Below are 481,885 nucleotides of genomic sequence, written 5' to 3' on the forward strand. Positions count from 1 at the left end.
GATATTCATGTTTGAGCGCCTCTTGAAGGGGTGTGACCTAATAACCATCAGGCCATTTCTATTTATGAATAGTGCAATAAACAGCTAAAAGGGTGTTGGCGACTAACATTTACCCTCATCTATCCCCAAGTCATGTCTCATTCCATCATTAAAGCGCCACATTAGTTTCAATCATGTGATAGAGGAGGCCGGGTGGGCCGCCTATAGTCTGCCTCCCCCTGCACCTGCCCCGCGCTTCTCCCACACCGCTGCTGCTGAGCACAGCGCTTTCTTTGTGGCCCCTGAAAGGCTTGGGGATTGTGGCCGAACAATAAAAAACGGTCCGCGGGGGTGACCAAAAATGTTTTTGACACTCGCCGGCAGCACTTGAATAGGGCAAGTTACTGGAGTCTGGCCAACAATGACAAAATACGGCTTAAGTCAACCTTTCTGGTACGAGCAGCCATCCACATTTTTGGAGGGTGGGGGCAAGGCATATACACACAACCCAGTAGTATTTCTACAGTCTTACACTTAGCCAGATGCTACAACTCACCTCTACGGTGCGACTGAAAACTTGAGTTGAAAGTGCCATCACATCGCCCCCAGTGGAGAGAAGTTGAATAATTGAATCATCCGTTATCCCTAAAATCAATTGAGACGACACACCTAATTTCTGGATTAGAATCAGATACCTGTGCAGCATCTAACAAAAAACAAGTACAAATGACCAACATGTTTGAAAGTGAGAAAATAAGACCAATTTATAAAAACAGATATTACCTCATTCTGCTAATCCAAGTAGATTCAACACTTCAGCTGTGTTCTTTCTGTAGCTGCTATGCAAAGAAAAATTGTGAACAATGGAATGATAAACATAATTACAAGTGGACAACATTTACATTTAAAGCATACATTAAATCGCATTTTGAATAAAAACAAGAGAGCCGTGTGATTAGAAAAAAAAGAAAAAGAAAAGATCATTTATTGAAGACGAGCACACACCACACGCGTTCATATTTACACACTGAGGCACATTCACACCCGAGTCAGCGGCGACACCCAGGTTGGCATCGACGCCACCCTGACGGGTTCGCTTAAAGGTTTTCCGATTCAACTCCGGTAATCAGGCGCAAACCCGACCGGCCTCCCTGTAGGCGGACTAAAGAGCGCTGATCTCCGAAAAAGATGCTCCGTTCGTCACCGCAATTCATCCAAAATAAGCTTGCCGCCCAACATTTCAACCAAGCAAATATAGCAAGTAGCAAAACAAATTTGAAGTCATTTTGACGGCAAATCCTCTCAACGCAAACCTGAGTTTAGTCTTTTTCTTGGGAGGAATCAGATGAATAAAATAAAAACGGGACAACGGAAAAACCAAAACAAGCTGCTCGCCTTTCATGGTTTCCTGTGGAAAATCTCCTTTTTTTTTTCTTTAATAAAGGAGTTTTATGGAAAAAAAAAAAGAAAAGTACAAAAGGAGGACACAGAAAAAAGGAGAAATAAATAGGTTTTTAAAAAAATATGGTGAGTGTTTCTTCGTTGTCCCTTTCGTGACTAGCCCAGTTTACCGCCCCGCCCCTCCTTGTCGACAAAATGCCACCAAAACAGTCCAGCCCAAGTGAGCGTGCGACCCTACGTTGCCTGTTGGTGATGTCGTTTGAGGAGACCCTTTTGGTTTGCTTTCTACTGCGCCCTCTAGCGGCTGCTTGCAAACGAATTGGTCATTTGTATTTGTTTGGGAGAGCCCAAACTTTAGTCGCTACGAATAGCAGTAGGTTAATTTGAAGCGGGAGTGCTATTTGCTCAACTCATATTTTCAGGTTTGTATAATTAGCCGAAATCAAATTGCTCAACATTTTAACGTCGTGTAATGACCATCATTTTTCAACAAAGGAAAATCAAAAAATTTAGATACTCCTGAAAAGGTCGCTGAAAGTTCAACAATGTGTCATAGCTGTCGTTTAACAGGTATGACTTAAAACAACAATGTGCGACAAAAAATACAATAAGTGCATTGTTCATCTTTTGTCGTTCTTCTTTGAACGTTGAATAGCAGCATCATTTTCCAACAGACGCAAATAAGACAAAATGTACATCGAGCTCGCAATGGATGAAGTATTACTTTTCTCAACGTAAATATGTGGGTCGTCCAAGATACTGGACTTTTCCTGAGAACAAATTAAACGGCAAAAGCGTACACAACCCGTGTTAATTCCATTCCTCAGTAAATGCGACAACAAATGGCAGATGTGTGGCTAATTTGGAACAAGTGTGCCATTACTTTTCTCAGCCCAAATTCTTAACAGCCACACTGCAAAAAGCAAAAAGTGAACGTCGACTAAAAGTTACGACATTTCTCAACAGATGTGGGAAAAAAATGTTTGGGGCGGGTGCGCTTTTACTCTTCTCTGCCCAAATATTTGCACTTTTCAAGCTACTGTGCAAATATGGCATTGTTGGAAAAGCAGGGAAATAGCAGCGTCCTTTTTTCCAAACGGAAGGCTAAATGTACATCGCGTGTGGAACAAGTGTGGTATTAGCTAATATTTGCGTGCGCCAAGCTTTTGGGCAAACATTGCATGACTGGATAAAGTATGTTGCGCTGAAACGTAACCGCGGGACAAGTGACAAAGGATAAAAAGAGTGGCGGAATGGGAATGCTGCGCTAGAACCTGGCTCAGCCCAAATCCTTTCATTTTCCAAATATTGGACTTCTACAAACAAACAAGAAAAACAAAAACATAGCTTTTGCATTTGTGGAAGTTTTCATAGTAACATTTTTCAATGAATGTGACTTAACGGACAAAATGCTTGTCTATTTACGAACGTGGGTTCTTACTTTTTTCAGCTTGAACGAGTGCCCCTTCCGGAATATTGGCGTACACAGCAACACTCAGATATAACACTCGGAAATACTGCATGTCCTGCTCTACTAAAGAATGGGATGCTAAGGCAACAGCTAAAAGGCTTGTAGTTGTTGTGCTGATTGTCTTTTTCAAATGTGGCGCTTTTGAATGAATTCTCCAAACGACATCACCAGCATTGAAATCGGGCTTGGCGGCGGCACATCGTTAGCTGGCTAAAACATTCCGTAACTGTCTGGATGCACCCCCACCCCCGAGGAAAAAAAAACCGGAAACACACTGGAAACGTGACACCACTCCCATCCAGTTTTTCCTCACCGTGGGCGGCGTGTCGTGGAGCTCAGCGGTAGGAATGAAGGAGGTTTACATAAGAAAATGTTGGAAGAGCTACTCACTATGGCCTTCCTGTGGATTTACTAACAATCTACGTGTCCAAAGTAGACGTGCTACTCGGCGTCACCTTCCTCCTCCGCTTGCTCCTGCGAGTCCGTGTAAATGTCCCGCACCAGCAGGACTCTGGCGAGGAGGCTCTCCAGCGTGTGGCGCTCTAGCGGCGTGGGGGAGAACCAATCGCCGTCCCCGTCCCAGGCGGGATCGGGCTGGGCGTAGAAGAAGTCCGTGCGTTCCAGCAACGAGGCCGGGCTGCGGCGAGGGGAAAGCAGAAGACGCTTGTTACAAAAGCGCCGGCGGAGTGATTTACTGACATCGCGGCTAAGCGGGACAGGAAGTCCTCATCATCTAGATGTCATCACTGAAGATTCAGGATGTGAACAGCATGGGGTAATAATCACAGGACACCAACTTCCAACATTTAAGAGACATACAGTGAACCTCCAAGACTGACATCAAAGCAAATTGCTTGATGGAATCAGCCATGAGGTACGCAACGTACCACTTGGAGCGGTAGAGCTGGAAAAGTTGTCGCTCTTGCTCCGTGATGGGACCAGGTGATCCCGTATCGTCTTCTTCGCAGTCCTGAAGGTCCAGCTTCCTCTTGCGGGACTCCTTTTCAACTACAATGCAAACAATGCGGAAGAGAATAGTTTGTCTATAACGAATTTGATAACTACATTATTGTCCAATCGATACCTTTTAAAGTGCATTTAGCTCCTTGCTGTCGAAGGAAACCAACATCACGTACGGGGGGGGGATCTTAATGACCAATCAAGGCTCAGCTTGCGAACAATGCAAAACGTACTACAGAACCGCAAAGCTTCTTTCACTCACCCTGAGAGACGGGAGAAGGCACGCGGACGCACTCGCCGGTGGTGACGGGGTGCGTGGCGTCCGGGCCGTAGACGCTGGCAAAGGACAGGCCCAGATGCTGCTGGGCACTGCGTAAGCGCATGCGCTTGGCGTTCAGGTAGACCAGTGAGCGCAGTAGGACGGCGGGCGTGGTGCCGCCCAGATGGCCGCATGCCCACAGGCAGTGCTCGTCTACGCGGCTCCACGCGGAACCTGCAAGGAGGCCGACCATTATATAAAAATGTTAAAGAAATAGTGGTTATCAAAAATGTATTGCCTAATAATAGACAATAAATCCAGCCAAATAAGTAAAACACATGTTTTAAGAATCAAGCGGAATTTTAAGGCTCACCATCAGGAAGCGGGCAGGGTTTCCAGTCCTTCAGAACCTTGTTGAGCTCCTCTCCAAACTCCTGATAGCAGGGGTCGCTGAAGATGTCCTTCTGTTGGCCATTGGTGTGAAGATGCTAAAAAGAACAACAGAAACCACAATATTCATTTTACAATTGTTCAAATGGATGGCTGAATGAGTGTTGATGTGATGTTAATGTCCTCATATTCAAATGATCATCACAATATTCAGGATGTGAACAGCAAAAGGTTTAAATCATAGGACATAGCGACAACATTTCCTGTTGCTAAGTGAAAGGACGCCAACCTTCTGGATGCCGAGGCAGAGGTAGTAGATGCTGTCCGGGGCGTATCGCTCCCCGTTGGGTCGACACACCTCCCTGACGAAGCCGCTCAGCTTGTCGTTCAGCTCGCCGGCGGACATTTTCAGCACGTCGGTCTCTGTGGGATTGACCTGAGCTGGTTCTGCGGTTTGGGGGTCCGCTGCGGGGCTCATCCAGCGCCTGAAGGCGTTGAGGCCGTAGCGAGCTTTCAGGGGCGGCGAGCGAACCGACGAGGTTCTGGCCAAGTTGCGTTCCACCGCCAGCTTCTTGCTCCCCTGGGACGAAAATAGACTTGTGAAATTTCGCTGCTTTCAAACATGGGTGTTAATGGGAATTGATGCGAATAAACCAGGAACTTGCTCGATTGAAAGTCTGGTGTTTAGAATCCCGACTAAATGTCCGTGTGGCATTGTGATTGCTAACACATTAAGGCGCATACTCGTGTCCTTGGCTGAGGTCGCGGTGCCCGCTCGTCCTCCTGCTTTTCCGCATCCTCCTGGACCGCTGCCGAAGCTGAGGAGGGAAACGTCAATCAGAGAATGACACAGCATTTGGAAACCAACAATGAGTCAGCAGTTGCTTAGAAGCCCATGCTGACAAACCACAAGCACGCCTCAGCGCCCCCTACGGACGAGTGGACTAGAGTAATCCACCCCAATATCGTGTTGTGTGGACGTCACAAATACGTTACCTAGAGGGAAGTCCTCCTCCAGGTCCATGTAACTTGCATCGTCTTCCTCCTCTTCTTTCTTCAGGTCCACGTTAACTTCTGTCTTCACCTCCTCCTTCTCTTCCTCCTGCTCCTGCTTTGGGCTGCTGGTGATCATCTCCTCGACTTCAGGCTCACTTGTGTCTTTCTCAAGCTTCACATCTGAAAGAGATGAGCATTTCCCCCCCCCTTAAGATCATCTACAAAGGCCGAATCGTCGGACACCTCTGAAAGACTATCCTGAGTGATTATCAAGTGGTGCGGGCTGTGTTACGTGATTCTTCTATGTTGAGGTTGCGGAGGCCCATTTTGGGCTCGCGACTGCTACCTTCATTCTGATCGTCCAATGTCCCTTCTGTCAGGGATGATGAGTCCTCCTTCACGGCGACGGGCTCTGAGGGAGTCTTGTTTCTCAGTTCCTGGATGGTTTGGACAATCTGCTCTGTGCTTTGCAGGGTGGTGGGCAGGAAGACTGGCACGGGGAGCTGGCAGAGGTGGGGGTGACACGCAGAGATAGTTAAGCAAACCACAAATGTCAACATTAGCACCAAATTTATTTCTGTACTTTCTGTTCTTCTGAATTTTTGTCAACAATTAAATGCGGGCAGGAGGTGGCTCAATGTTTGGTACGTTATTGATCAGAATGATGGCAAGATTGCTGGAACTCTGGAAAGCATTACCCACCACTACTAGTAATACTTGTCAGCTCATGTCTTACTGGTAGAGGCATTGAGAGCGGCGTAGGCGTCAGCTGCGAGTACATGTTCATGGGCACGGGGACGAAGACGGGCACGGGGATGGGGACGGGAATGTACTCCCGCTTCACGCCGTCATCCACATCTGCGTTCACGCGAGAAAGTCCATTTTTGTTGAGCCGGGAAAGTGACGGCTGTGGTAAATAAATGCTCACCCGTTTGTATGGGCTTGCTCTGCATGTGTGGCTTGCAGTAGGTGGCCTTGGTGAGAGAGAGCGGCTTGCAGAGGACCGCCTTGTTTTTGACGTCCCTCATCAGGCCGCCGCCCGCGTACGCCGCCGTGCCCTGGCTCACCAGCTGCGTCGGGGAAGACAAGATTTAGGGGAGCGACATCAAGAAGAATGAAACTGTAAACGTCACTAAAAATGACACTCACCCCAAGTTTGGAAGCTTGTGATTCAATACCTGAAAGGAAACATATAGTTTATGACACTAAAACAAATAAAATGGCAGACACGGTCAACAATTTTCATGTTACGTGAAACAACGTTATAGAGTTGTATTTTTTAAAACAGATCGCTGGGACCATTGGCCCCCAAAAAGTCCACTACAAAACAACTTCACCAGTGGAGAATCAGTCTGCATGCGGTGTTGCCGTGTACCCGTGCAGCTGTTTTCGGGGCCTTTCTGCGTGGCCATGATGGGCTCGTTCTGCTGGCAGTAGAACCTGAGCAGACACTGCTGGTCGCAGAATTGCTTAATCTCCGAGCGCCACATCACGGACTCCGTCAGCTGTCCTTGAACCTTGCAGCAGTCGCAGCGCGCCGCCTAGTGGACACGGAGAGACACTGTCAGTTTACAGACGGTTTTCTTTTTCAGGTTTTTTTTTCTATTCTCATAAGGATGCAATTTAATTCCCATTATTTCCTTTCAACGTGGCTGTTTATAGTGGTTTTTCCAAAGCGGACCTTGTGGTACCAGTCGTGGAACTTCTTAGCACAGGCCTCGCTGCAGAAGTCCCGCGTCATGCCGCCGAGCTGGCGCGTGACGCTTCTCTTGCACATCTGGCTGCAGTGGTTGCAGCTGACACACTTGAGGCCCAGACGTTTGATGAAGTCCTGCTTGAACAGCAGCTTGCAACCTGGAACACAAAACGCATACAAAATGAAGCGTGGTTTATTATTAATAAAAATAATAATAATAATAATAAAAAAAGCACGAGGTGGCGGCTGTTCTCGTTACCTTCGCTGCAGAAGGGCTTTTTCTCGCCCGAAAAGTTGGCGGTGGTGTGCAGCGTCTTCTCCTCCTGGCAGAACTCGCACATGGTAACGATACAATGCAGCTTTTTGTAGTCGTCGCAGCAAACCTTGCTGCAGAAGTGGTACATTTTGTCCTGAGGGACACACACACAGATGTCAGACGCAGAGCTCACCCTCGCGTAACACTCAGTGGGCCTCCACCTTTACAATTTTTATAAAATATTTCTTTGGAAAGCGCCTCATCTGACCTCCCACTCCAGCGTCTCCGGCTTGACGCTGAACACTCCTCTGCAGTAGTTACACTTGAGCTGCACCGTGCTGTTATTGGTGGTGGACAGCGTCGTCTGTCCGTTGGTGGTCGTCTGGAGTGTGGCGTTCTGTAATCATGATCACCAGACTTAGAAAAAAGAAAAAAAAAAAAAAAACACCCCCAAAAAAATCATGACCATCATCATAATGATAACCAAAGACAACCAAGTGAGTGTGCACCTGGAACTTGGTAACGCACTGCGAGCTGCAGAAGTTAAGGACGTTTCCCTCGGGCAGTGTGGCCTGGTACTGAGGTAACGCGTTCCTCTTGCAGAAGTGACACGACGGCTCCGCGTCTGAACAAAACACACGTCGTTAAAGTACAGGGTTGCTCTTTGGGAACAAAATCACATTTAATACAATTGTGGATTTGAATTCATGTTGTGGTTTCGTTTCTACTTTGTGTGGTTATTCTTATTTCCTCAACAGGAATCTCAGATTTGGATCTTGTGTGACGAGGTGTGGCACATTCGTGTCTTAGTTCAGTAGCTTGCCATGTCCTGATTTGATTTCCATTCCCACGAAAAGAAGCTTGATTTGGATCTTGTTTGACCAACATTTGAGTACACGCGGCATCCTATTAGGACTCTAACTGTTTCATTTGGATAAGTTGCCGTTGACTCGCATTGTGCTGCATTTGAGTGCCCCTCTGTCCTGTTTAGCTACTTTATCGTCTCTTGCTAACCTGCACATTTAGTCACCGTCACTTGCGTTTACTCACGGTGGAAGGTGGTGGCGGCCATCTTGGCCTTGTTCATGCAATTGCTGGAGCAGTAGGAGCCCATGGCGCCATCGGCGGATAGGCCCAGGACCACCTCGCCCGTCTTGATCAGGGTCTTACATGTCAAGCAGCTCGCCAGCTTGCTGTGAGCCTAAAGACGCACGCGAAAGACCAGAAAGAAGAGTGCACTTAAAGCGGGCTCTGAAATTTGAAATACTTGATGTCGTATCATTTTGGAGGTGTCCCAATACTTGTGGCTGAGCTGCCGAGACACAAGTGTGGTTGGTTTAATGAGCGCTTGTTGCCAGGCAACAACGACTCCACTTCAGCCTTCAACTTGTGGCAACTACCAAATTGTTCAGCTGAGAGCTCGTTCAGGAGAAAAACTGAAGGAGGAAATGATCGAGTCATTACTGCGCATGAATGATTGAACAAGAATCTACGGTGAAAGCCCTTGACTGCAATGTTGAAAACGTTTAACCGTGAACAAGAACAAAAAACAGATCCACTAGAAATGATTGGGGGGGAAAAATACAAATACAACACAACGTCTTGCAATAAGCCATGGAGTGAAGCTCAAAAGAGTACCTGCTTGAAATCCCTGATGCATTTCTGACAGCAGAAGCGCTTCTGCTGTCCGTCCACCAGCAGGAAGTGGTTGGCGGAGGCCCTGCTGGGCAGGTAGTCCCCACACTGCTCGCAGCAGTTCATGATGAGCCCGTTGGCTCGGCGGTACACAATGAAGCACATGTCGCTGCAGATCTTGTGCGTCACCGTCTTGAAGCTCACCTCGTGGCGGATCTGCGCGCAACAAAGTCTGTCAATTCCACATCCTGCATGCCGACTTCAAGCACGCCCAGACTTGCTATCTCCTGGGAAAAGATCTTGGTTACAAACTGACCTCGGTGAGCTTTCCGCAGACGGTGCATTTGGTTTTGAGGCTGGACTTGGGCGGGTTCTGCTTGTTCTCATAAGCGCCCAGGCAGCCAGTGCTGCAGAACTCCTGGAAGGACTCACTCGAGTCCACCTGGGCCACGATGGTACCTTTCATGTTGGTGATGTCCCTGCAGGGTGGGCGAGGGCGATCGTGATGTTAGCAGTTGCCGCTCCCAAATAGCGCACTCCCTCAAGAACGGCAAGCCCAAACTGACTTTTTACACATGGTACAGCTTTTTTTGGGTGCGGGTTTGTGCGAGAAGGCGGAGAGGCAGGTGGTGGAGCAGAAGAGGTGCGTAGATCCTTTGCGCTGGTATGCCGTCTGACCTTTCTTTAGAGGCTTCTTACAGTTTGCACAAGTCACCTGCGATAAATTGGATGGGAATGTGGATATTTAGCATGGAAAAAAAATTCTACTAACCAATGAATTGGCTGATTAAAATAAATATTTACATAAAACAAACAACGCTTACAACAACAGAGTCTAAAAAGAACAAATATGATTTAAATACGAGGCAAATATGGTTCATGCAACGTTACCTTCACAGTCCTGGGTTGCGGCTGAGTGCCTGGCGAGAAAGAGGAAGACTGTCCCGGAGGTTTGGGCAAGGAAGTGGCGGTCGACGAAGAGTCCACCCCCGTCTGTTTTTGGTTGCGGGGCACCGACGCCGACTGGGAGATCCATGAGTCTGCGGGGGAACAAGAGAAGCCCGTGTCATCTATTTAAAAAAAGAATAAACAAATTATATTAAAGTTGATGGACAGTATGAAACAGGCTTGATCCTACTAAGGAATATTTGTAGCTTCTGTGTAGGTTGAGGGTCTGGCGCTACCTGTTCTGCTATGCGTCCCCGCGTCGCCATTTTGCACCGCTGAGCCCCGCCCCGGGTTGAAGGAAGCGCTCGGTCTTTTGGACGTGCTATCGGGGGTCAGGCTGAAGGCGTTGCTGATCTGCAGACCATTTTCCTCTGCCGGGCCGTCGACTGACTGCAGGAAAGGGGGCTTGTGTTACAGAAGGTCCACATTTTCCACTACGGCGCTGTAACGTCCTGAATGTGGATTTTGCTATCCTCGCATACAGCTGCAAATGTTCGCTCTCAGTGGGATAGCGGCATCCATGTAAAAAAATCAAATCAGGGATCAAAATTTGACCCTAAATGTGTGCACCATGTAGAATTGCCACCTTACCGTTTGTTCTCCCTGCAGGGATGTCACAGAGGTGATCATCAAGTCAGCTTGAGCGTCCCCCGGAAGGGCGCCGGCGCCCCTTTTCTGGCCCAGCGTCGTGACGTTGGCGATGCGGATATCCGAACGTGGTTCCGTGCAGCTGAGGTTGGCGGGCGACGAGCCGCCCTGCTTCTCTTCAGGCTCCTCCTCGTCATCGATGACGATGGGCTCGGCTGCCGAGGCGGGGTTGGAGGGCTCGGACGCATCTGGCGTCGCGGCAGCGGGCGGGGTCACGGCCTCGGCTGCGGGTGTTGCCTCAGCGGGCGACGCGTCTTGCGTCTCCATGTCAGCGGGGCCCTCCGGACACTCCTGTGAAGGTGGCGGCAGCTCGGAGGCCTGCTCTTCTACCAAAACCACGTCGTCATCATCCTCGCCGCCGCCGCCCTTCTTTGGTGCCTCTTCGTCATCTGTTGCCGCGGCAACCGACTCTGGGGCCTCCACGGTGGGCGCCGCCGTGGCCTCCACGTGGTCCCCCTCTGCCGCTGCCCCCGGCGTCGCCGCCACCTCCTCCTCCTCCTCCGGAACAGCAGGATTGGGTTCCGACTCCCCGTCCATCGCTAAGGCAACCACCTGGAACACCCCCGGCACAAAAAAGGCAATTAGGTAGAATCCCGTTTCCCCCTGAGACACCTTCTTCCCGAGACCAGCTGCTGCAGGTACAGATACACCCATTATGAGGAAAGTGTGAGAAAGAGGCTCGTCAAGCACCAATGAATTAATAGAACATGAAATGGAGCTTGAATTTTTGTGAGTCCACTTCAATTCATCAATCAGTATCTTCCATGCAGAATAGAGAGATGTGAAAAGGTTGTCTTGGATGGCCAGTGTGCAAGCTGGAAAACGGACTTTCAACCGATGATGATGCACGAAAGGCGCTTGTGTCATGCCGATAAGTTCTTTTGCCATCTCCAAATATGTTGCTTGATATCAAATCTCCATTTGGTGTGGTTACCTTACACATGTGAAAACGCGCTTTGCTTGCCAATTGATGGGCTCAATTATGTGACTGAGGGAAGTGGATCCAGATTCTGGAAGGAAAGTCTGCATTAAGGGACTTTGTGCAATTCATCAAAGAACGCCTGTGTAAACCTGCATCAGTCCGGCGGAAGCCGGCAAACGACTTTCAAAATAAAACAGACAAAATAGGGCTTTGTGCTAACCGCCGCCAATCCTGCTCCCCTTCTCACTGGCCCATTTCCCCCCCCCTCCCTTGTTGCCGCAGCAACCTGTGAAGCTACACCTTGGTTGCCATGGCAATAGCAAGGCCCACCACTGGGGACACGCTCTCTTAGCGCTACATCTGGCGTGTCGTTTCCCTACGCGTCAGGGGGCCGGGTAACGGCCAGTGAGGGAGGGGAAAAGGGAGGGGCTGTCGTGGACGGGAGGAGAGGGGGATTGCCTTTCATGTCACGTGCTCACGAGGGCGACGGCGGCAAAAGCTGCTGCATCAAAAGCTGACCCTTGACGCATCACAGGCATGATTAATCGATTGCATCGCTTGTGCGTTCCGATGTGCCGACTAGACGGGCTGCAGGTTTAGCGTGTGGCCATTTTGAAGTGAAAAACGAGCCTTCGTGGAGTTGGGGGGGTAGCCATGTGACAGGAAGTGCGGGCCGACATGCTTGGGAGCAGGAAGCCCGTGTTTTTGCAAACTGACCTCACATCCAGGCAACAAATTAAAGACGGCCGTTTCCTAAGTGATACACTGTTACTAAGATTGACATCAATGACTGACAGTTTCACACAGACAGTCCACAAAATGGTCGCCACAGCCTGTGCCTTTCGCACACAACACAGTCAAAGTGTACCTGTGACTGTGGTGGCAGCTTTTAAAATGGTCAATATAACGCATCTGTAAAGCTGATGTTTAATAGCATTCATTCAATTCTGTCCTCAATTATAGTGAACATATTATCCTCAAGTGCAGTTTAGTGTACCATTTGTATACAAAATGTAATAATACAATTAAAGTTACTCCGAGCAAACATCTTACTCGAAAATGACAGGGTGTTGGCTGCAGCTGAGTAAATAACACCAAAGTACTAGATGAGAAAATATGCTATATGTTATGCATTATTGTAAAAATGCTTTTGTACAATTAAAAGGCCTTCCGTCCCTACCAGACGCTGGCACACTCTGCAGTTGGGTAGACTGCAATGCAGAGCTGTCAACACATTTGCATGAAAATAAAGAAAACAAAATTAAGACTTCCAATACAACCCCAACCCAAATCATCAAAATACCATAGCATAATCATTTCCACATCTGGGGCTAAAATAAAGCCCAGTAAACACCTCACACCAAATAATGCTACAGTTGAGTTAAAGATCGCATGCAACAAAACCCGATACCAAAGCTCAAAATGAGATTTGCAAGACATTGGTAAAAATTAAAGCATTTCCACTAGTAAATATATCAAGCTAGATGCTAGAAAAGCTACGGCTGAGTAGTATGCACATCTGGACAATATAAACAAGAAATGCAACACAACATAATATAAAAGATCACAGTGACATTTGCAAGACATTGGTAAAAATGTAGGCGTTATTCCATGTAAATATTTAAAATGGAAGGTAGGCACTTTCTACGATGCAGTACATAATCACAATCAGTCACCCCGAGTAAATTGTATTCATTATTATTATTGAAAAAGCACATTTTGGACAATAAAAGCCTACTCTTGAATATACCACTAGTCCCTACCAGGTGCCTGACCTCTGTCTGCAGTTTAGTAGCTAAACGACTGCAATGCAGACGACATGAATGAAAAATAAATTAAGACCTCAAAAAACTCCCTCCCCCACAGCCTTATGACGTAATCACCAGATTGTCAAGAGGAGGGGGGGTCTTTGTGAACATCGTCATGTTGCCTCAGTGACGTCATTTGCACAACTGGCGCTAAACAAAAACACAGAAGAGGTAAAGGAGATAAAAAAGACGGGCGTCGAAAGTATGCCTACACTGCAAATGGCGTCCGTTCCGGTTGTTGTTGTGGAGTGCGTGTGTGTGTGTGGGGGTGGATGTGAGGAACCGGGCACGAGTGGCGCCACGTTCAACTCTCAGTGGCCGAGCCTCTGAGAAGTGAACCCCCGCCCGGAACCAACTTGGCTGGTCCACAAACTTTCAAACCCCATGCGTGATGAGCGGGAGGGGGGGCGCTCCTAAATTGTGAGGGAGTGGGGGGTTCTACAGAGAAACGTGGTCCAACTGCGCCATTGTGGACCAACGCGCACATATAAACGAGGTTTGAAACGTCACAAGCCGCACATCCACACGAGTGAAAACGACTCAAATGGACTAAAACCGAATCCGGACTTGAGGTTCAATGGCCATTTCGGGGCCTACCTGCTTTAATTGAAAAGTTCGCCGGCAACCGTGGCGCAATCAGGCTGCAATGGCAAAGAGCCACCGATAGGGGCGCCCTTCCCCACCACCACGGCCACCCCCGCCGGCGTTACGTATCACATGAACCGGGCTTCGATTGTGTCATGCGGCTGTAAACAAGCAACGCCAGCCCTTGTGGAGTTCGTGGTTAAAAAAATTAAGGGGGCTAAAAAGCGAAGACAATATCCATAAACATATGAGGAACCCCCTCCCCCTCCTTACACCATTACCACCGTCGCCACCCAGCGGGAAACCAGTGCCTAGCGTCCGCCATTAGGGCTCCAAATGAACAATACTGGGACACACATCGTTCACATTCAACTCTTAAACGTGTCTCCTCGCCGCCCGTGTCAAGACACGCGGGCGGCCGGGGGTAAGGGGAGGCCCGGCGAAGCTAAGCAACGGCCAAAAAGTTGCCCAAACTTTACACTTTGAGGGCTTTTAGAAGACATGGACAAAAAGTGAGAGGAAATTTGGAGGAGACAAGGTTGATTCTTACCGGAGTAGAGCTCGACACGGTGAAGCGCCACTTTTGTGCCTTGACATTAATCCCGGAAGGCGCATGCGCACAACCCAACACCAGCCAATTCAACGTTCGAAGATCGCCGGTGATACAGACAGCTCACTCTCGCTACATTTACGAGCTGAGGGGAGATGTCACGTGACGTGCAAACGTGCGAATCTCCAACGCGTTAAATATCAAATTAATGCTATTAAACTGCTTCTACTCTCCCTTTAAAACTATCACGAAACTATTTTGTCGGAAAACTCAATTAAATAACTCAAATTCACCATCCATTCGTCCATCACCTTCTCAACAACAACAAAAGCATGGCAGCCATTTTGAACGGACACAGAAAATTGAAGCCTTTACATTTCGAAAGCGAAATCACATTCCAGAACTTGACAGCTTAAAATTCATGGCAATACGAAGTAATTGTAAAGGAGAAATCACTGCTTAAAAGGCGAAATTGCGGGAAAAAAATAGAACCCGGAAGTTCCCAGAATTTTTGGGGGGAAATAGGCAGAGTGAGATTCTTGCTTTCCTTGCCCACGCCACACTAATTTCATCCAGTCCCCCACCCCTTCCCTCCTTTAGATCCTGCGCATGCGTACAGCGTGTCATCGAGCTGGCAATTAAATTGCCCTCATTAGGAAGATTTAACCTTGGCCATACCGAGCACATCTGCCGTTTGACCTCACATTTGGACGCTATCAGCGTGGACGCTATCGACGCATGGGTCGAACCGACCCAAAGAACTCAGACTTCGTGTCCAATCAGGATCGAGAATCTAGGGTGACAGAGTTTACCCTCCATTCTGGGAATTAAAAAAAGGACAGAATGGAGGCTGAAATAAGTGTCTTTTTTGTGAGGCGACATTTAAGTACACACGTAAATGAATCACGAGGGGTGCGTTCATGTAAAAAAAAATAAAAATGGCCGAACCAGGTGCGTTCAAGTGACCGCCTCTGAAGAGTGTCGATCGTGTGCACATTTCCATGGCGTCATCAAAGGCAGCAGGGAGGGCAGACTGTGCTCAAGGAGGCTTTTGTGCTCCCACCTCGCATGATTTTTAGCTCAAACATTCTGTTCAACAGAACAAATCAAGACTTAATGTATGATGATGCCTTGGGTAATGCATGAATTATGCCAAGCCAATGCCACTGCTGCAAGTAGGGGACTTAAAAAAACAGCAACAATAACAGAGCTTAAATAAGTAAAATAATTTAATTTATTTTTGTTTTCACCCATCTCCAATGTCTATTTTCAAAAGGGAGTGGTCAAAACCAAAACAAACAGACAAAAACTTAAATTGAAGACGCCCACACACACCTATTATGACATTGTTAAGGCAGAATTGATGAGCCAACACATTTATTTACATGATGTAAATATGTACAAAACCTAACTAGAAAACAAACGCACAAACACTACAACATGTCGGTCATTCATAAAGTGGAGTAACACCATCTCATTGTAAAAATTAGAGCAGGAGAGGCACCATTTTATTTTGTAAAGTTTATGAAAAAATATGATACAACATTTTGATTATTAAAAAATAATGAGCATTTGCTTTTAGACTTGAATGATGAGCTGGATATCATCAGGATAAAAATGATAAAAAAAAAAAAAAACTTCCCCTTGGGGGACGTAATACATAATGCGTCACTGGAGTTGGACTCTGTAGGCGCATATGAGGAGTTTCACCTGGGAAAAGGCAAACAGACACAATCACAAGGTATGAAAGGAGAGAGGTACAACACTAATAAATCCTTCTAAGCTAGGTTGAAAGCCATCATGCTAACATCCAGTCACCTTAGCTGAGGGCGCCTCGGCCAGTCTGATGAAAAGTTTGTTGTTTCCCGCCACAGGACTGAAGGAGTAGATGAAATGACTGTCCTGTTTCAACACAACAAAATGGCCTCGAGTCAATGGCAAGACACAAAATGTCTGACTGTGGCACCAACACGAAACATACCAGGAAGACGGGCAGCTGGAACTTGTCATTGAGCACCACGGCCTGGACGCCGCATGGGCCGCCGAGACGGGCTGTAATCTCGTTGCGGAAGTTGGCATGGAAGATGAAGAGGAGGATGCCCGTACCTGCAGAGGAAGGACACAAAGCTACAGTTAGCATGTTAATCCCCGCGCCTCAATTTCTTCGCCTAGCAACAAGTGACCAATGGTATTATTTTTACTTTCTGCTGGTGGCTGAGGCTTGTAGGTGAACTCAGTGGAGAATTCAGGCCATTCGCACAGGCGGTGACAAGCCAGCGGGAACACGGGCTCCAATAGAATTAGCCGGTTCTCAAAGTAGACCCGGGCCGTGTCCTCGGCCACGCTGGCTAGCCTGTTAAGAGTTGTCTTTTTAGTACGTACGCCACATGCTGCTTCACTAGATCCATAAATAGACTGACATGCTGGTGTGGCTGTTGATAAGGTCGCACACGGCCAGGTAGTTGTTCTGCTTGGCTAAGTACAAGGCGGTGGTCTTGTGCTTGGACTGGATGCTGCAGTCGGCGCCTTTCTCCAGCAAGAGGCGCACGATGTCTGTGTTGCCTCGCTTGCAAGCCTGGTGGGCAGGCAAGGTAAAGACATCGGTCAAAAACATCCATTGTATAAAACAGTGATCAAATGGATCTTCACCTTCATCAATGCCGTTTCTCCTATTTTCGTTTGCGCGTTGACGTATGAGCCCGCCTCCAGGAGGATGGCGACGGTTGTCACGAAATTCTGAAAAAGCAGAAAAGGGTTGAACGCCAAGCACTGTCGTCGACAGATGATGTGAATTACCGCTTTTGTCACCTTTTCGGCGGCGTGCATCAAGGCGGTGGTGCCGTTATGCTGTCGACCGTTCACTCGGACGCCCTTCCTGATCAGCAAACGAAGGATGTCGTCTTGACCGCCCGCTGCCGCCAGCATGCTTAGTGACATTCCGCTGACGTCCTGGGATCACAATACCATATCATGACAACAAAATCGACAATCTGAAAATAGAATGTCCACATTTAGTAGTTCAACGGCAAATTAGAATCAGAGAGCAGTACCGGGAAATATGAAATACTACGCAAAATGTTGTTTTACGTGATGACTGGCGAAAAAAGAAATGCACCATCACAAAATGTGATGGCAAAACAAAAATGTGGGGGACTGTTAAGACAACAAACGTTTTATTGTACAAGCACAGATTCTAAGTTCCTCACATCATAAAAGGCATTAACTGGGGCCAACGTGGTAACTTAGATAAAAAAATTGAAAGTTACAAGTTTTTTTTGGGGGGGGGGGATACTACCATCGACGCTGGAAGAACATGAAACTGCGAGGACAGCGCTGGAAGCTAATAAGTGATTTTTTTTCTAAATTTGTTTGACACAACTGCTGTACAAGGTTACGCTTCATACACAGACAAAATTATAAATAAGATCATTGACCTGAACATGGGAACACAGTGCTACTCTTACTGGGGGCCACAACATGAAACATAGAGAAAAGTGTAGAAATGAACATTTCTCAAACGCGTGGTAAATCATGACAACATTTAGTGTAAATGCAAACAATAGTAATGCTTTAGGTTGGAGCCATTTTCTTGGTATTGATGCAGACTAAATTAGTTGTCGCCATCCACCAGATCCGTTAAGTACCGGGCCACAGAGCTAGGAAGAAAAAAAAGTCCTGATTGTGAGCTTTTCCAAAGTACTGTGATTTCCCTTTGTGGCTGCATCCATTGCACCTGATCCCAACTGTAGTGTTTGGACCGCTGGATCCAGTTTCTAAATGCTTGCTGTAACGTATCCAGACGTGTAGGTAGTGCTATTTAAAGGGACAGATACACTGGACCGTCCCACTCCGCGTTGGACGCTGGAGTTTCGAGTGCTTGTTTGGGTTCTTCGGTTAGTTTCGGCAGAGCCGCCACTAGGCCACGTCTCTTCATGGACTGAATGTTATTGTGGACAAAATATTTGACTTCTCGCCAGGTACGGCTAATCAAAGCCGGCTCGGCCGCCAGGCACGCGTCGCAGTCCTTTTTGCCCGGCACCTTAACCAGTTTGCAAAAGTCTCCAAACTGGCGCCGGACGGCCGCCTGCTCCTCGGTGCTCCACAACCGTTTGTGCCTCTTTTGGGGTTTAGTGGTAGACGACGTTTGTTTGGGTGGGGGTTTTTGGTGAACCGGAGATGTTGGGGCAGCCTCCTCGTGAACACTACTGCCTCTGTGGACCGTCGGGACCACCTGCGCACTCGTGGAAGTCCTCGGCTGACTGGCCGGGTAGGAAGGCGCGGTGGAGTGATTAAGGGCAGCGAAGGAAGACACCATTGTCCCGCTTCGGTCGCTAAAGGTCGACGAGAAGGCAGAGGAAAAGGCCGGGACCACAGGCGGACTCGGGGTGTTTAGCGTGGTGAATATGGGAAGCATGGAGGTGCTGGGAACACCGAAACTGGGAAGCATCGGGGAGTTCAGAGGCTCAGTGTAGACTGGAGGAGGCATATTTGAGTTATTTGACGGATAAGGAGGAGCCAACGGATGGATACTGTCGGTGTCCGACGCATAAACGGGCGACATGAGCGCACTGGTTGTGCTGAGCGGGGTGAACGTGGGGACCACTTGAGTATCGGTGGAGTTCAGCGGCGCGAATGTGGACATCTGAGGCTGACTGCCGTGGATCGGGTTTGCGTTAGGAGAACACAAGGACATGTAGCTTAAAGGTATCTCCGGGGTGTATGGACTCGGGTCTTGCGGCGGCATGGCCACGCAACAGTTTGTACTCGGTCTCGGGTGGTCTGGAAGAGCAGACGGCAAGCTAGCACCCGCCGCCGGCGCGTCATTCAAATGCGTCCTTTGGACAGCGCCTACCAGTTTCTTTGGCTTCACAGCTCTTCCGGTCCCATGCTCCTTTTGCTGGTTACTACGTCTACGCACCGTCTGGATGCTGTTGTGCACATAATTCTTGACGTCGGTCCAAGATCTGCCAGCCAGATCCGGTTCGGCGGCGATGCAGGCGTTACAGTCCTTCTTGCCGGGAACTTTCATCCTCCTTATGAAATCACTCATGTGATGTTTGACGGCAGCCTGCTCACGTTCGCTCCACGGGCGCCTCTTCAAGACGGCTTTGGACGACACTCCTAAAAATAAGACACCAGTTTGTTGTGAAAACCTGAAGTAGAAAAATCAGAATCTCTGGAACAGAAACTCCCTAAAGACCCCCCCCAGTTGTGCATAGTAGTGAGAAAGGCTTGTCAACATTTTCCTAAACGGCTTTATTTTGATCTGGGATTTGTGTTGATTTATCAAAAACATTCCAGAATTAATTATTTAACTGTGAACTATGTTTTGATTATTTTTACACAATGGACCTATGTAATGATCAACAAGTTCTTGCCATTTCTCAGTCACTGAACACAATGGACTCATCTGAAATTGCTCACTTCGAGAATACCAAATGAAATTTGCTCACCATTGCTGGCTGCGATCGACGCTCGCGTGCGGTCCAAGCGGAGCAAGTGTTTACTGGCCTCCTCCAACTGCGTTGCGTTTTTGAACAAGGCGTAGCACTCCTGGCTGCTCTTCCCCAGCAGCTCGGCAACCCGATCCAGCTCGCCTTGGCCGAGGCTCATGAGTTGCCAGCAGCAGGCGATCTGTTCCCTGAGCACGGGCGACAAGAGCGCTTCGGGGTTCTTCACGCCGCATTCCACCGCCGCCCTGCGGAAGCAGTCCAGTCCTCGGATGAAGGAGTGGCCTTCGGTTCGGGCAAAGAGGTACGGGTTGTTTTTGGACACGCCTGCGTTTTGGCGATTTTCCACCAGCAAGTCCAGTGCCAAAGTCATCTTTTTGGTGAGCAGCACGAGCGTGTTCCTGCCAAACTGACCTTCCAGTTCCACACGAGTGAAGTGTCCCCATATCTCAAGCTCCAGTTTGGTGCATTTCTTGATTTGATCGGCCAAGGGCACAAAGGCCCCCCAGAGTTTTTTGCCGGCGTACGTTTGCAAGAGGAGCCGTCCGATGTTGCCCACACGCGTTCTGTTGAAAAGGCAAACGTTGGCTAGCGTGGCCTCGCTTAGCTTCTTCCAGTGCGCCACGCTGGGATTGTGCCTCAGCTCCCGCATAGCTTCGTTTCCCTCGTCGGCAATGAAGCGGTGGAGTTTGATGAGGTCGTCCATCACGCCGGACACGTCTACCTCGGCCACCGGAACCTCCGCTTTGGAGGATGAGGACGTTAAGGATCTGCGAGAAAAGCAATCGCTCCATTTGGTATCCACCAAGTGTATGAAGGCCCTCACCTCGCCCTCCGTCAGCCGGTCTTCGGTCATGCGACTTTCGCCAAAGACGATCTCGGCGGCCCGTTTCAAGGAGTAGCCGATTTTGGACACCAGGGAAAAGGTTTTGAAGCGACTGCAGCTGGGATCAAAACCGCTGGCTTTTTTGGCGCCCTCCACTGCCAGTTCGAACCTGGACGGAAGGCACATTTGGTGCAGGTAGCGCACGCCGTCATCGAGCTGGTGAACGGCGATCATGAAGCGGCCCAGTTGTCGCATCTTCTGTCCGATGTAGGCAAACTGAGACTTGTCGTGGCCATACTTGGCCAACAAGGCACTGCCGTATTTGCAAATGAGCGGGTCGTGCATAATGTGCCGAGCGATGTCGTCCTGGTGCATGGTGCGGATGATCTCCCTACAGCCGTCCGTCAAAAACTCCGAGCGAGGCAGCAGCTGTGAGGTGGCACTCTGTCCTACGCTTTCAGCGCTTGGGGTTTCAAAAGATTTGTCGTCGCCCTTCCTGGCTTTGCAGGAGCGCTCGTGACGCCACAGGTCGGTTTTGCGGTAAAAGGTGAAGCAGTGCTGGCAAGGGAGAAAGTCCCGGACACATATTTTCGGACTCTGCGCCTCGGTCTGCGTGGCCACTTCCTTGTCTTCCCATTTCCGCAGAGCTTTGGCTCGTTGCTCGTAATCGCCGTTGTCACGGATTTGGTCGAGCATGGTTTGTCTGACTTTGGAACCTCTCGGGAAGTGAATGGCGTGGGCCACGTCGGTTTCCTCGGCGTGTTTCTTCTCTAAGTGCTTCTCCAAGTGGCTGAATGGCATTTGGCAGTAGAAGCAAAAATGCTTTTGACACGGTTCCTTTTCCTCTTCGGTGCTGGATTCCGTATGGACCACCTTCCTGCACGTCCGTTGACTGGACCGGGTAGGCAGTTTGGCTTCGGCACGTTTCCTCCGGCAGCATTTTGTCGCTCTGCCGTTGTCTTTGGTCATCTCCTCGGATGAAACACACGCTAAATTGTTTGTCTCGGCTCGGACATTTGCTTCCGCTTGGTCGCAGTCCCTCCCATCTGCCATTTGGTTTGCAACATCAACGCTCACATTGTTGACTTTTGGGTCCTCGGACTTTTCTGCAGTTTCTGTTCCTTGACCCGAACCGTGTTCTGATGCCGATGCACCGTTCTGGGGGTTTTCATCTGTGGCGGGAGCACTGCTCTCTTGCGGCCCGTTTAAAAGGTGCGACATAAAAATCCCATCCCTCTGACTCCTCTCATCAAATGACTTCTTCTCGCCCGTTGTGGTGCAAGCCTGCAAGAGAGCAAGTAGACGTATAAGACCGGTCTCCAAAATCAAGAGCTCCCTTTGAAGCGGTCGCGACCACGTCAACAATCATATGCACATGTCCCCGCGGCCGTGTGACGCACCAGCACCTTGGCAATGCCCCGCAAACACCCAAACGCTCATTCAACCAGGCTCTCTGCTCAAAGGTGAGCAAAAAAAAGTCTCAAAGACAAAACAACACAGGTCTAAGAATCGCCAGTACAAAGACCACGTCACCCATTCAAAGGACAAGTTAATGGCTTTATTGGATCAAGCAGGATAAATAAGCTTGTCAATGGCGTGATGGTGTGTTGACCATGAAATGGACAGAATAAAACTTTTGGGTGTTTGATTTGACCCTCTGAATGTGTCAAAAGCTAGAATTCTGAGGACATGAAGGGTGATGGGCGCATGTGCTACATGATTATGATGTGTTCTTGTCTGGTGTGTACCTGCTTCTTGGCCACTTTCTTGAGTCTTCCTTGGACATCTTGGTCACCTGAAAACATAGGACAACGTCAAGAGCTCCTAGAGACAACCAGAGGATGTAATAATGTGAGAAAGAAAGAGCATTATTAGCATTAGCAGCTATAAATATGTTCAAAAGCTGACCATTGCAGTCGATTTTTTTTTATTGGTCATACACTCCAAAAATATTTCATACAGTTGTCTACAGAGTCATAGTAGGATGTTTTTTTTAATAAAAAGTGTTGAAGCGTTACACCCTTTTTTGGCTATTATTCTGAAAACAACTATACATGGATTACATTACTACTTTATCAAGAAAAAAAAAGAAAAGAATAAGGCTCTTACCTGAAACTTTCACATCGAGAAGGTCCTTGGATGGTGTCGGCAGAAAAGTGACAGATTTACCCTAAGCCTGTAGGAATTGCCGTTTTGCCCTTACAAGTCACAAGATCTTGAGAAGTCCCCAGTGCGAAAAAAAAGAAAATAAAAAATACACCCCAGAGGTCCCTTTGCAATCAAAGCGCAATGAACCTTGTTAATGTCGTATTTGACAGGACAAAATGCTAAGCATGGACACACACATACACACACGGCAGGGCAACCAAGGTGCAAAGTGCTGACTCGTGTTCCACTAATGCAGGAAAACACTCGCGGCTGGCCGTTTGCTCAAATGTAATGTTCGACCGATTGATCTCATTTATTTTAGCAATTTTTAGCTAATCAGTTGATCAATATAAGGGGTAAATGAGCAGCAGAAATACACAAACGTGAGGCAAATAGGAAACATTCTAGAAACAAAAAGCAATGTTCATAAAATGATTCACTCCTGCATTTGACAGCACAATGGCGCTCAAATATGCTTGTTTTTTACTTTGTGGATGGATCTTACCTCCTGATCCAAGTTGTACTCCTCTTTGGAATTGAGCGCCAATTTCACCGCCACGTAGTCACCGCTTTTCACGGCGTCCCGCAACTCGCCTGCGAGGGAAGAGAGATTGAAAAATATTTTCACAATGCTGACAGCTAAAATGCTGTTTTCTGCTTCTACAGGGTCCGGCAAAATGATCTGTGCTATAGTGCTGCGGGAGAGCTAGAATGCTAACATGCTAATGTTGATATGCTGATATACAGCTAGATATAGTACCAACAGGAGGAATTTTACTCTGTAGTCTGGTGCGATTCAAAACTGATCAAATGCTAATATGCTAAAAGCAGGCTAGTGTGGGGGAAAAAAAAAAAACTCACTCTGTGATAACGGAGGGCCTGACAGGATCTCGTCATCTCCATTTAGATGTTTCTGGAAATCGTCCAGAGTCATCCAGTCAAGGTTGAGATCCATGCCCAAACTCAACGTGGCCGGGCCTTTGTCTGTTTGTAGGAGTGGGAAAAGACACTCAAATCAAAAACCTATTTCATCTTCCGCACAATAATAATTATCAATCAGACAGTTTTTGATTGGCCAGTCAAATTGGGTAAACTCACCAGATTTGTCAGGGCCCTCCGTTGATGGCTGGTCCACGTGGTCATCAGACACATTGAAATGTCTGGGCTCGCTGTCCTCCCGTTTCCTTTTCTTATCTTCGGGTGGTCCCTTCCTGTCCAAGCCAGGCCGAGTCTGGTTGTCCTCTGGCTTTCCGTCTCCGGTTCTCGACTTGTTCTCTCCTTCCAGCTCGTCGCTGTCCAGGCTGAAGCCGTACCCTTGGCCTGCTCTGGGGGCAGCTGGGCGTACGGAAGACCAGGCTTGACGTTATTTGAGAGATACTTGGGATCAAAAAACACTCAGGGACTCTACCTTCAGGCAGCTTGGACTTTTCCGACCTTTCGGCTTCTTTCAGTGTAGGAGACTCTTTGACAGGTTTGATTTTCTCAATCTTTCCAAGGATCTGAAAGGGAACTTTCTATTAATTGCGGAACACATTTACACACAGGCGCCGGGCCTTTGAATTCAGAAATACATTAAAAAAAATGAATGTGGAAATACCTTGGATGGCTTACTGGCGGTCTTTTCTGCCGGTGTCCTGCGGGGGGCTCGGTCTTTGGCCTCGCAGTTGAGAAGGAAGGTCTCAAAAAGGTTGGTGGAGCCTTTGGGATCCTCCCTGGCTGCCTCGTCCTCCCGGGGCTTGGCAGCGGCGGGGGCGGCGGCAGCCTTGGCGGCCGGGACGGCCTCCTGGCTTTTGCTCTTGCACTTGCGGTGCAGACTCGAACTATCGCTGGAGTCGGATGATGGCGGCCCGGCATCCTCACGGACTCTGGAGGCGGTCAGCGTCTTGAGCTTGAGGAGGCTGCTCTCCTTCATCTTGCTCTTCTTGTCCTGCGTCAGGTCTTTAGTGGCCTTAAGTTTGACGTCAGGCTTCTGTTTGGGCTTGGAGCGGTGTTCGTCCAGGCGAAGCCTGTCCTTCTTGGCAGACGAGTCTGACAGGCCTTCACTGAGGTCCTCGTCCGAAGACATGACGCTGTACTCCTTCCTGGCTTTTTTCTTCTTGGACTCCTCACCACCTCTGTCCTTCCTGTGCTTGCCATCTTTGCTCTTCTCCTTCTTGGCCTTCTTGGGCAGCGCCTCATCTTCATTGTCTGACTCAATCAGACGTTTCTTCATCTCGGTTGTCTTCTCCTCTTCCTCGTCCGTCTCTGGAGCGGGCAGAGGCTTGACCTCATCTCGCCACTTGTCCTTCTTTTTCTTCTTCTTCTTGCGAGGAAGTTCCTCCTCCTCCTCCTCCAGCTGCTGCTCCCGAGTCTTCTTCTTCTTCTTTTTCTTCTTGACGACAAGCGTGTCGTTAGGAGGCCGGTCCTTGTCGCTCTCACTCTCAGAGTCAGCATCAAACACGTCACTCTTGGTGGGCAGCGTCTTGGGGGAAAGGAGGGGGTATTGCTTCAATTTTTTGCACTTGTATGAGAGTTAACATGTTTTTAAAAAAATTATAACATGTTAGAGGACAATAGTAAGAGAAAATACAATATATATCTCCCCAAGCATATCTGCCAGGCAAAAAAAATAATATATATGTGAGGCGGGCTCACCAGAATGGGCTTCCTGTCTTCGGGTTCCTGCTTGTCTTCTGTGGCAGCCTTCTTGTACGCCAGCAGGACCTCTCGACAGTCCTCCAGGTGGCCTTCCGGCTCCCAGGTGTCGTCATCTGAGCAGTAACCTTTCCAGCGTACACGGTACAGCACCTCACCCTGGAAAAACATTTATCGCACCGCTTACATGCTGCCTAAGATATTTTCAGGATTTAGTATTGTTTATATTATAAACACTACAAACACTATAAGAAAAACTGTTATAGTACAAATCACTACTATAAACACAAAAGAAAAGTCTTCACAAATAATAAACACAATGTACTGTATTTCTGACTCTTTATTGACATGATAGGATTTAAACAACGTTAGGTAATAACGCATTATCATCATTTTAACATTTCATGTCCATTGGCGCGACATCTAATGGAACAAAAATGGACAGCGCGTTGTTGCTAGCATGGCGAGAACGGCTTCACAAAGCCGCCTCCGTGAACATCAACAGACGTGAGACAAGCCGCTAAGTTAGCACCCATTAACATCAAGACTATGGTTAGCCTGTTAGCCTTAACCGCTAGGCTAGCCTGCTAGCTTCGTTTGCTAGCCTTACCTCCTCCACACGCATATCGATGATTCTCTCCACTTCGTACACGTTCTCCTCTTCGTCCTGCTCGCTGTCCACCGGCTCCATTTTCATAACTTGGCCCTCCATCGTCACGCTCGCCCAAGCTTTCTTTTGGTGGAATCCGACCTCAATGAGGCGAGGCGATGGAGAAGGAAGAAACGATGGACCTGACAGCGGGAACTGGCTAGCGGCTACTGCTAGCCAAGATGGGATCAAGCACACACCCCCAACTGTGATGCCTTCACGGACCGTCCGGTTCACATGCGGCGACCTTCGAAAATTACCGCGTGGAAAAATTCTCAAGGCTTAAAACTCGTATATTCAGAGGTATTCAATTACAAATCTTGAATAATACACATTTTCTTTTTAATGACTCAAAGGCAAAACAGACCCATAACAATGGGCGGACCACAGGGGGGCTGTCGCCCCCACCAAGATGGATGGCAGCATATTGGGCATGTCATTACTTCGATACTGAAAAATAGCCCAGTATTGTAAAGTATCAACTCAAAAACAAAAGCGTATGTAAGAAGTTAAAATATTTTTGCGACCCAAAAAAAAAATAAATCAACACAAATTGGATTCCTTGGAAAAGCAAAAGTACCTTGGCTCTGTTAATATTGAAAAACACTGAACTGCCACACATAAAAACATTCACAGGCAAATAAAAAAACTTTTTTTGTAAGACTTCAAATGCCAAATATAATCTTGAGATCTGCGAGGGAAAGCTTGGTGACAGCGTTCCCTGTTCCGGACAGCACGCTCTGGGCCAGTTGCTTCTTTTTGGTCTGCAGCGTGGCAATCTTCTGCTCCACTGTGCCCTTGCACTCAAACCTGCACGCAAAAACCAGTCCTGTAGAATCTAAAGGCTTGAGGTTCAAGAGTCAGTGTCCAGTTTACCTGTGGATGGTGACATCTCTCTTCTGTCCCACGCGGTAGATTCGGTCGCAGGCTTGGTCCTCTAGGGCTGGGTTCCTGTCAAACACCACAAAATGACTTTTCAGCAAAACATACCAAAGTATCAGGGAAAAAAATCCTCAAATTCACTCCAAGAAAATATTTCTGGAAATATCCCCCCCGCTTTGCAGATCGCTCACCAGTGCATGTCCATAAGGAAGAGATGATTCCCGCCCACCAAATTGAGGCCGACTCCTCCGGCGCAGAGAGACACCAGCATCACCTTCCAGAAGAAGATAGAAAGAGACGTTTGGAAAATTAATGACTGAAATTGCGAGCAGCAGAGGTCCAGAAAGTAAAAAACTTTAGCTGCAGGTGCTTCTGCGAAAAGTCACCTGAGGTCCCTTGGGGTTGCTGTTGAATTCCTCCACCAGGTCCATGCGGCGTTTAGGGTTGACGGCTCCATTGATGACGCCGTAACGCAGGCCCATCTGCTTCAGATGGACGGCCACGATTTGGAGCATAGTGGTCCACTGGGACACGATCACGCTGTCTCAACAGAGCGTTTTGTAAGTCATACAGAGGAGAACACAAAGGTCCCCATCAATGTTTGTGATACACATTTTGGGGCTGAGCTAGCACCATACTTGCTTATTTTTTATTCCTAGTTACCTTTTTTGGTTGTCACCTTTAGCTCGAATGGCCTCCAACTCTGAGACAATGGCAGAAATCTGCAAGAATTTTTTTATTAAGTAATTACCAAAATGGATGCTTAGAATCAAAATGGCCGCCGCGTAGTTTGTTTCTTGACGCCTAATTTGGTGTCACCTTTCTTGGGTACAAAATGATCAAATTGATTAAGCATGCGCACTGTCAGGATGTCGCATAGCATCTGTTGCAGCGGTGCCATCCTCATGCCCACCTTGGTGCTCCTGCTGCCCTCCTCAAAGAGCCGTGAAGGGAAACGTGTCCCGTTCAGGCCCACCGTGTCCTCGCCGGCATCTGACGTGGACGTGAGGGACAGAGCGTTGAGCTGCTCCTCCAGGGACAGGACCACATCGTCGCCTTGCAGCTCCGAAGCGTCCAGAGTCTGAGTCAGATGGAAGGAAGTGAAGATGGGCAGCGTGTGTGTGTGTGTGTGTGCGTACCTTTTGGAGCAGTGAAAGGTGGCAGCAGCACTGTCGCAGACGCAGCAGCAGGGATAAGATGTGGGCGGTGCTGGCCGTCTGCGGAGGTTGTTGGGACGAGGGCACAGGCGAGTCGGTCTGGGACGAGGCAAACTCCTGCGACACTGAAGGGGAGCAACGGGGAGGTGTCTTCATCTTATTTTTTTCGTTTTTAAACTCAGTTGACGCCTTACCCTTATCAAAGGGATTGGAAGCAGAAACGCGCTTTCCCTTCATGTCGCTCCCTTCGTGCCTCTTCAAGTAGTTCTGCAGAGTAGATCTAGAACCAAAAGAGCAGTTCAAGTATGCTAGAACTAGACAAAGGAAACCTAAAATGGTCTCCTCAAAGCAAAATGGCGGAAACAGAAGTATTGTTTTGTCACCTGGACTGGGCAAAGACCACGTCATAGACGGCTTGCTCGTCCTCCGACAGTTGCAGTTGATGCACTTTACAGGTCCGGTCGGGAAGCGCCACCTGTTGGCCAAATATTCACGTTGTTTTAGTCAGAGGCCTGCGTGACAATCCATCAAGATTCCCTACCAGCGGTTGTCCAGAAGAATCCCGCTGGTCTTTGGTGCGTCGCAGCAGCAGAGTCCTGGTCAGGATGTTGAGTCGCTCCCTGCCGCGCTTGGAGCCGTTATCCACCTGCGCCTTCCACAGTTTGAACTCGTCAAACGGAGAACAGCGCAGGAACCTTTGCAGGGTAGTAAGACAATTTCAAAAGATGGAATTTCACAGGGTCAACAGCTTCCAAGCCAATAAGAACATCGCAAATCGGATTTGATTGGAAGTCAACAAAATATTATTTATATTGTTGATCGGATCCAGCTGAAACATGAGAACTTGTGCTTGGGGGAGGTAATAACAAAGGCTGGTCTTACTTGAGCAGCGAGTACATGTCCAGCAGGTTGTTCTGGATGGGCGTTCCGGTCATGGCCCAGCGGGCGGCCGCCGTCAGCTGGCACACAGCCATGGATTGCTGTACCTTGGGGTTCTTGATGTTGTGCGCCTCATCCAGGATCACCCGCGCCCACGCCACACGTATGAGGGGGCCGCCGGTCGCCACCGCCGCCGCCTGAGGAAGCACATGGAGACACAAACTCCTCAAAGTGACTTCTTAGACTTGTGTATTGCACAGATTTAAAAGTATTTCGCGTAAAAAGTTAGCATGCTCTACTGTACTTCCTACCCACCGCATTGTTGGCCTCCTGGTTGGGTTTGTCCGCCTCCTTCTGGCTGGGCGTTTCTCGGGACACCAAGGCGTACGTGGTCACCACCACGTCGTGTTGGGCCAGCCTGACAGACACCATTTGTGAGTCAAAGTGCACCGGCCTTAGCGTTAGCGAGCATGTGCTTGAGCTCACATTCGGGCGTTCTTCTTGCGGTCGGGCCCGTGGTACAAGTACACGCTGAGCCGGCTCCCCTTTACGTGTCGCTCAATCTCCTTCTTCCAGTGGTGGACCAGCGAGGCCGGGCAGATGACCAGGGTGCTTTTGGACGGCACCGCTCGGCAATCTGGATGAAGTCCAATTTATTATGATTTTGATTTTTAATTCCAGTTCCAGGCTGTTTGCTGCAAATGTTACCAGTTTTTGACAGCCAGGTCTCATGCTTCTCCTCCTCCTCCTCCTTTTTCTTGTCTTCTCCGTCTTTAGCCTTTGCGTTGATCTTCTGCGCCAGGACGAGCGCGATCATGGTGAGCGTTTTCCCCAGGCCCATGTCGTCGGCTGAGGCGACAAATGCGACGCGTGTCAAAAACAAATTTCAGTTGATGATGAAAAACTGTGGAGTGGCGAGACTTTACCCAAAATGCCTCCACACGGATTTTGCGCTTCCCTCCAGAGCAGCCAGGCCAAAGCTCTCCTCTGGTGGGCCAGCAGCGAAACCTTGAGCCCCTTGGGGTCCGGAGTCTCGGCGTCGGGGGCCGGGCAGGACTTTAGCGACCTGTGCAGATGGTCAATGGCCTCGCTTGTGGCGTTCTTCACCGCCAGCAGACGGTTGTCCGTCATACGGCCGCCGTAGAAGGCCTGGTGTGCTACAACGACCACATGAATGAATATTGAGAATATTTTTGTGGGTATCGTCATGCTTTAGAAAGAAAAAAAAAACATTCTCGGTGAAGCTATCTACCTTCAGGCATCCGGGCGAAGCCCTGGCTTGGCTGAAGTTGCTGCCTTTGGGCGGGAAGCGCTGGAATGAGGATGGTGGCGCCCGGGCGGCTGGGGGCGTTCTCACCCTGGCTGCTGGTTGGCATCTCATCTGCGGGACTGAGGTTGAGAGACTCCAGCGCCGCCTCCAGCTCTTGAACCTGAGTCCTCAGACGCTCGCCTTTGTCGGGCAGCGCCGCCACGTTCACCGCTGCCAGGGTGGCCTTGAGCGCATCGTACGACAGATAGCCAAGATAGTTAGTGCCATTATACAACAGTCAGAAAAGTAATGAAGTTCAAAATAACCGAGGCAACACTGTTCTGGCTCACCTTTTTCTGCTGGAGCTGAGTGGACAGCATCCTGTGCATCCCCCGGGGGTCCCTCGGTGGATCTTTCACTTTGGAGGCCGGCTGAAAGCCAGAGTAGGAGGTCAGTGGCTTCTGGATGGCGGTGGCGGTCTTTTGAGGGGGTTTTACGGACACCAGCACCACGTCTTCGTCCTCTTCGTCGTCATCTTGGAACTGGTTGCTTTGACGGGGTCTCCATCGTGCGTTGTCCGACCCTCCCGAAGCAACCGTTTTGTTTATTGGCGCAGGCACGGAGGCACTTGCTTTGGACAAACCTCCAGAGGCAACCATTTCCTTTTTGAGCACAGATTTGGAGGCACTTGACTCCGATACGGAACTTACGGAGGCGGCCATGTTGCTTTTGATGGCCGTATCACTTTTGGGCACAGAAGTAGAGATTTCTTTTGTTGCGCAGTCTTCAGAAGTGGCCATGTCGCTTTTGGGCACAGACGTAGTGACGCCGGGGGTGGCCATGTCGCTTTTGGGCTTCGAAGTGCTTGGAGGAGATGTTTTATCGACAGATTTTTTCTTCAACTTCATCCCTACTGGAAGATGTTTGGCCCTGTATGTGTCGTCATCTGTGATTGGCCTATCTTGCCCTTCATCTACTGGACTTTTCTTCGCCATTTTGTCTTTGCTCTTACTTTCTATTTGCGTCCCCTTCAATTCTTGGCCCACTTTTTCTGGAACTTTAAAGGGGTTTCGCACAGGTGGCAGAGAAGCAGCTTGTGCTGTTTTTTCACACTTATTCTCTTCGTTCTCCAGCTGTAAAATAATGATGGACATTGACAACATCATCTGTAGTAGTTTTTTTTTTTTTTAAACCTATTCTGCGCATTGGAGTAAATGTCAAATAGGGTCTTACCACAGTCCAAGGTACATGTCCACACCATTGCTGCCCGGATTTTCTACCTTCCACACACCTGTAGAACAACCTGAGGCATAAAGAAAATACAATGTCATATACGAGTCTGCAAAAACTCATACTAATAGCAACTTGAAGTTTGATAGTTACCCACCTGCACTGCTGCTGGCGAAAAGATAACGCTTGCAGCTCAACCATGGAGTCCTCGTGCAGAAGGCAGTGGGAGGCCGAGATACTGAAGGGGAGGAGGACGGGTGGATGATGCTATCAACTTCAACTCGTTGTCCAAACAAACTAACAAAACTGTAGAGACACATTAAACAGACCTGGCCACTTTGATGAAGTCACAGCCACGCTTGTCCAAACACACGTAGAAGCTTTTGCCTTGACTTGGTCCATCTTTCACCCCTGTCTTTAGCAAACATACGCTACCTGAAAGACAACACAAGAGTAATTGTGGGTTAAATAAGAACGTAAAAAGAAGCTAAAACCGTTTAATGCGTACTATACCGTGGACATCACACGTAACTTTCTCCATAATTGACTATCTGTCCGAACACGGTTCGAAAGAAGGTTCTCAATTTTTTTCAATTTTTTATTTTTTTATCGTATCGACCAATCAGTGTTCGCCAGAAGGGAGTTTCAATGTACGCGTTTCAGTATAAAAGCAATCCTCTTAATTTCAGCTACATTTGTCGTAACATTTACAGGATTAGAAAATTCCAGTTTTAAATCAATGTTAATGTGATTTCAAATATATTCCATGACTTTCTTTCGTTGAATAAAGATATTTCTAGAACCTATGCTCTTATTGTGAAAAAGGGAGTGTACAGAGGCGCTGACAGCTTCCAAGTTTTTTTTTTAAAGCAAAATAACTCTTTTGTCTGGTTATCTTATCAAAGTGCTGTATATTACCTCATTAGCTGCACCCCAAAGGATACAATATACCCGACATTATGTAGAATAAATTATTTTGAATAGTCATTCCTTAATGGTGCGCTTCCCCTTTTAGCCAGCTGATGGCGCTCGCGACTTTGCATTAGTACTGACGAAATGTGCCGCTCTTCGCTCTTAGTCTACGTCACTCTCGCGGTCTTTGTTTTGACATGGCGGCAAGTTCGTAAAGTTTACTTTTATAGTAGTGAATTTTTAAATAGCTCAATTATTTCACGCCGACGCCTCACTCGTCTGCGTTGAAGGTAACGCTCACCCGTGTACGTGTGTGTTTTGATCCACTTTCAAGATGTCGATCGCCTTTTTTGATGTATTTTTTTAGAGTGCAAGGCTCCGCTGGTCTCTTTTCTTTTTGCTATTCTCCTAATAGCGATTATGATTCACGTTTAGTTGGATCGGTGTCAATCTAATCCGCCCAGGACCTGCACAATCGGTACCAATAATAAGATCCTCTCGACATGGAGATGATGTGAAAACAAAGTGCGGTTCGCTCGTCTTTACCTGTCATCAACAACTGTTGCTCGAATCCTGAATTAAGGAGAGCGAAGAACGTTGTGGCGACATCATGTCCTCTCCCATCGCTGGGCGTCCGCGCTCGTCCTCAGACTTTTTGGCCCGCTGGATACCGAGCAGCACCAGGGCTGGTGTGATTCTGGACCCCGGGTCTCTACGATACGACTCCCCAGATAGTGCAATGTCCTCAGAGCCGGAAGACTTCGCCCCAATGACCGCTTCGGTGGACAGCAGCTGCCTGGGCGTGCCTGGGGGAGACATGGAGGCTGACAGGCCGGAGGGGACGTCCAACGGCTCGCAGGTTTCCGTTATGATGAAGCTGGACCAGGTAGTCATAATATTAAGTGCACAATTCAATGAAGGTTGTGGAAGAGGGTTTTATCTGTGCATACACATACATACAAATTGTCAGAATGGTACTACCCGAGGCTAAAACTTTGATTTACCTGTTTCAAGATTGTTCAAAACTTAAATGAAGGTTTTTTTTTTTAAGTCTTGCACAGTTGCCAAATAAACCTTGAATAAGATCTGCATTTACTCCTGCAGCTGAGGAGATGGCAGCAGCACTTGCAGGAGCAGCTCAAAGTGGACCAGCTGGACCAGCTCCTTCGCCTTCAAGAGGAGCAGCAGCAGAGGGCTCTGGGAGTCTCAGGCTCCAGTCCTGAGCACAACCACTCTAGTCAACACCGGGGAATCCAAAAGAACCACCGCCAAGAGGGAGAAGCACGTGCGCGGCTCCAAAGTGGTCAAAATGGCATCGAAAGGCACAACAAAGAAGGTGAGAGGTTTTTCTATTCATTGTTTGCAACCTTTGTGGATGTGTTCTGAGATTTTCACTTTTCTGTCTGAGATGTAAGCCTCACAGTAACGAAGGCTTCACTGTACAAAAAGTGACGGAAGTAAACCAGAGTGTAGTTTTGTGTCCCGCAGACCCAAAGCATGATGATGACCTTCCCAAACCAAGCACAAATAGCCACCACACTGAAAGAAAAGATCATCACATGCCACTAGACAGGTAAGATGATAGTGGTTTCCTTTTGTTCTTTTTCAGAACGTGTGTGTCTGCTTGTCCATTTGTTGTGTCGGTATACCTTTGTCTGGATGTGTCCATTTGTGTCTGTCTCTAGGCCAATCCAGACAGGCAAGCAGACGTTTGAGGAGTTGTTGGAGGAGCAGCTGAAGTTGGAGGAGCAGAGGTTGAATTGTGCCCAGCAACCGCAGGTCAGACAAGTGTTCCTATTGAGACAAACATCATCTGTCAGATTCCACAAAGTGGAACATTGTGATGGAAGTGGAACTATGTCTCGTTATTTTGACAGAATCCAGAAGGAGGCCAGTCGGCGGCGCCCCCTAAAAGGACTTTTCTGAGGCGAGGCGAGGGCTTGTCTCGATTTACCAACAAGGGCTCTTTTCCAAAAAAGGACTCAAACAAGGCTCGCAAACAGTCAAGCCAGGCCAGAGTCGTTGCCCACAGCAACTGTGAGAAAGCGACGGTCCAGCGGCTTCCCGTCCAACGCAAAACCGCCACTTTGAACACAGAGAACCGCCCGAGAGAAGAAAGGGACCGAAGGGTCGAGATGAAAGAAACGCGGACCAAATTGTTGGAATGCCACCAGAGACAAAACACAGGCGGGGAGGTGAGAAGAAACAAAGTGGCGGAGGACAGTCGCCCTGCAACAAAGCAGGCTGGCGTGCAGGCGGAGTCGCCCGACGTCCCGCAAGAATCACCAGAGACGTCATTGATGGAAAAGCGCCGTTGGGAGTGTGAGCGCAATCTGGAGAGCATGGAGCTGGGAGAGTTTGAGCTACTGGAGCAAGCTGCAGAAGAGTTCTCCTTCTCATCTAACTCCTCCTTCGTCGGCAAGGTGACAATTGGTGTCCATTTGGACTTTCTGGGTTCTACTCGTCTAATTGCCACGTTTGTTTTTTTGGGACCTGTAGATTCTGGAGATGGACCGCGAGAAGCGGAAGCTTCTTGGTGTGGCTGGGCTTCACCACAGACGACTCTCATCCACACCCATCAAGTCACCAGCGGCCAGAGAGCAAAAGCACAGCCCCGAAATTAACGGTGGCGCTGTGACGAGCCATGACAACGATGAAATGAAGGTGGAGGACACTTCATCAAAGGCCAACACTGATCTTAAAGAGCCCGAAAGGGCAGTCACGCCGTCCGGTTCCTCCGGCAGCAATGACTTCCCCGCCCCGTTGGAGCTGCCATACGACAAGCGCTCTTACCAGGATGACAACGACGAGAGCGAAGACACGCTCAGCAGTATCGGCAACAACGATGACGACGAAAGCGACTGCTCCACGCTGGAGGATGACAAAGACGCGACAGCGGGCCAAGTCATTTTTGATGACGACAACACGTGGAACGAAATGGACGACACAGCGGTCGGCGTCGAACCCGTTCCCACGGAACCGACCCATCCGGAGTCACAAGCTGCCACTACTCTGCCTCCTCCTCCAAAACTCATGATGAAACTGTTCCCTGCGCTCAAACCAAAGACTCAAAATGCATTGCTTCCTCCGCCTGAAGTTACCGCACCTTCCCCACCTGAAAAGACAGACAACAAGGAAGGTGAGCATCTCGCACATTGAGAAGAAGCACAACAGAAAATGGACAATAAAAGTGTGTGTCTTTGCTATAAAAGGGCCGCAGATGCAGTCCACACAGTTGAGGGAGCGACTGGTGGAGCTGGAGATCGAAATTGGGCGGTTCAAGAAGGAGAACACGGCGCTGGCCAAGCTCCAACAGGAGAACGAGAGGAACCGGGACAACCTCAGGTTGTGGGATCCTAAGCGATGACCACGTCTCCCTATCCTTGTGGCTCTATTAACACTTTGGGTTTTCCAGGAAGGAGCGGCTGGCGTGGGAGCAGCAGCGAGCTGAGCAGTTGGCTCAATTTGAGGAGTACAAGAGGGAAGAAAGCAGCAAGCTCCTGCGAGAACGTAAACTTTTTGAGAAACACGCTTCGGCCGCTCGAGCAGTGCCCGACAAAAAGGAACGTGAGGAGATACAGGTACACATGAATTGAACCATTCTTGGATGCAAAAGTGTTGGTGAGCCAATAAAAAAAAGTCAACTGGTGCCTTTGGAGTTGTGTGTTGTTCTGAAAAAATTGAATTGAACGCAATGTCATTTTGTACCTTGAGGCTCTGAAGCAGCAGCTCAGTTCCCTCCAGGAGGATCTGAGGAAGAAGGAGAGTCGCTGGTCAGCCACTCATCACCGCCTCCGCCAGCAGATCGAATCGCTCCGCCAGGAGAACGACGAGCTGAAAGATGAGGTTAATGCCAGCCCACCCCCAAAAAGCATTTCCAAAGCTTAGGCTTGATTCTGTCTTTTAAAATTGCTTCTCAATCTTATCTCTCGAGGTGCGCATGCTGGAAAAACTCCGTCTGAGCGCTTTGAAGAACTCCGTAGACGCTGAAAAAAACGTCAAACGTGCACCTCCTGTTAGCAAAGGAGTCACATTTGCTGTGAGTACTTTGTCCATTAGGAAAAGTTACTACGAAGCACCTGAATCGTGCAAAATACCTTTTAATTCCCCTCCTTCAGGATCCTCTGGACTCTCGGAGTGTCAGCCCTTCACACGGCAGCACTGCAGCGCCCCCCAGAGGCAACGTCACTGAACATGCGGGTAAAGGTGAAGGTGCCTTGAAAGGACTCGAATGTTCTGACAAGAATTGTGGAAAGCGTAACGGTGGCCCTGACAATATTGTATCCAAACAGGAATGAAGAGCAGCTTGAAGAAGCCAGCCGAATCCACCTCCTCCTCATCACATAAAGAAATGTCAGAGGAAAAGCAAATGACTGCCAAAGATAAATTTCCAAATGACCAACATTCGGAGAGCTCCTCGCCCGTAAGAGATGGCACTCTGAAAGTCTCTGGTTTTTGGATTTGTAAAGTTCAAGCTGATAACGATAATGATACTTTGTGATTAATTCAGATTGTAAGTGAGTCAAATGAAGAAGAGAGAAGTGAGAATCTGTCCTGTGAATCTGTTCAGGAAGTTATCACTCATCCGGACGGCAAGGTAAGACAAAACCTGACTGACACACGATGGATTCACAACAATTCGAGTCGTCTTTACAACAAAGAGAAAAAGCAGCAATAATTGTCTGACTACTTTATGACTGGCTGTCTTCCAGGTGGAGAAGGTCCTAGCTAGTGGCGATCGCATCATCGTGTACCCCAATGGGACCACGAAGGAGGTGTCATGTGACGGCGTGACAGTCAAAGTGACTTTCTTCAATGGTGACACCAAAGAGGTGACGGCTGACCACAGAGTGGTGAGTGCAGCCCACTTGGGACACCTAACTGATGTGTAATTTGAGCTCCTGAACAAGTTGTCCTCTGCTCCCCAGTTGTACTACTACGCTAACACCAGGACGACACAAGTCACATATCCTGACGGCATGGAGGTCCTGCACTTCCCCAACGACCAGACAGGTCAGCCCATCATCAGAAAATAATACTGTATATGGTTTTCTAGCTCGATTATGTTCAAGGTGGCATCCATTTTGGGTTTGCAGAGAAACACTTCCCAGACGGCCGTAAGGAAATCACATTTGCAGACCAGACGGTGAAAATTCTCTTCCCAGACGGCAGTGAGGAGAGTGTCATGGTGGACGGAACAGTCGTACAACTCAAAACGTACCACAAAATTACTGATTGATCAGAAAATATATAAAAATGACAACATTAGACGCTGTAAAACTTTGACTTTACATGTTAAATTATAATTATTTTTAAAATACTTGATTATTGTGGAAGTGATACTTTATTTCCATCAAATTGTATTTTTTCGATGTGCATTGAAAATGTATTCATGCTACTGTTCCTGTAAAATTCTACCTATATTTAGATCAAAGTGAAAACTAGGCAAAGCGTGCACTTTGGCCATTTATGACGTCTCGGTGGTCAACAGGGACGGCACCAAGGAGATCCATTTCAACACGGGACAGAAGGAGGTGCACACGGCTGACTACAAAAGACGAGAGTACCCCGACGGCACGGTCAAGACCGTCTACGCCGACGGACGGCAGGAGACGCGATATGCCGGAGGACGACTACGCGTCAAAGACAAGCATGGAAACGTGTTGACGGACGAGCGGCGCTAAACCTGATCTCGATCAAAACCAATCGCAAGGAAGCTTTCTATTTATTACTTCCGGTTTGGAAATCCACCTTGGAGCGTTACAGCAACGCTGATAAGAAAAAATGTTCCCTCAGCACTATGCTGACTTCTAAAATCGGTGACTCTAAAATTGCCAAAAAGCAAAGCCATTATTTTTGTATTTGTACATTTGTATTTCTCTTTGTTTTAAACAATTACCATAAATGAATCCTGCTTGCTTACTTGATGCGTACAAAAACAAAAGCTAGGATGAACTGACGAACAACACACTTTAATGACTTTGAAAAGGCTTTGTCATTTAAATAAACAAAGTGGCAACTTAAAAGGACTCTTGAGAAAGTGACAAGAGTCAAACTACTTTTTCCTTTGGCGAACGCATTACAGCTTGAAGGTAAAACATAAACCAAACCATGTGTGGTGGGACCTTCAGTCAAGTTGTGCCAAGCCGCTGGCCAGCAGAGGCAAGAAGACTGCATGTCCCTCCTGGTTGTACAGCAACACGGACGGCTCAGCGGACGACGCGTCATCATACTGGATGGATAGACAAGGCAGTTTGTTATTCGAGCACAACTTTTTCAACACTAAAGCAGATGAAAATAAAACAACATACCTCCATTTAACATTCTAATTCCCTTTAATCACCTTATTCCACTAAAATGATAAGATTTCCAAATGGCCACTTTATCCTATTAAAACGATTCCAAATTTGAGCCTCTGATGAACTAGAGTGGGCCCACTCCGGTTCGCTCCCATCAAATTGTGACTCGACGGCTGCAAAATGCAAAACGGCCTACCTTAAACTCTGCTATGAGGTCTCCGTGCAGCAGGTCGATCATGGCCTGTGTGGCCTTGACGCTCCACTCCGGGCAGTAGGGCAGCACCTGGCCCTCCGTTTGTATGCTGGGAGCCTTGAAGCCCGCCAGGTGCACCTTCAACGCCTGGAACGGGAAGCGCAGCAGCTCGGCCGGCATCTGCCGCAACCTGGAGTGAAAAACGGAAATCGGCTGAGCCCACTGTCGGTCGAGGGTGTCGCGATGCGATCGTACATGTTGCTGGGCAAGGTGTCGTTGGAGCCAAAGTCCACGTGTTGGACGAGGATCCGGACTGGTTCGGCGCTGATGATTTCCAGCATCTTGGCTCGGTAGTAGTTGCCGTCGCTGTACTCCGCCAGGCATGGGCCGCCTGATAAGGGTAGCAATTTATAACAGGCTTTCAAAATAGTTTGCTGAGCCTTTTCAATGTTACCAAGAGGGAAGCTGGTAAGCGGCAGAAGACTGAGAACATCAGCATTAATCCGTGTAATGCACTCTTGCAGTGTTTCCCCGTCCACCGTTTCGTGGGCCATGTCCTCCCAAAACAGAAAGACCTGCACCGGCGACATGTGACGTGATGAATACGTTTATGGATATGTACCGGTAGGTTCCATAATTTCATTGCGATTACCTCGTTGGGAGTCTGCAGGTGCTTCACGCGGACGTACAAATGCTCACCCTCCTTGGGCAAATCGGGCTCCGTGAAGGGGCCCAACATCACTTCCCGTGGGCCAAGCAGACCCTAAGACAAAGTAGCAGAATTTGAAATCTGAGTGGCACACTTTGAGAATCACGGATCTACCCAGAACCAGTCAGAGTACCTCTGTGTCGATGTCCCAGATGTCCAAAATGGGCACAGGAGGCAGAGGAGGTGCCTGCAAAAAACAATAAAAATAAAACTAGCATGACTTGTAGGTGGCTAAACACAAGATAAATTAAGTTTCTTAAAACTGAAACAAGGTTGTAAATGATGACCAAACAAGAAGCAATTTTTTTCCCCCATGAAAAAGTAATACCATAGCTATGGAAACAAGGCTACAAAAGCGCAATTTGACATCAAAATAGCAATTTCCATGGAAACACAATCATTTGCCATACCGGTGGTGTGGTCTGGTCAAACAGGGCGTGTTTGTGGTGGCACAAGATGGTGCTGAGGCTCAGTCCATCCAAGAAGATTTCAACCGTGAGTGGTTGCCTGGGGTCAGTCGGCAGCATCTGACAGACACACATTTACATAGCTTTGTTTGTCTGGGCGTGTATGCGTGTGTGTGTGTACCAAGATGTTGACGTCTACACGGCGATCCAAGAGCATCTCGGTGAGAAGTTCTATGGCATCCTGATGCCAAATACCGCCGATCTAAGGACAAGAACACCACAACTCTGTCTTCAGCAGTATTGCATGGACATACCCAATGTTTGGTCTCACAGGGTTGGTGGCGTGGAGCTGACAGGCCACGCAGAGTTGCGGTATGTCTTCACACAGTAGGCGGGGGTACACGTGGACCACCGGAATGTTCTCCACCAGGCCGTAGTCCACATATTGGACCTGCAACCACCATAATGGTTCTTTCATAGTCATCATTGAAGATTTAACTCAGTCAGCCAGTTTGGTTTGTATGCTGCAGTGTTTCAGGACCAGCAGGGGGAGACAAAGAAAACCCACCTTGACGTGTCCTCCCAAGACCTCCAGCAGCTTGCCCCGGTACCACAGCATGTCGGGTCCAATGACAGCGCATCCCTTTACAGTCCTCCAGGTGTACAGCTTCTGATTGGGCAGCGTCTTCATTCTCTGATGGATCTTCTTCCTTAGATTCTCCAAATGACATTCTGAAGAAAAGCAACCTCCATTGAATCCAATGTCCTTCAAGTTCTCACCAGATAAATTGTTTGTGTTACCTGCAGTGTCAGTTCTGGCATAGATGAGTCCGTCCTCTCTGACGGCAGAAATGGTCATGTGGTTGTGGCCCAGTTGTGGAAGCTCTGGTGTTTTATACAGATCTGTTTGAACCTAAGCACAAAAAAACCCCCAGCATTCACTTCCATGTGAATTTTGGGTGGCTGGTTGGGGTTAAGCACCTTCTCAACGGCCCTGATTGTGCGGGGGGCGGGTCTGGGGTGATAAAGTTTGGAAAGGTACGCCGGCAATGGAGGAGCTGCTTGTGTAGGAGTCTCAGCTTGTATGTTGGTGTCACAAGAATGAGCATCAGTTTCATTTGGCTTTTCGGGAGGAACAGAGAGCTCACTGCCAAACAAAAACAGAGAATACTGGCTTTGTAATATTCAACACCTGTAAAAGTCTTGAAACCCTTCTGTGCATATGTTGGAACAACAACTCACACGGACTTCCTCTCCCTCAGGGCGAGACCCTCGTAGGCCAGATAGTCGGAGACATTGACGAAATCTCCAGTCTTGTTGGTACACATCAATGTGACGGCTACAGGACGCTCATCCGTCAGCTCCTGGTAACGTCAGAATACGTTAGAGCAAGTACAGGTGTCAGAGGAAGAACGTGAGCTTCAGACCTGGATGGTGATGAGACCTGTGGCTCCTGACAGGTTGCGGTGCATGAAATCACAGGAAGTGGCGGTCCAGGTGGGTTGGCCCCCTGCTGGCCTTTTACAAAAAAAGCACATTTAATTTTGGTCCCTATATGAAGGTGAGAATCACTAAAACTGTATGTGTTTGTGAGTTACTTGATGTCCGTCAACGAGCACTCCAGAGCAAAAGAACCCTCCAATGAAGCCGGCAGTGGCTGCAGGTTGCTGACGTGCAGTTTCACCTTGTTGCCATGGTCACAGCGCATCACCTTTTGCCGGGCAACACACGGCAGACCGAGTCACTGAAAGTTGCACGAGTGGCAACTTTCAAAATAAGATGGCACACCTCTGCTATGTCATCGAACGAGACGTCGGAGCAGATCAGTCCTCTTTCCCAAATTTGGTTGACGCGAGCAGCACAGAACATGTTTGACTTCCACACCACGTCTTGAAGCTTTGCGAGCTCACGCTCCTTCTTCAGAAGCTCATTGAGCCTGGAATATGTTTAATACAGACTCAGAGAGGGAATTCATCTGGTAAATTATTGTCTGGCAAATTGACAGATCAAAAGACCGCTCGGCCCACCTTTTAAGTTGAGAGTCGTTGTTGACAAACTGGACGTAGAAGCTGCTGGGTGAGTTGATGTGGCTCACTCGCACTTTGGCGTCCTTCAGGCTGCCGGGGAGGTTGAGCCGAGGCTGGAACTCCACCTCTGCGTGAGCGTTTAGCTCCAAAGGCCCGAGACCATTCAGCTCAAGCGGCGAGTCCCATATGGCGTCATCGGCTACCATGTTGGTCTTAAACCTTAGACAAGTGGGATGATGAAAGTCAATTCATAGTCAGTGTTTGCGAATCTATTTCGTAACAAACATGATTATTATTCTATCTTTCATAACGATACCCAGTTTTGGAGCACACCAACTGCTCTTGAATTAGCACTTCAGCTACGTTGGTGGGTGAGTCAGTTGGGCTGCTCTCAAGCAACTTGACCGGTAGGGGTGTTTTCTTTGACGATTTTACTGTATGGCAGACAAGGAAATGAGTCCAGCAACATACATGTGCACTTCAGTGAATTTTTTCAAAATCAAATAATCAGCGAACGATTTCTAGTATTGTAAGCTTGATTGATTGAGTCAATTGACTTGACCTGTAATCGCAATGGTGAACAATTTTCCATGGGTCAGGCTGTTGAAGCGTTTCACACAGGCGTCGCTCCACGTCTCTCCTGCCAGAGGAAGCACGTCCGACAAGCAGCACTGGATGGCCTACGTAACACGGGCTGGTTTAGGGACACCGCATGGATGAGATTGAAATCAACGTAAACGCTCTTACCAATGCCGGCAGGGAGAAGAACTCATCCTTGATCTTCCTCAAGTCGCTGACCAACACCGTTGTCATAAATCCCATGTCGATGCAGAACACGTCCACCATTCTGTACCCTGGATTACCTGAAACGTGCACAGATAGCAAATAATAAAGCCTTTTTTTCTCATAAAATTGTTTTTGTAATATTGATGACTCGACTATTCAACTATGTGACGAGTGTTGTCAATTAATCGGTTAGTTTGGACACCTCTAGTCCTTACCTATGACCTCGGCTCGGTACCACATGTTTTCGTCAAAGCGGGCAACGCAGGCCTGTCCGATGACGGGACAGTAAAGCAGCAAGCTCTCTTCTGCACTCTTGTCGTTGTAGCACTCCTGAAGCCTGGCTTTTAGCAACGAGGACTCCATGTTGTCGCTCTGCTGGTCGCAAACATGGATGAAGAAAAGAGATCAGGTACAGTTTCATTTTCTCAGTTGATAAATTGTATTTGAAGTACATGGGCAGAGTGTTGATGTTTGTGTTGGGTACCAGCTGAATGTAGAAGTCATCAGGGCTGTTGATGTGTGTCACCACTGCGTTGTGCTCCACATTGATTTTGGGTACGACAGCCGAGTAGTACTTCAGCGGCCTCCTGCTCTGCTTCACCGGATAATAAAACCTGACGGCGGCGATGACATTAAGGCAGTGCTTACAAACTATGTGTATACTAGTATGTATAGTACATATGCGTGTAGTACCTGGCCACTTCGGTGAACACCAGATAGTCCCGGATGGAGATGGGAACGTCGTTGGATGGTCCCACAGGATCTTTGCTGAGGTCTACCAGCAGGGAGTCTCTGTCTTGACCAAAGGAACTCATTTCCACCACGGCGGAACCCACCACTTTACAGAAGGCCCTCTGAGCCTGGTTGCTCCAGCCCTTTGACTAAACACACGGCAAATTGAGGATGTCAAGGATGACGTTAAATGCGCAATATTAGCGGGATAGATGGTCTGACCAGGTCGTAGGGGACCAGGCCCTTGAGGGAACATCGGACGGCCTGAGGAGCAAAGCGAACCAGCTCTCGGTTTATCTTCCTCAGGTGGTTGTTCACCGAGGAGACATCCCTACAAAAATGAAGAGGAGGGTTGATGAGAACGAGCCGATTTTCTGCCTCGTTTTTCCCTCTATTCTACAAACGTATACGGACAAGCTAACCTCTCGATGGTCAAGCTCTTGGTGTAGCCGTGGTCAATAAAGAAGATGCGGATGTGGCCGAGTTGGTCGACTGGACAGATTTCCACGCTGCTGTCACGGCCACTTTGAAAGACCGACAGCACTCTGGTGCGGCACCAGAGACCCTCTTTTCCTTTTGCCAAGACTATGGAGCCTTCAAGGAAAGTTACACGTTTCTTTGCGACAATCGGCAACAAACATCTGTCGTCGAAATCGAAAAACGAACGCACCGTTTTGCACGTTGTCGGTAGTGGAGAAGCAACTGGCGTCCAGTGTGCAGAAGGTGTTGATCTCCTTGGACAGGATGTCACTCTCTTGCTTCTTGGCCGCATAGCGCACGTAGAAGTGAGTGGGGTTGACCACATGAGTCACAACCACCTTTTGAGCAACTGAGGACAGTGCGGACAGTCAAGATTTATTTTCAAGTTTCAAACACTCGTCTCTGTTGCTTGTAATTTGTATCTTCATTGATTGAAGACTTAAGGGAGCAGAAGAAAAAAAACAAGCTATTTTATTTCTGATGCGTTTTTAAATCAATCACAACATGTGCATGTCCTGGCTGCTCAATACAATGTGAATTGATTATCTCCATTTCTATTGGGTAACATTGTTCTAAGGTGACTCGGACCCTGGTTTTTAGTTTCAGAGTATATGTTTCATACCATTTTTCGTCTGCCCGGACAAATGCGGGCTTCCTCTCCTGCGTGACCTTCGCTTATCTTTGGCCAATTCTGGACCAGTGGGAGGGGCACCTGCAGAAACTTCAGATTCCGAATATGTGATTAATCCCTACAGAGAAATTAAGGACACATGACAACAACTCGGGGGTCTTTTAGATGTGGACATACCATGTTGATTCTGCGTCTCTATGAACTCCTTAACGATGACATCAGGGGGGGCGTCAACTTGAGAGGATGCCTTGGAGTTGTAGCAGCTGCTGCCACGAGTCGGGGTCGGAGAGCGGCAGCGAGAAGCCGGGCTCCTGCTCGGGCTCATCCTCTGATTCCTGCCCCTCAGCGGGCTCTTGGCTCTGCCGTGGCTGTGGTGGCCATAGCTGCTGGCTAATGACTGAACATGAGCCTGCCCGGGAGGCTGTTGGGCCAGCTCACTGCTCAGTTGCTGGAGGCGGGGTGGCACCACAGACAGGCTAGATGATCAGGGATAAGACAAATGCGGCAATGAAATGATAAGCAATAATAGCGTTTCCTAAACTGTGACTCTGTTCGAGTCTAAACTGGCCAATGCAACCTAAAATGGGATCTTTCTCGCGGTTCTCATTCTAGAATATTCCATTGACATGCTTTCTTGCATTCTGTCAATTGAGAGGAAAACTGATTTGATATACAGTTGAGTCGCTTGACTAGCTTGGTTGCTACAGTTGATTGAACAATGGCTCCTGAATAAAATGAGGATGAAAGGACTCACCTGTTTGGCTCGCCTGTGTCCATCTTCATAAACAGGTCCACACTCTGGTTCCCCCACTTGGACCTGAACATAACGCTAAACCAAATACATGAGTTATCACTGGCGAACTTCTTATTGCCTCGCCTTGTAAATTTTTTCTGGCGAACAACGAGCATTGCTTGCTACGGTTCTTGTTCTTGTGTGGCGCAGATAATTAATAATGGCGTGATTACAAACCTCACTCCACAGCCCATGGTGATGCACTTCATGTTGAAGGACTCCTTGTCTATGGGGGCCTGCAGAGTCTCCAAAATCTGTCATACAAACAGAATAATTTAGCATTAACTAGCAAATATTAGGAATATGTTTCCTGATATCTATTTCAAAGCATTCCTGTGATTCAGTGTGCTGCATTAAGCTTCCAAACATGGATGAGCATGTTACTGGCTGTATTTGAATTCTGTAATGATGGTAGCTCTTGAACCTACAAGGTTTGAGAAAAAAGATGGCATCACGCACCTTGTCCAAGTCGGTGTAATGTTTCAGGAGGGGCATGCTTTGGACATTCTTGGCTTTCTGCACGGCGTTGTCTAGAACGTCCATCCTCGCTTTGACTTTGCAAAGTTCGGCATGTGTGCTGGTGAAGTGAACATCCAGTCCACTGAGCTTACTCAGCTGCGTGTTTCGCCTTTTGGACACAAAACAGCATCAGTGATGAATGTCAAGGCTTTATTCGAAATTTTGTCACGTTACAACCTGATTCCATCCATTTATTTTGTGAAAATGGATTTTCGAGAGGGGGCATTCCAGAATAAGGCAAATGGAACAAAATGCGGGAAAAGCTAAGTGCTGTGAATACTTTCCGACGCCATGCCTTGCACGTTCGTACCACTTCTGGGTGGCGCGCATCGCCCTGTCAGCGGCCTGGGAGATCTCCATCTCTAGTCGGGCTTGCTCAGTCTTCACTTGCTCTGCCAAGCCTGCATTTAAAGTCTGCACGGATGCGCCAAAAAACACACATCGAGCACTTCCACATGTCGAGAGTATTCTGGAGAACTTAAGTGTGTGTGTTCCACCTGGTGTAAGTACTCCAGCACGGCCAGATGTTCTGCAGCAGTGGCCAACGCTTCATCCACAGCCTTTCCGCTCTTCTCAAGGTTCACCGGCTGAGGAAAACATTTCTTGACTACATCTAGTCTTAAAGGATACCTCGCTTTTTTGATGTGCAGTGAAGCCTAATCTATGTAGGACACTGACATGAGGTATATATATTTGTTATTCGTGAAAAACAACTAATATTACTGGAGTTATGAAGATGATGTCTTTAGAAGTTCTGTATGTATGTGCTATAGTGCATATGACGTGTGACGCATGGCATGGTAGAAAAATGTAAAAAAAAAAAACAAAAAAAAAACAGACAACTGAGAAGTTGACAGCACATAAATTGTACCTGCATGGCATCCACAGTATTGTCGCTAATGTCAGAGGATTTCGCTTGTTTTTTCCGATTGTTTGATTTGTCCAACCTGGGACACACAGAACCAAGTTCCATTAATTTTGGTCAAATTTCAAAATAATGTAATAGAAATGAAATATTTTTCTTGATGGACAATGTAGAATTACATGAATTTCTCTTGGGGAATAATGTAAATTTTGTCAAAATATGGATGCAATTTTGATTTCAACAATTTCACATGAAACGAGCCAATCAAACTGCATGGCTTGGCGGCTCCAAACATAACCGCCCAGCCCTCCCAAAATATATATTTTTTCCAATAACAACAACAGATAAAGAGGTCTGCCCTTGAAGGCCCAGACCTGCCTTTTCATCTTATTCATTCTGGTGGTGTAGACGATGCCAATGATGCGGCTGTCCTCCTGCAGTCCAAACACGCCGTCTTGAGGCAGGACCGAATCCACCTGCACAAAAGGGCCTTCATTAGCACAGGCAACAAATACAGAGAGTAAAAGCACTTGAAGGCCCCATCAATGTCGTTTCACCTCACACTCGGGACACTGGACCACATTATCACATTTCAGCGACTCCAGGCAGGACGTGCAGAAGATGTGACCGCATACGAGCGTACGAGGCAGATTGCCTTCAGGTTGATTCTCTGAGTGGAAAAAAACAAACTCAGTTTGGTCAGATTGCAACCCAAAAAACTTAGAGGTGTGCATTAGGTGATAATCGAAATAAATATTGATGAAATCACAACGTCAGCGTGTGACGTCATCAAAACCCAATTACTGCCATTGAAAAGCACAATGTAATACAAACTTTTTTTTGTCGTTAGCCGGCCCTAAAACAAATTAATCCGCTTTCAGTGACAAACAAAACGAACTTCAACAGCTAACCAATGACACTTGGAACTACCTACAGCATAATTTTGAGCATATTTCGACACTGCCACGTTAGCTTAATCGTAGCTCGCGTTGCTAGTTCATCGTACTCTAACACCGCTACTTGTACAAACTTTAATGTAAAAACACAAATCAATTTATATACCTGGCAAAGTATAGGCATTCCCACAGAATTTGCAAATGATGGAGTTGGGTTGCTCCATTGTATTCTCTTTCTTTCTTTCGTTCTTTCTTTCTCTCTAGTCGTTTCGTTAATGGCGACAAGAAGCCCGCGTTTTTTCTCCCGAGAGTTCAGTTTACAGTGCAAGTCGTACGAGATCACGTGACTCAATTGACACTACTGACGCAATATGCGTGCTGTACCTGCATGTAAAAATCTTGTAAATTATTTTATTTGGAAAATTACTTACAATATACAAACTTTGCCGATCGACATAAAGCATAGTTTTGGACAGAAACGTGAATTCATGGCCCACGTAACGTAATGCAATTGTTAACAATTCAAAGCAATGCATGGATTACTCATATATTGTAATAATTATTTCATTCATTAATGAAAACAATTTAAGAATGAAAACAATTATTTGAAATCTTATCCAATTGCCTTACGAAAAACAAACTGACGCCAGATAAAATCCAATTCTGAACACTTTCATTTTTGACCACTAAGAGGCGCTAAACACCACATAAATGTTTTTAGGCATAAAATGAAGCCCTCTTGAATTAATCAATACAAAGAACAAGTGATTAACCTATATTATTCGGGTAATTATGGGTACAAGAAAAACGAATTCCCAAACCACCTTTTATGGCTTCGTAGTTAAATTTATCTCACTTTTTAAATCCCTAGCTTTGATCAACAAAGATCCATTTGCAAAGGTTGTTGGGACGTTTCCTAATTTAAGAATGTTAAAAGAATAAAAATCTGAAAAAATACTGGAAAATGTATTTATATTTGGATTTATTTCAAAATCAAAATAACAAAATTAATTAAATTAATTTTTGTACTTATTTTATTTTTAATTGATAAATGATTGTTTCTCGAAAGGTAAAGTGTATTCTGGATTTTTGACTGTCAATTTTCACTAATGCACAGTATGTTGTACACTAAATGTTGAGTTTGACATGACCACTTTTGGCCCATCAGCAATGCCTACACAACTGTAAGGTTCTGTTAAGTCCTCATGGTCTTTGTTCTCCACATATTTCCTTTGTTTCCCACTTTCATTTTTTTTTTTTACTCCATGTGAGCGCAGCTGCCATCCTCGCCTCCGCCTGAGGACAGCATCCGAGTGCAACGTTTCATCCGCTGCGACATCTACCAAAGAGCAGGGCAGGGGAGACCGACATTAAAGGTAAATAAAAACGTCTGGCCAAACGTCATCCCTGTGTGGGGATGACACGATTGCACGCCACCCCCACCTTCAAACCTGGTCCATGAATGTTGATGGAAAGTGAAAGGTGTGACAGCCCCCGTAGGTGTCAAGTGTTGGAAACATCATTGCGGAGTGGAGTTCAAATTGTGCGTGAAGGCAGCAAATCTTGCTGAAGGTAATGTTGACACAGAGGGGAAAGTGTGTCCATAACCATAAAATAGGAAATGGAATTGAAATATAGGGAAGGAAGCGTCTGTCTCTCTCTATCACTGATGGAAGTCATTTTATAGTCAGATCAGAAATATTTATTTTGGTCTCATTTTAAAATCACAAAAATCTGTCATTTGAATAAGGGTGTGTAAACTTTTGCTATCCATTGTATGTCTTACTACCAACACAGAAATGGGGGCGGTCAAATTTGTCAACTTTGCACTTTTCTGCTTTCAGCGGTAGTATGAGAGCCATAACGGATGAAAAATGAATGATTCACGAGATGAAGTGCATATAGTTCGTATCAGCCGTAGTAAATCTCTCTTCCTGCATTCCAGCAGATGCATTTATCTTCAGCGGAGCATGACGATCATATTGAAAGGGGGGTAGTGAATTTTTTTTTTTTTACATGTGTGTGTGTGTACCATGATGGAGGGTGGGTACATGTGTTTACTATGTGTAATGAACCAATGAGCAGGCCACCCCCAGAGGGGCTCTGAGGGGGGTGTCAGTTGGGCTTGCCCCCCCTCATCTTCCAAATGTGGGTCACTGCCCATCCTCTGGTCATTTCCATCCTTTTTCTCCCAACCATAATTCCCCGTATTGGAGCACTTTAATCGCTCATTAAGGACTCCCTTAATTAGGCGGCGGCTTTTCGTTAGCCTTTAGTCCCGGCAAGGCCGCATTGTTGTGATCCAGCTATTTCCTGGCTTCTCATCTCGATGTGTTTGCGTGCACCCCAAAGGTCTTATTAAAAAAAACACCCCCGACTCCCTTCCGTGCCTTTGTCTCTCCAGCCCGCACACATCCCCCTCCACAGGTCGAAAGAATGAATTGATCCCGAGTGACAGCGGGATTCCCAGTTAAATGTCAACCTTCCAGCCCACCACCGCTAAATGTGACCACAAGAAAACATAAACAACAACCTCTGACAGCGGTAAATCTCCAGGTTGGACTTCATTTCTCCATTCAGTGGCAATCAGAGGCGAGGGAGGCCGGAGATTTTCTTCAGCAGGTGGGACGGTCGATCACAGCGGGGATCGCCAAATTGTGGCAAATCTAACAATGGTGTTGCGATTAAATCCAGGTCATCTGACACAGTCGTGCTGCTCCTTTCTTCACCCTATGTCCCATCAATATAAAGTACAGAATTCCATTATGCCATGCACAAATGCTAAAAGCTGTATGGCATGGGGTGGGGGGGTTGATGCATCTCCCATTCAATGGTCCTAAAATGGAGCCATTAACTGGGATCTATATGGGCTCCACGTGCGCATTTGGCAGCCTGCATTACTTGTTCCATGTGGCGTGCCACTTTGAGGTCACCGAGGCTATTCTTAAAAGCACATCAGGAAGCTGTCAAGTGCGCACATAAGCAACCGATGGCGCTAACTGGATGTCAACCATGAAAATACCAACAACACCCGCAACAGAGTTACGTAATCACTGCCAGGTCAAACCCGCAGGTATGACGCAGAGAACTTGTTCTTGGACGCAGTATCAACAAACTGAGAGAGAACGTGACATTTTAAATCATTTGAGAACATGTCAAAAAGCTCTGGCGGCATTCGCTATTGCTAGCTTAGTGTTACCTAAAACACACGTACGGTAAATCTAGAGTAACACTCCCTAAACTTAAAATATTCACAAATACACCCCAAATGTGACCTAAATATTGCTGATTTTACTGAATTGACCAAATTGACCATGAGCCAGACAACAAGTGAGGCTTGAGGCATTTTCAGTCGACAGCGGCAGAATACAAAATGGCCGCTGCCTGTTCTGCTTAATGAATATTCCACCAACACAATCTTAACCAGAATACCTACGTGTCTTTGACCTTGATTCTTTTCACATGGCTCGGGTACGTTGTGCTTTTCAACACTGTTTGTTATCAACAAAGGCTCCGAGCCAAAGTCAACCGCCTTTTGTGCGTCAAATTCTTCCATCGTACAACAATCGCTCACCCGCACATGACAAATTCAAACAATGGTGGGTGGAAGAGGAATTCGCATAGACTTTGGTTTGTGTTTGATTTAAAAAAAAAAAAGGTATGCGCGAGTGAATTACAATCTGAGGTTTTATTGTTATTTTGGGCTTGGAACGAGTCGATTGCTGGCACGTGAGGGGGTTGCTGGAAACCGCCGAGTGTTTACATTACTGGCTGACCTACATCACGCCAGCATATCTGAAGAATTAGCCGCGCTTTGCTGGCGTATTTACACAGTGATTCATATTGGGCTGCTTTTCTTTCACTCCTTAAACAAATCAAAGCGAGTGTCGCAATGTTCCTTCGTGGAGCTCATAACGCTTCTGGCCGGAGGCCCGCTAACGGAGCGTTACAGCTGAGACAAAGGCGGTGCACGAGCGCTCGCTGATGTCATCGCCTTCTCCTGACAGTAACAGATTGTTTTCCCGCGATGTTTTCCACCTGCTGTCACGTAGATAAGTGGAGACGAATGAGTTGCACATGTGGATACAGTCCGTGGCGTGAATTTTTTTTTCGATATAGAGGCAGAGCTAAATATGTTAAACTTGAGTTCCTTGGACATAAAACGATGGAGCTATGCTATTTGTAGCGCATCCGTCGCTCTTTTTTGGGAAACGCAGACCCCTGTTCCTCCGCCGTTCCGTCTCCATCCGAGGTCAACCACAAAACCACCGGCGCAGATTTTTGGCAGAGAGCCAAAGGCCCCAAAGCTTCCACAAGGCTGCATTTACTACTTTACAACATGCCTGTTTCTGCTAAGCTAGCGGGAGCTTTCAAGCCCAACTAGGAACTTTTGGAGCATCAGTTGGTGTCAGGACCGCAGCAATTGCTGTGGAAAGTGACTTCCGGGGTCTTTTATGAAGACCGAAAATGTGCAAATATTTGGGGTCAGCCAAGTTACTTCGACTGTTGAGAAGTATTTGGGAAAATATACGTTTGGGGAGTATTTTGAGCGCATTAAGAGACAGGTGCTCAACCTTCAGGGTTTCTCTTTCCTCCCCCGGTCTCAGCTTAGCGTAAGATCCTATCGCTCATCAAAACAAGCCCCACCCGGTCGGCGGCCGGGCCGCCGAGTGAGTGCGGCGTGCTCGTGGATGAGCTCACGCCGCTGGGATGTGCCTCAGCTGCGTGCCGTCCTTCATCCTCAGCAACTTTGGGGAATATTTGGAGTATTTAGACAACTTGCAAGTATTTTGTGGACTACTTTGAGACCATTTTGATGCAATTAATAAGAGCGTAGAGACTATTTACTGTCCGCTTTTCTGCTGACTCAGAAAGATTTTAGTTCTTGATATGTGTAGCTGTCACAAAGTTTTCCTGCTTAGATAGCAGCAGTAGAGGAAATACCACAAGTAGTTGTCAAGGTGCATTCTTTGGCTTGAGACACTTTGTACTCGGCTTGAGATGGCGCGGGACGTGCGAGGTGAGCAGCGTTTTACGAGGCGGCCATCATTCCCAGGCCAAACGTGGCGTTTTTTTTAAATTGGTACTTCCAAAGCGCTACGAAACAATGCTAAACACAAAGCAGACGGTTCTCGGTGGCGTCAAAAAGTATTGTGACGTCTGGAAAATGCCAGAGGTTTCATTCAAGGGGAAAAAAAAGGCTTCAAGGAAGCACGCGGGGCCGAATCCAAAACCTCAATCCTCTGTCCCACGTTCCAGCTCGGGACCGCACAGTTCCCACCCGGTTGGATTTATCAGGCTGGAAGCACTTCTGAACTCTAATAGACAACAAACGCCTCCAAAAGACGCACTGTCGTCATTTTTTTTTTATTTTCACTGTCAGGTTTGTGCGAACCGCAATACGTGATTGAGAGGCTTCGAATTCAAACGCCTACAGATATAAAGAGTCAATAAAACACCATGGAGGTTTTGCTTAGTTGCGTTAGTTTAACAAAAGCCTCAAAAACCTCGAAAAATTGTCTTGGATGTTTCCAAAATTGTACTCAAAACCAATGGGAAAGAAAATGTTAGATTTGAAGACTAAAATGTATCTTTTGCGTTTGAAAAAAATAATATGGTTACTTCTATCGAGGACAATCTTTGCTGTTCAAGCCTGACGTAAAGGTGAGCCAGTGATTGCGTAACAAACGTGATTATTTTTTGCTTTACAGAAACATTTACGGCACGCCGTCAACTTTCCAGCCCTTTGCCGGCCTGGCTTTTCTTGACCGCATCGTACGTGTGTGTGTGTGTGTGTCCGTATACTATATGAAAAGCGATATAAATAGCTGCATAAATCTCCCCAGCCACTAATCAGCATCACCGCAGAGGAAAACCGTCATCATGCGGTCAGAGAGTCTGTGATTGGCTGAAGAGGCGGAACCTTAAAGGACAAACAAAAGTATCGGAACACCAACGGCTTCGTGCGAGCTTCTTTCTGGCAATGTGCTTGATTCTATTTTCTGTCCTAAATTAGAACTTCTGTAACAAAAAAAAAAAAAAAGTACAACACGAAGTTTCCTTCATGCATGTCCTTGTTTGGTTGCCAGTGACACACACGCATGACTTCGAGTGTTTTCCACTCACCATTATGTTTGGCTGCATTGAAGAAAAAGAACAGGCCCAAGATAGCCACACTCATCCCTCTGCCCGCTTTCTTCTTCTTCCTCCTCTTTTCTTCGTCCAAGCGTTACGTAAACGCCGTGTCCCCCGGAGGACCCCGCCATAGTTGGCTGGGCATGGGCAGCCCCTGATTGGCAGCAGTAAAAAGCGTGTGCACACAACCTACACACACACACAAACAAACAGACAGAAGCGCTTAATGAAATCTGAAGGCCTCGGCTCAACGAGCAAAGCCGGCCCCAAGGGGGAGCGTTTGACCCCCGCCGCCTGACTTCTCACCATCTTCTCTACATCACGTCATCTTTCTCGTTACAAAGACGCCGAAACAACACCAAATTCTTAAGATGTTTAATAATGGCCCAAAAGTGTTTACTTGAGAAATGGACAACTTTGGAGAGCTTTTTTTGGTAGGTCTCCTCCTGATTGCCGTGGCTGCCAAATTTCACGCTGCTAAATGTGACAGAATTCAGGGACTGAATTTTCAAAAGAATTCATAACTATGCTTCAAAATTTAAGCTAAAATATCTGCTTGAAACAATAAAGATGGCCTCCTTGTGTCTTTTCAGGCATCTGTGGAATATTTGGTGGGTCTACTCATCTTAGACGTGGCTACCAAGTTTCAGGTTGTTCCGTGAAACCGGCTTCACAGGCTTAAAGAAAAATGATCGTGGTTGATGGCTTTGTTTGACGATTCCAGCAAGTCGTCAAATTTTACCGCCACGTTCTCTTCACGCACAATTCCGAAAAAACAGATGTTTCGCAATTTGGCGCCGTTGCATACCAGGTTTTAATTTGGTCGAAATTGTCCAAAATGACTCAGAGGAGGTCTTCCTTGAAGAAGCCCTGGAAGCCATCATGCAGTGTTGTAACAAAGTCATTTCACAAGATGAGAAAACAGCTGTTATAAAACTCTACTGCTAGCCAAAATAATATTTTATATTAGTCCGACTAAAGAAAGGGCTTGTGTGCCTCGCATTCCTACGAAAATGATCTGGCCCGACACCCCGATGATTTTCTACAGAAATGAAAAGATGTGAGCCTCAGCGATACGACTTAGCTGGATAACAGATTCCGATTTACGTTCCGAGCATGGCGACTTTGAGACATCATCCAAAATGTCCCCCATTGAAAGCACGGGACTTCCATCAACCTGCAGAATGCTTATTCCGCTCAAAGAGTTGAATGAGCGGACACGTTGATCCCGTGATTTAAAGTGTTTGTCCAGCCGTCGGCGGCGTGACGGACGACAGCGGCTCTGGGCGGGATGACCATATTTGGACGTCAATAAAGCACATCGGCGTATTCCGGGCCAAGCCGTATCCACGGGAAACCCTTGTGTGTTTAGCAGCTGATTTCTTTTTTCATAGCTCATCCCGTGAATATGACGCAAATGCAAGTAATCATGTAAATAATTACGGAGATAATGTCAATAATGGAGCGGCAGCAGGCTCACTCCAGTCATGACAAGATTCATTACAATAACAAAATGAAAAAAAAAAGATTCACTCGAATTGTGACTCAATTTACAATTCACGTCTATTCCAATACGATACAGTCCACTCGAAGTGCAATAAAATTTATGTGAGGTTTACTTTTGACACATCTAGTACAACAATGACTTTGACCTTGGAGTAATCGGAGTGAAAAATGAGCGCCGTTGCCAAGAACGTGTCGCTAATAAATGCTGCCAAATCATCATTTATCTTCATTTTCCATGCGCGTGAACTTTTTGGTCACCTTCACGGGCTAACCTCGACACATTTTGAGAGAGCCGAGTTCTACATCCGTCAGTCAAGAATTCGATAAGATCTTTTGGAAGTATCGCCTTTCGCAGAAATATACTTTCAGCACAGGGGAGTGTGATCTATGATGTTACCTGTCAAAAATATTAATGTGTGTGTGGGGGGGCAGTAACCTTAGCTATATTTTTAAAAGTTTAGTCATCCCCCCAAAATGTGTGTTAAAATCAGGGCCTTGTATTTGCAGGTACCAACGGGGCTAACACTAAGATGCACGGAAACAAAAATTATACAAAAACAGTCATGCCATGCCTCAAATGTAGCCTTTGGCGATAGTTACGCAGCTATGTCGCTAGCCAAAATGCTAAGATAATGCAAAATATGCACTGTTCATAAAACAAAGCTGTCCTGTTGTTAGCTCATTAGCCAAAATTTAACACAAAAACATTTCATGGGCGTTAAAGGAGCTAACAAAATGCTTTTGAACGGCGGGAGTTATGAAGAAGATATTTTGGACTTGCTGGGAGTCCTGTGATGTTCGCTGACGCTAATTAGCCGTTTTGTGTCTCGCTCTGGTGACTGTCTGATTTTTGGCCTTTTGAAGGCTCCGCCGCGGGATGATCCAATTAGTCGAATCCGGCACGGGGATCAGGGGTTGGCCGGCCACTCGGCCGGACCTGCGTGAGGCCGACCACACCGGGCGAATCCACCTCGACCTCGGTGATGATTCCATAAAAGAAATCACTCAAGTAGAGATCCAGAGAAGTACTGTACTGAACAAAATTTTACTTCATTAGTGTCCACGTATGACGAGTGCTTAGTTTTGGTTTAGTTACGTTACTTTTTGTGAATGTTAGCATGTTGCCGTGACTGACAGATCAAAGTCTGGAGCGTGTCAGCGAGCAGTCGTAATCCTCTCAGCTCGCCGGCCTCATTCCCAGACTTGTAATGCTTGGTCATGATGTTTACGTGGCCTTTTGTCCTTTTTGTCACCCCCCGCGAGCCCGCAGCCACCCACCTCCTAATCGGCCTCCTATTTGATCAGTCTAATCATGATAGACACATTTACCAAATTTCATGTACCTAATTAAAACTGGCTTTGAGGGCAGAATTTTCGAGTAAAAGTCATGAGCTAAGTTTGGTGGTGTATTCTGTACATCTTCAAACTTTGCTGCCGTGCTCCGTCCATTTTTCTAGCATTCCACCATCAAATTTGCTAGTGATGTCATTACGATAGCTTGTAATGCTGCTAAATGAATCAGACGATCAGCGCTTCCTTTTGAAGGAAGGCTTTTGCGTCATCAGCCCACATTTCTGGGTCAAAGCGTGTTTGTAATGTATCTTAAGAAGCGAGTTAACGTCCTTGTAAGCGTACTTGACTTCTGAAATCCAAACACAAAGTCGCCGCTTAAGAGTTTGTTATCATTCCTGTCGGAGAACTGACGGTCGTTAAAGTTTGGCGTGGAAGAGCTGTGAAATTGGCGCACGAGGGACAAAAGTGGACGTTTACTGACAAGAAAATGTCAAGATATAATCGGAGACCTGGTTTAGTCTGCGTGTGAGCGTTTGAGTGTGAGCTGCGGTGTACAGCAGCGACCGCCGACCGTTCCATGTGCTACTATGCCGCATACATTTTATTTTGCATCCTGCACGGTGACTATAACAACTCTCCACACCCCAGTTTTCATGTGACATAAGCTAAATATTTTCCAAACATTTTCCAACATTATTCTGGCCTACGCATATAAAGAATATCAATCCACCCACCTTGTTTATGCCCTCTCTGTAACCCCCCCCTTGGAGCCCACCCGCATTCACCCCCTCTCCACCTGACTAGCCAATAGGACCAGGCAGGCTGGTCTGGGTGTGGGCTGAGCCCGGGGGAGGAGGTTGCAAGGTAGGGGGAACTGACCGGACGGGACCAAACGCCCCAAACGAATCGGCCAGCCAGACGGCCAAGCAGGCAGCGAAGGGAAACATTTCACACCCTGGTGAAGATTCCGCCCGCCTTCTTCCCCCAATGGATCTACACAACTTCAGGTTCGGCCACACCTGAGAGGAGAAGCCGGGAGACCGATCCCGGGTGACTTTTCAAGCGGGGGAAATGTTTCAGGAGAACTTTCCTGACATGGACAAGCAAGAAGAGATGGCGAGGGGCCGTGCTGGAAGCTGCGTGGAGTTTCACAGCGTCAGGGTGAGTGCCTCTCACGCGCGAGTCGAAGTGACGGCTGACCACGGCCGTGATGATGACAGGTCGCATGTGGGAAGTGATGGAGGTGGGAATCTCACAGAGTTGCAGGAACACAGTCAAGTGTTTCTACTCGTGATGAAACGAAACGCTTACAAAATGGCGCCAGTCCGCACTGTCCGTTTGTTGATGGAAGTGGAACTGGAAGAAATGGGGAGCTTTTTAGACTTTGGAGAAAAAATTGTGGGCGTACCCATGCTGGACATGGCAACCTTAAACCCTAACCTAAAACCACCCCTAACCCTGAATTTAAAAATAATAATAATAATAGATTTGGGGCAAGCTGAACTTTTTGTGGTGTCTTCTTCTCCCCAATGGAGCACAAGAAGTCAGCAGCAGGAGTGATGTTGACAGCCAGCCAAACATCTTTGAGAATTCCGCACACAAAGCTTTATTTCAGAAGGCAAGAATCTCCAAAGTACGGATCATTTCGGGATATCTTGAAGCCTTCTTGCTGCATTTCATGTGTTTGCTAAACATAAACATGCTGGTGTAAATCTGAGGAAAGCGGATTGATGATCTTCATCCAAATTGGAAACGGCTCTGTAATCCCGTTTGAAGCGCAGCTATGAAAATGTCTTTTTCTTTTTTCATCCGTCACGCTAAAGGATATTTATGATGGAATGAATCCAGAGCAGGGATTACCTCCAAGGAGGATGAATCTCATGAAGGCTTTACACCGATGTACATATTTTTTGTGACCTACTTCTTGCCTGTGGGCGACTTTTGAGCTGGGAAACAAGTAAGGAAACAGTCAGGTGGCACCACGTGAGGTCACCGCCAGACTCAAAGGAATGTGTGAAGCGACTTCCACCGCACCCGCTGCGAGTAATCTCGCCTTTTATGTTTTGACAGACAATTTGGCTCGCATCCATCTATCCATTTCTCCTCTTGTGACCTTGCTATAAATATTAGCTACGATTGTGCTAACGGCTAATAACGCCCCCATCTTAGTTTGACTCTCATGACTTTTAAATCACGTTTCCGCATCTTGCCGAGCGGCGGTCGTGCATGTTGCACGTGTTGAGGGGGGAAAAGCATCGGGGAGGTCAGTGAGGTCATCAGCCTCGATTATGGAAGCACGCACATACATGCGCGTGCGCGTGCCGTGATTATATGAAGCTGGGGAGCTTTCATTAAGTTTGCTGGACTGGTTCTGGTGTGTCATTACCGCTCCTAAGTCATAACATGCCAGACAATACTGATCATGTGGCGTGTATACACTTAGGCATGTATGCACAGCCATGTGTGTGTGTGTGTGTGTGTGTGTGTGTGTATAGGACAGTTGGATGTATTCAAGCATGCATTTATTCTCGCATGACTGATTTAAGCACTTTTTATATTATGAGGATGATTTTCTTCCCCAAATTCTAACCTTTATTTTGATCTCCCTCCATCAGTTGATGAAGTTACAATCATTATGGGAGCGAGCTGGATTCCGAAGCCCGAGATTCAAGTCCCAGTTAGCCTTGTGACTTTTGAAAGCGTTCACGTCGACTGAAGTCCCAGCTGATGACGCCGCGATGCTATTTCACGTGTTTCAGGAAGATGTGTGACTTCATTCGGACTTAATTGACTCCAGACCTCAACTCGACTATGACCTGTCCCGGTAATCAGCAGACCGCTTTTTCCTCGAACAAACAAAAAGAGTTGATCTGACCTATATTATCCGGTGCTAGGTGGGCTCCGACTTGACCGACTTTAAGCGAGAGAGCCCCGTTAGACCTTCAGACGGGTTGTGGTGACTCGGCAGGTTGTGCAGTCTGAGATTTCAGGGTGGCGGCGGGAGGGAGGGATTAGGTCAGCTGTAAGAGGCCGGGGGATTAAGTCCGACTGACCCTGCAGAAGTGGACGAGGGGAGGAGGAGGGGCTTCGGGTGGAAGTGAAGCAAGTAAGGACGTGATGGAGCGTTTGATGAGATGGCCCTTGGCACTTGTTAGAGAGGTGGTGAGAGAAGTATCTCCCCCTGCTGCTCAGACCGAAGCCATGAAAGCGGCAAATAGGCATTTTTATGCTAACATTGGCAGATTGATGCCATTTCTGGACTTTCTTCGGCCAACAATCACATCCCCGCGGGTTCGGTATTCTCCGAGCTTGTGGAACTGTTGGAACGGCCCTGGTTGGACTGCTTGCTTTGGCAGCTCAATGACGTTTACGCGTGTTTATCGAGACAAATCGCAGAAAATAATGATGTGCTGGCTAAAATCAATTTATGCTGTCATACCACAGCCAAATATTTGCCGCGTTGGCTCCATTTGTTGAGTTGGACAAAATATCAGGCGCGGCTATTGTGTCGGTTCTCCGACCTGATGTTTGTGGCCGCTGGAATTCACGTTTAGTACTTTGTAGTGATGAACGCGACACACACACACACATCCAGATGTGTGGGAGTGCGTGCGTAATAACACGATGCCAGCGCTGTTGTTCTCCTTACTTGGCTTTGCTCCGACGCGCCATATGTTTTCATTTCATGTCATGACGGCGCACTTGACCCCCTGCGGGGTGGGCCAGGGCGGGCGGGCGGGTGGGGGTGTTCTGTCACACTTTGCAAACACCTTTCAAAATAGCAACACTTAAGCATGCGAGTTTGTTCAAGTGCGCAACGTCATAAAGACGGAGGAGGTTTATGATGACGTCATCATTAGGTCAAATTAAATCTAGCTTTTTCCATTTCACTAATCAAAACTATTTTACACAATTTTACATCTATTCTTTCTACATTAAGATACAAGTTAATGGATTTATTGTTCATAAAGTAAAAAAGAAAGAATGACTTAACATTTTTATTTATAACTCAAACGTAGGCTTTGAGCCCAAACGTTTGTCCCCCCAAGATCTGTCTGCCAGTGAAATGAAGAAGCCATGTTGTCTTTGCTTCAAAATATTAGGGAGCCCCTCCTCGCCCCCCTGCCTCCAACCCAAATCCCAAGATCAGCATGCGAAGCTTCCTCGATGCGACCTCTGAACTTTTTGTTTATTATCTGACATGAATTTGGTGGGAACAAGTCGAGACGTCCTAACCTTAGGTCGCCGTGCAGGTTTCACCTGGTGGTCCCGGCCCCCCCTCCCAAGGTGGAATGCGGGCTTTAGACCTCTTGGCTCCTGACCTCTCGGATGCGATACGAGACCGATGCTGAGAACGTGACGGCTGACTGACACGCACGCGGAAGCAGACTAACAAACTTATCTCGCGTTGATTAGCTTTGGTGGCTCCACGTCTGGATCCTCCAGCTGAGAGCTTGAGAGCCCCGTCGAGCTTTCAATTTGGGTTCTTAATGGAGCCCCCGCCAGTCTAAACACAGTGTTGAGATTAATATTACATTCGTGAAATAACAATAAATCAATTTTAAGTGGCAAGCATTTTAACTTTATAGCGCCCTCTGCTGTGGACTTAAAATTGACGTAAAATTGCCGTTGGGCTCGCTCTGCTTAGCTCACATGTCGCGTGATGGCTAATTACGCAAGCACTACTTACATTCGTGAGAAAGTTGGGTCAAATTGATGCAACATGCACAGATAACCGAGAGATACAAATTCAAACTTGAGAAAGCTAAAATCATTTGTCCACTGTTTTCTCAACCATAGCGTGACATCACAACAACAACAGTCGTAGTAGTCGTAGTAGTAGTAGTAGCACATGGCAGCACGTCAGCAGCATGTCAACTCTCTGCAGGCACACCGCACTAATCTGATTAGTCAGGTCACAGGGTGTGTGTGTGTGTGTGTGTGTGTGCGAGTGTGTGTGTGTAAGAGGACAGTGGCCAGGCTCAGACGTCTGCTTTTCTGTCTTGTGTCTCCTCCCTATCATGGCATGTCTGTCTGATTCTCCAGAAGGGTCTGAAACCAAAACATCTATTTTGTTCAGCCACTTGTGGGAGGCTCCCTAAGTAGCAGTAATGGTTTTCTTGGGAAGCTGTTTTGGGCGTGCTTGCCTGGTTCTTGTGGGGGGGGGGGGGGATATTTAATTTTTGTTGTATATCAGGGATAGGCAACTGGCGGCCCGCAACCATACCCAGAGTGGACTCTCAGTGTTTACGTCATACTACCTACAACTTCTCATATTAGCTTCTAATACTTTTGATACCACAACTTCCTCTTGTAATGGTGTCCTACCAATATTACTTCTGCTAATAGCGCCATAAATTTAGCATAATGTTTTTTCTTAAAGCAGGTTGTAAAATTTGTGTCTGACATCACTTTACGGACAGGACACGGAAAAGAAAGGAAAAGTCTGGAAAGTTATTATTGTTGTCATCCTCTGGCCAGCAGAAACAGTTCAAACTGCGCAGGCAGGCAGGCCGGCAGGCAGGCAGGCAACGCACGCGGCGTTTCCAACCACAACGCCGACACACCCTGGGCCCAGTCTGGCGCTCGGCTCTGGATCCTCCAGACGCACCAGACTGCTGCTGTCCAGAATAACATCAGGAAACAGACGGGTCGCCTCGAAAAGCCTCTGCAGCGGTTCTAACTTTAGCTGGACCGTCATTTAACATGCTGAGAACTGCTTTGAGTATTACAGTTAGCACTGTGGCTTGTTAGCAAAAGGTTACAGAACACTATAGGCGGGATATCGTCAACTTGAATACATATCAACTTCAGTACCTTGTCCTCGACTCAACTTCTTTTGCCTTTGTGTTAAATTTCAAATGATTCAAACTGCTAGTTCAACTACAGTGACTTCAAAATAAACAAGAAACTATTGGAATGAACAATACCAATAGCTTGGAATTGATGCATCACATTGAATGCAATAGTCTTTAAATATAGCTATACAATACAGTAATAAATTGATATTAATCAATCATTGAGGAAATATTATCCATTTTTATCTATTTGAATGTAATTATATGTTGATTGACTAAAGTGAACATAGAAGAATGATATTTTAGTGAAATTAATTAATTTCATACCTGTAATTTGTTCTTTAAGCGTCTTTATATTAACATCTGATAGTCAAGCTAACATTTCTATTTCCGATCACTTATTTGTCCGCAACTACTGGCCTACCAAAATAAAGCATACTATATAAAACGGCCCCGACAGTTACGATGTGCGGAGTTACTACATTTTATTTTGTTAACAAAACGGAAGTATCTAATTTAACACCATCTACCTTGATTGTCATTGGAGTCTTCGAGTCGAGAGGCGCTCAGACCAAATTGCGCCCGCTTGGAGTAAGCAGCTTCTCTCCGGGCTTGTCTCTTGGCGAACACCCGCCGTCATGGATCATCCACGGGCTTGCGTCCAGCTGTCTGCCGGATAAAACAACAAGTTAATCGGACCGCCGTGTCATGGGAATACTGTTCGCACGGGGCGACCGGCCCGGTGGATCTGTTTTTTGATGGAAAGCATGTCACCGCAGCAGCAGCAGCAACAGCAACAGCAGCAGCAGCAACAGGGTCGGATCGACTCCGACTCTGTGGCCGGGAAAAACGCGCCGCTCCCGGATAATAAAAAGGTAGCGAGACAAATCTTGTATTCACCAACTGCATAATGGTTTTGACATTGTAGAATTGTTTTTAAAAGCATATTTGTGCCAAAAACCTTTTATTTTTTGACAATTGCATCCTTTGCTGATTGCGCTTTTGTGTGGAATCTAGAACTTCTGTGTTTAAACGGAAAACAGAAACTAACCAACCAACAAATCTAAATTATATGGGAAAACTATAGACTGTGTGTGCAAGACAAAACATTGCGGAGTCACACATGTCCCACATGTTAACCTATCCTATTGTCACCTTTTTATGCTCAAATGTTGGTTTAATTGTAAAATTTCGCAATTCTATATTACTTTCCTGGGCAGATTTGTTACAGTTCTGATATCATTTTTTTTTTGGGACAAACATGTGACATTATTGTGCAAAAAATAGGTTAATTATAAATGTGATTATTCAGCACGGTCATCGTGATGCTTTATCAGAGAGACACATTTAAAAAAGCACACGCACACACAGACAATAGATTGCTTAAATGATTGCTGCATTAATCATGCTTTAAAAAATTACCCATGTTGATTACTTTTGGCTTCGTTACATCGACAAACGCACGCACAATATAATGATAAACAAATTCTGCAAAACAGCGCTCCGTGCGGCCTTTTTTAGAACTGCAGTTTTAATCCTGAGTCTTAAAACTAGGCCCTAATTGATTTTTTTAGTTAGAATTCCAACGCATTTGTACTGTTAAATTAGGTATAAAAAAATAATTATATTTTACTGTATATAATAAAAGAAAACGATTCATGTTGCGCTTCTTCAGGGGGTGTTCAGAATAGTTGCACCCTGGCGAGCTTTTGGCAGTCGTTAATAGTTTGTGCTCAGGGTCACCAAAGAGCTCACGAATGTCGAGTTTCCACATGCTGACATTTATCTGCATTTTTGTCTCAATGACGGATGGGCTGCATGCTAGCCGAAGTGCTAGCTGACAGGTACCTACAAGAGCTGCACAAAAATAAATGCTGTGTTTTGATTGACATGAACCAAGAAGGTACTAATTTTATAATGTTCAAGATCATTGTGGCTCTTCTAAAGTCAGTCTAATATTTTGGTGACAGGAGGCAGCCAAAGTATTCGAACCATGTCCCGTCGTGATGCAATGCGACGAGGCGATGTGCCAACTTTGGACTTGTTCCTCTTGTTATGTCAGAAGTGTGCAGCATGCCGCTTGTCAGCCACTTGACAAATGTTACCGTTGTCTTCAGCAAACACCATCATGGCAACACGTTCAAGACATTCAAGACACAATGTCTTTTGCCATCTTTCTCTGAACATAGACAACGGCGCCTTGCCGGTTTGTTCCGTGACCAGACTTTAAGCGAAGGGTGTTATTGGAATACGCAACAACGAAATGAAACATTACACACAGGCATATTTTCATAATCCTCAGATTATTCCTGCAGCTCGCTGAGAAGCCGTGACCGTCTCCACGTTTATCCGTTCCTATCCTACACTTCCGTGAACATCAATTGTGCATGAAGGAATGTTGTCGACTTTGCGCAGAATCACACACACACGCTGATTGAAGATTGAAGTGGTTCAATCGAGTCAAGTCTATCAACAAAAATTGTGTTTCAATACGTTTTTGTCCACAGACGACTTTTGCTTGCTACTTTCCATCCTGAGCTCAATTCCTCTTTTTTTCTTCTCCTCCGTTGTGGCCACTTCTCTTTTCCTTCCAGCCGCCACACTTCCCCTCAAAAGTCTCTTCTGCCACCCACCCACACACACGCACACACACACACACACACACACACACACACACACACACACACACGGATGGATAAAAGTTGGCTTCCTGGTGGTATTTCCTGTGAGGACCAAACCGATCACATGTGTTTGTGTCTTCAATTTGTGCGTTTCTGTTTGTGTAGAAGATGAAGACTTTGGCTCAGAGAAGACAATCTGCTCCCTCATTGGTCATCAGCAAAGCGCTGACCAGGTCCAGAAGCACATCAAGGTATGCAAACACAAATGCATTGGAGGACACGCTTAATGAATGTGCACAAATACACAAATACATGACCAGCATGCACAAAAGTTCACACACCCACACACACATGCTGCTTTATCTGTATTGTCACACTACGATCTCATAGTTACGTTGCCGAGACAGCTAGCGTCCTGCGCTAACACTTGACATGTGTTATGGTGCAACCGTTTTTTTTATATGATATTGACTCCCAGGACAAAACGTTCCGTGAGAGGGTTGACAACCAAAGTTGAACGCCCAGGGATAAGGCGGGGGTCATGTGACCCATCCAGAGCTCCGTAGCGGGGGGGTGATTGACATGTTTATGTGATACAAGACTCTTTGTGGCACACGTGTCCAAATCCCTTCAACTTCCTCCTGATAAGCGGAGCCAAACGCACCGGGGGGAACTTTAATTAGCCGTGCCTGCACCAGCCCTGTTTCATACACTGCCAGCTTTGAGAGGGAGAAAGAAAGAAAGAAAGAAAGAGGAGGATCGGTCGGTGTGTGTATGTTTATGATTAATTTGTCTATAATGTGAAGGCATGCACATATTTCTGAGTGTGTGTGTTTGTAAAACAACCTGATCGCTCACACCTCAAGTTATATGATCACTTAATGAGCCTTTTGGGTTTGTTGTTATGCAAGCGAGCCTCACGCTTTCATCCAATCACATAAGCTCATGCTGGCTCACTGGTCTTTCACCACTCGAAGGAAAGTACCGGAGTGTGCACATCTGTGTGTGTGTGTGTGTGAGTTGTAACCTAGCAACGTGTTTTCCAAAAGGCAACACGACATTCTGACATCGTTAAAAGTGAAATTCAATAATACAGTGAGGTCACTTCCTGTCGGCCTGGCTTTCCCATCAGGAGCCCCCCCCCAAATACACAGACCCCTGGATTTTAAGTTAGTGGCTGACGTCACGCCAACTCAATATCACACACACGTGCAGTTCATCTACGTTTTTGTAACGCCATCATGCAGGACAATTTGGCAGCGTTTTTTAATGCCTGTAGCAGAAGAAAAAAGAGGAAGTTTCACCCCAGACACGGATGTGAGTCAAGCGGGTGGGAAGACTGGAGAAAGTGTGAGTGGTTAACTTTCTGTGGTCGCCTGTCAATCAAGTGCTGTGAAAAATGGATTAAGTCAAATTTTGCCACCATGCTCGGCTCACACAAAAACATCAAAACTGAAATGTTTCACAAATATGCGATTCAATTAAGGCTAAAATAGAGCAGAACTGATGAGAGCAGCTTGAGCGCACGGGCAAACTTCCAGAAATGTTCAGTCGACCCCCAAAAGTGATGATGCTAATGCGGCTTGAGGTGTGTCCGGCACACGTTCGTGCGAGGCTCCGGCGTGCGTTTGTAAACACGGAGGAGATGCAGATAAGCTGACATTATTTGTCCAAACAGGAAAGGACGGAGCTCTCCGAGCACTTCCTGACTCGGTTGTCACGACAACCGACCATAGCGGTGCGAGGACGAGACGCGTGATGGTGGTTGTTTGCTTTCAGGGAGAGCTGCCTGACTCCGGTGAGTCCAGAGTCCTGCGGTCTGGTCCAGAGCTTCCTGAGCGAGAGTCCGGGCCAAGCCTTCCTGGGCCACGTTCAAGTCCAGATGAAGACGGGCCTGCAGACCCAAGACAGACATCTCTTCCTTTTCACTGACACGCTCGTCGTCACCAAGACCAAGTCAGTCCACTTCATTGCTTGCCTCCATCCTACTCTCAGTTTTCTTCCTCTCACTTCAGTCTCCCTTCTTCCCGCTGACCCTCCCTACCTCTCTACTCCCTCGTTACCTCCTCGACTTCCCCGTTCACCTCCCACCCTTTTAACCCACTTTCTTTCTCCCTTGTCTCTCTTTTTGGCCGTGACGTCGTCTTCCCCCCCTTCTCTCCCTCTTGAACTCCTCTAACCTCGTCAAGTCTTCGCTATGCCTCCCTCTGCTAAACGTGTAATTATTTTTCGGCCAATTAAATCCATATGAAGCCTGGCGGCGATCAAAGCTCAGCGCGAGGGCTCCCCACCCAGAACAGTGCACCGAAATAGAAACTTAAAGAGCACGTCCATATTTAACACACACACACACATGCGTGCCTACACACACACGCACGCACACAGCGTGAGGACACAGCAGGACCTTTGTGGTCGGTTCCATCCGGAGCTGACCCCTTGGCTATAATTGTCTTTATTACACAGTGGCTGGAGTGAACGCGGGCCAACTCGGAGGATTGTTTGACAAAATGGCCGCCGTGCATTGACGTGCACGGGCCGCAGTCGGAGCGTCCTCTGTAATCACGGCAGCGGCAAAAATGTTCTTAAATAGCGCGCAATCATTCATTAGCGTTGGGTCTCTTTTAAGGCTTCACACGTGCTTGGCTTTTAGTCTTAACACCATCTGCTCGCACTGATTTCTCCATTTAAATGTTTTGATGTAAATATTTTTTGAAAGACAAAGGATAACGACGGCACGGTGGAGCATCGGTTAGCACGCTGGGTTTGAGTCCAGCTCCCGATATGGGCACTCTAAATCGTCCGATGTGATTGGCTGGCACAGAGGAAGAAAAGCACTTTGGATAATGGATGGATAAAAGATAAGACGTTCTGACTTCCTCCCGCAGGTCTCCGTCTCACTTCAAGGTGAAGGCGAGAGTGCGCTCGTGCGAGATGTGGACGGCGGGCTGCGTGGACGAGGTGTGCGAGGGCAGCACCAGCCCGGAGAGAAGCTTCGTTCTGGGATGGCCCACCTGCAACAGCGTGGCCACCTTCAGGTACGTTCTATTCCATAGCTTGAAGATCGAAACCTCAAAATTGATGGAACAGGCCCTGAAGGGCGGCGCACCATTCCGAACAATCCTCAGCTAAACCGCAGCGCGACAGGCGAACATCAGGCGCACACACATGTGTGTTTACACCATTTACACTCTCCGGCCCCATGGCAGCCAGCCGTGCCGTGACGTAACATTCTCGCATTCCGCCTCAGCGGGAATCGGCTCGTAGCTTCAGCGCAGCGTAACACAACGGCGTCTTTCGCACAGACGCTCCCTCTCGTCGGCATTATTCGTATCGATGGAATGCGTGTCATTTTTTTCGTCTCTCGTCCGCAGCTCCGAGGAGCAGAAGGAGAAATGGCTGGCGCTCATCAAAAGGTAGAAAAAGATTTTGGGATTTACTTAATTTTGTCAATGGGAGGATGAAATCTTTTTTTTGTTTGTTTTCTAAATCTTTGACTTTCTTTGTCAGTCGTATCACCGAGGGAAAAGAGAAGGACGACCCCAAGACGGTCCCGCTCAAGATATTTGCCAAGGATATGGGAAACTGCGCTTATGTAAGATTGGTCTTCTGCTTATGATTAAAATAATGATGATGAGTACTTGGGGTGGGGATGTGAAAAAGCAACCATGTGTGCGTTTGCTTAGGCCAAGACGCTGGCGGTCAACAACACAGACAACACCAACGAGGTCATCAGCATGGCACTCACGCAGTTCGGGATAGCTGTGAGTCCTGCTTTGTTAGAAACTTGAAATCCAAACCCCGTCTCCAGACCTATGACTTGAAACCCAACCTTGAAACCCTAAGCTTGATTTGAAACCCCAAGCCAGGCTTGAGTTCCTGATCAAAACCCTAACCCTGTCTTGAGACCCAACCTCCAATCTTGTCATATAAACCAAAACATGTGTCTGAAGTTTTAAATCTCAACACTGCCTCGAAACCCTAAGCCTGTATTTTGTTTCGTAGGGTCACATGAAGGATCACCGCTTGTGGGTGAGCTCCAGTAAGGACGAGCCTCCGTACCCGCTGATAGGTGAGGACCACTAAATGCCTTATTCTCACTTTAAAAGCTTTCATGTCCACGCTTCAACTCGCCCATCTGGAATCACAGTGTGCCTTTGTTTGTTTTTTTCAAACATTTCCAGGACGTTTGTTCCTTTAAAGCTTTGATGTGGATTTCCAAAACATCTAGTCGTTAGGGGCGCGGCATTCATTTTTTTTGTGCAAATCATTCCCCCGTCCAGGCCACGAGTTCCCGTTCAGCATCAAGATGAGTCACGTTCGAGACGGCGGGAGCGCTAGCGGAGATGTGAGCGGTCCCTGCGATTGTCCCGAGGTTCAGCTCCTGGACCGATGTCTGCCTCCGGAAACCCAGTGTCACTTCATACTCAGACCCAGCAAAGTCACCCACGGCACGGACGCCTTCGCAGGTCAGCGACCAAAAACACTGCAGCATCAATGGCGTTGCTTTGATCCGCATAAAATGGCGCCTTGAGATACAAGTTTCATTCACGCCGTGATTTCATCATCTCAATACAGCCTACACACAAACACGACGTGGTTACCTCGCTCCCTGCCGTTTTAGTCCGTAAAACGATATTTTCAAAGAAACAACAACTCAAAAGTCAAAATATGGGAGAAAAGCAAACTCATGAACTTGGAGGCGATATCGCAACCTCCTCTGCGGGGGAACACCCGAGAGAGAGAGAGAAAGTGATGTGTGTGTGCAATGTTGCCTCACTGCCAAAATGTTTTCACTCTGACTTTAAACCCCCAGAAAAAAAAGTGAGTAAGAAAGAATGTGGGAAAAGGGAAAATGGAAACGTGAGCAAAGATAACACTCTTGAAGGTCAGCGACCAGGCGGGAAAAAGCAACAGCCGACGGCGGGTAAACGATAGGGCAGGAAACGGGACGGGACGCGAGAAAGACAAACAAGATGGACGCTGACGGCAGGGAAACACAAAAAAAAAAGTCCTGCCGGTGTCAGTGAGGCTTGGCAAGAGACTAACAATTTATGATGTAATCATGTGAAAAACATTGGAGCATTTTAGAATTGAAATCTGAGTTATACAGTAGGGTTTTAAATTCAAGCCTGGATTGGGGTTCCGGTTTCAAGCTAGGATTAGAGTTGTAAATCCTGACATCAACTTCTTCCGCAGACGCCGCCCCGCCAAAGTCGTTCAAGCGTAAACGCTCTCTGATCAACTGGCCCTTCTGGAGGGGCTCCAGCAACCAGCTGGACGCCGCGCCCCCACACAGTCCTACCTCGCCCTGCCCCGTCCCGGGTCACCTCTTCGGGCGGCCGCTTGCCTCCGTCTGCTCGGTGGACAGTGGCCTGCCCAAACCAGTAATGGTGAGCGCAGTCCTGGCAACTAAACGGAAATGCTATCAATTAGCATTGCTAACAGCTAGCATGCCTTGCACCTCAAATAAAAAACATGCTGTTGTTAGCTCAAAGCGCTAACCTCACACTCAACTGACTCCATGCTAACAATAGAAATAAAATGTCTTGGTTCAGGACATGCTGGTGTTCCTGTACGTTGAGGGTCCGTATACCCGTGGCGTGTTTCGGCGTTCGGCGGCGGCCAAGGCATGCCGGGAGCTGCGTGAACAACTGGACGCCGGGACAGACAATGGCGAGATTACACGCCAGTCCGTGTTTGTCGTGGCCGGCGTCCTCAAGGTAAACAGGTTTCCTGAGGTGACGTTTATATAGTTCCCATTGAGCCTCACCTAACCCTAACCCTACCATCCTACAAAATTGAAATAACCCTCAAAATCAAAATTATTAAATGTGTTTTTATCGCAGGACTTCCTTCGCAGCATCCCCGGCAGCCTGCTTTGTTGTGACCTTTACGACCAGTGGACGGCGGCTATGGAGAGTGAGGGAGGCGACGACGTGACCGACAAAGTCTACAGGTAGCAATAAGTTAGCCGCGAGCTAGTCCGGTTTTTCTTTGATCAATAGAAATGACGTCGTTCGGCTGTTTTGTAGATTACTGCGTCTGCTGCCCGCTGAGAATTTTCTGCTGCTGCGCCACGTGGTTGCCGTGCTGCACCGCATCCAAGGCTTCGCTCACGACAACCAGATGAATGCTTTCAACTTATCCGTCTGCATTGCTCCCAGTATGCTTTGGGCCTCCATGCCTGGAACCCCCGAGATGGAGGGGGAAGGCGCCAAGAGGGTAAGAGAAACTTCTAAGGTAGCAATTAAGAAAGCTAAATACGAAACTGACATTGGCTGTGATAGACGTCTGTTCTTCCATCCACCATATTCCTTATCAGATATTAGTATGCTAAAAGCTAAGCTAACATTTAACTTTGGTTTAATCTTCGTTCCCCTGACAAGATAAACCACAAGGCTAATCTGATTAACATTTCAGGATGCTACAAGACAAAACAGCTCTTGATGCCTAACAACATGGCTTCTTAAAGTACTTGGACGTACAGAGATCTAACATTTGACGTATCGAGGGAATGCTAAGGCACTAAAGTTAGCACGCAATGTCAACAAGTCTCTTACTACAGTATGTTATTATTATGGAATTACACTAGTTTGCTTTTCCAGTGTATGTGTGTGTGTGGACGGCCATCCAAGAGATGGGAAAAAAAAAAAAAAAATCGTGACATGTCAGCAAAAATAACCTCAGCAGCCACAAATATCTCTTTAGCAAATACTCTGCTTTCGACATTTTCCCTCACGGGGTCCGAGACTGTAGCCAAGTCTTACTGAGGCGCACCTCCAAAGAGTCCTGGCTCGTCTCCAAACTGGACGGGAGTCATGTGACCGCGCTGTTATCAATTGTAAGATACTTGTGACGATTGATCTCGTCAATATGTACTGTTGAAATAATTCATCCGAAGTACAAGGGGCAGGTAAATGAGAAAATAGGTCACATGATGGGACTCAAGTGTCAGGGTTCTTGAGTGTTTGTCGATTGCTGCAAATTGGTAGCTGTTGCAAAGGACTAAAAAGAATTTGTTGCGATCGCATATAAGGATGTTTTGGCTTAATCTTTTCAACAAAAATAAGCAGAAGGAAAGAGGAGGATTAAGAGTATGTCATGAGGATAATATACACTCCGCTCGGCAGTGGCAGCATATTGGAGCCACATTTGCAAAGAACACAGTGGACGTCATCCAAAACCACAGAATGTGGATTCCTGGATCTCGCTCCTTCTAATCTGAAACCAGGCGACCGGCTTTTGTCTTTTTTTTTCTTTGTAAAAAAATGGACAAAATGGTGACATCAGAGAGCAGGCTGGCTGTTTACGCGCAGCGGCAAACGGCATCCAGACGCACGAAGCCGCAACATCTGGAGCCAAACAAACAAAAAAGTGACTTGCGTTTCCATGGCGTCAGCGAGGCTGACTTGCTTGTGTAAACACACGCCAGCCTCTTCCTCTCAAATTTTACTTGAAATTTAAGCCATTGATTAAGATCCAGAACGGTCTCGTGAACGCCTAATGCTGGTCCTACACCAAACCACTTTCACGGTCTCAGACTAAAAACTGAAAAAAAAAGATTTAGAATTAGGGAAAACCTTGGTTGAACAACTATTTTCTTTGTTCAGTCGTGCTTCATGAGTTTGAAAACCCCATTTTTGTTGGTTTTTGAATGAATTTATTCCGTTTTGGATGGAGGCTATAATAACAGACTGCGGAAAAAGTGAAGCACTGTGAATACTTTCCAGATGCACTAACTACGGCAACTATCATCCCATTTATGTCTGAAAAGGATTTGGTGAAATTAAAAACATGTAAACTGGTCAAAGTGAAGAAAATATGCAATTCCTGCCCAGATTCTTAGCCAAAATGATGAGGTACCATATGGGGGGGGGGGGGGGGGGGGGGGGGGCTTGTGTTTACGCGGTCGGCTTGGAATGAGCGCGTGGGTGTTGAAAAGGTGGAAATTGTCAGAATGAAAATATGTGAGGAAACGTTTGGACAGCTGCACCGATATTGGCGGGAAAAAAAAAAAAAAAAAGTTATTTAGGTCAGGAACTACTCCAATAAACATGCCTCGTGAGCAAACACTCCACTAGTGTTGTCTGATGACTACGAGGTGTGTGTGGAGGAAGAAAACACTCCTAACGGCAAAATTGCTGTGGAACAGCCAAAAGTTGCTGCAGATATTTTACCTGCGTCAAAGAAATAGGCAACGTGAAAAATGATAATTCAAGACAAATGTAGCGTATTTGCTAACGACATAGCGCTAAACAGAAGATCCACCACTTCCTCTGCCTGTACCACAAAATGGACATTTACTTGCTGGTTCATCACTTTATCGGGCGGTCTCAAAACCCATCAAATTTGTTTTGGAAATAACAACATTTTTTAAAATGTGTACATTTTGACATTAGTTCTCTCGCCTTAGGTGTGCGAGCTGGTGCGCTTCCTCATCGAGAATTGCGCCGCCATGCTGGGTGATGATGTCACTTCCCTGTTTTCCGCATTCAGCCCAAAGGGCGGCGGCAGCGAGCACAGCTCCGGTGAGTGATCAATTGTTGTGTTATGCTACTACACAAATATGGAACATTTACACATTCATTTACACTGGCTGGTTCCAGATGCGTCGTCGTTCCAAATGAACGACTCGTCCTACGACAGCCTGGAGAACGAGCTGAACGACGAACCCGAGTCTCCGTGCCAGGACCAACTGCCTCTGCGCGACAAACCGGACAGCCGCAGCCGCGATTCGGTCCTCACGCTCAGCGACTGCGAACCGGATGCCGAGGGCCCCTCCGCCGACCTCCTTCTGCAGCTGCCTCCCCTGGCCAGACCCCGTCGCTTCAGCCCCGCCACGCGCCAGCCTCGCGCCCGCCACACCAACGGAGCATCCTCGCAGAGCGCCGGCCGGAGGCTAAGACGTAGCTCGGAGCCCGCCTTAGCCGTCCTCGCCGGGGGGCGGCAGCCGCTACGCAAGGCCAGCTATGATGCCGCCATGGAGGGAGAGGAGGAAGAGGAGGAGTTCCTGGAAAAGGAGCTAAACGGGCTCCACCTGAACTCGGACCGCGACCAGAACGGCGGGCGGCGGAAGAACAAGCACGTGCCTCCGCCTCCGCTGCGTCTAGACGCCAGCTGCTCGAGCCTCTCCTCACCGGCCACGTCCCCTACCGGTTCCTCGCTCAGCTCCTTAGACTCTGCTTTCTCACAGTACTCCACCGATTATGGCATCGTCCCGACAGGAGACGGCCCCCTCCGGTCTCCACGCTGCTCCCCGCCGCAGAAGGATCCCCGCCCCGGCCACGGCGCCCACCCCAATATGTGGCTGAAGAAGGACCGTCGCCTCTCTTTGAAGCAGCCTCCCAACGGACATGCGAGTGAGGAATCGCCGCCCACTGGGACCCAAACCGGGACGCCCAACCGGCAGCCCGGCAGTCCTCCATCCTACCAGCAGGCGCTCCTTCAACTACAGTGCACCTCGCCCTTCTACAAGGGGGCGGACAAGCCTCTAACGGTGCGAGAGCTCCGCCTCCTCCACAACACAGGAACTGACGCCAGCCAGCCCCCGATGGGCGTTTTTTACGGACAAAGTGCCACCACTCTCATATTAAAACGCCAGAAGTCTCACTCTCTGACGCCGCCTGTCCAGAGCCGGACTCTGCCCCGCCGCCGGTCTGAGCCTTCCTGCCACCCCTCCAAAACCGCAACCCTGGACAGACCCCGGGCCCGCCTGAGGGTGTCGGACATTGAGCCCCTGTCGCCCTCCGCCGACCGTACCGTGCAGGACTACTTTTCGGCAAGTGGGGACGCGGCGGGCACTGCGCGGAGGAGCCAGGAGGTGGCGCTCGCCATCGCCCAGGCCAAGAAGGAGTGGCGGAGTCGGCAGTGTAGCGAGCCGAGATTGGACGATTTTGACCAACTCTTCTTTGCCGAAGAGTCGTACGTGTAACTACCAACTTTGTACATAGCCACTTTTTACCAGCTTTGTATTACTCACTGTTGTCTAAATAGCATTTACGGTACCAGGGTGGGAGATTTCCTATATTTCTAAAAAGGTACACATGCACTTCCTGCTTAGCGCCAAGATAAGATGCGGTTTTGGTTTTGCTGAAATGAATGATATCACAAAAAGAGGCAACAGACGTTCCATTTGCATCCCGCCAAAATAAGAGCATTTTTACTTGACATACTGACAAATTAAGAGCACGAAACACAGTTAAAACCTTTAAAAATGACAATGTCTTCCGCAAATTGAAGTGCACTTGCTGGTGCCACTTGTCTGTGCATACTACAAAATAAGAGCATGCAGTTTCCAAATTGTGCTTTGAAATTTATCAGATTTATCCTCAGCACACAAAAAAAGTATACGACTTTTTTAATGATTAAATTAAGCCAACAAATATGTATTTATTAGGAGAAATCAATGTCCCTGCTTCTGGGTTTTTTAATGTGCTAATTAGGGAATTTTCCAATATATTATCTTGTATAAAAAATGAATTCATTTTGTAACTGTATGATTAGTTCCCCCACATTGTAAAATTGTATTTATAATACAGAAATATATATGATAAATATAAGTATGATCTTTGCTATGTAATTAAATCAAATTGTATTTTTGTACATGTGCTGCTGCTGTTGCCATAGAAACTATATTTGCTACATATTTCTATTGTGTACAACATTTGAATAAAATGCTCTCTTCCAAGATTCCTTTTGATTTTAGCTGTACTGTTAGCTTTTGATAGCATAACGAAATCGAAAAATATTTGATAATGACGGCCCTAGTTTCAAGTCAGGGTTATCAGATCTTTGTGTGCAGCAGTAGGAAAAAAAACAGCATCCCTGGCGACTGGCTGAATTCTTTAGCATCTATTTAATTATCTGTTTTATCAAATCTAGCATAATTATTAAAAATGCATTGTAAAAAAAAAAATCAAGGGGCATTTCAACGCCCGGCTAAGAAGCTGCCTCCTAAGTCTTTGTGCGGAGTCGCCGTCAATCATAATTCCAGCTCGTAGCTCTGCTGGTTTGTTATGTAAGGTCCACAAGAATGTCTGCGGACAAGACCCGGCAGCGTCTCCTAATTACGGCGCTCGGCACAGCAGCGGGGCCGTATTTGCGATTTAAATACGGCCTTTGACACCGAAGGGAAAACGAAGCAGATGGCAAATTGTGTTTGACTGACAGGCCTCCTTAAACACTTGCACTGTCTGCCCTGTGCTGTCCTCTGTGGGTTTTGATGACCTAGGACAGAAGGTCTCATGTTTTCTATCATTTCTGTTCAGTCTCTCCTCTTTCTTGCACACAATCCACAACATAATAGGCAACGTTTGGCGCTAGTACCGATACCTGGTGTCGATACTCGTCCAAATGTTTCACGTAAAGGTGTTATATTACGTCATCGGCGTTTTGATTTTGATTGTTATATTCTTTTCGAGTGGATACAAATGGTTGCAACACAGGCCACACCTGTCTGTCTGTCAGTCAGTCAGACTATGAAGGAATGTGACCTCGGCCAAGGTAAACACTCAGCGTTAGCTACATATTGAACGTACACTTGAAAGACAAGTCGTGAATGGCAAAAAAAATGATCAATTGTGTTCTTATTTCACAAGACAGAGTACAAACTTGTATAATGGTCACACATTTGCCATGTAATAATCACTGAGGACAATGCATTAGGTACACCTGACTACAGTATTTAACAAGCCACGATTGGGGTTTAAAGTCAAGTATGGGTTTTAAACTTTGGAAGTAGGATCGGCTATTGTCTCTCGTGCGTCGTGACGTCATCCATCATGACAGGTCAAACAAAGCAACCGTCGCCACAGTAAAGTCATGACGTATTCAAAATTAGTCCATAGCCAATTTCTGAGGATAAATGAAGCGGATGGTGGTCTTTTACTGACACCGTGTGGACAAAATTGGAAACGTGGCGGAGGACTCGATGAGTCTGGGTTGCCTTGGCGACGACGACGTGTCGAGAAGACAAAACGACCGCACGGTAGCAGTGTTTCACAATGTAAAGATGAAGCTGAATGCCACAGCCTACCTCCAAATGCAAAAGGTTGTATTTCGGCTGCAAATGTAAACTTTAAATACTGTCACATCAATTTTGTATTTAGCCAGAAAAATATTATATTTTCCAAGACAATGTATGGTCAGCTTTTTGCCCACAAAAAGTCTACTTAAGGCTATAAAAGCTATATTGTACCTTATAAGGTTACATGTTATTGAACTTAAAAAGGTTAATAGACAACTTTAAACCTTAAAGAAAAACTTATAACTCATTGTAGCGTCTCTGAAATATTTAAATACCCCAATCTACCAACTTTTTCCTGATCATAGTTGAACTTTCTTATGCAATATTAGGAAATAATATACAAGTTGAGCTTGTTGCAGAAGGGAGGGGGGAGTGCAAGGCGAGCAGAGACAAGCGAGGCGAGAAGCGAGTGAGGCTGAGGGGGAGCCTGCTCACAGCTCACCACCACCACCACGCCTCGCTATCAACTTAGTCAGCCATATTGCTACGTACGTACATACGTGACTTTGTGACGAGTCTTACCCCGTGTCAGTGAGCTCCGTGTCCGGTCATCGCCGTCGAGCCAGCGGGCTATTTTTATCCTTGTGTGGATATATAAAGCGACAGCGCCCGGTTCAGGAGGGAGGAGGAGGCGCAGAGTGGACCGCTGGTAGCGGGGTGACAACACTCCATCGTAGGCATCCTTTACCTTGACGCGGCGCGGCCGTGCTGGTGAGTTCCAACCGGGGCTGATTGCTTTTGTCGACTTTGGATATTCGCCGCTTCTTCGGCGTTTTCCGGCACCGACTTGAATGTCATTTTGGAGGTGTGTGGAAAGCGGTAAGGTGTCACAGTCGCCGCCGAGGAGAGGTGCGTCATATAGCGGCCAGGCTAATTAGTTTACTCCTGTACACTGGGGACATCTCCGAGGAACCTTTAAGGACTTGAAGTCGCACTGTGGCGCTGACTCACGCTTTGAGATCCAATTTTAACATGTGGCTCATTCAATGTTCGTTGAAGTGGGCTTTGAGCAACTTTTTAGTCTACCTGGATGGCCACTGACAGCTAAGAGTCCTGGTCCGGTGGTGGTGCCGTGGTATCAATCCCTTACAGGCATCACAGTGCGGTCGAGCTGGGAGTTTATCCCCTTATCATCTTGGGACAATTCGTTTTCCGGCGCTGACTTTGCGCACATTTTGGAGACGAGTGACAAGGTGTCACTCTTGTCGCCGAGGTGAGGTGCGTCATTATCGGTGAAGCTAATTGGTTACCCCCGCACTCAGGAGGCACTTCCGGGGCACGTTTAATGACTTGCAGCCGTGTTCAGAAGATGGTTAATGTCCGAGATATTATTAGAAGGCTTCTTTGGGATGGACACAAGTCATTTAAGCTGCTTTTGGGTCTGGGGACCTACCTGGCTATCAACTGGATTAGCCGGCTACATCTGTTGACGTTAATTCGAGTGCCATTGACATGTTTGAAGCACATTAAGGTAGCCCGAAAACATTTGTTCCAGTGAGTCATCTTCACTTCCCTTTTTTCAAAGCCGCTCTGAATCACAAGCCATCATCCGCTATTTTGGCCCGTTTAGCACGTCACCAGCTGTCATTTAAACGCGGCAGTTAACTAGGCGGCACCGCCGTTAACCAGCCAAGATTTCTGTAGCCTCAAATCCAAGCGCTGAGTTTAAAGCACACTGATTGGCCAATTGAGCGCGTAAGGACATTGTGATTGGCTACGCCGCTTGTCTGTTACGACCCTTCGGCGTCAAAGCGAAGCAGTGAGTTTTTTGATTGGCTGCTTTGGTTTTTGCCGGTCACGCCTCTTGTTCAGTCGCTTGGCAGTCCTTGTAATATGGAATTAGCAAATTTTAAAGTAAAATTGCATAATTATCAATTTTGATATTTCTAAATTTGTGTAATAATCCTTATAAAATTATCACATTTTCCTGTCAGAGGTTAACTTTATTCAGGTACAGTTTGGACTGTTCTCTAAATTATAAACAGAATATAAAGAGTAAACGGCAAGTTTTATTCCTGTAAAAATTTCGCATTTTCAGCTGCATATCTGCTTAGCTACACAAGTCCCATTGTAAAGTTTTTTTTTTTTAAACATGAAGTCAAACACTTACCAAAAACAAGAGTTCCAATACCAATAAAAAGTAAAGTGCTCTCTTCAAAAATATATTCATAAGCCAGTTGAGTCACACACACCAGTTATTTTCTTCATCTGATGAATTATATGTGTTGTATATTAACAAAAAATACTAGAACACTAGGCCAAAGTTGAGGCAGGAAGTCTCAGCGGAAATGAAAATTTTAGTGTGGAGAATCGACTCAACTGTGAGGTGCCTCATACACCGTTGCCACCACACAAGCAATTCTATAGCAAATATATATAGACTATTCTTGAAATATAATTTTTTTTGTGTACAAATAAACTACCGCATAATATATTTATTAGAAAGAGAAAAATTTAAAAATTATTTTGGATGATTATGTAAATCATAGCCTGACCTTTTTTCCCTGTAATGTTATATATAATATATATATATATATATATATATATATATATATATATATATATATATATCGTGTTCCACCGTAGGTGTGTTGCCATAAAGCCCCGGACATTAAAATGATTAAATTTATGTGGAACAAAGCCGATTGGCAACGTCGTTCCTGCCAAATGTGATTGCAAAGCAAGTCGGTGCTACAAAATTACACAAGGTTATGTCTAGTGGACCGACTGGACTGATTTTTGTAAAAAGTGATGAAAATCCACGTTTTAAATGGATAATAGAAACACTTTTTAATTACGACTCAAATTATTCAAAGTACAATAAAACACAAGGTGATATTTCAATACTGTCGGCGGTAACACTGTACAGAGACGGCCGGCCGGCTCTGTGGTTTCCTTTTCTAGGCCACATTTACCTTCAGGACTTGTCCTAAAAGGAAGGTGTCAAATTGAAGTCACTCTCCTTTCTTCCTAAAGCCTGGATGGGATTATAAAACTGACAAGATCCATTTGAATATGTAAATCCCTCTTGCAATAAAAATGTAGGAAAGTTTGAGAAGAAAGTGTGACCTACTTTAGCTGTACGACTCTTTGGTCAAGTTCCAAACTTTTTTTTTGTTCCATTATTGATGCCGTCGTGCGTTTTGTCGTTGGCAGGAAGACGAAGGACGACTTCTTTCTCTTTTTTTCAGAAGCAGAAGACAGCCTGAGAGAGGATGAAGATGCCCAAGCCGGTGAGTTTCTCCACCGCGTATTGCACAAACGAGGGTTCCGGCAAATCACGACAAGTTAAAATAGTCCAAAAACATTGTTCTTTATTTATGTAATCATTAATTATTCACAGGAGTATGACGATATGCTAGAAATGATTTTTTTTTTTTTTACCACAAAGAGCGAGAAAGGCTGTTAGAATGCCGTGAAGGGAAAGCGAGTGAGAGCTTGAGAGAGAGAGAGGCACTTTTTTTTTTTTAAGTTCACCTGCCATATCCAATGGCGCCCTGAGGGAGAACTGCCAGTCTGGTTACATTATCCCCTGGTGACCCCTTCGCAAACACACAGGACCTTTTCACCGCCTGCTCTGTGCGCTTTGGCGTCTTGCAGCGCTTGTTCAAAACACGTCTCCGTCCTTAGCTTTGTTAGCTGCGTGTCAGGCCATTAATAGAACAGGAAAATTAATGACCATCACTTTTTGTATGTTTTCCATGTTTTATTGACATTTTTTTAATTTAAATATCATTTTTTCTTTTAGCCAAGTTTTTGCAGTTAAGTCCTTTATGTGTGTTCACTTACTCGAATTTAATGACCATCATCTCGTCCCCCTCTTATCTTAATCTCATGTTTCATTTATTATAAAGCCTGCGAGCGTCCCACAATGCAACGCTTCACACACACAACACACAACACACGCACCAAGAGCAACTTGATCGTTTCCTCTTGCTTACGTGATGCGGCCGACAGAGCTGATGTAACGCAGCGGCATTTGCTTGCAAGGTGTGTTGCTACATCTCATGAAAGAAAGAAAAAAAAAGTGTTAAAAACTACAAAAGGAAACCCAAATGTGGCAATAATACTATAATAGTACTTTTCAGTGAATAAAAAGCAAAAAAAGGTCATTTTTAAAAGATGTATTTTACATTAGAAAAAACATGAGGGGGAAAAAAAATCATTTTATACACACTTGATATAAAATTACAAGAAATAAAGATTCAAATTTTCACTTAAAAAACTACCCTGAAGTCGAATGCATAACGATGTGGGCGTGCATGTGAGGATGAGGTGAATAAGTTTGCCGCTGCTGCCCTTGCAAGCCTGCTAACCAGCTTAGCTTTTAATTATGGCTGTCTGAGTCTGGACACGGACACACACAAACAATGTCGCTAGGCGGTCCTGCTGCACTTAACACAAAACGCACGCTTTGGCCGACATTGTTACGAGGCCAGAAGGCACAAGAGAAAGCACAAAATGCGGACTTGTCTTCAATTTTCCTCAGTGGCCTCGTGTGTTTGTGTTTCCACAATCTGGAGGTGGTCAACCCCGAAAGGCAATCTGGTTAATCCGGCCTGACCGCCTGCCTGGCAGCGTCTGTCCGCTGACATCTTGCACTGTGATCCAGATTAGCCGCCACGGGGCATTTGAAGAAGTGAAGCACTGGAGATACTCAAAATGGCTTGGCGCTTAGCTCACTGACCCGTTGAATGCCACCCGTTTAGGCAGCAAACTAGCCGGGCCCGTTTTCATATTACAAATTTATAGAGGTGTTGGCGCAAGAGAAAGGAGGGGGCCTGAATTCATTCAATAATTCCTCCCCGAGTAGCCGACAACGCTTCACGTACGCTTTGTTTGCATATCGTGGAAACCTTATCAACAAGCTGCAGCCTTGCACACAAAATAACCTCAAAGGCAGCACATGGCCCCGTTCTCCTGCTCCCACACTTAACGCACACACTTGACTTTTGATGACGTCATCTTTGTCCTGCAGACGAACGTCCGTGTTACCACCATGGATGCTGAGTTGGAGTTTGCCATCCAGCCCAACACAACAGGCAAGCAGCTCTTTGACCAGGTGAGCACACACACAGTGAAATGTGTCAATACAAGTTCATCGACATCATTTGACTTGCATGTGGACAACATGCAAATTCCACCAGGAAGCCCAGAATTAATATTTAATACGTAAAATTCTGGCCCCTTTCTCATATTACATACAGTACATAATAAATAAAAAAAAAAATCCTTCGTTCTGAGTCATCTTTTGTTGTTCCATCAAAGCAAAAGCGACACTGGCAATGTGTGCCAGTAGGTGCTTGGGTCGCTTTTGGTTCTATTACGAGACTGACAAAGATCTCTTTGTGCCTGTATATTTGTGTGTGTGTGTGTGTGCACTCACACACGAGTTAAAGGGCGGCTTTCAGCATTGTTCCGGGTCCTGAAAGGTTTCAGTGATGTAGAGGAAGGAAAACAAATGAAAGGGGAGGCTTTCGTTTTTTTTTTTTATGGGTTCTGCTTTTCACAAGCCACGTCATACAGCCGTGCCTGTGACAATACATGTCATCTTAAATCAGTCATTAGCTGACCTGTTGGATAATCAAATTCTGCAGGATAAAAATACACCACGCGACGTGATTCTGAGGTGCCGAGCTATACGACAACGTTGGTGGAAAATGTCCTTCAATCTCCATTTTGTAATCTCTCGGCCCCTGTAGAATTAGGGCATCAGATTCTCAGCTTCAGACTGACTCGTAATTGATCATCTATGCAGGTACTCTGGTTCCCGGTGCAGCCAAGGAAGGCGATTTGGAGGTGCCCTGAGCTAAATTTCTTCCCAAATAGCAAAAGTTGTAGAGAAACGTAACCCCATCAGCAAGCGAAAACAATCCAACTTGGTGACAGATTAATTTGACTAACCTGGAAGAAGCTCACTCCAATCACTTTGGAAGTGTCCTTGACTGATGAGTTGGAAAATCTCTGATCCATAATTACTAATACATCTTGGTGCCCCTGTGAATTCAAGATTCTCAAATCTCATACTAAATTTAAGATTGGGGAAACGAAAAATAAAACAAACACCCACTTGTTGTCCAGGTGGTGAAGACTGTTGGCCTGAGGGAGGTTTGGTTCTTCGGCCTTCAGTACATCGACAGCAAAGGCTACGTCACATGGCTGAAGCTCAACAAAAAGGTGAGCGACATGGAAAATTCCCTTGAAGGCAACGCTAACCTGAATGCATCGCTGTCATTTGGGATTTTTTTTTTCTTTTCCTACCCAGGTTACGCAGCAGGACGTGAAAAAGGAGAACCCTCTGCAATTCAAGTTTAGGGCAAAGTTCTTTCCAGAGGACGTCTCGGAAGAGCTCATCCAAGAGATCACACAGAGGCTCTTCTTCCTTCAGGTACCTCCTTGTACCGGTCTAAACGTGCTGTCGGCAGTTGGAATATCAGAATATCATGCTAAAGAAACTAGCGTAATATTGAAATGCTTCCTGTGCTTATTCTTTCAAATTTACACGTCAAGCAAAGGTCTGCTGTCATCTAGTGGTCAACAGCCGAATTACACCCAAATCAAACAGGAGGCAGAACATACTGTAAAAAATCCGTGTTGTATTTTCATTTTGCTCCACACAGGTGAAGGAAGCCGTCTTAAACGACGAGAACTACTGCCCCCCCGAGACCGCCGTGCTCTTGGCCTCCTACGCCGTCCAGGCCAAGTACGGCGACCACAACAAGGACGTGCACAAGTCTGGCTACCTGGCGGCCGACCGCCTGCTGCCACAAAGGTACAAACGCGCAATGAGAGCCGCCCTTTTGTCATCGCGGTGACGTCTCGTCTCGTCCCGTTCTGGCTGGCAGAGTTCTGGAGCAACACAAGCTGACAAAGGAGCAGTGGGAGGACAGAATACAAACCTGGCACGAGGAACACCGGAGCATGCTCAGGTGGCGGCTACCTACCGTTCAATATTTCATCAATAAATACATCGGAGGTGTCCGAACTTAAATACGATATGTGTACGCAGGGAGGACGCCATGATGGAGTACCTGAAGATCGCTCAGGACCTGGAGATGTACGGCGTCAACTACTTTGAGATCAAGAACAAGAAGGGCACCGAGCTGTGGCTTGGCGTCGACGCCCTCGGGCTCAACATCTACGAGCACGAAGACAAGTAAGATGAAATGAGTGCAAATCAGAGAACTACTGATTTGCGGATCTTATGACATCAAAGGCAGTCGGGTTTGAATTTTTAAAATGCACAAAATGGCTCATTTTGACCTTCACTGCTGCTTTTTAATACCTTCTGACAAGTATGGCATTTATGTGGCTACATTGCCCCCTTGTGGTGACAATGGAAGGTGACAATTGACTGGGCATTTTTTTCTCGAGTCTAATCATAATTTGCAATATTTTCATCAGGTTGTCGCCCAAGATAGGCTTCCCGTGGAGCGAGATCCGAAACATCTCCTTCAATGACAAGAAGTTTGTCATCAAGCCCATTGACAAGAAAGCACCGGTAAATTACTTTTCAAATGTTCTGAACATTATTTTTTTTGGTGGGGAAACCTCGAACTTTGTTCACTGCAGGACTTTGTGTTCTACGCGCCTCGCCTGCGCATCAACAAGCGCATCCTGGCGCTGTGCATGGGCAACCACGAGCTCTACATGCGGCGCAGGAAGCCCGACACCATTGAGGTGCAGCAGATGAAGGCTCAGGCCCGGGAGGAAAAACATCACAAGCAGATGGAGAGGTACAGCAATGTTGCGCCAGCCTTCCCGTCTACTCGCTTCTTGATGTCGTGCCCTCGATCGATCCCCCTCGGTCCAGAGCGCAGCTGGAGAATGAGAAGAAGAAGCGCGAGCATGCCGAGAAGGAGAAGCAGCGCATGGAGCGCGAGAAGGACGAGCTGATGGAGCGCCTGCGCAACATCGAGGAGCAGACGCAGCGGGCGCAGAAAGAACTGGAGGAGCAGACCCGCAAAGCCCTGGAGCTGGAACAGGAGAGGAAGCGGGCTAAGGAAGAAGCCCAGCGTCTGGACCAGGAGCGGAGGGCCGCCGAGGAAGCCAAAGCCGCCCTCGCGCAGCAGGCGGCCGACCAGATGACGACCCAGGAGCAACTGGTACTCTCCCCCCTCGCCATTCGTACTTTACTGGTGACGATAACGTGCTGTGATTGACAGGCTGCCGAATTAGCCGAGTTCACCGCCAAAATCTCGCTCTTGGAAGAAGCCAAGCGGAAAAAGGAGGAAGACGCCACTGAATGGCAGCACAAAGTACAACTTGACAACACTAACGTCTTTACTTCAAAGGTCCCATGTAAAAAATAGTTGTTTTATCGGGTTTGTAAAGGTCATTTAGGCCATTGTTTTGCATCAAAACAGTGAGGGAGTGGATTTTGATGGCATGGGACCTTCAACGTTTAAAAATGTTTAAAAAAAAAAAACAGCCACGTTTCCTCTCGCTCAGGCCATGGCGGCGCAGGATGATTTGGAGAGGACGCGAGAGGAACTGCGAATGGCCATGACATCGCCCACTACGGCGCCGCACGAGCATGACGAGCACGACGAGAGCAACGAAGAGGCCAGCGCCGAGCTCTTAAGCTACGGAATCAGCAGCCAGCGCAGCGAAGAGCACAGAGTTACCGAGGCGCACAAGAACCAGCGTGTCAAGAAGCAGCTGCAGGTCAGGCCGCCGCGTAGAGCCACAAAATAAGGGGAGGGGGGTATTTCGAAAAACTTCAATGCAACTGTTCTATTTCTTGGTCAGGCGCTGAGCTCTGAGCTAGCGGAGGCTCGTGACGACACCAAGAACACAACCAACGACGTCCTTCATGCCGAGAATGTGCGAGCAGGCCGCGACAAGTACAAGACGCTGCGGCAGATCCGACAGGGCAACACCAAGCAGCGTGTCGACGAGTTCGAGTCCATGTGAGGGCGCCGCACAACAAAACCTCAAACAGGGACTCGCTTGCACCTCGCCAAAAATCCGCCAATCCCCCGACCCCCTAAAAAAAACGTCTTTTTACCGGCCAACAAAAAATGGCCGACCTGCGCGGATGACTCTAGCTTTAAATGTCGCTCGCTCACTTTGATTTCCAACATTTTCTTTCTGGCTAGGATTCTTTTAAACCATTCTGTGTCCTGTGTAGGTTCCTCATGCATTTTTCTTTGATTCCTGTTCATGTGGCTCATCAGCTGACCCAGTAAACACGCAAACCAAACAAACTCAAGCGTCTTGAGCCTTTTTGTGACCCTGCAGCAGTATTTGTTTTTTTTGCAGACCTTAGTCTCCCATTGGATAAAAGAGCCCCATAAAAGTCATTTAAAAGATGTCCTTGTATTATTTATAAACATTGGTATGTTATTAGGTTATATTCCAAGTATTATTTATAAACATTGGCATGTTATTAGGTTATATTCCAACGTGTTACTATCAAGCTAAAATAGCAAGGTTAGGTATGTTTGAATTATGATAGTAAATAGACAGGAAAGAGAAATGGGCGATACGTTAGCCTTTTCTTTCATCTTGATTAGTTTTGAGGGTATAGTAGTAACTGGACGAAATGTGGAGAACAGAAAATACTTTTTTGAATTGCTTCAACATGATAGACAAAAAAAGTCTGTTTGCAGCGGTACAAAATGACTACTTTTTTTCCTACTTGTCATAGTTTTACATCTGCACTTTCACCAGTCACTTTAATTTGGGGTTCTGCCTTTAAAAGTCATGAAAGCCATGAAAGGTAAATTGGATTTCCAATGAAGCCCGCAAGTACACACACTAAAAGAAAACAGTGGTAATCAAAACATACCCCAATCGAGCGTTGGCCAGCATTGATGAGTCTCTCCAGGTGTGTCGACGCTGGTATTGGGCTTGCCTCTGTGGCTGATGCCGCTCCAATCTTCCACAACCCCAAACGTTTGCCCTCCTCACATCCACAATTTCCAAACGAACGCCGCCGCGAACAATTCTGAGCGAAAACACCGGTAGTTTCAAGGCATTGACTCGTTCAAAATGTATTTGACTTCCTGTCAGCCAAAGTTCACTACGGGGTCATATACTTTTTCCCAGTACAATGCACGTGAGTCCCTCTAGTGGCATGGAGAAAAATGACATCAACGCAAAAATAATGCAAAAGAACAAAAATGGCTCATAAATGTTTATTTTTGAAATTCTTTTGTTTCAAACCACACTACACCATCTTGTCTTTCAACCTTGGTCCCCATTTCTTAATATTTTAGTTTGATGTTTCAAACATTTTACAATTATATTTGATGTTGCAGAACATCTTTTATTGCGTATATAAGTCACCAAGCTGACAAATTTTCAAGCTGAACATCGTAGAAAAATGAGTTATTCGGAATATTGACTGGGAAAAAGAAAATTGTGCTGACAAGGTTTGTCAGAAATACACAAAGACGTCTTATATATTCTCATATAAATACAGTTACCGTTAGTAGGATACAATTTGTATCAACAAAGAGGTAGGAACATGCGCCAACCAGGCACCAGTTTTCTCCACGTTTACTGAGGCAAATCTTTTATAATAATTATTAATAATTTCACTTGAGACAGCTAGAAGTGCTTCAACAAGAAAGAAGGCCGATTTTAAATACTGACAAGCTAATGAAAAGACTAAATTTGAGGTAAATCTGACCTGGCAATGTACTACCACAAAATACCAAAAGAATTCCTTCGGAACTAGCAACTTCACCCCAGAATAAAAAAAACTTTGCTTCTGAACTAGGAATTATGAACTCTAAACTTTTATTGGACCATGTTTGTAATTAGAACCATTCATTTAAGGGAAGTACCAAAAACTAAAGAATTCCAGGAAGTTTAACCGTTGAGAAAAGTTAATAAATCTCTTTTAAGGACATTCAGAAAAAACACAGCATGATTTATAAATAAATCCAAAGTTTTAGCTGAAAAATATAGACAAATTCTAAAAAATTGTGTGAGCCAATCAGATGTGGGAGTTTTGAGGAATCTTTTTTTTCTTACTTTTCACTTCCCTTTTTTGAGGGAAAGTCTACACTGATGAAAAATAACCTGACAGTCACACACAAATAGTCCGAGGTAGGCTGTGTTATATCTCTCGTAAAATACCCTGATATGATTGCCTGAAAAAAAAAGCAAGACCGCAACAACCAAAAGTGCCCAAATCATAATACCAATAATATAAATAACTTAAAATATAAGAAATAAATAACTTAGGAATGCACTGTTACCCTTAAAAGCCTCGACTCCCAAACCATATCATCCAAAATGTAAATAGCAGAAATTCCCATCTTAAGTGCTAGTATAGCATATTTATGTATTCATATGTACTACTGGAAATAGCACTCGTTTTCACAGTCCTGGAACTGGAAACTTCCCCAAGACTGTAAACTACGGCCCAGAGCTCAGAAACCTTGCCATGGACCAAGGAACTTTACCGAGGAAGTCCACATTTTACCCCTTGACTAGAAACTGCTTTGCTCTAAAAGCAGGGACTTTTGAAAAACGTCTTCTTTGATCGAGCATAGACAACACTAAACCTTAGGAGGGGTCAAAAAAAGGTTCAAGAACTACCCTGAGTTTTCTCCAACAATATGGCAGCAGCCAGCTCCTGCGCATCAATCACACTGGGGTTCCGGCTCATCACCACCCTTACCAAATCCGTGGGGAAAATACCACAGAGGTTCAGGAACACCCTCTCCCGCCGGTCTTGGTATTGAGGCACAGAAGAAGACTCTGACTGCACCAGAGGCTCAAGAAAGGACGTCTGTGGTGCCAGTCCACGCTGTGACAAATGTGCATTTGTCAACGGAGAGGACCAAATGTTCTCTGAAGCTGCATTCTGGATCGGGAAGAGATCGTAACGTGGTCTCGGGGGCTGCTGGTAGCGCCGGTCCCAGTTCATTTGATGTTGCTCAGAATGATTCCGATTGACGGGAAACTGTGACCCTTGGTGATAGCTTCTGGAATCCTGGAGTCGCTCCTCTTGCCAAAGGGAACTCGGCAGAATGGAGCACTGAGAGAAGGTGGACGTTTGGAAGGGATGAAGCGGACCAGCGTGACATTCTCCTGGGTATCTTCTCAGAAGTGGCAGATGAGTCGGCGGCATGTGAGTGGAGCGCGACTGGAAAGGACTTTCTTCCGCCTCAAAATCCACTTGTTTGATTCCTGGTGAAGTGTTCTGGCTCAGACCGGGTGGAGTTCGGTTCAGGGGTCTGTTGTACTGATTTTGGCAGGGGTGATGGTGGAGATGGTGGCACATCGGCCTGTCATCCAAAATCAGGTCTGGGAAGAACGTCTTGGAGCCGCCTTCAGTGCCGCAGTCGGATCGTTGATGCCTGGCTTGAAAATCTTCCAGATAGAAGTGCGCGGGAGTCTCCGGAGTAGGAAGACTCGGGATGGGTGAGGTCTTGTAGCCCAGCACCGGAGACTCGGATCGGTAATAACTTGCACTCATTCCTTTGGATCTTGGATAATCCCATCCATCTTGATTTCCTGAGAAAGGCAATCTCCCCGGTACGGAATGCCCAAGGACATTTATACGGCTTCCCCTGCGTTCCTCTACTTTGGATTGCACTCTGAGATGGTCCTCCAGGAGCTCTGTGAGGGACCTTGATCCTTTCTTTGGAGTTCCCCGGCCGGACTCGGATGATGTCTGGTTCTGGGCTGTGAAGGTGTCTTCCTTCTGGCCTTTGGATGAGGCAGAGGACATTTTGGCGCTGGCCCGGAGCTCGTCAGCTACCGAACGCTGCGGCTGACTGCCTCGTTCTGGGTGGTAGAACTTGCACTTGTGACCGTACGTACACTTCTTACCTAAGAAAGAACAGAGGCATGAAAAGACTACCAAGTGTGAATTTAAAGCAATAAATGAAATCAACATCTGACTTTGCCTGCCTAAGATGAAAATAATCTTTTACCGTAAGGACACGGCTGCTTTCTGTGTTCTGGAATGACAGCTCGCTTCCTCAGGAAGTTCTCCAAGCTCGGTCCGTGGCGTCCGAGCGGGTCGTCTGGTGGCATGAATCTAATGAAAGTAGATGCGAGATTAAAAGAACCGAGAAGTGGCAGTGCACAAAAAAAAAAAAAAAAAAGCATTTACTTGTCGTTGACAAAGGAGTACATCAGAAGACGCTCATCGATGAACTTCTTCCATTCTGGCTTCTCGTTGGCCAGGTCACGGTAGTTGTCGTTGGAGACGATGATGCCGTCGGACTCGTAGGCCAACTTGACGATGAAGCGGTCGTCGTAGCAGACCACCCGCCGTCCCTGCACACGACGGGATGGCGTGAAAACCAGGATCTTGTCTTTCTCCAGTTGCCGCAGGACCTCCTGGTCTGTGATGAGAGCATCTGGACGGGATTGCTCCTTCCTCCAGGCGGGGACAAAAACCGTGATGTCACTGTGTCCTCGCTCTAAGAACCAATCAACCGCCAGCTGGATTCCTTGACAGGAGAACACCTCCTTGTTGCCGTGACTGAAGGAGGACATGGAGGTCAATGATTTCAAAAGGACCTCGTGATTAAAGCGAACCTCACCTCATGGCCACGTTACTCCCATCCACCACAACAGGCCGAAAGTTGTCTTTGTCCTCCAGGAGTTTGTTGGAACGCAGCAGCCTGCAAGAATCCACCGAGGAGGAAGACGAGTACTCGGAGGACGACAAAAGAGACTGAGATCCACCTCTCGGCGGCCCCACCGGATCCATCTTGGTTCCCAGTTTGACCAGTTCCCCTAGGATGTCATTGATAAGTGCAGCCGGGCCCAGTTTCTTCAGCACCAGCAACACCAGTTCTTCTGAGTAGCCCAGCTTTAGAGCAAAGTCCACTTTGGTGCGACAGTCGTGCGGGTTCTCCGCCTGGGTTTCCGCCTGGGTGCAAGCGTTGTGGTGCCGCTCATCTTCGCTATCGCCGCTCTCTTCAGAGAAGAAACTACTGAAGCTAGCACTGCTGCTATCCAAGCTATTGGTGCTGTCGCTAAGGCCGGAGTCTGCAGAAGCCGACACGGCTGCGGACGAAACCGTCCCGCCGTCTTTCGGGCCGCCGGGGCCGTCCACATGGAGGTAGTCCAGATCCAGCCCCGGGCTGAGGATGTGGCCTGTCCCATCCTCCACATGGTCCCTCAGGCCCATGAAGCCACCTCACACATCCAGACCCGGGGCGTTGGTGAGCCGACTTGATTAAGCGGGACCTTTTAGTCTAAAGTCTTACCTTCAAAAAAAAAAAAGAAAAAAATTAACTTTTGAAAAACTCATTCTTTTAAAATACCACTTTGAAACTTTGTTTGTATCTACTTAAGTTGTTTTAGAGTGTAAAGTAACATTTATGACTCAATGTGTGTGTGTGAGTGTGTGTGTGTGTGTGTGGGGGGGGGGGGTTAAGTATGTCTGGCTTGCACCTTTTGAGCAAAGCAGCTGCCAGACAATCTGTCCTTCTGCGACACAAAGTATTGTTCTGGACCATCCCCACAGACGGAGATTTTTTTTTTTTAAACCTCCCCCACTGTTTGTGTCACACACACACACACACGGTTGTCAGCTATACAGCTGCAAGATGGAAATAAATAGGACGCAAGTTCCATCTCCATCTGAGGACACTGTTGATATGCGAAATGGTTTTTTTTTTAGCTTTGGAGCGCTTTCAATGTATGCAAAATAACTCATCTGCTGAGCAATATGTCGTCTCTGTCTCTGCACCTCATGCCTCCACAGTGAGCAGATGCCTCCTCAACCACTGACCTCCCTTGGGGGCGTTTGCCCCCCCTCCCTCCCTTTTTGCACCCCTATCCTCCCCCGAGGCCTGGAAAAGTCTCCACACGGCGCTCGGGTGCCTGCTGGGCGGCTGCCAGGGACCGGCTGGAGGGGAGGTGGGGGGTGCTGTGGGTCCAGTCGGATGTGTGTGAAGGAGGGGGGGGGGTGGATGATGGTACAAAGGCCATGCAGAGTGGGAGGGGGGGGCAACAGATGCCTACTGAGGACACACTTTGAAAGCATGCCGCAACTGGTGGTGCCCCCCCCCTCTTGCCTCAATGCATAGATAGAGGTCACCAGTGTGTGTGTGTGCACCCCCAGCGCACTCACTTTCACCTCTGGTTGCCGAAATCTTCTCGCAACGTGCCCAGAGCTGTTCCTAATATTTTGACAAGTCAAAATTCAGATGAGAAACCATGTTGTCTGTTTTCTAAAACTGACAGCGTATTTTTTGTCGAGTTGATACGTTTTTTGTAGACAGCTCATTCATAAACCGACTTTAAAAATGTTCAATGGATGTCAGTGAAAGGTTTTATTTTATTCATAGATGTGAAATTTAATATATATGCCATAGATGTGAAATCTTTTTTTGATTTTTAATGACATGTACACGTTGCGATGTTAGAATCTTGTAGAAACATTCATTTATTTCATCCCAAACGTGTGCAAATACTTTTAACAATGCCAAACCCTGCCAAATTTCTAGCAACCATTTTATTTGATGATTTTTTTTAAATGTATTTATCATTTTTAACAATTATTGTTCTCCTTTCTTGATTTGCTTAATTTCGTTTAGTAGCATAATACACAGACAATACGACAAATATTTTTCTCTGTGTGCTCTGAACGTACATGACACACAAAAGACTTTTGCCATACTTGTGAGCGTTTACAAAAAAAAGAACAAGAGCCTCACCTTACAGAAGGGCCTCCGAAAACCTTGTTCTCCTCTTTTGCGGAAGTGCAATTTCCCACAAGCGTGTCTTGTAGCCAGCAGAGGTACACGTACACTTAAGAAAACGTCCACTGGAGCCAGAGTAGGAACGTCCTTCTTTAGCGGCAGACCACCTTGTAGTGAGATGTGTCCCCTCTCCTCTGTGGACCATCTCCACTAACATCACCCCCCCCTCTCTATTTTTTGTCTCCTCCCCCATTTAATACACTCTCAAAAGGGGGGGGGGGCATGCACAAAGAGGGTTTTTGGTGGGCAGCTGGATACGCACACACACACACACACATATATATATATATTATATATATAATGTGTGTATATAAAGAATTTCAAAAACTTTTACCATACTGAAGTGCGCAGCCAGGTCAAGGAGACTTCTTTTGCCTCATAAGTTAACCTGCACACAGAAAGAATTCAAACATGCATAAACACAATTTTTTAGGCACACACCTGCAACCCCCCCCCGCCTCCATCTTGGAGCGACCCTTTAATTGGGGTTCAGCTGACAGGTTCTCTCCTCAGGGAGTGTGCGGCGGGCGGGCGGGCGGGCGCATGCGTGCGGACCATCTGCTTGCTGAACAGGTGTCCCGCTCGCCGGAACCTTCTGCGACGACCCCCAAAATGCACTGCTTTTAGAAAATATTTTATCATTGGATCACACACATTATCAGAACCCCCCCCCCCAATGCAAATTCTAACTGAGGGACCTCATATGTTTGTGTGCGTGTGTGTGTTCTGCCGCCATCCTTAAATGACCCTGAAGGGCAGCGCAGGCCGAAGGCCAGCCTTTTGTGCCTTCAGAAGTCCTCGGTGACCCCTCCCAACCCCCCAACACACACTAATTAAGTCCTGATAGATGTTCCCCACTGAGCCTGATGGTGCATGCGAGCAAATATGTACACATGTGTAAACGTGCGTGCGCGCGCACATGTGTGCACGGAGTGAGTGTCAGGTCACAAAGGTCAACAGGAACAAAAGCAAGGAGCAGATCCCAGCTGCCGAGCTAAACATACAGAGCTAACCCCCACACACAGACACACACACTCCTTCCCTTTTAATGGGAGTGTGCCACCGTCACGCACGCACACACCGCCCGGGTGAGTAGGGGTAAAGGTCACATGGACACACACACACATACAGCATGTATGGACACACAAATCCTTCTAATCCGTTTTTTTGACTCGGCTTTCTATTTTTAAATGACCATGTAGAGTAAAGAATTCACTTGAAAAACTAGAAAATGTACAATTTCTGCAGAAACTGTAATGATGAGTGAGAAATCAAGTCAATGAAATGAAAGAATGAAGAGGCGACACACTGGTTTGCATGTCCGCCTCACAGTTCACAAATGATACTGCTCCGGCTTTCTTTCTGTAGCGTTTCTTCTCCCCGTGCTTGTGTAGGTTTCCTCCGGGTATTTTGGTGGGACTGCTTGTTTAATCAAACGTTATGGTGTCAACAAAGGATTTGAAATAAAAGGGACAAGTACACTTCAAACATATCACAAAGTAAACTTTGTCTCCCCCTTGTGGGGAAAAGAGAAACTACGGCGCTAACTCCCCCGACCATTTTCCTGTGTAGCCTTTATCTCCCTCCTGTAGGCAAAATTGCGGTGGACACGTAGCGGGCCTGACGGGCATGAGGTAGCGAACGTTCTTCCAGAAGCGCGAGTGGCGCGTGGCGGTGCCGTGTGACTTGGGCGACCACTTGAGGGGGGCGTTCTTGGCAAGCAGATAGCGCAGGGTCGGGGGAAGGTGGGCGTAATCCCCCGCTTGGCCCACCTGAATGAGGATGACGGCCATGTTGGGTTGGGTGAGAACGTGGTGTAGAGCCACCTGACAAGACAAATGGGACTGAATTTGAAGTGAAAGATTTCTCTGAAGACATTGCTCGGGTCAAAGTCGCACCTGCCAATCAAAGCCTGCCGTGCTGAGGCGAGGGGAGGAATCAATCTGCTGATCGGATGATTCCGAATGTGGGGCGAGAACCAATATCAGCCTGCGACTCTCCTCGATGCTCTTCTGAACCTGCGTAATGTGGGCTGATACAATGCGGGTATGGTTTTAAGTTAGGGTTTGTAATCGGTCATGACGGTTTGCCATTAGTGACCTTCTCCTGGTAAGTTGTCTCTGTGCTGCACAAAGAGGTGATATCGGCAAGCGTTTTCCAGGACGGACACCAGCTGCTCGACAAAAGCCAACATGTGCTTGTTGGCGTCCTCTGGTGGCTTCTCGGGGTACTGCACTCCATTCTGCCGTCGTTGAACCTGCGGCGTTTCCAACACTACATACGCGTCGTACCTTTTGGAATCTACAAAAAAAAGGTGTGCACATAGGTCTGGCATTTTTTTTTTTTTTTTTGATAACTTTACCTTTATTGCAGACAGCCATGGGCAAGTAAGGTCTTAAGAGCAGCGTGATGTCCACAGTGAAGACTTTGACCAGGATGACAGCAGACACACACAATAACATAACACACACTCCAGCGAGCCACACTGGAGTGAGTGTCTCTGAAGCACACCAACAACACAATTGGACTTTTAAGTGAGGGCTGAGCTTTCAAATACTAATCTGAATCTAATGAAGTGGTGATGCCTTCACTGACCTCGAGAGCTCGGTGTGAAGAACCGCTCCGTCGTCAAGAAGCCGTCGGTGCCGATGCATTTGAAATTTGTTTGGAAATCTCTGGATGATACTTTGGCGATGGTAAGGATCGCCGTGGCAACCGTGCTCTGGGAAGGCGAGAAGGTGTGGCTAAGGGAAACACAGCGAGTCGGTTCCCCGGTGGCTCGGTTAGGGACATTTTGAAAATGCAGCCCTCAAAGCCATTTTCACTTAGCAACATGAAGTCATGAGAAGTCCCACAAAAAAAGTTTTGCTTTAAAAAGAACGTACACGTTCATGCTCTGAGTGTAGCCATCGCGCTCGCTGTTCTTCTCGCCGACTTGCCATCGAGCCGAGCATTTAGGATTTATGTTGGTTCCGCAGAACACAGAACAGTTGAGCCGCAGTTCTACGCCTGGACCGCCACAACCAATAAAAACACAGTTAAAACATTCCATGTTTATTGTAACAATTGAAGTATATACGTTGTACAAGTTTCCATGAAATGCCCAGACCACGTTTGAAATTGTTTGGTGCCATGAAGTAAAAGCAGCTCGACGGGAAACAGGAAGACGTTTAAGATGATAGCATGATACAAATTATGGTGCAGCGTAACATGACAAAACATAAGTAGAAGTCGTCATAACAAATACGGTTTGATGAATTTACAACATCCTCTGTAAGATAGATACACACAAAAAAGTAGCAGGAATGTAAATATCGTCTCTTTGAGTTTCTTTTGCGTTTTTCTTTGAATATTTGATGAATTTACTTTTTTTATTTTTTACCTTCATGGGTGCTGATGTTCTTTGTGGGCGCCAAGATGAGCAAATTGGAGGAGAACGAATCTGTGAGTCAAAAAAAAAATATTTTCAGAGCTCATGTAAACCCAAAACATTGAGCTGGATTTTTTTGTGAGCATCATTTTACAGAGAGAGAAGCAATTCTTTGGTTTGATATTACTTGCGCCGTTGTGGGTGTGAACACAGCCACCCCCAAAGTCGGTTCCACTCACTTTTGATCGTGACCTCCCTAGAACCCGACGTGGTGTACTGGTGGCCCTCATGAGTCCACGTGCACACACACGTGTACACGCCTTGGTCTTCGGCCGTTGGGTTGTGTAGCCACATGGCAGCTGATCGCCAATCAGCAAGCAGAGTGTCGTTCTGGAGAAAATCACATGATCAAGCAAAATTTCAAATTTCTTCTATTCAGAGACTGCCAAAGTCCATTTTAAAAAAAGGAAATAAAAAATACTGGGGGTAAAAATGGATTATTGAATAAGCAAATTAAAGTGGGGGAATAAATCAAAGTGAATGAAACAATTCATATTTTTTCTTATCTTATTAAGAGCAGATGGTGTGTCCTCACCTTGTACCAGCTTAAGGCTCCACCCAACCTCCTGCAGATCTTAGCCACCGGGTCAGGACACACGACACGTTTGTTCCCTCCGGAACCATCCGGAGCGCCGTAGAAGTGCTCCTTGCCAGCTCGACTCGCTTCTAGGACCGTGATATTCACATAATAGTTGTTGCACGCCTCGCTCGTGATGTTTTGGCTGAAACGAGAAACAACGCCTCAAAGTAACGGAAACCAGAACGAGTCGACGAGACCCGGAATCTTCCCTCACCGAGCCGTGTAGGAACCCGAGTCCTTCACGGTGACGTTCAAGAGGAAGAGCGCGCCGCCGTGGTGATGAATCCTCTCCATTTCACCGGATGGGACCACGACACGCTTTCGGCCTGAAGAATTTCGGAACCACGTGAACTTTTCCAAGGGCACCGTGGAGTCGTCCAGGACGTACGGAACAAAATGGAAGGATTGGCCTTCTATGAGCACATAGTCCTCCACATCATAGTCTTCGCACGAGAGCTCCTGTGTGGCTGAGGGGAACATACAAAGAATCTGCTCAAGCTTCTGGTAGTGGTCATTGACTTCCGTAGAATGAATGCAAGGTCATTTAGAAATATTTGCACAGCATGCTTACCGGAAGGGTGAAGTGCGGTCACCATCAGGATGAGCGGGAAGAAATCCATCTCCAACTGAAAGAGAAGATCCCTCAAAATCTTTTTAGCTGCCAAAGTAGCCAGCCAAGCGCAAATGGTATGGTAGGACATGCGAGAAAGACCATCTGATCACAGCAACAGGATGTCGTACGTCACTTTGGTTGCTTCCGCTCTGATTGATAAGGCTTAAAGACAAACGACGTTCCGTTATCTAAAAATCTCAACAAAAAAAAGACAAAATGAACATTTTAAATGACATCAAATAAGATGATGCCTTAAAATAAAACGCAAAAGGAACATGTCAAGTTCCAAATTTGAATTTTTATTTGAAACGTTTAAAACTAAAAAATGTAATTGTCAAAATGTGCCATAAAAAAAATTGTAGTCAAAGTAAATTGCTGAATGTTGTGTTTTCTAAATGACATAATTGCAACAAATTAAATGAGAAATCAATTAAAACCTCACCCGAAAACAGCATTACAAATTCAAAAATTATATTAAAAAAAAATCTCCCAATTTGAATTTTATTTAAACTTTATTGTATAAATGTGGATACAAAATTCTAATGATACTAAAAATAAACATGTATTTAAAAAAAAAGGAAAATGCAGTAAAATATGTCTCTTACCGCTTAGAAGAATGTTACAGTGTCTTTGCTCTTCTTCGAAAAGACCTTTGATAGCCATCTCCTCGTGCGCACGCGCACACACACAAACACACACACCCCCACCCACACACACACACAGTTTATCGTTAAAGTGGCACCCCACCCCCATCCCTGGTTTTTCCTGTAATGGCCTCTTAAGTGCTACCAGTAAGATGCAATGTAACAAGATGATAAGAAATACTGAATTCAAATGTCTCTTGTGTACATTCCACCCTAACGACACAGTCACTGCGCTAACAAGATGGGATCTTCATGGGGTCTTGATCGTCTGCTGGCTGGCACGTCCGGCATGAGCAACCTGAGCTTTTTCCAGAAGCGTCTATTGCGTTTGCTTTGATTCCACGCGAGTGCTCCCTGCCTCCTCTTGATGTAGGCTAGAGACTGCGGCAAGCGGCCGTAATCCGGCGGACCGTCTGGGAGGAGAACCACGGAATAGGACATACGAGTCACTCATTTGGAAAGACAAAAAAAGGAATATACCGTGTGGGACAGTTCGGAACTGTTAGCATAGTTAGTTAGCCGGTCAATCAATTACCGATTTCCAGCAGGATGACTGGGGGCGTATCGTGCATCAAAGCGTCGTGCAGGCCCAGCTTCTGCTCATAGCTCAACTGTCGCTCCCCAAGGGTGAAGGGCCGCCACTCCTTCTTGTCCTCCTCCTCCCCCTCTTTGTCCATCTCCTTGGCCGACACCACGACGATGATCAGCCGGCGGCATCTCCGCAAAGTGGCCGCCACGGCGTCGAGTTTTGCTGCCGTGGGAAGAACATTTGAAAAGAAACACATTGTCAGCATGATTTATGTCCTCGTTGGTTAGACGGACTATACCTTCTCCTGGGATGTCATCTCGGCCTGCGATGAAGAGGCGGAAGCCGTGTCGTTCCTCCAACCGGCCGGGCAGCGTATGCAGGGCAAAGTCAGACGCCACGCTTGAGCGGGTCTCGGCGGGGACCACGCTCACCAAGGCGTCGTACGGGACCCACTCGGTATCTGCGCACATGGGAGACGCCAGCGTGAGTCAATTAGCACCTTCGCTAACGATGTTGTGTTCCTCTGTTGGTGATTTTGTAGACATGTGGTCTCATTGATGGTCATTTGTTTATAGTATATTTATTTTATTTTAAAAAGTAGATCGTTAAAATAGCGAGCAAGCTACCTGCCATTTATCAGCAAGTCAAATAATTCATTTTGTCAGTTGTCTGTTATTTAGTTTATCTACATCGTAAACAGTGAGTTAGTTTAACTAACATGTCGCTGCGTGTCACCTTGAGGAGTAACAAAATATCCGTGCAGCCTCCTGTATGCCAACGCTACGTCCACCCTGAAAAGGAGCATCAGGATGACCAGAAGTAGAAGAAGAAGCGGGGTGGCCACGCCCACTGCCACGCAAGTGTGGAACCAGCTGTGGTTGGCTGGTGGGAGACAGGAAGTAGTTGTGGTGCAGATGAAATATGTCAACAATGTGATTTTTTTTGACATATTAAATAAATATGCCAAATACGATAGAATAAGATATTTCTTTTTGCCTGGCATTTTTCAAAAATGGTTATTGCATTACCTTCTCTGAGCTGCACTTGGCAATCTTTCACCTTCAGAGGGCTCTGGATCCGACAGCGAATTAAGACATTGAGGAAACGAGGAAGAACTCTGGAAATGGTCAGGATGGACTCGCCAAGCACGCGGCCTCGGTTTGGCGTGCTGCGGGGGAAAGCGGATCACGTGAGATGTTTTACGTATGCGTGCAGATTTTAATAGTGGATAACGACAAGCTCACAAGTGGAACGTCTCATTGAGCTCCGGGTCCTCGTCAGCAAAAGTGCCATTGACGATCCAGAACATTGTCGTCTCCTCATTCTGACTGTAGTCCAGCAAAGCCAAGCACTTCAGCTTCACACGCGCACCTAACGCCACATCAGAGTGTCTTACTCAGATTGTCAAGAATACAAACTCATAAAATTGATAAATTGACAACTAATCGTCTACGATGACCTCACCCATGTCTACGACGAGCACTTGATCCTGTTGTTGGATCACCTCGGGCACGCTAAAAATGGTCCGTGTCAACTCTGCATCCAAAACAAGGTTTGAAGAAGATTCGAACGATTTATTTATTTAAATGATAATAAAATTGGCGCCCACCGTTATTTATGTCCAGCTGGACGCTTCGTGCCGACGTGTACTTCCTGCCACGGAGGCTGACGTCCACCAGGCAAGTGTACGTGCCGGCGTCCTCCTCCGTGGCCTTGCGCAGCCTCAAGCCGCCGTCGTGCACGCTGATAGTTGCGCCCTCTCGCTCCAGCGGGTGGCAGTCCTGCACGATTTTGAACAAGCTAGTTTTACCGAGCTAGGTGACATTTGGTGCATATGGATAAATCTGCACAAATGGAGCCTTTTTGAGCACCATACCCTCAGCCACCGTAAGTTACTCGTGTGGTCGCGTCGTAGGACGTCGTCCAGCTTGCAAGGGAGGCTCTTTGTGACCCCCAGGGTGATGCGCCTCACTTCAGCCACAGGAGGACAAAGCCCATTGGACACCGACACGCAAAAGTCAATCTTGACGGTTCTGCTTTGGACCCTTCACAGCGCACAAACACTCAAGTCAAGACGCATCTCAAGACGTGCACGACACTCGGAGTGTTTCCTTACTTGCTCTCGCAACTGTAAGTGCCATTATGGGACATCTGCACGGGCAGGAAGTACAGAAGGTCGTCTATGACCTCCACGCCAGGGGGCAGAGATGGCATCGTCCCCGCCATCACCTCTTCTCGGGCCCATGTGACGTTTTCACCCGCGATGGGACACTTGAGCAGTAGGAGGTGGCCTGCGCTGACATAGTAGGTTTCTGGCGACCCCTTGTGGCCTGTAAAGGAAGCACACACATACATAGTCTGAATTAAAAAGTAACTATAAATTTCAACACATGTAATGGTCTTGCTAGAGTAATACGTGCGGGTTTAACAAGTAGGACCTCACTTGACCTCAATTAGGTGACACACTGACCTAAAAAAAGGACACTTATGGTAAATATTTGACCTGGTTACCTCCGTCAAATTGCGGCCTTGCCAAAACATCATGTGATTTCTCCCAGCCACTCACATCAAATCAAATTTAAACTCTACTAATATGGTTAAGAGTGTGGGTGGCTGTACTGCTGTCTAACCCAGTGCCTGATTTTCTTAAAAGCAAACAATTCACCAATTGACTTGTATAACAAATAATAAAGCAGAATAATACAAACGGAGGAATATCAGCGTACTCACCGAGCGTCTTGGCCGCAATGAGCAAGATGGCTAGCGCAGGCAGACAAGCCATTAGTGCTTTCCACACAACTCTTGAAGAAACACCACCAGTGAGGGAAGTGAAAAGTGTCGACACAAGTCATAAGACAAAACACACACAAAATCCCAGTCCACACAAAAATCTATAAAGAGATTTCGAGAGCATACCTCGCTTCGCTTCGTAAAACGATGATGATTCTTCTAGCCTTTGCTCCACCTCTGCTCTGGTTTATTATTCAGAGCTACAAAAGAAACTGAATCGATGAGTGTTATAGTAAGTCAACTTACCAGTGAGTCGTTACTGCGACTTCTGCTCGCCTCTTACCTGCACATCCTGTTTTCTCATGATGACACCCTGGGTTTTTCCTTCAACGACCTTCCACCCTCAGAAAAAGAAACACACACACCACAAAAAACAGGCCACCAACCCTCACTTGGTTTTCGTATGTATGCGGCAGAAAAAAAACTTCTTTGAATTGGAACTGCTGTAAAGGTCTTTTGTTTCTCACCTAATGTCTTCACTGAGCATCATCGATTAACGGGAGGATAATGTTTGTGAATACGTTTGAAATGGCATTAAATGATCAAAATGTCATCATAATAATAATATCTGAAGAAAACACCTATTCAAAGAATGATGTTTTTACTTAATTTTATTAATTATCCACAAGGAGGTACTATCGTTCTGCAAACGCTTTCGGGTTCTGCTCCACTCAGTCCGCTCTTCATGTTTGAGCATTGTGGTGTCCTAGTAGCAAAAAGTATCAATTGAGTGGCTACACCTTCATGAGAGTCGTCCTTTCAGGGGGCGCTACTGTCTTGCTCCTCACGGGCATGTGATAGCGAATCTCCTTCCAGAACTTGGACGACGGAGAGAGCGAACCAGGTGTGTGTACTTCCTTGTGGTCCCATGTACCGGTCCTGGATGGGGAGGACTTCCCAGTGGAAGTGGTCCAACACTTCAGTTTGGACTGCTGGTGCTGGCGGTGGTCCTTCCACCAGCACACAGCGCCCTGTTTCTTCCGCAGGTGACGCAGCGACTCCGGGAAGAGAGCTAGCTGGGCTGCGCTGATCTCCTCCAGCTCCACCAGCACCACCTGCGAAACAAACGTAACAATCAAAAAAAGTCACCAAAGTGTGTTAATTGTGGAGCTGACCTTGAGGGTTCCCTCCATGAGTACTTGATGCATGGCCACTATACACTCGTGTTGACTTCGCGGGTCCAAACAGAGCTCCTCGCCCAGGTTGTTGTTGTTAGAGTTGTTGTTGTTGATGTTTGTGTGTTTGTTGTCGTGCCGGTGGTGGTGGCGATGCGTGCAGGCGAAGGGCGAGGCGCCGTAGAGCAGGAGGAGTCTGCGGCTGGCCAGCATGTTGTCGTGCACGGAGTCCACCATGGCTGCAGGGGGAAGCCGAGTCACCGTAAACAGGGCACGCTAGCTTAATCGCGCACTCACTAAGATACTCAAAAGTGAATTAAGGTAGTAAATAAACAATTTATAAATAAACTAAGTGTATTACCTTGTCCTGGCAGGGAGTCCCGTCCCGCTATGAAAAGTTTGTAGCCGCAAGCTTTTTCCAACACTTGCGGCAGGATGCTAAGCGCGAACGTTAGCATTCCGTGGCTAACATCCAGCTGGCAGTCGAGCGGGTAGTAGGCCATCACGTAAGCGTCGAACTGCTTACCGTCGTTTTCTGACAGCGGCAACAAATCATTTAGCATGCTAGCATTAAAAACAGAACAAGTTTCTTACCTTTGTTTGTATAGAAGACTGGGAAGGAGCCACGCAAAAACAGCACGATGTCAATCTTGAATCGGTGGTACACCACCACAGCCATCACCGCGAGTGCCACCACGCTGCCGAACACACAGCTGACAGCAACCGTGTAGTCCGCTTCTGTAACCCGCAGGAGGTCAAGGCACAGGAACAAGATGGCGGCCGGCAGACCCTGACGAGATTTACCTGGAGGCAGCACGGCAAAGTGGGCCTGAGGAAAACCTCGCGCGCTGTACGCTCGACACGTGTAGTTGACCAGGAAGTCGGTCGTCTTCAGGGAGGAAATGGTCAGCACGCTCTCCATCCACACACCTTTCCGGGTGGTGTTCGCATGCCACACGCTGGATCACAGGAAATTAAAACAGGAAGTTGAAACAGACAAACGAGAGAACCCATCACTTTTGAAAGCTTCCAGAAACAAAGAAGGATGCATGGAACAAGTCAGCATTTTTGATTATTCCGGCACTTTTGGTACTGTAGACATCCTCCTGGAAAAAAAAACGCTGCCAAAAATCTGTATGGTTAAAAAAAAAAGCACTTTTGGGCTATCTACAAGTTATTTTTGGAACCTCCCAAAATAATGAAGCAGTTCCAAAAGAGATCTAAAAGTAGAACCTACAGTTTTTGGTTAACCCCTGAATGGTATTAAAAAGATGCTCCTAAAAGAAACCAATGTTGTCACCGTGGTTGTGAAGCGAAGATCCTTTCTGAGTCGTTGTCGGAAATGAAGTCGTCGTCATCCAACCATAAAACGTCCACTATAAGGTCGTCAGGAACGGTGCCAATGCACGGCACAAACACTTGACATTTTCGCGTCAAACGAGACCCTGAACATAAACAGTTAGCCACGTTAGCCTCATTGGCAGCTAACGTGTTTCGTCACTTTATATTCTTGACTGCTCACCTGCGGCCGCTTTGACAAAATCGTTGGCTGGCTGCAGCACTTGGGGCTCGAAGCAGTGATCCTCTGCAACACAACAGCAAAACATTGCCAATAGTTTGACAGGATGCAAAAAGTAGTGCTACGCAATTTTTAAAATCATCTCTACTCCATCCAGATGTGCGATCCTCTCTGTCGCCCCCTTGTGACAATGCGAGGGAGTGTCTATGTTGCCCACCTTTCACCCAAGCCTCGATGGTCTCCGACATGGATGCCGCGACGCCGCCCAGATTGAAATTCAGTGTGCACGTGTACAGCTGGTTGTTGCGGCTGTCCACGTCTTTAATTTTCAGCCGTGCTAGGTCGCGGTAAACGTGTCCGTCAAAGCCGTCCTCAATCAAGTCGCAGCCCTGATATGCACCATGACACATATTAGGACACAGAAACTGTTGTGCAGAAATATTGGGAAAAATGTTGTGGTTTCCATGGCAACAAGGTATGACTCACTCGGTACCAGGTCACGGAGGCGGTGATGCCGTAGCTTTGAAGCGTTTTGAGGACGTCTCTGACTGGACAGGAGAGCGTGTCGGTCACGCCTACGGTGAGGACCTGATAGGCTTTGCGCGGACGACCGCACTCGCCTTGAAGTGGATGATCCACCACCAACCTGGTGGACTGCTTGAAGCAGGCCGACGCGTTCGTCCTGGAAGAAGGAGCGGACCAATCAGTAAGCGGAGAGCAGTGAGGGGGCAGGGCTTAGCAAAAAAATAAAAATACCATTGAATTCATCGTAATAGAAAATCCATAACCAATAAATGAAATCAATCCAAATAAAAAACAGACGAAAAAATTATATTGTGTACAATTTAATCAATTCCACAATTACCTGACCACGCACTGGTAATGTCCGTCATGCTCCATGGAGACATTGAGCAACCACAGGGTCTCCCCTCGGATGAGGACGCCACGGCTGACGTCGCGAAGCGCTCGTCCCGTCTCTACGTGGTACCACTCCACCTTGTGGGACGCCGTCGACAAGTTGAAGACGTCGGGAGATGCCAGCGTGCAGTTGATCATGGCCACGTCTCCTGACACCGAGAACACGCGCTCAAACTGAACGTCGTAGTCCTTGCATTCATCTGACAAAAACAAAAGTCAGCAGTTAGCTTTTTCACAAACGTTGGTTGCTTCGTTTGTTAGCAAGTTAGCCAGAGAATGAGCTAGCTCGTGTTATTTGTTGGCTGTCCATCCTCATGAGACATTCTGAGCTGTATTTGTTGGGATTTTAGCCAAGAGGATATGACCCCATTCCCAAGAACTTTTTCCACACTTGACTCAGTCCCACCACAGCGAACGAGCACTTAACACTCCTCCTAACTTGATTACATTTTGCTAACACAAAAATCAATAGTTTGCTCCCACTTTTCCCGGATATTACAAAACAAACATGAAGGTTTAGTGAATAAACATGTGGTTGACTTTGACCCATTTAGGACTTCCCCACCGTCCAGCCAATGTGACCCACCAGCACTAGTCAGTCTCGAGCCAGCGTTCCAGCACCGCTACTCACCCGAAACGACGTGAGTCCCGTAGACACTTGGCACCATCAGCAGCAGCAGGAGGGTCCGCACATGGACGCACATGACTGAAACAACATGAAGGATGGACAGCTACAGCACAATGATGGCAGCGGACGAGAGGACAACGTGTACCGTCCTGGAGCGGCGCCGCCTCCCACATGAGCAATCGGCAGAGAAGCTTCAGACACTGATTTCATGCAACAACCGCCCAAAATGATTACGCAAGGCTTCTGTGGAACCACATGGAAGCAGGCCAGATCAGCCGTGCATGCGTGCGTGCGTACGTGTGGGGGAGAGAAAGTGTGGCCATCGTAAAAAAGCCCTTCATCCAACAATTGTTTATGCATTCGTGAATTAAGTTCAGTTAGTTAGTTGTTTTGTTTCATTTATTCATCCCTTCATCAGAACCACTTATGCGCAATCGTTTTTGAAATTAGAATGATTTAGTCACTCAGGTCAAAATGTGAGTGAGTAAGTGTGTTTATTGGACTATTTGTTCATTTGCTAACCAGCCAAAGGTTAACCAGTTACCAGTTTTTTGCAGTTTTGATTTGTTTTGTTCGTTTCATGTTTTTATTTCTACTTTGTTCATGAGTTCTTCAGGCGTTGGTCAAAGAGGAGGAAATTTGGAACAACTTGAAATAGCAGTCGATGTTAGCACAAGTAACTTTGTGGAAGCTACTTTGGTCAATCGTCTGTTACCGTTTTTAAAGAGGGTGAAATGTATGAGTCAGTACTTTGTCCACACAAGTCAAATATGACTCACAACTATTCTTATCATTAATTTTAATTACTCCCATGATGAGGCCTCACTTACTTGTTGTTTTTCCCCTCAAGTCATAAAGCCATGAAAGAAGCCCAGTTAGCCCCCGCAAAGCTAAATGAGCACGTGGGAGCACGTGGCATAGTGGGAACTCAACAATTACATTTTGAATGGCTTTTCCCGAAATTCAACACAACACTACTTTGAATACAACTTGTAATTCTTTTCAGGTGTCATTTTTCAATTCAAAGCAACTGGTCAACAATTAGCATTTGGGGTGATTTTTATTTTGAAAAACCACATTCTATACTATGAGTACTACTTCCTGTGTGAACACATTCACCATAAAAGTCATTCTTTTTCATGTACGCTTCCGATTACTGGAATTTTTTTAAATTGTCTCCTGTGATTTTTTTTATTTGCATTTTTTGTATGTTTTTTTGTTAATCTTACTAATATACAGCAATACTTCCAGTTTAGGCTTGTCATTGTCTAGTGGAGAAACATGCAGTATATCTAAACAAAATAATAAGTGAACACGTAAAAGCCCTGGCAACATGTGTTGACCCTTCAACTTCCTGGGCCACTCAGGAAGTTGAACAAATGGCCGGATAAAACTTACCTGTGTGGTGGTGATGACGATTTGGTGGTGGTCGGCCTCCTCTGGTCACATGACAGACGCCTCATGTCATTCATCTGGTGGCAGAGGAATCGAACGCGCGTCTTCTTTGTCGAGAGCCCTTTCACAGTCTGAATAAAGACAAATGTTGCAACTTCTCGTAAGTTGAGCAATCGCTTCTGGCTCACACACACACACACACACACACAATTCAGGTCCTGGCAAGTGAATACATTCCACAGAAGTGCTTCATTTTACGCGGGTGTCTTCCTTTGGCGCCATCTTGTGGCCACAGGACTTCAATTCGATTTTTGTGAATTTTTGGTGAATTTTTAAAATATTTTCTGACTTCCTGACACTTTGGGGTGCAAATTTTGTGTTTTAGATGTCTTTCATTTTCATTATTTCCTGTCCAGACTGCTAATTTTATATGTAGCTTTTAAAAATGTACTGATTTTTTAATGGTTTACTCTTTTTGCGGTTTATACTTTTGTTTTACTTTTTTGTTGGTTTCACGTACTTAGTGTTCAAATATTTTTAATCGTTTTGGGGTTACCTTTTAAGATATTTGGATTATAATATTCTGTTCAAGCGTTTTTTTCATTCTACACATCCACCATACATCATTTAATCCACATTTACAAGTCTTCAATGTTATATTTACAACAAATCAATCTGACTTTGCATTTGTTGGTTTTATTTAGCCTGAAAACGTGAAATATGAGAGAAAATCCGTAATAAATGTGTGCGCGTGTAAGTCAACTTTCAAATCTGGTGGGTTGTTTGTTACAAGACAGAGTTGTGGGTGCTGCTGCCACCTGTTGCCCAAAGGAAGTAGTGCAACATCCACTAGCAGACACTGTCCTGGCGTGCTAGAAAGTAATCAGCGTTCTTCTTGGTGTTCTTCTTGAGTTTGGGCTTGATGAGCAAAGCGTAGAGGAAGATGGAGAGCACCACCAGGAAACAGGAAATGGACACACAGCCCACCACGAGCCACGTCATGGTCGAGTCTGTTTTGGGGAGGGACAAACCTTGGGTCATGCCTTTTCCTTTCTTGGAAAATGATTCTTATTCAAAAATTAAAAGCCTTAACCTGACTTGAAAGAATAAATTGAAACCAGACTTAAGCCTACTTGTACATTCTCGCGTGTGAAGTGACTCACCCTCTACGTGGAGCGTGACCGTCACTTCCCGTCTCCCATCCTGATTTTGAGTGACACACGTTAGCTCCACCCCTTCCTCTTCTTCTGTCATTGACATGATGACCAGCCCCACTTCCACCTGGCAACCCGGAGCCACCCGGGTTTCCCTGCACGGAAGGCGATAGCCATTTTGTGACAAAAAGCGCATTTCGAAAGACAAGGTTGTGGTGAGGAAATGAGCGGCTACCTTCTCCCGGTCTGCAGAGCTCGTCCGTGGAGGCGTGACGCTTCTACCTGGACGCCGTCCGCAAACCACCACACAGCTGTCCAGGGACTGGACTGGCATGACGTCAAGGCCGTGCACTTAACCTCCAGACCTGAACCTGCAACAATCAATAACTTGTGGAATGCTGAGGATAACAATAACTACATTATGTTTTTTATTTTTTTTTCCCCTTTATTAACTAGATGATCCTCTAGGCAAAGTCAATGACTCACCGTGTGAGGCCTGGTGGACGCTCCCGTTAGATGGCGAGATGATCAGTGGCGTCATTGATGGTGTGGCTAACTGGGGTTCTGAAAGATTGACAAAAGAAAGACTTATGGCAAGTGTTTTGAAATGCTTTGGGCAAAATATGCAGTTGTTTTTTGACGATCTAATAAAAGATATTTTGGGATATTTTTGGGCCGTCCTGTTTTTGTACGTGTATTATGCATTGTGTACATTCTTAGTGATACAACAACTATTTTTAAAGTAGTATCTTTGAGTATGTGATGCCCTTCAGTGCACGGTGAGATTTATTTATTTTGTAAAATTTAGTTTTTTCTTTGATAAGATTTTGAAGCTAACTTTGCAAGTTGTTTTTGTCCGTACGACATGGAAGGCACCTTTGACGAGGAGTCGGATGGTGCGAGTGAGTGGGAACTCGCTGTCCTCCACCAGCACGCTCAGTCGGCACGTGTACAACCCGCCGTCGGAATACTGCACCTCTGGGATCCGCAGTTTTCTTGTATCTCTCTCGGTGGAGTTCCACCTGTGGGACTGGAGGGTGACAGCACCCTGCAAAGAAATTGGAAATAAAATCAGGGATGTTAAATTTAGTCAGGTCTTTTGATTGTTTACATGAAATATTGTTGACATCTATTTTTTAGAAGGAGAAACAACAATGATATTTGTTTGAACATTTTTAATGAGTAACATTTTATTCAACCACAATCAGGCCTGGAGTGTACACACAAAGTTCTGCTCTCACCTTCAACCATTGGACAGGTGTGTGGGAGTAGTGTTTCCTAATGGGACAATTGAGCGTGACGTTTTCTCCCAGCATGGCGTCGTACTCGAACGACAGGTTGTCCACGTCCACTGCCGACTTGGCGTACACCCGCAACGTCACGCTGCCGCGGATGCAGTATGTGGCGTTCCTACGTTGCAACAATAGCAATAAAACAGAACATTAAAAGTGCTTTCGTTATGATTTGAATATTTTTTTTTACAATAGAAGCAGTTGGAAAAATTGGGAGTGACTTTAAGATTTTCTTGTGACATTTTGTATGGCTTTTTAGGAGAGTTTTTAACATTAGTTTAACATAATTTTTTTATTCTGGTAGTATTTGTGACATTCTGTAATTTTTTTTCTTTATAAATTACATTCTGTGTTTTTCCCAAAATTTAATAAAAACATTTTTTTTTCACTTAGTGGTGTTTTTAAAATTTTGTTGTGACTTGGCACATCAATATTTGGGAAATATTTTGATTTGTTACCTGAAGGTGCATGTGTACTCGCCCGAGTCAGACGGCTGAGCTGGAAGGAGCCACAAATCCAAGCCGAGGCGTCGGACTCGGCCTTCGTCGCTGTCGTGGGTGAGGTTGCCCTTGGCAATGCGGAAGGTGGCGTTCGATGGTGTGATGTGGCGAACATGGAGGGCCCTCAGGAAGATGGGACACGACACGCTTACCGCCTCTCTCTCCAAATGAAAGAGCTCCAACTCGGGTGCCACCGTCAAGCAGCCATCTGGTGGAAAGAACAACGATCAAGGTCATTGCATTTTTTTTTTCCAGATTAAAAATAAGCCAAAAAGTGACATTTTCATTTGGGAGACAGCTCACCCTTCATAGGCAACGGCGGAAGCGCAAATCTTTGTCCGTGAGCGAACTCTACGGCTAGCATCATCAACGCCAAGATGGGTGACATGGCTACGGGTTCGAGAGGCTTCTGACACGTCCCACGACAGCGTACGGCTTTCAAGCCACCATGGCGACCGCTTCAAAACAGCCCGAGTGAGGGTCCCAGTCTCATGTCGGACTCTTAAGTAGAAGCCGATGGCCTCATCAATCGTCACGGAAACCTTGTAACCGCACGATGGACCAACACTGGGCTGACTCACATGCATTTAAAAAAAAAGAGAAGAATTCTATAAATTGCTGTTTTTTTTTTAAAAAAAGCACATTCATTCAAATAGTATCCGAATTACAAAAAATATTTATATAATTACCATTTGACATGATGTGAGCTTTAAATACTCATTTTCCTTTCTAGCCGGACAAAGTTTACTTCTGCTTCCATTTCCTCAGGACATTACATAAACACATGCATTAACATATGCACACACGCGTGAGAAGAAAAAAAATGTTGCGGCATTTTGTTTACATCTAGTTGCTTAAAATTTGTCATTGTTTAAACATTGATTTTCAACGTTAACACATTTAACGTTCTCAAAGTATTCTTCACATTTTCTTCTATATTGCTTTTTTTTTTTTTAAACACGGCCAGGCATCAAAATTTGACTTTGACCTCTATCGTTGTCAATGGCAGTGAATGAGTTGATATTTAGTTGTGTAACATTTCAACATTCAGCATTATTTTAAAAGAGTGTTCAAAGCAGGAAAGAAACACACGCACAGAAAAAAGTGACGTGTTTTTGTCATTGAGGAAGAGCCCATCCATGAAATGACCTCCAGTCCAAATGAGTCAAAAATACCAACATTGTCAAACACGTGATGAAAGAAGACATGCAACACAGGCACGACAGGAAAAATAAAGCATTATTATTTCAAGGACAATTTGTACTTACATTCCACAGGTATGTGCTCAGTCTTTCCCGTCAGTGTTTGGTTTGAAAGGGCCGATGAGAAGGTAAACTCCGAGGTTTCCCAACCAAACACTTTGTCCTCCACAATGCAAGGTAGGAGGGGTGGCGGCGGGTTATTTCTAGAAGGACACATCTGTCACGTCACAAGAAATGTCAGAATGTTTCAAGAATGCATTCAAAATAATAAGCAATGAGAAAGTTACGAAAATAAGTCACAATGTTGGGAAAGAGGATTGTAATGTATTTGTCATCTGGCTCCAACTGCAAAGATGTGGAACAAAAGGTTATTATCATCATCTCATGCTTTATAAACACATCCTCCACAAATATTAATAATATATTTTTTGTACATACACAACTTTATTGACTTCTTTTTTGGTATGCACACATTCTGCGCAGATAGCATGTCGCCCTCTGTGGGTGGAAGCAAGCAAGACAGTGGGGTAAGGGGGTCAATGTGCATTGGAAAATAATCATATTAATATTATTAACAATAAAAACAAATAAAATAAGGTAACACAAAGATTCACGCTCGTGTGTGTGTGAGGATGAAGAAAAATACTTTGTTTTGTCCTTTCTTGCCCTTTGTCCCTGCTTACTTTGCGTATCACCATGACTTCATGATCATCATCACCTTCATCACCATCCATCATCCCAGCCACACGAGAACACTGACACACATTCACGGACTGGTTAAAACTTTTCCGGCGGTTAGAAGACGTTCAAAGTCCAGGAGAAACCACGAGGACGACGATGACGAGCACCAGGAAACTTTTTTTTTTGGGGGTGGGGGGGTGGGGATTTCCTTCTTCCAGAATTCACATTTGACTCCTTCCTCCTGTCACGGAAGGGTATGTGGGTGGAGTCCTCGTCCGCGAGTCCGGTTGCGGTCCAGTGGGGTTTGCGGTTGTCGAGGTGGTCGGCTTCTGAGATCCAGTGTTAGCGAAGGCCAGGCGGAGGAGCAGGAGGAAGAGGAATTAGAGGAGGAAGACCTCTACCAGCTGAGCAGGTTGCTTCGGCCCAGCGTCATGAAGTAGACCTGACTGGAGCCTCCGGACCGCACCGAGGCGAAGAACACCTGAGGCCAAACACGCATGACTTATTAACACAACATGAAAGTACATTTTGGACGTGCCCAGATTCGGTATGGTGACAGGACATTCTTGATGGAGGAACTGGCTCTCATGAATAGTTCTTCCTGGTCCAAGTTTAATGCAGGCGGATGTGGGTGTGGGGTGATTGAAGAACTTTTGCCCCTCTCACCTTGTCATTCCTCTCGCATAGGAACTTGAGTCTCTGGGCCCTCTTGTGCATGAAAACACCGTCTAGGTGGCCCGTTTCCACCGAGCGGATCTCGATGGCTTTCTCGCCCCAGCCCATAATCTGGTTGGAGCGGATGTAGGCTGCAAAAAAAAAAAAAACATCAAGTAACACATTCTGAAAAGGAGTTTTGGAGAATGCAGAAATTCAACAGTCTCACCGACGGAGGTGGGCATCTCCCCCCACTGCAGCACCACATCCTTGGTGATGCGTCCGTAGGTGTTGACGTAAACGCCCTCGTCCTCGTAGCAAACCAGCAGCTCAATGCCGTCCGTATTGGGCAGGATGATGATGGCGTGAGATTGGATGTGCGTTTGGATCTACGCGGAGCAAAGCATCCGTGTCACTCCGCCTCGCTCATCAAGAGGGAGAATTTTATTCTTACGTGAGTCGGCAGGTAGATGTCGTAGACCGCCCCGGAGTCCACGTCCACGGCGTGGAAGCCTGAGCACGAGCCGTAGATCACCTTCAACCTCTGCCCCTCCTCCACTGTCAAGTCCACCAACAGAGGCTTGTGGACCAGCTCGCCAAAAGACTGGAGCACACCGCAATAAATATGTAAAGTTTTTGAAGAATGACCTCCACAAAGCACAACAGTAATAATTTGAGAAGTGTGGAATCAACTTCTCACCTTGAAGGCCATGAACTTGTGGTAAGGTTTAGGCGCCCATGCGTAGACCTCCACAGAGTTCTTCAAGGCCAGAACCAAGAACTTGATCCTCTCGTATTTAACTGCGGGTCACAGTGAAAAGTCAAGAACGGAGAAAAGCGTGGACCTGACCGACACTTGGTTGAGGCTTGTGGGACTGACCGACTTTGTAGTGGACGCAACCTTCCAGGTCGCCCACGGTGGTCCAGCCTTGTTTCTTCTCCACCTCGGGGTCGTTGTGTAGAATCTTGTTCCGCAGCCACGACAAGTAGTAAACGCGCAGCTTGTTCTTCTTACCTGAACAAAAAATAGGACTCATAATTTGATGGTGAAAAAAAAAATGTATTTGTCATTTTGGGAGGAAAAGTTCTAACTTTACCTGGAGGAAAGAAATGTAAACATTTTCAGACCTTTTTTTTTAACTTACAAAAAAACTGCTCGATGGCGAGATTCGTCACACAACAACATCAACAGCTGCGGCTTCGGACACATTTCGACAAAATGTGGCCTATGCCACTCCCAAGCGTGCATTACAACAACATGCGACACACTGGCGACAGTGATGAAAGCTTCCTTGACGTGCACACTTCTCCACCACCGAGCATTTGGGTTCCTTCCATGATGGAAACGCAAGTTACGTGACGCCATCACTGCCAGACGATTATTGACCCAACATCCTAACTGTGTGTTGTCACACCGCACAAAATCCGCACTCGAAGGATGCCAACGAAACATGTTTGTGTGCGTGTGTACCTGATATGGTGACGAGGACATTGAGTCCCTCCAGCACGTCCATTTGCTGGAAACGCCTTCGGTTGATAAGAGGGTAAACTTTGCCCTGACCGCTGCGATCCAAAAGCATCAGCCCGCTCTCGGTGCCCACCAGCAAGTTCACCCCTGAAATGTTACAAAATAGCATGACGTAAAAGGAAATAATATTTTACGATCACCGGAATGAGTTGTAAGAGAAAAAAGTATTTTCTTTTTCTTTGTGTAGTACGACAAAGAGTCATCTTCTCACCCCAGAGCGCCGCGCACAAGATCTCCGAGTTGAACCTCTTCTTGTACTTGCGGATCTCAGGCGTGTCGCTCTGCGGGCGCGTGTTGACCGGGTTGACGTTGACGACGGAGCCTTTGCGCGACGCGTCCGCCCGCAGCGCCTCCGCCAGACGAGCGTCGTTGCCGTAGCCTGAAAAAAGACAAATGATGTGGAAAGCCGTTTTAAATAACACGTTTGAAGCATAAAATAAAGCATAAGAAAATAAGGCAGAATCGATTCGCAATGTGGGAGAACGACAAAAACGATCTTAATTCTGCTGTTTCCAAACTTACCGACGTTGTTGAGGGCGCTGCCCGCCGAGGGCGACACCTGCAGCAGACGCGGGTCGATGAACGGCGTGAACGACGACGACGACTTGTGTTTCTGCATGTTGTTGCTCGATTGACTCTGCAGGGGGCGCGCACGCGCAACCACAAAAAAAAAAAAAAATCATTTCAACATGACAACTTCTTCAGACAATAATAAAGAAAAAAAATGTAAAATGATCAGGCTGCCGGCGCATGCATACACAACACAACGGTTCATTCCAAGGAGTACAAACAAAATGGTGGATTTGGACAAAATGGTGGACACATATTACTTATCCTCTTCCTTCTGTAGACGGTGACAATATTTGGACATCAATTAAATGTTGATTGAAACTCACCACAAATCTGCCCCCCTGTGCCTCATATTGATGGCTATGAGGGATATTGTACAGGAATCAGTTTATTAAGTGCACTTTTGTCCTGGGAATTTATGTCTAATTTTAATCAAATAAAAGGTAAAGAAAAAAAAGATGATTGAACAAAGAGTCCTATTCTAAGAATAAACGGGGGGATGTTACAAGACCAAATATGAATCATTACAGGCGACTCATTCTTGCTAAAGTTGCATATGAACCTTTTCCATGACAATTTGGTTAGCATGACTAAATGCGATTGCATGTTGCTGACGTTACGGCGCAAACACAATCTTATCTGCCCCAACAGTTGGCTAAAGTGGTTCCCTACCTCGATGAGGAGGGCCAGCTTGTCCAGGGGGCTTTGGGGGGAAGCGATGGGACTGGCCAGACCGGAGGAGGAGGACGGGGAGGATGGGGAGGAGGAAGGGGAGGAATGATGGCTCTGCTGGATCAGGTCCGGCAGGAGGTGGATGCGGCCGGCAAAGCCGTTCCGTTCGGCCTGCTGATGATGGTGGTGGTGGGGGTGGGGATGATGGTGGTGTTGGAGGTGATTGTGTTGGTGATGAAGTGGGGTGGGGGTGTGCTGGGCGAGGCCGGGGCTGGATGCCGAGCCGGCGGGCCTCTTTTTGTGCTCGCTCTGGAAGTAGAAAGAGGGGTACACCACTTTGCCGCTACACGCGTTACGGAGCAGCTCGGGGGGAGGGAAGGTGTTAGCTATGCTATGGTGGCTACCCTACAGGCGGGACAAAAGGCCAAGTTAATGTTAAAAAACAAAATAACAATGCAGATTACATTAAATGGTTAGTAACATCCGATCTGGTGAGAAGTCGCCACTTAACGTTACGGGCCTAACCCTGGAAGAGTAAAAGCTGGTGTAAATTACTAGCTAACTACAAGAAGTTTCTTTTTTTAACTATAATGATATTGTTTTTATTTAAACAGGTTAAGGTCATTGAGAACAGTTTCTCATTGTGATTGCCAAACGAGAGGCAATTTAGGGTTCAGTGTCTTGCTCAAGGAAATAAAATAATCCCATAACTGCAACAATAAAGCATGAATAAAAGCTTTGGAATGTAAAATACGTTTTAACGTAGACCAAGACAATTCACACGAGCATGCAAACATGAAGCAGGACACCAGGGGAAGTGCGCAATGAACAAATGTGTAAAAAAAAAAAAAAAAAAAGACCACTCCAAAATTAAACGAGGTGATGCACACATGAAGCATGCGCCGAATGGTTTTGGGCGTGGATACCTGTCGGACTACCAAGGTACTGTCTTTGCATGGCGTGGAGCCCGCGTCGCTTTCGCCCTCATCGTGGACGATCATCGTCTTCACCGATTCTGTCTCGCCGTTACTCAGCCGGGACGACCTGCCCGGGAGGAGGAGACAATAAATAGTAGCGACTAGAAATGCCACACGAGGCGTCATCAATAACGCCCCGAGTAAGTAATAGTGCAATTTTGAGTGACTAATGACAATATGAAAGCACCTAAATCAAAATAGTGTAGTGTCACAAACAAAAAATAGAGGTCTGAGTCCCGCAGTGGTAAATCAGATCTTCTCAGTGCTGGTCTAAAATACGTGGCACACATACACAGCTCGGGAGTCCTCCGGGCCCGAGGTGGACTCCTCGCCGCCTTCCTGGTCCACCTCCTCGTCGTCATCATCATCCGTGGTATCCGAATCGTCGCTGGAAGACGAGTAGTCCGTCACCTTGTTGGGGGGGCGGACGTCGTCCACTGCACGGAGTTCCTTGGCGAGCGCGGTCAGGTCCTGCTGGGTTAGAAAAACAAAACAGAGGTTCATGTTTTAGGATTCGATTAGCAGGAAACAGAAGATGTTAGACAGGAAGCGGGGTTACTCCAAGGCAGGAAGCCAGAAGATGAAGAGGCAGAGCTGTGAGAGGCAAAGTTAACAAGTGATTCCGGACACTGAGAAAAGCGTTAGAAGTTCACACATGGTTAAAATCGGCCAAAAGAACAATGCAGCAAGTTGACAGGCAGAAGACAAACACTTCAAAGTGTCAGGTGGGAGAAGGACATTTCTCAAAGTTGACAAATGGTAAAATATCTACAAGCTGACTTATGGTGATAAAAAAAATATATATATCACTAAAAGTTGGGACTGTAAGAATTTGATCAATTGCAATAAATTCACTAAAATGCTAGAAGAGCAATTTCTACCTTTTGTCAACTTTGAACAAAGGCCAAAGAGCACTAGAAGTTGAAAAATCGCTAGGAATTGCCACATGGTAAAAAAGTTACAGAAGACGAGAGCCAAGCACAGGACAGTCCAACGGGTTTCTTGTTATTAGTGGGGAGGAAAAGAGCGCTGCTCGATCTACGTGTTCTAGCTCTAGGTCAGCTGGTTGGCTAGCCCCTCGCTCACCGCTGGTCTTCCGGGCCTCGGCCTCTCCTCTGTTTTTTTCTCCGGCCTCTGGAGGGGCGAGCCCTCAGATTTGGAGGAGGCTGGTGTGACGGAACGAGGCGCGGAGGGGAAAAAAAAAGTCCATGATGACTTTTTTGGGTCATTTTGTAGCATCAGCACACGTGTGTTGTTAGCACTCACAGCGGGCCCTGAACCTTTCTCCAGAGCCAGCCTGCGAGCTGGAGTTGCTGGACGAGCTGCTGGAGGAACCGGAGCCTGCGCTGGAGCCCGCGCTGGAGCCTCCGCTGCTGCCACTCCCGCTTCCGGAAGACCTGGGAAGCATCTTCTCCACGCGTTCCCACAACAGCCGAGGCTCGGCCGCACTGTACGGCCAGGAGACAACGCACGGTCACAGTTGCTCGCGTACGCTGGAGCACCCTGTGGATTATTTCTAGTCCCTCTGTTGATTTCAGAGTTTTCACAAAGACCTGTTTCGTTACCTGCCGGCGTTGCGGTTGACAGCGGGGCCGGCGTGCGGCGCGTTGCCGTGGCGATGAGGCGAACTTCGCCTCGGCAACACCGGCGAGCGGGACGTCGTCCTGACGGGTACCTTTTTTTGTGACGAAAGCATTTGCCGTTTCATCCTCACATAAATGCCAGAGGAAGCAACAAGATATCCCACTTTCCCTCGTCAAAGCGGCCATGTTTGTAGTCCGCAAATTACGCAAGAAAAGCCGTGCATGAGAAAATTCAGGCCGGTTAGTGGAGCTGCTGCCAACCAGGACAAGTCAAGGAATTTTTTTTTTAACAGTTTTCCATACCCTTTTTAAATGAACGCTTGCTTTTTGATGGAATGTATTCATCTCATGATTATTTATTCAAATCTATTTGTAACAAAATGTAACTATGCATTATCACCCACTGATTTGGTGATTTTCATTTATTTATTTTTCATTTGTATTTACTTCTCTAAAGCAATGTGGAATGCAATTATTAGCCATTCCACGAGTGCGCTTTTATCTGTCCTGTGCTTACCCTGGGTGGTACTTCTGCAGAAGGAGGGGTTACCGCTTGATGGGGTCTAGTCTGAGGGTGGGCTTGCGCGTCAGTGCGTGCGTGCTGTGACGCCAATGATGAGGAGGGTGATGATGAGGATGATGAAGATGGAGGGTGACGGTGAGGCTCGCTGAAGGAGTGCGAGCGACACACGGCGCTAGCGGGCGGCTGCGGCGCAACGCCACCACCGCTTTTAAGGGCCCGCACCTTGACACAAACAAAACATTTGGTGGGAAGAGTAAGCATGCAGAAGCTTCCAGAAAAGTTGTCCTTGGATCTTGTGGGGGGGAGAAAAAAGAAGTTTAGAAAAGCAGCAAATAGGTTAGAAGGAATGGGGTAGCATTGTCGTGGATCCGCAAGCATCCAGAACATCAAGAAGAGGAGCAGAAGCTGAAAGAGCAAAGGTGAGGCTGACAGTTTCAAGTGACAAAAAGCCAAACAAAGGACGGAAACTCTACGACATAGATATTCCAGTGAAGTTGTGTTTTTTTTTTTTTTTTGTTTGTTTTTTGTTACCTGTGCCTCCACAGGTCGGTGCATGGCCTCGGCGTTCCCGTTGGGGTAAGACGACTCGGACCGTGGCGGCACAGGCGGCACAGGCGCTTTGGTCTGCGCCGACTGAGGAGAACCTTGAATGTTCTTCCGGTAGCGCTCGTCAGCCTAGAGAAGATACAAACCGGAAGCATCGGCATCAATTTGAAGGGATCATAAATAATTTGTTAGTCCACCCTCGTCCCAAGAGCACAGATGGTTTATTCCAGCACACCATTAGGATCCAATTTAGAAAGGAGTTGCACTCTAAATACGTATGAGACTTTCCACTACTGTCCAGCACACAAGAAAAAACAAACACGCAATTAGACAAGTCATTAATTAGCCTTGTTAATAGTTAGCATTAGCTCCCACACCAGCAGCAGCACCAGCAGCACAACCCAAGCAAAAAAAAAAAAAAAAAAAAGGAAAGCTTCATCCCGCCGTCACTGAGCATTTTCACCTCTGCGAGCGACTCGGATTCAGTCACCCTTATCTTTTCCGCTTCCGTGTTGTGCTCTGGGTTTTTAAGAGTGCATTTAGGGCTACTGGGGTCCAGGTTCTGTTGGTGCTGCAGGGACAGCAGGTAGGCCTGCTGCTGCTGAAGCTGCTTCTGGAGTTTTTGGGCTTGCCGCTGCTCCTCCAGCTCTCGCCATTTGTACTCCTGAGTGGCAACATCGAGCCAAAGAATGTTCCGCAACATTACAGAGCTGCATGATGGGACACTAACTTTCGCTTCCTTCCCAACCTCCGCGTCACGTAACGACTACATCACGAGCAAGCTCCTCTTAAGTCATCCGACTACGACTAAGACGACTTAAGCTCAGCAACATCTGGAATGAAAAGACGGAGAAGCCTTTCCTGCGGGATGACTGACTTCCTGGTGACATCATCGCCGAGGGGCTCTCAACCAAGTCTGGGAATGCCCTTGCCGACCCCCACCGGTAACGACTCCCCTGATGTCTCCAAAAATATCGAAGCTGACTCGAGAGGAAGTAACTCGTCGTTGTTTTTCTTGTTTCACTGACTCAAAGGTTGCCAAATAGTGAGCATGAATGTTTGAAAAGATTTGTTTTAATTGATCCAGCGAAAGTAAAATGGTGAAAAGAAGTCATCATTTTTCATAAAGTGGACATCAATCAGAAATGTTAATAAAGTGCGACTCACCAGCAGCATGGCCTGCTCGTGTAGCAGCTGCTGCTGCAGGATCTCCAGGTGCCTCTGCTCCTCCTCCAGCTGCCGCCTGATGTACTCCTGCCCACCCACAGGAGGCGCTAGCGTGAGTACGGCGAGGTTAACCGTCAGCCATTTTCCAAGAGTCTTCGTACCTGCTCCCTGTCGGCCCGCCGCTTTTCCTCCTCGGCCCGCCGCCGCTCGTCCTCCTCCTTGCGGCGACGTTCCAACTCGTCGGCTCGCCGTTTGTCGTCCTGCTCGCGCCGCCTTTGCTCGCGCTCCTGCTGACGACGCAGCTCGCGCTCGCGACGTTGTTGCTGTGGGAAATCGAAATTTGTCAAAAACAAATCTGGGCTCCCTCTCGTGGTATGCAGAAAAATGATTGAAATGAAAAAGTAATTTCAAGTTAAAACAAAATCTCGTGCGTTGGCTAACCTCTTCCAGCCGCCGCCGCTGCTCCTTCTGCTGTTCGATGCGCTTCTGCCTCTCGGCCAGCAGCTGGCGCTTGTACTCCTCCTGCTCTCGCATCTGCTGCTCCTGCAGGAGCTGCTGGCGGCGCATGGCCTCCGAGCGCTCCTTGTTCTCCTGCTGCAGACGGATAAAATCCCGACGCAGCGTCGACTCTCCCGGCACGTTGACGATGGAGCTGCAAAGCCACCGCAATGAAGAGAGAACATTTCCAATTCACCGCCAGTTCTAAAACTTTGTCATCGTCAGTAAATTAGGCAAAATCTCCTGGCCAAGTTCATGTGGAAATGGTCGCTTCGCGAAGAATTTTCAAAATATTCTTTGGACCCCTGGAAATCATCAAGAACACAGAAAGTGGATTGACTCGTGATGGCCATAAAGTTTTTAAGTAAAGCTGATTTTTTTTAATTCAAAGAACCCCTGAAAATAGTAAAAATGAACTAAAATACGAAATGATAGACATGTCTACTGAAGTTCACGTTGCTAGGTGAAACTGGCTTGAGGGGCTGCATATTGAAAACATTATTTGAGTTTCGTATTTTATGATGAGTCATCAAATTTGGCCACCACTCTCTCACTTAGACGCTATGACTAAAAACGCAAATGTTTTGCACTGTTCATCTCGCCCGTGCTCAGACAAAAGGTCTAGTAGTTTCAGAGTTAGATCCTCTTACCTCGGCTCTCCTTCTTGCTCTGATGCTTCTTCCTCCTCTTCTTCACTGCCACTATATTCATACTCTGTCTCATCTGCGAAGAACATGCGGGGGTAACAATATTAACACGTTTCAAAATGCCTCTTGGACAACAAACTTTGGACAAAGAGTCTGACCAGTGTTTCTTAGGCTATGTGTATTTCTTTTTTTTAAATTCTTCTCACCCTTCTCGCCTCTTTTCTTTTTGGTGCGGTCGATGTGGTCCTTGAGCTGGATGCGCACTTGCCGCTCGTTGGGCTGGTCCCTGATAAAGGGGTGTTTGAGCAGCTGCTCGGTGGGGGGCCGCTGCGTGTAGTTCTTCACCAGGCAGCCCTCGATGAAGCTGAAGAACTTCTTGGACCTGTGAGCAGAGTCGTCCGGTCACCGTTTCGGTTCATTTCGTTTCGGTTCATTTTCAGTTGAAAGAATGAAAAGAAGGACACCATTTTTTGGACTTGAGTCTTGGAGGAGGATTTCTGGGGATGAGGAAGAGCGCCCTCATGGGATGCATGTCGCACAACGCTGTGGAAAAACACAAGAGAAAATTATACCAAGTTCTTAACTGCTGTCTATCTTGGACAGCTTTTTCCAAAGAGAGAGTGGCTAGCTGCCTTTTATGACTTACGTGGAGCCCCTTCCGCCATCTCGATGGCTGTGATTCCGCAAGACCACAAATCGCTCTGGAGGAAAGAAGAAACAAAAAAAAAAAAAAATCCAGGAAAAATCTAGCAAATTGAAGTTTAGGGCATTCTGTCTGCAGCGGGGGTGCGTACCCGGTAGTCGTAAGTGGCGTCCGGGTTTTCGTCACAAGCAATGACTTCTGGAGCCATCCAATACGGCGTTCCGATGAAGGTATTCCGACGGCCGACCGTTCGGTCCAGCTGAGCGCTAACGCCAAAATCCACTGAGGCGGTGGCAAAGTCAGCCATTGTTAACATGTTAGCATTTGGATAGCATCATTGGTCTTAATACACAAGACTGTAGAAAACACAACATCGACTCATGTTGCTACTATATGTTAGCATAGCAACAGGTGGCGTGTTAGCATGGAACCATCTCAGGTGACACATTGATCACATTAATATTGGAGTTCACTTGGATTGTTGGAAAGCCAGCTGATAACGTATGAAGCCGTTTTTCCATACCCAGCTTGACTTCAGCATTCTCCGTCAGCAGCACATTTTGTCCCTTGATGTCCCGATGGATGACGTGATGGGCATGAAGGTGAGCTAAGCCCTGGAAAAGGACAAATGCCCGATAAAAATGACAAAGAAAACAAACACAGAAGTTTGTGAGAAGGACAGGAAATGTTTCCTGACCCTGAGGATCTCCCTGGAGATGTAAGCGATCCAGTCCTCCTTCAGCGTGTTGCCTTTGGTGTTCTTCACCAGGTCCGTGATGGACCCGGCCCCGCAAAACTCCATCACCAGCTGGAACAGACATGCGGGAAGCCTCGTGAGATGGAGGACACCCGGGAGTGCCGAAAGACGGCGCCAAAGCCGAGACCCATGTGGCAGCGTGTGACAGGGCCGCTTTGATCCCTCAGCTCTGTCATGTTAGGTCCAATTGTGAAACACGCGCATTGACAGTTTAGTGGGAGCCTCGTAAACGAGGTCGCCACTACGACAGCTGGGGAAAGGCAACAAAACACGACGCTACGTTCCTAAGCGAGAGTGAGACCGCTCCAGGAAGTCTGTAAATAAAGTCGTCAATGTCTATAAATAAATGTAACGTGTGGGGGGTTTTAGTTGTTTTGATTCGTAGGGTTAGAAATGTACCCATAGCTGGTCATCGTGTCCAGGCGGACTTTTCTTGATGAAGGCGCCGTAGTAAGTGGCGATGTTGCGGTGGTGCGAGTATTTCTTCAGCATGTTGATCTCCAGCTTGATTTCTTCCTCTTCGTCCTGAGTTTCAGGAAAATATTGGGATCAAACGTCAAAATCACAAGTAAAAATAACAATAATAACTCAACTGAAATGAACAAATCTCCCCAAAAAATGAATGTTTATTTACTAGTCTGTGCAAAGTCATTCATCATCAGAGCTTGGCTACGTCGCCAACTAGTGAGCGGGCATGCAATCTGCACTCTGTCATTTTGGGGGAGAAAAGTGTCTATTTCTATCCTGTCTGTTGTCATGTGAATGACTAAAGTGCATGTTTTGGTGTGCGGGAAGAAACCGCAGCATTCCCCAGCAGGCCAACATTCCGCTTATGTCGTTCATTCTCGTCCGAGGAGTCCTCGACGCCCGACATTGGAGGTCGTCGTTTTATTTTTTGACATCTTTTAACCTCGGCATCCATTTACGTGGTGTGAAGACGCCACGTGACTCGGTTCGTTGAATGAACGGCTAACGTCCAAGGACACCAGACGAGTCAAGTCGTGATGATGTCATCTAGTGTGTGTGCACATCACACACTCAATCATGCCAATGAATGTGGCCTCCATTTGGTTCCGTTTGACTAGAGTGCTCTGCTTCGCCACAGAGCAGAGGTCAAGAATCTTTTTTTATTTCTATTTACTGTGAAAAAAAATAATTGAATGTGATTTTGTGGCGCTTCTCATCAACTTTTCCAAGGAAGTAAAAAGAAAAAAATGACAAGATAAGCACTACTGTCTTGGTGTTGTGTTTTCGCCCTCATGACGACAAAAACAAACGCACCACAGCTGGAAACTGCATACGACCACAAGTGTGTTTTATTCTGACTCTGCGTGCATGCGTGTGTGTCTTCCCGTCCCGTTATAGAAGAGGAAGTGGAATGTGGGTCAGAGCATGCCGATGTGCTCAAAACACACAGCAAAATGAAACTCAGTCAAGTTCAAAAGACAAACGTCTCCCAGGCGCCTTTTATTCCGATGTTCAACATTTTAGCATAGCGTCTCTGTCTAATCAAAAGCATCCGTCGACAATTTATAAATGATTAAAATAAAATATGTGACTCACCTCTGTGACGTCCATGACCTTAATGGCCGCCAGTTGTCCTGTTTTGACATGTCGGCCCTGTGAGAGCAGAAAAAATGTCAACAAAGAGCAAAAAAATAAATAAACAATTAAAAATTATGATAATGAATGTTTTGTCTTTCGATCAGGTTTTGAGGACACCAGAAAAAACATTTTCTTCACAAGGTACGCCAAGGCGGATCAATACGCTTTTCTTTACTTTGTGATCACAAGATGGGAAGACGACGACTTATATCAGGAATCACAAGACAACACAAGCTGGCCCGCAAACGTGTGATTTAGCAAAGCGCTGAAAAACGACAAACACAAGCAGGCCGAAAAGTCATTTAAGTTTCGACAGTGAAGCAAAGAGCAAAAATAACAAATGGAGCAAACTGCCGCTACGTCATTGCGCATACACACGTGGACACATAAAAACACACGCGCCCTCGCCTGGCTTGCCGCCTATTCGGAATAAAGTTAAAGCCAAAACAAACGCAGCGACGCCAATCCTAACTCTTGCGATGGGAAAAAGAAAATCATAGCTTGTTTGAAACGAACGGGCGCTCATGTGGGAACGCACGCCATGTCGCCGTGCGGTGACTTCACAGGCTGTAATAATTATAAAACGCTCCGACTCTTGAGGCATGACATCATCCCCTCTTCTTTCTTTGTTCGCTGGGAACAAGGACGTTCCTTCGGACACGTGCTGGGATGGATGCTCAAGACTTGGCGAGGACACAAATTAGGACAGTTGCTAAATAGGACGCAAAGATGGACGTTCCTACTGACAATTGGACAGAGGTAGTGTTCAGTTCAGCTAGGCCATGTTATGACGGATGTTAGGACGGGCATGGACGGACGGACATGTCGATATGGATGTCAGGCTGATACGTTGGATGGTGAAATACATGGTAGGACAGGGAATGCTAAATGTTGCTATGCTAAGATGGCAACCTGGGTACAAAAGGTGCAAATCGGATTTTCCATCGTGCTCTGCATTTCGAATCAGAGAACATGCCTGATGAAGTGATCGGTACCAAACAGAAAAACAAACAAGGGCGAAAACAAGAGCAAACTTGGAAGTGACTTGCAGTCATAAAAAGGACAGACAGACAGACTGAGTCTGTGTGTAAGCGTTGTCGCCAGGCGGAGAACAAAAAGCGCTCAGTCAGCAGCGTGGCGGCTTGAAAGGGTCACATGGGCAGCTGTCCATGAATTGATTTACTCACAGTGCTTCGCTTCACTTTGCGCTTGCTCAACCAACCGCAACCAATCGTCACTTTACACAAAGTTGCCGACATGCTAACGGCTAAGAATCCACAGTGTTTAGTTCATGCTAGGACGAAGCAAGGAGTTGATTTCTTTTGTTTTGTTCCACTGTAGTTCTTGCCTGTTTGTGTGCATGTACAAGATGTGTATTTAATGCAGATAGGATGAAGACCAGGAAGTGGGGCTGGATGCCAAAGGAAATGCCAGGGCAGTGGTGTCATTTTTTTAAAACAAACACACTCACACACACGCTGGCATCTGAGAGTGTGTGCGACTGAGTGATTTCAGAGGGACAAGGTCTTCTTTATTGAGCCCCCTTTGGGCTTTGAATCATAGACAAGAGGCCAGGTGCAAGCAGCCATGTAAACACAAACACACACACACAAATACAAACACAAGCCCTCACTTCAGAAAGCAATTTGGTAGGAAAATAATAATAATAAGAAGAATAAAATATCTCCACATAAGCTCCCCCTAAAGAAACAAACGAGCCCTTCCTGGGCTGAGGTAATGCAAGAGAAGACGCGCAGCAGGGATGAGGGATTTACTTGGTGTCATAAGATTCCATCGTAGTACGGCGGCGACATTCTGGCCGCGGGTGCAACTTTCCATAACGTAGCGAGCTAGCGGGCTAATTTTAGCGGCGCGGAGTTCTTCTCGCTATCGGAAGCCTGGCTGAGGCTCATTAGCGATGATGGCGGTTGACCGGGATGTTGAGGAGATACGAATCAGGGATAGCGCACTATTAAATCCTGCTAGCCAGTCACAATCGGTGGCCTGGGACAAGGATACATGTCGGGATGGAGGCTAATAGCAGCCAGCTAATTGAATGCAACACAAAAGGGGAAGTGAAAGGAGATGCTATCACAACTTTTCGGGGACAACAAGTTAGTCCCCAACCCAGTTTAATTTAGCAACATTGATATAGCGAGAGCGACAAAAAAAGTCTCAAAAAGCCATGTCAGAACTATTGCTTTGTCAAAACAGCAGAAATTAGGGTGTGATTGGATTTATGGTGACAAACTGACAGCAGGATTTTGCCACTGCTGTTTTCCCCACAAGGGGGGCTTGTGTGGGCTAATACGTTTCAATGTAGTTTTGGAGATTTGCCCCTCCCTCCCTCCCCAGTCTCAGAATCCCCTTCCCCCATGCGGCAGAAAGAAGCAAGCGACATTTGACTAATCCACGGACGGTGGAATCTGCTTAAAGTCAACAGCGCCAATCTCAATTAAGAGGGGAGGTGCGACGTCAAGCTAGGCGGCTAACTCAATTAGATCGTTAGCATCTGTGAATGAGTCGCCTCAAGACCTTCATTTAATTGTTTCTAAATGATGTTTAGTGAAGACTATATTGCCTTGGATGTTTGTAAAAATATTATTTTCGACCAAGCGCCTTATCACATTTTCCTACATCCCGCTAATGCTAACAGATGGATCATTATCCGTGTGTGTGCGAGTGCAGTCAGCCATGTCGTCATGTCGGACGTCTCTGCTTTGGATGGCACGTGTGAGCACTGGAGCAAGTCCGCGTGGTCAGGCGTGTCTGCGTTGTGTCAGGGAGGCCGCTGGCCTACTTTGGGCAGCTGGATTTTTACAAGTAAAACTCGGTCTGGAAGGTGCCGTAACAACGTTTTGCTAAAACGTATGTTACTCCCTGATAACATGAAAAGTCCAAGAGAAACGATTCAGCCTTTAATAAACTGAATTCAAAACTCTTAGGTCATAGTTTGAAGGGCTCGGTCGGCCAAGGTGTTTGTCTCTCTGCTTGAATGTCGCCCGTAAATATCAACGACGCCAGCTTTGTGGTCGGTGTTGTTGCTACGGTAACGCTTGGTTTCACAAACGTTTGGCTTTGAATAACAAAAAAGGACTTTTGTTTGGCCTGAACAAAAAAACACGTATTTGGCAGTAACACGTACATTTGGGGTCATTGAGGACATTCTACTTTAATGTTGAGTGTCTTTGATTGCTGTTTAACATTTCGTTTGATATGAAAGATTTTCGACGGGAAGCAGCTGGCAGACAGATGCCAACGCGCACACAGGAAGTCGGCGGTCGCCGACCATCGTTTACATTGAGGCTAAATACATCCTATAGTCACTCAGCATAGCGGGCGGGGCCAGAGGCAGACCGCCCGGAACGTTCCACGAGAGCACTTTCATCGCATTCCTTCAAAAAGGCCCGCGGGGGTAATAAGGGGGTTCGAGGGGGGTAAATACAGGGTCAAGTGACGGCGAGAAGGAAGGGTGAGGCGCGTGTAATTAACATGGTGGAAATGCTAAAAAGCTGGGGAGGATCGAATAACGGGGAGGGGGGGGGGGGGGGGGGGGGTTGGTCAACACACTGAAAAGATCTACTATTAGTTCTTGTTCGCTGTTGCTTGTCCCAAAATAGTGACAGTTAGTGTCACTTTTATACAGCGTCAGCTACTTTGCAGAATATGACCACAACTTTCGCAACACATCCACATTCTGTCAGTCAATTTCTTCCGGCCTTGGAGGCAATGACAGCATGTGCATTTGATGGCGTCGCCGCCCCTCCCGCAACATACTGACCCACAATTCCGCCGTGCCACCCTATGCTAAAAATAGACAAGGTCTTAACCTACAGCGAGAGGGGAAGGGGACGAGGCTAAATGCTGAAAGCTTAAAAGTAAACACCAGCATGGAGGTTGGTGGGAATTTTTCCCACCGCAATAAAAGCACACGGCAAAAAGAACGATTTTGGGAATGAGAATAATGAATTGAATATCAAGCAAAGAAGGAAATTAATGATCAAAAGTTCATGCTATTTGTATGAAAAAAGTCTTATATCACAGTTCCAAAATAACAAATAAACCTGAATGATGCAGTCATTTTGCAGTGTATTTGTGTGAAAGGGGCTCATCACACCTAAATATTAACAATGCCTCAATTTTGCGGTCTTGGTGGGCGTTCGTTGGAGGAGTAGGGCCACGCGTTGCCACGGCAACCGAAAGACTCTCGCCTGAAGTTTCTTCAGCATGACAGCCCAGACCTGGCGGGAAGCCGGCAGAGTCTGCCCGGTGACAGGAGGAGGGCTTGTGCTCTCACAATCTCTGCTCCAATGGGAAGACCGCATCCCGGTCAGCTGCTCTGGGGGGCTGAGCACCGGGGGCCAATAGCATGGCAGGATTGGCGGTCATGTGACTGACCAGGACCAGCCCAGTCAAAGTGGATGAAAACAAACGCGAACAATAATGAGGTCGCCCGTTGCACAACACAAATGAGCTATACGGTGGTAAAGTGGGACCGTACGTTGCCATGGCAACCAGGGAAAAAAAGTGTGCATACGTTATAAGCTATATATAGCTGTGAACGCACCTAGCCTTACTAAAATTAGCACTCCAGCGACAAAATATGTTCGTAAAAGTGCTAGTATTTATACTATGAAGTTAAAAGAAGGGCTGATGAAGAAGTGTTAGCCTGGTTCGCTAGTCCGCGTAGATACAAAGATATTTCACTAGTGCATCTTGCATCGCTAATGTTAAAACTCAAGATACATATTATGCTTCACGAAATAGCGATCCATCATTCATATTAACAAAATGGCTGGCTATAGTTGCTAAAAACTGGCAAGGCTAGCTTGTTTGCCATTTGGCGTATTAGCGAATTACAAACATGGCTACCTCTATACCTAACATGCTAGCTGTGCACAGACCCTTCAAAACATTTGGATACCGTACGCTGAGAGTCCAGTTTACTGAAGGCCAAGAAAATACGACTAACTAGCATCGGCATAATCAATGTGTTGCTAGCATTAGCCTAGCTTTCACAAACAATACATGGTAAACAGCTCCATGAAATGATGAGTGGCAGATGGCCTCCGTACAGTTCCTCACACACATAATACAACAGCTCAGACAGATGAACAACTGTCACTAAGGAGTTGGACTAGACGTAGCATGAGGCCTTGGGGTTGGGTGGGGGTCTGTAATAAGCCCTGATGGGTGTTATTCGTAGAGTGGGGGGGGAGGCCGTGGTTAAGCGCCCAACAGTCCCACTCACAGCTCAGACAGGATCCTACTCCTCCAGACGTCTTAACAACACACAACTAGCCAACTTTTACCCAACTCACACCATTACCCGTTACTGAGCTGAAATTTTGGCCAACAGAAACTCGTCCGCCGTTTGGTCGCCAAGTAGCAGACCTGCAAAAATGTTTTGGAAAGACAGGCGGGGCGTTGACGAGAGCTAATGGCTAAGCTAATATTTATCCACTCGGTCAGCGAAAACATTAACCATGTAGATTCTATGCAGAGTCCACTTCCTGTTTGATGCAATACAGTTGAAAGGTCACGGAAGATAAGAGCAGAAAAAGGTTGTTGTGGTGGTGGCGGCTTCACTTCCTTTGTGAGAAAAGGTCACAACAGACGCCACCGACGGCCCACTTTGAATAGCCGGAACGTCTGAGAGCAAGCCTGGCGCGAGTCCAGGTAACTACACTGTTTTGTTGATTTTCCCACACAACTAATAACTATTATTATACTGTCCGGTAGGTATATACTGTATCTAATGGCATGCTTCACATTTTCTAAAACATCCTAAGACTAATTTATCAAAATTTAATATGGGACACTATGTCACCATGCGATATCCTGTCTTTGCTGTATTATGTGTGAAAGGAGCAGATGGTGCTTCGATTTTACGGCTGTGATGTTATTTCTCAGGTTTTTTTTTGTATCTTTGCGTGAATGGGTAGCATTAAAAATCCGTTTTGTTAAAATTTATAGCAGGGAGCTGTGCTGCTGGGTGAAAGCTTACAATATCCCTGCCATTGCTGGGTTTTGTGTGAAAGACAATTTTGCTCCGTGTGGAGGGAGTAACATTCTTATAAATAATTTGAGTATTAAGTTTCCATGAGTAGCCAATACATTGCTGAAGTTAGCATTAGCATTCTTTCATTTGCTTTTTTGTTTGTCATTAAACAGCAGCATGTTGACAACTTTCTCAGTGTTGCTACTTCCTCGCAAGCATGTCATAAAAATTTACTTTTTCTATTTAGTGTGGGATAAAAGTCAAACTATGTTAAACGGGTTGCTCGGCGAGTTACGGGGGGGTGGGGGGATTCCCAGACCACCCGCCGGGTGTGCATTAAAAACTACCCAATGGTTCTCTGGAAATAAGACCGCATTTTTTTTAGACTGGTGTTATTACTTCGATGACGTGTTACTTTTCTGTATAATTTCCACTTCTGCTTCCCCTCATATTTATTTTTCCGATATTTTCCCCATCCTGTCACGTTTCTGAGTTTCTGGGTCAGATGAGTGCAAAGAGGCGAGAAAAAGAAAGGAAAAAAAAAAACATTGTGTGACTCACGGAATCCTGAGGATCTCAACTCAAAACATCAGAGATTTGTTTTTCTTCCATTTTGTCAATTAAATGTTTTCAAATGAGAAAGGTTTTTATGTAATTCTCAATGAAATGACTCATTTTAGTATTTTGGTGGTAAGGTACTACTTTGAAGTGAGTTGAGAAGCTTATTTTGACAAGGGCAGTGGTTTGTCACCAGCTTACAGGGAAGTGAGGTGAGGAATTCCACTTAGACAAAAGTAGTTCTTTGCTGCCATTTTATAGCATCTTGGTGTCAGGGAACTATGTTGTCATGAGTTCACCAAAGTAAAGTGGCATAAACTTTTTTTTTTGGAGGGGGGGGGGTCAATCACTCGCTACAGGCGACCACCAAGATATTGATTTACATATTAAGTGTGAAAACAACTACGATACATCACGATATTAAAGTCCCAAGAAAGGGGAGGGGGGGCGTCGTACACCAGTGTATCGACACAGTATCGCAATGACCGTAGGCGCACCGACAAAGGGGCGGGTCTACATCCATCACGGAGCACTGAGGCATTCAGGGGCACTGTGGCGAGGACAAACGCACAAACACCGCCCATGCAAATGGCGCTGTGTAGCCTGTCAAGGGGATGGAATCTCTTAAATCAGTGCAAATGGAGGTCGTGCACGCCATATCTAACCGGGGCGTGGATGAGACACACACACACACTCATACACACACACTAACCTTGTATACTTGTCCATAGGTGCCATTTCCTACTACTTCCACCAGCTCAAAAATCCCAGCAGGATCCTATGGGACGAAACAAGCGCGCCCAGTGCTGAGTTAACGGAGCTGTAATTGAGCAAAGGGTGTGTTTGATGCCAAGGCCGGCGGCGCCCGTTCGGACTTGGCCTCACACACACACAAACACACATATAGCGGCGGGGATTAGACAAAGAAGAGGAGCTACAACCTCGTCAATAAACATCGTTTCATTATTTTATTTAAATTGTATTCACGGGATTAAAGGTGTTCTTAATCCTCCCACTTACCCGCAGGGATGCCAGGTCGATATCCACCAGGCTTTTGGCCGGAGAGTCGTTCGCCATTTTTAAAACGAGGAGGGAAAAAAACAGGCGAATATAGGCGAAATGGCGGTTTTTTAAATGTCCTTCAAGCCGACGGAGAATGGTTCATCGCCAATTCTTGTTCTCGTGGCGTTAAATCCTCGCCATACGCGGCTCTCTCAATGACTCCGGTCCGTCCCCGCTACATACCGACTGAGACTGAGAGCCCAGAGTGGAATCCGCGCTGAACATCTCTCTCTCCGGCCGCATCCCCTTGATCAGCCCGCCCCCTCTTGCTTCCCTCATCCAGAGAGAACCCGGATGTTGGATAACAGACACAGACAGACAGATAGAAAAACTTGGAACCTCGCACATCATTATCACCTTAAGTGAGACAACACTGACCCCATGTGGCCACTTGATGCAAGTGTTCTGAGTGAAGGAAAGTTTTCGTGACGCCACTAAATGTAGTGTTTCTGAGGAAGAGACCCACAAAAGAATTAGAGTAACCCAAACCCCTTTTTTTTTTAGTATCTTGATGACATGTCTGAAAAAGCAGAGTCAGCGGAGTTTTTTTTTTCATTTGCAGGGATCCTTTAAAGACCAACTACCTAATTTGTAGAATGTATACTGTCAGCTGTTTGCAAACTTGATGAAGAATCACCTAAAAATGTATGAGACTTTGAAAAAAAACCATGAATGTTGATTTGGTTTCATTTATTTGCAATAAAAAATAAGTACAAGATCTCCCTTTACAAATAATTGCAGGGTAATGCAGCATGTTGAGAATCTCGCCCATGAAAGAGACAGGGAGGAGATCACAAACATTTGGAAGGACAGAAGAAGAAAAAGCACATCTACGGTACATTTAGCCTTTTTCACCAGAACATTCTCTCTAGTCATTTAAAACCACACTTGCTTTTATTTTTTTAGCTTCAAATAACCAACAATTTTTATTTCCAGGCATCACTCAAACAGCAAGCGAGTGCAAAGTGACACGTTTGTAAGTGTTCTCGAGTTTCAAAAATAATCATGAATAAATGCTGCTACCAACACATTCAGGAAGTCTTTTGCAAACGCTTCAGCCACACGCGCTCAGTATGTAAATGTACCACGCACACGCAAAGATGTGGAAAAAGGCCTCCGTGTTACATGAACACTGACAACTCACATTCAAGCATCAACAGTAGAACTGCAACACCAGAGATGAGCGGAAGGGGGTGCCAAAACGCATGACCCGCCACCGCTGGAGAAAAACAAGAGCAAGCGCTGATATGTGATGTGCCAAGCAAGGACGATTATGTACATTCCGAGTTTTATTTTTTTTGTCTGTACAGTTGCAATAAAAGAGTGCTTATTTTATATAGCGATAGAGTTGTTCAGTAAATGGACTGATACCGTGTGCTAGCTAGTTCCCCAGGCTAGTTTGCAGCCTAAACGGCCAGTAGCAGAAGACAAAGCCACGTAAGGACTATTTGGAACTGAAAAGAATATTTATATGGCGTATAGTTACAGCATGAAACAGAAGAAGCTGCGGCGGTGGCGGCACATTGGCAAACGGGATTTGGATGACAATAACACGCAAATGACATTTAGAAAGAAAAAAAAAAGTGACTCGATTGACTGGGTTGTGCACAAATATTGCGGAGGCTCCGTTGCGGCCGCCCGTCCTCATCGCGGCCTCTTGCGCATGACGAAGATGAGGACCTTTCGGATGGCCAGCAGCCGGTCCTTCAAAACGCTCATGGACAGGATGGTGAGCTGGGCCCGGTTCTCCAGCGGAAGAACGGCCAGAAGCCACCAGCACCACGCCGGGCCGCTGCCGTTCGACTACGCAAAGACACGAAACGAAAAAATTCAAACCACAACAAAAACAGGAGCCTCTTAAAGTAAAACAAAAATTTAGGATAGCTATTGTCAGTGCCGTGCTGGCGTTCTCACCTGGGGGTCCGGGACTTTGCCGGGCAGGTGTCCAAAGTGACTGACGATCTGCGTTTTCATGTCGTCTTTGAGCGACGTGAACCAGCTGTTGGCCAGCTCGTAGACGGCGTCGTGCAACTTCAGCAGTTCGCCCAGCTCCTCACCTTCCACCTGCGATGAAACGCACCACATTCAAATTCCAATCAAACTTTTTTTTTTTTTTTTGAGAGGGGGGTGATCGTTGAGACGCAGCCCCACCTTTTTGTCTTCAAGGTACTCAATTTTGGCAGTGTGGTAGCCGTCTCTCTGGCCGTGACTTAAGACTTTAAAGCGAGACACCCCGATGGTCTCAACCACCGAGCGTCCGTCGGGGAAAAACTTCACATCTTGAACCTGAAGAGACAACAAACTCGTTGAGATTACTTTGGAACACCAGGGATCGATATTAGCGGAGGTGGGACCCACCTCCAGCATGCATCCGTAGTCGGCGAAGCCTTTGAGCTCGTCGGCGATGCACATGCCAAACTGCTTGGTGCCCGTCTCCATGGAGCGGCGGATCATCAGGCGGTAGCGCGGCTCAAACACGTGCAGCGGACACGGGATGGTGGGGAAGGCCATGGTGCACACGAAGATGGGCACTTCCTGGTTCAGGCTAGAGTGGGAGCAATTGGGGCAAATTGAGCGGTCGCAGTAAGAGGCGCACATCTCCAGCGGGTGAAACTCACTTGGAGAGCTCCTTCATCTCCTCCTCGTGGATCTTCTTCCTCTCCGCTAACTCGCTGGCCAGGTAGCGCTGCAGCACCTCCTCCATCAGCAGCGTCTTGTTGTAGCCTCGGGTGGACAAAAACTGCCGGGGCGAGGTACGACAATGTTTTCGATAAGGCATACAGACAAAGTACTCGTGATAGTTAGCTCTCCTAAATTTTGTGCGGCGAAGCTGAATTTGAAAAAGACGGCTCATTACCTCAGACAGGTTCTCTTTGCACAAAGGGCAGTTGGGGTTGTGGTCCAGGCAGCGCTCCAAACACTTGAGGCAGAAGGTGTGTCCGCAGGGCGTGGCCACCGGCTCGTAGAACAGCCTGGAAGACGACCGCCGTGACGTTTAGCGACGTGCGCATGTCAATTTCTCCTCTGCGCCATGAAGCTGTCAAGTCCCTCACCTCATACAGAGTGAGCACTCCATGTCGCTGCTGTCCAACAAGTGGCTGGGAACCACTCTGCCCCCGCATACCGGCGCCGACTTGACATCGCTGGAGTCGTCTGCGTAAGTGGGCGGCCATTTTAAAACCTGGAGCTCGCCTTCCAGACATCTCAATGCATTTTTGTGCTGTCCCTACCACGCTTGAACAGCTTGGAGGGAGGGCTGAAGAAGCCGTCGTCACTAGGCTTCCTCTTAAGGCCAGCGGTTGGCGTCGGTACGGAGGCCAGGATGTCAGCCAGGCTCTTGCTGCTGGTGCCGCTGCCATCGTCTGCCGGCGCTGCGCTCGACTCCCACGGTCTGGAAGACGATTCGTCCGGCGAGGTGCTTTTTGTCACACTCAAGTCAGAGTCCTGGACAGAAAAAGAAATAATCAGTACGAAGGATGGATTCGCAGTTTTGAATCAATAACAGAGACATGCAAGAACTGATAAATGTGGATTTTTTGGCCAGAAATGTATCAATCTATCTTGTCAAAATTATTTTCTGCTCTTTTTTTGCACCTTTGATGATGAAGTGGGCTTCTGTGCAAGGGGCCTGAGGGTTCTCAGCAGTGCGGGGGGCTTGATGGGGCGTGAGGCCACCCCACCTTGGAGGGGGTGCAGGGGCGTGGGCATATCTTGCTTCTCAAACACGGAGGAGAAAAGCTCAGCCAGGATCTGCATTTGGGGAAAAAAAACAACGTTTGTACGGCTGCTGGCGGACAAAAAGATGGCGCGACACCGGGATTACCTTCTGAGCCTCCAGTCTGACTTTGGTCCATTTGGGTTTGAGCGCCACACACAGGAAGTACTCCTGCAGGGCCTCGTCGTTGCGCAATGCTTTGCTGAGTGCGGTGGCCTTCAGGTAGTGAGCCTACAGGTGCAAAGACAAACCAATGAGATAGTAAGATCTTGTTGTGTTGCATATGAAGCTGAAAAAAAAAAAAAGTCAAGCTCTCATGTCCAGAATAGCACGACTGGATTTTGCCACAGTCCTTCTCACCTTTGGCCAGAGAGGTTTGATCCGGCACAAGCTGCTGGCGTCCTGCACCGCCTGACTGGCGTTGTTCATCTCCAGGTGCAGTTCAGCCCGCTGGCACAGTAGGCGGCCTGAAGATGGCGCTGCACACACAAACACGCGAGTCGGGTCAAGTGGAAGGCAGAAGTAGGCCAGTTGGCGCATGTAACGTGACATGAGGAGGCCTCACGTGGATGGTGTGTGTGTGTGTGGGGGGGGGGGATAAAGCAAATTTGAGGGCAAACAAACGAAAGTTTTTGGAGTCTTGTCATTGGGATTTAAAATCAAATGAGGTTCCTGCGAAGCACAGAAGAGCTTCCCGAAATCCTCAAAATGGAGCCTGCCCTTTGGCGAATGTGTGCGGCTGGCATGCGGCGCGAGTAAAACGACAGCAGGCGTCTCATATGTTGCTGCAATCGTCGCCAACGCCAGCCTGACTGCTTCCTTCCCAGTCACCACCGAGGAGCAAGGCAAACAAACAGTCGATCCGTGTCGTAAACAGACGCGTGCCCATTTGGCCACGTCGTACGGTTTCAGTCATTTTGAAAGTCCGGCATGACGGGAACGGCTGCTGAACTCACTGAAGGTGATGTTTTTTTGAAATCTGAAAACGTTCTTCTGTGGCGCAAACAAGAACAAAACGTCCAAAGAATTTGCATGACACCACAATCCTTTTGTGTATTTTTGAAGATGATGTCAACTTTTACAGTCCAAATCACATCCGTCCAGTGGGACCAGAACATCCAGTGTTTTCTATTCTGCCTGGACAAAGGGAACTCGAGCCAGCCCACGTGTGACTCATGCCGTGCATCATGCATTGGTTATATATCATCTTCAGATGCGTGACCTGAATGTTACCCAACGTGCCAGCAATTATGAAACATTTACATATGAGGGGTCCAGTTACGCAGAATCGTCTGGCTGTGTATTTAATAAGTGATAATAAACTATCATTGTGATGCATGTATTGTACTAAGTTAATGTGTCACTTTTAGAAAAACATTTTTTTTTTTTACAGACTTCCTTTTGGCTTGTATTTACTGTCGCTATTTTGGCCATCACGTGAAGCACTCTCTTTGAGAAATGCTGATGAATAATACTTTATGAATCTATGTTTTAACCTCGTTAAGTGCTATACATACAGAAATTTCCATTCATCGATTTGAGAATACATTAATTTGGAAGGCGTATGTTTTTCCTACAAAATCGGCTGACTGTTTGGAAAAGCTTGCAATAGAATAATGTCACATAACACGATTTTGTATTTAAGATGTGCATCACATTATATTGTAATAAAAGAATCACCAATAAAACCTATTATTTAAGGAAATATTTTTGGTCACTAGTAATGTAAATATTAAATAGAATTGGCATTTGAACACAGTCATACGTCTGTTATGGAATTTAAGTAACGTTTCAACATGCAATGTTTTTCCTGACTTTTTATATTAATTGAGATGCATTTTATGAATGAGAACCTCTTGATAAACTATCAATAAAGTCGATTTAATGTGTGCTTGTTAGGTAATAATGGGGGGGGGGGGGCAGTCATATAACACGTCCCGTGTGGACAAAGCTCACACTAGCGCCACCAGCTGGTGACACCCTGAATTGAGCTGGTTGAAAGTAGGTCACTTGTTGCAAATAATGAAACATTTAAAAAGTTTGGCTTTTCCCTTACCCATTGCCACCGCCTCGTCGTATTTCTGCAGGGCCTCCGTCAGGTTCCGGTTTTGCCAGAGCACCTCGCCGTCGATCCACAGCCCGCGTGCTCGGCTCTCGGTGGCGAAGAGTTTCTCAAGCAGGCCGCCGAGCACCACGTCCAGCCGGCGGCCGTTCGGCAGGCCGTCCTTGCGGGCCAGGGCTCGCTTGCAGAGCATACAGTCCGTTACGGAGTCGGGCTCCAGGCAGCGCCTGCAGAAGGTGTGTCCGCACTCCACTGTGGAAGGTTCGTGGAGCAGGCATCGGCACAAACCGCACGAGAACAAGTCCAGGGGGTCGTCCTCAACGCTTCCCCCATCAGCGTCTTCGTCCTCATCCCTGCCAGCAGTGCTCCGGAGGCCCGGCTCCTTCTCTCGGAGGCTCCGAGCAATGCTCTCCACCAGAAGTGGCAGCTCCTCCGGCCGCAGCTTTCCCAAGCTGGCCGCCACGCAGTACGAGTCCAGCGCCTCGGAAATTCGCCCGGCGCGCACCAACGAATCGGCCTTGCGTAGGCACAAGCCCCGGTCGGGTTGTTGGAGATCGGCCAGCTGCGAGCTGTAGATCTCGGCGGCCAAGTTGAAATCTCCGGCGCGAATGGCCTCCCCTGCCACTTCCAGCATCTCGGGGCAGATGCCCAGGGCAGACGGGTGCGTGAGCGGGTGCAGCGGCATCTCGATCTCCATGATTAATATAAAAAAATAAAGACTATTTACCTATTTTCAATTAATAAAAAAACCTACGCGTTATAGGACTAATCGCATCTTCACGATGTCCAACCGAACACCCGAATATGGTCGTGTACTTGCCATTGGAAGTGAATTCGGATTCATGCTGGTTTCAACACCAAATTCTTACGTCCCCATTTTCTCAACGAGTAAAAGAAGCCGGGGGAGGTTTAGCGAATAAGAAGCTTAAAATAATATCCGCCTAACGCAGCAGCGTCAGGAAAAAAACGAAGTCAAGTTAGACAATAACTTATCGTGGGGTACCGTTAAAAATATTTACATTTAAATGTAACCCCGGTTGTTGTTGTTGTTAATACAAGAGCCATGTTAGCAACATGCTAACAGCGAGCAAATGTCAACCGAGCAGCTCCAATCCCACTCGCACGCGACGTCCACGAACAAATCCCAAGTCTCGAACGTCAACGCGACTCGAAAGTTATCAAGACGTCGTCCTCAACTGGAAAAGCAAAACTAAACAAAATGGCTAAAAGTCGCTGTTTTTCCGGTCGACTGCCCACGGATAAGTTAGCCCAGCCCAGACTGCTTTCGACGTCGACCCAGACGAGAAGAAGCTGACTGCTAGTTTGCTTCTCCCAGCAATTTGCCATGGTCCCATTCGCCTAAATGAACCACGTGACGCGAAAGTAGCTCCCTCATTGGCCGGCTGCACGTCTCACTTATATAACGTGCTTGTGTTATTGTATAACACAGCTCTCGCCACTATATGAATATCACGATTACCCATACGTGCATACATTATTTATAGATATGTATCACACATCATATTCACGCGAGGGCATTAACGTTTCATCATAGGAAATGAATGTGTTATGATCACCTAAAATGACGACACCCAGCGCTCTCAATGCTGCATTGTTTTATGTAACGCTTTTATATAAGCTGCGTTACAAGTGCACTTTCTTTTCTGGACCATGTTGTATACGCAAAGTTATATGACGAACAGCGACCCATTTTTGTAACTTCGTATGTCATTGTGTAACTACAAAAACATGTTACGTGAACATTAACTAACGCTGACCCGAGCCCAGTCTAACCGCCCCCTTTCACACTTTAAAAAAACATCACCGCCTTCTTGCACAATTTAAAAAACAACAAAAGCCTACAAAATTTTAAATCCATCAAAAAAAAGGAACGTTTCATCAGCACACAACGTGCAGTGGATATTAAAATTCTATGTAAGATGAAGTTGTGTGCAGTAGATATAAAAAATAAAACATAAAAATGAAGTCTTTTTGACTTGCACAAGTCTGCACACCCTATGTCTGGGACTGTGTTTGAGCGTCCAAATTTGTGTTAAATGGGGGTCAATTGGGGTCAACACGCAGAAGATGGGATACTGTGGTTGCTTGTACTCAGTACTTACCGGAGATTGGTGCCGATCAGTCATTGTCTGGGTTGACAGCCTCACTAGCCCCCCCCCCCCCCCCCCCCCTTTCATCAATTTTGGAGTGACGTCCAGTTCTTGGTAATGTACCATTTTCTCTCCACCCGATGAAAACTGTCGTCACCTCATTTTCAATGCTTCGGAAAATGTTTTTCTGTTTGGGGTTAATCAGAGACACTTTAAATGGCAACAGATCTGCGCTGACTCTCACCATTGTGTCAATTCTGAACACAGCCACATCCCTTGTGATTAGTGGGTGTGCAGACTTGTGCAACTCCATAATCTTTCTTATTCTTTGTGAAATTATTTGCTGTAATTAAGCAGGTTATAGGCTACAATGATGAAAAAGAAATTAAATGATAGGTAGCCTTTTTTTCTTCACATCTTCCACGATAGCTGTGTGTGCATCCATACACATGTGTGTGTGTATTCACGTGTTGACTGCACTCTCATGACTCAACTCCCCATGGAGATAGTTGATAGGTGTGTGTGTGTGTGTGTGTATTTGTGAAAAGCCGGTGAGGTGCATGTGTTTTCACTGAATGGATTCACAGTCACGTGTTGCTGTGGACTATTTCAGCTGAATCAAACATATTGATATTTATTAAAAATTGTTCACCTTCCAGAATTTGGTGGTTTTGAAAATGCTTTGCCTCACAACACTTTCACTATTTTATCTCTCTCAGTTTTACAAATCTAAAATGTTGTGCATCCCAATATTTTGTGGCCTTGAAAACATTTTACCTTCCAATACTTTCAGTACTTTCCCAATTTTTCCACATTTCAAAATTTAACACCTGAAATTTGACGGGCCTGAAAATGTTTTTTCAGTTAACACAACCACCGCTAGATGGCAGTGTGAGCTCTCCTTTTTACATTTGTCCTCTTTTTTTGTTTTACAGACACTACTGCTACTTTTATACTTGCACATTAACAAACATTCACTAAGAATCACCATACTAATATAGCATCGTCATTTATTTACTTGAGTGCTTGGGGTTATTTTTGGTTTCTAATTTCTTCCATAAAGACAGAGAGTACTGCAATGGCCCGTACAATTACAAAATGGAGTGAGTTGTGCTCTCGACCTTTGAGACGTGTGAAAGGCCTTCACAGCCAGCCATGCAATCTCCCACATGTCATCCGTTCACGCCGCCTGTCATGCGGTGAGGACGCGTGTTCCCAGCAAAATTCTTTAATTGGCCAGCGTGTTGCGCAGGACCTTTACAGCAGCCGAGAAAAATAAATCTTTCAGTCTGACTCGCTCTTGACCATTTCATTTCCGGCGTGCCTAACGAATATTTCGATAAGTGAGCAATACAAACGTGCAGTATTTCGTTGAGTGCCGAGAAAAGTTTGTTGGTGTAATAAAAAAAGTGTTTTTGTGATCAAAACAAAACGTTATGAGACGACCCTAATGCAATTTGCTTTGATTCAGGACTTCATATACTGCATAGTAAAGTGAGTATGAACACTTAAGAAGTTAACACAGGTGATATTAAAACTTAAAATCTAAATAAAAAAATGAAACACAAGCTATGAGGGAAATGAGACAAGCCATGATAAGCTACGTATGTATCAAAAATGAGACAAACAAGAAGATGTATGTCAAAAAAATTAACATGACGCATTCAACCCCCCTAAAAAAAAACGGCAAAAATTAGACCAACAAAAACGCAGCCCGCGTGTCAAAAATGAAACACAAGCAATAAAAGACATACAAATTGCATAAAGCTAATTCTCAATTTGATGGTTGACTTTGAAAAAGGGGACGCGAGGGCCCCCTTTATCGAAGCTTTTGTGGCAAAGCTCTCAGGGTCACCGAGGATTTTTTACGACGTCCATCAAGCTCTGATGTTAGCCACACGTCGATGCCCTCTGGCTTATTAAGACCATAAGTCAGCGCACTTGGTCGCCTTTCCGTCACGCGGGAGCGCTTAAAAACCAAAAAAAAACACAGCCATCGATTGGTATTTTTCCCGGCTGCCATTTTCGGTTATCAATGAGGAACTTTCAGAACACGCCGCCATTAATGGGAGTAAAAGTTAGCGTCCCTGTTGTATTGGAATTTAGCATTTGAATCACAAGCGGGCGGCATCTTGAATCTCAAATTCGTACAGAGAGAAAGTATCATAATTATGAGGTTGTTAAAACGTGTCTAGGCATGTCCATGATTACATTTTCCCGCCATAAAAACATGGCGCTATTGATTGGCACTTGCAATAACGTGATGGAAGGCCTCGCTCGGCTTCCCGAATCCCGTTTTTGTCGTCGTTTGCCACGTTCTCGATTCAAGCGCCACTTAATTGCTTGTGCGCCAACAAAGGTGTCTCCGTATATGTTTTGGCGTGGCGAAGCGGAGACAAAGGCGTACTTAGCCAGATGGAACGCTGGCATTAAGGCGCTTAATTGGGTTTGTCCTGACAATGACGACAAAAGTGCGACCTTTGCGCCACGACGGAGAAGGTGGACCCTTGTTGGTAATTGTAATAATTGGAAAGTTTGTTCAAGGTCACTTGGAGTGTTAAAAAATTGCAGTCGGCCATTTTGTTTTGAAGGCGTTGTATTCTGGGGAATATTTTCAAAAAATTTACTCGACATGAAATTCGGGAGGCACGTGTGTGTGATTTGTGTGATTGCCATGGGTGACACACACACTTTTTACCTTGTGACGTCAATCCAGATCAAATGTCGTCAATGGATCATCTTAATTTCCCAGAAAGAGGCGTGGACGCTCATCTCGTCATCATAGAGGGAAGATCACGGAGTATCTAAAGGGAGGAGGAGGACCCACACACATGCACACACACACACGAGAGCGAGAGAACCCAGAGGAGCTCGCACCCATCAGACGGAGAAGTTTGGAAAAGCAAAGCGAAGGGACGGAAAGAAGGACTTTTAGTTTGGCGACATGAACGTTCCGTACATGACACAATTTGCACTTTTTTGTTTGTTTTGCTGCGGATGCTGGCAATCCACAGGTAAGTTCGTATTTTGGGGGTTTGAGGATTCAGCTGGTCAAAGTTGGCTTTCATTTTGCAGTAAGGATTAAAAAAATAATAAGGATGCGTATTTCGGTTTGAATATATGGTGACGTGTGCTTTTCATTCAGACGCTAGTCGTTTCCAGAGATTGGAAGATGGACTTCTGTTCAGAACGGTGATGATTGGACAATATTGATGTCATCGTAATTTTGCTTTCTGGTTCATTTCTTCTTCTTTAACCATGACATGAAATTGACTTGCGGTTCGGTTGTAGGTTCGAGAAGACGAACCCGCTCAACTATCGTGGCGAGACGACAGCGAGGTTGGTCGGACGCGTTGGCTAATGTGTGTTGGTAACTTCAACAAACTAATATGAATTACGTTTGTTCGCAGCAGCAGCAAGCGCAGAATCTTTTCAAAAGGGTAGGTTCTTTCATTTTGATACCCTATAATCAAACCAAGACGACGTCTTGTGGGTCTACGCTAAGTTGCTGAGACTAACTGGCTTTAGTCACTTAATTAAAAAAAAAAAAAAAACTTCTCTTCCCCAGTTCCTGTTTCATTATTCAAAAGCAAGAACCTCTGCAGACTCGGAGGAGAACATGGTGAGTGGACCGGAATTAGAACCTGTGATGATTGTAAATATCGATGATAATCGGTCGCATTTTCTCCCGCAGTCCGACTCTGTTCACCCTCTGATGCGACTTTCACCCAAACTGTCTCAACGGAGGAAGAAGACGGTGGTGCTTCTGGTAAGACAAAATGTCTACTTAGCACTTTGTGTTACAAACTAACCTTGTCTCTCTCTCGCTTTTGCCTTACGCAGAATATTTGAGAGCGGTCGCCGCGACATTACGCTCGACCAAACAAAGCTCAAAAAAAGGGGAGCGGTCATCTGCGGATGTCAGAGTGCGGACGCGGTGTTCCGGGTGAAAAGACAGGACGCTTGATGCTTGTGAACGTGACTCAGACGTGTTGCACATTAAATACTCGCACTATGACTGACTTTGGCTTTTATTTCAACGCAAAGGCTTACATGCATGATTGTTTCCCTGGTAGAGGTTGGCTCATTTCAAATTGAAGGTCTCCATGATGACAAGTTTAACAACCTGCCAATGTATTTTCTTTAATTACACTCGAGCGGACCGAGACTTAACGCTGCCTGGAAAGGCTACTTAAAAATACAGTTTTTGACACTATTGAAATGTATTGATAAAAAAAAAAGTTCCTTGTAAGTCAATATAGGTAAAAAGATAGTTGTTCAACGTCGACATGATTGTTAACTCGGCCGGCGGAGGTTTCAGCAGACGATTTAAATAAGGTATGAAATGTGTTAATTTAAAAAAAGGGTGGGCGGTGGAGGTGTCAATCTTCGTCCGAGTCGTCGCTGTGGTTACGCGCGGGGAGAGAGCACCTGATGGAGGACATCATCTCATCGCGGATCTGCTTGTGGGGGTTCTCCTCCAGATCCGTCTTGACGGCGCCGCATTCGGACAGCCTCCACTCGAGCTCTGAGAGCAAACACAGGGCGAGTGATGCAAAGATGAAGTATTAAATCCATAAAATAATATTTAGAAATAGAAGAAGGAACAATAGGTGCGTCCACATACTGACCTTCTACCGTGAGGTTCATGCCGCCGAAGACTAGTGGCCCTATAAACTGTGCCTTCATGTTGCCCTCGGAGTAGACAAAAATGGTGGGCAGGTTTCTGTCGGGGTAGTTGGCGATGCAGGTGGTGGAGATGGACTTGAGGAACTTTGTCTGAGGGAACTTACGGGCCAGCACGCTCAGGTGCTGGTTGATCAGGGCGCATAGTGGGATGCTGGCCAAAAACAAACGAGGCGATTAGCATTTCACGTTGGATAGTGGTGACAGGACCAGAGTGTTTTTCTTTTCAAAATAAAACCAAATTAACTGGGATACAGCCCAACTTGTCAAAAAGTCCGCACAATTACTACTTACCCCTGCTTGTAGAGATGCAGCACCACCCAGATGCCTTCTCCCGCCTTATTCACCTCTTGGACATAATCCTGACCAGAGATTTCTGTCAGTTCCCCAAATATGTTCTTCATCTGTGAGGACTTCCACTCGGCCAGACGCTTTTGTCTACACACGTGTGCACACATACACACACAAACGGCATATAGTAAACCATTCGTTACTTGCAACTGCCATAGCTGTAATATATAAAACAACATAATAATCTAGTAACATTATTAAATAGAGTTTAAATGTATGCATTGTGACTAGTTCATATTTACATTGTAAGAATTCGGGATGGCCTCACCTGTACATTTCAATGGCGGCTTCATCATCCTCTTCAAATTCGTCTTCATTCTCCTCCAGCTCCTCCAGCGTCATGTTTTCGTATGTTTTCACTGCGCACACCAGAAGACAGGTGTTTTTAAAATATCTTTGTAAAAATAATCAATAAAAGTTCAAAAAATGATATTTGAAACCTGTCGCCACCTGCAGGCTACAAGAAGCAGTGCAAATTTAAATCATGTCTCCACTAAAGTATTTTCCCTTCTCAAATGAGTTGATAAACGATTCTTTAGAACAAAATTCTTTACCGACAGACTGCTGCTGGAGAGCCAACTCTTCCTCCTCCTCGTCATCTTTCGGGACTTCTTTCGGTGGAAGTATCCCTTTTTTCCTCAAAATGTCATTCCACTCGGTGTCCTCGTTGGGGTCCTGTGAGACGAACAATTAGTCAATTTCGACCCCATAAGTGCCTAAGGACGCCGATCGAGTTGTTTACAAGAAAACACACAGTATTGCTGAAGCAACACGCTAAACTAAACTTGAGAAAACGCTACACGTGACAACTACTACTAGTTCAGTCGTTCAATTTACATTAACGCCTTAAAGTGTTAACTTAAATGATCTAACCTGCATTTTGGCACGCTGAAGTTTTCTTAAATAATCACACCACCCCTCTTGGCATGACCGGAAACTGAAAGAGAGACGACAAAAGAAATCCGGTCAGAAACAAAAAACACAATTTTTCCAAGACTGTCAATATTCCTTATCATACGACTTAAACTAAACCTAAGTAATACGTGTTTCTCCTAAACACATTTTTTGCCTTTTTAGTATTGATTGGAAAGTTTAAATGTGTTCAAATTTGTAGTTAAATAAAATAAACTTTCAGGGGACAATAATAAACGTAGTACCAATTTCCGCTTTAGCCCTAAACACGTCCATATAAGGCATGGCAGCCTGGCATTCCATTTGTGGCTGCTGAAAACGTCATTGGACATGTGCCACATGCTTCATCCTATATATATATATATATACAGTTAATATTATATACGTCGCAAAATAAACACAATGATACTTTATGCTGAATTATTAAGAATGTTATTCACACAAAATATTAAAATAATAAGAATGTTTTAATCCCCCCCAAAACACACAAAGTGAATATTGTGAGGATGCATTTGTGTGACTACCAGACACGGCCAGCGATTGGGCATGTGACACTGGAAAATCCAATCAGAGGAGAGCAAATATTCCTTTGCGGAAGTACAGTGAGAGCGGCTCAAATGGGGAAGTAGGGAAAGTACAATCACAAGCGCTCAACTTCATCCTCTTTCGGCAAGCTCTATTGTCCTGACTCTTTCCCTGATGTGGAGTAAAAATATAAACGCTGTAAACGCAAGAGTACGGATTTTTATTGAATGACGTCATTCATAAATTATTCAGACGACGGCGCTTTCTGATGAGAGGAACGGAGTGACACATCTTGCCCGAGAACATAAGAAACAATCTTGGATCGGCGCGTCCAGCTGTTGAGTTTCGCTCGACTTGAACAAGTCTAACGTCATTGTTCGAAGTTCGAACCCCGCGTGGCAAGCAATGAAGCAAGCCGCTTATTCGCCGCTGTAGACCGGCGGGGTGGACTTCCCAGTCCTCCCCTCCGGTGATCCCACCCTGCTGAGAAATGTGGCTGAACCCGGAGGAAGTGGCTCTGAAAAACGCGCTGAAGCTGTGGGTCACCGAGCGGAGCAACGATTTCTTCCTGCTGCAGAGGAGGAGAGGCCGCGGGGAACCCGCCGGGAAAATCAGCGGTCGGTAGAAGTCGAGATACCGGGCAAGGAGGGCGTGAGGGTGGGGAGTGGGTGGGTCGACGCGGTCTTGAAAACAAAAATCCTGCACTTGAAAATCCCCCAAAATAATAATAAGTCGACTTAAATCCAATTTAAATGTCACTTTTAAAGGGCTGCAAACTTGGCGTATGATTGACCCAATGAGTCAAATTTCAGCCGTGCTTCTTGTAATTATTGCCTGACTTTGGATTTAGTGTCACTTCAAGACAATAATTAACCCTTTGAGAATTTTTAAAGTTCCCTCAACTCACTTTATCAAGCACCTTAAACCATGCTCATTCAACATTCGAATATTGGCTGCTTATTCGAAGTGACCTCATGCTCACCTATGTTAACACTGCAGCTCTGCTTATCTTAAGACTTTAACATCATCGTTTCTCTCAGTGTAAATCAGCCAGCTGTTCTAAATAATGGACAGTTGTTCATATTTTGAGATCACAATATAGAAGAGCTCACTCACTTTTTTTTTTTTTGATGATTTACACTTGATGGGTGGCCACTGGCTGGGGCAGGGAAAACATTCTGGAATGTTTCCCTTCCCTCAGAAGCCTTTGTGCATGTTGCCAGGCTACGGCATCACGCCTTCGAGCGGCTCAACTTGGACAGTAAAAATGACTGCAGAGTCTAAAACAACAAGATCACATTTTTTCTCCATGTGAGTGCCTAAAAATGAACAAAATTAAGCACAACAATAAAGTTAAAGCACTTAACGTTTGTATACACCCGACGAACATTAGTAACATTGTAACTTGTGCAATCTTAAGTATGGTCAAAAGGTGTTGTGTTGTGTGCAGGCCTCCTGGTGGGGGCGCTAGACACGGTGCTGGACTCCAATGCCAGGGTGACACCCTTCCGAATCCTCCTCCAGATCCCGGGCTCGCAGATTAGTTGGATCATCGCTAGCGGTAAATCCATACAACACATATTGATGATTTGGTTGTGTACGTTTTATATTTTTGTTGTCCGTCTTTGCAGGAGCCACCATGGAGGAAGTGAACAAGCACTGGGATTGGCTGGCACACAACCTGCTGCACTCGCTGTCCGTCTTTGAGAACAAAGAGGACGGAGCCAGTTTTGTCCGAGGAAAAGTCAAGGTGGGGAGACAAAACCCAGGTCAACCACAAATCCAGAGTCCAAAGAAAAAGCCACATACGACATACGTGTGTCAGGGCCTGATCGCGGAGGAGTCGCGCGGTCGCCAAGCTGCCCAGGAGGACGACCCGGAGAAGTTTCGCGAGGCTCTGCTGAAGTTCGAGCGCCACTTTAGACTGCCGTCGTCGGAGAAACTGGTCACCTTCTACTCGTGCTGCACGTGGAAGGGGCGGGTGCCGCGCCAGGGCCTGCTCTACCTCAGCATCAACCACTTGGCCTTCTACTCATTCCTGCTAGGCAAAGAAGGTACCCATGATTTGATTTGTTTTTAATAAATGCGTGATAATCAAAGCCATCTATGCTTTGCCTTTTGGTTCCCTTGGCCTCCTTTCTCAGTCAAGTTTGTGATTCCCTGGGCGGAGGTGATTCGGCTGGAGCGGGTCTCCGGCGGATTCATGACAGAGGGCATCCGAGTGAGCACCAGGCAACGGCAACGGGACTTCTCCATGTTCCTCAACTTGGACGAGGCTTTTGGGGTGGTGGGCCAGCTGGCCGACATCGCCCTGCGTCGCTTGCTGGACAGCGAAGGCCTGGAGCTGGACCGGGTGCTGCAGCAGCCGGCTCGCATCACCAAAAGGTCAGACTTGCTCATTTGATAAATTCTTCTTCTTCAAGCTGCTCCACATGACATGGCTTCTTGAGACTTTCCCCCCCATGTGATCTCCCATTCAGGGTTCTGGAGGAGCAGGCGTTGCGAGAGTACGTTCTGGCCCTATTCCGCCTCCCTCGCAGCGAGAGGCTCCACGAGGTGGCGTCGTGCGCCGTGTGGACGCCGCACGCCCGCTGCCACACGGCCGGCACGCTCTACACCACCGACAACTACTTGGGCTTCTCCAGCCGAGAGGAGGGCCAATGCATTCTCCTCATACCCCTCACGGAGGTGAAGATGTCAGCTCGCCCGTCACGGGTATCGATAGCCGCTGCTAAGTCGTGCTGAAGCGCTGACGTGCCGCCAGGTGGTGTCGGTGGAGAAGGCGGAGAGCACGTGCACGCTTCCCAACCCGGTGATTGTGAGCGTGCGCTCCAAGAAGGCCTTCCAACTCATCGAGCTGCAGGAGCGCGACGACCTGGTGGAGAGCCTGGACTGCAGGCTGCGCTCGCTGCACCTTAAGCAGTCGGCCTTTCGCACCAGCCGGCGTGCCAAGAGGACCTCGGTACGCTAATTCAGTAATTATTTAGCAAAAGTTGAAGCAGGAAAACTTACGTTGCTTGTTGTTGTTCCTGCATCAGAGCTGCCACAACCCTTACTACACCTTCTACTACGACACGGTGTGCTCGGATGAAGAGGAGCTGGAGGAGCAGGTGCTTCGGAATACCGTCAACAGCGAAGCTCTCATGACTGCCTTCCATCACAACACCCCAGGAAGTAACAACAACGAGGTAAGCGAAAGCGGCACAAATGTCGCTATCGCGTCACGTCTCATATCCAATTGATGTCGTACGTTTTCATGGGCTTCCTTAGCATGCGGAGGTGCTGAAAGAGAAGATGTGGGAGGAACACTTTGCCGAGTTTGGCCGTGGCGTCCACATGTTTCGCACCGACAAGCTCCAGCGGCTGATTGCTCTGGGCATACCCGAGTCGCTTCGAGGCGAGCTCTGGATGACGCTCTCGGGTAGGAAGCGCAACGACAGATGCTAGCTATGCTAACATATAGCAAGAGGGAGTGAAAAGTGCTCAGGCAGTTGCCTACAATTTCAAATTTTAACAATTTTTAACCCGCAGACACGACCTCTGATCTGGATTCGGACCCGGGCTACTACGCAGCTTTAGTGCAGACGTCCATGGGTCAGAGCAGCCTGACCACGGACGAAATCGAGCGGGACCTCCACCGCTCCCTACCGGACCATCCTGCCTTCCAGAACCCCACCGGCATTGCGGCACTCCGCCGCGTACTCACCGCCTACGCCCACCGTAACCCAAAGATCGGATACTGTCAAGTATGACATCTTACTTTCTGTCCATAACTGTTGTCAGCAGTTGCTTTGCTAACACATCGCCTTCGGATGCTAGTCAATGAACATCCTGGCGTCCGTGCTGCTGCTCTACGCCAAAGAAGAAGAAGCTTTCTGGCTGTTGGTGGCCGTTTGTGAGCGGATGCTTCCTGACTACTTCAACAGGCGGGTCATCGGTAAGCAGCTTTGGATTTAATATTAGAATTAGTGCTGGGAAATGTCCGCATTGTTGGTCCGTTTTCCACTCCGCAGGTGCTCAGGTGGACCAGTCGGTGTTCGAGCAGCTCATCAGCGAGCGTCTCCCTGATCTGGCTGATCATTTTCCGGACCTTTCCACATTGTCGTCGGTGTCTCTGTCCTGGTTCTTGACCATCTTTGTCAGCGTGCTGCCCTTCCAAAGTGCTGTGTGCGTGGTGGACTGGTTCTTCTTCCACGGCATCAAGGCCATCTTTCAGCTGGCTCTGGCCGTGTTGGAGGCCAACGCTGCCAGCCTCTGCGCCCGTGTGGATGATGGACATGCACTTATGGTCCTTGCAAGGTACTTCCGAGAATTGATGTTTGTTGGTCGAACCGTACAGATAGTGACCATGAACTACTTGTTTGCGTCATCAACTTAGCATCAATCGGTTACATTAATGTCACCTACTAACCTGTTGCAGTTTTCTGGAGCATGTTGGAAGTGACCAGTCGTCCCCTGGTGAGTTCTCTCAATCCCCTGCAAATGGCAGCAGCAACAACATGATGGATGCTCCCGCTGTGGGCCAAGCTAACATAACACAGCTCATCACTGACGCCTATGAAGTGAGTCACCAGCAGCTAACAAAGGAGCGAGAATACAAATGCAATTATGTTGTCATGTATTTAGTCAGAAGTTGTATAAATATAAAATGATCATGTCTGCCGTCCTCTTTTTGGAGTTTGCTAATAACAATACCAACAATGACAACAGCCTACTCAAGAAGCCCAGTCCACTTAAAACAGATTGTTAAAAAAGTGATAGTGTTTGAAAAACATTTTTGAATAGGTTAATACCTAGCATCTGGGCTGCGTTTTTTAAAATTATTTTTAATGTAGTCAAATTTGGTCTTACATCTCACCCGAGGGCAACTGCGATGAACTCGCGAGATCTCGTGGAAGTCATAAAAAACATGGCCGCTAATCTGTGTTAGCAACTTTAGCTTAGTCCGTCGAAGGACAACAGGGCCCCAAAATGTCACCGGGCGACAACACACGCTTCCAAATCACCTAACAAAGTATTCATATACATAACACGACCCATTTGCTGTAATATTGAATTGTATTACTTTAATCGTCGCGACTATTGGGAGAGAGCGGCGTAGGTGTCTTACCTTGGTCACACGCAGATCGAGCGGCGCGCACCCGCGTACGTAGTGACGTCACAGAGGCACGCGCATTAACACGCGTCACAAATGGACAGGTATAGTGATTTAAAAAAAAAAAAAAAAGCAAAAGGAATATGAATGGAGTTTTTAGCCACCCAATAGCTGAATAATTTATTTTTTTCCTCCCAAAATAAAATTCTATAAATGTGTGTTCTGGGTCAGAGGTTCGGGGATTTGACGGTGAGGAAGATCGAGAGACTTCGCTGTCGACACAGAATTCAAGTTCTGCAGGCACACGAGGACACAACCAAAGAAAACGCTGTGAGGAATGATGAAAATGTTCATGCTAATGAGAAGACAAATTCACAGGAGTGTTTTTCTCAGTTAAGAGTGGTGACGCCAGATGTTTCCATCTCTGCGGAACACCTGGCTGACATCTATGACCTCTTCAAGGTAAATCGGACAATTTTTTTTACTTCTACCTTAGAAACAGATTTAATTGGTATTGTTCTTGAACAATTTTTCTCTCTAAGCTTATAATGGTATTGTTTCCACCCAGACGGAACATTTCATCAGCCTATACTGGGGCGACATCAGCGCGGTGGCTGCGGCCGAGGCGGCGTCTTGGCGGCGCGGCGTCTCGTACTTGGAGCGCCAGTACCGACTGGACCTGCCGCAGTTCAAGAGCCTGTACGGGCTGCTGACCCCTTGGCCGGCGGGGGGTTGCCATGGCGACACTCTATCCCACCGCACCTTCAATTTGTTGGACTCGGACAGACAACATCTGCTCTCATTCAGGGACTTTGCCCTCTGGCTTGGTGAGTAGGGTGTGATGACTTTTTATTGATTTGAAATGTTTTTTATTTTTTGCTTTTTTAACTTTTATCTCAACTAATTCAATCAGAATAGTTTTTTTCTCAGCAACATTTTTCTTGAAAAATGTTCCTGTTTGTCGTATCAGACACTTTGTACTGCGGGGAGCTGAGCGACAAGGTGAAGCTACTTTACCGTCTTCACTTACCACCCGGTGAGTCTTGACTGAAGCATTGAAATTCACCGCCATCTTTGTTGGTGACATCACTCTTGCCTTCCCCAGCTCTGACGGACAGCGAGGAGCGCTCGTCTGAGATGAACATTCCTTCTGTATCGTCTGACAGACCTCTCCGCGTGGGCGTGGCTTCCGGTAGGAGCTGGAGATGTGGACTTGATTTTTCACTTGCTTACCGAGTTGTTTCTGCTAAAGAAAAGGCTGATGGGAAAGAGGAGGCCAAGGACTACCAGGAGCAGCTGAAGCAGATGCTGCGGGATTTAGTCATGGTCAAGGAGAAGGATGTCCAGCAGCCGCTCCCCCTCATGAAGCAGGTACAGTTTAATATTTCATTCTTCTGGATAGAAGAAAAGGATTCAACTAGGACTTCAAAAACAATATAATCGAACTGCATCTTGTCAGCACGAGTTCATCCAGTTTTGTAAGACGCTGTGCAGCCTGTTCCACGGTGACCCCGAGGAGAACGAGCTCTTCCAGGCAATCGCCAAAGTCACAAGCCTCGTCTTGCAAATTGGCGAGGCCACTTCCAGGCCCCCGGGACCGAACCGGGACCTTTCGGGGCCGCCAGACAGTGAGTGGACCATCAGCCTGGCCCAGATTCTGGCATCTCTGCTGACTGAGCAAACGCTGGTCAACTTCTTGGAGAGGGCGTGCGATCTGACGAGCCGCATCGCCACCGCCAAGGAGAAGCAGTACCAGCAGAGGGCGCCGCTGCTCGCCCTGCAGCACCCCCAACGCTAAGACCACCTGACATTCTGGTAGACTGAGCGCAACTAACCGGACACGCCTTTCGTTGTTTCACTGTGAGTCAATTCCGATGTTTTTCTACACAAATATTTTCTAACTTGAGTGTTTAATGCATGCACCTTCTCACTTTTTTTTTTTCCAATCTAGAGCCAAAATGTGCATAAACTTTTATCATGAAAGCAAAACACTGGATTTGTCTTTTGAAATAAAATTTAATCTGCAGATAACTGGAGTCTCTAATTTTTATGTTGTAAATGCTTTTGTAATCTTGTAACATTTTTTTTTAAATATATTAAATAAACCTGCAGTACTTTATTCTCGAGAAATATATTTTTTTATCTTCAAAAATGATCCTGGAATGAAAAGGAACCAAGACAGGGTGAGTACTGCAGGAACTTGGTTTTAATAGCTACTGGTGAAGGATTACACTTTGCCATCAAAAACAAAACACACACTGAACTAGTACTTGTACTTTTCTAGTAGTACTTAGTGTACTAGTTAGTGGGCTAGTTAGTGGTCAGTTAATGGAGGGAAACACTGGAGTATTTTCTCTTACAACTCAAGAGTGCTTTGATCGTGGACTTCTTTAGGTGCATGACATCGTTAAATGTATAGGAAGTAGTCTTAGCCGATTGTTTCACTCCGTACAACACCGACAATATATATTATTTGTTCGTTTTTGATTTATACACAGTAATAGTTCGGGTTGTACGGGAGAGAGAAGGAAGGTCATCTCCAAACGAGTCCGATCGAATTTTGGGATTCACAGGCAACACAAACTGACAAACGGGTGACAAACTCCACAAACACACATTTTTCCCCACACGCGTTTTTCTGTTTAAACGGCCTCCACGTAGTTGGCAGGCAGCATACCGGTCTTGCCGGAGCGCTGCACGGTACCGTACATCCAGCCCTCGTCGATGGACTGCACGTTGACGATGACGTCGCCGTCCTTGAAGGAAACCTCATCGCTGTCGGCCGCCAGGTAGTCGTACATGGCGCGCACCGTTTTCTGCAACCGGGTGAAAGTGTTAGAGACCATAATTGGGCTTTCAGAGGACGTAAAGGCGAACTGAAGTGTTAGGTACCCCGGTGGTAGAGGGGTGTGAGGGGATGGAAGAGACGGTGGTCTGCTGGGTAGCCACGGATGAAGATCTCTGCTGCAGTTCCACGGTCTTGGCTTGTTGGTAACCTGCAAGGAAACAACATCAAGTCACGTTCATGAATCACCAGGCAAACCGTCTTTCATTTAAGCTTCACCCATAGAAGTGGTGACGTATCCAGAGGTGGTGACATATCCGTTGCTGTAGAGGGACAAGTGATGCTCTGGGTCGTGGGAAATCTCGGATTTCTCGTCAGCCACGCCGCCGCTCATGGCGCTCAGGGCGCTGGTGGAGCGGGAGTGCTCCTTACTGCGGCGCTGGGCTTGGACTAAGGTGGAACGGGAGAATTAGAAACACTGAAGAGGTTCATTCCAGTCGTTGAAAAAGGTATCTGGTCAGAAAATGCTTTTATCATCAGGAAGGTTCTCCATTCCACAACTTACCAGACATCAGGTGCAGACTCCTGGACTGGATATTGTCCTCAGCCGGATCATAGTCAAACACGGAGCCAGGATTGGTACGCCACACTCGCAGATCTGAAGAGGTGAAAGGTAGCTAAATCAGGGGACGACTTCAGAGGAACCGGTTGGAAAGCATTAATTATGAAATTGATTTGATGTTAGTGACAGAACAAATTAAACTGTACTGTCAAGCTGGCCTAAGTGTCCAGCAATTCTTACCGGTGGTGGTCTCCTGGTCGTGCTCGACGGCACGCCTCCTTTCCATCTCGACCACGCGCCTCTGGATGCCACGGTAGGTGATGTCGCTAAAGTCCTGGGTGTTCTTCTTCACACGCTCCGTTATCAGGTCGGTGGTGGTAGGCGTGAAGCTGCCCTTGGTCTTCTCAAAGGCCTCGTGGTAGCGCACCTGAAGCGCAGATAAGGTTCAGATAAGGTTCTCAAGTCACGACTCCAGTCAGACTTAGGTGCCAAGACTTAGTTGCCAATATCTGGACTGGCTTACTCCAGATATGATGCGCTGGGTTTCCCTGACACGTCTCATCTCCGGGGTGTCCAGAACGAAGGCGGCCTTGCCCTGGACCTGCTTGCGGAAGCTGTCGGAATACAGCACCTGTCAGGAAAAAAAGCAGGGACACCCGGTGAGGCCAATTTCGACGCCAACTTTTAGCGTAGCCACTAGCATAGTGGATAGCGACAGGACACGCTGACAGACAAGAGCGACCAGAGATGTTAGGGGGGATATAAGACGAAAGAATGAATATAGTTAGAGGGGCAGCCCAGAAAGTTCAGCTGCAGGACATTAGTTTTAGTTATGTTCGTCCGAAAACTTGACAAACAAGTGTGGGTTCGCTGCAATTGACAACAAAGAACCAAATCCTACACACTGGGCCTGGATTTGACCCAGGACGACGTTTGTTAGACAAAGGGGTTAGAGTTGCGAACAGAGAAGAAGAAGAACACGGAAGTCGGCTGTGATTCTCAAAAGTACCGAGCTAATGTTCTCTTGGTTCCGTTTGACTCGCTCCATCTCCGGTGTGAACACCACGGGGGTTCCCTTGGCCGAGCTGTCCTTATACAACACCTGAAATGTGGCAAAAGGGGGATGGTGGTCAGACAGAAAAAAAACAGCACCATCACAAGACAACAGAGAAGCTTCCAGATCATTTGGAGGGTTCACCAAACAGCAGAAAGCTTGAGAAACTGATTCTATAGAGCAGGGGTGAGCAAACTATTGCCCATATTCAACCTATATTTAAATATCTATAGCTCTTGCTCACCCCTTTTATGGATTAGCGGGTTCAAGAGGTGAATACGGTTCAGGGAGTTAAAGCAAGGGTGTGATTAGATTGGCAGGTGAAGCTAACTGGCGCTAATGTCCACTCTTGTTAGGAGCAAACACGCTTTTGAGAGGGGAGGGTTCCACTACCGAGCTGATGTGCCTCTGGGTCTGTTTGACCCGCTTCACTTCTGGCAGGTCCGGAATGGCCGTGCCGCGATCCAGGGAGTCCCTGTATTTGATCTAGTCCAAGAAGGTAGAGAAGAGGAATCAGTCCAAAAGACAAACAAGGTTATGAAAAAGACAACAATCACAGCCAAAAAAAAGAGAACAAATAAAAAAATAAAAAAATAAATCACCCCTTAAGGAGTCTCTGCATTTAATATACCCAAGAAGATAAAGAGCAAGCAAGAAAATACATTTCTAGAAAAGATAGCAAAGCACAGCACCAATAAGACGTTAAGCTTTTTTTTTTTTTTTTTTACATCCTGTGAAATGAAGACACGTGTTAGCCCACTGGGGTTATCATGTCAGGTAACACTTTAAGTCAGACTGGAGAGAGAGTTGTTACGATGGTTTTTAAGAGGAGTGAAATGAGCCAGGGGAGGGGAGGTCAGGGTTCACGCTTTCCCGGGTACCGTGCTAATATTTTGCTGATTGCGTCTAACGCGCTCCATCTCTGGCGTCTCCGACACAGATGTGCCTCGTCCCACGTCTTCCTTGTATTGCAGCTTTGGAACGAGACAAAAAAGTCAAACGTGATGGTGAGACTCAAGGTAGTCTACAAGGGTTAGAGCCCGACCGACACCGGGATTTCAGGGTACAAACCCGCCTTGGTCATCGGTGCTACTCTTAAAGATTTAAACTTGTCGAAGTTTCTGACTGGAACGTTAGCGAGTTAAAAAAAGATTAGCCCGTGATATCAGTTTTACACGTCATCCCATCTATGATGACCAGTTCTTTTATTTACAGTATCGGTCGGGATCTTGCTGAAAGACTTCAAGCAGGCGGATTATTTGAGAAAATTATGGAAGGGGTTATATTTTGGAGAAGACAGATGCAAATAACAGACAACATCAGTCAAGGGAGACTTTGAGTTAGGATGGAAGATGTGAAGTGCTGCACTTTTGAGTTGGGAAAGGTCAGAAGATTGTAGGGGGTGAAGGAAGGAAGGAAGAGGAGGGGGACGGAAAAAGAGCTTTCCTCTACCGAGCTGATATTCTTCTGGGTTTCTCGGACCCGCTTCACCTCGGGGAGGTCTGGTATGGCCGTGGCTTGACTCAGAGAATCCTTGTACTGAATCTGCCCGTTGCAAAATGTTACACAAAGTCAAAGACAGACCTCACAAACAAGTCCAACCATTCACTCGCTAAATTAGTATCAACTTCAATACAGGAAGCTGGAATTGGTCAGGTTGGTGATTTCATGTTTAGATCTGATGGATCGGGGAAAACATGATTTAAGTTGTTATCTTATGCACACAAAAAAAAACCAAAACTGTGAAACTTGGACAAAAATATTGGGTCCATAAAGAGCGTAAGACCCAATCTCTGGTAGGCTCCATCTTCTTGGTATTAGAAGTAGTTAAGACTTCAGAAGGACTGATGCTGAGATTTGGGCCAGTGTTGCCACACAATCCCAGCAAATGTTAAGTCCGTTCCAAACAAAGTCAAACAGCAGTCAAGAGAAGGAAGTGATAAACAAGAGTCGCAGTTAAGATGAAAGATGTGAAGTATTGGACTTCTGAGTTGGGAAAGTAAGAGGATTGCGAGGGATTGTGATGATTGGACGGCAGGGAAGGGGAGGGGGGGTCATAAGAAGGAATCCTCTACCGAGCTGATATTCTTCTGGGTTTCTCGGACCCGCTTCACCTCAGGGAGGTCTGGTATGGCCGTGCCTTGACTCAGAGAATCCTTGTACTGTATCTGCCCATTGCAAAATGTTACACAAAGTCAAAGACAGACCTCACAAACATGGCCAACCATTCACTCGCTGAATTAGTATCAACTTCAATACAGGAAGCTGGAATTTGTCAGGTTGATGATTTCATGTTTAGATCTGATGGATCGGGAAAACATGACTTAAATTGTTATGGAAGGAAAACTGTGAAACATGGACAAAAATATTGGCGCAAGACCCAATCTCTGGTAGGCTTCATCTTCTTGGTATTACATCTTAGGACGACACGAAACTTAGGACGAGATAAAACATCAACTCAAAGTAGTTAAGACTTCAGAAGGACTGATACTGAGATTTGGGCCAGTGTGGCCACTCAATATCAGCAAATGTTAAGTCCATTCCAAACAAAGTCAAACAGCAGTTAAGAGAAGAGAGTGATGAGACAAGAATCATAGTTAGAATGGAAGATGTGAAGTAGTGAACTTCTGAGTTGGGAAGGTAAAAGGTTTGCGAGGGATCGTGATGATTGGACGGCAGGGAAAGGGGAGGGGGTCATAAGACGGGATCCTCTACCGAGCTGATATTCTTCTGGGTTTCTCGGACCCGCTTCACCTCGGGAAGATCTGGTATGGCTGTACCTTGACTCAGAGAATCCTTGTACTGTATCTGCCCGTTGCAAAAATGTCACAGGTACAAAAGTCAAAGAGAACCCTCACCAAGATGTCACTCACAACATTATGGATCATTTCAACACTGGCAACTGCAGATTGTTTTGGGAGTTGATTATTCCGGGTTTAGATTGGATTAATCGTTACCACAAGGGAAAGTCTTGGAGGCGATTGACTTGTGTGAACCAGTTTGGAATCATTTCATCCAGAAATCCTCTCCGACCAGGATCCAACGGCACACTCATCTAGTATCTGCTCTCAATGTCCCATTATAGTTTAAACCACCAAAGTCTTAGACCTTAGATCTTCAAGAAAGTCCTCTTAGAACCCGAGCTAAGAACTGGTTTCCACAAGTTAACCAAAGTATTTGGGGAATGGGGGACAGGATGCGGTTCCAGGAACCAATTAAGGGAATTCCAGGGACCAATTACCAAACAGTTAATGGAAGAAAACCAAGTTTAGGAAATCCCGAGTTTAGGGGGTTCTGGATTAAGATGAAAGTCAAGGGAATCATAACGTTGTTTATTTGGAGGGAAATATGGAGGGATGGCTCGAAGGAGAACTGGAGGTGGAATACCGTGCTAATGTTCTTCTGGTTTTGTTTAACTCTCTCCATCTCCGGGGTTTCGGACAAAGCCGTTCCGCCTCCCACATCCTCTTTGTACTGAATCTTTTTGAGTGGATGGATGAGAAGCCAAAGAAGCAGCAATAAATGGGCTGCTCCTTTTGTTTGGAGCAGAATACAACAGCAGATTTGACAGCTCCAAGCATGTGTTGCGAGTTTTGTAGGACTTACCTTACAGTTGCATTCTGTAAACAACAACAAATACATGTGCAGAGGTCCCTTGACTTACGGATTTTTCAAGTTAAGAGCTGTCGCTTGGTGGATTTTTCTTTTTTTAGCCTTGTGTTGCAAAATTTCAGTTATGAGCATTTTAAATTTATATTCTCATACATGTTTCTTCAATATTATTCAGTCTTAGTTTCATTTCTAGCTTTTTTTTGGCATCTGGAGAGTCTAAATTTCTTTTTAGCTCATTTCAAAGAGAAACAAAAAATTTGAGTTCCAAGCTTGGACAAACGAAACTTGTAAGTCGAGGTACCACCGTATAAACACCATCACCACACGTCAAGAATAGCTAAGGGGTTAGCGGCGTTGCATGGCTAACACAATGATGTCATTATTTTTGAAAAAAGAAAAAGACATGGACGGATGACGGATTAAGGTCTGGTTAAAGATGATGAACGAAGAAGAAAAAAGGTGTTAAGAGTCGGTGTTAAATGATATATCGTGGAGTAGATACCAAGCTGAAATTCTTTGTATTTTCTTTAACGCGAAGAATTTCAGGGGTGATTACAGCAGACCCTTTGCCCTTTATGATGTGTTTTAGGTCAGTCTGGTACTGAAGCTACGGGAAGAAAACACACAATTAAAAGAAAAAAAGAAAAGACTTAACATTCGTACGTCTCATATAAATAACAAGTATTTATATAGATTAGATAGAAAACGCGGCCATAGCTCGCAGACCCTCGAGGGTCCCCCGCCCCACATGTTGAGAACCACGACCACAAACCACTGTTGTACTTACAGTGCTGAAGTTCTTCTGGTTCTCACGGACTCTCTGCATCTCAGGGGTGTCCAGAACTGGGACGTAGTGGGACATGGTCTTCTCCGCCTCCTCTTTGTACTTGATCTGTAGGGACAGCCGCATTCAGAGTTGGAACAGCGACCTGAGACCGGGAACTGGCGGACAATCCCACCTGGCTGACGATGTTCTTCATCTGCTGAGCGTGGATGATGTCCGGAGTGTCGATGACGGTGGTGTAGCTGGCTCGGTCCATCTCGGCCGTGTGCTTGTACTTGATCTGACGGATGCAAAAGTTGAAGTTGAAGCAACCATTTGCATGAATCCGTCCGTGTTCATCTCGATTGACTGACCTGACTGAGGATGTCGGTGGCGTTCCTGGCCCGCATGAAGTCCGGGGTGTCGGTGGCCAAGGCCAGCAATCCCTTGCCCTTGATCTCTTGCTCCAGCGACTTCTTGTATTCTTTCTGCAAAGAACAACAAATGTGCCTTGCTCAAAGCTAGCCAGAGAGTTTCTCGACGCACTGAGCGTGGGGGGCCGCGAAAGCAGAACTTATCTCTCAAGCTGAACTTTCAAAAGCGTGGACTACAGAGAAGATAAGGGAAGACGAAGAGGATGGCTCAAATGTTAGTGATGTCATCGAGCAGGAGTTTGCCTCTTATTTTTAGTGCTGCAGTCAAAGCGTTGTTAAGACGCCGGCCGGCCGGGCGGTCAGTCACTCGGGTCGTACCTCGCACAGGATATGAGTGGCATTCCTTGCTCGTAAAAGCTCGGGAGTTTCCTCCAGTACAGTTAGCCCTTTACCCTTCACGCCCTCCTCTAGATCCCTCCTGTACTCTTTCTACAGGATGGAAGAAGAACAGAGAGACTGCAGAAGGCAGGCCAGGCAAAAAAAAAAGACAAGTCCAGCTCAAAGTCAGCAGGTATCCCCCCACCCCCTCCTTCGCCCGGTGGAAGGGGGACACCGGTGACTTTGGCAAGATTCCTGAAAAGCAACAATGGATCAGACAGCAATGGAAAAGACAACTTTCACTTCAACATATAAATCCACGGAGCATGCAGCTGCAAAGTGAAAGTGGTTGAGGTGGAGATTGTGGAACACGGGATGTGATGTCACATGCAAGTGGAACCGACACGGACACACCAACCAAAACATTTGACAGCACGGCGCTGCCACTTCAAATATCTTTACGTTGAAATGACCCAAGCAAGGAAACATCTTTAGTGCTAAGTCATTAGCATTTGGTGTTTAGTGTGAAGAATGTGGGTTCATTCACAAAATGGTGATGAGAGGAAAGACGGGGTGAGGGGTGTGGTCATGAGCTAGTACGATTACAGGGGAAGGGAAGGGTCGAGGGTCATGGGGGGGGGTCCTTTGGTTACCTCACTGGCTATTTTGGTGGCATGTCTGACATGTATCATGGCGGGCGTGACTTCCATGCCCGAGAGGTTCTTGCCCCTCATGGTCTCCTCAAAATCCTTCCTATAGTCTTTCTAGTGGCCGCAAACATAAGACAGGAACACACATACACACGTCACACACAGACGGGCTGCCGCGCTTGTGCGTGTGTGTGTGCGGGTACCATCCGATTACGGGAAAATCTAATGTCGTGTTTGGTCAAATTAACTGGTACGGCACTGCCAGTTTTTCTGACAATTAAAGAATAATAGACTGATTAAATTACAAAATAAAAAACAAAGCTAGAACTAAAATGTTTATGTGAATTAGATTTAAATTCATAAATGTCTTCAGACTGTGGAATACAAAGACAGATGACATAAAAGACTTTCAAACATTAAACTGAGACCACGTTCACACACTTACCTGGCTTTGCATGTGCTGTGCCTCCTTGGCCGTCACGTATGTTGGCGTCTCAAAGTCCAGCATGGCCTTGCCCCTCTCCTTCTCGTACTTCTCCTTGTACTTCACCTGCTCACACCGATATTTCTATCACTTGGCTTGGAGAAGCAAACATTATGTGACATTGGGAGGAAGTCACCGAGTACAAATATTTTGACCATCTGAGGTTTTTTTTTGCTTGTTTTTCCACTTGGTAGGACTTACGATGCTCTGCAGTTCCGAAGCCTCCTTGTGATGGAGCTGCTCGAGTGTGTCGGGAATCACGTGGTAGTGACCCCTACTCTTCTCAAACTTCCTCTTGTAGCAGTACTATGACGCAACGCCCGGTCAAAAAGCAGCAAGAACAGGAATTCTACAACTATGGACCGTTTGGTCGAAGCGTGAGCGAGTTCTTAGTGGTGTCAAATGAAAGTGCTCACACCAGTTAAAATGGATTAAAAAAAAAATAAAAAATTACATGGTTTGAGTTAAACTACATTCCTGCCAAAAATATTACTAAATAAATTAATATTATTTTTTTCTGTTAATTAGATGGGTAAAAATGCTGGTTAAAAAATAATCGGATGTTCTGAGTTAGATTTTGATTTTTAAAAATGCAGGTTAAAAAAAAGCGAGGTGGAGGATGAGAGGAATATGGATCACTACCAGATGAAGTCATAGACTTAAAAGCATGGATGGATGGAGGTGCTATCGAGAGCTTCCCGAGAGCGCGATCTAATGGGTTAGCCATGTCTTACGTCACTGGACAGCCTGCTGGTGCTCAGGCCGTGCTGCATGGACAGAGACTCGGCCATGTCGGTCACAGGCTTGTGGAGCTTCTTCAGGTCGCTTTTGTACTTCACCTGCAACAAAAAGCCACACGGTTTCCCACCACCGAAAGACTCCCCCATCTCGGAATGTCGTTGCCACGGCGACGCCGACCTCGCTAGCCAGCGTGTGGGCGTCCTTGTAGGTCTTGTAGACCGTACTCTCCTTCAGGTCATACTTTGGTCTCATTCCCTTCATTTCCTTGTCAAACTTCTCCTTGTACTTCAGCTAGTGGGGGCGGTCAAAACAAAAAAACAAATGTCAACATTATGGCCAATAAAGTCACATTCTTTGACGTTGAGGACTAAACATGAACACAAATGAATCTCATATATAAGAAATGCTGCATATATATGGAAGCCAAATATGGTACCATCAAGTAAACACGCAGTCCGTTATGGTCTTTATTGGACACGTCTCTGGAGGAAACGATTTTCCAATAAATTGTGATTAAAGATTTGATTCTCCTTTCGTATTCGTCCGCTGTTGATCTTTGACACACGTTAGTGGCGTTAGCAGCTAGCGTGGCGTTAACCTCCTTACATCGCTGGTCAACACACTCATTTTCTTAATGTGGCGCATCTGCGGGGTGTCGTAGGAGGCCATCCCGTGGGGGGAAGGCTTGGCATAAGTCGGAGCGTAGTCGGATGGTTTGCGGTATGAGACGACAAGGATGATGGAGAAACAGGAAGACAACATGGAGGGTGGAGACAACATGAACATCTGCTCTGATGGATACAATGACAGTGAAGCGTGGATGGAGAAGGACACAAGCTTCCAGAGTTGGATTGAAAGACGTAGGAGTAAAATATTTGGCTGGCCGAACGGTGAAGGACTGAAGCCTGTGGCCGAGCAGGCCCTCTGTCAGTTTGGGTTCTTCCTACCTGGCTGTTGAGCTTGCAGACGTCTGTGGCCAGCTTGATGTCTGGCCGGTAGGTGAGAGAACCTCCGCGGCTGGCCTCTTCACGGGCCTTGTTGCGGTAGCCGATCTGATGAGACATTGAAGCATTCAAGATGTCAAATAAAATCATTATATACATCTGGGTTTAAAAAAAGTCAACCAATTAAAATATAATTATTTAAAAAGAAAACGTTTTTTTCCAGTGAAATTAAATATTACAATTGTTATATTTTTCTATGGGTGATCTTAAAAAGTAATATTTAATAAAAATGCAATCTCTGCCCACAATAGTACCTCTCCTTTTCTGTTAAATGGATTAAAACATAAAATATTATTCCATTTGAAAATGAAACACAATATTTATACCAATTTCATTCAAATAAAAGAAAATGAAAAAGATCAATTTTGGCCCATTACATCGCTGACGAGTTTGGCGGTCTGTGTGGCCTTCTTGATGTCTGGTCGATCCGCCACAGCTTTGGTGTAGTGAAGGTTGGCTTTGGCGGTCTTCTTGTAGTCCAGCTAAAACAGCAACAGTTGTCCCGAGAGAGCAAGTCAGTGGACCACTCTTAAGAGCCACAAAGCAAATCTAATTTTTTTTATTTTTCTCTGGGACCGACTCACATTGCTCTGTTTCTTGGCGACGTCCATGGCGTGCTGGATGTCGGGCGGTACGCACATGTTGTTGTATATGGACTTGCCTTTCTCCTTCTCAAACTTGGCTTTGTACACGTTCTGTAAAACAGAAGTTGAGCTGAGGCTTTGCGAGGCAACGAGAAAACCAGAAAGAAAGATGATAACCTTGCTGACGAGTTGGTTGATCTGCTTGCTGTGGGTGGTTTCGCGGGTTTGCGGCATGATGGTGAAGGAACCGGACTGCATTAGCTTTTTGCTGGCCGCCTTGTACTTGCTCTGTGGAAAACCAGGTGTGAAGGACTGGACCATCCGCCAGCTGAGGGGGTGGGGGGCGAGGGACTTACCACGGACGACAGGTTGCGCACCGCCTGGGAGTGGAGGATCTGGGGTGTGTCCGCCACGGGCAGGTAGTGGCCCCTTGCCTTCTCATACTTCATTTTGTATTTGAGCTGCAAAAAAGAAAATGTCCTCCAATTGAAGTGCTGCAGAAGAAGTTCACTTGAAACTGAAGACTTGGATTTCCAAAACAGGATTGGATCTTCTGCAGGCCACCTTTGAAGATTGTGACAGTTTGATGGACGTCCCTCACCTCACTGGTGATTTGCGTGTTCTTCTGTGCCAGGACGGTAAGCTTGTCGTCCACCACGGGTATGACGCAGCCCTTCAACATCTCCTTGTCGTACTTGTACTCGTACTGTTAAAAAGTAGTCGGGTTAGCTTCGTGGCGTAGGCCGAGGGTTCCAGAATATGTTGGAAAATCAAAACTCACGTCGCTCTGCTGCACTGAATTCTTGGCGGCATTGACAAAGTCTGGCCTCTCCGGGGTCCACATCCACCTGAACTTGTTGGCTTCATATTTCTTCTTGTAATCCAACTAGAACAGAAAAAAAAAAGATCAGTTTCTTCTTTGCTGGATTTGATACAGTTGTGGAGCCAAAAGGTTGATCCATCCCTGGAACGAGCACTCACATTGGTGATGTTCCTGTAAGCCTCCTTAGCGCCTCGGATGGAGTGAGCTTCATGGTTGATATTGATATGGGCCTTGTTCCTCTCGTAGAGCTCTTTGTACTTCATCTGTAAACAAACGGCAGCGTTTTATTTCTGACATTTCTTTCTTTTTTGAAGCCCTCAGGGCCACCTACAATGCTGGTCATATCCTTGACTTTCTTCATGAGGTTTTGGTGCGGCGTGTCGTAAGGTAGCGTGTAGCCCTTGGCCTTGTTCTTATTGTACTCCATCTTGTAAACGATCTGCGGAGAAGCAGGCGGAAACATTTCAGAAACAATAAAATGCCGAGTACCCATAAGTAGAACTCACGTCGCCAATCTTCTTGCCGCGTTGGCTAGTTTCATACTCTGGTGTATCCAGGATGGAGGTGAACCTGTCCTTGACACGCTCGTATTGTTCCCTGTAACGCCACTGAAGAAGCGCAAGATGGAACAAGTCACCACAGTGGAGCACATTAACCAGCAGTCAAGCGTGAAACGTGCAAAGACAAGACAAACGGTGCTTGAGACAAAAAATGGCGTTACATCTAGTAATGATAGCAAACGTCGTACTCGTTAGCATCGTGCTTTTTAAAAAACATGCATGAAAACAGTGGGGGGGGTGATTTAACATTGATGACCGCTTGCAATGTCTTCAGATTCTTCCCATGTTTTTTCTAAGGAAGGCTGAGAAGCTGCTGGAACCAGAGGTGGGGGGACCCATGTCACATGATTTGACTGGAGTCAGAGTTTAGGTCTGCAACTTTATGTTGTGACTGAGCAAGATCAGATGATCTGATGGAAGCCTTGCTCGACAAGATTGACTTACGACTTGCACCTATGAGACTTCTTCCCACCTCTGGCTGTAACTACATATCAGAAGCACGGCATGAAGATGAATGGTAGATGGTAAGATTAGCATGTGATGCTCTACACAACGTGATGAAGAAGCAGGAATGAATGAGCTTGAGATTCCGTCCGTTGGATGGACAGGAATGAGCGGTTCATGGCGCAGCTACTCGCTAAGTAGCTAGCGGTTTACCTTACTGCCCATATAAGACTGGTCAAGGGCAAGGAGGATGTCTGGTCGGTGAAGTTCATTGCAGCCGCTCTTGTGGAGTTCCTTTGCTTTGTATTTGTACTTTTTCTGTCAGTAAACACACATCATGCAACAGTTACAAAACACATCCAGGTGGTAGTGACACCGAGGGAGGGGTCAGAATCTCACGAGTGAGCTTGAACCTGATCTGGGAATACAAGTAAGTTTGTAAGAACGACTCAAGACCCGTTACGGACAAAAACGTGGACCGTCAGATCCATGCGGGAACAACCACCAGCAGGTCTGCGGACGACCTCATGCCCTCTGGAGGTTTTTTGGTAGTGGACGATGCAGGCTGGTCTCAATGGTCCAAGACCATTACCTGGCTCATGTTCTTGCACTCCTTGGCCAGCTGGAAACTAGGATCATCTGTGCTTATGGTGAACTGATTCTTGGATGTCTCGTAAGTATTTTTGTAGGCCCGCTGCTCAGAACGTCAGAAGGAAGTTAAAGACAAGTGTCCGGGAAACCAAACGAGGTTTGAAAGATCGCTTTTAAAAACATCGGATACAATCATACCAAAGCTGACTTTGACTTTGACCTTCGAGATGAAGGTCCAGTTACATTGGGTAGAGGAACCAGAAAGCCTAGCCTAAGCTCACTGAAAAGAGACGACTTACCTCATTGACGAGGCTGGTGGCGTGCCTGGCCGTGTGGAAGAACGGCGAGTCCGAGGTGTACGTGAAATCTCCTCTGATCTTCTTGAAGGAGTCCTTGTATTGTATCTGGACAACAAGTAGAAAGAACTCAAGGTTATTATGAACAATGAATTCTTTCAGGTATCACTTGAGGAGCTGTAAGGTAAGAAGTTCAAACAACTCACCTCACTGTACAAGGTCTTGTTCTTCTCAGCCCGCAACAGCTCGGGCGTGTCCCACACAAAGCAGCCGATTCCCCTCAACCAGTCCAGGTCCTCCTTGTATTTGACCTAAAATCCCATCGCGCCACAGTTTGCTGCCAGGATCGTCCATTCCGTTTCATCGGAAATATCTCGAGAGGCTCTCACCGTGCTGACGTGGTCGTTGACAAGCCTGTTGAAGAAGAACTCGGGACGATCCGGGATGGACTTCCACGTTCCCCTTGAGCTAAGGTAATTCTCTCTGTATTTGACCTGAAGCGCAAATGGTGTGATTTAACATCACAAAAGACATTTTGGTGAACATTACGATGAAGATCACGAGGAGGGGCTGACGTTGCTGATGTCGTCTGTGACTCTGCGGTGGTAGACGATGTCCAGAGCGTCCTTGACGGTGTGGTAGCGGCCTTTAGTTTGCTCGTACGTCTCTTTGTAGCGTAGCTGAAGAAACCAAAAAAAAAATTACAATTTCATCTTCAGAATACAAATTGAAGCACGATCAACATTAGTGGAAAGTAATCATGTCTAATTTATCACTGTGTTTAATTTGATTTGGGTGAGGGAATTAAATATTACAAACGGGTACTTGCTCAACTCACATCGCTGGATTGGAGGTAGGCTTTCTTGGTGCAGATCAGGAGGGGCGTGTCACCAATGGTGGTGTACTTGTGCTTCAGCCTCTCATATTGTTCTTTGTATTTGATCTAAAAGAGAAAGAGAGTGTTCAGTGTTGGCGTTTTTCAGAAGCTGAGGGCGGAAACAGGCAAAGCGGTAGGTAGGGACTTACATCGCTGGACATGACTTTCATCTTCCTGGTGTGGCCCATATGCGGGGTTTCCACTTCCAGGGTGTACTTGGGTCGTTGTTTCGCGGCCACATTGGTGTACAAGTACTGCAGTGCAAAAATAACAAGTTTAATCATCCATTGCTGACTTGCAAAATGAAAAACGGATGGGGGAAACTTCAAAACTCACGTGATCGGTCAGCTTTTGGGCCCCTTTGGCTCTCTTGAGTTCCACAGCGTCGGCTGTGGTGGAGACTTTGCCCATCTCTTGTTTGCTGCTAGCTTTGTAGGTCAGCTGAAAGCAGAAAATCCCGACTTGGGTCCCAACTTAAAACTTCACACTTGCTTTCAAAAATAAATGATGCCCATGTTGAGCTTCTTTTTTTTTTTTTTTTTTTACAGTCAACCCTAACAAATTTCTTCTCAAATGGCAGCTAGCAGCATCGTTAGCTACTTTGCTAGAAAACTTCTAGCAACTTTTAATAAGTTGCCCAACTGCTAAAACATACACTTTTACCTCGTACTTGTGACAACCTCAGACTTTCCTCACATTTTCGTGTCATCTGGACTCACCATGCTCAAGTGGCTCCTGAGCTCCGACACTCGCTTGTACTCTGGCGTGTCCAGGACCACCTTGTAGTTCGGCAGATTCTTCTTGGCCTCCACTGGGTAGTCCATCTAAAAAAAAAAAAAATAGACAATTGATGGCAACTATTCGCCAAGAAAAATGCGCTATAAGAGGATACATACTCTGTACTTATTGAGTTTGCGGATGCGGATCATCTCTGGGGTGTTGTACAGGAAACAACCGATGCCCCTCAGCCAGCTCAGATCCTCTTTGTATTTCAGCTGAAGATGTCAAAGATTTGTCTTTCAGTTGTCAAATGCCAAACAGTGGTAAGCCTTAAGTAAGTAATTTTATTCATTACGGTATATTTTCAACTGAATCGGCGCTCTGGCAAATATCCTAACTGGCATCAGACTGAAGTTTGTTTGTACCTCGCTGCTGATATGATTGACGTTGAAGCAATGAATCAGCTCCGGCGTAGTGGGCATGGAGATCAGCTGGCCTTTAGAGTTGTTGTACTTCTCCTTGTACCACAACTACAAAAAGACCAAAATGTAAATAAGGTTGCTTTCAAAAGAAACATTTAGTAGTTGCTATAAAAAAAAAAAAGTCACGGTACGTCGCTGATATGATCCTGGTTCATCTTGACTTGTTTGATTTCAGGGGTGTCGTAGGTGGTGTGGATCTTGTCCTTATGCTTGTGGTAATTCTCACGATACAAGCGCTATACGGGAGATAGAAAGCAACGTTAGATTGCGCTACAAGTCACGCTGGGGCTCGTCTCACCTCATTGAAGATCTTGTTGGCCTTCTTGTAGTTGACGAAATTGACGCCCTCCGGGTGAATGGTGTAGCCCTTGGCCTTTGTCATCTCGTAGGCTTCCTTGTACTTCACCTAGACGAACGATAAGAGACGCTCGAGCGGGTGTCGCTATGTTTTTTCAGATTGGCACTTACAATGCTACTAATGAAGGTGTTGTGCTTGGCCTGCTTGATGAGAGGTATGTCGTGGGGCAGAGTGTATCCGATGGGCATGTAGTTCTTGTTCGCCTCCTTGTACCAGTTCTGAGAGGACACAACACATTTGACAGTCAATCCTGCCCTCCTCCCTTCCGGAACTATGTTAGAAAAAGTCAAGGTTATCTTACATCACTCTGAATGTGGTGGGCCAGGCGAGCCCTCTCCCCTTCCACGGTAACGGCAGGAGCGGTGTTGGTTCCCCTGATGTTGGTTTGATATTCGGAGCGATAGTGGAGCTGGGGAAGGACAACGCAGGCGGTAAGCGGTGAAAATTTATCAGAATGTCGTAGCAGGGTGGGAAGAAGTGGCTTACGTCACTCCGGTTGACGGTGTTCTGCTTGGCTGTCTCGTAAAGAGGGGTTTCCATCACCACTGAGTAGTCCTTGAAGGCCTCCACACCTTTGGCTTTGTACTTGTTCTGGAATGGAAAAGAAAGGAGGGAATGATATTTCAGAGCTGATAAAAGTGGCAAAATGGTATTAATGGTAACAAACGCTGCTCTGAAGGTCGCCTGCACGCTTGACACGCAGGATTTCCGGGGTATCCCAGGCATAGCAGCCGATGCCCTTCAGCCAGTTCAGGTCATCCTTGTAGAACATCTGCAGAAGACAGCGATTTGATAATCAAGCACATTTCACATTTCTATGAATGTTCTGTTTTTTACTCACGTCACTCAGCTGCTCGTTGACTTTGCGGGCCTGGACGTACGTCTGCATATCGGGAAGGCAGGTCCACTCGTGCAGATATTTGCGGTAGTCGATTTCGCTGACTTTGGTCTGGGTTTTGTGAGCCGTCATGATCTCCAGCATGTCTGGCGGGATGTGGTTCCTTGCCTTGGATTTCTCGTAGTCCTCTTTGTACAGACGCTACAAAGAACGGACGATTCTTTTGTAATGTCAAATCTTGAGCTGCACTTCAGTGTCAAATATGAACTTACGTCCAGGACCAGTCTTCCGGCCTTGATGCAGCGGAGGGTGCCGGGATCATCCTCGAGAGACTTGGGCAGACTGTAGAGGGACTTGAACTTCTCGTAGTCCTCCTTGTACTTCACCTGAAAAGCAGATCAGATCATAAGATGCTTCATTGTAAGGCTTCTCTCAAAATCTTGGCCTGAGTTTGAGCAGTGAAAGACGAACACGATACTTACACTGCTGACCATGGTCTTCTGGTTTTTGAAATGTTGCATGGCGGTTGAGTCGTGGGGGATCTGGTAGCCCTTGGCCTTGAATTTGTCCCAGGCGTCAGTGTAGATTTTCTGAAAAATCCACATGACTCATTATGATCACGTCACCCATTTCTGACTTTGCCGGGGTGTCTCCGCCTACGTTGCTGAAGAAGTGCTTGAAGTTGTGGCATCTGGCGTAGTCGTAGGTGTGCAGGACGGTGGTGTACAGGTGCTTCTCCTTATGGTAACTCTCCCGATAGTTCAGCTGTCGGTAAAGGTTGGACTTCAGTTCAAGTATGAATGCTCGCATTTTAGCGTAATCACACTTACGTCGCTGGCCCAGGTGTTGCCCAGCACTGCAGTCACGTAGGCGGGCGTGTCGGTCACGATGGAGTAATTGTTGAATTCCTTCTTGGCCTCGTCTCTATATTTCAGCTGAAAGGCAAAGCGAGGAAGATGAATTTCTCTTCTGGTTTTGACGTGATGTTTGATTGCCTGAGGTCACGCACTTCACTTTGCATGTCGTAGGCCTTCTTGGCGCGAAGGATCTCTGGCGTGTCCCATACGTAGCAGCCGATACCCTTCATCCAGGTCAGATCATCTTTGTAATAAACCTAGTCGTTGATGACAAAGGAGATTGTTCTTGATCCGGAAAATATAAGTGTAGAAGCTAAACAAAATGTCAGGGTGAAGAAACTTGCATCGCTGAGAATCTCGTTGGTCTTGCGAGCTCGGATGACGTCTTCCTGATCGGGGTGGCAGGTCCACTGGTGGAGGTATGTCCGGTAGATGACGTCGCTCAGCATGTCTTGAGAACGCCTGGCCACCTTGTTGGCGATGACGTCGGACGGGATGTGGGTCTTCATCTTGGTCTGGTGGTAGTTCTGATGGTAAAGCCTCTGTAACAAAATATTGGAGGAGATGAAATTGCGGTGGTCTTACAATTGTTGTGTTGCTGAGATTCTAAGTCCGCTTGAACCAAGAAAAGACTTGATGATGCTTCTGTTGAGGTTTGCTCACCACTCCCTTGTTCTTCTCCTGATCGCCAAGCCGCATCACCTCAGGGAAATCCACCAGGGTTCCAGCCAGGTAGTGCCCTTTGGTCTTCTCATGGGCATCATGGTACTTGACCTAGAAAATAAACATAATACAAATTAAAACCTGTCCCAGTAGAAGCAGCAGAAGAAAGGACAACTGGTTGGGTCCTCACATCACTACTGATGTCTCTGCTCTTCTTTCCACTGACAAGTGGGATGTACTCATGGTCCAGATGGTAGTCAGCAGCCTTGGATGTGTTCCAATGCAGTTTGTAGAGTTTCTGAAATCAGGTAAAACATGTACACTGTTACGTAACGGGTGATTGATTAAAAAAAAAAAAAAAAATCAGACAAATAAATGCATCATTTGTACCTCGCTGATGATCTTGGACTGCTCCCTGCTGTGGGCCAGTTGAGGAGTGTCATCTGAGCCAATGTAATGACCCCTCTCTAAGTTGAAAGTCTCTTTGTACTTAAGCTGTGGGTGGAGGAACATGTGTGAGGATGGCGGTATCCGTAAAAAGTCACTCGCTCAGTTTGTGTTTCGATACATACGTCGCTCAGGTTAGCCGCGTTTGTCTTGGCCAAGATAAGTTCTGGGCGGTCCACCACAAGGGTGAATTTTCCAAACTGGTCCTTTGCGTTCTGTTTGTAGACCCTCTGTGAGAAGCATAGCGACATCCAGGTGAGGAACAAGATACTGAAAGTAAGTAAGGATGACTCATACAAGGGACTTCAACTTACATCGTTGAGAATTTCCTGAGCGCGTCTGGCTTTCACATGGTCCACGGAGTCATGGGCCATCCACCCGCAGCCTCGCAGCCATTCCATATCCGCCTTGTACACAAACTAAGAAGAAGAAGAACAAGTTGTGGAGACTATTGGAAGCCTGAGCGGTCCATTTTCGTTTGACTCACATCACTCTGAAGATCGTAGGCTTTTCTGGCCTGGATGACGTCGTTCTGGTCGGGCAAACACGTCCACTCGTGCAGGCGGGTCCTGTAGAGGTCGTCATTGACTTGCTTCTGGCACTTCTTGGCCAGCTCGAACTGCAGCATGTCCACGGGCAGGTTGAACACTGTCTTGGACTTGTTGAAGTCTTTCTTGTAGAGGGCGTCGCTGGCGATCTTGGCCGAGTTCAGGGCCAGCATGAGGAGCGGGTCGTCCTGGATGCTGAGGGCCCCGATGTGGTGGCCCACCTGCCTGCGGTATCCCTCCAGGTATTTATGCTGCAGAACAGATGAGGGGAATGGGTTCCAATTCCAACTTGGGGGATTTCATTTCAAATGCTACTCACTTTGCTTTGGACTTTAGTGTTGCTAATGCACTGCTTTATGGACACTGCATCTTCGGGCATGAAGTACCCAGTGGCCTTGGTGTGGTCCCAGTCTTGGGAGTACAGTTTCTGAAAGAAAATATGAAGGTAGTTTTTGACAAATGACACAAACAAAATTGGGTAGACATGAATACGATTTTATGATACAAACATTCTGAGGTTGAACGTTCTGACCATCCTCTTACCGGGTGTATGTTCTTGGATGCCTCTTTGGCTGTGACCATGACTGGAGTCTCCACCAGCGTGTAATTGGTCTTCTCCTGTTGCCAAGCCTCGCGGTATTTGGCCTGAAAAGAGGTTCACAGCAGGTTACCGAAAAAGAGCTACAAATAGAAGAGAAAAAGAAATCTGCACCTCGTTGAGGATGTCGGCGGCATTCTTAGCGCAAGCCAAGTCGACTCGATCGGTTGGAACGCCAAATTTCTGCTCGTCCAGCTTCACCCGGTAGCCTCTCTGAAATAACGTGATTAACACAATTGTCGATTGAAAATGTACATGTTCTGTCAATCGAAATGCGAGGCGGCCCTGAAGTCAGACTTACATCAGCAAGGATCTTCTGTGCGTGCTTCACCTTCAAAACCTCCACGGACTCGTGCGGAATCCAACCGATTCCACGTAGCCACTCCAAGTCAGACTTGTACACAGCCTGAGGAGTAACAACACAAAATGTACACGGCCGTGTCAGGACCTCTTGCAAAAGGTAACAGCAGATCTACAAACTGACATCACTCTGCAGATCGTAGGCCTTCTTGGCCTGGACCACGTCACTGGAGTCCGGCAAACAGGTCCACTGGTGCAAGTGAGTCCGGTAGTTGAAATCGTTGACTTGAATCTGGCACTTCTTGGCCAGTTCCAGGTTCAGCATGTCCACGGGGAGGTGGAATCTGGTCTTGGACTGGTTGAAGTCCTTCTTGTAGAGCACGTCGCTGGCGATCTTGGCTGAGTTCAGGGCCAGCATGATTAGGGGGTCGTCTTCCACGCTTCGAGCCCCGATGTGGTGGCCCACTTGTGCCCGGTATCCGGTCTTGTACTTGTACTAAAAAAAGAAAAAAGAAAAAGTTAGTTTCTTATTTTAAACCTTCGGCATGTCTTTTCCTTACGTCGCTAATGATATCTCTGGACGCTTTGGCCTTCAGCACAGCGATGGCATCCTCCTTGATTTGGTAGGCTTTGGCCTTCTGGTCATCCCAAGCCATGGTGTACAGTTTCTGCGCAGAATCATTTAGGACACGGTGAAACATAGATCATTCCAGAATGACGAAAACCCGTCGTGTCAGTCAATCTTACATTGCTGATGTTGACTGAATTTGTCTTGGACAGCTCCATGGCCGGCGTGTCTGCTGGCAGCACGAAGGTTGTCTTTTCGTTCTCCCACAGCTCCTTGTACTTCCTCTGTTGAATTACATCAAGAGTGTTTAGCGTTCATCTTCTAAGAAGGGCTTTGATTAGTGGAGAATGGTCAAGTGCTTTTTTTCTTGACTCACATCACTGAGGTTGTCCGAATTCTGCTTGGACAGGACGATTGCAGGCAGGTCCACCACGCTGGTGAATTTGACCGTGCTGGGCGGCTGGCGGTAAAGTCTCTCGTTGAGGATGTTCTGCGCGTTCCTGGCTTTGATGACCTCCACCGATTCGTGAGGGGACCAGGCGTATCCCCTTAGCCACTCCAGGTCACTTTTGTACACAGCCTGTAAGACACAATTCGACATTTACACACAACAATCTACTACAATAAGGAGCAGAGGTTTAGAAACTTACATCACTCTGCAGATCGTAGACCTTCCTGGCCTGGACCACATCATTGGAGTCCGGCAAGCAAGTCCACTGGTGCAAGTGAGTCCGGTAGTTGAAGTCGTTGACTTGAATCTGGCACTTCTTGGCCAGTTCCAGGCTCAGCATGTCCACGGGCAGATTGAATCTGGTCTTGGAATTGTTGAAGTCCTTCTTGTAGATGTTGTCACTGGCGATCCTGGCGGCATGTGCGGCCAGCATGATCAGAGGGTCTTCTTCGACGTTACGAGCGCCGATGTGGTGGCCGCACTGCTTGCGGTATCCAGTCTTGTACTTGTACTGAAATCCAAAAGTGGAGTTATGGATTAACGTCCAATCAGAAGTGAACAAATTTGTGGTGTAAAGAGGAACTACGGACTTACGTCACTGCTGATGTCTCGGGAGGCCTTGGCTGCTACTATGGAAATGGCGTCTTTGGGGAGCAAGTAGCCATTTTTAATGATTTCCATGTAGCCTTCGCGGTAGTGTCTCTATTGGAAGAACATGTTATGTTCTAAGGCTGATAAAAAAATTTCGGATATTGGGCTTTCGGGAGAACTTTCAGGATGAACCCAAAATGGCCTACAACTTTTACAAGTTAAAATTTAAAACAAAAAACTCAGGAGGTGCATCGTCACGCAGATCAATCTTAAAATTTCTCTTGAAAGTCCAATATGATAAGTGTACATCATCTTGGGTGTGTAATTGTGTTACCGGACTAGTGTTGAGCTTATTCTGCTTGGACAGGATGATCTCAGGTGTGTCAGGCATGATGTGAAGATTCACTTTGTCACTCTCCCACCCAGACACATACGCTTTCTGCAAACATCAAAAGGTTGGACTGTTGAGTAGCCTTTTTTTTTTTTTTTTTAAATGCTAACGTACAAATTCGAGTGACGGGCGTGTACACGGTCTGTACCTTGTCCATGATTTTGGCGTTGGCCAGAGCCAGCGCATACGGCATGTCCGTGGTCTTGGCGGTGAATTTGAAATTGCTGGGATGCTGGCGATACAGTCTCTCGCTCAAGATCTCCGACGCTTTCTTTGCTTTCTCCACGTCCAGTGAGCCGGTGGTGACCCAGCCAGATCCCCTGATCCATTCCATGTCTTCTTTGTACACAGCCTACACGGGATATTTCAAATCGAGAAAAACTGGTAATGGAATGAACGCAAGCTAGGGTACCACGACACTAGCTACTCACATCACTTTGAAGGTCATACGCCTTCTTGGCCTGGACCACGTCGCTGGAGTCAGGCAGACAAGTCCAGTTGTGAAGGTAAGTTCTGTAGTTAAAGTCATTGACTTGTATTTGGCATTTCTTGGCCAGTTCCAGGCTCAGCATGTCCACCGGCAGGTGGAATCTGGTCTTGGACTGGTTGAAGTCCTTCTTGTACAGGTTGTCGCTGGCGATCTGGCCCGAGTTCAGGGCCAGCATGATCAGAGGATCGTCACGGATGCTCAGCGCACCGATGTGGTGGCCGACCTGCTTGCGGTAGCCGGTCTTGTACTTGTACTGTGGAAAGAGGAAAGTCAATTCACGCTGGAAATCCACAACTGACAAATTCATGTTCACGTACATCACTAATGATTTCTCTTCCGTGTTTTGCGGCGACTATGGAAACTGCGTCAGGTTTCATGGAGTAGCCCTGTCGGAACATGTCCTCAACGGCTTGCTTGTAGACTTTCTGGAGGCGAAAAACAACACATTTATATGATGAGACTATTTGGAAGCATTGAAGTCCAGAAATAAAAACGAACGGACTCTACCTGGCTGAGGTTGTAAGCGTTGGCTCTGGAGAGCAGAATTTCAGGCAGGTCAGCATTGACGTGATTTTTCACCTTCTCGGCCTCCCAAGCGGAGATGTAATATTTCTGTCACGACAAATAAATGTTAGGGGAAAGAAGGAACACGATGAGGAGAAAAATGCATACCTTGTTCATGATCTCAGCGTTTGCTTTGGCGAGGACCATAGGCATGGAGTTCATGTCCGTCGTGTACTTCAGAGTGTCTTGCTTATGCCTGTAAAGGCGATCGTTGAGAATTTTCCCAGCGTGCTTGACTTTCTGGACTTCCAGTGAGCCATGTGGAGACCAACCCACACCAACAATCTCATCCAAGTCAGCTTTATACACAACCTGATGGAGGGAAAAGCACATTGACACGACATGAGAAGACAGAAGCGCAGTCTGGAAGGAACAATATTTGATTACTGCTTACGTCACTCTGTAGATTGTAGGCCTTCCTGGCCTGGACCACGTCACTGGAGTCGGGCAGGCAGGTCCACTGGTGCAAGTGAGTGCGGTAGTTGAAGTCGTTGACTTGAATCTGGCACTTCTTGGCCAGTTCCAGGCTCAGCATGTCCACGGGCAGATTGAATCTGGTCTTGGACTGGTTGAAGTCCTTCTTGTAGAGCGCGTCGCTGGCGATCTTGGCCGAGTTCAGGGCCAGCATGATCAGAGGGTCGTCGTTGATGCTGCGAGCACCGATGTGGTGGCCCACTTGCGCCCGGTATCCTGTTTTGTACTTGTACTGATGGAATCAGGACAAAAAAGAACAGATTATTTTTTTTATACGCTCTGTCATGGAACTTTCCCTCAGGATTAATATGTATCCATCTACTGAGTGTTTTGTTGTCGTCACTCACATCGCTGACAATATCCCGAGAGGCCTTGGCGCTCTTCACTGCGATGGCATCTGGGGGCAAGAAGTAGCCCTTTCTGATGTCGGCCTCATAACCTTGTCTGTAGTGTTTCTGCAAAGGAAATCACAAATGAGTTCAGAAGAACGGATTACATTTGATGGAACCAAGTGTGATGCTAACCTTGCTCATGTTGAGTGCATTCTGCTGAGAGAGGAAGATCTCTGGAGTATCGGGGTTGATGTGCACTTGGGTTTTGGCATTCTCCCATGCTTCGGTGTAGAGACGCTGGAACAAAGCATAATTAGGTATGCAACATCTGGCATCACTTTGTGTTTTCCCACAAGATGTGTACCTTGTTCATGGTCAAAGCGTTCGCCTTTGCCAGTTCCAAGTTCATTGCGTCAATGGGGCTGGTGAAGGGAATTTTGCTGGGAGGTTGGCGGTACTTCATCTCGCTCAAGTTATCAGCAGCTTTCTTGGCCTGTTCCACCTCAAGTGAGCCTGCTGTAGACCATCCGAGACCCTGAAGCCACTGCAGGTCTGCTTTGTAGACGTTCTATGGAGAGAAGCGATGAAGGTATTCGGGATGAAAACAAATCAAATTCAGGAGAGTTCAATTTTCATTGTTACTTGGACTCACATCACTCTGCAGGTCGTAGGCGTGTCTGGCTTGGCGGACGTCGTTGGAGTCGGGCAGGCAGGTCCACTGGTGCAAGTGAGTGCGGTAGTTAAAGTCGTTGACTTGAATCTGGCACTTCTTGGCCAGTTCCAGGTTCAGCATGTCTACAGGCAGATTGAATCTGGTCTTGGACTGGTTGAAGTCCTTCTTGTAGAGCACGTCGCTAGCGATCTTGGCTGAGTTCAGAGCCAGCATGAGGAGAGGGTCATCTTCCACGCTTCGAGCCCCAATGTGGTGGCCCACTTGTGCCCGGTATCCGGTCTTGTACTTGTACTGGAAAGGGAAAGACACGTTTCACAGGTTCCATCGCCGAATATGGCAAAACGGGGAGTTTTCTGGAAATGCTTACGTCACTGGCAATGTCCCTGGATGCCTTGGCTGCTCGGATGGAGATGGCGTCGTTGCGCATGTCGTAACCCTTCTTCTTGGCCTCTTCATTTGCCTGCTTGTACAATTTCTGTAATAGGCCAAAACACCCGTTTAGAATCATCACTGTTGGCAAGTTCGAGCTTGAAAGTTACTCACCGAGCTGTAGTTGATATTATTGGCTTTGGCCAGAACGACATCCATTGCGTCAGGCATGACGTGGATTAGGGTCTTCTCGTTTTCCCAGGCATCAATGTAGGCTTTCTGTCATCACATATGACAACATAAAATTAAATGTTTGTATTTTCAATCTAAATTTCTTCTGAGATTATGATATAATATTTAGTCATTGGAACGTGTGAATACCTGGTTCATGATTTGAGCGTTTGCCTTGGCCAACACCATGGGCATGTCCTCAGTCGTAAGTTTAAACTTGTAGTTGCTCGGGTGTTGGCGGTACTTTTGTTCGTTCAGGATCTCACCGGCTTTCTTGACCTTCTCAACATCCAGGGAACCAATTGGCACCCAGCCGGTGCCTTGCTGCAGCTTCAGGTCTTCCTTGTAAACATTCTGTCCGGGGGAAAAAAAGTATTGAGTGAAACATTGCTCCCAAAATAGTTCTTTAGGTGGCATTCGATTTTCATACATCACTCTGCAAGTCGTATGCGTGTCTGGCTTGGCGGACGTCGTTGGAGTCGGGCAGGCAGGTCCAGTTGTGCAGGCGGGTGATGTAGTTGGCGTGATTGACCTGGATCTGGTTCTTCTTAGCTAGCTCGAAGGCCAGCATGTCCACAGGCAAGTTGAACTTGGTCTTGGACTGGTTGAAGTCCTTCTTGTAGAGGAAGTCGCTGGCGATTTTGGCTGAGTTCAGAGCCAGCATGAGGAGAGGGTCATCTTCCACGCTTCGAGCCCCAATGTGGTGGCCCACTTGTTTGCGGTACCCGGTCTTGTACTTGTACTAAAAGAGGATGGAATAAGACCACGTCAAGTTTTTCAGGCATACACTAAGTGGCAAAGAGTGGCAAACCGACTCATGAGCTTACATCACTAGCAATATCTCTGGAAGCCTTGGCTGCAAGGATGGAAATAGCATCTTTGCCCAGATCGTAGCCTTTCTTCTTGGACTCCTCATATGCCTGCTTGTACAGTTTCTGAAGATACAGAAGATAGAATACGTGAAGTTCCATACGATGAAGCAGAATCTGGGTGACGGCAACCAAACTGCTCAATTACCAAGCTGTAGTTGACGTTGTTGGCTTTTGCGAGGACCACGTCCATAGCGTCAGGCAGGAGGTGGATCAAGGTCTTCTGGTTTTCCCAAGCTTCGTGATATGCCTTCTGCAATAAACGCCAGACAGACAAAGCAGGTGATGAACAACAAGTCAACAGTAAAATTATTTGTCTTACTTGGCTGTTGTGTCACGTGAATGTTCCAATACCTTGTTCATGAGCTGAGCGTTTGCCTTGGCCAGCACCATGGGCATGTCCTCGGTGGTGACCTTAAACTTGTAGTTGCTCGGGTGCTGACGATATTTCTGTTCATTTAGGATTTCACCGGCTTTCTTTACCTTCTCCACATCTAGCGAACCAATAGGCACCCAGCCGGTGCCCTGAAGAAACTTCAGCTCTTCCTTGTAGACCACCTGAACAAGACAGAAGGTTTTTCGTAAACAATCATCTCCAGATTTACAAAAATATCATGTCATTAGCATACAGTGATCCCACGCTAAATCGGGGTTTATTGTTCTCCTATTGCAGATGGGTTTGGACCTTGTCACCTGCAATACATGTGGGCACACTGTATAAATTTTCATACATCACTCTGCAGGTCGTAGGCGTGTCTGGCTTGGCGGACGTCGCTGGAGTCGGGCAGGCAGGTCCACTGGTGCAGGTGAGTGCGGTAGTTAAAGTCGTTGACTTGAATCTGGCACTTCTTGGCCAGTTCCAGGCTCAGCATGTCCACAGGCAGATTGAATCTGGTCTTGGACTGGTTGAAGTCCTTCTTGTAGAGTACGTCGCTGGCGATTTTGGCTGAGTTCAGAGCCAGCATGAGGAGAGGGTCATCTTCCACACTTCGAGCCCCAATGTGGTGGCCCACTTGTTTGCGGTACCCGGTCTTGTACTTGTACTAAGAGAGGATGGAATAAGACCACGTCAAGATTTTTCGGGCATACACCAACCACCCGAGTGGCAAACCGACTCATGAGCTTACATCACTAGCAATATCTCTGGAAGCCTTGGCTGCAAGGACGGAAATAGCATCTTTGCCCAGATCGTAGCCTTTCTTCTTGGACTCCTCATATGCCTGCTTGTACAGTTTCTGAAGATACAGAAGATAGAATACGTGAAGATCCATACGATTAAGCAGAAGCTGGGTGACGGCAACCAAACTGCTCACTTACCAAGCTGTAGTTGACGTTGTTGGCTTTTGCGAGGACCACGTCCATAGCGTCAGGCAGGAGGTGGATCAAGGTCTTCTGGTTTTCCCAAGCTTCGTGATATGCCTTCTGCAATAAACGACAGACGGGAAAAGCAGGTGATGAATCACGAGTCAATAGTAAAATGATTGGTCTTACTTGGCTGTTGTGTCACGTTAACGTTCAAATACCTTGTTCATGAGCTGAGCGTTTGCCTTGGCCAGCACCATGGGCATGTCCTCGGTGGTGACCTTAAACTTGTAGTTGCTCGGGTGCTGTCGATATTTCTGTTCATTTAGGATTTCACCGGCTCTCTTCACCTTCTCCACATCTAGCGAACCAATAGGCACCCAGCCGGTGCCCTGAAGAAACTTCAGCTCTTCCTTGTAGACCACCTGAACGAGACAAGAGGGTGAAATTAACAAACATGGATTCGCTTGAACTATTATGCTGTGTTTGGTGACATCTGGATTTCTCCTTTGAGGACCAACATGTCTACTCACATCACTCTGCAGGTCGTAGGCGTGTCTGGCTTGGCGGACATCGTTGGAGTCGGGCAGGCAAGTCCAGTTGTGCAGACGGGTGATGTAGTTGGCGTGATTGACCTGGATCTGGTTCTTCTTGGCCAGCTCGAAAGAAAGCATGTCCACCGGCAGGCGGAATCTGGTCTTGGACTGGTTGAAGTCCTTCTTGTAGAGGGCGTCGCTGGCAATCTTGGCCGAGTTCAGGGCCAGCATGAGGAGAGGGTCGTCCTGGATGCTGAGAGCCCCGATGTGGTGACCCACTTGCTTGCGGTATCCGGTCTTGTACTTGTACTGCGAGAAAACAAAGGTTTTTCGATAAACCGGTTGATAAGGTTGCAGTCGATTAGAAGTGTCTTGAGATGGAAAAGTGGTAAGAAATTAAGAAGAGGTTTAGGCACCAAGTGAAAAAAGAAAAATACACTTACGTCACTTGCGATAATAGTTGAGGCTTTAGCAGCCTGCACGGAGATGGCATCAGCACGAAGGTTGTGACCCTTCTTCTTGGCGAGCTCATTGTCCAGTTTGTACCGTTTCTGATGACAACAAGAACGTCATCACTTCAAATTGTCTGGTCATAATTGTGCAGGAAAATAACAATCAGTCTGAAGTTCTCACCTCGCTGTAGTTCTTCCTGTTTTCCCGAGCAAGAACAACGTCCATTGCGTCCGGCATGATGTGAATGGTTTTCTTGTCATGGTCCCAAGCTTTGGTGTAAGCTTGCTGGAAGCACACGTCCATTGAAGTTGTCACACATGAACACAAAAAATGGCAAGGACAGATGTTTTGGTCCTTTCCAGTACCTTATCCATGATCAGGTTGTTGGCGGTGGCCAGTGCCAGATCCATGGAGTGCATGTCCTTGGTGAATTTAAAGGTGCTGGGATGCTGGCGGTACCCATGTTCCCTCAAGATCTGGCCGGCCGTTCTGACTTTCTCCACATCCAGCGAGCCGATGGGAACCCAACCGATTCCTCGGATGAAGTTTTGATACTCGCTCTTGTACTCGTTCTGTTGAGGAAGTAGAAGATGTTCCAGCACTTTCCTTCAATCTCAATGGTTTGGAAATTTATGGGGTTTTTTTCACAGGACAGAAAATGAGGATTACAGTAGAACAATTTAAGATCCAGAAGCTTCTTATTGGGTGCTTACATCACTCGCAATAAACTGCATGTTGCGGGCCTGTTGCAGGTTCATGGCATCAGGCAGGACAGTGTAGTGGGGGATAATGCTCCTATATCCAATCATGGTCTGGGCGGCCGAAGCCTGCTTGGCGTGGACCACGCTCAACATGTCCACAGGTGTGTGGTACTTCAGTTTGGACTTGTGGTAGTCCTGCTTGTAGATCTTGTCGCTCTGGTGCTTGGCCACCTCCATGTAGTGGACCAGTAGAGGGTCATCCTGAATGCTACGGAAGCCTACGTGGTGGCCTCGGGCTTTCTCAAAAGCCAGTTTATATTTGTACTGGAAGGTAAAAAAAAAAAAAAAGTACATTGTGGTACTTGTCATTCAAACTATATCGTCTTGGTTGCCACACTCACGTTACTGGCAATGTTGGTACCAGACTTGGCGGCCACAATCGGGATGGCGTCAGCTCTGAGATCGTAGCCCTTGTTAGCCATTTCCACAAGGCCGGCTTTGTATTTTTTCTGTAGAAGCGAGAAAAACAATCACGTCGCTGAAATGAGTGGAAAGACTTGTCGTTGGTCATCTTACGTTGCTCATAGTGATGGCGTTGGCCTTGGCCAGAACAATCTCAGGAGCATCCGGCATGACGTGAACGGTCAGTTTGTCCTTTTCCCAAGCGGCCGTATAAGCTTTCTGAAAATGAATTCCACAATAAACGTGAAGTTTTGGTGGGAGTAAAAGCAAGCGAGATCAATTTGACCGTGCCGCACCTTATTCATGATCTGATTGTTGGCTGTGGCCAGGGTCAGGTCCATGGAGTCCATCAGCTTGCTGTACTTGAAGTTGGACGGGTGAGTGCGGTACTTGTTCTCGCTTAGGATATCCCCGCCGACCTTGGCGGTTTCTACGGCGAGCGAGCCGATGGGAACCCAGCCGATGCCTTTGACGAAGTTGTTCCAGTCGTACTTGTAATCGCACTGGCGAAAGAACGAAATCATAAGTCGAGTGAACTGAATCTCGGAGCTGTTGAATCACAGCGATGCACAGCTCAGAGAGAAACTTACATCACTCGACTGGGTGTTCATGGTACGAGCCAGCGTGAAGCTCATGGCGTCGGGGAGGAGAGCGTTGGTATGGTGCATCTTCCTGTATCCGGCCATGGTCTGGGCGGCCGAGGCCTGCTTGGCGTGGACCACGCTCAACATGTCCACGGGGGTGTGGTACTTCAGTTTGGCCTTGTGGTAGTCTTTCTTGTAGTTCCTGTCACTCTGGTGCTTGGCCACCTCCATGTAGTGGACCAGAAGGGGGTCGTCCTGGAGGCTACGTATGCCCACGTGGTGGCCTCGTGCTTTCTCGAAAGCCAGTTTATATTTGTACTGCAACGGCCATTTAAACGAGTGAGTTGATTGTGCGCAATGGTTTGCGCTAGCAGCTCAGGAATGTTTTTTTTGCGTGACTTACGTTACTGGCGATATTTGTTCCTAACTTTGCGGCTACGATGGGAATGGCATCTGGTTTCAGATTGTAGCCCTTGTTGGCCATCTCCGCCAAACCAGATTTGTAAAGTTTCTGCAAACATATCAACATGAACACGGAGCAAATTTCTTCAGTTTTGATGTGACATTTGGAGGTGAACTTACGTCGCTCATGGTGATAGCATTGGCCTTGGCCAGGACAATCTCAGGAGAGTCCGGCATGATGTGGACTGTCCGTTTGTCATTTTCCCAAGCGGCCGTGTAAGCTTTCTATTAATGAAAATCACAGGAAAAATAAGATGAGCATCGGAAATTCAGGTACTATTTGGCAAATATTTGACCGTGCCGCACCTTATCCATGATCTGATTGTTGGTGGTGGCCAGAGCCAGGTCCATGGAGTCCATCAGTTTGCTGTACTTGAAGTTGGACGGGTGAGTGCGGTACTTGTTCTCGCTGAGGATGTCCCCGCCGACCTTGGCGGTTTCTACGGCGAGCGAGCCGATGGGAACCCAGCCAATACCTTTGACAAAGTTGTTCCAGTCGTACTTGTAATCGCACTGGCGAGAGAAATGAACCAGAAGCTGAGTGAATTGAATCTCGGACTTGAATTTTAAAAGCCACCTAAAAGTTGCCAAGGGTTCTCCCATCTTCACAGAGTGGATGACTGAAGTCATGACTTGAGAACAAACTTACATCACTAGACTGGGTGTTCATGGTACGAGCCAGCGTGAAGTTCATGGCGTCAGAGAGGAGAGCGTTGGTGTGGTGCAGCTTCCTGTAGCCAGTCATGGTCTGGGCGGCCGAAGCCTGCTTGGCGTGGACCACGCTCAACATGTCTACCGGCGTGTGGTACTTCAGTTTGGCCTTGTGGTAGTCCTTCTTGTAGTTCCTGTCACTCTGGTGCTTGGCCACCTCCATGTAATGGACCAGCAGGGGGTCGTCCTGGATGCTACGGAAGCCAACGTGGTGGCCTCGCTCCTTCTCAAACTCTTTCTTGTATTGCACCTACGAAACAAGACAAGTATGACTTTCTAATAAGTTGGACTGTTTTCATTTTTTCTTTTGAGTGTTGGTGGTTTTACGCACATTGCTAGCAATATGTCTGCCATGCTTGGCATGCTGGATGGGAATAGCGTCAGGCCTCAAGTCGTAGCCTTTGGCGATATCGTCCACCCACTTTTGCTTGTACTGACTCTGCAGGGATAAAACGGATTCAGTTTTGTGTTCATCTAGTCATTCCATTTGTCCATAAATGTTGTCCTCTCACCTCACTGATGTTCTGCGCATTACATTTAGCCAGGATGAACTCAGGGCAGTCGGCCGGCAAGTTGTAGGTATGCTTGAACTGCTCACCGGAAGCTTTGTAAGCAGTCTGCGGAGGTGGAAAAACCAAAAGTGTAAAGATGAGCTGCACATTTTCAAGACAAAAGGACAACCAGGAGCTTCATACAGGGTGCAGCTGCTTGGAGTTGCTCAGAGCCAAGGACATGTTCATGCTGTCACTGGTGCTGGTGAACTTGAACGTGCTCGGATGCTGGCGGTAGTTGATCTCGTCCAGTGCCAACTTGGCAGCTTTGGCCTTCTCCACGTCCAGAGAACCGATGGGAACCCACCCGGCTCCTTTGTAGTAGTTTGTGTAGTCGGCTTTGTAAAGATTCTGCAGAGAACCAGCGTTATTTCTATATTTGTCGTGTCAAGATACCGATCGAAAGCGAGAGCACGTACGTCGCTCTGAATCTCCATTACGTCCTTGCAACGGTTCACTCGCAAGTTGTCGGGAAGAAGCGTGTAGTCGTGAAGGTACGTCCTGTAGCCGATCATGGTCTGCACGGCCGAGCCGTGTTTGGCTTGGGCCACGCTCATCATGTCCACGGGCGTGTGATACTTCAGCTTGGCTTTGTGGTAGCCTTGCTTGTAGTTCTTCTCGCTCTGGTGCTTGGCCACCTCCATGTAGTGGACCAGCAAGGGGTCATCCTGCAGGCTACGGAAGCCCACGTGCTGGCCCTTTGCCTTCTCGTGAGCCAGTTTGTACTTGTACTGCAAAAAAAAGAAATCCGAGGTGGGAACAGTTGAAAGCGCTGGAGCTGCCTAAATGGAAGCACGTTGATAACTCACGTTGCTGGCGATGTCTCTGGAGGTCTTGGCTGCCACGATGGGGATGGCATCTTCCCTCATGTGATGTCCTTTGAGCAGATCTTGCCGGTGAGCGTAGGTGTAGTAATTCTGATAATAAACAGAATGTGTGTGTTTGTAAAAAGTTTTTGCTTCGATTCAAAGGAAATTGTATTGCTTCTGCCGTTCTTCACAGAGGATAAAGAATTCATGCCTGTCAATCTACATGTGTTGCATTGTTAGCATTTAGCTAAACTGACTTTATAAGCTAAAGCTATGTGGTTGTTTTAAACACACGTGTAATTTTCTTTATTATAGTTTATCATTAAACTTCCAACTGGGCCTAATCACTGCCCGAACATAAAAAACCTAAAAGGACACTAAGTGTGTAGATACGGTAAATGGTGGATAAGACCAGCAAAGCGTCTAACCTTGCTGATGTTGACAGCGTTGTATCTGGCTTGCATCAATTCCGGAGCATCAGCAGGAAGATGGTAGGTGTGCATGTACTTCTCGCCACTGGCCTTGTAGTCTTTCTGCAATCCGATGCAAGAAGTTAAAAAGTGTCAAATGGTCTCCAGAGAAGGAGCTTTGTGAAAAAAGTCCTGACCGCGTTGAGAATCTGAGCGTTGGTCTTGGCCAGTTCCATGGTCATGGAGTCAAGCGGACTGGTGAACGAGAGGGTGGCCGGGTGCTGTCTGTATTTCTTCTCGTCCAGAGCTGCCCCCGCCGCCTTTACCTTCTCCACCTCCAGTGAACCGATGGGGATCCAACCGATTCCCTTGACGTAGTTATCGTAATCCTGTTTGTACTGGACCTGTAAAACCAGAACCGAGGATGTTAGTCCTTTAGCCAAAGGTAAGGCTTAAACATCTGAAAAAAAGTGTCGGGAGGAGTATTTGGTACCTGAGACTTCCACGAGGACTTAATCTTAAAGTTTTTTTTGAACTTTTCACAAAAGTCTAACAAGTGGTTGAAAACTCACATCACTCGCGTTGAAATTCATGTTCCGAGCCAGATCCAGGTTCATGGCATCCGGTAGCAGGCAGTAGTTGTGATGGGGCTGCTTGTAGTTGATGCTGGTCTGCACGGCCGAGGCGTGCTTGGCGTGGGCCACGCTCAACATGTCCACGGGCGTGTGGTACTTCAGTTTGGCCTTGTGGTAGTCCTTCTTGTAGTTCTTTTCGCTCTGGTGCTTGGCCACCTCCATGTAGTGGACCAGCAGAGGGTCATCCTGGAGGCTACGGAAGCCCACGTGGTGGCCTCGCTCCTTCTCGTACGCCTTCTTGTACTGGACCTAGGGGTAGGATTATGGTGTTGAGATGGGAACGAAGTGGATGGATGTGATTTGTGCTGAGAACTTACATCACTGGCAGCGTGTCTGGCAGCTTTGGCGGCAACGATGGGGATGGCGTCGGGCTGCAGGTCGTAGCCTTTCGCGATGATGTCCTGCCAGGCGTACTTGTAGTAGTTCTGAAATGGCGGATGGAAGCCAGGATGAGTCCAAACCAAATATCCCATCCAGATGGTGCCCTTGTCTTACGTTGCTGATGTTGTAGGCGTTGCACTTGGCCTGGAGGAACTCGGGAATGTCCGGGGGTAGGGAGTACTTCTGGTGGATGTCCTCCAGACCTTGCTTGTAGAACAGCTGTGAGGAACAAAGAAGAGTTAGGGAACGGGTTTACTGAGTCAGGGTTGGGGTTCTGATGGTAACTCACGTCACTCCTCTGCATCTGGTTGACTTTGGCCTGCATCATGACGGGGTGGTCGTCGATGGACGTGAAGGGGATGGTGTCGGGGTGCTGTCTGTAATTTGTCTGCACAATAAAACGGTCTAGTGTAAAACTTTCCACCTAGAAGTTTTTGTCATTTATTGTCAGACGAACCTCGCTAAGGATTTCCCCGGCCTTCTTGACCTTCTCCACTTCCAAGGAGCCAAGCGGCACCCACGGGGTCCCCTTGCTGTAGTTGTTGTAGTCAGACTTGTACTCGTTCTGAAGCAAAAACACATCATGGATGATGAAATGGATTCCAGTAGAAGACCAAACTTAATGGTCCAGAAGTAAAGGCGGACTTTTTTTCGCAGGCCTTGGTCGGGATCTCGCTCTACTTTGGCTGTATTTCATTCAGCTGTGGTTACTCACGTCGCTCTGGATGATGTTGGCCTTCTTGGCCAGGTCCAGCAGTACGGCATCATGGGGCATGAAGAAGTTAGGGTTGACGCTGCGGTAGCCGGTCATGCTGCTGATGGCCTGCGACTTCTTCGCCTGGGTGACGGACATCATGTCCAGAGGCGTGTGATACTTGGTCTTGATCTTTTCGTAGTCCTTTTTGTATTCACGCTGTGGGAGAAAAAACTTAAGTGAATCAAAGAGTTCTCGGTGGAAAAGCAAGGAGTAAATAAAAGTTGGTTTACATCGCTCTGGATTTTGGCCACGTGAACCGAGTGCAGGATCTTGGGATCATCGTGAATGCTGAGCGCGCCGACCATCTGACCCTTGTTCTTCTCATACTCCTTCTTGTATTTCACCTAAAAGAAACAATCGAAAAAAATGTTATGATTCGATTCTCAATCTTTGCAAAGATGTGCCAATGGCTTACGTACGTCGCTGGCGATGTTAGTGTGAGCCCGGGCGGCCAAGATTGGGATAGCGTCCTCCTTAATCTCAAACTTATTGGCCTTGGATGTCTCCCAGTCGTATTTGTAGCAGTTCTGGAAGGAGATGGTCGTGTTCAGTGTATTGTCATGCGCATTGTCATGGTGCTAGCTTACGTCGCTGAGGTTGAAGGCGTTGACTCTGGACTGGACAAAGAAGGGGTAGTCTGAAGGCAGACTGTTCTTGTGCTTGGTCTCTTCGTACTGCGCCTTGTAGTTGAGCTGCAACGAGGAAAAACTCGAGTAAATCTCGAAATCAGCCTAATCTGACAATCTAATAATTGTCTTCGCTATTTTTTAATCGTAACCAATCGGGTAAGTGATTGTTCCTCCCACTGGTGGGCAGCAATGTGCCAGTAGACTTTTACTGTCTCTATTTGGAGTTTGCTGAACAGCGCTTGCTAAATTTACTGAGCAACCAGACGAAGCTCAGGTTTCATGGCCGCAAGTGAACAGCTGAGCTTCCTGCATTTTTAAAAGTCATATCCGACACATCGAGGATGTGGCTCTCTAGTCCTGGTACTTGAGAATGTGGACTCAGGTTGTCTCACTTACGTCACTCAGCTGCTTGGCGTTGATGGCAGCCTGTACCAAAACCGGCGAATCGGTCACTTGCGTGAATTTCACTTTGTCCGGATGCTGCCGGTAAACTTTCTGCAAAACAAAGAAAAAAAACACCCTAAGACTCCGCTAGAAGAGAACCGCAATAAAAATCTAGAGTTGTGAATCCATGTCCTTCCTTACATCTTTGCAATCGTCCAGCTTCTTGGTTGCTTCGTACTCGGGCGTGATGGTTTGGGGGAAGAAACATTGCGTTTTCATGTCTTCGTAATCGGCTTTGTACAGTTTCTGGGGATACAAATTTAAAATGAGACGTCTGATTTTGGGGGAGGAGTCAAATGATACTTGGGAATGGAGCCAACCTCTTTCTTCATCTCCTCCGCTTGCTGGCAGTGGAGCATGTAGACATCCTCGTAGCTGCCCAAGTAATGACCCTTGATTTCGTTTTCGTACTTCTCTTTGTAGCGTGTCTGCGGAAAGACGAGTCAATGATTGCGAATCCTTTTGGACCGCACGAAGAACGGTAAAGGGAATAAAGTTGAAGCTGTGACATAATGTCGTTCTTACGTCCGTCAACTGTTTGAGAACAGAGTCCACTTGGAACTTGGGCGTTTCACAGTAGTTGATGCTGAATCCTCTGGACTTCTCGTAGTTGTCTTTATACACTTTCTGCAAAAGAGCACAAAACAAAAAAGCTCGACTATTTTGCTCATCGAGTGCGGATTCGAGTGTGTCCACCTACGTCACTGAGGATGGTGCCGGCGTATCGGAGCTGCCTGAGCAGCGGGTTCTCGGAAGCCGGCAGCGTGTTGTAGTCCGACTGGGCCTTCGTCTTCTCGTATTCCTTCTTGTATTGCACCTGCGCACGCAAACGTGGACACAATCATGTCATTCTTGCTGCAATTTTTTTATTTGTTTTGTTGGTTGGAAAAACAGCAACATAAATTTACTGAAAACATTTTTAATTTTTGTTTTATTTTACTGCAGTTTTTTTATTTACGAGGAAAAATTTGTCGTCTGAATTTGACTGAACCTTATTTCAGATTTATTCATTAAAAAAATGGAGAACTGGTTTTTTTCTTTTTGTGTATTAAGTGGTATTATTTAAAACGAATGGAGTGATGATGACTCACGCCACTGGCGGCGGCGCCCGCCTTCTTGTGGGTATCGTAGACGGGCGTTTCGGTTTCCATGAAGTAGATTTGGTCTTTGTTATCCTCGTAATCTTGCGTGTATTTCCTCTGTAAAGCAAAGCAACGGTTAGCGCTAGCGTCTGACACCTGTGCTAGCTGTCCTTCAGCGTTCATCTCACATTGCTGAAGTTCTCCATGGCCACCCTGGCCATAGCCACATCATAGTAGGGCGTCTCGCACCACTGACCCTTTACGTCTTGGTTGTACGCTTCCTTGTACTTCAGCTGAGGGCAAACAACAAGAGTAGTCAAATTCAAAATACTTACATAAAAACTGGTGATCACATTTTTATAATGTGATTTTTTTTATTATATTATTAGATTTGCTTACATCGCTGCGCTGGTCAGAGACTCTCTTGGCCAGCTCCACCTCGGGGGGGTCGGCCAGGGCAGTGTACTTGGCCTTGCGCTCGTTGTGCCCTTTTTTGTACTGGACCTGATGAACATGGCGTCATCGGAAGGTCATTTAAATGTTTTCATGCAGCGTGCGGGCAAAAAAAGCAGCGGGTGGACTTACGTCACTGAGAACCTCCTGAGCCTGGGCCACCCGACGCAGTTCGGGGCTGTCACTGTACGGGCAGAACATGGTCTTCTCGTCGTCCCAGTCCATCGTGTACATTTTCTACAACGCATTAAAAATCATGTTTCTATTCAAGTCAGAAAATCCAGAATTTACCAATAAAAAAAGTGTACATTTATGAGGAAAAAAAAAGTGTTATTGCAAGAATCATCATAATTTTACCGGGGGAAGAAATATGAGAAAAATTGCTGTCGTCATTTTATTAAATTTTTGTGAAAATAAATCTCACTTTGCTGCAGTTGGCAGCATTCTTGACGGCCAAAACCAGTTCTGGGGCATCCGGGGGCAGCAGGTACTTGTCCTTGGTCTCGTCCCACTTCTGCCGGTAGAGGACCTACGCAGGCGTATGCGGGTTATTGACAATTTCCATCGTGCTTTGCTTGATTTACGGCCACCGGACGCACCTTGCTGATGAGGTCCGACACCTGCTTGACGTGGGCGATCTCCTGTGCCTGGCCGTCGTACAAGCTACCCGTCTTGGACTTGTTGCCCTCCATGCGGTATTTGATCTGTGGAACAACACGGCAAGTCAACACTCTACCTAAAACATACACAACCACCAATGAGACAACAAGAACAACAACTTGCAACAAAACCAAGAGCAACAACAAACAGCAACAACAAAAACTACAATCCCCATGTACCTCGCTGAGCTGCTCCTGAGCCTTGCGGATGCGAATCATCTCGGGTGTATCGGTGGTGATGGCGGGAGGATTTCCTCTGGACTTGTCGTACTCTTCCCGATATTTGTTCTGGGCGGCGGAACAAAGACGAGTGATGAGTTTGTGAAGAAAGTGTGGCCAGCGAGAAGACCTAAGGTGGCAAGTGGCGGCTCACGTTGCTGTACAGCTCCAGCATTTTCTTGCTGTGCGCCAGGTACGGGGTGAGGAACTTGGACGTGTCCACTTTCACCTTCTTCCCCACCTTCCTGGTGGGCAAGCCCGACTGGTGAAAGACAAAAATGAAAGTCACAAACAAATGTACACACCGCGCTCGTGCTTTTTCCCTGCCACACAACCGAAACATGCGTCAATCACAATCGGATTGCCTTCCCGAGACTTTTGAAGCAAAAAAATTCAATTGCCTGGTTTTTCTTCAGTAAAAAAATAAAATTATGATTTCAACAAAAGTCAGTTGTCAAATTTTGGAGAAGAAAATCATCGTTAAAAAAAAGGGGTGGTATTTCACTTGATACATTTAAAATAATGTAACCTTATGAGAATTAAGTCCAATTACTTTGATTAAAAAGCCTTCTTGTTTTGAGGGGAAAAAAGTAACACTTACCATATTTTTGGAGAGATAAAAAGGCGTATCTACTTGTGACGCAAAATGCTAGCATCATCAAATGAAGCAAAAAAGTAAAAGTACATGAAATATAAATGGACTGTGAGCACAGAATTAGATAATATCTTGTTCAGGCTACATGCAGTAGGCAAGCAGCCAATCTATTCCACATTCATCCCATAAATGAGCCTCAAAAGCTGCCATTTATCAACTGACGCTCGCTAGCAGCGCTAGCTAGCTAGCTAGCTGGCTAGGAACATTGCGCAAGACAAAGCGCAGCGGCCTGGTATTTTGGCGCCATTAGCCGCCATTTACCTGGTGGTGATGATGATGATGCTGAGCGTGGTGCTCATGAGTGACGTGTGTCGTCGTTGGCATCTGCTCAACATATCACACAAATCATACAACACACTCTGGCCTTGCACAATATGGGAGAAGAAACACACTTTTTGCGTGTGTGTGTGATGGTGTGCAGGCCGGTTCCCACTCAGCTCTGACGTCAGGAAAGTGCTAATGCGTTAGCATTGTGCTAATTCAAACGTGACCATCATAATTGCTGAAGTGCAAAAAACGACAAGCGTCTAATGATTTGGATTGTGAACTTAAAATAAATAAAAAACACTAAGAAAAAAAAAATCAGGCTTGTGGTCTTTTTTGAGAAAAAAACAGTTTTACAACTAAGAAAATTAATAATAATAATAATAATCAGGATTGATCTCTTCCAAGAAAAATCAGGTCCGATGTTTGAGTGTAAATTCCAAGAAAAATCTGGATTGATTATAAGCTTTTCTAAATAAAAGGCAAGCACTCAGATGACATCCACTCTATTTTGGATTGCAATTTCCAATCCATTCGTGCCTGTCATCCAGTGTTGCCAACTATATTTAGCCATATTTTGACCCCATACTCAAAAAAGCCACCATTAAAAAAAAAAACATCATCAACCTAGTTTGTGTGAACCCTCCCAGTTGCAGTCAGAGCATGTTGGACCATAAAATGGAAGAATATCAACTCTGCGGGTGATTCCTGCCCACACCAGAGCTGAGAGAAAACATCTCCTGCACCATCATTTTACTTTTCATCAACATTTGTATCATCGTTATGCGAATTCAGTAGAAAGGAGAGAATCATCGCAGTTCCACAGTGAATCCAACACGTGGATACACAGAAATCTATTTGATTGATTACAATTATATAATTGAAACATCAAAATGTTTCTCTCCATTCTTTGTATTCCAAACGAGGCATTTGTTCTCCACAGTGTAGATGAAAGTGCAAGTGAAAGCAGAGTGTATTGATTTTTTTTTTTTTTTTAGCTACCTCCTTTCCCAAAACCAACTATTTAGCATCTTTATAGCTCCCAAAGATGCTAAATCCTCTACCGCATGACAGGTTATATGGGGGACGGTCCAAGGGATGACGTTCGAATCCCCCTTATAAGACGTCAATGAGGCAAATACCAGGACGACTTTAATCCTATTTCACCAGGAAATAAGGGATTAATTGCTCGCCCTTCTGTTTTCACTCTTCCATTGGACACTGAGTCTGAGACGGCTGTCACAACAGCAACATCAGAAAATGACATGAAGGTGTTGACATGAGACCAAAAACAAACAAACGAGGAATTGGTGAAAATTGTTACAACTCAACATGGATATATTAAAAATAAAAAAAAACTCATATTGAAACCTTCATATTGAACTGAAACATTGAGTCAAATGTAGCCCAGTCAGAAACAAACAATAAATTTGCTGCGAGGTGAGTTTTAACTCAAAAATATTTTCTATATTTTTACAATAAAGCATGATAGCTGAAACACAACGATAGCCAACAGGAAGAAGATATATATTTCGCAAATTTGCTCAGAAAAGTCAGGCCAACAATAATTTGCATTAAAAACATTGAGGAACATAAAAAACAGCAATTTTTAATTTTTTTCCTTGACCATCTGCTCATAAAAGTATTTTTTAAAACGACAAAGGTTACGACAACCAATCTAACAGCTAGCCTAGCTTCCTATTATTCATTAATGATAATTTCATGTGCTGCCACAGATCACTCCAGTTTGGGTTTAAATTGTTCAAGATTCTAAACTGTTGGTGGACAGACATGATGATAAAAATCACCTGCTTTGGGATTTAGAATAAGACAGGTGTAATAATATTTTTCAAGATAGCGCCATTTTCTTTTTTTTGCCAAACTGTTGGAGTGTTATTACTGGCCAGTCTGGGTATTATATTAGTTTTAAATCACAATACTAGGCTCTTGATTGTTGACAATTCTCAAAATTCCATTTGATACCGTCACGCTAACTTTTAAAGTCTTTTGAAGAGTAGCCAGCTCACCCCGTGTCACCGCAACCGAATCCTGCTGAGCTGAAGTCACTATTCATAGGACAGCTAGGTCGACACGGCCCTCCGAATTTAACCAACACATTTAATTGATTTTCTCACTTACCTCATCCAAAACTTCCTCTTCCACCTCTTCTTCTTCCTCCTCCTCCTCTTCTTCTTCTTCTTCCTCCTCTTCTTCATCATCTTCTTCCACCCCTTGCAGCTCTTCCTCGTATTCCTCCTCCCATTCCTCCACGTACTCCTCCACGATACGATGCGACATCTTGAGACCCCTTTAGAGGCTCTACGCAAAGAAGATCTTTCAGGACTTTGATTTGGACACCTTGGTTGATATTGAAAGGGCCAGAAAGCTACCAGAGAAAGATTCCTTTGAGAGTCTGTAGGTCCCTGGCCATCCACTAGGGTCCGGAGTTCCTCAAATCCCACTTTTTTTGCCCTGAAACCACACAAAAAGTGTGAGTGAGTGATTGAAGGTGTGTATCCTTGGTTAGGAGCACAAATGTGGCTCCTCCCTTGCCAAAAAGTGGCCCTCCCTGATTTGATGACGGGTGACAGCTGCGGCCTCGGCTATTTCGCATGTAAACCAATGCCGCAATCTGATTGGGTGGCCGGCTCCGGCAAAGCATGATGCCATGCCTTCTGAGGCTGAGGTTTAAATATAGGACTGGCTTTTTTTAGCACCACAAAGCAACTTTTTCAATTCCAATCAGGGGGAAATTGAATGAAAAGCAAACGAACAAACTGCTAGCCAACATCCTAAAAGCCTGACCAGGTTGAGTTCAGGATCAGTTCTGGATGCTCCCTCTGGATTGGCCCAATTAGGGATGCAAAATAAAAGCCATGCAGAGCAGAAGAAAACTGCCCAAGATTTCTCTAGAATTTGCTCGCTTACCGGTTAGCGTTTTAATGGTCTCCCAAAAGCCGCCAAAGCCTCCCCCCAAGCTTCCCTCCGGAGAAACGCTGGGTGACAGAGTCACAGCTACTTCTACCCAGGTGGTCATGTGGTCCCGGTGACCAATCGCAAAGCGGGGTCACTCGGGTTTCAAGCGCTAAATATACCAAAAGAGATCCCCTTTGGGTGAGCACCTGTCGGGAGGCCGAATGCATCAGCAGAGCAGAAAAGAAGACGACGCCTTTCGGATTGGGATGTTGACAAAATGCTTTGAGGGCTTTTCGGGGGTTTGCTAGAACATCGAAGGGAGTGGGAGAGGAAAAGTCTCAGGTTGGTGAAGGTCCAGGTACACCCCCCTTTGGATCCAGTCTGGAATGAAGTCAGATGGATGCCAAGAGCCAGTCCCAGGATATAATAAACACCTACAGCGAGGCTTCATTAAACATTTATCACGTGTGAAATCAACGTGAGAAGAATGAGAATCTTGGATCATAAGAGATTAAATGTGCTCAGTCCTCATTTGCTGGAACACAAAACTGTAATAAGATCTTGCAGAACACATTTTGATGCAATGAATGTGTTTAATGGACGAAAAGGAACCTTGGAAACTGATTCTAAAATGCTTCAAATCCAACATGGCTGACTTTGTGCGTCTTTTCTGACTTTTTTGTGGGTCTACTCATGAGAGTGTCATGTTTTTCTGTTACAGTGAATTTGTGTGCAGAAATATTTGTTGGGTCAGTAGAACACAGCAGCTGATGAGAGGACAAAAACAAACGGAGATGACGCATCGTGTTGTGATTTTTTTTTTTTGTGGGTGATGTCAGAAGTCCAGAATGAGGCGGGCTAGCGGGGCGAGGTGGGATAGGTCATTGCTGTTTGGGCTCTGGTCGGCTACGTTTCCATAGCAACGTGCTCATCCTCCTGGAGGAGAGGCCGACGTCTTGAACTAATGGTGACGGACGGCTCGGCCTGCGGGTGCTGGCACCTGCAAAGTGACCTTTACGCTGACGCATGGACCAAAAGGAACAATTGAGTCAGGATAGAGTGGTTGCAGCGATCAATATCTGCCAGTAGGGGGCGCGTTGGATTGTCTGGACTTGCTCTGACCTTGTGAAGTTGACTTTTGAGTCTTACGCAGTTGTCAAACTGGTTATTGTTTTGGAAACAGATTTCACGTTTGATAGCAATATAGGAGGGGGCGGGGCCTATGAGGTGGTGATGACATCACTGTTAAAGAAAACTCTCAGTGAACGCATTTGAGATCAACAGATAAAAACATTTAATCGACTGGTTTTGTCCCCAGGGGCCGAGTCGTGTGACTAAAGCCCCACCAGTCCCACCTCATCATCACACCGAGCGTCCATGTTGCTACAGGCACTGTGATAAAACAATACTGGACCGGAAACCGGGTCGCTGCTCCGGGAATACTATTTCAAGGCCGCAAGGGGCTGCAGGAGGACCTCCATCTTGTTGAAAGGAAAAAGCGTGCACTTTAAATAAAGTCCTCGGTCCAATAAATTATCACACAAGACAGAGAGAAGGTCCTCAAAATAGCTTGGTGGAGGAGGAAAGGCTCAGCACAAGCCAGCTTCCTCATCACGATCGGAGTCCAGCTTCAGAAGCTGCAGAGGCCATCATCTGACACGTAGGCGTGACATCATCCATTCCAGACCCTGACACAAGCTGGAGATGAAGACGGCAAAGAAAGACGTGACTTTAGATATGCGACTTGAATCGTGTTGTCGTATTTAGCGTGCGGTTAGCATGTCGCTCACCCTTCTCCGGTGAGGGCGCAGCAGGCTTGGATGTGCCACTGGTGGTCTTTAACCGCGGTGAGCTGCAGGCTGTGCGAGATGTCGGCCACCGACATGCAGCCCTTCACGTCCTGCTTGTTGGCGAACACCAGGAGGCCTGCTTTCCTCAGGTCCTGCGCCACATATGAATGCAACATTCATCCTAATATTCCAACATGCGTGTCTGCGTGTGCTGTCTCCTACCTCATGTGCTAGCATCCTGTAGAGCTCCTCTTTGGTCACTGAGATTCTTTCCCTGTCGGTGCTGTCCACCACCACGATCACAAACTACAACGCAAGCAAACACATATCTCCTTCATATTTTCCAAGTAGAATCATTTCAGTAGCTGCAGAAACCCAAAAGACTAAAAATTAATTGCAGGCTCTGATAAGGGAGAAATAGCACCATCTGGTGGACACATATATTAATCACTGAATCAGTCCAATAAGATCAAATTAATTTCATTCTTAATTTAGCCTTAGAAGGGAAATTCAGAAAAAAAGAAGAAATGAATTGCTACCTCTGTGTTTGTGTAGTAGGTATTCCACGATGACCTCAATGACTCCTGCCCGCCGATGTCCCACATGAGGAAGTGCGTGTTGTTCACGACGATCTCCTCCACGTTGCTACCGATGGTGGGGGACGTGTGCACTACCTCATTCATGGAGCTGTGACAAAAAACAAATAAAAATAATGGAATGCATGTACATCATCTTCACGGAAAAGCCTCAGAATGACCAAACTTTGGCGCCATGCCCTCGATTTTTCCACTTTTACGTACTTGTTCAGCCCCCACCCATCAAAAGTTGATTCATATAAATGATACCAAAGTTAAACTACTCACAACTGATAAAGAATGGTGGTCTTGCCAGCGTTGTCCAGACCGACAATGATGACTTTGTGCTCTGGAAGACAAAAGATGACACTGATTACAGCTTTATCAAAAAATGCTGAGTCGTGCTATTCTGCATCTTACATTTTGACGGAATTCCAACACATTCATTTTCTTATATAATTTTCTAAAATCACACAAAAAAAACTTTCATCCTTGGGCTGCTCCATCTTTTCTTCTCGTTTAATATTTTGACATTATTATCATAATAACGACTGCTACTTTTATCACACAATACTTTCACTTTATATGAACACCTTGTAGAGTTTTGCTACCTTTTGAATTAATCAACATTCCTGCAGGTCAGCAAACACAATAATCGATCACCTATGAGGAGGCCACTACATTAGGTACACTCACCAATCATATCCACGAGAAAATGTGTGTTATATTGATTTGTAATACAGTAAAGGGTGTACCTAATGAAAGGTCTGCTTGCATTCCATTGAAGACAGATGTACGATGTGTGTGAGTGTGTGTGTGTGTGTGTGTGTGTGTGTGTGTGTGTGTGTGTTTGCTAGCGCAGGCCTGATAGCATCACGTCCACTAGCTCTCAACATGTCTCCAAACGGCGTAATTCTTCTTACCTTGGTGGTTAAAAAGCCTCCATAACTTGGTGAAAAGTATTCCCATGGCTGGAAAAGGTGAAGCGCCGTGCTAACCTCGGAACTTCCCTAGCGAGCTAGCCTAAATGCTAATTAGCGCAAGGGGGCTATCATCAAGGTGTTTGTACGCAAGCGCCATGGCCGATTTAACGCCATACAGAATGCTGACAAACCCACGCCGCACCTGTGTATTTCACGTAGGAGATGGAATTAAGGGGGAAAGTGGACGAATTTGCCGGAAAGGGAGCGGCGTAGCGGAGCTAGCGCGGTGGCTAATGTGCTAGCGCAAATGTCAGCTGAGAGTAGCGCGTCGGACTCGATTGCAGTCAACACGCATGCGCAGTGACAAGAGTCCGCAGCATGGTTTGCAGGGATTGATGATTAGTTAATCATTTTTGGCTTGGAAATAGAATTAACAATAAAAAAACGGAAAAAAATAACTCATTAAATCTAATATTGCATATCTCTAGCACACCAGGAAAACAATTGAATATCATGATATAATGTGATATGTGAAAGTGATCACACAATGTCCATTGAATTAAAGCATGAAATCAGTCACGATGCAAACACCTTCATTCTTTAAATTCGATTTAATTAAGCTATTGCTGCATGTTTTTAGAAAGTACAATACTGTAGGGCTCTATTTTTCCTATTATAATACACTGTTACATATTTTGGTGAGAACTGGAAGTGATTAATGTTATTTTGATTGAATTACAACAAGAAAAGTTGATTTGACGTACAAGTGATTTAAGTCTAAGTTACCACTGTACATTAATATGAATGCCTACAAGTTGGTGCGAGTTCAATCGAGGATAGTAAGCAAATATAAAAACACTCCAACATAATCACATTGCTGTACTTATTGATATTACAATACAAAAAAAGCTCTGCAATATATTGCTAACAAAATAAATAGTATCTCTAGGACATCACGATCATCATACAGTCTGTCATTTGCTTCCTGGAGATGGTTTCAGATCATGCGGTGAGGCTGGTAAGCGTCCTGGTACGGGTCTTGGAGGAAGAGGTCCTCCTCCACCAGAGGCGACTGGTCGCAGTTGTGCTGGGAACCCGACGACAACCGGCGAAGACTCATCCTGGCGCGCTCGTTCTGCAGGTTCTGGTCAGCCGGCATCAGGCTGCGACGCTCCACTGGTGATTCTGCGTTCGGGTTGATGTTGCGCTTACGTTGGGCCTGTTTGGATTCAAGCAGCACGTTTTGGAGGATAATTATTATTATTATTACAAATTATTATTATAATTGACCTGAATGACGGCGGGATATGGCGAGAGCGCGGTGGAGCTCAGGTTGCGTCCCGGCGTAGTGTTAATGGAGGGGGCGTGCGTGGCTCGCCAGTACGCCTCCATGTAGTCGGCCAGGTGCTCGCAGGCGTCCTCCAGCTGGTTCTCGTCCAGGATGATGTCAAACATCTCCTGCCACGAGTGAACGGACGAGCACAAGTGACGGAAAAATCACGTGGAAAAACTGCGGTGAAGAACTGTGGGTACCTACAGAAGGACACTGGGAAAGTTTTTCGGCCGCCACCAGCTGCACATTCAAGTGTTTGCTTTGAGATTTGCCTCGAGACTTGATGAGACGTTGGAGGACCTAAAGGTGCACAAGCCACACACAGCGTCGGCAGACCTTCTTATATCCGCCGGCTCTCACCTTGGGAGAAGACACTTTGACGTGGACCAAGATGGGCGCCAAGGAGGTCTTGATGAGCTGGGCTGGGTGGTTGACGGTGTCGGCATCCAGCACTACCAGCTGCAGCGAACGCGCCAGCTCAAAGATGCGCTCGATCTCGCTCTGCACCTCGGCTACGCCCAAAGACATGTCAAGGAGAACTTATAAACTCGTCAAAGACAGCTTCAAGACACGTGAAAAGCAAACTTTGTCCAAGACATAACCAAATCATATCAAAATCTGAGACATCCAGACACATCAAAGACACTGCTAAGACACATCCAAGCTCATAAATGCATCCAAGACAATCCAAGATTTATCAAAGACATTTTAAATAAACTACAGAGACATGCCTCAGACACAGTCAAACACATGCAAGACCACTCAGAGATAACCAAGACGTATAAACTATCATTAAGGCAAGCATACATCAAAGCAACACTCAAGACATGTCACAGATGTCAAATTCATCCAAGACACATCACCGAGACTTATAAAACATCATCTCCTCTAATCAAAGACAAAAAGGCACATAAATAAGACAGACCTAAGACACATCAAATACACACCTAGGACATCAAAGCATCACTAAGACACACCAAAACATTAATCATCAAATACGCTATCAAAGACACACATTAAAGACCACTCAAGACAACGTCCAAATCACTTAACACATCTCAAAGATCACATCTAAAACATGAAAGATACAACAAAGACACAGTGTCAAAGACACACCCCATCCACAATACCTCAAAGACACATCAGACACCGCTACTTTGAAGACACATTCAAGACAACTCGAGACGCAAGACACATCAAAGGAACCCTCAGCGATACACCCAAGACATGTCAAAGTCACCTCCGAGACACATGCACATCATTGAGCGAGGCGTTACCGATGCTGGAGCGGGTGTTGGACCTCTCAATGATGGCGCGCTTACTGGGGTTGTTTAGTACTGACCTCTTGGCCAAGGATATGTCAGCCGTTACCCTGGTGATGGAGACCCTGCCGAGGCAACGTGCGGCCGCTCGGTCAGGCAACGCCTCCATCACGTCACGCGTTTGGCTGCCGGGGGCTCGCTCACCTGCCGTCGAAGCGGTGCTTCAGGAAGTCAAAGAGCGCCTTCTGCATCATGTCGGTTACCTGCACAGATAAAGGTTTCACGCGGCCTTGAGTACTTTTATCATCCTTCCCGCATTTCAAATGTTTTCATATTCTCTTTGTGCACGTTTACACAGGCGAGTGTTTCCATGGCGATGGCAGCAAAGGGGAGGGGGGAGGGATGGGGACTCCATGACAACCGACTCCCTGCACCGCCCCAACCCGCTTCCGCCGTGATGATGATTATGAAATATTAATGATCATGATGTCATAGGTACCTCGTAGCCTTTGAGCGACGGGCCCACCAGGACCATTGGCCTCATGGAGGGGACCACGTCATACGGGGGCACGTGCTCCGCCTAAACGCATGACGAAAAGTGCATCATTTGCGCACAAAAATCACGATCATGTCCAACTCACCACTTTTTGTTTCAGCTTTCCTGTTGATGACAAGAAAAGTCGGAATGAGGACGATAAAGCTAAGACTCAATCAGACCAGTTAACACCAAATCAGAACTAGTTTGGAACAACCTGCACTGTTTGGTGTCCCCTTGAAGGACACGATGTCTCCTAAACTGGACGACGAGTTCCCACTGGACTTGTGACCGCTGCACCAAAAGTGGAAAAAAGAACATCAATTCTAATAATATCGTTTCAATGGAGTGAAGTTACGAAAAAGGAGAGTGTGCTGGACCCTTGGAAGCGTCCTCGCTTGGTGTCGTGCTGCAGCCGAATGTTTTCCAGCTTGAGAGGACTCGGAACGAAGCCCACGTCACAGCCTTCTTTCACCAAGCGACCGATCCACCACTCGTTATTGTACTTCTGCAGAAGAGACCAACGGGTTTAGATACAGTTTATTCATTTGGGGAGAAAAAAATGATGAGACCTCTTTGATGTGAAGAAAGTCCTTGGCATCAAAGGAGACAGCGGTGCCTCCTACGGGGACATCCTGGTCCAGAGCTCCGCAGTAGCTGACGTTTGTCCTCACGGCGAACGCCACCGCTTTGGTCTGCATCACAACAAATTCGAGAAACTCACACGATAAGAGAAGCAGGCACCTGCGTATGGAAACGGACCTTGGCCCTCTCCAGCTGGATCTGCGCCTGCTGCTCGCGCTCCTGCCTGGCGCCCTCCTTGTCCTCCTCCAGGGAAACGTCCGAGTCGGATGGTCGGCTCGCGTACGAGTCGGCGGAACCCTGGAAAACCAAAGAAGAAAAAAGAAGGTGTGAGCTAATGTTTATTTCATGACGGCTGTATTTTCACGAGGCCGTAATCAAAGCGTGGAAACACAATGGCGGCCGTCACCGGCACGCTTCAAACATCCCATAGTTGCAAACAAGGGGGGGGGGGGGTGTTGTTATGACAACCGTCAGCAACTATGTACACACACACACACACACAATACAATCTGGCCCTGATAGCATTGAAGTGGTTAGCGTAGCATGACACTTGAAAATTATCTCGATTTCTTCTTGTGTCTGAGGGCCAAGTGGAGTTCAAAGGTTAAAAGCATTCTTGTCTGACGGCATGTACGAGCGGTCATCGCTACGCTAACCAGCATTCTCTAAAAATAGCGCACACTCACTACAGTGACTACACTTTTAAGAATCCAGCAACTTTAATAAAATTGTTCTTACAGCATAATCATTTTATTTTTCCTGAAATACCTTCTTTGGTCAAATAAAAAAAACAAAAACTTGATTATGACAATTAAATAACTTTGTGGTAGTAAAATATTATTTCTATTCCGACAGCATGACCCTCATAATCCTGCAGAAACACAGTTTAAAGGTGAATTGTTGTGTATACAAATTATTTGTAAATAAAGTTGTGGTTAGGACAGGAGAAGACATCGACATGCGCCGTAGACTCACCGACTCCCAGTCATCAAATCCATACGGGTATAAGTCGTCATACATCTACCAGAAAATTCTATTTCCCCTCACTCACACACACAAACACACACAAGACAAGCAGAAGAATATATTTTCTCTTCTTCTAGAGTGAAGGCAGCGTTTTCTCCCGTCAGCAAACAAGCTCACTACAGGACTGCTGTGTAATCTCATTGCGTGTGTGTGTGTGTGTAAAAGAGAGAGAGATAGAGAGAAAGTGAAAGAGAGTGAGACATGGTAAGTGATGCCAATACCAATATAAATAATTGTGTATATGATTAAAAAAAAAATCAACATTTAAATATTTGATTAAAAAAAAAACTAAAATAACATCTGAAATAACTGATAAAATGGCAATTTTACAAATTAATACTGAGTCTTTTTTTTCCCATTCTTAAATACCAGGAAAAGAAAATCAATCTGACAGCCTGATGGGTGTTTTAGAGCGCCTTGTGGTGCCACGGAGAAGACGGGCGGGGTAAATTCCAGCCGCCAGAGGCGCTAAAGGGCGTGCATGTAAAAAGGGAAGCAGGTGGTACCTGTCTGAGGATGAAGCTGGTAGATGTGGTGCTGCCATCCGATCGCTTCAGTCGACTCCTCCTGGAGTAGGTAGCTCCGTTCACCTGAAACCCAACAAAAGCAGACATGGAAAAATGGACATTTCCACGCACAAAGTAATTAAGAAAATGTTAATTTAGGTTGCCAATATTCCTGCTATTTGCCAGTCGTTATCTTTTGCCCTACTTAAACATGAGAGGGGTCTGCACCTGGGGTGACTGCGGGGGGGTCTGCGAGGGGCAGTAATTAATGGCTTTTCTCCCCTACGCAGAAAAATATGCTTATCATATATTAATTGGCTTTAATTATAAATACGTCATTATGTTGACTTTAAAAGACAAATGGTGCTGTTCCTAATGATTTGACCACCTTATTCCACACAACTTCATAAGCAGTGACTTTATGCCATCAGGTCCGACTGATAAAGTTGAGTCCCCATATGAACCCGCAACATATCAATCCGGCCATTATAATAGTTTATGAAAAATGTTTTAACGTACCTGGAAGGCCGCCTTGTGCGTTGCGTCCGTTGGCCCGTGTCTACCGTAGATGTGCCGGGACATGTCTGCCAGCTCGTCGGTCCAGGGCGGAGGCTGCCGCTCGGCACCGCTCCACTCCGGTGGTTGCTGCCCGGCGTGGGGACCCGACGCCACCGCCGGCTCCAGCTTGATTCCGCCTTGATAACGATGGGAGGTCCTTGGCCCGTCCGTGCGGAATGATGCTGAGGATGGAAAGTGGCGGACAGCCCAGCCTCACTGCTCGTGATGCGTTCACTGACCACACCAAACATCACGACGAGTTTGCATCCGGTGCTGATGCGTTCATGGACCGCACGTATGTCACGACTTATTTCTATTTACTCATTAAATACTACATCGTGCATAATTTTATATATACTGTATACTACACAGCTGTATTTATAGAGGACTTTAAAACAAACACCGAGTGCAGCACATGCAACAAAAATTAATCAAAATAAAAAAGGGAACAAAAGCGACAGACGGCAAAACGATCGATCCGAAGGATCCCCCGTGGCGTGTCCTCACGAAGAGAAGAGCAAGGCTGCTTTATGAAAAGGTCACTCCGGGTGAATAAATGATGACCAGTTAACAAGCCACCATTTTAGACGTGCTTACAAAGAAAAAAGCCACACTGTGTTTATTTTTTTTATTAACTGGAATAACATTTTTGAAGTTATAAAATGGTAGAAGAGCACTTTTTTGGAATATATATACACATATATTATTATTAATCATAATTCACAAGCAGTAGCAGCACACCTGAGCCACACTTGTGTTGGTACGCAGGTGGACAAGGCCTCCAGTGGTAACATGTACACAGCTAAGGAGCGACTGTACAGAGAAAATACACAAAAAGAATAGTATCGCTGTACAGCACAGGGACCAGCTGAGGGGGGTAGAAAATGGATGACTGCTGATTTTGATCGGGTTGATGATTGCTTTAGAGTCAGATGATATTCATTTTGATGCTTCCTTTTACACAAAACAGCAACACAAAAAGCATGACTGGCAGCATGAAAGGGGCTTGTGATACCAAGTTACATTCGCAAGTCAACTATGAACAAATCCTTTGGGATAGCTACACTGGAAAAAGCCTTTTCCTGAATTTGTCAGCCAGCATGAAAGGGGCTACACAGTGGGGGGTCGACATCAACCGCTGGTTGACAATTAAAAAGAAAAAAAAGTTTGGTGTTAAAAGTCAAAAAGGTGGGAAAATGAGCGTGTCCATCCTCACCACTGGGACCGTTTTCGCCAGGAAGTAGTCATCAGGCCAAGACAAACACAGACACACGCACATGGGTCGTAGTTACTGTTGTGTTCAGAGGAGGGGCTGTTGGTAGTATGCCCCTTGCACCTGGTGTTGTTGTTGGTGCTGCGGGGCAGCAGCAGGAGGAGGGTAGGACACGGGCGGCCCGGCGCCGCTCTGGTAGGCCGACATGTCGACGGGCATTTGCGAGTAAACGGCGCCGCCGGCTGCCTGGTTGACGTATTGGTGATGGGAGCCCATGCCGCTGCTGTCGACGCAACGGGCGATATTTTTGGATGAATTCATTGTGAGATCAAATAAGAGTGATTTCCTTCTTACCTCATGTAGGTTGGCACTGCAGCTTGGCAGTTGTTGGGCAGTGAATGCAGCGCCCCCTGCTGGTCGTTGGGCAAATTGTAGGCCTGAGGTGGGGGCATCCCTTGGGGCATGTAAGGCGCCGCTGTGGCGGCGGCCGTGGCTTGGCTGGCATAACCCTGAAGTGAGCATTAGAAAGAATCAGTAGGTTTCAAATTGTCAAGATCATAAGATTACATACACCTTTTTTTATAATAAAGTATTTTTAAAAGAAAAACGCTTGACATTTGAAACTGAGGACTGGTGTATTTTTCCCGTTACGGTTGAAGGAGCAGGAATGAGGGTACGCGCTTGCTGCCCAATGAAGAGGACATTCCAAAATCTCCAGGGAAGAAGGCCAACATCAATCACTGAAAATAAAAGAGGCCGAGACAGGAAAGCAGTGGCGGCCCACTCGCCGGGGATCAAAAAAAAAAAAAAAAAGCTCCCTCACTTTGCAGACAGCCAAAACAAGAACATAAGAGTCAAGATGGCATAAAATCAAAAATTCTGCTTGACAACATTTACGTCTGCCTTCCACCTGTCCGTCAACCGTGACAATTTGCTCGCCGGCGTTTTATTGACTCGTCACGCATCACAAGGCAAGAGATGAGATGACTTGGCAACTTGCCTTTTCCACTTATGCGCGCGGCTTGTTCTGACCTGCATGGTGGTTGCGGGGGCGGCCGATCCGTACTGGGCCATCTTGGAGTAGGACTGGTACAGGGGGGACTCGTTCATAAGTTTGGTGTACAGCTCCAGAGCTTCCAGAACCTTCACGTTGAGCTCCGACAGCTCAGAGTGTTTCCTGTCACAAGAAGGAGCCAGGTTATTTGAGCGACCGGCAGCGATTAGGTCAAGATCGATTCTTCTTACCGGTCGAGTTCATCTAGCTTCTCGTCGATAATGGGGTTCATCTGCTCGCAAGCGTCTGTTCAATCACACACAGGTGGAAGAAGCATCATCAAAAACGGCGTGCGGGTTGACACGAGGGTGAGGCTTCATACCTTCCAGCTGGATCAGCTCAAGCGGGTCTGAGGTCTGATCTGCCGGGTCAAGGTTCTGCAGCAGTGCCAATGATCTGTCCATCTTTGCCTGCGACGGCAAATAAAGGACGTTTGGCGTGTTTGCTTGAAAATGCGCATTTCCGAGAACGTTCTGTGTGCAAGGTTGCTGTGATTGTGAAATTAACTAGTGAGAGAAGTCACACATTATCAAGAATATTCCACTCAAACCTCATCAATGAAGATGGACGCAGGTTCACTTTCGGGTTGGGCAATCAACTCCTCAGAATCGACCACTTTCTCACCTGAAGACACTGTGGTAGGGAAAAAAAAAAGGAGTCAAAACCTTGCAACACTTCAAGTGCTCCAGCAGAGGGCGCTACTGACCTGTTTCTGATTCAGTGTTCAGGCTGGTGTTCAGGCTGCTGGTGACAAAATTAGATGGGAACAGACCCACGCCAAGGTGGTTCTCGCCTTTCCACCAGTTTGGATCACTGCAGGAGCAAAAGCCACCAGACAAATTGAGAAATTGAATTCCCAATTTACCTCAGCATTATTATAAATTTGAACCAGAAAGTCACAAAGATGCCATCCTAACCTGTCGTCCAAGACCAGGATAATCTCTCCGGCTTTGAAGGTGAGCTCGTTGTCCTCGGCCGCTTCAAAGTCGTACAGCGCTCGGACCTTGCGCACTTCCCTCGCCAGATCGTAACCGGGGGGATCGCCGGCATCGTGCTTCTGGTCCTGCAGGGACAGCTCGATGGCTGTCAGGCGAGGGAAAAACAAGTCAGAACATAGAGGACACAAATACTGAAGAAGAAGTGAAGAAGAATACAAACACAATCAAACAAACTTTGTGCACGCATGAATCTACCTTTGGTCAGGTCATCGTCATCGTCGTCATCCGGGGCTTTGCTCCCGGCAGGAGAGCTGCCGTCCCTCCCGCCGGACCCCTGCGGAGTACACAGGAAGAGAAGGTCAACAAAAGGGTGAGAGAGGTTGGCCGCCGATGCTTGCTGTCAACAACTGTCCGCCTTCAAACCATCTGGCCTGATGTAAAAATGTCAAACTGTCCTCTGAGAAACTGCATTTGAACTCCCAGGTAACTTACTTGCGAGGACGCCGACGAGAAGCTGATGCCGTCCTCTTTCAGCGTCTTGATGGTGGCGCCCATCAGGCTGAGCTGAGGATCCCCCTGGAAGTTGTCAGCCCACTCCAGCATCAGCTCCTTCAGCTTGTCGCACATATTCGGGTGCGCCTGCTGTAGCCAACGCAATCGCACGTTACAATCTTCGTTCGGAGCCGGCTCCATTCGAGACTCCTTCGATGACATGTATGCATGCTTCCAAAGAGTGCACGTACTTTGCTCAGCATGCTGCGCACATCACCCATGAACTCCCGTGAGCAGACCTCCAAGTGGAAGATTTTGCCACAGTTGGACACGCATGCGGCCAGCAACTGAAAGACAAAACGACTTTCACAGTCACACGACTAACAATTTGTTATTCCAGCCATAAAAAAAAAACCACTTGTTTGTGGGCAAAATGAAAATATATATTTTTTATTAATATATAATTTATTAATATATAATTTTTTATTAATAAATATATATTTTTAATATTTTTTCAAAACATGTTCTCGCTATTGTGTATTTCGTTCTTAAAATGATTTTAAATGATGTACTATTAATTATGAAAAGTGCAGAGAGTTATTCCATTTGTAATTGTAAAGGTAAAAGTTACAATAGTATTTTACAAATCACGAAGTCAATGTTGAATTCTGGGAAAAATGCTAATTGTTTGTGGTATTGTGTCTTTGATGGCTCATAAGGTGGTGATGCAGTTTGTTTTCTTTGCCAGTGACCGATACATTCTATTATGCACAATAAAGTTTTGCTGTGGCAAAGGGCTGATGTCATAGTGTGTCTTTGATGATGACATGATACATGTACCAAAAAACTCACATTGAGGGCCTGCATGGCCACATGAGGTACTTTGTGGTTCAGTCTCTTTGTGATGGACCTCAGCGCATCTTTAGGTCTGCATTCAAGAAAACAGCAGAGAAATCACGACTAGAAATAAATGCCCAGAATAAACACAGAAATCATGGAGATGTTATGGCCGTGTTGGTTTTTTTTTGCCACTCAATGTGTACCCATTAGTTGTCGTTCCAATTCTGTCGCAGATGTCCATAATAACCGTCCATTCTTCTGTCGTGTTGGCTTCATTGGTCGCCTTCTCTGCAAATGAACACAAGATTTTAATATACAGGGTGGGCTAAAAATACAAAACTTTTTGTTGCAGTGTCAATACCAATGTGTAACTGACATGACACGTTTAATATGATCCATATTGAATCCAATGTTTAGTTTGGGTTATAAAGCTTTGAGTGTCTATCCGTTTTTTGCTGACCTAATTCCAATCAGGTGATCATGACACATATTAAGGAATGGCCAGTGTGTTTGTATTCCATTCGCTTTACGTCTTGAAAGCAACTCGTTAATGAGAATTTGATCGTTTAATCTCCATTTGCACACACCGACATGACACTTTGTAGCTGTCGACGGTCACTTAAAAAGTCGCCAGTCAACAATAAAGAAACTCTAGCTAACATTAGCAACAAGTGGACCTCTATGCATCAAAACAAAAGCAGCAATTCACTTACCCACATCTTGGTCAAATGGGTTTGAGGCAAAAAAGGGCATAATAAAGAGTTAAAAGATGGTATCCAAGCGGTTAAGCGGTGTTGTCAGCCAAGTTAGACGAAAAAAAAGAACAAAATAAATAACGCTTCCTTGTCCTGTGAAGTCACGCTCGTAGGACTTCCGGAAACTTAGTCGTCTCTGGCGATGCCTGACCGTTTTTTTGTTTTTTTTTTTGTTTTTAACTTTGTTGCTTTTCGGCTGCCAAACTGAAATAGCACATTACTGTCATCAAAAGACCTGCAATAAATACCGCGTAATTACCAAGCAAGTGATTTCAATTAATTATTCATCTTATCGTAATTTAAATTTATTAGTTGATTAATTTATCAATCCAAATTTCTGCATTCTGTATTTGTAAATACATATAACTTTAGGTTGTTGAGTGCAATTGATTACTTCATAACACGATAATACATAAATATCGCTGCCGGAATTATGGAAATATTCAAATTTACAGTAATTAAAATTTAACTATTCTTGTCAGAATGCGGGTGACAAAACGTAACGAGCTCGTCATGTGACACCACTTTCTGCTTTCAGATCCTCTAGTTATTATTACTCGCAATCATTTAACAATATATTTTATATTGACTAATAATAATAATAATAATCCCTTATGATGATAATGAGACAAAGAAGGGAAACCAAAGCGGTCGGTCGAGAGGCCAATGCGTGACGTCACTTCTGTGTCTCGCCTCCTGTAGTTTTTCCGCCGTGACAGCGGCCACCTTCCAGGGCCAAAGATCGTCTGACGGATTCGCTCTCTTGCAGTCATGTCGGCAGCTGCTTCGGGGGCCAGCAAGGCGGCTCACGGCAACGGAGCCCCGGATAAAAAGAAGGGACCCGGTGCCTTGTGCACCGCTTATTTAGTCATCTACAATGTTGTTATGACAGCGGGGTAAGCTAGCATGATGCTAATGTGGAGCACAGGCTGCACTGTTGAGAATGGCTGCAATTATGATCAGTCATAATTTAAATGTGAGAATTTACCTTTAATATACTCATTAGTGATAATGCAAGCTGTTGTGATTTTATATGAACTTCGAATTTGCCTCCCAGTCATTTATTAACGCGGATTAACCTTAGGGAGCATGGTTGCGCATGCGCGTAGAGATTTGTTCTTTTGTGTATTTACTATAATAATTTGCTTTAGTCATCTATTAAGCTATTCTATTTGGATTGATTTAGATAAATTAAAATAATGAACACAATGAATTGTACTTGCAAATAAAACATTTCAGATAAAATGTGTAAATTATTGCACAATTTTCACACTGTGCCAACCAGTTGGACCACATTTTGGTTTTTCTTTGCCTCCACTCACTCACTTCATCGTGTAGTATATACTTTATACATGTGTTGCAGGTGGCTGGTGATTGCCGTGGGTCTGGTGCGAGCCTACCTGGCCAGAGGGAGCTACCACGGCCTTTACTACTCCATTGAGAAACCCCTCAAGTTCTTTCAGACCGGCGCCGTCTTGGAGGTCTGCAGATTCATCTAAGACTGAAATGATAATAAAAAAGAGACTCTTATTAGATCCTTTTCTTTCCCTTCACAGATTGTACACTGCGCTGTTGGTGAGTTCTGCCTCCATCTTTATCTCACTTCAAATTTATATAGCCTAATATAATCCATTTATGGGAAAATTTCTTTGGCCACTAAGGGGTGCTACATTGGCGTAATCATTATTAACAGCATGCAACTGTTTTTTTTTTTTTTTTTTTAACAGGGATTGTGCCGTCATCCGTCGTCCTGACCGGCTTCCAGGTCATGTCCCGCGTCTTTCTAACGTGGGCCGTCACGCATAGCGTCAGAGAGGTGAGAGCGCGCGCACACACGCGTGGGAATAATCACAGCGCAATGCAAAAGCTGCCACTTGATGAATACTTTTGATGCGCTGGCTGTAGGAGGTGTCGGAGTCGTGAGCAACGTAAGTCAGTGACGTCGTCTCGTGGGAATGAACGCAATGATTTGCTGTGTGGGTTGATTGACGGACAGGTTGATTGACTTGACCAAAGAGAATTTCGACATGATCAGCACGTTGGAAATGTAGACCATTGCTACTTTCTGTTTATGACCTAACATCCGATTTGAGATTTGTGAGCCAAACCCGCATGGTTCTGCGTGGAGGACCCCCCACCATGGGACAAAAGATCTTCTCACCTCCGTTGGCTCGGTGTGCAGGTGCAGAGCGAGGACAGCGTGCTGCTCTTTGTCAGCGCCTGGACCATCACTGAGATCATCCGCTATTCTTTCTACACCTTCAGCCTGCTCAATCATCTGCCCTACCTCATCAAGTGGGCCAGGTAGGACCCACGGACAACATTCTTGCCGTCAAGAGATAAAATGAGACATGGTGTGATCTCGGCTTTTTGTCACAGGTACACCTTTTTCATCGTGCTGTACCCGATGGGCGTGAGCGGCGAGCTTCTGACCATCTATGCGGCGCTGCCCCACGTGCAGAAGACAGGCCTGTACTCGGTCACGCTACCCAACAAGTACAACTTCTCCTTCGACTACTACTCCTTCCTCATCCTGGTCATGATCTCCTACATTCCATGTAAGTCCACCAAAATGTCCCTCTATCTGGTAAACGGGGTTCAAATTTAGTAGACAAAATTTTGGTTTGGCTGTGTGCCAATACCTTATTGAAGCTGACGTCCATTTTGTCTTCATAACGACACACGAGCCAACAAAGTGTTCTTGGTTGTTTCTCCCCTCGGCAGTGTTCCCTCAGCTCTACTTCCACATGATCCGACAGAGGAAGAAGGTTCTGGGCCACGCCGACGCCTACAGCAAAGTGGAGTGAGAGAAGGAATCAAACCTTTTGCATCCAAACAAAAACGGACCTCACAAGCTCTTTTCATTTGTATTTCCCAAACTACAACTACTGCTGTCTTTATTATTTTTCCTCAATTTTATTTATGAACAAATTGCCGCTCGGGCGACGCCATCAAATTGTCAAGGATGCACTGAAGAAATCCGCCACTTTTTCTAAAAAAAAAAAAACTAGTTCACCCCATAATCGTCATGTGCCCGCAATTAATATGTTTGTTTCTTGCTTTCATGACAATAAACCTGTTTGAATTTCTGTCTATGTTTGTGTTTTAGCGATGACAATTTTTTAATTTTATTTTTATTATTGATTTTATGTTTTCAACATCGGCCTTCTGTTGTTACTGAATTGCTGAGAAAATCTTTTTCTCCACTAAAAATAATTTACTGGGGTAGAATTTTTTTCCCAGTTTAGTTATTTAATTCGTGTTTTTGTAATTTCATCTTTCGCTCTATTATGACATCAGGCTTCCATCCAGCAGTAAGAACCCGTCCACTATTTTGATTGAATGCTATCTGGTCCAATGGCGTCTCCCGACCAAGCACCCCGCCTTCTTTAAGTACCCCAATGGGGGCGCGCGTATATTGTTGAGTCCACGGTTTCTGCAGAAAGGCTTCGGTAGCACACCGGAGCTCGGATGACTGCTAGCGTCTAAACGGAGCCCGTTCCCGGTGTGTTGCGTCCGTCACGACCAGTGATACGGAGGATGCGCGTCTAACCCGAGCGCTGAGCTCCCCGTTTCTGCACGGCACCGATGGCGACCCCGATCTGATCATCGGAGGCTCGCCTCGCACCCATCGGGTGGCCGGTGGTGATGCTTCCCTGGCAAACGACGCCTCACTCCTCGCCAGCGGCACAGGTGTCGGCCGGTTCGAACCGAAACAACCACCGATGCCGCGGGGGATGTACCACTCGACGCCGCCGCCGATGCGAGCCCGTCTCCGGGGAGCAGCTCAGCTCCTCTCGGGTGCCTCTTAATTGGGCCCGATGATGTGGAGTCGAATCTACCTGGAGCGATTGTTCCCGAGCGCCGTGGGCCAAGTTCCCTTGTGATTCGCACGATTGATTCTTTTTTCTCAATGCAATTTTAGTTGGATTATCTTTTAAAGAATCATTTTGGAATGCACGTTCGGCAGCAAAAGTGTGACATTTGGATTTACTGCAAGTAACAAGTGGAAACAACGACAGCAATGTACTTGTAGTTGAGGTTTTTTTTCACCATGTCCAGATCCAACAGGTTAGTATATTTTTAAATGTTCAAGTCTATTTGTTATCTTGGGTTTTTGTAATTTATATCATGTATTTTTTTCTAATATTTGAATTTTCCTCAATATTTTTAGTCATATGTATTAAAAAGGGAGTTTTTGACTATCGTATTTTCCCCATGTACTTTTTTGTTGTATTCTTAATTTAAGAAAAATACGTTTGTGGATTTTTTTTACCTTATTTTCTTTCCTAATTTATTTTTTCTCATTTTACATTTTTTCAATTTTTTCTAATAAATATATTTTTTTAATATTGCGTTCTAATATGTAGCATTTTATAGAATGATTTCCCAAATATTTTTGTAGTTTTTTTCTTCCAACACGTTTTTAAATCTGATAGCTGCATTTTACGGCTAATATTTTTGCAACAGTGTCAGCCCGCCCGGTGCCGGCGAGCACCGGTCTGCCTGGGGTGAGTCCGACTCTGTGGCTAACGGTTGCGCGTACTCTACCCGGAGGCTCAACAGCCGCTGGAGGGACGACGAGGACCCTTCGGAGCGCCGGCGGGCCGGACCTCCCGGTTGCGTGGCCACCACGATGAGCCGGGTCAGCTTCCGCTCCCGTTCGGCGTGGCAGGAGCGCGGCGATGAGGTTCGGGCCAAGTCGGTGGAGCTGGGCCTCCCTCAGGACGGCCTCCCCCCCGCCCCTGAGGCCAGCTTCTCGGCGGCGTCATTCTGGTCCGGCGTGGCGCACGTCTTCAGCTCCAAAAAGTTCCAGTCGGAGAACCTGGAGCGTCTGTACCAGCGCTACTTCTTCCGGCTCAACCAGAGCAGCCTGACCATGTTGATGGCGGTTCTGGTTCTGGTCTTCGGCGTCATGCTGCTCTTCCACTGCTCAGTGGGGAGTGAGCCCAGCGTGGCCTACGTGGTGGTCTTCTCCTTTGCCATCCTGCTGACGTTGGCGCTGATGGCGGCGTGCAACCGGACGGGTTTCCGGCAGGACCACATGTGGGTGGTGTGCTATGCGCTCATCCTGCTGCTGCTGCTGGTGCAGGTGGTTGGCGTGCTGGTGGTGCGGCCCCGGGACGCCTCGGAGGGCATCTGGTGGACCGTGTTCTTCATCCACGTGGTCTACACGCTGCTGCCCGTTCGCATGCGAGCCGCCGTGGTCACCGGACTGCTGCTGTCCGCCGTGCACGTGGCCCTGTCGTGGATGCAGAACAAGGTGGATCCTTTTCTCTGGAAGCAGGTGCAGTCATCTTTTCATTTTACACAGTCTTTTTCTATTGATTGATCTTCTCTTTTGAAGGATGACTTTGGGGAGTGGCAAAAATGTCTTCCTCATGCTTAAAAAAAAAAAAATTGTTGACATGATTAGATAATCATTCCACCTTGGGGAACATAAGAGCACATCAGAGCAAGCATTACCAATTAACAACATTCAGGCGCATGAAGTGTCAACTGCATATTTGTCACGATGGTGCGAAGCAACCAAAGTGGATGTTAACCTCATCGGAATGGAAATTTCCAGAGGCTTTTTTTGCAGCTCAGACGTTCCACGTAAAATGCAAAGTCGGCTTGTTTTGTAAGCACTCTGCAGTCTCGTTGTTTTGGTTCCGCACGTAATGTCGCGCTGGAAATGGTGTAGGTCGCACTTAAGAGGATGTACATTAAGCGCTCGCCCTAAAAGCTCAACCGAGAGCGTCTGGAAACAATCCTGAGCGGGGTGTTTACGTCTAGCCTTGTATTTTAGAATCAGGATTGCAAATCCTACAATGCTTCATTTGATCGATTAGTTCTCGATTAATCGTTGCAGCTCTGAAATAATTCAAATCATAATGTGTGAGAAAAATGAGGCCGTGCCAATTTTTTTTGCAAAGCTTCCTTGCCAGTCTCTCTAACAACTATCATGTGACTGATCCCGGGTTTGGCCGTCGTCCGGACTAACGTTGGCCACATTACAAGCAAACGTTTCAACGTCATCACGTTGCCGCGTAAAAATAAGCTAGGGCCGCCGCCAAGTCCCGAGACAACTCGATTTTCACGGAAGCTGCCGGGCGTTGAAATGCTAACAACAACAAAGCTAGCCGGGAAAGAATAAACTCTTGGAGCTTTGTCATCAGTTCAAGACGCAGCAACGCAAACACACCATTGACGAGCTAAAACATTCAAATAGTCTGAAAAGGATGGGGAAAAATGTGGAATGAAATTCCACAGCTCAGTTTGTTGACTTGCCCTCTTTAAAATAATGCATTTTGTATTCAATTGAAATTCATAGATTGAGACTTTATGGAAAGTCTGCAAATTGTATTATACATGCATGTATCTTTAATTACCTTTAAGTCACGTGGGCGTGACACGGAAAGCTGTTTTGAACCTGGTTAGGATGCACAGAAGGGACCCCCCCCACACACACACACACTCTCTCTCCATGCTTTGGTAGCTTAGCAACACATTCCCTCTTTAAAAAAAAAAAATCCCCATCAAACTCCAGTGCTGAGTGCTTCCCTCGGTTCCTTATTTTTTTTTTCCAGTGCAAATGGCAAATGAGGCGTAGCGTAAATAGCAAGTCCCAAATCAACTCCAATGAGTTACTAAATGGACTTTTGCAGAAAAACACATAAATGAAGTTATTACGACCAATATTACAGCGTATGTTGTCCGAAACACCTCATATTCACTTTTTGAAGATTCGTATACCGACCAGAAATGTCATTTTTAGTTAGAGGCGTCGGGGTTAGCGTTAGGCCAATAATAACGGAGCATATTTGAATATATTGTTTTTCTCGTCCTGGTCCGTTGCCTTCAATCGTGCCCGCAACTTTGTGGATGTTTTGTCTCTCTCGGTGTGTAATCACCACCACGGCTAGCTAATGCTAATGCTGTCGTAAGCTGATGAATAGCAGTCAGCTCGGCAGATGCTGATCATGTTTAAAAGCAGCAGTTGCTTCGAGCAGGAAAAACTGCCAGGATTTCATGTCTAACTGGACCTCTTGAATTCCATTATCAGGAGAACTCATGTCTAAAAAAAACTGTATTTAGCAAGGTGGCTAATGGCTACTCGCTAATACAGCGTTTAACTTCTTTGTGGCCGACATATGCTGGCCAGTTGTCCACTATTAAATGGTTAGCTATGTTGCTAACACAACATATGGCTAGTTACGTTGCTAACACGATGTAACTAAATGAAATGAAAAGCAAGTACTCAGTTTGAGAGTGACATTAGCGCAGAGTATTTATAAGCACAGTCGGCCATTGTTAGTGGCACGAGGCGTCGAGCCGACGGGCTCTTTTACACCAATTTTTTGCAATCAGCTGACTGAATCCTGACTTGATTTTCTGTACAAAACCACGACTGTACATGTTTTAAAAAGTCTTGTAAATAAAATGGAAAACCCTCAATATTACGCTTTTGCTTATTAGCTAACAATTAGCTGATAGCTAACAGACTGCCTGCTAAACTAGCTGCTAATCTTGAGTGCCTCCGTGTTTTGGGACGTTTCAAGAGTTCTAGACACATAAAATTTTATACAACTAGATTTTCCACAGAGTATGTATACATTTGTGACAAAATCTGATCAATTATCTCGAAAATGACATCAGAAAGCGAGCGCTAAACGCTAATGGACTTGAGGTGACGGGGTCGTCGGCGAGGATGAAACATCCTGCCGGGATGGCGACATGATTAAAGGATGCCGCTGCTCAAACATGGCGTGACCCAATGTTGTGAATCACCGCCCAGCGCAGCGATAATGCTCCTTTGGGGAAAATTAACCATACGTGTGGGCGGGGAGTGACAGAAAAACACAGAGAGAGTAGCGTCGCACTAAAATGATTAGTTAGCGTTTAATGGTGAGTCAGCAGATTTCGCACACCCACGAGCGATGACCACAAATCAAAGTGCTGCTCATCTGTACGTGCCTTAAAGTAGGAAAAATCTATGAATCCATCTTTGAAGGAAACTTCAAACAAAATTGCCGTGAATAATTAACCGATTGTAGATAATTTAGTGTCGATTCTAAGCGACTTAGTGGCCATGAAGGCGTTTCCGCTTCGGTGTGAAAGGGGCTTGCAAAAAAAAAAAAAAAAAAAGCAAATCATGTGATTTGATCCTCTTGTGTTCACAATGAGGCCGAAGAGCGCTCAACATGCCGCAATATTAGCGCGTGACCTGCATTACCTCCTGCAGGGCCACAATGTGCCTACTGTGCTGCTATTGATCCAAGCGAGAAAGTCACAAAAAAATGTGACGTCTCTTGAAAGCTAACAAAAAGTCTTTTATTTATCGACGTTTATTTTTAGGCTCAATCTGAATTCTCACGAAAGCTTAAAGCGATGAGTCGAATTCCAAGAATCTTTAAAGAAGCGTGGCTTTGTTCGACCACAACATCGTCATGTGCTTTAACCTCTGATAAGCAAAAATCCATGACGAGTAACGGAAATTACACATTGATGATATGAAATGACCACCATTTTTTTTTTCCCACTATACTAGCAAGGAAAGACAATTGAATATTGCCTCGAGGGAACGGCAGTCATGTTGTCCCGAGGAGGAAAAGCCGGTGCTTTCCAAATAAGGGTCGGCGTGGATATTAATAGAATAGAAGAGCCCGCGTTTGTGTTGACCTGTTGACGAGACGACTTTATCTGATGGACGCATCGTTGCCGTGGCAACCGTGAGGCGGGGGAGGGACAGCTGCAGGAAGCGTCGGTTTTGTTTTTGTTGAAGCACCAGTGACTGGAGGAGCGCACTTGTCTTGTTTTGATGAGGAAATGGCACCTCCATACGGGGGACCTCGTTTGTACGCAAAATATTACATCAGCGTGGGGCTCTCAAATATATTTCTGATGACAGCCAAACTTGAAGATCTAGACAGAGGATTTGAATGTCCCTGTTGGCGAGTTTGGCCGGTGGCGTATACTGAAAAGCAAAGGAATGGGGGCGCCGTCCTCCACGTCATTGATTATCGATACGCTCTTGGAGTTGATGTGAAAAGAGCTTTTGTGTGCTCGAGTGCAGTTAGATAACAAGCGCTAATAGCAAAGGAGACATTCACTTCTGATGTTCCCCTCCGCCATTTTCTTTTTTAAATGCGCTCACTGATAACAATTTTATGTGACATACGATTAAAGAACGATTCGATGGCTTTTTTAGGGGGCGGCGGCGTTCTCTGAGATGTTTTTTTGTGTTTGCAGCTGGTGTCCAACATGCTGATCTTCTCGTGCACCAACATCGTGGGTGTGTGTACACATTACCCGGCGGAGGGCTCTCAGAGGCAAGCCTTCCGGGAGACGCGGGAATGCATCCAAGCTCGCTTGCACTCGCAACGGGAGAACCAGCAGCAAGTGAGAAACATTCCGCAATTATTTGGGGATTATTCTTAACGCCGTGCGGTCACTACCCCCCCGCCCGTCTCGTACGAAAGGTCGCCACGGCCAGAAATGTTTTTGTTTGTTTTGTCTTTTTTGTTTTGTACCTGTAGGAGCGTCTGCTGCTGTCGGTGCTTCCCCGCCACGTCGCCATGGAGATGAAGGCGGACATCAACGCCAAGCAGGAGGACATGATGTTTCACAAAATCTACATACAGAAACACGACAATGTCAGGTAGAAAATGTAAAAGAAGTGAAATGAAAGCATTTTCAGCTTTTGTGAAATTTGCTGAAATGGGTCTATTTCATTCACTTTGATGACAAAGTGCAAAAATTCCAAAAAGTGGATAACTAAAATTTAAAAAAAAACATTAACAATAATAATAATGTCTAGAATATATAATAATAATAATAATAATAATAATAATAATAATAATACATTCTTGATTAGGAAAAATACTCATATTGAAATATTGTAACTACTGCTGGCTGAGGAAAGAGATGAAAGATTTTTTTTTTTTTTTAAGGCTGGAAACTTTATTGCCAAGTAACAAATGTTAACATTGGCTAACTGGTGAGCACCTCTGCTAATGGCAAGTGACAGTGCTGGTTGGGGGTAACTTGGCTAATTGGAGCTGCTAATTGGCGGCAACAGGAAGCTGAAGCTCAACTTTTCAATGTTGATGTTATGCAGGCCTGTGGCGAGACCGAGAACGAGCGAGCGAGCGAGCGAGAGAGAGAGGGAAAGAGTGCTAGGGAAGTTCATGAGGAGGTCATTAGCTCATGAATAAAAAAACATACAGCAGCCTGTGAAAACAAGCATGGCGACTGAGAGAAAAAAAATAGTTACATTGCTGTGTTATTAGGAAACGAGATTGTTTGTTGCGGTCTTTAGTGATTGCCAGGACCAGCATCGCTCGATTCGGCGGCCGCTGTTTCGCTTTCAATTTTAGATCGAAATGTAGTTTCGCATTCTCTTGTCGTTATATGCACACAGACACACACACACACGGACCCTTGAGGCAGTGCGGTCATGCGCCATTCATGAGATAAGCATGACTTTTATTTCAGGTTTGTGTCTTGAGGACCTTTTGTAAATATAGCACAATAAAAAGCCTTGTTGGTGTTTGCCACCATGTTTTAGTCCTAATTTGGATTGTTAAAGTACAGCACAACAAATCTCTTACTTTTGTGGTGGTTGTGTATCTATCGTTAATTACAAAATCATATTTCCGATTGTTTTGTTGCCGCAGCATCCTGTTCGCAGATATCGAAGGCTTCACGAGTTTGGCGTCTCAGTGTACGGCTCAGGAGCTGGTCATGACGCTCAACGAACTCTTTGCTCGCTTTGACAAGTTGGCGGCGGTACGTACGCAACACATTTTGGTCTTCAAACCGAAATATTTTGTGAAAGTACTCATTCGCACCTGTTCTCAGTCTCGTGCTGTCAAGACGTGGAAGATAATCTTATCACATCTCTGAGGAAACGAAGACTCCCTGTCTCTCTGTCTTTGTCTCTTCCTGTAAAAAGAAACAACAAAAGAGAACAGCGAAAACGAGTTAGATGATTGGATACTGAAAATGTTCAAGCCACATCATTTCAGATAGCTTAATGCTAACATACAATTGATAAAGGCATTATCAGGCTAACAGAAATTAGCATTTCAAACATCACACGAAGCAGCAATACAGAAATTGACAATATTCAAGTTCTGACATGACCTTAGGAGAATCACTGCCTGCGCATCAAGATCCTTGGCGACTGCTACTACTGCGTCTCGGGTCTTCCGGAGGCCCGGGCTGACCACGCCCACTGCTGCGTGGAGATGGGCCTGGACATGATCGAAGCCATCTCGTAAGATGACCGCCGCCCTCACGTGCTCCCTGTTCGGCCCTCGCAATTGTGTTTTTTTTTTTTTTTTTTGGTCAGGCTGGTCCGGGAGGTGACGGGAGTCAACGTGAATATGAGGGTGGGCATCCATAGCGGGCGTGTCCACTGCGGCGTGCTGGGCCTGAGGAAATGGCAGTTTGACGTCTGGTCCAACGACGTCACGCTCGCCAACCAGATGGAGGCTGGCGGGAAAGCGGGGTATGTGAAATACAAAACAGAAACAGGCCACCGGACTCAATTAGATTTCAGTTGTCGGGTTTACACAAGCTTTGATAAGGATTAGTAAGTACACCAAATTGATTTGACCCAGGTCCACAAGATGAAACTTCAAATAATTTTTAAATTGAAAATCTTCAGGCGCATCCACATCACTAAGGCCACGCTCAACTATCTGAACGGCGACTACGACGTGGAGGCGGGAGCGGGCGGCGAGAGGAACGCTTACCTGAAGAGGAACAGCATCGAGACCTTCCTCATTGTCGGATGCAGCCAGAAGAGGGTAAATATTTTTCAAAAAAAAAAAAAACATCATTAAAGTGTTAATATATTTGTGTGTGTGCGACAGAAAGAGGAGAAGGCCGTGATAGCCAAGATGAATTGTCATCGGACAAATTCAGTGACTCACAATAGCAGCCACTGGACAGACAGACCTTTCTACAACCACCTGGCCAACAACAACCAAATCTCCAAGGAGATGAAGAGGATGGTAAGACACGCATTCCGTTTTGGCCGCAGATATTAAATCACTTTACTAATGAAGCATAGCAAGACAATTGTGTGAATTTGCTTAATTGATCATGACTGAGATGCTTGTTACCATGGCAACAGTCAGCACCTGACCAGGGCAGGATATTTTGCATGATGTGATGGACGTGACAGGAAGTTCACACACGTGAACATCCTTTCTGCAACTGTCCTTGATTATCACATCTTTGATTGACTTCTCTTTGTGTGTCGCAGGGTTTTGAAGATCCAAAGGACAAGTAAGTTTCCAAAATATTTCCACATATTGGTTGCAAGCTTGCGACACGTTCCCCGGTGGCTGCTGGGGGAGTTCCCTTGATCTGTGCTGTTAGCTCAGAAATGCTATTTCCAGTCTTTGTTGCCACGGAAACCCTCCACGTGCCGGAGCGGGACGCCTACATCAGCTAGTAAAAAGACGTGCAGCTTTAAAGCGGCCACTAGGGGGCGTAGAATGTTCCTTCGATGTAATCAATTCTGGCGTCTTCGGGTCAGTTGGATGTCAGGTCCCTTTTTTTGTTGCTGTTTAGACACACGCAAGAGAACATGAACCCCGAGGACGAGGTGGACGAGTTCCTGGGCCGAGCCATCGACGCCCGCAGCATCGACCGCCTCAGGTCGGAACACGTCAGGAAGTTCCTGCTCACCTTCAGGGAGGACGACCTGGAGAGCAAGGTTCAACACTGATTCTGTTCCTCCTCCTCTTGACGCCAATGATTGTTAACGGCAATTTGCGGTGCAGTACTCCAGACAGATGGACTCCCGCTTCGGGGCGTACGTGGCCTGCGCCTCTCTCGTCTTCCTCTTCATCTGCTGCATACACGTAGTCATCGTGCCTTCGTGAGTCACATGGCCGCTCCATCCGTGGATACCGAATATGAATGATCTGACTAATAATAACAAGACTCACTGTGGCAGTTCGGACTTGATGAGGGGCTTCTTCACGTTCTGCCTGGTCCTCCTGATGACGCTCATGTTCGTGTCCAGCGTCTACTGCTGCTACGGGGTGAGTTGCCACGCCTAATTATTTGATCTAAACGGGAGTAACCACGATTTTAGGTGTTCCCGATGGCCCTGCAGACCTTCTCCAGGAGGATCATCCAATCACGTCTCAACAGCAACCTGGTGGGCGTGGCCACCATCCTGGTGGTCTTCCTGTCTGCCTTCATCAACATTGTGAGCGGCTCAGGCTTTCCGTTGTTTGGTGGTCGACCCCGAGTTGACCTTTTGAACCTTCTTGCCTCAGTTCAGCTGCAGCGGGTGCGACCTTCGGGGCTGGATCGGGGCGGAGCTTAACATCAGCCGGGATGCGGTTGAGGCTTGCCACGCCCGCTTACTCAATTACACTCTGGACGCAGAGACGGGACCCTGCGAGGACCAGGCGCCTTTTTGTGGATTTCCTGAGGTACAGAAAAAGCAGAACCACTATGAACTGGAAGTAGAAGTTCTAGAATCCTCAAGGCAGTTGAAAATGAATTTCCTGCTTTGTTCCTCTTCTAGTACTTTTCATGGTGCGTGGTCCTGAGTCTGCTGGCGTGCTCGGTGTTCCTGCAAGCTCACAGCCTGGGCAAGCTTGTTCTCATGCTGTCCATGGAGCTTCTCTACCTTCTGGTTGTGGAGCTGCCGCGGGGCGTGCTCCTCGACAACCGCGACCTCCTCGCCGTGGCCAACGCCGCGTGAGTTCTTCTCAGAATCCATACATGGCCAGTCCTGAATCACTCGCTTGTCTAAATGAAAACATCTCAGAGCACTTTGACATGTTACTTTAGTACTATGCAGATGCTAGAAGAGGGAGTAAAATCATTACATTTGTACAACTCACTAAAGCATACTTTTTCAGCACCAAAGGACTAATTTTGTCTAAATGACACTCAATTTACTTTAACAGTTCCACAGCGCCAATAGAGTGGCAAATAACTGCTTTGTTTAAAAGAAGCTCTTCAATCAGTTCCTCGGCAAGAAGCACTAAAACATTGCATGTCTAAATAAACCTTCAATTTAATGCCTGGCAGCAAAGCACTACTTTTGTTTAATGACACTCTTTAGTTCACTTAGACATACTGTGGTTCCTCAGCACCACGAGAAGATGTTTAAGCACTATTTTTGTCTGAATAAAGCTTGTCAACTCAAAGTTTATTGGCACCAGGATTGCCACAGGATGGCAGCAAAAACTACTTTTGTCCAAATGAAACTTCTTGCCAAATGTAAATTTGTAAAAAGTCATTACTAGGGTGCATTTAACGCTAATCGGGAATACGTATGTCATGGAGATGAAGGTCTGAACTTTTTCTTTTCTGTTCTCAGCGAGCACGTGAACGGAACCAGGTGAGATCAACACGCCACCGCCGTTGTCATCTTTGTGCAGAGACAAACCCTCAACCTGTGTGTGCATGTGTATGGTAGCTGCGTGGTGGAGTCTAAGGTGCCTCTGAAGATCATGACGCCTGTGGTCATCACCGTGTTTGTGCTGGCGCTGTACCTGCACGCCCAGCAGGTGGAGTCAACAGCCAGACTCGACTTCCTCTGGAAGCTGCAGGTCAGCTTGCCCCAATTAAAATGTGAAATCTTCAGGCACACTTTCTTTTTTCTTTTCAAATGTACTGAATGTGCTAGATGTGATGTGAGAGGTGGCGTTCGTGCGTGTTTGCATGCAGGCGACGGAGGAGAAGGAAGAGATGGAGGAGCTGCAGGCGTACAACCGCCGGTTGCTGCACAACATCTTGCCCAAAGACGTGGCGGCGCACTTTTTACAGCGCGAACGTCGCAACGACGAGCTCTACTATCAGTCGTGCGAGTGCGTGGCCGTCATGTTCGCCTCCATTAGCAACTTTTCAGAATTTTACGTGGAGCTGGAGGGGAACAACGAGGGCGTCGAGTGCCTTCGGCTCCTCAACGAGATTATCGCTGACTTTGACGAGGTGACCAAACCAAAAGATTTTTTGGGGGTTAAAAACCCCCCAAACATTTTTGAATGAAACTCAATCTGTGTGTAGATTATCAGCGAGGACAACTTCCGACAATTGGAGAAGATCAAGACGATCGGCTCGACGTACATGGCGGCATCGGGCCTGAACGCGTGCACATACGATAAGACGGGCCGCTCGCATATCCGCGCCCTGGCCGACTACGCCATGCGCCTCATGGAGCAGATGAAATACATCAACGAGCACTCCTTCAACAACTTCAAGATGAAGATCGGTGAGGAACGCCTGGCGCAAGTGTCCTCGAGAAGAAAACTAAGGCTACCTTTTTTTCTCTTGCGCTCCGTTAGGTCTGAACATGGGCCCCGTGGTGGCCGGCGTGATCGGAGCCCGAAAGCCTCAGTACGACATTTGGGGCAACACCGTCAACGTGGCGAGCCGCATGGACAGCACCGGCGTGCCTGAGAAAATACAGGTGCATTTAGACAAAAGTAGTACTCTGGTGCCCTCGAGACCGACGCGATGCTGTGATGGCATGTTATGGGGAGTTAAGGATTTTCATTTAGACAGAAGTAGTGCTTTGGTGCAGAGATAGTATGCCAATGTGAGTTGAGTATTTTCATTCGGACAAAAGTAGTGCCGTGTTACAACAAAACTATGAGATTGTTCATTTCCGTGAAAATTGTTTATTTTACTTTCTGTCTACAAAATGTCATTTAAATATGAAAGCGTTCAAGCCCAATCGTTACAAAATCATTTTTTTAACGGAACACATGACTATTTACGCTTGTTTTCATGCATTCAGGCACAATGTTTGAAAGTCTTTTACAATCTGAATATCGATTGCATCACATTGAAATCCTTTTTTGATATGACCTCGTCATGTGAATATTTAATTTTTAAATCTTGCCTACTTTGTTGTTCTCTCAGGTGACAGCCGATTTGTACCAGGTTCTGAACTCTTACAATTACTCCCTGGAGTACCGAGGGGTGGTAACGGTTAAGGGCAAAGGCGACATGATGACCTACTTCCTCAACAGCGGACCTTCCCACAGCAGTTAACGCACTTCTTTTTCCTGGACCTTGAAGAGGGCATGCTAGAAGAGGTCCTGCTGGACTGACAGGAAGTCCAAGCCCCCCCATCCCCAAAACTCAAGGACAGAGAGAAGACGTTGAGACCAAAGAAACCAATCATAGCTCGCTGACGTTTTGAACGAGACAAAGTCCGACCTCTTCTGAGCTCCTGAACGTGAGCGGCCACTTCCTGTTTCTTATCCACTTGGAAGCAAAAAAAAAAAGATGTCAGCAACAGACGCTTTTATAACTTTAGGACATTTTCTATTTTGACTTTGGAATGCCAAATTCTATATTTTGTACAAAACAATGTATTTGTCATTTATTTAGATAAATGTAACATTTGCAATGTGACAGTCTGACAAATAAGATGGCGCACCCCCGCACGATGGTCTGACCCAGTGAATGTCAAATTGAGGCCTTTGAACTTAATCACTTTACACTAAAAGTATTCATCACTACAGCTGGTTCTGTTACATTCTTAAGTTTTGAATACAACCCAATGATTTTTAGATCATTTCAACGCGAGGAGTTCTTTTGGAGTATTTTTCATACAGAGCAGAATGAGTCAAATCAGGGAAATACACCAGTCCGGATGCTATTAATGTGACTTTATATGACACAAAAGTATAAAGGAGATGTTTTATTGTTCTTTTCATGAATGGCTGACGAAAGTAATAAAAGAGCCAAGTCTCATTTGAGGACTGTTCACTCTTTCGCCAGCAGGTGGCAACACATTCCACCAATTGGTTCAAAAATGCCTAATAATTTTTAATTTTTTGAAGTTTGAACCGCCACAATTAAAACATTTTTTTTAAATTCCCGGTTAATGAACACCTCTTACCATTTAAGCAATGTCTCTTTACATACATCCAGCAACATAAGGTACACCTACACCTGATGACATCACACTAACATCACACTGATACAAGTCTTTTGTGAGCTCAAATTGCTCCATTTACCCCTCCCCGTGACCCCAAAGATAATAAAAAAAGGTTAAGTCAGTCCATAAATAAATAAACATTTTAAAGTGAGAAAAAAGTGTGTTAGGCAGCATTGCATAGCTAGAAAAATCCTACTAACTACCATTTCGGAAGAGAAATCAATTTTCAAGTCATTTTTGGTTTAGAAAAACTGGCCAGTGTCTCTCGGGCTGCGTTCAAGGTCATTGGATGATGTCAGGTGTTGTGTCCTTGTTTGCTCTCATGCTGCATTCAGGGTCGTTCTAGTGCCGGTGGTGCGTTCAGAGTCATAGGATGATGACACGTGAGTTGCATTTGTAGTGAAATATAGTCCCGCGAGTTGAGTTCAGATTGTCGGACATCGTTGCTCTCGTATTGCATTTCGGGTAGTCACTGACCTCTGGCGTTGAGGATCTGCTCAGACGTTGTAGTCAGGCGCCTTGCCCAGCGGCTGCCTGAGATGTGTTTGTAGCGTCATGCAGGAAGCGACGGCCACGTGGAACAAAATCTGCCATAGGTTCCTGAGCTGGAACAGGTACATGTTGCACACGCACACCAGCCCCAGAGCCAGAAACGATTTCACGTTCCTCCACACCGAGAAGTACGCGAACAGGAAGCACTGAGACACACGGGAACGTACACGTTAGCCCGTTAGCATATTAGCCTATTTGTAGAGGCGCCAACCTGGTAGAGGCAGGCGGCGGTGCCCAGGAAGAAGGCGATGACGTAGCTGAAGTCCTCATCCTCGTTCTGAAGGACGCTCTCGATGGCGTGGACGCCTCGCAGCAAGTTGAGTCCGCCGCACAATACGCTGAGGACGCACGAAACGGCGCCAGGAAGCGTCAAAGGCTCCAACGTCTGCGTGGGAGCTGCAGGACGACAACATTAAAGACTCAAAAACGCATCGGTGCCGATCCGTTACTCCTGACTGGCGCGCAAGGTACCGATGCCCTTGTACTTGGCGGAGGAGCGCGAAGAGAAGCCATTGATGGCGTGAAGGTCGTCGAGGGTCAACTGGTAGGGGGGACGCAGCTTGATCTCCGTCTGCATGTCGGCCATGTTGATCTTGGTGGAGAGGGAGCGAGGGCTGTTGTAGCGATGCTTCGTCCTCTGGATCACCACGTCTGAACACCCCGCCGCCAGAATGACACATTGTGAGACACACACAAATGAGTTATAAAACACATCATAGTATCGTGCAGGGAGAGAGAGCGACACACGACGCACTTACACAAAACATGCAAAAACAGACACACAAACACACAGAGAGAAGATGATGAAGAATAGGCTGTCACCAAATTCTATGAAGGAGTACGGCCTGATGGCTGCTCCGATGCGTTTGCTGTCGTAGGTGACAATGAATTCCTTCTGGAGTTCTTCCAAGAAGCAGAAGGCTAGCACGCTTGGGTAACTTGACAAACACACCATCATGTAACACACACCCAGAGCGCTCGTGAAGCTACACACACACACACAAAGTTCTGATTAAAACATATCCAAAGATAGGATTGACTGTAATGCTGAGTTCAACATAAATAAAAAACGTCGGACAGCAGAACCATCTTGTTTGCTTAGTTGGCAAATACACTTCATCTTTAAAGTGACAGTGCGTACTTGACGTTGTAGGGTCCGCTCTTGAAGGTGCATCTGTCAGGAAAGTGCTGCAACTTCTTGGAAAGAGCCTTCAGGTGCTTTCTGGTCTCGTGCAGCTCTTGATCCTGCCCGTAGTCGGTGGACGCGGACAGCGGCAGGCCGTCGTCCACACGCACCACCGAGGCAAACAGCACGCCCGACATCTCAGCAAGACAATCCTATATCGTGCGTCCTAAGATCAAGGAGACGAGGAGAAATACTTTCAGGAAGACACAGGCTACTATAGGCTAATAATAAATGAAACACTAGCATAAGATTTACAATAAATATTAGGACTGCAAATAAAGATCTAAATGATTATCAGAATAATTATCCATTGATATGATATTAGGAGATAACATGGGCTTCAACTCATGTGCTCGATATGTTCCATGGGCGTGACGTCACAACCATGGAGAGCTCCTCTTAGGAGAGAGACCACAAACACCTCAACTTTGACATGTACGACCATTAAACTATCATAAATATTGATCTAAATTAAACAGACAACTAAGTCGCGAAAAATACGTACAAATCACGAGCTAACCATGTGGCTCCATAGGCTCCATTTTGTGAGATACATTGAAAACACAATGGACACTCACATTTAATGAAGTCTTGTTAAAATATGGGTTTAAAGGTTAAAACATCATCTTTAATAACACTTAAGAGACGCTGCTGTTAAGCTACCACGCTATACAAGCAGCTGGTCCAACGCTTCCGTGTGGCTAACGTTAGCATGCTAAGGAAATGCGAAAGAACCGAAGCTTACGAATGGAGTGAGAAATCGATTTTAAAAAATAATTAGAGTTGTTTTTGGTACCTGAAGAAATGAAGTGGCATCGCGGGTATGTTTGAGACGTCTGGAGAATATCAATGTACAGATAAGCGACAAGTCCAAACGTGGAGGAAGAAGCTTGTTTGACTAGTGCTACGTTTACGTGGCTGGCCCGCGATGCATTGTGGGTAAATATCGACTCGCAGCAGCGTCATGGCAAACACGTTGGTGTTTTTTTTTTTTTTTTAAGATACAATACTGCATATAATGTTCAGAAACAACAACAAAATGCAATAATTTCCACTGCATTTGCAGACTAACGTAAGGGATTGATAAAATGTCAAAATCCAACCTTTTGTGGACAACCACATTTGTATGTAAAATATATATATATATAATTTTTATTTAGGGTGCCTCAGCTCTTCAGAGACATAATCAGTTTATTTTTTAATCTGACGTCAATGAAGTAAAGGCATTTAGGAAAAAGTATTGTTTTATTTATTAGTATTTGCACAGTAGGGGGTGATAGTGTACAGCTGATTGAACGAAGGCAACAATGACTTCTTGGCATAAGAGTTCTACGCGCACACGCACACAGACACACACTTTGGGATAAGAAGGACACTCTTTCCTATTCTCCCAACAAACTGGAATGATCTCACCAGACGTTCCTGCTTGGAATGATCCAGTAACAAAACCACATTGGACGAGCTGTATTATTTGTTCCTTTGTTGTTGTTTGGCAAACAAAAACGAAGAAAAACGACAAACGCGCTCCCTTTAATTGCGATCCCTGAGAACCTTAAATTTACCACGCCAGAACTGAAATTATTTGAACACGAAAAGTTGTGCTACAAAACAGCTCAGAACATTTGCAAATTGTGGGACTTTTCAAAATATGGAGGAAGACCCAGTTTCATTTCTTTGTCACACCTCTTTATCTTGAAAATTCAGAAACATTTCTTGCCGCATCTGACAACCCTATTTTTTTGTTTTCTGTTTATTTGTAAAATCACCAAATACCATCATTCGTCCCCGCCCCTATAAATGTCACTAAAAAAAATTTGAAAAACTGAAATTAAATGAGCTCACAAAATATCGAAATATGGAGGGTGACAGTCTCAATTCTTTGTCACACTGCCACTTTTTTTTTTTTAAGTTGCTGCCATTTGAAAGGAAAAGAAGTACTTGATTATCCAATACTTGGAACTGAGTTGACAAAAAAAAAAAATAGTATCGCATGACGCCCATATTTGGCTTTGCTGCAGAAGAAAACCGAGCAAAAGGCACCGGGCCTATGCTGTCTTACGCTTTTAAGGCCAACATATGAAGAGAAAAACTCACCCTTTGGCCTGGATTGATGTCACGCCACGCTTCTACGCTAACCGTGGCGTAGCATGTTGATGGAGCAGCCAGAGACAAGGTGGTGGACGGTTTTGCAGGGGATGTCTGCCGAGACCCCCGGACCGCCATCGTGGGGATTGCATAGATTAGCATGTAGCTTGTCACATAATCAGTCACAGTGTCCAGGCGAGTTTAGTCTGTCCTCCCCCAAAAAGAAAAAAAAAAGTGATCAGCGTGGTATTCAAAATATGTGAGGTCATTTTTGTCTCCTGTGTCTCCAGTGCTGATGGGGGCCCTTGAAGGGGGGTTGTGGCGTGTCCATGGGGCCCTTGGAGGCTCATCAGAGCTCCTCTTTCTTTTTCAGGACTTTTTCCTGATCGCGGCCTCGCAGGCTGCGCATGAAGCCGATGAAGCCTGCTTCCTAGAATGAGGAGATCCCACAAGCTTATTTCATCTTGATGTGTTTACCGTATCGTTTTGGAACATCAATAACAATTGATTAGCGAGCAAATTTAGTTTTAAGTGGACAGAAAGTTTCAAAACTCACCCCGCGATCTCCGTGGTACTTGTCCACAAATTTGGCGTAGTTGTAGTGGTTGAAGGTTGGGTAGCCCTCCACTCCTTCCTGCTTGCACAGCTCGTGGTTTGAACCCTTGGTACAGTCCACTGCCGCGTATGCGATCTGACAAGCATGGGACGGATGGATTATTGATTGGTTTTTATTTTTTAATTAGCAAAACTCAAGAGCCACCTATTATGACAGTGTCTGGTCCTGTCAAGGTTTTTTTATGATTTATTTTTTATGGGCTAAGTGGCCAGCTTATTAACGACCATGGCAAATTGCCGTTTGATCGACAGCAGTGAGCGACTCAATTTAAGGCGGCATTCCACTGTAAAGGGAGTTAAAGTGAAACTGCAAGGTGTAATTAAATTCGACATTAAAGCTTCTTCTTCTACAGACAACCTTTAAGGTATAGATTTGCACAAAAGTAGCCATCAGTTTGCCTCCTTTATGGCCTTCTTTTATCGTTTTGGGTGCAGATGTTAGAGCTATGTGTGCTTTGTAGACACTTAGACGATAGCTCAACGCCATAAAAATGTACAGAAAGGATATACAATGACTATAAAACGGTCTTTCAAAAGGTCCAGCTTGCTAGACCCTTCCTCATGTGAACGGAGGTCGATTCCGGGAGGCCGTAACGTCGATTAGAGCGGGGGCCGATGAGGCGTAAATGTCGAGTCGCGCCCGGCGTCATTTTTGGGGACGGCCGAAATGTCATGGCGCTCTCTCGGGGTGCTGAGTGGCGAATATCGCGCGGTCACGCCAACGACCGGGGGATGCCAAAGATGTGCTGAGGAGCGGAAAACGTCCTCAACGCTTTAGCTGGCCGTGTGCTGACGAGTGGAAATCCTTATGCTTTGCCGAAATGGCAGCAGGTGAGCGTAAACTTTTAACGTAAACACGGTTAACTCTCCGCCGTGACTATAAATAGCATCATTTGTCACTGAAACAGTGCATTCATTTTCCTGAAAAATACAGCGCCACTGCCACCTACAGCAGTGGAAGCGTAATTACACATTCATCTAATATGGCAAAAACAAAAGCCTGATAAAGAAGCCGGGCGTGACATCCCACTACTTTTGTTAAATGAGTTTGTTGAGGGACTTACAAGCGATCAATCCCAGATAGCGACAGCGCCAAATGAAGTCATACGACTCCTGCTTCTTCACCACCACGCTGTCAATCATCTTATCGATCCGCCCCCGCCATTGATCGTGACAAACGCGGAGCGATGCGCTACTTCCTGTCACGCTCAGAAATACGCCAAGCACAAAATCCGCCGCGTCAGCATGCTGCATATTTGTCCCGGAGCTCAGCTCAGCGAGCGTCCGATGTAAATTCTGGTGCGGCCGGGTGAGGTCATCATTGATTAGCGGGGAAGGAGGAGGGTGTTCCGAGGAGTGAGGGGGTTCTAACAACAAGTCAATACGTTAGAGTCCAGTGCATTAAGTGTGACAGGAGGGAGGCAGCACTAGTGGAGACATATTGTCCTCGGAGGACATTGAATTCTTGTGCTGTCATGGCGGCACAAGAAGCTATCTATCCACTTCTAAGTTACTGTCTTAATGTAAGTTTTGTGTGTGTGTGTGTGTGAGGGGGGGGCAACTTTGTACAGAATGCATGTTGTTCAATGTTATCCAGATTTGCTTCAGTATTTCTTCCAGTCTGTTTCTTTTTACGCAATTGTTTTCCGAGGTCCAGGGCGTCTCCGCTTGGCCGCCGAGAGAAGATGTTTATGCCACGAGTGATCTCACGAGCCGCAACAGTGACAACAACGACACGAGCGTGTTGTGTTGCGCGTTTAGCGAGGCGTGTTGCCTCAGAAAAGAGCCTGACTAAGACGCCATCTGACAACGATTTAAAAGCAATTCGGAGCGAATGAGAAACGAGCGGCCTCTGGAAAAGGTCGCGCGCGCCTCTTGATGCAGGCGGAACGCGACACGCTCGCAAACGTGTGAGTCAGGAGCTATTATGCGATGATGGAGGATGAAGGTGTCCTCCCGTGACTGCCTGCGAGCGCAATTCGATCGGCTTCGTGGCATTCCTTGCAGACACGAGCCCAGAAATATTAGTCGTGATGCAAGAGCGCTTGCTCAACTTTTGAACTTACCTCAGTTTTAAAAAGGAAAATACAAGAGGGCGAGTGTAGTTGTGTGCAATCCTCCAAGTTCCAATGCAGCCATTTTTTTTGTGAGTTAAACATTCCTAAAGGCTACAATGTTTTTTTTTTAACTTTGCCTATCTGATTCCTTTAGTTGGGCACTTGTGAAGGTGAAGCGCATGAGTGTGCACTCACCTTGCGGTCTTCTTTGAAGAGTTCGGCGGCGGTGGTGAAGTGAGGGACGGCGTTTTTACAGTGCGGACACCCTGCCAAAGAGGACGGCAACAAAAGTGTCACGGCGGGCCACAACACGCATCCGTCAACGGCACGCAGCGACGGTGTTTACGTGGCCTTACAGCGGATTCACCGCCGTGTAACAACACAGTCCGTCTTTTTATGGACGCTATAAATAAACAGTCACTTGGACTCCGTTCACGGGCGACATTTTACAAGAGTATCACATCAACACAAAACACGGAGAGAATTTTGAGGTTTTGTTGTTTTTTGTTACTTGAAAAATAAGGCAGGACTTTCGAAGATTTATGCTTCTTCAGCTGCCTTTTTTTTTATGTTCCACAAAGCCTGACACAATGACTCATTTTCTTTGGATATTTTCATGCTCGTAAAGCAATATTACACATTTCCAATTTCATAAAGACGTCTTAAAAACAGGTGGTACTGTGATGTTTTCTTTAATTCCCCACACTTGGATATTTTCTGTCTCCCTGGGGTTTAGGTGGAGTCCTAATGCCGCACGATGAGGAGATTTTGGCAAGTGGCTAGGACCTTACGTATGTTAGCTGGTTAAAACCCAGGAAATGATCCCAGCTGATCCCAGAGGAGGCTTCACACTTCAACAATGACGGTCCAGTATGTGTCATTTTAAAAGTCCAATGACCAGTTAGTGAGAGTGTGAGTCTTACATGGTGCGTAGAACATGACCAGACCGTGTTTCTTCTTCTTCAGAGCCTCTCGGAAGTCCTCCGAGCCAAGATGGAGGACACTAGAGGGCTTGTCCTCCCAGGACTGCTCCGGTGGTGGTGGGGCCTGTGGGCTGGAGCGCCATGAAATATTTTACATTTGTCCATAAATCCTCCAAAAAGTACGATCTTATGTCATGTTCTGTATTTTGCCTTATTAATGAAGCCAAAAAATATGACTGATGAGAAACTTCCTGTACATTTCCTACTTCTCCACCCATGACTTTCCCCTACAGGATGCACATTTCCACTGATTTACTACCAAAGGCAGACAATGAATATATCCGCAGCAGACTTCAAATATGCATGTGTGAGGTCATACTGGCCCCTCAAAAAAAAAAAAAGGCTTCTCACTTGTGCATAAAGTCGATGATCTTGTCTTTGCTGCGTATGTGCGGCAGCGTGTACATCTCCTGTCCTTTCTCGAAGTACTTCAGGGTGGGAAAGCCGGAAATTTTAAAGCGATCCCCCACAGCCTTGTGGATGGTGGCGTCCACCGCCGCCAAAACGCCTGGACCCTGCCAAGGCACATTTCAAGGCAAAAATTAGAGACAGAAGAAAAACGGGGAGGGGAGGGACTAATCTGAACCACATGACTCCATCAAAAAAAATCTTACTGTTGGATCTTTGTTGAGTATTTGGGCCGCTTCTTCATAATCTGGTTTAATCTTTTTGCAGTGGCCACACCCTAAAGATGTACACAACATTTCAACTGGATGTCTCAGAGCAGAAAAAGTGTGTCCTGCACACATACAGACATTGCACATAGTTTATATACAAAATGAGTGCAAGGATGTTTGCAATGAACATGCGGATAACTAATGTACATGTACCGAGATTATGTACAATATAAAGGCCACCTAATGTAATGTGGTTGTGAATGTGCGTGGGCGAAACCTTTCTTCATGAATAAAGCCGGCAGAAGAGAACGCGAGTTCCTTTCAGTAAATCTCAGCAAAAAAAACCACCAGAGCTGCATCTGAGGCATTTAATAGCGCGTGAGCCCGGCAAACACACACAATATTGGTTGCGCGCGGCATCGCTGGTGAAGATGTATGGGCTTTTGAAGGCACCACCCTCCGCAGCTGCTACGTGGAAGTGAATTGGTATCAAAGGTGCTAAATTGCCCTTGTCAAAACAGTTGAGCGGTTTCCTTTCTTCAGCCTTGGTGCAGGCTATAAATCAGCCGAGGGACGAGGCGACCGGGCGTGCGATCATGCAAATTGCGGCCAAAGAGCACTTCCGGCTCCTCGACTAGCGGCGCTGCATTGGACAGCGTTCAAAATCGATGGGGTGCTCACAAAGGCGCGGCGCGGTCATCTCAGTCTGAAAAATTTTACGAGTGTTTTATTTTGTGTTTTACATGACATCACATTTTGGCTAGGGAACTCCGTTTTTATACTTTTGTGACAGTTAAAAATGTTGAAATGTTATTTAATCGCTGAGTTTAGGATGGTGAACGTTTTTAAAAACAAATGATTACAAAGGAAAATTTGGTTTCCAAAGTTGATTGCACCGTCTTGTTTGCCCTTAGCAATTTTGGTTGTTGCAAACAAGGAGTTAAAAAACCCCTTAATATTTTCCTGATGTGAAAATGTGAGTGGCGGGATGATTTTAAGCTGTCTAAAAATCTCTTGGAGCAAGAAGGATCAAAAGAGTTGAGTGTCAAACTTTGCTTTTTGGAGCCACGGGGCTGAAGATAAAGTTCCTTGCGGTAATGTGCAGAGCGATGGCCTCGTTGGCCCAGCCGGATTGTTTGCGCTGAGAGGTGGACAGAAAAATGTAAGATGATGGCGGGTGGGAGGAGAACTATTAATCTACCCCGATGACAGCCACACATTTGCTAGAGTGCAGCCGGAAGAGCTGCGGGCGCGTGTGCTTCGGTGTGTGCGCTATAAAGACAATGGATTACTGTATATGTAGTAATAAACGAAAGAGTGGCGTAACATGCATAATTTGTGGTGGCTGGCGGTGAGCCTGTAATGTTGTGTAATACCTACAGGGGGCGTAAAACATGACCATGACAGCAGGATGTTCCTCCATGAAGCCGTCGAAGGATTCATCCGTCAGGTGGAAGACGGACGAATCTGTCTCATCCCAGGACACCTCAGGAGTCTTTGGCTGTGCTGGCTGAGGGCTGGAGAGGAAAAGAAAAAAAATAAATAAAAATTGTGTGTGAGTGTGGAAATCAGACACAGATGTCCAGGCTGTAACGAAAAAAGCGTGATACACAAACGCATGCATGACACACACGCCCTGTCTGAAAAAAACCCGCCTGGATGACATCACACTTGTGCTCTGCCAATAACACAAGGACATGAACATAAACACATGTCCCTCCGTGCACACACACACACAATTATTTTCTTTGCTCGCTCTCTCGCATGCAAGTAACGTCCAGATAGTCTCGTTCTAAGCGCAACCTGATGTGTTCAATATCATTCAGCTTATAGAGATGCTCGGCCTTGTGACCTTCAATGCTTGCTGTGCACACACACACACGTCACGTGTAAAAAAATCAAGCACATGATATATACCACACAAGCATATTTCACATACTGTCACTATTGTGTCACGCATCAACTCCAGATGTTTCTGAAAGATGTAAATTGTGGAGTACTCACTTCTTCATCCATTCTGCGATGTCCTTGGCTGTGGCGCCGTAGTTCTCGTAGTGGTAGAGGAACTTGCCCTTCCTGAATAACACGCAAAACTTGACAATTCAGATTTTCCAGTCAGGGTTCGGTCTCTGAAGTTTTGTCTTTGTCTCAACGAGCTTTGGTTTCGTCTCGGCAACATGGTGAGAATTAGTAAATATTGGCTTATTTGGTCGTAGGTCAGCGTTCCTTTCATGTCGGTAAATGTCACCAGGAAAGAGCTCATCGTAAAAGAAGGTGGGCAAATTGAACGAGTCTCCAACGCGCGTTGTCGTAGCAGGTGCAGCGGTGTGATAACTCCACAAGTGATGAAGGCACTTTAGCCCAAAAGTGATCATCTGCTATTTTATCAGCGTGATGCTCTTTAAACTGCAGCCACTGGGCTGGCATGGTCATTAGCTGGCACGGCACCGGCGTTAATGTGCTCCCACGCTAACTGTGAGCGTGTGTGTCGACAAACGCACAATGCACACCGACACGCACGCAAGCTTGCTAAGCCCGCGAGCACTTAATCAGTCCTCATCTAATTAAAAGGCCAGGCTGGAATGGGGGTGTTTAATGCGGGAATAGGGATAATTAAGCGCTTGCACACTGCTAACAAACTCAGTCAATATAGGAATCTGGCTCATGGCGCCCCTAGTGGCGGTGGAGGGGAGAGCAAATACAATTATGGCGTAACAGCAGATGCTTAGTTATGATGTTTTGTTAAAAGGCCAAACAACTGATATTATCGACGAGGCATTTATTGAAACACGTTTGATGTTATGGTTTGTGTCTCGGATCCTCAGTCTAGACTCAATGGTGGGCTCCACTTAGTCTGGATAAAGTCTCAACGCCTCCAAATTTCAGCACCGCAAAGCGAGAGAAGTTTGTTTAAAGTTATGGCAAATTGCCTCCTTCAAGTCACTCCAATCAAGAAGAAAAGAAGCAAGGTCACGTCGGTGTTGAAATTTGGGAGAAGATAAAAAACACTTTAGGAGCAAGCAACACCTGTCAGCCTCAATGAATCCACCACTCAGGTACACTTAAGGTCCTTCAAGCCGGAGCGAGACGACTGAACACAGAGTAGACTCCGGACAAGAGGCCCTTTTTTTTTTAGGGAGACATAACTGGACTTGACACGTCTGCCGCCACAAAATTAGGAAGGCAGGAGCACTCACTCGAAGTAGCAGAAGGTCGGGTAGCCTTTGACGCTGAATTCCTGTTTCAGGCCATCAAATTCGGACGGGTGCACGTTCATGCCAGCCAGAACCTTAGAGAGAGAAAAAAAAAAAAGTCATTTCATCATTAAGCTGTCCTCTGATTGTTTGATTTGAGCAAAATTTATTAGAGCAAACTTTGAATAGCAAAACAAAATTCTGAGAATCAAACCAAAATTTCCCTTTTTTCCAATATTTTTTTTTTTTTTTTTTCAAAGTCAAAGTCAGCTTTATTGTCAATTTCTCCACATGCCAAAGACACACAAAGAAACCGAAATTTCGTTCCCCCCTATCCCACGGTGACAAGACATGGCTCACAACAGACAAACAAGTAAACAAGTACAACAAATATAATATATAATATAATACTGTTGTTATTTTGACAGCCACGCATCGCTGCAACACAATACAGCAATTTCACATGTGTCTTAAAAATGGATATTTTCTGTTATTGTCGCTCATTTTCACCACAGGTAAAAAGCAGCGTCATTAACTCAAAGGATTCGGAACTCAAAGAGGACAATGCGCAGCTTGTTGCAGAAAGGTGAGCTATTTTCTTCCTCGCCTCAACGGCTTAGTGCTTTTGAAACGTTGTCACCCTCCCCCCCCCTCTCCTCAATCAAAGAAGAAACATGGCTTATGGATGACAATGTCCTTGCATCAAAGCAGGGATGGAAAATCTAATTTTTCAACAGAGGCGCAATCTTTAGTTTTAACAATGCATATTTGCAGCCAGAGAGAGTTACTATGGAAATGCATCAAACACACAGAGAAGACCAAAATAGCAACATCAGACCATGTGAAGAGACCAAAACATATGCACGAGAGCCATACAATCATCATAAAATAAATGGATTGAATTATTAGAGAGCAAGGAGAAGACTTACGTAACGGCCCTTTGTCTCGGTGGCAGCTTGCTGAAAGATGGGTTGCATCCTCTTACACACGCCACACCCTGGAAAAGGGCAAGGAGAGTTGAGTGGGATGGCACAGTGACACTTATTTACCTCAAAAACACTTTACATATTGTCAAAAAATTGGGAGAAAATCTCTCCAGCATCCGAAGGACTTCTGAACACAGCTAAAATGATGACAAAATCAAATTTCACGCTCCTAGTTCATAATAACAAAACAATTTGGTCCAGAAAAAAAAAGTATTTCATGTTGCCAAGGTTTTTGAGCAAAAACTCACAAGGTGCGTAGAACATGATGAGGAGCGGCCTGTCCTCTTTCTTCAGAAGCTTCCTAAAGTCCTGCAAATGGGCCCAAAGTGTGTGAGAGCACATAATAAAACCATCACATTTGTCAAAATGTCTCCCAGAGCTCTTTCATCGCACAGCGGCCACCATATTGTCAGAGAGCTTCCAGACATGAGCTGCCTTCACTGAATTGCTGTATCCCGTAAAATCATGAATGTTTCTTCAAAATGCTCCCCGGGCGCCCTTGCAACGTACTTTTTCTGTTTCTACGTGGACGATGTCTTTGGCTTCTGGGTTTTCCTCCCACAGCGGCGGCCCTGAGGGGTCCTTCAGGAAAGCCACCATGGACTGAAAGATGGATGAGATACTTTGAAGACCGAAGGAACGTTAGATGCTGTCATCGAGTGCTCAGTGCTTACCTTGATGGTGATGGGCCTGTTGTATTCCGTGTGGAAAGTTCCATCTCTGTTAAAAAACACACGAGAGGAGTGAACAATCATGCCGGGTGAAGTTATGAGAGGAGCAATTATAGCGTTTCAGAAGGACTCACTTATAATGCAGCAGCTCGGCAGAGGCGCTTTTGGAGCCAGGGTCAGCTTTGACTTTCTTGCACAGCTTACGGCCCTCCGAGTCTCTGAGGAGAAGTGCATTAAAAAACACTCACACACTCGCAAATGTGACGCCTGGATCTCCTCCAGGTTGAGAAGTCAGACAATTGGCAGCAATTTTACTCACGCAATTGGGCAGATTCCCCTGAAAGACTTTTTGTTCAGCTATACGAAAACGATAGAACAGATTGTGTTCAACCTTCAGCGATTGCATTTGTGCCGTGACCGCCATCGATGTTCATTAATTGCACTTTTTGAATGCGTTTCTGCAGGGTAATTGTTTGGTCAATGTGCGGTAGGAGAAAAAAACAACATTGCGATCCGCCACGCACACTTGTTTTTATCAGTCGCTGCAAACGGAGGCGCCTGCTAAATTAGAGGCGTGATTGTAATTTATGATGCTAAGATAATGGAAGCGGGCCAAAGTCAGGCCAAAATGATTCATGTCGACCAAGCCTCCGTGGTAAAAAAAAAAATCAAATTGAAATTTCTACCTGTCTGTCATTTAGTGAGCATTCATTTGCATGAAGGCGGCTGTTTTTAATGGCGATTTTGTCGCTGGGTTACATTAGGCGCACCTCATGAAGTGGCTGGTGGGTTGCCGTGCACACCATGAAGCAATTAAGTGGTTTATTTTGGTCGAGAAAATAAATACGCATCGCCGCCACCTACACAGTGCACGGCTTCCTCAATAATGCGACAGGACACACGCGCGGTGACAAATAACGGCGCGGCTCATATAAGCGAGCCCGACGCATTAGGAGCAGGTGTGCCCTTCGTACTCATTTGCGGGTAGCAGACATTTTAATGTCGACAAATAGGAGATGCAAAATTGTCTGATTTACAAATGTGCTCTGATTTCTCTCCTGACTATTTTCAGTATTTTCTTGATATGATATTACATTATATATTATTTTTCTATTTTCTCTCCAGTATTTTGTTGATGCAAGGTGGCATCGATCATGAATAAGTGGCCAGACGTCCACGGTGGCCGTTATCATGAATAACCAGCCATCTTTCAGTGCATGATCCTCTTGGAAGTGAGTTTAGCTTCCAGAATGATATCATTCATGTCTCCATTGGATGCCACTTGGCCGCCAAGCAAGTTCCTGGTCATCTGCTGCCAGTATGTCACTTTGGACTGGCGAGGTTGGCACGGCTGACTTTTGTCCCGCCGTCATTCTCCGTCGCCTCTTTTTCTCTCGCTCCGTCTGTTAGCCGCGAGCTCAGACCCCCCCGAGCTACCGTTTGGAGCCAGTCCATTTGCCACGGCGGGCGCATATGCCAGACGGCGAAGTGTTTGGCCACGCAACCGCGGGTGGCACTGCGACGGACCCGGCTCGTTTTAGCGTCCTCCGAGGAGGGCGATGTGAGCCAGGCTCTGCTGGAATCGCTGAAGAAAATACCACAGCCGCCTACGCAGAGTCAAAAATGATTCACGGAGCGTTTCGCTGGGATTCAAAGGAACGTCGCTTCCTTCCAGGCAGTTTCCCGTTTGATGATACACTCTTTGTTTTTCCGCTCTGCGGATGATCGCTTGACAGGTGGTGGTGAGGTGGGGGGGGGGGGGCATAAAATAAAGCCAGGAAAAGGCAAAAAGAACAACACGTCAAAGTCAGATTACGACGGGTGTACGGAAGACGATTTCGTGACGGCGGCGTCTTACATGTGTTCATGTAAACACGCGTGGGCTGGAAAGACAGCCGACATCCACCTCAAAGACGAGAAGATGGATTGAAGAAAAGAAGCGGGATTGCTAAAAAAAAAACGACTGCCTGATTTTGCAGCCAGAAATAAGGGGATAAGTGGATGAAAGCACAATTACAGTCATATCGCTGGAGTTTATGACTCGCGAGAGGGAGAGGGCACAGGGCGGACTAAAGTTTGCTTCGCAGTGCCGCTTTTCATGAAAATGGATCAACTGATGCAGAGTAAATGGAGCCTTAAGCTTGACAACTTTTGAAGGCCTCGTCCATCAAACTGAAACCCTCTCGTACCTTCGATGAGCCCATTAGAAATGGATGATGTGAAATCAGGAGAATACAGTCGTTTATCGCCATTTTGAAGATACGAGGCTTGGATTGAAGGATGACATTTAAGGGCGATAAAAAAAATAATAATAAATGGAACTTGGTATAGGAAAAGTAAGGCGACCCCTGATCTACTCATCCTGTCAATGCCACGGCCACCTTTCGTTCGTCTTAAAACACACACAAAAAAAAAAAAGCCAACTGCAAAGTGACAACTTGCTTGCAACACAAAGCAAAAAAGGTCTCAAAGTTAGAAATAGTGGATCCAATCTAAAGTGGACGCTGGGAGCTGCTGTGTAAATCCAGTGGAAACAATTCACGTCAACGAGCAGCCCATCGTTCACCGCCTCGTCTCAACCAACTCTCCAAACGAGACTTTTATCTTCAAAGCCAAACGTTCTGAACGGAAACCGCTAACTCTCGACAAAAGCTGTCCCCTGGATGAGGCGTCCTCTGAGGTTTGTCTGGGCTGACAGCGAAAGAGACAAACTCTGGCAGGAAGCTGCAGATGTTCACGCTAAGTTGTCAGGTGCGAGGCGATCGAGTCGTTTATAAAACGCCTGTCAACGCGTGCTTGTAACATAAGTGGGGGGAAAAAAATAAATTGTGCAGATGGATGGCAGCGGCGGAAACATTCCGACAGGATAACATGCCCCACCCTTCAAAACGGCTTGCAAATATGTCACCGTGCCTCCATTTGAACCAGGAAACATCTGGTAGGATTAGTACATACCCACAGTTGACCCAGGCGACGGTAGCTTGACCTTTGACCGTCTGGGCCACGTCAGACAGCAGCTTCAAGTAGGCGTCACTGGATGTAGCTGTGGGTCAGACAAGAAGAAGAAACCTCTGAGGAGATGCTCCCATTCCAAAAAGGAAGCATCGGGTTACCGAGGGAGAAGAAAGAAAGCGCCGACTTCGGGTTGAGGGGTTTCGGCGCTTCTGTCTTTCACGAGATGGGAGTCGTGTTACATCAGCTTTCAACAATTATACAATGGTGAGGACCAGACGGAAGATGGGGACGATGGGAGGGGATCGGTTTACTACAATGAGTGGTACCGTGCTCGACGTGGAGATCAAGGCGAAAAAAAACATTGGCAGAAATGAGATTCAATCATATTAAAAGCCACCGTTGGACAAAGTCAACATTTCACGCTATGAGTATCAATACCATAAGGGAGGACGACACGCTACGTGGTGGAATTGATATTTTTCTCGGTCCAAAATATTGATGTTAGCCAGCACCTTGGGACAGCTCACCTTTCAAATCACTTCTGTGCTTTGATTCAGTAGGAAACAATGCTATCGTCTTCTGGTGGGAACGATGTTCAAAGAGAGGTTTCAGGCTAAGGGTTTCTTTTTTTAAAATTCCTCTACAGGCTTGGACAATAATTAAGACTCTGTACCTGTCTTGGTGTAGAGCACCAGAACGTTGGTTCGAGTCCTGAGCAGTTTCTTCAAGTCTTTGTGGTCGCTGACCTTCTCTATGAGGGGAGACACCTTGACTGCATCCAGCAGCGATGTGAGCAACACCTAGCGATGTGAAACAAAGAGAAATGATTAAAAATGGTGCGTCATACTCAGGACAAATGTCCGCGGGGGGGATGATGATCCGTCGGCTTTCTCGAATCAATACGTATCCTGTTAGCCACCTCCGTGATAAATAACAATATTAGCGTGGTGGTGATTTGTGGAGCGCGTGGAGAGCGCCGTCAGCAGGAAGAAAGCTGCTGATCTCGGCAACATCAAATCCGACGTCATTGAGGCAATTTCATTTTTCCTCCTCCACATATCTTGGGCCTTGTCTTGTCCGCGGAAAAGGATTTTTCCAAATCTTTTTTTAATCTCTGACGGAACCCATTCACACATTGTGCAAGATGACGATGTTGGCAAAAAACACATCAGTCATTTTTCTTTTCAAATTAAGTGCAACATGGATTCCTGTCCATTTTGTTCATTGCAATTATTACAACTAGTACCTAGCAAATATATATGATATATAAACATAAAATAAAAATACAACGACAAAGATGGTGAAAACAGACAATACAAAATAAATGACACAAAAATGATCATATTTTTGCTTACGTATTCTGAAACTATAAAAAATAATGCATTTAGTTCTCGGTGTGCAATGTAATCCGCTGAGAGCCAATGACGCTAAAATATGTCGTTAAAAGTCTTAAGTGCATCTTTAAGCTTCCTGGGACTTCAGACAAGTTATTCTAGCAAATGGCCAGAGTGAGAATGGCAGCACGCAGAGACAATTTAATCAAAGATGAGAAGCAGAGGCAGCAAAGGTACCCACAGTGTGCACTCTAATTGGCTGGGTTGCTCTTTATGTATGCCGGGAAGTGCTTTTGATGGCAAATGGCGAGCCAGAATTGGACTTGATGAGAGTTTTCACTTGGAGCCGTCGCGCTCATTTTGTCTTTTGTATGAGCGACCGGGGCCGCTTGCTGATTTACGGCACATTCAGAGGAGCTTATTGCCGAGATCAACAGGAAGCGGTACTGTTTACTCGGAAAGGCACTTGCGAAAGGAGTCGCCAAAAAGGTGTTATTGCTACTGTCGTTTGTTGTTATTGCTTTTTTTTTGTTGTCTTTTCTGTCTGCTTTTCAAATTAAATAGCAGCAGCTGTTATTGATTCTTTCTTCGCTGTCTGCACACTTTAAAACTCAATATTAAAGGATGTTATTGCTGGAGTTGCCTTTTCTTTTTTCGTGTCGTCACTTCTGTCTGTGCACTCAAATGACTGAGCTAAAAAAAAAAAAAAGAAGAATAAATCATTAAAAATAAATACTAAATAAATAAATAATGCAAAATAAATAAAAAAATGGAAAATATTTGGAACATTTTTACTGCTTGCTGTTCCAAATCCAATGCCATTCCCAATTTTCTTTCAAATAAAACAACAAGTGTGGCATATCTGTAAATCTGAGGGCATCAGAGGACACGCGATCAAACATCTCGAGGCAGTATCGGCATGACCCATTTCTTCCGAGACATGAAATTGAGTGCTTTTAGGACTTGGACTTACTTTGTATTTCTATCTAAACGTCAAGCTCGAGTGGCATCCGCTGGATCATGAACTTGATAGCTGCCTTTGATGTTTGCGTGAAGTTTCAAGTATCGTACAAGCAAACGCTCGTAAAACCCTTGACTGCACGCGACGGCGAAGTCGCGCAGTACAAGAGACATCAGTGGAATGGGATTGTGTAGAGTGTTGGTCTTACAGCATCTACACACTGCCGCACGTTGCTATCAAACCATCAGGCGGATGCGCGGCAGCGACGGGCGGGCGCGCTCGATACAGTGCGTGTAAGTAAACACAAACATTTGCGTGATGATGGAGTGAGGCGTGCTCTGCACAGACTACGGCAGCATGACAAACACGAGCTGCGCAAAGAAAAAAGCAGATTATCAATCATCACAACAACAAATAGTGAAAAGCAAAATGTTTGCTCTTTTTCTTTTCTTTTAAATGCTTCAGCAAAAGGCTTGGAGATAAATCAATATCAGTACAAATGGCTATACAAACGCGTTGATGGAAAAAAAAATTAAAAATCGGGAAGAAAACCCAAATTTAGCAGTCGGTGATGGAACAGAATTCTTCCCCTGAAGAAAATCTGGAAACAGCCAAATTAAAGCAAACATGTGTCTTCTAAGCTATGACTTTTTTTTGTAGGTCTACTCATGATCGCCGAGCCTACCAAATTTCACGTGACTTCACGAGCTGAATGTTAAAAGATAACAAAAGCGCTCGCACCCCTACAGTGATGCATGCGCCTGGCAGGTAGGAGCACACGTCGTGGGACGATAGAGCGAGCAGGCAGCAGGTGTTGCGCCTCTGCCCCGCAGCATCATCGCTTCCTCCATCTGTTGTGACAAATGTGCTTAATCAAAGGCAGACGCTCGGTGGAAGAAACAGTGCATCAGAAGGAATCGCGGAGGAATTGGTTAAAAGCCTTCAGCCTTCTCTGAATAATGAGTGTTGCCAGCTTGCTTCTGCTTCACCTTCAATCTCTGCGGAATTTCTTAAGCCCGTATCTCGGGTGTTAATATTTGGTGTGGGTTCCTAAATGGTTGCAAAATGTTGCTGACTATTAAAACTGTTGGCAAATGTCTGGTGAACGTCTGTGGGATTGTTTGTCACCTTGAACGAACCCTCACGAAAAATCAACCCTCGCTAAAATTTGCTGCTCAGTGAGAACTTCGATCTCAAAAATTTACTTTTTAAAAAAAAAAAACGACTTATTTTAATTCAGTATTATTTTTCATAATAAAATTTTGCTTCCTGTAACATTGACTCATTTTCACAAATAAACTTGAATCGCTGTAAATTATGACTAATGGTTCCGACTTTTTAATTTAAAAAAAAGGGCCCTCCTACTGTCTTTCTCTAAAAAATGACCATAATCTCATAATTTTACATCTTCTCTAAAAAATATGACTTTAATAATGCACTATTACGACCCCAAGCCCTAAATGACTTTTTTCTCATAAGAACACAACTTTATCCCTTTAATATAATCCATTTTCCTTTCTAACGTGGCCCTAAAACTTCTTTGCACCATAACACTTGATGAGTGTGTGAGTACAAAGTCAGTCGTTATGTCACAAGTTTGGACATCAACACACAAAAGCAAGAACACACATTAAACCTTGCGCCGCCTTTGTTTGCAGAAGGCAACACAACAAAAGGTAGCAAAGCAGGAACAGGATGGTGCCAGCCTTCATTGCATTATGGCTTTTCATATCATTTTTAATGACGGCAAACTAATTTATTGTTATGGCGCCTTGGTTTCACAGTAAATGCTGGAAGTCGTATTTTCAAAAACAGCAAAATAGTAAACACAATCTCTGAATTCACTTGAGTCTTTCATTTTCTTCCTACCAAACTTTCCATCTCTCACATCTTCATTTCTCTGTCCTTTCCTCCATCCCTGGCAAGTTTCTTCTGAACATCTTTCCTTCCTTCCTTCCTTCCTTGCTTTCCTTCCTTCCTTGCTTGCTTACCTTAATTACTTCTGACTTCCTTGTTTCTTTCCCTCACCAATCTTAATGATCTTCTTATATCCTTCCTTCCTTCCTTCCTTCCTTCCTTCCTTCCTTTCAGACACCCTTGGTAAATTCTTCTTCTGATCCTTCTGACCATTCCTTCATTCTTTTTTCCCCATTTAAATCCTCCATTTTCCTCCTTCGTGTCGTCCTCCTCTCTCCCTGTCTTACTTTCAGACGAACCTCGCTCGCTTTCTTCCTACCTCCAATAAATTAATCTAAACAGAAAAAGGAAGAAAATAAATTAGAAGAACAATTGTACACATTACTTTTATTCCAGATTAAGTATATAGTCCCTAGCAGATACAAAATGAGGTTGTACTTTTCCCGCCTAAACAAGGTAAAAGAATTGTCCAAAGTATAATTGACGCCGTAGGTATGTTGTAATGACCTCCCAGCGAGCTCGTTTAAGATGGGGCGACCGCCAAGCACACGTCAGCTTGTGGCGTAAGTAACACCCAAATTGCCGCTTATTGTTGCGGTTCTCCCGACGCCACACACCCGTCACAAGCACATCAAATGCGGTCACCAAGTTGGTTTCAGTTTGTCAACTTAAACTGGTTTCCTCTCTACTGACAGGCTAGCTTAACTAGATTCCTTAACACGGTCTGCCATAAAATCACGAGGACCACAGCAAAAGAGCCACCAAATAAAGAAGTTGTCATTTCTGAAGTACAACATTTTAAAAAGGTCCTCGGGGCTTACCAGGAGCAGCAAGCCGAGCATTTTCCCCGGACTCATCAGACTCCCGAAGCGGTTCCGCGAGGCCATGATGCCGCTGCGTTGCCACGTCTGGTCGCGCATGCGCAGCCTCTTCTCGGCGGCTTTTTCCGGAGGTGGCGCGCAAGGCCTGTTGGGAAGTGTAGTCTATCTAAGAACTTGACGCACCTGCCATCCTCTCGCCGTTACTAGGAGATGGAAGAGACGCGTTTGTTTTGCAAGCGCACTGAAAAGCAATTATACACAGAGTGGGCCTCACAGAAAGTAATAAGCAAATTAACGAGACTGTGAATCACTTTTAATTACGTCTCTATCAACTCATCTTCCTCCTGTTTGGTCTGATTAGGAGCAAGCGGTGGAAATAAATGATTCTATTTGACGGCAAGCACTCACCTAATAGCACGCTGTAATTTACTGGGATATTATCACGGTATTAATAGGCAATTAAATATCTTGGTAGACACCCGAAATGAAGCTCTTGGGAGCTTGTGCAGAAGGAATGTATTTTAAAAATGTAAATATATATTTTTCTTTGTATAATCAGTATATAATGGGGTGCACACACAGTTACAGCATATGCAAAACCCGCTGATATGCACAATCTAGTTTATAATTTAAGTTTTTTAAGTTCTCAGAACGACTTTTTTTGCTGCTTCGATTCAAGAGAAACTCGCCAATGAGTTGCAACAGCATGACGTCAAAATTCCCACGAGGTCATGATCTTCTCAGGTGTGCGCGTGCACTCGGCGCGCCTTTCGTTCGTTGCTTCGTGCACGCGCAACGCTCCGACACACGCGCGCGCATTGCAAATTGGCCCCCACCGTCCTCTCTGAGGTGGTTTGGTCCGGAGCTCGCGGAGGAGCTCGGCGCAGTCTTCCGCTGCAGGTCGCCGAGAGAGGAACGCTCAAGGCGCACACGGAATCTGGAACTCATCGCTCCTCTGGACCCACAACCACCATCCAAATTGTTTGCGTCATTATTATCATTTTTGGACATTGAGGAACATCTGAGAAGGTAACCAATGGATCTTTGTCTCTACCTGCTGGCACTTTGGGGGGCCAGCGGCACTTTGTTAGGTTGAAGCCGGGTTCTTCTCGTTTTTCCAACTTGCAAGACTTTTTAAAATGAATTATGCTTCTTGCACATGAGACCTGTTTGCAGCTCCACTTTTGACTTTCCGCTCACGTTGCATCCCGCCATCAGAGGGGTGTTTGTGGGTGGCAGCTGCCCTCACTCGAGTGGACACCCCAAAACTTAGCAAAGAAAAGGCTTTTAAAAGGCTGCTGAACAACACTCGAAAACCGTTGCAAAAATGCCTGCCAGGGGCCGTTTGCGTCATTTATTGTTTGTAAATATTGAATGTTTTTATCTCAAATTGGAAGCGGCATTGGTAGTCATTTTTTACACCACTTATTCCCCCTCTAACATCTCATTATTCCGCATTAATTTTATTCAAGAAATGCAGTTTGACTGTAAGCAGAAAGGCATATTTTAACCCAAATCTTTATGACTACGTGTGTGTTGAAAGCAACACTGTTTGCCATTTTTCCATGAATGATTCTCGGTTAGAAAGCTAATGAGGTAGCCTTAATTTCATTTCTAAATGGGGTTGTCTTGCTCTTGACCTGTCAAACAAAGGAAAATAGTTCTTGGAAGTGTTCAAGTGGCTGACATGGGCGGATGGAAAGCGATAGGGGGCAGTGTTGAGCGGCCAGGTGAGCTGTGCTGCTGCAGAGCAGGTTGACAAAAACAAAAAAAGGTCACTGCTACTGTTGATTGCTGTCTTGCAGAGTCTTTCAATGTCAAGATGGCGAGAAATTTGAAATGTTTTGGCACTGGGTAGACTTCAGCGCATAAGCATGTCTATATATTTTTTAAATGAACACTCATTTGCTGTTTAATTGAGACTGCTTGAGCGCTTTTAATGAAGAGGCCTTTATTATTCATTAACGCTCAAATGGCTCTCGAGTGCAGCCTCGGAGGTATTCGTCTTATTATTTTTATTCATATTACTTTGTTTGATGGGGTGAATTTGTTTTATGATCCAAAATGGACATCATCATGTATTGGAACTACCAGTATTAAACACCCTCTCTTATGTATCTGGAGTAGACAGCAGCAAGAATAGTCAACAGTGTTGTGAATTAGATATAAAAAAAAAAAACACGAGCAATGCTAACTCAGTAGCACGGTGTAGTATATACATAAAATAATGTACGATATTATGTAGACGTGAATGGAAGCACAGTTTCTATGTAGTATGAAAAAAACCAGCGTGGCTAACTTAGCAGCACAATGACTATACATGAATGATATCATTATTATATAATAATAAAATGAATATTGGCAGATGTGACTGAGAAGTAAAGCAGTAATAATAGTAAGTGGCACAATGTGCAAAATAAATAAATAAATTGCTAGCTGTTGTGCTATCTATTCGGATCCCTATTATCCACACGTGTAAAGTCTCACAGGATTGTTTTTGTTCCAGCGCTAACCCGCTTGTCTTACGGCGGATTAGCGTTGTTTTTGTCGCCAGTCAGAGTATCCCGGGTCGATCTTTTTAGATGGAAAGCAGCTTTTCATGCCTGGTGAATTTATGAGGGGTCGACAGCTCCTCGTGGTTTTTTTTTTTTAGGGGGGTTCAGTGAGTGGCTTTTTGGAGGGGTAGGAGGGTCAACCGGACAAACTCCACTTTCTCCACACCGCCTTTGTTCCGGCTTCTTTTGTTGCCGTCGCCCAGAGGGTCCATACCACCGTGGCGTCTGATGTCAGCATTCATTATTGATTTTTTTTTTCAAACTAAGACTCTTGCCGTTCATCAAATTTGCAATGAGGCATATTTAAACTCGTCTGGGGCGCGGGGTCGCCGGGTTGTTGTCGTCTGGGCTGATATGAAAGTTTGATGTCGGGAGAACCGGATCGCCTTAATGCGCTTTCCGTCCTGGCTCGTTTTAATGAATGCCACACAGAGGCAAAGACGTGTCCTCTTTTTCCAGTTTGAATGGCACTTAATCGCGATGATGTCACTCAACCAATTCAAATTGCTTATATAATTCAAATAAATTCTTGTGGGCAAATTGATTTAAATAAATTCTCGTGGTTATTTCCAGTGTCCTCGCCTTGTCCACCTGGGGGTAGTATAAGACAGACAGATGAAAATACTGTACATGGAAATGGTCTCAGCTCCTCTCAGCTCTTCAATACAGCACTAATATGAGTTGTTCTTTGCAGAGGATAAAGAATGTGTCATGCAATTATTGTCCACCTGCATGCATTGCTGAAAGGTAGCCGAGTTCTAACGCCATAGAATTGGATTTTTTTGCTGCTATCATAGAACTTGGCACAAAAGATGTAAAAAACAAGTTTCTAATTTGCAGTTATCTAAAGTTCAAAGATCTAACAGGCAATTGATACGGCTGATGTAAAATCTATGAGGTTCTCGCTCCTTTTATGGTAACATTGTTTGATATTTAAATATCTGGTAGTGAAATGTTAAATCAATAGGGTTCTCACTCCATAGGAAAGACCGCAACCTCAAGTTTAAACACCTGGCAGTAGTCGAAGATGTAAAATTCAATTGGGTTCCTGCTCCGAGCATACTTGAGCTTCACCCCGAGCACCCCAAAGAATTCTGCTTTAAAGATGAACAGCGTTCTCCCTGTGTGACACCACATCCATAAACTCTGAAAGCGGACTAAAATGAGGGTCGTGCTGGTGTGCATACTTCTTCCTGAACGTCATTGAAAGCCAATACTGGGATATAAATGACCCACGCGGCGTTAACGGCTAGCAGCGCGGCGCTAACAAGACACATCAGCAGGACGTAGTCTGATCCACTATGTTGGAAATGAATAATTCCAACATGTGTGTCTGAGCGGAGACCCCCTTCAAGCCCCCTTCTTGTATTGTTGCCCGGCGTGGCCTTGGCTCTCTCTCCGCACCCGCCACGACACTCAACCTCAGTGCGGCGTGAAACCAGACACGGCCGCCGCAACCTAATCTGTGCGAACAATGCTAATCATGCTAATTAGCTCTCCATTAGCCTCTACTGTTTGCCAACAAAGAACCGGTCCAGTTTCACTGGTGGAAGGATAACTTTGTGGTTAACCTACAGCACAATAAATGCCTGACTTTGAGAAGTGGGGCTTTTCACAACTTGTTATTGTGTGTGTCTGGATGTGTGTGTGTGTGCAAGGGTATTCTTGTGTGTATTTTTGAGTGTTTGTGCTTAGCTGTGTGCATGCATCTGTCTTGTGTGTGTGTTGTGTGTGTGCATGTGTGTATCTTTGCGGACGTGAAGGCATGTGCCTTTTCTCCGGCTTCCCTGGTGCGAAGAAAGGAGGCGGAGGAGAAAGTGCCCGACCGAGGTGGCCATTGTGGGGCCAGGAACACTGTTCCCATTGAAGGGTGTGTGTGTGTGTGTGTGTGTGTATGTGTGTGTGAGGATGCATGGCTGCTGCTTCCAGAAGCTTTAGGAAGCAAAGCAGTTCATTCAACGCATGGTAGCAAGCGCATTAAGGATTTTGGGAATGCGGGTTCGTCGAGTCCATGGACGACTTCAAATCGGCCGTCTTGGATGTTTGCGAAAACACTTCATATATTCATTCATCGTCCAAACCACTCATGACAAAAAATAGCATTAGTCCTCAATAAATATTGTCAACATGGAACATAATTTGTAGTTGTCAGTTTAATTTTTAGGTGGACAAGTTTCGAGCGGTTCTGTTAATGTGGTGCGGATTGCACGAGGTCCGGCGTTTGTTTTTTGTTTTTTCTGATGAAGTGAAAGGCGGCAAAGTGCTGACGTGTGCCGCGTCTTTTAATAAGGTAAAAGCTTCAAGTGAAATGTCCCGGTAATGAAGCCGAGAGTGATGCCAACGTGTTCTCAATCACTTTGACTACAAATCGCTTAGGCAGGCTTCAAACACTCGAACCCTGGCTCCGCCCCCTAATTTAAAACCATATTACTACCCTGAAGACCTAAAACCCGGATCCGAAATCCTATCCCCTTATGCTTGACACCCGGACTTTAAAACAATGTTTTGAAACCCTAATTTGAAACCTAAATTAGAATCCCAACCCCAAACTGTAACTGTCTGGCCAGTTTTAAAATCCAGACCATAATATAAACGAATGCTCCTCATGGTAATCTTCTCTAATAAGTATGATGTCATGTCCTCTTGAGGCTCCCTCTACTCGACTCAACTCCACCGCTGCGTTTGTTTTGTTTTGGTCGTCACGGCAACAGCAGCGTCTTTGCGGCGAACAGGAGGCGCGTGACAGTGATGAATGTGAATATGCCGGCCGAAGAAGGCCAGCCTCTCGGCCTCCGCCGATTCCATCGCAATGGATGATTTACTACGCATGAGAGATGGCAGAAATTAAGAAATGAAATTCCCCTGTGCTTCAATTTAGCATCAATCCACGCCGACGCTACCACTGGCGTCTTGTTTGAGGACGGCCCTTGTAAGAGCATGAAGACGGCGGGAATCACGTCTGCGTGATGGAGATAACGAAGGCAGCACTTCCTCCTTTTGGACAGTGGCCAGCCTATCATGGTTGCTCTTATTAGCTTTGCACGCACACAAACGTTGCCTCACCGCAAGGTCAATCGAGATTGTCCACCATCCATTTTAGTTCTCCGCTCTTCTAGCTTCGCTAATGCTAAAGCTATAGTCTTTGGTGAGAAAACCTGGTCTATGATTCGGTCGATTTGGAGCGAAAAAGTTTTGTTGATGAGCGACAGTTGCTCTTTGATGATAGCGTCTTGGATAACGAATTTTTTAGTTGAGCAACAATTCACGTGTCTTTGATGAGTGACAAGGTTACACCAAATTTCTGTTCAACATTTGTCTTTGATGAATGATGATTAAACAGAAGGTCTTTGAGAAGACAACGCGTCACAATTCCCATGATGCATTGCTAATGTAGTCTCATGCAAATCGTGTTAGTGGCTTGACTTGATTCCTATAGATTTTTTTCATCATGTTCAATAGGGGGTCCAAGGAGGGTCTTCTTTCCTGGAGCTGAAAGCTGCTTCTGTTTTTGAGGGCACGTGCACACATGCACACACACGAACGCATTCCACTGCGGGTCAGGTATCATTGGGACGTTATTTCCACAGCACCTGTCAAGTGACCTGTGGAATTCGTAAACCGCCTCAGGCTTGAAAAATCAGAGCATGGATGAACATGCTAGCCGCCAACAGGTTATAAATCAAAGACACATTTGTTAAGTCAAAGCTTTTTTGCAGGAGCATGTCACGGTAGCCTGCTAATGCTGGTGTCTTTGATGAGTCAACTTTTTTATAAGATAATGAAAAACAGGTTGAAATTGTTTTACTTCTAGTGGCAGCATCGTGTCTCTCTGGAAATTAAATTCCACCAAGAAAAGCAAAACAAGACACGGCAGACCTCGGTGCTGGCCCTCATCCAACATGGCCGCCTGCCTCGCCCCCCACTTGACCACACGGTCGGGGGTGTGCGTGCGTCTGCGTGCGTGTGTTTGTGTGTAAAACACAGATGGAGGATTTGAGCTGTGATGTGCATAAAAAAAAAAAAAAAAGACGGCGAGCCATTAAAAAGCTCCACTCGGAGCGAGGTGTTCAATGTCCTGCCAAGTGCATACGATATTACAGCGCTCACTCAGCTTGTTTTTTTTTTTAATGGCCTGAATGACTTTTTTATGTTTGTCTCGAGAAGATTCCATCAATTTGCTTTTATACGCCGTCTTTGCTGACAGGGTCAAATCGGCACTTGAGCGCTTTCTACAAAAGCAGCTGAGTTACTCGAGACTCAACAAGTGACACGTGTCTTTGAGCAACCAAGTGTTGCTTTCACCCTGAGCAAGAACCAAAAAAGAACCTTTTTTTTTTTTTGACAATATCTCCTACAAAATTGTGCTGCTTTCCTGGGTTGCGTTGCGGTAAGAAGTCCAACGTCTACCGCTCCGACTGACGCTCATCAATAATCATCACTCTCAAATTCTCGTCTCATCAAAGACCCCATCGATCCTTTTAACTGATGAGCTTGTGAACGTGAGCCAAATTCTGAGTAAACGTTGCCCGTCTGCACATCGTCCACTACACACAATTAATTAAAGTCTCCCAAATATTTTTTTAGGGGCTGAACATTTACAGTCGTTAGTTATAATTTCTTATGATCATTTCCTGTGATTAAAATAAAAGCTGGCAGTTTAAAAAAAATATTTTTACCCTCAATGCTTCTTATACTGAGCGTCTTTTTGGTGGCAGCTCCATCAGATAAGAGCTTGAGTGAAGTCATCTTGCAGGAAATCCAACGTTGACCAAAATAACACCTGGTGACGTGTTTCTATGATCCACTCGCTCATTTGTCAGCTTGGCTGCCAAAACACCTGAGGAGATAAAGGCCAAAGTTCAAAGTTGAGCCGACGTGTAAACACACGTCAAATGTTGGGATGGAGCGCATAGGAGGAAGAGGAAGGGGGGAGGGGGAAAAAGTGTTTTGCAAATGAGGACAAGAGAAAGTCTAAAAAAAAAAAAAAAAAATCATATAGCTTTACTATAAAATTCACACAATTTTTATCTTTTTTTTTCTGGAATAAAATACAAAATAAAAATATATATGTGTCAAACTAAAGGCTCTATGGGAATTCTCACTCCTGACTTGGTGCAATGAATACGTGTGATAATGAAGATAATGGAGGTGGGAGGGGGAGGGGCCAGTTTGCCATTGGCGTAGTCTTGTGGGGGTTTTGGAACTTGGAATTCTTCCCGCCGCTCTGAATGCATTCCCATCTTACTTCCATGATGATGCTTGTCCACAAATGCGCAGGCGTGGACTGTTCTTTCTTTTGGTATTTTCCTCAACTCGCATAGGATGAAGAGGGCGTGTGCGCCGTTGTGGGATGGAGCATGTCAGCCAATTGAAGCAGCTGCCTCTGTTTTTTTAAATTTTCTAAAAATCAGGGCTGGTTGAAGCCCACACACTGCTTGGCTATTTGTTCCAATTAAATAAATAGCTTGCACGCGTCACAATTTTTCGACTCTTGATTAGCTTAGCGGCTTCCAACGCGCTTGAACTCTGATGAACTTCTATGGTGCACACATTCTGGCCCCGCCCCTCCCCCATTGAAAAGTTGCGGGTTTGTTTACGAGAGCGCCAGTGTGGGTCTTTGCCGCGTTCATGAACGGCTGATGAATGAAAGACTCAACCCTCCTCCTTCTCGCTATCGCCTCTCCCAGGATCGTGGTGAAAAGGAAGCCCCGCCCACCCCGTCCCCCTTTGGAAGCAGCCTGCCCCACTCCCACCCTCACCCCCGCGCCCCAGTGATGCTAAGTCGGTGAGTAGCCTCTTTCATTTCCTCACTTTTTGCCACCTTTTTGTGCTTTCTCGATGCTGGGAAATTCCACTAATTCCACGTTTTTCCCCACTTGGGGCAGGAATTTCTCAGCGGAGCATGAAAGATGAAGACGCACAGGCGCTTGGTGTGCAAATTGGCACAAACTATAAAGGGGAATGATTTTGAAAAAGAATCACATTTTTCTGCAATATTGCCATTCCATTGCAGCGGTATAATACTATATGACTCATTTAAAAAAAAAAAAAAAAAGACTTTGCCCACAAAAAATCTAAAAATATATATTTATATTAATATTATTTATTTATTTATTGAACCATTTCTTTTCCTAATTTTCCTGTGATGGCATCCATGACCATTAAGGAGGTTCTCCAACTGGCATATTGTTTTTGTTACCTCCGCCAAGGCTCTCCAAGCCTTGTTTGCTGATATTTGCTTGAGGATGCTAAGAATGCGCCGGAAGAAAACAAGTTCTTTTCACTGGGGTGGGGGGGGTCACGTTGGTGCGTGATGGAGGGGGGTCGCTCTTCAATCTCCCTGGCAAACGAGCACGCCGCCATTGTGGCACGGCCACGGCGCATTAGTGCGCCTTTACAAGGTGGGAGCATTCAGCGTACAAAGATGGGCACATCCTTGGACAGCTTCACACTGGGGGCCTTCACTTCTCAGCGGCGGGAGGGGGTGCACCCCCCCCCCCAAGTGTGTGAGCAAGGCATGCGGGATGATGATGATGTCATCGCTTGGCTTTGGCCGCACCGCCTTCCCGGAGACTTCGTCACTAGACTTCACTTAGACTTGACAGACTTGATGTATTCTTCATTTAGACTTCACATGTTTGTCATTTTGACTTTAAATTCACCTAATCTAATTCTAGAAATCATTTTGATGACATACAAACTTGATTTAGACTTCACGTGGACTTCATTTAAGTTTCGTGACAATTTCATAACATCTTTAAACCTCCATGTTGATGTGAAAGACTTGATCTTGCAGAACTTCATTCATGACCTTTAACCTTCATCTTAACTTCTTTGACTTGATGTCCACTCGCATTTTTCCACTTTTATTTGCCATCCCTGCTGTGTTTGTGAGTGCTCAGTGTCTTCTTTTCTTTCTCCTCTCATCAAGTTCAACTTTTTATGCATCCATGATTGATGTCCCGCTCATTTGTTTTCCCCCCCTGGGATTTTTTTAATGACTTTTTTTTTTTTTTTGGCTCTTATGAAGTCCATCGCTCAGCTCAAGTGGGGCTGGCAGCCTTTGTGTTGGAGGAACGTAAGAGGGGGGCCGCCGGCTATAAATCGCTCGCTGATCTTTGGAAGCTGCGTCCGAGCTGCCTGGATTCCGGGAGGCTAACTGGCTAATGATTAGCCACCTCCTCCGGAGTTTCTGGGAATCCCGTTGCCATTGTTCCTTTATATGCCGACATGGATGACATTTTACTCAGGTGGACGTTGGGTGAGGCGAGGGTGTTAGCATTAACGCAATGTGTTAGCATTAGCGCAAAGGATGAGAACAGATTTGAACCTGAGGACCAATTTGTTGCTGCCGGTGAGTGCTCGCGTGATTATTGCTCAGCGCGGATTAGCGGTTAGCGGCTAAGACCTGTTTTGTAATTGGAGCAGGACCAACGGGGTCATACGAAAGGGTCACACGGAGACCAGCAGCATAAGTTCAGTTTGTCTTGACTTTAAGTTGTGGGACTTTGGGGTCCATGATTTAGCTGGTGGCATGCTAGAAAATATATAAGATAGAACTGACTCACTGAACTGAAGTCTTGTGAAGTACGTGGACATCTGATATTGTTCTATGCATCGTGATTTTTGACGAGCACCGATGTACTGATAAAAAAAATCATGAAAAAAAAGTAATATTGCCACAAACTAGTCATTTAAAAAAAAAAACTGACATCAGTAAAACTTGACGGAAACATGTAAATATGAAACAAAACAACCACAAAAATATTAGGAAGAAATTATGAGAAAATATTAAGTAGGTTATATTAAATATGAAACAAAACAACAACCAAAATATTAGGAAGAAATTATCAGAAAATATTGTTACCGTGAGGGTCACAAGATGGCTCTTTTAATTGTCCTTTTTTTTTTCCTTTCTTGATTTCCCCCTCGGTGCCATCAGAGGCGTTCCGATGCAGGAAGTCAATGAAATGTCTGTCAAAATAAATCAGCGGTCAGATCAAAAGAAGAAACAAGGACTCCTTTGAAAGAAAAGGACATCGTTGCTTTTTCGCCCCCTGTGTGTTTTTGTTCTTCTCCTTTGCACATAATCAATCAGTTCCCTTTCATGCCTCTTTTATTTTTTATTTTTTTCATTCCCGGGAACAAAAGGTTTGATTTGGACCGCCTCGTTCTCGTGTCCGCTGCAATATCCATTTTCATTACAAAGATGTGAGCCTGACTCACACACACAAAAATCAAAGGTGACTTGATGGCTGAAGGACAATCACGTCGAGGCCGTCTCGATGCATCGTGACACCTTTTAGCGAATTTAATATAATCATTTAGATTGGTTAATTACAGAAAATGACATCATCTCCATGCAGAACATGTTGCAGCAAGCACATGAGCGCTATCGTTAGCATTAGCGCGAATAAAAATGTACTACCTCTAGGTTCTATCCTGAGAAAGCATCATTTGCAATGTTACGATAGTGAAAATTATGAACCATTAAGGAAGAAAGGTTGTCCCTCAGCAAAACTGCTTTTATGATGTCTTGAAAACATAAAAACCTTGATGGCCTTAGAAGTCTTTAAATCCTAAAGACTGAAGTGACAGTGTTTGGTCCTGGTTTTCTTCTTTGCTGACTTTGACAAGATGCCAACTCAACAGCTTTTTGATTGATTTTTAAATTGAATCGGCAAATCTCCGCAGTAGCCCATTCCAGCTGTACCTTGTCACGAGATGACACGGAAAACGGAATCCGCATATTTATTACATCGCGACTGGATCACTTCTTTCTTTTGGAATCAGCCAGTCCTCCCTTAAAATGGCCTCAGATGTTTTCAAAGCGCTCGCAAAGTTGAATTTCCTTGAGATAACCAGTTCATGTCTCGCTTCTCCAAATCCAAAAAGATGATTTAGCATAAAGGAGGCTGTTGAAATTTATCCGTGATTGACGCATCATGTCGGCATTAGCATTCAGCAGCCAACCGGATTACTGTCCCGCTCCAGAATGACCTCCTTTATTTCATCCAATGGCATTTCTATGCAGTATTAATCAGAGGGAGCTTTTAGGACTGACATTTTTTCCCAACTTATTTTTTTTCTCTCAGTCTCATTGTGTGACTGCTAATGAGATCTTGGGAGGAATCTTCCATTTCCTGCCGGGCTGGATGGCGTTTAACATGAAGAACAGATTGTTTTGACACTTTTCCACACGCATTTCTTCTTGTTTATTTTTTATTTTTTTTCTTTCGCGGGTAAAAGCGTGACGGGTAACCAGCGATTGTATTGCGAGACCACAAAGCAATTACACGCGGCTGCAAGCTGTTTGGGTTTTTATTCAGTGACATCACACTGGATTTAATTACATATGAATCATAATCATAATCATTATGATAGCAGATTAGTAGCGTCAAGCTTCGCAGTCTTGCTTTTGTTTAGGACACCGTGTTCTCCTCATTAAGAGTTTAAGCAAAGGGAACAAACATTTTATGACATCGACTACATTTTGTCATCTAATTTTGGCTCATTTTTGTAAATGGATAGATTTCAAGCAGCTACTTTAGCTAGCGTCTTTCTTATCCCAAGATATTCGAGGCGTAAAAGTACAGAACGTACTTTATATGATCTTAAAACCTCCGGTGGCGGAATTATATCCCATCGGGTCGTTTCTGGGCTTTCCGAGCAGCGGCAAGAAATGCTAGCTCGCAAGCTAACAGGCTTACGGGGCTCTTTTCAAATGGCGGGAAGGAGAGGAGGCTAAGCTAGCTAGCTAACTGCATACTTTAGTGTGATCAATTTCACGTCAATGTGAATGTGATGCGGTAATTAAAACTTAAAAGCTAGTCCACTCCAGTTAGCAAATTGCTAAGCCAGTTGTTCAACTGTTAACAAATCAGTAGTCAATTTGGTCCGCTTAGCGTGGAAGCTAGTTTGTGAGTCGGGGAATGACAGACGTCCCCGTGAATGTCCGAACCTTTTGGCCCACTCTTGTTTTTACAGCACCACAACAAATTGAATCCGTCTGCGAAAGTGACTCATTGGTGTTAGCTCAAAGGCACCCTAGTGTGTGTTTGTGTGTGTGTATGTGTGTGTACATGTAGTTGTGCACCAAGCTTTTATTAAAGCTGTGTGTCAGCGGCTTGATGAATACCTGTTGTTAAAATCCAATAAGATGGATTTGTGGCTTTTTTCCTGGGTCTTGTTACACCAAGTCATTATCTCTACCCACCGCCGACACCCTGATCAGCTGTTTGTGTGCGAAAGAGATCAATGGCGTGTCACCAACCCGCCACGCCGTGTCCCAATTGGTCACCGGCGACACGTCGTAAGCATTAGCTGTCGGTGTGAACCGGTGGCAAGCACAAAGTGGCGGCGGCGGCGAAGAAATGCCAGCGCTCTTAATTGCACCGCTCGCCAGTTTTTATTCTTTTTGAAAAGCTTGACAGGATGATTCTCGCCTAGAATATAGTAATTTTTTGGGAAAAGATATATTCATTCAGGGTGAAGTAGGTCTATTGCAATTTTGTTGTGGCAAAATATAAATTTTGGTGATCAATTATTACATTTTGATGTGCAAATATTCCATTTTGGAAGGTAAATATTCATTTCATGGCATAAGACAACTTGGGCCATAAAATTGAGCATTAAGTATTTCCTTTTGTGGACAAAAGGTTTTGTTTTTTTGCAATATTGCACTTTTTAGGCCAGATTTAGCATTTGTTCTCAACTTTGTGATTACAAATATTAACCTTCTAACCCTAAGCCTTCCCAAAATGCTGCTTATCAGTGCTAATCAATAAACACCGCGCTCAACTGTGTCGAGTAGCCCAGCGCAGAGTTCCTAATCTACCGCCTCTGTTGTTTTTGAATGTTTTTTTGTTTTTTTTTAGCTTTCCCGTTGTCGTGTTTTATCTGAGTCAAGTCAATTTGCCGGCTGTCTTGTAAGGCTGCCCTATAAAATAAAACGTCGCACTCATCCCTCAGCAGTGATCTGCATGCCAACCACTTTGCGGCCTAATAGAAAATGTATAATGCGCCCTTGTCGGCGGCGAGGCTCATGAATAAAAGCGGTTTCGCTGGCGCGCACTTGCAGGCCACTCGTAAACATGCTGATGGAACGCAATCAGGTTTGGACCTTTATTTACATAACGTACGTGCTTGTCTGTTTTCCCAAGATCGTTTGTCAAATCAAGTTTTTCAGACAACTTCATCATTTCGTGAGGAAATAAATAACAAAATTTACCTGGATTAGCTCATTTGACTATCAAAGTATCATTTTAACAGCAACTCACAAAGCCTTTTTGTGGCCTATTCGTAATTTTTTTTTGATGGAGTCGGTACGTCCGACCGCCGCGTGGCGTAAACACGTCCCGGCGGGGGAGCGACGACGTCTGGCACGATAACAGCTGATAACGGCTGATAACGGCAGATAGCCATAATTCCTTCATGGTCCCCCGATGTGGAGCATGTGAGGAATCCGGCACGCAGATCAACACACAAACAACTGTGTGTGTGTTTGGGGGGGGGGGTCCTCACACTCATTTGCCAGTGTGGGAGCTTGGGGGGTGACCTCAATCAGGCCGTGAGCTTACAGTGCCAGCACACAGGATTTGGACGCAATGTTCTTTTTTAAACAATGAGGTCAAGTGTGTGTGTGTGTGTGTGTGTGTCTTATCAGGCATATTGCTTATTGTGCTTAGCATTTTTCTTTACACTGCATCGTTCGAACCTGCAGGCGCCCGCATGGACACACCAGGTGTTGCGCAACTGCAAACAAGCCGGGCGTGTTTTTGTAAAATAGAAATTTTTTGCCTGATTAAAAAAATGTTGGTGTTTTTGGGGGGCGTCATTCGATTGGAGTGTAAGTAAGTAGCGAGGGCTCCGTCTCCATAAACGCGGACCGTTAGCCACAACTCAATCAATCCAGTCCATTGATTCAGCGAGGATATCTCCCCCCTGTTTACGGCGCTCATTTTCCCGCTTAACTTTTTGGGCCAAAGAGCACGGCCGTAAAGTTCGCCCGGCTGTGACTTTACACGAAAGAAAAGCACCCGCGCTGGCTTTTAATCGACAGCCGTTAAAATTAACGCCGCATGGCGTTTTACGGCCGCTTTTGCGATATTCCGCAAAATGACGCAGGAGAGATAGCCGTGATGACCTCTGACCTCATTCTTAATTCAATTGCGAGTCGGTGTTGATTTAAGGGCAAGTTGATAATATTTGGATTTTTTTTTTTTGGTGATATTTTTAAAAAATAGAGGTGGTGCTGATAACTCTTGGCCTGATTCTTGATTCCGTTAATCACACGGAGAGTTCCCGTTAGGTGCGTCAGCCCTTTAATTGACACGACGGGGGTGCACGAGGGGGGCGTGGGAGTCGGCATTGATGTGAGCGCACGAAAGATCAACGCAAATGTCAGCCAGCCGCCTTTCCTCTCGGGAGGCGGCCCAGCCAGAACTAAGAAAATGTTTCCATTTTTCGCCTGTGATTAGGAGCAGCAGACGATTGAACAAGAGCAGCCGTCATTTCAAATCGGGATATGATGAAATCTCATTTTCTCTTCTTTGCTATCAGGTCGTTTTTTTTCTTTTTAACCAAATTCCATTATTATATTTTTTTAGTCAGTTTTATCGGGTAAGTCAAGTGAGAACACGTTTTCATTTCCAATAACGACCTGAAGTCAAGGTGTGTGAAGTGTCACGCCCAAGGCCACAACGACACATGACTCGGACAGAAATGGGTTCGAACGGCCGACCCTCCGGTTACCGATCGACTCGCTCGACTGCCTGAGCCACGGCCGCAGGCACTCGACCTGGATGGCGACGCTTGCCGGCGGGTTGCCGTGACAACTCGCTGGCAGCTGCTGTGAGGCTGCGCTCTTCTGATTTAAAGGCTGCCATCTGGACCAAGATTGATTTTTTTTTAAAAAAACGACAGATCAGCTCGTTACCTTGACGATCTTAAAATGCTTTACAGCAACGAGCGGCCCGGACCTCATTTTTAGCTCGAGTTTTTGTTGTTGCTTTAGACTAGGACGGTTGTCTGACATTTTCATTGTAGGGTCATTTGGAATATTTCCATTTTTCTTGTTGTTTTTTTGGCTTGTGATTTGGTCAGACAGCTCTCCAAATTTGCACCGAGTATATAAGACAGATGGCCAATGCTTAATTGCGAAAATGGCAGTGAAGTTTGATAGATTGCAGGGAAACATCAAACTATTTGTAAAATTCAGCCCCCGAAGGCAGTTCCACCTAGCAGGATGGAATTTGGTGGAAATGTCTATCATGAGTAGACCCACAAAAAAGTCTCAAGAAGCCAAGCCTGAACATTCACAGCAAATCTGCCGTTCTTGTTCAAAGCAGCCATTTCATGATCAAATTACCAGAGGCCTTTAAAATGTAAACTACACCTCCATCTTTTGTCCAATTGCGCCCAAAATTGATGTGTGACACTAAATTGTGAGCCATTTTCTTTTTTTATGATTGTGTGTGGGCGTAGCATGGCGGTAAAGTTTGATGACTGTTCCCTGAAAAGCTCCCGACAAGTACACCACCACCACCAGCAGCAGCAGCAGCAATAATGAGAAACTTTTATTGATTTTTAAACACAGCTTTTTTTTGTGGGTAACTCCATTTACGGTTCGATCCGGCTAATAATATTTATTGATGGAGGCATTAGTGAAGAAAACTCCACCAAGGTCAGTGGTTTCTAAACTTCATTTGGATTTGAAGTTCATATGTATGGTGGTACTTCTTTTTTGGTTGCTTTCACACAAAACAACAGTTTCTCACCCAAAAGTGGAGCAAATAAGTTTTTCTCGTACTATTCTTATTTTTAATATTAATGAATGTTTTTTTCTTTGCAGCTGCATCCCACTTGGCGGTTAAAGGAGCGGTCGTCACCATGACAACGTCCATGGCCGGCCTCCTCCTGCTGAGGCTCCTCCTCCTCATAATCCCGTCGACGGCGGTGGCAACGGTTCTTCCCAACGCTACGTCAACGTTCTCGACGGTGTCGCTTTTCCAGCCGCTCACCCAGCCCGAGTGCTCCAAGAAAGAACATCCCAAAGTATCCACACAAGGTTAGACGTCCATGTTTGCTGTCCTTAGCCGTGAAATAAGGCTTTAGGTTTTAGAGCAGCACAAAGTTAGCGGTGGTCCTGTAAAATGGTTTTTTTTTGTGTTGGTTCTTTATTTGGCACCAGTGAAAATGCGCCCGACAGTACGTGAGCAAACACGCACAAATTGTTGTGTTTGTTTTGGGTGTTGTGTTGTTTGTCTGCCGTCTGCCCCAAAAAATGAAACCAAAATTAGCTGCAACTGAGCATGAAAAATCGAAAGACAGAAACCTGGAGCTGGATCGACTATGGCATCCGTAGAGCGGCATCTTCAAAGCTGTCCTTTGACACAGTTGTCCTTCGGGTCTTGGGTCGATTGCAATTTTCGGAAAGTTTGAAGGAGATCACTCAACATCTGCTGTTCTGTCCAACCTCCATCATAACGGGTCTAGGGATCGGTTGCCATGGTGACCATGTTCTCTTGGAAGCCACAGCGATGCTCGGAATGGGGTCCCAAAGCCATTTGGCTGTTTTTAGGCTGAACATTAGCAAATAGACGCTTCAAGTCAACCTGGAAACAATTTGGCAATTGAATCTGAATTGAAAAAAAAAGGTAGTCGATATTAGCTTTAGCAAAAATGTCAAGCAACTATTAGCCTAGCTAACCATTCTGAATGGATTTTGTGGGAGAAACCATTTAGCAACCCGGTTAGCATGACGTCATTGGTAATGAAATGTGCTAGCAGACTTTCTTGGTAGCGCTCGGGCACATTTATTTTCCAAGTGATTTGCTTTGTTTTGTTTTTTTGTGACTCTCAAGGCAGTGCTTTTTGCAGCCGGCTATTTTCTTATTGAGTAGATAATCTACGCACGCAACAATATCCGTAAAGATGAAGCGGCTATTCCTCCTGGGATCCAAAGGGAGACGGGTGCGCTCGTTTTAATGCCACCTTTGGAGACGAAGTAATCCAGTGAATAAGCGCCCACGTCGTCATGCTCTGTTTCCCCCCCTCAAATCACGGTAAACTCCCGAGAGAATTGAGCAGACACAAAGATATTTATTTTTTCTTTTTATTATTATTTCCCCGTTTCCGCGCTTTCCCGCCTGCCGCTCGAGTCTTTCTTCATCTAATTTGCTCCGTCTCGTCTCCTCGCCGCAAATACAACAACGCTTTGCATCACCTTGTGAACCGCGCGCCGGGGTAATAAAGGCGGGAGAAGGAGGGGGAAAAAAAAGAAGAAAAAAACAAAGCGCGACGCAGCGTTCTTCAGTCTTGATTACCGAGGCGGCCCTAATCGGAGCTGCCGCGCGAGCGTTTGCGGGCCATCAATCATGCCGTTGGAAAGGCCGCGACGGGACCGGCGCTTTGTAAGTTGGAAAAGACGACGGCTCGAGACTAGCTTTGAAAGAACAAGTCGTTGATACGGCATAATAAGTCTCCTATCGATAGCCATCGATGCTAACGCAGCTAATCCTGCCCTTCAATCAAAGTCAACTTTCTATCCCATTTATATTTCATCGCCGTGTTAATAATTTCCGAGCGAAAAGGTGCCACGGAGGAGTTTGTTTTATCTTTTTCTCGTCTGCTTTAAACAATTCCAAAGTCTTTTAAAGCCGGCGAGTCGGAGAGGAAATCAATGCCGTAAATCCCGCCTTTCATTGCAATGCGCGCTGCATTAGCATGCTAAGGCTAAAAATGAAAGCGAGAAAATACAAATGTTTGAGTTTGGTTATGGTTACAGAATGACTTGACTTGCATGCTTAAAAGTTTGGAGATCACTTCTTTTGTAGAGTTCAGCTTCAGCAGAGTTGTGTGTTAACACAAACTTGCCGCCATCACTCTCACGTGTCTTGGAATAAATACTCTCTGTAAAGCTACTTTTGCAAGAGGGAGAATTAGAAGTGACTCTGCCAGGGCCCGTGCAAGTGTAAAAAAGGAGCGGTCGCCGAGGTCGCCGGCCTAGTAGCTGCAGCTCGCTAACGAAAGACATGCCAAAGACTTTTATTGTGAAAGTCACCAAGTACTGACCGTTGCTTCCAACTTTTATTTTGAAAGTGTCCTTTCTCTCTGTTATTGGGATAGCCAATGTGAACCAATTGGAATCTGTAAAACAAAAATTAAGATAAAATGTTAATTTATAATGTTAATCAAAATTAAGCCTCTGTAACATTACAACATATTAAACAAGTGAAGTTCTGTGACCGTCTCCTCGACGGATTGAAGTTGTCGTCAGCGCGAAGCATGGCAGCAAAATAAAAACCGAAACTAACGGTCGGGGTTGGCAAATAAACGGTGAGAGATGCGGGAGTTCAGTGAGGGGCTGCGGCGAAGGGTGGGCGGGTGCTTTACGATCCCAGCTGTGGGCCGCTTACGAGGGGATTGAACCGGCGGTGCATATAAAAAATCTTGTAAGCGGGAGGATAAACGCCAATCATCCTCACTGCAGGAATTCTCAGCAGACGAAGGTTTACAGTCTTTTTAAGGAGAACAAGAAGCGGGTGGGGCCCACTAACACTTCCTGATTGAAGATTAAATACTCAACAGAGTCCTTTTCTTTTACCGCTCACCTTTGTTTGTCTATGCTCGTTTCATTCATGCGACAACATACACTAACGATGAACCGATTAAAACAACTAGAAAACCAAGAGCCCGTATTTACAAAACAATCGTCAAGGGCCAAAAAGAATTTGCAGATAGCGTTCAAAAGATGCGGCGTTGTTTAATTTGGCACTCAAGTGTCATAAACAGCACAAATAAATAGAGTCAAGGATGAAAAACTTTATATAAATTGTATTGTAATTTGCAGTAGATAATTCATGAAATTAAATGAAAGAAAATATGCGCTGTCAAGCTATGCTAGGCTAAGCTATGCTAATAACTTTGTCTTCCCCTCAGTGCTCAGTCCGTGGATGTCCACGTTTTCATGGGCCGGGGTACGGGATTTCTCTCAGCTGACCCTTGACCTCGCCCGGAACGAACTCATTGTGGGCGCCAGGTGAGATAATACACACACGCATCAGGATACGTGCACACACACTGATACACTTTTTGCCCTCGTGCAGGAACTTCCTGTTCAGGTTGGACCTCAGCAACATGTCATTAATCCAGGTAAGAGCATCTTGGCTTGTCCCATGACATAAGTATTTTGTTGTGGTCTTGTAAGCATGTCCAAGATATACGTTGACCTTCACAATAAAAGCCCAAGGGCAACCACACAGCACTAACGTTAACAATGAAAGTCCTCGATTGACATTTAGGGCGCTGTCTGGTTTGTGGAGCTTTTACGATTTTTTAAAGTCACTGCGAGGTGAGACGTCACTCAGATATTTTTAGAAACAATTTCCTGCTCGCCGGTGACACAAAGATGGCGGGAGCCAAGGCCACATTATTGCTTTTCGGAAGCTGTTGTGTGTGTCCGCGTTTTTGTGTCTGTGCGGTTGTGGGCATCTGTGTGTACGTGTGCAAGTGATTCACGGACATTCATTAGAGACATTCCAGAAGAATCTAGCTCAACACCTGAAGCACCATCCAGACACGGAGGGCCACAGGTTATTGTGCTGTTGCTGTTGCTGATGATGGAGGGAGGAAGGGAGGGAGGGAGGGAGGGAGGGAGGGAGGGAGGGAGGGAGGGAGGGAGGGATGATTGAAGGGGGGGTGGAGGGTACCGAGGCGAGGCCCAATGGAACTCAATTGTCGACATTAGCGAGCAGGCAAACTGCACTGCAAGAAATAAAACACGCACACATCCTCGTACATGGTGACTTTCACAATAAAAGCCTTGAGTGAGCCGCTTCCATCTTTAATAATAAGTCACCCTTTCAAACTTGAACTTAATTGTTCCACTTTGCTTGTTTTTATGCTCTTGCATTAAAAATGTTAGATTGGGAGCCTTTATTGTAAAAGTGCAGCTGCAAGTCTTGGAATGAACACAGATGTGATTTACTTTGCTGAATTATATTTTTCCCATTACAGCAATTGTGAATATTCTAAACAGGCTAGGTAATAATCTACAGTCATCCAGAAAAGATCCTCTTCAAGGATGCATCGCAGTGCTCCCACTCAGACTTTCCCCAGGCGGCCCACGCCATTATTTTTTTTTTCTGCTCCTTCTGCTATTTTTTTTTTTCTATGCTGTGTTGCCGCGTGGGATGCGGGCCGGCGCCGCATTTAGTACCGGGTCTGATGCCTGATTGCCGCCCACCTGCGCCCGTTGACAGTGTGCCCACTCGGAGGTGCCCCCCCCCCTCACACACACTCGTCCCCCGTCACCACTGTGGAACAGCAGGAGGAAGGTGGTGGGAGGTGTGTGTGTGGACTGTATAAGTATGTGTGGGATGGATAGTTGGAAAAAAAAAAAATGTCTGATGGGAGCAAAAGAGGAAAATGAGCCTTTATGCATTTCTCATTATTTGCGTCTTTGCATAAACACTCGCATTCATAACCTGCCGGAAACTCATAACAATCAGATTTAAAAAACAACAATAACAACATCTGTTCATCATAATGGATATTATTACTCTGTTCGTTCAGTTCCCAGTAGCGAACGAGCAGTGAAAAACTCGTCCTAAATGGCTTTTATGAAGGAAGGAAGGAAGCTAGCTAGCTAGCTTTTGGCTCCACTGGTTCTAAATCTAAAATGTTTGTCTCGTTTTTTTAGTATACCTGCCCGGGCTTGCTTTTGAAGTGATTAATCTGTAATCTGGTTTGTTTGTGGCGTCTGGTGAGTGAGCGTCGCTCCGATAATATCAGCGAGGATAATAAGAAGAAAAAGAAAAAAGGGAGTTTGGAATGTCAACACAGTGGCTATTCCGTATCTTCCATTGGCTTATCTTGTTTTCGCTCCCACGTGCCGCTCGGATCATCTCGTACGTCAACGGAGCAAACTCCCAGAGCCCCTCAGATGATCGCCAAGATGATAACTTGACATGTTTGCGGTGATTTGTGTTTGTTGGCAGTGCAGCTCGGCCATTTTGTACATTTTGGATTTTTTTTTTTAGCTGTTGAATGACCCACCTAAACCCGAATCCAATCCCGACCCTCAATCCAGTGTTAGAGTTCGGTGACATCGGTTTGGGAAAATGAAAGTTTATTCTGAATTATTTTCATTTTTGTAGTTTCCAAGCTTTTCCAAGTTCACCTTTAAACCCGCCAAGCATCCTAAAAAGTTCTCACAGCTGTGTGGACAAACTTTTGACGTTTCATCTCGATCCGGTCCTGGAAACAGGAAGTGGTCCTCGTTCCAACGTCGGCAACAACGGGCGGTCTTTGAGAACTTTGCAAAACACCGTTGGGAAAATAAATGCAGCTGTTGTTTTAGATGCCGTGTCTGCGCTCAGGAGTCCCGCTGGGCTCGAGGTGGAGGTCTTCAAGTCTTTCCATGAGATCTTTCTTTGAGGTCTTTTTGTCAAGTTTTTTTTTTGCTTCGTCTTTCCCTGACCTTTCTTCTCCATACTTTTACTCAAGGCTTTTTCATCTCTAGGATATCCTCTACCTTTCAAATTCTCCTCAAAGTGGTTTTGTAAGATCCTTTATGTGAGGTCTTGTCTGGGGATGTTTTCCTAATGTCTCCCCTGGTGGACCTCCTGTCGGGTTCCATCCTTGTGCACAAGGACACGCAGCTGCAGCCAGTGACTTGTGAAGTCCAGAGAGCTTTTGTGGAGAGAGAAAAAAGGGGGAAGAGAACGCTGGAAGCCAAGCGTCTCGCAGCTTGGCAGCTGATTTCATTCACAGCCGCCTTGCTCTTCAATTTGTCGGTAGATTTAATTATTGATACGTCCTCCGAGGGAACGGAAGAGTGTCATGTATAATGTGAGCCGTGTACATTAGTGCCGAAATGATCCATGTCCAGTGGAGATGAATTTTTTTTTTTCATTTTTCTTCCCGGTCCACGACAGAGCGATGTTTACATTATGGCGGTTGGTGTGTCAAATCAAATGTCGCCGCCTGACCTTTAAAACGATGACGCTCGCCAAAATGGAGGTAATGGGGGGAGTAAGATTTTTTTTTTTTTAAGACTGATTCTAATATGAGCGCGGGTGTCAAGCAGAACTCTGCAGAACCTTCTCATTATGTCGGAGGTATATTATATAATACCCTCCACAAAATGACATTTTATTTCATATTTAATAATTGTATGATTAAGATCGACGCTCGGCTCCATTCTGAAGAAATCGAGGAGCTCCTCTAACAGCATGTGCAGTATGTTCATAAAATCTCAGAAATCTTTTTTATCATAAGATTAATAGTCACTTGATTTGTTGCTTTTATTTTAAATTATTTCATCGTTTTTCAGTTACATGGTTCAATAATTAATTAGTTGTTAAATGAATTAGTTTGTTTATTCGTGGGTATTTAGTTTTTTGTTGGTTAGGAATGTGGCCTTTTTTCATCGTTTAGTATTTTTGTCAATTCATTATTCACTCTAGTTACTAAGTTAGTTGTTGAGTTGGTTAGCTGGTTGGCTAATTTAATGTAGTCAGTTATTTGTTAGTTTGTTCTTTGGTTGTTTAGCTGTTTCCATAATGAGTTAGCTAATGAGCTAGTTTGTTTGGTTGGTTGATTAGTTGGAGTCAGCCAGTTGGTTAGCAAGATGTCATGAGATGGTGTACCTAATCAAGTGTCCGGTGGTTGTACAATACGATAGAATACAATGCTCCTACAGTTTGAGGGAGGAAGGGAGGAGGAGGTCCCCCACCGGGCCAGACATGGAGTGGGAGGCAGCAGAGCGAGCCGTCTCACGCCGAGCGCCTCTCTTCACCTTTGCGCGGCAACTTCCTGTCGTCAGGTACGAGCGCCGCTGGCTGCCGGGGGACTGGAAAGACACACTTTTCCGCACCACTTCTCCTCCTACACAATTGCTGCTTTTAGATTTAAAAAAAAAAGCATTTGCTCCCGGTTGACTCGGCTACTGAAGTTGCCAACGTGTGCCAATTTATATTCATGATTCCATGATACATTTGGAATTTTCCAAAAGGGACAGACTTGAGTAGCACTGAGCTTATGTTGGACTCAAGCTACCTTTGATTAGGCAGCGACCAATCGTCGCTTCGGCACCTGTCAATCAAGAAGGTGGCCCGCCCCCTTCCTTGGCGGTCAAGCTCTGTGACTTGCTGACACCAAAACAAAAACAACCGAGTCCCCTTGACAGCCTCTGACAGTCTGACGGGATGACGTCACGGTCAACACACACACAAAGAGGCAGTCAGATGCCTGTGCCATGAATCACTGCTCGGGGCATTGCCATTTTTTCAGTCTGGTCTCCAAGGATCCCTGTCGGCTTAACCCGCTGACCTTCACCGCAAATACCCCCCTCTCCCCGAACCGCCCCCTCAAAATACAAACACACACACACAACCCATCTCTATCAAGCTCGTCCTTGCCACTCTGGAGAAAAGCCAAAGCCCTCGAACCCCCCCCCCCCCTCTCAGAATGCGAGCCAAAACCTGAATGAGTGCAATCAGCAATGCAATCTGGGAAATGAGCGTCCGGCCCGTAGGTGGCTTTGCACTTTGCACGAGAAATACGGCCATCCGTCTCGAATCCAATAAAGGTTCATTTTGGGTCGTTTTCTTGTTGTTCTCTTTGGCGTGACTAATGTTTGTTTGGCCTTTATTTTTATTTATTCCTTTTCAATCCCAATTGATGCAACAGGCATTTCTCGGTATTAGAAAAATCCTCTTTATTTTATTCTTAAAGCCGACCGAGTGCGCGTCGGTGAGCGGAGCGGCACGTTGTGTACCGTCCTCTCCGGCGAGCACGCATGAATATTAAAGAGTGTGATTTCCTGGCGGCCGCACAATGAGGCTCATAATTGAGCGTGCGCTGTCCTCGGCGTGCTACATTCCACACAATTAAAGGCAGCTCTGCTTCCCTGCCACCACATTTTACTTTTATTTGCTTCTTCTTCCACCGCAACATTTTGATTGCGTGCGCCCCGAGCCCGAGCCGAGCGTTGGAGTTAATTTCCCACCATTAGGCAAGGCGACAAGCTAACCTGACGGCGCATTCTTCCCGTTTTCACCCGCCGCCGCACATGAAACAACACGCCGGCATTTGCATAAAACACAATCTGTGGCAAAGGGGGGGGGGGGACAATGGCGGCGGGGTGTCACAGCGCGCTAATCAAGGCTTAGACTACATGTGGCGCCGCGCTGATAAGAACAACATTGCCAGGCAGTCACAAATAAGTCTTACCGGTCATCGTCGGCCGCTACCCGCCATTACGATTCAGCGCAGGGCCTTGTTGGTTATGCTGGCCTTGTTGGTTATTTTTAGTTTGTTGGTAAGTGATCTGGTTAGTTTTTTGATGAGTTCATTAGATTGAAACGGGGAGGTTGTTTACTTTTAGCCATTTCAGTTGTTAGCTAGTTTGTTAGCTTGGTTGCGCCGTTTGTTTGTACGTTAGTTAGCCAGGTCGTTTCTCGGTTTGGTCATTTACAGGTAGTTGGTTTTAGTTAGTCTTGATCAGGTGGTCGTTGGTTAGTTTGTTAGTTGATTAGTATTTGTCGGCAGGTTGGTTGATTGGTTGTTAGTCGTTTTTTTTTCCCTGAGGTCGTTGGTGGTGAGGTTTTCTAATTTGGGTGTTTGTCAATTTGGTTGGCGATCTCGTTCGATAGTTAGGTGGTTAGGGTCTTTGTTTGCTATTTTATCAGTTGGTTGTTAGTCAGTTAAAAGCCACACGACCGCTTTGGATGCAAATTTAGATGACGGGCGGTGTGAATTCAGGTCATGGTTGTCGTGCAAAATGATGACAAAATGGTGACGTGTAATAATAACTTTGTCCAAGGCTGTGCGTTGACGTGCTGATGAATGGTTCGAAGAAGGGAATAAGTCATTATAAATGTGACTAATTAGCGTATGCTTTCTGTTCTGGGATTAGAGATCCCAGACGGAGAGAGGAGGGAGAAAAAAGAGCGGTCGCCGGATTAAAGTGCTAACGTTGTGTCACCTGGCAAGTCTCTTAAGATCCAATTAAAATTGTGTGGAAAGGCCATTACAAAAAGGAAACGTGTGAAAACAAACCGAGTCAAAAGAAGACTGTGACAACCCCGCAAGAGCATCTCGCTGAGTGTTTGGGACCGACTGCTTGGTTTTAATTAAAGACCAAGGCAGGTTCTCACACTCGTTTGCTCATTTTTGTCATTTTGCGGGAAAAGATACAGACAATCAATCAGGACGACTGTTGCACGATGAGGGGCAAGATGGCAGCTGTGTCAAAGAGACGAGGCGGGACCGTAGTGGGAAATTTGAAAAGCTGTTATTTACAATGTACTCTCTCTCCCTCCCTCTCTCTCTCTCTCCTCTGGTCTCCTAGGCGACGGACTGGGCGCCCGACGACGAGACCAGGAGGTCCTGTCAGAGCAAAGGCAAAACAGAGGTAGGTTCACCCTGACTTAAAAACTTCGAACTTGTCCTCGCTTCAAACTTGCAGAAATGGATGTAAACATGGCCGCTGAGTAATCGTGTGGAAAATCAACTTTCTCTGATTGTCAGCCACAACTATTAGCTCGTTTGCTGATTTCGATTTTGTACTGATTGCAACCTTATTCACACAAAGGCGTTCAATCAATTCTCTTTGAAAATGGCTGCCTGGCATCGTGTCTCGATGACAAACGACCAGCTCGTTTACTTTGTTGATTTTTGTCGTGCAGATTGAGTGTCAGAACTATATCCGAGTGCTGCTGGTCAACAAGACCCAGGTCATGACCTGCGGGACCAATGCCTTCCAGCCCCTCTGCACCATCAGAGAGGTACCACGCTCCGACTTATTTTATTTTATTTTATTTATTTATGTTTTATTACGTTTTGTTTTATTTGATTTATTTTCTCTATGACCATATGACTCATTTTGGGTCTTTTTTCAAGTCGAAAAATTGTCACCATTTTTCTAACCTTGACTCAAAACAAAGGGTGCCCATCTTTGTTTCTCGAAGTTCTTTGTCTCTTCCCTCAACCAATCAAGAGATGACTTTGTGGCAGGTGGGCAACCTGAGCAAAGTGTTGGAACGCGTGAACGGCGTGGCCCGCTGCCCGTACGACCCTCGCCACAACTCCACGGCCGTGCTGACGGAGCGCGGGGAACTCTACGCCGCCACCGTCATCGATTTCTCCGGACGCGACCCCGTCATCTACCGCAGCCTGGGCGGGATGCCGCCGCTGCGTACGGCGCAGTACAACTCCAAGTGGCTTAACGGTAAAGCGACAAGCGAGCGGCGGATCGCTGGCAATTTAATCTGTTGTGTTGATTTCTATCGGACGCCTCGCAGGTTTTAGACTTTTATGTCAGGGCGAGGAGGGAAGCGGAGATGAAAGTGAGGAAGCGTGAACAACCGGCCTGACGACATAGTGGGCAAACGTAGATTGCTGATCCGTGAGCAATGGAAACTCGAACACACACACACACCTGACTACACACACATGCTGTCAGCGTTACAGAATTGCCTTTCTACCGGATTGGAAGGTGAGAATGAAAATCTCATTTCCAGCGTTAAGCCACCGCACCGGTTCAGACGGACTCAAGCAGGCGGGGGGATCAAGGTGGGGGCTGGATCCAATCAATCTGTTCCCTCGTGGGATTGGTCGTCAGCCAGGTGCCGACCGACTCGCTCACGTCATGCGCCCGGATAGCACAAAGAGCTAACTAGTAAACGAGTCAAAAGTGAATTTAATCTCGGTTGAGTTTGTTTGTTTTCATTCATAACTAGTTTTGCTGAGTAACTTGAAATTCGGTAGATGACACAAAACATCTCAAGTAGTCAAGTCTGATTTGTCTGATTGCAAGTAAATCCCACAAAGTTGCTTAAGTTTCCCAGAGTCGCATCCGTCACGTCCGCAAGACGGGAGCCCGCCGCCGCCTGTTTGTTTACGGCGCCCCCCCGCGCCGCTCTCCGCTTTATGGATGACGGCGCATTTGCAAAAATTACGCTTTACGACTCCTCTGTGTTTGGGCGAGATGCGAGGCGCCCGTATCGCTTACAACAAACACGGTGGAACCTTTTCTCTGCTCCGGCAGCTCGCCTCCCAGAAGGAAACAAAAGACTGAATAGAAGGAAATGTGCCGTCTTTTGTTGAATGTCACCTGTGGCAAAACGGAGGCGGAGTATGCAAATGAGGAGAGGACAGTGATTTTTCAAAAATGTCATCTTAGCACAAAGTGAATTGTGCTCTCTTTTCAGCACACAGTGGACATTTCACTTTCTCTCCAAAGACATCGAACAATTTAGCCTTGATGGATGACAATAGAACCAAACCCAAATGGCGCCACTCATCACGGCGCAAGCCTCCACTCGGACACGAGTCGTCACATGGATTTGCCATCAAAACATCACGTCCGTCCATCACCTGCTGTTTTTCATCCTCTCTCGTTTACACCTTTGGCATTTTTATTACACGCAATAATAGCCGGGTGCGGGGTCAGCGGCGGAAATGCCTACTGGACCTGAATGCATCAATGCTGGAGGACCCAAAGGAGAGAAGATAAATGTAGCAAATATCTCTGTTTGCCTTTTACGACCACACGCAAACATCTTGTACTCGTATGTCTTTTTTTTTTTTTTTTTTTCCCTCTACACCTGAATGCCTCATTTCGTTAAGCAACTGAACATTTGGGAACATTTTTACAACAGCTCCTGAGCTCACCAGGCCTCAAACACTGGAGAGTGTCTATTTTTACCACAAGCACTGAACGCATCACATCTAGAATTTTGTTTTTTTGAAACAAAAAATAGCATTTATATTCATTTATCCGCCGTAATGACCTTCTCCTTTTCCTCCCTTTGTCCCGGCAGAGCCGCATTTCATCTCCGCTTACGACATGGGCCTGTTCACGTTGTTCTTCCTGCGGGAGAACGCGGTGGAGCACGACTGCGGCAAGACGGTGTACTCGCGGGTGGCGCGCGTCTGCAAGAACGACATCGGCGGACGCTTCCTGCTGGAGGACACGTGGACCACCTTCATGAAAGCCCGCCTCAATTGCTCGCGCTCGGGCGAGATCCCCTTCTACTACAACCAGTTGCAGAGCACCTTCCACCTGCCCGAGCAGGACCTGATCTACGCCATCTTCACCACCAACGTGTAAGTCATGCCAAAAGAAAACTGTAGTTTTCGTAAAAAAAAAAAAAAAAAAGACTTTCACTACGTCTCACACCTTGAGGCCAGTTTTTTTTAACGACTGCACATAAAAGCCTCACATCTAGAGGACATCTTTCTTAACGACTGTGCCTGAACGCATCACATCTCGCGCGTTATTTTGGAAAGCACCCAAAAGCTTCACATCCAGAGTTTTTTTTACAACAGCAATTGAACGCATCGCATCAGTAGCATCATTTTTTACAGTAGCTGGGGAATTGACCACTATATCGCAGCTTTTTTTTTTTTTTAATAACGGCCCCTGAGCGCATCACACCTCTCGAAGGTGACTCACACAACAGTGGCTGTGCATCATCTCGAACCTGCACTTGTTTGTCGAGCAGGCGGAAAAGTGTTTTTGTGCTTTTCTTCTTCCTCCTTTGCAATAATGAACACCTGCTGCGTTTCCAGTAAGTAATTTCCTTTGAGTGCTTTATTCCTGGTACCGATGGTGCGTGCTGTTATTACTCGCCTTCCTTACACTAACTAATGACTCATGACACAAGCTTCTCATTAGATGATGCTGCAGTATCAGTAACGGTTTGTTCCAGAATGATGGGAATTTGTCTTGCAAATACAAAAACGTTGTCCGCTCTCCAGTGAGCTCACTCGCAGATGTTCCGTGTGACTAAAACGCCCAACGTCTCCACATGTCGTTTCACCGAAAACGATCCAAGTTGTCCCCATCTGGCTTTTTGTTTTCGATTTGGCGCTATCAGGGCTGACATGGCGATCACGTGACAATAACAGTCGACCGTTACGATCACGTGACAATAACAAGAAGAGCGAAGATGACGCCTTTCTCCTCCGTAGCTTTTCATCTCCTCCTTAAGATGATGGATTGATCGTGAAAATAATTAGTACCTGTGAAAAGAGGCTTGTCGAAAGTAATGTGAGGGCTTTAGCGTAGACGCAGGAGAGCGCCACAGCCGCCTTTTAATTAATTGGATGGTGGCTAAGATGCCATTACTTACTAATTATGAGTCTCCATCATTTGTGACTCGCTTGGAATGTACTTTCTTTTCGGCACACTCTCATCTAGGAGTGGACCTGCCAAAACAACTTCTGCGGCAACATGAAATGTGCTATGTTGCTTTAAATAATTTATTTCTAGCAAATTCAAAGCATGGACTTTATGCTAAACTGCTCCAAAAACTCTTTGATTGACATCGGTGGGTGTGATGATGTCATCATGTGACTCAGTGAGGAAGTCCAAATGTTTTTTTAACACTTATTTATGATCTCCGGAAGCAATTACACACACATCTGAGACTCTCTCAGAGTAGCCCGACACTGGCGACGTGCTTTATTTAGCGAGCCTTGCTTTATGTTTTCGTTCAGGTGTTTGCTGACTCATGAATAAATGCCGCCCTTGTTGTGCAGCGTGAAAATATGTATGTAATTCACGAGCGGTGCTGAGCGAGCTTTTTTTTTTTTTTTTTTTTCTCTTTGTCCCCTGCCACACTGGACGTCAGTGTGCAGCTGAAACATGGCCTCAGTGTGTTTATGGCTTTTTCATTTTCAGCAACAAAATGAGGCTGGACACAGGGAGTCTGACATTTGGCTTTGTCGCGGGCAATTTAGGGTCGTTTTGGCCATTCACGTTCGCCTCTTAAAGACAAACGACTCTTAGATTTCTTTTTGCGATCGCTACCGGATTTGGAAGCACGTACACGGAGACAGATGGGCAACGCTAGATTGAGAAGAACTAGAGATTTGGTCATTGCGTTTGGGCGCAACGTGGCAATCAAGTTTGATGGCTCACCATAAAACACTAATAACACAGCTCATTAACTTTTAGATTTTTCACTTAGCAACATGAAATTTACTTACCATGTCAATCATAAATGGACCTACAAAAAAGTCTACCAGTTAGTTTCTACGTGTTGGGAAGCCGCCATCTGGTCGTCCTCCCACAAGTCTCGCCGACTGGTGACGAACAAGCGCGTGGGCGAGCCTGGTGACAAACAAAAGAGAAGTCAACGTTAGGAAAGGAAGGAAGTCATTACCTCCTCTCTCTGTCTCTCTCGCTCCTTCTTACGTGACACCTGCTCTCCAAGTGAGACTTTAATTATGTTCTTATTGACTGCACGGAACAGATAGAGGAGCTCAGCCAGTAGCCAAACAAGACGTGCTCCTGTAGCGTGTACCCATTCATTATGGGGCGGGGGTGACATGGATCAACACACTAAACACAATGTTGACATCTGGAGTAACAATGACTACTTTTCTGTACTTCTCCTGTCTCATATCTAGTCTTCTGTACTGTCCTACCTCAAACCTATGATGTCATTTCCTGTCCTATGTTTCATCCCCAGCAACAGCATCGCAGCCTCGGCCGTGTGCGCCTTCAACCTGAGCGCCATCACGCGTGCCTTCAACGGGCCTTTCCGCTCCCAGGAGAACCCTCGCTCCACCTGGATGCCCACCCCCAACCCCATCAGCAACTTCCAGGTCAGTCTCACTTTGAGCATCATGAGTCGGACAGGAAAGGACAAACGGGTCTTCTTCTCTCTCCATGGTCAGTGCGGTACCATCGAGGACGAAGGTCCAAACGAGGGTCTGACGGAACGCAGCCTGCAAGACGCCCAGCGCCTCTTCTTGATGAATGAAGTGGTGCAGCCCGAGTCAGTGGACCCGCTGGTCATGCAGGATGACGTGCGCTTCTCCCACTTGGCAGTAGACATCGTGCAGGGGATGGACACGCTCTACCACGTCATGTACATCGCCACCGGTCAGTGCAGATAAATCCGCACGGTCGAAACGATGCGCAAAGTCAGGAGCATTTCCTCCACCGTGAGCAGAATACGGCAGCATCCTGAAGGCGCTGGCCACGTCCAACAAGAACCTGCAAGGCTGCTACCTGGAGGAGTTGGAGCTCCTCCCGTCCGGCGTGCGGCAACCGATCCTGAGCCTGCAGATCCTGCACAGCGACCGCTCGCTCTTTGTGGGCCTCAGCGACCGAGTGCTAAAGATCCCCCTGGAGAGATGTTCCACATACCGCACTGAGACGTGAGTCCATAGTCTCCACTTGGCTGCATTTTACTCCGCAATCTCTTGCTGTGGTCCACAGTGACCACTTTGCTGTATTATTATGCGCCAGACAATGTCGTAAATACAGGATGTCCTTGTGTACCAGTACTTTGTTCCCCAACTGATGCGTTCAAGGTGGCGTGTTTCCCTGCAGCGTCGCTTTGAAGCCGACCACGAATAGCCTTTGTTCGTCCAATGAAGGAAGGCGGTCGAGGTTGCTTCTGTTCTCTGTTGGCAGTTAATTCCCGCCGCCCTATAGGAACTGATTAAAACGTCCTCCGCTAGGATTAATTAACCACCTAAAAGTCTTTACTTTTTTTGTAGCCACGTTAGCAAACGGATGTTTTCAGGTGGCTCAGCGCTACCTTGTCGCAAAGCTCTTCTTATTGTAATTATTATTATTATAATAATACACATTAATATTTTATCTAACTCTGTATCTGCACACAACTACACACACACACACACACACACACACACACACACACAGAGGAGTCAGACAGTTGATCTAATGAGATGTCGGCAGTGAGAGGAACACGAAGATCCCCTCCAGCTGGGGACTGCTCACTCTGACACTTTTCCTCACTCCTGACTCGTGTCAACGTGTCTGTCATTTTAGCTCTTCACGTCGGCGGACATTTTGACAGCTTACCGAAGCCTCTGCAACACAAAAACGTCAACATGGCTAACATTAGAAATAACCAACGAATGGGAATATAGAACGCTAACTCAGTGACTTAATGACCTGAAGTGCAGAAGTAAACATTAATTTTACTTTCAGTTACATGCCCCAAGCAAAATCGTAAATGTATGTAAACCAAATATTTCCCGTTTCCCACCGCGTGGTCGTCGCGTAGCTGTTAGCTTCGCACGCTAAGTGGTGGTTGTATGTGTTTTCTGTGGCAGGTGTGAGCGTCTTGCGAGCAAATTCAATTAAGTGAAAGTGCTTTTAATGCCTCGCTCTTTTCTCGTATTGATCCACTCGCTAGCTCGCGTTGAGCTCATCCATCTTGTTTTTTGGTTACGCTGCTAAACCTTTTCAACAGCGCGTGATATGTAGCCTTTTACTGATTGCCTGTGCGCGCGCGTGTCCGTATTGGTGTGTGCACCTTTTCCTCTATTTATGGTGATTAGATTTGACCTGGCCACTTGGCACCTGGAGCTAATGGCGCCGTGTCATCCTCCGCCCGTCTCGCTAGCTCACCCCGAGAGCTGATTTACGTTAGCCGCAGCGACGCGCTAGCATCTCCTGCAATCGTGCACTAGCTAGGCTGCCATTGAAATTCCCAATATGTTTTGGCAGAGGTATTGAATGGCACTCAGTGTGTCACCCGGTGTCAACAGCTTGTCTCTAATTGGATGGCAGCAGTGTTGCATCACACACGTAGCGGCTGACTGGAGCCTTCCCGTCGCTCGGCTGCGCCCCGGGGAAAGAGCCTCGCCGCTGGGGGAGAAGCTGAGCGGCGTGAACTTGTCAGTGTGCTTCTCCCCAAGGAAAGCGGGAGTGCGTGTTATAATAGGCTACTGCCTCACAGTAGCGCCTCCGTTTTTTTTGGGCCGTGCCGATCATCGGCGCAATTATACGTGCGCACGCCAGATTTTAACGCGGACGCCGTAAAAGCTGACAAGGATTTTTACGACGAACGATCGGAAGCGACAATTACGCCAACAGACAATGCGCACGATTTATGGCCGCTGATGTTATGTTTCTGTAAGCCGCTAGCCTGTTTAATATTGAGCTCACGTCAGTGAAGCAGCATGTGGCTCATTGCCCAGAGTTGTTTTCATACGCCTGTAAACGATTTTATGTCAGAGGACCTTGTACATTGCAATCCGTGCATGTGCAAATCCTCCTTTTGCTTGTGGACGATTAAATCTGACAATGTGGTTAAAAATTGGAACGTCATTAAAATCGAAATTGCTGCATGTCCGTCGTCACTCTGCAATTTGCTGGTCGGGTCTGAATTTTGTCTTTTCAACATGCAAGGCGTAGTCGACTTTATCTTTGACTTTGACTGGCGCTCAAAGTTCCGAGCAGTTGAGCCGCAAACGAGAGCTCCTCGATGAAATCACTTCGCCGACCTTGAGCCGCTGACTCGCACCATTAGCCGCGCTCGCCTGCTGTCGCTTCATCTGCACCTGATGGCGCCTTTTAATAATGGGGAGGAGGCGTGGACAGGAAGTGCCGTGAAGGCCGACAGGAAGTGAAGCTAATGAGCCGCTTCAGTCGTCCTCATTAGCGGCCTAACATTCAATTAGGCGCCATTCAACAAGAATATCTTTTTAATCGGCCTTTTTGCCCCTCGATTTCTGAAACGATTGCAATTGCGCCCCCTGCAGGCTGTGCTTGGAAGCTCGAGATCCTTACTGCGGCTGGGACATGCGTCAACGGCGCTGCACTACGCTGGAGGACAGCACCAACATGAGCCAGTGGAAGCAGAACATCACGGCGTGTCCGGTAAGTCACAGTAACTTGAAGGTTGAGACTTGAACCCAGCTGTGGAACTTTGGTGTTTAGTTGCAGAACCAGACCAGGCACGGCGCTTTCGGAGACTGGACGGCGTGGCAGGCGTGCAGCAACGACGACGGCGTGGACGGCGTCAGCTCCTGTTTGTGCCGGTCCAGGTCATGCGACAGCCCGGCTCCTCGCTGCGGGGGCAGGAAGTGCGAGGGCGCCACCATCGAGGTGGCCAACTGTTCCAGGTGGGGGGAAGAGCCACGAGTCTTTTATCAACATGGTGAATACACAATTACTCCAGGCAGTCACAATAATATAGGATGTTTTTTCTCCCGAAAATTCACATATTGTGAATATTCAAATATTTTTCCCTAAAGTGAATTTAATAAAAAAAGATTCAAAATTCAAATTCATTCATCTCAATAATTTACTGGCTGTAAATAATACAATATCTTTAGATGTAAATTAGTTTATTATTTATTTTTATTTGTTTTGTCTAACTCAAAATATTAGTTTATTCAAAAAAATTAATTTGTCTTGTCTAACTCCAAATATTTTCTAAATTGACTTGCTGTAAATAAGATGTAAAAATATTAAAAGGCAGTTTTGCATGTACATTTTGACCCAATCCATTAAGAATAATATAATGAAAGAAATTGTCAAATACTTTTATGTTAAAACACGATTTGTTTTGAATCAGTAAGTAACCATTATTCACCGTACTTCTCAAACCTTGAGCCCATCAGTGAGTTGTTAAGCTCAAACGTGGCCCTTGAATACAAAGGTGTTTTTTTCAATCCTGGTCTAATGAGCTCCTATTATTGGTGTGCGTCGCCGTAGAAACGGAGGCTGGACGCCCTGGTCGTCATGGGGACAGTGCAGCACCAGCTGCGGCACGGGATTCGAGCTGCGCCAGCGCTCCTGCAACAACCCGGCACCGCGGCACGGAGGCCGCGTCTGCGTGGGGGCCGTTCGTGACGAGAGGTAACCAACCAAAAGTCTACACACCCCTGTTCAAATGCCAGTATGTTTTTCAAAAATATTTTAGCTAAAAAAAATACCTCTGATCCAAAATGATATTGTTCCCAAGTCATTGTGGTTGCTTGTTAGGTTCTGCAACGAGGGCGTCTCGTGTCCCCAGCCGGTCTTGTGGTCCCCGTGGGGCTCGTGGACCAAGTGCAGCAGCGAGTGCAGCGGAGGGGTGCACTCGCGGGTGCGGACCTGCGAAAACGGCAACAGCTGCCCGGGATGCGCCCTGGTAAGCCAGCGCCGTCTCGCCATCTCGTTGGACGTTAAACGTGGGAAAAATGACAATTGTGACTTTAACCAGGAGTACAAGGCGTGTAACCTGGAGGCGTGTCCTGAGGTGAAGCGGAACACCCCGTGGACGCCGTGGATGCCGGTCAACGTGACGCAGGGTGGTGCGCGTCAGGAGCAGCGCACCCGCTACATGTGCCGCGCTCGCCTGGCCGACCCGCATCAGCTGCAGATGGGGCGACGGAAGCTGGAGACCAGATTCTGCCCCAACGACGGCACCGCCGCCTGCGACACAGACGGTAAGGCACCTTTGATTTTATTCTCCATTGTTGGTTGGTCCTCTTCTTCAGACTGGCAAACGTGATCTAACATCCAGTTTGGGGTGTTAGCGCCACCTGTTGACCCTGCAAAGTAGCTCAGCTATTGATATTGATGTCACTTTCCCTTCCCCCCCTAGCAATGAACCCTCATTGAACCAAGATGCAAAAAAAAAAGTAATAAAACCCCTAAGGAGGGTCGTCTTGAAGTATTCATGATGTAAAAATAAAAAAAAAAGTTGAGGGGGTGTTTGTTGAGGGATTGACGACGGTTGCTTTACTTTGACGGAATGTTTTTCTCGCGGCAGCATTTCTCCTGCTGTCAAGACAAATGTTATTTTACAGCCCAGCTCTGTGCCCCCCCACCCCCCCCCACCCCACCCCTCAAGCATCCATCAGTGAATGCCTGCCCTCAAGTACGCATTCCATTGCTCACTGCAGAATACCCAACACTCACACAAGAACTACTCTGGACCTCCTGTAGGCTCAGGGCTGGCTTCTAATATTTCAGACCTCCAGTGCCTGCCCTTGAATGTGGCCGTGCAGCACCGCTGCATTTTCCACAAACTATTGATTCCGTTCTTGTCTGCAGACTTAGTGGAAGAGCTGCTTCGGACCCCGCCGGTCCGAGGGGCGAGCACCCCCGGCTGGTCTTCGTGGGACTCCTGGTCCGGGTGTTCGCAGAGCTGCTCCAAAGGCTACCGCACCCGACGGAGGTCCTGCGCCGGACCCGAGGGCAAGAGCGCCCCCGTGGCCTGCAGGGGTTCCCCCGTCGAGTACCAGGACTGCAACGTCCAGGCCTGTCTCGGTAAGAACCGCCGGCGAGCATACACCCGTGCCGGATTTCATGTGGATCAGACAAAATGTCCTTCCGCTCAGGATTTGGCGAGAAACTCTCTGCTATGTGTCTTCGTTGCAATCATGACACACTCGTTGGCCAGTGACAAAAGAGAGAATGGCTGCGAAATTGTAATTGATGATGAGATTAGCGGGAAGGAGAGCCAATATAGATTAGCGAGGTGCACGCGCGTGAATAGGGGCCTTAAATCACAGCCGCCATTACAAACTTTGCTTGTAAGTTGCAGGTCAAGAGCTCTCACTCTGACCTAAATATGCTGCGCCAAGTGTTTATGGGGATGCGGCAATTCTGTCTGAAAATGGCGCCCGTGTGTTAGTGATGATGCTTCGCTTGCAGTGAAGGGCGCGTGGTCGTGCTGGTCGTCATGGTCGCAGTGTTCGGCGGCGTGCGGCGGCGGCCACTACCAGCGCACCCGAGCGTGCTCCAACCCGCCGCCGTCCGGCGGAGGAGACATCTGCCTGGGGCTGCACACCGAGGAGGCGCTCTGCAACACGCACACGTGTGACGGTGAGAACAAGCACGACTTTGGAATGTTTTGAATTGTTATCTTCTCTTTCTGGGATATTTTCTGGGCTTTTTTTATTCTTGATGATGTGTGGGTGGGTGTTTGTTGGCAAGGTGTTTGAAGTCCACCTCCTGCTTAAATGGTCCCGTTGTCTCCCATCAAGCATTTCTTTCCCCCAGAGTGCTTTTCAATTGGAATTATCCCAGCTGCCAATCAAATGGCACACGCTCCTCCCGCCTCCCTCATAATTACTAACCGAGGGGGGGAAAAGGTAAATGACTTCCTGTCGTTACTCCCGCCGGCGGCGAAATGCTAATCGGCCCCCTTTGATCGTCTTTTCCCCTCTCCGGCGTCCTGTCAATCGACCGTTGGCTACACGGACTAGCACGTTACGGCGGCCATTTGCTAATCAGCCATCAAGTGTCTCTGCCTGTCACTCACGGCGATGATTAAACGATAATGAAGGGCGGCAGGAGGAACGGACGGTCCGCTGGAGTGACGAAGGCGCAACCTTTGTGTCAGTGCACATCGGAGAAAAGTTTTTTTTTTTAATTGATGGCCGCTGTCTTCGTTGGTGCAAAATTTGCCGATTACTGTGGTGACTGAGCAGAAAAGAAGTAAAAAAATGATTTAGATATATTTTGAAAACATCTTTTCAACCACCACTCGATACGTTGGCGAGCTTTCGGTGTGACGGCGCAGTCTTTTGTATGTGTGTGTCTAGATGCGTGTTGGGCCCCAAGGGAGCAGATGGAGGTCCAGGCTTACAGCGGAGGTAAACGCGTCCTCTGGTCCTCACTCCAGTAAAGCAAGGCGGTCTTTTATTTGCTTTCAGCACAATGGGGATTTTCTTCTTTTTCCCTCTCGGGTCGCAGGTTCTGTTTTTGGCCTACTCGTCATCTCCGGTGTGCACTGAACAAACTTGTTGACATCACGAGCTCTTGCGCTGTTGCTGGTTTGGGGTTTACGGCGGCTGAGGGTGCGGGTGGCGCTTTCTTCTCGGCAGTCATGAATGGCGTTTGTGTCCAGGTGGCTGGATGGCCTGGTCGCTGTGGTCGGCTTGCGACGACTCGGGGGTGCAGACGAGGACCCGAGCGTGCGGCGCCACCGGGGGCGCCCCCTGCGTGGGCAACACCACCCAGCGGAGGGACTGCAATGAAATACCTGGTGAGTTTGCAACTTTTTTAAATTATTCATTTTTATTTTATTATTTATTCTATTATTTATTTATTTATATTTGTTTTATTATTTATTTATATTTATTAATATATATGATTTAATTTGTTTTATTTAAAAATACATGAAAATTGCTTTCTTAACAAAATGGCCCGATTCATTTTTTTTAGCGCTACACAGCCGCCTCACTTTCAAAACCGTGACTTTCTTGGCTAAAAATTCTTCACCTTCACTTTAATCCCAATTTCAGATTTACCGAACCATGACTTGCTTGGCGAACCAAACAAGTTGTGTTGTGTCTTGTGTTGTCACCTTCAACGGCATGGTCATGATTGTTGCACGTGTGTACCTTCAGCCTTCTTGGTATTTGATGCATGTGTGTGTGTTTGTGCGTGTGCATGTGTGTGTGTGCGTCTGACCGTGTGCTCCTGTCTTCCTCTCTGCAGTCATCCTTCCCGCATCGGGCTTTGATACGGACCAGCACTGCGGAGGTAAGTGGATTAGCAGTGGTCTGACAAGCACCTGCTAGGTCCCCCCCCCCCCCCCCCTCCATCACGTGCATGTTTCCATGCATCTTCCACGCATGCTACATCTTCATGTCTGTCCACACACAATTTAATTTTCTAACAGTTAGTCGAAGAAATGAATGAGCCAAGATGGCTGTTTTGTTGTGGTCACCGAGCAGCGTTCACGTCCATCCACCTGATCGCCACCGGGGTGTCGTGCTTCCTGGGCGCCGGTCTCTTGTCCTTCCTGGTCTACGTGTACTGCCAACGCTTCCACAAGCCGTCGCAAGAGTCGGCCGTCATCCACCCGACCACGCCCAACCACCTCAACTACAAGGGCAACGTCACGCCAAAGAACGAGAAGTACACGCCCATGGAGTTCAAGGTCGGTCGACATTTCACCAGTAGCACAATCTCCTCCGTGTTCAACGCTTGAAAGATTTAAGAACCATAAATGTGCTCTCATGTTTTATTTACTACTTTGATTGCCGCATTCGTCTCGGCGGGCCGGGATGAAGCACCTGCTCACCTGCGCCTTATTAACGAGTTGCGTTAGCGCGCCGCCGCTAACACGCTCAACTCACGCCGTTGTTCTCCGCCGGTCTCATTAGTTTAACCACGAGAGGTTCTTCCAAATCTTGGTCTGCTTGCATTTGACCTCCTCCTTCGTACGGCAACACGTCGTCTCGGATGTTTAAATGAATTAAACGCAGCGTTTAGCCGCTTTAGCCGCTGACCTATTTTCCGCTCTCGGTCGATTCTTCCGGCTTTTTGGGCGACGAGAAATAAAGGTCAAACGGCTCTTACCGATCCCCTTAATTAGCTACGTGACAATGCTAATGATAAATGCTGGCTAAATCGATCTAATCTGGCTCCGGCGTGATGAGGTGCACCTGCACAAGCTAATGAGATCCGAGACGAGAGCAAAGCTGCCTGCGAAAAAAAACAGTGCCTTCGTGTTTTATGGCAAATTATCAAACTTTTTATGCTCCTCTTTCGTAATGATACAAAATTAAATTCCTTCTGTCGAGTTTAAGTGCTTGAAATGATGGCAGCCGTCCAACTAACTTTTTAATTCCACTATGAAAGAAAGGGCAAATCAAACCCAAATGGTTTCGCCTAAAAGGCGAGCCTCGGCGCAAAAACGTCCTGTGTCTTACCCTTGACCAAATCCTCCATTTTGTTGTCCATTATTGCACTGACGATGTTTGACATGAAACCAGATTACATTTGTTAAACTGATTTGCTTGCGCCTGTGAAAACACTCGCCAACTAAACACATCTGCCACAATGAATTAATCACCCTCACACCATGTGTGTGTTTGTGTGCAGCCCACAGACACACACACACGCAGTGTAAATAAAATAAATCTTTGAGGCTTTTTCCGCACTTGAGGTTTACTTTGGAACACCTTTGGGGTGCTGTTAAAGGTTTCCTTTTAGTGTGCTATAGTTAAACATTCGCTTTATTTTTGAGGCACGAACAGCCAAGGTACTTCAGAGTCTGACGCTGCATTCAGGGCCGCTGGGAAAAAGGCTATTCTCCACTTGGACCTTGCAAAGTCCAATGTCAAAGAGCTGAGCAACATAATCAACTGGATGGCTTTTCAAATAGAAATTGATTAAATGTCCTTTTCTTAGCTGAAGGTTTCGAAACTGTGAATTCCCAATTTACTTGAAAGCAACACAAAGGCGATTTCTTCTGTATAAACGTTTCGCAATACCAAAATAAAAACTGCTTTGGTTTGGTTTCAAAATGGCTGACCTTGCATTTTGCCATTTGCAGACGCTGAACAAGAACAACCTCCTGCCGGACGAACGCTCCAACTTGTTCCCGACGTCGCTGCAGCAGGCCAACGTGTACACCACCACGTACTACCCGCCCGCCCTGGGAAAGTTCGACTATCAGCCCAACGCCTCGCCCTCGCCCTGCCGGACCTACAACCACACCAACAACAGCTGAGGCTCGTTGACTCCGCTCGGACCACCCCCCCAACGAACTAGCCCCCCCCTTGCCGTGATCGAAGGAGCCGGAACTTTCCACCAGGAGAAAGAGGCTTTGCTTGACAAAAGTGGAGGGAACTTGGCGCCGTACCAAGCGAGGGACGGCGAACTTCCAAACGTCCTGCTGATGACTTGTCAAAAGACGTGCAAGGGGATGAGGCCAGTGTAAATAATCCACCGGGATAAAGACTCCCAACAGACCGTCCAACCGGATCGCTCCGAAATGAAATAGCGCGGGGGCCATATCAAATATGGCCGCCGTGTTGCGTTAGCGAGGGTTTGGAATAAGCTAGTAGATGACACTTGGTTTGTAACATGAATTGCGATTGATTGAAATGCTTGAAAGTAGGCCTTCAAGACTGGGTTTAAGTTAAGATTTAAGTTTTCAATAAGTGTTGGGGTTTCGAGTTAACTTTTTAAAGTTGAATGTCAAATCTAAGTGAAAGTTTCAAACCGGAGATTTAAAAGTAGGGTGTCAAATGAGGTCTGAGCTTTCAAAGGAGGGTGTCAAACTTGTCATTGGGCATCCACTCACAATGTCAAATTTACCAAGACAAAGTTATGGTTTTAAATTAAGGATTCAGAGTTTGGGTTTTATGGTAGGGTTTCAAGGATTTCAAACGTCAACCCTAATTTGAAACCTTAACCTCGGCTTGAAAGGCTTACCGAAGCTTCAAAACCTAACTCTATCCTGAACCCAGGCTTAATTTGAAACACTAATCTTGATTTGAAACATGAGTGTTGAACTTGGCCCCTCCTCCTGACTTTTAGAACCCAATTTAAGCTCACCCTTTGCAGCCCTACTCTATCTTTGTTTCAAGCTCTTTGGAAGCCAGTAGCATAGCACCACTAACTCTTCTTTGTTGGCAACATTACATTATTTCAGTTGGGTTTTTTTTTGGTGTTTGTGCGTACTTGTGAATTGGGGAACTGGGAACATTGGAGTGTGCACACACTGTGGATTTGTCCTTGTGAACAAAAATAACTAGGGACTCCTGTGTGTGTGTGTGTGTGTGTGTCGACAACATACACATTGACGCTGTATTTGATTCTAATGCCACTACTGTGCTGCTGTGTGTGCGTGTACATCCAGTAAATAGCCAGATGATGATTGACAGCCTGTAAAAGTTTGTGTATACATATGTGTACACGTATGTATATTCTGTCTTGTTTTTAGGGAAGCCTTATCGTCCGCACTCGCACGTATGCACAAACTGACGTGTGTGGGCTGGTGTGTGTGTGCGTGTGTGTGTTTTCTATGCAAGTTGTGGCGAGGGGCGTCTTGTCGTCCACACTGTGAATCCTTTTGCTACTTTCTATTTTTCTACCAGCAGCGCCGCAAAACTCAATAAAACTTCAAAAGGCCAAGCGTGGGCGCAACCACAAAGGCAGAAGTTTCTTTGTCGTGTTGTTGTTGTTATTGGCTTTCAAATGGGGTTAAAGTGGATTTGAGTTTCAAAACAGGTATAGGACTAGACATAGTTTCAAAGTCAAGTTTTCCGCTTCGGGTCTCGACTCTTCTACAATAATAATATTGCATTTTTGTCATTTTGGTAGCGAGCAATTCACTTCTACAATATTAACAGGCATGAGAATGGCAAACCAAATAAATCGCAAAGTCACATTGTGGCAATGTAAAACAGTTCTCCGCGTAATCAAGACATATGAAAAAACGTAGCGCACAAATGCTCCTGAAAATAAAGCAGATGTTAGTTAGGGTTAGTGAGGTTAGTAGATTTGCGCGGCGGACAAGCGAAAGCTCGCGAGTCGCCAAGGCTAATGCTAAAATCATGGTTTTTATAGCTTTCCGGAAAGTGAATAGTGCTACGCCCTCCCTCATCCCTACTTTCTGATTGGCTGTGTGCTCTGTGACGTCATTCGGACACTTGATTAGAAATCATGGTCAAAGGTGTCAAGCTCGAGTCATTGGGGCCGCATTCCAACATGTTCCCTCATTAAGTGCACCTGCGTGAAAACTTTTAGCTTCTGCAGGACGCGAAAAGAGCTAAAAGTTTTCACGCAGGTGCGCTTAACGAGGGTCACTTGGAAAACATATTGGAACGCGGCCTGAAGACTAGAGCTTGACACTTGAGTTGTATCAGATATTAGCCAGATATCCTTATATTATGGACAAACATACAGATGTATAATAGACAATAACAATAAACACAAAATAAGGTACAACACACAATAAACATATGACAAGTAATAGATAGTCTCAGTATTCTGGTTACACTGGATTTGATGTAAAGTACATTCGCAATTAATAAATTAACCACAGGACACAGGTGTTCATGCGATTAATGATCAGCAGTTGTGACGTTTGACCATGGTATTTCCCTAATAAAATCGCCTGTTATTAGGTACACTTAAAAATGGCGGTGTACCTAATGGAGTGTCCGTGTGCTTCCCTCATTAAGTGCACCTGCGTGAAAACTTTTAGCTCCTGCGGAACGTGAAAGAAGCTAAAAGTTTTCACGCAGGTGTGGTTAACGAGGGTATTCTTCTTCGTTTTGTTTTACGGCGAGGTGGCACCAGCTTCAATGCGCATTACCGCTACCTACTGGTTGAAGTCATATGAGCTGAAAAATGAAGCGAATCACTTTAGGAAGATTCGTTCACTCTCGTTCACTGAAAAGATTCGTTTTTTTGAACAAATCGTTCACTCACGAGCCAACACGACCACTGTATTAAGTATTATATTTGGGACGCAATGATTTGATGTTTGACATATCTTATAAATGACCACGTATAGAAAGACTTTTTTATTAAATCAAAAAAGATTGAAAATCGTACATTCCACAAGAAAGAAAATGTTTAAATGTTATGTTCCGTCCTTGTGCTGTAAAGTCAATCATCACACCGTTGTTATTCATAAAACAGTTTTAATAAAAAGAAATAAGGTGCTGGAGAGTTTTCCCACACGGAGCATTCAGGACACGCACAAGCCGAAGGCCACAAAGGGAACACGACAAAGGACACGTATGTCGACGGCAAAGGATAAACATTTCTGCACATGATAAACAAACAACAACCTTCCCATTTCCACACTTTGTGCAAACAAACAAAACATCCATCCTTAGATGCTTTTGAATTAAACCCTTTTTTGTTTTATCCCACTCACTTGGAAGTGACACAATCAAAGCGTCTCACTGAGTCGCCTCGTTTTGGCTTTGACAAACCGACAAAAAAAAACTATTGTTAGCTTAAAACCACAACAAACGTGACGTAAATAGCCTTTGAAAGACCTTGAGACACGCCTGTTGAGGTTGGTGACCACCTGCACGTTCCTTTTAAAAGTCTGTCAAAACATAATAAACATAAAAAAAGAAATTTGTAAAACGAGGTTGGTAGGTAAGGTCTAAAGATCGATCAATCCTTTACTTCTCCCTTTTCTTCCCCCTTGCTTGGAGGCCACACAATCATCACGCTTTTGCGGTCACGCACGCACACACACAAGCGCACACCCACAAAACATTGTTAGCTAAAAACCACAACAACCTTTTTAAAGGTAAGACAAGTAACCAATCCTGGAGCTCCAAATAGTCAAGTTAAAACATAGGAAAATCCCAAAAATAATATTTTGTCTCGTTTGGCTGCTGCTGGCTTGTGGTCAGGCAGCTTAGTGGCAGCGTCCATATTGTGAGAAGCTCGGTCAGACAAAATGGCCACTTTTTATGTAGGGTAAACGTAGATTTTAAGAGTCCTTGCTGGCAAATCTCACAAAAAAAGTCACTAAAAAGTCCCTTTTCTTCTCTCCCCCCCAGATTTTGTGCAACATAAAGGTCCATTTTGCGTCCGTCTGTCCCGTTAAACGGAGACAAAGACGTCCAGGTAGAGGCGGTCGTACGACTCGCGGAAGAACAAGATGAGCACCAGGCTGAAGATGCACGAGCTCGTCAGACACCAGTTCAACCACGACAACTCTGTGGAGGTGCACAAAACAAGATCCAAATCAAGGTTGTATAAAGGTGGGAAATGAAAGCAGAAGAAGGTTGCATGGGTTGGTAGGTGAGTTGGAAAAGGTAGGAACCATGGTTGGTCAGAAAGTAGGTAGGTAAGGTGCAATCATTAGGTTGGCCAATAGCTCCATGCAAGACCCATGACCATGTGACAGGTTATTATGTGCTTCCGATGCACAAAAATGAACATGAACACAAACGATTGACATTTCTCTCAAAGTATTTCTAGGGAAAGAAGAAAAAAAAAAAAAAAGCATGAGCTCTCACAGGAAAGTGAGCGAGTGAGCGAGCGAGTGAACTCTCTCCATCAGAGATCTTTGAAGACCTCGGAGTCTTTTGGAGGCAGCTGCACGTCGCTCACTTCACACATGCTGCAAAACTTTGTCAAAATAATACGGAATATGTAAAAAAATCTTCTAAGGAAGCGCCGCAATTACGCCGCGTGCTCAGCAGCACAACACCTAGAACCCCCCCCCCCCCCCCCCCCCCCACTTCCTGCCAATCCTCAGCGCTGCTTTGTATTCGGGCCGACGCGCGCGGCTTAACGATGAGAAATAAAAGGGCGACGGGGGCAAAGGGAAGGGCGGCGGGGTTCGCCGGCGGTCCCGGTCACGTGAGGCCCAGCGTGACCGTGGCGGTGTTAAGATGGTCACCGAGGGGAGTTCATGGAGCAGGTTGATTGTTTCTAAAGTGAAGAGCCGGCCGGCGTCACCCTGAGGAATTTTTTTTTTTAATACAAGCGCCGCACTCATCTTGTAGTAGGGGAGGGGGGGAAGGCAGGTGAAGTGCCAGGAATTAAAAAGGGTGATAAGGGAGGCAGGACAGGAAATTTGAAGCGGTAGGAAAGGTGAGAAAGGTCGGCCGTCGTACCTGTACAGTAGAAGGTGAGGAAGAAGAGGAGCAGTCCGGTGAAGAGGTTGCCCAGGAAGGTGACCACGCCGCAGGTGATGCCTTCGGGGACCGGGTACACCGTCTCGATGAAGAGCTCGAAGAAGATGGGCACGCTGCTGTTGATGAAGATGCCCACCAGGATGCACGACGTGTACAAGATGGCTGCCGGGAGGGTGGAGAAAGTTACGGGCGACCATCGCTAGCGACGTTAGCGCTCGTTACCGGCTAATTTGTACCTGCGTTGGAGGGGAGGTGCGTGAGCCTGCTGAGGCAGGTGAGCGTGAACCAGGTGGAGGACAGCGAGGCCCCGGCCAGCATCAGAACCAGGATCAGCTTCAGCATCCCCCGGATGGAGTCGGCGAACCTGAAAAGCAAACGAGGGATTCCAGCCTTAAGACGCCTTTTGAAAAAGTTATACGGGGGGATTCCAAAAAATAATTAAATTTTTCCTGACTAATAAACGGGAACTAAGCGTTAAAAATGGATGACTCGCTTGGCCCTAATTTCCCCCGTCATTAAACAAGCGACAGCGCTCGTCTTCGCCGAGAAAACGGCACTCTCGCTCGTCTTTTTGCGCGTCATAGCTCATTAACGGCTAGCGCGCCATCCCCGCGAGACGCCGGCTAGCGGAAGATGAGACGCGCCGCTCTCTAACCAAAGAGGAGGCGCTCCAGATAAGACCCAAAAAAAAAAAAAAGAGCTTCACCAAAGAAGCTAATATCTATCGCTCTCTATCGATCTATATATAGCTATATTAGGGACTGCAAATGGCAAGAAGTAAAAAGTTACAAGAACTTTGGGTGTGAATGTTACCCTAGATTGTCTTGCCAACAAGATGAGCAGCGCAAGAGAGCTTTTAAGCTGGGGGCTTCATTTCAAATCCTGATTTCATTGCTGAGAGGATCACGGCGTGTAGCAAATCCATAAGAAGCTTACGGCTAACTGATGGAGGCGCACGCCGTTGGACGCTCTCGCTGTCCACGGGAGTCGAGTTCATTTCATTACACTGAGCGCGGCGGCGGCGACAACAACAACAAACTTCCTTTATCAGCGATATCTCTCCGAAAAAGTCCTTTCCACGAGATGGCTAATCAATTCCAATCAGGAAATATTTCAAGGCACATTTGAAACAAGAACTGCATTTTGAAACGGGAAGTGACGGTTCCGGTGGCTCACCTGGCCATGGCCACCCCAAAGACACAGCCACCAACTGTGGACCAGAAGCCGATCCAGCCCGCATCCACCTGACGAGCAAGAGAGCAGTTAGAATATTTCCTTCAAATGGGACAACATGGATGAGCCACCAAAAAGTCGGAGAATATCATTTTTGCTTTGAATGATCATCTTAACCGTCGGAAGCAACTTTTCTTCCAAATGGCTGTGTTTTGTCGTTTGGCTGCGCTATCGGGGATACTTTTCAAACAACGAGCGATTATTGTCAGGACGCCTCTCGTTAGGATCTGCGACAACATATCCAATTGATGAAATGGACCCTGTGAGACGGAAAGCGAGGATGCCAAACTCTAATTGCATCGGCCTCGGGCAACGGCGCACGCGATACCAATCTTACGCTCGCAAACTTGGGAGAACGCAAACGGCCCCACTTCAAGCCGCCTAGTGTGTGTGTGTGTGTGTGTGTGTGTGTGTGTGTTTCCCCGACCGACTGGAGCGGCAGCGGCGCCGTCATGGTTAACACCGTTTGGGTACACGTTTGATGTGAGTCGCAGTGTGCGGAACGTCTTTGCCGAGGTGATTCCATCCAAGAGGCGCTCGAGGCGAGCGCGTTCAACGTGAACTGCACCTTGGACGGGGGGGAGCTGCCGAAGCGAAATTGAAGGCTGGGGAAAGATTTTCAAGTGGACGGTGTCAACGGATGGAGGAAAGCGGGGACGGGCGGCCGCTTGACTTTCCTTTTGCCGTCGTTCGACAGGCAAATCGATTGCCTGCCACCTGCCATGAAACACAAAGCTGGAAGAAAGATTGCGGCCGGCGGGGGAATCTTTCCGGGTTGGCGATACAATGCGAAAGAAAAGAAATGATCCCTTTCACGCCGAGAGCTTCCCCGTGTGAGCGGCCTATCGAAATTTTAAGCGTGGCAAATGGAGCGGAAAAGGCACTTTGTATTGCCTCATTGTCATGCACGCACACACACACGGGGAGTGGACGACCGCCACTTGGCTCGCAAATTGTTCTCCGAGGCGGCGGCAAGATTGAAAACGTCGAGCGGTGACCCAACATTGTGACAAAAAAAAGCCCGAGGCAGCGAAGCATCATGAGTTATTTGTTGTATTAAAACTAAAGTGTCTGCATGTCTGAGTCTGTGTGTGTGTGGCGAACACACATACCTGGCTGACTTTGGCCGGCGTGAGGATCATGTCAAGGACGCCCGCCCAGCCGGCGATCACCCCGGTGGGCACGGCGTAGGCCAGCGCGATCATCAGGAAGCGGAAGTTACTGCAGGACGCACAAAAATAAAAAATAAGCATTTAGCAAATTGCTGAGCGAGCGAGATGTTCTGCACGAGCACACCCGCCCATCTTCCACTTGAGCCGTTTTAAGATGGATGCAGCGGATTCATGGCTGCCATCACATCCAAAATGAAGGTGGACAAATAAGACATCAGACAGTTGCCGGCCAGTCCCGGCCGGCTGAGGCAAAACAGCTTCGGGCGACGACATGCTTGTGAGCTGGCGGCTCGAGAAGGCGCTCAAATCCACTCAGCTTAGCACATCCACACACACACACAGTCAAAGCGTACGGGGAACACACACTTCTTATTTTGGTTCCCCCCCCCAACCTTTCGCCCACCTCATTGTCATGCTGCAGGCAGACGGAGGTGAAAGCGCGGACCATCTCGACAACAGCACCAAACTTCACATGCAACGCCCGCGCATCTTTGAAATGCTAAATGCCCGTTAGCACGTTTGCTCGCTTGACGGATGGACGGACGACGGCACGACTCGGCCGCCGAGCAAAGGTCGGTCGGCCGGACGTGAGCCTTGACGTGCCCCTGCTTCCGTCCGACGCGGCGTTTTAATTACGCGGCCCGAGGTGGCGACAGGGGGGCGGACAGTTATGGTTTCATTTTAATCAAAGACGCAAACGGGCTGGAGCTACGGGATTGATGAGACCACCGCCGGGCCCTATGGCGCCCCCCCCCCTCCCCCTTGTAATCACTTTAGCTTTGAACCTTGTCACTTGTGATGCATTGATCTCCGCTCGGGTCCGTCAAGGACGAATGGCACTTAGCTGATGACACGTTCGACTCCACCAGACGGAAACGCGTCCCCGTTTTCTTTAGCTAGCGGCTAACCGGCATCGGCTTGTTTGTGTGCCGGTGTTGAAGTGCCCTGATGCTGACTCTCTTCTGTAGCAGTTGCAAATCCGGAGCCCAAAGCCAGTTTCGGTTAAGAAAACAACATTTGGTATGTCAGTCTATCGAGAGCAGTCCCGAAAAAAAAAAGAAAACCTCAAAAACAGCCACTTGGAGGCTCGATGCTGTCCGACCGAGATAAAAGGGTGCCCGGAAGCTGGATGACCCGGATAAGCTTGGTCTAACTTTGTGTGAAGGATGAGGATCAACTTGGTCATTCATCCAAAGGTGCCTGAGCCCACTGGGCCCGCAGCGAAGGTATTTTTTCACAGGCTGCCATCGCGCATCTCCGCCGCTTTGATCCACGGCCCAAACCTCGGGCGATGCCGAGTTCTCGCAAAAAACGTCTCGGCCCAAAAAAAAAAGCAGCCCTTGAAAAATGTTTCAGGACCACGCACGTCAACTGAGTAGAGCGACATGTGACCCACATGGAGCGCTCTAATTTATCAGGAGGGGAAGATCTCTTTGATTAGACCCTCAACAGATGGCGAGGGGCTTCGTTAAAGATTCCGTCAAATTCGACAAGCTCTGTCGTCGTCACGTTCTACTTAAGGCGCGTTGCAAAAAAGCGCTCCAAATATTCAAAATGCATATAAATGATTTTGGAGGGATGTGTGTTGGTTCACCTGAGCAGTCTGCAGATGCTGCTCCTGTAGCTCAGCCGCTGGCTCGCGGCGGCCACGCTGGGGGGAAGCGGCGGCCGCGAGGGGAAATACAAGAGCACTGCCACAAACAGCACAGCGATGGCAGACAGCTCTGGAAGAGGACAAATATATATATTTTCTAAAAATCTGGTGAAAATTGTTTGTATTTTCTCTGAGTGGCGAGCGAGCATCATGAGCCGACCTCCAGAACTTAGAATGAGTGACGTGGAATTAAAGTGGCACAAACGTCAGGCTCCATCTTCTGCCAGCGCCACATGCTTTTAATTTTCTAAATCATTTAAGCATGACACTCCCGAAAATCCATTTTTCTTCCAGCTGTCTGCATGTGGGGACTCGAAATTGCCTTGTTTTTTGTGCACGCGCCGTACTTTGATCGTATTTGTCCTGCGACGCGGCGCAGAAGCGCAATCGATCTCGGGCGCCTCGTACCTGCATACATAAGCAGCTGGATCTTCTCCCGGATGGCGCCGTCTAAAGCGGGCGGCGGCGCCGACACCCGGTGGCCCGCCGGCTGGGTGCCGTTGGGGGCGGGCACGATCAGGGGTCCCGCCACGTAAGAAGCGGCCCCGCCCAGGTAGGAGAAGAGAGAAGCCACGGCGGTGGCGGTGGCCCGCTGGTCCGGGGCGAACCACGTGGTGGAGAGGAAGGGGCCGGCGCTCATGATGGTGGGACCAGCTAAACCGTTGAGGAGCTGACCGCCGTGGATTAAACTTCAACGACAAGCAAAATTCAAAATGAGGTTAGATATTTTGGGTGAAAGGCGCTGGCAGCAAATCTTTTTGTCTCTGTTACAGTGACATCTACTGGTGAGTGCTGCACCTGCACATGACCCCAGTCAGTCAGGTTAACATTTGTAAGGGCAAATAATGGCAAAATCAGTTCTCCCACAACATATTTTTTGCCAAAGACACAACGATTGTCTTTTTAAAGCACAAATATGCCACTTTCACAACCACTCAAAATGATCAAAACACAAAACCACCATTATTGTGTTTTTCCTCGCCATTTTGTCTGTTAGCGCATCTTTAATTAACGACTGCTTTGTCTGCACTTCAGCGGGCCGCCCCGAGTCGGCGACCCGTTTCCAAATGAAGGTCGTCAGCGTTTTTGCTTGTTATCGTGCAATCTGTCGCTACAAGGCCACCTTGTCCTGGCGTCACGCTGAGGTCAATCACATCCTGTGGCGGCAGGTGGAACCGCCACACCCGCTCTGACCTTGATTCGGGCAAACTGATAGGTCGAGGCCAACTGGTTTATGGTCATCATCAAAATGATTGCTCCTCTACTGTGGCGATGATTCCGAAGAGGAGGCGTCTTACCAGCGACGGAGAGACGGGTCCGTCAGCGGGATGCTGCGCAGCGCCGCCCCCAGCAGCATTAAGAAGGCCGACAGCAGGAGGGACGCCCGAAGACCTGCAGACAGAACATCATCAGACCACCGACCTCCACTCTGTAAATGTGAATCTCAAATATTAGACAAATAGGCCATTTGCAAATATTAGATTTATGGTTGGCGGGAAATGTTGACGCTGCCCTTAAAGTCGTCATAAGTGCCTTTACTTTTTATTTGTTTTCTCGGCGACTTGAACGGCTCGACAAGACCTTCGAGAGCGAGTTGAAGTGGAAGAACTTGAAGAGACCCTCCAAACGCCAGCGCCACAAGGAGCACTTAACAGCTTTCCGACAACAAACTCACATCTTGTTTTGGAGGCTAATGTAGCAGAGAAGTGGACAGACTCTTGAAATATGGCAATGAAACTATATATTTCATTTTCTAACATTTTAAGCATTGTCTTATCAATAAATATTTGTGTCTAATATCACTATGGTTTAGTTTCTCTCTCCCAAATATTTATGTGTTTTTTTTTTTTTTTTACTGAATACTGTTTCATCCAACGGTACTTAAACATATCACGTCCACACCATTTTGGAAAACAAAATTGCATCAGAGTGACTCACCAAACCTGTGTGAGCGAAATCTGTGTGAGACAACAATTACGAAGTTCACAACCCCACTAACCCAATTAACCACACGGCCAAAGTGGCCAAGTCCACTGGCAGTAAAGTGGCGTGCCAAATATGCGTCTTTCCCAACTTGTCAGCTGTCTTTCTTCTTCCTAAATGTCTGACCTGACGTCATTGTCTCATGAAGAAAAGTTAGGCAAGTCTGCAAATTAGTCACATGGCAGTCAAAATGATGTGCTAACAAACGACAATGTCTCTACTTGGAAACGTGTTAATACATGACACCGCTGTCTCGTCTGGGAAATGGAAGGCAAGTCATTAAGTTACTTAAGATGCTACCGCCCTGATTGAATACATAACATTGACCTATTGGAACTCATACTTTCTTTGTTGAGCATATCAACCAATATTTATCGTATCAATAAGGGAACATAATTATTTTAAAACTCTATACGATGTAGTTTGTTACTTTTGACATAACAATGGGAATTTCATGTGATTTTATAACAAGAGGACATGCAAACAAGTTCAAAACTGAATTGAATTGGAGGCTACACGTTACAATGATCGGGTCCGATAGTGGTAAAGATAAAGAGCATCCTTTACTTTACTTGCTAAGAAAATACAATAGGGACACAATGTGTACCAAATCGATGCATCACATGGTGTTTTTCAACATATCGATCCTTGTCCGAGTTTACCTCTTTTATCCATCAGCCACATGAACAGCAACCATGGGATGAAGCCTACTGGACCCCACAGGACCAGCACCGCGATGTCGGACTTGGTGAAACCGAACGCATGGGCGGCGGAGTTCTGGATGGGCCCCCAGAAATTCCACACCATTCCCTGCATCAGGGCCAGCAGGGAGAATAGGCTGAGGACTAGCCATCTTCGGCCGTACACACGGCCGTTGACTGGCGGCGGAGCTCTCGCCGCGGCGTGGGTCGGCACGAGAAGCGGCTCCCTCTCGGCTTCGGTGCTCGAAACGGCACCCATGGTGGATCACCGTGAGCTCGGTTCTGGATCAATTCTGCCTTTTTGTGGTCGTCTTAAGCGGCAGAGAACGTTGAGTACACTCGGTTCTAGTCGCTGGCAATAACACAACAGCCGACGAGTACGGAACGTGACTGCGCATGCGCAATCAATCTGATTTCCGGTACGGAAACTGTGGCTCGGAAGCCGCCATTTTAGCTCTTTATAGCCACTTTACGTGCGGCGGTGGCGGTCCCGACGCGGAGCCAAAATGGAGTGGTTTCTCAGACACAGCGCGTGACGGGCGAATTGAAAACGAATACGTCACGTTGAGTTGCGGTCACGTGAGCTTTGTTTACTTCCGCCCACAGCTTCACTGCACGTGTTATGAACGGTGCGTTTCCTCTTTATTTTCAAAAGCTTGTATTTCTCGAGCGACTCAGCGAGCTAACTTATACGGTGTTAATATTGTCCCTTTTAAAACGAAGCTAAATGTGGTCTCGGTAATTTTGACGCTAACAAGATGTGGTAACGTCAACAAGTGCAATTATTTGAACCTTGTTTGTAGCTTAAGAGGGGACAGAACACAAATCAATAACAGCACCTTATGGCACTTAATAAATCTTTATAGTCCCTGTCAAGGAACCAAATAAGTGTGAGAGGATGAAGACAGAAGTCAACAAAATGCAACAATGAGTTCTGTTTGTTTAGAAGAGACATAAGATTCTAAATAAAGGTGTGTCGCCATCATGTTTGATGATTAAACAACAAAAACCCTGACTTAAAACCCACTGAACACCGTGCGTTCCAGGCCATGGATGCTGGTGCCACCCACGTCCCGGCCTTCGGTTCAGAAGAAGCCCAGAGGATCGTGGCTCATCTTCAGCAGCCCGCCGTCTTCCTGAACATGACACACGGCTGGCCCGTCCTCGGCTGGACCGTAGAGAACCTGCAGGAACGTCTCGGCAACAGAACCGTCCGATTCCGACTGGGAAGAAAAGAAGAGACAAACTGTAAGAGGAAAACAATGGATGGATACATTGTACATGCATGACAACATGAATTTCTTTGGTCCGTTTGTTTCCACAGTGCCTCAGTTTGAAACTCATTGTCGCTATGTGGAAGCAAGCTTGAGTCAGTTCCTCAGCTGGTTAAAAGGCAACACAGGAGAGGATGTGGGAGCTTTCAGTGACTACCCACGGTTTCAGTTCTGGGCTTACGCCGACTACAAGTACATCGCCAAGATGTTTGCACACCAGCCCGACGTGTTTGAGGTATACAGTTGTTCTCTGAGCCAAGGCTGCAAGTGTGAGGAAATATATGCAAGGCATTTTTAAAATAGATATAAAATTCCCTGTGGATTTGAAGTCACAGACTATCTTTGTGATTGCCCAGTGAAGTCGTGTCTGACTGCGACGCTCAGTGCACATAGCAAATGAAAAATGTTGGCCTTGCCGAAGGTCTCGGCTCTTTTGACTGCTCTTCTCATTATGAGTGTGTGTACAGGGCAGACATTATATGCAGGAAATCCTTGAACACAAAATGACAAAGTCAAAACACTGTGTGAATAACAATGAGAATGTGACATAAGGTATAACCACATTTTGTTATTTCCTCATTATTTAGATACAGGATAGTCATTATTAAAAAGCTCCAGGTGGCGACGGGATGTGAACGGGATGACACCGAATAATCCTACCGTTTCTCGCTCAATCTCTTTTTTTGACATTTTCAATTAAAACAACCAGCTTCTTCTTGCTGATAAAGACATTAAAGTGGCCTTGCTCACACACAGACAGACACACGGCGACATTTAATCGAGCAGATTAATTTTTATAGTGTCGGGCGAGTAAATGACATTGCGTTGAAATGTGCCTTCCAGCGACATTGACCAGTCCGCCATTTAGCGAGAACCGCTTTTGTGTGAGATAATGAATTCATAAGTCCACATGTGCGCGTGACAGGATGTAAAGTGGGAGGCGTTCGGGTTCGAAGGCCGTAACGGAAAAGAGAGCACGCTGTGGATCGGCACAGAGGGCGCCAACACGCCGTGCCATCTGGACTCTTACGGCTGCAACCTGGTGCTGCAGGTACAAGGACGGTAAGACCCGGTTAATGTGGCCGTTTTTCATACTACACACATGCTCACACCCAAAGTAGTGTCCTCCTGTTTGCTCACTTGTTTTCACTATGTTTGTGCACAGGAAGCGCTGGCACCTCTTCCCTCCGGAGGACACGTCCAAGATGTACCCGAGCAGGATCCCGTACGAGGAGTCCAGCGTGTTCAGCCGCGTCAACGTCCTGCGTCCGGACCTCTCTAGCTTTCCTGCCTTTCTGCACGCCAGCGCACACGTCGTCACCCTGTTGCCTGGACAGGTGTGTATAGTGTGTTAGTTTCCGCATACAAGAGTAAGGTTGTCACTGCGTTGTTTTATCAAGGTCGCCACCTTGACAGGGTAAAAAACTTTTTAGCATTTACCTCTGTGACAAAATGAGGCCATGTGTGAATGTGGGCAGAAAATCAATAAGGCTTCAAACCTGTCATCAGCATCCATAGTCAGCCCAAGATCCAATGTTGCCCTCTAGTGGCTAAAAGAGGATGTGCATGGTAAGCCTCTTCTTGTGTGGTCAGGTTCTCTTCGTGCCCCGCCACTGGTGGCACTACGTGGAGTCTCTGGACGCCGTCACTGTCAGCGTCAATTCCTGGATTGAGTTGGTGAGCCATGCAAAATTGTAACAATTAGTCGATTAGATGATCGATTAACCGGTTGTTACATAGGAGGAGGACCACGTGGCGCGTGTGGGCGAGGCCGTGACCAGGGCGGTGATGTGCGCCATGAAGAGCACGCAGGGCGATGACGACGCCGGGTGCTGGCTCAACCCCACAGAGGTTAGCGTGCTAATTAAGCCTAAAAAAGATACAATTTAGACTAATTTCTTAAAGCAACAATGCTTTAAAAACTAAAAGTACATCTTTCATTTATAAAATGTTTGGGATTGATTTTGGTATTTCTGTACCTCATCGTGTCCACAGGAAGGCGTGACATCCCATAATGACAACATGCACTACATCAACTTGGCTTTGCAGGCCTGTGCTCAGCAACAGAAGATCAAACCCACCTTGGAAACTAAAGACACTCCCCACCCGAAAAAGCGTGACTCCGGCGGGCGGATCCGAAGTGACGTCCCCTTTGGGCCATGTCTACTTCCTGTCCCCCGCCTTCCACAACCTTTCCACCACGACGGCCATAATAAGATGGATGAGGCGCCCTTGGGCACTGACGACCTTCTGGACTGTCTGCTTCATCCAGACGTGGTCGCTATGGTTACCCAGCTCCTGTTGGACAAGCAGAGGAAACCATCACTCCAAAAATCAACAATCGCTGATGGCCGAGTGCTCTTACCTTGATGCAAATGAGGCGGCATTAAAATGGGCCCATAAGTCAGCGACTTGTCGACAATAATCCAATCAAAGCGGTTTGTTTGTCCGTGTTGGTGTCACATTGGTCATTGTAATCACGTTTTACACATGTAAACATGTTTGTTGCCTAGCAACGTCTCGAGCATGGCAGACAACTGTCATAATGATGACGCAACAACGTGTGAAGCTTTCAGTCAAGTATAGTCTTGTTGATTTTCTTCCGCAGTTCGACCGAAGTTCAGGAGTTACAAAAAGTATTTATTCAAACAAACAAAAGCAAATAAAGGCTCATTGAATCAAAAATACTAAATTAACACATTAGGTTTCAGTCACAAACAGAACTAATTGACGGAGACTGACAAAAATCAGGAATTAAATACAAGCAAACTGACGAGACCACGAGGAACATCTGGAATTCAGAATAAAACAGTTAAAAACTTAAATTAGTATTGTTCAGTGAAAAAAGTTGTAAACTGTGCCATAAACCTGTGAAAATAGTCTCCTTTTAAAATGTGGCAAACTGATAAAAAAAAAAAGATTGTAAGATGATGACAATGTGCATAAAACCCTGAAAAGAATAAAATCACAGTAAGGCTGAATGATGAAGCATTCTACCAAAAAATCCTGAAAAAGAAGCTGAGACGACAAAAATTCAAAACCTGTGTAAAAGCTACAATTAGCATTTCATGCTAACAATAAGGTATCAAGTGATTCTTTTTGTTCCCAATACTGACCGTACTTGAGAATTAAAATTTGGTGCTCATCCCCAAATCTTTTTTCTCATCTAGGATGTTGTCGCTGTCGTCATCATCGTGGCCGCTGGCGCACGTTTTGTCCAGCTGCTGAACGTTCACGTACGTGTACAAGTGGGCCATGACCGAGAACACCGTGCACACGGCCAACAGCAGGATCGCAAACAGCAGGAACTCTTTCCACTGCAACAACATGCACACACAATCAGTTTTGAGGGGAAAAAAAAAAGGTCAAGATTGCTAAATAAGTTTAACATCCCTTGAAGGTGAAGAATACCTGCTCAAGGCCGGCGCCCTCCGCCACAATCAATACGATGACGTTCCCGAAAGCGACGGTGAGCAGCCACCCGGCCTGCAGGACCGACTTCATGTTGGCGGGGGCCTGTGAGGACAAGTGTTTTCAGAAATTATTTGCGACTGGCTTCCTGGTTCTTGTCAAGACCTGGATGGGAACCCAAACCTGCGAGTAGGAGAACTCCAGGCCAGTGATGGAGAACATGACTTCGCCCATGGTGATGAGAACGTACTGAGGGATCTGCCAGGCTATGTGGACGTTGTTGGCGTGAACATCCTCCATCTTGTGTGCCGTTATCTGACCAGATTCCTGTGAAGGCGTAAAAGAAAATCCCGAATATCTCCAGAGTGTGTGTCCAAGAATGAGATTTCTGTGTCCTGACTTACCTCCAGCAGGATCACAGTGTAGGAAGCTCCAAAATCCAGGACCCCGAGGTCCAGGTCTAAAGTCTTTGACTTTAAACTGCATCTCACCTTGCTATACCTGATGCAAGACGCAGTCATTAATATAGGAGACAGGAAGTGACATGAACGTCTACTCACTCTCCCTGCTGGATGGTCTCGTTAGCAGAGACGCCGTAATCAGCGTCGGCTTGGAACGTCTCGTCTCCCACGGTGACGTTGGCCGCCTCCGACAGCGTGTTGAGGAACCTGCACGGGTTGGCGCTAGCTTAGCTTGTCTCAAGGTGGCAGGCGATGTGTGGCGCTAGAAAGTATATGTCACATTTTTACCTGAGGACAGGTGCTCCTTCGTCATTTTTCTTGATGTGGTCCTTCACCTGAATTACAAACATCAATGAGTCTTCAACCATGACCACATCCAGGTTTCAAGTTTTTGTTGGGAAAAAAAAGAATTTAAATTAACATGAGGAGCGACAAACCACAAGTGTATTTACTCTTGTCATATGATTAATTCATCTCATGACTTTGGAGAAAAAAATCTAACAATATTTTCTCAATTCCTGCAATTTGACACATTTTCACTATATGAAATATAACAAAACATTAAAGAAGGTACGTTTTTTGTTGTAAAAGAAATATAGACTATCATTCTAATATGTTCACTTACCAGTTTACAGCGTATTCCAGTGTCGGAGGGGTGCAGGATGAGACTATACGCCTCCTGCTGGTCAAAGGTGACGTTGCAGTGAGAGACAGCGCCTTCGGAGCGGACCTCCAAGCTCACGTTGGTGCTGGGCGCCCCTAGTGGCAGCGTCAGGTACTCACCAGGATCCTGACAAACAAACTCGTCATTCATTGTAGTTGTTTATCATTGAATTACTATGACCTTTTAGACAATGCGTATATATATTATATATATTCTACCAATGGTGTTTTGTTATATCAATTTGAAAACAAAACAGTTTTGACTAACTTTAGGACTTGGTTTTTTTTGCTACCTGTAGATATGGCAGCGGCTCAGGAAAAGGATTGCCTTCGGGAAATTGAAGACTGGCATCTTGTGGGGACAAGTTGAAGACTTGCAGCAGACACTTGCCCGCCGGTGCTGGTGTAACCACAGTTTTCTACAACACACAGCACACCCAGCGATCGGACCGCTAATTTGCTTCACTGACATTTTTTCCATCTTGATCTCTGATTGGTTGGTCAAAGCAACATGTGACGTACCACCACATGGACCTCCACCAGGGCGGCGGCACCAAAAGCCAACGCGGCAAAAATCATCCCGGTGGCCATTTTCCTCAAAGGACTGAGAAAAAACCCAAAACATTATTTTTTTATATCGGCATTGAAAAAGTAACGATAGGAACTCACGTGACGTTGATTCTACAGAGGGAAACCAGCGGGTATATGAGCAAGTCAAACAGGGGCACAAACACCAGAATCAACATCGCATTCAGAGTCTAGCAAGGGAGAAAAAACAAAAATTAAAAAGGCTGAAATCTGCTTTTTAGTTTAGGACCTTTTTCTCAAATGTAGAATTTGTCACTTTGATTTTAAGGTGAAACTATCAGGAAATGAGGTGAACCAAAACAAAACAATGCGGTAACTGTAATACCACTTTCTTCCACAAGAGGTGTGAGTGAGCACCCACCTGCATTTGATCAGGTTTGATGGAGAAGGCCCCCTGTTGTGGAACATCAAGAAAAGCAATAAACGATTAAAGTTTAACTTCAGCAATCCACCAGGAAGTTCATCGACAAGTGGCTGTTCCATTTAGCTCGTAAAATTCTTATAACCGACAATGATTACATGGAATAGAACCATAAGAAAACAACAAACTTACAAAGGACATGTTCATCCTGGTGGCCTGCAATGTCCAGCGAGAACCCTGCAATTAAAAAAAACAACAACAACGCATCGTTAGCGTCGTTCACGTCGAGGCGGATCAACAAGTCGGGTTGCGGGACCTGCTGATCGAACAGAGCCCAGAACATGGGCAGAGGGATGTAAAGAACCAGGACCCGCAGAACCATTTTGATCTCCGTGATCAGACGCTTCTGTTGACAAAAAGAGAAAAGCTACATTTTAAATACTGTTGTGAACTTCCTTTTAGTTGAGAAGCTGAGAATCAAGTTGAGCAGTTTGCATTAGCAAGACAAACGTCCTACTGAGTACTTGTCCTCGGCCCAGTCCAGCCAATGCCCTCTGCTGGACTCGTACTTGGACCTCCTCCAGCGGTTGTTGATGGCAAACTGCAAAAAAAAAAAAAAACAACGCATGAAAATCAATCGCATTCTTGTCAAGGGGAAGGAAAAAGTCAACAAGAGAAGACTCACGCCGATGCAGTTGCAGACCTCCATCAAAATGTTGCCCTGAGGAGGATTTCGCCGGTAGAGTCTGCTGCCTAATACAAACACAACTAAAAAAAAAAAACATGAACAAAAAAATTAGATGAACTGCTGGTTAAATTTACTGTCATAAGTATATTTAATTTAATTTAAATCATGTTCCGTTTGTTAATCATTATCAAACACGAATTCGCCACACCCTCTCGCATATTTTTAAAGCTCCACTTTGATTTGGTGGACGTTCTGTTTAGACTGCGAGCGGCGAGCCGTGCAGAAGGACGGCCATGCGCTGTCAGATCCGCTAACGATCATCCGCTCAACTAGAAGATAGTGAAAAAGTTCACACAGATGTATCACGAGCATTATTTTCTTACTTTATGCTTTTATTTATGTACAAAACTGACAATTATGAATATAGAGTGATTTAGTGCTCACCCAACGCCACCATCATGAGAGCGGCGGGCACACCGAAGGCCAAAGCGTAGCAGTCGTCGCCGAAACATTGCACGTCTCCTGTTGGGGGGGGTCGGGGTATCAGCAGCAGTGACACCAACACGAATGGACAGCAAGACTCACCTCTCAAGATGGGCGTGATGATGGTGGACAGGAAGCTGCCGGCGTTGATTGCCATGTAGAAAATGGAGAAGAATTTCATTCTCTCCGTGGCCTGACAGCAAAAAATTCAAAAGTGTGTGTATCAAAGAATGTTGGAACGTCATTTGACTTCATTCTAGAGTTGAATTTCTCCTCTCACATGCTTGTCGTGGAACTGGTCGCCCCCGAAGGCGGCCACGCAGGGTTTAATCCCGCCGGTTCCGAAGGCGATTAGAATCAGACCTATCATGGACATGGAGCTACACACATGGACAGGAACTGTCAATCAATATCGCCAGAGCGGCTCGGTCCGATTTGATCTACTGGCGTCCGTACATGTGCGTGGAATTGCTTCCCACCGTAGGAATGGCGCCGACCGACTTGATCACATGACCCAGCACGTAGATCATGGACAGGTAGACAATGGTCCTGCGAGGTGGGCACAGATGAAGACTAAATACGAGATCACGAGAAGACAACGCGCTCTCCTCCCCACTGACTTAAACTTCCCGAGCCAGGAGTCGGCGATGATGGCGCCGAGGACGGGCGTGAAGTAGCAGAGGCTGCTGAAGGCGTGGTAGACGGCCGTGGAAAGGTCATGGTCCCAGCGTAGGTAGGTCAAGAAATACAACGTCAACACCGCTGAGGAGCAAAAAAGTAAAGTGAGACTGTAGAGGAGCAGCAGAGAATGCACAGGAGTAAATTGTGGACAGATATTGGCACGAGTTGTGCTGACTAAGACGTATGCGATTCACCCGCATGTGACGCCGGACACACACACACACAACGTGATGAGTGGCCACTCCCTCATCGTTAAGTCGACTTCCCGAACTGTCATCTCACTAGCACAGGACAGGTGTTATGGTTCCTTCCAGCCACTCCCACCCTCCCCCTCCCCTATTTGTTATTCTGCAGTAAAAAGGAGATTGTAGCAAATATGGAGACTGCGAAAGGCTGCAACTTTTTTTGAAGTTCTTTGCTTATATTCAAGTTACCTCTCATGCCATAGTAGGAGAAACGCTCGCAGAACTCGTTGACGACGATGAAGCAGATGCTCACCGGGTAGTTTGTCCCACAAAGTTTCTAAAACAAACAAAAATCATCATTTAGATTTGCAACAGTTTATTAAAAAGAAACATCTCTGAATATGATATATAAAGAAGATAGATATAGAAGATTTAAGATTACAACTTTTATTCCCAATTAATAATGGCTATTATGTTAAGATTATGGTCTCAAAAAACATCCAAGTTTATCTTTTGCTACTACTGCTTTTTAAAATAAAATATTTCCTCTTGTTTTTTTAATCCCTTTCAAGTATTTGGGTCTTGAACCGGAAGTGGAACTTTATGAATGGGGAGAAAAGCGCTCGTGCGCTCAGAGGACCCTTGTGTTGCGTCATCTCAGTGTCCAGTAAGATTTGTGAGAGGACACGTAAACGCTCCATCGTGAGTTAAAAAAAAAAAAAAAAAGACTGTGCCCGTTTCATTTGGGAAGAAAAACTATTATCTTGAGGGGGGAAATCGACTTGATAATAAAACTGAAGCAAAAATAATACATTTGAAAATTGCAGTTTGACGCGTTCAAGTACTCGACAGACAATTGGAAATTCAAAGTTAAAGCCACTGAGTGTTTTCGTTTGACTCGATAAAAATGGGCATTTCAACTGTAAAATAAGTTATTATTCTTACAGAAGTCGTAATATTATACCCCTGGTATTCTAAAATAAAATTAAGATTCTCGTCAGACATCAAAGTGACGTGCAGTTCCGATACGAAACGATCGAATGATTTTGGTTGAAAGGAAAAGCCACCGAATTATATTCTTGTTTCCCCCTCAAAAGACAAAACAAAGTCAACATTTACTTTACCTGGGTCATGTTGGCGGCGGCGTACGAGCAGTCAGTGTAGCGTAGAGTCCAAAAATAAAAAGCACCCTCAGTCTTTATTCTTTTTCTTCCACCTCCTCCTCCTCCTCCTCGTCGTCTTACTTGTTCTCCCGGCGCTGCTTTTTAAAGGACTTTTCCGCCACTACGTCGAAGTGCTCCAACGATGTCGTCACCAAGCATATTCGTTAAAAATAAATATACATAAAACGATTCGATTGATAAATATTACGAGCGTGGGAGTTGTCCTCCCTTCTGTTGACGTATCTCTTTTTTTTTGTTTGTTCTTCTCTTTTAGTTCGTTAAATCATCTACCACGTGACCACTAGTGCGTGTTTCTATGTGGAGTGTGTCCATGTTGTTATATATTTTAGTTTTTAATATATATTGCTGATGTCGCTGCAGCGAGGTTAAATAAAAAGGGAGAAATGTTGCAAAAAAAGAAAACTCTTTTAATAGGGAAACGAGGGGAGGTGCCATGAGTTAATGTTACAGAACTGGTTGTATTTTAAAAGCATTTGTTGACGTCACAAAATTATGGATCAAATAGGTGGAAGAGTTTAAAAAGAAATTGGTGTTATAATGAGTCAAAGGCCTTGTAAAAGTCAAATAAAATAAATCCTTTATCCTCAATGGTTGTAATCTTGTAAATCTTGAACTAATCTAACATTTTTAATTGATCTGTTGTTCATAAACATAACAAACATGCAACCAAATGTTTACAAATTTTTACTCTACCTACATTTACTTTTGGTGTTGTTTTGTTTTTGTGATAAAAAAATAAAACTCAGAGTTTCTGTAGTGGCACTAAACACTGTTCTTCTGCGATCTTAACATGAACCCAGCAGCACAACAAAAACATGACACACTTTTATTTAAAGAGTGCAAATAAATTCTGCAGAACAATTGCAAGTTTCAGTGTTTCCAAAAAAATATGCATCAATACATTAATTCCAACACACAAATACAAATTGAACCTGAGTTGCATTGGAGTAATCGTCAAACTCTAGCATCCATAGATGGAGCATTGGCAAGGTCCTTCCAGTCTATCAAGTCAATAATCTGGCGCATACTGTACGGTGGAAAGGGCGGAGTTAGATCCAACGGGCGGGTTTGAGGCTATGGTCACACTATGAGAGTGTTCCTGCTCAATGTTGTGCTCTGTCGAGGAAATAGAGTGAGAGCCACGTGTTAGAGGCCATGCATTCATGCTGGAGACAGTGGAAATAAGTAGCTTGGGCTAATAGCAGATCATTGGAAAATATGGATGTTAAATAGGTAAAGATTATTACTCAGTGAATGCTGAGAGATGATGAAATGGTGGATTAGAAAAACAGACTAATATTGCATCACAGCATAAGACCCCATGAAATGCAAATATGTATTTTTTTAGCAGTCAAGATGTGGTGGGAGAACGCTGTAGACCGGATGTCAGTTTCTCCTGCTACAAGTAACTCACCAGATTGTGTCGTCTGTCTTTCTCCTGAGGTGGGAGGGACATCCCCTGCTGCGACCGCACGTGCGAGAAAGACCTCATGGCAGGCTGTGCGGGGTCACATCGCTCGGTTCTCGCAGATTCTCTGGTCCGGTACCAGCGCTCCGCCTCGCACTCGGAGTACGGAGGCAGAGGGTCATCCTCTTCGGGACGGTTGCTAGGTGAGCGGCTGTAGTAGCTGTTGCCGCCCTTGCCTCTGGAGCTGCCTTTGGAGGGAGTGTCACTGTCCTCATCCGGTCGTGGGTCACCTCTGTCACCTCTCGCTTTCCTCTCCATCACGTGAGTGAGGAAAGTGCCATCGTAGTCCCTGTAACAGGGTGTTCGGGATGTGAGTTCACCATCCCATGTGCCTCTTCTCGTCCGTGGCAAAGGGCTGCCACGATCCCAGCTGTCATCTTCATCTCTATAGCGACATCTCGGAGGAGGGCTGCAATCCCGAACAACAAGGGGCTCGGCCCGACGGCTACGGGAATCGTAAGAGCGTGCAAAATCCTCCAGCTCGTCCAGTGAGGCAGTGCGTCCCCTCCTACTCAAAGGCTTCCTCTGGAGGTGCTCCGAGTGAGCGTTCCATCTGTGGGAATGGACGCGACACAGGGTGGTTACATGGAGGTCACATGGATCAGAAGATTGACTCCAAGTGTTTTGCACCTCCCCCAACGGCAATGATATGTCTTCTTCTTTGGCATCTTCACAATCATTTCTTTCAAAAGACGGCTTCATGCATGCATGCCGGCAATGACTGAATCAAATGGTTACTATGCCCATCCCTAGATTTTGAAGTTCTCCATAGGCAGATGGAACAAACCGCACCTCCTGTCCAGTTCGTCGTCAGAGTAGTTGTCTCGTTCCCGCCTGCGTCTTCGGTTCTTTGAGCGTGGAGGCGCTCTGAGTGACGATTCGTCGTCGGCGTCGGCGATGGGTGGCAGGGCCTTCACTTGGACGGTGTGGTAGGTGTGTCTGAAATCTGCGTTCCCTCCCTCATGGAGTGAGCTGAGTTCGGACAGGCTATTGGCTGTTCAGACAAATGATGCAATTTCACTTTACAGGAACAGACACAGCCGCAATCAACCCCGGTCACCTTGCTCCACTCATCCCTGACACATATGGAATTAAAGATGTTCATGAACGTGTGAGTTAAGTTTTGATATGACACTTACTTCCAGCGAGGTTATTTTCCACAGGAGGTATAGAAGTCATGGAGGGGATAGATGCAATAGTGGTGAGCTTTGGGTCCACGTGTGATGACGGAGCAAGAGGCACCACGGTCGGAACACCAGGAATGTAGTAGGGGTACATTTGCATTTGGGCGGCCGGCGGGCTCTTCGCCTTCTTCCCGGCCTCGTATACTGCATGAGGAAAACGTGCAACTCAAACGTTGAATGCAATTAAAGGGCTGTTGGAGATGACATCAAGTTACGTACAGTGTCGAGGGCAGCAGCAGGTGTCAGGGCAGCAGCAGCACCTCACGTAGCAGCAGCAGGAGTGTGGGCAACACTGGCACCAGCAGATACCCATCAGCAGCAGGAACAAGATGCTGCCCAGAGCCACGCAGCCTACGAATGCCCATTCTGTAAAACACACAGAAACATACGGAGATATGTGTTGTCTGACTGGAGCATGAAACAGTGTGCCTATTTATTTTTGGACATATTCTGAGATGTTCCTTTTGTAAATGAATGCAATATTTAGCTCGTAATACACAAGTATATGTACTCATATCTAGATATACCACAGGTGTCAAATTGTGTTTCAAAAGGCAAATTGTGCATCAAATTCGTGTCATTACTAGAATTGCAAATTGTTTTCACTGTTAATAATATCTTTGATTTTAAATATTTGACCAGTTTTTACTTGTCTGATTTGAAAATGAGTTATTTGTCAGTTTGTTTTGTAGCTTATACTGTATATAATATAAGGTGCTCATACATTTTTTTTTTTGGGGTTGACAGTCATAATGGCCCTCCTCCTACAATGCGGCCCGCTCTCTCTCTCTCTCTCTCTCTCTCTCTCTCTCTCTCTATGTATATATAGTTTAGACGTCCAGGGGGCCCAACGCAAATAAATGTCAAGCCCCCCCCAAGAGAGATCAATGAGACAAAATTTGACTGACTCAAATTAAGATTAATATGAAAAACATTAACAATTACACAGTTTTACATAAACAGTTGCTCCACCTCCAACTCAGTAACAGCATCTACACAAGTGTAAAAATACAACAGGTTAGTAGATCGATAAATAAATAGAGGGAACAAATTGGCAGTAACAGTATACACACACACACACACACACACACACACACACCCAGGTTAGCAAGTCCATCTCACAGTTAGGAAGGAGGGTGTGGGTTCGATTCCATCTCCGGCTCTTCCTGTGTGGAGTTTGCACGTGTTGCATCATGCCCCTACTGTACAATATTGTGTTTTGTTGTACTTTATTATATCTTGTACGGCCACAATTTCATGCGACTATACCGTACCATGGTAGATTACTTCGAAAGTTGTTCCGGGCTGATCATGTGATCTGAAATTCGGGCCCATCACATGATTTACAGCAGCTCAATATCAGGGCCAAAAGATTGGTTTTAATTATCTTCCAAAATTGTAAGTCATAAACTGACACCTTCCATTCATCCATCAATTATCAACACTCCTTATCCCGTTCAAGGTTTTATTTGGAAAACATTATTGTCAAAATATAGTTTGAATAAATTGACGAGTGAGTAAAAAGTAAAAAAAAAAAAAGAATGCAGTAAGCAGCGAAGCAAAGAGCTGAAGAAAAAGTGTTGAAAATGTACCTGGCATTATCTCCACATCAAACTCAGGTAGGATATCGGCCTGCTCAGATGTCCTGCCTGTAGAGAGATGTCAATAAGTGGGGAAGGTTCGCAGAAGGAGCAGGAAGCATGAGAGGCACTCATGTAGGATCAGGCCGAATTTGGAGCAATTGCTCAATTCGTGGTCCTTCTGGTGTGTCTGCCATGTTCTGGCAACATACATATTTGTGTGTGTGAATGGGTGAATGAGAGAAATGGACTCAAACAGTAAACAGCATTTTTACTCCCCCCCCTTATCTGAGGAACACCTTGCTTTTTGTATGAAAGAACAAAAGGGGGGCTTCTCAACTATAAACTGGGGCACAGTTTACGGCAATTTGCCATGGGAAGTAATATAACAACGGTCCTACTAAATACTATATCGCTACAATACACAGATTTAAAAAGAAAAACCAGCAGGCAAAGATGTTCATAACAGACAAAAAAAAAATTGGATGCGGCAAGTCGCTGAAAGAAAGAGATGAGGCAATAGAGGAAAATGTGAGCAGAGTTGGCAAGGCAGAAGGGGGAAATGTAGCCAAAAGAAAAGTGCTTAAACAAAACTGAATACCTTTTTTTGAACATACACAATGTAGCTGGAACTGAGGAAATCTGTGAGGCATGCATGATTCCATTAGCCTTGCAAGCTATGCTAATGCTACGGCGGGAGTCGCATTGATTTATGAGGCGGGGCAAATCAGAGCGAACGGACAGTTCAAATGATTCAAAGTCGAAGAAAATATCCACCACTTCTTTTGAAATAAATGCTTCCTGCTGGAGTTTTAACACTTGTGGACGAAGGAGCAGAAAGCAGTCCGTGGTGTAAATTGCAAATACGTTTATTTCGAGCAATTAAAAAAACAACAAAAGCAAGCAACCTAGTGATTCGTTCTCATCGGGTGATTACACAAGCAAGAGTGCCCATGCCACTTCTTTTGTCCTCCACTTTCCTACGCTCCCTCTTCACATCATCACCAGCTCCTTGAAAATGAAGCCTGTTGGCATGGCGACACTTTTTCAAGTATGGAAACCCCATTTCTCTGTGGTAGTGGTTCTCAAACTGAGGTCCCTACACTTTAATTTGAGGGTTAGTATTGGAATAAATTGTCGCACCTTAGCCTGACCAACAAAGCTCTCACACAATTATGACAATGATAATTCATTTCAAATTCATTTCACTTTAATTTTGTTTATTTCAGCATTAGAATTTTGAAGGTGTCCTGGATTAAAAAAAAAAAAAAAAAAAATATATAGCCATAGCCACAGGTACTCCGGATCAAGCAAGCTCCAGGGAACTAGCGCTACCTGCTGGTTGATTAAAAGTACTTGTGGCTTTAGCCAAACTGTGGCAAGGGTTCTATTTTCCGAACCTGGATTTGACCCCTCTGCTTGCACCCAAAGTTCAGTAAAATAGAAAGGCTGAATGGAGAATAGGTGTCAGTCATAGGATTATGTAAAGAGTCTTTTGGTGGTCTCTACGGAGGCTATTTTATGTTCTCATTTAAATGCTGAGATTTACATTCAGTGCTCTCAATATTGCAGTTGAAAAGACAGAGGGGGCACATCAGCTAATAATTGTTTCATAAAGGTCAACCAAAGCATTATTATCAGATTTATTTCCCCTCTTTTACTCATTTTTATGCAAGTGTTGATATAGCTAATGTAGCATTTTTCCTACCTAGCACCAGTAACTCCAGCTGGGCCTCGTCCGTGCCTTCCAGGTCGTCGGAGACGACAACTTTGCAGAAATACACTCCGCTGTCACCCCACTGGACCTGCCCGATACGCAGGTCTGCTTCTGCGTGAAGATGCGAAACCAAGTTTTAGGAACTCATTTGATTGACAAACAATGAGATGTTCATATGTAATCATGATTGATGCCGTCACAAGAGGTGGATAGTAACATTTACTTTGTTACATTTACTCAAGTAAATTTTGGGATAAATTGGGTATCTTTTAAGAAGAAATTGTAGTTTTACTCCATTACAATGTCATCAAAAATGACATTTGACTTGATTTCACCAATCAAATACAGCCTGGCAGTCACATGAGTGCTCGCAGTCTTTGCCAAAGTAAATCAAAATGTTTAACTTGATCAAAACTTCTTGGAGACATGAAAAACTGATTGTTAAAAAACTTTATGTCTGGCGAATGTTTGCAAATGTTGGCATCCTTGAACTTACCCTGATGAAAAAACAGCATTTGCTCAAAAGCAGAAGTATTTTCCTCAGATTTTTTTTCCCAGTTTCATTGATATAACATTACTAACATTGTTCCACTGACACCTGCATATCATTGCAAAGATAATGTGGCATATTAGTGTATTATGAGAAGACGTGTGCCTTTTCCTGATAAGGGTTGGTGTTTAAAAGGGCTCCACAGTTGAATAGAAGTCATATAGGACGTTTGTATTCACAAGTGATTTAGGCCTATTGTCAGGTAAATACAAAAGGCAATGGATTGAATGGATGGATTTATTTAGGGCAGTGATTCCCAACCAGGGTGCTGTGGTAAACTAGTGTGCAGTGATATATCAAGTAGGTCATGGCTTCCTGCAATTATATCAGCTCTGAGTTTGATTTAACAGGTCCGATTTTCATAAATAATCATTTTTACATGTTTAAGTAAGTTTTGTTTTTTTGTGGTGTGGCAGCAATTCGCGTTTGTAGATTATAATCAATTATAATTACATAAAATAAAATTTGGTTAATTTCATATTTTTACCAGAATCAAGACTATTTTTTGATCAGTTGGCATGTGTTGTTTTTTTTTTCTCTCTCTTTTGGCAAATTATTGACCAAGCTAAGGAGTTGAAAATGACTTGCTTAAAGGTCATGCTTAAAAACAACATTAAAAGAGCAAACAATATTACTGTTTATGATGGTGATGTCTCTGTTCATGTAGTGCTCCGCCAGCGTCATGCTCGATCCTTGCGATGAAGCCACCACCCGAACGGTGCGACCCCGGTCGGCACAGTCCAGGTGGGACTTGTCGACCTGCTGCGCACTCAGCAGACGCTGAGGCAGGTTGAAGGAGTCGCTGGTCCGATCGTGGCAGTAGGACTTGTACCACCACTGCACCACCGGCGCCTGATTGGAGGACGTCTGGTAGTGACAAGGGAGGACCACCGACTGGAAGAGCATGGCGTACTGCTGCTTCTCCGGCACCATGACGTGCATGCCATCACACAGGTACACTGAAAAAAGACGTAAGAGTTAGCTGGTGTTTTTGTACTATCAAAAAACTAACCACGTTGCACCTGAACAAGCAGCCTTGGTAGATAACTTAGATAACTCCGGTACCAAAACAGAAGGCAGACGTTCAGTGTGTGTTGGAGGGGGTGGGGATGGGGGGGTGCTTGGGTCAGGAGGGTTAAATTCCAATGTGTGTGCAGGGAGTGGGTGCATTAGGAGGGAGTATAAAGAGGCAGGGGGTAGTCATCACAGTGGGAGGGGGTGGATGGAGCGAGCAGACACTTGTGACTGCATTCGACCGTGTTAAGTTAACTTCAGGAGGGGCAGGAAATCACTGTAAACAACTCCTAAAGACGGGAAATGAACAAAAAAAGGAGCAACCGCCCATTAAAGTCATACCTGATCGCAAAGTCAGTATAAAATCACAACACGTCACTTAATCATGAATGCCTCGTATGTAGTTTCACAATGCTTGAGGTGAGCGAGCGCTGAAATTCCTCCCACGAGTCTTCGCTTTGTTTCCCATTGTTTGTAAGCTGCACCCCCCCTTCTCCTGTCCCACTTGAGGACCAGAAAGGGGCAGGAGTTTACTGCGTGGCAACCAATGAGAAGATCAGGCCTGGCCCAGCTGCGCATGAACAGACCAAGCGACCGCTGAGGATTAATAGCGAACCGTTACATCCCACGAACGGAGTCAGCAAGTGGAACGACTATGTCATTTCAATTAGACGTTAAGTATTGTTTAAAGCAAGTGTTATTCAGCAGCTTTCATAAAAAGTGCAATCGCAGCAAATACTTGCTGTTGTGCTTAGACTTTAAATCAAGGTTTCCCAAAAAATGGGGTCAGAAATTGGGATTTTCTCTCAACAAGGTGATTTTATGAGTTGTGAATCAGGCATATATATTTTTCCAAATTACTTTTTGAGTCATGTTAGTTGTGTTCTTTAGGGATGATGGGAAAGCTAGTTTTAAACATGAACACCAGTGACAAAGCAACATGTTTCCTGTCAGTCTTTTCCTTTGCACGTTTCCTGCTTTTACTCCGTTGGACATTCCTTCATATTGAATCATTCAGTGTAACAAAAACTTTATGCTGATAAGACTCGCAATGTAGCGCAATGTTGGATAAGGGAAAAAACCCCCACATTGCTTTGAAAATACAGAATGATAAAATGTTAAGAGCTGTTTTTAAGGTGCAAAAACAAGATATGCATTGTATCGAATCATGTTTGATGATGGATGAATCATATGAAGTACATTTGTTTCAAATTATCTTTGTTGGATACAAATAAATTAAAAGTATTTTATAATTGTACAGCAAAGCTATACTGTAGCACAAATAGATTTTGTGTGATTCATTGTAATGTACTTAAAATCATTAGGCAATACTTTTATAGTTATTTAATAGTAATTACTCAGTATAGAGGGTATTTTAGTATTAAATTGTTATAAAAAGTCGTGAGTATTGATTTTGGACAGTTAAATAATCAAATTATTTAAAATTAAAATTAACATATCTTTAAATTAATGAGAATGCGGGAACAGAGCGGGCAAATTTATGAACATGCTAAAAATGACTAATGCAGAAGTTTTTTTGAATTTGTCTCTATTCATTATTCGTACGTATTCATAAAACGCACACAAATCCTCGAGCATCCACACATGGCATAACGCTATTACGGGAGTTTATTATATAGTTGCCTTTATAACTATTTATACATGCAATAAACAAGTTGAAATTGGTAAAAAGCGCATACTAAACAAGTTCAAAGAAGCGCTTTGATTCGAATCATCCAATGAAACGGTTCAAAGAAGCTTCAACCTGTTGAGCTGATGTTGTAAAGATGTTGCCATTGAACTATATCAATATCAAACAAAACTATTTCACTTACCCAAAGCTCCTACGAAAACAGCCAAGCGATTGAAATTCATCATCAGGCCCGTTTGTCGGTCAGGAATAAGCATTTATTCGCATGTCCATCCGCTCGGTCGTCGACCAGCTGCTGTTGAACGGAGGAGTGACTCTCCGAACACAACGAACTAACGGGACGGACTGTACCATTTCAACACGAGTGGGAGGGGTGTAGAAACGCTTTGGTATTTTGTCATGTTTGAACTTTTTACCTCCGTTTAACGTTGCGAGCGTGTAGTTGTATTTATGTGTGTGTTATTTTTAGCATTACTGACGTTTGAAAAAAAAATGTTGAAGTGCTATTTCCATTTTTGACTTTTTTTTTCAAATAGTTTGAACTCCCCTTTCCATGTTGTTAATAATAATAATAATAATAATAATAATAATAATAATAATAATAATAATAATAATAATGATAATAATAATAATAATAATAATAATAATAACAATAATAATAATAATAATAATGTTATTTTTTCGTCATTTTTTTCCCAATAATTTGACCCACAAAGAGAGCCATTTACAAATAGTAATAATAATAATAAGCAGTAAATTGAACCTATGGTGTCAAAAACAGGCATGTCGAAAACAAAATTCGACATTGAAGAACGAATTTATCAATTTATTTTTCAAATTCATCAAATACAGAAGCGAGTAATCATGGGCGTCATTAACGATTCCCACCATAGCGGCCTGAATGATCGTCAAGCCTGTCGCGACTTCTTCTGTAGTCGCTCCGTTCTTCCAGGCGATCTCTACTGCCACCATAACGATCACGCTGCTCATCGAGCCTGTCGCGACTTCCTCTGTAGTCGTTCCGTTCGTCTAGGCGATCTCGGCTTCTTATATAGTCGTTCCGTTCGTCGAGCCTGTCCCGACTTCCTCTATAGTCGTTCCGTTCTTCTAGGCGATCACGACTTCCTCTGTAGTCGTTCCGTTCTTCTAGGCGATCTCGACTTCCTCTGTAGTCGTTCCGTTCTTCTAGGCGACTTCCGCCGTATTGATTACGATGATCATCAAGCCTGTCTCGACCATCATGGTCTTCATCGAGCCTGTCTCGACTTCCTCTATACTCATTTCTATCAAGGCGGTCCCGACTACCATGGTATTGATCACTTTGACGATCCTGGTCTCGCTCATTCGGATATCTACCACTATCAGAACCGAGATGATTATCCTCTTCCGATGTGATACTTTCCATATTGTGACTATTTTTAGCATCTTTGTATTCCGTCTGCTTTGTTTTAGCATTAGACTCTTCATCCATATATTGACTTCTGGCTTCAGGATCATCTATAAATTCAATTTCTTTGGAGGACCTGAGTCATCAAGAAGAGAAACAAGAAATCATTAAGCGTTGACTGATGGTTCCACTTTCGTATTAGACATATTGAGGACTAAACAGGACATACCGTTCAACGTCCTTGTTCTTTTTAGACCTTTTCTTGTAGCAACAGAAGATGAGAATGCCAAGAAGAATAACTCCAGCAACAACACCACCAATTATACCTCCAGTGGCTCCTAAGTTCATGCTACCTAGAGTGTGGAAGAAGGTTGAAGATGTTTTCTTCTATTTTTAAGTCACTGACAGTGTGCCCTGCTATACTCTATAGGTGCTCCTGCTAGCCAGGAGTTTAAGAGGTCAATTTCAAGGTCAAAATATAGGTCAATAGGTCAAGTTACTAAAATATGCACCAATCTTCGAAATGATTTGGAATCCATGTTGAATGCCCTTTCTAATATCAATTGCGTTGACACTTACTGGGCATCACTGCTAAGGTGAAGTTGCAGCTGTCGGAGCCAACTCGATTCGCTGATTCGCAGATGTAGAATCCGGAAGTCTCTCTTGAAATATTAAACAAGGAAAGTGCCCCGTCCTCTAAGGTGAAGATAAAGCATTTGTTACATTTTGTAATCATTTACATCGTAAACTGCTTCAGTTGAAGCTCCTCATTTGTTCTCCATCAAATTTGATGTGAACATAATAAAAGTTCTAACTGTGTAGTTGATGATTTCTGGAATATTTGAGACCCTTCTCAGCAACGCAGTAAATTCCATTTCATGTTCTATGGTTATCGTCACATTTGACCTCTTTTCCTAGATGTACCACGTTGATCTTGGAGGTTTCACGATAAAGAAACGTACTCTCGGTAGTTTTGGGTGGAAATGGTTTGGGTATGTTTTCGACACTGTAGCGTTTCCATTTGTAGGTTGGTTTTGGGGAGCCCTCCTGAGACATGCAGGTGAGGGTGACATCGTGCCAATATTCTGCTGCTCCCTGCAGCCCGCACAGAGGCTTGGAGGGAGGAACTAAAACATGAAGATAAAAACATTAAGTCATAAATGATCAGACAATGACCAAAAAGGCATAAGAGTTCTTCTTACCCAGCACCAGCAGGGAGGTGGAGGCCGCGGTGGTTCCTTCATCGTCATTTGGTATTTTGACGCTGCACTGGAAGCTCCGACTGTCGTGTACAGTCAGCTTTGTTAAACGCAGTGTGCTTTGTTCTTTGGCAACGTCCACTTCCATGAATGCCCGACCCTCATATGCGGGTGCGATGTCAACTGGGTTGTTTAAATAGTAGGTGGCCACAGTTTTCTGGAGAATACACATTCGAATAATAATAACAATCCCAACTATAATAATAAATCAATGAATTTTTAAATTAAATTAACTGGCATGGACAAAAGAGTTAAAAACATGTACATAGATTCTCTTAAAATTAAGCTAGTATTTCAAAATGTACTCATAGATTTGTGGTATTAAATTTGACCCCAAAATTAAATCATGTCAATATATAAAAGCAGCAGTATTTGAAAAGAGTATTTTAGAGCACCCTGAAAAACTTGTAAATGTTTAAAAATGAGGAGTTTAATGAAAACATATGAATAGCCTTTTAAATTATAATATTCTGGAAAACTGCTGTAACAAAATATGTTGCATTTATCTGCCTTTTACACAAATTTGGCAAAGGCAAATGAAAGGCAACGACATTTCAATTTATGGCTCACCATTGGATCGTCGACCACATCAGGATACGCTTCCCATGTGAGAACCAGAATGTTAAATTCACGGTTTGCTGGAGTAAAGGAACATGTCAGAGTAACATCTGCTCCATTCGTAGCCTCATATTCGTCCTGTGGGATTGAAACGTGCAAAGTCCTGCAGGCAGGAAGCACTGAAATGAAAGTGAAACAAGTACATTTCATTTTGAAACACTTGAAATTAATGGACAGAACATATTGCATCGTATTAAATTGAATTGTGATATTGGTCACACATATAGTCCATCAAAAAAAAAAAAAAAAAAAAAACATGCAAGTTCTGCATCAAGCAAATTTTGAAACGATTACTCAAAACTGTTTTTTTTTTTGTTGGGTGACGACAATATAAAATACTTAATTCTCTTTTTTTTTCTGGTTTTGGTTGTCCTCAGCAATAAAGCAAATCAACCTGCTTCCGGTTTAGTGGCAAAGCGAGCTGATGATTGACTCGGATGATCATATAATCAAGGTGTGGTGTGGATTTTGAAAAAAAAAAAAAAAAAAAAAAGACAGATTGTACCTGTTAGTATCAGAAGTAGATTCCGCCATTCAAGTCGCTGCTTTGCTGTCATTGTTTGAATCAATGGATGAAAGTGAAGTCCTTGGAAGAAAAGGCTGCCCGATCTTCTTGACGATCGCTCAGTCAGATGTGGAGTGTCAAACTCCTCCAGGTAATAAGTGAACTGTTATAGGTCATGTGACACCAAACAACCAATAAGGCTTTCACGGAAACTCCTTCAGTACACAGTCATAAAGTGAAACCTCAAAAGCAGAACACAATCTGTTCTGTGATATGAAAATCATCCTATTTTTTTGGAGGGAGGGACATAGAGAAACTAAGTTACAGCTCAATTTTTGCTATCACAAAAGTCCTACAATTCATTTCACGCACATGTACTTGCTGGTGTATAATAACTACACAATTAAATCAGTTTGATGAAGTTGATGTGTATATAATTCATATTTATTTGATTGTATTGCTCATATTGTGCTGAGCAGCCAGACGCTTACAGATATAATGAAAAGTTCCTTATCTGGGCTTATGGCTATTACACAAAAATGATTAAAAAAAATAAAACACACTTGTAAGATTCTCAATAGTCTTAGGATGCAAAGGATTTGCTGAGTATTAATTGTCTTTAAGGCTAATCATTTTGGTTGAACTTTTGGGCCAAGCAACTTTGAAAGTTCCTCGTTTAAGATTTTGTCATATATATATAAAGAAGACTGAATATTATCTGTAAATATATACTATGTTCAATTAATATCCAAGCAGGACACTTTCCAGGAAAATCATTTTAAAATCACATTTATCTTGTGCTCTGGCTTTGCCCTACATACCCCAAACTATGCGTGTTAACTTCATAAAAACTATAAATAAATAAATAAATAAATAAATAAATAAATAAATAAATAAATAAATAAATAAATAAATAAATAAAAACTCTTGAATCTTCATTGAACACTGTGAAGTTGTCTGTATAGACAACCACCCCTTTCAACGATTTATGAATATGTTGCTCTTCCTCCTTTTGACCTGCAGGGGGTAGTATTGGACCAATAAAGACGCTCTCTGACCAATTGTTTCACAACTTTATCAGGGAACCTGCTTCTATACAGCAGATATAAAAACACCATAAATGAAGTTGAGTCATGGCAGAGGCCTTGATCAGGTTAAAGGTTGAAGTGATAAGGTTAAAATATGTTAAGTGAAACTCATCTTGACACTAACTTTCATTTGAAGATATCCAGCATCATGTCTTCTTTGTAATATGTCTATTTTTGGCAGTGCAACATGGTTTAATTCAAGGTGTAGAACATAAGATATATATAATTAAACATATAGGAATTGTAGCTATTTTTATACAAACACTGCTTATTTCAGAGGCTCAAAAGAAATATAAAAAAATATTTGATTGACAATCCTTTGCTGCAACTGTCTTCAGTTGTTGCATGTTTGTGGGTCTTTCTGCCTTAAGTTTTGTTTTGAGCAAGTGAAATGCATATTCAATTGGGTTGAGAACTGGTGACTGACTTGGCCATTCCAGAATATTCCACTTCTTTGCTTTAAAAAACTACAAAAAAAAGTCTAAGACATTTTCTCCAACTTTACAAGCAGCTTTCCTGAAAGTTTGGGTTGAATTCCAAATTGTTCAATGTCAGATGCACATGAAAGTGACTTCGCTTTCTCATTAACTACAGTGTGTTACACGCCCTCTGTGCCAAAAAGTAGCACTTGGGCCTGGATGACCCTTCACCCCTATGATGAATACTCTCCTCAGTACATTGTGTTTGCACTCTGTCGCCTCCAAGTTCCCATCAAATAGCTCTCCCACACTTTACTCGTCTTATATAATATGCTGTGACCAAAATGAACCACGATGCCAAAAACCAGTGTGACAAGTAAAGCGTGAACTCTTTGCCCTTTAAAGATACACAATATATTCGAATGTATAGGTAGGTCGGTCTAATTATTGCACTCCGAGATTATCTTTAAGAGATTATAAAGCCACATTTCGGAGTATACCAATCCAATGATAAACCACAGAGCCATCGATGTAGATTATAAAATTGACAATGGTTAGGAAATGCTGATTTAAGTTAGAATCTGATTTGCACACACACTTGTTGCTGCCTTCAAAGGAAAGAAAACACAAAGGATAGTATTCCACTGACCCTTATAAAATGTTTGTTTCACCCTGAGGTGTTATCAGCTCCAAGAGAGCAAGGTAATTGCATTATGTCTTGACCATTTGGCCTTAAGAGAAACACGGGTGAATAATCCTGCAGACTGGAGAGGTAGAACAAAGACTGGAGTGTTTTATGTATATAAATGTGGTGAATTTGAATATTCAGGATGTTCATGATAAGAAGATAGAAAGAGAAGATGGGAGGACAAACACATGTGCTTCATTTTATGAGGGTTATATTTGACGTCTGCATATGGACGGAATAAAATCCTTGCCTGATGCCCACTTCAGAGGGGCATTAGAATGGACCTGACCCTCAGAAAACTAAACCACCAATAGTTCAAATTACTTTCCTTTTGGTGTGACACCAACCAGGTTTTCCGTGTAGTTGCCCTTCAATATAACGGAATTGGTAAGAAAATTCAAAATATACAGTTTTTAACTGTAGATAGCCCCGTGACGTCACTCATTTGTTTCTAAAAGTTACGTACATTTAGGCGTTAATTTGCGACATCAAATCGTACATTGCAGTGATTTCAATGAGCCAACGAGGATAAAATAAAATAGAAATAAGTCTTTTAATCGATGACAATTACATAAAAGAAAAAAAGGTGAATTCTATTGGTATATAGTACTATTATAAAAGTAATTAATATAATAAGTCTGAAAATTTTGTACCTACATTTGGTAGCACATTTGTTGTAATAAACTCATTTACTATAAGAGTCGTACAGTACATACTATTGTAATTATTCTGTTCTAATTAAAGACCATTTGCAAACATATTCCATTTATTTAAATGAATTTTAGGCAAAAGGAAAATGTTGTTAACATTTTTATTTACCATTTTTGTATAATATTTAAATATACATTGCTATTACACCTTCTTTTATTTTAAATAATTCATAATGTATCATGAAAAGCTTCCTTTAATCATAAATACTGTTGGTGATATATGGTGCCTAACCATTTGTACCACAGTTGTAATAGGTTTTGTACAAATTTTAGTATAGTTTAGTATTTTTTGTTTTTTGTATGAACCTGTCTCTGCAATAAAGAATTAAATAGTTTATTATGAGTAAGAGAAATACATGAAGAAAAACATTCTCCCTCGTTGTCACAATTTAATCATTCCCCAACCAACTGAAGACATTTCTTTTTTTTTTCTTAACTGAATTTACAGTTTAGGACAAATACATCGAAAAAAACAAAAAGGTTATTTATGTAAATCAGTCACTCCTGTATTTACGTTGCACAGGTTGCGCGTGCTTGTACGCGTGCGCGCGACCTGCAGGCAGGGCTGGGATTTTCGGGTTAAATATTCAAAATGGCGGACGGAGGAGCAGCAAGTCAAGATGAGAGTTCAGGAGCAGGTAATGATTACCGCATTTTACATATTCATACTCATATTCAAACGGCCGCTGCAATTTATGAGAAACAAATATAGACATGGGGCACGAACGTCGACTTAACGGCACGGAGCGGTAAAGATCCTCCTGATTCATCTGTGGAAATGCTAGCCAGCTGTAATTTGGCATAGCAGGAAACGTCGGACGGCAAATTACACGGGGAAACATGCCTCCCCCTTTGTGTGATTAGACGCCTGTACGGCCGCTACATATTCATACCTCTGTCGACAAACACAATTTAGCATATTTTATTAATAAACACCAAGCTGCGTGCGTGTGTGACACATTTCGGTTATTTCATCAAGACCCGCGGTCAGGTTGAAATGGCGAGCGAGCAAAGCTAGCGTTAGCTTCGAATGCTAAGCGCTACGCTTTTGTGTTGACGGCGAACGGTGTGCGGTGCTTTTTGAACCAGCTTTGCATATTCATTTTTTTGTTTGTTTGCAAGGCGAGCATCGGTCTACGCTGCGTCCCTCTTACGAATTGAAGTAAATCAACTATATAATGCGTTTGTGTTGTTACGCGATTAGTACGTGGTCACTTTCGGTGTTTTTTTTTTTTTTGCTGTTTTCCCCCATCACCCTTTTGTGGTCGGCGCAGTGTGGAGCTACAGTAGCCTGTTGTGTTATTCATGCGGTGCCTGCTCGAGCCGGAGCAGGCTTCATCGAGCGGTCGACCGCGAAATGGGCTCTGCGTGTGTTTTAAAACGCCGGTTCTTGTTTAGCGGACAAAGTAAACACAGTTGGTATCCGATAATTGATAGTTGTTTGGGTCACTTTTTGATCAGTTAACGCTTCACCTTGCTTCTCGTCCGTTCTCAAAGGGACTAAAACTGATTTTTTGGTGGCACCTTTTGCTCCATACACAGGTACAAAGATACTACCTGTACCCCTCCTCCTCCTTTTACCCCCCTCCTTCTCCCCCCTCTCCCCACCCCGGGGCAGTTGTGAGGCCCACTTCCCGGAAAGGCACAATAATAACAGGCAGCCAGGGCATTCTTAACTGTTCACTGGAGCTTTCATGACTGGGCAAGACACAGCTTGATGCCACTGTGTTTTTCTGTTGTTTGTTTAAAGGGGGGAATCGTTCGATTTAACACGTTAAGACCTCAAATGTGAGTATCAGGTTTCTCATCAGAAAGTTTAGAAACAATAGTACAAAAGGTTTTGTTTTATTTCAGGGGGTGGGGTAATCTAGGGGGCATGGGCCGCAAAAAAACAACCACAAGAACAGTGGTGCCATTGGATACAATGGCCAAATTGATAGAATTCCCCAGATAATGAACAGTTGTTATTTTTTTTTTTTAAAAAAAAGGTTTGAGATACGAGTGCTGTGGCAGTGACTTTTTAAGAAACAGTGGCTTAGCAGAAAAAGGCTGAAAAGAGGCTTCAAGCCATTTATTGCCTCATCTCGTTGAAGTTTACGGTCTAACTCAGTGGTGTCAAACTCATTTTTATATATACATATGTATATATAAACCTGACTTGACAAATAAGTCCTGAATATAATTTCATTTAAAGATTCTCCTAACTTGCACTAACAGCTTAGGTGAAATTTTAAGTCAAATATCACTTGAATGCACTTCTTTGAGACCAATTCCTATTCAGGGTATTGGTGCCATCTTGTGGCATCTCAGTGTTGCAAAATGAGTAGTGGAGGATAGGTTAAAAAGTGATTAGACATGGATTACAGTAGCTCTACATATCTGGCCTGTCATGGTTTTATAAAAATATGTATACTTTTTATATGTGGGTGTACCTAAAGTTCAGAAGTCATAACAATTGTTGCTGTTGAAAAAAAAAACTGCTGAAATATATGCAATGATGCCTGTATATACGTCCTTTTTTTGCATGCGTTCCCCACCCCTGGTTATGTGCGTGGGAGCATTTGTGTGCATGTGTGTGTGCGTGCACACTGCATTCAGGCAGGAAAAATATGCAGTGTGTTTGCAAGTCAAAGCAGGATATTGAAAGGAGCTTGTGTCTCCTCCTGGCTCACTGGATTTTGCTGTTTGAATTTGGATTGTTCCACTATGATGTTATTCAAATTTACAAAGAGCCAAAATAGTTGTCATGGCAGAGCTCAATATTTTGGAGTGCAGATTTACCTTTTTTTTTTTTCTCTCTAAACCAAAATGCATTTTAAGTATTAATACAACAAATGGAAGCTTATGTTCATTCCTTCATTAAATTGAGGCGGCTATAATTCTCTTGTCGCAGTCTTGGTATGTTGACGGCGTTCTTTTTTTAGAAAAAAAATATGGCAAAAAGCCAAACTTACAATCATTTGATTGTGGCCTAATCAGGTCTAGTGAGCTGCATTGGCAGCTTACAAGCTACGGTGACATCACACGTATTTATTAAAGAGGAAGTCAAACCGAATTTATCTGTAATAAGTTCTGTGCAGGGGAGGCACGTTGGCTCACGTGTTAACACGTCCGCCTCAGAGGTAGCGGGTTCGATTCCAACTCCAGCCCCCCCTGTGTGGAGTTTGCATGGCCACCCCGTGCCTGCGTGGGTTTTCTCCGGGTACTCCAGTTTCCTCCCACATCCCAAAAACATGCTTCTTAGGCTGATTGAGCACTCCAAATTGCCCGGAGGTGTGAGTGCAAATGGTTGTTCGTCTCTGTGTGCCCTGCGATTGGCTGGCAATCCACGCCATCTCTGTGGGGACAACCGGTCTGGATAATGGATGGATGGATGTTCTGTGCAGCCCATCTAGTCGAAACGCAGTGTTCTGATTATTCTTTTTTTTCTGTGGAATACGAATTAAACCGGCAAAATCCACAACTCACCAGTTATCTGACGCTGAGCTGTGATTGGTTGTGGCATGACAACTGTGATGTCATTTTCAATCAACACCAAGTGGCAAAATGGCTGCCCCGTGAGATTGATAAAAACAGCTGCTTAACTCCTATTCCACAAATGCAATATTAATCAGAAAGCAATGTTAAGACTAGTGGGGGCGACACAACTTATTGTAAAGAAATTCTTGGGGTCGACTTCTCCTTTAATGGCACATATAATGTTAAGTGGAACTTTGTGGGCCTTTGAGGGATCCCTGAACTTGATTCTGACTAATTCTATTGTCTCGTGAAATCATATGCACCCTAAAAAAGTACAAGTGACTTATTAAACATCCTGAATATTTACATCAGATAAGAAAACCATTTGCATCCTCCCACTTCCCCCCCCCCATTTAATCAGTTATACAGTTCGCCCTGATTCCAGCCTTGTAGTTGTGTCATGAATATTCATTGATGTAAACAAGAGTGTTATGAATAATGCATCAGCGGCGGTAATAAATTCAGAACATGCCTCCCCGAAGGTACAGAGAAAGCTCCAGTCGCACAAGCTTCTCCGCCACAGAGGACAAAATTGTAATGAATCACACTTGTGTGCTTGTGCACTGAACAGATAACACCTTGTTATGCTTATCTGAGTCTCATTTATGTGCCAATAAGACAAGGTAGTGCTTCACACGACCAGTTAAATGCAAGATATTTTGAATTTGGAAATTAGGCCATGTTTTGAATAGGCACTCACCAGAACTTATGCACTACTAACTCTGAATTAACTTTTCAATGGTCGTCATCAAATTATTCAGTCATACTTTGCTGGTAGTTACTATTTTTTTTTTTTTTTTTGCCAGTTTGGAACTTGGAGTACCCAGGGAAACTCCATACCGAAGACCACGGTCCAGATTTGAACGCTTAACTGCGTCAAGCTTAAAAGTTGCCGATTGTATTATTCAGCATGTTTCACAGTCAGCTCACCGCTCAGACATCGACACGTTATCTTGACGTCGTCCTCGTGAATGATGAAACTTGTAGGTGCTTGGGGAGAATGTGGATGTGCTAATTAGGTTCGGTCTCCGTTTCGTGTTGAATCTCTCCACTCGCATTAACCGCTGACAGCCTTTGTCGTATAACTGTGCTAATGAGAGAGCCATTTAAAATTCTCCGTGCAAGGGTAATTGTCTCGTGCATTGTTCTGCAGCAGTCTTCTTCTTTCTCACATTGACCAGTCAAATCACTCTGTACATCCAGCTTTTGTTTTTTTCTTGTCACATGATGAGAACATCACATGATTTTAAAATTGATCTCAAGTTAATTATATTGTTTGACGCAAAAGCATCTTGTAACACACCCAATCGTATTAACACAAATTCAAAGCGCCTTTAAAAATGAAAGACTAACGAAATGTAAAAGCTCATTTAAATATGCTAATCCCCCCCCCCCCCCCTCACAAGAATTCCATAAACACCGACAGCAATCGCAATCTTCCTGCCACCCACTTGCTGTGGAATGCTTGAGCCACGGGGGGTCCTATAAGTAATGACATGTGGAATTATTTCTTTCCGATTGACTGCGTACCATCACGTCCCAGCAGCCGTCCTCATAACACCCGCCTATCCCGGGGGTCCGTGAATTCTATGGATTCTCAGTAGCCACCCTTCCATTAATACAGTCTGCCAACAGTCCCTTACACGACTGTCTGGGATAGCTCCAGCCTTTACCTGCTAACTTAATTAATTTTTAGCTATACGCTCCCCTTCCCTCTTGCAGCTCCTCACTGTCCTTCTTATTCCTTGTCCCCCCCTCCCCCCCTCTTCCTATCGTCCTCCAGAAGACATCCAATTAATATGCTAATGAAGTGATAAATATTTATAGGGACCTTTAAATTATGCAGAAAGCTTTCATTTCGTCCCGGTGCGAAATGCGTCACTCGCAGGACTTCAAAGTCTTGCATCGCTAACGAGGCGGCGGAAGATTTGCATACGGCTTTAATCAGCTGAATACTGATTATGCATCATTATAGAGTTGGAAGAGGCGGCTGCAGCGAGGGTGGAGTGTGCCAGCTGCACTTGTCATTTGTTTCATTCCAGCAAGAGAGGAGAAACTTTTTTTTTCCCCCACAAGTACCCTGGAAGTTCCAACGTCGAACATGTATTTGTTTTAAATTCTAAATTTTTTTCCAAAACACGAGCTATTATATATCAGAGCCATAATCACCGCTGTTCTCATCATTTAATTCTACAGGTAATCCTTAAACTGGCATGTAATACTTACAAATGCATGTATGCATGTAAACTTTACAGATTTTGGAATTTGGTCCACGCTAAAGAAAATTTTGAGAAAATTAAAGGCTTTTAAGTGCACCTTATAATGCGGAAAATACGGTACTGTGACAAGGCTTGTTCAGTGCTAGTTTACTTAAAAAGCACCAAAGCGATCACCTCTAGTAGTGGGCGTCCGCTGACCAGCTAGCTTGACGTCATGCGTACATGTTCCTCAGTTCTCATCTTCCAAGCTCTTCCACCATCGCTGTACAGTAATCACAGTAATTTTACTGAACTTTAAAGCAAGCCACAACTTGGCTCCGTTTTTAATATTGCCGGACATTGCTCCAAAAGCAACAAATGCATATGTGGTGAACATAGACGTGCACAAACATTGGCAAATATACTTTGAAAATGATTATAGTTTTAAGCCCGAAATGTTTCTATGGTTATCATCACTCCCATATTTACTCTTCGCCATCGCTTCTGCCCTTCATGCGGCGGTATTATTAAAAAAAAAAAGAAAAGCCACAGATTTTTCGGGTGTGTGACGTAGGAACTATAGCAACTGATCGAGCTAGAGGAGAGAGAGAGAGAGAGAGAGAGGAGGCAGAGCCAAGAGAAAAGAAGATCGAGGGAAGGGAGGGCTGTTTGCTTAAACCCTGTTAATGTTGTCCATGCGCGTATCCCAGTGTTACTCAGTGAAGCGCTACTGCTACTATTGACCACTGAAGAGCAAGAGGGGAAGGGACAGTGGGAGGAGCATCGTGCTGGACGCAGTCCGTGGCGAAGGGGTTAACCCAACAGGGGTCCTTTTTTTCCCCCCTCGATAGTCTCTGCAACCATGCTTGAAACCACAGGTGGAGCTTGCATTGGTGAGTTCTTAGACACTTAAAACTGCTAATTTTTTTTTTTTTATTCCAAATAGTCCTTTTTGTGGTTTTGGGCTGCAGTAGTAGTATGGGCAAGCTGAGATGAAATACTTTCAGGCGACTAGAATTGGAGAATAAATGTTTGAAGTTGATCATGGGGTCTCCTGTCCGTTTCTTGCAGATGTTAAAGTGAATCATCAGACGGAAACTACTAAATGTGCAATGGAAAGTGGTGACAGGAACACTGGTAAGTGACTTCTCCATCATTCCTTTCCTTTGCTTCTTGACGTTCAACAAGTCTGGTTAGTTGGACCAAAGCGATGATGACATGTTACGCTAACTTTGCGTGGTGCCAATGAAACTAATTTGTCATTCGGTGACTCGTACGTGCATATTCATTGCGTGCTGATACTTTGTCGTTAAAGCCTATGTATATGTGAACTCACCAGATGTGTGATTGACATTTGCAGGGATCCAAATCAATGGATTGGATTTTCAGAGGCCGACCGTGCCAACCACAAGTGCAATCACCAATGCGCACGCACAAGCCCTCCTCCAACAGGTAATGGTCACACAGGTGTCATTCTGAAAATTTTAGTCAAAGTGGAATTTTTAGTTCAACTAATCTTTATTTCTTTACCACTTGAAAAAAAAACAGTTGCAACATGTGTACAGAACACAAACACAAAACAATAATATAAATGATATTATATATGTATTAAATAATATAAATAATGAATTAATATGATAATTATACTCTTTTCCATACACTGCAAAATTCTTGAATCCAGCAATAGTTATGAAAATACAGTAGGACGCACTTCAAACTAATCTCATACTAACTCTCCTTTATACTCGGCATGAACATCTCTGTCCAAATTATGCGTACGTTATTTTTGCTCAGCTTTTTTTTTTGCATCTATGCAAATAGCATTCAACAATTGTCAAGTCATCAACTCTTGACGACTTCATTTGAATGTTTTTAAACAAACCTCCCAAGGATAACAGTGTTTTGTTCAAAAACTAAAATGTTGTTTGAATTTCAGGAAATGGCAAATTCTTTAGAAAGCACAATATCTGTTAGAAAATTCACAGTGCCATTTTTTTTTCTGAAAAAGTTTCAACCCTACGTGAAACGTCATTTTTTTGCAGATTCTCTGCTGCAATTTGATGTGTGGATGTCAACTGCCTTGTCACCCGTATTGATCTTTTGCTTGAGGATGCTCCAACAGTTGTGAATAGGGTTGTTAAGGTTAGGGGAGGATGGGGGGGTACACAACAAGTTGGACCCTTTTAATATCCATGGCAGCCACTGACAGAGATATTCCTTGTCTGTCCTTGCAATTTCACCGATGAGAGCCGTACATTCAAATAGTTGAGAATTATGATGTCGTTTGCATAGACTAAAAAAATCCGAAAACATCATTACCATAATAATTTGCAGTGTAGAAATGAAGAATATTGATTGTTTGAAATCACCCAATGTCATGGAAGGGACTGGGGCTCCGCTCGAGCATCTCCACTGTCATGGAAGAAGGAATTTAAGTTAAGTTTGAAGAGGTTTGCTCCTCGGCGCTCATGTACACACACGCGGGGAGAACGAGCTCATTTAAATGAGCTCCTTTTGGTGTCGCCAGGCAACAAGGCAGATTAATCAAGCCTGTATGCTAATTAGCTGCTCCTACCGTTGCCCGGAAACAGATGGCAGGGAATATGCAAATCTGCGCAGGATTTGCATGCGCCGCATAACAGCTATTTTAATTAGCAATTGCGGCGCCTTCCCCTCCCTCGCCCTTCCCTTGTCTCAAAAGGCTGCGGCACATATTTAAGTGCTCGCTCTTGCACTTTTCTTTTGACTTGGAATCCTCCCCCTCGGCACAGAGGCTTCAGTCACTCACCAAAGGTAATCAGTTATTAAACGGCTTAAAGTTTGCGAACTGAATTCTACGTGATCGCAAACATGGCTAACAGCGGCTATGTTTACACGGACGCATTTGTTCGGATTAAAAACCGGATCGGAATCAAAATGCTTCACGTACACACCTCATTTGGAATATTCTGATCGGATCAAGCCCATTCCGATCAAGATTTTGCTCAGAATTAGAGAGGTGGTTTATGTCGATCGATAATCCGATCTGCGTGGATGGAAAACACTTATTCTCACATTTCGGAACAAACCAAAGTTAATGCCTCCCGGAAGCTGCCGTCGCTTGCCCTCCTCCGCTAGCTAAAATATAGTATTTTAATTCATTTTCTTTTTTAACTCTGCACAGGTATCAAAAGTTTACTCAAGTTCCACAAATGATTCATGCAGAAGACAAATTTCACCACACCCAGATGTGTGTGTGATGATGATCATTGGGACTTTAACTTTATGTCAAGTGAATTTCGCACCTTTTAGTTGAGTTTTTTTTATATGTTGTTCTCTCCCACTTCCCCCAGCTAACTCTGACCCCGGCCCAGCAGCAGCTGTTGCTCCACCAGGCCCAGGCTCAACTCCTGGCTGCAGCGGTGCAGCATTCAGCCAACCAGCAGAACGGCACCACTGGGGCCAGTATCTCAGCTTCTGCAGCCACGCCCATTACCCAGCTACCCCTGTCGCAGCCCATACAGATCTCTCCTGTAAGAGCTTTTTTTTAATTTTTTTTCAATGTCTTAATTGTGATGTGTTTGCAAATCCCAAACCGTGTTACTGATTGCTGACTTGCGAGCACTGTTATTATTGTCCGTGTATCGTATCTTTATTTAGGCTTACAGAGGAATTAAACGCAAATAAATGTTTTAATATGAATGCATTCGATGAGCCAGCACTAGACAAAACACGGTACGATTGTAAAAATGAGAATTAAATGGAACAACTGCTCAACTGCAGGCAGCCATATTGAGTGAAAAAAGTTGCAGACCTGTAGTTACGCTAAAGTGCCAGCAGAGGGTGCCCCTCTGCCACAACGCAATGGACATACCAGCAAATCAGTGTTTTGTTTTTTTCCTCGGCAGCTGCAACAACAGAATTTAAGTCTGCCCCAGTTCGTGTTGGTGCAGCCTGGCCACCCGATCGCCACTCAGCTGCAGCCCGCTCAGTTCATCATCTCACAGACACCGCAGGCCCAGCAGAGTAAGTCAACAAACAGGCTGGGCAGGGATGGCGCTAGAAGTTACTGAAGCTGATTTTTCTGATCTTCCGTCCCCTGGCTGTTGTTCATCTTCTAGGCATATTGCAAGCGCAGAGTCTTCTCACTCAACTACCTCAAAGCCAAGCTAACCCCCTGCCGACTCAACCGAGCATCACCCTTGCAACACAGGTTGGTCCCTTTCGTTAATTCACTCACAGATAATCGTGTTTGATAATAATCCCATTTGGTACGCCCGCTCAAATCTAATTGTTTTTTTCCCGTAACCTACAGCCTGCAACTCCTACACGTACCACGGCAGCCACACCCGTTCAGTCGCTGCCCCACAGTCATACGCCGCCGAAACAGCGGGATACGCCCACTCTGGAGGAGCCAAGTGATCTTGAGGAGCTGGAGCAGTTTGCCAAAACGTTCAAACAGAGGCGGATCAAACTGGGTTTTACACAGGTAAATGGAATCGATTTGATGGCTCTTGTAAAACGGAGTTGCTGTGGTTTTTTTTTTGTTTTTGCATTACAATATTATTATTTTTTCGTTACACACTTGTGTCCCCTCCCTGTTACCAGGGGGATGTTGGCCTGGCCATGGGTAAGCTGTACGGAAACGACTTCAGCCAAACAACCATCTCTCGCTTCGAGGCCTTGAATCTGAGCTTTAAGAACATGTGCAAGCTCAAGCCACTCCTGGAGAAGTGGCTTAATGATGCAGGTTTGTCCCTGAACCTCCCCGTACATTTTTTTCGGTCCTTTCGACAGTTCTTCGCCTTTACCTTGCTCTCCTTCCGTTGCGTCCGTGCTGTTTGTGCAGAGAATCTGACATCTGACCAGGGGCTGTCCACCCCCAGTGCCCTCAGCTCCCCTGGCATGGGCATTGAGGGGATCAACCGCAGACGGAAGAAGAGGACGAGTATTGAAACCGCCATCCGAGTGGCCTTAGAAAAGAGCTTTCTGGAGGTTAGAAACCGGTGATTTCTGCTTACGGTTAGCCGAAGCAATGAGACTGGCCGGGATTTTAGATGTTAAAGATGTGGTCGTCACAAGTGAGCCGTACTGACAAGGTCTGTCCGGCGTCTTTGCCCTCTTCAAGCAGAACCAAAAACCTACCTCCGAAGAGATCACCATGATAGCCGATCAGCTCAACATGGAAAAAGAGGTGATCCGGGTCTGGTTCTGCAATCGCCGTCAAAAAGAGAAAAGGATCAATCCCCCGAGCACAGGCGGCGTTGGTAGCACCCCCATCAAAACCATCTTTACACCCAGTAGCCCTTTGGTGAGGAAGCACGTGCGCAAGAAAGTTGCCTCGTCGGCATTTAGAATCGCGTTTTCTCTCTGATGACTGTTGGCACGACAAGTTATTCCCTTTTTTGTATTTTTCAAGGTGGCCAGCACAGCAAACTTGGTGAACAGTCCGACTATAAACACACCCACCACACTGACTGTAAATCCAGTGATGCCTCTCACCAGCACCAGTGTCTCCAGTTTATCCTTCACAGGTACGTGTGGTACCTCCAAGGTCAAGCGTAATCTTTTTAGACCAATTACCTTTCGAATGTGTCCAAATTATCGCCACAGAAATACAATTAAACAGTTTTGCATCTAATTTTCCAATATTGTAAGACACCATCACACATTTGTACACATTCTAAAAATGGTGTTACAATTTGTGAACCTTTAAGGCTTGTGACTACTATAGTAATATAAATAAATGTCAATCTTCTTTTCCACTCTAAATAATCCCTAATGAGCTGCCTTCCTTCCAAGGCACAACAGTCGGAGCCACAAATACTGCATCGGTCATCACCACACCTGTGATCACCACAGTAACCAGCTCCCCGTCTCTAAGCCCGTCCCCGACGTCTGCTCAGTCCAGCACCGCAGAGCATAAAGTCAGCACTCAGGCGCAGGCCATCTTCACCCAAGCCCCGACGTCCATAGGCACCACCCTCGGGACGGGCCAGGTGATGGTGGCCGCTCCGGGCCTGTCGACGGCGTTTCAGGGTGCTGCCCAGTTGCCCACCAGCGCAAGCTTTGCAGCCATGGCTGCTGCAGCAGGGCTGAATCCGGGATTAATGGGCTCCTCCTCATTTGCTCCAGGGTCAGTATGTCCACACCAGGAATTAACTCCTGTTTATCATCTTGTTTGTGCTTTTCTTCACCGTTAACAACTGATCTACAATTTATATTCTGTGTTTGCAGTGGGGCTGTGCTCAGTCTGACTCCCGGTGGCCTTGGCAGTGCCCTGAGTCCTGCTGTCATGAACAACAGCATGCTGGCAACCATTCAAGGTGCGTGTGTGTCATCTCTTCAGTCATTTTTTTTTTTTCTTACTTAAACATCTTGGAACTTTCTCACATATCTCCACCGGTTGTTCCTACAGCCCTGGCGTCAAGCGGCACGATCCCAATAACGACATTAGACGGCAGCAACTTGTTGTTCGCTAACACGTCGGGCGGCAACGCGCCCAACCTGGTCACCACGCCGCTCTTCCTCAACCCCCAGAACCTATCGCTGCTCACCAGCAACCCTGTCAGCTTGGTATCAACCGGGGCGGGCGGGCTGCAGGTTACCGCCGACGCCCATCACCAGGTCTCCACGGCCGCCGTGCCTGTGCAAGCCACGACCATTACCACTGCCTCCAAAGCGCAGTGAGTCTGGCTGCGCTCCGGAATGAACGCCCCGCTCACCTCACACACGGCGCAGGAAATAGGCAAGGTCGTTCGATTTACGGCTCTGCGTTTCTAATACATCCACTCCATTACTTTATCGAATCGTTTCGCTTTTAACAACAAAAGCAAACCGCACAGAGTTGTGCTTGACCTTTTCTTTTTTTCTCCTGCGTTCTCCTCTTAATCTTTTTATGATCTTCGGACCCAGTAGCCGAGCGGAGAATGGCTTCTCGAACCAGGAAGATCATTTCCCTACGATAAAACTCCTCACATTTTTGTACATACGTCCTTCTATTTCATGCAAACTCACTTAACATCTTTTCTGAACAACTTCTAAAGAAAAAAAAATTAGGATTTTACTCTAAACCTAACACTGACCTCATATACTTTATCACTAACGGGGTATCAACTTTTTTGGGAACAGGCCTTGACACGAGTCATATCACTTTTGTTTTCCTAGTTTTTCTTAATGTATTTAATTGAAATTGTTTTTCTACATTTTCCCAACTTTGCAAGTGTAATAAGTTAAGATTTAAGTATCGCGCTTTTTTTTTTTCTAAAGAGGTTGTAAGGCTTTAAAAACAAGTAATAAGTGGCCGATATAAAGGTTATCATTGCTTTAAGCAGCGCAGGGACCTGTCAAGTCTCGATGAGTTTCTCTTTCCGGAAACACTGACTTTTAACAGCCTCCGAGCTTGTTAAAGAAGTTGTCGATTGTAGACACTGATGGAAAATGACTGAAATCTTTCAACAGCTTTAAAAACACACGGAGGGGAAACGGTGGTTAAAGACGGCAGGCAGACGTCTACGTGTGTTGTGTAAAGCTCAGCGTGACACTGAGACTTGAGTAACCAAAGGCTCAGCGGTTTGAGCTAAGATCACCTGTCAGGGGGTGTGGTCATCACACTAAATGTATGGTGATGTTGACTAAAAAAAAAAATTTTTTTTTACCTTTCTTTGTAATGGTAGTACCGTCGTATCTACTTGTGCACAGTATCTGTACCAAAAAAACTGGATTGATGAGCTGTTGTGAGAGAAATGATCTTTTCTGTTCCCTTTTGTCTGCGGTTAATTGAGTGGCTGCGTATTTTAAGATATACCAAAAATATTTGTTGAAATAATTGTAGTCGATGTCGTCTAGTCGATATATTTATGAACAGAATCTCTTTTCATTTTGTCAGCAGAATATAAAAATGCAATATTTTGATCATTTTCCAAAGATTTTTTTTTTTTTTTCAAGTCTTTCATAGATTATAATTGGCAGCACAATTGACCAAAAACGAAGGAAGGGCTGGGTTGGAGCATGACAAGCTCGTTTCCTATTTTTATTTCTTTGAGCCCCACCCTGACATTTGGTCCCAGGGCCATTTGATGGCTCTCTTTTAACACTTAGTAGCAGCTTTTGGGTGTCTGTGAAGCAGGTAAAACTCCTTTTGCGGGGTTGTACTAATATTTCAGCCATATAACAACAGCTTCAACCAAAGTGGTTTTCCTTAATGGCAGCCGTGCCTGTCTGAGCACTGTGGTTGCTGTTCACAAATGTCAGTACCTGCTTTTCTTGATCTAGTGCAGTTGGAGAAGGATGCATGAAATGCCAGCTTTAACAGACCTGCTCCTCAATGTTTTCCGAATAGCTTTACTAGAACATTATGGGAATAGCAGGCTTTGGGATCTGGAAGGTTATATTAAGGATGAGCATTTGAATCGATTGGGAATTTGGTGATTGGAAGCAATTGATTTTGAATGTCCTGCTGGGGGATTCATTCTCAAATAGTTTGCTGTCTAAAAACACATACATCCAGAAAAAAAAGGATTTCACAACATATAGATTTTTTTTGTTTTGCATGCCTGGTTTTTGTGCTTGGGCCTGTCTGATTTATTGTATGTATCTTAAAATGTTGGGCATTATTCAAAGCTGCAGGAAGTCATATTTGAAGTGTTTCACATGGCTGGGCAAGACGCCACATGGTGGCGCAATGGAGCCAGGAAGAAAGAGGCTACCTGATACACTGTTGAATCAAAGTCAAAGTCTCCTTTATTGTCAATTCAACTGAGTTCCTGGAGATTTGAATAATGCCCAATATTTTAAGATACCATCATATCTGCACTTAAATCAGACAGGCACAACCATTAAAAAAAAACAGGAATGGTAAAGGATTTAATTATCACAGCATAAGTGGTTAATAAGACAATTTGATTTGTTTGGAATCGGTGTTGATTTAATAGTGCCCTGAAACGATTGGGGCAAATCGGCATGTCTTACATGGCTGCAGCTTGCATAGGTGCCATTGATTCAATCTCGTTCGCTCCTCTGAACATGAAATAATTTCCCATTCCTAAAAATGTAGTTTCTTCATTACTGATCAGGAACATACAGTACATTTTGTAAAACGCTTATCCGTAAATTTAACAATGGGTGAGCCACAAGGCTCATTAAGTCATTCACCAAAAAAAAAAAAAAATCATTCCGAGCAAATTCGGTCAAACGTCCATCCATAATCAACACGTACTGTTGATTTGATCATCACTACCAATTGAACCAGCATGTAATTATTGCAGTGCCCCCGAAGCTTTCTCAAAAAAGTGTGCTTGGCTACTCGTAGTCACTGCAACTTTTTGGCTGAGTACTGTTGCGAGTTTTTAGAAAATCACTTGAGCGTGAAGGCAGCAAGATATCTTTTCCTTCTTTTCTGTCAACCAATTTCGACTGAATATACCTCAGCAGCACTTAAACGAAAGCTTCACCTTTTTCGACATTTCTGTGTGTAGAACAGTGTGGAATGTAACGTTTGGCTCGCCATTCTCACGTTATACTGCTACATAGGGAACCGTACATAATAGGACAACTACTGCTTTTTTCTAGTACTACTATTTAATTTTTTCTCTTGGGTGGTTTCATGGTGATTGACCAAGAGATCCTTCTTGCCAAAGTAATAGCCTTTCTCTTTGCAGCTTAGTCGGCCGCTCATGTCTTTGAGGCCGCCACGCACCGATGGAGGTTAGTTCGATTCCGTGTGTAGTCACGTGACATCCAAATTTGCGTGACAAAGCGGATGCCATCGGTGCCATAGGATCTTACTGATATATTTATGAGGAAAGACCTAAGAATCAGAGAAATCCTTTTTTCTTAATTCTATACATATAAATATATATAAACACGTGTAAGATATTCATATTTTATATTTGAACCAGTATGTTACTCAGACTGAATGTAGTGTTTATGACCCCTCAAATATTGCCCCCCCAGTCTTTTTATTTTTTTTTAAACTGTTGAGACCAAAAAAAAAATAATACACTGCAGTGGGTGTCATGACAATGTCTGTCCGCTGGGAGGAGGTGCTCTGACGCACAGGTTATCTGGCTGGTAGAGCAGAGACTCTGAAGTTTATTTTAAAAAATGATATATTCATGTTTTTAGTTGGGTCATTTTGGACTTGTTTTGCTGTGCTGTTTTGAACAATCATTTGTTTCGTTTGTATTACTTTATGCCTTTAACTGATTTGTATAGTTTGAGAGGGCACCATCACTGGCTTTCTTAGTTTGACGAAGACGATAAATGTTATCATTTATGCCTTATTGTTACATAGATGACATGATTGCATTGTAGCACATGTGTGAGTGTGTCTGTGTGTGTGTCTGTTTGAGCTTAGTGTCGCCCGTTGCATTGTCACGGACACAAATTGATGCTTACATTTCTACCTATGTATTTTTGGGGTGACTCAGACAATGCCTGTAAGAAAAGCTTTACTAATAATTCCAACAGGCAGGCGTGCGGTATGAACGAATGAATATTGCAGAGTTTAAAAACGCAGTCTGCAAACAATTGTGCTTTTTTTTTTCACCATTGGTTTGGATATGGAGTAGGGATGGGCATAACAATCATTTGAGCTTCGGCTTTAGTTAATTCTTTGAAAAGAATTGCCTTGATGGCTATTTTCTAGCATGAAACAATTGGGGCAAAATAAAGTGCTCTTCTTGGCTGCAACCAGTCGATGTGCCATTTTGAATTTGTTTTAATTTGGTTAAACGGTTATCTCTAGATGTAACTTTTCTTGTTGAGTGCCTCAAGGCTCTAGTTTAGCTCCACTATTTCTTTCAGTCTAAATAATGTTGGAAAAACGTAACATTCAATTAAGCATTTTTTTTTTAATATATTTAATCAAGAAAAAGTCAAATGCCCATCCCTACGTTCACTTGTTGGTGATGAACGCTGTTTGTGGTTTAACACTTGCACTAGTTTGTCAACCTGGCTTTGCTTCAACGCTTCATTTGATTACATTTTGCTGTTTTTTTTTTTTTGTAAACGCTGACAGATGAAGCGTGGGTGCACCAGTATACCTCATTTCTAACTCAAAACTGAGTGAAACCTGTTTTAACCTACTTAATACGAAAATGTTTGAACGTGTCATCGTAGAAGCCCGCGCACGTCCGCCACGAGGGATACACACCATGAATGTTTTGCTTTCGTTAACAATGTTTCTTGCATCCCTTTTTTGAATGACTAGCCCCTTTTAAGTTTGACAATCCTTTTTTTCTAGCTCTAACCTGGTGTGTAGACTGTATCACCCCCCTCCCCACCCTCCCACCAGCTTTGCAAGGTGGCGCCATCTCGTGGTAACAACATTAACCAAAGACTAAAAAACTGATTGTACATGAACGCGGCCCAACCTTCTGCCTCGCTGCTCCTCATCGAGCACTCACCCACTCGTGTTTGGGGTTTCATTAGCTTTGACCGCGAATGTCTTCGCCACGGTCGGTGCTGCTGTTTTCAGTGCCTGTGGGTGGGCAAGGGGTACCCAGAGAGGGGCAGGAGGGGGGTGGTTAAGGGGGTTTATTTTGGTGGACACAAGCTGGGTAATGTTTGTTAATACACGCTGAGGGTTCATCCTGTGTGTACACATGCTCAGAACTCTCCGTCTGTCTTGAGCGCTATTGCTCGAATTCACATCTTTCTCTCAAGGACTTGGGTTAAAAAAAGACTTTGGTTTAAAAAAAAAAAAATTAAATAAATTTAAAAAAAAAAAGGGCGGGGGGAGGGGTCCTCCCCAGGGCATACAATTTTGGAGTCACATATCCCAAACCCACTAGATTTCACTGCTGTAAAGACACATCTCACCTTCCTCCCCCCTCCCTCCCTCACTTACTCACTACAGACTGATCAACTGTGACACTATGCATCCCCTGGTGGGGCATTCGGTGACACTTTGCTCAATGCTTTACTCCCGAGTGAGGCGTCGGGAATCCTCACAAGCGCTATCTATTCCAAAGCAAAATTCCAAATGTTTTAAACGTGTGTGTGTGCGAGCGTGTGTGCATGTGTGTGTATACAAAACTCAAATACCAAAGATATCTCTGTCAACTGTCTCTCTCTCTCTCTTCCTAACCGCCCTGCAGCATGTGTATTAAGCGACAAACCCAGCACTGGCTTTGAGTCCAAGCCTCAGTAATTCCAAAGCTTAGATGTATATTTTGATATATTTCTGTCAAGGAAAAAAAAAAAAAACTTTGTGGAATAATAGTCTGTATCTTGTTTGTTGTCATTTTGATTTCTCTCTGTCGCAGCATGGAACTAATTGCAGAACTGTCTTACTAGGTTGAAGATGTATTTTTGTATGTTTTTGAGCGTGTTGTGTGATATCAACCCAAGTGACCATGGCTTTTATCAAGATAGATAAAATACAGTACAATTGACAAATGATGAGGAAAAAAAACGTGTACATATTCTGTCTATCTTCAGAAAGGCATTTTGTAAAACTACTCAAAGTGGTGGACTCTTGGATTCATCTAAAGGATTCCCCCCCCTTTTTTTTTTTTTTTTTCCTCATTCTGCAGTCTAATCTTTCTAACAGAACTCTTGATGTAAAGAGTTACCATCTTGGACTAAAAACACTGAGGGACACCGTTCCCAAAAATGAAAATGCAAAAAAAAAAATTTTAAAAAAGCAAAAAAAATACAAAAACAAAAACCACCTCCAGTCATGGTGGCGTGGAACTGAAAGACTGTAGGAGTTTAAAATATGTGAATCAGGATGCATAGTAGATTTTGATGCGTTTGTCTGCTGTATTTTTTCTTTTTTTTTTTTTTTTTTTTTACACATATACGTACAATAATCTTTTACTGTAAGTGTACAGTTCTCTTTTGTTGTAAACATCATTAAACCATTTTCAAGTGTTTGACACGCTTGCGTTTTGATTTCATCCTTCAGAATGCTGTGATAACGTTCACTCATGACTATAACACAAACATCGTTCGGTCATGAGCAAAAACTCGTGAGAGTAGGAACGTGGATCGACCGGTAAATCGAGAACTTCACCTTTCCGCTCAGCCCTTTCTTCACTGCGACGGACAGGTACAGAGCAAAGGGACACAAAGCCATCTCTGATTACATTTTTCTGTTGATCAATGTTATCAAAGTAATGACTTCCTGTTTAGACAGTGTCAATCATCAAATTAGATCATTGAATGTTTATGTTCCAAAGGTCACAGGTCATGCCACTGTAGCAATTGTTCATGTAGACACGATAGTTGGTGTTGGCTGCATTACACCCTTTACAAACAATTGGTTCTGCATCCACTCAGTCTTCTGATTCTGGGGCACACTTCATTTTTCTGAAAATAATGATTTATTGATTGCACAATGACGTATGGTTTTGATGTGGCTCAACATTTAAATAACCTTTATCAGATTTGATGGTCTAATTTGATCCCTAAAGACTCCTTTTATCATAAATGTAAGAATGAAATTGTGTTAAAATGCAGTGGAATTTATCACGATTGTTCATCCTTGCTGCCATAGCTCAAACATATTTTGGGAAACTGAATTATAATGTCATTTATTGATACCTAAATGTTTAAATTACTGGACTAAAAAGTGTTTTGGGGGTGGGGCGTTCTACTGATTGACATTTCTGTAATCGAATAGGAAACCGGCATTCTGTATCACGTGACCTTTGAGGCGTTTTATAACCAGGAGTCACATGACCCTGTTGTCAGTCTTTTGCCATGCTCCTTTAAGTCGAACTCTAAATCAAGCAGCGCAAATTTCGTCGTCGACACACGCTAACGTAACAACTTTGGTCATTTAACTGCACTTTGGAGCTTTGACTGTTTTTTTTGTCAGTACCCAGAGGTTTTACTCGTTTATCCGGGCTCGTTTTGACGCTGACGTTAGCATCTAGATAGTTAGCATACTAGCTCTGTTAGCTCAAGTTGTTGAGCTCTTTTTCGTCCACAGCACCAACCGGGAGACAAACATGACGACAACCGGTTTTGTCCAGACACGGTGGCTGACATTTACCCTGCATCTTGTTTTAGGTATGTATTGATTTATCCGAGGTAAACAAAACGCATTTTGTCGACGTCACGTAAGTACGAAAGGTCAGAACCATAATGCATGTGACCCAGCAAGTTGCATATAATGTTATGATAAATGTGCTTTTAATAAAATTAGTTTTTTTTTGGGAGCGGGGACATGCTGCTTAGTCACTCAAGTATGTTTGTAATAACGTTCCAATATCTGCCTTTTTGTTTTCATGACGACATTCAAAACGATAACGGTAGACCCAAAATGACGTCACAAAGGAGTATTCAAAGAAAGTATATATATTAATGATCAATTTAACCCATAACAAGTACTTAACGATACCAAAGTAGTGTTAAATGCTTAATCAATAAAATATAAAGATGCTTAAATTGAAAATAATTGTTGAAACGTGTTGCATTACATCATGAATATACAGGGCCAGTGCAGGTTCTTTTAAAGTCCACTGGAGCTCCAAAAGGCTCACCTGTAATATTCAGAATTTATTTTTAAATGGATATATTGGTTTGTGGGATGTGATTGCAGCCGCTCTAGCCGTGCACCAGGGTTTGGCTACCGTGGCACCGCAAAAAGAGCCTGGCAGACCGCTGACAGGGCACTACCAGGTCACCGGCACCAATGGCAGTGTCTGCTTGCTGGCGCACATGGGCCTTCAGCTTAACATCAGCTTCAACTCCACCTCCTCAAACCAGGTGCTTGTATCCAGATGAACTGTTGTTTATCTCTCCCAAAATGCTTAACGATCTCTGGATCTGCAGACGCTGCATGTCGTCAACCTTGAGCCCAACGCCACAGAAGCTTCCGGATCATGCGACTCAGACAGCGCAATGCTGCGACTCTCGACGGACACCAATAAAACCAACCTGACCTTTTTCTTCGTGCTTGTAAGTTTTTTAAAGCTGTGTTTCTTTTCATGAGACCGCCACAAGGTGGTAATAAATGCAAACATCAACGTCTCATTTTCTTTCCAGAACGTTACGTCCAATAAGTACCACTTGAGTGAAATTTCTCTGTCAGCGAATTGGACAGACATGAAAGGTGAGTTTTCTGGCCACAACATTAGGTACACCCACCTGATATCTAAAGAACTGCATTGAAGATGGAACCTAATCCTAATTAAATTACAGTAAAAATGATGGTCACTTTGTTCTCCAACGAGAAACTGTCCCATGTGTTGCATCAGAACCATTTTCCGCACGGAACAACAGCCTGGACTACCTTCGGGGAACCCTGGGATTCTCCTACATGTGCCACGAGGAACAGACTCTCAATGTGGTCCAGGCCTTGTCCATCAACACTTTCCAGTTGCAGGTGCAGCCCTTCAACGTCACCCAGAACAAGTTTGGCACAGGTAAACCATCTCCAGCAAGTGACTATTTATCCTGCCAGCCTGAGTTCCCACTTGCTCTGTTTTAGCCGAGCACTGCCAGCTGGATGAAGATGACATGCTGATCGCCATCGTGGTCGGGGCGGCCCTGGCTGGCCTGGTCCTCATCGTGCTGGTCGCCTACCTCATCGGGAGGAGGAGGAGCCATGCTGGGTACCAGAGCATTTGAAGTGGTATCCTCTCAAATCTAACCCGAGATCTCCCTCGCTACCATTAACCACTGTCACTTTTGACAACGCCACATACTCTCCGTGTGCTCCACACTCCTGTATCCTTGCTTAACGTTGGGAACGCCCAGAACCTTCCTTAACGCTGGGAATGCATAAGCTTACTGATAAAAGGGATGTTAGATCTGCGAGGAAATATCTGGCAAGCAACGGAATCATCTTTATTATTATTGTGTTCTATTTATTAATTTTGTAAAGGGAATTCTGGAATTTCAGGGCACCTTTTGCTCATTTTGGGTGGCAACCTAGAGTGGTTGTCTTTAAGGGACTATGGGTTTGTTTGGAATTTCACATTTGGTTACATTTATTGACTCGCTAGGTACCTCAATGGCGGCTGCTTGTTTAGTCATGATGATGAAGTCTCAGGAATGGCCCAATAGGAATGTTGTAGCTGTTACGCACATGTACGGGGGGGGGGGGATGACTACCACGCTTTAGATTATTCCCCATTATATTATAGAATGTGCACATTTTGTCATTTTTATTTTAATAACCTTTGTATTCTTCAAAATAGTCATCACATTCAAAGGTTAAAAAGTTCAGCAAACCACAGGGACCTTGAAATACTCTTCATGATAAACAGGCAGTGGTCGTTTGATAAAATAATATTTAATGCTCTATCAGATGCATTTAATTATGAGTGTGTTCATCAATCTGACGTTAAGATCAGTTAATTCCCCAAAGTATCAATCAAATGGCAATCCCTAAATCCGACGTTTGAGTTAAGGCTTTCCTCTGTTCACTTGTTTTATTGGTTAACAATAAAAATATCTAACGTTTTTAATATTAACACATGAATTCTAGGTTTGGGCTCGATTAACTGAGTACTAATTTTTCCCCATTGATGAAGCAAAATTAGTCAATCATACGTTTTAATATTTTGGGGAATGCCTCAGGGCTTCCCTCTGTGTCCATTAGGTATTTTTGGTTGCCTTTTTTGTTCGGAGTGAATGCTTAAAAGCTCTCGCCTAGATGTATTTCAGTAGCTTTTCTTTTTTTTTAACCTATATATAAATATGTACAACTTTGACTACACTTCTGAATTTGCACAAGTCAAGGGAAATCTGCATGTTGCCCCTCACTTTGTTATTGGAGTAATATTCTGTTACACACTATTTGTCCACTTTGTGCTTTCATTCACTTTTCAAACTCAAGTGGCCAAAATGCTTCCGTCAGTGTTTCTTATCAGTGCCTTCCCTGCCGCATCACGTGATGTAATGTTACTCCAGAGGTAGTTACATTTACAGTTACATCTGTTGTTACATTTTCTTGTACAGAGCTGTATGTAAAATGTGTTATCATGGCATTATTCTTTACTGTTGCTCATCTGGATCCCCTTTTTGGTGTTTTTGTGTCTGCTAGTTTTAATGGATTATTTGAGATGTTTTCTAATTGATGGTCAATAAAAGTGATTTGAAAGTTTCTCCTTTAGTTCGCCTGCACTTCAGTTTAGATGGGGATAATCAGACATGGCGGGGGTGGCTCCCTCTTGTGGCACAAAACAGTCCCTGCACAAGGACGTTCATTTAAGTATTTGCCATTTAACATTTTCATTATTGTTAATTTTCCATTTTGATACAAATGTTCAAACTGCTTGTTGGTTTAAAAATTTAAATTATTTTTTATGCAACCTACTGCAACTTTTATGTTGGTCATTATAATGGTAGTTGGAGAGTTAAATACTTTTAAACACGACTTGGGCATGATAACTAGACAGGATAAGAGCTAAATCCATGTACGATTATGAAAAAAACTCATGCTTTTATTGATCTTTAAATGGAACAATATACTGTACTTACATGAATGTTCATTTGTCTCTACCTGTAATAATATTGAACAGAAAGATATCAATTGTAATAGTAAGGCTGGTTTATTATTTATTTTGCGCTGTAGCTTCAGAATAGCTCCAACCTGCTGCGGCGCTCGGGTTCAATGATTTGATTCATCTTGAATGTTTGTAACAGCAAACTAGAGTGAATCAATAAATCCATTCAAGAGATGGTTAATCATTTCTGAAAGCCCATCCCTTTAGCAAGCTTTCCAAGAGGTTACTACAAAACTTTCCTTGGTGAAAGGAATTTAAAAGAAAGCAAATCTGTGTTTTTTTTTTTTCTTTGTTTGTGTGGACAGATCACATCAAGTACCAACGGAGACGCCGCCGATCACAGCTTGAAGGTGACGCATTACACTGACGGATCATATCAAATCCATGAGACATCTTTCAAGTGTACATAAAAGAATGATTTATAAACAGGATCACAATTATATTATTCTTCATATAATTCTCTTTTGTAAATACAGTATGTACGGTCAATTTGTGGTGCTGGTGTCATGAGCACTCCTTTTGTCTTTTCTTTTCCGGTCCATTTACGCTCGTCTCGGCGCTGCGTCAGTGTCCGTCCTGGAGCGGAGTGCACTCGCAAGCTTCCGAGGATCCGGCAGGAGGAGCACGGATCATTCCGGCAATGTCCTTCCCTCTGCACTTTCCTCCAAGTGCTGCTGTTGGCCACCATTGTTTAAATTAAAAAAAAAAAAAAAAACTAATCCTCCTCCTTCAAAAAGAAAACCTATGAAGAAATATTCTCCTTCCCCGTTCTTTGTCTTTTAGAGAGTTTTACGTTTTGTTCCTGTTACGATGGGTCGAGCGAATTCCACAAAATCGTCTATAAGCACTGGCCAAGCCCCTAAGGGAAAGAAAAACATGGATCAGATATTAGAGTCAAAAAAAACAAATGACCTAAATCTATATTTCTTGAAGCAACGCTTTATAAAATGTTTTGCCTATTTTGGGGTTCCTTACCCTCCTCGTCGTAGTTGGACAAATCATCCGAGATCATGTTACCAAAGTCCAACAGCAAATTCCAAGTGTCTTTTGGGATGGAACGTTTATGATGCTCCTAAAATGACACCCGTCATCATCAAACTATGCCGATTTTTTTATTTTGCTTGAACACTGCTTCCATAAATTTTGACTCACCAAAAGAAATCTATTCCAAAGGTCGAGGAACTTAAATCTTCCTAACAGAACCAAATTCCAGTAAGCTACGGCCATCTCCAAGTCTGCGGGAAAAAAAAAAAAAAAGTAGAACCATCACACACACACTTTCCACACGAGTCACCTGAAGCTTGCTTGCATGTTCTCTCCTGCTAATGTTGAGTGATTCTCCTTACCTAAACCCTTCTGGCCAGGATTTTTGGCAAAGTTGAAGGTAAACTGGTAGAAGTCCTTGAACTTGTCGCTGTCTTTCAGCTCCTGCTCCAGTCTTGGCAAAAGGGCCTTGAGCTTGTCGGGGCTGTCGCACCTACGAGGGGGGGGGGAGAGACGCCGAACGTAAACTTGGTTCAAGCATAACATGGCAAGCAAACAAATTGAACTGTGACACATGAGTCACTTGCTCCACTGAAGCGAAGGTGCTTGAGTTCATCTCCACAACGTTCCTAGACAGGCTTACCCGAGCTCTGTCATGCCATCCAGGAACTCCTTCTTGGAGAACTCGCACTGGGTGGCGGCACGAAACTTCCACGCCACCACCAGAACGCTGATGCTGGCCGGATCCAACACCAAGTCGTCGCAAAACTGCTGGATGCCCTCGATGCCGATCTTGTTCTCATCCTGAGGATCTGGATGTACATGGTAAATAAATTGCTCTTGTGAGATGTGCTTTAAATCCGTTTTGTACGGCTTTGGTACTGAGCTAGTTTGTTTTACTTATGAAGCAAGAAATCTAACGAAATACTTTATCTTCTCCCCAATTTGGGTCCCTCCCTCTTTTACAGTTGAGTCAATCAAGATCACCTACCTTTGTAGCGGTTGAAGAGTTGCTCCAGCTTCTTGCGGTCGACCGACGACTTCATGGACTCCTTGCAGTAGAGGTCGGGGTTCTGGAAGTAGTTATCAGTGGCCACCTCCAGCTTCCAGTCATTCTGCGTGAGGCAGTAGACAGCTGTCTTCTCACCCGCTTGCGTGAAGGACATGAACTGCCGCACCTTGTCCCTCTGCGACGACTTCAGCTTGTGCTGGGCGGGCAACAGGGCAAAGGGCCGGTGAGCGGCGAGCAGACCCCACAGCGCCCACACCAGGTACAGACAGAACAGCGCGCAGAGACACACCAGCGCGCACAGTACAGCGTCCACAGGCATTCAGGACGCATGGGTGAGTGGGATCTAGTCCTCGGCAACGCTTGGGATGGTCCCAAGGGCGGGCCCCTGATGTAATGGGAGCCACACTGACTATTTGTAAGGGGTTTTAATAACAGCTCCCCTGGGGTGGTATTTGTTTTCAGCTCTCCTCTGCGGCCCGCAGGTTGCCCATCTTTGTCCAGCAGCTTTAACTGGACGTCCATCACGTTTGTTATAAAGTCACACTAGACTGTCATAAGCGCAATTACGTTATGGCGACCTCTGTAATACGGAGGGTATTACAAAGGCACCGTAATAACGTCGGTGGCAATGGGGATCGCCGGGTTAGCATTGCGGGAGGGAAATTGGCTTCGAGGTGGGGTTAACGTGAATAACGCGTGCAATTGTGTCAGTGAGTTTGCGCGTGTATGCGTGTCGTAGCTCGGGGATCGGAACTACGGTGGCCGAGCTTGGGTGATGTTAGCAGGCTTGACACGAGAGAGACGTTGCGGATGGCTACTTAGCTAGCTGGCTGCTGCTGCCCCCAAAACAACAACTGACCTTCCGTTGAGAATCGGCAAAAGAAACGGCAATCGGTGGTCAGCGAGGGATTGGATGCGACGCGAGTGTTTAAGAGGAAATCGACAAGGTGCCGCGCGTGTTAAAAGTCAGCGCGGGGGAGAAGAAGATGAGCGGAGATTGTGTTTATTTTGGTTACCTACCATTTTCACAATCGCTAGTTTACCAGGTTGGGAGCCGCTCATTGTGCGCATGCGCGGAAGTGGACGAGTTGAAGGCGCAACTTTATGAATTATCATGGCGTTGACTGTTTGATCCTATTGTTTTTTTTATTGTTTAATTTGTTTTATTTGCATGCATGACTTAGTGAACACATTTGAAATGCACTGTGGAATTGCAATAACCCCGCCCCAACCAACTTCTGCATAACACTATCTTTATAAACATTAAAAAAATAAATAAAGATGACCTTACAACAAAGAATAACTTTAATAACATGTTTTTAGTCTATCACAAAAGATTGGAAGTCTTCCTAAAAGTAAATAAATAATAACAGGAGCGTACCATTACCACCCTAGTGTCGTGGTAATGCAATTACACTTCATTCTTGAAAAGCATGCTCCTTATATCAGATTCCCACCTTCCCACGTCTTGAATGCACAGAGAAAATTGCCCTATATATGAAATCATTTCGAAAATAAAAAATTCAATGAGGTGCGCCTTATGGTGTGAAAAATACGGTACTTAAAAAAAACGTACGCTGAATTGTTAATGATGGGATGAAAATAGTGAAAAATGCATAAATATTTACAGGTTAAATTTTGATTTCAGTACTTTATTTAAAAAATGAAATTTAAAAGTCTCTGATAGAAATAAAGTACATTTAATTGACACATTTAAAGTACATTTTTACATGACATCGTCCTGCAGTTAATAGTTACTAGCTGAAGTGCTTCATCTCTGTTAAGCAGGTTGTGCTACTAGGAGATTCAGATAAGTTTTATCTGCATGAAGGCACTCCGCAACAACGTGGATGCCACACACAAAAAAATGTTGCTGATAGACTATCTGCTGGTGTCAGCCTTTCCTCATCTTATTTTTGTTTTGTTTCACAATAAGGGGGCTTCATCTATGCATTATTACATGACAACACAGCAGGATTTAAGTGCTTTTAACAGCGTCAAAGTAAACCACTTAGTCATGACACAAATTCTACCTTTAGTACAGATAAGGTACTGTGCAAAAGTCTTGGCCTGTACTTCTTGGATACTACTTTCCTTTGCTTGAACCGACTGTTCTACCTCTTTGTTCCTACTATCTTCCCTTTTGCCCTCCTTCCTGCCTAATGTTTAACGTATCTGAAATAAATGCTTTTGGAATGTTGGAGAAAGCCCAAGTAACTGGAGAAAATTCCAAGCAACTCCACAAATGAGTCTGGGGACAAGATTTGGACCCAGAACCTTACAATTGTGAAGCAGGCATGCCACCCACTGTGCTGCCCATCTGTAGGAGAAAAAAGGTGATTTAGAAAGTGTATATCACATGCATGTAAAATGGTTTCAGATAATATATAAGTATTAATAATCATAGTGTAGTATATTATATTTCCATTGGTATACCCTGAACAGTCTGTTGTTGAGGCAGGGTTTTCATATTAGGCCAGACACTGGTCAAGGCTACGAGATAGCGATGTCTGGTATATTATATTTTATTATTATTATTATTATTTATCATACTCTCAATAACAAAACAAAGTACGTACGTATCTCCTTTCTATACGGACTTGTCAAAGCCTTCGCCGGAACGCGCCATGATGCGCCTAGCACCTCCTTGGCAACAGGGGGCAGTGTTGTCCAAATCAAACGTATACGCCGTCCAATCAGAACGCCGTTGTAGATAGTGGGCGGGGCTACTTAGACTGCTTTGCTGTCGTCTCGCGGAAGGCGACCAATCAGAGGCAACTGAAGCGAGACACCGCCAAGATCAGATTGAGAGTCGCGCTGCCGTAGCAAGGCTAGCCGAGAGTGCAAAGAAGCTAACGACAATTGCTAACTTGTGGAGTGCACCGGTAAGCACGTGTTTTAACCTGCCTCTGGCCTCGCTGCCAAAATATTTATACGTGACACGGTTTGGAGACTACCAGGACTTTCTCAAACAACTCGGCGAGTGACCAACAACCAAGTTTAAAAAGCTAACTCTGTTGGTCTTGTCGATGACAGCTGTGCTTAGCTCGGCCGCTAGCTGCTAGCTTTAGTGGTCGGCTAACAAAGCGCCGGTGCTTCTTCATTGGTGTTCGCGAGTTAGCAACTTGCTAACAGTCATCGCCAACCCTACCAGTGTTGGTAGTTGTTACTGAGACTGGTTTGTACAAGCACTTGACCCTTATAAAGTAGTTATAAACTTTTGAGTTTCAAATGCGTGCCTCTTGAACGGCAAAGGATTGCAACACTTCAGTGGCTTCCTGTAAGTCGTAAAAAACATAGTAGACAGTGTGAAATGCTGTAGAACCAAATTCAAAGTTAAATTAGTATGGAAGTTTTATTGATGTATAAACTCATAACGTGTGAAACTGTTGTAAATACGTTATGATAGCGTCGTAGCGGTCCATGAATGGTGGGCACCGTTTAGCGTTGACAGGTGACAAAATCAACCCCGCATTGACCGATTAAGGTCTTGACTAATTTCCAGTCACATCCAGTTTGTTTTTTTTCACGCAAATTTAAACAAATCATGAGAAGGTGGCAGTATTTCCCCGACAGAATGTTCCCAAACTATAGCTTGACTTTGCTCGCAATGTTTCCTGTTTGCTAAGGATTCAGACCTCCTCTTCCTCCGCTCTGAAATGCCAACAACAACGGCAGTCGTCGAAGAAGCAGCTCTAGTCTACTCGTAAGTGCACACCATCTCTCCCGATTTTCTCCCCTTTCACCCGAACCCTGGCCCAAACGGCTCACAGACGTCTCCACTTTAATGGCGAAGGGGGTGGGAGGACGGGACGGGACCAATGTCGCCCAGAATCGCTTTCTAAGCGTGCGTTAGCTCGCTAGCTAGCAGCGGGGCTCGATCCAGCCACGGTGGGTTAGCGGTATCAGTTAGCTAGCCGCACCTCAACAAAAGAGTGCTCCGATCGGGGATAGGGGCCTAGCGTGCCGTCAGTCCTTCTGTACGTCTCGCGTAATCACTTTTTTTTTTTTTGGTCCGTGTTGGTGTACGTGAAGTTGGTATGTTTTGCAAAGACCTGTACCCAAAGTTCGCCACCTCTCCTCCACCTGAAGTAGGCCTTGTGCGCTCATGACCACTAAAAAGTTCTTTACCTCCTTTTCTGTGCTGCCACACTGGGTTCATTCTTTCTAACCGGGATCCAAACATGCGGTCCGATCCAAATCTGGCTGAGGGGCAATATGCATTCGGCCAGGGTATTGTGAAGTAAGCTACTAACCCATCAGGCACACATTTTTGTTCTAGAGAGATGACTTATCCATTTCTTTAGTTGCAGTAAGTCTTGATGATATTTGTATATGTAAATGTTAAGTAGCTTGATAAGTTTTGGTCCTAGAGATGAACCTCTTTTCTTTTTGAGTGGAACTAGTTTTGGAGCACGTCTGGAGATTTTGCTCATCTGCAAAATTAAAGTTTGCATAATATTTAATGCCAACTTTATGCAGTGCCTTTTCCATTAGTTCATAACAAATGCAGTGGTGCCTTGAGATTGAGCTGCAAGTTTATTTCGTTCTGCCACCACACGTTTCTGAAATCCACTTTCCTTGTTGAAATGAATGGAAATAGTCTTAATCTATCCCAGTGTCTCCCACCATGTAAAAGGTAATGTTTAATGAGAAAAAAATTGCACTCTAATATATTTATTGAACGCCCACAGTATTGACACAATTGAATAAAATGAATGTGCTGCTCATTCTGGTGCCTTGGCCACTTTAGGGCACTATGAGAAACTCATCATGTGCAATACTGTTTTGGAAGTTCAACTCCTCTTATTCTTAGTACAGCAGTAATATTTGACTTTCTTCACAGAAGATAAAGGATATATATATTTATACATGGTCTGCCCACATTTTGCTTTATATAGAAATCCATTGTTTTAAAATATGACAACACCTCCGCATAGATGAAAAAGTTCAACTTGATTGTTAGCGGCCATGTTTAACAATAATCTTGTTGCGCCACGACTTGTTCAAAAAATTTCCCAATGAACGACTTGAAACCAGCCCGTAATTACTGAGACATGCTGGATCCAGGTTTGGTCACTTAAGTGAGTTGTCTTAAAAGCTCCTGGCACAGTGCCACAGGAGAGTGATTCATTAATAATATTTCAGATGGAAGGTCCTAAGAATTTACTACTACATTATCTTAGATTATACAACAGATAAAATACTTTTAGGACTGTGAAGGTTCCTTTCAACACCACAGGGTGGGGTCAGTTAGTGTCTACTGGTGTTAAGCTTGTTCCTATGTTGCACCTCTGAAACGACCACAGACTTTTGTTGCTATTGGCTGGTTTCTGTCTAACAGGCCCTGGCAGGTAAATACTGTTATTTCACACGATCTTTGTTCTGTCTGTTAAAGGGTCTGAATAGTGAAACTGAAGAAAGAAAAAAAAAATCCTTTTCCAACTGAGGTTCAACTTCCCCGGTCCTTTGGGATCATGGCTAAAGATGTAAGCGACTACACGGCCATCACATGAAGATATGACCTACTTTGCAGAGGCGGCATCGTCCTCCATCCCTATTTCAGCCTCGCCCAGTCGGTCTGAGTCAGCCAAACGCAGTCAAGAACGGATTTAGCCGTACCGTGTCACATGACATGCAGCCAAATTAAGGAAAAACAAACAAGTTGTCTGTATGTTGTTTTTATTTGATTCTTTATTTGACTGTGTGTCTGCTTGTGCCTGCGCTAGACGTGGAAATTATGTTCTCAACGCCGATTGGCTCTCACAGACGACAGGCCGGGCTGGGTGCACGTAGATCTGAGACGGAAAATTCCGGGAGACCGGACGATGCCCACCTCTGCTACTTTACATGATTGGATTATGAAGGGATATTATTTAACATTTCTGTCCTTCACAGGCTGGTCTAATAGAAACAAACGGAGAGTTGAAGGTTTTCATTGATCAGAATCTGAGCCCCAGCAAAGGTAAAAGCTGTTCTTGAAATGAGTTTTTACAGCACACTTTAAGGTACACTTTAAAAACAAAAATTGTAATAATACCAATAATCTGTTTTGTTAGGTGTCCTGTCTTTGGTTGCTGTCCAGCCTGCCTCTGGCCCCCTGGCCAAACAGCTCCTGCCCAAAACGCTTGGGCCATCCAACGTGAATATTGCTGCACACATGCAACATTTACCACACATGGTAAGCCCTCGTTTTCCTGGACCGAAATCATTCTGATATGAAGTGATCAATAATACACAGATCTGATAGCTGGCCTTCTCTGTTATGTCTTGCTGTTGTGTAAGCCCCCCTTCCTTATCATTGTGAGGTGACCCGGCGGTAGAGTTGCTGGGAATTGATCCTAAGCTTATTTACTACTACAGTCAGCAGGATTTCATCCATCATCCCATTATATACCAGGAATATATACATCATGACAATCAGCTTAGATATCACCTTGGTAAAGTAATCAACCGGATACCTTCACAAGGCCTCAGTTCGAGCACAGGTGAAATAGTCAACCGTGTTACTTGGATTTCAGTAAGATAACACATCGACCTTCCAAATGTTGCTCGGAATGTTGTGATGATTGTCGTGCAAGTCTACAAATGAGTACATCTTATAGTCGATCCTAAAACCGAAGTGTAGTGATCAGATTCCTTACCCTTGATAGACTGATTTCTGATATAGTTTCCTTTTTAGCTGTCAATGATTCATTTGTTATTATTATTACGATTCATTTGACAACTAATTGATTATCAAATTAACCGCTTAACTTTTTGATAATCATTTCAAATCAGAATTCAGCTTCCCATGATTAAATATTCTGCTATTTCTGTAGTCCTCCATGTAAGCAGACTTTTTTTTTTTTTTTAGCTTTTATTGTTATCCAATTCATTGACTAATCAATTAAAATAATGGTTAGTTGCAGCCCTAGTGCGATTGTCCTCGTTACCATTTTACTTTTTCATTGTTACACTGTTAAGAATTGTACGAGTGCATTTTAAGTCTGGAATCTTCATTAACTTTGTCTTTCTTGAAGCTGAAAAAACAGTCTTCAGTTTTACACAATTAAAAGCCTTGCTGCAAGTAGTCGTCCACTTATTATAACCTCCTGGTACTTTGCGATTGAGCTAATAAACTCACCTGGATACTGTTGCAGGAAATATGGTCAGTTGAAAAGGATAAAATTGCCTTTGTTTCTTTTCCAGGTGATTGGAACACCTCAGCGGGCGACAGTATCCAATACTATACTGGTAAACAGCCCACACACACCCAATTCCCAGTTCCTGACTCAGACTCAACCTTCTGATGCATCTCCTTGGTCGTCAGGGTAAGTCCCTTAAAAGCTTGGTGGAGAGTTCACTATTTTTTATTTTACCAATCACAGCATGTACTAATCAGCACTCTGTTACCTGCAGAAAGCGTGGCAAGAAAGGTGAGAAGAATGGAAAGGGCTTGAGACATTTCTCCATGAAAGTGTGTGAGAAGGTGCAGAAGAAGGGAGTCACCACCTACAACGAGGTGGCAGATGAGCTGGTGGCAGAATTCAGCTCGGGCGACCTCATGTCACCCAACGACTCGGTGCGAGCTGCAGAATGTTGCGAACCCACACGTCAAGGTACTTTTTTATCTTGCTGATGTTTAAAAATGTTTTTCTTTTAGCATGTATATGACCAGAAGAACATCCGGCGGCGCGTGTACGACGCCCTTAACGTCCTCATGGCCATGAACATCATCTCCAAAGAGAAGAAAGAGATCAAGTGGATCGGCCTGCCCACCAACTCAGCGCAAGAGTGTCAAAACCTCGAGGTGATGATCAGTAAAAGTTTCACAGCACGCCACTTTTGTTCTGTCATCCTTGTAAGTATTTTTATTTATTTATTTTTTTGATGGCAGGTGGAGCGACAGAGGCGGCTGGAGAGGATCAAACAGAAACAGTCACAGCTTCAGGAGCTCATACTACAGGTAGAAATGACTGAGAGCCATGTTTCTACAACGCTATACCAGAGCTTCCATTTGTTACATATCATCGGTATTTTCTTATCAAAATCAATGAACATTAACTCGTTGTATATTAAAAAAAGAAATCCTGCATCCCAACATTCACGATGTCCTGGCGATGTGTGTATATTTATATCAGGACGAGAAGTTTTTACACAATATTGCACAAAATAAAAACCTAAACCTGTCTCTGCATATACGATCCAATATATCAGCAATTTTATGTGAGTGGGTGTTCATTTTGACTTTTACGATCAGATGAATCAGATTTTGTAGCTCCGTATAATGGTCAATCCTATCCCAGTTGAGTTGGCAGTAGGCGGGAGAACCTAACCTGGTTGCCAGCCATCTTTCCTCTGCATCATGAGGAAGGAGTAGATGGGATGGCTCTGGCAATGTGTTAGGATGCTCCTCTTGTTGATGTGTCCTTGGGAAAGCTGCAAAAGCATCCTGGAATACCTCCAGTATCGTCCTGGACAAAGTGGCGAGCAAGAGGGCTTGCTCGTGATCTGACCGTGAATGAATGGGGTGAAGATTGTTGCATGGATAAAGATCTAGCTAATGAGCCCAAGACTTACGAATGCGTTGTATTGCAGCAAATAGCCTTCAAGAACCTGGTTCAGAGAAACAGGCAGAGTGAGCAGCAGGCAATCAGACCTCCACCACCCAATTCCATCATACACCTTCCCTTCATTATCGTCAACACCAGCAAGAAAACCGTCATCGACTGCAGCATCTCCAATGACAAGTATGCCATTCACATTGGAGAAATGTCTGTAGATGTTTCTTCAAAAAAAAAAAAAAACACTTGTTAAAGATATTTTCTTCTTGATCGGCAGGTTTGAGTACTTGTTCAACTTTGACACCATGTTTGAGATCCACGATGACATTGAGGTGCTGAAGCGTATGGGCATGGCTTGTGGTCTGGAGGTGGGCAAGTGCCCTCCAGAAGATTTAAAAATCGCACGCAGCCTGGTGCCCAAAGCTCTGGAGCCCTATGTGATTGGTCAGTCACGCACGTTTGTCCTACCTCACAATGACAATCAGCGGCTGACATAATGTCTATCCTTCTCCAGAGATGGCAAAAGGCCCCATCAGTAGTGTCTACATCACTGGAGGATCATCGGCTAATGGAACCCGTTACACATCCAGGTGGGACACATTTTCATTTGTTACCAATTAAAAAAAAATAAACATGCTTGACACAGCTTACTTGGTCATCGTGATGTATCTTAACTTTCTGAACAGCATTTTTGCCGTTATCTTCCAACACATTCTTTTTCGTCGATCTAGCGACGGCTGCCCCGATGCCACCATGGCATCCAGCTCCAACGACTCTCACTACAGCGGCTCCCGCGTGGAGACCCCGGTGTCTTACATGGGCGACGACGACGACGAGGATGAGTACGACGAGAATGACGACGAAGACTAACCTGTGTACACCTTGCCACTCCAATAAGCACAGTCTCTCAAAAGCGCCAACATGGGAACGTCAACCTGCCCCCTTACACACACACACACACAGACACACACACCCTACACTTCTTTTGCCTTCCCCCTCTCTTTTTTCCCCATGCCTGTTTTTCTGTTTGGCTTTCTCAGGGCAGTAGATGAGTATTGAAAGAATGAGAGGAGCCGCGCTTAAGGTAATCTCTCGAATCACTTGTACATGCATCGCAGCTCTGGAGGAGAGTTTTATTCCGGGAAACTGTAGCGTGTGACCTATGTGTATTTAACTAATTTTTAAATCTCCGCCATCCTACGAGAAACAAAACCTGAAAAAAACAAGCCTACTGCTGTTGGAGAATGACAAATAAATTGTAATTTATCATATTTGCCGCTATACCTTATGGCAGCACAACCTGTTAACAATGGCCAAAGGCCTTCATGAATTCACAATGGCTCGATAAAGTTGGCATCTTGCGATGGGACTTCGTCATGCGCATTTTATACTAGAAATAGAGGTTAAAATGATTCTTCCAATTCTCACCCTGGCCTCCTTCTGTGTTATTTGCAGGCAGCTGCTTACTTTCATCGCTAGTTTTTTTGTTGTTTTGTATTCCGCATTTCTCGTGAGCAGCCCCTGAAACACCTTGGTCGTGTTTACAAAAATAATGGCACCAGCAAGGTCATATTTTCATCAGCCAGGTTCCTGATAGGTAAATAAGCTTTGTTAATGACTTGTATGAACTCTGATAATGATTGTAGCTTATAGTATCCCATAGAGGCCAGTGATATTGATACTAGACCTACAGAACAGTATCGATGTAATTAATGTATTGTTGTATAGGTCTTTGCATACGCCCATCCAAGATCTCCTTTTCAAAACTGAGCAACACATGTACTGATTTGTTCCAAATACCTTTTTCTGTATTCTAATATAAGTTTTAAAATTAAATATAGTTTTAAAAAAAATCTGTAAATGGTCTGACTAATATGCAATTATAAAAGGTTTTTCATTTGCTGTTCTGAATGATTACTTGACTATTACGAATTGTCTCGTAAATCAATTGGGGGCTTTACGATTGATTTAATTGGCTTTAAATGGCATAGATGCTGTTGATTCACTTTTGTTTGCTGTCACGAGAGCAACATATTATGCCATAGAGTCCGGAACATTCTTAATTCTTTGCAGCAAAAGTGAGACACCTGAAGACACATCACCAGTGATCATTAAGATTTATTTCGTGGGCAATTTAAATGCTGGTCGTAATTTCTCCATCGATGTCAGTGACATAAATTGAAACCTGGAGAAAATACACGCAAAATAATACCGGTATTTTTTATTGCATGTATAAAAGATCGTCTATCTTTACCTAACAGCAAAGGCTTTGAAAACTTTTTTTGTTTTCCCCACTAAAATGATCAAAATTCTAATATTGATACTTGAAGCGTCCCCTGCAGCCAGCGTTGTTCTGTTCCAGTATGTGCTCTCACTCATTGTCTGGGGCATTGGGGTTTTAGGGGATTACGAAAAGGTGTTGACTCAGGTGTGTGCGTGTATGTCCACACAGTTGTTGCATCCGCCCAGAGTGCTGGTTCAGATACCGGCACCAGTTCTCTCCCTGGTCTCCATACCCTTGCTACCCAGACATGTACCCCTTTTGCGTGGCCTAAAGGTCGAGTATGGATATCGGGGGGCTGACCACCGTGGTGGCCAATTCGGCCTACATCAACGCCCGTGGCAGCATCGACGGCTCCAACCCGGCGGCGGCTCGAGACAAGAAGTACCATTCTCGCCTCAAGTTGCCTCACATCACAGTGTGCGAGGACCTGAAGGACACGCTCGATTTGGCTTTCGACAACGTCTGCGTGGAACAACCCATCGGCAAACGACTCTTTCGGGAATTCCTGGAAACCAAGCAAGAGTACCACGGCGCTTATCGTCTGTGGCGGGACATCGAGGACTATGATCTGGCGGAGGATTCGGATCGAGCCAAGAAGGCCTCGAAGATTGTCCAGCGCTACATGGATGCCTCGGCCAAACATTTCTGCCCGTTCCTCTCGGAGGACACCATCTCCAAGGTGAAAGAGGGCCAGGAGGCTGTTGGCGATGACTTGTTTGCAGCAGCTCTGGCCGCTACTCTGGACTACTTACGGGAGGCGCCCTACGTGTTCTTCCTCGAGAGCATGTACTTGAAGAGGTTCCTCCAGTGGAAGTGGCTTGAGATGCAGCCAATGGACGCAGACTGGTTCCTGGACTTCCGTGTGCTCGGCAAAGGGGGCTTTGGCGAAGTGTCGGCGTGTCAGATGAAAGCCACGGGGAAACTTTACGCCTGTAAGAAACTGAACAAAAAGAGGCTGAAGAAACGGAAAGGCTATGAGGTAAATTGGTCCTCCATCTTCAATGTCTGATCATGATCTGTAAAAGAGCTGTCGTATGTAAAATGGAGGATTTACAGACAGTCCTCATAATAGTAGTGTAGCCTTTTCTTCTGTCTTTTATTCATTGTGCAGATAGTGATTTTATTTCTTTATTCCAATGCACCAACTCGTCATACCTTTTTCTTGCTACTGCTAATCATCTTTGTAGGCTGCAGTATTAAACCCTAAGACAGGGATAGAGTGATTAGTGGGGGCTTTACCGAAAAGCTCCTCTGAATGGAACTGCTTGGCACAGTTATATCTTGCCCTTGACTTGTCTGAAACCATTGATGGAAAAATGCTTTAAACTCTACATTGGAAATTGTATTTTCAAGAAGCATCTTCGTTTTCCTCCTCTAGGGGGCGATGGTGGAGAAGAGGATTCTGGAGAAGGTCCACAGTCGCTTCATTGTGTCGCTGGCGTACGCCTTCCAGACAAAGGAGGAGCTGTGTCTGGTCATGACCATCATGAATGGAGGGGATCTCAAGTAATTTTATAATCCAAAAATTTCTGAAGAATTGGATGATGCATACAAAAAGCACAACTGATTCCAAATGTCCAAATGTACATTTTTACTGTTCATATATTTCCAAATGTCCGTTCATTATTTTTTTTAAACTTAGAAATTTGTACTGACAATTTAACCATCAAGCAGAAAGCCATTTAGATACAAGTGCTCTGATTGATTATCTGATCTTTCATTTGCCTGCTGTCTCTCTTTGTTGAAGGTACCACATATACCTGGTGGATGAGAACAATCCAGGCTTTAATGAACCAAGAGCCTGTTTTTACATAGCTCAGATCATTCAAGGCATGGAGCATCTGCACCAGAAGAGAATCATCTACAGAGATCTCAAACCTGAGAATGTGCTCCTTGATAATGATGGTGATGCTCGAGAATCAAAACGATATGCCTCCTGTCATTTCGATTTGTCATAATTTGATGTATCTGTCGGCAGGTAATGTTCGAATATCTGACCTGGGTCTTGCTGTGGAGTTGAAAGAAGGCAAAACAATGACCAAAGGCTATGCCGGAACACCAGGTAAGTCTTGATACCCCATCTTGAAAATGATTGGGACATATTTGTCTCAAATAGAGCCCTCCACTCTAATAAGAGCATCCATCCATCCATCCATCCATCCATCCATCCATCCATCCATCCATCCATCCATCCATCCATCCATCCATCCATCCATCCATCCATCCATCCATCCATCCATCCATCCATCCATCCATCCATCCATCCATCCATCCATCCATCCATCCATCCATCCATCCATCCATCCATCCATCCATCCATCCATCTCCATCCATCCATCCATCTCCATCCATCTCCATCCATCTCCATCCATCTCCATCCATCTCCATCCATCTCCATCCCATCCATCCCATCCATCCAATCCATCCAATCCATCCAATCCATCCCATCCATCCCATCCATCCCATCCATCCCATCCATCCCATCCATCCCATCCATCCCATCCATCCATCCTACCCAATTACACTTTTGGTCATGGCTCCACTTTGTGCCCTGCAGGTTACATGGCTCCAGAGATGCTGAAAGGAGAAAAATATGACACATCTGTAGACTATTTCACTCTAGGTGTCACCTTGTTTGAGTTCCTCGCCGCCAAGAACCCCTTCAGGAACAGAGGAGAGAAGGTTGGCTGCTCCTTTTCTGAATCAAAATCGCTTGACACTTGCACAAATGTCTTTTATTTTTATTTTCGTTTAGCTTGAGCGTGAGGAGATGAAAGAACGAATGCTGACCCGCGAGGTGAGCTACACGGAGAACTTCAGTGACAAGGCCAAGTCTCTGTGTGAGGGGCTGCTGGCTAAAGAAGTCGACAAGCGGATGGGTTTTAAGAACGGCTGCTGTGACGAGATCAGAGCGCACCCCTTTTTTAGTGACATCAACTGGAGGAAGCTCAACGCAGGTACACTCTTAATTGAGCGAGTCTACGGCAGGTTCATGAATAACTATTTCGAAAATGAAATCAATCAAATTCCCTTCGCAGGCATCGTGCCACCCCCGTTCATTCCGGACCCCAGGGTGGTGTACGCCAAAAGTCTGGACGACGTTGGCGCCTTCTCTTCTGTCAAGGGCGTCGCGTTGGAGGACCCGGACAGGAGCTTTTTTGACGAATTCTCCTCAGGCAACATCCCCATCCCCTGGCAGGAGGAGATGATCGACATGGGCATTTACGGCGAGCTCAACGTGTGGGGCCCCGAGGGAAGCGTCCCCAACGACCTGCGCAGAGAGTCCATACTAGAGCAGCCCAAGTCGTCCACGTGCTGCGTGTCCTAGCGGGTCACTCGGCAGTGAGCGCTGAAATTCTCAGGACTGCCTTCTGCCTGATTTTTCTTTTGCACGACCAGCAGACTACTGGAGCAATAGTGAGGTGGATCGCCAATCGGGATTACCAGTCAATGTGATATGCTATCAAGTTATTTGTCTCTGCTTCTTGTGCTCCCCTGATTTTAGAAGTTTTGGTATCGAAGTAATCGTATTAATTAAATGCTGATGATGGACAATACCAAGACGAGGGACCGGATGAGTAATACTGTTAGATTGATCATTTCATTTATGGTAAGGCAAATATTTATGTAGGTAAAATGTTTAGGGCAGGTTTAAAAACAAAATAAAGTCATGTAGGATATTCTAAACTGTTAAATAAAACTAGGAATCGAAGTGTGGAGCATTTTTTTCTTCGGGAATGGAAAATCAAATCTGAACTTTATGCCGTCAAAGTATTTCAGCTAGAAGGAGAAAGGCTGTGTTATGTTTAGTGTTTTGCAAAAGGGTGGGAAAACTGTCAATCCAATGAGAATAGTTTGCATGAGGTGTCTTCTGCTCTGCTGAGATGGAGATGATGAAGATTGGGAGGTTTCTTCAAACCTTGCTAGTCCTGACCCCCACCACTGACGCTTGTACTTTTTATTGCATGATACTTTTGACCCCTTTTCTCATGTGACTAAATAAGGCAACCAAAACTTTAGGGTCACTTTTCTATTGGACGTCATTCAGTTGTGCAACTGTACCTAATGTGTGGCCAGATGATTCGCTTATAGGGGGGGATTTATTATGGATAACACGCCTGTGCAAAGTGTCATGTTATAAGCGTGTGTGTGTTGGTGTCACAGGGCGACAGCTGACAGAGTGAACAGGTGCAGCGGCAAAGATTTAGTGTATTTGTATCCCTGTCTTTGTGTGTGTGTGTGAGTGTGTGTACACGCAAGCCAAATGTAAGCATGTGCCACAGGCGAGTGGCATGGGTGACAATGGGCGCTTGTGTGGACCACGCGGGGTGGGAAACCCAATACGTAAGGACACGGTTGGAGCTCAAGCTGCAGCTGCTTCTACTGCTGCACCAAATCATGGCGATGGTACCAGGGAGCCTCACCACGATCAACTGACCAATCTTCTATTTAATTTTCACATGCAACAATACTACACAGGCTTTACCTAGTATGCAACACCACTTATCCAACATGCACAGCCTCACTGAATGGGAATTGATCCATTTCTGTCCGCACTCAAGTCACGTGAATGAACCCCAAAACCATCAGGGTGTCATTAAACAGTGATATTTATTGTAAAATTACAAATTGATTTCCATGAAATTGCACTTGACCGTCATGACATTAAGACTTATTTTTTGTAAAATTCAAGCTCATATCATAAATTTTACTGTGAAATTACCTGATGACTTATTACCATTACATCACATATTTCTCCCTCTTTATTATATTACTTTTTCTAACTACAATTAATATTTTGCTTGTCATTGACCAAAACAAAACAAAACAAACTAATTATGTTCAGAATGGTCATCCTTAACTACATTTGACACTGTCTGATGTTCTTATTTTAATGCTCAGCTGCTGAAGACATATTGATTAATATCTTCAGTCATCAGACACTTTTTATTTACATTCAAGCAGGTTTCAATCCATTTTTAGACGGATTAAATGCCACAAAATAGTGAAAATAAGAAAGTATTATTATTCTTATTATTCTTATTACTTTTCAAATTAGGGGCTAGACACTGAACTGCTCACCAGCCAAGAAGAAAAATATTATTATTATTATTATTATTATATTTCAAACTCTTGTCTCCCCAATTATGTTTTGTATAATATACTTCAACTACTGAGAATGATAGAAAACAATAAATAATAAATAATGGACTCAAGCAACGTGTTCAATTGAGTCACTCCTGCCACTTGTGATGATGAATCAAAACAAAGCGTCGTCACGATCATGTGTCGTCATCTGTTCCACAAGCCTTGCTCGCGCCTTTTTTCCCTGCCTGGTGTGTGTGTGGTGTGTGTGAAATTGAAGAAGGTCCACACACAAGAGCACATACGAGTGAACCCACGCGTGCAGGCGGATGAGAAGACAACAATGATGTTCTGGCTCTTACTTCTACTCTGCATACACTGTAAGTGTTTCAAAAAACAACTTTTTTGCATGTTGTTCTCTCTTAAAATCCTGTGCAATAGTTTGTTGATCGGTTGCATGTGCAAAAAAAGCAGCACATGCAGTCCAGCATGCACTTTTGTTTTGATAACTTCCAAATGGACCTATCATGTATTTTTCTTATATTATATAGAATATAAAGAATATCAAGAAACTTCAGGCAAAATGAAATATACCCTTTTCCTGATTGTTTTGTCGTGTATTTAAATTGTGTATTTAAAATGCTGGTTCTACAAGTTTTTGTAACTAATCATGGATTTAAAATGCCCCTACATGTACCAAACATATGGAAAAGAAAACTTTCATTTTTATGATTTGCAAAATATGCTTTGGAACTTTTTGTAACATTTCTTCTGAAGTCATGTTTGGTTTACATAACTGCAGTTGTTGTGATGCAGTCCTGATGTGTTTAGTTCGTATATATATATATATATATATATATATATATATATATATATATATATATATATATATATATATATATATATATATATATATATATATATATATATATATATATATATATATATATATATATATATAAGGTCATGTTTTGGCTTCATCTGTGTGAGCTAGCGCTTGAGAAGTCGGTTATCAGTATGGTCTTGAATCCGCCCCTTCTGAAAGTCGTCCATCACTTTTACATTCCAAAACAGCAGCGCTCCTGGTACCACCACACACACGCACACAAGCACGCACGCACGCACACACACATTGGCAATTCCCTCACTAATTGTTTATAAATGTTGAAAAAATAACCCAATTCCATCAGTCTTTTAGTCAATCGGATTTTTAAGCCTCTCATAATTAAATAGTATTGAATATTCTATCGATTAATCAAATAATAAGATACAATTTTATTTTGCATTAAAAACATTTACCCAAATACTGTTTAGCAATTGATTATTGTTGTTTGTTTGGGATTGTTTCGTGATAAAAAAACAGCAACAATTATGCAATATCACATGAGCAGGATTGATGTTGTTCACTTACTGGTTCGGTCATTTTTAAAAGCAGATGTTTGCAAACGTATTATTTGGATTAAAAACAAAAAGTCTGCTTTCATAAACTACTCCAGTGATCAATGAATGATGTGAAGCTGGTCATTCCTTTTGCTTCTTGCAGGTCCTGTCAGTATGTCAGTGACAGTGAGTTCTTCTAAAACCAAAGTAGAGGTCCATGAACACACAGGTAAGAGCACCTTCCTTCTGACTTTTTATTTTTTTAAAACCTTCCTTTAAACGAGCAAAGTAGCTTTCACACAGCAACTTTGTGTCATTTCATTTGTGCCAGTGTCTGAAGTCACGTACAAAATAATTGGCTGACTGTACAAAAAAAATAAATTGCATCATCATAAATTGATTATTATTTATTTCCTGGAAGCTTAAAGCACCACATAATAACAAACTAAGCTATGCCATATTGATACTCTTGAATCTTGAATCTTGAATCTTGAATCACGATGTTCGTCATCTCCTATCCAGATGCTGTTTTGTCCTGCGACTTCCGCACCGAGAAGGACCAGAACCCTCGAATCGAGTGGAAGAAAAAAGGAAAAGCTGTGACCTTTGTCTACTTCAACAACAAATTTACTGGTGGGTAATGACCACTCACTGTTTTCTGGCATTGGACATGGCAATTTCTTTCCCCCCACCGCAGGCTCATACGCTGGCCGGGCCAACATGGAAGGAGCCACTCTGACCATCCACTCGGTGACACAGAAAGATTCGGGGGAGTATCGCTGTGAAGTGACCGCCGGCGATGACCACGTCAGCTTCGGAGAGGCCACAGTCACCCTTGACGTACACGGTATGACCTACTTGTTGGCAAAAGAGGAATAGGCATTTTTTAGCATCACTCCCAAAGGCCAAGATAATACCTGTTACATCTTTTGTCTCTGATTGGTTGTTTTTCCTCGGGCGCTGGTCACGTCTCGTCCCCAGCCGTGTTACTGTGTGTCTCTGTTGTCATGTCTGTGTGCTCGCCCCTCCCCTCCTGTGTGGCCGTGATGAGTTTGAATCTTCTCACCTGCCTCTTGTTACCTGTCGTGGATATAAGTCCTCACTCCTTTCGGGTCATTATCGTTTGTCAATGTCTTGATGTCTTTTGTCTCACGTTTGTTGTTGGTTTTCTTAGTAAGTTAGAGTTAGTTGTTCCCTTCAATAGACCCTGGTCCAAGCTGGACTTGGTCGGCCTGCTCCATTCCGATCCGTGACAGCGCTGTGTTTTTCTAGAATTACGTCACGAATTAATTTGAATCAACTGTTGTGTTTAGATGTACTAAATGGTGGAGTATTGTGCAATCTCTGTTTGTATCCTCAGTGCCGCCCCACATCCCATCTTGCGAGGTGCCCCGCTCGGTGTTTGTGGGCTCCGACCTGGAGCTTCTGTGCAAGGACAAGCAGAGCGTTCCCCCGGCGACGTACAGTTGGTACAAAGACAACAGGGCTCTGAAAATCTCGTCCGACACACCGTACAGCATGGACACTCGCAGAGGCACGTTGGTGAGTCCGCAGCCGTTGTGTGTGTGTGTGTGTGACACATGGCGCCAAGCACAAAGCACACACTTGTGCACTCCCGTGAAGGAACACGTGTGCAGCTGTTGCTCTTTCTCTCTTCCACTCATCACTCCAAGCAGAAGTTTACAAGTGTTTCCAAAGTGGATTCGGGGATGTATCGCTGTGAATCCTCCAACAGTGTGGGGGCACCCAAGAGCTGCGTGGCTCAGCAATTAAAAGTTATTGACTGTAAGTTGAGGCTATACTTTACATGTGTTTATTAAGTCATTTACAAGAGATTTCTTTTTGGGGCACAGATCCATTGGATGTCTCCATTTTGATCGCTGGTGCCTCAAGTTTTGTGATTCTCACGCTCCTCTGTTGCATCGGTGTGTGCGTATGCCGACGTCAAGGATTTTGCAAGAGTGAGTTGGAGGTTTATCAAAATACTCTTGAAACTAACCCAGAAAGCGAATGTGAGATATTAAGACAAAGATGAAAATCACAGATTTTCACACACACATTTCTGTTAATTTTCATTTTTCTAAAATCATTTTCATTTTATTTCATAAACAATAATGTTTTTAATTGGAATATAAATAAAAATCCAGCAGGGAACATCCATAGTGTGAGTGGCAATCTGAAAAAGCTTGTTCTGACCTTCTCCCATTTTTCTCCCTCCAACCAGAAGAGAAGAAAACAAAAAGGTGAGTTGTGAGTCTTTTGTTTTTATTCAAACACTTTTGGCCATTTAAGCAACTTGTACAGTTTGTCTTGCAGCGCCAAGTCGTACAACCCTCCTCCTCCTCCAGCTATTCATAACGTGAGTTATGTTTATGTTGCCATTCATGTCACCGATAACCAACCTAGGTCATTTAAAGAATGAATTGTTTTTTTTCCCCACAGATCAAGACCTACAAACCAACCCAGTCTTTCATGATCTGAATGTGCAATGAAACCAAAGAAATCCAGAATTCAACATTTATTATTCAATGCACAGGAATTGTTAGCTCACGCTGGTATTTTCTCAAGACCAAAACCTAAAGCAGACTTTTGTCATGATCTTTGCTGGACCCCACAATTGTGACTGAAAAGCAGTTTTGGTCATGTTTAACTGGGCTCTTTTTATTTTTAATTTTTAAACAAGGGTTGATTATTTGTTTTTTTTCTGTCAGGAGTGAAGAAATTCATCTCTCACAAAAGGTGCCAGTATTAGTCATGCCCTGTCGTTTATTTTGGTGAACTTCAAGTCCCATTGCATTTGATCTACAGTATTTTACACACAAAATCTTTATTTTTCTTACGTTTTACTAAACTTTCTGTGTTTGCGTGTAAATGTGCTGTATACTCTTTCACTTTTGTTTGCGTGTGAATTAAGAAACAAATGAACAGGTGTCTGGAAACACTGAAGGAGCTTTGTCTGAAAGCTGAAAGCAATAAACACCACCGCTGGATCAGAGGTCATCGAAATCCACAACTAAGGTCACAGCTCATACATGGGATGCCGTTTTTACGCCAGACAATAGGGGGCGCAAACTCCCCCTGCTGTCTGATAAGTCACTTTTCCATCTGAGAAAAAGTAGCCGAAACATGTACAGCAAAGGTAAAACTTTCTTTTCTGTAAAACTTTTTTTTCTGTCTGACCAAAAGAACCATTTAAAGTAGTAAACGGGAAAAAGAAAGACCGTGTGAATCTTCACAAACAATCTTTGTTTGAATTTCAACATTGTTGTAGGAAATCGTACATCCTCCTGCTAGCATATCCTCCTTAGCCGAAATGTGTATTTTTTTGTCGACTCCTATTTTAAAATGACTTGTTAGTCTTTTTAAAGGTTTGTATTAAAAACATGGATGAATCAAATGCATATTACATGAACACAATTTCTATATAAAAGTGCCTTAATTTAATAAGTAATAAAGTTTTGTTTAAAAAAGTCAATATAGTTGTATGAAAAAACCCTGAAACATCCATTACCGGTTAATTTAACAGAACTACGTGAATAAATCACTTTTTTCCCCCCAATTTTTCATTCACAGTAACAACCAACTTCATTTACTTTTAAGTAAATATAATTAAATGAACTAAGTACACATTTTCCCTCCCATTAATGTCTGAGCACATTATGTGCAATATGCAGTATTAAACGTCATTCACACCAATCTAAGATGACATTTTATGTGCTAAGTCTATGTTGACATCAGTATTTTGTATATTTAACGCCATCTTACAAACACATTTTTTAAGTGTAAAGCTCAGTGCAGCAGAGATGAATGTTGTACTACTGTTACATATCCACAAGAGGGAGACACTGCACTGAATGTTGGTGTCTTGATAAACTAAAGGTGACTTTTTTTTTTCACTTTTGCATGAACTGAATGTAACAATAGTTAAGTTAATATTGTATTTGAGTTTGCTTCCTCCTATTATCCTTGTCATTGTTTTCCTACCTAGTCTATTAAACGTTTTGACATGCACTGGCCTCTTGTTTCCCTATCACAAGCTCTCACAATTTTGGTAATAAAAAAATAACACCCATCGCCAAAGTTTTTATAAAAGTAAGAAGAACAGTACCATATATTTAAATTAACTATTCGTTTTGTTCTGTTTAGATGGTCTACTTCAGAGAAGCACCTTCCTGGAAGCTCGCTCTGGTAGAAAATGCAATTATGAAGTATTGTATATTCATCACTACCCCATGCAGCTCTTGATTGAGAGTCATCTACTGCAAAATATTTAAGATGAGCTTTAAGGTAAGGTAGATTTTTTTCTTTTTGCTTTTACCTAAAAATAATTGTCCCTCTCCATTTGTATAAAATAGATTCATTATGTATGGCAACTTTTAATTCAAAAGGAAGCATTTGCTCATCCAGGGCAAATGTGTGAGCACCACTTGGGGTCTATCTGTGTATGTGAACTGAACTCCTAAAGTGAGTGAGTGAGTTTTGCGCTGACAGGTCTTCATGTTGGAAGTTCTCCTTGACTTCCATTTAATGGGGCCTCTTACATGATCATCCCATTTTAAATTCGCTGTGTGCACGCGCGTGTCTGGTCGCTCACGCGCGTGGAAAGTGATCTGTCAGAAAGGGGCTGAGAAGTGTGAAAAGAAGTGTGAGAAAACGACAAGAGTGTGTGCGAGTGGGCGATGGCTGTCAAATGAAATCTCAGTCAGTGCTGCTGTTTTATTAAGCCACTAACATGAAAAGATGAAAGTTTGCACAGCCTCTATTTTTGGTCACTCGTTGGCGCACTCTATTATGAATGGAAATCACAAAATAACTTGCAGAAATAGGTACTATAACATGACGATATTGGTAAATCTTACTACTTACACTTTATAGTCCCAAAAATTCTTTATCACAACAGTCTGAGGTGAGTACTCTTCCACGGCTGGTTCTCTCAAAATATGGTCCAGAAAGTTGACATGTGATAAATGAATGTGTACAAAACCAGGTCAAAGTGTTATATGCATAAATTAAATTGTGTGTTGAAAATGAACTTGGAATGAATCTGTCACATGTAGTGTTTAGAGGCACAGCGGAAACAAAATACAAAATACCTAATCTCACATTTGATTTGGAAATTGTTACGCTAATGCATTAGAAAATCATGATGAGACATTAGTCGATATAATAATAATAATCACCCTGAAAATGGCTCCGTAAACAAACACAATTTGGGTCAAAAAACAAACCAACTTTCTACCCCAAAAATGGAGTTGTTTTTTTCCCCTTTTTTAACCCCCCCACTTTTTTTTTTCACAAAACAACCCTAATTATTTGTCAAAAACAACAACAAACAAATGAAAAAAGTTGCTTTTGATCCAACGTGAATAAAACATCTCTCATAACAGCACTATTGTAATTATATTAGAACGAAAGGTCATTGTAATTAATTATTATTAAAAATATGCTTGCGTTATTATCATCATTATTATTCAGAAGCACCAGAAATAGCTCCACCACAAAGTGTTTCGGAAATCCCTGACAAGAAATGAAATGCCAATCCACTTTGGGCTTCTCAGCCACTGCGAGCAGAAACATGAGCAACCTTTCTGCAAATCTTACATCACACCATCATCAGTGTGTGGATGCCTCGAGGAGATTGTTGCGGTGAGGAAGTGGACCAGTGACACGGCAGGGATCAGGGCAGGAAAACGCTCACTTCCCGCCATAGCAGGAAGAAATAGCAACGTTTAAACATTTAAAAGCTTGCAGACGGCATCCCCTACTGTTCCATGAAATCTTTATGCCGGCGTGCTGTCACAATGCCAAGAGGCCTGCTGAGTGATGCGTGGAAGTCAGTGTGAGTGCTTTTAGAACAACTTTCACACTCAAGTGTCTTCTATACAGTCCAAACTGTCCAAATCAACCCCCACCAAGTTACAGGGTCAACCATCAACCCCCCACCGAAACGCAGCAAGGTCAATGAAAGAGCACAACAGAGGTCAATGACTTTCCTGGCACTACTTGGTTGGATGCAAAAATACATTGAAGGTTGGCTTTATTGTTTTGCTCTATATTATAGTAAAACCAACGTGCTAAATTTGAGTAAATTTCATAACCCCCGTATCTGCTGGGAAGATAAAATCAGCTTTTTTTTTTTTAACATAAAATTCTGAGATAGAATGTTTGGCCATTAGTTCTTCACTGACAGATTTGAATCTGAATGAAATGCTGTGGCGGAACTTTTAAAAAGCCATTCATGCTGGAAAATTCTTCAGTGTTGCTGCACAAAAAGCAATTTTTCTATGAAGAGTCGTCCAAAATATTTCCAGGGAGATGTTAAAGACACTTTAAGAAAATGCTTGATTTCAGTTGTTGCTGATTGTGGCTCAAAGAGTTAATAGACTAAGGCGGCAACACAAAGCAATTATATATATATTTTTCAAGTCATGTTTTTGTGCTCCTACTTAATTGTTAATGTCAAGTAGAGTCGTTGATGTTTTGTGACCTTCCATCTTAATGTACTTAATGTACACTACCTGATGTTAGACCTTCTCATATTACCTTTGTCTAAAAAATGGATATTTCTTCAGGTTGTGCAGAAAGGTCATGTCGGAAATAGCAGCAGTAACTAAGTGGGGTTTAAAATGCGCACTCCATGCACATCCTCCTCACATCCTTCCTACTCGAGCTCAAATAGGATCTGTGTAGGCAGCGTGGCATCCAGATGAATTGTTGTATTTGTTTGCGTATGTGTGGGTTCCATGGCTGGGATTTTGGGAAGTATTTCAACGTATCTGAGGCATGAAAAAAACCAAGCCGATTTGTCATACGTTTGTAAATCAAAGATGAAAGTAACTTTTGGCTTAGATTCGAACATCTGTAATAAAAGTGTAGAGTAAAGTGTATGTTTTTAAATCTATAGGGGGGAAATAAATCCCAAGCCAATTAAACTCCATGTAACATTTAATTGGCCCAGGGCGAGAAGGCCACTTGGCCGAGGGCTGTTTTTCCCGTGGCCGTGAAAATGTGCGCTGGAAAGTTCGCGCTTCAAATAAGTGAAAATGAAGAAGCCAAGGATTTTTTTTCTTTTATTTTTTTTCTTATCATTCCTTTTGGTGTATCGGTTTTTGGCCTTGATTTCCGGTTTTCCGTTTCGGCCATTTGAGTGCAGATTCTTACTAAATACGCCACTGCACATAAGTTGTGTGCTTCAGTGCGCCGCTTGAACACTGCTTAGCATTCAAGAGGAGTCCTCCATGCTCAAGTGCTCCCAGCATTACGCCTTTAACGCCCCCCCCCACCCCCCCTCCCTCGAGATTGGAAGGCATAGAGAAGGGGAAAAAAAAAAGATAGAAAAAAGGAAGACAGAACATTGTGCTGCACTGTCCTGCCAATTCCTGGACTGTGTGTGTGTGTGAATCGTAGACTTCACAATCACATCTCATCAGCAAAAGAAAAAAAAAAAACGAGACCACTCGCGGGATGACTATTATCACTACTACCCTGACTATTTGCGAAAAACGATATGCGGGTCCCACCGAATTGTGATTTGCACCTCGTCGCTCACCTCATCAATGACTTTGCACTGCAATGAAATGAATATTTATCAAAGCTATAAAAAGGCACAGGAAACAATTTATTCATCACACCCAACAACGATGAGAGCCTCACATCTTCTGGCCACATTTGCAAAAACTAGGACAGTAGAGCGCAGACCTCCCAAGGCCAAACAAAAACTTTTTGGGTTTATTTTGAGAAGATTTGGACGATTCTGGATATCCACCTAACATCCTCTCAAAGACAAAGTAGCCACGATAAAGTTGGGACATCCAATATTTTGCCACGCAAAGAGAGAAAGACAATAACAACATGCACGAAGACAGAAACACACATTCCTCCGTGAATCCACCTTTCACCTTCCCACATCTGCTGCTTTTTGCAAAAACCCTGCTCAGATCAGAGAATCACATGATGACAGGGCCGGAGCTTAAAAACCTGAACCCCCCCTTCCGACTTATTAAAGCCCTCCAGGAAGAATCTTTGATGCAGTGAAGCAGAAGGAGAGTTTTCTTCAATTTGGCTTCATTTCCGTATGGTGCACATAGCAGATCTTCTCCTTTTGATACATGTTTTGGTCTTTCTTCACTCAGTCGATGAAATCAAAAACACTCCCCACCTGTTTTTTCTTTTCTTTTTCTGGCTTGTCTCCACCAAACATGTCCTCCAGCACATCTGATTAAAGGGTTGAGAATATTTTCCTTTCTCTTGCCACACTTGTCAATGTCTTTTCTTTCCCTCAAGGTCTACATGTTTCTTGCTAGTGATTACGACCTCTCTTGCAATGTGTCCCCTCCCCGTTGAGGGAAAGACCTTGGCAGAAGAACAGAACCAGAGCCACACTCTGATCAGGCTACATCATTAGGTAGATTTGGGATCTAATACGAAATACTATCGCTTTGAAAAGATAGTAATGCTCATTTAAGAAAGATATTTAAAATGGCAAAACAAGTAACGAGGCTTTCTAAAGTGGCCATCCCAGCTTGAAGCCCTCAGTTCATCAATTATCTTGTCTTTAAAATTCTTTCTCAAAATGTCCATTACTTTAATTCTTTTTCACGAGGGATTTCCATCAGGATTTTTCTCACACTTATGCATTAAAAAAGATGATTTGCCTAATGGTGTGGCACAACATCCGTAATGAGGCTCATCTGGGAAGCTAATTATCAAATCGGATATCAGTCCAAAGTGTTCGTACTCAATGCCAGAGTCAGCGGGTAAACAAGTTTGCCGGTATTTAATGAAATATTTGCTTGTCGTGATTCGCTGTGACTTCTGATTTCAAATCGAGGCTGTTGTTAAATACATTTCGTAATAATTAAGACATGGCTTACGAGAACATTACTGTCTAGTATATAGAACAAATAACAAATATGGCGACGGCCTCAGCCAGATCAGCCCGGGCAAATTACTCTGCACCCGATTCATCCCAGAAGAAGCAATAGGACAGTGCATCCCCGGCATTTCATTTTTGCATGGTGAGCAAGATGAAAGGCAACTGACTCCATATTTGATTGAAGAAGAAAAAAAAAACAGCCACACATAGTGTCTAAGGGAATAAATAATACAAGAGCATGCAATGGAGAGGAAAAAAGTGTGTGCAGCAAATGAGGTGCCTTTAAAGCTGCTGTACAAAAGTGCTCTGTTTAAAAAATGTAACAGTCAGGCTCTCAAGGTTGGTCAGGGAAAAAAAAATAGTAGCACATTATTTTGGAATTTTGCAATTAAACAAGTTTTTGTTATGCTCGTTAAAACTGATCGTATGGCCTTAGAAAAAAAAAACAGTCTTCTCTGGTCCATCTTGTATCTCTAATTTGATTTTTTAGAAATGACCACTGTGACCAAAGAAAAACAACCAATTGGAGAAAAAAAAATTATTTGCACTCACAGCTTTTTTGACTTTGATCAGAAAGGGAGATAAAATGCTCACCTTCAGCCCAATTATATGTTCTGTGTGTACTCTTCTTAACAGAGCATTCAACATCACGACGTCTTTTAAATTTGAGCTGGCTCATGGGGCATCTCTGAGAAGTCAGAAATAAGTCAACACAACACAATTGGTTCTTGCTTTTTACAAGTCCATGATTATATCTTGGCTGAGTCCTTCCTGGTTGCCTGGCAACCACACAAGTGCCAACAACCCTCCAGGGAATCACTTGCCTGCTAGGAAATATTTTTGCTCCCACTCTTAATTCCTTGAACCACAGTGCGATGAACTACAATTTCCTTTTATGCATTATTGTCAATAAACTAAAAATAATCATGTCAACCACCATGAAGATAAAGAATTAACATTCCGTATAACGGCTTTTGCGTCATGCGCTTTCTTTTCATTTGGGGCCCTTGCATAAACTAATGAGATTGGTACAGGTGCATTAAAATAAAAAATAAAAAATATTCATTATCTGTGCCGCTTGTCCCCAAACAGTATAATTTATAGTATTGGTGAAAAGCCATTGGCAACCATATCATCATTAAAAAATACAAAATAATTGTCACAGCCACAAGCAATTAAAAATGGTTTATCCACTTATTTCCCAAATTTAACATATTTAGCTGAATACCACTATCAATAAATACATTTAATTCATATAAATACTGTAACCTTTATATGTTTTTATGGCTATGTAATCAACTTTACATTAGCCTTTTTAAACCTTAACTAAATCAACATATTTAAATAAGTTAAATATCCATCTGTCTATCGACACAAATCAACACATTTAAATAAGTTAAATATCCATCTCTCCATTTTCAGGACTGCTTTTCCTCACGAGGGTGGTGGGCGTGCTGGAACTATTCCAGCTGACTTCAGGCAGTAGGCGAGGGATGACACCCTGAACTGGTTGCCAACCAATCGCAAATAAGTTAAACATGTTTATTTCGATTTTCTAACCCCAAATTTAGATTTTCTAACCCCCCAAAAAATAAAATAAACATTGTTAGACTGCACTTGAACGTTTACCCGGACGGTGTCGTTATCTGTCGACGTCTCTTCCAATTTAAAAATGACAAAGATGAAAAGTAGTCACACTGGAGATAGCCGGAGTACACTAGAGTGGGTAGAAAACGTGACAGCAGGTGATGATGGCAGATGATCGATGTGGCAGCAGAGAGGAAGGAAAAAAAGACAATGCTTGATCGCTGGATGATAAATGCCATGCATTTACGGTGGAAGGAAGACTTTCCTTTTCCTCCTTTCCCCGTGGACCTGTTTGCTTATCTGTCCCAGTCTCCTTGAAAAGGATCATTATCATCATGTCAGTGTGACTTGATGCGGATGCCCACTGGCCACAGAATTAATTACACCGGCACAATATCATGATAGCAAATCAAAGCCTAATATAGAGGATGGATGGATGGATGGATGGATGGATGGATGGATGGATGGATGGATGGATGGATGGATGGATGGATGGATGGATGGATGGATGAATGGATGGATGGATGGATGGATGGTGACAGTTTTTGTATGATTTGAATGAGGCAAAATAACGTTCTTTTTCTCTCGAATATATTGGTATAATAATTTGTTCTAGATGTACTGTCATTATTTTCTGTATAAAAATTAAATTTGGTGTTCAAAAAGTCTTTTTTCAAACTTGAGTCTTGAAAAACATGGGGTCGTCTTACAATCAGTCGCCTTATATTCGGGCCAATACGGTACTTGTTTTTTCTGCTGATATTACATATTATAAAATCCATGTACTCTTAATACTATTTTATTATTATTGTAGCACTTTATTGTAATGTATTCTATCATAATACAACTTCATTCTTTGAAAAATATTTTTTTTCTTACAGTTTCATCTCTTTTCATCTATTGAACATTCACATAACGCTTCACTCCTACGAAACAAGATTATATAAATTCATATGATGAAAAAGAACAGTCTCGTCATTTTCCAACATTCTTAAATTAAAGGCTTCCTTTGGCAGGATACAATTAATAGCAAGCCTCCAAAACACCATTTGTCTTCCGACACACGCACAGAGCAGCTTTTTGATGAGTTGTGCAAACTTTGTGCTGATCAGTGTCCTGTCTGAACGGAAGTTTAGGATATTATGCCGTGAAAAAACATTCCGCTATAAAGATAAAAAGGGGACTTTTTTTGTTTTTTTTCAAAGCCGTCTGGCATGATCTGAAACTGAAGCGTTACAAATAGAGTACATATGTGCATGCACATTGAGGTAAAAACACGACCTAGAGGGAAGGCAGCAGGAGAGTTTTTTTTTTTATCCACGCAAGAATGCTTATTCGGCCTCCTCCCTGTGGCGGCTGCGTATGGAGGTGTATCAGGCGCACCCTCTGGGAATGTTCTCTTCATCCAGCTGCTCTTTCATGCGACTCAACGTCTCCCCTAGGCCTTCTGTATTTTCCTCAAGGTCAATGCAGATATAAAATGGTGCAAAGTGTTCAGGTCGAGTTAGGGCAGACGCAACGAGGAAAAGCAGAAAAACCCAGAGGAGCTCTCGCATTGCACCTTTCTTCATTCCCCATCCTCTTGTTGAAAATAATTTGCCTTGACCTTAGCTCACTCTTACTGCATTGAACAGAGTACATTTATTGAATTTACATCTGTCTTTCTTTGGCAAGCAAACATACTGGGTGAGCGGTTAATACAGTAATCGACCCATCCCCTGCAAGAATATAGAATTAGACTATTTAAAGACTCCAAACACATGTTCTTATAGCATTTGCTGCATTTATTTTGTTCAAAAATGTCTTTTAACATCCTATTGAAATTATACAAATGCATTTAAACACACATTGTAACAGAGAACAACAGCAATGGATAAAAAATATTGTACAAACAGTATAACAGCGTATCGTCTTTACTGTGTTTAAAAAAAAATCACAATTGTTTCCAAACTATAAAAATCAATATCATCTCACAAAATACATGTCAGCATTTTAAAATGATGTCCAACAAAAAGTAGGCTGTGCTAAAAGACACTATTTTATACACTATAGTATTTCCTGTGTTGTTCTTTTGAAATTTGCACATCTCAAACGAGTTAAGTGTGCCGCCGTCTAGTGGTCAAACGAGGGATTACGTCCGTTCTGGTACGTCTTGGGATCCCCCGGGATGAGCTGGACGAAGTGGCTGGGGAGAGGGAAGTCTGGGAGTCCCCCCTAAAGTTGCTGCCTCTGCAACCCGACCCCGGATAAGCGGAGGAAGATGGATGGATGGATGGATGGATGGATGGATGGATGGATGGATGGATGGATGGATGGATGGATGGATAAATAAATCGCAAAAAAATCCCCCATTTTTGAATCTGCCAGGTTTTTCCATATGGACGTACGGGCTTGTGTGTGTCTTTTTACAGGACATTTTTCTTGTCTTCTGCTCGCTTTCTTCATGTCTCTCGTTACCCTTAGAACTTGGAAGTGCTAGCGGACGGAGCTTCCCTATTGCACCTGTCGGCAATTATTGCCATCCAGGATTTAAACTCCGTCACAACGGAAGGAAGCTTCTCGGTTATTGCACCAGATTGCTTGTCATCGCTGTAACCATTATTTATATTTCATCCGTCCTTTCCTTGCCAGAGAATTGTCCCTCTGTCTGGTTCTGTTTTTCTACTTTGTGTGAGCTGCATGATTTTGTATTTCTACCTCGTGTAGTTGATAGTGTAGTCTTGTGTAGTTGTGTAGTCTTGTGTAGTTTGGTTTCATACACTGAGTAGTTTTCTTTTATATTTTTTTTCGGTGGGGGGGACTTTGGACATCATGAATAACATCACAATATTGAATTCTTTGTTGTTTGTGTGTGTCTGTTTGTCTCCATGCACATTGGCCGGTGTGATCATTTGAAAGGAAAGCCTCGCGAGTGGGCGTGAAAGCGACAACAGAACATATGGCGGTTGTGAGACCTGCAGGTGTATGAGGAGTGTCAGGCATGCAGGGCAACTCACGAGAGGGCACGCGGCGCTGCCACGAGCAAGGATAATTACACCCTGTTTCTTTTGAGGTTGTTTAGTTACTGTGGTTTCATGCGACAAATGAGGGAGAATAATCCTTAAAAGGAGTCAATGGTGCCTCAATGCTGAACTGATGCATCCCTTCGGAAAATAACTGGCACCGAGGCTGGAGCAGAGCAAATTGAAATGTGTTTGCATTCGTTTTCTAGCACATGGTGCAAAATTCCCCCATCCAGCTTATTGGGTTGACCTAAATAAGTGATTCTCAAAGTGTGATATGCAAAACATCACTGCATTAATTATTTTTTTCCAATCTACTCCAATACATTTTGGTACAGTAATTCACTTTACAACATTTGGTCTCTCCCAGTTTAAGTTTACAATCAGACTAAAGAAAATTTTTTTCAGGTTTTCCAGGATTTTTTTTTTTCAATTTTATAACAGCCTGTAGGAACTATGTTTTGAGTCTTTATCAACAATTTTTTTAGTTTTGCAGACCTCCGAGATATCCTTGGCGCTTCCCGTGCATCCCCCAAAGGAGTAATGAGGCAAAGATTCTCATCATTTTGTTTTAATAAACAATAGTCGGTCAGACTATTATTGTCATGCTGTGGCATATTAGCAATATGGAGCCCAAAAATACTCAAGAATTTCTGTAATAGCTGAGGATAGGTTCCATAGAAAAAAGAAAACCAGTGCATGTTCACTGTATGTCAATTATAGCATCACAGTATTATTATTAATTTATCTATTATTTTATTTATTTATTATAATTTATCTCAAATAACTTCTCATTAGAGACATTAAATCAATGGAAATTAGTCAAAGAAAATATCATCAAAACAGAACCCATATTAGTGCCAGTGAAGAATCTAGGGCTTCTTTTCCACATCACGAATAAATTATCCTTAAAACCTTTTTGAAATATACAAGCTCATTATGGAATGAGATACTTGTCTTTAAAAGCACATGTCGGAGGGAAACATGTCTGTAAATAAAATGGAGGCGGATGACAAAAGACTAACACACACAACACACAATCAGGTCACTTTAAGTCATAAACGTAAATGTTCTTTTCAGAGCCGATTAGTCAACATTCATTTTTTCCATAGTGTGCATACACACTCGGCATCCTGGCTGTCATTTACCGACCTGTCCATCAAATATGTGGTCACCATGGAAACAACCCGTTTCCAAGCTGGCGCATGGCAGATGCGGTGATATAACGGAGGACCAGACGGAGCCTCGTCTGCCCGGCGAGGCAATGTTCTTAAAGGGCTGGCACGCAGACTGTTGTCTTTTCCAGTTTGGTGGTGGTGTGTGTGTGTTTTGGGGGGGGGGGACAAAAAGTGCAAAGCTGACTGACACACATCATGTTGCAATACACACCAGTCACTGCTGAGGTTGTATAAACACAACTAGGGAAGGACGCTTATCGCACGACATCATTATCCGATTTTATTAGGTAAATAAAAAGGGGATTACAAGTTAAAATGAGTCAGTTGGCGCCATAGAATGACGGGAGCAGTCTGGGAGGAATGATTGAACCATAAAGACGTCTTGCATGTCAGAGGTCGGTGTTTTCGGAGCAAGGGTGGCAAAAATCCACCGAGAGAAAAAGGCCTGACAAATAACCATCACGCAAGTTTGCGTGCATTAATAGGCGTCATTTTCAAGTATATTTCATTTGAATTCTGAAAATGTGCAATATTGTACTGTGATTCAGTTCAGGCAAACCACAATCAGCTGAATCTATTTGAGTTGGACATTGGTTAATTTTGTCTGATTAAAACTAATTCAATATGTATTTTAACTTGGACTTTTGTTTTTACGAGTCCACATATTGGACTATATAGTTTCATAATTTCATTTGGAAAGGAAAACGTAATCATTGGTAAACAAACAAAAAAAAACATCGGCATCAGCAGCTCACCAGACTGCAGACTAAAATGCTCATAAAGTGTTTGGGGCTAGTGATGTAATCCCCGTGCATTATTAAGTTTGTGCGTCCTGGGATGGTTCCATCCAGTTGCAGGCTGGAGGAGCAGACGAAATGCAGAGCGAGTCAAACGTTATAGCTTTATTAAATCGCTATATTCTTGCATATTGTTTCCAAACTTTTATGCGCTCATCCCGTTGTGCATTCTAATGCGTTAGTCAAATTGTCCACCAAAAAATATATATTTGTTTTTAAATTAGTAGCTCTGTACTGCAGATTGCTGCCAACTTTTCTTAAAGTAAATAATATGATGCAATACATTCATTGATCTTGCAAACCGCTTAGAAACAAGAGCTCTCACTGTCAATGAAAAACTGCAGAAATCAGTTTCTACATTTCAGGGGATGAGTCAGTGTAAATAGGCTGTTGGGGGTTTAAGAGCTGAATAAATTGTTTTGAATAGAACATGTGGATTATGCACATTTGTCTAAATAAGATTTCTTAGTCTCTTTAACTTTACTTTGGTAACGATGCCAGCAGTCTTTCGGGATTTGATTAGAGACTTGTTTCTTTTTCCACCGGCCTTTGCAGCATTCTTGTTTAGCTTCTGCGCTAGTTCTCAGATTAAACCTTGGTTCAGGTCTTACTTTTTAACCACAGAGCCACAGAATCAAATATATTACGACAAGATGAATGAAATCAAAAGCTCTGATCCTCTATGTTTGAAGATGGAAGGATGAAATGCTAAAGCTGATCAAAGGCATTAGACAACCCATTAGCATTGAGAGGGTTAAAAATCACACGGTTGCGATTCTCTAGTAGTAGGAACCAGCAGCAGAGGAAATCACGACATCAAAGATCACTTTCAAATTTGGAACCTGTAGACCAAAAGCAAGGACAAGATGTAAAATATGTCCTTGTTCGTGACTCGGCCCGACACACACTGCACTAAATTAAACGAGTCGATATGCCTTAAGAAGCCGTTAGTTTTTTGGGGCACCGCGCATAAATATTAAAATCGCTCAGATGTGAGCATATTAATGCATGATTTCGAGAAGAAGATTTGAAAAGATGGCGGGCAATGAGACAGGTGTATTTATTTGTGTCATCATCATAAAAATTTGAATAACTACAGGTAATTATTGAATTAACCGTTTAACATTTTTAATATATGATAGAAAATTTCCGTTCGTCCGCCCGTCCATCCATCCGTTTTCCTACGTCGCAATCCTTTCCCTTTCCTGATCTCTTCACATTTCATCTGCCATTGTTGCTTCCCTGGGTGGCATCAAAAAACTACTCACGCACACACATGCACATAAATAAACACACTAAAATAAACTCGTCGATGTGAATGAGCCCATTATGTCAACTCGGACCATTTTGAAATAAGCCACCAGTGTGCAATCAGGACAAACAGATGGCACGAAATGGCCGAGATAAGACCAGAAAGCGTTCGTGCGCATCGGCATCACCGTGGAGACCGTCACGCTCTCGAGGGTTACTAATAGCCGTCATTAGTTGAGAGACACAACAAAGTGGCCCCGGTGTGAGAAATAGGCAGATGTTCAGATACGCTTTTGTCTGCGTTCGAACGCTTTGACGGTGCTGTCACGCGCCTGGAATGATTACCCAGGTAGACATAATGAAAGCTGGGCTGCTGCTTGAGTGCGATACCAATGTGATACATGAATCTTTCTGCAGACGAGAAAAATTTGGAGTGCGGACAATTTGGAGTGGCATGCATGTACCTGGAGAAAAGGCACAGGGAGAAGGCCGAAGCCGTTGGAGGTACCACATCAGATCCATAACTCTTTTGAGTATGTCATGATTTTTTGCGAAGAAAACTTCTACAAACAATCCTAAAAAATTTCATTTATAGTGTACGGTCTGTGATTGCTTATTTATAAGTGAGTTCATTCTGTTTGAAAATCTCTTACCATCCAATCAAAACATCTGACACTGCCAGCTGTGGTTACAAAGCTGACATTTTCCTTTTAAAATATCGAAAGCATCAATGAATCAAATAATAACCGACTGTACGTTGTTTTTAGATGTTTTCTTCGCAAATATCACCCATGTATGAACTACTATCTAATTTCCGCAAAACAGACTAACCATAATCTTAAATGTCGCAGTACAGCCAATTATATACCGTGACATCGTCAAAAATGTCAAGAAGCGTTAGGACCCCGAACGGATTTGAACGACTACACCGGGACTGAATCTTACACCTCTGAACTTATGGACGTCATGCTAACAAGTGGAACAGCGTGCCGCGGAAGTACTACAACAAATAAACCCAAACGACTAACTTAATTAAATAAACAAGCAGCAAACAATAAGTAAATGTTTGCATTCAAACTATAAAATACATTAGAAAAAAGAAATATTCCAAAACAACCATTAAATAATGACATCCTTTTTCTTTTATAAATACATAAATGATTTTGGGAATACTATAAATGTGAAATGTTTCCTTCAAAAATTGATTAAATACACATCAATTTATTTTCAAGTAGTCCGATTCGATTCAGGTCGATTTGATGAACCGGCCAAAACCAATTTTCCGTTTCAAATTAGCCTATTGACACATTTCCCAAAAGAGATCGCAGACCTTGTATTTTTTTTATATCACGTTCTACATTCAATTAAATTAAAAATCACAGCTTGATGAAACTGCATGTCTGACTGAATGTGGAAAATAAGTGACAAGTAGAAGCACATCAATAATGATGACCTTTGTGATGAACTTCTCACAGCTGGTAGTTTCTCTCCATTTTTTGGCACGACAAAGGTTGCGCCGTAATGAAAAGTACTTGAGTGACAAGCCCAAGTCAGGTGTTCAACAAAGGCTTGAGCGAGCAAGGTTTAGGAGGATGTTAACTTTAGCTGACTCAACATCATGACCAGCTGATTTATTGCTGCAAAACAGTAGAGGCCATGTTTTGTTTGTTTGCCATCAAGTTTTTTTTTTTTTTGCCTGTCGTTAGGGCCTTAAGCAACACTTAAGCAAAACATCACAAAAGTCACAATAAAACACGAGATTGATACTCATTGCAAACTCAAGTTCACTTCCCACATTAGTCTTACGGTTCACAAGTGACGGCTTAAATGTCTTTTGCGAGACGATTTATTGTTGATGGGTGCGAGCGGCCGTGCGGCAGTAATTGCAGCAGCCCGCGCCTGATGGAGCTCAAACGACCGTATAAATTGAGATAGCGCACTCATTTGAACGTTTGACATTTACTGATGAGGAAATAAAGGGGAGGGAATCAAAAACATACGGGCTGCAAAACCCAAGTGGCGGTCCCCACTTGCTCTCATGCTAAACGGGCGCTCTTGGGTCATGTCCTCAAGGACAGGTGAGAAATTTTAATTGGATTACACACACATAGTCACAGAAACAAGACGGAACCCCTGCTATCATTTTCCTATTAACTCAATTAAGTTGGAATGCATGGTTGCATGCTCGTACATTGTGGTTGTTCATCATATTCCACCTGTTAATGATCTTCAATCGGCTATTCAGGGTCATCAATCTTTCTGAAAAATAATCTGAAATATAAAAAAATGTGATCGTAGTATATTTAATAATATTCAAACAGAAAGACACCTATGGTAACGATTCCTTAAATTAACTCTCAACAATGATTTAAACAAGGTAGCCAAAAGATACGCGACAATTTCTATAAATCTCTGCCAGTGTTTGTATTTTCTAATGACCACAACAATTCAAAGTATTGTAATCATTTTGTGTATAAAAATTAAATTAAAAGTCTTTTTTCAAACTTGAAAAAGAGGGGGTCGTCTTATAATCAGGCCAATACGGTAATTGCCAGCCAATCACAAGGCATTCCTTATGTATTGTATATTATGCCGAGTAGAAGTTATTCATCAAGGCCATCTTAAATGACACACTGTATTTGAATGTCTATTCAAACAAATATCATAACAAAATTGACAAGCTGCAATGTCAAATATCTGTATTACAATACAATATTGCTAATGTGATGGTAATTTGGGATGATGAAAATAATTGGCCTGTAGTTTGCAATCAGATGCTTCAGTTAAATTCATCCCAGCTTGAAACTGTGCTTGATCATGAGTTGCATAAATCCAATTTGCATATTTGTGGCTCATTAATGCCTGCTTTAAAGCCGAATGTCAAATGACGGTGAACATCGGAGCACGAGAAGCCACTACCTGGTTTCACGCGTTAATGGTCAAGGTCAAGCAGTCGACATTTGGTTTGCAACACTTAATTATAGCTCCGACATCTGTGGCATTACTTCATCAATTAATATTTTATTCTCAAAGGTTACCATAGCCACTGTCCCATCATTGTCTTGCTCTAAATATTCTTTAATTTGTGAAGTTCAGTGTAAAATAATTAGGATTAGAGATCAAATCCAAACTGGTTTTTAGTTAGTTTGCATTGCAGTTTAAAGTAAAACGAAGAACCTAAATTATGGAAGAAGTGGAAAGTGGAGGTGAGTGGAAAAAAAAAGACATGAGAAAAAGTTTTGTGGTGACAAGTGAGTCGTGAGAAAACAAACAAGAGACGGTGGGTGGAATGGGGGTAGGGGGGGGGGGGGTACTTCTTGTGTATGACCCAAGTGAAGTGAAGTCAATTCAGAGTTCAATCATGTCTTCCATCTTGTGTGCTGCCAAGTTCTGTTGAGGAAAAGAGGCCAGGACATTTGGGGCCTTCTATACATTCATGGCCAGACCTTGTCAGAGCTCACGGACAACAAAACAACCTTCTTTCGACCCACTTCAACAATTTAAATAAAATATTCAGGGGAATAAAACGCAACACTGTTTTAAATGAAAATGAGGAACACGCAATCTTTTAGGGATGTGACGTCACTGCAAAAACCAAACTGCAATCAACGAATGCGACAAAGCAATGCAAAAAACCAAAAATGGAGGCGAACACTCAGCTATTCCGTATTGAACATTTCATCATCAACTCATTTTATCTGAGAGGAGACTGAGGAGAGCGAGAAAATGGACTGTTGCAGGAAGTACAACGTTGCAGCTTCCCAGCAAGTAGGTAAGTGATTGTTAGCATGCGTCATGGATTTATGGCTTGTCTATTTAGGCATTGTCAAATATTTGCAAATTAGCAACCAGCAGTGGTTTACGTCACCCTCATGGTATTCATCGGCGCTCACAGAACGATGGCTGATCATGTGCAAAAGAGTGGATGGAGTGTGGCAGAAGGGAGGAACTTTATTCCATGACTGTCTGCCAACAACTATGGGTAGAGACAAGTCATCATAGCAGTCTAAGTACAAGGTAAGCCAACATTAGCGCACTGGTCCCAATGACCCACCATCGTCCAGAAGGTCAGAACCGCACTCGGTGGCATACGGGGAGTCAGAACCGCGCTCGGCGGCAAACGGGGAGTCAGAACCGCGCTCGGCGGCATACGGGGAGTCCGAACCGCAATCGGCGGCATATGGGAAGTCAGAACCGTGCAGTGGCAGGAATCAGAGTCACGGGGTGCGGCACGCCAACTAACATCGGTTTCCGTAGGTTTGTCCAAGAAGCAAAGATTTCCTGACATTTTTGCGTGGAAAAATGTGGAGTACTTGACTTTTTGCTTAAGTATTCTTAAGGGGTTGTACTTAAGTATTCTTAATTGTTAAAATAAACATTTTCATCCATTAAGATCTCAATTAGTAGTTTTAGTAAGAGTGCAGTGGCGTGACTGGGTCGCTCGTGGCCCACTCGAGCTTTATGCCAGAGTATCATGATAATTGACCCAAGGTCAAGGTGAGCGATTAGTATTATTTAACAATTATTTAAAATACAATTATACAGTATCAGCTAGCAACAGTTTTATTATATTAAAATATATTATTATTCTTATTATTATACAGAGCAAAAACAGCTTCTAGTCACTAAGTGACACTGCCAACTAGAGGTCTGTGGCATGCACATTCTTTCCAGCCATTGTATTTCTGCTCCAAATCACTCGAAGGAATTTTTAATCATGCAAATTTTACTGTATTAATTTCCAACTAGTATATTTGATTGAGCACTTCCCTCTACCCCCACCCTCGTGTGTCGCTTTGTGAAGCTCCATCGGCTCCGCCCCTCTCACTCAGATGTGCATTCCCCCTCCAAAAAAAAGAGAGGAAAAAAAAAAGAGAGAAAAGAAAAGGGGTCCACAGCATTACCAACAGCAACTATGTGACAGACAGACAGACAACGCTTGGTTCTGCTCGCAGGTATCCGCGTCAGCAGAACCGGATCACCAGCAGCACGAGCACCACCTCCCGCCGGACGACCGTGGGCAGCATCCCTCGCAGCGTTTTTTAGGTAAGCATTTTTTTTGGTGTGTGATTTTTCTTCTGTCATCCGTCGGCTCTTCTTCCCATTCAATTGGGCTTGCATGCGCGTGTGTGAGGAGCATCTGGCTGCACGCATACTCACACATACATCAATCACGCACACACAACACACACCATCAACTGATTTTGAATGAATTGCACGTTGTGCACGAGGTCTTTGTCCCGGTCGCGCGCCCCCAAACTGCATTCCCACGCGAGGGGCGCGTGCATGCAACCACGCGAGCGTGCAAGGTGGGTCAATTCTACTGTATTGGATCATAAGAAAAACCTGCCCCCCCACACCCCCCCCCTGCACCAGTACCACCTTTGAAATGAAGGATTCCTCCTCGTGTGGGTTTCCTGTGTGTCCACTTTGGTGCACACAACTTGGGCACAACATACAACCTTGTTTACAGTAAAAAAAATGTGATTATGGTTCAGTAAAATTGGATCAAAAGGGCAAACTGTGATTTGTTAAAGAAACTATACCGTATAACATGCTTTACTTTTTGTGTACAGTTATTTGTAAATTGTGGCCACTCGGGTAAAACCGGTTTGTAGCCTTTGGGATGTGCTGCTGTTTTGTTTAGCGACAGAGTTCAAATAAGATCAATTTAAATGTTCTGATAATGGGAGTGTCCTCTATCGTTTTGGTGAAGAGACACTTACTGCAATGAAAGGCCAACATTTGCCACCATATTCAATTTATTTTTCCATGTACTAACCCAACATCCATTCAATTAATGTAAGTGCTATGGAATGCACTGCTGTTTTAGTAAGCACCAGAATTTAAATTGGCTCAGTGGTCAATTTTGTTTAATGGCTTTTTATTAACTGCGGTAATGAAGGCATCTGTTTAGGGAGATGCGTTTGTTTGTCGTCACTCTACCTTGAGGCATAGCTTCAAATAGAGTAGGGGCAACCTCTTAGAGGAAATTGTTTTTTTTTTTTCCATTCTGCTATAATGCATTATTTGCTACACTTTTTTCAGAGCAAAAAAAAAACTCTCAGTTATTTCATTGCAAACTACATTTGTGGTCATTGTTTGTACCTTTTCCATAGGGTCAAAAGGGTACATGTCATCTGTGCCTAAAATGTACCATGTCCACGTACCACGAAAAAAATAATGATGCAATTTATTTCTGGAATGTAAGTGAAAAGAGGTGACATATTTTGCTCCCTACAAAAAGACTCAGCATGAATTAATCTGAAGCTGTTTACAGACTGCTGTTTTTGTTGAAATAGGTGAATTGTCAGATTTCAAGGTTTTATTTCAGTGTCCTTTGCTTGTTGTAATTCTTTTTAAAAATATTGATGCCTTTTTTTCCAATTCGACATCTATATCCAGATGAAACTACTCTGAATTTCCCTATCTCACAGGGGTCTTTTGTATTTAGTATAACCTTAGCTAAGGGGAGGCTAAAGGCAACAACGTAGCCAATGTGTCATGAATTTTATCATCACTTCTAGCTATGCATGTGCAACCATTTCATATCTGTTTCGAACCCCAATTATATATATTATTCATACCAACTGCTTACCCTGACAAGCACCAATATAGATTAGAGCCGTTCCTTTAAGCTGCTTTTATCCATAAGCAAAAGTAAATTTTCTGATCTTACTTCCTGTGTTTCCTTAATGCATTGGGGGTGGTTAAACGCACCGGTGTGAACAGCAATTGTGGGTTTTTTTTTTTCTTTTTCTCTGTGTATGAGTGTGTCTTTGAAGTGCCTGCACGTCTGTCACCTACAGGAAACTACGTGTCTATCACTGCTCTGTCAAAAGATAAATCTGGATCAAACGGTCTTGAGGAAGCATGTACTGCTGTATTGCAGTTTTTTTTTTAGACTCTTTCTCTTGTTGTCCATTTGTGAACCTGATTTGAATTTGTATTATAATTCGTCCTTGAGAGATGTTCAACCGCACCAAGCTTATGCAAGCACAATTTGTATCGAGATGTCTTGCATTGGAGAGCATAAAAAGGCAAGTTAGAAGCATCAGCTCCAAAAAAGTTGCAGATGCCAATCATGCCAGCCTCAGTTGCACCTTTCATTGGGGGTTTGCACCCGGAACAAAAATAGGGCCTCTGAAGTCTCGTTCATTTGGCTTGTGTGATTCCTCCGTGCCGTACCCCAACTTTTGTAGCTCGCTTCCTAGCTCAGTTGAAGAGGTGAGCCTGAGAATGGTTGCACATGTATATACACGTAGCTTCGGCATGTTGTTATAATTATGATGCAATCTCCGAAACTGCCACATTAATTACTGCAGCCTTGTGCAATAGGAATAATCCGGAAAGTTGAAGTCATGCGTGATGATCTGTGTGATCTTAAGGTTGAATTTATGATGCAAGTCATGAGTAAAGGTTGTATTGCTGGATTTCTTTTGTTAAGATAGTAACAAGTTGTTGTGTTGCAATTTGCGTGAAGACTCGTATTCCGTATGAGAGCACGTGATTTGAGTTGATAAAGACGTGGCAAAAAAGTATCACTCACGATGGAGAGTTTGAAAAAATATAACTGTCATCTCGGAGTGGAATTTTTTATTACTCAAATTTGAAACTGGGTCATTCCCCTCCAGTCTTGTGGATGAAAACAATACAATGATTCAATGCTGCTAAACATATATCACTGTAAATAAGTGGCTGGAAAAACACGTTTTGAAGCCTGACTGGCTGCCACAAAGGCGTCGTAGTAACTAATGAAATATATAATTGCACTGGCGATGACCTGATAACACAGATTGAGCGGCCTCATTTGTGGTGGCTCACGGAAAGCCCGGGAGAAGTCTGCTTACGGATGCAATGAAAGATGACCATCATTCACACAAGCATGTTTGATGGAGTCATTCTTGCATGAGTCAAAATCAAATGTAATAGCTTGTTTATTTGAGGCAAAAAAGGATTCTTGGATATTTGATTCCAGAACAACAATGGCAGAATTTTATTTTATTTTCATCCATTATTATTATTATTATTAGTATTTATGCCTCAACTTGCTTTTTTGCAGGGTATATCTAAAATTATTAGCATGTTTTTAGGAGATTGTTGAGGTTTGAGGATCCAAGTGCAGGCAAGCAGGAAGGCAAGGCAAAAAGGCAAACAAGGAATGTAGAATCAAACGAATAGAAATCCCCAAACTAAGTCATGAAGTAGCAAACTAGAAATAGAAGCACGATAGAAGCAATGATCTAACACCGACTGAGAGGATGCAGGGAATGAAATCAAAACAAACTGAGAAGACAGCAAAGAATACCTGGACAAGACACGAGTAGCTGAGGGAGCTGATTGGTAGACATAAGAGATGATGACATGAAAAGTCCAAATCCAGTTCATGTGAATGCTAATCGTCACTTTTAGCCGTTTCTGCGGTGGCGTCACCAAACATTTTCTATGTTAAACATGCCAGCGAGTTAGCGTGTCCACATGAAAAAGCTCCACTGAGCATTGGGATCCTAAAAACGCTGCTATATAATTTGAATGCTGGTCGTAGCCACAGGAGAAGTTTCTCCTCTCATCACTTCCAGGCCTCATCCGTGCGGAAGCATCAGAGACGAGTGGGCAGGGCACTGTGGGAAGGTGGAGGTGTAATTTCAGAAGCTCTCGAACTGACCAGAGCAGCAATTATGTGATCTTCAAAAGCGGCAGGACCAGCTGTGCATCTCACTCCCGGATGTGCATCTCACTCCCGGACAGCCGTGGGATCCGAGTTTGCCTCGTGAAAGCTGGTGACTTCCAGGCCAATTAGCCTCCTTTTACGAGCACCATAAACTAGTCGGTTCCGATCATTTTATTGGAGATAGTTTGAGAAACGCGATTGTTTGAGAAACGCTCATTGGTTATTGGCTAGTGGATGCAACCCTAGTCAACCTCAGTTTGTTGGAGTATAGCTTCTATTTTATGCGCCTTTTAATCCGGTGTGCCCTATATATCAAATAATTTCTAAAATAAAAAATTCAATGAGGGTGCGCCTTATAATGCAGTGCGCCTTATGGTGCGAAAAATACGGTAGTATTATATAACATTGCATGTATCTAGAGGAGGATGAGAATTTAGTTAAAGACAGAATTTATTTTTAATGCTTTTTTCGTATTCATTATACTTTATACATAAAGTTGTGGCCAGTGAGTGTTTTTGTGTCTGCTGCTTACATTTGAGCTTCTGAAACGGAGGACAGCTTATTGTGTATCATAGTAGTCCAGTAAGTCCCTAATAGCCTGCTAATCCGAGTCCATGTTTGGCGTCAGGGGTTCACGTCGATTATAGAGGTTAAGTTGTCTGAAAACGAATGCAGAGCTTTACCTTTTTAGTACTCTTGTTGTCTCAGCAGTTTTTTTCCTCTAAATACAATAGCCAGAGTGCTAAACACACTCTGACACCTATGCAGAATATCAGATTGAGACATCCCGAGTTAAAATGTTAAATAGGTTATAATTTGTCAGGTAAATTATGTTGGGCTAAAAGGACACTGAAAACAGAGGCACTTTTCTTCCACATGTATACATCATTGTTAATTGACCTATTTAATAGCCACAAGAGGCGCTGTACCCAGAAGACAAGGCAGAAGTTTGGCCAAAAAGACAAGCTGTGCATCTGTCACGTTGTGGCCCATGAATCCCATCTAGGGAGCCGGAACGTTCCCAGAGGGGCTGGTGGTTGATGTGAGCGAGGAAGTCCACCCAGAGTGCAAGTTGGTACTCCCTTTTATTGTGTGCACATAAACATTCTTTGGTTAAAATCCATTGGGATCGTTAACATGGTGACTTTGAGATTATATTGCCGCATGATGTCTGCATGTGGATTTGCTCACAGAAAATCCAATCTTTTCATTGTCTATTGTGCTTTTCCTCATGAAGGTCAAGGGTTTGAGGAGGCAGGTTACACTGGCCAATTGCAGGGCACATATTTAATCATTAACAATCATCGTTCAATCCATATCACATGATCATAAGATAAAATGAGTACAATACTGCTTTATTTGTCCCACACGGGCACGTTCCATTTATGCGGCTGAGCCTGAGCCAGACCTACTGGTTCCTGGTAATCCCAGGTCATAATAATTTCTTATATATGAAAATGAAAATGGAGTTAAAAAAAAAAAAAAAAACACAATTGCAGGAAAATATTGAACACAAACAAATAATGTAGCTCCACAGAACATAAACAAGGATGCTACAACATAGTGGAGCAATCACATGGCAGAGATCGTGAAACTTTACATAAAACATAAGAGTGCTCATGATCGGTTGCGAGCGTATCTCCATCCCTTCCCGGTTCACACGCACGCAAGTGTCCATTTGCAAGATAATCAGTGACACAGACACTTCCTCATTCAAATGTCAACACACCAAGGACTAAGGCGACGCTAAAATCAGAGACGTTGCAAGTGACGCTGCACAGGAAAAGGCAAAATAACCCACAGACGACTGGTAAGAGCTTGTCTACTTTGTACTAACAAAAAAAAAGTATGTGGATTATTATTTGGTGATTATGAAGTAATTTGTTGCGTATGAAGTTGAAATAAAAAAAAGATAAAATGGAGAATGATTTAATTTAGATTAAAAAACACCAATATCAACCCTTCTTATTAATACAACAATAACAATAAAACAAACTTAATACATCTAATAAAAAAATCATTCCACTTTCATAAAATTTTTCATTTGTATTTAATTTGTTATTATTTTAATCTTTAACTTTTGTGGTAGTGCAATTAACAACAGATTCTTATTTGCTATATCAACCTATCTGCAGACAGCAAAGGATATAATATTTAAATATTTTAATATTTACAAGTTCATTTACAATGGTAGTGGTTCGAGGAATGTCGGTGCGAATATAACAAATATACATTTTCAATATACATTTTCATCTAACCAAATCTGGCCCGCTTTGCAAAAAGTTTGGACACCCCTGAGTTACACATTGTTGCTTTAATCGTATTCACTAATAATTTAGACAAATACAGTATACCTGTAACAAAGTTAAGTATTATGTAAATCCAAATTGCCCCCGTGAAATGCCCTCCACTTTATGTGGAATGATTTATCTGATGCATTAAAAATATAGTGTATTCTTATATTTATACTCTAAATGAACAAGATGACTACAAATATAAAGTATAGTTGGTGGTTTTCTTCAATGATATCGTATCTTGTCTAATATTTGTACCATTGAAAAATAATTTGTCAATTGTTTGTCTGGGATTCTCGAGTAACTACAAGTGTCGAAACGCAAACTGCAACTTCATACAATTAATGTGTATACGTTCGTAATACTGGTCTTCCTGTTGTTAAATGTTACCAATCATTTTCATTTATGAGTGATTAGATTAGATTAGATAAAATTGAATCTTACCCCACAGTGGGGAAACCAATTGAATGGACTACTATTGACCAATAAAAGTTTAATAGTTACCGCTGAGCCTTTTCAAATGAAGGTACACTTAAGTAAAAAGGCTGCAGTTCCTAAATGCTAAATACAACTTTTAAATCAAAGATGAATCCCATTGTGACCTCAAAAACATCATTTGTCCAAATACTTCTGGGACAGTCAACCAAATGGGAATTCTACAATTCGCCACTCCAGGTTGTTAATGGGTGTAGTTGGCCTTTTAAGAGTGGGATTAATGGGTTTCATGGCACGTGTTTGCCGAAATGTATTTTTGCGTCGCATTGTTGGTGTAATCGGTGCTGTAGGAGGAAAGCGGGCTTAATCTGCCTCAGAGGGATCTGTAATAGAGTTAATGCTCCCGGGTCTGACCTTGGTGGACCGTGTATTACGTGTTTAATCCTTCCACAGTCCAAAGAAAATAGATTTTTTTTTTCTTACTCGTCAGCACATTTGGGATGAGTAGTTTGGATCAATGGAGGTGTGGAAGAAGCGAGTATCCAGTCTCTACAGTTCATCAAAAAAGGCTCCAAAACAATAATATTTCGATTCAATTGTGTCCAATTGATGATTGATTCGCTACTTGGTTGCAGCTCTGATTCTGTTCATGCTCAACAAGTTTGTTGTCTAAAGCGCAACACCATCTTGATTTCGGCCACATTTCCAAGGAAACCACTAATAAGTCGTTATCAAAAGACGTGGATATCGTGGAGCGGCCGGAGTGAATCCTGAGCTTTGAAAAGCGTTGATGTTGGTCGGCGTGTTTTAGCATCCCTGTGCCGATTCAAATTTCATCCAGATGGGAAGAGAAATCATACTCCGCTCTATATCGTTTTTATTAAGGTCGGCATGATCATTTTGAAATTTGCAGTTCTTATGAATACATACAAGTGCACTGACCTCAAATAAGGATAAGCAAATAGAACAGACAATGTTCATCTTTCAGGTTGAACTGAAATTTGAGAAAAATACAAATTAAGCTTGCACTTTCAATCATCTCATTCGTTTGGCTAGTCTTTAGTGGCTTGTTTGGCTCTATTGTTGTGCACACACACACACACTGATGTCTCCAAAAACACTCCACACCTTCATTCACGTGACCTCGTAATGATGTACTACTTGCTTGTTTGTCGCCCCGCTTCAACTACTCAGAGGCGAATATTATTTTCGGAGATGTGGGCAAAAAGCTCCACTTTGAGTCATCAATACTTCATGAAGAACAAGGCCATCGGTCAGTGTTTTTAGTCGACTGAACGTGTACGCACTTGTGCGGTTCTGCACTCTGGAAAAAAGTTCCATTTGTAGAAGCAGACAGAATTACTCTTCGATTTCTCAATTCATATATTGTTCACATTTTGCACAACGCCAAATTGTGGCAGTTTTTATTTTCTGTGACCTGGATTTGTCATCTCGGATGCTTTTCATAATGTATTGTAGCTAACCTTCACTTGTTTTAAATGGATTGTAAGGCTTTTATAAGATTCAACTGTCTTTGAGATGCTGATTGGCTCCCAGCATGCAAATCCTTGCACGAGCAGTCTGACGATAAAGAGAATCGCTACCTAACTATTCATTTTCATTCATCAATCATGGCTTCTGATTGTATAAACAGATGCTATCGCATATTGTCTGTTTCTGATACAAGAAAGTATTTGTGTAGATATGCTGATGTGTGATTTGAGGATTGAGGCTGTTTGTCAGCTAGCGTAAGCCTTTTCAGATTGACATTCAAAAGTGCCCGGCAAGCACAAGTGACTCCGGCTTGTTCTACTCGAGGATAGATTTGAATTTTTTACAAGTGAACTGTGCTCGTCTCATTTTTTACTTCAATATTCATTCGTGCTTACGGCATTGCCGTAGTTTGCTGCAGCAACCAAATACGTGTTGATTCCAACGAGACTTCTGATCACTTTGTTCACTTGAAGCCAAAACAGTCAATGCCGAGTTTGTTTTTTTAAACTTTTTCTGGTTTATTTATAATTTAAAGGACTCCCACAGCCTATCTACAGTGTTGGCAATGAACTTTTCCGTTTCGGATGAACATGCTTAGAATTTTTTTTTCCTCACACCGAGTACAAGTTTCACATGATAGTATATTGTACTTTGATGGACTGTCATTGATTCATTCATTCATCTGTCTTTTATATACCCGCTCTGTGGTATGAAATGAGATCTTTCTTCTTCGTGACAGAGGTTCGCTTTGGCCTGGGGAGTTAAGTTCAATATTCGCTTTAAAGATATCTGGCGCCATCTAGCGTTGTGAATGAGTATAATGTTTAGACGCCGAATGTAAGACAACCCCCACTTTGGAATTTTACCTCATGCGCGAAAATACCGTATTAAACTCAAGCGAAGCGAACACGCACAAAAAAACACCCCACAAACATAAATGTTGATATGAACTTAAAAAAAAGCCGCATGAAATTAGGCAAAGAGCCAAGACTAGTAAAGAGCCATGCCTAGTTTTATGCGGGTATTTTGCGAGCTGGCCAGGCCTGTGTTAGTGGCTTTTGGTCCTTTATGACAGTTGGTCCTTTATGACTGTTCCGTTTATGACGCTATTGGCTTTTGTCATTTATTTGGTCACAAAGACAATTGATTGAGATCGTTCGTTATAGTTTCATATTTGTTTGATACATCATTTTTTCTATATATTCTAGAGCAGGGGTGTCCAAACTTTTTGCAAGGAGGGCCGGATTTGATAAAGTGAAGGGGCTCGGCGGCCAATACTTTTTTCAGACATTTTTTAACTACAGAAATTTCATGCCAATACATCCTGTTATGAAACAAAATAACCAAATATAAGCCACTCAGGCAGATGTGAACAACTTTAAAAACACAAATTCTGCCTTTCATTCATATCTGAAGAGTCAGATAACATTGAACAAACTGTATGAAATAATTTAATTTTGTACATAGACTTTTTTGTTGCCCATTCAAATCTACTCTCTCCTTCTGGATCCAAATCCTGCATTAAAAAGGACAGATAACTAACAAATTTTGAAAATTAAACTTCTTCCGAATTGTGACGACTAATAAAAATGTTTTTTGTCCACACTCTCTCTCTCTCTGGTGCTTAAGGCCATCGGCAAAAATACACCGAACATTTTTACAGTCTCCGCTACAGGTATAAGTGCCATTTTGATGATTACACAAGCCTGCAATCATCTGGTGGTAGGTACAGACAAGATGGTCTGTTCTGACGTCAATGCTCTTGTGTGTGTATTGGGAGGGATGATTACACAGAAGATTGCCGGAACAAGTCATGGAAAAGTTTCCTCTGCAAAGAAGACGTTTTTTCTTTTGTGGTTTTCTTCTGCTCTGAGACCTGCCTGTCTACTCATGAGCATGCATGGAAAGTCCATCAGCAAAGACCACTTCCTTAGGGATCCTGCCTTGTATTGAGACATCAAGAACTGTGATGGAATAGCTTCTTTCCACGTTTCAATCCTGAATTTCCTTCTGGGAAGTCCGACATCCTCCCAACATGCATGTTCGGCCGTAAAGTTGCCTTTGCGATTGAAGGATGATCTGTCCAGGGTGTAGCCGCATGGGAGAGGCTCCGTTGCCATGGTAGCTCTGCATGGGATAAGCAGTGAAGAAAATTCATGGATGGATGGATGGATGGATGGATGGATAGCAAGATGACGGACAGACAGATGGATGAATAGCGAGATGACGGAGAGTATCTCAGTGTACATCATTGTGATGCTGGAAAAATGGTGTGGTCATGAAGAAAGCGTCACAGCAGCATTTGCTCACACTTTCCATCGAAAGGTTCTGTAAGAGCGCTTAGAGTGGTAGAAGGGGAAAACATTTGTAGTTAAAAAAAGACGAGATAAATTTAAACACCGCATAGGGGTAATTGACATATGACCTCACTGCCAGACTAAATAGAGGAACATGTTGAGCACAAGGGATGAGGTGGCAGACCAGCTCACTAACTCACTCAAAAATCCTTTTAGGAAAAATCTTTCAGTAAATGTTCTGAAACTTTAGACACGGTTATGCCTCCAAAGAGACCAATAAATTGATACTCTATATATGCAAGTTGTCACAAGGAAAACATTATTGGTTGCAAGGTCAGCGCAACTGTGCTAAAGTGAGACCAGTTATCCATCTGTTTGTGGTTCAACATTCAAGGAAGTCCATCCGTCCATCCGTCCATCCATCCATCCATCCATCCATCCATCCATCCATCCATCCATCCATCCATCCATCCATCCATCCATCCATCCATCCATCCATCCATCCATCCATCCATCCATCCATCCATCCATCCATCCATCCATCCATCCATCCATCCATCCATCCATCCATCCATCCATCCATCCATCCATCCATCCATCCATCCATCCATCCATCCATCGAGCATTAGTATGACTCATGAATTAAAAGTAAAATGCCATAAATAGGTTCTTCTTGTTCTCAAAGAGGCTAACCCATCATTTTGGGACTTTCACTCCACATCTCATTGCTCTCTCTGTGGAGAGCCTCGCCAACCATCATCCTCTGCTCTTGCTTCTCCATCAGTACGCTTGTGTTGTTTCACGCTCACCGACTCAACCTGAATTCTGCCTGGTTAGGGGAACCACATACACATTTGGTTTGTTGAAAACATTTGGGCAGCTGCCTGCTTGTTTTATTTGTAAAACTGAGTCAGTGTTAGGAAGTCCTATTTCTCCATTAGGAACCGTTTGACCTACCGTAGACGTGTTGGAACTGCTACATTCGCAGCATATGAATCACGGCTCCCACCTGACGTAGCCCCGAGGCGTTCACAAAGCATGTCACTTTCGGTATGTGTGTCTCCATGCATTCGCAATATTCTTCTAGTTGCTCCTAGCTGTTTTCCTGGAGCTTGACTGAGGTCAACGCTTGAGCTTTTGCCTCCTGTGTGGCCGAGGGCCGGAGGGTGGATGTAAAGGGTTAAAGGGGGTCGGTTTACGTGAGCGGTGCCTGGGTGCCTTTCCGCCGCACTCTGCAAGTCCTGGCAGGACTGACGGGAAGTGGTAATTACGACGAGAGGTTTCCGTCTGACAAGACCTCCATTTGTCCCCTGAGAAAAACCTGTCTCACATTAAGAGACCATCTTTTTCTAATTAAGTTTGGCTAAGGAGGTTGTGGTGCCGTAATGTGTATTCAAAGCTTCACTCACTTTCTTTACTGTGTACAGTAGAGCCTCTAATACAAACACAATTTAAAAAAATGTTTACAATTAGACACTAATCACATCGGAATAAATCGTTCTATAGTAAAAATGTCACAGTCATAAATTCTATATTTCCTCTCCAGGGATTTAAATAAATAAAACAGTTTGCCTTGAGATACAAGTAGTGCTGAATTATTTTTAATATAAAGCTAATTGATTTTTTTATGTAGTGTTAAGGTGGTTTTTTTTACTAAAAAAACACATTATAGTCATAATTTCTGTATTTCCTCTCCAGGAATTTTTCAAAATAATACAGTTTGCCTTGAGATACAAGTAGAGCGCCAGAGATTTTTCAAAATAATAGTTTGCCTTGAGATACAAGTAGTGCTGAATTATTTTGAATAAAAAGCTAATTGATTTTTTTATGTATTTTTTTTTTTTTTACTAAAAAATACAATCATAATTTCTATATTTCCTCTCCAGGGATTTTTCAAAATAATACAATTTGCCTTGAGATACAAGTAGTACTGAATTATTTTGAATAAAAAGATAATAGATTTTTTTATGTCGTGTTAGGTTGTTGTTAATCGTTTTTGTGGGGGATTAAGGGTATTTATATTCAATGAGTGGTCTATGAGAATAACGATGTCATGTTTATAATTGACCAACTTGATTGACCAATGAAAAACGTTGAAAATGTGGTCACACAATATGGTGTATGACCTGTTTTCCAAACTCTCTAACATCATGACATACTTTTTATTCGACTTTTATTAGGAACTAAGGATAGGTTTGTTGTCTTTTGATTGAAGTCACAATTTAGACATACCAGCTCAGACCTTCCTTATGATCTTTATTTCTCCTTCAGGCCCTGCAGTGACGTCTTGGCTGACCCCTGTCCTCCCCCCAGCGCCTCTGGCCCACACTCCCCTCCTGCTCCAGCTGCATGGCTTTGTTTGTTGTCGGTGAGCTCCCCTTGGTAATAAAGTCCAGCATGAGGCAGTGGAGACGGCTTGTGTTGGTGGGAATGCTGGCCTGGATGCTCATCTTTCTCGCCCTTTTCTCGTACTTCCTTGACGCACGAGTTAAGAAGTTGCCGACCTCTGCAGGCTCCCTCCTCTCCCAGCACCCCGACACCCGTCGCCTGGCCTCCATCCAGGCCTCCCATCAGAACACTGTCGCAGTCTCCAGCTCGACCCCGACCGTACCGGGAGATGTGCTGGAACCTCACAACAACTCTGTCACCTCCAGCAACAATGGCAGCCAGGAGCTCAGTAACCAAAACTACATGGACCCCCAGACTCTGGCGGCCTGGTCTTCCTTCGGCACAGAGAATGTAGGCTCTCACTCGGACCCGGCGTTTCAAAGTCATGAAATGACTTCCCAAACTACGGAATATCAAAACCACGTGAATAGAGTCCAACCTCATGGAGGAGAGGAAGACGAGGAGGATGAATATGAGAGAGAAAATGCCGATGAAATCAAGACCAACAGAATAAGGACTGAACATGTCAGGAAAACTGCTGATGCTTTCTCGAACCTGGAGGAGAACTCCAAGTCAGTGTCACTGTTGAAGCGCCTCTGGCAAGGACGCTTGTCCATTGAGATGCTGGAGCCGAGGCTGCAGCACGCCCGGAATGAATACGTGAAGAGCAACAAACACCGCGTGGCCTACAAGGGGCTCCGCCGACCCTCTCAAAGTGCCAAGGAGCTGCTGTGTCAGCTGAAGGCCAAGGCCCGGCTGAGCACGGTAGACGGATCAGAGAAGCCTTTCCTCTCACTGGGATGGGCCCATCTAGTGCCGGCCCTCCAGCTGGAACAGATGCGCATGTCTCAAGGCGGGAGTCCCATCAAGACATGTGCCGTGGTCGCCTCTGCTGGTGCCATTTTACGATCGGGATTGGGCAAAGAAATTGGTGAGTGGTCTTGTGGTTCCTTTCATTTGACCTCACTTCCTGAATCGTTGCTTGAATATGAACAAAAAAATATTCTCGGATTTGAATGCTCATAGTTTATGGTGGCACTTCATTTCAACTGCACCTCTTGTGGAAATTGTAGAGTTGTCTTGATTTCAAATTGGAATTTTAAGTTGATAGTAAACGTGAGTGATTCATTTCTTGAATAATTCCTGAAATTTGAAAATAGACTAAATATCTCAATGGAGTAACTTCTATTCATCAAGTTCATGGTGAAACTCTCGGAGGATTTGAAGAGAAAAACAAAGCTGTCAGCAGAATAGTTGAAATTGTGTCACATTCAGGGTCATTTCCTCAGTCATCGCGAGATATTTTAAGAACTAATAATCATATAATACCTGGAAATATTCCATGTGAATGCTAAAAGTGGATTTGCTGGAAAGAAATGAGTTAAGCAGAAATAAGATGATTTCACAACTAATTGAAAACTGCTGGGTTAAAAGAAAAAACTAAATAATTTGGATTAAAAATGGGACTAATCCAGAAATTTGACCCAATTTTGGATTATTTTGCTAAAAATCAACCCTGGCTTTAGCAAAACCACCCAAAATTGGGTCAAATTGACTCAATTTCCTGGGTCGGTCCATTTTTTAACTCAGCAGTTTTAAAGCCGCATGCATAGATTGTTGTTCAAGTGGCGTGAGAAAATGTGAGGATGTATACACAGTAGAGGAAACCAAAGCTGTCGTCATGTCTGTCGTTGCGGTCGCTCACTAACAGGAAGCGACGGCGCTGATTTGCTAACGCATTCGTCAAAGTAAGCACGGATGAATATTTCGGGTACCAAAGTCAGCTACGTGATTTGGAAAGATTATAAGAAGCTTTCGGTATGACGCAGATGCACAAACTGCAGTGTTGAAATGCGTTGAATTGCGCTGCTATTTGCAGAGAACGGGAACTGAGCGCTCCTGAAAATAGCCACTACCCATGAGTTGATGGATTTCCCAGAATTCTTTTTTTACGGGGCATTAATGGCCTTTCAATGGGGAAAGATGATGTGCGATGTTTGGAGCTACAAGTGTAGTCATGGAACAAATCAAACTCGAATTCCCAGGGCACCATTGACTATATATATTTTTTGTGATCTATAACTGCACAGACAAACTATAATCAGCAAAACACTAAACACCAAGCATGTAATCACGAACCAGTAAAAAATAAACAAGTACATAGTTCAATTAAAATTTAGGGAGGAGGACAAAGCATGCCATTCATGCAATTCTACCTCACTCAGTCACTCAGTCACTCATTATGCGATTAATAATTAAAAAAAACCCATTGTGTTTCAATATATATTGAAAGAAATACATTCATCCATCCATCTTCTGAACTGCTTTTCTTCATGAGGGTCATGGGCATGCTGGAGCCTATCCCAGCAGTCATCGGGCAGTAGGCGGGGGACACCCAGAACCGGTTGCCACACAAAGAGGAACAACCATCCACACGCACTCACACCTAGGGGCAATTTGGAATGGCCTAGCATACATGTTAGGACTATTTAAATTGGTAATCTGGTTGATCAAGCGTGTTTTTGCAATGTGGAAGTACCCGGGGCGGCGGTGGGAAAACACGCAAACTCCAAAGAGGAAGGCCGGAGCCGGGATCGAACCCTGCACCTCTGTACTGTGACGTGGATGTGCTAACCAGTGCACACCGTGCCGCCCAGGAAGACATAGATTTAGAAATAAAATACAGGCTGCAGATATGTCAAGCAAGGCCCGCAGTTAGCAGTTTGCACACCTTTCCAATCTGTGCGCACTCTAGTTGGTAGATGGCAGGCTGGAGAAAAAATGGAGAGTGTGAAATCCCTGACAGATGGCTCACTCGGGAAATAAAAGGTTTGTGTGTATTATCCCACCCTCAACAACTCCTCTTCTGGCATCCATCAGGTGTCTTTACATCACATTGTCTTTAAATTTGATTCCTGAATACATAAAACATTTCTGTTAATATCAACAGCATGCCCTCTGCCTGATATTTATTGTGGCAGCTGTGCATCGAAAAAAAAGTCCTTGAAAAATGCGTGATGTGAAACACAGCATGCATTCACAGTGCTTATGACATAATCTGTCTTATTGTTCTGAATAGATCGTGCAAACTCTGAAAGACCCCGATTAATTCCTTATATAGCTCAAACTCTGAAACACGCCACACCCCGATTAATTCCTCTGTGCATTGTCCACTTGAATAATTAAACATTGCACTTCAACTAGCTATCTATCAGAATAATATATTTGTTCACATAACCGTCTCCTCTGTATTTGATGATTTAATCTCCACAAGCTTTCATTCTGATTCATTATGCCTCCACTCTATTTGATGCCACAAAATTGACACCCAATATATTCTTGCGGGTTCCATTCACTTTCATGAATAAATGCTGCACGGTAACGATCAATCTATCACTGTCTATCTATATGTGTTGCTCCACCATTGGTGCTCAAATAGCTGTTGCTTGACACTATGACACTGATGGCACTAGTTTGACAGTAAATTTTTGGGAATAGCATTAAAGAGCTTGAAACCTTTTTAAGCTTTGTTCACTATTAGCTACAAAAAAATACTGTCAATGCCTTCCAGTAAATGCCTTAGTGCATATATTCTCTGCAAATAACCGCTCCCGCACTTGGCACTTTGAGGAAAGAGAATAATGAACACAAAGCAAATGTATAAAAAAGTGTACAACATCAATGTCCAGCTGAGAGTTGCAGATTTTGCAGTAGATCTGTGCACTTGTTCATTTTAATATCAACATTTTTCCTCGTCATAAAAAAGGTCACCAGCACAACACAAGAAGTTAGACTATCACACACACACAGATGTAGATTGACCCTTTTTCATTTGACTATGTGCTTATCATTATATGCTTGTTGTTTGCAATGGCGTGGACTCGTGTTGACAAAATCTATAGTCTTGAAATGTAAACGTTAAAATACTTGATTGTGGGGATGATCAATCTGTTCATCTGAACGATTCATGATGCATTGCGCAATGCATTACTGCCACCGTGTGGTCATCACTGTGAACAGCAGCTTTAGATAGAAGCAATTTAAACACGCAAATACTTTTGGAAGACGTTCTTTTTTAGTTTTTATCGCTGTATATTTTTATATTGGTGTAATATTTATTATTACTATTCATATTTATTTATTATTAATATTATTATGTATTTTATATTCTGATATTTATGTGCATACATATTGATTTCATGTTTTTGGTAAGGCCTTTAAATGAAAAAAAGTTTCTATACACAGTGAAATAAGCTTTCATACGTAACATGCAAAATTTGCACCTTTATTTACATGTAGAAATAATAACATTTGTATTGTGCTTGCACTAAATAATATGGTAACTATATTTTCTGGTTGGTCCTGCAAATTAACGCAAAGTTGGTTGAAGCTTGTCAGGAAAAAAAAAGTTTTTCTCCTCTATCTTTTGGGCATCTGTCGATAATTCAAGTCAAGTGTAATCAATAATACCTACCTCAGTTACCAAGACTGACCGTTAGAGGGCAATAGTGTGGCATGATTGTCACATTTGCCTCTGCAAAATGTCATGACGTTTTTCCACTTTATCTGATGTAAATGTGAATTTGATTTATTGCAGCACACCTTGCTTTGAGTTTTTAAGATGACCCAACCACCCCACTCATTTTTATCTCGGCTTGGGACAGGCAGCGGCTGGGAATTGACATCTTAAAGCCTACTTTTTTCAAAATCTTACATTTAATGTACTTCAACTTCAGCACACAACCAAACTCTCTGTCCTCAGCCCACCTAAATCCAATATTAGGCAATCTACTGGGTCAAAAACAATTAACCCACCGTTGCCTCTATTTGTTCTAAATCCACAGTGAGTGGTTTTGTAAAACAACAGCATTTGTGTGGCTGTGTGAATGAACGATACTTTTATCTGCGACATGTTTATCAACTCTGTGAGCCATCATAGTGACAAAAAGTAGCAGGATGTCACTTAACGTCATGATATGTATGATTTCAGATGCTCACGATGCTGTGATTAGGTTCAACGCGGCCCCCACCGAGGGCTACGAGAAAGACGTGGGCAGCAAGACCACCATGCGCATCATCAACTCAATGGTGAGAACACAAATGATAATAATGAGGTTGACAGGTGCTAACATACTAGAAGACGTTGATATCCTGTGGTGGAACACAATGAATTATTCCTATAAATAGACACAATTTGGTTGCAGAAATATGGCCTTGCCTCTAGATACAGGAAAGAAACATTTACATCTTATTTACATTACAAGTTGTTGCTTTATAAAGTGTTATATTTGAGTGACGCGTACAGATTTGATTCAAATAAAACATGTTCATCACAATGGAAAAACATAATGGCATTATCAAGTATCTGTGTTCTGTCTACAGGTTATGGCAACTCCAAGGTTTCACTTCCAGACCAGTTCTCTTTACAAAAATGTAACCTTGCTGGCCTGGGACCCCGCCCCTTACAGTCTCAACTTGAGCAAGGTTGGTTGGCCGATACAGTGATTCCTCACCACTTGGCATTTTTATGTGTTTACTTTTTGTTCGAAATCCTCGTGTATGATTTATCATTATTATTTCGACAGCTCCAGTTGTATCATCGAATACCACCACTGAAAGCTAATCAGACAATAATAATCTCAGACAAGCATGGCATTACTGTTGTTTTGACGCAGCTACGTCCGCCCAAGTTCAATAAATGACTAATGATAATAAAATATAAAAACGACAGATGGGATTTTGATAATCACTGCCTTCTTCCTCACGATATACCCAACCTTCTCTCCTAAAGGACTATTCTTCTCTCACATTATCTCATTTAATGGGCCATAAAATGGCCACCTTGCTGCTTTAATTTTCTGTGCTCATCATTTTTCACTCGTTAGGCACCCCCATCCTGTTTTGTTTGTGAGATTCGACAATTTCGTCCGACATCCGAAGCAAAAAAAAATCTCAAATTTTGTGTTCGAACACCGATTCGTTCGAGAACCGGGACGTTCGAAAACCGAGGCTCCACTGTATTGATGGTGATTGTTGTATCCATGTGACGCAAATTTAGAGTGAATATGCATTTAATAATGTTTATATTGCTTATGTATTGTGCTGAAAGCAGTGCAGAACATTTTTCTTTTCTTGATCTGATGCTGTGTTGTTTTTACTCCCCAGTGGTACACCAGTCCAGACTATGACCTGTTCGAACCGTATGCGGAACACCGCAAGTTGCACCCCGACCAGCCCTTCTACATCCTCCATCCCAGATATATTTGGGGCCTCTGGGATGTGATTCAAGGCAACAGTCAGACAAACATTCAGCCCAACCCTCCCTCATCAGGCTTCATGGGTGAGCACATCTCATCACTAATAAGCACATGGAGTTCAAACCGAATATTAATTTGAATGATTTCACAATGGGTGTAAAGGGGAGCAACAGATAAACTTTTCGAAAATATATTACAAGATAAGCAAACAGGAAAACGAAATGAAGTGAAATTCATCTCATTTTTTCTGGCAAATGGAATCCACGTCACCCGCATTTGGCAGGTTAGGTGGTGTTTATGTCTCCAGCTGCAAATGTTTCATATTGTTGATTCCTCTGTTTTCTTATCTTTCAATTTCCATAACACACACACTCGTATATATGTACGTAATGTGACCACTCTGAGTTCAATCTAACATCTGAGCACAGTCGGACTGGAGACTAATCTCACAAGCTCTCCTGCAATCAGTAGACATCTTCCGCTCACTTTCGCCTTATATTGCAAAAAGCAATATATATTTTTTTTAATACAGATGTCACCGTAAGTGTCAAATTGCTGCAATTTTTTTGTCTCAAAGTGACATGATGTTTGTGGCTGTCGGACGAAGCTATGCAATTTTCACTCCTCAACAGTAAAAGCACTCTGACAGACGTCCATGCCATTTAACATGGCAGCAACTTGTCTCAGTGATGTTGAATACGGAGAACATAGAAACATGGTAGAAGCCCCCAGACATGTTTTTTTTTTTTTTTTTTTTTTGGAGTGAATGTGTGGAAACATTTTTACAAATGAAACAAAATCTTACTATTAATAATAATATCTATCGCTGATTAAATCCTTGAGTGTCCAATTTTTATTTAGTTGTTAGCATTCATCTTAAACAAAATAAATTAAAGAAAAAAAAATCTTAATTGCAGAAGTGCCTGATATTGCGGAAATAAAAGCAGGTAACCACTTCCCTGGTTCTTTTATCTCAAACAAAATATTTTAGGTTGCATTACCTGACATGTTTCGGCTATTTTGTTTGAGATAAAAGAACCAGTGAAGTGATTAGCAAGTAAAAACAAAATGAACTTAGTACAGTTGATTTGTTTTTTTGCTGTTGTTCAGCGCGCTTATGTCTCTGAGGAAAAAGCTCTACTTGAGTCTAATTGTGCAGGTTTTGTGAGCTCTATAGTGTTCCACTCAAATATTGGAATATTTTCTCATTTTCAGCGACAGCGCTGTCGCAATAATGCGTCCGGCGCGCTGTGGTTGCGCGGTCGAGTTGTAATGAAGGCGGTATTTCAAAGAAAAATGTCCGGGGTGTGTCGTTCTGCTGAGGTCGTGGATGTTGGCGATGTCTTCCAGAGAGGGAAGAGGGCAGCCGGTGATTTTCTGAACAGTGTTGCTCACTCTCTGCGAGCATAATAGCCAGCATTGACACCTACGTGATGTTTGTTATAGTTGTAAGTCCATTATCGATGTTGAATGGCTTTCTGAGTGCATTATGTGTTTTCAAGTTCATGAAAAGTTCACAATTTTTCTTTTGTTTGACCGAAATATCCGAATCAGTGCTACATTCCAATTAAATATGCGCTTTTAAACCAGCTTGTTTGCATGATTAATCGTAATTCTCAGAGAAGCAAGCTTGCAGCAGCGAGTGCCTCTTTGTTTGTTTTGCATCATTTGCATTTGATTTAGCTTTTACAGAAAAAAAAATTAATGCTACCCTCAAATTGAGCATTCATCAACATCCACGCTGCTCTTTTCAAACGTTAGAGTGGATTAAATGAATAGCCGGAAACCCTTAATGCATTACTTTCGAATAACTGACTCATCGGTTTGAAAGACAAAAAGTGACAGTAATTTGATTGAAAAAAATCATGTTTAATAAGACTTAAATTATAACGGCGTTTTATTTGATGACGCCACACGCGAAAACAAGTTCTTGTTCCAGTTGGCTTGACAAGTACTTTCCGTTTATTTCTCTCATTGTGACATTGTTTTACGTTTACATCTCAATATACTAATGGGAATAAACATGTCCAATGTGTCGCTGTTGTTCCTGACAAGGAAATGGAGGGAGATGGTGATGGGAGGCACTGAATGAGACGTTTAAAGCTTTCATCAATTTTTCACGAGAATTAATATAGGATAGTTTTCAACATCATGACAGTTGTGCATTCTGTATGATTGAGAGTAATATAATTCCGTGGAATCCAACATAGGCCATTAAAAAGGTGGAAAAATCTTTTGTCATATTTGCAGCTACTGGGTGAAGTTCACACGACAAGGGGTTATGTTACATATAAATTATTTTTAGAGCAAAGGTGGAAGAATCTAATCAGTGTATAAAATGTCTTGTTCAAATGTTAGGTTTTGGTGATATGAAAAATGAGACCAAGATAAATGTCATGTGCGTTTTTACATATTCCAGCAATTTATTCTTAGATCTTTTTCATAAAAATTAAAATGTTGGAGTAGTGACTGCTATGGTCATTCTCGAAGATTGTTCTGGTTTGAAGTGTATCTGGGCAAGCCAGCTTGGTAAGGTTTGCGTAACATTGCATATTTCTTAAAATAAGAAATGTCAGTCTCACAGAAATTGTCTTTTTTTAGTCAAGTCATGATATGATGGCAACTGCTGACCTGTTGTGATAGTCTTGTTTCCGAAAATCAGGATTTATTTTTTTGATTTGTAGCAAGACAACTCAGTGAATAGAACTTAAGGGGATTGGAGAGTAATGTTTAGTACATGACATCCATACAGATATTAACGAGTAGAAGATTTTCAGGCAAGGTAATGGAATCCAACACTACATACAGTGACGTCTGGTCTCTCATTGGTCAAACTGATTCATCTCCCAAACAAATCATGCACATGCTAATGTTAGCGCCAGGTCCTCCCTCATTAACACGCCGCTCACCAGAAGAGAGGAGAACCATGGCCACGTAGCGCTCGGCCGACACCAGCAGCCGACGTCACTGTAGCCTCTGGATACTCCACAGTCTCCACTTTACTGCCATGACCCTCAGTCTCTTCTTGGATAAAGTGTGACTCCTTAAGTACTGAGAGGTAAACACTGTTGTTGAGGATTAGTGTGTTTGTTTTTTGTTTTTTTCTCACTGAAGTGTCTCTTTGGGAATAACACTCGTGTCCACATACTGAACATCAAATCATATTGTGAATATTTATCATTTAGCACATTAAGCACAATTGGAAAAATGCATAAGTCATGAAACACGAAGTGATTTTTTTTTTCTGTACATACATAAAAATCACAATAACCCTCCAATACCCGTTGGTCCATATTCCTCTGTAGTCCACTTGCTGAAGCATTCTCACTTCTCGTCATGTCCGCTTGCGCTTCTTCGAGCCTGTGGGCTTCAGGTCACAACTTCGGGGGGCGTGGTCAACTTGAAGGCTGGCGCAGCGCTGGTTTTGAGCGTTTCGCTGGAGACGTGGGCGGCGCAGGCCACAGTGTTGCTGGAGATCCGTCGGTGGAGCTGAATGACGGTGGTCTTGGACGGCATGGAGGTGTTGCCGCTTTTTGCCGACCAGTGGTCGCAGTGGAACAGGATCAGGAAGCATCTGTAGAACTAACAGATGGGAAGTGGGTTAATGTCAGTGTAAGTGGAGTGACCCTGTTCTCACAAGCAGCAGCTGTGGGTTGATGGAGCATAAATCATTGCTTTAAAGCGCTTTCATTGCAGTGGGAGTAGGGAAAATGGCCTCCTAATGACCTGTTGCATGTCACGGAGTGGCCTCAGTCTGTCTGAGTGGTTTGCTCCAATGCCTGATTTGGAAACATCTGAGAGGTCTTGCAGAGGGTTTCCTGGATACCAACGAGCAGCGTTTATTCCTGCACATAAAGCCAATTACGGCTTATCCCATTTGACACAAGTGCAGGAACAGTACTGTGCAAAACCCACCACTCCATGTGTTACTTTTATGATCTTGTTTCAAAACATCAACTAAATGGAGATGTGCAGTGAGGATTACTAAGAAATCCATGGCAGTCAGTCACGCATAAAAGCCATCTTTTGTCTGATTTAGCGCACCCCTAGTGTGTTGCAATTGGCAATCGTGCGTAACCTTGCATTAAAAACTTGGCAACTGAAAAACTGCTCTGAAAGTACCTAGCGGATAAATGCAGAATTGAGGAGCTTTTGTTATTGATGATATGGCAGGACTCCCAATTTGTGACTCGCTCTAAGTCAGTCCGTTCAGAAGCTCTGAAATTGCGGAAAGGACTGAGTTGAGCTTTTCAAACGCGTTCACGCAATTTTGCATTTCGGCAGACCCGATTCACAGTGCGCCCGATTAGTCGATGAGCTTCCATCATCACATTCAACTTTAATGGCGTGGCCCTTCATCCTATGAGTCATCTTGCGAGAAAGAAATGAGCGTCAGATTCAGAATGACGATAAAGAAGACTGGAATTTGTGAGCCGAATAATAATCCTGCAAAACAAAATGATCACCAGAAATCGACAGCTCAGGCTGGCGGTGTTTGTGTGAGGCAGATAACTCAGCATGGACGCTCGCATGCCGAGCCCGCCTGGGCTTCAATGTTTTATGTATTCTGTCACTCAAAGAAGGCTTTGTTAACTATGCACACTATTTTGGCCCACCCGTCCTTCGCTCCAAATCTTACGCAAAACACATTTGTATTTGTAAAGGCCCCTGGTGGACAAATCTGCATCTGCTGCACATCCAAATGGAAGGTTTTGATGTGTTCCCGAATCAGATTTCTGTTGTGACTGAGGGCATCTATCCCTGAGGACATCCCAGAAGTACACTGTGGGAAGAAAATTGAAAAATTGGACTTGGAATCGATCAAACAGCATGTAGCAAATGCAGTTGCACCAGAATTGCCTTTGTCTGCTCTGATTTCACGATCCGCTAATCAGTTTGAAATGCCGTGCGCACCCTCTTGCTCTAATTTGGAGCTTGCCCACCGATCGATAATCGCATCGTATCATTTTAAATATACGTGACTTCTTGTCAACAAATCATCTATTATCACTTTTGTTTGTTATCCACAACGACCAACAAACTAAGGATTTTTATTATCACAATAAATTTGTATTATAAAGAGAAAGAAGATGGTCATAGGGCCCTAATTTCACAGACAGGCTCAGCATAAAAACTCTGCCTGGTCTAGTTTATCGTGTTTGGGAATTTGGCAGACCGACTTGGCCCAGACGTACCTTATTTAAACCAGAAAAAATTAGACCAGCTAAAAGCAGGTCTACGTTGTGGTGGAGAAGTGTGTCAATCCCTCTGAATCACTGTAGAAACCAAATCATTGAACGCATTATGATTTTTAAGCATCTAGCAAGTTAGCTGTTGACATGAACCAAAGCTGTACAAATTTGAATCCTGAATTCTTTTCCTGCAGGGATCATCGTGATGATGTCGCTGTGTGAACAGGTGCACGTGTACGAGTACATCCCTTCCATGAGGAAGACCGACCTGTGTCATTACTACGAGCGACAATTCGACACGGCTTGCACTCTGGGCGCCTACCACCCTCTATTGTTCGAGAAGAGTCTCATCCTGCGCATCAACACGGGTACAGCGAGTGACCTGCGTAGGAAGGGACGGGTCACGCTCCCCGGCTTTCGTACCTTCGACTGTGACATCTGAACAGAGGCGAGCTGACTCACGTTACGTAACTTTGATCTTTTCTGGGCTCACTTCGGGTGAGGTGCAATAAAGCCACTGGAGACGAGGAGGCTGCGGTGGAAAGTCGGGAACGGGGCTAGATCTTACAGATTTGGATTAGATTGACAAAAAAAAAAACACAAGCCATAGCCCTTTAGGCTGGTAGGGGGATCAACAGAGGATTTGAGGAGAGCTTGTTTTCATCAAGATCTTCTTTGAGAATATATGCTGCCGGGGAACCTTGTGACAGCTCTGAAAAAGACATATCTTTCTGCGTTAGCTGAGCCACGTTAGCTGTGGAGATGACTTAGCGTAGCCACAGATTTTAAAGCGTTTTTAGGGAATTTTCAACAATGGTGTAAAAACTCTTTTTTTAAATAGTCCGTGCGGTTATTCACTCTGATGGGAGTGGTCCGACATGTTTTCTACTCATCTGAAATCATTCGAGATGTCATTGTTGTTATTTGGCTTTGCGGAAGTGTTCACCCCCCCTTCAATGCTCCATTTGCCTGAGGAAGCAACTGAATGCACAATGTTAAAAGCCTTGCCGATTTTCCCCACTAGCTTACCGACACTTACAGGACATCCAGAAGGTGCAGGTGCCTCAAAGTTTTGTTGATGTGGTGGATAGGTGTCAAAGTAGTGACGAAAAGCAAAAAGAATTGTAGTAGGTTAGCGGGTAGGAAAATATAGTCGATTATGGATACATTTCCGTGCATTCTTATGTATATGTATGTCTGTTTCATGATAACTATTGACTGCTGAATAGGTTGGGGGCATAATTCCTGTTTGAATCGGAGGTAGACAAAGTGAAACGGGATCAGCTGGATTCCGTTGCCATTGAGCTATAGCAAGCTCCTTTATTTCTGCACACAAATCTTCTATTATTGGTTAGGTCGAGCTATCATCAGCGAGGAATGTTACCCGATAAAATCGGAAGCTTTGCTCCCGTCTTTGCCTGAGCAGATTTGATTTATTATGTTTTTCTACCGGTTAGGTCTTCATTGGGCAATATTACATTTTACAATAAGATCTTTTTTTTTAAGACTGATAATGTGGTGTTGTTATGAAATGATCCTCAGCTGGTTGTTTGGTATAAAAAGTAAAGTGAGTTTTATATTAAATGGAAGATGATGGCTCTGGAAATAAATGAATCCAGGGTTTCTCACTGCTGGCTGTATAAAATACTCTATTTCCTCAAATAGTGGCCTGGCTACTGTAATAACTTCAGTTGCTAACCAAAACAGCAGTACATTTGCAGTTTCTCAGAGGAATATATTCGAATTTGACAAATGGAAACGTTTCCTGCTTGATGTCACTCGGTTGCTGTAAACAATTTTCCGGGTGAGTCGGTGTTAGCAACGCCTCACGATTAGCGTTGCACTTTTGCTCTCACTTCGATGTTGTGTGCATCCATGATTATGTCCTGGGGAGCAAGCTCCAGCCAACCTGCCTTGTTTCTCAGTTTGATTTCTCGAATACTCCTTTTGTTCGCCAGCAAAAATAATATTTGACGTATTATTTATTTATTTATTGAAGAAATCTTGCCTGGCAATTGTTTTCAGCACGATTCTAGTGAGGAGGATAATCGGCTCAGAAAATGGATGGATGCATGGATCATTCAAAATAGAGATTGGATATTAGCATATATGTACACATCCCCAGGCCACTATATGAGAAAAGAAAGTATGAGTTCCGTAAAAATAGTAAAATATTTGATGGCTGTTCTTTTGACTACTTTACAGTACGGCTGGTCTGTATGGATCAAATCTTGTGCTGTGGTACTGTATATTGCGATATTTCTTTTAGGGACCTGTTTTATGGATACTTGAATCAGGTACACACTCACACACACACAAAAGTGAATCTTTACTTGGATTTAGCCAATTCTGTCAAGGAATGGGCATAATAATTGATGAATGGATTAATTTGTGGTTATAATTTGATTTTTGATTGATTATATGCTGATTACTGTCTAAAGAAGGCCAAAGTAATATTCCACATAGACCTCGAGTTCTGGAAAGGAAATGGAATTTAATTCGTATAGAGATTTGTGGTTTTAATAAGGGAATGAGTGTTATTGGGGCACTTTGATAAGAACAACAAAATATATAGAAATAACTACTTTCCTGTATATAACTTATCTGAGACTCTTTAGACTCCTAAGCAACTAATTAAAAAAATCATGTAAGAAAGAGTGGAAATAAAAGCTCAAACTTTTCTTTTTTTAAATCAGAAGTGTTTTGTAATATCTTCTTAAAACTGAGATTTTTCCAGGTCAATTAGTAAAGGTGAAACAAATGCCACTGCTATTGCTGCTGCTGGGGATTTCTTGTGTCTGTGACACTGAAGGTGCAACAACCATTGAGTATACTGTACATACGTTTCCATGGAAACGCACGGCATGCAAACCAGGATGAGGGACTAAAAGTCTTAAAACTATGTGCTGTGTACTGTGCTCCAAATAGAAACCACTAATGTCATACTTGTCGTGAGAGGCTATGAGATGTATTTATCTGGTTCTTCTGCTTCGGGGGAGGGGGCGGGGGGGCTATTTGCATGCTCGTGGAGAGGCCAATTTAGCCTGGCTGCAGGGTAGCTCGGAATAAGTCCCTGGTAGCACTCATCGAATGCAATTATTTCATCCAAAGCTCATACGATTGTGCCAATTTCTTCTTGTTTTTTCAAATCACATCTCAGCGAGTTGAACGTTTTATATGACCTGTGGTGAAATTTGAGGGACTGTGCACCTCACTGCCTGTGACGACATCTTTTTGGATGCAGAAGAAATGAAGCAACACCACTTTCACCCCTGACAGCCTTACAGGGTGTTCTTGTTGACTGGTTTGCACATTTTCTTCTTCTTACACTTGAATCAATATTTGCAATTTGTATGATTTCAACTGTTCCTTTTCTAACAATGTAAATAAACATTCGTCATGTCAAAACTGACCTGCTTGTTCATGAGGATGTAGATAAGCGGATTGATGACAGTGCTGCTCTTGGCGAGCAAAGACGGAACCACGCTGGCCACCGGGCTGATGATGTCAGGTGGGCCGAAGGTCGCCATCATGGCCACCACACCGTACGGCATCCAGCACAGCAGGTAACACGCAGCCGTAGTCAGGACCATGAACAGAATGTGGTACTCTCGTCTTCGAGCTGCTGTCTTGCGGATCTTACCCACCTGTGGCAAAAAAAATAATTCATTTTATAATGTTTCTTACCCTCTCCAATTCCATTGATTACCCCGTTTATTCTCATTAAATTAGAACTGACTTTGATTTTCCAGCTACTGAAATTCTGTGCCATTAAAAACTACAACCGTCAAAATGAAATTACTTTGATGAACAGGGTAAACATCACGCATGAATGTTGAAATGAGAGCCTAAACCAGGATAATCTTTCTCTGGAAAACACTTCATGCAGAGGTATCTTTTTGAGACAAAGACAAACATATCAAGTAGCCGGGATTTAGGACTTTCATAACACAAATACATCTGATAATGATCTTAAGCGGCCTGGTGGGCACTCATGTGAATAAATCCTGTGTAATACTCTCACGGTTTAGAAGGGATTGGACCGTGAAGCAGGGAATAACTTTGAAGCATGCGCTTGCATATAATGAAGCATCTTATTGTTCATGTTGACGTTTACATTTTTTTTTTAAAATATTTTTTGGTTTTACACTGGTCCACACATATGTGAGACAAAGTGATTCATGTATTTTTTATTATATGTATATTTTAAATGAATCGCCCATCCCAGACCTTATTGCAAAAATTTATTTTGACATTTTGCAAGCGATGTATATTTTGTAAACACACCCACGCTTTAAAAAGTGGGTCCATTTCTTTAATTCGCATCAGGATTCGTTTGCGTGTATTCACACCTGCACTAAAGGTCCTGACCAGCGTTCCGATCGAACCCTGGTCCGTTTAAAGTGGATCAAACAGTCAGGTCTGAATACATCCCAAGTCGTTCGGCTAATGTAACTCACTCGGTGATTAGAGTAAGTGCATTAAAAGCGGCTTATGCACAGCGAACCGTTGCAGTAATAAAATAAGATTGATTACGACCTCGGAAAACGACACCTCTACACCTGAGGGCAAGCTGTGCGTTTGATACATAAGCCTCGAGTTGGCTATAACCGACGTCACTGTGATGTCACAGTTTCAACTTGAGACAAAAGAAGGGAAGCTAGCAATAAACACAGGTATTTGGAATACAAAAGATGATTGCCACTTGATTTATGGACTGTCAATCAAAGTAGTCAGCGGTGAAAATTACATTGATGTTACGCTATCATGTTATCTCATTTGTTAGCAGTTGACAAATGGAGCTGGAGCTGTTGGTGACATTTGGAAGATGGATGTTCAAGCTCACGAGAGCGAGTGTTTCTTGGCAGTGAGACCTTTGCCCATGACTTGAACCTATACCCTTAAGAAATGTGTTCAGGCGTTCACTGGGTTAAAAACAACCCAATATGGGTTCAAAACAAACCAATCCAGGTGAAGCCAATATATCTTCCTGTTTGTGCCTCTACGCGTTTGTTTATTTATTAGCCTGGATTTCCATTAGAAGTTTGGTGACAACCGGTTCTTTGATGGTCATTGAAATATTAGATCATTGCAATCATTATAAATGGGATGTTGTGGAATCGTATCCAATCAGAATGCAAATCAGTCACTCTTAATCGGGATTTTATCCAGATTAAATACAATCGAACTCGATAAATCCGATTTGATATCTTTTACAACATAATGTAGTAGATGAGGTTGTATGAAAATCAGATGGTTTCTACACATCATCTCTTCACTGTGGGTATTCTTGCAAGCTTCTGCAAAATAATTTACAGACTGGAATGGGATTCGAATTTCTGCTGATGTGACTGCGTGCATGGCCTTGTGTTAGTTCATCATCTTGTGACTAGAAGCTGATTCACCATAATGGATTCCACATCTGCTCAGAGGAGACCAGCATCAAGCACACCCCAGACGCCTACAGTTTCTCAGAGAAAGGCTAAAAAAAGGAAAACGATACACGCAATGGAGTAAGCAATTTTTTTTTTGGGCCACCGGTGGCAGTAGCAATTAGAAATTCAAAGCCCTGTGGAGCACAGCTTTAAATTTCATTGTAGAAACACATGCACAAAATGTCTACCTGTTTGACAGCCCAGAGCAGCCTGCCATAGCAGTAGATCATGACCAGCACAGGCAACCCTAGGCAGAAGATGAAGAGACAGATGACGTAGGCGTGCGACTGGGTTGTCTGTACTGTCCAGGACACCGAGCAGCTGGTTCCGGCTCCTTCCACGCCGTAGCTGCTCCAACCCAACAGCGGCGGCAATGTCCAGAACAAAGAGTAGAGCCATGAGCCTCCGACGGCCAACATGGGTTTTCGGTAGTTGGGCCCCCGCTTGTTGTAGACAGTCAGAGTGCTGTAGCGGTCGTAAGAGAGGATCACCAGAGAAATGAGCGAGACGATACCTGGAAATGCACAGGACGACACGTTAGAAAGAAGAATGTGCTCAAGTGTTAACAAGTGCAATATGTGCTCATTTCAGCATCTTTGGTCAAACTGTTTGATCCCAGAATGGATCGATACGTTTCCGTGGACATCCGCTTCTATCCCTCTGTGTGACTCATACATCTCTGGTGCAACCTGATGATGAAACTCTGAGACGATGAACTCAGTGGCCTCTGAAAACATCCAGTTGGAAGCCTTGTGGTAGGTCTGTGAAAATGTTTTCTCAGTTTTTTTATATAAAAATGTAGCATAGCATCTTTTTCATTATTGTCTTCATGACTGTTTTATATATTGGCCAACTCACACATGCCAGAAGGAATCATGATAAATTAATCATGATCCTCAAACTCTTTAGTTGTCTCCTTGTTTTCTGGAGTAAACTTTTTATACAAAATCAAAAATTAATTTTTTTTTGCAGCCACAGATTAGCAATAAAACTGATTCGTTCTGGTCTTAAATTAAAAATAAGAGTAACACTAATGCAAGGCTTACGTTAGAGAGACGTTCAACCAAGCTGCACTGCTGCTGTCATCTAATCCAAAGGGGAAACGTTTTACATAGATCAAAAACAATTAAGATCGGATCATCACAAGATTAAAATGCATTTTACCTAGAGTGTATGACTAAGGGCTTACTTGACTGCATTTATCCCCCTAAATAGGTAGCCTACGGTACAATAACATATACTCATAATAATTTCGTGCACAATGTCGGAAGCGTGAAATTGAATTTTTCATTCAACTGATTGTTCCCTTAGTAACATCTGAAAAGGATCGAAGAATGTTACCAGTGATCCCCCTACGTCATTCATGTAATGGAGTTTGCTGAAGTCAAGGAGGAAACGACCTGTACAATTTGCCCTTTGACCTTATGTTCAACGTCTGCGAATGGTTGTTTTCTCATTCCATGAAACACAGAGTTTGTATGAATGTGCCCTGAACATATCGCTTCATCCGAATCAAAGTGCCAAGACTCTGATTCTCCAATTTCATACTATCAGGGTGTTGTCACGATCCGTCTCCGTTCGCCGTCACCTTCCTTTCGTGACACGTCTCGTATTTAAGTCCTGTCTGAGTGTCACTCCTCTGTCAAATTGTTTTCATCTTTCTTTTCTTTCTGTTCGGTTATTCTCGTCCCTCGTCGAGCCTCTAGTCTGTCTTTTGAGTTTCCCCTCAATAAAATCAGCTGCATTTGGTCGCCCAGCTCCACTCATTCCATGACAGGTGTCATAAACATTTGCAAACATGACACAGGAAGGGTTGATCTGATGTAAACTGTGGAATTCACAAAGCATCATATTTGGCGAGTATAAAAGAAAACAGACGGACTGTATTAACCAAACAAACAGAGCACACCTGTGCCTTGCCAAATAACAAATGGCCTGATTCCGTGTCTAAAATCCTGCCATAAAAACGAGAAGGGATATTCAGCATCATCATGTTCTGTGATGCAAACTTCTCAAATTATGACAATTTATTTGAAAATTCCTGGATCACAACAATATATTTTATGACAAACATCAACTGGGTTAAAAAGCTTATTCATATATGTATTAATCATTAGGGAAAGAAATTATTTTGGTAACACAATAAGTAGCTTTGGCATAATTACCCCCGAATGAACATCAACATACATGAGTTACTTTCAAGTGACATTCCCTTACTTTTTCCTACTTTTTGAAATTTACTGCGCGTGACATGATGCTAAGAAATACACCCAAGCCAGCTGTTGTCTCATTGCGTGATGGAGCCACTGCCACAGGCCATATGCTTCAGCATCCTTTCAAGACAAAATTATAAATAAACAACAAGTTCTCTTCAGAGAGTGATTTAAAGCAAACTTTCATTGGTGCCCAAAAAAAAAAAAAAAAAGTGTTGTTGAATTTGTGTGGGCTCAGTGAATGCTCCAAACGACTAACTGTGAAGGTCGGAATCCCAAATTGGTCGTTTCGATTAAGCCAGATGGTGTCCGCAATCACCCGTCGGGGTGGATCGCGATGTGTCTCTTCAGGATGGAGGCGAGAAGAACAAAACAGCAGGAGCAAACGATCAGAAGCAGTTACAGGAACCCCAGGAAGACACACAAGCAAAGCGCACAGAGAAAACCTTTAGACATTGTTCAACTCTAGTTATTCTAGAAACCTTTCGTGAAAGAAAAAAAATAGTGAAATCCTTGAAACGAATAGTGACTCACCACTAGGATTATCACGTTGGAGTGCTAATGACCTACCATGTGTCACTGTTTTACTTCCAAGATGTTTTTTGTTAGAAAAGCATCAACATACCAAGTATTCATAATATTCATTATGGAATGTCACAAATTCTTCACAAAAGTAAATTAAACACAGGCCATGAATAATCTATGACTGTATTCATACTTCACGAGTGAAATTTCAATGTGCCTGTATATTTCAGCTCCTTGGTTGTTAATCAGCTTCCGGGAGAAAATTTGGAATGCCATATTTTCCCCCTTGGCGTATGAGACAGTTATTATTGAACCCCCGTGAATTCCGCCTAGCAACATGTCTCTTGGTCTAACGTGAAAAGGCAAGGTTTTGATTTACGCTGCTCTAAAATTGTTGTGAATGCTTTGTGTGATTTACAACTCTGATGGTGCAAGTAAAATTACAAGCGGGGGGGGGGAAAAGCACATTAGACCATTTGAGTCGTTTTCTTGGAAGGGTGCCTGCCTCACCTTTAATCCCCCCCACTACCCCACGCCAAATTGACCTTAATAATGAGGTTTGTGAGACACTAGCATCGGATGAAACAAATTGTTATTCATTAAAATTAAAAAGATAATCCCTTTACCTCAAATGAGAAATGGGCATCAATAATAAGATTCAAAGTGTGGTGAGATACCCACTGAGATGAACTTTTGTTTGATGAATCACATCCAACGTCTTATCATTGCCTCTGCTTTTCTGCACTGACTGCCAAATCTCTTAAAAGTAAACGAAAAAGTCAGAGGAAGAAGTAGACTTTGATGTTCAAGGCTGAGTTGCACAAATCTGCATGGTCGTTTTGTTCTTGTGTTTACGTGCCAGAAAATGACATAACGGTTGAATTTTTGGAATTTTCGTCACTTAATAGTTCTTCGTAATCACTGAATAGCGATTGCCAGTCGAATTCTATTTGTTGGCAGTGATAAATATCACTGTAAAGTGAATTAGGAAATTATTCGGGGGGGGGATATAAATGACAAAAAGGGCTTTATCATGATCATTTTGTAAGGGTTAGCAAAATATCATGACTATGCTGTACACCAGTAATTTGACTAAAACTAGTCAAATACTTTTGCTTTTTTAATATATAATTATATATATCAATTATATATCACATATAATAACCTGTGTTATTGACATTCATAGTATATTGACATTATTTACATGGCCTTCTAATCTTGTTGGTCTACATGCTTTTTTTCTAAATTGGTTTGCAGTTGATGTATTTTTTTGTATGCACACACATTTTATACAGAGAGAACACACACAAGCAAGGCTTCAATAATCAGTCAAAAGCCTTCTTAATTAGCACCATAGGAGGGCCAGCGAGACCACTACTGCCACTTTTCAGATTGTGTACCATATGCTGTGCCATGGCAACAATGGCAATGGGGGGGGCAACAGATTTTGTAAAAAATGGCATTTTTTCTACATTTAATTTCATTTGATGAGCAAAAATTTCATTTTTAAACTGCAATATGTGTGTGAGTGTGTGTGTGAGAAAAAAGTAACAGTTTAACAACAGTCCATAAAATTTGGGATGCATTTTTCATGCCAACTGCTGCTTCCTGCAGGGTATTGCACACTCATGCATAACCACGCAGGGTTGTCAAACTCGTTTTTGTCGTAGTCAAAGTTTCTTTCAGAGGGTCATTATGACTGTCAACCCAAATAGATGTATGGCTCATATTATATACAGAATAGGCTACACAACAAACTGATGACTAACTAGTTTTGAAATTAGAGACGACTTTAGAGACTTTTTACGAGCGTATGAAAGTGATCAAGTCAAAATTTGAGAAAAAAGTCGTGGCTTATAGTCCGAAAAGTACGGTAGGCTGTTTAACAAGCGGGTGCAGGTGATCGGGTCAACTGCATGGGCGTGGCTGAGAACGATTGACGGCAAGGAAAAGTCTTTCATTACCCAGGAATGAAATGGAAATCGGGTTTGCTCTCTTCCAGGTGATTTTTTTTTTTTTTTTTTAAATGGCGCTGTGTTAAAATTTGGTGGACTTCTCACAGTTGTTAATACATTTTCCCTTGAGAAACACAAAAAACAGTAAATCACTGATGATGTAGTGGTTCACATGATTGCCTCTGTGCAAACATTGTGGGTTCTATTCCTACTTCAATGTTGTTTTGAATGTTAGTGTGAACAGTTATGTCTTCTTATATAACCTTTAATTGACTGGTGACTCTTCTTTTCACACGTGACACAATGCTTACTGACATCAGAGATGTCAATGTGACTGATTTACACTCAGACAGTTCCAAGAAATCATTCCTGAGTGTGATTGGTGAATTATATAAGGACACGGGGTCAAGGTACAAGATTGGAAATTCAGAACATCAGTAGGTAAAAGAATTTTTTTTATAAATGTATGAAACATCCAATCTGGATATGTCCTTCACTTCTCTTTGTGCAATATATTCTAGGCTTCCACTTAATGTGCAAACGCATTTTTCATCTATTGAAATGCTTCTTGTGCTTTCAGAGGTGTGAAATTAGCTCAATTTTTGACAAAAATCGTATGTGTTGGTTTTTGTTGTAAGGTTGTTAAAGCTCCTCAGTTCTCTCTTGCATTAGTTCGGCAAATATATTTTTCTAACTTCTGTGAATGAGCTCAACATATCCATTGGATGAAAAATGGCACACTGTGAATTGGCTAGTGGGCCACATCTACACAAATGTTGAGGCTCTTCTTTTTTAAATTGATCATGTTGGGCAATTCTGAGTAAACGTGTTGTATAAACAGTTCCAAAAAAAAAGAACAGATCAGATTTAAACACACATCACTACAATTCTGTCGCTAATGCGCTGAAGATTGAGTTTGCTAGTTCCTGCGATCCCTCCAATATATGAAGTCTAAAAAGCTTTTGGCAAAGCAAACAGATGAAGCAATGGAACGTGAGATGAATTTATGATGTCTTCCATGTTCCTGTCTTGTCTCATTCCTTAAGTATTCATCTCCACTCGTTTTCATCAGCCCAGTCCATTGAGTCAGCCAATCAGGTCCTTCAACCATTCATGTCTTGTACCTTGTCCGATCAGTTATCTCTTATTCAGTTTCATGCAAGTTTCTGTTGAGGTATTATATTCATCAAAAAAGTAAAACACGGAGTAATCAAAATACTAAACTAACAAACCATGATTGCTAACTGAATGGTAAACATGTGAGTCAAAGTTCAGAGGTCATGGATTGGGCTTCTTGTGTTGCAAGTGGATGTTTGCACCATACCTGTGTGGATTTCTTCCTGGTTTTCTCCCATATTCCAAAAACAACAATGGTGAATTAATTGCCGACTCTAAATCGAGCAATCGGAGGCCAACATTTGCCCTCGACCAGAACTCACTGAGACCAAGACAAGACCAAGACTTTTTGGGGGGTTGAGACCGAGTCAAGGCCAAGCCAGAAGAAAAGCAGCAAAACCACGACCATAAAGTAAGGACCACAAGACTATTCTTTTTCTTTTCAATACATTTGACAGCCAACACTTTCAAATTACAAAAATCTCAAATATAAAGTTTTAAAACTAAATGATTGCAAATAATAATATATTCTTGTATGGATTTTCCTCCTCATTATCACATAAATGAAGTTAAAGAATAGCAAATCAGTGTAGCGTGCAGCCTAGACAAAATCTTGAGACAAAGACAAGCCTTATTAGAAGAGACCAAAAGACAAAGACTTTCAAAATGTGGGCTTGAGTTTATTTATATGTATTTAAATATTTACTTATTTGTTTAAATGTTTATTTGCATATTTATTTAAATATTTGTTTAAATATTTATTTACATATTTATTTAAATGTTTATTTGAATATTTATTTATTTGAAGATTTCTTTATTTAAAGATTTTTAGTTTTCATTTGTTTGTTTGTTTGTTTGAATGGGAAGGTCCAATATAGGCACAACCTTCTCTAGACATAAAAAAAAAAAACTTTGGAAGGAGCGAGGTGTAATGAAGTGTCCACAGACCGTGGCTGAAAGCTTACCGAAGCAGGAATTGATGAAGCCGTACCAGCTGCAGCCGCTGGAGCCGAGTAGCCAGCGTCCGTGGATGCTGGAGACAAAGCTGAGCGTGGTGCCGAACACGCACACCAGCATGTCGCTCACGCTGATGTTGAGCAGCAGCATGTTGACGGGCGTGCGCAGCTTCTTGAACTTACAGAAGAGCAGGAGCACCACCAGGTTGTTGAGGAAACCGAAAGTCATGATGAAGCCCAGCACCACGGAGAGCACCACGAACCCGGTGGGAGACAGGCGCGCCTCCACTTCCACTGACGGCTCCGCCAGCTCCGGGTCGTCGCTCAGGTTGGAGCCGCTCAAGTTGAGAGCCACCTGGCCCGAGAACATTCTGGCGTCCATGCATGAGAGCTTGGCTGCACTTTTCGTGAGTTTACAAGATCTTTACGCGCATTCCTTCCAAATTCCACTGCTCGTGATGATGAGGGTGATGCCTCACAGTCCCACCTGTTACTTCCCATCCAGCTTCTCCATTTCTATCTGAAAGAACCGCTATTACTCACTGCTTGTGCCCACGATCCCGTTTTTTCCCATTTCCTCCACGCTGCAATGTAATCCACGCGTGCGGTTTTGCGTGAAAGTGCGCCTCACCGCGAGGTCCGCTATCTTTTTTAAAGGCGCCTTTGACGTCATCCGCGCGTCGTGAGCTGCAGGAAAGGGTGGGGGCAACCTTCTTTCAACTAGTCCCTCATTTTTACTGTAGTTCTTCATTCCTCCCCTCATCCTTCACGAGGAGGTGCTGTAAAAAAACCTATTTTCAGTCATGTCGATTACTCATACTGTCAGCAAGACGGAGACATCATCATGACTATTTCTGTCCCTCAATAGCCAAATTACACCTAAACACACCATAGATAAAGAAATCCAGCACATATTTGCAACAATTCACATTTTCCACGTATTACTCACACCAGCGCTTACAACATTCCATGACTCCATTGGAGTTCTACATCCTTATGATGTAATTGAGTTTTTATTTTTCACACAACAGCCCAGATTCTGCAGCAATCATACATAGAGTAAGTGTGTATTGCATATTTTAGTCTCATAGCCTAGATATATTATTAATACAATAATTATTTGGAAGGTGGTTTGGTATTGTGCACCGTCACACACACACATTTACGTGATTTACACAGTAGTAACCACAAGTCCCGCATTCCCCATCATGTCTTCCCTGAAAGCTGCAAATATTGTGCCTCTGTGTTTCAATATCCAGCTAAACCCACTGGGATTTTTCTGTCTATCCATCCAGTCCAAATAACTCAGTTTCAAATCAGTTTTTTTCAAAGCAGGTAAACAATGAAAAGCATCCATGATGGATTTGTTCCAGCAATATTTCACGGCTCAGTGAGGCTGATGGGATTTGTTCAAGTATACACATGTTTTACAAATATTTGCCGCGAGCTCCAATAATGATTATTTGTGTTTTCCTGTAGGTGCTTTGGTTTTTGTGCTTATTGATTTGTTTACCTTAATCAATTCTCAGAGGGAATTTTATCACAATCCACAACTGCTGGCACACTAGTTAATCACTTTCTCTTATCCCTCAGTGTTTTGCATGGTTCATTTGAATGATTTGTCAAAATCACAAATTATGAGAGATAAGCGGATTTTTTTTCTCCACTTTTCATGCCAATCCTCTGTATAAACAGCTGTCATATGGTCGATTACGGAACATCTTCCCAGACAGATGGCTTACTGCATAAATGATCTCCCAGGGATTTTTATCAGCCAATGATATAAAGCATCTTGGGACTTGCTGAAAATAGAAACGTCAGAAAATGACATGCTCTTTGTTTATAAATGTCAAAACTGTGAATTCATGACTGAATGTTTAAGATTTGTTGTCTGAAAACGAGACAAGTGTGTCACACGCCGGCTCACCTGGTAATACACCGGTAACTTTCCATCTGCCATGCACTTACAGCCACCCCCCCCACCAATCAACTCAATCACACAAAAACAAAAAGTGCTCTCCAGTTGTTCAGAAGAGACTGTTCCTTACCGCTTGATTGTCCTTTCTCCGCCATCACACACTTACTATAGATTCTTTTCCTTAAGAGGAAATTTTAACCGCTGTTTCATGAATCATTAAACCAAGGGATAGATTGCGGTTATCTCCATGACACGGCTATTAATCTCTTCTGTTGAGGCTACTGACTTCTCCTGAAAGATAGCCAGATAAAAACTCTCTCTTTGAAATTATTTGGAGGCCAGTGAATGCAGGAGGAGAGAGTTTTGTCATTCTCTAGATCAGGGGGAGTCAACTGAAATTTAAAGAGGTTCGGTTTGAGATTATTTTCTTAAAAAACATCTTGATCCAACAGTGTGAACCAGTTTTACACATGTGCATTTAAAAATAACTGATCCCTGAGCTCAAGATGCCCTCAACAACATCTCACTTCAGATGTCGAGTGGCTGTTTGTTCAAATCATGTCTCCTAATGGTATTTTAAATTGACAATTTTGTTATGTGTTCCCAGTGGCAAGTCAAAATAAATAGAAATGACTTTATTTTCTTTTTTTCTTGGCAGAATTTATTGTTTTCTCTCTCTGTAGCCATCATTTTCTCTCTTTAAATGTCATCTTCTCAACTTTCTCCTGCTGAGTTGTGTTTACAAGCGGTTATGCAAATTTAATGAGTCAGATCACATGGGATGGCTTAACTTGTATGTTTTTACTCTGCACATTTTGTCATGCATTAAATCACGACTCCATTGGGCCACTTTGTACCCAGTGACGTTTTGAATTTTTTGGCTGTACTTCCCTGTCTGGAACAGCTTCTTGTTCCGAACCCAGACCGTGGTCCTCCAGTATAAGGCATCGCGAAGGGTTTACTGATCCCGATCCTCAATGGGATGTGAGAATCTCGCTTCGAACACCCGTTGCCACTGCTAGAATTGAACGGAATAATTCTGCCCAGAAGATTTGCAATAACATGGATATACTGTGACTCCCATTGCTGATGCAGTGAAGGCATTCTATGGACAGTAAATTACATTATGTTTAATTCATAGGCACACTGCAGGCATGTACTTATTATGTTCACCCACACCTACTTGATTACTTCCATGATCATCCAAGCTGGATGATCCAGGCTGGATGATCAAGCGATGATGTTCTATGTAGTGTGCAATACAGCGGGAGCAATAATTTGCTGCCAAGTGGCTTCAAATAGACATCTGCCGCTTTTATGGACAATGGAAAATAATGATACAGAATGCCAGTGGTTCTTGTTTGCATGCAAAAAAATAGCAGGGTAGAGACTAGATTATTGTGTAAGGAATGAAGGATGTGTCATACTTTGCACCCTTAAAAGTGTTGCGTTAAAATTTGACTCAACGTCCTGCGTCTGCCCAAAATTGAACCTAAATTGGGTTGTTTTTAACCCAACATTTTTAAGCGTGTGGGCATCAAAGGTGCATAGATCTACATGACCTGACAGGACGGATAAAAAAACTACCAAAAAAACTTGACATGCAGACACTGCTTGATGTTAACACCCACCAGTCTGCCAAATATGTGTGAATTTCATCACTGGCAGGTGATGCCATTCCTCCCACCCACCACTTTGCCAGGTTGAGTTTTATATTCGGACCCACTCCTATAGCAAAAAAAAAAAAGAAATATCAGCATTAAAGGCTTTACAGTCCTGACAAAATGTACAGACCTATTACAAACGAGTGAAGTTATCCCATAGCTTTAATTACCAAACACCGTTCAAGAATATACTTGTTGCACACCACCACCCAAAAAGTATGTTCAATAACAAATTTTATTATAAGAAATGCATGTTACACTGTCTTTGAGCAAAAAGATTCACGGATTGGTTGTCTCCCGCAGCAGTGCACATCAAAGTCTGTGCTCACACCACCTTCCAGGCCAGGCAAAATGCCTTTATTACTTCAAAACAAATGGCTATGGTTACAGTACATCATCTTCCCCAGCGAACAGAATATAGATAACCTTTCTGTTATGTACTGTATTTCTGTCCAGGGCCCATGAAAGGTGTTCTGCTGCTCTTTTTTTCTGTCTTTGGATTTTCTTTTTTGTACAGTAGTAAGTAATGGTAAATTTGGTTGGATATTACCTGTGAATAATCTTAAAAGACAATTCTTTTACCTTATTTGTCACTAACCATTTAGCTTGTGGAGCCAGAAATACTTTACTTATTTAATTTTAATCCATCAAAAATATTGTTGCAATGATCCCTCCCTACCAACAGTGGCGGTATTTCGCCAGTTTGTATTCAACCAACAACGCAATGAAGAAAAAGCAACCCGGAAGTTGCTTGACTAAAATCAATTCGATCAAGTTTTAACGTGTCGCTATTATATTTTTAGGAGACCCTAAAACACGTTTAACATACAAACAGCGTCGACTTTTGTTTTTGTCGTTTACTACTTTAGCGTGGCCGCTGCTAGGACGTCCGAATTGGCGAACCGAGTGCTAACTGTTGGTTGGCTGCTGTGTGTACATTTTGCTCCTACTCTTCCAAATGTCGGTTAAAGATATGCCTGCTAATGTTTGAAATCTCCGGCTAAGCAGGCGGTTAATGTAATTGGACTGCAAATGTCGTAATAATGACACCGAACAGCGTTTTCGCTAGTCACTCGACCACACGTTTAGATGTTACTTGTGTGAGCTACTTGGTTAGCCACGTCAACCGCTTCTGATTGGTGTTGGCGTCGCAACTGCTAACAGCTAACACGCCTGTCAACTGCTGGGGGGGGTGGACGCTCCATTACTAAAAAGCAAATACTTTTATAAAGCACGGACGAACTCAACTTTGCAAGCCAAAATGCTATAGCTGGACGGACTTGGTGCTTGTGACGGAGGATGAATCGAGTCGTCTGGCTGATACCAGGATTAAACAGAAGAATGGTGAAGCTAGTTTTTACCCTCGTTTTGATTGCCTACATTGCCTGTGAGTAAAGCATTTACTTTTCGTTTGTCTTACATGATGTGTTGTCTGTCTAACCAACCCTTTTGGAGTCCCATGTCAATTGGTCATGAAGTATCAGTTTTGTCTCAGTCACATGTTGAAAGGTGATTTATTGATTCCACGTTTGGGACCATTAGAGTTGTTAAGATCATACAAGCGCACCTAGTGAAGTGTATGAATAATTATTAGGTACTAAAATCAAATTATTATGCAGAGCTTTTTGCAATATGTATACAATAGATGCATGTCACTGTCGGGCGGAATCCTCTAAAATCACCACTTTTCAGATGGTGAAACAGAAAGCCAAAGATAAAATTGGAAGAAAACAAATTCTGTATTGGTATTTCACAAAATTAGAATATTGTGCCCAAGAACAAGACTCGTTGTGTTCTAATCTTTTCAGGGAACTCAGACAAACCACCTGCAGAGGTTTTCCTCATGACAATCTGGGTTCTGCTACTTTGCATTCTCCTCAGCATGCCTAGTTGACGAATGACATTTGATTTCTTGAGCACTTTCACTTTCTCTGTGCATTCAAGATATGCCCAGGTGCCCCTGTGCTAAATAAAACAGTCTCTTTATTTTTCTTGACATTGGCTGCTCTTCCTTCTTGACAGTACCAATTAGGTACTATCAAGAAGGAAGATAAGGTTCAAGATGGTGGACTTGTTAGCTGATAAAAGGTTGTCGCGCAACAAAGAGTTGTGCAAGAAATAATGCCAAATGTGTGTTTGCATTGCAAAGGAATCCAGGCGATGCTGGTTTCCACTATACTTGTTTTTCAAGTTGGCAAGTTTTTCAAGTTTCATGAACAAGCAGTACGTTTTGCCCGAAGAAAGAAAAGAGGAAATGTTGCTGGTTGACGGCAACAAACGAGTTCTGGTTAAATTTAAACTTGCACGACTACTATTTCTTTTTAATTTAAAATGGCTTACCTTAATTAGAATCCCATTAGGCATTATGAAAAGAGGTAGTAGTTGCACGTTAATTTTCTTTAGTACAAAAATGGCAAATTTTTAATTATATTGATAAGACATTGCAACTGTTTATGCTACCGTTCTCCATTTGCAAATAAACTGAGAAATGAATAAACAAATTGGTTGCTTGTCTATTTGGTGGCCTGCAATTGGCTGGTAACCAGTTCAAGTTTAAACCCACAAAGTTAGCTTGGGCGATGTGCGGCACATCTACGAGTCGACCCGAGTGAGAATAACCAGCCCACAGTAATGGATGAATAGATGATTAGCTTGTTGGTTCTTCTAATATTTTCACTTCCCTGTCTTCTCTTTCAGCTGTCTGGGTAACATACGCAAACATGAGGTAAAGATTTCAGTCCCCGTGTTAACATTCAGCCATTTAATTCCCCCACCCTCTGCTTGTGATTGACTGCCATTATCCTACCGCTCGGTCACTGGTCTCCTTGTGCTTGATTTTCCTCATCACAGAACAATCAAACAACCTGGCGAGATGCAGATTGAGCAGAAGATTGAAGAAGTGAGTTTCGCTTATCCCTGCTTCCTTGTGAACATTTGATGTCACCTGTACGATGGTATAAAAAGCATAAAACGGAGTGTGTAAAAAAAAAAAGTGTAATTACTTTTTCTCTATTAGTCACATCCTACAGTGTGCCATTTGATGACAGCATGTTTATGTGGCGGACTTTTTACCAAACAACTTTTAATGACTTTGGCATGGCTTATCACAGAATGCAGGTGCTCTCATTTTCCCACGTTATCGTGATGACCTTATGGTTTAAAGCGTCATAAGTAAATGTAGCCACCAAATATATCTGGTCGTCTCGTACTCAGATAACCCGCTGCTTTGTAAATTTCCCCAACCGTTAGTATTCAGCTTTAAATGACACTTTTACATAATTATTGTAATAAGAGTGATTTATTTTTGAGCAGAACCATGCTGTGCTGCCCCAGTGGTATCTCAGACGATAAATTTGATAAAAAATGCACACTGAAAAAATCGCTTTCTTGCCAAAAACAAATGACTGCAAGCATGAACAAGGTTGCCCAAACTTTCGCACCCCACTATATGATTGAACGCTGACTGTTATTACATATTTGTCAAATGTGCTCTGACTGCATTGCACTCCTTTCATTTAAGGCTTTGACTCCACTCCGTGAGCAGATACATGATTTGGAGCAGAGGTTTGTACTTTGTTTTTCCTTAATTTATGTGTTTTGCATACCACACAGTACTACGTGTAGTTATACTATGTGTAAACAATAGTAGTACTAGTAGTCATTCAGCCCCAAATATTCAAATGAAAATGACTAAAATACATGTATGGCGGATGGTGATATTAATGCGCAATGATTTTTCTAGAGCAGGCCCCACACTGTTTTCCACGGGTGAGGCTGGTGCTATTGTAATTTTTTTCAGTTGGCAGGATTTAGCGGCATCCTTGTTTTTGGTACAGCCTGACCATATTTGCTGATGTATAGCCATCTCATTTAGCAAATTACCCTTTTGTATGACATTAAGATTAGTATACGTACCTACCTGAGGTGAAAACGAGTTTTAATCTTTGCACACCCATTTCTGTTTCCATTTTGAGTATTTTTGAGAACGAATTTGTGATCGAATTAAGAAGATGCTGTTTGTTTCAGTGCCTCAGGGGCCTGAGTTTATGGTGGTACATTTCAGAGGAGACAAGCGCTTCGTGGGTGTTCTTTGCACGAAATATTTATCACAGGGTTTTTATTTTAGTGTCTTGCATAGTACTATTCCCCCCCTGTAGATGCTCAATGTAACAAAAGTCTTTTTTTGTATCATCCCAGCTTTTCTGAAAAATACCCACCTGTCAAATTTCTGTCAGAGAAGGATCGCAAGAGGATTCTGGTATGTAAAATGCAGTTGTGCTGGGGCATGCAGTTACTTTTATCTGGGGGTGGGATTCTGCTGGTTTTTGCTTTGGTTTATCTTCAGAAAATGATCACAGCTGGACACAAAAACCTTGTTTTAGTGCATATGCACGCACCTGCTTGCATCTTGTATTTACAAAGAGTGATTGTATAGGCTTGTCATATTTCCGTTTGTCACTCTGCATGATGTCCAACTTTGTGATTTGTAGTGAAAATCTATTATTTTTCTAGATTACTGGTGGTGCGGGTTTCGTGGGTTCCCACCTCACTGACAAGCTAATGATGGATGGCCATGAAGTGACTGTAGTGGACAATTTTTTTACTGGGAGAAAAAGGAATGTGGAGCACTGGCTTGGCCATGAAAACTTTGAGCTCATCAATCATGATGTGGTGGAGCCACTCTACATTGAGGGTAAGGGAATGTCAAACAGTAATTGAATTTTTTTCTTTCCCAGCCCCACACTTTGCACCTTGTGATCCGAGCAACCCTGGATGTTTAGATTTGCTGTGAGCCGATGGGAACAGACTATATGACAAAAGTCATCTTCCGAAGACCACACTCATCTATTCTGTTATTAGTCGTCTTAATTTCGTCTTTAATTTCAGTGAGAGTGTTGAGATTTTCACACCGTAACGCTCTTGATTCTTGCAGGATCATTTGCAGGTTAGCAGTAGCTTCATTAACCTTTAGCTCCCTGGCTTCATGGTTGTTGTTTATGAACCCTGTGTTGCTGGCAGCGAATTTATCAAAAAAATTAATGAACAAAGTCCAGCGTTGCCCTAACTTAGGAGCTCTGCAAACCTACTTCATAGCCGGCCAAACTGGAAGTCATTTTAGACGATATTTTAACCTGCATTGGTATACTCCTCAACAATACATGTGACTAATTGTCAGTTTGTACTTAAATTGATCAAGAATAAGTCATGTTAAAATGTGTCCTGTTTCAATGTCTGTAGTCGTGTTTGAAACATTTTAACAACCCTGCCAGCGCTCCGAAAACATTGGCGATGTTGTGCAACAGTGGAGAAAGACAAAAGTAGTGGGAAGTCTCTCGAGCAATGTTGATTGTTATTTCCCTTGACAACAACATCATAAGTGGAACAAAATCATTATCTAAACCTCCTCAAACCTACACATTTTTATTTGGCAATTATTATTCATACAGGAGATATAATACAAAAATCTAAATCTGGTTGAACGTTCCACCTATGATCCACTACCTGGGAGTATACCAACGTCAACCTTTGAGAGCCACATCCATAGCATAACATTTGTCGTCCACCTCGATTGCATACACCTGACCATTTTATGTGCAGCCGAATGGTTTCATCACATCCACACTTGGCTACTGTAGCAGCATCCTCTTTGGCTCGCCCACCAAATGTCTCATTAAACCTCAGTACAACCAGAAGTCAGCTTCACACGTACAAAACATAAGTAACACTTCTTGTCTTTTGGCAGTGGATCAGATCTACCACCTGGCCTCTCCAGCCTCTCCCCCCAATTACATGTACAACCCCATCAAAACCATCAAGACCAACACCATCGGCACTCTCAACATGCTTGGTGAGTACACTGGTTGTATGACTACAGTGTTGTTCTAAAATAACATTTCTTCGCCTCTCTTAAAGTTCAATTTTGTGTTTGATAAATTAGCATTAGCCTGGCAAAAATGAACTATTGTTTGTCAGGTCGTGTGTGGTTTTGCATGGAATATATTTGCTGATTGTGCAGCCTTACTAGAAGTTTCCGCTCTCTGCAGTTTGCATGCATTCATGATTAATTAAGTTTATAGCTTCTTTGAGCCTTGTATACCGAGTTGCTCTATCTCTTAGGTTTGGCCAAACGAGTGGGCGCCAGACTTCTCTTGGCTTCTACCTCGGAGGTTTATGGAGGTAAGAAACCCTTTCAATTATTGCTTCACTTGATTAAGTCGTCACAGCCAAACCAATTATTATTATCATCATTTTAATAACAAGTTTTATTCGAGAGTGCCGATTTCCCCCCCCCCACACACACACACATACACAAAAAGAAATGCTTAAGAGTCTTAAGTTTTTAGAGGAGCCATGGTAGCCAGAAGATTGTAATTAGAGCGTGAGCACAGGTCATCAGGGGTGCATGAAATGATAATGTGTGGGCGACTCGCAATACCAGAAGTCATCGTGGAGTCGAGTAAGTCATCGAATAAGTCAGTGTGCGAGAATATTACAGAAATGTAATCCACTCATTGCTATGCTGGCACTACACTAAGGTTCTTCTCAGGCTGTTTCATCATTATCATAATTATCACATTTTTCCCCTTCAATGAAAAAGCAAGATGTAATCCTGTCGATGCTCACTGAGCTGAAGTCACCGAATTTGCTTAGGCCACAAAGACCGTTTCAACTACTTAAGATGGATTCATTTCTAGACCTTTCACACATCTTAAGTTTCCACTGTGTGATGATTGATGAAGTTTTATTAGCTTGACACGACTGAAATGGTTTTGGTCCAGATCCTGAAGTACACCCCCAAAATGAAGAGTATTGGGGCCACGTAAACCCCATCGGTCCTCGAGCATGCTACGACGAAGGGAAACGTGTTGCCGAGACCATGTGTTACGCCTACATGAAGCAGGTATCATTGTGACACTCAAGTGTGAATACTGCCTCAGTGTGTGGAGCAGGACCGATTGTGTGATTTTTAAAACTTCTCCGGAACAAAGAGCTGAGGCGTGAACAAAGACTGACCTAAATATAGAAATTTGTTGTAGTTCCACAAATCATGCCTCCATAACCGATTATAATATTTTCAAGAACAGCTTCCATGTGTCATAATATTCCAGGGAAATGAGCATAATACAGTTTAGCCTAACAAGGAGGGCACAAATTGTTCCAGCAATGAATTATTTTCCAAATGATTTTCCCCCGCAGATTAGATTTGATTGATGCCAGCCTTTAATAGTCTGATGTGATTGACTTCTGTTGCATTTGCTTCAGGCAAGTGATATTTATTTATCGGCTTCAGCCTCTGCTCCTGACTCGGCTGCTCTGTTTTTTTTTTTCCACCACTCGTTGGGTTAATTCTTGGAAATATCCTGCATTCAATAATCAACTGTCAGTCACAGACGCGCAGGGATGAGACTATCGTGTTGTCCATCTATTGCCGAGTCATGTAATCAAAGCTATTGGCATTTACACCTAGTGCCTATAGTTATGCAATTGGTAGCACGAAAAAAAACAATTAAATGTTTAGTCAGGAGAGGGAATGTTTTGAGTATTTGAGTCATTGCAGTTGGTGCAATATCTGACAAGGATTCTACCTTTGGCCACACTGCGACGCTGGGTTTGAGTAAAGTAAATAATAATAATACATTGGAATTGTAAAGATGAACCTCTGAGGTTCCATTCCTTGGTGCTCCCCAACGTCTGATTTGGCCTTACTTTAAAATGCAGTTTTCCGGTAATTGGGCTTCAGAGGTCTCGACGTGGACATGATCAAGTTTTCAGTCAAGCAACACATGAGTTCCATGTATGAGTAATTAACGCTGCGTGGATTCTAAAATTGATCTCATTTACTAACATCACTTAAACTACTTCCACACACAAACGCACACTCGACACAATGTGTATGACTGGTATAGTGATGAATGCATAATCACTCAACTTCTACGACCTTTTCAGCACATTGTCCTCATTGTGTCGGCGCTTCTTCACGCCGCTGAATACATTTGGTTGCCAGTCTACAAATTCCCCATTAGCAGAAAGAGTTCTGCATGATTTTCATGTTTTTATTCATGTTGCTCAGCCTCCAGTGTCCATATTGAACCTCAGAGAGAGCGTTGATGCATTATATTCACCTGCGAAGGCCAAGGATTTTCGAAAAGAAAGTATGCGGTCTTGTTTGTTTGAGCGTGCGTATAAATTTGTCCTCTCGCAAATGGCACCAATGAAATTCATACAGATGGTTATCGGTATGATGCTCTCATCTCTTTGAAAAATGCTGAAAAGGCATCGATTGCAAGGTGACTGAATGCGGTAGGACATAAAAGAAACAACTTAATTGACACATTTGCGTCATTTTCTACGTTTTCAGGAAGGAGTGGAGGTCCGAGTGGCGAGAATCTTCAACACGTTTGGCTCGCGAATGCACATGAACGATGGGAGAGTTGTGAGTAATTTCATCCTGCAGGCTCTCCAGGGAGAACAACTCACAGTAAGAGTCCCCATCAAACAATCTTCTTTTTTTGTATCCCATGGGTGAGACAGTCTTGTGAAAAAAGTATTTGCCGCTTGTCAAAGTCGCCAACTCTTGGGAGTCGTTCAGTTATTCTACATTTGTCGGATGAGTGAAATGGGAAGTGGGGAATCGCCAATAAAGAGGTTCAGAAGAGGGAAAACACAAATATTGTCAGTCTATTGCTTCATTTTTATGATGCTGAAGTGTTTCAGATAGATTGCAATTAATTGCAAGATCCCTCTTTGCCATGAAAATAAAAAGAAATCCCTCCATCCAAGAGGTCAGTTGTTATGAAGACTTCAGGGCACCCAACGAAGTCCAGCAACCAGCATGACTGGGAAAGTTGCTGAGGTCTTTAAAAAAAAAAAAAAAAAGGGTCAGTACTGCAAATATTGACCAATGTAATGTAATTGTCAATAAAAATCCTTTCCTTCAAATTTTTCTGTAGTATAACATTTAATGAAGAAAAAAAAAGGTTGAAGCAGCAGCACTTAAAATCAATACTTTTGTCATTCTCCAAACTTTTGGCCATGCCTGTACATTAGATTCCTTGCCAGCAGAGGAACATGACATGACCTTTGAGAAGTTGAGCTACATCTATCCAGAAGACATTTGGGTCATTATAAACATGGCATTGAATTTGGAGTTTAGGACTTCGAAGAGACATTTTCCCTATCTCCTTTCAAAATAAAACAACACATTCAACCCATGTATTGATTTTGTGGACAGTTCCAAATTGCGTACTGCAATATAATGTGAATGTGCGTGACCATCATATTCGAGTGACTCCCAATAATGACCGTGACGTTATGTTCTGACAAAAAAGAACATTCCTGTGTTCATACATTCAATCATTTCTTATCACTGGACTGGACATGACTACAAACAGAAGTGTCTGGCAGCAGCAGCAGCACGAGGACACAATGTTTTCTCCTAAATGAAGTGACTGTGCAATGCAATTACATTTGGGAACCTGACCAAGGCAACGTAACCAACTGATGTAGACACCCATATTGCCTCATGCTAATGAATCTCCTTCTTTAGGTTTATGGCACTGGTTCCCAAACAAGAGCCTTTCAGTATGTAAGGTAAGCAGAATCATTCTGATGGATTTAAATCTTGTTCGGTATATCCACTGGGCTGAGTCAAAAATATTTGTCATTTCCACTTTAATTCCATTTTGAAAAGTTGCCATCGTTAAGGATTCCTCCTGTGAATATTCAGACCCATTACGGGGTGTTGATTCAATTTTGTGGCATGCTGGCTTTAACTGGCTTCCATTTCATTTGTGATCAGTAAATGAAAGGCGCACAAGCTATGAACAGAGAAAACCCGATTTCCCTTTGAGTAATTAGATCGTTTGATCAGTCTGGTGAGACGTGATCAGAGACGTGAGAGGAGAGTCGAAGCTTTGACGTCTCATGTGACTGGAAATGAACCACGGTGCATGAAAGTTGGAGGGTACGAATGGCATCATACTTGTGACTTTCATTCCCCCCCCCCCCCCCCCTTATTCATAACCTTGAACTAATCATGACATTTGAAGGCAGTGAACTAGTTTCTGCGGCGGCACACGAGTATGTGTAGCAATAAATCATTCTTAGTCAAGTCAGATTGTACCGTACCCCGTTATCATACAAGAGTCTCAAAGGGACTTCACAAGTCCACAGCTGCAGAGATCTCAACACGGGTGCAAGAAAATCATGCATGGCTAGGCAAATTTAAAATATCACTAATTCAAATGGTGCCATTTCTAGGTCACGCTCTGCCTCCATTGAGTCTTAATTTGAACGAATTCCAGCTCATACTTGATTGAAAATTTCTACAGCGTGATTGCTTTTGTCCATTCCAATACACAAGAACATGGATTCAAATGTTCCTGAAGGTCAAAAATATTAGAGAACACGATTTATTGATCATGCTAACCCCTCACGCTTGGCTTTCGCTCCCGCTCACCACTTGTGCGCATGCTCTTAAATGCCAATCATCTCTCCAAGCATGTGACCCCTCCCCTACCCCTTTATAGACTGCCACTATGTCCATCTGCAGTGGGCTCTTTCAAGTTTCCTGCTCTCCCAACTGGATGGTGTTTGTGCAATGTTAATGTTTCTACAAGTAGCCGATTTTTAGCATTGTAATGAGTCTCTTCGTATACCATTTGTCGTGGCTGATTAACGATTGCGTCGCAAAAAAAGCCATACAGAGACTTATTAGGTGTGTGATTATGCTGAGGTCCGTTTTATCTAGGAAACTGTTTGCTGAGTTTTGGTAGAATTCCAAAATGTTCAACCTCATGCATATTTGAATAATAAAATAAAACACATTATACTATAATATGTTTTTTTTTTTTTATATTCCGCCCAAGGACACCTTAAAAATTCTTGCTGGTGTTCTAATGAGCAACATGGATAGAAGTCGTGGCTCAGTAGTGCTGACTCTGCCATGTTTGGCCTGACCTTTGCACATTTTATCACTTTGTGAGCTCAAATTGGAGAAATGTGTCGCTATATGTGGAAGGCTCTGTTCAAATAATGAAGCAGGGAATGTGAGGCCCCACCATAGAATTAACATGAATGGAGCCTTTTGTAAATTCATTTGTATGTGTGATTGGAATTCCAGCGACCTGGTTAACGGCCTGGTGTTGTTGATGAACAGTAACATCAGCAGTCCGGTCAATCTGGTGAGTTGCTCTTCATAATCCATTACATTTGTACACCTCAACCACCAAAAGCAAAAAAACAAAAAAAAAAAACTCTAATCCAACTTTCAATTCCCAACCTTCGTCCAACACGCCAATGTTTTTTTTTGTTTGTTTTTAAATCTACAGGGCAACCCTGAGGAACATACCATACTGGAGTTTGCTCAACTCATCAAAAGTCTCGTCGGTAAGGGTGTCTAATCAATCCAGATAAGTTGTCATTGTGTAATCACTTCAGCCCTCCTGTTTCAGTGGAGATCTGGACAACCGTCCTTCTTCTCTTGTAACGCCATTCACCTTTCGTCCATCTCCTCACCTTTACACCCTCCTCCTCCAAATTAAGATGCTCCCTGTGCAGAAAAGGATCGTCTATCAAGGTTTAATCTAAGTCATTTTACTCGTTATACCAAACTCATTCAGACGACGATAATTGCAAAGGCATCGTGGTCAAATTCATATTTGAGCAGCTCTATAGAAGAACAGTAAGCCAAACAACACAGTGCCTGAGAAAGCCACCTCAATCATCAACTCTTCCTCACTCTCCCTTTGTGGAAGTGTCCTTATCCAAAGCCCCTAATGGCTTGTGATGATGTCAATGTGCATCGAAGCGTTCAAGTCAGTTGCCCTTTTTTGACAGCCAACGCCATTGTCCCCGTGTGACGTTGAGCTTCTTGAAGAAGAGTGGAGACTTTTGATCCTGTCCATCACCACCGGATGAAATGCTTCACATTCAGAAAGAGTGCTTTCTCACACTCCTTGCCCACAACAGACTCGAATCCACTGATTTTTTTTTATTCACCTCCGGATGGGTTCCAGGACCATGTGTGTGTGAGAACTTGTGGCGATTGTCTGAGCATACCACAACGGAGTATGATCAAAACTGTTTCATTTCTTCCTTTATGTGTATATGTTCTTTTTGCAATATAGTAGGTGATGTAGGTATTTTTCAAGCCCATTTTGTCCTCTCCCACAGCGAGCAAAAGTCAGATTCAGTTCCTCCCTGAGGCCCAGGATGACCCACAGAGGCGGAAGCCCGACATCCAAAAAGCCAAGATGATGCTGGGCTGGGAACCAGTGGTATGATCCCCTGTAATCTTTGTCAATTTGCAGAGCATGTTTGTATCTATTTGTCTTCGGATTTCATTTTTAGCCAGAATGAGTCATGGCGGTTGTGTGTTGACAGGTGCCGCTGGAGGAGGGTCTGAAGAAAACAATCCAGTACTTCAGCAGAGAACTCGAGCACCAGGCCAACAACCAGTACATCCCGAAACCCAAAGCGGCCCGTATGAAGAAAGGCCGACCCAGACACATTTGAGCAGGACCTACCTGCCTTCCTTTCTGTGCAGAGGTTCATTCCTGGATATTTATTGCGAGAAGACTTTTGATTGTTGCCTTGAGAAGGAGTTGCAAGTTGCACTGTGAGGCCTGCCTCGCCTGAGCTTTTTAGGTTGGACAAGCCAGTTATTTAAAACACAGCCTCCTGCATCTTTGGTTTTCATTTGTCTATTCTTTTTTTGTGTCAATTTGTGCTTAAGATATATAAAACGCTCAGTGATTTTAGTGCTTTTTTTTTTTTTTAAATTTATAAAAGACAATTCATTCTCTTGTGACAAAGAAAAGATTGTTACTGCGACACTGTGCTTCACTTTGCGAAACATTGTGCGTCGGGATGTGCATTATTCATATCAGGTGACGATGGGTATTTTAATTAAATATTTACAACAACTCATGGCGGTACGAGAACGTGGCACAATCTTGTTCTTAAATTTCTCTGACCGCTGAACTTTTTGTTTTACATGGGATTTATGTAAGACCTTTTTCACAGGCTGCATATTCGTATTGAAGCATAATGATGTGCATAAACACAACTTAATGCAAAATGCATGAGAGCTTTCCTTCATCTGCTTGTATTCCCATGCCAGTGAATTAGATGGGGAGTGATGGGAGGTTTAGAGCTTGACATTTTACAAAACAATAAAAAAAAAAAAAACTCCCATTTTGTAGGAAAAAAGTTATTTTTTGTGGGGTGCTTTTGTTTTCTTCACTGTGGCTGGGGGCAGATAAACTCACCATTTTTTAATACGTATGTTTTTTTTTTTTTTAAGTTAGACCAGACTTTCTCTTCACTCAATGTCTCCCAAAATTTCTATGTGGCCTTTTTTAAAACAGAAGTGACAGAAAATTGTAAATAAAAACCAACAGTGTGTATGTTCCCCCCCCCCCTGTAATTGGGAATTATTTTGTGTTCCAAAAAGGAAGTAATGAGGTGATATTTTGGATTTTAAAAGATTTACAGCAGTGGCAGCACTAACAATAGGAACAAGCCTAAATAAAGAAGTACCATTTATTTATTTCATAACATTTTGTAAGGCAACATTTTCACAGAGCTCAGCTTTGGTTTTATTTCTGAGCAGAACACAGAGGAAGGCAGGAGAAAGCTGCTTTTCATGTAAAAAAAGAAAAAAGGGGTATTTGTATATATATTTTTAGCCTCACGGCAGGAAGGTGTATGCGTGCGTGTTTGCAGCTAATAGTAGTCATAGTTGACATTGGCGCCGTGTCGGTACGAGTTGGGGTCACGTGGGCCAATGGGCGCGTTCTCATCATAGTGATGCTGACGTCCTTGGTCGTTGGAGCGTGCGTAGTCCATCCAGTAGGACAGGTCTGCCTCCAGTCTCTGGCCACAGGGAGACCGACCGGGGTGGGGTGGGAAATAAAATGACGTTAGGATAAAGTGACCCAGTGAGACTCAGCAAGCAAACATGGTTGGTGAAAAGGCCAACGCCTTGACAGCATTCACCTTTTAGCGGCGTAGCGGCAAAGGTCGTTCAGGAAGGTGGTCATGCGGGGGACGCTTGTGTGTGGCTTCAAGTGTTAGTATTCTTAAGTCTGTCGTTTTAATACCGTCTGACATGCCATTTAGACGATGATAGGCCTTTGTTACACTCGCAACAGGGAAATTGTGGATTTACAGCAGCCAGGGAACCAAAATAACCTTGTGCATCTTTCAGTTGGCAATGAACAGCAGACTTTTGTGACAACTACATGAATAAAAACTAACCAGATGTAAAATATTCAGTAAGCTATATGCATGAATATACAATTTTGACAAAAACTTCCCCACCATGAGAATAAAATGCACACAAACCTTTACAGGTGACTTATTTATTAAATATTTCATCTTCATTTTTTTTTTGCCAAACTTGATGTTCTCGAACAAGGAAGGGATGATCAAAATTTACAACAGGAACTTAATGAATTTAACAAGTCTATTTTTAAACCAGTCTCTCTTCGTTGCCACCTGCCGATGACAATCTCACGGCGTTCACCGCCATGATGTGAGAATGTGAACAGCATTATAAATAAAGCTGGTTTGAATTGAACCATATAGCTCAAAAACCTGTTTTGAGATTTTAAATTCAGGTTGTTACAGACTCAACACGAATTAAAACCAGTTGTCAGCCATTATGAACATCTTACCGGAGAAAGCATGTGCAATGAAATGTGACCGCCAAGTGTCAGCACATTAGCATTTGAAGTGGCACCACCAACAGAGCGAAAATGTCACTGAATGCACACGTGTGTGGGAAATTAGCAAGTCTATGTTAATCAGATACTCCAGCCGGCGTGTTATTTGTGCCATGCAAGCGTGCTTGATTGTTTCCCTTGGTGAGAAAGAACGATTTGTGGATTAAAACACCCACCTGCTCATCATAGCCCATGGACATGAACTGCGTAATCCATTGCTGCACATCCGGCCTGCTGCGGTCCCAAATGTTCCTCTTGGTTCGGCTCAGTTTCGCCAGAAACTCTTGAGCTTTGGAGGGAGACACAGCCACGGAGGCCTTGGACGAGGCGGCGGGACCGGCGACTCTTGCTACTGGATTGGCACACGACAAGAAATTACAACTACATTTTCTTTTTGCTAGTCATGCTGTTGTCTCACGGACCATCCCTCTTTCTCAGGATCTTCTGCAGGGTCTTGCCATCACCAGACCTCACTTCTGTTAAGACAAAAGACAACAGGTGAAGTCATATTTGAACCCATGTTTGCTGATGTGCAGCAGAACCTCACAAGTGAATGTATTATACTGCCCCCAGTGGCCATTGAGCAGATGTGTTTTGAGTTGTGAGTGTGGAAACTTAACTCGTATCTCAAACCAGTAGATTGTTGTGCCACAGCAGTCAGCCTCGTGTACTCACACACACACACACATCCAGTGGAAACAACCCATACACATGACACAATTCAACGACACACAATAGGTTCAAAAGAACGAATCTTTTCAGTGAACGAGAGTGAACGAATCACTTTTTTCAGTTCATGACTTCAACCAGTAGGTGTCGGTAATGCCCATGGAAGCTGGTGCCACCTCGCCGTAAAACAAAACGAAGAAGAAAATGACGTCAATTCCCGTTCACGAACGAGTCGCGATTTGCGTTTCGCGCTCGCCAACAACGAAGCTGTGAGTGAACGAATGAGTGAGTGTTTGCATTTCCAGTTCTTCGCGAGAAGGGATCACGGAGGGAACGAATCCTGACTTTCCCGTTAGCGAACGAGTCAACGGGTCAACTACCTTCCTTCCCGTGGATCAACGGATCAGTGAGTGAACGTGTTGCGTCTCCCTGCGTGAACTATTTAAAACAGAATGTCGATTTACGATTTGCCAAGGAAAGAAAGAAGCACTCAGTGAAACAGCACTTCGTTGATGCACGTTTTCTCCAAGCTAACGGCTAACTTGATTGCATGAAGGGATGCGCCGTTATGCAAAAACGGGGAGCTTATGCTTCTCTTTGGCTAATCTTGATTAAATAATAAATAAATAGAAATAAATAAATAAATAAAAAGATCGTGAGCGGCAGGGAGCCCCATTCAACCCCTTACACTGAGTGCCAAGCAGGGAAGAAATGGGTACCGTTGTTATAGTCACCGGTATGACTCGGCCGTGGGTTCAACGGGGGTTGAACCCACGACCTCCCAATCTCAGGGCGGGCACTCTAACACAAGGCCACTGAGCTGGTAAGCATGTCGCTCTAACTCAAGGCCATAGAGCTGCAATTTTACATTGGATAGCTGGTTTGAAATGTACTTTTAATATTATTGTTTTTAATGAACATTTATGTTAAAACTTGTCTGGTGTTTTATTCCTTGTTTTTATATTCGCCAATTAAAACATAAATATCAGACATTTGGTTAACTGCTTTATATGACAATGTGTATGTGTATACTGCAATTTCACATTAGATTGCTGGTTTGAAATGTACTTTTATTATTATTTCAGTAAACATTAAAAACCATTATTTTTTTGTGCATGAAAACAAGAATTTGACATTTGCTTTATATAACAATATGTATATGTGTTTTACATTGTGTAAGTTATTAGGTACACCTGAAAATGGTGGTGTACCTAATGTAGCTTTTGCACGACGTCATTTTTGTTTTAGCTAGGGTTGAGCTAGGGTTAGGGTTGAGCTAGGGTTAGGTTTAGAGCTAGGGTTAGAGTTAGGGTTGGAGCTACGGTTAGGGTTAGAGCTAGGGTTGAGCTAGGGTTAGAAGTAGGGATGGAGCTAGAGTTAGAGCTAGGGTTAGGGTTAGGGTTGAGCTTGGGTTAGGGTTAGAGCTCGGGTTAGGGCTAGGGTTAGAGCTAGGGTTGAGCTAGGGTTAGGGTTGAGCTTGGGTTAAGGTTAGAGCTCGGGTTAGAGATAGTTAGAGCTAGTGTTAGGTTAAGGTTAGGGTTGGGTTAGGGTTTAGGGTTAGGGTTGAGCTTGGGTTAGGGTTAGAGCTAGGGATGGAGCTAGGGTTAGGGTTAGGGTTGAGCTTGGGTTAGGGTTAGAGCTCGGGTTAGAGCTCGGGTTAGGGCTAGGGTTAGAGCTAGGGTTGAGCTAGGGTTAGGGTTAGAGCTAGGGTTTGAGCTAGTGTTAGAGCTAGGATTGGAGCTAGGGTTGGAGCTAGGGTTAGGGTTAAGCTTGGGTTAGTGTTAGAGCTCGGGTTAGAGATAGAGTTAGAGCTAGTGTTAGGTTAAGGTTAGGGTTGGGTTAGGGTTTAGGGTTAGGGTTAGGGTTGAGCTAGGGTTAGAGCTAGGGATGGAGCTAGAGTTAGAGCTAGGGTTAGAGCTAGGGTTAGGGTTAGGTGTAGATCCAGGGTTGGAGCTAGGGTTAGGGTTAGGGTTGAGCTTGGGTTAGGCTTAGAGCTCGGGTTAGGGCTAGGGTTGAGCTAGGGTTAGGGTTAGGGTTTAGCTTGGGTTAGGGTTAGAGCTCGGGTTAGAGATAGAGTTAGAGCTAGTGTTAGGTTAAGGTTAGGGTTGGATTAGGGTTTAGGGTTAGGGTTGAGCTTGGGTTAGGGTTAGAGCTAGGGATGGAGCTAGGGTTAGGGTTAGGGTTTAGATCCAGGGTTGGAACTAGGGTTAGGGTTAGGGTTGAGCTTGGGTTAGGCTTAGAGCTCGGGTTAGAGCTAGGGTTAGGGTTAGGGTTGAGCTTGGGTTAGGCTTAGAGCTCGGGTTAGAGATAGAGTTAGAGCTAGTGTTAGGTTAAGGTTAGGGTTGGGTTAGGGTTTAGGATTAGGGTTGAGCTTGGGTTAGGGATAGATCCAGGGTTGGCGCTAGGGTTAGGGTTAGGGTTGAGCTTTGGTTAGGCTTAGAGCTCGGGTTAGGGCTAGGGTTAGGGTTAGGGTTGAGCTTGGGTTAGGGTTAGAGCTCGGGTTAGAGATAGAGTTAGAGCTAGTGTTAGGTTAAGGTTAGGGTTTAGGGTTAGGGTTGAGCTTGGGTTAGGGTTAGAGCTAGGGATGGAGCTAGGGTTAGGGTTTAGATACAGGGTTGGAGCTAGGGTTAGGGTTAGGGTTGAGCTTGGTTTAGGCTTAGAGCTCGGGTTAGGGCTAGGGTTAGGGTTGAGCTTGGGTTAGAGCTCGGGTTAGAGATAGAGTTAGAGCTAGTGTTAAATTAGGGTTAGGGTTGGGTTAGGGTTTAGGGTTAGGGTTTAGGGTTGAGCTTGGGTTAGGGTTAGAGCTAGGGATGGAGCTAGGGTTAGGGTTAGGGTTTAGATCCAGGGTTGGAGCTAGGGTTAGGGTTAGGGTTGAGCTTGGGTTAGGCTTAGAGCTCGGGTTAGGGCTAGGGTTAGGGTTGAGCTTGGGTTAGGGTTAGAGCTAGGGATGGAGCTAGGGTTAGGGTTAGGGTTTAGATCCAGGGTTGGAGCTAGGGTTAGGGTTAGGGTTGAGCTTGGGTTAGGCTTAGAGCTCGGGTTAGGGCTAGGGTTAGGGTTGAGCTCGGGTTAGAGATAGAGTTAGAGCTAGTGTAAGGTTAGGGCTGGGTTAGGGTTTAGGGTTAGGGTTAGGGTTGAGCTTGGGTTAAGGTTAGAGCTAGGGATGGAGCTAGGGTTAGGGTTAGGGTTTAGATCCAGGGTTGGAGCTAGGGTTAGGGTTAGGGTTGAGCTTGGGTTAGGCTTAGAGCTCGGGTTAGAGATAGAGTTAGAGCTAGTGTTAGGTTAAGGTTAGGGTTGGGTTAGGGTTTAGGGTTAGGGTTAGGGTTGAGCTTGGGTTAGGGTTAGAGCTAGGGATGGAGCTAGGGTTAGGGTTAGGGTTTAGATCCAGGGTTGGAGCTAGGGTTAGGGTTAGGGTTGAGCTTGGGTTAGGGTTAGAGCTCGGGTTAGAGCTAGTGTTAGGTTAAGGTTAGGGTTGGGTTAGGGTTTAGGGTTAGGGTTAGGGTTGAGCTTGGATTAGGGTTAGAGCTAGGGATGGAGCTAGGGTTAGGGTTAGGGTTTAGATCCAGGGTTGGAGCTAGGGTTAGGGTTAGGGTTGAGCTTGGGTTAGGCTTAGAGCTCGGGTTAGAGCTAGTGTTAGGTTAAGGTTAGGGTTGGGTTAGGGTTTAGGGTTAGGGTTAGGGTTGAGCTTGGGTTAGGGTTAGAGCTAGGGATGGAGCTAGGGTTAGGGTTAGGGTTTAGATCCAGGGTTGGAGCTAGGGTTAGGGTTAGGGTTGAGCTAGGGTTAGGCTTAGAGCTCGGGTTAGGGCTAGGGTTAGAGCTAGTGTTAGGTTAAGGTTAGGGTTGGGTTAGGGTTTAGGGTTAGGGTTAGGGTTGAGCTTGGGTTAGGGTTAGAGCTAGGGATGGAGCTAGGATTAGGGTTAGGGTTAGGGTTGAGCTTGGGTTAGGGATAGAGCTAGGGATGGAGCTAGGGTTAGGGTTAGGGTTTAGATCCAGGGTTGGAGCTAGGGTTAGGGTTAGGGTTGAGCTTGGGTTAGGCTTAGAGCTCGGGTTAGAGCTAGTGTTAGGTTAAGGTTAGGGTTGGGTTAGGGTTTAGGGTTAGGGTTAGGGTTGAGCTTGGGTTAGGGTTAGAGCTAGGGATGGAGCTAGGGTTAGGGTTAGGGTTTAGATCCAGGGTTGGAGCTAGGGTTAGGGTTAGGGTTGAGCTAGGGTTAGGCTTAGAGCTCGGGTTAGGGCTAGGGTTAGAGCTAGTGTTAGGTTAAGGTTAGGGTTGGGTTAGGGTTTAGGGTTAGGGTTAGGGTTGAGCTTGGGTTAGGGTTAGAGCTAGGGATGGAGCTAGGGTTAGGGTTGAGCTTGGGTTAGGGTTAGAGCTAGGGATGGAGCTAGGGTTAGGGTTAGGGTTTAGATCCAGGGTTGGAGCTAGGGTTAGGGTTGAGCTTGGGTTAGGCTTAGAGCTCGGGTTAGAGCTAGTGTTAGGTTAAGGTTAGGGTTGGGTTAGGGTTTAGGGTTAGGGTTAGGGTTGAGCTTGGGTTAGGGTTAGAGCTAGGGATGGAGCTAGGGTTAGGGTTAGGGTTTAGATCCAGGGTTGGAGCTAGGGTTAGGGTTGTTAGGTTAAGGTTAGGGTTGGGTTAGGGTTTAGGGTTAGGGTTGAGCTTGGGTTAGGGTTAGAGCTAGGGATGGAGCTAGGGTTAGGGTTAGGGTTTAGATCCAGGGTTGGAGCTAGGGTTAGGGTTGTTAGGTTAAGGTTAGGGTTGGGTTAGGGTTTAGGGTTAGGGTTGAGCTTGGGTTAGGATTAGAGCTAGGGATGGAGCTAGGGTTAGGGTTAGGGTTAGGGTTGAGCTTGGGTTAGGGTAAGAGCTAGGGATGGAGCTAGGGTTAGGGTTAGGGTTTAGATCCAGGGTTGGAGCTAGGGTTAGGGTTAGGGTTTAGCTTGGGTTAGGGTTAGAGCTAGGGATGGAGCTAGGGTTAGGGTTAGGGTTTAGATCCAGGGTTGGAGCTAGGGTTAGGGTTAGGGTTGAGCTTGGGTTAGGCTTAGAGCTCGGGTTAGAGCTAGTGTTAGGTTAAGGTTAGGGTTGGGTTAGGGTTTAGGGTTAGGGTTAGGGTTGAGCTTGGGTTAGGGTTAGAGCTAGGGATGGAGCTAGGGTTAGGGTTAGGGTTTAGATCCAGGGTTGGAGCTAGGGTTAGGGTTAGGGTTGAGCTTGGGTTAGGGTTAGAGCTCGGGTTAGAGCTAGTGTTAGGTTAAGGTTAGGGTTGGGTTAGGGTTTAGGGTTAGGGTTAGGGTTGAGCTTGGATTAGGGTTAGAGCTAGGGATGGAGCTAGGGTTAGGGTTAGGGTTTAGATCCAGGGTTGGAGCTAGGGTTAGGGTTAGGGTTGAGCTTGGGTTAGGCTTAGAGCTCGGGTTAGAGCTAGTGTTAGGTTAAGGTTAGGGTTGGGTTAGGGTTTAGGGTTAGGGTTAGGGTTGAGCTTGGGTTAGGGTTAGAGCTAGGGATGGAGCTAGGGTTAGGGTTAGGGTTTAGATCCAGGGTTGGAGCTAGGGTTAGGGTTGAGCTAGGGTTAGGCTTAGAGCTCGGGTTAGGGCTAGGGTTAGAGCTAGTGTTAGGTTAAGGTTAGGGTTAGGGTTTAGGGTTAGGGTTAGGGTTGAGCTTGGGTTAGGGTTAGAGCTAGGGATGGAGCTAGGATTAGGGTTAGGGTTAGGGTTGAGCTTGGGTTAGGGTTAGAGCTAGGGATGGAGCTAGGGTTAGGGTTAGGGTTTAGATCCAGGGTTGGAGCTAGGGTTAGGGTTAGGGTTGAGCTTGGGTTAGGGTTAGAGCTAGGGTTAGAGCTAGTGTTAGGTTAAGGTTAGGGTTGGGTTAGGGTTTAGGGTTAGGGTTAGGGTTGAGCTTGGGTTAGGGTTAGAGCTAGGGATGGAGCTAGGGTTAGGGTTAGGGTTTAGATCCAGGGTTGGAGCTAGGGTTAGGGTTAGGGTTGAGCTAGGGTTAGGCTTAGAGCTCGGGTTAGGGCTAGGGTTAGAGCTAGTGTTAGGTTAAGGTTAGGGTTGGGTTAGGGTTTAGGGTTAGGGTTAGGGTTGAGCTTGGGTTAGGGTTAGAGCTAGGGATGGAGCTAGGGTTAGGGTTAGGGTTGAGCTTGGGTTAGGGTTAGAGCTAGGGATGGAGCTAGGGTTAGGGTTAGGGTTTAGATCCAGGGTTGGAGCTAGGGTTAGGGTTGAGCTTGGGTTAGGCTTAGAGCTCGGGTTAGAGCTAGTGTTAGGTTAAGGTTAGGGTTGGGTTAGGGTTTAGGGTTAGGGTTAGGGTTGAGCTTGGGTTAGGGTTAGAGCTAGGGATGGAGCTAGGGTTAGGGTTAGGGTTTAGATCCAGGGTTGGAGCTAGGGTTAGGGTTGTTAGGTTAAGGTTAGGGTTGGGTTAGGGTTTAGGGTTAGGGTTAGGGTTGAGCTTGGGTTAGGGTTAGAGCTAGGGATGGAGCTAGGGTTAGGGTTAGGGTTTAGATCCAGGGTTGGAGCTAGGGTTAGGGTTGTTAGGTTAAGGTTAGGGTTGGGTTAGGGTTTAGGGTTAGGGTTAGGGTTGAGCTTGGGTTAGGGTTAGAGCTAGGGATGGAGCTAGGGTTAGGGTTAGGGTTAGGGTTGAGCTTGGGTTAGGGTTAGAGCTAGGGATGGAGCTAGGGTTAGGGTTAGGGTTTAGATCCAGGGTTGGAGCTAGGGTTAGGGTTAGGGTTTAGCTTGGGTTAGGGTTAGAGCTAGGGATGGAGCTAGGGTTAGGGTTAGGGTTTAGATCCAGGGTTGGAGCTAGGGTTAGGGTTGAGCTTGGGTTAGGCTTAGAGCTCGGGTTAGAGCTAGTGTTAGGTTAAGGTTAGGGTTGGGTTAGGGTTGAGCTTGGGTTAGGGTTAGAGCTAGGGATGGAGCTAGGGTTAGGGTTAGGGTTTAGATCCAGGGTTGGAGCTAGGGTTAGGGTTAGGGTTGAGCTAGGGTTAGGCTTAGAGCTCGGGTTAGGGCTAGGGTTAGAGCTAGTGTTAGGTTAAGGTTAGGGTTGGGTTAGGGTTTAGGGTTAGGGTTGAGCTTGGGTTAGGGTTAGAGCTAGGGATGGAGCTAGGGTTAGGGTTAGGGTTAGGGTTGAGCTTGGGTTAGGGTTAGAGCTAGGGATGGAGCTAGGGTTAGGGTTAGGGTTTAGATCCAGGGTTGGAGCTAGGGTTAGGGTTGAGCTTGGGTTAGGCTTAGAGCACGGGTTAGAGCTAGTGTTAGGTTAAGGTTAGGGTTGGGTTAGGGTTTAGGGTTAGGGTTAGGGTTGAGCTTGGGTTAGGGTTAGAGCTAGGGATGGAGCTAGGGTTAGGGTTAGGGTTTAGATCCAGGGTTGGAGCTAGGGTTAGGGTTAGGGTTGAGCTTGGGTTAGGCTTAGAGCTCGGGCTAGAGCTAGTGTTAGGTTAAGGTTAGGGTTGGGTTAGGGTTGAGCTTGGGTTAAGGTTAGAGCTAGGGATGGAGCTAGGGTTAGGGTTAGGGTTTAGATCCAGGGTTGGAGCTAGGGTTAGGGTTAGGGTTGAGCTAGGGTTAGGCTTAGAGCTCGGGTTAGGGCTAGGGTTAGAGCTAGTGTTAGGTTAAGGTTAGGGTTGGGTTAGGGTTTAGGGTTAGGGTTAGGGTTGAGCTTGGGTTAGGGTTAGAGCTAGGGATGGAGCTAGGGTTAGGGTTAGGGTTTAGATCCAGGGTTCGAGCTAGGGTTAGGGTTGAGCTTGGGTTAGGCTTAGAGCTCGGGTTAGAGCTAGTGTTAGGGTTGAGCTAGCCCTAACCCTAACCCTAGCTCCAATCCTGGATCTAAACCCTAACCCTAGCTCCATCCCTAGCTCTAACCCTAACCCAAGCTCAACCCTAACCCTAACCCTAAACCCTAACCCAACCCTAACCTTAACCTAACACTAGCTCTAACCCGAGCTCTAAGCCTAACCCAAGCTCAACCCTAACCCTAGCTCCAACCCTGGATCTAAACCCTAACCCTAACCCTAACCCTAGCTCCATCCCTAGCCCTAACCCTAACCCAAGCTCAACCCTAACCCTAACCCTAGCTCCATCCCTAGCACTAACCCTAACCCAAGCTCAACCCTAACCCTAACCCTAAACCCTAACCCAACCCTAACCTTAACCTAACACTAGCTCTAACCCTAGCCCTAACCCGAGCTCTAAGCCTAACCCTAGCTCAACCCTAACCCTAACCCTAGCTCCAACCCTGGATCTAAACCCTAACCCTAACCCTAGCTCTAACCCGAGCTCTAAGCCTAACCCAAGCTCAACCCTAACCCTAACCCTAGCTCCAACCCTGGATCTAAACCCTAACCCTAACCCTAGCTCCATCCCTAGCTCTAACCCTAACCCAAGCTCAACCCTAACCCTAACCCTAACCCTAACCCTAGCTCCATCCCTAGCTCTAACCCTAACCCAAGCTCAACCCTAACCCTAACCCTAAACCCTAACCCAACCCTAACCTTAACCTAACAACCCTAACCCTAGCTCCAACCCTGGATCTAAACCCTAACCCTAACCCTAGCTCCATCCCTAGCTCTAACCCTAACCCAAGCTCAACCCTAACCCTAACCCTAAACCCTAACCCAACCCTAACCTTAACCTAACACTAGCTCTAACCCGAGCTCTAAGCCTAACCCAAGCTCAACCCTAACCCTAGCTCCAACCCTGGATCTAAACCCTAACCCTAACCCTAGCTCCATCCCTAGCTCTAACCCTAACCCAAGCTCAACCCTAACCCTAACCCTAGCTCCATCCCTAGCTCTAACCCTAACCCAAGCTCAACCCTAACCCTAACCCTAAACCCTAACCCAACCCTAACCTTAACCTAACACTAGCTCTAACCCTAGCCCTAACCCGAGCTCTAACCCTAACCCAAGCTCAACCCTAACCCTAACCCTAGCCCTAACCCGAGCTCTAAGCCTAACCCAAGCTCAACCCTATCCCTAACCCTAGCTCCAACCCTGGATCTAAACCCTAACCCTAGCTCCATCCCTAGCTCTAACCCTAACCCAAGCTCAACCCTAACCCTAACCCTAAACCCTAACCCAACCCTAACCTTAACCTAACACTAGCTCTAACTCTATCTCTAACCCGAGCTCTAAGCCTAACCCAAGCTCAACCCTAACCCTAACCCTAGCTCCAACCCTGGATCTAAACCCTAACCCTAGCTCCATCCCTAGCTCTAACCCTAACCCAAGCTCAACCCTAACCCTAACCCTAGCCCTAACCCGAGCTCTAAGCCTAACCCAAGCTCAACCCTATCCCTAACCCTAGCTCCAACCCTGGATCTAAACCCTAACCCTAGCTCCATCCCTAGCTCTAACCCTAACCCAAGCTCAACCCTAACCCTAACCCTAAACCCTAACCCAACCCTAACCTTAACCTAACACTAGCTCTAACTCTATCTCTAACCCGAGCTCTAAGCCTAACCCAAGCTCAACCCTAACCCTAACCCTAGCTCCAACCCTGGATCTAAACCCTAACCCTAACCCTAGCTCCATCCCTAGCTCTAACCCTAACCCAAGCTCAACCCTAACCCTAACCCTAAACCCTAACCCAGCCCTAACCTTACACTCGCTCTAACTCTATCTCTAACCCGAGCTCTAGCCCTAACCCTAGCTCAACCCTAACCCTAGCCCTAACCCGAGCTCTAAGCCTAACCCAAGCTCAACCCTAACCCTAACCCTAGCTCCAACCCTGGATCTAAACCCTAACCCTAACCCTAGCTCCATCCCTAGCTCTAACCCTAACCCAAGCTCAACCCTAAACCCTAACCCTAAACCCTAACCCAACCCTAACCTTAACCTAACACTAGCTCTAACTCTATCTCTAACCCGAGCTCTAACCCAAGCTCAACCCTAACCCTAGCCCTAACCCGAGCTCTAAGCCTAACCCAAGCTCAACCCTAACCCTAACCCTAGCTCCAACCCTGGATCTAAACCCTAACCCTAACCCTAGCTCCATCCCTAGCTCTAACCCTAACCCAAGCTCAACCCTAACCCTAACCCTTGCTCCATCCCTAGCTCTAACCCTAACCCAAGCTCAACCCTAACCCTAAACCCTAACCCAACCCTAACCTTAACCTAACACTAGCTCTAACCCTAGCCCTAACCCGAGCTCTAAGCCTAACCCTAGCTCAACCCTAACCCTAACCCTAGCTCCAACCCTGGATCTAAACCCTAACCCTAACCCTAGCTCCATCCCTAGCTCTAACCCTAACCCAAGCTCAACCCTAACCCTAACCCTAAACCCTAACCCAACCCTAACCTTAACCTAACACTAGCTCTAACCCGAGCTCTAAGCCTAACCCAAGCTCAACCCTAACCCTAACCCTAGGTCCAACCCTGGATGTAAACCCTAACCCTAACCCTAGCTCCATCCCTAGCTCTAACCCTAACCCAAGCTCAACCCTAACCCTAAACCCTAACCCAGCCCTTACCTTACACTAGCTCTAACTCTATCTCTAACCCGAGCTCTAACCCTAACCCAAGCTCAACCCTAACCCTAACCCTAGCCCTAACCCGAGCTCTAAGCCTAACCCAAGCTCAACCCTATCCCTAACCCTAGCTCCAACCCTGGATCTAAACCCTAACCCTAGCTCCATCCCTAGCTCTAACCCTAACCCAAGCTCAACCCTAACCCTAACCCTAAACCCTAACCCAACCCTAACCTTAACCTAACACTAGCTCTAACTCTACCTCTAACCCGAGCTCTAAGCCTAACCCAAGCTCAACCCTAACCCTAACCCTAGCTCCAACCCTGGATCTAAACCCTAACCCTAACCCTAGCTCCATCCCTAGCTCTAACCCTAACCCAAGCTCAACCCTAACCCTAACCCTAAACCCTAACCCAGCCCTAACCTTACACTCGCTCTAACTCTATCTCTAACCCGAGCTCTAGCCCTAACCCTAGCTCAACCCTAACCCTAGCCCTAACCCGAGCTCTAAGCCTAACCCAAGCTCAACCCTAACCCTAACCCTAGCTCCAACCCTGGATCTAAACCCTAACCCTAACCCTAACCCTAGCTCCATCCCTAGCTCTAACCCTAACCCAAGCTCAACCCTAAACCCTAACCCTAAACCCTAACCCAACCCTAACCTTAACCTAACACTAGCTCTAACTCTATCTCTAACCCGAGCTCTAACCCAAGCTCAACCCTAACCCTAGCCCTAACCCGAGCTCTAAGCCTAACCCAAGCTCAACCCTAACCCTAACCCTAGCTCCAACCCTGGATCTAAACCCTAACCCTAACCCTAGCTCCATCCCTAGCTCTAACCCTAACCCAAGCTCAACCCTAACCCTAACCCTTGCTCCATCCCTAGCTCTAACCCTAACCCAAGCTCAACCCTAACCCTAAACCCTAACCCAACCCTAACCTTAACCTAACACTAGCTCTAACCCTAGCCCTAACCCGAGCTCTAAGCCTAACCCTAGCTCAACCCTAACCCTAACCCTAGCTCCAACCCTGGATCTAAACCCTAACCCTAACCCTAGCTCCATCCCTAGCTCTAACCCTAACCCAAGCTCAACCCTAACCCTAACCCTAAACCCTAACCCAACCCTAACCTTAACCTAACACTAGCTCTAACCCGAGCTCTAAGCCTAACCCAAGCTCAACCCTAACCCTAACCCTAGGTCCAACCCTGGATCTAAACCCTAACCCTAACCCTAGCTCCATCCCTAGCTCTAACCCTAACCCAAGCTCAACCCTAACCCTAAACCCTAACCCAGCCCTAACCTTACACTAGCTCTAACTCTATCTCTAACCCGAGCTCTAACCCTAACCCAAGCTCAACCCTAACCCTAACCCTAGCCCTAACCCGAGCTCTAAGCCTAACCCAAGCTCAACCCTATCCCTAACCCTAGCTCCAACCCTGGATCTAAACCCTAACCCTAGCTCCATCCCTAGCTCTAACCCTAACCCAAGCTCAACCCTAACCCTAACCCTAAACCCTAACCCAACCCTAACCTTAACCTAACACTAGCTCTAACTCTATCTCTAACCCGAGCTCTAAGCCTAACCCAAGCTCAACCCTAACCCTAACCCTAGCTCCAACCCTGGATCTAAACCCTAACCCTAACCCTAGCTCCATCCCTAGCTCTAACCCTAACCCAAGCTCAACCCTAACCCTAACCCTAAACCCTAACCCAGCCCTAACCTTACACTCGCTCTAACTCTATCTCTAACCCGAGCTCTAGCCCTAACCCTAGCTCAACCCTAACCCTAGCCCTAACCCGAGCTCTAAGCCTAACCCAAGCTCAACCCTAACCCTAACCCTAGCTCCAACCCTGGATCTAAACCCTAACCCTAGCTCCATCCCTAGCTCTAACCCTAACCCAAGCTCAACCCTAAACCCTAACCCTAAACCCTAACCCAACCCTAACCTTAACCTAACACTAGCTCTAACTCTATCTCTAACCCGAGCTCTAACCCAAGCTCAACCCTAACCCTAGCCCTAACCCGAGCTCTAAGCCTAACCCAAGCTCAACCCTAACCCTAACCCTAGCTCCAACCCTGGATCTAAACCCTAACCCTAACCCTAACCCTAGCTCCATCCCTAGCTCTAACCCTAACCCAAGCTCAACCCTAACCCTAACCCTAAACCCTAACCCAACCCTAACCTTAACCTAACACTAGCTCTAACTCTATCTCTAACCCGAGCTCTAACCCTAACCCAAGCTCAACCCTAACCCTAACCCTAGCTCAACCCTAGCTCTAACCCTAGCCCTAACCCGAGCTCTAAGCCTCACCCAAGCTCAACCCTAACCCTAACCCTAGCTCCAACCCTGGATCTAAACCTAACCCTAGCTCTAACCCTAGCTCTAACTCTAGCTCCATCCCTCGCTCTAACCCTAAACCCTAACCCAACCCTAACCTTAACCTAACACCAGCTCTAACTCTATCTCTAACCCGAGCTCTAACCCTAACCCAAGCTCAACCCTAACCCTAGCTCCAACCCTAGCTCTAACTCTAGCTCTAACCCTAGCTCTAACCCTAACCCTAGCTCTAACCCTAATTCTAAATTCATAATGTTTCTTAAAAACAATAATATTAAAAGTACATTTCTAACCAGCAATCCAATGTGAAATTGCAGCAATCCAATATGAAATTGCAGTAGATATATTGCATATTTAGGCGTATATATGCATACACGTTATTTAAGTGTAAGTGTTATACCACCATTTTACAGTATTTACCAGCTCAGTGGCCTTGTGTTAGAGGGGCCGCCCTGAGATTGGGAGGTCGTGGGTTCAAACGCCGGCCGGGTCATACCGGTGACTATAACAACGGTACCCATTTCTTCCCTGCTTGGCACTCAGTGTAAGGGGTTGAGTGGGGGGGAGATCTAAAAGAACTGGAATGCACATCACTAACACACACGCACACGCCATTTGAGCCCACCCCCATTTTGTCCACACTGCACCCCTCTCCCACAGAGTGACTTTCAGTAATGACTGACCGAGCCATACATATTCCATTTGAAAATAGTTTTTTTTCCTTTTACATAAAATAGTATGTATTGAATGTGTAGTGGAAATGAGCTTTACAAAGTCTTTCCACAGCATGAGCCATTTTTTCTGCTCCTCATTTTTTCTTTGTCTCTTGAGGGCTTTCTTTTTTCACATCTGGATAAACCATCAGTGATGCAAGGCTTTAAATTATTAGGGTTTGCTGAAAAAAGACAAGAAAAAGGGGGGAAATATCCAATGTAATTTGATTCTGCTGCTTTTGTTCTTAATTAGTAAGTTAGCTCGTTTGAGAGAACAATCACTGTATATTATATGTATGAATCAAGATCCAAATCTTGGCCATCCGTGTTTTAAAACTCAGTGGTTATTTTCCCTTTTACATGAAAAGTATCTTGACTTTCAAACCCCCCCGTCCTAATTTTTAATATATATTTTATAACAAGTAAAGCGAGTTTCAGTCCTGGACATGATTCAAGTGTCTTCTGTAGCTCTCGAGGTGTAATAGAAAGACTTACCTGTTAGAGCCAAGACTATCAGCAACGCAGTGAACCCAAAGACCCTCAAACTCAACATCTGGGATGCCATCTTTTTCCCCCTTACGCAAGAGAGAAAAAGTCCTGCAGGAAGCTAAGCTTGCAGGCAACAACTGCGCTTTGCGAACCAGACGCCCCTCCACACTCTCACTCTCTCTCTCTCTCTGACTTTTCCAAGTGGGAAAGCGGCCCGTGGCGGTGGAATGTCGCTTGTGGGAACAAGACTGCAGCTAGAAGTCTCAATTACTACCTCGGGAAGATTTTCCAGCAGTGGGGAAAAAGTTTGTTTTGATTCATGTTGGATGAATTTAATAACTTGAGATTAATTGGGAATTCCAGAGGGTTTTTCAAGTGGGAAAAATATCCTGCACTGATACACAATTATAAAAATGCTTTTAATGAATTGGTTTCTCCAACTTATCATATGCAGATGCCACCGGAAAAATTTGTTTGGACCATAATGAAATGCAGCTCAAAGCACTTTACAACAATGAAAGAAATTATAAGCATCGAATTCTTCATATAGGAACAGACATAAAAAGAAAACAAAAACGTTCATGTATGCATACGCAATTAATAAAGGGAGCTTAGAATAGGAGCAAGCTTTAATAGACAGGGTAATGAGCACGTCCACAGAAGTGAACCGCATGCAACAGAGTGCCGTTTTTCTTTTTGCAGTGGCACGAGGCGGAGGATGAGTCCAAACGTCGAATACCGGCCGGGGGGGGGAGCCAACCTTCGCCCGTGATGAGCGGCCGACCCGAGACGGACGGGTGCGGATGCGGCGAGGCCAAAGCGCCCAGCCAGCATTTAAGGAGAGTATGACTGCGTTTTGTCCTTTCTTTCCTTACCATCCCTCCACTTTTTCACTGGGTGTGCACACTGGCTATCTGCATGATGCCTCTTTCTCTCTCTCTCTCTCTCTCTCTCTCTCTCTCTCAGCGCCGCGTCATTTTGCAATATTGTTGTTTTACTGTTGTTTTTTTAATCATGAAATGAACTGTTTGTACTGTAATTGTGTGTGTGTGTGCGCCACTGAACTGCAATTAAACTGTGAACTGAATTCAAGTGGTCCATTTTAAACATTGGCATTGGCAGGCTATCGGGCATACAAACTGGAATCATTTGAGACATTCTCAATGACAAGACAATTGTAAAGTTAGGCTGAAACAAAATTGACTTAAATATGCAGTGTCAGGCTTTTTATTTATTTTTTTAACTACACAAAGAAAAGCGGCATGCATTCTAAATTGTTGACAAAAGCCAAGTAGCCAGACACCCATAGATGCAAACGACAAGTGTACAAACGGTCTCTGTTGCGATCAGTAAGTCAACTTTGGCAACCCTGCTTTAAAATGGCCACCGAACTCAGGGTCTTGCAGAATGTTGGTACATTTTTCTGTAAGAGTAAAAGCTGTTATTTGAATCTAGTCAGAGCCATTTTTTGGTTAGTTTTGAATCGTCATGCATCGTGTGGGCATTCTTGTGAATAAAATCAACAGTGGTGTGTTTGCTTCCTGTTGGTGGTCTTGTAAATAAAGTCAACTTTGGTGTCAGTCATCATTCGCGAGGTGCCTCAATCGATGGTGCATCTCTTGAATGTGGAACTTATTGCATGTTTTGTTACAGGGCTTGATGTCTTCATTGGCTGTTTGACTACAAAGAAGGCTGTTGCTGTCCAGTCCAGGTTGCTGCTATAGTCAATTGAATTTATAAACATAGCGTTCCCGGACCTTAGCTTTCAATTCGAAGCAGAGTTACTAAACTACACGGCCAGCCTCGGCACATGTACTGGGTGGTACCACCCAGTTCAGAGTGAAGTAAAGGCCAGAATGTTCTTATTCATACCGGCATCCTTATGAAATTGACCGTATCAGAAAGGCTACATGAATTCCAAGTGCTGCCACCGAGTAGCAGCATATTTGCCTCAACCTGTCTGATGCTGGGTCAATGCGATGCGCCTTTCGTTGTTTTGCCCAAAACAACCTAAGAAATAAAGAAGTACTGCCGTTATCTCGCCAGTGTGCATGTGTGTTCAAAGTACAAAACTCATTTGCGTGATAGAAGTCTAAACCACATGCTAGATATTTGCCTCAACCTGTCTGATGCTCTATTTAACTGTATGCGATAATTTTTAACAATTAGACCCAATTAGACAGCTGGGTCAATGTGACCCGTCTTTTGCGGTTTGTTCTGCCCAAAGCAACCTAACAAATGCACATAAGTACTGCCGCTATCTCGCCAATGTGCGTGTCTCTAAAATGTACAAAGCAAGCAAATTCATTTGCATAATAAACTTCCAAACCACATGCTAAAAAATATTCATGTGATGCAGAAAGTCTTCTGTAGCTTGCTAAGATTTGCCAATTTGAGCAATGCCGTATCCGAGGCTGGGGGTTGCCCGTCCATGTGCCTAATCGCTCGGGCATTGATACATCAGCAATGTCAAGTCAAGTTTATTTGTATAGCCCTAAATCACAAACAGTCTCAACGGACTTCACATAGACAAAAATTGACAATTATTCTCAAAGCATCCCCTGATCTTAAGCTCCCAATGCTTCTTTCTAGGTCTCCTCATGTCCTCAGCACTGCAAACTTTTGTGCCGGTACACCATATGAAGTAAATGGCGGAATATGTTTTTTTTTTACACCTCCTCGAATGTGTATCAAGCATACCAGACGGTGTTTTAGAACAGCCTAGAATATTAAGTTACAAAAAGTTTGAAAAAACTTACTAAAGTTTTAAAAAGTTATATATTTGCTCCAAGGAGGGAGTATTGACAAACGTCACCTTCATAGTCTGCGCATTGTTGTGTGCTTCGCAGCGCGGTGTAGACAGGGGGGGGGGTTAGTGGGCGCAGGCGGCGCAGGCAGCAGGGGGCGCAGGCGGCGCAGGCAGCAGGGGTGGGGAATCGAACCCTGGATCTCAGGTGTTCAAGCGCAGCGACGGAGCCACTCGCCAAGCGTGGCGAGCTCGGCAGTGACCCCGCTTTCACTTCGAGTCATTCTTACACGTTCAGTATTGCGCTCCGCGCGTGCTGGGTAAGTACAAAAGAGAACTGGCGGCCTCCGGCTGTCGTGTCACACTGGCCGACCGGTTCGTGACACGGCCTCATGCCCCGTACGTCCCTGGTTCGATCCCAGTCTTGCCATAGTCCAGGCGCATCCATGACGCATCCGAGGCACATCCTAGGCAGTCCCGAAGTCATCCAGGCGCATCCACGGTGGTACTGGCGTAGTCCAGGCATATCAAAGACATATCCGAGGCAGTCCCGGCGTCGTCCAGGCGCATCCAAGGTGCATCCTAGACAGTCCCGTAGTTGTCCAGCCTCATCCAAGGGAATCCTGGGGTCGTCCAGGGGCATCCAAGGCGCATCCAACGCTGTCCCGGCGTGATCCAGGCACATCAAAAGCACATCCAAGACGGTCCCAGCAACGTCCAGACACATCCAAGGCGGTCCTGGTGTCGTACAGGCGCATCAGAGGCGCATCCGAGGCGCATCCAAGCAGCATCCAAGGCAGTCCCGGCGTTGTCCAGGCGCATACAAGACGCATTCAAGGCAGTCCCGGCGTTTTTTCAGGTGCATCCTAGGCGGTCCTGGCGTCGTCCAGGCGCAACCAAGGCACATCCAAAGAAGTCGCGGCGTCGTCCAGGCGCATCCAAGGCAGTCCGGGTGTCTTCCAGGTTCGTCCAGACACATCCAAGGCGGTCCTGGTGCCGTACAGGCGCATCAGAGGCGCATCAGAGGCGCATCAGAGGCGCATCAGAGGCGCATCCAAGCAGCATCCAAGGCAGTCCCGGCGTTGTCCAGGCGCATACAAGACGCATTCAAGGCAGTCCCAGTGTTTTTCAGGTGCATCCTAGGCGGTCCTGGCGTCGTCCAGGCGCAACCAAGGCACATCCAAAGAAGTCCCGGCGTCGTCCAGGCGCATCCAAGGCAGTCCCGGCGTCTTCCAGGTTCATCCGAGGCATGTCCAAGGCGTTACCCGCAGCCGAGCCGCAGCCAAGCCGCAGCCGAGCCGCAGCCGAGCCGCAGCCGAGCCGCAGCCGAGCCGCAGCCGAGCCGCAGTCCAGCCGCAGCCCAGCCGCAGCCGAGCCGCAGCCGAGCCGCAGCCGAGCCGCAGCCGAGCCGCAGCCGAGCCGCAGCCAAGGCGCAGCCAAGGCAGTCCCTGCCTCATCCAGGCTCATCCAAGGCAGTCCCTGAGTCATCCAGCCTCATCCAAGGTGATCCCGGCGTCGTCCAGGCTCATTCCATCCAAGGTGGTCCCAGTGTCGTCCAGGCGCCACCAAGGCGGTCCCAGGATCGTCCAGGCGCATGCAAGGCGGTCCAGGCGTTGTCCAGGCACATCCAAGGCGTTCCAGAGGTCACTAGACACATCCAAGGCAATCCCAGCATCGTCCAGGCACATCCAAGACTGTCCTAGCGCCGATCAGGCGCATCCAAAGTGCATCAGAGGTGGTCCCGGTGTCGTCTAGGGGCAACAAAGGCAGTCCCTGCGTCGTCCAGGAGCATCCAAGGCGGTCTTGCCATAGTCCAGGCGCATCCATGACGCATCCGAGGCACATCCTAGGCAGTCCCGAAGTCATCCAGGCGCATCCACGGTGGTACTGGCGTAGTCCAGGCATATCAAAGACATATCTGAGGCAGTCCCGGCGTCGTCCAGGCGCATCCAAGGTGCATCCTTGACAGTCCCGTAGTCGTCCAGCCTCATCCAAGGGAATCCTGGGGTCGTCCAGGGGCATCCAAGGCGCATCCAACGCTGTCCCGGCGTGATCCAGGCACATCAAAAGCACATCCAAGACGGTCCTAGCAACGTCCAGACACATCCAAGGCGGTCCTGGTGTCGTACAGGCGCATCAGAGGCGCATCAGAGGCGCATCAGAGGCGCATCCGAGGCGCATCCAAGCAGCATCCAAGGCAGTCCCGGCGTTGTCCAGGCGCATACAAGACGCATTCAAGGCAGTCCCGGCGTTTTTTCAGGTGCATCCTAGGCGGTCCTGGCGTCGTCCAGGCGCAACCAAGGCACATCCAAAGAAGTCGCGGCCGCAGCCAAGGCGCAGCCAAGGCAGTCCCTGCCTCATCCAGGCTCATCCAAGGCAGTCCCTGAGTCATCCAGCCTCATCCAAGGTGATCCCGGCGTCGTCCAGGCTCATTCCATCCAAGGTGGTCCCAGTGTCGTCCAGGCGCCACCAAGGCGGTCCCAGGATCGTCCAGGCGCATGCAAGGCGGTCCAGGCGTTGTCCAGGCACATCCAAGGCGTTCCAGAGGTCACTAGACGCATCCAAGGCAATCCCAGCATCGTCCAGGCACATCCAAGACTGTCCTAGCGCCGATCGGGCGCATCCAAAGTGCATCAGAGGTGGTCCCGGTGTCGTCTAGGGGCAACAAAGGCAGTCCCTGCGTCGTCCAGGAGCATCCAAGGCGGTCTTGCCATAGTCCAGGCGCATCCATGACGCATCCGAGGCACATCCTAGGCAGTCCCGAAGTCATCCAGGCGCATCCACGGTGGTACTGGCGTAGTCCAGGCATATCAAAGACATATCCGAGGCAGTCCCGGCGTCGTCCAGGCGCATCCAAGGTTCATCCTTGACAGTCCCGTAGTCGTCCAGCCTCATCCAAGGGAATCCTGGGGTCGTCCAGGGGCATCCAAGGCGCATCCAACGCTGTCCCGGCGTGATCCAGGCACATCAAAAGCACATCCAAGACGGTCCCAGCAACGTCCAGACACATCCAAGGCGGTCCTGGTGTCGTACAGGCGCATCAGAGGCGCATCAGAGGCGCATCAGAGGCGCATCCAAGCAGCATCCAAGGCAGTCCCGGCGTTGTCCAGGCGCGTACAAGACTCATTCAAGGCAGTCCCGGCGTTTTTTCAGGTGCATCCTAGGTGGTCCTGGCGTCGTCCAGGCGCAACCAAGGCACATCCAAAGAAGTCGCGGCGTCGTCCAGGCGCATCCAAGGCAGTCCGGGTGTCTTCCAGGTTCGTCCAAACACATCCAAGGCGGTCCTGGTGCCGTACAGGCGCATCAGAGGCGCATCAGAGGCGCATCCAAGCAGCATCCAAGGCAGTCCCGGCGTTGTCCAGGCGCATACAAGACGCATTCAAGGCAGTCCCAGTGTTTTTCAGGTGCATCCTAGGCGGTCCTGGCGTCGTCCAGGCGCAACCAAGGCACATCCAAAGAAGTCCCGGCGTCGTCCAGGCGCATCCAAGGCAGTCCCGGCGTCTTCCAGGTTCATCCGAGGCATGTCCAAGGCGTTACCCGCAGCCGAGCCGCAGCCGAGCCGCAGCCGAGCCGCAGCCGAGCCGCAGCCCAGCCGCAGTCCAGCCGCAGCCCAGCCGCAGTCCAGCCGCAGCCCAGCCGCAGCCCAGCCGCAGCCGAGCCGCAGCCGAGCCGCAGCCGAGCCGCAGCCGAGCCGCAGCCGAGCCGCAGCCGAGCCGCAGCCAAGGCGCAGCCAAGGCAGTCCCTGCCTCATCCAGGCTCATCCAAGGCAGTCCCCGAGTCATCCAGCCTCATCCAAGGTGATCCCGGCGTCGTCCAGGCTCATTCCATCCAAGGTGGTCCCAGTGTCGTCCAGGAGCCACCAAGGCGGTCCCAGGATCGTCCAGGCGCATGCAAGGCGGTCCAGGCGTTGTCCAGGCACATCCAAGGCGTTCCAGAGGTCACTAGACGCATCCAAGGCAATCCCAGCATCGTCCAGGCACATCCAAGACTGTCCTAGCGCCGATCAGGCGCATCCAAAGTGCATCAGAGGTGGTCCCGGTGTCGTCTAGGGGCAACAAAGGCAGTCCCTGCGTCGTCCAAGAGCATCCAAGGCGGTCTTGCCATAGTCCAGGCGCATCCATGACGCATCCGAGGCACATCCTAGGCAGTCCCGAAGTCATCCAGGCGCATCCACGGTGGTACTGGCGTAGTCCAGGCATATCAAAGACATATCCGAGGCAGTCCCGGCGTTGTCCAGGCGCATCCAAGGTGAATCCTTGACAGTCCCGTAGTCGTCCAGCCTCATCCAAGGGAATCCTGGGGTCGTCCAGGGGCATCCAAGGCGCATCCAACGCTGTCCCGGCGTGATCCAGGCACATCAAAAGCACATCCAAGACGGTCCCAGCAACATCCAGACACATCCAAGGCGGTCCTGGTGTCGTACAGGCGCATCAGAGGCGCATCAGAGGCGCATCAGAGGCGCATCCAAGCAGCATCCAAGGCAGTCCCGGCGTTGTCCAGGCGCATACAAGACGCATTCAAGGCAGTCCCGGCGTTTTTCAGGTGCATCCTAGGCGGTCCTGGCGTCGTCCAGGCGCAACCAAGGCACATCCAAAGAAGTCGCGGCGTCGTCCAGGCGCATCCTAGGCAGTCCGGGTGTCTTCCAGGTTCGTCCAGACACATCCAAGGCGGTCCTGGTGCCGTACAGGCGCATCAGAGGCGCATCAGAGGCGCATCAGAGGCGCATCCAAGCAGCATCCAAGGCAGTCCCGGCGTTGTCCAGGCGCATACAAGACGCATTCAAAGCAGTCCCAGTGTTTTTCAGGTGCATCCTAGGCGGTCCTGGCGTCGTCCAGGCGCAACCAAGGCACATCCAAAGAAGTCCCGGCGTCGTCCAGGCGCATCCAAGGCAGTCCCGGCGTCTTCCAGGTTCATCCGAGGCATGTCCAAGGCGTTACCCGCAGCCGAGCCGCAGCCGAGCCGCAGCCGAGCCGCAGCCGAGCCGCAGCCGAGCCGCAGTCCAGCCACAGCCCAGCCGCAGCCGAGCCGCAGCCGAGCCGCAGCCGAGCCGCAGCCGAGCCGCAGCCGAGCCGCAGCCAAGGCTTAGCCAAGGCAGTCCCTGCCTCATCCAGGCTCATCCAAGGCAGTCCCTGAGTCATCCAGCCTCATCCAAGGTGATCCCGGCGTCGTCCAGGCTCATTCCATCCAAGGTGGTCCCAGTGTCGTCCAGGCGCCACCAAGGCGGTCCCAGGATCGTCCAGGCGCATGCAAGGCGGTCCAGGCGTTGTCCAGGCACATCCAAGGCGTTCCAGAGGTCACTAGACGCATCCAAGGCAATCCCAGCATCGTCCAGGCACATCCAAGACTGTCCTAGCGCCGATCAGGCGCATCCAAAGTGCATCAGAGGTGGTCCCGGTGTCGTCTAGGGGCAACAAAGGCAGTCCCTGCGTCGTCCAAGAGCATCCAAGGCGGTCTTGCCATAGTCCAGGCGCATCCATGACGCATCCGAGGCACATCCTAGGCAGTCCCGAAGTCATCCAGGCGCATCCACGGTGGTACTGGCGTAGTCCAGGCATATCAAAGACATATCCGAGGCAGTCCCGGCGTTGTCCAGGCGCATCCAAGGTGAATCCTTGACAGTCCCGTAGTCGTCCAGCCTCATCCAAGGGAATCCTGGGGTCGTCCAGGGGCATCCAAGGCGCATCCAACGCTGTCCCGGCGTGATCCAGGCACATCAAAAGCACATCCAAGACGGTCCCAGCAACGTCCAGACACATCCAAGGCGGTCCTGGTGTCGTACAGGCGCATCAGAGGCGCATCAGAGGCGCATCAGAGGCGCATCAGAGGCGCATCCAAGCAGCATCCAAGGCAGTCCCGGCGTTGTCCAGGCGCATACAAGACGCATTCAAGGCAGTCCCGGCGTTTTTTCAGGTGCATCCTAGGCGGTCCTGGCGTCGTCCAGGCGCAACCAAGGCACATCCAAAGAAGTCGCGGCGTCGTCCAGGCGCATCCAAGGCAGTCCGGGTGTCTTCCAGGTTCGTCCAGACACATCCAAGGCGGTCCTGGTGCCGTACAGGCGCATCAGAGGCGCATAAGAGGCGCATCAGAGGCGCATCCAAGCAGCATCCAAGGCAGTCCCGGCGTTGTCCAGGCGCATACAAGACGCATTCAAGGCAGTCCCAGTGTTTTTCAGGTGCATCCTAGGCGGTCCTGGCGTCGTCCAGGCGCAACCAAGGCACATCCAAAGAAGTCCCGGCGTCGTCCAGGCGCATCCAAGGCAGTCCCGGCGTCTTCCAGGTTCATCCGAGGCATGTCCAAGGCATTACCCGCAGCCGAGCCGCAGCCGAGCCGCAGCCGAGCCGCAGCCGAGCCGCAGCCGAGCCGCAGCCCAGCCGCAGCCCAGCCGCAGCCCAGCCGCAGCCCAGCCGCAGCCCAGCCGCAGCCGAGCCGCAGCCGAGCCGCAGCCGAGCCGCAGCCGAGCCGCAGCCGAGCCGCAGCCAAGGCGCAGCCAAGGCGCAGCCAAGGCAGTCCCTGCCTCATCCAGGCTCATCCAAGGCAGTCCCTGAGTCATCCAGCCTCATCCAAGGTGATCCCGGCGTCGTCCAGGCTCATTCCATCCAAGGTGGTCCCAGTGTCGTCCAGGCGCCACCAAGGCGGTCCCAGGATCGTCCAGGCGCATGCAAGGCGGTCCAGGCGTTGTCCAGGCACATCCAAGGCGTTCCAGAGGTCACTAGACGCATCCAAGGCAATCCCAGCATCGTCCAGGCACATCCAAGACTGTCCTAGCGCCGATCAGGCGCATCCAAAGTGCATCAGAGGTGGTCCCGGTGTCGTCTAGGGGCAACAAAGGCAGTCCCTGCGTCGTCCAGGAGCATCCAAGGCGGTCTTGCCATAGTCCAGGCGCATCCATGACGCATCCGAGGCACATCCTAGGCAGTCCCGAAGTCATCCAGGCGCATCCACGGTGGTACTGGCGTAGTCCAGGCATATCAAAGACATATCCGAGGCAGTCCCGGCGTCGTCCAGGCGCATCCAAGGTGCATCCTTGACAGTCCCGTAGTCGTCCAGCCTCATCCAAGGGAATCCTGGGGTCGTCCAGGGGCATCCAAGGCGCATCCAACGCTGTCCCGGCGTGATCCAGGCACATCAAAAGCACATCCAAGACGGTCCCAGCAACGTCCAGACACATCCAAGGCGGTCCTGGTGTCGTACAGGCGCATCAGAGGCGCATCAGAGGCGCATCAGAGGCGCATCAGAGGCGCATCAGAGGCGCATCCGAGGCGCATCCAAGCAGCATCCAAGGCAGTCCCGGCGTTGTCCAGGCGCATACAAGACGCATTCAAGGCAGTCCCGGCGTTTTTTCAGGTGCATCCTAGGCGGTCCTGGCGTCGTCCAGGCGCAACCAAGGCACATCCAAAGAAGTCGCGGCGTCGTCCAGGCGCATCCAAGGCAGTCCGGGTGTCTTCCAGGTTCGTCCAGACACATCCAAGGCAGTCCTGGTGCCGTACAGGCGCATCAGAGGCGCATCAGAGGCGCATCAGAGGCGCATCCAAGCAGCATCCAAGGCAGTCCCGGCGTTGTCCAGGCGCATACAAGACGCATTCAAGGCAGTCCCAGTGTTTTTCAGGTGCATCCTAGGCGGTCCTGGCGTCGTCCAGGCGCAACCAAGGCACATCCAAAGAAGTCCCGGCGTCGTCCAGGCGCATCCAAGGCAGTCCCGGCGTCTTCCAGGTTCATCCGAGGCATGTCCAAGGCGTTACCCGCAGCCGAGCCGCAGCCGAGCCGCAGCCGAGCCGCAGCCCAGCCGCAGCCCAGCCGCAGCCGAGCCGCAGCCGAGCCGCAGCCGAGCCGCAGCCGAGCCGCAGCCGAGCCGCAGCCGAGCCGCAGCCGAGGCGCAGCCAAGGCAGTCCCTGCCTCATCCAGGCTCATCCAAGGCAGTCCCTGAGTCATCCAGCCTCATCCAAGGTGATCCCGGCGTCGTCCAGGCTCATTCCATCCAAGGTGGTCCCAGTGTCGTCCAGGAGCCACCAAGGCGGTCCCAGGATCGTCCAGGCGCATGCAAGGCGGTCCAGGCGTTGTCCAGGCACATCCAAGGCGTTCCAGAGGTCACTAGACGCATCCAAGGCAATCCCAGCATCGTCCAGGCACATCCAAGACTGTCCTAGCGCCGATCAGGCCCATCCAAAGTGCATCAGAGGTGGTCCCGGTGTCGTCTAGGGGCAACAAAGGCAGTCCCTGCGTCGTCCAGGAGCATCCAAGGCGGTCTTGCCATAGTCCAGGCGCATCCATGACGCATCCGAGGCACATCCTAGGCAGTCCCGAAGTCATCCAGGCGCATCCACGGTGGTACTGGCGTAGTCCAGGCATATCAAAGACATATCCGAGGCAGTCCCGGCGTCGTCCAGGCGCATCCAAGGTGCATCCTTGACAGTCCCGTAGTCGTCCAGCCTCATCCAAGGGAATCCTGGGGTCGTCCAGGGGCATCCAAGGCGCATCCAACGCTGTCCCGGCGTGATCCAGGCACATCAAAAGCACATCCAAGACGGTCCCAGCAACGTCCAGACACATCCAAGGCGGTCCTGGTGTCGTACAGGCGCATCAGAGGCGCATCAGAGGCGCATCAGAGGCGCATCAGAGGCGCATCCAAGCAGCATCCAAGGCAGTCCCGGCGTTGTCCAGGCGCATACAAGACGCATTCAAGGCAGTCCCGGCGTTTTTTCAGGTGCATCCTAGGCGGTCCTGGCGTCGTCCAGGCGCAACCAAGGCACATCCAAAGAAGTCGCGGCGTCGTCCAGGCGCATCCAAGGCAGTCCGGGTGTCTTCCAGGTTCGTCCAGACACATCCAAGGCGGTCCTGGTGCCGTACAGGCGCATCAGAGGCGCATCAGAGGCGCATCCAAGCAGCATCCAAGGCAGTCCCGGCGTTGTCCAGGCGCATACAAGACGCATTCAAGGCAGTCCCAGTGTTTTTCAGGTGCATCCTAGGCGGTACTGGCGTCGTCCAGGCGCAACCAAGGCACATCCAAAGAAGTCCCGGCGTCGTCCAGGCGCATCCAAGGCAGTCCCGGCGTCTTCCAGGTTCATCCGAGGCATGTCCAAGGCGTTACCCGCAGCCGAGCCGCAGCCGAGCCGCAGCCGAGCCGCAGCCGAGCCGCAGCCCAGCCGCAGTCCAGCCGCAGCCCAGCCGCAGCCGAGCCGCAGCCGAGCCGCAGCCGAGCCGCAGCCGAGCCGCAGCCGAGCCGCAGCCAAGGCGCAGCCAAGGCAGTCCCTGCCTCATCCAGGCTCATCCAAGGCAGTCCCTGAGTCATCCAGCCTCATCCAAGGTGATCCCGGCGTCGTCCAGGCTCATTCCATCCAAGGTGGTCCCAGTGTCGTCCAGGCGCCACCAAGGCGGTCCGAGGATCGTCCAGGCGCATGCAAGGCAGTCCAGGCGTTGTCCAGGCACATCCAAGGCGTTCCAGAGGTCACTAGACGCATCCAAGGCAATCCCAGCATCGTCCAGGCACATCCAAGACTGTCCTAGCGCCGATCAGGCGCATCCAAAGTGCATCAGAGGTGGTCCCGGTGTCGTCTAGGGGCAACAAAGGCAGTCCCTGCGTCGTCCAAGAGCATCCAAGGCGGTCTTGCCATAGTCCAGGCGCATCCATGACGCATCCGAGGCACATCCTAGGCAGTTCCGAAGTCATCCAGGCGCATCCACGGTGGTACTGGCGTAGTCCAGGCATATCAAAGACATATCCGAGGCAGTCCCGGCGTTGTCCAGGCGCATCCAAGGTGCATCCTTGACAGTCCCGTAGTCGTCCAGCCTCATCCAAGGGAATCCTGGGGTCGTCCAGGGGCATCCAAGGCGCATCCAACGCTGTCCCGGCGTGATCCAGGCACATCAAAAGCACATCCAAGACGGTCCCAGCAACGTCCAGACACATCCAAGGCGGTCCTGGTGTCGTACAGGCGCATCAGAGGCGCATCAGAGGCGCATCAGAGGCGCATCCAAGCAGCATCCAAGGCAGTCCCGGCGTTGTCCAGGCGCATACAAGACGCATTCAAGGCAGTCCCGGCGTTTTTTCAGGTGCATCCTAGGCGGTCCTAGCGTCGTCCAGGCGCAACCAAGGCACATCAAAAGAAGTCGCGGCGTCGTCCAGGCGCATCCAAGGCAGTCCGGGTGTCTTCCAGGTTCGTCCAGACAAGGCGGTCCTGGTGCCGTACAGGCGCATCAGAGGCGCATCAGAGGCGCATCAGAGGCGCATCCAAGCAGCATCCAAGGCAGTCCCGGCGTTGTCCAGGCGCATACAAGACGCATTCAAGGCAGTCCCAGTGTTTTTCAGGTGCATCCTAGGCGGTCCTGGCGTCGTCCAGGCGCAACCAAGGCACATCCAAAGAAGTCCCGGCGTCGTCCAGGCGCATCCAAGGCAGTCCCGGCGTCTTCCAGGTTCATCCGAGGCATGTCCAAGGCGTTACCCGCAGCCGAGCCGCAGCCGAGCCGCAGCCGAGCCGCAGCCGAGCCGCAGCCCAGCCGCAGTCCAGCCGCAGCCCAGCCGCAGCCCAGCCGCAGCCGAGCCGCAGCCGAGCCGCAGCCAAGGCGCAGCCAAGGCAGTCCCTGCCTCATCCAGGCTCATCCAAGGCAGTCCCTGAGTCATCCAGCCTCATCCAAGGTGATCCCGGCGTCGTCCAGGCTCATTCCATCCAAGGTGGTCCCTGTGTCGTCCAGGCGCCACCAAGGCGGTCCCAGGATCGTCCAGGCGCATGCAAGGCGGTCCAGGCGTTGTCCAGGCACATCCAAGGCGTTCCAGAGGTCACTAGACGCATCCAAGGCAATCCCAGCATCGTCCAGGCACATCCAAGACTGTCCTAGCGCCGATCAGGCGCATCCAAAGTGCATCAGAGGTGGTCCCGGTGTCGTCTAGGGGCAACAAAGGCAGTCCCTGCGTCGTCCAGGAGCATCCAAGGCGGTCTTGCCATAGTCCAGGCGCATCCATGACGCACCCGAGGCACATCCTAGGCAGTCCCGAAGTCATCCAGGCGCATCCACGGTGGTACTGGCGTAGTCCAGGCATATCAAAGACATATCCGAGGCAGTCCCGGCGTCGTCCAGGCGCATCCAAGGTGCATCCTTGACAGTCCCGTAGTCGTCCAGCCTCATCCAAGGGAATCCTGGGGTCGTCCAGGGGCATCCAAGGCGCATCCAACGCTGTCCCGGCGTGATCCAGGCACATCAAAAGCACATCCAAGACGGTCCCAGCAACGTCCAGACACATCCAAGGCGGTCCTGGTGTCGTACAGGCGCATCAGAGGCGCATCAGAGGCGCATCAGAGGCGCATCCGAGGCGCATCCAAGCAGCATCCAAGGCAGTCCCGGCGTTGTCCAGGCGCATACAAGACGCATTCAAGGCAGTCCCGGCGTTTTTTCAGGTGCATCCTAGGCGGTCCTGGCGTCGTCCAGGCGCAACCAAGGCACATCCAAAGAAGTCGCGGCGTCGTCCAGGCGCATCCAAGGCAGTCCGGGTGTCTTCCAGGTTCGTCCAGACACATCCAAGGCGGTCCTGGTGCCGTACAGGCGCATCAGAAGCGCATCAGAGGCGCATCAGAGGCGCATCCAAGCAGCATCCAAGGCAGTCCCGGCGTTGTCCAGGCGCATACAAGACGCATTCAAGGCAGTCCCAGTGTTTTTCAGGTGCATCCTAGGCGGTCCTGGCGTCGTCCAGGCGCAACCAAGGCACATCCAAAGAAGTCCCGGTGTCGTCTAGGGGCAACAAAGGCAGTCCCTGCGTCGTCCAGGAGCATCCAAGGCGGTCTTGCCATAGTCCAGGCGCATCCATGACGCATCCGAGGCACATCCTAGGCAGTCCCGAAGTCATCCAGGCGCATCCACGGTGGTACTGGCGTAGTCCAGGCATATCAAAGACATATCCGAGGCAGTCCCGGCGTCGTCCAGGCGCATCCAAGGTGCATCCTTGACAGTCCCGTAGTCGTCCAGCCTCATCCAAGGGAATCCTGGGGTCGTCCAGGGGCATCCAAGGCGCATCCAACGCTGTCCCGGCGTGATCCAGGCACATCAAAAGCACATCCAAGACGGTCCCAGCAACGTCCAGACACATCCAAGGCGGTCCTGGTGTCGTACAGGCGCATCAGAGGCGCATCAGAGGCGCATCAGAGGCGCATCAGAGGCGCATCAGAGGCGCATCCAAGCAGCATCCAAGGCAGTCCCGGCGTTGTCCAGGCGCATACAAGACGCATTCAAGGCAGTCCCGGCGTTTTTTCAGGTGCATCCTAGGCGGTCCTGGCGTCGTCCAGGCGCAACCAAGGCACATCCAAAGAAGTCGCGGCGTCGTCCAGGCGCATCCAAGGCAGTCCGGGTGTCTTCCAGGTTCGTCCAGACACATCCAAGGCGGTCCTGGTGCCGTACAGGCGCATCAGAGGCGCATCAGAGGCGCATCCAAGCAGCATCCAAGGCAGTCCCGGCGTTGTCCAGGCGCATACAAGACGCATTCAAGGCAGTCCCAGTGTTTTTCAGGTGCATCCTAGGCGGTCCTGGCGTCGTCCAGGCGCAACCAAGGCACATCCAAAGAAGTCCCGGCGTCGTCCAGGCGCATCCAAGGCAGTCCCGGCGTCTTCCAGGTTCATCCGAGGCATGTCCAAGGCGTTACCCGCAGCCGAGCCGCAGCCGAGCCGCAGCCGAGCCGCAGCCGAGCCGCAGCCGAGCCGCAGCCGAGCCGCAGCCCAGCCGCAGTCCAGCCGCAGCCCAGCCGCAGCCCAGCCGCAGCCGAGCCGCAGCCGAGCCGCAGCCGAGCCGCAGCCGAGCCGCAGCCGAGCCGCAGCCAAGGCGCAGCCAAGGCAGTCCCTGCCTCATCCAGGCTCATCCAAGGCAGTCCCTGAGTCATCCAGCCTCATCCAAGGTGATCCCGGCGTCGTCCAGGCTCATTCCATCCAAGGTGGTCCCAGTGTCGTCCAGGCGCCACCAAGGCGGTCCCAGGATCGTCCAGGCGCATGCAAGGCGGTCCAGGCGTTGTCCAGGCACATCCAAGGCGTTCCAGAGGTCACTAGACGCATCCAAGGCAATCCCAGCATCGTCCAGGCACATCCAAGACTGTCCTAGCGCCGATCAGGCGCATCCAAAGTGCATCAGAGGTGGTCCCGGTGTCGTCTAGGGGCAACAAAGGCAGTCCCTGCGTCGTCCAAGAGCATCCAAGGCGGTCTTGCCATAGTCCAGGCGCATCCATGACGCATCCGAGGCACATCCTAGGCAGTCCCGAAGTCATCCAGGCGCATCCACGGTGGTACTGGCGTAGTCCAGGCATATCAAAGACATATCCGAGGCAGTCCCGGCGTTGTCCAGGCGCATCCAAGGTGCATCCTTGACAGTCCCGTAGTCGTCCAGCCTCATCCAAGGGAATCCTGGGGTCGTCCAGGGGCATCCAAGGCGCATCCAACGCTGTCCCGGCGTGATCCAGGCACATCAAAAGCACATCCAAGACGGTCCCAGCAACGTCCAGACACATCCAAGGCGGTCCTGGTGTCGTACAGGCGCATCAGAGGCGCATCAGAGGCGCATCAGAGGCGCATCAGAGGCGCATCCAAGCAGCATCCAAGGCAGTCCCGGCGTTGTCCAGGCGCATACAAGACGCATTCAAGGCAGTCCCGGCGTTTTTTCAGGTGCATCCTAGGCGGTCCTGGCGTCGTCCAGGCGCAACCAAGGCACATCCAAAGAAGTCGCGGCGTCGTCCAGGCGCATCCAAGGCAGTCCGGGTGTCTTCCAGGTTCGTCCAGACACATCCAAGGCGGTCCTGGTGCCGTACAGGCGCATCAGAGGCGCATCAGAGGCGCATCAGAGGCGCATCCAAGCAGCATCCAAGGCAGTCCCGGCGTTGTCCAGGCGCATACAAGACGCATTCAAGGCAGTCCCAGTGTTTTTCAGGTGCATCCTAGGCGGTCCTGGCGTCGTCCAGGCGCAACCAAGGCACATCCAAAGAAGTCCCGGCGTCGTCCAGGCGCATCCAAGGCAGTCCCGGCGTCTTCCAGGTTCATCCGAGGCATGTCCAAGGCGTTACCCGCAGCCGAGCCGCAGCCGAGCCGCAGCCGAGCCGCAGCCGAGCCGCAGCCGAGCCGCAGCCGAGCCGCAGCCGAGCCGCAGCCGAGCCGCAGCCGAGCCGCAGCCCAGCCGCAGCCGAGCCGCAGCCGAGCCGCAGCCGAGCCGCAGCCGAGCCGCAGCCGAGCCGCAGCCAAGGCGCAGCCAAGGCGCAGCCAAGGCAGTCCCTGCCTCATCCAGGCTCATCCAAGGCAGTCCCTGAGTCATCCAGCCTCATCCAAGGTGATCCCGGCGTCGTCCAGGCTCATTCCATCCAAGGTGGTCCCAGTGTCGTCCAGGCGCCACCAAGGCGGTCCCAGGATCGTCCAGGCGCATGCAAGGCGGTCCAGGCGTTGTCCAGGCACATCCAAGGCGTTCCAGAGGTCACTAGACGCATCCAAGGCAATCCCAGCATCGTCCAGGCACATCCAAGACTGTCCTAGCGCCGATCAGGCGCATCCAAAGTGCATCAGAGGTGGTCCCGGTGTCGTCTAGGGGCAACAAAGGCAGTCCCTGCGTCGTCCAGGAGCATCCAAGGCGGTCTTGCCATAGTCCAGGCGCATCCATGACGCATCCGAGGCACATCCTAGGCAGTCCCGAAGTCATCCAGGCGCATCCACGGTGGTACTGGCGTAGTCCAGGCATATCAAAGACATATCCGAGGCAGTCCCGGCGTCGTCCAGGCGCATCCAAGGTGCATCCTTGACAGTCCCGTAGTCGTCCAGCCTCATCCAAGGGAATCCTGGGGTCGTCCAGGGGCATCCAAGGCGCATCCAACGCTGTCCCGGCGTGATCCAGGCACATCAAAAGCACATCCAAGACGGTCCCAGCAACGTCCAGACACATCCAAGGCGGTCCTGGTGTCGTACAGGCGCATCAGAGGCGCATCAGAGGCGCATCAGAGGCGCATCAGAGGCGCATCCGAGGCGCATCCAAGCAGCATCCAAGGCAGTCCCGGCGTTGTCCAGGCGCATACAAGACGCATTCAAGGCAGTCCCGGCGTTTTTTCAGGTGCATCCTAGGCGGTCCTGGCGTCGTCCAGGCGCAACCAAGGCACATCCAAAGAAGTCGCGGCGTCGTCCAGGCGCATCCAAGGCAGTCCGGGTGTCTTCCAGGTTCGTCCAGACACATCCAAGGCAGTCCTGGTGCCGTACAGGCGCATCAGAGGCGCATCAGAGGCGCATCAGAGGCGCATCCAAGCAGCATCCAAGGCAGTCCCGGCGTTGTCCAGGCGCATACAAGACGCATTCAAGGCAGTCCCAGTGTTTTTCAGGTGCATCCTAGGCGATCCTGGCGTCGTCCAGGCGCAACCAAGGCACATCCAAAGAAGTCCCGGCGTCGTCCAGGCGCATCCAAGGCAGTCCCGGCGTCTTCCAGGTTCATCCGAGGCATGTCCAAGGCGTTACCCGCAGCCGAGCCGCAGCCGAGCCGCAGCCGAGCCGCAGCCGAGCCGCAGCCCAGCCGCAGCCCAGCCGCAGCCCAGCCGCAGCCGAGCCGCAGCCGAGCCGCAGCCGAGCCGCAGCCGAGCCGCAGCCGAGGCGCAGCCAAGGCAGTCCCTGCCTCATCCAGGCTCATCCAAGGCAGTCCCTGAGTCATCCAGCCTCATCCAAGGTGATCCCGGCGTCGTCCAGGCTCATTCCATCCAAGGTGGTCCCAGTGTCGTCCAGGCGCCACCAAGGCGGTCCCAGGATCGTCCAGGCGCATGCAAGGCGGTCCAGGCGTTGTCCAGGCACATCCAAGGCGTTCCAGAGGTCACTAGACGCATCCAAGGCAATCCCAGCATCGTCCAGGCACATCCAAGACTGTCCTAGCGCCGATCAGGCCCATCCAAAGTGCATCAGAGGTGGTCCCGGTGTCGTCTAGGGGCAACAAAGGCAGTCCCTGCGTCGTCCAGGAGCATCCAAGGCGGTCTTGCCATAGTCCAGGCGCATCCATGACACATCCGAGGCACATCCTAGGCAGTCCCGAAGTCATCCAGGCGCATCCACGGTGGTACTGGCGTAGTCCAGGCATATCAAAGACATATCCGAGGCAGTCCCGGCGTCGTCCAGGCGCATCCAAGGTGCATCCTTGACAGACCCGTAGTCGTCCAGCCTCATCCAAGGGAATCCTGGGGTCGTCCAGGGGCATCCAAGGCGCATCCAACGCTGTCCCGGCGTGATCCAGGCACATCAAAAGCACATCCAAGACGGTCCCAGCAACGTCCAGACACATCCAAGGCGGTCCTGGTGTCGTACAGGCGCATCAGAGGCGCATCAGAGGCGCATCAGAGGCGCATCAGAGGCGCATCAGAGGCGCATCCAAGCAGCATCCAAGGCAGTCCCGGCGTTGTCCAGGCGCATACAAGACGCATTCAAGGCAGTCCCGGCGTTTTTTCAGGTGCATCCTAGGCGGTCCTTGCGTCGTCCAGGCGCAACCAAGGCATCATCCAAAGAAGTCGCGGCGTCGTCCAGGCGCATCCAAGGCAGTCCGGGTGTCTTCCAGGTTCGTCCAGACACATCCAAGGCGGTCCTGGTGCCGTACAGGCGCATCAGAGGCGCATCAGAGGCGCATCCAAGCAGCATCCAAGGCAGTCCCGGCGTTGTCCAGGCGCATACAAGACGCATTCAAGGCAGTCCCAGTGTTTTTCAGGTGCATCCTAGGCGGTCCTGGCGTCGTCCAGGCGCAACCAAGGCACATCCAAAGAAGTCCCGGCGTCGTCCAGGCGCATCCAAGGCAGTCCCGGCGTCTTCCAGGTTCATCCGAGGCATGTCCAAGGCGTTACCCGCAGCCGAGCCGCAGCCGAGCCGCAGCCGAGCCGCAGCCCAGCCGCAGCCCAGCCGCAGTCCAGCCGCAGCCCAGCCGCAGCCGAGCCGCAGCCGAGCCGCAGCCGAGCCGCAGCCGAGCCGCAGCCGAGCCGCAGCCGAGCCGCAGCCAAGGCGCAGCCAAGGCAGTCCCTGCCTCATCCAGGCTCATCCAAGGCAGTCCCTGAGTCATCCAGCCTCATCCAAGGTGATCCCGGCGTCGTCCAGGCTCATTCCATCCAAGGTGGTCCCAGTGTCGTCCAGGCGCCACCAAGGCGGTCCCAGGATCGTCCAGGCGCATGCAAGGCGGTCCAGGCGTTGTCCAGGCACATCCAAGGCGTTCCAGAGGTCACTAGACGCATCCAAGGCAATCCCAGCATCGTCCAGGCACATCCAAGACTGTCCTAGCGCCGATCAGGCGCATCCAAAGTGCATCAGAGGTGGTCCCGGTGTCGTCTAGGGGCAACAAAGGCAGTCCCTGCGTCGTCCAAGAGCATCCAAGGCGGTCTTGCCATAGTCCAGGCGCATCCATGACGCATCCGAGGCACATCCTAGGCAGTTCCGAAGTCATCCAGGCGCATCCACGGTGGTACTGGCGTAGTCCAGGCATATCAAAGACATATCCGAGGCAGTCCCGGCGTTGTCCAGGCGCATCCAAGGTGCATCCTTGACAGTCCCGTAGTCGTCCAGCCTCATCCAAGGGAATCCTGGGGTCGTCCAGGGGCATCCAAGGCGCATCCAACGCTGTCCCGGCGTGATCCAGGCACATCAAAAGCACATCCAAGACGGTCCCAGCAACGTCCAGACACATCCAAGGCGGTCCTGGTGTCGTACAGGCGCATCAGAGGCGCATCAGAGGCGCATCAGAGGCGCATCCAAGCAGCATCCAAGGCAGTCCCGGCGTTGTCCAGGCGCATACAAGACGCATTCAAGGCAGTCCCGGCGTTTTTTCAGGTGCATCCTAGGCGGTCCTAGCGTCGTCCAGGCGCAACCAAGGCACATCCAAAGAAGTCGCGGCGTCGTCCAGGCGCATCCAAGGCAGTCCGGGTGTCTTCCAGGTTCGTCCAGACAAGGCGGTCCTGGTGCCGTACAGGCGCATCAGAGGCGCATCAGAGGCGCATCAGAGGCGCATCCAAGCAGCATCCAAGGCAGTCCCGGCGTTGTCCAGGCGCATACAAGACGCATTCAAGGCAGTCCCAGTGTTTTTCAGGTGCATCCTAGGCGGTCCTGGCGTCGTCCAGGCGCAACCAAGGCACATCCAAAGAAGTCCCGGCGTCGTCCAGGCGCATCCAAGGCAGTCCCGGCGTCTTCCAGGTTCATCCGAGGCATGTCCAAGGCGTTACCCGCAGCCGAGCCGCAGCCGAGCCGCAGCCGAGCCGCAGCCGAGCCGCAGCCGAGCCGCAGCCGAGCCGCAGCCGAGCCGCAGCCCAGCCGCAGTCCAGCCGCAGCCCAGCCGCAGCCCAGCCGCAGCCGAGCCGCAGCCGAGGCGCAGCCAAGGCGCAGCCAAGGCAGTCCCTGCCTCATCCAGGCTCATCCAAGGCAGTCCCTGAGTCATCCAGCCTCATCCAAGGTGATCCCGGCGTCGTCCAGGCTCATTCCATCCAAGGTGGTCCCTGTGTCGTCCAGGCGCCACCAAGGCGGTCCCAGGATCGTCCAGGCGCATGCAAGGCGGTCCAGGCGTTGTCCAGGCACATCCAAGGCGTTCCAGAGGTCACTAGACGCATCCAAGGCAATCCCAGCATCGTCCAGGCACATCCAAGACTGTCCTAGCGCCGATCAGGCGCATCCAAAGTGCATCAGAGGTGGTCCCGGTGTCGTCTAGGGGCAACAAAGGCAGTCCCTGCGTCGTCCAGGAGCATCCAAGGCGGTCTTGCCATAGTCCAGGCGCATCCATGACGCACCCGAGGCACATCCTAGGCAGTCCCGAAGTCATCCAGGCGCATCCACGGTGGTACTGGCGTAGTCCAGGCATATCAAAGACATATCCGAGGCAGTCCCGGCGTCGTCCAGGCGCATCCAAGGTGCATCCTTGACAGTCCCGTAGTCGTCCAGCCTCATCCAAGGGAATCCTGGGGTCGTCCAGGGGCATCCAAGGCGCATCCAACGCTGTCCCGGCGTGATCCAGGCACATCAAAAGCACATCCAAGACGGTCCCAGCAACGTCCAGACACATCCAAGGCGGTCCTGGTGTCGTCCAGGCGCATCCAAGGCAGTCCGGGTGTCTTCCAGGTTCGTCCAGACACATCCAAGGCGGTCCTGGTGCCGTACAGGCGCATCAGAGGCGCATCAGAGGCGCATCAGAGGCGCATCCAAGCAGCATCCAAGGCAGTCCCGGCGTTGTCCAGGCGCATACAAGACGCATTCAAGGCAGTCCCAGTGTATTTCAGGTGCATCCTAGGCGGTCCTGGCGTCGTCCAGGCGCAACCAAGGCACATCCAAAGAAGTCCCGGCGTTGTCCAGGCGCATCCAAGGCAGTCCCGGCGTCTTCCAGGTTCATCCGAGGCATGTCCAAGGCGTTACCCGCAGCCGAGCCGCAGCCGAGCCGCAGCCGAGCCGCAGCCGAGCCGCAGCCGAGCCGCAGCCCAGCCGCAGCCCAGCCGCAGTCGAGCCGCAGCCCAGCCGCAGCCCAGCCGCAGCCGAGCCGCAGCCGAGCCGCAGCCGAGC

The 481,885-nt window shown here is 45.5% G+C and overlaps 40 protein-coding genes and 2 long non-coding RNA genes across 109 annotated transcripts; 16 read left to right on the forward strand and 26 right to left on the reverse strand.

Moving 5' to 3' along the window:
- Positions 1 to 934: 934 nt before the first annotated feature.
- Positions 935 to 15,002, reverse strand: zmym2 (zinc finger, MYM-type 2). 2 transcript variants are annotated; one of them, XM_088383224.1, is made up of 24 exons: positions 14,505 to 15,002; positions 10,583 to 11,191; positions 10,228 to 10,381; positions 9,935 to 10,113; positions 9,610 to 9,758; positions 9,360 to 9,522; positions 9,047 to 9,259; positions 8,459 to 8,609; positions 7,918 to 8,033; positions 7,677 to 7,805; positions 7,412 to 7,562; positions 7,138 to 7,310; positions 6,832 to 6,997; positions 6,606 to 6,634; positions 6,385 to 6,526; positions 6,193 to 6,314; positions 5,803 to 5,959; positions 5,457 to 5,636; positions 5,205 to 5,278; positions 4,750 to 5,040; positions 4,444 to 4,558; positions 4,074 to 4,304; positions 3,739 to 3,859; positions 935 to 3,488 (listed from the first exon to the last, which is right to left on the reverse strand). In XM_088383224.1, the coding sequence occupies exons 2-24, from the start codon at positions 11,174 to 11,176 to the stop codon at positions 3,293 to 3,295; spliced, it is 3,996 nt and encodes a 1,331-aa protein (XP_088239350.1). In that variant the 5' UTR covers positions 11,177 to 11,191; positions 14,505 to 15,002; the 3' UTR covers positions 935 to 3,292. The 2 variants fall into 2 exon arrangements, with proteins under 2 accessions (XP_088239350.1, XP_088239349.1); XM_088383223.1 differs by lacking the exon at positions 14,505 to 15,002 and having other exon boundaries at positions 9,935 to 10,083.
- A 979-nt stretch (positions 15,003 to 15,981) lies between these two features.
- mphosph8 (M-phase phosphoprotein 8) lies at positions 15,982 to 26,420 on the reverse strand. 3 transcript variants are annotated; one of them, XM_088383656.1, is made up of 14 exons: positions 26,173 to 26,415; positions 25,563 to 25,721; positions 24,526 to 25,389; positions 24,337 to 24,427; positions 24,027 to 24,263; positions 23,790 to 23,912; positions 23,434 to 23,522; positions 17,313 to 17,453; positions 17,154 to 17,240; positions 16,925 to 17,079; positions 16,706 to 16,857; positions 16,486 to 16,610; positions 16,323 to 16,406; positions 15,982 to 16,214 (listed from the first exon to the last, which is right to left on the reverse strand). In XM_088383656.1, exons 1-14 carry the CDS (start codon positions 26,272 to 26,274, stop codon positions 16,173 to 16,175), a joined length of 2,451 nt encoding a protein of 816 aa, XP_088239782.1. In that variant the 5' UTR covers positions 26,275 to 26,415; the 3' UTR covers positions 15,982 to 16,172. The 3 variants fall into 3 exon arrangements, 2 of the variants coding, with proteins under 2 accessions (XP_088239782.1, XP_088239781.1); XR_015860021.1 differs by lacking the exons at positions 15,982 to 16,214; positions 16,323 to 16,406; positions 16,486 to 16,610; ... (2 more) ...; positions 17,154 to 17,240; positions 17,313 to 17,453 and adding exons at positions 17,661 to 18,160; positions 18,238 to 19,625; positions 19,958 to 22,064 and having other exon boundaries at positions 26,173 to 26,420; XM_088383655.1 differs by lacking the exons at positions 15,982 to 16,214; positions 16,323 to 16,406; positions 16,486 to 16,610; ... (2 more) ...; positions 17,154 to 17,240; positions 17,313 to 17,453 and adding exons at positions 17,661 to 19,625; positions 19,958 to 22,064 and having other exon boundaries at positions 26,173 to 26,420.
- A 111-nt stretch (positions 26,421 to 26,531) lies between these two features.
- Positions 26,532 to 32,250, reverse strand: ttf2 (transcription termination factor, RNA polymerase II). Of its 3 annotated transcripts, none has more exons than XM_088383662.1 (21): positions 32,122 to 32,250; positions 31,938 to 32,043; positions 31,766 to 31,846; positions 31,612 to 31,681; positions 30,729 to 31,511; positions 30,382 to 30,622; positions 30,056 to 30,286; positions 29,838 to 29,978; positions 29,616 to 29,766; positions 29,445 to 29,547; positions 29,133 to 29,326; positions 28,792 to 28,945; positions 28,634 to 28,725; positions 28,445 to 28,530; positions 28,233 to 28,375; positions 28,007 to 28,174; positions 27,757 to 27,815; positions 27,480 to 27,633; positions 27,285 to 27,367; positions 27,088 to 27,162; positions 26,532 to 27,021 (listed from the first exon to the last, which is right to left on the reverse strand). In XM_088383662.1, exons 1-21 carry the CDS (start codon positions 32,147 to 32,149, stop codon positions 26,877 to 26,879), a joined length of 3,288 nt encoding a protein of 1,095 aa, XP_088239788.1. In that variant the 5' UTR covers positions 32,150 to 32,250; the 3' UTR covers positions 26,532 to 26,876. The 3 variants fall into 3 exon arrangements, with proteins under 3 accessions (XP_088239788.1, XP_088239789.1, XP_088239790.1); XM_088383663.1 differs by having other exon boundaries at positions 29,133 to 29,319; positions 29,444 to 29,547; XM_088383664.1 differs by having other exon boundaries at positions 32,117 to 32,136.
- A 409-nt stretch (positions 32,251 to 32,659) lies between these two features.
- cpap (centrosome assembly and centriole elongation protein) lies at positions 32,660 to 38,567 on the forward strand. Of its 4 annotated transcripts, none has more exons than XM_088383665.1 (17): positions 32,660 to 33,406; positions 33,625 to 33,856; positions 33,994 to 34,093; positions 34,206 to 34,299; positions 34,398 to 34,943; positions 35,020 to 35,659; positions 35,733 to 35,865; positions 35,936 to 36,101; positions 36,235 to 36,366; positions 36,455 to 36,559; positions 36,639 to 36,732; positions 36,813 to 36,943; positions 37,031 to 37,117; positions 37,233 to 37,373; positions 37,449 to 37,533; positions 37,617 to 37,737; positions 38,012 to 38,567. In XM_088383665.1, the coding sequence occupies exons 1-17, from the start codon at positions 33,131 to 33,133 to the stop codon at positions 38,202 to 38,204; spliced, it is 3,276 nt and encodes a 1,091-aa protein (XP_088239791.1). In that variant the 5' UTR covers positions 32,660 to 33,130; the 3' UTR covers positions 38,205 to 38,567. The 4 variants fall into 4 exon arrangements, with proteins under 4 accessions (XP_088239791.1, XP_088239794.1, XP_088239795.1 ...); XM_088383668.1 differs by having other exon boundaries at positions 36,639 to 36,720; XM_088383669.1 differs by having other exon boundaries at positions 34,009 to 34,093.
- On the reverse strand, positions 33,061 to 78,849 carry rnf17 (ring finger protein 17). 7 transcript variants are annotated; one of them, XR_015860022.1, is made up of 39 exons: positions 48,024 to 48,192; positions 47,519 to 47,631; positions 47,340 to 47,437; positions 46,968 to 47,043; positions 46,594 to 46,683; positions 46,407 to 46,510; positions 46,037 to 46,205; positions 45,755 to 45,831; positions 45,539 to 45,613; positions 44,962 to 45,260; positions 44,776 to 44,874; positions 44,344 to 44,502; positions 44,096 to 44,267; positions 43,896 to 44,004; positions 43,635 to 43,822; positions 43,426 to 43,555; positions 43,157 to 43,316; positions 42,903 to 43,018; positions 42,718 to 42,835; positions 42,472 to 42,589; positions 42,156 to 42,374; positions 41,917 to 42,064; positions 41,727 to 41,839; positions 41,556 to 41,646; positions 41,371 to 41,492; positions 41,110 to 41,275; positions 40,930 to 41,041; positions 40,697 to 40,860; positions 40,460 to 40,579; positions 40,310 to 40,390; positions 40,132 to 40,248; positions 39,855 to 39,908; positions 39,665 to 39,775; positions 39,268 to 39,587; positions 39,016 to 39,202; positions 38,646 to 38,752; positions 34,170 to 34,314; positions 33,617 to 33,739; positions 33,061 to 33,326 (listed from the first exon to the last, which is right to left on the reverse strand). XR_015860022.1 is itself a non-coding variant. In XM_088383658.1 (38 exons), the coding sequence occupies exons 3-38, from the start codon at positions 54,036 to 54,038 to the stop codon at positions 38,648 to 38,650; spliced, it is 4,755 nt and encodes a 1,584-aa protein (XP_088239784.1). In that variant the 5' UTR covers positions 54,039 to 54,181; positions 63,120 to 63,258; positions 77,758 to 78,849; the 3' UTR covers positions 38,474 to 38,647. The 7 variants fall into 7 exon arrangements, 5 of the variants coding, with proteins under 5 accessions (XP_088239784.1, XP_088239787.1, XP_088239786.1 ...); XM_088383658.1 differs by lacking the exons at positions 33,061 to 33,326; positions 33,617 to 33,739; positions 34,170 to 34,314; positions 48,024 to 48,192 and adding exons at positions 53,984 to 54,181; positions 63,120 to 63,258; positions 77,758 to 78,849 and having other exon boundaries at positions 38,474 to 38,752; XM_088383661.1 differs by lacking the exons at positions 33,061 to 33,326; positions 33,617 to 33,739; positions 34,170 to 34,314 and having other exon boundaries at positions 38,474 to 38,752; positions 39,268 to 39,403; positions 39,467 to 39,587; positions 43,157 to 43,313.
- On the forward strand, positions 57,739 to 75,899 carry arhgap20 (Rho GTPase activating protein 20). Of its 2 annotated transcripts, none has more exons than XM_088383671.1 (15): positions 57,739 to 57,952; positions 65,376 to 65,461; positions 66,990 to 67,166; positions 68,096 to 68,245; positions 68,582 to 68,623; positions 68,718 to 68,802; positions 68,894 to 68,971; positions 69,213 to 69,279; positions 69,491 to 69,676; positions 70,407 to 70,600; positions 70,766 to 70,930; positions 71,057 to 71,166; positions 71,243 to 71,432; positions 73,624 to 73,738; positions 73,817 to 75,899. In XM_088383671.1, the coding sequence occupies exons 1-15, from the start codon at positions 57,863 to 57,865 to the stop codon at positions 75,139 to 75,141; spliced, it is 3,060 nt and encodes a 1,019-aa protein (XP_088239797.1). In that variant the 5' UTR covers positions 57,739 to 57,862; the 3' UTR covers positions 75,142 to 75,899. The 2 variants fall into 2 exon arrangements, with proteins under 2 accessions (XP_088239797.1, XP_088239796.1); XM_088383670.1 differs by lacking the exon at positions 57,739 to 57,952 and adding an exon at positions 63,147 to 63,464.
- On the forward strand, positions 77,640 to 86,444 carry LOC148393901 (radixin). Of its 2 annotated transcripts, none has more exons than XM_088383672.1 (14): positions 77,640 to 77,946; positions 80,392 to 80,468; positions 82,214 to 82,297; positions 83,317 to 83,412; positions 83,501 to 83,623; positions 83,856 to 84,007; positions 84,081 to 84,164; positions 84,245 to 84,391; positions 84,640 to 84,736; positions 84,808 to 84,971; positions 85,049 to 85,340; positions 85,401 to 85,529; positions 85,687 to 85,902; positions 85,987 to 86,444. In XM_088383672.1, exons 2-14 carry the CDS (start codon positions 80,451 to 80,453, stop codon positions 86,149 to 86,151), a joined length of 1,767 nt encoding a protein of 588 aa, XP_088239798.1. In that variant the 5' UTR covers positions 77,640 to 77,946; positions 80,392 to 80,450; the 3' UTR covers positions 86,152 to 86,444. The 2 variants fall into 2 exon arrangements, with proteins under 2 accessions (XP_088239798.1, XP_088239799.1); XM_088383673.1 differs by having other exon boundaries at positions 77,642 to 77,946; positions 85,401 to 85,493.
- Positions 80,000 to 87,278, reverse strand: LOC148393902 (uncharacterized). 5 transcript variants are annotated; one of them, XR_015860026.1, is made up of 8 exons: positions 87,029 to 87,278; positions 83,497 to 83,650; positions 83,306 to 83,394; positions 83,140 to 83,232; positions 81,177 to 81,239; positions 80,713 to 80,777; positions 80,309 to 80,440; positions 80,000 to 80,230 (listed from the first exon to the last, which is right to left on the reverse strand). It is a non-coding gene; the product is annotated as an uncharacterized LOC148393902 (long non-coding RNA). The 5 variants fall into 5 exon arrangements; XR_015860027.1 differs by having other exon boundaries at positions 81,145 to 81,239; XR_015860024.1 differs by lacking the exon at positions 80,713 to 80,777.
- A 128-nt stretch (positions 87,279 to 87,406) lies between these two features.
- LOC148393903 (putative ribonuclease ZC3H12C) lies at positions 87,407 to 93,927 on the reverse strand. The gene is made up of 6 exons (XM_088382067.1): positions 93,259 to 93,927; positions 92,880 to 93,174; positions 90,753 to 91,424; positions 90,317 to 90,691; positions 90,135 to 90,241; positions 87,407 to 90,030 (listed from the first exon to the last, which is right to left on the reverse strand). The coding sequence occupies exons 3-6, from the start codon at positions 91,343 to 91,345 to the stop codon at positions 88,781 to 88,783; spliced, it is 2,325 nt and encodes a 774-aa protein (XP_088238193.1). The 5' UTR covers positions 91,346 to 91,424; positions 92,880 to 93,174; positions 93,259 to 93,927; the 3' UTR covers positions 87,407 to 88,780.
- A 155-nt stretch (positions 93,928 to 94,082) lies between these two features.
- LOC148393904 (uncharacterized) lies at positions 94,083 to 101,991 on the reverse strand. The gene is made up of 24 exons (XM_088383490.1): positions 101,794 to 101,991; positions 101,637 to 101,710; positions 101,451 to 101,521; positions 100,837 to 101,050; positions 100,597 to 100,765; positions 100,330 to 100,501; positions 100,185 to 100,256; positions 99,965 to 100,091; positions 99,749 to 99,888; positions 99,456 to 99,602; positions 99,019 to 99,180; positions 98,727 to 98,942; positions 98,419 to 98,604; positions 97,506 to 97,649; positions 97,149 to 97,401; positions 96,890 to 97,076; positions 96,534 to 96,684; positions 96,307 to 96,366; positions 95,810 to 95,933; positions 95,520 to 95,668; positions 95,287 to 95,424; positions 95,025 to 95,225; positions 94,823 to 94,956; positions 94,083 to 94,750 (listed from the first exon to the last, which is right to left on the reverse strand). The coding sequence occupies exons 3-24, from the start codon at positions 101,500 to 101,502 to the stop codon at positions 94,460 to 94,462; spliced, it is 3,489 nt and encodes a 1,162-aa protein (XP_088239616.1). The 5' UTR covers positions 101,503 to 101,521; positions 101,637 to 101,710; positions 101,794 to 101,991; the 3' UTR covers positions 94,083 to 94,459.
- A 114-nt stretch (positions 101,992 to 102,105) lies between these two features.
- On the reverse strand, positions 102,106 to 107,216 carry LOC148393905 (interleukin-1 receptor type 1-like). Of its 2 annotated transcripts, none has more exons than XM_088382069.1 (12): positions 107,089 to 107,216; positions 105,694 to 105,768; positions 105,010 to 105,262; positions 104,631 to 104,826; positions 104,362 to 104,533; positions 104,148 to 104,210; positions 103,926 to 104,070; positions 103,430 to 103,584; positions 103,220 to 103,363; positions 102,987 to 103,160; positions 102,626 to 102,864; positions 102,106 to 102,565 (listed from the first exon to the last, which is right to left on the reverse strand). In XM_088382069.1, exons 2-12 carry the CDS (start codon positions 105,764 to 105,766, stop codon positions 102,245 to 102,247), a joined length of 1,935 nt encoding a protein of 644 aa, XP_088238195.1. In that variant the 5' UTR covers positions 105,767 to 105,768; positions 107,089 to 107,216; the 3' UTR covers positions 102,106 to 102,244. The 2 variants fall into 2 exon arrangements, with proteins under 2 accessions (XP_088238195.1, XP_088238194.1); XM_088382068.1 differs by lacking the exon at positions 107,089 to 107,216 and adding an exon at positions 105,836 to 105,894.
- On the reverse strand, positions 107,089 to 111,446 carry LOC148393906 (interleukin-1 receptor type 2). 3 transcript variants are annotated; one of them, XM_088382071.1, is made up of 10 exons: positions 111,300 to 111,446; positions 110,335 to 110,603; positions 109,990 to 110,239; positions 109,481 to 109,649; positions 109,116 to 109,287; positions 108,726 to 108,803; positions 108,475 to 108,610; positions 108,249 to 108,394; positions 107,904 to 108,095; positions 107,089 to 107,216 (listed from the first exon to the last, which is right to left on the reverse strand). In XM_088382071.1, exons 2-9 carry the CDS (start codon positions 110,417 to 110,419, stop codon positions 107,935 to 107,937), a joined length of 1,197 nt encoding a protein of 398 aa, XP_088238197.1. In that variant the 5' UTR covers positions 110,420 to 110,603; positions 111,300 to 111,446; the 3' UTR covers positions 107,089 to 107,216; positions 107,904 to 107,934. The 3 variants fall into 3 exon arrangements, with proteins under 3 accessions (XP_088238197.1, XP_088238196.1, XP_088238198.1); XM_088382070.1 differs by lacking the exon at positions 107,089 to 107,216 and having other exon boundaries at positions 107,762 to 108,095; XM_088382072.1 differs by lacking the exons at positions 107,089 to 107,216; positions 111,300 to 111,446 and adding an exon at positions 110,721 to 111,246 and having other exon boundaries at positions 107,762 to 108,095.
- Positions 111,447 to 111,655: 209 nt separating this feature from the next.
- map4k4 (mitogen-activated protein kinase kinase kinase kinase 4) lies at positions 111,656 to 132,161 on the reverse strand. Of its 11 annotated transcripts, none has more exons than XM_088382055.1 (32): positions 131,864 to 132,161; positions 131,556 to 131,621; positions 124,243 to 124,299; positions 123,079 to 123,204; positions 122,620 to 122,730; positions 122,446 to 122,536; positions 122,074 to 122,204; positions 121,926 to 121,980; positions 121,744 to 121,822; positions 121,486 to 121,661; positions 121,283 to 121,355; positions 120,576 to 120,786; positions 120,296 to 120,457; positions 120,135 to 120,221; positions 119,431 to 119,631; positions 118,953 to 119,096; positions 118,416 to 118,643; positions 117,881 to 117,990; positions 117,582 to 117,763; positions 117,402 to 117,481; positions 116,608 to 116,789; positions 116,265 to 116,382; positions 115,339 to 115,647; positions 114,619 to 114,733; positions 114,308 to 114,475; positions 114,040 to 114,183; positions 113,449 to 113,583; positions 113,269 to 113,369; positions 113,023 to 113,172; positions 112,798 to 112,957; positions 112,581 to 112,720; positions 111,656 to 112,395 (listed from the first exon to the last, which is right to left on the reverse strand). In XM_088382055.1, exons 1-32 carry the CDS (start codon positions 131,918 to 131,920, stop codon positions 112,312 to 112,314), a joined length of 4,233 nt encoding a protein of 1,410 aa, XP_088238181.1. In that variant the 5' UTR covers positions 131,921 to 132,161; the 3' UTR covers positions 111,656 to 112,311. The 11 variants fall into 11 exon arrangements, with proteins under 11 accessions (XP_088238181.1, XP_088238182.1, XP_088238184.1 ...); XM_088382056.1 differs by having other exon boundaries at positions 116,608 to 116,786; positions 131,864 to 132,160; XM_088382058.1 differs by lacking the exon at positions 118,416 to 118,643.
- Positions 132,162 to 132,580: 419 nt separating this feature from the next.
- Positions 132,581 to 139,043, reverse strand: lonrf2 (LON peptidase N-terminal domain and ring finger 2). The gene is made up of 12 exons (XM_088383601.1): positions 137,677 to 139,043; positions 135,981 to 136,099; positions 135,729 to 135,851; positions 135,500 to 135,655; positions 135,136 to 135,349; positions 134,959 to 135,058; positions 134,763 to 134,877; positions 134,524 to 134,645; positions 134,264 to 134,450; positions 134,057 to 134,191; positions 133,820 to 133,969; positions 132,581 to 133,708 (listed from the first exon to the last, which is right to left on the reverse strand). Exons 1-12 carry the CDS (start codon positions 138,377 to 138,379, stop codon positions 133,550 to 133,552), a joined length of 2,283 nt encoding a protein of 760 aa, XP_088239727.1. The 5' UTR covers positions 138,380 to 139,043; the 3' UTR covers positions 132,581 to 133,549.
- Positions 139,044 to 142,639: 3,596 nt separating this feature from the next.
- Positions 142,640 to 143,759, forward strand: nms (neuromedin S). The gene is made up of 7 exons (XM_088383598.1): positions 142,640 to 142,807; positions 142,939 to 142,985; positions 143,085 to 143,132; positions 143,204 to 143,233; positions 143,362 to 143,415; positions 143,488 to 143,562; positions 143,637 to 143,759. Exons 1-7 carry the CDS (start codon positions 142,738 to 142,740, stop codon positions 143,643 to 143,645), a joined length of 333 nt encoding a protein of 110 aa, XP_088239724.1. The 5' UTR covers positions 142,640 to 142,737; the 3' UTR covers positions 143,646 to 143,759.
- A 47-nt stretch (positions 143,760 to 143,806) lies between these two features.
- On the reverse strand, positions 143,807 to 150,842 carry pdcl3 (phosducin-like 3). Of its 2 annotated transcripts, XR_015859988.1 has the most exons (9): positions 150,679 to 150,842; positions 147,384 to 147,547; positions 145,704 to 145,767; positions 145,385 to 145,505; positions 145,099 to 145,189; positions 144,774 to 144,917; positions 144,425 to 144,633; positions 143,996 to 144,321; positions 143,807 to 143,961 (listed from the first exon to the last, which is right to left on the reverse strand). XR_015859988.1 is itself a non-coding variant. In XM_088383596.1 (8 exons), exons 3-8 carry the CDS (start codon positions 145,707 to 145,709, stop codon positions 144,176 to 144,178), a joined length of 717 nt encoding a protein of 238 aa, XP_088239722.1. In that variant the 5' UTR covers positions 145,710 to 145,767; positions 147,384 to 147,547; positions 150,679 to 150,842; the 3' UTR covers positions 143,807 to 144,175. The 2 variants fall into 2 exon arrangements, 1 of the variants encoding a protein (XP_088239722.1); XM_088383596.1 differs by having other exon boundaries at positions 143,807 to 144,321.
- tbc1d8 (TBC1 domain family member 8) lies at positions 146,384 to 153,393 on the forward strand. Its single transcript, XM_088383589.1, has 20 exons — positions 146,384 to 146,884; positions 147,718 to 147,828; positions 147,899 to 148,017; positions 148,093 to 148,321; positions 148,412 to 148,652; positions 148,748 to 148,955; positions 149,032 to 149,229; positions 149,306 to 149,455; positions 149,538 to 149,688; positions 149,799 to 150,013; positions 150,087 to 150,204; positions 150,281 to 150,566; positions 150,688 to 150,829; positions 151,594 to 151,692; positions 151,756 to 151,824; positions 151,931 to 152,189; positions 152,333 to 152,398; positions 152,468 to 152,554; positions 152,615 to 152,733; positions 152,822 to 153,393. The coding sequence occupies exons 1-20, from the start codon at positions 146,758 to 146,760 to the stop codon at positions 153,158 to 153,160; spliced, it is 3,333 nt and encodes a 1,110-aa protein (XP_088239715.1). The 5' UTR covers positions 146,384 to 146,757; the 3' UTR covers positions 153,161 to 153,393.
- Positions 153,394 to 153,550: 157 nt separating this feature from the next.
- On the reverse strand, positions 153,551 to 195,896 carry neb (nebulin). Of its 2 annotated transcripts, XM_088383587.1 has the most exons (141): positions 195,846 to 195,896; positions 195,308 to 195,389; positions 195,057 to 195,236; positions 192,915 to 192,977; positions 192,153 to 192,260; positions 191,960 to 192,067; positions 191,720 to 191,824; positions 191,545 to 191,649; positions 191,253 to 191,357; positions 191,067 to 191,171; positions 190,856 to 190,960; positions 190,677 to 190,784; positions 190,286 to 190,402; positions 190,111 to 190,212; positions 189,906 to 190,013; positions 189,727 to 189,831; positions 189,538 to 189,636; positions 189,100 to 189,204; positions 188,932 to 189,039; positions 188,743 to 188,856; positions 188,471 to 188,668; positions 188,213 to 188,320; positions 188,045 to 188,143; positions 187,870 to 187,974; positions 187,692 to 187,799; positions 187,312 to 187,623; positions 186,937 to 187,143; positions 186,758 to 186,862; positions 186,330 to 186,437; positions 185,940 to 186,251; positions 185,665 to 185,871; positions 185,482 to 185,586; positions 185,301 to 185,408; positions 184,908 to 185,219; positions 184,565 to 184,771; positions 184,379 to 184,483; positions 184,200 to 184,307; positions 183,803 to 184,114; positions 183,509 to 183,715; positions 183,327 to 183,431; positions 183,152 to 183,259; positions 182,763 to 183,074; positions 182,415 to 182,621; positions 182,230 to 182,334; positions 182,040 to 182,147; positions 181,594 to 181,905; positions 181,282 to 181,485; positions 181,076 to 181,180; positions 180,886 to 180,993; positions 180,490 to 180,801; positions 180,113 to 180,316; positions 179,907 to 180,011; positions 179,717 to 179,824; positions 179,320 to 179,631; positions 179,040 to 179,243; positions 178,833 to 178,937; positions 178,657 to 178,764; positions 178,269 to 178,580; positions 177,981 to 178,184; positions 177,809 to 177,913; positions 177,632 to 177,739; positions 177,205 to 177,516; positions 176,919 to 177,122; positions 176,754 to 176,858; positions 176,564 to 176,671; positions 176,188 to 176,499; positions 175,905 to 176,108; positions 175,700 to 175,804; positions 175,369 to 175,476; positions 174,974 to 175,285; positions 174,700 to 174,903; positions 174,503 to 174,607; positions 174,316 to 174,423; positions 173,940 to 174,251; positions 173,757 to 173,861; positions 173,570 to 173,668; positions 173,401 to 173,502; positions 173,177 to 173,284; positions 172,797 to 173,108; positions 172,624 to 172,728; positions 172,435 to 172,539; positions 172,253 to 172,357; positions 172,053 to 172,160; positions 171,863 to 171,973; positions 171,544 to 171,741; positions 171,352 to 171,456; positions 171,173 to 171,277; positions 171,003 to 171,107; positions 170,825 to 170,932; positions 170,615 to 170,728; positions 170,346 to 170,543; positions 170,172 to 170,276; positions 169,991 to 170,095; positions 169,806 to 169,913; positions 169,615 to 169,722; positions 169,445 to 169,552; positions 169,278 to 169,382; positions 169,090 to 169,194; positions 168,841 to 168,939; positions 168,664 to 168,768; positions 168,281 to 168,385; positions 168,094 to 168,198; positions 167,906 to 168,010; positions 167,643 to 167,747; positions 167,457 to 167,561; positions 167,274 to 167,378; positions 167,071 to 167,175; positions 166,394 to 166,498; positions 165,683 to 165,784; positions 165,508 to 165,615; positions 165,335 to 165,439; positions 165,135 to 165,239; positions 164,955 to 165,059; positions 164,710 to 164,814; positions 164,531 to 164,641; positions 164,354 to 164,464; positions 164,147 to 164,251; positions 163,713 to 163,817; positions 162,943 to 163,056; positions 162,759 to 162,863; positions 162,226 to 162,330; positions 161,986 to 162,090; positions 161,544 to 161,654; positions 160,891 to 161,001; positions 160,513 to 160,626; positions 160,335 to 160,439; positions 160,163 to 160,267; positions 159,878 to 159,982; positions 159,151 to 159,243; positions 158,479 to 158,571; positions 157,839 to 157,931; positions 157,216 to 157,308; positions 156,645 to 156,737; positions 156,157 to 156,249; positions 155,719 to 155,811; positions 155,233 to 155,340; positions 154,950 to 155,136; positions 154,713 to 154,805; positions 154,427 to 154,597; positions 154,255 to 154,358; positions 153,551 to 154,178 (listed from the first exon to the last, which is right to left on the reverse strand). In XM_088383587.1, exons 3-141 carry the CDS (start codon positions 195,213 to 195,215, stop codon positions 154,005 to 154,007), a joined length of 19,233 nt encoding a protein of 6,410 aa, XP_088239713.1. In that variant the 5' UTR covers positions 195,216 to 195,236; positions 195,308 to 195,389; positions 195,846 to 195,896; the 3' UTR covers positions 153,551 to 154,004. The 2 variants fall into 2 exon arrangements, with proteins under 2 accessions (XP_088239713.1, XP_088239714.1); XM_088383588.1 differs by lacking the exons at positions 156,645 to 156,737; positions 157,216 to 157,308; positions 157,839 to 157,931; positions 158,479 to 158,571; positions 159,151 to 159,243 and having other exon boundaries at positions 195,846 to 195,895.
- A 1,207-nt stretch (positions 195,897 to 197,103) lies between these two features.
- Positions 197,104 to 199,504, reverse strand: arl5a (ARF like GTPase 5A). Its single transcript, XM_088383597.1, has 6 exons — positions 199,122 to 199,504; positions 198,487 to 198,547; positions 198,163 to 198,310; positions 197,846 to 197,929; positions 197,624 to 197,775; positions 197,104 to 197,531 (listed from the first exon to the last, which is right to left on the reverse strand). Exons 1-6 carry the CDS (start codon positions 199,165 to 199,167, stop codon positions 197,483 to 197,485), a joined length of 540 nt encoding a protein of 179 aa, XP_088239723.1. The 5' UTR covers positions 199,168 to 199,504; the 3' UTR covers positions 197,104 to 197,482.
- A 222-nt stretch (positions 199,505 to 199,726) lies between these two features.
- On the reverse strand, positions 199,727 to 205,160 carry cacnb4a (calcium voltage-gated channel auxiliary subunit beta 4a). 2 transcript variants are annotated; one of them, XM_088383592.1, is made up of 14 exons: positions 204,888 to 205,160; positions 204,369 to 204,452; positions 203,014 to 203,133; positions 202,824 to 202,946; positions 202,632 to 202,759; positions 202,469 to 202,545; positions 202,358 to 202,377; positions 202,216 to 202,296; positions 201,921 to 201,979; positions 201,732 to 201,841; positions 200,815 to 200,966; positions 200,659 to 200,754; positions 200,412 to 200,579; positions 199,727 to 200,340 (listed from the first exon to the last, which is right to left on the reverse strand). In XM_088383592.1, the coding sequence occupies exons 1-14, from the start codon at positions 204,948 to 204,950 to the stop codon at positions 200,119 to 200,121; spliced, it is 1,503 nt and encodes a 500-aa protein (XP_088239718.1). In that variant the 5' UTR covers positions 204,951 to 205,160; the 3' UTR covers positions 199,727 to 200,118. The 2 variants fall into 2 exon arrangements, with proteins under 2 accessions (XP_088239718.1, XP_088239719.1); XM_088383593.1 differs by lacking the exons at positions 204,369 to 204,452; positions 204,888 to 205,160 and adding an exon at positions 203,812 to 203,977.
- Positions 205,161 to 205,536: 376 nt separating this feature from the next.
- On the reverse strand, positions 205,537 to 210,356 carry stam2 (signal transducing adaptor molecule (SH3 domain and ITAM motif) 2). 2 transcript variants are annotated; one of them, XM_088383591.1, is made up of 15 exons: positions 210,177 to 210,356; positions 209,667 to 209,751; positions 209,476 to 209,551; positions 208,875 to 208,970; positions 208,624 to 208,773; positions 208,387 to 208,465; positions 208,111 to 208,276; positions 207,900 to 208,006; positions 207,744 to 207,826; positions 207,516 to 207,603; positions 207,385 to 207,439; positions 207,172 to 207,316; positions 206,494 to 206,648; positions 206,263 to 206,422; positions 205,537 to 206,144 (listed from the first exon to the last, which is right to left on the reverse strand). In XM_088383591.1, the coding sequence occupies exons 1-15, from the start codon at positions 210,214 to 210,216 to the stop codon at positions 206,139 to 206,141; spliced, it is 1,491 nt and encodes a 496-aa protein (XP_088239717.1). In that variant the 5' UTR covers positions 210,217 to 210,356; the 3' UTR covers positions 205,537 to 206,138. The 2 variants fall into 2 exon arrangements, with proteins under 2 accessions (XP_088239717.1, XP_088239716.1); XM_088383590.1 differs by having other exon boundaries at positions 205,538 to 206,422.
- Positions 210,357 to 210,872: 516 nt separating this feature from the next.
- hacd2 (3-hydroxyacyl-CoA dehydratase 2) lies at positions 210,873 to 213,307 on the forward strand. Its single transcript, XM_088383595.1, has 7 exons — positions 210,873 to 211,114; positions 211,582 to 211,699; positions 211,775 to 211,793; positions 211,946 to 212,034; positions 212,401 to 212,522; positions 212,598 to 212,776; positions 212,943 to 213,307. The coding sequence occupies exons 1-7, from the start codon at positions 210,990 to 210,992 to the stop codon at positions 213,023 to 213,025; spliced, it is 735 nt and encodes a 244-aa protein (XP_088239721.1). The 5' UTR covers positions 210,873 to 210,989; the 3' UTR covers positions 213,026 to 213,307.
- Positions 213,308 to 213,579: 272 nt separating this feature from the next.
- LOC148393917 (uncharacterized) lies at positions 213,580 to 221,958 on the reverse strand. Its single transcript, XR_015859758.1, has 4 exons — positions 221,349 to 221,958; positions 221,054 to 221,147; positions 219,734 to 219,834; positions 213,580 to 215,602 (listed from the first exon to the last, which is right to left on the reverse strand). It is a non-coding gene; the product is annotated as an uncharacterized LOC148393917 (long non-coding RNA).
- adcy5 (adenylate cyclase 5) lies at positions 213,617 to 226,949 on the forward strand. 3 transcript variants are annotated; one of them, XM_088382465.1, is made up of 22 exons: positions 213,617 to 214,289; positions 214,689 to 215,505; positions 219,453 to 219,602; positions 219,740 to 219,861; positions 220,880 to 220,991; positions 221,354 to 221,481; positions 221,557 to 221,715; positions 221,875 to 222,016; positions 222,083 to 222,223; positions 222,478 to 222,500; positions 222,789 to 222,933; positions 223,001 to 223,098; positions 223,177 to 223,264; positions 223,318 to 223,434; positions 223,505 to 223,663; positions 223,759 to 223,934; positions 224,563 to 224,583; positions 224,662 to 224,794; positions 224,913 to 225,176; positions 225,252 to 225,456; positions 225,530 to 225,654; positions 226,110 to 226,949. In XM_088382465.1, the coding sequence occupies exons 1-22, from the start codon at positions 214,273 to 214,275 to the stop codon at positions 226,239 to 226,241; spliced, it is 3,474 nt and encodes a 1,157-aa protein (XP_088238591.1). In that variant the 5' UTR covers positions 213,617 to 214,272; the 3' UTR covers positions 226,242 to 226,949. The 3 variants fall into 3 exon arrangements, with proteins under 3 accessions (XP_088238591.1, XP_088238592.1, XP_088238593.1); XM_088382466.1 differs by having other exon boundaries at positions 223,339 to 223,434; XM_088382467.1 differs by having other exon boundaries at positions 214,776 to 215,505.
- sec22a (SEC22 homolog A, vesicle trafficking protein) lies at positions 222,905 to 231,116 on the reverse strand. Of its 8 annotated transcripts, none has more exons than XR_015859754.1 (10): positions 229,671 to 229,819; positions 228,830 to 229,040; positions 228,511 to 228,674; positions 228,160 to 228,339; positions 227,900 to 228,084; positions 227,614 to 227,834; positions 226,209 to 226,457; positions 223,762 to 224,008; positions 223,169 to 223,658; positions 222,906 to 223,071 (listed from the first exon to the last, which is right to left on the reverse strand). XR_015859754.1 is itself a non-coding variant. In XM_088382472.1 (7 exons), exons 2-6 carry the CDS (start codon positions 229,009 to 229,011, stop codon positions 227,634 to 227,636), a joined length of 912 nt encoding a protein of 303 aa, XP_088238598.1. In that variant the 5' UTR covers positions 229,012 to 229,040; positions 229,671 to 229,819; the 3' UTR covers positions 225,623 to 225,640; positions 227,614 to 227,633. The 8 variants fall into 8 exon arrangements, 4 of the variants coding, with proteins under 4 accessions (XP_088238598.1, XP_088238597.1, XP_088238599.1 ...); XR_015859755.1 differs by having other exon boundaries at positions 223,169 to 223,257; positions 223,341 to 224,008; XR_015859756.1 differs by having other exon boundaries at positions 222,905 to 223,071; positions 223,169 to 224,008.
- pdia5 (protein disulfide isomerase family A, member 5) lies at positions 230,101 to 248,190 on the reverse strand. Its single transcript, XM_088382469.1, has 17 exons — positions 248,071 to 248,190; positions 243,711 to 243,837; positions 243,038 to 243,125; positions 240,217 to 240,300; positions 240,086 to 240,131; positions 239,922 to 240,014; positions 239,660 to 239,720; positions 239,355 to 239,422; positions 238,429 to 238,520; positions 237,236 to 237,307; positions 236,612 to 236,748; positions 235,229 to 235,299; positions 234,966 to 235,129; positions 234,555 to 234,685; positions 233,827 to 233,897; positions 231,516 to 231,650; positions 230,101 to 231,389 (listed from the first exon to the last, which is right to left on the reverse strand). The coding sequence occupies exons 1-17, from the start codon at positions 248,167 to 248,169 to the stop codon at positions 231,309 to 231,311; spliced, it is 1,620 nt and encodes a 539-aa protein (XP_088238595.1). The 5' UTR covers positions 248,170 to 248,190; the 3' UTR covers positions 230,101 to 231,308.
- A 742-nt stretch (positions 248,191 to 248,932) lies between these two features.
- On the forward strand, positions 248,933 to 290,299 carry sema5ba (sema domain, seven thrombospondin repeats (type 1 and type 1-like), transmembrane domain (TM) and short cytoplasmic domain, (semaphorin) 5Ba). 4 transcript variants are annotated; one of them, XM_088383152.1, is made up of 24 exons: positions 248,933 to 249,099; positions 256,313 to 256,410; positions 264,478 to 264,693; positions 267,567 to 267,666; positions 267,734 to 267,779; positions 273,985 to 274,047; positions 274,322 to 274,420; positions 274,650 to 274,863; positions 276,458 to 276,743; positions 279,116 to 279,251; positions 279,324 to 279,531; positions 279,602 to 279,809; positions 282,171 to 282,288; positions 282,349 to 282,533; positions 283,129 to 283,272; positions 283,399 to 283,546; positions 283,619 to 283,844; positions 284,455 to 284,670; positions 285,058 to 285,228; positions 285,951 to 286,001; positions 286,256 to 286,393; positions 286,849 to 286,893; positions 287,088 to 287,293; positions 288,695 to 290,299. In XM_088383152.1, exons 3-24 carry the CDS (start codon positions 264,516 to 264,518, stop codon positions 288,869 to 288,871), a joined length of 3,363 nt encoding a protein of 1,120 aa, XP_088239278.1. In that variant the 5' UTR covers positions 248,933 to 249,099; positions 256,313 to 256,410; positions 264,478 to 264,515; the 3' UTR covers positions 288,872 to 290,299. The 4 variants fall into 4 exon arrangements, with proteins under 4 accessions (XP_088239278.1, XP_088239279.1, XP_088239277.1 ...); XM_088383153.1 differs by lacking the exon at positions 285,951 to 286,001; XM_088383151.1 differs by lacking the exon at positions 285,951 to 286,001 and having other exon boundaries at positions 283,399 to 283,844.
- Positions 290,300 to 291,777: 1,478 nt separating this feature from the next.
- slc49a4 (solute carrier family 49 member 4) lies at positions 291,778 to 300,951 on the reverse strand. The gene is made up of 9 exons (XM_088382601.1): positions 300,470 to 300,951; positions 299,123 to 299,216; positions 298,233 to 298,513; positions 297,765 to 297,894; positions 296,111 to 296,219; positions 294,942 to 295,009; positions 294,002 to 294,129; positions 293,745 to 293,927; positions 291,778 to 292,838 (listed from the first exon to the last, which is right to left on the reverse strand). Exons 1-9 carry the CDS (start codon positions 300,765 to 300,767, stop codon positions 292,723 to 292,725), a joined length of 1,407 nt encoding a protein of 468 aa, XP_088238727.1. The 5' UTR covers positions 300,768 to 300,951; the 3' UTR covers positions 291,778 to 292,722.
- On the forward strand, positions 300,473 to 304,763 carry hspbap1 (hspb associated protein 1). 3 transcript variants are annotated; one of them, XM_088382603.1, is made up of 9 exons: positions 300,473 to 301,137; positions 301,375 to 301,479; positions 301,555 to 301,756; positions 301,833 to 302,017; positions 302,708 to 302,844; positions 302,948 to 303,119; positions 303,376 to 303,459; positions 303,523 to 303,633; positions 303,778 to 304,763. In XM_088382603.1, the coding sequence occupies exons 3-9, from the start codon at positions 301,558 to 301,560 to the stop codon at positions 304,150 to 304,152; spliced, it is 1,263 nt and encodes a 420-aa protein (XP_088238729.1). In that variant the 5' UTR covers positions 300,473 to 301,137; positions 301,375 to 301,479; positions 301,555 to 301,557; the 3' UTR covers positions 304,153 to 304,763. The 3 variants fall into 3 exon arrangements, with proteins under 3 accessions (XP_088238729.1, XP_088238730.1, XP_088238728.1); XM_088382604.1 differs by lacking the exon at positions 301,375 to 301,479; XM_088382602.1 differs by lacking the exon at positions 300,473 to 301,137 and having other exon boundaries at positions 301,166 to 301,479.
- Positions 304,402 to 310,741, reverse strand: slc15a2 (solute carrier family 15 member 2). Its single transcript, XM_088382597.1, has 22 exons — positions 310,428 to 310,741; positions 309,553 to 309,640; positions 309,058 to 309,199; positions 308,894 to 308,986; positions 308,718 to 308,817; positions 308,540 to 308,630; positions 308,399 to 308,476; positions 307,952 to 308,034; positions 307,784 to 307,867; positions 307,583 to 307,672; positions 307,459 to 307,503; positions 307,267 to 307,299; positions 306,987 to 307,075; positions 306,840 to 306,921; positions 306,611 to 306,736; positions 306,280 to 306,444; positions 305,943 to 305,989; positions 305,754 to 305,861; positions 305,598 to 305,694; positions 305,377 to 305,520; positions 305,194 to 305,298; positions 304,402 to 305,099 (listed from the first exon to the last, which is right to left on the reverse strand). Exons 1-22 carry the CDS (start codon positions 310,434 to 310,436, stop codon positions 304,911 to 304,913), a joined length of 2,088 nt encoding a protein of 695 aa, XP_088238723.1. The 5' UTR covers positions 310,437 to 310,741; the 3' UTR covers positions 304,402 to 304,910.
- Positions 310,742 to 311,299: 558 nt separating this feature from the next.
- On the reverse strand, positions 311,300 to 319,994 carry LOC148393925 (immunoglobulin-like domain-containing receptor 2). 2 transcript variants are annotated; one of them, XM_088382599.1, is made up of 9 exons: positions 319,836 to 319,994; positions 317,622 to 317,945; positions 316,428 to 316,547; positions 314,732 to 314,788; positions 313,359 to 313,505; positions 313,095 to 313,283; positions 312,748 to 312,949; positions 311,902 to 312,508; positions 311,300 to 311,603 (listed from the first exon to the last, which is right to left on the reverse strand). In XM_088382599.1, the coding sequence occupies exons 1-9, from the start codon at positions 319,906 to 319,908 to the stop codon at positions 311,568 to 311,570; spliced, it is 1,755 nt and encodes a 584-aa protein (XP_088238725.1). In that variant the 5' UTR covers positions 319,909 to 319,994; the 3' UTR covers positions 311,300 to 311,567. The 2 variants fall into 2 exon arrangements, with proteins under 2 accessions (XP_088238725.1, XP_088238726.1); XM_088382600.1 differs by lacking the exon at positions 314,732 to 314,788.
- A 455-nt stretch (positions 319,995 to 320,449) lies between these two features.
- Positions 320,450 to 323,566, reverse strand: LOC148393926 (cell surface A33 antigen-like). Its single transcript, XM_088383189.1, has 7 exons — positions 323,421 to 323,566; positions 322,868 to 323,034; positions 322,241 to 322,454; positions 322,001 to 322,165; positions 321,618 to 321,734; positions 321,268 to 321,391; positions 320,450 to 321,174 (listed from the first exon to the last, which is right to left on the reverse strand). The coding sequence occupies exons 1-7, from the start codon at positions 323,470 to 323,472 to the stop codon at positions 320,526 to 320,528; spliced, it is 1,488 nt and encodes a 495-aa protein (XP_088239315.1). The 5' UTR covers positions 323,473 to 323,566; the 3' UTR covers positions 320,450 to 320,525.
- A 3,306-nt stretch (positions 323,567 to 326,872) lies between these two features.
- Positions 326,873 to 344,905, forward strand: pou2f1b (POU class 2 homeobox 1b). 6 transcript variants are annotated; one of them, XM_088383185.1, is made up of 14 exons: positions 326,873 to 326,963; positions 333,114 to 333,179; positions 333,403 to 333,494; positions 335,375 to 335,554; positions 335,930 to 336,047; positions 336,143 to 336,234; positions 336,337 to 336,510; positions 336,630 to 336,771; positions 336,871 to 337,016; positions 337,150 to 337,332; positions 337,441 to 337,555; positions 337,824 to 338,157; positions 338,259 to 338,347; positions 338,440 to 344,905. In XM_088383185.1, exons 1-14 carry the CDS (start codon positions 326,918 to 326,920, stop codon positions 338,709 to 338,711), a joined length of 2,049 nt encoding a protein of 682 aa, XP_088239311.1. In that variant the 5' UTR covers positions 326,873 to 326,917; the 3' UTR covers positions 338,712 to 344,905. The 6 variants fall into 6 exon arrangements, with proteins under 6 accessions (XP_088239311.1, XP_088239313.1, XP_088239309.1 ...); XM_088383187.1 differs by having other exon boundaries at positions 337,153 to 337,332; XM_088383183.1 differs by having other exon boundaries at positions 336,630 to 336,770; positions 336,861 to 337,016.
- Positions 344,906 to 345,700: 795 nt separating this feature from the next.
- LOC148393928 (lysosome-associated membrane glycoprotein 1-like) lies at positions 345,701 to 349,088 on the forward strand. Of its 2 annotated transcripts, XM_088383222.1 has the most exons (7): positions 345,701 to 346,043; positions 346,576 to 346,742; positions 346,809 to 346,934; positions 347,022 to 347,088; positions 347,234 to 347,401; positions 347,467 to 347,610; positions 347,736 to 349,088. In XM_088383222.1, exons 1-6 carry the CDS (start codon positions 345,983 to 345,985, stop codon positions 347,604 to 347,606), a joined length of 729 nt encoding a protein of 242 aa, XP_088239348.1. In that variant the 5' UTR covers positions 345,701 to 345,982; the 3' UTR covers positions 347,607 to 347,610; positions 347,736 to 349,088. The 2 variants fall into 2 exon arrangements, with proteins under 2 accessions (XP_088239348.1, XP_088239347.1); XM_088383221.1 differs by having other exon boundaries at positions 347,467 to 349,088.
- A 795-nt stretch (positions 349,089 to 349,883) lies between these two features.
- LOC148393929 (DCN1-like protein 1) lies at positions 349,884 to 352,593 on the reverse strand. 3 transcript variants are annotated; one of them, XM_088383219.1, is made up of 7 exons: positions 352,506 to 352,593; positions 351,465 to 351,681; positions 351,117 to 351,285; positions 350,836 to 350,966; positions 350,642 to 350,724; positions 350,465 to 350,561; positions 349,884 to 350,348 (listed from the first exon to the last, which is right to left on the reverse strand). In XM_088383219.1, exons 1-7 carry the CDS (start codon positions 352,554 to 352,556, stop codon positions 350,269 to 350,271), a joined length of 828 nt encoding a protein of 275 aa, XP_088239345.1. In that variant the 5' UTR covers positions 352,557 to 352,593; the 3' UTR covers positions 349,884 to 350,268. The 3 variants fall into 3 exon arrangements, with proteins under 3 accessions (XP_088239345.1, XP_088239346.1, XP_088239344.1); XM_088383220.1 differs by lacking the exon at positions 352,506 to 352,593 and adding an exon at positions 351,775 to 351,978; XM_088383218.1 differs by lacking the exon at positions 352,506 to 352,593 and having other exon boundaries at positions 351,465 to 351,977.
- Positions 352,594 to 354,212: 1,619 nt separating this feature from the next.
- On the forward strand, positions 354,213 to 361,458 carry LOC148393930 (transcription factor Dp-1-like). The gene is made up of 13 exons (XM_088383245.1): positions 354,213 to 354,370; positions 355,115 to 355,191; positions 356,884 to 356,974; positions 357,384 to 357,450; positions 357,545 to 357,666; positions 358,677 to 358,798; positions 358,887 to 359,049; positions 359,131 to 359,277; positions 359,365 to 359,433; positions 360,066 to 360,217; positions 360,309 to 360,475; positions 360,546 to 360,621; positions 360,763 to 361,458. Exons 3-13 carry the CDS (start codon positions 356,963 to 356,965, stop codon positions 360,899 to 360,901), a joined length of 1,236 nt encoding a protein of 411 aa, XP_088239371.1. The 5' UTR covers positions 354,213 to 354,370; positions 355,115 to 355,191; positions 356,884 to 356,962; the 3' UTR covers positions 360,902 to 361,458.
- Positions 361,459 to 362,463: 1,005 nt separating this feature from the next.
- On the forward strand, positions 362,464 to 366,027 carry grk1a (G protein-coupled receptor kinase 1 a). The gene is made up of 7 exons (XM_088383244.1): positions 362,464 to 363,294; positions 363,694 to 363,821; positions 364,063 to 364,220; positions 364,294 to 364,377; positions 364,873 to 364,997; positions 365,071 to 365,272; positions 365,354 to 366,027. Exons 1-7 carry the CDS (start codon positions 362,596 to 362,598, stop codon positions 365,641 to 365,643), a joined length of 1,686 nt encoding a protein of 561 aa, XP_088239370.1. The 5' UTR covers positions 362,464 to 362,595; the 3' UTR covers positions 365,644 to 366,027.
- A 1,622-nt stretch (positions 366,028 to 367,649) lies between these two features.
- On the forward strand, positions 367,650 to 372,181 carry jam2b (junctional adhesion molecule 2b). 4 transcript variants are annotated; one of them, XM_088382723.1, is made up of 10 exons: positions 367,650 to 367,780; positions 368,944 to 369,009; positions 369,303 to 369,413; positions 369,478 to 369,627; positions 370,141 to 370,322; positions 370,457 to 370,565; positions 370,634 to 370,741; positions 371,005 to 371,023; positions 371,097 to 371,139; positions 371,223 to 372,181. In XM_088382723.1, exons 1-10 carry the CDS (start codon positions 367,744 to 367,746, stop codon positions 371,259 to 371,261), a joined length of 864 nt encoding a protein of 287 aa, XP_088238849.1. In that variant the 5' UTR covers positions 367,650 to 367,743; the 3' UTR covers positions 371,262 to 372,181. The 4 variants fall into 4 exon arrangements, with proteins under 4 accessions (XP_088238849.1, XP_088238848.1, XP_088238850.1 ...); XM_088382722.1 differs by having other exon boundaries at positions 371,008 to 371,023; positions 371,085 to 371,139; XM_088382724.1 differs by having other exon boundaries at positions 371,008 to 371,023.
- st6gal2a (ST6 beta-galactosamide alpha-2,6-sialyltranferase 2a) lies at positions 371,844 to 417,910 on the forward strand. 2 transcript variants are annotated; one of them, XM_088382718.1, is made up of 11 exons: positions 371,844 to 371,919; positions 372,927 to 373,067; positions 385,888 to 385,974; positions 389,176 to 389,242; positions 389,366 to 389,487; positions 390,426 to 390,516; positions 402,933 to 403,980; positions 408,040 to 408,137; positions 408,432 to 408,533; positions 409,215 to 409,389; positions 414,693 to 417,910. In XM_088382718.1, exons 7-11 carry the CDS (start codon positions 403,011 to 403,013, stop codon positions 414,938 to 414,940), a joined length of 1,593 nt encoding a protein of 530 aa, XP_088238844.1. In that variant the 5' UTR covers positions 371,844 to 371,919; positions 372,927 to 373,067; positions 385,888 to 385,974; positions 389,176 to 389,242; positions 389,366 to 389,487; positions 390,426 to 390,516; positions 402,933 to 403,010; the 3' UTR covers positions 414,941 to 417,910. The 2 variants fall into 2 exon arrangements, with proteins under 2 accessions (XP_088238844.1, XP_088238845.1); XM_088382719.1 differs by lacking the exons at positions 371,844 to 371,919; positions 372,927 to 373,067; positions 385,888 to 385,974; ... (1 more) ...; positions 389,366 to 389,487; positions 390,426 to 390,516 and adding an exon at positions 395,836 to 395,951.
- tmtops2b (teleost multiple tissue opsin 2b) lies at positions 411,228 to 427,353 on the reverse strand. Of its 3 annotated transcripts, XR_015859791.1 has the most exons (5): positions 426,708 to 427,353; positions 420,122 to 420,447; positions 417,912 to 418,145; positions 413,033 to 413,151; positions 412,778 to 412,888 (listed from the first exon to the last, which is right to left on the reverse strand). XR_015859791.1 is itself a non-coding variant. In XM_088382720.1 (4 exons), exons 1-4 carry the CDS (start codon positions 427,078 to 427,080, stop codon positions 412,676 to 412,678), a joined length of 1,146 nt encoding a protein of 381 aa, XP_088238846.1. In that variant the 5' UTR covers positions 427,081 to 427,353; the 3' UTR covers positions 411,228 to 412,675. The 3 variants fall into 3 exon arrangements, 2 of the variants coding, with proteins under 2 accessions (XP_088238846.1, XP_088238847.1); XM_088382720.1 differs by lacking the exon at positions 413,033 to 413,151 and having other exon boundaries at positions 411,228 to 412,888; XM_088382721.1 differs by lacking the exon at positions 412,778 to 412,888 and having other exon boundaries at positions 412,903 to 413,151.
- Positions 427,354 to 430,991: 3,638 nt separating this feature from the next.
- uxs1 (UDP-glucuronate decarboxylase 1) lies at positions 430,992 to 443,365 on the forward strand. Its single transcript, XM_088382273.1, has 15 exons — positions 430,992 to 431,667; positions 432,978 to 433,005; positions 433,131 to 433,179; positions 433,801 to 433,844; positions 434,478 to 434,538; positions 434,793 to 434,973; positions 436,024 to 436,128; positions 436,398 to 436,457; positions 437,060 to 437,181; positions 438,640 to 438,759; positions 439,828 to 439,871; positions 441,403 to 441,463; positions 441,611 to 441,668; positions 442,455 to 442,558; positions 442,665 to 443,365. The coding sequence occupies exons 1-15, from the start codon at positions 431,580 to 431,582 to the stop codon at positions 442,794 to 442,796; spliced, it is 1,257 nt and encodes a 418-aa protein (XP_088238399.1). The 5' UTR covers positions 430,992 to 431,579; the 3' UTR covers positions 442,797 to 443,365.
- A 446-nt stretch (positions 443,366 to 443,811) lies between these two features.
- Positions 443,812 to 459,802, reverse strand: ecrg4a (ECRG4 augurin precursor a). Of its 2 annotated transcripts, none has more exons than XM_088382275.1 (4): positions 459,659 to 459,802; positions 445,432 to 445,485; positions 445,186 to 445,358; positions 443,812 to 444,158 (listed from the first exon to the last, which is right to left on the reverse strand). In XM_088382275.1, exons 1-4 carry the CDS (start codon positions 459,726 to 459,728, stop codon positions 444,009 to 444,011), a joined length of 447 nt encoding a protein of 148 aa, XP_088238401.1. In that variant the 5' UTR covers positions 459,729 to 459,802; the 3' UTR covers positions 443,812 to 444,008. The 2 variants fall into 2 exon arrangements, with proteins under 2 accessions (XP_088238401.1, XP_088238400.1); XM_088382274.1 differs by having other exon boundaries at positions 445,186 to 445,361.
- Between the last annotated feature and the right edge of the window lie 22,083 nt (positions 459,803 to 481,885).

The sequence above is a fragment of the Syngnathus floridae genome, chromosome 8 (genome assembly GCF_059516105.1).
Source record: "Syngnathus floridae isolate MCC-2025c chromosome 8, RoL_Sflo_1.0, whole genome shotgun sequence".
Lineage (NCBI taxonomy): Eukaryota > Metazoa > Chordata > Actinopteri > Syngnathiformes > Syngnathidae > Syngnathus > Syngnathus floridae.

Excerpts from the sequence above, each read along its gene's own strand:
- zmym2 (XM_088383224.1), bottom strand. The coding sequence starts at position 11,176 with ATGGACGGGGAGTCGGAACCCAATCCTGCTGTTCCGGAGGAGGAGGAG. Across the intron at positions 10,382-10,582 it reads CCCTGCAGGGAGAACAAACG|TCAGTCGACGGCCCGGCAGA; the intron begins GTAAGGTGGCAA and ends CCTTTCCTGCAG. Across the intron at positions 6,635-6,831 it reads CCCCGAAAACAGCTGCACGG|GTATTGAATCACAAGCTTCC; the intron begins GTACACGGCAAC and ends GTTTCCTTTCAG.
- mphosph8 (XM_088383655.1), bottom strand. The coding sequence starts at position 26,274 with ATGGAGGGCCAAGTTATGAAAATGGAGCCGGTGGACAGCGAGCAGGAC. Across the intron at positions 25,722-26,172 it reads TCGATATGCGTGTGGAGGAG|GGTGAGGTGCTGTACCGTGT; the intron begins GTAAGGCTAGCA and ends ATGTTTTTCCAG. Across the intron at positions 22,065-23,433 it reads AGTACAACTTGGATCAGGAG|GCTTGCACCACAACGGGCGA; the intron begins GTAAGATCCATC and ends GCTCTCTTGCAG.
- ttf2 (XM_088383662.1), bottom strand. The coding sequence starts at position 32,149 with ATGGAGAAAGTTACGTGTGATGTCCACG. Across the intron at positions 28,376-28,444 it reads TTCCAATCCCTTTGATAAGG|TGTCGCAGGAGTTTGCCTCG; the intron begins GTAAGGCGTCAA and ends GCTCCCCTTCAG. Across the intron at positions 28,175-28,232 it reads ACCTTTCACTGCTCCAAAAG|ACTCTGGACGCTTCGGAGCT; the intron begins GTACGCACACAC and ends CATCTGACTCAG.
- cpap (XM_088383665.1), top strand. The coding sequence starts at position 33,131 with ATGTCCTCTCCCATCGCTGGGCGTCCGCGCTCGTCCTCAGACTTTTTG. Across the intron at positions 36,102-36,234 it reads AGGAACGTGAGGAGATACAG|GCTCTGAAGCAGCAGCTCAG; the intron begins GTACACATGAAT and ends TTGTACCTTGAG. Across the intron at positions 37,118-37,232 it reads TCACTCATCCGGACGGCAAG|GTGGAGAAGGTCCTAGCTAG; the intron begins GTAAGACAAAAC and ends GCTGTCTTCCAG.
- rnf17 (XM_088383657.1), bottom strand. The coding sequence starts at position 48,081 with ATGGAGCAACCCAACTCCATCATTTGCAAATTCTGTGGGAATGCCTAT. Across the intron at positions 47,438-47,518 it reads TCCAGTGTCCCGAGTGTGAG|GTGGATTCGGTCCTGCCTCA; the intron begins GTGAAACGACAT and ends CCTTTTGTGCAG. Across the intron at positions 41,493-41,555 it reads CAGGTCTCATCACCATCCAG|GAGCTGACGGATGAGCGTCC; the intron begins GTCTGAAGCTCA and ends TGACGTTACCAG.
- arhgap20 (XM_088383670.1), top strand. The coding sequence starts at position 63,348 with ATGGAAAGCATGTCACCGCAGCAGCAGCAGCAACAGCAACAGCAGCAG. Across the intron at positions 65,462-66,989 it reads AGGTCCAGAAGCACATCAAG|GGAGAGCTGCCTGACTCCGG; the intron begins GTATGCAAACAC and ends GTTTGCTTTCAG. Across the intron at positions 67,167-68,095 it reads CTCGTCGTCACCAAGACCAA|GTCTCCGTCTCACTTCAAGG; the intron begins GTCAGTCCACTT and ends TTCCTCCCGCAG.
- LOC148393901 (XM_088383672.1), top strand. Across the intron at positions 85,530-85,686 it reads CTAACGTCTTTACTTCAAAG|GCCATGGCGGCGCAGGATGA; the intron begins GTCCCATGTAAA and ends CCTCTCGCTCAG. Across the intron at positions 85,903-85,986 it reads GTGTCAAGAAGCAGCTGCAG|GCGCTGAGCTCTGAGCTAGC; the intron begins GTCAGGCCGCCG and ends TTTCTTGGTCAG.
- LOC148393903 (XM_088382067.1), bottom strand. The coding sequence starts at position 91,345 with ATGGGCCTGAGGGACCATGTGGAGGATGGGACAGGCCACATCCTCAGC. Across the intron at positions 90,692-90,752 it reads GGGAGTAACGTGGCCATGAG|TCACGGCAACAAGGAGGTGT; the intron begins GTGAGGTTCGCT and ends GTCCTCCTTCAG. Across the intron at positions 90,242-90,316 it reads TACTCCTTTGTCAACGACAA|ATTCATGCCACCAGACGACC; the intron begins GTAAATGCTTTT and ends TACTTTCATTAG.
- LOC148393904 (XM_088383490.1), bottom strand. The coding sequence starts at position 101,502 with ATGGCTTGTCTGCCTGCGCTAGCCATCTTGCTCATTGCGGCCAAGACG. Across the intron at positions 95,934-96,306 it reads GAACATCAGCACCCATGAAG|GCGTAGAACTGCGGCTCAAC; the intron begins GTAAAAAATAAA and ends GTGGCGGTCCAG. Across the intron at positions 94,957-95,024 it reads AGACAACTTACCAGGAGAAG|CCCACATTACGCAGGTTCAG; the intron begins GTCACTAATGGC and ends GCATTGTATCAG.
- LOC148393905 (XM_088382068.1), bottom strand. The coding sequence starts at position 105,863 with ATGTGGGAGGCGGCGCCGCTCCAGGACG. Across the intron at positions 103,161-103,219 it reads AGTCTTCTATACAAACAAAG|AAAACGACGGTAAGCAGTTC; the intron begins GTAAGAAACTTG and ends TGCCGCTGTCAG. Across the intron at positions 102,566-102,625 it reads TCATGGAGGGAACCCTCAAG|GTGGTGCTGGTGGAGCTGGA; the intron begins GTCAGCTCCACA and ends TTTGTTTCGCAG.
- LOC148393906 (XM_088382071.1), bottom strand. The coding sequence starts at position 110,419 with ATGTCACCCATCTTGGCGTTGATGATGCTAGCCGTAGAGTTCGCTCAC. Across the intron at positions 109,288-109,480 it reads CACCTGTCCAATGGTTGAAG|GGTGCTGTCACCCTCCAGTC; the intron begins GTGAGAGCAGAA and ends ATTTCTTTGCAG. Across the intron at positions 108,096-108,248 it reads GGTCACGCTCCACGTAGAGG|ACTCGACCATGACGTGGCTC; the intron begins GTGAGTCACTTC and ends TCCCCAAAACAG.
- map4k4 (XM_088382055.1), bottom strand. The coding sequence starts at position 131,920 with ATGGCGAACGACTCTCCGGCCAAAAGCCTGGTGGATATCGACCTGGCA. Across the intron at positions 121,662-121,743 it reads AGACTCAAGTCCAAAAAATG|GTCCAAGAAGTTCTTCAGCT; the intron begins GTGTCCTTCTTT and ends CTCTGCTCACAG. Across the intron at positions 114,184-114,307 it reads CTTGTGCGCGGCGCTCTGGG|GGGTGAACTTGCTGGTGGGC; the intron begins GTGAGAAGATGA and ends GTAACATTTCAG.
- lonrf2 (XM_088383601.1), bottom strand. The coding sequence starts at position 138,379 with ATGGAGATCGAGATGCCGCTGCACCCGCTCACGCACCCGTCTGCCCTG. Across the intron at positions 136,100-137,676 it reads CGACGAGGCGGTGGCAATGG|CGCCATCTTCAGGCCGCCTA; the intron begins GTAAGGGAAAAG and ends TTGTGTGTGCAG. Across the intron at positions 134,646-134,762 it reads GCAAAGAGAACCTGTCTGAG|TTTTTGTCCACCCGAGGCTA; the intron begins GTAATGAGCCGT and ends TCGCCCCGGCAG.
- nms (XM_088383598.1), top strand. The coding sequence starts at position 142,738 with ATGAACGTTCCGTACATGACACAATTTGCACTTTTTTGTTTGTTTTGC. Across the intron at positions 142,986-143,084 it reads ATGGACTTCTGTTCAGAACG|GTTCGAGAAGACGAACCCGC; the intron begins GTGATGATTGGA and ends GTTCGGTTGTAG. Across the intron at positions 143,416-143,487 it reads CAGACTCGGAGGAGAACATG|TCCGACTCTGTTCACCCTCT; the intron begins GTGAGTGGACCG and ends TTTCTCCCGCAG.
- pdcl3 (XM_088383596.1), bottom strand. Across the intron at positions 145,190-145,384 it reads TCTCCAGCAGCAGTCTGTCG|TGAAAACATACGAAAACATG; the intron begins GTAAAGAATTTT and ends TGGTGTGCGCAG. Across the intron at positions 144,322-144,424 it reads CATGAACCTCACGGTAGAAG|AGCTCGAGTGGAGGCTGTCC; the intron begins GTCAGTATGTGG and ends GTTTGCTCTCAG.
- tbc1d8 (XM_088383589.1), top strand. The coding sequence starts at position 146,758 with ATGTGGCTGAACCCGGAGGAAGTGGCTCTGAAAAACGCGCTGAAGCTG. Across the intron at positions 149,456-149,537 it reads CAGGAAGTAACAACAACGAG|CATGCGGAGGTGCTGAAAGA; the intron begins GTAAGCGAAAGC and ends GGGCTTCCTTAG. Across the intron at positions 152,399-152,467 it reads CCGTCTTCACTTACCACCCG|CTCTGACGGACAGCGAGGAG; the intron begins GTGAGTCTTGAC and ends TGCCTTCCCCAG.
- neb (XM_088383587.1), bottom strand. The coding sequence starts at position 195,215 with ATGTCGCATCGTATCGTGGAGGAGTACGTGGAGGAATGGGAGGAGGAA. Across the intron at positions 191,825-191,959 it reads CTCAGGAGCAGCTCAGCGAG|ATCAAATACCGCATGGAGGG; the intron begins GTACATGGGGAT and ends GTTGTTCCACAG. Across the intron at positions 160,268-160,334 it reads TGAAGAACATCGTCAGCCAG|ATCAAGTACAAAGAGGAGGC; the intron begins GTGGGATTGTCC and ends CTGTCCCTACAG.
- arl5a (XM_088383597.1), bottom strand. The coding sequence starts at position 199,167 with ATGGGAATACTTTTCACCAAGTTATGGAGGCTTTTTAACCACCAAG. Across the intron at positions 197,930-198,162 it reads CCTACTACACAAACACAGAG|TTTGTGATCGTGGTGGTGGA; the intron begins GTAGCAATTCAT and ends CTTGCGTTGTAG. Across the intron at positions 197,776-197,845 it reads ACAGGATGCTAGCACATGAG|GACCTGAGGAAAGCAGGCCT; the intron begins GTAGGAGACAGC and ends TATGTGGCGCAG.
- cacnb4a (XM_088383592.1), bottom strand. The coding sequence starts at position 204,950 with ATGTCCCGGCACATCTACGGTAGACACGGGCCAACGGACGCAACGCAC. Across the intron at positions 202,297-202,357 it reads GAAAGCTGAAACAAAAAGTG|GCGGAGCACGTGCCCCCGTA; the intron begins GTGAGTTGGACA and ends TCATGCGTTTAG. Across the intron at positions 200,755-200,814 it reads TCAAAGTGTCTTCTCCCAAG|GTCCTCCAACGTCTCATCAA; the intron begins GTGAGAGCCGGC and ends GTGCACCTTTAG.
- stam2 (XM_088383590.1), bottom strand. The coding sequence starts at position 210,216 with ATGCCCTTTTTTGCCTCAAACCCATTTGACCAAGATGTGG. Across the intron at positions 209,552-209,666 it reads ATTGGAACGACAACTAATGG|ACCTAAAGATGCGCTGAGGT; the intron begins GTACACATTGAG and ends TCTTGAATGCAG. Across the intron at positions 208,007-208,110 it reads ATCCTGGTCTTGGACGACAG|TGATCCAAACTGGTGGAAAG; the intron begins GTTAGGATGGCA and ends TTGCTCCTGCAG.
- hacd2 (XM_088383595.1), top strand. The coding sequence starts at position 210,990 with ATGTCGGCAGCTGCTTCGGGGGCCAGCAAGGCGGCTCACGGCAACGGA. Across the intron at positions 211,115-211,581 it reads AATGTTGTTATGACAGCGGG|GTGGCTGGTGATTGCCGTGG; the intron begins GTAAGCTAGCAT and ends CATGTGTTGCAG. Across the intron at positions 212,777-212,942 it reads CATGATCTCCTACATTCCAT|TGTTCCCTCAGCTCTACTTC; the intron begins GTAAGTCCACCA and ends TCCCCTCGGCAG.
- adcy5 (XM_088382465.1), top strand. Across the intron at positions 224,795-224,912 it reads ACTTCCTCTGGAAGCTGCAG|GCGACGGAGGAGAAGGAAGA; the intron begins GTCAGCTTGCCC and ends GTTTGCATGCAG. Across the intron at positions 225,177-225,251 it reads TTATCGCTGACTTTGACGAG|ATTATCAGCGAGGACAACTT; the intron begins GTGACCAAACCA and ends ATCTGTGTGTAG.
- sec22a (XM_088382472.1), bottom strand. The coding sequence starts at position 229,011 with ATGTCGGGCGTGCTGTTTGCCTCGGTGGTGCGTGTGGACGACGGCCTG. Across the intron at positions 228,675-228,829 it reads AGCGGACCCTACAACGTCAA|CTTCACGAGCGCTCTGGGTG; the intron begins GTACGCACTGTC and ends GTGTGTGTGTAG. Across the intron at positions 227,835-227,899 it reads CCGCCGCCTGCCTCTACCAG|TGCTTCCTGTTCGCGTACTT; the intron begins GTTGGCGCCTCT and ends CGTGTGTCTCAG.
- pdia5 (XM_088382469.1), bottom strand. The coding sequence starts at position 248,169 with ATGCGCGACCAGACGTGGCAACGCAGCGGCATCATGGCCTCGCGGAAC. Across the intron at positions 239,721-239,921 it reads TCCACGTAGAAACAGAAAAA|GACTTTAGGAAGCTTCTGAA; the intron begins GTACGTTGCAAG and ends GCCCATTTGCAG. Across the intron at positions 231,651-233,826 it reads TCTTCAAAGAAGACCGCAAG|ATCGCATACGCGGCAGTGGA; the intron begins GTGAGTGCACAC and ends CATGCTTGTCAG.
- sema5ba (XM_088383151.1), top strand. The coding sequence starts at position 264,516 with ATGACAACGTCCATGGCCGGCCTCCTCCTGCTGAGGCTCCTCCTCCTC. Across the intron at positions 267,780-273,984 it reads GCAACATGTCATTAATCCAG|GCGACGGACTGGGCGCCCGA; the intron begins GTAAGAGCATCT and ends CTGGTCTCCTAG. Across the intron at positions 283,273-283,398 it reads GGGGCCGTTCGTGACGAGAG|GTTCTGCAACGAGGGCGTCT; the intron begins GTAACCAACCAA and ends GTTGCTTGTTAG.
- slc49a4 (XM_088382601.1), bottom strand. The coding sequence starts at position 300,767 with ATGGGTGCCGTTTCGAGCACCGAAGCCGAGAGGGAGCCGCTTCTCGTG. Across the intron at positions 295,010-296,110 it reads CGCCGGCCAAAGTCAGCCAG|GTGGATGCGGGCTGGATCGG; the intron begins GTATGTGTGTTC and ends CTTGCTCGTCAG. Across the intron at positions 292,839-293,744 it reads CCTCACCTTCTACTGTACAG|AGTTGTCGTGGTTGAACTGG; the intron begins GTACGACGGCCG and ends GCACCTCCACAG.
- hspbap1 (XM_088382603.1), top strand. The coding sequence starts at position 301,558 with ATGGATGCTGGTGCCACCCACGTCCCGGCCTTCGGTTCAGAAGAAGCC. Across the intron at positions 302,845-302,947 it reads GTGCTGCAGGTACAAGGACG|GAAGCGCTGGCACCTCTTCC; the intron begins GTAAGACCCGGT and ends GTTTGTGCACAG. Across the intron at positions 303,460-303,522 it reads TCAATTCCTGGATTGAGTTG|GAGGAGGACCACGTGGCGCG; the intron begins GTGAGCCATGCA and ends GTTGTTACATAG.
- slc15a2 (XM_088382597.1), bottom strand. Across the intron at positions 308,818-308,893 it reads GGAAGCAATTCCACGCACAT|CTCCATGTCCATGATAGGTC; the intron begins GTACGGACGCCA and ends CCATGTGTGTAG. Across the intron at positions 305,695-305,753 it reads GAGACCATCCAGCAGGGAGA|GTATAGCAAGGTGAGATGCA; the intron begins GTGAGTAGACGT and ends GTCTTGCATCAG.
- LOC148393925 (XM_088382599.1), bottom strand. The coding sequence starts at position 319,908 with ATGCTTATTCCTGACCGACAAACGGGCCTGATGATGAATTTCAATCGC. Across the intron at positions 313,284-313,358 it reads CTGCTGCTGCCCTCGACACT|TATACGAGGCCGGGAAGAAG; the intron begins GTACGTAACTTG and ends TTCCTCATGCAG. Across the intron at positions 312,950-313,094 it reads GGAAAATAACCTCGCTGGAA|CCAATAGCCTGTCCGAACTC; the intron begins GTAAGTGTCATA and ends TTGTCTGAACAG.
- LOC148393926 (XM_088383189.1), bottom strand. The coding sequence starts at position 323,472 with ATGACAGCAAAGCAGCGACTTGAATGGCGGAATCTACTTCTGATACTA. Across the intron at positions 321,392-321,617 it reads CACCTTAGCAGTGATGCCCA|GTAGCATGAACTTAGGAGCC; the intron begins GTAAGTGTCAAC and ends TCCACACTCTAG. Across the intron at positions 321,175-321,267 it reads AAGAACAAGGACGTTGAACG|GTCCTCCAAAGAAATTGAAT; the intron begins GTATGTCCTGTT and ends TTGATGACTCAG.
- pou2f1b (XM_088383183.1), top strand. The coding sequence starts at position 326,918 with ATGGCGGACGGAGGAGCAGCAAGTCAAGATGAGAGTTCAGGAGCAG. Across the intron at positions 336,048-336,142 it reads GACACCGCAGGCCCAGCAGA|GCATATTGCAAGCGCAGAGT; the intron begins GTAAGTCAACAA and ends TTCATCTTCTAG. Across the intron at positions 338,348-338,439 it reads CATGCTGGCAACCATTCAAG|CCCTGGCGTCAAGCGGCACG; the intron begins GTGCGTGTGTGT and ends TTGTTCCTACAG.
- LOC148393928 (XM_088383221.1), top strand. The coding sequence starts at position 345,983 with ATGACGACAACCGGTTTTGTCCAGACACGGTGGCTGACATTTACCCTG. Across the intron at positions 346,044-346,575 it reads TACCCTGCATCTTGTTTTAG|CCGCTCTAGCCGTGCACCAG; the intron begins GTATGTATTGAT and ends ATGTGATTGCAG. Across the intron at positions 346,743-346,808 it reads ACTCCACCTCCTCAAACCAG|ACGCTGCATGTCGTCAACCT; the intron begins GTGCTTGTATCC and ends CTGGATCTGCAG.
- LOC148393929 (XM_088383218.1), bottom strand. The coding sequence starts at position 351,804 with ATGCCTGTGGACGCTGTACTGTGCGCGCTGGTGTGTCTCTGCGCGCTG. Across the intron at positions 350,725-350,835 it reads TCCTGGCCAGAAGGGTTTAG|ACTTGGAGATGGCCGTAGCT; the intron begins GTAAGGAGAATC and ends TTTTTCCCGCAG. Across the intron at positions 350,349-350,464 it reads GTCCAACTACGACGAGGAGG|GGGCTTGGCCAGTGCTTATA; the intron begins GTAAGGAACCCC and ends TCTTTCCCTTAG.
- LOC148393930 (XM_088383245.1), top strand. Across the intron at positions 359,278-359,364 it reads AAGAGTGTCAAAACCTCGAG|GTGGAGCGACAGAGGCGGCT; the intron begins GTGATGATCAGT and ends TTTTGATGGCAG. Across the intron at positions 359,434-360,065 it reads TTCAGGAGCTCATACTACAG|CAAATAGCCTTCAAGAACCT; the intron begins GTAGAAATGACT and ends GTTGTATTGCAG.
- grk1a (XM_088383244.1), top strand. The coding sequence starts at position 362,596 with ATGGATATCGGGGGGCTGACCACCGTGGTGGCCAATTCGGCCTACATC. Across the intron at positions 363,295-363,693 it reads AGAAACGGAAAGGCTATGAG|GGGGCGATGGTGGAGAAGAG; the intron begins GTAAATTGGTCC and ends TTCCTCCTCTAG. Across the intron at positions 364,998-365,070 it reads TCAGGAACAGAGGAGAGAAG|CTTGAGCGTGAGGAGATGAA; the intron begins GTTGGCTGCTCC and ends ATTTTCGTTTAG.
- jam2b (XM_088382725.1), top strand. The coding sequence starts at position 367,744 with ATGATGTTCTGGCTCTTACTTCTACTCTGCATACACT. Across the intron at positions 367,781-368,943 it reads ACTTCTACTCTGCATACACT|GTCCTGTCAGTATGTCAGTG; the intron begins GTAAGTGTTTCA and ends TGCTTCTTGCAG. Across the intron at positions 369,010-369,302 it reads AGAGGTCCATGAACACACAG|ATGCTGTTTTGTCCTGCGAC; the intron begins GTAAGAGCACCT and ends TCTCCTATCCAG.
- st6gal2a (XM_088382718.1), top strand. The coding sequence starts at position 403,011 with ATGGCTTTGTTTGTTGTCGGTGAGCTCCCCTTGGTAATAAAGTCCAGC. Across the intron at positions 403,981-408,039 it reads GGGATTGGGCAAAGAAATTG|ATGCTCACGATGCTGTGATT; the intron begins GTGAGTGGTCTT and ends GTATGATTTCAG. Across the intron at positions 408,138-408,431 it reads TGCGCATCATCAACTCAATG|GTTATGGCAACTCCAAGGTT; the intron begins GTGAGAACACAA and ends TTCTGTCTACAG.
- tmtops2b (XM_088382720.1), bottom strand. The coding sequence starts at position 427,080 with ATGGACGCCAGAATGTTCTCGGGCCAGGTGGCTCTCAACTTGAGCGGC. Across the intron at positions 420,448-426,707 it reads CTTCATCAATTCCTGCTTCG|GTATCGTCTCGCTCATTTCT; the intron begins GTAAGCTTTCAG and ends GTGCATTTCCAG. Across the intron at positions 412,889-417,911 it reads ACATCCTCATGAACAAGCAG|TTCTACAGATGCTTCCTGAT; the intron begins GTCAGTTTTGAC and ends CCCATCTGTTAG.
- uxs1 (XM_088382273.1), top strand. The coding sequence starts at position 431,580 with ATGAATCGAGTCGTCTGGCTGATACCAGGATTAAACAGAAGAATGGTG. Across the intron at positions 439,872-441,402 it reads AGAGCCTTTCAGTATGTAAG|CGACCTGGTTAACGGCCTGG; the intron begins GTAAGCAGAATC and ends TTGGAATTCCAG. Across the intron at positions 441,669-442,454 it reads ACTCATCAAAAGTCTCGTCG|CGAGCAAAAGTCAGATTCAG; the intron begins GTAAGGGTGTCT and ends CCTCTCCCACAG.
- ecrg4a (XM_088382274.1), bottom strand. The coding sequence starts at position 459,728 with ATGGCATCCCAGATGTTGAGTTTGAGGGTCTTTGGGTTCACTGCGTTG. Across the intron at positions 445,486-459,658 it reads GATAGTCTTGGCTCTAACAG|AAGTGAGGTCTGGTGATGGC; the intron begins GTAAGTCTTTCT and ends TTGTCTTAACAG. Across the intron at positions 444,159-445,185 it reads CCATGGGCTATGATGAGCAG|AGACTGGAGGCAGACCTGTC; the intron begins GTGGGTGTTTTA and ends CCCTGTGGCCAG.